A 576,716-nucleotide genomic window follows, 5' to 3' on the forward strand; every position below is an offset into this window, starting at 1 on the left:
CAGTTATGGGGGTTTTAAGAGTGATCATAAACCTCACTCTTATCGCCTTGGAAGAAAACCAGAAAGAAATACAATGAAGATTAAAACAGTGCCTGCATGTGAACCTGGATTCAAAGATAAGGCTTGGGCCAAGAGGCAAAAAACAAGAAGTCTTTCTCACATTTCTCTCATCATGTAGACCTAAGGAACTGCACACATATGAAGGCCATGAGGAAACCGTCTGTGCAGGGCAGACTGTTACCCAGCCAGTGGCAGGCAGGAGTGTGGACTGCCTCGCACAAATAGAACCCAAGAACAGGAAACAGGGGGAGACCATGTATGGGAGACATGTGAGCATGTTGGCCCCACCTGATAGAGAAGCATGAATGTGGGAGAGGGTGTTAGACTTCTCCAGCTCTCCAGTGAAAGAAATCATGCCTTTTTCCATAAGGGGATGAAGCCAAGAGGAAGAGAGAAAGATCAGAAGTGTTTCTGCAATACTATTCCCAATTGGTGAATATAGTAGGAATGGCCTCCCCTGTACCCAAACAGAAGCAGCAGAAATAAGCATCCCATGCCAATAGGTCTTGAAGGATGAAGAGAGATTCAACAGGTAGATGAAAGGAATCATTCCATATAAAGGGAAAGGCAAGGCAAAATAGGATGGTTTCACTGTACGAAGTGCCCTGGGAAAAAGGTGAGAATAGAGTCTCTTGACATTTATCAAGAATTTCTAACTAAAGGTGGTTGATACCCCTAAATAAATGTATTTCTATTCCTCCAAGTCTAGATCTAAAAACAGCATAGAAGGGCTCTACTCCACGAGTTTGTAGTTTTCCTATTTGGGGATCACTAAGCCTTTTGAATCTGTGGGTTAATGTCTTTCAGTTATAATCTCCTTAAATATTGCTTCTATCCATTCCCCCTTCCTGCTGTCTCTGAGACTCTAGTTATCCCATGTCTCGTACACTGTTATTGTTTACTTTTCCATTTTTTCTCTACATTTGTTTTGAATATTTTTTAATAACCTGCCTTCTAGTTACTTAGTAAACTACATGCACAATCTGTCATTGAACAAATTTACTGAATGCTTATTTTTAGATATTATACTTTAGAAGGTCCATTTGGGGACTCCCTGAGCCTTTTAGATATTATACTTTTCTAGAAGGTCCATTTGGGGAGTCTCTGAGCCTACTCTGACTCGAGACACTACCCAAGGAAAAAAAAATGAATTGGAAAAAAGAGAATATCCATTCGATTCTTATTTTTACAGAGTTCATTCCAAATATCTGGTAAAATTATCTATTCTGTCATCTATTTTGTGCATCTTTTTTCTATTTTCTTGAATATATTAATCATAGTTATTTAGAAGCTCTTATCTGTTAACTGCAATATCTCTCCCATCTGTGAGTCTATTTCTATTGTCTAGTTTTTTTAACTTAGTTATCTATGACATGATCTGGTTCTTTACATGTTTAGAAATTTCTTATTTTATGCCAGCCATTTGGCTTAAAGACCTAAAGGCTCCAGATGGTGCTACCTTCCTCCTTTTCTCTGTTAGGCACATCTGATGAGAGACAAAACTGAACTGGGGCTTTGATACAATTTAGTAAGAGTTTTGGTAAGACTCAGCCTACCTCATTTACCCCTGTTCCTAGGATGTGATCTTCCTGGGTTATGAATTGAGAACCTGGCAAGTGCTTGTGTCCTTAGCCCTAAAAGACTACAAAAGATTCTGTTCTGCCTTTCAGGGGTTTTATTTTATTATTTATTTATTTAGAGACAGAGTTTTGCTCTTGATGCCCAGGCTGGAGTGCAATGGCAGGATCTCGGTGCACCACAACCTCTGCCTCCTGGGTTCAAGTGATTCTCTTGCTTCAGCCTCCTGAGTAGCTGGGAGTACAGGCATGCACCACCACGCCCAGCTAATTTTGTATTTTTAGTAGAGACGGGATTTCTCCATGTTGGTCAGGCTGGTCTTGAACTCCCGACCTCAGGTGATCTGCCTGCCTTGCCCTCAGCCTCCCAAAGGGCTGGGATTACAGGCGTGAGCCACCGCACCCACCTCAGGGGTTTTAAAGCTTAGGTTTTTAGCCTCCCACAGATTCAAATTTTGGCACATTTCTTGAGAGGGAGCATGACTATCTGTTTGAGGCCTGTCTAGTCTTCAATGGTATCACCCTAGTCTCTCCTAAATATTATAATCTCTCTGTCTTCCAGCAACCGGCTTAGCGGCAAGCCTGGATTCTTACACTGTAGCAGCTCCCAGAATTAGCTCCCAGGTAAAAGGGCTGGTAGAATCTGTGTCAACATACCAAGCATCCTATAGTTTTCATCTGTTGCCTTTTTGTTTTCAGTTCAACTCCACCTGGTCATTTTCATTTCTTAAACACCTCCAGATCATAGGATATTTCACTCTACATTTTAAAATGTGCAGGGCGGGTACAGTGGCTCAAGGCCAGGTACAGTGGCTCATGCCTGTAATCCCAGCACTTTGGGAGGCCGAGGAGGGTGGATCACTTGAGGTCAGGAGTTCAAGACCAGCCTGGCCAACATGGTGAAACCCCGTCTCTACTAAAAAATACAAAAAGTTAGCCAGGCATGATGGCGGATGCCTGTAATCCCAGCTACTCAGGAGGCTAAGGTAGGAGAATCACTTGAACGCAGGAGATGGAGGCTGCAGTGAGCCGAGATTGTGCCACTGCCCTCTAGCCTGGGCAACAGAGCAAGACTCTGTCTCAAAAAAAAAACCAAACCAAAATAAAATAAAATAATAAAACTTGCTATGTGACTCTTTATGGCCAGGCACCATGGTTCATGCCTGTAATCCCAGCCCTTTGGGAGGCCAGGGTGGGCAGATCACCTGAGGTCAAGAGTTCGAGACCAGCCTGGCCATCATGGTGATACCCCATCTCTACTGAAATACAAAAATTAGACGGGCATGGTGGCATGCTCCTGTAATCCCAGCTATTCAGGAGGCTGAGGCAGGAGAATCACTTGAGCCCAGGAGGCGGAGGTTGCAGTGAGCTGAGATCACGCCACTGTACTCCAGCCTGGGAGACAGAGCGAGACTTTGTCTCAAGAAAAAAAATATGCTACCTGACTCTTTAATCCCCCAGACAGCCTCAGAATTCAGAAAATGTTTCATGGGGGAACCTAGACATGTATTTGAGGCTCTGAAAATCCCTGCTTTGGGTAGCCCAACCCAACAGGACCACTGAGACTTTTGCTGATTTTACTGTATACCCCATACCCACAGAAGCAGGTGGCCTCTGCTGGAGTCAAGCTCTGATCCTTAGCCCAGCCCAGAATCAGAGAATCCCTTAGGGGGAAATAACTGGTAGGCAGTGTCTACTCATCTCCGGACAGTTCTTCCCTTTCTGAAAATTTAGTCCATTTATCCTTGTATTATAACTTCTGTAACTCTCTGGTGCCATTAAAAATATGACCTTTGTAATGCATCCGCTTTTTAAACTTTTTCTCAATGGAAGAGTTGGCCTTCCATGACCTATCCAAAAGCATCTGGATTCACAGGTTTGGCTATGCCCATGGCTAAACCACTGCCCACCCCCAAAATATATACACACGCTGTATTCCCTCACTTTGCTATATTTTCCCTCGCTGGATTCTTCACTTATATAAATATTGATGGCACGCCCTGATCATCCAGTTTTTGCCACTCCCCTCACCCAGTTCTCTACTAAGAATCTGTGCTCCAGTGGGGATGGGCATTCAAGAGCTGGATCCCCCTGTGTCTGGTGGGACAGGGTTCACTGCCTGTGCTGCAGAACTGGAAGGCCTCTGTCACCCTGAACATGCCAAGTGTACCCGCCTGCCTGAAGGGGGTGGGGTTCATGGCTTTAGAACTGGAATAGGAAAAGTTTTTTGTTTTTAGCCAGACTATTTAGGAAAAGATTTAAGTAAAGAGTTGGCCAGGCATGGTGGCTCACACCTGCAATCCCAACACTTTGGGAGGCCAAAGAAAGAGGATCACTTGAGCCCAGGAGTTGGAGACCAGCCTGGGCAACATAAGGAGACAATATCCCTACAAAAAGAAATTTTGTTTTAGCTAGCCAGGCATGGTGGTGCACACCTGTGATCCCAGCTAGGGAGGCTTGAGGCTGGGAGGTTGAAGCTGAAGCAAGGCATGATCACACCACCGTTATCTAGCCTGGATGACGGAGCGAGACCCTGTCTCAAAAAAACAAACAACAAAAAAGATTTAAGCAAAGACTCATGGTTCAAATTTTGGCCCTTGTGTCTCAAATGAATGAGAAGGTTTGAGTGAAATATATATATATATATATTTTTTTTTTTGAGATAGGGTCTCACTTTGTCACCAAGGCTGGAGTGCAGTAGCATGATCTCAGCTCACTACAACCTCCGCCTCCCAAGCTCAAGCAGTCGTACCACCTTAGCCTCCCATGTAGCTGGGATGACAGGTGTGCACTACCACACCCGGCTAATTTTTTGTGTTTTTGGTAGAGACAAGGTTTCACCACGTTGCTCAGGCTGATCTCGAACTCCTGAGCTCAGGTGATCCACCCACCTCGGCCTCCCGAAGTGCTGGGATTACAGGTGTGAGCCGCTGCCCCTGGCCTGAAATATTTTTTTAATGGGAGATTTCAATTCATCTCTCCCCCCCAAAAAAATCTAGATTTCTGTTGTTTCTTTACCAAGTGGTCCAGTAAGCAGGCTCTGTTTCACATGGCAGCATTCAGCTGCAGATGCCACTCTAGGTGGGACATGCCCTCTCCAGAGGGGCCTGGGGCAAGGCAGGTGAGGGACCCAGGTGCTAAATGCCTGTGGTCTTGCTCTCAAAGCCATGCAAGCACATCGTGGGCTTTTGCACCTCCAGGAGCGAACGCCTCCTACAAGTTCACGCAGCGGCCTCCCTCCAGGCCCAGCTCTGCTCTCCAGTGTCTCGCCTGTTTAACTCCCATGTGCCTGCAGCCTGCCTGGCCCCTGTGGGCACAGACAAAGCTGAATGAGCGACTCAGGCTCCTGCAAGCCAGAAGTCAACGGTGGCCCCTGGCACACGCCTGCTCCTCTTGTCACAACAGCAGATACAGTAACTCAGAAAAGCTCATTCTGCAAACTTCCTGCTTTCCTTCACTGCTGCTTAAATGTAGTGTTTATATTATAGTAATTAAAAACAACTTCATTATCCAGTGGGAGAGCAATTCTGTGCCCCATTACAGCATTCTGAAACTTCCCTATATGGCTCAAACATGCCTCAAACAAGAAACCAGTTGCTAGGAGACCAGCAGGCAAACTTCAAGAGACGGGTGGTTTCTGCCTTTTCTCTCTGAACTTCTCTATCCAATCCCAGCCCAGGCCAGCCTATCGGTACATATAGAAAAAAGAAAAATAGAAAACACACACACCGCCCCCCATTCCATAACTTCAAAGGAGACTTTGCATGTGTTATTAGGGAAATCACAAAAGTGGTTTTGAACACAGAATAAAATATGATGACAACTTTTAAACTTGTACCCGTTAACTCTGCTGTCTGGCTTCTTTACGACACCAACATGATGTGCTGGTAGAGAAACTTGTATGATGTTGTAAGGGCTTTTTTCCTTTTTCATTTCATGTTCCTTCTTCTGGAAATATGAGGGTGGTAGGTTGGACCACAGAAAGAAACCTAAAAAAAAAATTAAAGAACCAGTAATTATTCTATACTAAAATTTGCAATGTAAAGCATCGACTTGGTTGGTCAGATAGACTGGATCTTTTAAAAGATATGGAAATTTAATTAAATATATAAAACATTAAAATATTCACAAAGAAAATATGCAACACCAGTAAGAGATTATAAAATGTCATGTGCCACAGGCATGTCTAATCTGTTCTTTTAGTGGCAGGCAGTAAACAGGACATTGAGAAATTTAGATTCGGTCTCTAAGTTGACAGAAGTCCCTTAGCATGGCACCGTTGTAAACAGGAACCCTGCCAGCATCCCCGGCTAAGGATCCTGTGATCTTTTCAGCATTTCCTGAAGTTTTCTGTCTGGAATAGGCTGACCCTGCTATTATCCTGGGACCTCTTCTTTATGCCTGAAATAGCCAGAAAGACTGAAGGCTCAGTCCAGCTTGTGAAGACCAAAATGCTTACTCTTTAGCCTGCTATATAAACACCTCTGCTTTAAATCAACACCCAAAGTTGAGATGTTTTTTAGTTCTTCACTGAAAACAAAAATATTTTTTACAATATTTGTAAAACCAATTAAATACATTCACTATTTTTTTTTTTTTTTTTTTTTTTTTTTTTTTTTTTGAGACAGAGTCTCGCTCTGTCGCCCGGGCTGGAGTGCAGTGGCGCAATCTCGGCTCACTGCAAGCTCCGCCTCCCGGGTTCACGCCATTCTCCTGCCTCAGCCTCCGAGTAGCTGGGACTACAGGCGCCCGCCACCGCGCCCGGCTAATTTTTTTGTATTTTTTAGTAGAGACGGGGTTTCACCGTGGTCTCGATCTCCTGACCTCGTGATCCGCCCGCCTCGGCCTCCCAAAGTGCTGGGATTACAAGCGTGAGCCACCGCGCCCGGCCCACATTCACTATTTTCAATGCCCTTGTTTTCTTCTGGTAGTTCAGTGATGTATATGTAATAATGTTAGTGATTCAATGTGTCTTTTGTCTCTAGAATGATCTAGTTGATTTGGATATATTATATGCATGATTTCTTTTCTCACTTTATTACTCATAACTAACAATCTTGTTCTGAATTCTCCATTCTGGAAAGGGACTATTTCTTTAATTTTCAGCCTGTTTCAGCTATTGTAGCATCAAATTTCAAAATTATTTCTAGTAAGTTTTAAGATTATTCCTTGTTTTCTGTAAATATTCTGTAAATAATCTGTGGTTATCATCAAAAACATCACTTACTTAGCTAAACATTGAACACATAATATTATTTCAGGCCTTCACACCTATTTCCTTGTCTTTGTTGAAACCTTTGACCTTGGCTGTTTATCAAGTCTTCCTTTGTCAGTTTAGTAATGGCATGAGTGCTTTTTTGATATGCAAGCCTGCTCACTTTTATTAGTGTTTCCACTTGTTAAAAATGTATGCAGTCAGCCAGGCGCAGTGGCTCATGCCTGTAATCCCAGCACTTTGGGAGGCCAAGGTGTGCGGATCACAAGGTAAGGAGCTCAAGATCATTCTGGCTAACATGGTGAAACCCAGTCTCTACTAAAAATACAAAAAAAAAAAAAAAATAGCTGGGCGTGGTTGCAGGCACCTGTAATCCCAGCTACGTGGGAGGCTAAGGCAGGAGAATTGCTTGAACCCGGGAAGTGGAGGTTGCAGTGAGCTGAGATCGTGCCACTGCACTCCAGCCTGGGTGAAAAAGCGAGACTCCACCTCAAAAAAAAAAAAAAAGGATGCAGTCCATTTCTCTGAAGATTTTCTCTTTCCATTTTTCTTTTCAGAGCTCCACTACCATATTTTCTATTTTTATTATTTTGACTTATTCACATACTATCCAGGACCTAAAAAAATTCAATGCAACTGTATTCTGAATGCATACCATTTTAAAATGTACTAATCAAAAACATGAATTGCCATAAATGTAAAAATTAAAATATTAAAATTATGTTTTCAAAAAATTTTTTTCTCTCGAGTAGTCACACATTTTATTTTATTTATTTGTTTTTAGATGGAGTCTTGCTTTCTCACCCAGGCTGGAGTGCAGTGGCGTGATCTTGGCTCACTGCAACCTCCACCTCCCGGATTAAAGCGATTCTCCCAACTCAGTCTTCAAAGGAGCTGAGATTACAGGCATGTGCCACCACACCCAGCTAATTTTTGTATTTTTAGTAGAGATGAGGTTTCACCATGTTGGCCAGGCTGGTCTCGAACTCCTGATCTCAAATGATCCACCCACCTTGGCCTCCCAAAGTGCTGGGATTATAGGCGTGAGTCATTGTGCCCAGCCACAAATTTTAAATTAAAAGACAGACCTGGCAAGGTGGCTCATATCTGTACTCCCAGCACATTGGGAGGCCGAGGTGGGAGGATCACTTGAGTCCAGGAGTTCAAGACCAGCCTAGACAACATGGTGAGACCCTGCCTCTATTATTTAAAATAAAAAAAATTTCAAAAGATTTTTTAATGAAAATAAAAGACAAAATTTAAGTAACATAAAGTAAATCAAGCTTTTTTAAAAGCTGAAATTTTTATTTAATATTTTGAATTTAGATTAAATCTTAAACATTTTTATAAAAATAGCACTAAATTCTAGTGGTCATTTTCTATAGAGTTAACAATATAAAGAATCGACATTTCACTTCAAACATGTTACCTCTAGCCTTTACATACACATATTTAAGAGGAATACATATTGTTTAATATCACAAAGCGCCCTTCGGCCACCATGCGTACCTGTTGTGCATATCAAAGAACTGAAACCATGAATTAGAACACAAAGAGAAGCAAGAGAAAGGACGCAGCACTGTTGAGAAGCAACACTTTGTTGTGCTTTGATGCTAGAAGAAAGTATTTGACAAGTGAATTAATCTGTCTTCCCTCCGCCCTAGGCACTTCTAATGCTTAAATCCTTTCCACGCTTCTGAGCAGAAGAGCCTGTAAACTTTCAAGCGGCTCTGTCACAGCCACCTTTTGTTTGGAAGACTCAGGGTGAAAGATAAGAAAGGCAATTTCAGGCCAGGCTTTGTGGCCCATGCCTGTAATCCCAGCACTTTGGGAGGCCAAGACAGTCGGATCTCTTAAGACCAGGAGTCAAGACCAGCTTGGCCAACATGATGAAACCCCATTTCCACTAAAAATACAAAAATTAGCCAGGTGTGGTAGCACGTGCCTGTAGTCCTAGCTACTTGTGGGGCTGAGGCAGGAGGATCAATTGAGCCTAGGAAGTCGAGGCTGCAGTGAATCGTGATTGTGCCACTGCACTCCAGCCTGGGTGACAGAGTGAGACCCTTTCTCTCAAAAAAGGAAAAAAAAATAAAAAAGGCAATTTCTCTGAGGCCTGAACAGTGTTCCTGAGGAAAGTATCTGTTTAGGGTTACAGGTGACCCTGTGCCAGCTCTAGGGGCCACATCTGAGTGACAGAAGCGCTAGGCGTTCTTTCACACATTGTGCACCCTGGGGATATGCGGGCCCCATAAGAGGGACACGGTGCCCCTCTTGTCCAGGTTCAAGGGTGGCAGTGTGAGGGCCCATTTCTCTGGGATGAGGCTGCCTAGGGCTGGGCTCGGGAGGCAGGAAGACTAGAATGGAATGTGAGAACTTCCCACGCTCAGAAAGGGTACCGGTGTCTCCAGGTTCTGAGCAGTCCCAGCCATGTGGCAGGGCCTCAAGGGAATATCCGCTTGAACTCAGCAGGGGAGGCAGGCCCAGCCTGTGAAGTGACCTCCGCGCCCTGGCTCAACAGGAGGGCATTGAGGACCAGGGGGGTGAGGACGAGGGGTCCGTAAACCAGCCAGTGGCAACCAGAAATCAGAGGCCTCTCCTGCCCGCACCCCAAGACTTTGATAGGACCCCGAAAGGGAAGGAGCGAGCCTCTGTCATGGAAAGAATTGTATTCCAGCCTCGCCAGACTAGATTTGACTTGAAGCAGGAAGAAAGAAATGTGACATTTCTCACCTCATTTTGTTCAATAAAATCAGAATCCACCAAGGAAGTAACTTTGGTTGAGTCGTGGCACGTTTCTCCAGCTCTTCTCTCCTCCACCCCTGGAAGCGAGGGGAGCCCATGGTCTGGGGAAGGGCAGACGTCGGGGCCTTCCCTACCGGACAGCACTGCCGCTTCTGCAACCTGCCTTCCTGCTTCTGGGGTCTGTCCTTGCCGGAGGCCCCAGCAGCCTGGCCTCGCATCAGGTCGCCTGAGGGCCTCTCAGGTGTTGGTGGAGGGAGGTCATCTGGGTGGGAGAAGTTTTGCCATCAGCCTGAGGAGAGGACAGTGGGAATTCTGGGCAGAAAACAATGCGAACCATCAACAGAATTTTTTTTTTTTTTTTTTTTTTTTTTTTTTTTTGAGACGGAGTCTCACTTTGTCGTCCAGGCTAGAGTGCGGTGGTGCAATCTCAGCTCACTGCAACCTCCGCCTTCTGGGTTCAAACAATTCTCCTGCCTCAACCTCCCAGGTAGCTAGGATTACAGGCGCCCACCACCACGCCAGGCTAATTTTTGTATTTTAGTAGAGAGAGAGTTTCGCCATGTTGGCCAGGCTGGTCTTGAACTCCTGACCTCAAGTGATTCACCCGCCTTGGCCTCCAAAGTGCTGGGATTACAAGCGTGAGACACCGCCCCCAGCAACAGAAGTTATTTTCTCCGCCTGGCCTTCCAGGTTCAAGCAAAGCCAGTGTCATTTGCCCAGGCCTCTCAGGATCCCTTTTGCTTCCAGAGACTCCCTCATTACTCCCCACCCCGGGTACCCAGAAAAGTCCTTGAAAGAAATTGTTCTCCTCCTCCCCACGGGTGGGGGGCACCACTTGGCCAATGAATGGTTACTCCCAACCTTACCCATGAGCTCAGACACTGACAAGGCTGCAAGTCCTGCTCAAATCGAAATAGGAGCTATCAAATCCCGGGAGAGCCCCTGGCTCTGAGCCCAGTCTTCTTGCCTTCACGATTTCTCTTGGCACAGAATCAGCCGGGAAACGCGCTCTTTCACTTGAACGCAAGTGAGGACTCGGACAGCAGAGGGAGCCAGCAGCCCGCGGTTGGCGCTGAGGCCCGGCTTCTGAAATCCCATCTGTTCCCAGAGCTTGTTGGCGCCCCCCGTGCAAGTTGGGGCACACAGAAAATACAAGTTTTCTTAAATGAATGCCTCCCAAGGGATCAGAAACAGGGCCCGCTGGGGTTTTCTCACAAATTCGTAACCTGCGTGGCTCTCCCGTGCCAATTAAATAATCAGGAGGAAATACCGCGTTTGTCTATTAAAGCCTGGTGTTGCTTCTCAGAGACTCACGGTGTAATATCAGAGGGAATTTACCTTCCATTGGGATTCTTTTGCCATAAACAATTCCTCCTCTTCGCGGGAACTTGCATGTCGCCTCTTCCCCTCGGCCCTCAGAACGGTTACTCTGTGGGCACGCAGGAAAAGGTATGGGGGTCTCTGTGCTGATCGCCCCAAGTGCCTCGTCTATAGGCAGACATTTGGATAAGCTAATCAGTTCCTTAACCAACTATCTGATATCTGATTTTTAAAAAGCCTTTCATAAAGTACTTTGTGCTACAGTAATATTTCCAAAGAGGAGCTGAACCCATTTATTGCAATGAACTAACACCTCGGATGCAATGCTGCTTTTCACCCAGCAACCCACGGCCAGGCCAGGCTAGGCTTTCTTATTCCTGTTCTTCCGCTGAGGAGTCAGAATTATTTGCACCTCCTGCTCGTGTTCTCCACAGATTTCGTGGGGGCAGGTGCTGTGGGTTTCTGGAGATGAGCACTAACAGCTGTGCCACTCGAGACTTCGAGGAACGCCCAGTCTCCCTCCTGCGTTCTCCACTGCGGTATCTGGTTAGTTTTCAAGGCCTGGTGCAGCCTGCACACGTATCTTCTCTGTGGCACCGCAGAGGTCTCAGCCGCAGAACTTTCAAGTGGACGCCAGGAGTCTCCACAGAAGAACGTTGATCACTCAGTGACGAGGGGCGGAGAGATCCACACTGCTGAAGTTTATCAGAGGAGCCGAAGTCTGCCTTTATCTCACTCAGATACTACAGGATGCCTGGGGCTGAAGGATCAGGGAGGGGCAGCGGGGCCAAGAGGGAACCTGGAAGGAGAAGTGAGAGTAGGGGCTTTGGATTAAGCCTGGATTCATAACAGGTGGAATGACACTTCCCAAGGAGGCCTGTTTTGTTTTGTTTTCAAGAGATGGGGTCTCTCTGTGTTGCCCAGGCTAGCACAGTGCTGCAATCATAGCTCACTGCAGCTTTGACCTCCTGGGCTTAAGGGATCCTCCCCCTTCGGCCTCCCAAGTAGCTGGGACTGTGGGACTATCGGTGTGAGCCACTACACCTTGCTAGTTGTTGTTTTTCCCCCCAACCCCCCACCTCACCCCATCCCATAGAGACTGGGGTCTCACTTTGTTGTCCAGGCTGGTCTTGAACTCCTGGCTTCAAGTAATCCACCCTCCTCAGCCTCCCAAAGTGTTGGGATTACAGGCATGAACCACCACACCTGGCCAAGGAGGCTTGTTTAAAATGATGCATCGAGGCCAGGTCATGCCCATAATCCCAACATTTTGGAAGGCCGAGGTGGGTGGATTGCTTGAGCTCAAGAGTTGGAGACCAGCCTGGGCAACATGGCAAAACCCCATCTCTATATTAGCTGGGTGTGGTGGTTAGCACCTCCCAGCTACTTGGGAGGCTGAGGTGGGAGGATCGCTTCAGCCCAGGAAGTCAAGGCTGCAGTGAGCCAAGATTGGCGCCACTGCACTCCAGCTTGGGTGACAGTGAGACCCTGTCTCAAAATAAATAAATAAAATGATGCATCCTGGATGGTGGTGGCAGCAGAGCCTGACCTCAGCCAGTCAGTGTTGTTATCGGGGTCCTCTCAGAGGTGTATGACTCACATTTACGTCCAACAGCACACTTTGTACTAAATGACAGCATCAGCATTGTTCAAACTACTCAACAGACTGAAACAATCGGTCAAATCTGTAAGATGAGATTTAACTGAGGTATGTGTCTTCTTCCCTTCCCGTTTTGAATGGAGAAGAAATGACCCCAAAACACCACAGGTGAAAACACCTTAGGTGTTGGGATCGCCTCTGAGCTCATGTGGGATAGGACGCCAAAAAAAATGGGGTAATCACAGGCTGCAGGCATCCTAAGGATATTGGATCCAGAGTTGGAGGGCCAGTACCAGTGCCGGAATGCCGTGCTCATTTCTGCCTGTCTTTGAAAGGAGCCCAGGAGAGTGGGAGACTGAGGCCAAGGCAGGGAGCAGCAGTGAGAAGCCCAAGATGCTTGGTCCAGGAGAAGAGGCTGGGAGAGGGAGAGGATAAGGCAGCCACCTCCAAACAGGAAAGGCAGCCTCAGGAAAGGAGAAGGGAACCAGACCCTGTAGGCTGGTAGCCACGCTGGCCCAGGGCATTGGAATCCGACAGACCTGTGTTCAAATCCAGCCAAGTGGGTGGGCAATCTCCTTAGCCCTTCTGAGCTGCAGCTTCCTCAACCAAGGGATAATGGGACAATTGAGCTCCCAGAGCCACTCAAGGACAGGATGACAGCCGAGAAGTGCTCAGGAAAGTGCCAGAAACATGGGAAGTGCTTCAGAAAGTGTACCTTTTGTTACTATCCGGTGGAATTTAGATGGAGGCAGATTTTGGTTTAGTGTAACAGACCTTTGCAACACTTGGAGCCACCTTACTACAGAGTGCAATATGGGCAGGATACGAATATTCAGGTGGTCACAATACTGAAAACTCAATGCTTTTGTGTGCTTTGCTGCCTACCTGGAATGATTGCAAATATTTCCTATTGCCTCAAAGGAGAGTTGACAATTATGCTCTCCCTGCCTTTGAGGAAAGGACTACACTTGGCCCCTATCTGATTACCCCATGCAGACCCCTTCCCACCACCACACTGCAGAACAACCAATCAGAGGGGAGGAGTGGGAGGCCCACAGCTGGACCAGAGGAGGCTGTCCCTAACCTGGGGCAGTGGTTCATGTCGCCCCCCATTAAAAGAGGCTCAGCCTTCTGACAGCACAGAAGCTGTGGAAGCAGAGACTGGCTGGATAGGGCTGGGAAGTAGAGAAGATTCAAGTATGAGAGGAGGGGGATGTCATTTCCGCCTCTGAACAGCATCTTTCTTAGAGCGTCACAGTGATGCGGGAGACGTTCACTGCGGCTCATGGATTGTGGTTGTGTCTTTTCCCTCCAGCTGAGGGCTTTTCTTGATTCCACTTCCTGCTGCACCCAACAGCCAGTTCTCTGACAAGTTGAGGATTTGGGCTCAGCTGGCAGGGCATGTAGCTGAGCACAGGAGGGAGACGTTGAGGGGTTGAAGCTGACAGGTCTCCCAAGGATGAACTCACACTCAGTCTCAAGGTGCAGAAAGCAGGGCAGCCAGTCTGCCTCCCAGTACCTTTAGGTGACCAGGCAGAGGGTGTCATGGCCTTGCAAACGTGAATCCTGGCACATCACTTCCCTGGCAACAGAAGTAAGATGGCTGTCACTGCTGCTACAGAGGAGGAAGCTCAAGAACGTAGCTGACTCCCAGACTCGTGCTGCACTGGCTGGGGCTTCCTCACACTGCCTCACACTAGCTGCCTCCTGACAGCCTTTTGTGCTCTTGTCCTTCTGCTAGACCTTACATGGTCTTCTGGAGGTGGTAAGGGCTGCCCCAAATATATAGCAAACCTTGCATTCTTAGGAATGAAGTGCCAGCATAGAGAGATGCTCTTTCTTGGTCCTTAGCTTGACTGAGCGAGGTAAGCCTGGAGATCACACAGCATCAGACCCTCTTGGAACCTGCAACAATTGTCAGCCTTTGCCATGGGGTTTCTGGGCTGAGATTCTTGGTCTTAGTGGAAAGAGGGGCTGGGGTGAAGGTTGATGTCCTCTTCCTCTGCCAGTCTCTTCTGATAGCAAACCATGGTACTTAGATAAAGCCAGCGAGAAAACCAGGACAGTGAGAGGAGTGGGGAACAGGAGGGCCTCACTGTCTAGCACAGATGCTTCAAAGGCCTGCCCTGTCCCCAAGATTACCTGAGGAATGGGGTAATTTCTCTCAGGTGAGATTAGTATTCGACTGGGTTTTTTATAACTCTAGATGGAAATTCTGGTATTCTGATCCTGATAGAGGAGTGAGGAGTCTGAAAGGAGAATGGGGTCGATTGTAGTGGAGACAGAGGAGAGAGGCTGGCTGTGGCAGATGAGAGGTGGTATGAACTCTTTGACAAGCCCCTTCCTGAGGGAGGGGGCCTATTTCCCCTTTCTTTGACACTGGGCTTGACAAAGTATGAGGAAGCAACACTCTGACATTTCTGGACCGAGCTTTTAAGAAGGCTGGCAACTTCTGACTGGGCATGATGGCTCACGTCTGTAATCCCAGCAGTTTGGGAGGCCGAGGTGGGTGGATCATTTGAGGTCAGGAGTTCCAGACCAGCCTGGCCAACATGGTGAAACCTCATCTCTACTAAAAGTACAAAAATTAGCCAGGTCATAGTGGCATGTGCCTGTAATCTCTGCTACTCGGGAGGCTGAGGCAGGAGAACTGCTTGAGCCTGGGAGGCAGAGGTTGTGGTGAGCTGAGATCACACCACTGCAAGACTGGCAACTTCTACTTTGGGCCCTTGGAGCCCTGAGCACCATGTTGAAAGTCCAACAACCCTGCCAGAGAGTGCACATGCGAGCTTTGAGACTATATGGAGAGGGAAAGGGGCCCAGCTGAGCCCAGCCTTCTCTTCCACTGTCCCCACTGAGGTGTCAAGATTGTGAGTGAAGCCACCTTGGGCTCTCCCAGCCACCTCAGCTGCCAGCTGAATACCTCTGAGTGACCCCAGTGAATGCCATATGGAGCAGAATAATCACCCAGCTGAGCCCTGCCCAAATTCCCAACTTGTGAAACAGTAGATAAGAACATGCTGGTTGTTATAAGCAACTAATTATGAAGTAGTTTAAGTGGTTATAGATAACCAGAACATTGGCTAAAGGAAGAGGTCATGACCAGGAGCACTGACTCCCAGGTGCCCCTCTGTGGACCCTTGGCAGGCAGTCAGGAGGCATTTGGGCTTTTGCTGGGTTTTACACTTGGGAGCTGGGCTTGTTTTGTTCCTCTTAATCTGTTGCTTTACCAAGCAGACTGAAAGCACCTTGGGCACAGTTTTTTGACAGATGGGCTTCAAGGTATAAACTGGAAATCTCTTCTTTGTCTTTAAATTGCTGAAAACAGGGACCAATTTTGAAATCCATGCCTCCTACCTGCTCAAGGATAATGATACAGAACCAGCAGCAGAGGGTATTACAGCAACATCAGTAATGAGATCTGATTAGACCTGAGTGTAAAATTAACATTGTTGCAGTTTGTCCTAAGGAGGGAAGAGTGTTATATACAATATTTAGAAGTTGGTTTTGAAACAAAGATTTTAATTGGCTTCCACTAAGCAAATGCTTCTTAGTTTAAAAAACGGCAAACCCAGGTGTAGTGTGGGATGAGGCTAAGAACTATCAGCCACTGAGTAAATGACTGCTCTGAAGGTCCCTCTGTCCTTCTCTCATGAAAGCACCGTTCTGGCCAGACATTCCTCACCTATTGAGGAGTGGCAAAGCATCCACAAATCTGAAGCCCGACAACACCCTCACCTACCATACCTTAACATGCTGCTTCCTGGCTCAGAAGAGCTGGCCAAGGGCTTTGGAAAGCTTAGGACAGAGATCCCTGAAGAGTAGTTTTTTTTTTTGAGACAGAGTCTCACTCTGTCGCCCAGGCTGGAGTGCAGTGGCGCGATCTCAGCTCACTGCAAGCTCCGCCTCCCGGGTTCACACCATTCTCCTGCCTCAGCCTCCCGAGTAGCTGGGACTACAGGCGCCCGCCACCACGCCTGGCTAATTTTTTGTATTTTTAGGAGAGACGGGGTTTCACCGTGTTAGCCAGGATGGTCTCAATCTTCTGACCTTGTGATCCACCTGCCTCGGCCTCCCAAAATGCTGGGATTACAGGCGTGAGCCACCGCGCCCAGTCCGCAAAGTGATTCTTAAAGCTGGTTTTTACTTCAAGCTCAGGACACCACCCAATCACCATTGATCAACTACTTTGGAGACAAAATCTGTTCCCTATAACTTGCATTCACTGGTCCCTATTTTGCCAAGATCAGGCCAGTTTGTCTTTTTTTTTTTTTTTCTGGGATGGAGTCTCACTCTGTCACCTAGGCTGGAGTGCAGCGGCACCATCTCAGCTCACTGCAACCTCTGCCTCCCGTGTTCAAGCAATTCTCTGCCTCAGCCTCCTAAGTAGCTCGGATTACAGGCGCCTACCACCATGCCCAGCTAATTTTTTTGGTATTTTTTAGTAGAGGTGGGGTTTCACCATCTTGGCCAGGCTGGTCTTGAACTCCTGACCTTGTAATCTGCCCGCCTCGATCTCCAAAAGTGCTGGAATTACAGGCGTGAGCCACCGTGCTTGGCCGCCAGCTTGTCTTTCACACCATGGTTTTTCAAATCCTTAGTGAGCAGTGAGTCCACACCCCTGCTCTCCGAGATGCACCAGGTCTTGTCTTTCTTTAAGTAGAACTGCTTGTTGGCAGTGCCTGTCAATGAAGTCCTCACTCCCACTCCAGCTAGCATTGTTTATATTAAGCTAGGCAGCATTTATGGCGCATGTTTTAATAGGCATAGCCTCATTAATTTGAAATGTACCTACATTGGGATGAGTTTATCTTTGTACCAAAAAAAAAAGAGTTTGCTAAGCATATTTATTGTCTTAAGATTACAGAGCAATGTTTAAGTTTCTTATGAGAAGTAACTGTTTCAAATACCCTTAAGCTCGTTAAAAAAATTACTAGGCCACTTACAAATCCATCCTACCTTTTCATGGAGACAAGTGACTAAAGGACGACCTCCCGGCAACTTTATTAGTAATTTATTGTTTGCTCTTTGAATTGGCACAAAATTCCCTTCTTAAATGTATTTCACTCCCAGGAACACAGGGTAGGTGAGGGTGGGTGGGCCTATGATGTGGATGTGGTTTGGGGAAGGAAATGGCTTCCTTGGGTTTGGTGATGGGATTCAGAGGACACCAACTCAAATGCCTTCTTACTAGGCAAGTTACCTAGATGTGTGCAGTGAGCTGGGAGCACTTAAGGCAATATGGAGTGGGAGCATCAGTGGCAAAATAGAGAAACCATCCCCTCCCAAGCAGTTTATACTTTTGCAAAAGAGTTGGATTTTATTGGCAGATAGCCATTTTGTGATGCTTTTTTTTTAAATGCTGAATTACAGTCTTGCACAGGAGATATGACTGGGTGAGCTTATTAGAGATTCAGGGGTGCACTAACAAGATCTAATGTATAGGGAGTTTGGGCCACTTAAAAGGACTCGGCACTTTGGGTAAGAAAAATGAATCATAGATGCATCAACAGAACATATGATGAGATCTTTGAAGGAATACATTTACATAAAGATAGGGAGCAAGGTACCCAGAGCTTAGGGTATTTAGTCTAGGAGATCATTCAGGTTGAAAATGGGTCATGAGAGATACAAATAGAAGGATAAAATCAGCTGCATGTGTTTAAAGGTGGGGCTGTGCCTGGCAGAGGAGCTGATTAAGAGGCATAATGAGATGTGCTAATTTAGAGTAAGTAATGGAAGGAACTTTGGGAGATGCCTGTTCACAGGACTGAAGGCAAGTGGGACTGAAAGGGTATAATGAGCGGTGTAATGAGAGAAGGGAAGGTGGAACGCTCTCTTGGGTCTCAGGTGTGATGACTCAGACACACAGAGGCAAGACAGAAGGAGATGTCTGATTTGAAAGGGTGGAGGACCAGAAGGGCATAATCTGACAAGGTGCAAGGGAGCACAATGCTGGCAGGCCCAAGAGAGGAGGGGGATCCGCAGAGAGGAGCAATAGAGGGGGCCAGGTACTAGGAATGAAAACCCCAAGGTGGTAATTATCTTCTCAGAAAAGACAGCCGTGCCTTGGAGTGTTTGAGCCACAGTTTTGTAAAGGATGCAGAGGACCCGCAACTCCTTCCTTCTGTCTTTTCTTTGGACAATAGCAGAGAAAACAGGCGATTGTGCAACATGGGCCCTGAAGTGAAGATTTCTGAACCATGTGGGACAGGGATGAGGGCAATTGTGAAACGTGCTTTTCTTGTAACTTTGAGGTTTCATACGATCTTGGAGACTGGGTGAGTAGGCTGGGCTGGTTGTGGAAGTCAATGACTTGAATTTAACATTCTCAGCCTGGAACCAAGTGTCCCCATCTCTGTCCCCGGCCAACCCCACCTCACCCCACATCCCCTGTGGGTACAACACTGCGGGCCTGGCTCCGGGGCTCTGCACCTGCCACCCCAGGCCCTGCTTTCCTCAGCAGCTCTGCCATCCCAAGTTGTCATCTGCTCTGAGAGCGCCAAGGTCACCCCCTTGCTAACCTGGTGTCTAGTCTCATATAATTAATGGTGGTAAAGGAATTCTAGCTCCATCTAGGTAACACAAGAATTTAAAATAGTCAAGTTTCATGCACAGGGGGCTCTGAATCACCATTTTAGTAAAAAAGGAAAATAAAATTCTTTCATCTAACTGAATTTTCGAGTTACAATTTAAGCCTGTTTCCCTCTGCAAGGTAGTCTGTGGACGGCTAACTTGTCAACACAATACTCAGTTATCTGGACACGGTAAGTGCCTCATACCTTAGTTTCTATTTCTTTTAATGCTGGCGCCTATGGCTATTCTCCTGTTAATCCTATTCTTCTAAAGCATAACCTGGGAAATTGTAGAAAATTTAAATATTTTCTACTTAATACCTGCACAATCACTGATCCTGGGGGTGCAGCCACGTGACCTGTGTTTTGACAAACTCTGCAGGTGATTCAGATGCAAGCTCAAGTTTGAGTCGCTGTTCTGAAGTTTATAGCAAAGGGTTAAAAGCACCAACCAATATTAAGCAAAGTGGACGAGCTCATTCTGACTCTTCCGTCCCTTAAGCAATTCTGCTTGAGGAAAGACATGACCTGGTGCTTCTCGGGGAGTAAGGGAGTAGGGGTATAGACTCACTGCTAAGGATTTGAAAAACTCTACTATGAATACATCAGGACTCTGTTCTGGAAAAACAACATAAAAGCATGAACGTATCAGAGATGTAGGACAAAGGAAGCCACTCGATGTTTAATGAGTGTGTACAATTTGCCAGTCACTGCCTTTACATGTCTGGTTCTGTTTAATTCTTAAAACATGAGGCTTTAACTACTTTACCAGATTAGGAAACCATGCTCGGAGATTAGCTAATTTTCCTAAGAACGCAGATGGTAGTAATGGATGGGATTTAAGCCCCAGTCGAAGTCAAATATCTTTTTCTCAAAAGATGATGCCTATGGAAGGGTCATTAGTGACAAAATTCATACATAGAAAAAGTATCCAACATTACTGTGGCATCTTCATTCTTTTAAAATCCACAGGACACAGGTCATATTTAACATTACCCAAGTCTTTTTTTTTGAGACAGGGTCTCTGTTGCCTATGCTGGAGTGCAGTAGGGCAATCCCAGCTCGCTGCAGCCTCGACCTCCTGGGCTCAATCTATCCTTCCACCTCAGGTAGCTGGGACTACAGGCATGTGCCACCATGCTCAGCTAATTTTATCTTTTGCAGAGATGAGGTCTCACTATGTTGCCCAGGCTAGTCTTGAACTCTTGGCTCAGGTAATCCTCCTGACTTGGCCTCCCAAAATGTTAGGATTACAGGTGTGAGCCCTCACACCCAGCCAGTCTTCACTGGGTGTTCCTGACCCATGTGTGCCATCTTGCAGTTTAATATCCACTTTGTTTTTTCTGGGGAAAAAGCACCTCACACTTACTCAAACATTGCACTGTGAGACCGAAAAAATCCGGGTTCAGATCATCATTTTACATTTAACTAGAGGCAAACAGTATAAGTTTGCTGGGCCTGTTTTCTTTGCCCTTGGACTATTGTTCTTATCCCCACCTAAGGAGTTAGTAACCCAACCCAGCTTATCACCGGCACCCGATCTGGAGCGCAAGCAACTGGCCTTCCCAGTCAGCTCATGGATGAAGATCTTCCACCAATGCAGGCCCAACAGCACCTTCTCCCAGGAGCTCCCAACCCATGTGCCAAGCCCTACAGAAATAACATATAAGCCCTCCGAACCATGTAGGAATCATGGTCTAAACAGACCTTTTTAGCTAGTTAATCAGAATATTTTGTGGCATCCATTCTTATGCTAGTCCAAGAACTCTGGAATCTGTAGAACTGTTGAACCAAATAAAAGGAAGAAACTCTACTGTCAGTACTCAATTAGCTGCGCCGCTGGAGAAGAACAGTGACGTGGTGGATTAAAACAAAATTGGTTCGGTTTGACTTTGGAATGCACTGATTTTTTTTTCAGTAGATTAACTTTTCTAATTATATTTTGCACAGCCTAATATTAACAGGCATTTGTATTCCCTGGGCACACAGCATCTGACATTGAGAGCTGGGAGATGCAGCCCAAAAATGTGCTGGTCTCAGAGAATAACAATGTTATGAAAAATCCATGCATGGATAATGAAGAGGAAGCTAATTATGAAGTGCCCTGCAAATATTAAATCATAAGCAGAGAAGGCAAAATAGTAATTCTCTATCGACATGTGGACAGAGTAAAAAAGTTTATTAACATTCTGAGAAGGACAGAAATTTTCAAGAATCATCATTAGTGTTAACAAAGCTTGATGAAAAAATTCGGATGCAGGAAGGGTCAATGAGTTATTGGGTGGTCTTTCAAATAAGCAAACCTCAAGCAATAATACCAAAGCGTTTTAAAAGAGCGTTTAAAATGAATTTTATTCTTTGAATTTTACAAGTAGTCTTTAGAGGCTTCAAACAAGAACTCTGTTGCAAAACTCTAATAAATAGCTTGCCCCAAGTCCCCAAACAAAATGTAAAACAAAATGAGAACTAAACTCAGAAGGATAAGCAAGACTTCAGAATGCTTGGATGTTAGCAATATTTCTCATTTACAAAGAGATATCAGGCAATGTACAATCTCCTTCATACAAGTCAAAGACAGAAAGAGACAGACAATTGAAATCTTTACAAAGCACTCCGAAATCTTCCTATTTCCATGATAGAAATGTCACCAGAAAAAAAAAATCCCATGGAGAAATCACAAGAATGAAACTGTAGCATAAAAATCTGGTAGTGAATGTAGCGGGGAGAAGAGAGGAAAATCCATCCTGTTTCTTTCAGGGATGGAGAGAGGAAGGAATTGAGATTACTTGGGGGAGGGAACTTCCAATCAGATGCTGCTAGAGTGCTGAATGTTCCCTTAGACCAGAGTTGCCACTGAAAGGGCAGAGGGGTCGGTTTAGTGACAGTTATGAGGGCAACAAACAAAGGGGTCTCCTCAGGTCAGTCAACACTGGCCAGCCCCATGTCTCTGTGCTCTACAGCAGCCTTGGAAGAGTGACCCAGGGGCCCGAAGCAGCCTGCATCACAAGACAGGAAAAATAGCACATCAATAATTTCTGCAGCGGAATCCTTTGGATGGCCACGAAAGGATGCAGAAAATGCCGTGCTGAAATTTCACACTGGGACATGCAGATTTCAAAAGCCCATTCTACTATCACAGTCATTGTTCCTAACAAGCAAGGATTAAAATTCACAATTAAACATTCACTGTTAGCTTCTCCTAGTTACAAATACTGGTGAAGTCTTGCTCTGGAGAGAAAGATTAATTTAGAGATATGGTCATTTTGAGCAAGCTAAAAAAACCAATTGTGCCACATTTTTATCTTTAAAAATCTTTAAAACGACGTATACTTTTGACCAAAATGTATTCAAAATGCAGACAGGTAAGGTTTTACTTTGGGGGAATTCTGAAATCAATTAATGTTTGGAGCCAGGAAGCTGTAAGAGAGATTGATTCCAATTTAGTGGGGGCTCAATCAAGCCAAACAAAAAAGAGTCCTGCAGCACAAGTGGGACCATCTTCCTGGGGAAAGGGAGAAGCAGGAAATGACCTCACAATGCAGGACTGAGAAGGGGTGTGGCCTGCAGGCACTGTCAGAGCTGCTCTGGTTTACTGACTGTCTGTTAAATATTTAACTCTGGTCCTGCTGATCTCTGGAGGACAGGTACAAACAGCACTAGCTCATGCACGAGTCATTCAAGGGAGGTAGGCATTTTCTCAAAGCAACTCCCTCTCCAGGCATTTTATGGAAGAAGGTAAGGAAATATCCCTCTCTACTCCCCAAACAAGTTATAAAAACATCCTTTTTCTAGGAATAATGACATCTGTTAGAATAACAAGGGAAAGCTTGGGTTACCTGAAGTTGATAAGAAAGCTGATGGGAATAGAGGCGGATGGGCCGGGGGCGCCCTGGTCCAAGGCCCAGTTTCTTCTTAAATACATAACAGATAAAGATATTGTGCAAAAAAATAAAGACATTCACATTTTAGCAGTTAAACTTTTATTTTACTGTTTAAAATTTTTATTTCCTTTTTTTTTCTTTTCTACAAAAGGCAGGTGATGATTGTTGATCTGCAACTATTGTGTTGTGCACTCCCCGAAAGGGGGCAGAGTAGGAAGCCGGGGAAGGTGCTCTGAGGATGCTTTCTACGGAGGGAATAAGGGCTGCAGGACACTTGCTGGAGGGAGTGTCTGGGCCCTTCTCCTGTCCTCCTCAGCCTTCCCTAGCTCATGTCTATAGTGTTGAAGACCCATTCCGTGAACTTCTTCAGCTTGTCCGAGGCGTTCTGGGACTCCTCCTGTAGCCTCAGGTTGTCCTCTCGCAGGTGCTGCACCTCCGCCTGAAGGTGGGCTTTGTCTTCTTTTTCCTGGGAGGCAGAGTGAAGTAGAAAAGCTAAGAGGTGTTGGCCCCACCTTGCCCAGCTCTTCTGAGTAGTAGCTATGGACCTGTTTTGATCTTTTGTCCATTTCTATTCTTCGTTCCTCCAAACACCTGTCTAAACGGACTGGTATCAGGTGCTAAGACACTCTAAGCTCAGGGAGCAGGGCTTCTAGAGAGATTCAACACTGCAGGATTAGCTGTAAGTAATCCTGGAATCTAAGTACATTAATGTGTATTTTAACGTCCTTGTTAGTCAGGATTGTCTTAAATTTTGGACAATTGTGTTGGTGGCTGATGTCTTGATATAGTCAAGGCCACCCAAAAAACAAAATATTCAGTTCTTTTGGTGCAAAAGCCCCAATAACACCGACTACATGGGGGTCTGGGCTACTGACACATTACACAAGGAGTGGGGAGGCTGGAAGAGGACCCAGATGGGGCTGGCTGAGGTTGAAAGCCTTTTACAAATTATTGAACAGTTTTTCTGTACACCGGACGCCGAACGCCTCCTCGCGCTGTGTGTTCCGGTGGCAACTGACATCCCTGCAGCCCCAAACACGTGCAGGCACCGGGAAGACACCCACATCTTATTTCACCACGCTACTTAAAAAGGGCTCTCATGGTTCAAGGGCAGTTTGTACAGACTGGACAATTTGCTTTGAGAGTACATGTTTACCTTCTTCAAATCTTCCCGAAGCATCTTCAGCATACCTTCCAGCTGGTCCACTTTAGAAGCCAGAGTGGGAGAGGAGTCTTTACTGCTGGGAACAAGAAACAAAAGACCATGTTGGCAGGGGCCTCCATGGCTGGGATTTTTTTTTTTTTAAAACCATTTATAAAATGGTTTTCAATGTCAAATTACTCAGTATGGCGACCCAATGGGTATTTTTACTTTAAAAAGGAAAATGGTAATCTTAAAAAAAGGTAATAAAAGCTTGAATTGCAGCCAATCAATAGCTTCCTTTGTTAAAGATGCTGCATCCTCATGACTAAAGAATGAAGCACAATAGTGAAAATGGTCTCTTTGGCAGCACAAATACTTTCTGGCAGATATAACTGTCAAACAGCAAAATGATTCCCAGGGAGGCTCTGGGATCTCTCTAGTGGGCTTTGACAGAGGAGTTACTCCCCTGTGCGTGGGAAGGAAGCTGGGGAGCTGATGTGATAGGCAGGTCGTCTCTGGTCCCCAAGTGTGTGGTCTTAGCTACTCATGCAATTGCAGCTAAGGTATCATGCCTACATCTTCAACCACTGGTCTAAGTATCTTGTTAGCCTAGGCTTAATGTCTTAAATTCTGTCCCAGTCTGATCAAAAAACCATTTTCTTCTCATTTTCTCGTGTTTTGTTTATGGCATGCTAATCATGCCATGCTAGTGGAGTACCAAAAGAAATGTGAGCTGGGGTGCGGCAGGCCAGCCAGCGAGCCAGACAGACGGCACGGCTGGGCACGCTCACCCTGAGGGTCCTATGGCTGAGGAACTAACCACTTTTCTTGCCACAGTCTCCTCTACCTGAGTTCAAGCTGCTAAATTTTCCTGATTCCTAGCCAATCAGGGGCACACCACAGAGAACCCGAAGTCTTCCGTTGGGAAAACATGCAGAGCTTCTTCCCAGCACCAACAGGAAAGAGCTAAGTGACTGAATTTTCTAGGTCATGGAGTAAAAGGTATTCTTTACTTTAAAAATAAAGGTTCAAGTTAGAATTCCTGACCTCAAATGAATTGTGTTGATGTCTTCTGCTAATCCTAAGTCTACAGGAGGCCCCAGAAGGCAAAACCCACCGTGGTGTAGAGTGTGGCAAGGCTGTGAGCTGATGGAGTGACCATGACCTCCAAACTCTAAGGCAGGAAAGCCAATGAAAAGCTGACAATGAATGGGTTTGAAAAAGAACATGGTCAGCTGCAGTCCATAACTGCATAGTATGGTACGACACGCTGGTCCGATTTTGGGTGGGCTGAAGGCCACAGATGTGGTAGAAAAGGGGCGGTGCTGGACAGACACAACGAGGCTGGGGCCGGGCAGCAGTGGTGTCCTTCGCAAAGCCACTACAGCTCATCGGGACTGCAACACTCAGGAGCTTTCTGTCTATTCACCTCCATTTCCATTTGTTCAGTCCACGCTGACCCAAGAAAAGAGCCTGTCATCACCCTCATCTGCTGATTTTTTTAATAATCCTTTCTCAGGAAAACAGTCTTGGCTCACTCAGACTTCTCTTTGTGGAGGCTCCTTCCTAACAAGGCACATTTGGGGCTCGCTTCTGGGATATGTATTTTTAAAGTTCTCAGCAGTCAGCCTGATTGCTGCTCTCCTCACCCCAGCAGTGCCAGAGGTAAGTGCAGCCTCTCTCCTACACTCATAACAAATGATCCCCTATTCTTGTGCCTTCTCATTGAGAGCGAGAAGTCCTCAATGGCAAGCCCCAGTTTATCTGTGCCATTTACTTCAATTGCCTTTCCTGTTACTGTCCGTTTCTGACCAAGTTTTACAGATACTTGGAGTTTTAATCACCCTTGGAAAGTTTTTTCCTTTTTCTTTTTTTTTGAGACGGAGTCTTGCTCTGTCGCCCAGGCTGGAGTACAGTGGTGGTGCGATCTCGGCTCACTGCAACCTCCGCCTCCTGGGTTCAAGTGATTCTTACGCACTGGCTTCCCAAGTAGCTAGGACTACAGGTGTGCACCACCATGCCCAGATAATTTTTTGTATTTTAGTAGAGACAGGGTTTCAGCATGTTGCACAGGCTGGTTTCAAACTCCTGAGCTCAGGCAATCTGCCCGCGTTGGCCTCCCAAAGTGCTGAAATCACAGGGATGAGCCACCGCTCCCAGCCTCAAAGGGTTTTAAGGGAAGAGATTTCAAATAAATGAAATTATTCTGCAACAAGAAGTGCTTACTAAATGTTCCACACCTGACTGATGGGATGCTTTAACATACAGAAATTAGTACACATAAATCTAGCAACCTCACCATTTTGAACCTAAGGGGAAAACAGAAAAGTCGGTCTCTGCATAAACAGAAGTTGTAAAGTCCCTGCTCCTGACTCAGAAGCCCTTAGGACCTCAGTTATTGCCTACTTTTCACCTTCATACCATCTTAACCATCCTGGTGATTTAGCTTTCCAACACATAGACGTGCAGCAGCACACTGGGAGCTACTAGGACTCAGCAAGCGCGTATATAAGCATGACCATCAGCGACACTGCGGAAGAGACTGAAAACCCAGACTGCAGGACTACACGGCACAGAGCACGGGGATACTTAGAGCGAATGGTCTCTCCTACCTGCCCCAACTGGCCCTGAGGGCATAAATGTATTATGACATTAAATAATAATGAATATTCATCATTATGGCCATATAAGTCATCAAGAATAGTTTAATTATGTCTACAGTATTCAGTTACAAAGCGTTCTGACTAAAATGTAAAGTGTCTAGCCCTGCAGTGATGAGCTTCACTCAGCTGCTCCATGTGGCTTCCATCTCTTCTCCCCATAGATGCAGTCACTGGCAGGTGTGACACAAGGTGCAGAGTGCTGCCCTCACATCGGGACCAACCTGCTGTAAGGCTTCATCTGGGCCAGAGCCTGGTCCTCCAGCTGATCACTGTTGGATGCAGCACTCAAGGGGCGATGGTTTTCATCACTAGCAGCAAAAAACGAGGCTCTCTGGACTGGAAAGGAGAGAAGAAACCATTTAGTATTTTGGAACCACATCCCTGGGGCCCTATCTATCAAAGTCAACAAGTGGTCTAGTTGGCAGTCATGTCTAGTATTTCCAGTGCAGGATGCACTGGAAATCTTATTTCCCAACACTCACAGGGAAAAATATGACTGTTTTAGATATAAGAGGATTGTAGCCATGTAATTTCCCTTTAAAAAACATTTGTGAGTCAATTTCTAGTCCCCCCTCTTCCCTGCTCATCACTGTAGCATTCTATGAAATGTTTCTGTGGAAACAGTCCTTGTGCCAAATTTCCAGACCAAGGCTTTCCACTCAGCAATGAAATAAATGCATTCGAGAGCTAGCATTATGCTTAAAACTTCTTGAAGTATGTTTTCCACAAGATTCCTGGACACTCTGGTTGGCTTTAACATAAATCCATGCCATCTGTGTTCCAAAACATACCAAGTTAAAATTTAAGCCAAGAAAACTAAATCAAATTTAAAATAATCTCCCATTAGAAACCAAAACTTCTACCATTTGTATATGAAGGAGATTAACCAACAAATTGAAAAATCAAGTTAGAACTGAGAATTTCCATCTGCTAAATAAACAGCATGAAGGTAAAAGGATTCGCTGCTGACCATTCCATGGTTGCCCGACTTACCGATTCTGTGGCCTAGTAAATTTCTCCCCAAAATTAAAACTTGACTAAACAGAAATTTTCAATTCTCCTAATTAAGGGCAACAACAACAAAAACAGAAAAAAAAAATCACCTGCTATAATTTTGTAAAGAATAAAAATTTTAGACAGATCTTTAAACTTAGAAAAAAGTCAGTCTTCATTCAAAAAACAAAAAACAAAACAAAAAAACCCAGCTGACAATCTTATATCAACACATACATACTGCACTACGTTTTGTGTTTTCATTACAGCAGGCAAGATCAGCACCAGTCTGAGGACCTGCATTTAAGAACCGCCAGCCTAAAGCGAGCACACAGCCAGCAGGCTAGCAAGGAGACAATGCAGACAGACAACGTGCTACCGAGCACGGAGACGAGGGAGAACGGCAAAGGAGGCGCCCCACATTTGTCAGGATAGGCGCGTGGCCAAGCAGGGCAGGCACTGTGACATTTAGCAACAACGTCTTTGCGACGTGATGAAAGATCCTCTCTGGATACGTGTTCTTTTTAGTCAAGGGACAGCTGGGATTCCTCTACCCACTGCCCTTCCCATATACGGAGGAGGTGAGGCATTCATGTTATGAATCCTGTGGAAGAAACAGGTGGCATCTGATTACATAAAACATGTGCCTAAGTGTCCAGCTTAGGGTCTGGTCCCTACTGAATGCTCAGTAACTGGTAGCTCATCTGGTGAGGCACATATGTTGTGAGTGTGTCCAGAGAAGTAGAGTGGATGGAGACTGCTCACTCCGCCGGCACCCCGCAGGGTAGCCCTGCAGGATCGTGGGCTGTCCTGTGTGGATTCAGTGGACTTACCCTCGTAGGCTTTGGCAGCATCTACCAGGTTGGACCAATCCAAGTCTGCAGCAGTGTCAGGCAGGGGCATCAGGCCGGGGTCGGGCATAGGCTGCCTGCGGGTCTCCTGGATGTCAGTGAGGGAGCTGTCCGAGGCCGAGAACTCTCCTGCAGGAAGGGAGGAGGAATGAGATGCTTCTTGTGCCTGTGGGAGAGTCACTCAAAACCTACCTCTTTCCTGTTACAACAGATTGTAAGCCATTTGCGACTGTTATCAATGTCCAGGTTAGCAGGCTGTTAGTGGCTATTCTAAAGCTGACTTGAAATAGGAATGGGCTTCCCCTCTAGTCTGTCTTCATTTTTTCACAACCTCCCATCATCTCCCTTCCGGCAGTGACTCATGGCAAAGTTAGTTTTGCATGGAGGCACTAAGTCTGCTTTTGTGAGAGCTGTCTGTCCCCAGCAGGGCCTGGGCAGCACTAGCATCTGCTTTCCTGCACAGAGTCAAGAGATTTGGGCCAGGAAGAAGAGGCCTACTTCAACAGGGAGCTGGATTTTGGAGCCAGACCAGGAATGTTTCTTCCTATTAGAGGGGACAATAGGGCTTTTTTTTTAAATTTTTTGAGACATAGTCTCACTCTATAGCCCAGGCTGGAGTGCAGTGGCACAATCTAGGCTCATTGTAACCTCTGCCTCCCAGGTTCAAGCAATTCTCCTGCTTCAGCCTCCCAAGTAGCTAGGACTAAAGGTATGTGCCACCATGCTCAGCTAATTTTTGTATTTTTAGTAGAGACAGGGTTTCACTATGTTGGCCAGGCTGGTCTGGAACTCCTGACCTCGTAATCCGCCTGCCTCAGCCTCCCAAAGTGCTAGGATTACAGGCGTGAGCCATCACGCCCAGTTTAATAGGGTTTATTTTTATCTGGCCCGGGAGTGGTAAGGGACAGAAGGCCCATGCCTGCCCTGTCTGCTGTTCAAGGGCAGCCCACTGGGTTCCATGGTCAAAGGTGTCCAAGGGTGTGTGAGGGGCAAATCAAGGGATGTGAGTGTGCTGGGTTACTCAGACAGAGCTAAGACAGGAAGGTGATTTTAGGGGTGGAACTGGCATTATTCTTCCCAAGGATGCAGTCATCACACGAGCTATTCTTTGGATCAATTTTGGGTTGCAGCAGTCTAACATCCCAAGCTCTTCCTAAGGGGACATTTTGTTGAATACAAATATTAAACCATTGTAACAACAAACTGACATATTAACAACTAAGCTCTGCTTAGCCTGGGGCAGGGAGGACCAGGCAGAGTGAGCTACCCTGAACACTGAAGGCAGCTCCTATTGCTCAGGTTCATGCAGGCAGATAACAGGAAGGGCGGGCTGCTGGGTTCCAGGGAAAATGTCACTCATGACATAGAAATGCCCTCAGTAGGCAGAAGCTGGGTGGAAGTGAGGGCAGAGCACACCACTCCACGAGAAGAAGCACCCTTGGAAGGTGACTGCGACACTCAGATCCATGCAAACACACAGCTAAAGCTAAATGCTCAGCTAGAATAATTAAGTGACTCCAGAAAGACCTGTTTACCAGGAGTTAAAGAGTTTCATGTATTATGATAGCCCAGTAAGCCAGTGTATTAAGTGCTTTGTTTTCCCTTTCAAATTACAAAAAGAACTTCTCTGAAGTACAGCTGCTGGTTATTACTGTGCTTAAAATTAGCAAAATTATGAGTAAATGGAAGTTAACAAATACTGCAAGATATTAAATGTTCAATTCTACTTAAACGTGCTCCCACCAAGGGTAAGGAGGAGGAACAGATAATTCTGTGTGTAACTCACAACCTTCTGCTCTTTTATCTCTGGGGCCCAAATTTCCATGTGGGGGATAAAAGAAGTCACTCTTCTTCATCCCCCAAACACATTTCAGTGGAAGTCACCAAGCAAGGCAGGGCTGAGGGATCAGCCCAATGAGGACTGCCTGGTAAGGAGGTGAAATCACTGCAGCTGCTATCTTATTCAGGAAAACAAGAAAAAGTGATGGGAAGGGGCTCAGAGAGGGCTGCCTGTCCCTGCCCTTCCATTGTGGACTCACATGGGGCCTTTAGTCCTAAGACTCCTCGTCTGGATAATGAACATGTGTGGGAGGCAGATTTCTGGGCTGCTCTTTCAGAATGTAGGCTTCTACTACTCAGGGCCTACTCTGATATGACACATGCAGAGAAGACTTCACAAAGGGGTTACCTTTACACTGCAAAGGCAAAATTAAAAGTACGGAGAAATAAGAGAGCAATCAAAATAAGGCAGGAATAATGGAATTCAGGGAAGAATGACCCTGATGTAGGGAGAGAAGGAGAGAAAATGGTTAGGGGCAGGAGGTCACTACCAGAAGGCTTGTTCTGGAGTCTGATGATAAAAAGTGGTCCTTTCATGTACCAACCTTGGTTCATCGGAGGTGACTTCCTGGCACAAAGAGAACCCAGATTTAAGCTGCAGGTGGATGGGGGAGGGAGCAGGGGAAGCTGGCATGATCCTTGTGTGATGCCTGCCAGGGGCCAGCAGGGTGGGTGGGACTGTGCTGCTGAGCAGTGAGTAGGACGGAGACATGGAGGAACATTCATGAGCGTGGGCTGAGAGCTCAAAAATAAGGGAGCAAAAGCAAGAGATGTAAAGAAATTACTGTTCCAGAGAAGCAGCAGAAGGAAAAGAAACATGGGTATGAATGGACACCAGAGATATAAAACCTGCAGCAGAGTTCACAAAAGGAAAAAGGACAGAAGGGAGGAAGGGTGACAGCAGTGCATCCGGTTAATGATCAAGAACACTGGTTCCGTGACAGGCATCTGCTGTGCTGGGCCACAGCTATGAGGGGAGGTGTAGAGCCCTGGAATGGGGTAGGACAGAGATAGGAAAAAGGGAAAAACCAAATTTAAATCCTCAGTGCCAGAACATGGCCCTTAATAAAACTGGGATCTAGTTGGGTCACAAAGCAAACAAGGCATATGTGGACCAGGTGCAAGAACATGGAGGTACCCATTATCCACAAGCCTTTTCCTTATATAATGCTTGCCTGCTCACTGCATGAATAAATCAATGAGTCAACAAATGAGTGGTTGATACCACAGGCAATTTCCTTACAGCCTGGGAAAGAATGACAGCAATGGCAAGTCTGGGTTCTTACGGTGGCTACAGGAAGCAGTGGATACAACTCTCTAAGAAATAACTAATCTAGTGCTAGCCAAATTTGCTCAATCATAACAGCAGCTGGCATGGTTGCTAAGAATACCAATTCCCAGACTACTCTTTTGGAGATTCAAATTCAGGAGGTCTTGGGTCCAGTGTGGGAATCTGTTATTTCTAGCAAGCATCCCAGGTGACTATGGTGGTCTGGGATTACAGGAGAGAGAGGGCAAATGAGGAAGGGGTGGGTGAGCTGAGACCATCTGAGCATGGATACAGGACCCCTCTCTGAGCACATGAGTGGCAGCCACATCTGGGGACACTGACCATCATCAACAGGGCTGTCTAGGCTGCAGCTGAAAGACCACTTACCATGCAGCGATTTCATTCCTAAGGTGTAAGAAGGCCTCCTCAACGGGAGCGACTTGGGGAGAGAAGGGTACGTGCTACTGAAGAGGACGTCGTTGGGCAGGGCTTGGTCCAGAAGTGATGCCCTGGAGGTGAAAAAGTGCTCCCTCTGGCTACTGTAAATGCTCTCGTCCGACAGTGTTCTGTGCAAGGCCCGCCGTGAGGTGGGGGTGCTGGGGAAAGGAGACTGAGGAGAGGAGAGTGCGTGGAACTGAAAAACAGGATCGAGACAAAAGAAAGTCAATTTTCTGGTTCCGATCCCTGAGACCAAGGTTGGGGGAGGGTAGGATAACCAAGTTATTGCTCCAGACACACCCCCAGCAAGGAAGCTTCAGGGCCCATTGTCTATTTCTACATCCTCAAGGAGCTAACCCAAGAGTTCCTGGTCATTATTCCTCAGCTGGGCATGCTGCCTGCAGTCTATCAGTGCTCCCTATGTGATTCAGGTATGTGATTAAGTGGATCTATCAAGATCGTGTGTGGTTAAAAACAAGACTTTAGGATCAGACAAATGTGAGCTTTATTTGAATCCTGTATCTCTGACCAAATCATGCAATCTCTCTGAGCCTAATTCCTCGTTTGTACAACCGGAGCACAAAACCTCTCAGGATTACCACAGGGATTAAACAAAACGCTGGACTGAGCACAATGGCAGGTGTCAGTGGCATGAATGGTGTTATGGCCCCTGGGGGAAGAGAGAGCCACAGTGCCAGAAGGGTATCCTGACAAGCTTGTCAGATGATAACATGCTTGCTGGGCAACAAGGGTATTTGATCATCAAAATATTTTAAGTCACATAGCAGGTAGCTCTTGATTAACTACTAACTTACACGAACAGAACCTATCGAGGTAGATAAATTTCATGAGTTTTGGAGAAAATTCATTTTTTGAAGATGCATTTCTATTCTTGAAATAAGAATAGGGTAGGCTGGGCGCGGTGGCTCATGCCTGTAATCCCAGCACTTTGGGAGGCCGAGGTGGGTAGATCACTTGAGGTCAGGAGTTTGAGACCAGCCTGGCCAACATGGTGAAACTCCGTCTCTACTAAAAATGCAAAAATTACCCAGCCGTGGTGGTGCATGCCTGTAATCCCAGCTACTCAGGAGGCTGAGACAGGAGAAACGCTTGAACCTGAGAGGCAGAGGTTGCCGTGAGCCATGACTGCGCCACTGCACTCCAGCCTGGGCAACAGAGTGAGACTCTGTCTCAAAAAATAAATAAGGAATAGGGAAGTCAGTTTTATAAATGACAAATAAGTATATATTTAAATACACATGACAAATAGTTCCAGATGTATCTCTTATTGACATCTTTTGCCTTTGTGACCAAATTTCATTTTGAGATTTTTTCTGCAAATAGCAAGCTTCTGAGTATCCCTTCACTGAGAACAGCAGATACCTTAAAAATAGCAACCTGAAAGGCAACAGAGCATTTGACCCATGAACAATAAAGTTATCCTTATTCAGTTCCTCTTAGGCCAGTGTCTGCCTCGATAGGGAAAATGATGTGGAGAACAGGTGAAGATGTGAGAAGGGTGTCACTGCTGGTTGAAAGCCACCCTGGGACTTCCCATGACACTTTGAAGGGGCAGAGAGAGAATGATTTAGCAAATGCTCCATTTAGTGGGCTGATTACAGACCCAGAAATACACAGTGGATACACAGGATCTAGAATGCTTCCGCTCAACAAGCCAGGGGTGAATCAGGTCCAGGCTACCCTCAATGTGGTATGCACAGCTGCTGCATAAATACCAAAAGATTATGAATCAAACACATTGTGAATACACCCAAGGTGTGACCAACTAGGTAAAAATTATGTTCACTTCAAAAATTCATGATGAATTAAATCCAAGGTACATATGTACTTGTCTAGAAACTAAATTGCTGTGATAAATGCTTTGAGAGAGAGAACTTGGAATGAAAATGACAACTTCCCTTCTCTTTTTGTGGAGAAGAGTGAGCATTAGAGCCATTATATGGCTTGCTAACTGTAATTTTCTTAAAAAATAAAACCAGATTAAAAATAAAACCAAATAAAACATCTCCACCTGCAAGGTTCTAGGACTATCATCACATAAGGCTCCTGCCTGCCAGGTCAGATCTCAGATTTCTGTACGGAAAAACTGCTGCTAAATAGCTTTCAGCATCCCTGGTTTTAGTAAAGGGATTTCCTTTTCCAGTATCCCCACCCTGATGGTTTTACAGGTGTGAAATCCTCCGCCAATTCTAGTTTCAGCCTCTTTGGGAAATGTTAATATGCTTCAAGGCCATGAAGAGCTACCTTGAAGAGCTTAAGCAGTGTGCCCTATGAAAAGTTAAAACACCCTGCAATGAATGGAGGCAGGGCAGGAAGCAGAGGCAGCAACCTACCCCAAAGGCGTTCTGCTCATAAAAAGGTAGGAGATCCCAGCCTTGTCCAAGAATGTTGAGATGGCCCCTCACCCCATCCTCTTCAACTCCAGTCTTAAAGGTGTGCAGAACTATTTGCTTCCCAAGAGCTGCCCCTGCCTGCCTTGCAGGTTGTACCTGGGATTGCCCAGGAGTGCTGCCTGATGTTGCCAGCCCTTGGGAAAGAATCACTGTGGAGTGGGATGGCACTGGAAGTGGGATCAAACCTGGAAGGGATTTCAGAGGACATTCGAGAAGGGGGCTGGTTCTAACTTGTGCTCCAAGTAGGCCCTAAGGGTTCCTTATAGCACCACTGCTACGGAGAGGTTCGAGTGGGACCCAGGAGTCCAGACCATCCCATCCCTCCCATAAGAGAAACTCTACTGTCTGAATTCTATATAATGGGGTTCCATGTGTGATTTAAAAAAAAAAAAAAAAAAAGGCGTCCTGAGCTTTAAGACTGGTTGGGCACCACTGATCTCCTCTGGTCCTCTATCTCACAGTTGAGCAACGGGGCCTGGAGAGGTGGCGTTTTGCTTCATGCCAGTCTCCTGTTCTCTCATTCTTTTCAGTGCCCCTGGCTATTAGTGACATGTGTCACCTGCACTCACAAGAAGCTCTTCCTAAATACTGGAGCCACACGAAGCCTCCTCCTTTGGTATATACCTGACAGCATTGGCGCTACTGTCTGTTCGCTTGTCAGACTGTATGCCACTCTTGGGGAAAATAACGTTATCCTATCTCTGCTTGCCAGTGAGGTTTCTTAGAGTGCTGCAGCTCTGCCATTATTCTTGAGGTCCTTGCTCTGCTGACAAATGAGCCTGGGAGTGACCCTGCCACTCAATATTAACAAAAACTCATAGGTAGCACTGGCTATCCAGGAAAATCAATGTGGCACATGAAGTGGCTTTGGAGTGTCACAGCCCAAAGCTGGCCATGACACCTAGTATACTGAAGTCTGAGGCAGTGGCTCCGAGCCTTGAGCCAGGAGTGGCCTGGAAGACCTCTCAAGGGCATGCCAGCCTTACTGACACAGCAGAGACTCCGTCATTCAGATGATGACTCTCAGAAGACAAAGGGAGCTACTAAGCTGAACTCATCTGAAACTAAACCTGCTCAAATAAGATGAAACTGGAGAGAGAAAATCTGAGCCTATTCCCAGTTCCTGCTTACAGCCCTTCTCACTGTGATGGTTTAGCCAGCAGAAGCACTTTCTTCACAGAGTCTCACAGTAATACAGTCACAACATAAAGAAAGCACACTCCTGTTTCAAATAGGAATGCTAAAGTAATTCCTTTTGGAAATAAAAGCCAAGACCCGGAATAAGGACAAAATCAGACATTTGCCTTCAGTTATTTCTACTGCATAAGTAAATCAAAAGAATGAAGGCTCTGAGCTTGCCCCTTGCCAAAAATGTTAAACTAGGAGTTGGAAGAAAAACTCCATTCAGGGCAGGTTTTATTTCCCTTTAACCTCAAAGGAAAAATCTGAAATAATCTTTATTTTGAAACTGGTACTTGAACATTTTAATATACCTCTTTGGGTTTTGATGGATAAAGAAAGAAGTTTCAAGCAGTGTCTTTTGCAAGGTTGCTAAGGAAACCATTTGTGCCCTGAATGATGAGTCAGAACTGTTAAGTGCTGGCTTATGAGACGGAAATTAGAGAAATCAAGAATGGCTACATCTGTACAATGATTTATTAACATAAATCACGTTAACAAATCATTTATTTCTCGACAAAACTCTAAAGTGGTCCTTGGGGGTACATTCAGTTCCTACGAATGTTGATTTTTTAGGTTTAGGGGGTTTATCTGGCCTATGTGGGGAGATGCATGCACATGCCCACACACGCTAGCATGGTGCTGGGGAAGCCTGAGGGCGACAGCCCCACACAGCTGCTCCACCCGCCATGCCTCTTGCACTCTGATCACAGTCTGAAGCTGGTGTGTGCTTTAGGACATATTCTAGCTTCCATTTCAATCAATTCAATTCTCAAAGTTATTCTTAAAGCTTTCTAGTCTCTTCAAATAGAGTACAAACCATCCACCTAAGAACTTAGAGAACAGAAGACTTCAAAGTTTGCAGCCATGACCTTTCTGGGGGTGCACTCCCTTCTCCTAGGAGACCCAGAAGACCTCAGACAGAAATACCTATACTCAGAGTGACATAACTTCAGGCCCAGCTCAATAAACACCCATTCCAATCCCTGGGGGCGTGAGATTCCACACTTTATAGAACAAGAAAGCAGAGAGCCTTAAGTGAGCTTCCAAAGGAGTACACAAACCTTTCCATGTGGTCACATAAAAGTCTGGACAACACAAAAACGTACATGCTGGACAGGTATTCAGGACTTGGTGCAGAGAGACTGGGTTTTAGAGAAGACATTTACAGTCTGGAATTCTGAGCATAAAACAGAAGGCTTTATGAAGTCAAGAGAGTTTGGAAAGTTCTGAAGGTATGTGGGTGGACTTAGATTGCTGGATTGAAGCAGCAGCTGTACATTTACTTTTGTGGGTGTGGCAATGAGAGTGACTGTCTATCAGGCAGTTTCTCTGAGTGAAGAGAATACCATATATGGCCAGTAGGTTTGCTAGACAAGGTCAGGAGCAAATGGGGCCATTTCTGAGAAGAGGATGGCCCTCTGGACCGAAGACAGTAAAATCCTTATGGAAAACATTCTAGCTTTCCATAGGAGTCACAAGTGTCTCTGCATAGTTTCCAAGAAGTCATATCGCCTAAGTGATGTTCAGGGAATCATGCACTCTGAGCAGGATACAGTAGAAGAATAAACAGCTGTAGGGGTAGGACCAGGTTAACAGAAACCATGACTAATGAGATGTGGCTGCAGGGACAGAGCACTGTCAAACACTGTGCACCAGTTATCAGGGAAATGGGATGATAGCAGGAAGTGAGATTCAGTGAAGAGCAGCCAGTAACCCACACTTTCTGGAAAGTGTGACTATGGTTAACAGCCCCATCACGTCTGGCTTGCTTCTAATTGCCATCTACCGTGAGCTCTGTCTTGTACCTTAAAACTCTTCTGTGATTCAGGAGTTGGGCTTTCAAGATCAATTAGTTTCTTTAGATCTTCTTCAATGGTGGACTTGGAGGTTGGCTTAGGAGATGCCCGGAGGTCTCTGGTTGAGGCACGCAGCCTGGTGTGGGCTATTTCATTGCCATCGCTCTGATGACGCCTGGAAAAAATGGGAAGAGATGACAGATACCAACTCAACAAGGTTGGCTCAAGGGCACGATGGGCTCTAAAGGATGTAAGTCAATATAAGTCAATAGAGAAATAATATGTGGAGAAACAGATAATTACTTCTGTTTATATGAGAATCTACTCATATAAACGCTTACTGAAGAAACAAAACCAATTTGAAACACAAAATAAAATCTGATAAGTCACTCTTTTAAATAAAATAATTAAATAATTATTAAATAATTTTGGCTTAGTTTTACTAAGCCAAAATTAGAAACAGATCTACTAAAAGACCACAGGGTATAAATCCAAAATGCAACCTTTGCACAAACGAAAACAAAATAATTGAATGAATCATTTAATTTTTTGCTGTACTACCTTGTCAAAAAGTCCTTTATTTTCAGGGGTACTCACTCACTTTGTAATATTCCCTCTGGTGCCTACTGGCCTAGTTAAGAATTACACGGGAAGGCTGTGATTAATATAATCGAAGGGACTAGTATGGTCTTAGCACCAGAGGGGCAATTATTCTGAAGTGTATCCTTCAAACACACTTTTCAAGATCTAAGATTCTCAAATCCTAACATTTTGCAATACATCTTATTTAAGGAATGAGGCAGAGAAATAATTTAAGAAAATATTACTTAGGAAAAAAAAATAATAATCCCACCAACAGACCAACTCCTGCCAACCCCCTAGCCTGGCCTCTTTTGTTGTAAGAGATCACGCCAAGGTTTTCTATTCTCTGTCCTATTAAAAGCAAGCCACCAGCAAGGGAAGCAAAGTAACTCTTACTTTCTCGTGTCCATAAATCCCACGGAGTTTATGGTTCCTTCGGGTTTTTTCCATCCAATCAGGTACTTGCTAGTAGCGCCCTGGCGAGGGTAAAAACTCCTAGGACCAGAGGAGGAGGAGGAGGAGGAGGAGAAGGATGGTGCGAGCTGTGAGGGGGCGGCTGGATGAAGCTCTTCTTTAGGTGAACTTCGGGCACTGGTGAAAACCACTGGGCTGGCAGAGTGTCGGGAGCTCATGGTACTGAGGAGAAGCAGGGCAAAGACATGTGTACCTCAGGATCATTATGTCAGCTATAAAAGTGTTGTCCGGGGTACGGGTGATGGCTGGGTTGAACAACAGTGAATTTTTCATGAACTATTAACGGCGATGCCTGACTGGCCTTCCTGGCTTTCTCACTATAATTTAAATGGCTGCTCTCAAAGTGACAGATGACCGTTAGGGCTTAGTCTGCACTTTAAAAAGTAAAAATACTTAAGACTGTCAGGGACACTTTCAACTTTTTTCACTTTTTTCACATTGGCACCACTGATGTTTGTCACGGAAGTTTGGCAGTGGCAAGAGACAGAAGAAAGAGAAGTAAAAGGTCTACCGTCTCCACGCCTCTGTCTTGCTTTCCTCACAACTAGGGATTGTGGTGATGCTCTCTAGGACCAAGCTGAGGAGGGGAGAGGAGACTCAATCAGGGCTATGGCTCTTCAGACTCACATCCAAGGCCAAGGGGCACAGTGAGCGCCCCCTCCCCATGGCAGCTAGCATTCCTATTGGCTCTGGAAGCTGCTCGTCAATGTATTTCAAACATCGGTTAAAGATTACAAAACTAGGGCAACATCAGTTAAAGATTACAAAACTAGGGCTGGGCGGGGTGGCTTACGCCTGTAATCCCAGCACGTTGGGAGGCTGAGGCTGGTGGATCATCTGAGGTCATGAGTTCGAGACCAGCCTGACCAACATGGTGAAATCCTGTCTCTACTAAAAATACAAAAATTAGCTGGGCATGGTGGTGTTCGCTTGTAATCCCAACTACTTGGGAGGCTGAGGCAGGAGAATCGCTTGAACCCAGGAGGCAGAAGTTGCAGTGAGCCAAGATTGCGCCACTGCACTCCAGCCTGGGTGACAGAGCAAGACTCTGTCTCAAAAATAAAAAAGATTATAAAACTAAAGTCTGCATGACTGAAGAGTCCAAAACTCAGGGGTTTCAAGAATTCCAGAAGAGAAAAAGGCAAGATTTTCAAAATAAGGGATGAGAGTTTTAGTTGACTGAAACTTATGTTAAAGGTGGAAGGCCTTTAACTGTAGGATTTTCATACTTCCTGCCCAGTGGTCTCACAGGACCACACTATTTGAGCCTTTCTGAGTTCTCCAGCATGGGGTGAGACCAAAGATGGCTGACTCTTGCTACAACAGACTTTCAGTTATTTTTACTTGAGGTTTAATTAACAGTATGTGGTCCCAAAGCCTTCCTCGATGGCACTTTCATTTGTCGAAAACGAATGGTCCTGACCTAAATAAAGTATGGACTCTTGTTAATAATACTGTATCAATATTGACTTGGGGAGGAAGATAACTGAATAGAACCCTCTAACAACTGTCCCTCCACAGGAACACCAAATTGAACAACTATCCACATAAAAAAGCACCTTCATAAGAATCCAAAATCAGGTGAGTGATCACAGTACCTGCTTGTCACATCATATCAAGGGAAAAGAGCCGCTGAAGAGGGTGGGAAAGATGGTCCTGCATTGCCTATGCTCCCTCCCCCACCCCTGGCACCGCAGCTTGGAGAGAGAATCTGTGCACGTCAGGGAGGGAGAGGGTGTGGGACTTTGCATTGGAACTCACTGCTGGCCTGTCACAGCAGAGCACAACACTGAACAGAATTCTGCTGGCACCCACGGACAGAGCATTTAGACCAGCTCTGGGCCAGAGGGGAATTCTCAGCCAGAGTGGGAGGAAGCTGAGTCCCAGATGGTTCTGCCACCAGCTGACCAAGGTGGCCTGGGGCCCTGAATACATATGAGTGGCAGTCAGGCCACAGGGACTGCAGTCCTTGAACGAGCCCCAGAGCTGCACTGGTCTAGGAAGAAGTGGACTTGGGGTGCACATGACCCCACGTGACACCAGCCATGGTGGCCAAGGGAGTGCCTACACCACCAGTCCCAGTCCTCCAACTCCAGGCAGGGAAGCCTGGGGAGAGGCTCCTTCCACTTGGGGAAAGGAAAGGAAAGAGTACAGAGGGCTTTGTCTTACATCCTGAGTAGCAGCTCAGCCACAGGAAAATAAAGCAGGCGAAATCCTGAAGCCCTCGATTCCAGAACTTTGCTCCTGAATGGCGTTCCAGACCCACCCAGGGCCAGAACAGAGTCCGCTGCCCTGAAGCGAAAGGCCCAGACCCAGCAGGATTCACCACCTGCTGACTAACCAGCCCCTGGGCCTTGAGTAATCATCGGTGGTAGCCAGGCAGCAAGACCCAGTACTGTGCTATCTTCAGGTCTGACCCTGTGCAGTGCCAGCTGTGGTGGCCATGGGAGTGCTTGAATCACCTTCCCCAACTCTAGGCAACCCACCAGAGAGAGAGACTCCTTCTGAGAGGGAAGAGAGAGAGAGAGAGACACTGCCTAGCAACCCAGGGAATTCTCCCTTATCTTATCCAAGCCCATCAAGGCAGTGCTTCTTGGAGTTGGTGAGTCAAAGCGTTCCTGGACTTAGGGCGCCCCCTAGTGTTGATACATCTACAGTGACCACAAGCTAAGATCACAACAGTCCCATTTGAATACATGGAAAGCCTTCTCCAGAAGGACCGGTACAAACAAGCCCAGGCTGCCAAGATTGGAATAAATACTTAACTCTTCAATGCTCAGACACTGATGAATGTACACAGGCATCAAGAACATCCAGGAAGACATAACCTCACCAAATGAACCAACTAAAGCATCAGTGACCAATCCCAGAGTGACACAGAATTCAGACAGAGAATTCAAAATACCTGTCCTCGAGCAAGTTCAATAAACTTCAAGATATCACAGAGAAGGAATTCTGAATTCTGTCAAAAATTTAACAAAGAGATCAAAGAGATTGAAATAGTAATTTAAAAACCAAGCAGAATTTCTGGAGTTGAAAAATTCAATTGACAAACTGAAAAATATATCAGTTTCTCAAAAGCGGAATTGATCAAGCAGAAGGAAGAACTAGTGAGCTCAAAGACAGGCTACATGAAAATATAGTCACAGAAGAAAAAAGAATAAAAAATGAAACATGCCTACAAGAGCTAGAAAATAGCCTCAAAAGGGTAAATTTGTTTTTCTTTTTTTTTTTTTAGACAGAGTCTCCACCCAGGTTGGAGTGCAGTGGCACTATCTTGGCTCACTGCAACCTCCGCTCCCAGGTTTTCTGCTTCAGCCTCCTAAGTAGCTGTGATTACAGGCACCTGCCACCATGCCTGGCTAATTTTTGTATTTTTAGTAGAGACAGAGTTTCACCATGTTGGCCAGGATGGTCTTAAACTCCTGACCTCAAGTGATCTGCCAGCCTTGGCCTCCCAAAGTGCTAGGATTGACTACAGGCGTGAGCCACCGTGCCCGTCCTGTCAAAAGGGTAAATCCAAGAATTACTGACCCTAAAGAGGACGTAGAGAGAGAAGGAGATAGGGGCACAAAGTTCATTCAAAAGAATAATGAACATTTCCAAACCTGGAGAAAGATATAAATATCCAGGTACAAGAAGGTCACAGAACTCCAAAAAGATCCCACCCAAATAAGACTACTTCAAGGCATATATTAATCAAACTCTCAAAGGTCAAGGATAAAGAAAGGATATCTGAAAGTAGCAAGAAAAAAGAAGCAAATAAAAGGGAGCTCCAATACATCTGGCAGCAAACTTCTTGGTGGAAACCCTACAGGTCCACAGAGTGTGGGATAACATATTTAAAGTGCTGAAGGAATATTGATTCTCAAGCTATAATAAATGTACTACACTAATGTAAGATGATGCCAACAGGGGAAACTTGGTGAGGGGTTTATGGGAACTCTATCTTTGCAACTTTTCTGTAAATCTGAAGCTATTTTGATATTAAAAAGTCCCACAATAAGCCAGGTGCAGTGTCTCAGGTCTGTAATCCCAGCACTTTGGGGGCCGGGGCGGGCAGATCACCTGAGGTCAGGAATTTGAGACCAGCCTGGCCAACATGATGAAACCCTGTCTCTACTAAAAACACAAAAATAGCTGGGTGTGGTGGCACACACCTGTAGTCCCAGCTACTTGGGAGGCTAAGCCCAGAGAATTCTTTGAACCCGGGAGGCGGAAGTTGCAGTGAGCCTAGATCAATAAACACTGGTGCTCAACATCATCAGTTACTAGGAAAATGCAAATTAAAACCACAATGAAGGATCACTACACATCTACCAGAATGGCTACATTAAAAAGACTTATAATATCAAGTGCCAGAAAGGATGTGAAGCACTAGAGCTCTCACACACTGCTGGTGGGAGTGCTACTTGTTACGACCACTTTGGAAAACTAGTTCAGAGACTCTACTAACTTGAACATATGTATATTCTTGACATGGATATCGCATTCCAAGAAACTCAAAAGAAACATATATGTATGTGTACAAAAGGACATGTACAAGATTTCTTAATATCAGCTGGGTGCAGTGGCTCACACCTGTAATGCCAGCATTTTGGGAGGCTGAGGCGGGCAGATTACTTGAGCTCAGGAGTTTGAGACCAGCCTGGGCAATATGGCGAAACCCTGTTTCCATAAAAAATAAAAAAATTAGCCAGGTGTGGTGGCGTGTGCTTGTAAACCCAGCTACTTGGGGGCCTGAGGTGGGAGGACTGCTTGAGCTCAGGAGGTTGAGGCTGCAGTGAGCCAAGTTCACACCACTATACTCCAGCCTGGGTGACAAAATGAGACTCTATCTCAAAAAAATAAAAAGAAGAGGGGGAAAAAAAAAAAGCCAAGATTCTGAATATTCAAAATTGGAAACAATCCAAATGTTTATCAACAGTACAGTGGATAAATGAGCTGCTATATTCTCACACTGTAACTATAACATAGCAATGGAGATAAGCTAATGTTACCTGCAACACATGGATAAATCTTAGCAACATAATGTTGACTTAAAGACACAGGACACAAATTAATGCAGATAGTATGATTCCATTTATATAAAGTCCCAAAACAGACAAAATAAGGCTATGATTTTCTTAATTTTTGTTTTTGTTTTTGAGACAGGGTCTTGCTCCGTTGCTCAGACTAGAGTGTAGTGGTGCAATCACAGCTCACTATAGCCTCAGCCTCCTGGGCTTAAGCAATCCTTCCACCTTAGCCCAAGTAGCCAGGACTACAAGTGCACACTGCCACACCTGGCTTTCACGTGTATTCTTAAAAGGATAAATGGTTAAACAAGATCAACCCCGATTCCTGGTTTTATCTATGAACACAATGGGCTGACACTAGCTCCCAGGTGTGAAATGCCAGTGCACTTCTTTTCACTAGTGGTTATAATTGAGACAGCCCCACTTAATTGATTAGATTTAGGCACAAAGGTAGGAGAGAAACAAATGAACAATTCACTGGTATGGCTTTCTTCTTTAATGCACACAACTCACAGCATGAAGTTGCGCACTTTAGTACACACAGCCTCTAATTCAGTGGGCCTGTGAGCGTCACCTGGGAGCTCTCCCAAGGCATACTTTCTTGTGTCCCAATCCTAGATATTTAATTTAGTAAAGGAGGAATGATGCCCGGAAGATTAGGTAAAATGTCCGCCAAGTGTTCACACCAGCTGAGGCCTACTGCTTACTCACATCCAGTTGAATTATACATATTGTTATGACGGTCAAAATCCAGTTCCATATTGTCTAGGTGAAGAAGGTGAAGTCGTGGCAGCAGTGTTTCTCAAGCCACAGAAAGTGGCCACCTGTAGGTACTGATGTAACTGGGGAATCCTGGGCTTGTGTTAGATCTTCCAGAGCCCCAGAAATCTGTATTTTAACACATTTCCAAAGTATTCTGATGTTTTTTTGGGTTGAAGAAATACTGCATTAGCCCCTCGACTCCTCCCAGTCTAAAATGAGTCTGTCTCTGGGCACAGCTGTGGGTGGCTCCTTGCAGCTGACCAACCCACTGGCCTGAGACTGCGTCAAGGGATGTGCACCCATACACTTCACCTAAGAATCTCTGAAGTAGATTAAATTACAACACAACTACCATGAAGCTATCAGCTTCATACTTTTTAAGGGGAGCTGTGTGGCTGGGCTCTTTCATTATCCTGGAAATTTCATATTAATTTAATAGGCTGCAATTTCATTTTACTCACAGAGAGTTAAATCTCGTCATAGGAATTACGTAAGAAGGGAACGAACCAATAATATCTAACAAAAGGAAAAGAGCATTAGATATAACAGGAAATAATAACTGCAATATCTGTTACTTTTATCAATGTATAAGAAGTGAGTTTAACTGAGTATGGCCAAATTGGAATCACTAGAAATTTACTCAAGGTGTCTCTAAATTCTACATGAAGAAACTAGTAACTTTAATTTTTCTATGAGCTATAGGGCATTTCTCCTTTCCTAAAAAGGAACAACCTTAGATTCTGTCTAGCCATGTCAGGATGTTAATTTTGAAAAGGAAGAGAGGATACACAAGTACATGATACCCCATATAAAAGAGGCCGGGTGCAGTGGCTCACACTTGTAATCCCAGCACTTTGGGAGGCCGAGGTGGGTGGATCACCAGGTCAGGAAATCGAGACCATCCTGGCCAACAAGGTGAAACCCCGTCTCTACTAAAATAAAAGAAATTAGCCGGGCATGATGGCATGCACCTGTAGTCCCAGCTACTCGGGAGGCTGAGGCAAGGGAATCACTTGAACCTGGGAGGCAGAGGTTGCAGTGAGCCAAGATCGTGCTACTGCACTCCAGCCTGGCAACAGAGCGAGACTGTTTCAAAAAGAAGAAAAGAAAAGAAGAGAGGCAATGAGGTCACCGAGGATCTGGGACAGCCTGCATCTGTCCAAACTGCTCATCTTGACCTGATGCTCAAATGAAACCATGGACCACATGTACAGCAACTTGGTGATTTTACATTCCCAGCTATGGCGAGGCTTTATAGGAGGGGATGCCAGATGACCCATCTGCAAAAAAGATGCTACTCTCAGCGGGTGCTGCTTTACAAGGAGGACCTACATCTATTTGCTGACTTTGCCAAGCAATGAGCCACACAGGATTGGGAAGCCTGAATGTCATCAATCAAGGCCCAGAGTGCTGAACCTATGAGGCCTGGGGAGACTGCTGTGAATTCCTGCATCGTCACTGAGATCATCACATCCTGTGAAAAACACCTGCCAGCCACTGTCTATGCTGTAGAAAGCTGCTGATGGGAAAACTTGGAGTCATCTACTATTTAAGCATGGCAAGGGGGTTTTAGAGAAGCTTGGCCTGCTGAAGATGATATTTTCAGGAAGCAGAGAGCAGCAATTAGTCACCTGTCAAATGGCTGTGGCAAAATCTGGGCAATGGCTGAATGCTGGTCTAATACCAAGGGGAGGAGAGCTGACCGGGTTTCCTGTGATTGCTTGTACAAATAACAAGCCTTTGGGTGACAGATAATATGGAGGATAATGATTAAGGAGGGCTCCTCCCACTGTGTTCAGCACTAGCCAATTCTGTACTCTATCCAACAGAGTACAGTACGGAACACAATTTAGAAGACACTAATTCCAAAGGACTGGGGGGAAAACAAGCAAGTGAAGTAGGGATGATTAAGTTGACAAAGAAGATATCCAAGTGACTGCAGTAAAGAAAAATTGTCCATCTATAAAAGGCAGATATTAAACAGTATAATAAGGGCATATTAATACATACAGCATAGGGAAATCAGTGGCTAGCTATATGCAGCAGCAGAAGCCTCAGGGATCACCGTGGACCACCAGGTGAAAAGCCTGTAATGCTAAGCTATTTAATAAGGAGCTAACAAGGTGTCTATGAACATTATCATTTTATTGGGCATAGCTGAGAAGAGTGTCATGTCCAGGTTTTGCATCTAAAAAGGATAAAGAAAACAAAGCCGGAAGCTTGAGAAGAGAAAATACGATTATAGGATGAAACACACAAAGTGTAGTTATAAGAGCTGTGGGAGATACTTGCTTGTTAAAAGAAAAGTCACTAGAAAATTGTTAAGGCAGGTGATGAAGAGCTTACAAAAGGAAATGACAAAAAACCTTTGGTCTTAAAATGACATTTACAGTTTGCAATACATTTGATAATCTTTTTTATTTCCAACAAACATATACAAACAGCCATTTAGTATGTGGAACAGGACTTTGGTTTGGTGGTACTAGGCTATGCTAATGTGTATGACATGGCACATTACCAGCTGCAGGCTTAGTTTCTGACCTGCTACTTAGTTAGCCACTTAGTTTCTGACCTGCTGTCTATTGTGTAGAATCTGAACAAGCTGACTGCTGAAATGCAGTTTGCTGGCCAGTGAACTGAAAGATGCAATAGTAAGCCATCTTCATTTGTCACCATGTGCTTGTATCTGTTTAATTTGTATACCTTAAAATCCTATGGTGTATTCCATGGCCAATATGCCATCTCCTAGATTACAGATGAGGGACAAGCCAGGTGAAATGGTACAACTGGCCACAGGCCACATAGCTGATCAATGGTAGAACTGAGACTTGAACCAGGGTCTCAGGCTCCAAATCTATTTTCCCTATGTTCCTCTCTCAACTTGCCTGGGGATAGAGAGCTATACCAAATCTCCCTTCTTTCTTTTTTTTGCAAATGACCACGTTATAGTCAATACTCTATATCCAATAACTAGGTTAAGGCAAGCAGGGCCAACACATGTTCTCAGAATCTTAGACGTCAAAAATCTTCATGTTTAGAAAACACTCAGCTCATAAAAAAAATTTATTCTTTCTTAATTGTGTATTTGAGCTGTAGCTAGAGGAATGGAATTAAATATTGAAAAGGGAGAGGACTTATTATATACTGAAATTATTTAGAAAAGTTGTGTGGGCCAGGCTCAGTGGCTCATGCTGGTAATTCCTGCACTTTGGGAGGCTAAGGTGAGAGGACTGCTTGAGCACAGGAGTATGAGACCAGCCTGGGCAACATGATGAGACCCTGTCTCTACAAAAATATTAAAAACTAGCTTAGCATGGTGGTGCATGCCTGTAGTCCCACATACCAGGAGGCTGAGGTGGGAGGATCACTGGAGCCCAGAAGGTTGAGGCTATAGTGAGCTGCGGGGCCACCACTGAACTCTAGCCTGAGTGACAGAATGAGAGACCCTGTCTTAAAAAAAAAAAAAAGAGAGAAAAGCTGTGAAATCTCTTGAGATTATTTTCTTTCCTTCCCCCCCACCCCACCCAATAAAGCAATTATACGAATTCTCATCCTGGTAGAATGCTTTACATATGACAAAGAATGGACTCTCTGCCCTTTCTGAATTCCTTTTGGCCTTATGATTTAATGACACTTGAAGAATTTGGGCTTGCTACATCAACTGAATGAACGGATTAGTTGCTTCATAGAACAAAGCAAAAAAATGTTTTGTTGGTGAGATCTGCATCAAGAATTTGTGGCTTGACAGAGGGCTCATTTTCTCAAGGTTCACTTGAAATTTCTTCCTCAGTGGTTCTATTTTTCAGTCTTTGAGGTTACTAAAAGTAACTGGTTCTGGATAAAATAACCACCCACCCCCAAAAGTTGGAAGAGGTGTGGCAAGATCGCTTAGGCCAGATCACCTGGAGTTCTGCCATGTAACAGCAAGATATAACAAAATTGTGAATGTTCATTGTGTGAGGTGACACAAAGCAAAAATTGCCAATTAAAATGATCCATACCCACAATCTAGGCTAAGGCAAATAGAGTCAACCACATCTCTTAAGAGAAGTTCTGGTTTTGTTATTTTAGAGGTTGAACTTTCAAGTTCTGAGTTAGTCCATAATATTTAGAAAAATAACATTCTCATCTTAAGGAAAAAATATAAAAGAGAGGCAATTAATTGTTAGTAACTAAAAAAAATTTCCAGGCAGAAAAGATTTAGAGAAGGAAATGTTACAGGTAAAGACAACTGAGTAACTTCTAAACAAAGATGGAAGGCATATTTCTCACATACATAGGATGCCAATGAGGGTGCAGAGAACAAAATTTAAACACCAGCACATACACAGAGGCACACAGACAGCCCAGTGTGCCAGAGTAGCCTGAGGCAGTCCTAATGTTCAATGTAAACCACACATAAGAAGCCTTTCTTTTCCTCAGCTCTCAAGAAACATACAGCTTTTGTGGCATGAACAGTTAACTTATTAGATCAACCAGAAAAAGCATATTCATGAAATTGAACTGTGTTGACAACTGTGGGCAGGCATTTTTCTTGGTCTTTAACCAGTTCTTCCAGTGATAATGTCAGACACTGACCAACATATATCTAGATCCTGACTGATATTTGCCTATAAGCTGTTCTAAAGTTCTTCCTTGTCATACTTCGTAGAGTTTAAAAACTTTTATGTAGACATGACAGTTTACTAAGACTTCATGCTACACAAAGACTATGTACGCTCTCATACCTATACCTATAAGCACTGCAGCTCTGTGCAAATACTGATGCATCCGTACAATAACCTTCAAAATAGTGGTTTTCTAAGAGCCAGGAGTTGAGGATTTATGTAACTTTTGAACTGGTTTGAGTCATCAGGCAAAAAACATAAAGAAAAGTCATTCTTTCTTTTTTTTGAGACAGTGGCTCGCTATGTTGCCCAGATTGACCTCTAACTCCTGGGCACAAATGATCCTCCTGCCTCAGCCTCCCGAGCAGCTGGGACTATAGGCCCATGTCACTGTGCCCAGCTAGTTATTCCTATTTGCTCATTGGCATGTACTGAGTATCGATCTATTATGTTCATGTTGGCATGGCCTATGCAAATATACTTAGGATGAACATATTGGGTGAAAAATCCTCTTGTACTGACTGGATGGCAGTAAAAAGGTATATGTGGATCACATAAGTGGGTACTAATTGGCTACAGGTGTCTGAGGGGGCCTTAGGGAAGCAAGAGGAAGGAGACCTGGAGAATGGCTGGCTAACAACCGTGGACACCAAAACAAGTCAGGTCAATCAGTTACAGAAGAGATGTCTATGTGCAAGCATGATGTAGGGTTTTTAGCTTTCTCATGTGTGGTCTTAAATTAAGCTCCAACATCAGAAACAGCATTGGTCAGCAGGTCTAGAGCATTTTGGACTAACTGAGGAGGTCCTTGATTGCCAAATACACTGGCACTGCCTACTGCCAAGGCCAGAACCCTAAGAAGAAAATGAATGCTGCTGGTAAGAATGTCCTTAAATTACTACTATCTTCACCTCTCCTAGGCTTACCACTAATCATTTTTTTTTTCAGTGGTTCATTTTAAGATCTGAAAGTGAAACAGCCATTACCAAAAAATAAAATAAAACAAATTTTCTCCCTAAATTGCCAAGCTTCATAAATATACACATATATTCTAGGGAACAATAATTTAGAGCAATTAATGGACGTTTTTAGTTATAGAAAGTTATCAGTATGTGTGGCTTCTTTTAATGACATTCAAATATAGCAACTCTATGTAATTACCAACCTGTATTAATGTAGCTCTCATGAGGAGCTACAAAAGATCTGCATGATCATCAAGAGGGAGACTAGAGGACAGAGGAGGTAGGAATGGAGCCCAGCCAGAAAGATGCCGTGAAACTTAATCACTATAATTTAGACTTTGTTACTGAGTCCCAGGTACAAGCTCTTTTAAGCACTGTCAAGATATCTCTACATTAATTGCTGTTCCTGTCTTCTGAGGACACAAACACTCTAATTTGCTGTGATTTTAGTTTTTCTATAGCAATGTGCATTTGGTGGCTAAGTCCCCTTTCCTCCAGAAAAGGCAGGCTGCTAAAACTCTGATTATCCAACTCACTCTGCCAAGATCAACATACCAAAGTCTCAAAACATCCCTACTTACCAGAGTCTAGAAATGAATGTGACTCAAATGAGTGGGTGAGAAGCTCTGCCACCCTCCCTGAATGGCCACATTCTTCCCTTCTCTAGTAAGTTTGACTTTCAATAGGAGAGTTATTTCTAAAGGATGATTTCAATGATTCTGCATTCTTCCAGTTAGAAGCAGAAAATTTAGATAATCCTTTGAGGCCTTCAGGCAGCTCCAGTCAGCACATTCAGATAATGCAAACCCAGGTGCTTTTTTCAGGGAGCTTTGTTGATCCCCTGGGATTTGTCAGATAATGGCACAGCCGCACATTCTGTGCTTTGGTTTCAGGGGCCCAGCTCTTTCCAATCTCACTCCATGGTGATGCCATTTGAGACAAGATCTCTATAACCAACTTTCTTCGGCCATCACATTGGACCAGAGAAATATTTTCAGATGGAAGACATTCTTAAAAAAAGGCATCCTCCTTTCAAAATGACAAATTGAAAACCAAAGAAATAGGAGTCAAACTAAACTTAAAAACCAGAGAGAAACTATTCAGATCTGCAAAATGTTCTAAGTCAATGCACAGTCTACTGAGATGGGGATGTGCCAAGAACAGCCAGCGAGTGTCATCATTCTGTTTTGTGTGATTCTGTCTATATGGTTGCGGCATCTGATGCCCACTTCCTGTTCTACTTTGGCAAACACGTCTCTTACACCATTTGAATCAAACAATCTACTTTCTAAATTGTGGAACGGAATACATAGTACTCAAGAATACTGAGACTACTTTCCCAATTTCATTTTGCTTGGAAGCCATGGAGTTTCCAGACCTATCACCATCATTTTGAGATCTGCAATGTGGTAGCAGTAAACAGAAACAAAACTCGTGAAAGGCTTCATACCATGGGGCCTGACATTTTAAATGAAAGGAAGCTCAATGATAAGTAACAATAGAGACTCCATGAGAAAACAGAATACTTAGCTGGTCAAGTGAAAGCAATCCAAATTAAGTAGAGGATGTCCTCTCTCCTTAAGGTTATCTGGGGTTTACTGACAGATTATGTGCCTTTCCATTTGAAAAATAAAAACTAAATTAAGCCTCTCTATTATTTTTCTATCTTTTTTTTTTTGAGACAGAGCCTCACTCTGTTGCCCAGGCTAGAGTGCAGTTGCGTGATCTTGGCTCACCGCAACCTCTGCCTCCTGGGTTGAAGCAATTCTCCCACCTCAGCCTCCCAAGTAGCTGGGATTACAGGTGCCCGCCATGATGCCCAGCTAATTTCTGTACTTTTAGTAGAGACGGGTTTTCACCATGTTGGCCAAGCTGGTCTCAAACCCCTGACCTCAAGTGATCTGCCCACCTCGGCCTCCCAAAGCGCTGGGATTACAGGCGTGAGCCACCACACCCAGCCTCTACTATTTTTCTTGAGGTCATAATCACAGGAGACCCAGAAGATAACAAGGTTAGATCCTCTCACACATTGATCAATGACTGACAACAATCGAAGATAAAAGGAGAAACCACACAGAGATCAACAGGCCTAAAAAGACAGTGATGGGATGCTTCTTCCCTATACGGATCTTGTCACATTTGGGATTTTAGGCTCCAATCAAGAGGAAACGACAAATAGTATTTATTTTATCTAGAGGTGTGATCTCCAAGGATACAGGGGAATGTGTACTTTCCTATTCTGAAAGGTGTGTCTAATTTTAGCTACACGTTTCTGTTGGACATCCCCCACTCTCAACCCATCGCTGCCAGGAGCCAATTACTGAAAAAAAGTTACCATGTACATATCAGGTAAGTGAGGTTCTCGGCTTGAGAGGCACATAAAGGACGTGCTTGGCATCGCAAACGATGCTCTGTTACTCAGAAAACACCCCTTTCTTTTAAAAATATGGTCAATATTTAAAAATATAGTCTTCAAAAGCTTGTCCCAGTATATATTCCCTATCACTCACCGAAAGCCAACATTACAAAATTACAAATTTCCTCTCAAATTGTGGTAGCCAGGAACATTATTTTAAAAATCAAACCCAACTTTAAAAAGAATAAATCTGCAAAATTTTCTCACAGTTTAAAATAATGCACTAAAATTGTAGGATTAAAGTATTTTGAAGGCAAATAAAAGGCATTAAACATATAAAAATAATTGTCACTGCAGAAAAACCTCCTTTCCTTGTACACTATTGAGCAAAGTAAAGTGGGCTGAGGCCAGGGAACTGGGCTTAGGTCTGGGCTGGGAATCAGAGAGACAGCGGGGAAGGGTGGTTACCTTGTGTGGGAAGCAGCATCGTTTATACTGAAGGTGCTGTTCTCCCTTGTCAGAGGGCTCGAGCTGGCTTGGCTCTTGCTGTGTATGTCTAAGCTCAGGGAAGACTCTGTTTTCCGGTCCAGGCCGTGGCTCTCTGTCTCCAAAGTCCGATCTGCCATAGAGATTACTTCACTGGAGCTGTGCCATAGGGGTGCCACTTTCTCCTTGCCTGGCCCTGAGCGAGGTGATGATGTGGCAGCCCCCAGCGAGGCGGTGCTGCCGTGGCTGGGGCCATAAGAGGTGGTGTCAATGCCACTGTCAGCGGAGGTGCCTTGCAGATAGTTATAGCTGTTGAGTTCGGATTCTGTGCGGTCCCCATCGTACCACTTCTCATCACTATGGGCACTCGACGCATTGCTGGAGAGAGTATTGCTACTGGAGTGGCTCGAGTAGTGGCTATCAGACTGCAAGAGAAGCAAGATTTATTTGAGTGCAAAGTTTGCTTCCTGAACAAGAGAATAACAGAAATGACACTGTGATTAATTTCTAGTTACAGGGCTCTGAAGGCCTAAAAGTTCCAATAATGACTAGTCACACTAAGACAGCGTACCTATGTCACTATGGTCCATTCAGAAGTATCCATGGTAAAGAGTACTAGAAATGTGTTTTTTTTTTAAATCTATTTTTCATTATTTGATTTATGCTAAAGTATCAATACTATTGAGATTATTTTAGTGAGGAAGAAATTTAAATTGTCATTAAAAGTTTTAATATTCAAAAGAGAAACGAAATGACATTTCCAAAGGGATTATAATTAGAAAGCACATTAATTCTAAAAGCCCTATTTGTTCAGAGTAAATAGAAGGCTGAATATAAAACTTATGCCTAGAGAGAGCTCCTTCTCCAATTAGCATCTGTTTAGGAGACAGTCTTCTAAGACATGCTTTGAGGTGAAATTTATACAGTGGTACCAAAGTAATTCAACGGGGAAAAACTTAGGTTTATCATGAAATGATGGTGAGACAACGGAATATTCACATGCAAAAAAGAATAAAGTTGGAACTGCGGCAGTGGCTCACACCTATAGTCCCAGCACTTTGGGAGGCCAGGGCAGGTGGATTGCTTCAGCTCAGGAGTTCAAGACCAGTCTGGGTAACACAGCAAAACCCCATTTCTACAAAAAATACAAAAATTAGCCAGGTGTGGTGGTGTGTGCCTATAGTCCCAGTTATACAGGAGGCTGAGGTGGGAGGATCGCTTGAGCCCAGGAGGTTGAGGCTACAGTGAGCCGAGATTGTGCCACTGCACTGCATTCCAGCCTTGGTGACAGAGTGATACCTTGTGTCAAAAAAAAAAAAAGAAAGAATAAAGTTGGATCCTTACCATATAGAAAAATAAACTCACAAATGATCAAAGATCTAAATGTAAAAGCTAAAACTATAAAGCTCTTACAAGAAAACATACGTGTAAGTCTTCAGGACCTCCAGTTATAAAATGGTTTCTTAGCTATGACAACAAAAGCATATGAAACAAAATAAAAAAATAAACTGGACTTCATAAAAATTTAAAACTTTTGTGCTTCAAATAACCCAATTAAACAATGGGCAAATGATTTGAATAGACGTTTCTCCAAAAAAAAAAAAAAAAAAACCACCAAAAAACAAATGTCCAACATGCACATCAAAAGACATTCAATACCATTAGTTATTAGGGAAATACAAATCAAAACCACAAGATGCCACTTTGGCTATAATAAAAAAGGCAGATGATAATGAATGTTGGCAATGTTGGGTATATAAAATGGGGTGGTAACTATGGAAAAACAGCTGCAATTCTACGTTGGTATATATCGAAGAGAAATAAAAATGCATGTTTCATTGTACATAGATGTTTACAGCCAATTTATTCATAATAGTCAAAAAGTAAAACAAACAAAAAATCCAAGTGTCCATCAACTAATACATGGATTAAAAAATAGGGTATATCCATAAAATGGAATATTATTCAGCTATGAAAGGGAATGAATGATTCATGCTACAACATGGATGAATCTTGGGAACATAATCAGCAAAAGAAGCCAGGCTCAAAAGACCACATATTGTATAATTTCATTTATATGAAATGTCCAGAGTAGGCAAATCCAGAGAGAGAAACTGGTGACCATCTAGGTCTCCCAGGGGATGACAAGTAGTCGGTGGTGGTGATTAAAATGCCCAGGAATCAGGCGGTGCTGGCTGCATAACTCTGTGAATACGCTGCTAAAACCCACTCAATTGTATATTTTAAATGGGTAAATACTGTGGTATGTGAATTATATCTCAATTTAAAAAGCATATAGAACTCTTTCCACGCGTTGGCTTAGATGCTTAGAAAGAACATTTTATAAAGTTTCCCAAAGAAATACGAATTTAAAAGATATCTGAATAACATAATATTTTAAATTAGAGTGAGGCGGGAAGTCCAGATGAACGCTGGAGATTAAGAGAAAAGAGGAGAGAAGGAACTGTGTGTGTGTGTGTGTGTGTGTGTTTGTGTGTGTGTGTGTGTCTTTTGATGGAGAAGGAGCAGGCTCTTCATTGGCTAAGGGGAGGGGCAGGAGTAGGACATGCCAGTTTCTTTTTTTTTTTTTTTGACAGAGTCTTGATCTGTCACCCAGGCTGAAGTGCAGTGGCATGATCTCAGCTCACTGCAACCTCTGCCTCCCGGGTTCAAGCGGTTCTCCTGTCTCAGCCTCCAGAGTAGCTGGGACTACAGGTGTGTGCCACTGCACCTGGCTAATTTCTTGTATTTTTAGTAGAGATGGCTTCATCATATTGGCCAGGCTCGTCTCGAACTCCTGACCTCAAGCAATCCACCTGCCTCGGCATTCCAAAATGCTAAGATTACAGGTGTGAGCCACCGTATCCAGCCACCAGTTTCATCTCAAAGTGAAACATCTCTTCCCCTTGAAAAAAGAATCAATCCCAGTTACTTTACTGGTGTTACTCTAGTTTTTCTCAATAACAACTTACTAAGTGCTGTAATAAAGCTATTTATTCTTTTTTTTTTTTAACTATACTTTAGGTTTTAGGGTACATGTGCACAATGTGCAGGTTTGCTACATATGTATCCATGTGCCATGTTGTTTTGCTGTACCCATTAACTCATCATTTAGCATTAGGTATATCTCCTAATGCTGTCCCTCCCCTCTCTCCCACCCCACAACAGTCCCCGGAGTGTGATGTTCCCCTTCCTGTGTCCATGTGTTCTCATTGTTCAATTCCCACCTATGAGTGAGAACATGCGGTGTTTGGTTTTTTGTCCTTGCGATAGTTTACTGAGAATGATGTTTTCCAGTTTCATCCATGTCCCTACAAAGGACAGAACTTCTTTAGCTCCAGACCTGTGCTGTGAAATCTGGTGACCCTTAGTCATGTGTGGCTATTGAGTACTTTTAACATGGCTGGTTTGAATTGAGATGTATCAAGAGTGTAAAGTATATAATCCATTTCTACAGAAACATAATGGGAACCATATATGTAATTTTAAATTTTCTAGTAAGAAGTAGAAAAGAAACATGTGAAATTAATTTTAATAATATATTTTATCTAGCCCAACGTGCCCAAAATATTATTTTACCATGTAATCAGTATAAAAATTATTAATGAGGGAGGGGAAATTTATAGATCAATTGGGATAATCTATCATTTACAAGTAGATTTGTGACAATATCACATTGTCATAACTTGCCTCAGTAAATATTTTCCTCATAGAAAGGTTTTCCTCAGTAAATCTTTCTCTTCAGAGAGAAGCGCAGGGCACGCTAACTCTCCCTTGTTTTTTTTTAGCTTCAATATTCATTTTTCTATAGCAAAACTCACATGCATCTCTCATTTAAAGTTCTCTGGGCATCTTCCATAGTGAACTAGTAAGCATGAACTACAATATGATCCTCATTCTATAGAATGACGTGAATATAAACATACACATTCCAGTGAACAGACACACCAAGGAAATCAACTGCATGGGGAGGGTGTCCCGTCCCAATAGTGGTATCAGGAAAGAAGAGTGGAGAAAAAAGTAAGAGGGAGGTTGGAGAATGATAACCTCATATTCCCAATTTTACTGTAAGTGAGAAGGAATTGTGTATTACTATAGTGAAAGGATGAAATGTGTATGGCTATGAAAGATAAGAGAAGTGGTAGAGGAGGCATAGGGGAAGCTGTCTGTCTCCTACACCTCCTCTACTGCAGCAGAATCAAAGATATGGTTGGAGCATCAGTCCTGCTGGAGTCCTCTCATGGCTGGAGCAGGACTGACGCTCCAACCACATCTCATGCTTGCAATTGTGTAAGCAAATAAAATCAACTTCTAACACATTTCCACTCCTAACATTTCAGGATTGTTAGTGACTGAATCAGATGACCAGACCTGTGGGGATGGCAGAAGCACAGCAATGAGGAGTTACAATTTATCTCAAAGCAATCTAAAGGCCATGGCAGCAGAAACTGCAAGGCCATGGCAGCAAACGACCACCCTTTGCCAGAATGATTTCCTCTTTGGTCATGCAGAGGAAAGAGCAGAGCATTTTCATAGTGCAAGGAAGGTACACTGCTAGGAATCTTAATACTTTTTTAAGTTTATAGTTAACTTACATGCCCTTGTTTGTTTGGAGACAAATGAACCACTGGATCCTGCCGCATTAATCTCCCACTGGGGCTCTCTCGGAAAGCTGGCAGTACCTTTGATACTGCTGGGAGATGGCATGTTGGCTCTGGAATACAGCATAGGACATTATGGTGCAGGCACTAAGCAGAAACAAGTACATGGTGACAAATGAAGATGGCTTGCCATTGCATCTTTCAGTTCACTGACCAGCAAACTCTGCATTTCAGCAGTAAGCTTGTTAAGAGTCTATATGATAGACAGCAGGTCAGAAACTTAAGTGGCTGATGGATAAAGCTTGCAGCTGGTGACAACTTGTCACATCATACACATTAGCATAGCCAAGTACCACCAAACCAAAGGCCATGAACAATGCAGCGAAGTTCAGAATCAACTTTTGGTTTGGGGGATAAATTTAGATTATATGAATTAAATTTATGAAATTCATTCATTGCCAAGTGTGGCTAACCTAGCTTGGTCTACATTACCTAAACAGGCATGGATGCAATCACGTGTTACTTACCATGACACTTTGGAAATATTTTACCTGTATATTCATGCTGCTCGAGGACAAAAGAATTGAAATCCTGAGGTCCTCTATAACTGTAAGCTGAGCACAACAGAAAAGACACACAGCAACTAGTTTACTTAAAACAATTGCTTCCTTTTGGACTCCAAGCTGGCGTTCAAGATGGGGTTCCAAAAGTGAGAGATAAAGAATTTATCCTCCATAACACCACTAGAGCGAATAGCAAGAATCCTGGGCCTCTGAAACACCCTTCCTAACATGTAGAGGACAGGGCAAAATACTCCTTGACTCTGACTCTCAACCATTTCCAAAAGCAGAGGCAGAAAAGCGAACAGCCATAAAGATAAGTGAGCCAAGTCAGTAGGCTAAACTCCTGTTACCGCTGTCAGGAGGGTACCTGCTGATAACACACTGATGCCTAACCAATAAGGACCTCGTAAACATTCTCAATCAGTGCAAGTCATTAGAGAATGTTGTTCTTATAAACTGAGTACAGAATGGTCAGCTCATTATATTATACTCAATATTGGGTACTGAGTAATAAAAATGCAACAATTATTTTTCTTGACTTCTCCCTGGAATGGCTTATACCAGCTAAGCCTTCTGATTCCTTCTGATGTGCCAGTTAGGAAAGGCTGGGTTATTTTTCTGGAATGCTGGGATATCAAAAATTATTTTAAAAATTATTTTAATATTTTATTTGAAGGGTTAGATTTTCAATGGTGAAAGGCCACCACTTGGACCTCTTGTACTGTGGTGAAAAGGCTTCTTTGGCAGGCTTCAGGGGTATCTTATTTTAAAAAAACGTATACCTTACAAAAAGATGAACAAATAGGTTTTAAAAATTCATCTACATTCATTTTTAAGTCTTATCTATTAAGAGTGGGATGCCACTAAAGTAAAGTGGATGCAGAGAAAAAAAGACTAGAGGGAGGTTTGTGTGAGAGAATGAACAGGGGTCTAGGAAGAACCTTGTAATTACCCTTTCCATTCCTTCTCACTCCGTGTGACTTCCCGAGAGTGGGAGGCATGACACTGCATGCCTCACAAAGGGCTTGCTGGCAGCCTTGTTCAAAGCCTGCACTAGGAGCCAAAAAAAGCCGCTAAAGTCATGCTGAAGAAGGGATCCTTTTCACATGTGTCGTTACCATCTCAACAGTACCAAAACATATGGGATTTAAAACATTCTGTCAAGAGTAGAAAAGCAGATCAGAATATGCTCAGGTTTTCTGTGTGGGGGTGGGTAGGATAAGAGTGGAGAATGACAGATGGCTTCAATAACAAGGCACATCTCACTGAAGCTACTGGAACAAAGCATATCTTCAGAACCTAGGAACTCCCATTTTTCTTCCTCAACCCCTGTCTTAGTGGAACACATCTCCACTCCTTTCTATGTCCATGGTTAGTACATTTACTCGGGCACAGTCATTAAAACAGGACAAAACAATGAATTTGCAGAGAAGATTAACAGATGGGTCTTGTCTTATAAGATTATCTTTTTCAGCCCTGAAATGTACACCTTTTTATCCTACACTGATGCAACTAGAGATTAAATAAAGGAGGAAAAAACTCAACAGTCTAACAATCTAGATTCAAGTTAATGATGCACCAACTGTGTTGGTACCAAATCCCTGAGGCTCCTGTGTTGGTACCAAATCCCTGAGGCTCCTGTGTTGAAAATCTTGTTTCATGGCAAAATGTTATTGTATCAACTAGTGTTATGGTGTCATTGTGAAACAACACATATATAGAAAGAAAGGGCTATGCAGTAGAAATCCGGGCACGAGCTCACTAATGCAAATCTCTTCCACCCAGCTGTTTCATACTGCTAAGACATTTCCTTAGCTGACAGCTTAATAGCAGAGTGAGAAGAATTTTTTTTAAAAGCACATCAGGGAGGAAAGAGATTCTAAGCAAGCTACAAATGTGACTAAACAATAATCGTATCTCTTTTCCACTTTGTTCATAGTTTTGTTTTTTAACTTGACATTAAGTACACCAAGCAATCTCTCAAGGCACTTATTCTAGGCAAAAACAAATAAACAAGGGGGAGGAAGGTACTTAGTCTGGTAGTCTGGTGTTTTAATCTAGGTGCTCAAAATAATTCCTATCGGCTTTCCACTTTTGAATTTGGGGTCACTTAGAATTCCTTTTCTCTTAGGTCTTATTTATTGCTTTCACTTATACATAATCTAACAGAGACTTAATTCTAATTCATATTTATTAACTAGGGCTATCTTTTATAACAATGTTTTGATAACATCATCAAGAGGTGACCTAAGTCACCTTGTAAAAGCAACTTGCTTCTTGTAGAAATTGATTACTTACCCATCTGGTCAGCAATGCTATCCTCACTTCTTTGCCAGCTAGGTGTGGATTTTCCGCTGCCACCGATATCTGACTGGGTGTTCTGCCTGTCAATGGAGGCTGGGGATCTACGGCTCACTCCAAACCTGTGGTGATTTCCGCAAAGGCAAAGACAATATCAGGGACCTTACCCATGAGGGGAAGGCAGTCCTGGGTGTAATGAACTAAATTTTAATGACAGGCACTACTGGTTTTTGCTTACGTGTCTGTACTTGTATACACACCCTGGTTCGTGTTTACGTGGGTGTGGAAATGTGTATGTTGTGGTCAGTATACACCACTCTGCTCAAAAAGGTATGCGTGCTATGTAAACAAACTTGTAACAGTGAGGGTGGAAGCCATTAGGACTGAGCTAACCTAAGGTATATAGTGTAAGAAACCAAAATTTTCTAAGCCCTCGTACAGCCAAGTTCAGACTTACTCACAGCCAAAAGAAAAAGTTCACAATCTAAATATTAATAGTCCATATATATATTCCAAATGGTATATTGTGGAGGTTTGTTTTTCTTAACTTGGTAGTTTACTAAATCATTAAGTCAGTGGTTCTTGGACCAAATATTTTCTGAGTACTTGCTTTGTGGTCTGAAATACAAAGATTACTATCATTCAGATCATGTAGAAACCATGTTCAAACTGTAAAAATTTTAAACTGCCTTTGCGAAGGGCAATTTGGAAGCAGGTAAACTGGCAAAAAATAAAGGCAAATGTTTATTTCTGGAAAGAACGTTTAGCTATTTAGTGAGCCAGTTTTATTTTTCCCTTTGTAAAATAATAATACATGCTTAATTAAAGCATATGCCTTGACTACGAATATCAACAAAGTAAATACTGACTGAGCCCATGAAAAAGTGCCAGAGTGTAGAATTTAAACATTCATATGGAAATTTACTAATTTATATGTGGTTACTAATGAACGTATGCATAATCTATACAATAGAAGACCAAATAGGGGCTAGGAGCAGTGGCTCACGCCTATAATCCCAGCATTTTGGGAGGCAGATACAGGAGGATCACTTGAGGACGAGTCAAGACCTGCCTGGGCAACAGTGTGAGACCCCGGGCTCTACAAAAAGTAAAAAAATTAGCCGGGTGTGGTGGCCACAACAGTCCCAGCTACTCAGGAGGCTGGGGTGGGAGGATGGCTTGAGATGGGCATGGATGAACTGATGCTCGTGGGGTGTCTTCTTGCTATAGGCTGATACATGTATGGGTAAAACCAGCAAGTGGTGCACCAGAAAGGCAGGAGATAAACAATAGGAAGACCTGGGGCCAAGTTCCAACCCCCACCCAGTATGACTGAACAAAGTCACTGAATTTTTGCCTCAATTTATGTGTAAAACGGCAATTCCATTATAAGAAGCCAAGGAGAAAAATCTACATAAAGCATCTACAAAGTAGAAGGGGCTAGAAAAACATTTATCTTAGTAAAACTTTTTATTTTTTTTTTTTTTGAGACGGAGTCTTGCTCTGTCCCCCAGGCTGGAGTGCAGTGGCACAATCTTGGCTCACTGCAAGCTCTGCCTCCCAGGTTCACACCATTCTCCTGCCTCAGACTCCTGAGTAGCTGGGACTACAGGCGCCCGCCACCACGCCCAGCTAATTTTTTGTATTTTTAGTAGAGACGGGGTTTCGCCGTGTTAGCCAAGATGATCTCGATCTCCTGATCTCGTGATCCGTCCGCCTTGGCCTCCCAAAGTGCTGGGATTACAGGCGTGAGCCACTGCACCCAGCCAATAAAACTCTTATTATATCATCCCCCCAGTTACTGTTTCACAAATGCTTTTCATTTACATACCCCATCACAAGGCTCACTAAGCAAAGCTATCTCACATACTGATGTAGCACTTATCAAAAATAAAAACCTTGATTTATGAAAACTTCTAATTGGTTAAAGTGGTCATTTAAAAAAAGGACTCACAATTACACTTTTTGCCATCTCCTCCCTAAGGGTCCTTGTTTCATTCATAAGAGTAAATATACCTATTTATGATCCTATTCTAAATTTGTATTAAGCCTTTTTTAAAAGGCATGGAAATGCCAGTTAGAAATGGAGTCTAATCATGCTTTTACTTTTTTATTTTTTAAGAGACAGGCCTATGTTGTCCGGCTGGACTCATATTCCCGGCCTCCAGGGATCTTCTCCTGCCTTAGCCTATCAAGTATCTGGGACCACAGTGCCCAGCTTGCTTTTATTTTTTGGTAGCAGTGTAAACTTTTAAACCTCTGAACTTAAAGATGGACATTTTTCTGACCCTCTGGTTTTAAATAAACAATAAGGTAAAACTATCTTTAAACTCTGCTTTGGAAAACATTTTCATCTGATGAACTTTTAATTTCATTTCTCATGTATGCCCCCCATCCCCAATTTATTGTATGCCAGAGTATAAGGGATACCCAGTCCTGAGGAGCTAAGATAAAACTTGTTCTAAATTTTACTTGGTGCTGTTTTTGAAGAGCTTAATTGTTCTTTGTTCAGAGAAGCATTTAGTAGTTTAAAAGTCACAGTTAGATTTGAAGGAGTTTTAAGTAAACATTTGGCTGACATATGAAACACATTCAGTGACCAAGGACTCTGCCTCATGAGGCCATCCAGTTCTTTCCAGGGCAGGCTGACAGCTTTGAAATATCTTCCTCAAAATGGGCTGGACCCTTCTTCTCTATAACTTTCATTTACTGGCCTCACTTGTCCTCACAGACAAATTTGATCCCTAATCTAAGAGTCCTGGAAGAAAGCTACTGTGGTCTCTTTACCTCCATAATTCTCATCCTCAGCTTGCACATCCTCAGTTCTTTCTCCCACATGGTCTCCAAACTCCTCATTTACTGGGGCCCTCTCTTTGGACCTGCCCTGCCTGGTCAGAATTCCTCAAAGTGTGTGATCCAAAAATAAATCTCCAAGGAGGGTAGAACAGGCCCTATGTCTTTTAAACAGCTTTGCTTTTTAACTGCCTCTCATTCCCATCCTAAACTTGTACAGGTGTTTTTTCTGCTTTGGAGTAAATAAGAAGTGACAAAATCTGAACTGTGAAACTAAGCAATATATATAATGGACAAACAAATGCAATTTGATTTCTTTGCCATTTAGTTCTTTGTAGAGGCTAGAGGATGATAAACTTCCTAAGAAGTAGTTTAAACCAGCCATTAAGCCATGTTTCTATCTGGATTATTAACTACGTTTTCTCTTTCATTTGTCTACAAATTGATCAAGCCTGGCTGAATGGAAGTCATTTTACATGTCTGAGTATAGATGAAAGAAATGATGCCAACAGGGACCATGTAGAATGGGACAAACGCATACCTACCCTTCGGGCATGGACTTCTGCCTATAAGTGCCCCCCACAGAACCAGTATCACTGGATGAAGACAAGTTGCTAGGAGAGTTCCGACACTGGGATCTTGCTAAAGCCATGGATGAGACCGTTACATAGATGTCCGAACCAGGAGACAGCCTGCATGTGCAACGCAAAAACATGAAGTCAACAATTCAAAGGGAAAATCCCAAGGCAATGCATGATGGATAATATCATATAAATGTGACAAAAACAGTGACCTCATGGAGATAGTGAAAATGAAGCCAGCTGGAAGCCTACAAAAGAAAATTCCCCATAAAATGACTCCCTAGGGGAACAGCTGGAAAACTGCCTTGGAGGGGGTGGGGGTGGGTGTCAAAAAATAACGGGGAAAAAAAGATCTAGAAAACATGTATGCTTCCAAAAGCTGCCAGAATTCAATTGGCTAAATTACTTATGCAGTTTCCTAGTATGGCAGAGCAGAAGATAATTGAACCCAATTGACATTAACATAGCAATTAATTCCAATTTCTTACACTAGTCCTCCCAGAGTATATGACCATAGTAACACTGGTACATTTTTTGTATGCTTCTTTGTTTTCCAATCTTATTATTCACAGTCTGGAATGAATATTCAGATTTTGCTATTTAGTATTTATAATTTTGGTTGGTAGTAGTATCACTACATAAAAACCTCCATGAAAAAAATGTCTAAAACTGCAGTTGTTGAATTTAACTAGAATTACTGAATGTATATAACATCGCAGTAGAAGTGTGCTCCACATGGGCACCTCATGTATCTGTTTTTAAAGTTATGGGTCCTTCACACTGCCAACTGCCTGTCAAGGCAGAAACCATAGCTTTGTGGTCAGGACAGACATATTTTTTCCCCTCTACCTCCTCTACTCTAGTAGGCAACATGGGATATGAGTAAGTGATGCTGTGCTTAGGTCACAGTTGTGACTAGGTTTAAGCTAACCCTTAGTAACTATGGTATTTTATTTCAGAAGCAAATGCTGGCACAAATCACTTGACTCTTGCAGCAGGGGAGGTCATTTCCATTTTATAACTTAGGAAGTGAAATCTAAGTCATTGTTCAAGTTCACAACAAGTCAGGTTTCTAGACTCTAAGCTCACTGCACTCCATGCTAAACTACTGCTGTCCCCTAAAGAAGGCCTGTTTTTTTTGTTTTGTTTTTTTTTAATAAGACAGTTTACAATGGGTTTGCATGCTCAAACAACTTTGCACATAAAGCTATCCTAAGACAAGTCAAAGTTTTGATGCCTTGAGACAGAAGCTGCTTCACTGGCAGAGGCCCTGTCCCACAGTGAACCTATTTATCTTCTGAGTAGGGCAGGATGGGGCTTCAGGTATAGGAAGCTGAGAAGCTTTGCTAATAGAAAAAGAATAAGGATAGATACTAAAAAGTACAACTCCCAAATTAATCCATGCCCAAGAGGCAGATCTGACTTGAGAGCCCAGATTTGTCTCCAGCTGTCTCCTAAACATCTCGACTGGACACCTTTCACCAGCAATCCAAATCAGACCTTTTCAAGACTAACACGTTTTATCCCACTCTCCAATACCCCAAACTGTCCTTCCTATATTTGTTATCTCAAGATAAACATCATTTTTTTTTTGTACCACATAATGGCTTTATTCACAGGACAACATGAGACTGCAAGTCACGTGACTAGTCAAGCTAAACATGGTGAAGCCATTTTTTTCCTTCCTCTTTCTTTACTTTCCACAGTCAATTGGGTTAATTAAGTTCAACCACTATTTACTGAGCACAAACTGTGTGTCAGGCACCTGGTGCTGGTCCTGAAAACACAAAGACAAAGAAGATACCTAGTTTCCAACCTGCTGAGGGGCTTCTGAGTTCTCTCACCTGCAGCCTGGGTCAGTACAAGTGTCCTGATAGGTCTTCTCAACTTCCAGGCTCTCTCCACCCCATTCCTCCAGCAGCCCCAACCTACCCTCTTCCACCAAGTCATCTGACTGCTAAAAGCCTATTCAAAGCTTCCCTTTGCCTACAGGATAGAGGACCAAATCCCTGGGACCCTCTTTAAGGCCTTGAACCATCTGACCAAACCCCATCCTCATCTCCATCCCCATTAATGGCTCCACGCACGCCACATTCTAGAGACTGTCAAGGTGTCCTAGTTCTCAGACTCCGTCCATTCACACTATTATTCATCTTTTTCTCTCTGCCTGGAATGCCTTCTTCCTTTGCTACTCACATAAAAAGGCCTGATGCCAACATCGTAGCTTTGAATTCATAGATTAGAATCTCCTCAAATCCCATGACAATCTGTTCTTTGCACCATTACACCATGTCGTATAGAATAGTTATTTTATGTGTGTCTCCTTTAATGTGAATTAAGATTCTGTCTTTAAGGGGCCAGGACTGAGCCTTATTTATCTTTACATCTCTGAGTGCTTAACATGTGTTTTGAATGAAGGAGATTCCCTATCAGTGGTGTAGAAAATGAAGAAGGGAAGGCGCATTCAGGACAAGTACCATAGTTATGTCAGATGCCCCAAGTCAGGAGTTCTCAACTATGGTGGGGCTAGATCACTTGAACAACAGTTGGTCACTAATAATGAAGTGCCAAAATTTGTGAATAATTTAATAAAAGCAATTGTAACAGACTGAAAGTTAATATGCCTTCTAAAATGCAAGAAAAAGGGATGGAGTTACAGGTGATAGAATTATATCTAAGCCCAGACACCGATGTATCATCAATCTTACATATGATGGTGAGATAACTTAGGACAATGCCTGTTCTAACTAGTGTGAAATGGGGCACACAGGGAGACTTGGGATGTCAGTGTTCCGGAAATGTGGTGAGAAGAAAGAGGCCGGGTTTCTAAAGTCTTCCTGTTATCATCGTCGATCTCGCTGTTGCTATACAGACTGTGAGAAATATGGGCCAACCACCCACTGGCACTGTAATTAGGTTGCCAGATCTCAAAGTAGGGTATGCGTGGGGCAGGTATGGCGGGGCCACATACTAGTGGGATACTAGCTCATCTCTACTTCAGGTAATGTGTTTTGATAAGAGAAGATCAAGACATTTATCTGGGTACCATAACATGGGTTTCTCTTTACTCTTTTCCACTGAGACATATTGCAAATTTCTCATTATTATTCTAAAGTAATTAATTGTAAGGTGATCTGAAAGGGGTATGAATGGGAGGAGTTGGTTATGAAAATGAAAACCAAGTAAGGCTTAAGGAATGACATGAATCCAAATGTAACAAAATACCACATTCCTTTCAACCTGAAGTGTTTGGCTCTTATACACACCTAATAGAGAGAAACTTCAAATAGAGTTTCACTTCATAGCTGCTTTGACTTTCTTACTGCAAAGGGGAGGAGGTGTTATAGAAAACTAGAAAAAAAGGAGACAGCAGTGGAATGTTAACCCAGTGAAGATTAATGCAACGTGTAGGGGTCTGATTTTTTGACTTAGGGGTAAACAAGTAATGCCAGCGAAGTATATTTACGGTGAACGTTAAAATGTTTACGCTTCTATGAGGAAGTTACAACATAATTCCAAAGGAAAAGTCAAGATGTAACCTTTACATTTGTATTTAGAGGCTGCTTTTCTTACCCTGCTCTCCAAACGTATATTAAGCTAAGAAATCGCAGGCTAGTTCTCAACCTCAGCTTTTTTATTTGGCAAATGTATCAGAAAATTCTATTTGGTTACTGGAGTTATCCCAAAGCGAAAAAATAGCATTTCCAGAAGGCTGGCATTCATTCCCATCCCTCTTTTGCATTTATATAACTCAATAGTGGCTTTGTTTTCTGACTGTTCACACACATAGAACACACATAGAGCAACTGATGGAATGCCACCCAAATGTTTTTATGACTCTAGATGTATGTATGGTAGGCAAAGAAAAATTCAGAATTAGCCCTTATTCTGATGACTATTTTTTCCAAATACTCTGAATTTGATACTATCACACAAATATTATTTGAGAACAGACCTAGTGGGAGAGTGGAAGGCACCGCTGTCTGTCTGGGTACTGGCAGTCCACTTCTGCAGAGATAGCCTGAGGCTGATCGTTATTGGAAGATGGGCTGATTGCTATCCTGCCACTTTGAAGAGGTGCTTCAAGAACTGGGAGCAGTACCTCTCACACTGGCTCACATAAGAAAACCAGCACACTGACCTCTTGGATCTCTGTCCACCCCACCCCACCTCACAAGTGTACTCTGTTTTAAGAGTTGCTGAGTCCAGTGAAGTTACAGCAAGATCACAAGAATCTTTTCTTCTCTTTTGAGATAAATCCAGATCTTTCTGCTTAGTCTTAAAAAGCCCCAAACGTCTGATGTTAATGCCTCAGTAGATTTAGAGGACGAAGATTAATACCTCTTTCAATTGCTGTGAGATATTTCCATTCTGTTGAATACAGCCAATATTCTTTTTAAAGAATGCTCTGGTCACTGTGAAAATTAGGATAATACAGGTTCAGCATCCCTTACCCAAAAGGTAAGGGATTACTCTATAATTTACAGAATTACAGAGAGGAATTCTGTAAATCTTTTAGCATTAATTTCAGAAGATTTTCTTCCCTATACTTTTATAAATTTAGTCAAGAAATAACTAAACATTTTTAAAATAACTGATACCAAACATCCTCTGGGGCTTCCTTCTGCTGAAATAAAACACCAGCGTTTTTTTTTTTTATTGTATTAAGAATGCGCAATTGAAAAAGTCATGATCATCACCATCCAGAGAAATTACTTCCACAGTCTTTTGACTACACTTGACACTACACTTAACACCAGCTTTTTATTTATATGCAATGCATTTCACTGCAGTGAAAACAAAGAGTTGAAGGGGTTGGATATTTAGGAAGAGATGGTCCAAGATACGTCCTTCATTCTTCCAGAAGCAGTCTCACACCAGGCTAAAAAAGAGAGCTGACACACACACATACACACACACACATGGATTTCTAACACAACCACCCTGTCCTCCACCACACCTATTCCATGAATCAACTCACAGGACGACATATATAGTGCCAACATTAATAGATTCTTATTAAACTGATCACTCCAGATTATGACTGATTACAACTTATCAACTTATGGGTATGGAATTCTAAGTGAGAAGTTGATGGTAAAATATTTTCCTAACTGATTAGGTAAGATTAATTAAATCTCTATTCTATTTCTTACTTTTTATTCCAAGGTGAGATATGTACAAGGACATAAAGCCCTCAGTAACCCAAGTGCAAACAGTGAGCTGGTGGTATAAACAATTGAGAGCATTTCAAATAGCAGCAGTGATGGACAAATTAAATGCTTGAGTCCATAATTAAGCACAGCATTTTACCACAACTTAACAATTAAAATGCTATCCAACCAGGGAACAGGACCAAGTTAAAGTCTTCTGTCTTCAGCCATGTATATCAACTAGGATTCTTCCAGAATTATGTGAAAAAAAAAAAAAAGAAAAATCTCTACAATGATTCAAGGTGATGTAATTTGGGTGCTATATCCAGCGTAGTTTGAACAAGCTGTGTTCAACTTCAAGCAACTCGTGCCTGTCTTTTCATAGCTTCCTGTTGTATACTTTGTGAACAGAGTTACTGCTGGCTTTCTAACCACATAATTCATACCAGCTGTTCAGACTAGATCATGGGAATCCTGTTTTTTTTTTTTTTTTTGAGACGGAGTCTTGCTCTGTCTCCTAGGCTGGAGTGCCATGGTGTGATCTCGGCTCACTGCAACCTCCTCCTCCCAGGTTCAAGTGATTCTTCTGCCTCACCCTCCCGAGTAGCTGGGATTACAGGCGCCCGCCACCACACCCAGCTAATTTTTGTGTTTTCAGTAGACAGAGTTTTGCCATGTTGGCCAAGCTGGTCTCCTGACCTCAGGTGATCCACTCGCCTCAACCTCCCAAAGGGCGGGGATTACCAGTGTGAGTCACAGCACTTGGCCCCAAAATCCAAAACTTTTTGAGCGCCAATATAACGTTCAAAGGAAATGCTCACTGGAGCATTCTGGATTTCAAATTTGGGATGCTCAACCAATAAGATTAACACAAATATGCCCAAAATTAAAAAAAAAAAATTGAAATTGGAAACATTTCTGGTCCAAGCATTTTGGGTAATGGATGCTGAACCTGTATTATCCTAATTAATCCTCACAGACTCTAAGAGGTGCGGCCGTGATCTACTTGAGTCATGGGGATGTTAAAGTGCAGAAGGACAGGACCTTGCCCACTGCCACACACTCCCAGTAGCATAGCCAGGATGCAAATCATGGCCCCTGGACAGCACAGCCTACCCTCCTGGTGCTTCTAGGAATTTCCAGGCAGGTCACACTAATACACAGGTGGCCCTGCAGAGAGGAAGCCGTTATGGAAACATTTCCCTAGTGTGAGTGCAGAATAGCTACTTTTGAGGCCCAAGGAATGATGAGTAAGTAACTGAAGAGCCGGAGCTGGACACAGTACTGGAGCATTCTCCTCCCATTCCTGGGTCACTCTGGAGTTTGTAAACGATGGGGAACTGGGAGGTGTGCCAAGCTGAAGCCATTGTGCCCATTTCCTGAATGCCTGAATAGGAACCACTGTTGCAGTATCATCTAAAAATATGAACTTGCAAATCACATCAACTCTAATCCTGACATGGATGCCAGTACGCTGTTTCCTGCAAGGAGTGGAAAACAGGAGCCTTCAGAGTCCGGTGACTTTAAGCCAAATGCGGCCCTCTGCTTTTCTCTCTTGTCTTGGCTGACAAATACAACACCAGAATTTAGTTCCAACTAAAACCTTTTGAAGGAGTCAACCAAGATCTTGCATTTCACTTCGAGTCAATTTTAGAAAAGCTCTACCAGCAATATACTTTTAAAATGAAGTATTCTAAACTTAGTCCACAAAAACCAAATAATTCTACTTAAATCTATGTTTAATGCTATAGCTTTATCAGACTATCAAGTGCTTCACCTTTACCTATCATCTAATTTTTATAAAAGGAAATTGGTTTATCTTCTCCAAGATAGATTAAATTCTGTCCCCAGTTACTTAAATAAGCCCTCTTGATATTAAAGGGTCATTGCCACAAATGGAAAGTAGAGGAAACTCTTAGTGTGGAAAGCTGGACTACCATGTGAAGTGTGGACACACTAAGTTGAGGAAACTCTTTTTAAAAAAAGCATTGGGAGCCTATTAAATGCCAGAGTCTGTGGCTGGTATTTGGAATACAAAGATGAATAAGACAGGCTAAGTTTTAAAAAATGGACAAATAACATTAAAGCGAAGTTTCATAAATTTTGTGATGAAGAAGCCATGTGGTGGTAAGAACATTCCTAGTGGGGCAATTAAGGTAGAAATGGGAGGAGAGTGTTTTCGGGAAATTAAAGGCGACTTCTCAGAGGAGGAGGCATGGCAAGACTTCAGCAGTCCAAAGAAGGAGTGGAAGGTGCACCAAGCAGAGGAGCTCCTAAAAAGGCATCAAGGGGAACATAGTGCTTGCAGAGGAGACAGCCACTCACATGCCTAGGGATGGGGGTGGTGACGATGACAGGGGAAAAGGGAAAGGCAAGTCTACATAGACAAACTTTTTGGGAGGGACAGGGTCTCACTCTGTTAAACAGGCTGAAGTGCAATGGCATGATCACGGCTCACTGCAGCCTCAAATGCCCAGGCTCAGGTGATCCTCCCACCTCAGCCTCCCAAGTAGCTGAGACTACAGGCATGTGCCACCACACTTGGCTAATTTTTTTTTATTTTTTGTAGATACGGGGTCTCACTATGTTGCCCAGGCTGGTCTTGAACTCCTAGACTCAAGCCATGCACCAGCCTTGGCCTCCCAAAGTGGTGGGATTATAGGCATAAACCACAGCACCCAGGCAACACAGGCAAACTTGCTGGTGAATTGGACTTGATCCTGAAGGCTGTGTGGAACCATGGAAGGGCTATAATGAAAGGCACAGCCTGAGGAGTATTTCCATTTTTATTAGGTCATCCTTCCAGTGGGAGGCTGGTAATCATACCTAGAGGCTGTTGGCAGCAGTTTAGGTAAGCAAAAGAAACTTAGTGCAAAATGAGAACTTCTCAGGCAATGGCAGGAACGTGTGTGGAGATGGGATGATAGTGCCGAGGGGAAGTTGATAACGAATCCTACTTCTGCTCTGGATACTCGGGTAGATGGCAAAGCCATCCACCAAGGTGGGTAACACATGAGACGGAAGAGGCAGAAGGAGGGGCAGGTGTGAAGGTCAAGTCAGCTTGAACTTGTGAATGTGAGACACTTTCATGCCTTTCAAGTGCAGATGTTCAGTAGGTAGTCAGGCATATGAATATGAAAAGTGAAAAAGAGACCAAGGCAAAACAGATCAGCTAAGGAACTGCCCACATACAGATGATGGTTGAGGTTGCTCAAGTGGATGAACCATCTAGAAGAATTGCACAGTGTGGGATTCAAATAAAAATGAGGAAGAAGTGGGGAACACAAATTTCAGGGTGATGAGATAGGTGCAAAGAGCTGAAGATACAAAAAAAATCAGGAATACATTTTGGAAGACAAGGAAATGGAATTTGAAGGAGGAGGGAGTAGTGAATGGTATCAAATAAGCTAAGGACCTAACACCATCCAGAAGCTTTAGAAATGTAGAAGTCAGCTGGGTGCAGTGGCTCTCACCTGTGATTCCAGCACTTTGGGAGGCTGAGGACGGAGGATCACTTGAGGCTAGGAGTTTACAACTAGTCTGGGCAACACAGTGAGACATTGTCTCTATAAAAAAAAATCACTTAAAAACATAAGCTGGGTGTGGTGTGGCGTGCACCTGCAGTACTAGTTATTTAGGAGGTTGAGGTGGGAGGATGGCTTGAGCCCAGGAGTTTGAGTTTACAATGAGCTAAGATCAATGCCACTGCATTCCAGCCTGAGTGACAGAGTGAGACCTTGTCTCAAAAAAAAAAAAAATAATTAAAGAAATGAAAAGAAATATGGAAGTCAATGGGCAATGGGGACCTAGCTGGAGCATTCCCAGTGAAGCTCAAAAGTCCCATGATTTCAGGATCCTCATGGCAAGGCACGAAGCTGTGATGGAGGGGGCCAGTATTTGGAAGGCACAAGTCCTGAAGCTTCTAACCACAGCTAATATTCTAAACAAAAGAAGAGTAAACATTAAATGGTGCTTGTTTTGTTTGAAAGCAGAAAATGACACAGTGGAAGATTAGCTTAGATCCTGTATGATATAACAAATTTAGAAAGTATTTCCTTAAAAATCAAGACTGAATGGTCACGTGACTATTATGCTCTCTGAGAGTAGAACTCTTTTGTTTCCACGACATTCACACCCTATATGGTGCTGGTATCTGTGAGGAAGGAGGGAGGGAGGCTGCAGATGCAGCTGCCATAACTGCGTGAACAAAAAAGGCCCCCTATCCAGCTTCTTAAGAGTTAAGTGCAGGGGTCTCAAAGGGAGTGACAATGACATCCAGGTAAAACTCACAAGTACCAAGTGTTCAGTGAGCTCTAACATCAAATATTTACAAAAAGGCTGGTAATACTAGCCTAAAAAAAGGAGAAAAGAAAATCATTTTACATGTTAAGATGTCTGTTGTTTATCCAAAGCCCCTCAAATAGCTCAACTTTTATAAGCATATTAACACAGATCAGGGTTTTATTGCTGATCCCGCATTTTGTTTAAACACAGTAATGTATCAAGTTCAGTGTGCCACAGCCAGCAATTTTTATTTCAATCCTACCCTTAAGCTCTAGGTAAATTTGAGGCCAAAATAGTGACTGTATCATATTACGTATTTCTGTTGAACGAATGTTAATTCTGTTAATAAATACTACTCTCACAAATACTGTAAAATTCTGTAATCAGAAAGCCACCTGGAGAGCATAAAACTCATATATTCAAACCAAATAGAAATTAGACTTTATTCTATTTAGATGCCAAATGGATTATCAATTCTTACTGTGTCAGTTTCTCTTAACTACGTATAGAGAACATCTTCCAACTAAAGAATTTTTATTAAAACTCAAAACACCAACATACGTCAGCATGTCATAAAAATCCTGACCTTGATATTAAAAGAAAAATATTATGCAGATTTTTTTTTTTGTTCCTAATGACCTTTAAGTCTGGGATACTATATACAAATTAAGGAAAAAACAAGCAGTAAATTAGTGTTTTCAAACAAAATGGACTGTGTTGGATCCATCCATGGTTACTTAAGTGGGCAGATTTGGGGTGCAGTGGAGGAGCAGACTTGCGATGGCTGCTAACTTGAGCTTAAGAATAGCTGGTTTCTCTATGGTTAAACACAATTTCCCTAACCTAGGGGAGAAAAAATGAATGGAATGAACAACTGTAAAGCATTCTTTAGTCACAATATTATGCCACACCATTACTCGTAGGGCAAGATTCAAGGTCTGGCAGACCCTGTCATTTATTTTCATGATTTATGATTCCTCTGAAAGGTCCAAATTACACTTGGTGAGTACATGGTACAAATTGTAAATGGCACTCAGGATGGCGCTGGTATGCAGGGGAGAGTCAGATGGACGAGGGGTGCCCCGGTACTCCTCACTTCTGTATCTCAATAAGGTATTTTGTTCTCAGTAGGACTATAAAGGGGATGCTTGAAGTTTTCAGTTATGTTTTACTAAATTTCGTAAGGAAATTATATTCTAAGGTGAACTTTATGCATCTGGGGACTCAAGAAGGACTGAGGAAGTATTTCTGATAAAAGTCATGAATCTGCTCTATCCTCAAATATTCCTGGAGTCACAGCAGCAAAACAAAGTTTCTCAAACATGAGTAGCCCGTATCCTAAATTCTTTGGACCAGAAATGTTTTGGATTTTGGATGTTTTTGGATTTTGAAATATTTGCATTACACTTTCAATTGAGCATTCCTAATCCGAATGTCTGAAATCCTCCAATGGGCATTTCCTTCGAACATCATGTCAGTGCTCAAAAAGTTTTAGATTTTGTAGTATTATGGATTTCAGACTTTTGGATTAGGATATTCAATCTATAATACCTTCTCTTTACGCCTCAAAATTAAAACTTAAAAGTTTTTTTTACTAAAAATTAGGAACGATGGGGTAAGAAACTGAACTTTAAATTTTCATAAAAGAAAAATATCCATCCAATTAATTACCATATATTTCAAAATGAAGATGAGCTAAATCATCCTAATATCCTGGAAACCGTAGGATTGAGATCTCACAAGTCATCTAAGCCCCGCATCCTAAGATCTGAAATCCTAGTCTAGTGTACTGAATATATACCAGAGACTAAGGGGGCAGTGAGTAGAGGTTAAATTTTCCTGAAAACCTTGTCAGCCCCACCTATGGTCCTTTCACCTCTGCAGCTTAGAGAGTCACAAGCTACTCTAACGGTCTTCTAGAAGGAGCACTTACTGAGATGCATTTTCCTCTGGGTGGAGTAAAGAAGAAAGGCAGACACAAGTACACACAGAAATTACCTCTAGAACTCAAGGATCTACATCTGGAAAAAATGGAGTTCTGCATTCTCTAGCACTGAAAGCTGCTCCCATCGAAATATGATACTCAGCTACAAAAAATATTTTCCCTTTTGAAGGTCAGTATGACTGGCAAGGAGCTTTAGTTTCTGTTGCAGAAATTAAATTCAACATGGAATCAAAATACATTCTCAAATGGAATATTGTATAAAGGAAATGACACAAAGCCAATTTCACTTGTGAAAGCCTGCTGATTGTTCTGGAGAGAAAGAAAACAGCATTGAGGTGGGGGAAAAGGTCCTTCTCTATACAATGATTTCCTGGGTTCATCTTTCAAAATGTGGGCCAAATCATGAATTCCATTTAGCACACACCTCAGAGGCAGCCAAGTCTGGAATGTGTCAAACAAAGAATTTACTCAGAGGTCTCCTGGATGTTTTCCCCCACAAAATAAGGAAAGAGAGAGGAGTCCAGATGGTTAATGGGGCCACTATGGGAGAGGAAACTTTTATTGAGATAAACAGCAAGGCTCAGCAAGGCTCTGTAAATAGATCTCCAGGATGAAATGAGAAGTTGTAGAAAGGTGACTATTTTCTTGGTTTGTCTGTTTTAATTAAATTGTTTGTTTTTATTAAACTATTTCTACATAGTATCCTAGTAACCTAAAATAGTTAAGTGACAATGTTTTATGCAACAGTTCAAAAGTCAGACTAAGATAAAGACTTCATAGTGTGGTTTCTAAAGCTTCCTGCTCTCTGCTCCCAAACTGGAGCGGTGATGATTTACATGTATCTGGGAACCGTCTTCCTCCGCATCCTGCTCCTGCCAGACCTGGTTCTTGCTGCTCAGAGGAGTCAGCCTCACGTTTTGGCTTCCATGTGGACGCTCCCTTCTCCCCAACACAGTTCCCAGAATACAGACTTCTCCCCAGGTCTAAGGGTTTTCACAACAACATTGTGAGATGTGATTAAGGCAATCCTGAAGAGATGGGGAAAGGACAGTGGATGGACAGAAAGAAGTTGACTTCTAGGCCAGGCGTGGTGGCTCATGCTGTAATCCCAGCTACTTGGGAGGCTGAGACAGGAGACTCGCTTGAACCTAGGAGGCAGAGGTTGCAGTGAGCCGAGATCATACCACTGCACTCCAGCCTGGGTGACAGAATGAGACTCTGTCTCAAAAAAAAAAAAAAAAGAAGTTGTAGACCACTTAAAAAAAAAAAAAAAAAGTTGATGACTTCAAGCAGACCACTAGCAGATTATTCAATTAAACTGCTTTAGTGTACATGATTTGAGGTAACCAAATTTATAGTGCAATTACTTAAAATCTGTATAGCCAACTTCTATCCCCATTTTGAAAGCATTTAGTCTAGTTTAATTTTAGGCCTGGACTCTAGTTCAAAGTGCTGCAGTTTACTCTTAACTCCAGACAAAAGTGCTAGGGCAACCTTGTAAAGGCAGAGTTAACCCACTACCTTTTGGGAGGGAACCCTCTATGGCTTTCAATTTAACAACAACCTTTGGTTTCTTACTTTCTAGGACCCCTCAGTCCCTCTCCCTCTGGCTTATTTTACTCAGGACTAAGTGTTTTAACTTACCTCCATGAATCATCTTCTCTTCACTATTCTTTCCTATTTTCAGAGTAGTGAAAAATATGTTTGTGTTATACTAGTTTTCCTTCCTCATAATCCTTTATTAATAAAGTGACACAAACATAGTTATTCAACCAAAAACCTGCCTTCTGTTGCTCTTATATCATAATTTTGTCCCAAAATGATGAAGACTGTCAAGGATGATATATGGTCACTGTCACCTCAAAGAGTCTGCTAAATTCTAATCCACAAGGCCACTAAGCATGTAGTAACGATGTGTTGATAATCACTTGGAAATTAAAGAGCAAAGCACAAATACCAGTGTGCAGAGCTGAAGGCTTTGCTAGAATCAATCTCTGTTCATCCTTATGGCTTTGCAACACTACCATGCTTTGAAAGCCACTATGGTATGCACCTCAGTTTAATTCTTTGTTACTAGTAAAATATGAGAAGGCCTAAAACTAGTGCTTATGTGTGTTACTTACATTTGGGGCAGAGAGAGAGAGAGCAAACCTTTGAAGGCACACTTACCGCCTCTCTAGTGGGCGCCCGTCACTGGAGATGCTTCGAGGGATGTTGGCGGCTCTTTCTGGAGGAGGCATCTTCCCATCTCCTTTTCCAGCATTCAGCCGCGAGGTCATGGGACTCTGCACCTGGGACGGGACTTGAGGTGAATGAGGCCCCTTGCTGGCGTTCCTCTGCCATTTGTTATTATTTCGGAAGGGAAACTTGAATTCGTATGAAACACCTTCATTCATTTTGTACTCCATCACTGGCATGCGGTAGGTTTCAGAGCAACTCCTATTAGGGGCAAGGCACAGGGAGAAACACAATGGATACTGCTTTTTCTTGGTGGAACCACACTGATTCTCATTAACACTTAAAAATGGATCCACAATTTCACCCTGTGTTTCAAACCACCTTTCAATCTTTGGGCCCTATATTTATTTTCTTTTCAAAAACCAGAACCCAAGGAAGTATTACAATGGTATTTTCCTTTACTCAATCCCAACTTGTTGAGTGTGAGATATGGAGTCTTTAAAAAACAATGGGACCCGTGGTCACCCTGGGGGTGACCAGACTACTGAGACCTGAGGAGGAAAGGCCACCAGGACAGCATGACAGGGGCACACCTGAGAGCATGAAGTCTCAATGGAAGAAAGCGGCTTCACACACCCACCACTGCACACTGCGACTGGGTTTTGAAAGGGTGTATGAGCAGCTTCACAACCCGCCACTGCACATCGTGACTGGGTTCCAAAAGGGTGAACAAGCAGCTTCACACACCTGCCACTGTACACCACGACTGGGGCTCCAAAAGGGTGTACAAGCAGCTTCACACACCCGCCACTGCATACAGTGACTGAGCTCTGAAAGGGTGTATAAGCAGCTTCACACACTTGCCACTGCACATCATGACTGGGCTCTGAAACGGTGTACGAGCAGCTTCACACCCTCACCACTGCACACCGCGACCGGGCTCTGAAAGGGTGAATGCGCAGCTTCACACTCCCGCCACTGCACATTGCAACTGGGTTCTGAAAGGGTGTACGAGCAGCTTACAGACCATTTCACTTTGGACCAGCGACATCACAAGTGCTGTGTAGCCACATGCCTCCTGTCCTGGACAGTGCAGGCCCCAAGGGCGTCCAGCCAAAGGCCTGGTCTTGACATGGATGAGGCTGAAGGCACGGGGAGGGAAGGTGAGACATGGAGACGGGGGGCAAAGTGGAAGAGCTTACATAGTTGGCTGGCAGGAGAATAAGGACAATGGAAGGTGCCACTCTTTCATGACCTTGTCTACATATCTCAGTGTTGACTCCTGACATTTCAAATGTGTATTCCATAACGCATCCTCTCCCCCACCTTCAGTAGAGTTTTTGTTGTTGGAAAGTGCCACTTTTGGAGCATGTGCTCAGAAGGAACAATGGTGTCTGCTGCCATCCTTACTTGACTCAGTCACAGCCCACATCTCCAAGGAGTACTTTCTTCTTGGGGTTTCCTTACCAGTCCCCCAAATGCACCAAAAGCCAAGGGTGACCTTAATCTGACCCTCTGCCCAAGGCTCCACTCTATCCCCTTCATGCTTTAATGGCAATGGCTTTCAAACTTTATGGATGACAACCTAAGACATACATTTCACACTGGGACACAGCACCACCACATATACACACAGATGTGCATCTTTCCTCTCATGTCTTCCATTTTGCTGTATTCTGAATGAATACACTTCATCCAAAAATACACTGGGCGCAACGTCCTAAATTGATTTGATGATCTACTTGAGGGTTATGGTCTGCAGTCTGTAGAACACTGTTTTATGGCACATTTGACATTACTTTTCGTAGTTAATGACTGCTATGTCTTGAAAACCTTTTCTCTAATAGAACATTTTCTCTAATATTAATGAATACTACTTTAGGCTCTGATATAATTTCAACCTTTGATTCTGATATTTATGACAAAAATATGCCATTGCAACCCTTTTTTGGTTGTTCATAGAGGTAATACACTGTGGTATAGTTTAGAGTCTTTCATTTGTGACTACAGTCTTTCATTTCTGACTAAGTAAGGCATATTACAAAGATCTAATGTTCTGGATCTGTAAATACAATGCAAAAAAATGTTACACTTTACCAAAGGAATATTGACTAAAATTTATAGTAATCCGTAGAAAAATTTCACTTCTGCTCAAAATCTGTACTAGCTTTGCTTCTCCTCAGCAATGCTCGTTTTAACTTGTAAACTCAAAGAACATCATCATCTATGCCCCTTTCTGTCAGCTGCTAGGAACCAGCACATGTACAGAACTTTATTATTACATATTTTGGGCACCAACTTTCCAAAAATTTTCACCTAAGCCATGTTTTGCTTTCACTACTACCTCTTCCACCTCCAATTCCATAGCTAGGCTTCTATTCTGATACTGTACAACTACTTTCTCTTTCTTTTTGAGAGAAGGTCTTGCTGTGTCACCTAGGCTGGAGTGCTGTGACGTGATCAAGGTTCACCACAGCCTCAACCTCCTGGCCTCAAGTGATTCTCCCATCTCAGCCTCCTGAGTAGCTGGGACTACAGGTGTGCACTGCCACGCTCAGCTAATTTTTGTATTTTTTGTAGAGACAGGGTTTCGCCATGTTGCCCAGGTTGGTCTCAAACTCCTGAGCTCAAGTGATGCACCTGCCTTGGTCTCCCAAAGTACTGGGATTCCAGGCATGAGCCACTGTGCCCAGCTCACAGGCACTTTCATAGGCTATTTTAAGTCCATTTTGCATCAGGCAGATAATAAAATAAATAATGATAATGGTAACAGACACAATAACAGTAATAATGTAATATCAAACAGACAAGTTACTTTATCTTTGGGCTTCTTCAAACACTCTTTGAAATAGTCTTTTAAACTGCTTAACATTTAGTATGAAAACTGGCTAGAAGGCCTCTCTGGCCAAAGACGCTGTCTTCCCCACAGTCTACATTTTATTTCCACCACTCATAACATATAACTAGAAACTTTCTTCATATCCCACATTGGCCAAATATAGTATGATGAAGTCTGAGCAGAGAGAAGATTCATTCATAAACAATGAATAAGCACAGAAGGTTCTGCAGAGCTAAATTTCAGCTACTCGCCATTTCTGATTGCCTTTTGTGGCCAGGGTAAAGTCACTGGCTTCCTGGTCTCTTACTTATCTCTGCAAAACAGAAGAACGTTATGTAGAATCAAGAAGTATAGCTCTCGCTTCTCTTGCTCTTTTCTCTGTCTCTCTCTTCTCTCTCCTCTCTCCTCTCTGTCTCTCTCTGTTATCTTTGTCTCTGTCTCTTTTCTCTGTCTCCCTGTCTCTCTCTCTTCTCTCTGTGTCTCTGTCTCTCTTCTCTCTGTCTGTCTCTGTTATCTTTGTCTCTGTCTCTCTTCTCTGTCTCCCTGTCTCTCTCTTCTGTCTCTGTCACTCTCCTTTCTCTGTCTCTCTCTGTTATCTTTGTCTCTGTCTCCCTCTCCGTTCTGTCTCCCTGTCTTTCTCTCTTCTCTCTGTGTCTCTGTCTCTGTCTCTCCCACCCACCCTCTCTTTCTCTCTCTTCCTTTGCCGTGGGAGAATACGGCAAGAAGTCAGCCGTCTGCAAGTCAGGAAGATATTCCTCACCAGGAAGCAAATCAATGGACACCCTGATTGTGGGCATTTCCGCTTTGTAAACCTGGAGAAAATAAATTTCTGTTGTTTAAGTCAAAAAAAAAAAAAAAGAAGTATACAACAGACTGAAGAATGCAGATAAAAACTGGCTTTTAATGCTATGCATAAACTTTCATAAAAGGATTTTTATTATATCATTCTAAGTAAAATTCTGTGTTGACGAATGGTAACTCTAATAATACTTATAACTTACAATGGGCCAGGCACGAATGTAGCCACATTACAGCATCCCTATGAAGTGGATGCTATCATTATCCCCACTTTGTAGAGGAGGAAATAGAGGCCTAGAGAGATTAACTTGCCCAAGTTTACACAGCCAGCAGGTGGCAAAGCCAGGATTTGAACCCACAGAATTGATACATACTATGTAGGTAAGACTACGTAGGTTAGTCTTATTTTAGTCATTAACAAAACCATTCCAATTCTCCAAGGAAAATTCAACAACTTTTATAAAACCCAATTAAAGGGCTACGGCCAGCAGGAATTACAATGTCAATGCTAAAAGTGGTAAGAGGTGACCTGCTGAAACCCTAAATTAATGGAAAAGCTACTCCATCTCCTTATTCTGTTTGTCAGTCTTTGTGTTCTTTCTTTTAATCTTTTATTTCTCATAACTCTCTCCTTTTTCCTTAAGACCCTGTGGAATATAGAGAAATGGTTGACTAGGAAATTGAACAGAACATCACAACACTGGACTCACAAGTCAGAAAAGTTTTATGTTTGAGGATGGCTTGGTCCCTATAAGCCATGTGACTCTGGCTTGGAAAAAACACATAAACTATTTGAATCAAAACTCCTCATCTGAAAAATGAGAGATGTGAACCATGTGATTTCTAATTGCCCTCTTCACTCTAAAGCAGTATGCTTTAGCACTTCAAAATACTGGATTTTTAAAATTAAGAAAAAATGCTGTGACCTGTTCTTATTTAAGAGGTAATTTGGTCTTATGTAACCTGTTTGTTTTTAGCTTGTCATTTTGAATGGCCCTTAATTGCTTTCTTTAAGAACTATAGGCTAGTGGCCCTCAACAGAATAAAGTGTTGACCACTCTATGCAATACCATCCAGAACATCACAATTTAGCCTGTTCATCCAGGTACTTTTCATCTTGTCACGGGAATGATGTTGAAGACCCAGAGGTCACAGACACTAATCTATTGATGCTGACTATGTACTGCAGAGGGGTGACAGCAGGGGTGTGAGAATCAGGCAAGTCGTGCATAAGGGGTCTGCTCACTACAGGGAGGTTTTCCAGTGAAGTCTACCAGGACTATGTCCATCGGGCTGTCATGCTAACTGGTTCCACTCACTCTTTGGGCAGTAACTGAACTTCTCCCAGCCTCATTCTCATCACTGTTTTAACAAAAATGAAGCTGCTGATATGGAAGTGCTGGGAAGGGAACAGCATGGTCCCTTTAAATGATATCAAGCAGAGAAGGGAAGAGCTGGGTAAAGGAGGGCGTGGTCCCTGGCTAGGGCTCCACCCCCACGAATCTAGCTGAGGACAGGCACTCCTGCCTTTGTGCCCAGATGTTGCATTTCCGAAGACCACCTTGGCCCACGATGCCCCCATCCTGTGGCTATAAAGATCCGAGGCCCTCTAGATTTTCTAGTTTATTTGCGTAGAGGTGTTTATAGTATTCTTTGATGGTAGTTTGTGTTTCTGTGGGATCAGTGGTGATATCCCCTTTATCATTTTTTTATTGTGTCTATTTGATTCTTCTCTTTTCTTCTTTATTAGTCTTGCTAATGGACTATCAAGTTTGTCGATCTTTTCAAAAACCAGCTCCTGGATTCATTGATTTTTTTGAAGGGTTTTTTTGTGTCTCTATCTCCTTCAGTTCTTCTCTGATCTTAGTTATTTCTTGCCTTCTGCTAGCTTTTGAATGTGTTTGCTCTTGCTTCTCTAGTTCTTTTCATTGTGATGTTAGGGTGTCAATTTTAGATCTTTCCTGCTTTCTCTTGTGGGTATTTATTTAGTGCTCTAAGTTTCCCTCTACACACTGCTTTAAATGTGTCCCAGAGATTCTGGTATGTTGTGTCTTTGTTCTCATTGGTTTCAAAGAACATTTCTATTCCTGCCTTCATTTCGTTATGTACCCAGCAGACATTCAGGAGCAGGATGTTCAGTTTCCATGTAGTTGAGCGGTTTTGAGTGAGTTTCTTAATCCTGAGTTCTAGTTTGATTGCACTGTGGTCTGAGAGACAGTTTGTTACAATTTCTGTTCTTTTACATTTGCTGAGGAGTGCTTTACTTCCAACTATGTGGTCAATTCTGGAATAAGTGTGACGTGGTGCTGAGAAGAATGTATATTCTGTTGATTTTGGGTGGAGAGTTCTGTAGATGTCTATTAGGTCCACTTGGTGCAGAGCTGAGTTCAATTCCTGGATATCCTTGTTAATTTTCTGTCTCGTTGATCTGTCTAATGTTGACAGTGGGGTGATAAAGTCTCCCATTATTATTGTGTGGCAGTCTAAGTCTCTTTGTAGGTCTCTAAGGACTTGCTTTATGAATCTGGGTGCTCCTGTATTGGGTGCATATATATTTAAGATAGTTAGCTCTTCTTGTTAAATTGATCCCTTTACCATTATGTAATGGCCTTCTTTGTCTCTTTTGATCTTTGTTGGTTTAAAGTCTGTTTTATCAGAGACTAGGATTGCAACCCCTGCCTTTTTTTGTTTTCCATTTGCTTGGTAGATCTTCCTCCATCCTTTTATTCTGAGCCTATGTGTGTCTCTGCACATGAGATGGGTCTCCTGAATACAGCACACTGATGGGTCTTGACTCTTCATCCAATTTGCCAGTCTGTGTCTTCTAATTGGAGCATTTAGCCCATTTACATTTAAGGTTAATATTGTTATGTGTGAATTTGATCCTGTCATTATGATGTTAGCTGGTTATTTTGTTCGTTAGTTGATACAGTTTCTTCCTAGCATCAATGGTCTTTACAATTTGGCATGTTTTTGCAGTGGCTGGTACCAGTTATTCCTTTCGATGTTTAGTGCTTCCTTCAGGAGCTCTTGTAGGGCAGGCCTGGTGGTGACAAAATCTCTCAGCATTTGCTTGTCTGTAAAGGATTTTATTTCTCCTTCACTTATGAAGCTTAGTTTGGCTAGATATGAACTTCTGGGTTGAAAATTCTTTTCTTTAAGAACGTTGAATATTGGCCCCCACTTTCTTCTGGCTTGTAGAGTTTCTGCCGAGAGATCCGCTGTTAGTCTGATGGGCTTCCCTTTGTGGGTAACCTGACCTTTCTATCTGGCTGCCCTTAACATTTTTTCCTTCATTTCAACTTTGGTGAATCTGACAGTTATGTGTCTTGGAGTTGCTCTTCTCAAGGAGTATCTTTGTGGTGTTCTCTGTATTTCCTGAATTTGAATGTTGGCCTGCCTTGCTAGGTTGGGGAAGTTCTCCTGGATAATATCCTGAAGAGTGTTTTCCAACTTGGTTCCACTCTCCCCGTCACTTTCAGGTACACCAATCAGATAAAGATTTGGTCTTTTCACATAGTCCCATATTTCTTGGAGGCTTTGTTCATTTCTTTTTACTTTTTTTCTCTAAACTTCTCTTCTCCCAAGACTAAACCAGGAAGAAGTTGAATTCCTGAATAGACCAATAACAGGCTCTGAAATTGAGGCAACAATTAATAGCCTACCAACAAAAAAAGTCCAGGACCAGACAGATTCACAGCCGAATTCTACCAGAGCTACAAGGAGGAGCTGGTACCATTCCTTCTGAAACTGTTCCAATCAATAGAAGGAGAGGGAATCCTCCCTAACTCATTTTATGAGGCCAGCATCATCCTGATACTAAAGCCTGGCAGAGACACAAGAAAAAAGGCGAATTTTAGGCCAATATCCCTGATGAACATCAATACAAAAATCCTCAATAAAATACTGGCAAACCGAATCCAGCAGCACATCAAAAAGCTTATCCACCTTGATCAAGTGGGCTTCATCCCTGGGATGCAAAGCTGGTTCAACATACGCAAATCAATAAACATAATCCAGCATATAAACAGAACCAAAGACAAAAACCACATGATTATCTCAATAGATGCAGAAAAGACCTCTGACAAAATTCAACAGCCCTTCATGCTAAAAACTCTCAATAAATTATGTATCAATGGGACGTATCTCAAAATAATAAGAGCTATCTATGACAAACCCACAGCCAATATCATATGGAATGGGCAAAAACTGGAAGCATTCCCTCTGAAAACTGGCACAAGACAGGGATGCCCTCTCTCACCACTCCTATTCAACATAGTGTTCGAAGTTCTGGCCAGGGCAATCAGGCAGGAGAAGGAAATAAAGGGTATTCAATTAGGAAAAGAGGAAGTCAAATTGTCCCTGTTTGCAAATGACATGATTGTATATTTAGAAAACCCCATTGTCTCAGCCCAAAATCTCCTTAAGCTGATAAGCAACTTCAGCAAAGTCTCAGGATACAAAATCAATGTGCAAAAATCACAAGCATTCTTACACACCAATAAAAGACGGACAGAGAGCCAAATCATGAGTGAACTCCCATTCACAATTGCTTCAAAGAGAATAAAATATCTAGGAATCCAACTTACAAAGGATGTGAAGAACCTCTTCAAGGAGAACTACAAACCACTGCTCAATGAAATAAAAGAGGATACAAACAAATGGAAGAACATTCCATGTTCATGGATAGGAAGAATCAATATCGTGAAAATGGCCATACTGCCCAAGGTAATTTATAGATTCAATGCCATCCCCATCAAGCTACCAATGACTTTCTTCACAGAATTGGAAAAAACTACTTTAAAGTTCATATGGAACCAAAAAAGAGCCCACATTGCCAAGACAATCCTAAGCAAAAAGAACAAACCTGGAGGCATCACGCTACTTGACCTCAAACTATACTATAAGGCTACAGTAACCAAAACAGCATGGTACTGGTACCAAGACAGAGATACAGACCAATGGAACAGAACAGAGCCCTTGGAAATAATACCACATATCTACAACCATCTGATCTTTGACAAACCTGACAAAAACCAGAAATGGGGAAAGGATTCCCTATTTAATAAATGGTGCTGGGAAAACTGGCTAGCCATATGTAGAAAGCTGAAACTGGACCCCTTCCTTATACCTTATACAAAAATTAATTCAAGATGGATTAAATACTTAAATATTAGACCTAAAACCATAAAAAGCCTAGAAGAAAACCTAGGCAATACCATTCAGGACATAGGTATGGGCAAGGATTTTATGTCTAAAACACCAAAAGCAATGGCAACAAAAGCCAAAATTGACAAATGGGATCTAATTAAACTAAAGAGCTTCTGCACAGCAAAAGAAACTACCATCAGAGTCAGCAGGCAACCTACAGAATGGGAGAAAATTTCTGCAATCTACTCATCTGACAAAGGGCTAATATCCAGAATCTACAAAGAATTCAAACAAATTTACAAGAAAAAAACTAACAACCCCATCAAAAAGTGGACGAAGGATATGAGCAGACACTTCTCAAAAGAAGACAGTTATGCAGCCAGCAGACACATGAAAAAATGCTCATCATCACTGGCCATCAGAGAAATGCAAATCAAAACCACAGTGAGATACCATCTGACACCAGTTAGAATGGCAATCATTAAAAAGTCAGGAAACAACAGGTGCTGGAGAAGATGTGGAGAAATAGGAACGCTTTTACACTGTTGTTGGGAGTGTAAACTAGTTCAACTATTGTGGAAGACAGTGTGGCAATTCCTCAAGGATCTAGAACTAGAAATACCATTTGACCCAGCCATCTCATTACTGGGTATATACCCAAAGGATTATAAATCATGCTGCTATAAAGACACATGCACACGTATGTTTACTGTGGCACTATTCACAATAGCAAAGACTTGGAACCAACCCAAATGTCCATCAATGATAGACTGGATTAAGAAAATGTGGCACATGTACACCATGGAATACTATGTAGCCATAAAAAAGGATGAGTTAATATCCTTTGTAGGGACATAGAAGATGCTGGAAACCATCATTCTCAGCAAACTATCGCAAGGACAAAAAAACCAAACACTACATGTTCTCACTCATAGGTGGGAATTGAACAATGAGAACACTTGGACACGGGAAGGAGAACAGCACACACCGGGGCCTGTCATGGGGTGGGGGGAGGGGGGAGGGATAGCATTAGGAGATACACCTAATGTAAATGATGAGTTAATGGGTGCAGCGCACCAACATGGCACATGTACACATATGTAAGAAACCTGCACATTGTGCACATGTACCCTAGAATTTAAAGTATATATACTAAAAAAAAAAAAAAAAAAAAAAGGAAAATGCCTGGCACGTAGTAGGGGCTCAGAAAGTTTGCCATACTGTCCCCCTATCCTTTCTTCTCTTAAAAAAATTGTAGTTTGGAAACGATTCATAAAGCGTTCTGCATATTTTCCAAGAACAGGGAAGAGAGCCTTGTTTTACATGTTATTTTATTTATTTATTTATTCTTATTTTTTTGAGATGGAGTCTCCTTCTGTCGCCCAGGCTGGAGTGCAATGGCACGATCTCAGCTCATTGCAACCTCTGCCTCCTGGGTCAAGTGATTCTCCTACCTCAGCCCCCACAAGTAGCTGAGATTACAGGCATGTGCCACCACGCCCAGCTAATTTTTTTTGTATTTTTAGTAGAGAAGGCTGGTGAATCATTTGAGGTCAGGAGTTTGAGACCAGCCTGACCAACATGGTGAGGCTGGTCTCAAACTCCTGACAAATGATTCACCAGCCTCGGCCTCCCCAACTGTTGGGATTACAGGCTTTTACATGTTATTTAAGTACTACTTTTTTGTTGTAGAACTATTATATATATTTTAAAAGCTGCATTTTCAAAATGAATGACTCTCCCATGTGAACACACAAACCCATTTGTGTTTGTATTAGATCCTGGGGGTGTTTGTATTACATACAGTCATCACCTCCCCCACTCCCTTGCCTGTGTCCCTCTCCGGGTCCTGGTGACCCTAAGAACCACCAGGCTGAGAGGCAGAGGAGCTGCTTGCCTCAAGGAGGCCTGTCCTGCCTTTCGCTGCAGCTGCAGTGACTGGTGGTAAAGTCCCAGCTGACAAAGAAGAGAATGACTATTCAAAGAACAGAGTAATTAGTTGCTACAAAAACAGCAGTGGGAGTGTGAAGTGTGGAGGAGAAGAAAAAAATGACACAAGATCATTATTCTATTTTGTTGAAAATTGTAACAAGGTGTTAATGCTTCAGCTGTTCCCTCTGAAGTTATCTCTAAAGGAAGGAGAAAGGAGCAGGCTTTCAGCCTCCAAAGGCATCAAGGCATTTCCCACCTGCCCTGCCCAGGTCTGACTTTTCAGATGGAAACTGTATGGCTTTTCAGATGGAAACTGTAGTGAAAGGGGCCCTGTGTCTCCCTCCCGGCTGGTGGGGCTGTGCAGTGCACTAATCCTTCCCTCAGCCTCCCCTCCTAGCACCCAAATGACATGTCACTGGCAGCTCTACTGGCTCCTCCGGGAAGGCCTGGGAGCGTCACAGCGGTGTGACAGCTCATTCACTCCCTGGTGTGCTGGATCTGGTAATCATCCCATCTACCCCAATGCTGCCTGCAGTGACATCACATTGGTAGCTTGGAACCAGCCACAGTGGGAGTACCTGCACCACAGAAATCAGCAAATACCACAAATTAAGTCTTCTTCCCCCCAGCAGAAAGCCAACTCACCAGCACATCACTGCTGATTCTGGTGTATAAGGAAAGGATCTGTGCTCTAAGCACACAACGTGGCAGTTCAGAGCCTGGACTCTGATGTTAGACCTAAATTTGTCAGATGAGCTTAGCGAGTTACTAACCTTTGAGTCTCGGTTTCTTTTAAAACAGGAATGCTACTAACACTATCACAAGAGAGGGTTGTTATAAGAATTAAATGCATTAATCCATAAAAAAGTGCTTTTTTTAGGGCCTGGCATATTAAAGTAAAAAACTCAGTACATTAGTTATTTTCACTGACACACCACAATATATCTAGTCTAGTATACCTCCTATCATGGCTCCATCTATCCAGGTCCAGGCCTCTTATCCATCTTTCTAGTAATAGCTATTTACAATTTCCATGTCTGTACTGTTGTCTCATCCCACCTACAGTCACACAAACCCATTTCCCTCTCCTTTCCCGCACATAAACCTGGGAGCCTAGATACAAGGGAAATACTTCTGAGAGAGCAAGATGGCATCATAAGGTCAAGGGCTCCATATTTCAGTAGACAGTCCTTAGACTAACATCTGTAACTCTTCACTGTAGGTAATTAAGGTTGACAATTTACAAAGCTTGGCTATCTTCTCCCATTTATAAGTGTCTGTTCAGAAGCAATAAAGTAGACAATCTGAAGGAGAGACAGCAGAGATAGAGACAAGACAAGAGTGCGGCAAGACTGGAGACTGTCAGAAGCAAGAACCCCACTGCCTTTCTGAGCCACCTCACATAATTTTTTAAATCACAGTTCAGCACGTTAACATTTAATGATGATATGCTTGGGGAAACCAGAAAAGGCTAATAAGGTTCATTAGACCTGGTTAACTAAGGCAGGGTATGTGGGTAGGGCAGTTTCTGAATATTTACTCCTCTCCAAAACAGGTGAAATTAAAAGTTCATATTTTGATTTCCAGGGAAATGCAGTCATCCAAAAGGCAGTTCTTCAAACTATCAGACAAAGGAATTTTTCTATATTTTGACATATATACATAATCTCTAGGCCATCTAGGAGGTAAGCAGTATTAGGAAATACTATCCTGAGCAAAGTATATAAAAACACACACATGCACACACACACATATATATTTGCTGCTCTTTACTTTGTAAAAGACACAAATAGCCCATCATAACCATTAACTTTCTACCATCTGATATTCACAAATCCATGAGAGCTCAGGTGTAGGACTGGTCATCTTAGTGGCAAAATAGGACACAGAACACTGTCTTGGCTTTAGAAAGCCTAAGAATCAATTGCCAAAGCTTAAGAGAAATTCTTAGAAAATAATGGCATAAAATAAAAAGAGAGATCTTAAAAACCAGCAAAAATAGCATGTGCATGTCCAAAGGAGAAAATAAACAGTTGATTAAATTTCTTCCACCAAGAAACCTCCCCAGAGACAGAGAAATTAAATTTTCAACAGTGCTGCTGGCTTGGCAGGAGCTGTGGGGGGTTGGGTGGGGCAGGGAGCTCTTAGGTTTTCCCTTCTGGAAGAGACTAGGAACCAAAATGCCAAAGCACCATGAGCAGGGGCAGCTCACCTGAAGCCAAACCCTAGCACATGCAGATACAGTTAGGAAAAGCGGCTGCCAGACTGAGACAGCAAAGGCCCAAACAATTGCTGAGTTTTGGGCAGCAATTGGGAGACAGAAGAGAATAAGAGCATCATGGAACACAAAAGAAAAGCAAACTGACAATTTCAGATGTTGAGTGTCTTTTAATGTTAAGTGTTGAATGTTTCTCAGCTCCTAGTGGAACATTCTTAAGATGGATATTACCAAACTTCTCTATCTGTCACGGCAACTTTATAAATCCAGTGATGTAAATCCTGGGAATGGTCCCATTTAGTCACTCTTTCCAGCTGCTGTCACCACATACTGAAAGGGAGCTTCGTCCTGAGTCAGACTCCACGGATGAAATATTCAGCATCACATGTAATCTACTGTCCTTCACAACACTCTACTCCACTACCTGCTAAGAGATGTTCTACATGATACACAAACCCTGCACTCGAGTCTCAGGCCCACAGCTGCCTCCTCAGACCTACCTCCGTGGGGTGCAGTCATCATGGGGGGGAATGATGACAACCTTCACCGTGACAGATGTTCTCAGGAGGTCAATCATCTGCTCATGGCTCAGAGTGGCTACCGCCACCTTGCAGATCTCCACCAGGCGACTGCCCTGCCTCAGCCCTGCCTGCCAGGCATAACCGTAGGGCTCCACATCTGCCACGATGCCCTCATAGTTGACATGGAAGCCAAGCTGTCCTAGCCCATTTCTTCGCAGAGTCATCTCCACTGATTCACAGCCTTTTGAAACAAACTAGACAAGGAAATAAAAGATACTGTGGTTTAAAGTAATAGGGTATTAAGTGGTGGACATGGAACTGGAAAATCATTGCAAGCAGGGTTAGTTCTGAATACCTTATTGCCAGCTGAAGAGCAGTCTGGTTATTTCTTCTTCACTAGTCTCCTATTCATTAGGCCAAAAGGAATATACTTGTTGCATCCAAAAAGCTCAACGGCTTCCCTGAAGTTACAAGGAAACCTCTACCAGAGACCTACAGGGAGCTGGCAGTAAATAGAAACCATATACTGCTACTCATTTAGCCTTTGTAAAATTCAAGGCAGCAGATACTCAAGCAATTCTTTTCAGCACCACCACCAGATGACTGGGCTGCAGTACCAGGGAACAGGTCACATGCAAATGGGTTTTGAACACGCGCACACACACACACACACACAGAGTAAATGTGTCTTCCCCAACTTGTTCTACTTTTCCAAAACATCCATGGAAAACACAAGCATGAGATAAACTGTCTGCTTCACACATCAAGGGAGTTTTCAGAGGAGCTAATAACAGAGTGCAAGGTTCAGTAACTTGGCTCTAGTCTGTACTGAAAGCTTTATGAAAGAGAAACTGCAGGTAAGGAAGAGGAAGGAGAGACTCACCTGCAACCTTTTGACAATCTCTTTGATCTCCTCATTGTTAATAAAACTCCCCACTGAAACACATTCTCCTCGTTCATAGAAGATTTTGAGGCTGGTGTCAGTTGAAGTCCACCCTATCACATCTCTACAGGAACAATTGAAGACCACGCTCTTTGTTTCCTGTTCAATGAGCACAATGAACTCATTGGAGATCCCTAAAAGGCAGTCTAGTTCCATGGCCTTGTTGTAGTCTTCAGCCCGGACTGCCCATACAATGGCCCCCATGCTGCTGAGCTCGGCTCCTGGATATGGCTTAGACTTTTCCTTCTTCTTGGAAGCCAAAGAGATGAATGGAAACTTGCCAGAAGGGTCAATAGGGGTGTTGGTGACATTCTTTTCTGCCAGATCTTTCAGGTATTCCTGGCGGGTCCGAGTTGCCATGGCCCGGAACTTCTCCGATTTATGAGCAGCATTTTCTGCATTAATCACTTTCGCCAAAAGGAAGTCCCTGAACACATTTGACTTAGGGAAAGTGACCCCTTTAGGAATGGGAGGCCCAAAGGAAGGCACATCTCTGGACCTGGTAACAGCCACACTGAGAGACAAAGATCAAAGAGAGCCACATCAGTATTTCTCAGTCTCACAACATCAGAATAAAATATACTTTCTCAAAGACAAAGACGTACCTCAGATGCAAAATAGCTGCTTATTTTTCCATGAGAAAAACACACATTTCTGCTTAATACGAGCATATTTTTTCATTCAATCACATTTAGAATTTACACAACATAAATTTTTTTCTAGGCCAAAAAAAACCCTCCCAAAATCCCCAAAGCTAACACTATTAACTTTTTTTAACAGACAGGACACTGACCAAAACTCCATGAAAAAAAATAGGTTTACTGTAATATTCTGTATAAGACATTTTAAATACCTACTAACTGTTTTCAAGGGAGATTACCGTAACCACATCATCTTTCAGAACAAGCACACATTGTGAGAACACAAATGTGTTCTCCATTTTAGATATGATGCCTACAAGCAGACAGCTTACATTGAAAATATCAAAAGATGCATGCCATAAAAGAAATGAATTAAATTTCAATAAAACTTAACTAGTATTTGTTGGCCTAAGTGTGAGGCATTATGCAACCAGATTAAAAGCATAATTTTAAAATGAAAATTGGAATCTGAGTAATAGTATGAGAATCTTTATGTAATAGCAACAACGCTTTAAAATCATATTTTTAAACTGAGCTATTCCTTGGTCCTTTTGGTATTTTATTCTGATAATCTATTTCTAAGAAAAATGTTTTCCTTATCCCATTCCTTTAAGCAAGATTGATATAAGAAAGCCTGTTCCAGTCACTTCTTCTGAATATATATTCCTAAAATTGGGCCTAAGAAAAGGATCATATGAACATCTGTAATAACCTATTATTTTTAACCTCAAAAGGAAAAAAAGTAAGTTTCTCCTAAAACAAAAAAGGAAGTTGTTGATATAGAAATAGAGGGGTTGAGTGTTTTACATCATGTCCCAAGATTTTAGTAAAGTTTGACATGACTGGAAATGATTCTAACACATCGAAGATCCCTCTTTCCAAATTAAAAGTGAGCAAATTATGCAATTATACTTAGTATTAGGGAAACAATAAAAAAAATAGGTTTCTTCTGAACTCCTGAAATAGAAATGGCATCATCAGAGAGTATGCATCTTTCAAATAAAATTGAAGAGCTCTGTTTCACTTTTTCTTTAAGAAGGGTTTGCTTTAAGATATTCAGCTCTGTTTTTCAAGAAGTAGTTATTTCTTGTGAAAATAAGAAAAATAAAAATCAGCAACCTCAGGAGGCAAATTATATTTCTGGTGGAATGGAAAAGCTACACGCTCAGAAGATGCCATGGGATGGCCTATCTGTTGGTTTCACAAGTGTATTTTTAAAAGACTACCTAGTTCACTTCATGACAAAGAACAGTGGCAACCAACACTCCATTTTCTAACTGGAGGAGAGAATTCAGAGACTTCCATATGGTTTAATTATACCAATATGTATTAGGAGGGCAATTTTTCTTGTCTATTGTGAACTGCCTGACTTGAACGCTGACAGCTGTATAATTTTAATTTGATCGTATTATTTTTCTCTTAAAGTCAAGCAAAAGATGCTGAAATCCAGGTTTGCTAGATTTTTCTATGTGGAATCCTGTAAGAATCCAGAAATATTTAATATCTTTCACTTTAAAATTGGCAATTTCTCATCTGCTAATTTCGCTCAAATTGTTATTCTTTCTCAGAAAATATCTGTGATTTTATTTTAAATAAGGAGAGCAAAATGCTGAGCAGGGGGTGTGATTTTAAGCACCCTCCATCTACTTGCCCCTTAAACTAACTGGCTTTCTGCAGATCCACTTATTAATTGATAGAACTTTAGACAAACATACACTGAAAACCTACCAATAATTAGAAACAGCTATAATGAACTGTGAGGAAAAGAACTGAATCCTTAACGCATAATTTTCAATGATTCACTGTGGTAGGGAGGTAAATGATACAGGCACTGAAATCAGCTTTGCATAGTCAGAAATAGAATCCTTACAGAAGATGAGGAAGATGATACCCTGGAATGCTCTTTTCAAATAAATGATTTTGTTTTGGATAAATCAAACTGGCAAGGTTTCTACAAGGTTAAAAGCTCATTAATTTAGATGCCACAAATTCTGAACTCTTGATAATAAGGCCTGGTTTAAGCTAAACAGAATATTTTGTCTCTGTAAGAAAAAAGCCTTTCTAGAATCTCAGTTTGCTGCATGTAGTTACTTAAGATATATTAATTATAAATGGTTCTTGGTATTTTTAAAAGCAGATTCCAAAGGGCCTCTGCTTGGCTGTACATATATTAGCCTAGTTGGTAATTCTGTGTCTTCTTCGAAATAATACATGCTTTAAAATCATAGCCATGCTTTATTTACCCAGCATTGTTGAGGACTGGAATGTTCTACTCAAGAGGGTTATCTAGATGACAGACAGACAGAGCTAGAGGCTAAAACAGTGATGGAAAGTTATCACAGGAAGGGAACTTAAGAGAACTCAATGTTCCTCAAATTCTTTCAATAAAATCTTGGGTTTCATTTGAAAATTCACCTCGATTTTGCATTCTACTGAAAAATATTTGTGTTCATTTTCATATAAAAATATCTTCTCACTCCAAAATCTTTGGGTACACTGAGCGACCAGGAAGGTGTCTTGTTTGTATTCTGGGGTTTATCTTCCTAAACCTCCGGTTGTGCAGCTGGTACAAATTCTTCACTTCTCCAGGAAACAGATACAGAGAAGTAAAAGGATTTGCCCAGATTTGTTAGAGAGAGCCAGGATTGGAATGTAAGCTTCTGGACAGCCAAGAGAGTGCTCCACGACAAGCCCACACTTACTCTGAGGAAGTGCTTTCAAACCTTCTACTCCTGAGGTGCCTGCTAAAAGGGACCATCCACATGGGTTACATGGCCTAAGAGATGATGAGGCTGTTTCTAGTTGATATGGGCCATGTAACACTGGTTGGCATCAAAGAGCTTGAATGAAATAATAAGTGTTGATACCCAAAGCCAACTTCAAGCTGACACATGAAAATGTTCCAAAGACTTTTTTTTTTTTGAGACGGAGTCTCACTCTGTTACCCAGGCTAGAGTGCAGTGGCGCGCGATCTCAGCTCACTGCAACCTCTGCCTCCCGGGTTCAAGCAATTCTCCTGCCTCAGCCTCCCCAGTAGCTGGGACTACAGGCGCCCGTCACCTCGCCTGGCTAATTTTTTGTATTTTTAGTAGAGACAGGGTTTCACTGTGTTAGCCAGGATGGTCTCGATCTCCTGACTTCATGATCCGCCTGCCTCAGCCTCCCAAAGTGCTGGGATTACAGGCGTGAGCCACCACGCCCGGCCTGTTTCAAAGACTTCTGAACAGAAGTTTAGTGGATAAAAATTGAGAAATATAAGACATGTGAACTTTGGAAGCACAATGGAAAAACAGCAATAATCAACAACCCCCAGCCCAAAATTTAAAAGGAAGGTGACACAGAAAACATCAAATGGAAGAGGGAAGTTTCCTCTTCTTGGAGCCTGGATCAGATTACTGGCCAGGGCAGCTTCCAAGAAAGCAGATCTGGGCAAAGGACACGAAAGATCAAACATGTGCCAATCATTCTCTCGATTTCTAACAGTATTGATCCACCAGTCACTGAGTACCTACTATGTGCTAGGCACTTTGCCCTTGCTGAGGATCAAGGCTGAAGATGTCCCGGGCTCAGCCATCCAGAAACTCCAAGTCTGGTGGGAGCCACAGCCAGTGATTTGAGTCTCCTACTTGTGAAGTACAGGGTGCTACTGGTAGCACTTAGGAAAGGCACTTTAGTCCTGGGAGGTCCAGGGAGCCTTCTCAGAAAAAAGAAAAGCAGGAATTCATCAGATGGAGGGAAAGGGGAGTGTGTGAGAGGAGCAGCATGTGCAGAGCAGAGGGGCAGAGCACGCTGTTCTGGGGAGTGGTGAGTAGCTCCAAAGGAGTGAGGTAGGCATGGGGTGCAGACTGGTAGATAAGACTGAGAGACAGGAGGCCAAACCTGAAGCCCCCATGCAGTAAGCTATGCTTGCAAGTCTGAACTTTTCTCTAAATGCTTTTAAGCACAATGAATGACATAATCAGATTCTTGTCTTAGAAAGGTCAGCTGCAGCGGACAATAGGGATGCTGATTAATTGAGGCTTGAAATAGACCTTCCTAAAGAAATTTCTATCACTTGACCTACTTGGATTTTTCTTCTTCTCAGCTGAAGCTTGCAAATTCTTTTTCTTTTTCTTTTTTTTTTTTTTACGGAGAGGAAAGGGGATGAACACAGACATTTAATGGACATGCATCACACTTCCTCCCTGCCTATGCCAGACATTTTACTTAATAGGATTTTAAGTGGATGTCAAGCAACTTCCCACTGCACTGTTTAACAATTTGGTCTAATTCCAAGTGCTTTTTGTACTATATCATATGGATTCCTTTCAACAGTTATTACATTTTAATTACCGGGTATGGAAACCTCTCTGAGAGGAGTAACATGTATTTCTACCTTCCTAAACATACCTACTGACCACAGTTTAACATTTGTTTTGAAGAATCAGGGTCCTTGTTGTGACTACTTATTACTATTCTAGTTTTAAAATGAATAACAACTCTTTTATTTTATCAAATAGTGTGTCAGTGTTCCAATTTACAATTGTTTAGGATGTCCTAGGATTTTCTTTATAGTCTTTTTGTTTAAATTGGGATCCAAATAGGATCCACACTTTGCAATTAATTTAGCTTTAAAAAATGTTTTATTCTATAGATTCCCCTCCACTTCCTCACTATTTCTTGCAACTTACTTGTTGAAGAAATGGGGCTTTTTGTCTACAGAGTTATTCAGGGTCTGAATTTTGTCAACTACAAACATGTTCCTCTGTCTTTTGTATTTCCTATAAATTGGCTTTTCTGGAAGCTTGATCAGATTCAGATTTAATTTTTTTTAGGGGTGGCAAAAATAATTCATAGGTGAGGTTGTATTCTTCCATTATGAGGCATATATTTGTCTCTTTTTATGGTATTTGCATCCTTTGATGATCAATGCATAAATCCATTAATTCAGTAGTTGTTGAAAAATGGTATTATTTTATATTGTGTTTCCACACTGAAGTCCTCAGGAGTGACTGAAGCACACAATAGTTCCCCCTTATCTATGGTTTCACTTTCTGTGGTTTTGGTTAGCTGTGGTATAGTACAATGAGGTATTTTGAGAGAGAGACCACACTCATATAACTATTATTATATTGTTATAACTGTTGCGTTTTATTAATTACTGTTAATATATTACTGCCTAATTTATAAATTAAACATTATCATATAGGAACAAACATAGTATATATAGGGGTAGGCACTATCCATGGTTTCGGGCATCCTCTGGGGGTCTTGGAATATATCCCCGACAGATAAGGAGGAACTACTGTATTTGGTTCTTTGCTCCAAAATCAAATGGCCCCAGATTGCTATGCTTATTGAATTCATATCTTTGATGTGAATAGTTTTTCAGCATCTCCTCTATCAATAAACAAATATTTGTTTCCAGTACATGCTCGCTATTAACAGCTCCTTCTTTTTTTATTTTGTTGCTTCTAATCTTCTCTATCAACTGGGATCAGATAATTAAGGTCACTGCAACGATACAAATAAAACAATAGAGACTGGAGGGCTCTCTTATCAGTTATGGGATAAGCTTTAGTATGCAGACTTAGTGACTGATTTCTGAGTTCTTGGCTATATGATGACTCACATTAACTGGCCTCTGGAATTAGTCTGAATTAGTCAGTTATTCCTATATAAGCTTTCTAGTCCCCAGGGAGGTATAATACCACATTATTTTGAGCTCTCATCTCTAGATCCACTATAGGGATTTTTCTCTCTTTGTTCTCCTGTTACATCGCAGGGTCCAGAGTAGTGTCTAGCACACACATGCTGAGGGCTGGATAAAGAACTAATGAAAAATAAATGGATAATGACAGTCTCCAAATTGACCTTTCTGTGTACAAATTACCTAACATGGTAACACTGGATAATTTTTCCTAGAATTCTACTTATGTAATGTTGAATTAATGGCCTAGCATTCTGGAGGCCTCTACTGCCTGGTCATCTTTTCTGCATTAGTAGCCTTTTTATTGTACTTTCCATCCTCCTTCCCACTTCTAGGCTTCTGTCCTTTGCAATGACCACTCCTAGAATGGTTTCTCTTTTTCCCATTGAATTCCATCCAGTTATGCTTTAACACACACATCAAATCCCATCTTCTCATAAATATCCATATAACTTCAGCCTGTAATGACCCCACACCTCTCTGCACTATTATTGCAGGACACTCTTTCAAGGAAACTTCTCCCCTTTCCACAGTTCAGACACCAGGTAGATGTAAGTAAATAAGTATGTGTGTTCATGGTGGAGAAAGTTGGGACCAAGAGGTTTTAAATGCTAAAAAGCACTTGGGGTACAAAAAACAGTTAGAAAAGAATTAATATGACCTAGTTATTTGCTAGCACAACAGGGTGTCTATAGCTAAAAATAATTTAATTGCACATTTAAAAATAACTAAAAGAGTATAACTGGATTGTTTGTAACACAAAGGATAAATGCTTGGGGTAATGGATACCCCATTTACCCTGGTGTGATTATATGCATTGCATGCCTATATAAAAATATCTCATGTAACCCAAAAATATATACACCTACTATGTACCCATAAAAATAAAAAAATTAAAAAAAATTTAAAAAAGCATTTGAGTTACTCTAGCTATATCACTTAGGGATAAAATTAAATTAGATTTAAATAAAATGAGTATAAATCAACCCATGTCTAAGTTTTTCCACCAAACCACTCCTAATAAAACAGGCCTATAAATTCATATCCCTAGTAGTTCGGGGAGTGGCTGGGGTTTGAGAAAAACTCACAGGTGTAAAAATTCTTTGAAGACCCATGTTTTATCTGAAAATTGATATTTTCCATTCTACCTCATAATACATTTATTTTCATGAGAAAATAAGCTCATCCTTACCCTGCCTCCCCCCAACGTTAAAGGCTTGAAGAAAGGTGTCCTGTTTATTCTGTGTCTTCAAACACTTCCTGACATCACCACATACCTGAGGAGGTGTGCCTGCCTCTTTTCAGGAGGATGGCAAAAAATTATTGATCTTTAAAGTTTACAATAGGCAAAGGTCACTACTCTACAATCTCTTGTGATTTCTTTCAGTGATTTTACAAACTGATATGTTTTCTTGGATTTATAAACAGTCCAAAATTCACAGCTTAAAAGCTGTGTGTTGGGCCTTCAAACAAGCCTGGTAACTAGGAAATTCCAGACCTGCCCACGTGTCTTGAGCAGTGGTGTTCAGTATCCCCCTCCCTGCAAAGACTCCTAGCGTTAAATGATGGGGTTCGAACGGTGGGCTCTCCAGGCAACAGATTAAAAATAAGAGAGAGAAAGCAAAAATCCTAATTTTCAGGGGAGGGATGATAAAAATAAAAAAACAAAGCACTGAAGAAGGCGAACACACCTCCCTTAGCAGTCTCTTTAGACTTGTGCAGTTCATTACAGTGGCCACAGCCAGCTGTGGCTATTGAGCACTTGAAATGTGTCTAGTGTGACCGAGGAATATCAAATTATATTAAATTTTAATTAACATATGATTTAAAAACGGATACTTAATTCTGTTATTTTAAAGATTTTAAAAAGTCCATTTGGAAGAATCTGGGTATATTAAATCTACCTTTTCATTGTAAATTTTATGAAATCTAAACATACATCAAGTATCACCAATGAAAATTTAGCATCCTAATTGAGATACGCGGTAAGTGTAAAATGTACTTCAGGTTACAAAGACTTAGTCCAAAAAACCATGTAAGATGTCACAATAATTGTTAAATGCTGAAATCACGTTAATTCATGTTGAAATAATATTTAGATATACTGAGTAAATAAAATGTAAAAATGGGTCAACAACAGTATCAACATTAATTTCATCTATATGTTGGCACTTTTTAAAAACATCTGGCTATTAGAAAGTGTAAAATTAATATGTAGCTTGCATTATAGTCCCATTAGATGGTACTGATTTAGACAAAGGCTTGAAAAGAAGAAACTCTCTTTAAAAGAAACTGCATAGCTTTCTGCTCCCCAAACTTTGGAGTGCCCATTCAAAATGGGCTTAACTTTCTACCTGTCAAGTGGTATGAAATCCTTTGCATGAATCTAGTACATAGCATGTTTTAACTGCTCAGAGTATTTTCTAAATGCAAATAGTTATCCATTCCAATTATAGTCAATTGTTCTGTGCTTTCATTCTACAACTAACCAGAGCAGCTCTCAGACACTACTTCCTTGATAAGAGGTTTCAGATCTAGGTCTTCATTGTTGGGAGTTCTGCCCCAACCCTAGGAAACTACAGACCTCCCTGGTCTTGGGTGTTCACCTAGGCTCAGCACCTGAGAAGTTCTGGAACAGCCTCTGTGTTGGGAGCTTGGAGTGAAAAACCCAGCTTTCCCAGCATGTGAGAGAGGCGGCATAGCAGCATGGTTAAGAGACTGGGCTCTAGAATGAAACTGACTGCATTCCTGTCTAATTCTGCTCAACACTAGCCAGCTAACCTGAGGCAAGTAACCTGGCTTAAATTTCATCATCTGAAAACGGAGATAAAAGCAGTACCTACCTCATAGGTTTTAAAGATTAAATGGGATATACATGTAAGATGTCTAGAATAGTTTGGGGCTTACAACAAGAGCTCAACCAATGCAGTTATTAGGATATGTGCAAGGATGGTGACAGCCAGCAGGAGACCAACATAACCTCTACTTGTTTTTTTTTTTCCCTAAGCTACACTTACTCTACTCCTAGAATTAATCTGCCTTACCCCTAGAAATATACAATTGCAGATCTCACAAACTGTCAACCTGCACAGGTCACTTTCTGTGCAGGTAACATTTTTTAGGGATGGAAAGATATGCCAAATGTCCATATTTTGAAAGGAACTGATGCACATTAAAAACATCTTACAAATGCCAGAACATTACCCTTACACATTCTGGCACTACACCCACATCAAGCTAGCATCACAGGTCCCTATCCCCTTCAACTCCTAACTCTCTAGTATTCTTACAAAGAAAGGTCTCTGCAGATAGAGGCCTGAATTCTGATACTCATGTGACTACATCAACAAGTGATACTGAAACAATTTCAATAATGCTAAATAAAGTATAGAAGCGCTTCTAAGCTTGTAGTCAGAGCGCTAATGTAAATCAAGTAAGTCAGAGGCAAGGATTTAGGCTTCTTTAATAACAATGCTTTTCAAAAAATTAACTTCTCTTCTCTATTTATTATAATCGTTCTTTTCTGCTCTTGCCATGTCAAAAGAAAAATATAATTAGCAATATGAGTAATTAGTTGGTTGGTGACCAGATGGTATGGATGAAGGACATCACCTAAGGAGGAGGTGCAAATGGAAACGGCAGGTGTCTAACCAACATGCTTGGGTAATGTCAATGCCACCAGATTACATCATCATGTGAATTCAGCCATCCGCATGCATAGTTTAAAGACAAAAAGAAATAGTAATAGACTTCCCATTGCCACTTTAGAATGCAGAGCTGAATGGGGCCTCTGTGTGATAACCAGCCAACATCCACAGAGCCCCTGCTGTGACACCCATACACACCTATAACAGACACTGTCTGAGCACGGATTGTGCACCCTGACGATGACGAAAACGTGCTGGAAGTGGGATCGGATGTTTTTTGGGCTGAACGGCTGTGCTCCAGGCTCTTGGAAAACAATTGTTACAATATCATTTCCAATGTGCCGCTTCCTCAGGAGCTACAAGAAAAAATAAGCAACCAACATAAATAACAATAATTTGCTTCCCCCGCCGCCCCAATTCCCTTATATAGTTGTATTTAAAACATTCATTCCTAATCAGTACACATTAAGGTAGGCAATCTACACAGGTACTGTCAATGTTTTCACCTGCCTTATTCCCTCTAAGGAAGAACATAGAAACAAATATTCTGAAATTTGCATAAAAGATACAGCCATTCAAATAGATCTACCCAATATCTGGCATATTATGCCAGGTCCCAACGTCTCCAAACCTTCAGTTTCTATAACAACAGTTTTGTTCCATTTTCACATAAGAAAAACATGTGCCATAGGGAAGATTTTTAAAGATGAGAATGGCTGAGATAATTACAATGTAATTTGTGTTCTGGTTTAATTGGCTTCATTGAAAGAAAATGTGGCTAAGGTGTTTTCTGATATATGTTTTGTGTCACAAGCTGGGCATGTAGAAAAGAATAATATTCCAGAATGTTGCAACAATTAAAAGCAGATAAATTTCAGGTTTAAACAGCTTCTTTAATTGCAATGAGAGCTGCTTAGGGACACCCTCTGTTTCACATTCAGTGGATTTTGGATGGGTGGCTTTCAAACTCAGGCACCCGAAATCATCCTAGGTCAGTGCCTTTCAGCAGTAATTCAATAGTGTAAACAAAAATAGAACAAAATTTGTGTTTCTCAAACTTACTGTACGGAGGCTCTTAAAAAAGAAAAACAACTAAGTGTGACATTTATATAAACTATCCGTTAGACATAAGCTTGTACTTATAAAACTTGTATTTAAAAAAATATTCTCGGCCAGGCGTGGTGGCTCACGCCTGTAATCCCAGCACTTTGAGAGGCCGACGCGGGCGGTTCACGAGGTCAGGAGATCGAGACCATCCTGGCTAACACGGTGAAACCCCGTCTCTATTAAAAATACAAAACATTAGCTGGGCGAGGTGGCAAGCACCTGTAGTCCCATCTACTCGGGAGGCTGAGGCAGGAGAATGGCGTGAACCCCGGGGGGCGGAGCCTGCAGTGAGCCGAGATCGCGCCACTGCACTCCAGCCTGGGTGAAAGAGCGAGACTCCTTCTCAAAAAAAAAAAAAAAAAAAAAAAAAAAATTCTTTAGTGACATTAAGGCATACAAATTGCATACCAGTAAAATCAGTGATCTAGTATTGGCTGCCAGCTGGGAGAAATAATAGCCTTTTAGATTAGGGTTGCAAATTGGGAGTTAGAATGTTCAGGATTAATATACTTTTAACCTTAGGAATTTGAAAGCATCCCAAATTGTCTTCTAATGAAGCAGTTTATTTCTGAGTTCATTTCTTTTTTTTTTTTTTTTTTAATTATACTTTAGGTTTTAGGGTACATGTGCACAATGTGCAGGTTTGTTACATATATATCCATGTGCCATGTTGTTTTGCTGCACCCATTAACTCGTCATTTAGCATTAGGTATATCTCCTAATGCTGTCCCTCCCCCCTACCCCCACCCCACAACAGTCCCCAGAGTGTGACGTTCCCCTTCCTGTGTCCATGAGTTCTCATTGTTCAATTCCCACCTATGAGTGAGAACATGCGGTGTTTGGTTTTTTGTCCTTGTGATAGTTTACTGAGAATGATGTTTTCCAGTTTCATCCATGTCCCTACAAAGGGCATGAACTCATCATTTTTTATGGCTGCATAGTATTCCATAGTGTATGTGCCACATTTTCTTAATCCAGTCTATTGTTGTTGGACATTTGGGTTGGTTCCAACTCTTTGCTATTGTGAATAGTGCTGCAATAAACATATGTGTGCATATGTCTTTATAGCAGCATGATTTATAGTCCTTTGGGTATATACCCAGTAATGGGATGGCTGGGTCAAATGGTATTTCTAGCTCTAGATCCCTGAGGAATCGCCACACTGACTTCCACAATGGTTGAACTAGTTTACAGTCCCACCAACTGAGTTCATTTCTAAATATGATATACAAACAGACGTTATGAAAATAAAGGCTGGTGTGTATTGATGGCCCTACAGAACATACCAATAATTAAAGATTATTAATCTACTCAAGATCTTGGACATACCAAAAACAAATACTATTTATCTACATGTTATGCCATTCCTGCATAAATGATGTCATTTTCTGTAATATTATTCTTTCTTCAAAATATGGCTTGACATATAAAAATAAATGTCTTAATAAAGGACTCAAATAGAAACAAATCCATTTTTCCATCTTATACTACATATAATGAAAAATAATATTTTATTTAAAATACTTGCAAAAGAATTTTTAAAGATACATTTTTCTTGCCTTTTTTTCCCCAAGTATAAAGTAATCTATATAGAGGAAAATAAATTTTTTTGGCTAGAGAGTGAAAATTTCTTGATATGTTGCAGTACCAATTTCTTTCTCATTCTGATTTAGGACCATAACATTTTTGACTTGATTGGACTCCAAAATTAAATAATTTAGGGAGCTGCCATTTAAATGCCCACTTTCTCTGCCTACCACTTCAACTCATTTAGTTACAAATAATTAATCCCATCTTGTTACTAAATTTTTTACCCTTACAAATCTCATCTTTCTCTTCTAAGTGATCAGGCAGAATAAGCCTTTATGCTCTCTTTAAGGATCATTTTGTTAATGTTGTTAAATTTTTTATCTACTGACTGGTCAGAATAAGTTTATTATGCCTTTCTTAGCATGGTGTTTTTCTTTCAAAGAGAGCTAAAATCTGGAATTTGCATAAAACAAATTATCAACAAAGTACAGATCAGGGAGTTTATCTTAAAACAGGTTTACTTCAGATTTATAGCTGATTCATTGCTTTGCTCCCTATTTTTTATTACACTGGCAATCATGAAAGGCAAAACTTTGTTACCTAGATTTGTGATTTAATCAAACCTAAAGTGATAAAGTGTTAGATTAGATCAGTGTTTGGTTAACTTCTGTGAAAGAGGATGTGATTCATTCTGCAGCTGGCCTGTGCTCTGTTAGCACAACAATTGACAAAAACAAAAATCCACATCCATTTGAAGGTTAGAAGTAAAACTGGACTGCTCAAGTTTGCAATAGCTTTTAAAAGAAGAGTGTGTTAGCTCTCTGGTTCTTTTAAATTTCAATTTGCTATTATTTATTTTAAAATATTTTTAAAAATCAACTACCACATATTCCCTAAAACAATAGTGCCAGTTTCCAGTTTGCTCTGTAACAATCTGTCACTGCTTAGTTTCCACATTTTACTACCTCAGTTACACTTTAGTAATTAGGCATTGAGCTTTTAGATCATTTTAAGAGAAGCTCTGTGTATGATGTGCACATACGCAATTGTTATTTATGTTCTTTGCTATCTCCCAATGAACATGGTAAGGAAGAATATCATTCTGTTGACATTTGACTTTTTTCCAAGTTAGTATTTTATATCTCCTTTGAAATCTATAATGAAACCTCAGAACTTTCCTACTCTGTGCACTGACCTCTTGAGATGAAACTTCACCCACTCATGGATGTTCTTTGCAACCCTGCAGAGTCTTGTAATCACCAATGATTTCAACTTGTTCCTCAGATTTCATGAAAACCTCAATCCCCGTGGGTGAAAAGCAAATGATTAATTCACAAAGGCATCCAGCTGGCTGTTAACCTAAAATTTGTGTCTCTTCATTTGTTTTCAGCTCATCTGCTATTCCTTACTTCCACAAAGCACAAAGTTTCCCGCTGCGGTGACAGGTGCAACACTAAATTCTGGTTTAAGATTTTACAAACTTGCCACTTAGGCTTCTAGAGGAAATGAACAAGGGTGAAAACACAGATAACAGGACGATCTCTTACCTGTTGCTTGTTGTTGGGTGTGTATGGCAGCATGGTGGAAACATGGAACATAATTTCATAATCTTTGTATGTTGTGTACAGAGAATGGGTTCCAGTGGAGTCAGCTACAGTTAAAAAAAATATAATGATGAGATGACTATAACAGGAAAAAATAATTTATTTAAGAGAAATATCTCAAAAAAGAAAAGAAAAGAAAATGATTTAGGATGAAAAGATTCTAGACGAGACAGGTGTTCTTCCTATTTTTTTTGTATTTGATCCTCTTTGGCAGTCTAGTGAAGCCTATGGATCAGAACCCTTCTCAGAATAATATTTGTAAAAGTATAAAATAAAAAACATAAGATTTCGAAAGAAATTATATCGAAGCGCACAGTATCAAATAATTTTAAATATGAATGCACAAGATTTATATAACAAGATTTAGCAGTTGGTCTAATATCTGCCATAATGCTGAAGACATGATGAGCACAAACACTCTTGAGATGTCTGCAACAACAAATAATATAACACGAAAATATCTGTGCTTTCTATTGGCAATGAAATCACAGGTAAATGAATTACTGTGGTTTACTGCCTATGGCCATAATTAACAGAAATGCTAAATTTCAACTTGGGGTCAGTGAAAATAAAGACAAAAATTATTGCCCATCCAAGTTCACAGACCCCCGAATTCTGTCCACACATCAACTTAAGAAACATTTTTCTAATACTTCCAATTCAAGCAAGAGACTTGCTTTGTTCTTAAAAAAAAAAAAAAAAAAGACAATAATTTAACAAGACCATTAACACTGAAGAACAAAGGTGACACGGCAATGTCTAACAATTTTTTTAAGACTTAAGCATGTTGTGTTCTCACTTTCCTTAAGAAAAAGAAACCTCTGCTGCCTTTATCTTAACAAAGTTTCAGAATCAGTGTTCCCACAAATACCTGGAAGCTGCAGAAAAAAGTTATTAACTTCCCAACTGAAAGGGAATACCTGTTTAGACTCAAAGGATCTGGACTTAGGGGTTGCAAAAGGAACAGAAGTGCATTCACTGTAGGTAAACTCAACTCTCTATCAACCCATTTTTTTTTTTTTTGAGACAGTCTCGCTCTGTCGCCCAGGCTGGAGTGCAATGGTGTGATCTCAGCTCACTGCAACCTCCGCCTCTTGGGTTCAAGCGATTCTCCTGCCTCAGCCTCCTGAGTAGCTCAGACTATAGGTGCATGCCACCATGCCTGGCTAATTTTTGTATTTTCAGTAGAGACAGAATTTCACCATGTTGGCCAGGATGGTCTCGATCTCCTGACCTTGTGATCCACCCACCTTGGCCTCCCAAAGTGCTGGGATTACAGGTGTGAGCCAACACTCCTGGCCTCGACCCTATTTTTTGAGGACCAAGACACTTGATGGCATTTTAGAGAACGACGCTCTCAGACAAAGTTTCTGACATATACCAAAAGGCAACAGTAGTCTCAAAACTTAGTATGCACAGCATCAGCTGCAGAGCTAAATTAAGAGGCAGGTTCCCAGGGCCCACCCCCCAAAATACTCCTCAGTGGGTATACGGCCTCACAGGTGAATCTATTCTTCACAGACACTCCCAGGTAGCTCTAATGCAGTAACTCCACTGCTGTTAGGTACTGCTCTAAGAATAGACTACAACTGTGGCTTGCAGACAGCTTTCTAAAGATATTCTAGAGCTCTGAGTTTCAAGCTTGAGCTTGTTGGAGAATCTTAATTTTGAAGCTGACATAAAATGCGAAGGCTTAAAAATAGTCAAAAACAGAACAAAGCAAAGACTACTTTTCAAAAATTGGAAAACTATGTAACAACATATAAATATCCAAGAAAAATATCTTCTAAGTATTAATGACCATCACAACAAAAAAACTGTGTATTACTACAACAAAGGATTCAACTGAACTATTTAAGACAGGTCTTGGACGTGAAGAACTTATGTATTGTCAAGAACCCTTTCTATAAATATGTATAGAATGGATTAGTACATTTTAAAACTTTAAAGTGAATGTGTCACCACTGACGTGTACTTATACATGCGTTTCAAGTCAATTTTAAGCAAAATTAATGAACCAGAAAAAAAAAAGACTGTCATTGGTATTCATTTATTACATTGTGCTTTATATGCCTGTCTAGTTCTAAAAGGATTACTGCCAGAGAGGAAAACTGCTGGGGAAGAAAACACTGAAGATCATTTGTTTTTCTACTTCTAGCCCCTTCTCTCTGTCCTCTGCATGTCTCATTTCACACAATGTATGCTATCTGACCAGCCTTCTTCTGAGGTCTTTTAGATTCATAGAGTTTTGCTGATAATTTTCAACAGTTTGGGAATAGTTTCAGAAGTTTCAGAGATGAAACTAGGGCTAAAATAATGAAACTTTTCTTTCCAAGAAGAAAAGAATTCCAAAATCCTGAAATTACTATGCACATCATAGAGGTACTAAACTTTACCAGAAAGAATGCAAAAAGAATGTTTGCTATAAAGAAATAATTAACAGAGTAAACAGACAACCTACAGAATGGGAGAAAGTATTTGCAAACCATACACCCAACAAAAGACTAATATCCAGAATCTCTAAGAAACTTAAGCAAATCAACAAGAAAAAAACAAATAGCCCCATTAAAAAGTGGGTAAAGAACACAAATAGACACTTCTCAAAAGAAGACATACATGCAGCCAACAAACATGAAAAAATGCTTAACATCACTAATCACTGGAGAAATGTACATTAAAACCACAATGAGATACCATCTGATATCAGACAGAATGGCTATCATTCAAAAGTCAAAAAATAACAGATGTTGGCAAGGATTTTGAGAAAAGAAAATATATATACACTGTTCGTGGGAATGTAAATTTATACAGCCACTATGGAAAACAGTATGGAGATTTCTCAAAGAACTAACAATAGAACTACCATTCGACCCAACAGTCTCCCTACTGGGTATCTACTCAAAAGAAAAGAAATAATTTTATCAAATGGCACCTGCACTAATTTGTTTACTGCAGCATTGTTCACAATAGCAAAGGCATGGAATCAACCTAAGAGTCTATCAATGGTAGACTGGACAAAGGAAACATGGTACATACACATCATGGAATGGTACGCAGCCATAAAAAAGAACATCATCATCTCCCTGGCAACAACACAGATGCAGCTAGAGGCCATTATCCTAAGTGAATTAACGCAGAAACAGAAAGTCAAATACCGCATGTTTTCACTTACAAGCAGGAGCTAAACAATGGGTACACATGAACATAAAGATGAAAACAACAGACATTGGGGAGTCCAAAAGTGGGGAGGAAGGTTGAGAGGAAGGGTTGGAAAACCCTACTCTACCTCAAAATCTCCACCTACTGGGTAGTATGCTCACTATTTGGGTAATAGACTCACTAGAAGCCCAAACCCCAGCATTATGCAATATACCCCTGTAACAAACCTGGACATGTCCTCCTGAATCCGTAATTTTTTAAAAGAAGACTGTTTACTATATTACTAAGGAATAAAGCATCCAATGTTCTTATTATAATATTTTTAGTGACCTTGAAACTATGAAAGTTTTAAGAGAATGACTATCAGGAAAATGAAAAAAAAAATGCTTTTTTATCTGGCTGAAGAGCGTATTGAACAACTCTAAAGGGACAATGTGCTTGTAGAAGAAGGATGAAAGAATGATGCTACTTCATATTTGTATAGAGCTTTAAAACTTAATAAGTAAATCCAGGCATTATATAGGTCACCTTGACAATCACATGATCTGCCTCCTTGATAATCACATGATCTGCCTCCAAATCTTTCTTTATGAAAAGTCTTATATCTCTTCTAAGATCTTGAACCTCAACTGCATTTATAACACTGCTGAAAAATGGAGGAGAAAACAAACAGTCACTAACATTGCAGCAAATTAACGAAGGCAGGGCTTTGAAGGAAAGCTTTTACAGAGGGCTTCTAAGTCTCCTGTGTACTGACTTGACAAACAAGCCTCAGTCAGGAAATAATTTCCTCAAATAATCCACGTCCGCAGCTAAAAATGAGGATGGTCTCCAGCTTTCAAATAACAAACTGCTTGGTGGGAAGTTTATTGTATTTATTGTAGTGTGAGAGAATGGTAATTATCTAGGTTATATCATCCAAATAAGAAAACAAAAAAGAAGGAAAAATCCCCTACTAAAAATTTCTTCATTGCAGAATTGTTCCAGCCTGTGACATATTTATTTGTAGCTTGCTTGTTTGCTACAAATCCTTATTTCTGAAATGTGGAGATGGTCTTTGCACAGATAACTGGGAAAAAGAAGAAAAGGTTCAATAGTTCATTACTTCCCTGAGCCTCGTCCTCCTTCACAAAAATACTAAGAAATGAATATGATGACAATGCATGAAGTAGAGCTATCTCATGAGCTGGTTTGAGTACTTTTAGCTCAAGGGCTTAAGAGGGAGGAAGACATAGGCTAAAGGCCGGTCTTGGGGCTTTGCTGTGCTTCATTCTACATTTATGCTTTCTCTGAACACTTCATTAACCACACTACTGGGATCTATTCTACTTTCCTAATGCTTGCTAGCTATCTAACCATGGGCATGTTATTTAATCTAAAGAAGCCAATTCTGTAAAGTGGGGATAATTGGTATCTAGCAGGTTTGTCGGAATTAAATGAGATGGCATACATATCAAAAGTATCTGGGACTTCTGCTTCCAGCCATAACAAAGTGCTTGATACAGCACTCACCATGCCATTGTGAATAACTAGAAAAAATGATATAATAGCTGAAACAACTGTTTGCAGACGTTGGACAACAGGCAGCCTTGGATAGTGATCCTTGAGAAAAAAGAATACAGAAGATGAGCCTTATGACCTCTGGGCTTTCTACCTTGAGGTACTTGTGGGACAGTGACACAGAGCAGGGTACTGAAGGGGGAAGCCAAGACAGACTCGAGTTCAGGAAGTCTGAGGTGGCTGATATTTGCTAGGCAGAATACCAAAGAGAAAGAAATATCAGATGAAAGGTTCAGAAATCTGAATAGGGGTCCCTTTGAGTCTTGAGTTGGATAGTAAGCTGCATATGCATATGCATAAATTCCAAAAGCCAAGCAAAGACAAAATATTAGGGAAAGAACAACTACCAACGAATTATAAGCCAAACAATTCCACAGTTCACACTGGGTTGGGAGACATTAGAGTTCTGAACAGCCACAGTAGACACTTCATTGAATATTCAAGTCCTGAGGTGCAAGAAAAGTCATGCCTTAGTAGTAGGGCTAAGTTAGCCAGAGTAAAAGCTACTCTAGGTATGCTTTAACAAAGCTTAAAAATAAGACTCATAAAAATCAAGCTGTTCTGCAACTTCACTGCCTGCCAAAACAAAACTCAATACTTAAAGAAGATAACAAAATTAAGACACTGAACAATGAAACGTTTACAATATCCAATATCTTATCAATAACAACCAGACATGTGAGGAAGTAAAATATATACAGAGGAACCCCATTAAAAAAAGAAACTGAAAATGAGAGAAATGATGAAATTAGCAGATGAACATTTTGAAACAACTATTATAAATGTGTTTAGGGATCTGAAGGACAGCGTGAACCTAATAAAGTGAGAATAGAAGACATTTAAAAAGATTATCAAATGCAACTTTTGGCCCTGAAATACAATATCTTAAATGGAAATTTCACTGGATGGGATTAACAATCAATTAAGACACCATGGAAGAAAAGAAAAACACAAGGAGCTTTAAGATATATTAATAGAAATTATCCAAACTGAAGCACAGAAGGAAAAAAAAGGTTGGGGAAAAAAAAAAAGAACCAGGGCCTCATTAACCTGTGGTACACCAGTGAGTGACATAACATACGTGTAACTGGAGTCTCAGAGAGACGGGAGGTTAAGACAGAAAAAATAAAGAAATAACAGCAAATAGTATTTTAATTTGATAAAAACTACAAACCCATAGATTCAAGTGACATCTACAGTGGGAATGATCCCTGAACATTTGTTCTGAAAAGCACTTTTTTAGAAAAAGAATTATATTCAAAGTTTCTTGACACAAAATAAAGTTAGATTAAGTATGATGAGATTATATCACAACACATAGAACGAAGTCTTATCTCTAGTAGTGTCAAGCCCAGTGGGAGGCAGCTGAGGTGTACAGAGGCTGGCTGTTGCCTATTTTGGTGGTCTGTGATTATTTAATGCAGGTTTAAATGGCATAGTGAATAGACTCTAGTTTTTGCCCCTATTAATAAGCTTGGAGTAAAACAGATGATTTTGCATACTGTCTTCTTTGGGGCTTCAGAGTAGGAATACTTTCCTACTTTTCGTTCATTTTAGGAAATGTGACATTTTAAAAGGACAGAAAAGGACACTTTTCTTTGAATCCTTCTCAGGAAATATGCCCTGAAAGGTCAGACATGCCTCATAAAGTTGAACTACTTAAAGGAGAGTAGCTCAGTGAAAAAGAATCTTTCCCTGTTGAATGTATTATATAATTCCAAAACTACATTAAGAGGCTGTTTGGTAATCCAGGCTCATCCCCCTCTAGCCTTTGCAGTTGTTGGGATAATCGGGCAAACTGTGCACAAAGTGCTTATTTTGTGTATTCCACTGCCTTACTACATGTCATGTTGCTTAACGATATCCTAGCTATACATTTCTCACATCACCCTTCATCATAGATAACACACAATCTTATCAACTCCCAATCTGACAATTCATTTATAGTATCACTGAGCTTATTACACATTCTCTTCCCAGATCCTTTCAATAACTGTTTGTGGTAGTGATAATTTATACAGCACAACAAATGGGGGCAACATGAATGAACTGTACAGGGTGAATATCAGAATACCTGGATAAAAAGAGTTTAAGGACATACTGCAATTTAACATCTTTATGCAGTTGCAAGCAGAGTATAGAATGTTAAAATAATATTTAAGCAGCTAGGCTATTTATGGGTTTTAATAGTCTCTCTTGCATGTCGTTTCCAAGTTGGCAACAGCAAAACCATGGCAACAGGAAATTCTTCCCTGCAGTGGAGTTTATGAATGCTTTTCTGTTTTCATGACTCAACTCCTTATTTAATTTCCTGTACAGAAAATCAGAGAGATTACTATAGACTGCAATACAGATGTGCTAATCCAAAGACCCTCTCAAAGAAAAACAGGTCACAGGTGTCTATGGATGAATTTAAAGGTAAAACTTAAAACTGCTTTCACACAGACACATAGCAAAAGTCAACACACTCTTTGATTAGTCCCAGCTAACCAAAATAGGCATTTGAGAATGTTAACTATTTTACTGACAACTTGGGGACTGGGCATGGACAACCTTTTAGGTTCATGCACCATAGTTAAACAGATTGTTTCATTATCATGCTTTTAATCAACACATTTTATGAGCTAAACTAATACCAAAGCTAAAAAGCCTATTTTCTCAGAGATTAAGTAGACTGTGAATAATAATAATAGAAACAAAAACCCTAGATATAAAAAGAATACAAAAAAACAAAAACAAAGGCTGACTACATAGATAAACATGAAGAATATGAAATGAATTAATGGAAGTCAAAAATTCCAGGCTTACACTCAGATGGTTCTAAGTTTCTGGAGTTTTTAACCACCCTAACATTTGGCTAAATGTAATGAAATTTACACAATGCTTATCCAGGAGCAATTCTGCATGATCTGTGTCACTGCCCCACTCCATCCACAGACCTCTGACAACTCTATTTTTTTTAGAGTCTAATTCTAGCTACTTTGGTTATGATCTTCAACTGTTCTGGTGCTACATCCTCCCTCTCTGGCTTTCTCTCCCCCATCACCAGCAGTTTTCTGCAATAAATGGCAATGTTGTTTTACGGATAATTTAGCAGATGCACAACAGCACAACAGGAGGAAAATAAGCCTAGTAGGAGGGTGTAAGTATTTCTTACTTTTGGTATCAAGCTGTGCTCGATACTTCTCAAATCCTTTGAGCCGAACTCGCTCTCCCAATAGTTGAAGGAATTCTTCAAAGGCTGGGCCAGCTGACTCATTGTTGTACATCTCTTCTTCAGTGCTCTGTCCAGCTTTGCAGTACATGATGCCTACTTTCTGCTGGTAGTTCAGCTGTGAAGGCAGGTAATACAATGCATATAAATATAGGCAGATCCACTTTGTCCCACTCAAATGCTAAAAGGTCCTATAGGGCACATGCCCAGAAAATAGCTAACATCTTTCTTCTCTTGAAATCCTTCTGTGTTTTCCGTTTTTGATCCAAAAATAAAGTCGTACAAGTATCTATAAACTTCATGAATTGAGAAAAGGCCAGAAAAATACATGAAAATTTCCTGTATGTAAAGATCATGCATCATTAAACAGATCTGTTGGTACTATAGGAAATTTCTGTTAATCAATTACAAAGTACAAAATGAGGTTATTAAAAAATCCTGGTAACTAAAGGCAATTCTTTTTTTATGGTGTCCCCCTCTTTTAAAAGGGAGGTCTTTACAAATTTAAAAGCAGAGGTCTACTTTATAAAACATATTTTAAAATAAACTGTTTTGCACTAAAAGGTCCACTAATATTTTTGCAGTATTTTTTGTAAAATTAGAAAAGACTTATCTCCCAATACCCTTTTCCCAATATATTAAATTATAAACCTTGCTTATATCTTTGTTACAGCACTACTATCATCAATACTGTACTTAGAGCAACTTCTCTTTCAGATAGTTCTCCAAAGGATGAGTGTCTGCAGAGAAACTTTAAAAGAGGCCTCATAATGGCAAATCAGCTCATGGCAAGTATTTCTTCCTCAAACGCAGTTAAAATGAAGGATTAAGAGATTTACATATAAAATTAATCAAAACATTTATTAATCATTGAAAAGTCCAGTCATTTTGCAAACAAATTTTAAGGTGTTACTGATCATTTAACAAGCAATGAGTTTTCAACATAAAAATGTATACTTTGGGCTGGGCACAGTGGCTAATGCCTGTAATTCCAGCACTTTGGGAGGCTGAGGGGGGCAGATCACTTGAACCTAGGAGTTCAAGACAAGCCTGGGCAACATGGCAAAACCCTGTCTCTACAAAATATACAAAAACTAGCCAGGTGTGGTGGTGCACACGTGTAGTCCCAGCTACTCGGGAGGCTGAGGTGGGAGGATCATTTGAGGCCGGGAGATTGATGCTGCAGTGAGTCGTGACTGTACCACATACTCCAACCTGGGCAACAGAGCAAAACTGTCTCAAAAAAAAAAAAAAAAAAATTGGACTTTGAATTCTCCAGTGACATCGGGACAATTCTTATCACTTAATCCTATTTCCAGAGTGTCATTACAACCACCACATCAGTAAGGTTTTATCTAATAAAAGGGGGAAGGGAAAAGGTGAAATTTTAAGAGCTAACATTTATTGAATATCTACCATATGCCAAGCACCATGTGCAGGGTTTAACATACATTAAATTCTTACTCTCACAATAGCCCACAAGGCAAATATTACCCCTGTTTGACAGATGAGCAAAGAGATCAGAGAATGCAAGAGAGAGGAACTAGTACAGTAGGGAGAGACATAAGATCACAGTCAGTTCTGTGACTCAGCTCCATTAACTATCACCAGGACTCAACCAGGTTTGTCTTTTGACAACTGCTGCAACATATGTCTACAACTTCTTATTTGCAATTCTGAAGTTGAAAGGTAGAAACCAAATTTAGGCAAACACATTTGGCAGCAAAACTTGATATGGGGCTGACATTAGTACTTTTAATTTATTCATCTTTGTGTGAATATCCATATTTCCCCTGCATAATTGATTGTGAGGTACTGCCCCAGATCTCACTGGGAATATTACTATATGGGTCATACATTTTATTATCCCTCTAAAATCTGAAAATTCTTCAATTCTGAAACACAGCCAGTCCTGCCACTTTATATTAAGGGAACCTGAACTACCATTGTCAGCTTTCTAAATCAAATGGCTCAAATCGTGATAATGGAAAATGTCATAGGGGAAAAAACTAACAAACAAACAGAAAAACACCTTTGCTTGCTTTGTCTCCCTCCCCTGCACCCTGTTTAGCTGACAAGAAAGCTCAACAGCCTTTGCATTGTGCATAGACAGGAGAGTTCCTGGATATATATGTATTTTTTTGAGAGATGGAGTTTCACTTCGCTCTTGTTGACCAGGCGGGAATGCAATGGCGCAATCTTGGCTCACTGCAACCTCCGCCTCTCGAGTTCAAGCGATTCTCCCTCTTCAGCCTACCAAGTAGCTGCGATTACAGGCATGCGCCACCAGGCCTGGCTAATTTTTGTATTTTTAGTAGAGATGGGGGTTCACCATGTTGCTCAGGCTGGTCTTGAACTCCTGACCTCGGGTGATCCACTTGCCTCGGCCTCCCAAAGTGCTGGGATTACAGGCATGAGCCACTGTGCCTGGCCTGGAATATTTTTAAAATAGCATACAATCTGACCTACTGCTACCTTGATTATGAACAGGCACACATTTGGGACTTAGTTCATTTTTGTATAGCACACATAAGAAAAAAAAAATCAGGGTAAAACTTGCTGCACACTAATGACATTTAACCCCTTTCTTAGTTGGCCTGCTTCTAATGGTTGAATGTGGCTAATGCTTAGAGGGGAATGCTCCCACAGGTAAAGGTTTCATCTTGGCTTTAGAATTGAGCTAAGTACCCTATTAGGTTTCAACAAATAAAAAGGGAGAGATAGTCTCGATGTCTATTACAAAAGAAGTCCTTAATACAGCCAGATTCCAGGGCTGAACATTACCTGACTCTCTCCCTCCAGGGAGAACAAAAAGATCAAGCAATCTGTAGACAGGAAGGGGCTTTAAGTTACATGCTGTCTGGCTATGCCTTCCACAACAGCCTTCGCTTGCAACAGTGTAAAACAAAAGTCACCCTGACTAATGGAAAGCATTACAGTGACACTGAATTTGTGGGTGCCTATTTAAAACTTCTTAGATAGAGACCTAAGATTTCATTGTGCAACACTCAAAAGGATTCATTTATTTAGATTTATTAAAAAAAAAAAAGTTTCCTGCAGAAAGAAGATAAGAAAACTTCCCCCAAAGTAGTGGACAAGCAGAATTCAAGGACAGGACAATGTATCTCTTTTGACTGAATTCTATACCCTATTGAGCTCCACCTGCTGACAGAACAAACTGGTTTTGCCAGTTGTGAAAGGAATGATCCTTTAAGAGGATTAGGAAATTCCTTACAATGCCAAATTTCCTCTGGTTTGAAACTGTGCCAAATATCACTTGCTGTCTCCTCAAAGGTGATAATATGACTGTATCTTGATTTCTACTCCAGTTAGATCAAAGGTAGATAGCATTCTCTGAACTCAGGCTCCTAGAATCCCTAGCAGCCATGCTCCCGGATAGAACGAGATGTTGACAAGCAGAAGTTAAGTAAATGTAATCAGGAACATTCTAAGAGAAGGAGCTAATGTACATGGGGTTGTAAAGCCATGATGTGGGGATTTTGGATTGTTTTGAAGTTATATAAAACAGTATTTATTGTCTGAGAAAACACACAAACATGCTTATGTGGGCTTGTGGATCTACATATACAATACTTTAAGGTAATGATCAAAATAGAGTTATGATGACACTAGAAGCCCTCCTGGGAACAGGGTAGGTTTATCCACAGTTTAGCATTTTGCTTTGGATAACCTCTGGGTCATTTAGCAATGGTGCCATAATTCATGCCTGTAGATCAGCTGTTCATATGAAGCACTGAGGGAAGTGTTGGGCACTCAATAAATGTTTGAACATACAAAAGTGATGGTGGTCAGTCCAATGGGACAAAGGCTGTATTTGAGATGAAGGTCTTGAATCTCAACAAAGTAAAGGGGTCTTTCAACACTTACTAAAAGTGATGTGAGCTTCCACAGCTGGGAAACAACAGTACATAAATTTGCTCTTCCTCTCATAAAATAGGCACTTTAACACAGAGTTAAGAAACAGACACTGCAGGCTCACGCCTGTAATCCCAGCACTTTAGGAGGCTGAGGCGGGTGGATCATGAGGTCAGGAGATCGAGACCATCCTGGCTAACACGGTGAAACCCCGTCTCTACTAAAAATACAAAAAATTAGCCGGGCGTGGTGGCGGGTGCCTGTAGTCCCAGCTACTCGGGAGGCTGAGGCAGGAGAATGGTGTGAACCCAGGAGGCTGAGCTTGCAGTGAGCCGAGATCACGCCACTGCACTCCAGACTGGGAGACAGAGCGAGACCCCATCTCAAAAAAAAAAAAGAAAGAAACAGGCAGTGCAATCTGACTTAAACAGCCATAACTTCCTGGAAAGATGGACGATAAAGTCACAGCCCTGTACCAGAAGAAAGAGATGTGAATAACCAAGTTCTCAGAGTCTTCTTCAGAAGTTTTGCATTTTACCTCATCTTCCCTGGTATCATGGCCAGAAAGCGGACACTGGGGTAGCACAAACCATGAGAACAACTCAATTCTTACATTCTTATGAAACCTCTACTATTACCTAACTAAATTTAGAAATTTAAAATAGTCACTATGAGGTATTTCATTGTGCAACAGTTCTTGAAGTGTGGACTGTCAACTCTTGAGCATCTCTGAGAACCTTCTTCGTGCGGAGTGATGGATCATGACGCCAAAACTATCTTCAAAACACTATTAAGAGTCAATCTGGTATTTTCCACGGACATATGCACTCATGGTGAGTCAAACTGCTGGCACTTTTGCATGAATCAGGTAGTGGCTCCAGACTATACCAGCACTCCTTGCACTCTTTTTCTCCGCTATACACTCACCCCTTCCCCAAATAAAAACCCAGTTAAGAATGTCCTTGATGAAGCAGTAAAATATTAAGTTGTATTAAATCTAGACACTTGAGTATATGCTTTTTAATATTCCATGTGATGAAATGGAGCGTATATATAAAGCATCTGTTGCCTACTGAAGTGATTTATGATAACTTTCTCAAGGAAAAGCACTTGTTCAACTGAGTTGCAAGATGAACTTGGTCTTTTTCATAGAAGACTGGCAGGCAGAGTAATTTCTCCTCAAACCCACCTACTTCCTAATCCCTAGATCCTGTGAATATGTAATGTTAATGGTAAAGGGGAGCTCAGATTACAGATGGACTTAAGATTGCCAATTAACAGATGGGGAGAGTAGCCTGGATTATCCAGATGGGCCCAATGACTGAAAGGTCCTTAAAAGTGGAAGAAGAAGACAAAATGACCATCAGAAAAAGACAACAGAGACAAAAGAGAAAAGAAAATGGAGGCGAGGTCAAAGGGATGCAACACTGCTGGCTTTGGAGATGGAGGAAGGGCCATGAGCCAAGGCGCCCGGGCAGCCACTAGAAGTTGAAAAGGCCAAACACAGATTCACTCTTAGAGCCCCCGGAAAGGACACAGTTTGATTTTAGCCCAGTGACACCAATATTTAATTTCTAACTTACAGAACTGTAAAATAACAAATCTATGTTGTTTTAAGGCACTGAGTAGGAGTAATTTGTTATAGCAGCAATAAAAACCTAACTAAAATCACTATTTTCATACGAAAGAACAAACGAGACAAACTATAGTTATTATTCAGGCTTGTATATTTGGGAGATATTGTCTTGAGAATGTTACTTCAGGAAAAACAACCGACAATATTTCCTGACATAATAGAATTTAAGCTCTAAAGCAAAATTTAAATTTTTGGAAACTTATACCTATCACCATGAGCCTAAGGGCTTCCCAACACTTAACTCTTTTTCTAATAAGATCAATGGAATATTTTCATTATTGTAAACTAAGCAAACACAAAATCTCCATAAGAGAACCAATTTTTCCAAATGACTGCTGTATGAAATTACAAAATCATGCATGAGTAAAAGATTCATTCAAGGCCAGGCATGGTGGTTCATGCCTGTAATCCTAGCACTTTGGGAGGCCAAGGTGGGAGGATCACTTGAGGCCTGGAGTTCAAGACCAGCCAGACCAACACAGTGAGACCCTGTCTCTGTAAAATTAAAAAATTAGGTGGGTATGGTGGCATGTGCTTATAGTCCCAGGATTTGGAAGCTAAGGTGGGAGGATGACTTAAGCCCAAGAGGGCAAGACTATAGTGAGCCATGATTACATGATTGTGCCACTGCACTCCAGCCTGGGCAATAGAGTGCAACCCTGTCTCAAAAAAAAGAAAAAAAAAAAAAAAAAAAAGGAAAAGAAAAAGAAAAAGGAAAAGGAAAAGAAAGATTCATTCAAAGTGCATGAAAGTCAATGAATTTTTAATTTAACAGAATGATTTCAGATTAACTCATGATTTCAGATTCCACATAGCTATTAACCTTTAAGAAACTACCATTTGTTGGCCGGGCATGGTGGCTCACGCCTGTAATCCCAGCACTTTGGGAGGCCGAGGTGTGCAAATCACAAGGTCAGGAGTTTGAGATCAGCCTGACTAACATGGTGAAACCCCGTCTCTAATAAAAATACAAAATTAACTGGGCGTGGTGGTGGGTGCCTATAATCCCAGCTACTCAGGAGGCTGAGGCATGAGAATCGCTTGAACCCGGGAGGCAGAGGTTGCAGTGAGCCAAGATCGCGCCACTGCACTCCAGCCTGGGCGACAGAGCGAGACTCCATTTCAAAAGAAAAACACACACACACACAAAAACTACCATTTGTTGAGTTTTGGTGTTATATCAAAGGGAAATATCCACAACTATCTGAAAAGGCCATATGAAAGTCCTTCTTTTTCCAAGTACATAAAGTCTGTGAGGACAGATTTTCTTCATCTACTCCAACCAAAACAACATATTGCAACAGACTGACAGCAGATGCACATATGTGAGTCCAAGTGCCTTCTATTAAGCCAGACATTAAAGAGATCTGCAAAAATGATACTTTCTTCACACTAGTTTTTCATTTTAAAAACTTTTTTCACAAACATGTTACTTATATTAACATGTAACGTAATCATTTTATTTAAAAAAACATTTTAAAATTTGTTTTGATTGTAATGTGGTAAACATACAAAAAAACGTCTTATGAACAAAAGCTCTTTGTGATCTTTAACTTTTAAAAGGGTGAAGGGACTCTGAGATGTAAACATCTGAGAACTGTATTGCTATGCTTTCTTTTGGATTTCTCTAATGACTAAAAAAGTCATCTAACTTTTCCTATGTTGTTTGACAACCTTTCTTCTGAAAATCAAGATTTTTCCCTTTGGCTGCTGTTAGGATTTTCTCTTTATCATGGGTTTGAAACAATTTGATTATGATATGTGTTAGTGTCATTTTCTGCATGCTTCTTATTCTTAGGGCTCATTGAGTTTCTTGGGTCTGCTTGCATCATATGTGGAAAATCTGGAACTATCTCCTCAACTACTTTTTCAGGTAGTTACTAACTCCTCTGGGGTCTCCAATTATATGAATATTAGGTCAGGTGAAGTTGTCTCACAGCACATTGATGTTGGGTTTTCTTTTCTTTTTTTTTTTTGCAATTATTTCTATTGCTATGTCATCAAGTTCACTAATCCTTTCTTTGACAATGTCTAATCTGCTGTTAATTCTATCCAGTGTACTTCTCAACTCAGATATTGTAGCTTTCATATCTATAAATATAAAACTTTTCTTTTTCCAGACTTCTACTTAATGTTCAATCTTTCCTCCCGCTTCCTAAACATTAAAAGATATCAGAGCCATTTTTGTGGTTTTAATTGTTTAATTATTTTATCCCCTCCCCAACTATAGGTCATATGCTTCTGCTTGTAGTTTTTAATTAAATGATTGACTGTTTGTCAGACATTATGAATATTACCTTGTTGGGTGCTGGATATTGTTGTATTCCTATAAAGTATTCCTGACTTTGTTCTGGATTCATAGTTAAATTACTTGGCAAGAGTTTGAACCTTTTAGTTCTTGCTTTTAAACTCTTGGTTGTATAACAGCAGTGTTTAGTCTAAGGATAATTCTGCCCCACTATTGAGGCAAAAGTACTCTGAAGCTCTACTCAATGCCAAGTCAATTATGAAGTTTTCTAGTCTGGTTTGTAGGAGTTGAAACTATTCGCACCAGAGGTAGACTGTTTACGGCTCTCTCCTCCCTGATACTCTGTGCTCTGCGAATTCTAGCCTCCCTGGACTCACATCTCAATCTCAATCAGGGAGGCTTCTGGCCTTCAACTGGGTACCCCCTGCCTGTACTGTAGCCTGGAAACTCTTTTCGGGCAGAAAGCTGGTGCAATCTTAGGGTTCACCTCATTTGTTTCCCATCTCCCAGGCAATCAATGTCCTTCAATGCCTGATGTCCAACATTATAAAAACCATTGTTTCATTGTTTTGTCTAGTTTTTAAGTTGTTTCAGGTGGAAGGTTAAATGCAGTCCCTCTTAATCTTAGCAAGAAGCAGAAATTTGCCTTCAGTTTTTAAATCAACTTTATTGATGTATGATTTCTGAAGAGTAAATGCAAATTATATTAAATATAATTTAATAACTTCTGACAAACCCCCAACACAATCAAAATACAGAACATTGCCATTACCCCAATAGCTCCTGGTTCCTCTTTGCAGTCCATCACTGCATCATCTAACAGCTTCAGGCAACCACTGTCCTAATTTTGTGTTTTTTTACTATAAATTAGTTTTGCCTACATTTTAAAGAAATTTTTTGGTGTAAAATTCATTGTGAGGGTTACTCTTTCAGCACTTTAGAAATGTCTTCTGCCTTCTACTTTTTTTGTTTGTTTGTTTTTGAGACGGAGTCTCGCTCTATTGCCCAGGCTGGAGTGCAGTGGCTCCATCTCGGCTCACTGCAAGCTCCGCCTCCCGGGTTCATGCCATTCTCCTGCCTCAGCCTCCAGAGTAGCTGGTATTACAGGGACCCGCCACCACACCTGGCTAATTTTTTTGTGTTTTTGGTAGAGACGGGGTTTCACTGTATTAGCCAGGATGGTCTCGATCTCCTGACCTCATGATCTGCCTGCCTCGGCCTCCCCAAGTGCTGGGATTACAGGCATAAGCCACCGCGCCTGGCCTCTACTTTTTCTTTAGGCTTTATAGCCCAGCAAATGTTTAACAGTCTTGTTGTTCTTTAAAGGTATTTTTCCATCTGGCTATTTTTAAATATTTTTCTCTTTTTCTTTTATTTTCAGCAATTTTTACTATGAGCCTACATTTCATTTTTTTTTTTAATTATCTTGTTTAGGGTGGACAGAACTCCTTGTTTTTATCTTAATGCTTGTCTTTCATCAGTTCTGGAAATCTCTACCAGCATTTCCTCAAATATTGCTTTTATTCCCAAATAATGCATAAATATTTCCTCTTCTTCTGGAAATTCAATCATATATATTTTTTGCTGTTACCCACATGCCTTTCAGACATTTTTCTGTATTTTTCTATGTTTTCTTGTCTCCATTCTTTAGTTAAAATTTTTCTGGTAATCTGTCTTCATCAATTCTCTCTCTTCTACTGTGTCTAATATGTTCTTAAACATACCTACTTTTAAATGAGTCTAACTTTAGGGGTTTTTTAGTGTTAGAGTTTCAATATAGGCTGGGTGTGGTGGCTCATGCCTGTAATCCCAGCACTTTGGAAGGCCAAGGCAGGTGGATCACTTGAGGTCAGGAGTTCGAGACCAGCATGGCCAACACAGTGAAACCCCGTTTCTACTAAAAATACAAAAGTTAGCCGGGCGTAGGGGCACACACTTGTAATCCCAGCTCTTTGAGAGGCTGAGGCACGAGAATCACTTAAACTCAGGAGGCGGAGGCTGCAGTGAGCCAAGATTGCACCACTGCACTCCAGCCTGGGCAATAGTGTGAGACTCCGTCTCAAAGACAAAGAAAAAAATGAATTTCAATATAATTGTTTTACAGATTTGAGTTCTCTAGTAAGCCTTGAATTCAATTTGTAACCTCCAAAGCTCTGTAAAAGCTCTGACTTGATCGGATCACTGAAAGCTGTGATCTGTCTCCTAACTTTTTATCTGCTGCTTTATGCTAGATGGAAAAGCCCCAAGATTCTTAACCTATCGGCAAATGTCTAAGGTAAAAAGCACTGTAAGATATTGTTAATCTTGATAGACTACAATTTCTCAAATTTTTTTTTCTTTCTAGATCAACCTCTTGGTGTCACATCTAAGAATTCTTAACCAAGCTGAAGGTCCCAAAGATTTTCTCCTATGTTTTTTTCAAAAAAATTTAATACTTGTAGATTTCAATCTATGATCCATTTGAATTAATTTTTGATGCTTAAAAGTCAAGGTTTAGGCTGGGGGCCTGGTGGCTCACACCTGTAATCCCAGAACTTTGGGAGGCTGAGGCGGACAGATCACTTGAGATCAGGAGTTTGAGACCAGCTTGGCCAACATGGTGAAACCACGTCTCTACTAAAAATACAAAAATTAGCCAGGTGTGGTGATATGCACCTGTAATTCCAGCTACTCGGGAGACTGAGGCACGAGAATTGCTTGAATCTGGGAGGCGGAGGTTGCAGTGAGCCAAGATCATGCCACTGCACTCCAGCCTGGGCAACAGAGCAAGACTCAGTCTCAAAAAAACAAAAAAACAAAAAAACCCAAAAAGTCAAGGTTCATTATTTTGTTTATGGATGTCCAGTTGTCCCAATACTGTTGGAAAAGCCTATCCTTCCTCCACTGAATTACTTTTACACCTATGCCAAAAATGAGCTAGATATATTTGTGTGGTGCTATTTCTGGTTTCTCTATTCTGTTCCACCGATCCACGTGTCTATCCTTCCAGCAATGCCACACAGTCTTGACTACTGGAGCTATATAACATGTCTTGAAATCAGATAGAATAATTTCTCCCACATTAATTCCTCTTTCTCAGATTGTTTTAGGTATTCTGGTTCCTTTGTTTTTTCATGTAAACTTTAGAATAATCTTGTCTATAACTACAAAAAAACCTTGCCGGAATTTTGATAAAAATTAAGAAGTTAAATTTTGTATCAATTTGGAGAACACTGACATGATTAATATATGTTAACTCTCTCAATTTGTGAATATAGTATGCCTCTCTTAGGTCTTTGGTTTCTTAGAGACAGGACTTAATCTGTCACCCAGGCTAGAGTGTAGTAGGATAATCATAGCTCATGGCAGCCTTGAAATCCTGGGCTCAAGCGATCCTCCTGCCTCAGCCTCCTCCTGAGTAGCTTGAGCTACAAATGCACACCACCACGCCTGGTTAAATTTTTAAAATTTTTTTGTAGAAACAGGATCTCACTATGTTGCCCAGGCTGGCCTTGAACTATTGGATTCAAGCAATCCTCCTTCCTTGGCCTCTCAAAACGCTAGGATTACAGAAGTGAGCCATCATGCCCAACATTAGGGTTTTGATTCGTTCATCAGGGTTTTGTAGTTTTCAAAATACAAGTCCTATTCATGTTTTGTTAGATGCATGCCCAAGCTTTTGTTTATGTTTTTAGATGACATCTCACTGTGTTGCCTGGGCTTGTCTTGAACTCGTAGGTTCAAGTGATCTTTCTGCTTCCTGATTATCTGGGATTATAGGCACAGGCTATCATGTTTGGCAACAAGTTTTGTTTGTTTGTTTAGGGATTGCAAATGGTGTATTTTAATTTCAGTGTCCACATGTTCACTGAAAGAAATCTAACTGATTTTTGTAAGTTGATGTTGAATCATACAAGCTTGCTAAACACATTTTGCAGTTCCAGGTTGTTTATCTATAGATTCCTTAGGGTTTTGCAAACAGACCAGCATGTCATCTGAAATAGGGAGTTTTATTTTTCCACTGCTGCATCTACATGCCTTTTCTTTTTCTTGCCTTACTGCACTGACTAGAACTTCTTGTACTATGTTGAATAGCCGTGTTAACAGCACATATCCTTCTCTTTCTCCAGTCTCTTACCATAAAGAATAACGTAAGCTATAGAAGTTTTGTAGATGTTCTTCATCAAGGTGAGAAAGTTCCTCTGTATTCCTAATTTTTATCATAAATCAGTTCAAATTTTATCAAATGCTTTTCATGCACCAATTGATATTATCACGTGATTTTTCTTCTTTAGTCTGTTAGTACGATGGGCTACATTAATTGATTTTTCAATACTGAATCAGCCTTGCATCTCTAGAATAAATCCAACTACGTTATGGTCTACAAAATTTTTTTCTACTTTATTATATTTGCTAATATTTTTTTCAAGGAATTTTACATGTACATTAATGAGGGATGTGGTCAGTAGTTTTCTTTTTTCCTACCTTTGTCTGGCTTTGGTATCATAAAGTTAAATTTAAAATGTTCCTTATCTTGTATTTTCTGGAAGCAATTGTGCAGAACTGGTGATAATTCTTTAAATGTTAGGTAGACTTCCCAGGAAAACCATCTGGCCCAGTAGATTTCATTTTTGGAGTTTTAAAATTATGAATTCAATTTTTTTCAATAATCATAGGGCTATTCAAATATTCTATTTCAGTTAGCTGAGTTGTGACTGTTTTCTGAGGAGTTCTCTCATTTCATCTTGTCAAAATTATATGTATTCAGCTGTATACAGTATTTCTTTAATACATTGTTGCTATTGGGTGGGTTGGTGGTAATATCTCATTTCATTCCTGATAGAGTAGTACCCCCGTATTCATGAGGGATATGTTCCAAGACCTTCAGTGGATGCCTGAAACCATGGATAGTACCGAACCCTATATAACTATATACCATTTTTTTCCCTCTACCTAAAAATCTATGATAAAGTTCTTATTTTTTTTTTTTTTTTTTTTTTTAAGAGTCTCACTCTGTCAACCAGGCTGGAGTACAGTGGCTTGACCATGGCTCACTGAAGCTTCCAACTTCTGGACTTAATAGATCCTCTTGTTTCAGCCTCTTGAGTAGGTGGAACCACAGACAAAAGCCACCAAGCCTGGATAATGTTTTTTTAAATTTTTTGTAGAGACAGTGTCTCACTATGTTGCCCAGGCTAATCTTGACCTTCTGGCCTCAAATGTCCTCCCACCTCAGCCTCCTGAGTTGCTGAGATTATAGGTGTGAGTCACTGAGCCCAACTTGATAAAGTTTAATTTATAAATCAGACATAGTAAGAAATTAACAACTAGTTATAAAATAGAACGATTATGACAATAAAATGTAAGTTAAGTGAATTACAATGTACTCTCTCTCTCAAAATATCTTATTGTATTGTATTCTCCTATTTTTAGACCACAGTTGACTGCAGAAAGCTAAACCATGAACACTGAGGGACTACCGTGTTGACAAGATTTGTATTGTCTGTTTTTCTTCGTCAGTATTGTTAGAGGATTTTCTTTTTTTTTTTTTTATTATACTTTAGGGTTTTAGGGTACATGTGCACAATGTGCAGGTTTGTTACATATGTATCCATGTGCCATGTTGATTTCCTGCACCCATTAACTCGTCATTTAGCATTAGGTGTATCTCCTAATGCTGTCCCACCCCCCTCCCCCCACCCCACAACAGTCCCCGGAGTGTGATGTTCTCCTTCCTGTGTCCATGAGTTCTCATTGTTCAATTCCCACCTATGAGTGAGAACATGCGGTGTTTGGTTTTTTGTCCTTGCGATAGTTTACTGAGAATGATGTTTTCCAGTTTCATCCATGTCCCTACAAAGGACACGAACTCATCATTTTTTATGGCTGCATAGCATTCCATGGTGTATATGTGCCACATTTTCTTAATCCAGTCTATCGTTGTTGGACATTTGGGTTGGTTCCAACTCTTTGCTATTGTGAATAGTGCCGCAATAAACATACGTGTGCATGTGTCTTTATAGCAGCATGATTTATAGTCCTTTGGGTATATACCCAGTAATGGGATGGCTGGGTCAAATGGTATTTCTAGTTCGAGATCCCTGAGGAATCACCACACTGACTTCCACAATGGTCGAACTAGTTTACAGTCCCACCAACAGTGTAAAAGTGTTCCTGTTTCTCCACATCCTCTCCAGCACCTGTTGTTTCCTGATTTTTTAATGATGGCCATTCTAACTGATGTGAGATGGTATCTCACTGTGGTTTTGATTTGCATTTCTCTGATGGCCAGTGATGATGAGCATTTCTTCATGTGTTTTTTGGCTGCATAAATGTCTTCTTTTGAGAAGTGTCTGTTCATATCCTCTGCCCACTTTTTGATGGGGTTGGTTGTTTTTTTCTTGTAAATTTGTTTGAGTTCATTGTAGATTCTGGATATTAGCCCTTTGTCAGATGAGTAGGTTGCAAAAATTTTCTCCCATTGTGTAGGTTGCCTATTCACTCTGATGATAGTTTCTTCTGCTGTGCAGAAGCTCTTTAGTTTAATGAGATCCCATTTGTCGATTTTGGCTTTTGTTGCCATTGCTTTTGGTGTTTTAGACATGAAGTCCTTGCCCACGCCTATGTCCTGAATGGTATTGCCTAGGTTTTCTTGTAGGATTTTAATGGTTTTAGGTCTAACATATAAGTCTTTAATCCATCTTGAATTAATTTTTGTATAAGGTGTAAGGAAGGGATCCAGTTTCAGCTTTCTACATATGGCTAGACAGTTTTCCCAGCACCATTTATTAAATAGGGAATCCTTTCCCCATTTCTTGTTTTTGTCAGGTTTGTCAAAGATCAGATAGTTGTAGCTATGCAGCATCATTTCTGAGGGCTCTGTTCTGTTCCATTGATCTATGTCTCTGTTGTGGTACCAGTACCATGCTGTTTTGGTTACTGTAGCCTTGTAGTATAGTTTAAAGTCAGGTAGCGTGATGCCTCCAGCTTTGTTCTTTTGGCTTAGGATTGACTTGGCAATGCAGGCTCTTTTTTGGTTCCATATGAACTTTAAAGTAGTTTTTTCCAATTCTGTGAAGAAAGTCATTGGTAGCTTGATGGGGATGGCATTGAATCTATAAATTACCTTGGGCAGTATGGCCATTTTCACGATATTGATTCTTCCAACCCATGAGCATGGAATGTTCTTCCATTTGTTTGTATCCTCTTTGATTTCATTGAGCAGTGGTTTGTAGTTCTCCTTGAAGAGGTCCTTCACATCCCTTGTAAGTTGGATTCCTAGGTGTTTTATTCTCTTTGAAGCAATTGTGAATGGGAGTTCACTCATGATTTGGCTCTCTGTTTGTCTGTTATTGGTGTACAAGAATGCTTGTGATTTTTGTACATTAATTTTGTATCCTGAGACTTTGCTGAAGTTGCTAATCAGCTTAAGGAGATTTTGGGCTGAGACAATGGGGTTTTCTAGATATACAATCATGTCATCTGCAAACAGGGACAATTTCACTTCCTGTTAGAGGATTTTCAATGTTATCATCTTTTCAAAGATCTAGCTTGTGTGTGTGTGTGTGTGTGTGTGTGTGTGTGTGTTACATTTTTTCATTTCCCTTGAAGTGTATTCTTTGACCCACTGGTTACTTAGAAATCTGTTTTTTAGTTTTCAAGTGCTTACAGATTTTTCCATTATGTTCCTGTTATTTCTATTTTGATTCCACTTTGATTAGAAAACATACTTTTTGTTATTTCACTTCTTTTAAATTTGAGGATGTTTATTTCATGGGACAGGATGTCTATCTTGGCATACATTCCATGTGCAACTGAAAAGAACATGTATTCTGCTGTTGTGAGTAAAGTGCTTTATGTCAGTTAGATCCTATTGGTTGATGTTGTGAAGTTCTATGTCTTTGCTGATTTTCTGTCTAGTTTTCCTTTCCATTGTTGAAGGAGATATGTTAAAATCACCAACTGTAATTGTGTATTTACCTATTTCTCCTTTTAGTTTCATCAGTTTTTTCCCTTCACATTTACAGCTCTGTTTGATGCACATATATTTAGGATTGCTGTCTTCTTGGTGGATTGACCTCTTCATCATTATGTAATGATCCTCTCTGTCTCTGTTAATTTTCTTTGCTCTGAAGTTTACTTTATCTGACATTATTAAGCCACTATAGCTTTCCTTTGATTCACGTTTGCATGGTCTTTTTCCATTCTTTCCTTTTGACTACTTATATTTAAAGTAACACTACAGTTTATATAATTGGATAATGCTTTTTAAAATCCACTCTGCCAATCTCTGTCCTTTAATTGGTATATTTAGATCTTTTGCTTTTAATGAACTAATTTCTGCATTAGAGTTGAAGTCTGTCATTTTATCTTATCTTTCATTTATTTTATCTCGTCTTTCTGAGAATTACTTGAGTGCTCTTTAGAATTCCTTTCTGATTTATCTATAGGGCTTTTGAATGTATCTCTTAGAACTTAAGTGTTGTCAGTGATTACTCCATGTATTACTATATCTATCTTTACCTATGTAGTTGATATCTACATGCACCAACATTTTACCAATTGAAGCGAAGTGTAGAAACTACCTCTCTTTAGTCTCTTTACTCTCCCCCATTTATAAAACTTATATTTAAAAATTCTTGTACATATGTTTGAAAAGCACATTTGACATTGTTACAGCATTTGCTTCATATGGCAAAATAATTTAGGAAACTCATTAAGTATTTACCCATATTTTTACTCTTTCCTTCTCTCTGAAGTTCCAAGATCCCTTTTTTTCTGTTTGTTTGTTTGTTTTGAGATGGAGTTTCACTTTTGTTGCCCAGGCTGGAGTGCAATGGCGTGATCTCAGCTTACTGCAATGTCCACCTCCTGGGTTCAAGTGATTATCTTGCCTCAGACTCCCGAGTACCTGGGATTATAGGCACCCACTGCCACATCTGGCTAATTTTTTGTATTTTTAGTAGAGACAGGGTTTCACCATGTTAGCCAGGCTGGTCTCGATCTCCTGACGTCAGGTGACCCACCTGCCTCGGCCTCTCAAAGTGCTGGGATTATAGGCGTGAGCCACCGTGCCCTCCCAAGATCCCTTCTTTTATCACTTCCTTTCTGTTTAGATAACTTAGCTACTTTTTTTTTTTTTTTTTTTTTTTTTTGAGACGGAGTCTCGTTCTGTTGCCCAGGCTGGAGTGCAGTGGTGCAATCTCTGCTCACTGCAAGCTCCACCTCCCAAGTACCCGCCATTCTCCTGCCTCAGCCTCCTGAGTAGCTGGGACTACAGGTGCCTGCCACCACGCCTGGCTAATTTTTTGTATTTTTAGTAGAGACAGGGTTTCACCATGTTAGCCAGGATGGTCTCGATCTCCTGACCTCGTGATCCACCCTCCTCAGCCTCCCAAAGTGCTTGGATTACAGACGTGAGCCACTGCACCCAGCCAACTTAGCTACTTTTTAAGGGTAGGTTTCCTGGTAACAAGTTCTCTTGATTTTCCTTTATCTGAGAATATCTCAATTTCATTCCGGAAGGATATTCTCCCTGAACACAGAATTCTGGGTTGACAGTTCTTTTCTTCCATCTCCTGAAAAATTATCATGCCACTTCCTTCTGGCCTCCATGATTTCTGATGAAAAAACTGTGATTCAAATTGTTCTTCCCTTATAGGTGGGTTTTTTTTTTTTTTTTTTTTGAGATGGAGTTTTGTTCTTGTCACCCAGGCTGGAGTGCAGTGGCGAAATCTTGGCTCACTGCAACCTCCGTCTCCTGGGTTCAAGCAATTCTCCTGCCTCAGCCTCCCGAGTAGCTGGGATTACAGGTGCCCGCCACCATGCCCAGTTGATTTTTTGTATTTTTAGTAGACAGAGGGTTTCGCCATGTTGGGCAGTCTGGTCTCAAACTCCCGACCTCAGGTGATCCACCTGCCTCTGCCTCCCAAAGTGCTGGGATTATAGGCATGAGCCACCGTGCCCAGCCGTTCTTCCCTTATAGGTAACATGTCATTTATCTTTTGCTTCTTTCAAGATTTTTTTTTTTTGTATTTAGTGTTCAAAAATTTTACTATGATGTGTCTTGCTGTGGACTTCTTTGGATTTATACTGTTTGGGATTTGCTCAGTTTCTGTCATGTGTGGGTTTTTACCTTTGACCAAATTTGGGAAATTTCTTACCAAATATTTCTTTGAATACTTTTTCAAGGCCTGTAATCTTTCTCCTCTTCCTCCAAGACACAATTGTTAAATATTTTATTATAGCCCCACAAACCGTGAAGCTCTGTTCATTTGTTTCCCCCAGTCTACTCTTTGTTGCCAGATTTGGTGATTTCTATTTGTTTTCTCTTCAAGTTCACTGACTTTTTCCTCTGTCCCTTCCATTTTGTCTCTGGGGACAGGGGCTTCTAGGGTGTCTAGCCCATTGAAGTACCTTACATTTCAGAATTTATAATTTTTGGTAGACTGCTAATGGCCCATATCCAGGGTCCACTAGCATCCTAAAAACCTATCTACTGAGTTTTACATTTTGGTTGTTCTATTTTTCAGTTCTAACATTTCCATTTGCTCCTTAATACATTCAATTTTTTGCTAAGACTTTCTATTTTTTCATTTTAAAAAATCATGCTTGTGGCCGGGTGCGGTGGCTCACGTCTGTAATCCCAGCACTTTAGGAGGCCTAGGCAGGAGGATCACGAGGTCAAGAGATCGAGACTATCCTAGCCAATATGGTGAAACCCCGTCTCTACTAAAAATACAAAAATTAGCTGGGCGTCTCTACTAAAAGTACAAAAATACTAAAAATACAAACATTACTCCGGAGGCTGAGGTAAGAGAATCGCTTGAACCCGGGAGACGGAGGTTGCAGTGAGCCAAAATCTAGCCACTGCACTGCAGCCTGGCGACAGAGTGAGGCCCCATGTCCAAATAAAATAAAATAAAATAAAAATCATGCTTGTAATTACTCATTGAAACATTTTCATGATGGCTGTCAGAAAATCATTGTTAGATAATTCTAACAACCGTGTCATCTTAGTGTTGGCATGTGTTGATCGAATTTTCCCTCAAGTTGAGATTTTCCCAGTTGTTGGTATAAGCAGTGATTTTAAATTCAATTTTGGACATTTTGGATATTAACTTACGAGACTCTGGATCTTATTTAAATCCTCTATTTAGCAGGCCTTCTTTATTACCATTCTGGTATGGAGGAAAGGACACTGCTAGGCGGGGTTGAACGTCAAGTTCCCTCCATGACACCTAAGGGAAAGCAACATCTCTGTATTGCTAGGCAGTGGCGACAATTCCAGCTCCCTGCTGAGTCTCTCCTGATACTGCCCTGGTTGGTATCAGGCATGCATGATTACTACTCCCCATGTGGCTTTCACTGACACTTTGGTAAGAAGACCCCATTATTGCTGGGTGTGCAAAAATGTCCTGACTCTCCACCAGGCCTCTTCTGATGCCACACAGTGGGGAGCTGGAGGGGCGCTTCATTACCACTCCACAGTGATGAAAGTTCCATTTCCTCACTTAGCCTTCTCTAATAATGCCTCAGCAAGGATTAGGGAGGAGGGAAGGCTGTGAGTTTTTTGTTGTTGTTGTTAGCTTGTTTTTGTAGCGTGCAGTTGGAGTAGAGAGGTTCCTGTTTCAAAGTTTTCTAAGTTTGTTTTTTTTGGTCCTTTTGCTAAAAAGAACAGATGTTTGGGGGACATTCTGGCTGTGCCCATGGGCATTTCCAGTTTGCTGACTTCTTCAGCCCAAGACTGGGATATATGAGCAAAGAGAAAACCCAGGGACCTCACAGCTATGCCATTCCAGAGATCTCAAGGTCCCTAACCAGCCTGCTGCTTCTCTCCACCTTTCAGATTCATTTTATGTTTGTTTTATATATGTGTCCAAGGTTGTTGGCTGTACCTAGCAGGAAGAATGCAGAGAAATACATCTACTCCATCTTTCAGAATCCAGAGTCCAAACTTAGTTTTACAAATATTTTGTTCAATTTTCCTGGTTATTCTCAATAGATGGGCTGGTCTGCAATAAGCAACTTTGCCATTACTGAAAGTAAAGACCTTGGTCATTAAAACAAACAAAAACTAATTGTTGTAATTCACATTATTTGCTTCGATTTGTTCTTCATATACATAACTCTCTTAACTACTTCCTGAAGATAAATTTCTATACTGTCCTCCAAAAAGAATGACAAAGAAACTGGAAAAATTACTTGTTGAGAGCAAAAAATGCCAGTTAGAAAATGTATATCCTCATTGGGAATTACTAACAAAAATCCAACTGCTTTAAAAAAATGACATATGGATACTAAATAGTAAAGTTGTAAAAAGAAAAAATCTGACAGATGCTTTCAAAATTATTTATATATAAGTACACAGACATATTCTAACCTATTTTTATCTTTGGCATAATGTAAAGGAAATAATCCACACACACAATAATTTTATCTAATAATGTTATTGTGCAAAATTTCTCACAAAGATAAAAAGTTTCACATTGGGTATTAAGTTGATAATAAATGTACCTGACTTTTTTGACATTGAGATGAATTTCAATTCTACAGAAAAAAGTCTTCATTGCAGTACTGTTTGTAAGAGAAAAGGACTTAAATCTACACATAAATGCCCATCAATAGAGAAACTGATGAAATAAACTATGGCACAGCAGTACAACGAAATACTACGCAGTAGTAAAAATACTGGGAAACCTTTCTATGTACTGACGAAAAAATCTCAAAAATATATTCCTAAATGAAAAAAGCAATTGTCTACAGTCTGTTATACTTTGGGTGAGAAAGGGGTGAAATGCACAGAATACTATGCAGCCATAAAAAAGGATGAGTTCATGTCCTTTTCAGGGACATGGATGAAGCTGGAAACCATAATTCTCAGAAAACTATCACAAGGACAGAAAACCAAACACTGCATGTTCTCACTCACAGATGGGAACTGAACAATGAGAACACATGGACACATGGCGGGGAACATCACACATGGGCCTGCCAGGGGCTGGGGGGCTGGGTGAGGGATAGCATTGGGAGAAATGCCTAGTGTAAATGATAACTTGATAGGTGCAGCAAACCAACATGGCACATGTATACCTATGTAACAAACCTTCACGTTGTGCACATGTACCGTAGAACTTAAAGTGTATATATATATAGATGTATATATACGTATATATATGAAAGGGGTGAAATAAAGCTGCATATGAGTATTTGGTGGTATCTGCATAATGAAACAGAAATACAGAAACTAATAAGGTGATTAACTACGAGGCAGGGGAGAAAAGGGTCATGGGAACAGGTAGAAATGGAACCCCTGAATGTAAACATAGCCATACTGCTTTGATTTTGGGACCATTTGAAACTATTGCCTACTTCAGATAAATCCTATAGGAAAGAAATTAGTTTAACTGTTTATTTTAAAGCTGAATTTAAAACATAATCCACAATTCAAAATCCAGAAGACTGAAATGTTTGCCACCAGTTCCTGCATCTTTCTGAATCGTGATCCAAGTCCTCACATGTGATCTGAGTCTTGCTGTGTTCTCTCACTGCAAACTGCAGTCCTACCATAGCCACATGTCTTCCAAATGCTAATGCTATCAGTCCCATTAATCACAAAATCTTCTCACTGGAAGGGACTCTATCCTGTCATCCAATCCAGCCTCAGCCAGGCAAAAGAACAGCGATAGGCCAGCACAGGGTGATCACCACTTGTGAACACACAAGACAAAGCTACAGATGCCACTGATTTCTTCCCCTGACTAGATGACCATGGTGGATGTCTCCTTCCTGAAAATGTACACACGGATCCACCAGTTGTCTGGAATCAATTTGGTAGCCATCTAAACTCTAAACATGCATTAGCTAATATCATAATCTAAGTGACGATGAAAATTCTAGGGATGGTAATTGTTCTGCCAAAGCTTCATTTAGAGAAAATCAGTTTTGGAAAACATATTTCCCGTATGGGTCATTTTTCAAAACTAGCTGCCTGAATCAAACAGAAAATGCCTAGTCAAACTCATTTATCCTCAGAATAAAATAATGCAGCAAGGCAATGAATAGGCAAAGTCAGCAGAGAATTTCATTCACGTCCTTAATCAAAGGGTCAGTGCTATTCATTACCACATAAACATCGCTCATTTCCTTACATCCATTCTTGAGATATTTATTGCAGAGTTAAATTAAATATGATCACTTTCTCCCTTACTCTAACTTCAATAACCTGAAGGATAACTTCTTAAAATTTGAGAACTCAATAAATACCTTCACTTCACTGCATTTTTAATAATCTAGAAAAACAGCGAAGATTCATTTAGGCAAAGTCACTATCGTGTACATGAAACCTGACATTTCCTAATGAAAACAGAACTACCAATTTTCTCTACTGCAAACTAGCAACTGTACTTTAAATATTTATAAACCAGACCCATTCCAATTTTATTTGGGTTTAACATATTACACTGAATACCGGGCACTGAAGTCTGCAGCAATATAATTCCAGTTTCTTCTTCCATTCACGGGGAGGGAAAAGAGGACAGGGTGGCTGATGCACTGGTTAAGAATGCAGGCTCTAGAGTCTGAGTGCCTGGATTCAAGACCAGCCTGCACAGACTCTAACTGTGACTGGTCTTTGTGTCTCAGTGCTCTTAGCTATAAAACAGGAACAATAACAGTATCAAAGCATTCTGAGGATTAATTAAAATAATTCATGGAAACTGTTTCACACAGTGCCTGGCCTAGTCACTGTCAATAAAAATTATCTACTTTTGGCCAGGAGCAGTGGCTCACGCCTGTAATCCCAGCACTGTGGGAGGCCGAGGCGGGCGGATCACAAGGTCAGGAGATCAAGATTATCCTGGCTAACACGGTGGAACCCCCGTCTCTACTAAAAATACAAAAAATTAGCTGGGCGTGGTGGCGGGCACCTGTAGTCCCAGCTACTTGGGAGACTGAGGCAGGAGAAGGCGTGAACCTGGGAGGTGGAGCTTGCAGTGAGCCGAGATCGCGCCACTGCACTCCAGCCTGGGCGACAGAGTGAGACTCTGTCTCAAAAAAAAAATCATCTACTTTTATTACTCCCTTACATGTGCCTCACACTCCTGCTAAGTGGGATTCCTTGCTGCCTCATGAATGCACTGTGTGCTTCTGTCCTTCCGAGTCTCGTTCTTATTGTTCTGAGTATGGACCACCCAACTGCTTATTCCCTGGCCTGATGAAATCTTCTTCCCCTCCAAGGCCCACCTCATTCTGATCCAGTTAACCATTATGACTTGTCCCCACTGGCTTGTACCTCCATGCTCTTTGTTTGCAATTCTCTTATTAGATTTATTATATTAACCCTGACATCCATTACAGTAATTTATGACCCTGTCTCCTTCATGGATAAGGACTATGTCTTACTAGCCTATTTTGTTCTCTACAGTATTTAACAACCTGCAGAATCATACTTAAAAAGCATTTACTGGATTTGAAACAGTCCTGCTTACTTATGAAGGTGAGCATAATATATCAACTACAACAGAAGCTCTCTCATAGGATATATATAAAGATTAAATGAGATAATGCATGTAAAGGGCTACTAACAAGTTATTATCTTATTATCAACAGCTCCTATTTCTTCAGCGTTTTATCACATGCTCAGCACTGTACTAAGTGCTTTACATGTGGGAACGCCTTAAACCAGGGCTTGACATAATCATCTTTCATTCCCCTTGCACAGAGTAGATGAAATATAGGTATTTTTAAATGACTATTGAAGAAAAATGGCTCTGATATGGCAAATTTAAAAGTATCTGAATTTTCTACATTATTTAAAAGCTGACTTGATTAAATAATAAAATTCCTAATACTTCACAGTATAGTTTTTAAAATTATTTATTTTTTTAAAGACGGGGATCTCATTATGTTGCCCAGGCTGGTCTCGAACTCCTGGGCTCAAGCAATCCTCCTGCCTCAGCTTCCCAAAGTGCTGGGATTACAGGTGTGAATCACATCACCCAGCCTACAGCATAGTTTTAAGCATCAGAATATTCCAATATTCTACACTGAATTCCTAGTTAGAAATTAAAAAAATAAAGATAACAGATTTTAAAAAAAGAAATTAAAAAGAAAGTAATTCGAGATATGTAAATGGGATCTCGGAAATCTTAAAATTGAAGAGCAGTATTATGCAAATTTATATCCAGTGCTCAGGACTATTAAGGGATGACACGTAAAAAAAAAAAAAAAAAAAAAAAAACAGCTCTGGGAACTTCTGTATGCCTTAATCCCCTCGACTGTAAAATAGGCCAATAGCTGGAATCTATGGCACAGGGTTGCTGTGAGGATTAAGTCAGATTATGCCAGTAAAGTGATTAGAACATAGTAAAATGAAACATGTATTTATTTCATTTGTTTTTATCATGAGATGCCCCCAACTGTACTGTAAGTGAAGATCAAGGTGCCTGAGAGTAAGAACACAAATTTTCTAAAGCATCAAATGTTGTAAATTCTTATCAGTGTGAAAATATTAGGAGGTTAGTTTTGTCTTCTCATTGCCATTTCAACAACTGACATGGGCATCAGTAAGTAGTGAAAGGCAGGCGTGGTGGCTCACATCTGTAATTCCAGCACTTTGGGAGGCCGAGGAGGGTGGATCACCTGAGGTCAAGGAGTTCGAGACTACCCTGGCCAACATGGTGAAACCCCATCTCTACTAAAAATGCAAAAATTAGCCGGAGTGGTGGTGCACACCAATAATCCCAGCTGAGGTGGGAGAACTGCTTGAGCCCAGGAGGCAGAGGCTGCAGTGAGCCAAGATTGCACCACTGCACTCCAGCCTGGGTAACAGAGACTCCGTCTCAAAAAAAAAAAAAAGGAGTGAAAGTCCCAGAAAGGCATCAGGATGGAGAATGTAAAAGCTTGGATAAGCTACAAAGAATTAGTTCATTTTCTAAAATAAGTTTCTTCAGGAATTGAAATGCATACTTCAGCTCCCACATATATATCATTGTCAAGTTAAATAAAAAAACAAATTATTAGATTTTTGTGCAGTGCTTTCTTTTATATTTAATAGATAAAATTTTAATTTGTTTTTCTGTTCATTTTAGCTTTTGATAGTGGTAAAATGAGGAATTAAAGCACCAAAGATTTGAAAGGCAAAATGCCACAACATAGGAAACAAATTGTGTCTTCTTTTACAAAGCATGGTTATGTAAGACAGTTAATAAAAACATAAAATATATTAAAAGAATCATTTAAACCCAATGTAAAAAGAGATTTAAAGCTCCTTCTGATGAGTCCAGTTTCCCTGTATCACACTATGAATCTCTTTAAATATAAAGACACACAAAGCTGGAAATTTTAAAATATGACGACACAGATGGAAACTAAAAATGCTTTGCAATGATTCATATGCATAATCCACTGCACTTATAAGCATTTCCTTTTTAAAGTCTGTATTTGTAAAGGCACCAAAATAATCAGTTTCTCAAAATAATTCCAAGGCATTAATGAGATTTCCTACCAAAAAAATTACTCCCAAGACTAAAAGCCTAAGTATGCATGTCGTCTGCTACAATCCAGGCTTTGAATGCTGTATGTATAGAGATAAAAAAAGACAGAGGCTAACCCCCAGTGCCCTTTAGTCCAGACATGGAGCTGTTCATACAGAATAGCATGCTTTGAACCTCTAGATTCCACTGTCTAGTAAAAAACTACTGTCTAATAGTAATACTCCTGTTGAACGGGATGACATATTTAAGGCACTTACTTTCAAAGTAAAATTGAAGAGACTGACTGATTGCCAAATTTTAATTTTGCCTAGTAAGGATATTAAAGAAAACAACTATCATATAATTAATAATTTATGAAGGAAGGGACATTTTAATGCTTCCAAGAATAGGAAGGTCCTAATTTCAAAATAATGGCCAGTTTTGTGAATTAAATAAACTTTGAGTTCAACTCTTTATAGTGTTCTTATCTTTCCCATGTGGATAGGACTATAAAATATTTATCACAGATCAGCACCGTCTGTGATCCAGCACTTGGCATCACTAACAGAGGACATAAAATGTGTCAGAAATCCCCATAATATCTACAACTAGAGTATCCATTTTTTATTTAATATAGTTAAAACAAAAGAAAATGGCAATAAATATCTCCTTTACATAAAATAATCTGTTTTAATAGAAATTTCAAATGTTAAGTATATGACTATATTATCAATGTCTAAATGTTTTTATTCTCCTTGATAAACACAGTAGTAGAAATGACCAAATCAATAAAGTTGGGCCTAAACATCATTTTTCTACTCCTTTGTTAGAATAAATGTTCCGAATATTTACTGGAAAACAGCCTCCAAAATAGTTAAGTTTATACGTCAGCAGTCTTTTGAAGAATTCAAAGGGCAACAAATTTTCACATTATGAACATGGATACTCACAGCATTCTTTAGATATATGTGTCAAATAGATATTAGCTGTGCATTATGAAAAGTGAAATGGATAGAAAAAGGCAAAGATTAGAAAAGAGACACCCGGCCAGGCGCAGTGGCGCATGCCTGTAATCCCAGCTACCCGAGAGGCTGAGGCAACAGAATCACTTGAACCTGGGAGGCAGAGGTTGCAGTGAGCTGAGATTGCACCACTGCACTCCGCCTGGGTGACAGTGAAACTCTGTCTCCAGAAAAAAAAAAAAAAAAAGAAAAAAAGAAAAGAGAATAGAGAAAAGAGACATCTAACCACTGCTTCATTATATGTTCTCAGTGGCTGAATTAGAATAATAAGTATACCTTAAAACTGATTTTTTGGACTTCTATTCATTTTAATAAAATTTGAATTTTTGATTAAGGAAATCCTATCTAAATTTGTTCACAAAATGACATTCAATAGCTGCACCCTTCTGTGAAAAATGAACATAATGGGGAAAAAAAGAAATAAATAAACTACCTGAACCAATTTTATTTTTGGAGTAATTTTTAAATGTAATGTTAAAACTACTACCACCCACTACTAGGATGCAATATGGCTAAAATGCTAAAAGAAAGAATTAAAGTAAGAGTATATAAATATATTATCTATAAAATTAGCCCATATGCTCAAATTACTCTAAGCAGAATGTGAAATTTTACATTTTTATATTTAAAAATCTTGGCTAGAATATATCTTTGGTGGTACTAATAGACTTTGAAACTCTAAGCTTTTAAGAACAGCGCGGTGAAGTGGCACAGACTTTGAGGCAGACTATGTTTGCACCCTGGTTCCAAAACTTACTGTGTGAAATTGGATTTATTACTTAATCTCTCTGTGCCTCAGAGTCCTTATCTCTAAAATGTGAATAATAATAGCATCTTTCTCACAGGGTAAGGAGATTAAATGAGATAACATATTTAAGGCACTTAGAAAAGGGGCTTGCAAATATGCTCATTATTATTAATTATTGTTATTACAGTATTGTTATTAACACATTATTATGATTACTGCTATTATTTATTCTCGGACACTCAAAAAACTTACCGTACATATGGAAGATTATCAAAAGAATTTAACGTAGTTTAAAGTGCCTTATTTATAAATTCTGACATACAGAATTTCATCAGATGAGAAATGTTCAGAGTTCAGAGTTAAGAAAAAACAAAATGAGTAATTGCAAAGAGAGTGTCTTTCACAATAAAAAGTATCAGTTATCTCCATCAAAACAAGAAACATTAAGGTCTGTATTCTGGAAGCCTAGCAGTAAACCTGAGCAAGAATGCTCTCCTCAGAAAGGCAAACTCACCCCTTGTTCATCCAGTTTCATGAGCTGCTCTGTCACCTTGGGCGTGTTGAAGGCCAACCGCAGGCACTGGACATTGAGCTCAGGAACCACATGCTCCAGCACTTCTTTGAGAGGCAGGCCTCTGGCCGTCGAGTGCTTGGCTGTCGACGGAATGGCGTCCTCCAGGACTGAACCTCTCAGTGTCATGAGCTGCAAGCAAGAGAGACAGGTGCTGTGGTGAGGCTTCTGGGATGTGAGATGCCTGAACACATGTACATGCACTGCAGGCCTGGACTGTGGTGCTCCTCACAGAGCTAGGGAATGATTTTTGATGGGTAAAGCCAGTGAGGGAAAACGAATGAGAAAAGTGATGTAGGATACTGTAATATGAAAAATGAAACCAATGCTTTCAAGACCAGGGTGGGTCCAAAGGAGCACAAAATCAAGACTTCTGAGGATATTTACTTAAAGACCAAAAATAACATTTCCTTAAAGAGGTCAGTAAAGATCAAGGTCTCTATATGGCTATACAATTCACTATGCATACTAATTAGGAAATTAAGAAGGCAGAATCCCAGAGCAATGTCTGAAGAATAAATACTTAGAATTTGGATGTTGTACTTCTTTGAATTATAAAAAGGGGGAGATAAAGTTTTAAACTTCATAATGCATGGCTGACAAGCATAAACTATTCATATTACCAAATGCTGCTGCCACCGGACAATCATCACCATCAGTACAGCAGCACAGGCAACAGCAGCTGAAATTACTTTAGATTTTCTCTTCTTTCTTAAAATACTTTCCCTTCTTAAAATACCCTCCATTAATACCTTAAGCAAAGACATTTTCCTACGTAATGATGTTGTGTCAGAGAAAAGTTAACCAGACATGAAGCCTAAAGTAGTCTTAATTTCCAAAAATGTCTACAAGGCAAAGTTTTATTAACCTAATTTAACTACTGCATGGGGAAAGAAGAGAAAACCCATCAAACTGAATACATTTCCATTTAGCAACAGGAGCTACAAAAGCTAGGAGTGCAAGTTGAGGATTGTCAAATATGAGGGTGAGAGGTCAGAAAAACACACTGCAATCTCAGAAGGACAAGTATACCCAACAAAGCATAACAAGGTCCAGGACCTCAGACAGTCCAAAGGCAGAGAATGGACCACAGTGGCTCAGGGCATAAAGAAATGCCCCACTAAACGGGGGGGGTTTAGGAAATGGCCATGAAATAGAGGAACAATTTCTACAAAAAGAAAATGTCAAGAGAGAACGTGAGCAAAGGTATGGAGATTGGGAAAAAAGGGAGTAAGTGGGAAGGAGTGATTATTGTAGATAGACACAAGGAGAGTACAGGGAGAAATAGATGAGGCTGCTGCAAGCTGGGGGTGCACAGAAGACCCTGAAGCTGAGTGGTACATGCCTCATTGGGCTCCTACAGGTCAGCACAGGACGTGTTCGTAGGGGGACGATGTATACTCAGAAATTAAGCTGCAAATAAGATGAACTGTGAGAGGAAGCAACTGGAGGCAGAGAATGTAGTTAGAATGAGTATCTTTTTTCTTTCATTATAAACCAAGTTCTTTTCAAATAACAAGTAAAAATCATTTTCCTATTAATGTCTAATTTGACACAAATAGTTTTTACTTTGTTTTTAAATAATGGAAAATGGCTAACTCAGTTATTTGACTCTTTTCTTCATGAGAGAATACATAGCTTGAAATAGGGAGCCACAAAGGCTAGGGGTGTTCTCAATTTAGAAGCCAAGACCAAATTCGAGTCATTGCATCCTGAGCCACAGACAGCAGCTAACTCATGAAAGCCAAAACAGATGAGAAAAAGCAATGGCTCATTTTTTTACATCCGAATCACTAGTATTACTGATATTTTTCTTAATGACTTCCAGAAATAAGAATGGAGTCCTCGTGTTCCTATGCTTAAAAACACTCACATGCCATAAAATTTTGCTCATAAACAAACTGCCATGCCTACAAAGGTATATATCTTCTTTTATGTTTTGCAATGTTTATTTATACTAAAATGAAAGAGATTTGTTTGTATTTCCGTTATCTTGCTGCCACTTACTGAAGCCACTAGAGTGTCACTGTCATGTTTTCTTTTTTCTTGTCATATTTATCTGCATGAGAAATTAGTAACATGAGAAGTCCCTGATACAAATTAAGTCTTATTTCATCTGTAATAGGTAAATGGGCTTCAGTGAAAAAAGTGAAGGAACTATCTCTCAAAGTGCAGGAGCTACAGGCAGGAACCAATATCTGGAAACATTTCTATCAGAAGTCTTAATACAATATTACTATTAAATCAAATTTATAGATTTATTATTAGAAAGAAAAAAATTATACAAAACCTAGTGGCAATTAATTACATAAACATTACAGGGAGGAAGGAAGAAAAGAAGAGAGGAAAAGGAGGAAAGACATGGAGAAAGGGATGAAAGAAGACAGGGAAGGAGGGAAGTGAGAAACAGGGAGGCAAGGCACCATTTGAGGCATCGGGCACGTTGTACTTAACAACTTGGACAGAAGCCCCCACCCTCCTGGGGCCTGCACTCTAGTGGGAGAGATTAAAAGCAAACAAAATGACTAAGTATAACAGAGAAGACAGTGTTAAGTATTAATGAAAAATAAAGCATTGAATTGGATATGAAATGGGAGGGGAGTAGAAATTTTAGATTCAGCGGTCAAGGAAGGCCTCTGTGGTTTCTGAGTAAAGGCCAGATGGAGATGAGGCAGCCTGATGGAGAACACAGCAGTGGGGAGGAATGACGGGCATCTGAGCCCTGAGGCAGAAGTGTCCTGAGGTGGCCCAGGTAGGAAGGAGGCCAGTGTGGTGGGAAAAGACTGAGCCAGGAGGAGTTATCAGGGATGAGGCGCAGAGAGATAACCGGGAAACAGATGAGCATGGTCTCCTAGGATAGCAAAGACAGTGGCTGTTTCTCAGAGGGAGATGAGGAAGCTTTCAAGGATTTTGAACTGAGGAATGACAAGATCTGAATGACATTTCAAAGGAACCCTGTTGGGTCAAAAGGAGGCAGGGCTTCAGCATAGAAGCAGGGAGACCAGTTCTCAGAGCAAGACCAGGACCAGGACTGGGGAGTGAGGGTGGGAGAAGTAGTTGAGCTCTGGGCATATTGTGAAGACAAAATGAACAAGTGTTGCTGACAGACCAGATCTCGGGGCAGGAGGGAGAAGATGGGAATAAAGTGTGGCTTTAATGGTTTCTGGCCTGAGAAAATGCAGTAATAGAGTTGTCATAAAGTGAATATTAATTTGAACGTAAAAAACAAGTGGTAATGGTTTTTTTGAACACTTGACTTGAACTTTTCAGTCAAAGGCTAAGGAAACAGACCCAAGGGACACAACTTATTCAAATGGGTTAGCTGGAGAAGAACAGAATCTTATGACCACAGAACGCAAGTAGAACATTTCAGGTCAAGGGAGTAAAGCAGAAAGAACAGAGGTGGGAAAGGTAAGAGTTGATGTGGTTCACAGACCAGAGCAGAATTCAGGACAGATACTCAGGTAGGAGACAGGGGCTGGGATCAGATGTGGAGAGCCTGCAAGACATGCTGAGAAGGGAAGCTCGTGGAAACCAGTGACAGGATCTGACTGAGAAAGAAAGAATCATAGGGAACTTTAACCTCTGGCGTGAAGGATGGGATGAACAAGTGATAAGGAAATGAATTTAGGTGGATAAAAAAGCAACACAGAAAAGGAAGAATATGATGGGTATTTAAATCAGAGTGGCCTTGGGAAGGGGAAAAGAGAATGGGAAAGACAAAAATACTTGGAAGTAAGAAAACAAGAGTATCACTAAAAACTGGTAGGAACGGCCAGGTGTGATGGCTCATGCCTGTAATCCCAGCACTTTGGGAGGCTGAGGCGGGTGGTTCACCTGAGGTCGGGAGTTCGAGACCAGCCAGACCAACATGGAGAAACCTCGTCTCTACTAAAACTACAAAATTAGCTGGGCGTGGTGGCACATGCCTGTAATCCCAGGTACTCGGGAGGCTGAGGCAGGAGAATCGCTTGAACCCGGGAGGCAGAGGTTGCAGTGAGCCGAGATCACGCCATTGCACTCCACCCTGGGTAACGAGCGAAACTCTGTCTCAAAAACAAACAAACAAACAAACAAAACTGGTAGGATCTGGGAAGCTAGAGAGGAGCAACTACCTGCATACAACTCCAAAACACAGAACATGATGTTCTTCGTGCCTTTGTGCTCAACAAAAGAATTTACACCACTTAATGATTAGTTTTGCCATGGAGAAAAAGCACATGAGAGTATGTTAGCTCATTTCTCTCTGGCCAGTGTAAACAACACATTAGATATTTAAGTCTTGTCTTTAAAAGTCCTATATTTAATTTCCCAGGAGTTCAGGCTTAGGAACAATTACTAAGTGATGCCAACCCCAGAAACTTGCTTTGCATTCAATGGGGGAAATGAAGCCAAATGCCCTATTTAAACTAGTTTCAAAACCATTATTTTCTAGATGACTCAAGGGTATTAAGTATTAATGCATAACAAAAATCCTAAAGTTAATTAGCAACTGAGGCAATAAATTGATAAGTGGCCCAATTATAAAAGTTTACAAAGAAAAAGGAGAACCTCATAGTCCCAAACTTGTTCATAGGTGTTTTAAAAAAAAAATGCTGTGTGGGTTCTTTTCATTTTTAGCCCAAACTTCATTTTAAAATAAAAATACATTGTGTATATTTAGATTCCTAAAGAGCTCTAACAGCCTGTTTCACTTACAATTAGATAGCCCCTGGTTCAAAGAATGTACCTTCTAGGTCTCAGACAATGGGTCCCAAAGATAGTGGAAGAAGTCAAGAATCTCTTTCCCTCCTTCTTCTTGGGCGAAGACATGAGCTCAGCAAGAGCTTGGAAGAGTGAATTAAGTCTTCGGTGGCCTTCTCTTATACCTAATACCCTGGCTCCTCGAGTTGGCTTGGTGCTTTCCAGTAGCCCTAAGCAGGATACACAATATCCCACTGGGGATCTGAGGGCTCCAATTTCCTTGGGCCACACTTAATGGACATATCTTTCTCTGAATCAAAACTCCTCATTCATAGATTGCATCTATTCAGAGTCGAATGAAAAGAAGGGATCCAGATCTAACCATCTTGTTCACCTCGATCTCCCCCAGAATAAATGAAAGGGGACTTTGCTTATTCCAAAGACAGCTGTAACCATGTGCTATTAAATTTAATTGCTTTGCTACTGCTACTATTTGCTTTTTTCCCCATTCCAGTTAAACCTCAAACCTCTCTCATTTGCGACTTACCTCACTAGTTCTAAAAATTATTCGGTAGTTGTACGGAGATCCATTTTCTTTCATTTCATCTGGTTTTTCCCTTCGAATGCTCACAGCCACCGGACCAAGATTCTCATCAGCCCCAAAATAGTTCCAGTGTTCTTAGGTAAAATAAGACAAAACAAAGTTAGAAAATCTACCTAACACTTTGAAAATGTTACATTCTGCTCAGTATTTAAGGTTGTCACTCAGAAATTTTATCAATAAAATGTAAACATTTAACAAATATTAATATTCTTCAGTTAGTTATAAAAACAAAGACTTGGCTATACAGGTTTAGTTCCAGAGAAGATACACAGAACGCGGGTGGCCTGTTGAGTTTTTTACTACTTTACAGATTACTACTCTACTATTTCTCAAAATAAATTTGTATTTTCTCCCTATCTCCCACCATTTAAATAGGCTACATTTGTGCATGCTTCCTTGCCTAAGAGAAGGCTTGTGCCAGAGCTTTTTAGTTTTTGTTTTTCAAAAACATTCTAAACATATTGAGAACAGAGTTTGAAGAAAGCGGGATTCTACCAGATTAAAAAAGATGTCCGTGGATTGGAGAGAGAGATGTGTGCTATGAGTCACTGGGCAGCACTCTGCTCCCAGGTAGCCTGTGTATGGTGGAGTAGGAGCTCAGAGGAAAGAGCTTCACAGTGCCCCAGGGAGGCACGACCCAGGGCTCTGGGCCATAGCACAGTATCCCACAGTGCAGGGCTAATGTAACTTGTGTGTCCAGGTGACTGATGAGCCTAGGGCCTCTCTTCAATGTTCTGGCCTTTTGCATAAGGCCCTAAACCTTAGCACAAGCCTCCAAAGGACTGGCGCTGAATTTACCTTTCTCTTGACAAAAAGAAAGATAGGGATCAAAATTAAGTTAATTTATAGAAAATGTTGAAAAGTGATATTTACTGTGCATATACATCTTTTAAAAATTTAAACTGTTGATACATACATGAGATGTTCACAGATGAGGAAGTCCACAAAGCATGAAAATATATGAAAAACTAGAACAGATAATTTGTTTTTCAAACCTCCAAAATGCTTACTTTACATTATTGTATTTCATTTATGCATTATTGTATTTCATTTATATTTGACACGGCTAAATGACTGGATTGTGACATAGTATCTCATTATCACACAAAATGCATACACATTTGAAAATACATGTTATTTCCATACAAAATATAAGTATTTGAAAATCCATGAGAATAATAAGAAAAAATAGCATAAATATCGAATCATGTAGTTTCAAATTTAAGTAGTGCATATGAAAATATTTTGCAGGTACTAAAGCACAATAACAAAAGCTACAATCATAAATGTTGAGAGCTCTCTAAGATTATCATAAGCCATGGAAATTCAAAAGAAGAAAAACACAATGGGAATACAAGCAACAAACATCTCATATATAAGAAATAACCCACTATATGTCACAAAATTCATGTACAGACACTTATGTATATCCTCAAAGCACAGCACATGAGAATCACACTCAGATTATTTACTCTTACTTTGCACACAATTCTAATAAGCTTGGTTGTCTGGTCTTCAAGCTCACAGCTTTATTTCAGAGGTGTGATAATTCCAGGTGTTGACAAAGTCCAGGGTGTAGGGCTGATACAGACTTGCATGCAGACAGCAATGTGATAGAACAACTGACAACAAGGAAGAAAACAGAAAGGGAGGAGACAGAAATAGTATAAAAAAGCGGACAAGAACTTAAAGAGAAACAAGACAGCAGTCTGGGACCATTTACTGAAGGAGCAAAGCTTAATATGCTTTGATAACCTCAGAGGATATTGTACCGGTGCAGCACAGATCAACAGTGGATGCATCAGAGTGTGAGTCACATTCATTACCTGGTCCTTGTACTTCATGGACTCTAATAAAAACCAACTTCTAGGAACTCCTCAAGTACACCCCACATATCTCACAATGGGCAGGTGGCACGGCAGTTCTCTGCTGCTGGAGAAATTCCCAGATACAGGGCCACTATAAATTCATCATCAATAACCTCAATTTATCCTCATCCTCAAGCTTTCCCTGGTCAGCTCCTCTCTCCATTTCTCCAGGGCAGATGTGGCAAACATGCTCTATTCTCCGGTAACCACCCCTCATCTACCTTCTCCTCAATCTTGGCAAATGACAATGTGTCTACATCACAAAGGAAATAAAGAAGCCACTTCAGATGCAAACTTAATCACCATCCACACAAATTCACCAGCATCCAGACTCCAGCTTCTTTTTCTGTATTATACAAAGCCCCACCCCCACCCCCACCCCCCATTTGCCCATTCCTCCTTCCTAGGGACTCAGGTGCCTTGATGACCCTCTTTTTTTATCTTCAACTTCTCCCTCTAGACTTGCTAATTCCCATCATCGTTTAATTACCTTAAAACTCGCATTTATTCTCAACTCCTTACCACCTGTCAGAACTAAAGAGTTATCTCCTCTTTCCTTTCTTCCATTGGAAACTTCTTGAAATAGCTGTCCAATTCCTCACTTCAGAATTATCATCTGACTTCCACTGCATGGGTCACCAATGACTTTCTCAAAGTTAAAACAAACGGTACTTTTGGTCCTTACCTGGCTCAAACTCTCCATAACATCTAGCATAGATGATCACTTCATTTTTTCTAGAAACACACTTACTTCCTTGTTCCTATGACATCACTTACCCTCTTCTGATTTTCCTTCTACCGCTCTGGCTGTTCTAGCTCAGTTTTCCTCCCTCTTCCCATCTGAATAGTTCACCTACTTTCAGAACTTCAACTGCCAACTCAATGTTGACGACTCTCAGAGGTCTACATGTCCTCTCCAGACATCTCTAAGCCTGAGATCTTTTTTGTTTTTGTTGTTGTTTATGTGTTTGTTTTGAGACAGAGTCTCACTCTGTCACCTACACTGGAGTACAGTGGTGTGATCTTGGCTCACTGCAACCTCCGCCTCCTGTGTTCAAGCGATTCTCTTGCCTCAGCCTCTGGAGTAGCTGGGATTACAGGTGTGCACCACCATTCCCGGCTATTTTTTTATATTTTTTGTAGAGACAGGTTTTCACCATGTTGGTCAGGCTGGTCTCAAACTCCTGACCTCAAGTGATCTGCCCGCCTTGGCCTCCCAAAATGCTGGGATTACAGGCCTGAGCCACTGTGCCGGGCCAAAGCCTGAGATCTTTACATTTACCTAATGGAACCGTTTGTCCCATGCGCATCTGCAAAAGTGAAACTATCGCCTTCCCACAGAAACCTATATAGCTCCCTGACCAGTCCCTATTTCAGCAACTGCTACCACATTTGCTCGTGACAGGCCCACTGCCATGCTCTGTGAATTCCAGCTTCTGGACATCTCTCAAATCCATCTTTTCCTCATCCCACTGCCACTGATTTATCCTATCATCACTTGCCTGAGTGTTTGTAGTAGTCTTCTAACTGGTTTATTTTTATCCAACTTATTCACACTGCCAGATGATCCTTCTAAAATGCAAATCTGATCAACTACTACGAAACTTAAAACACTTAGGTTCTTGTACCTTTTCATGGTTTCCCAAACGTTCTCATAACCTGTCACTGTCAATCACTCCAGCCTCAGCTCAGACCTTTCACCCTCTTAAATTTGGAGAACCAATGATACTAAATTTCTCTTTCAGGTGCTCAAACTCACAGTCTTTTATCATCTGAAAAAATCTGCTGAGAACATTCTTTCCATAACCCCTCTTTATTTGGCTAAGTCCTCTAATTTTTAGGTCTCATCCAAGGTATGACATAGATATCTTTGAAAAGAGGGACTGAATACTGGAAGAAAATTAAAGTGTTTACTTTGGATACTGATACTAATAACTATTTTAAAGTGTTATGAATTCATAACAACATAAATTATTAAAACCAAATATTTAATATATCTCAAGAACAAAAATAGAAACATTACAAAAATGTAAATAAAATATAAATTTATAAACTAAAAATATTAAACAATCATTTTAGTATTACTGGTAGATAAAATACAAATTGTGTTAATAAGGTTACTTTGTTAATAATAAAAACTGTAAAATTAATGATAATTCAAACTTTTTGTGTGTCATCATCAAAACCTGACTACATTTTTTGGTAACTTTTCCTAGCTGCTAATGAAGCATATTTCTGAATTTGGGGAATGGTGATGGGATAATTATAAACTAAATTCCAACACTTTCTTCATACTCTAGCTTCAAACAAACCCATCTCTGGTTAGATAACGCTAGGAAGATATTTTTGAACTTGTGTCAAGTTTTTTCATTAAAAAGAGCTCTCGCTATTATTTCCCAAATAGCTTTTCCAGACAGTCTTCATCAGTATCAGTTCTATTGGTATGGATGGAGACTCCGGTCCAATTTTCCATGCTAAATTCACCACTATCATCACCAGACTCTACTTTTTCAAAAAGTCTTTGAACTTGAAAAAAAATTACTTTTACAATAAAAGCTGTTTTTGTCCACTGTCTTTTTTTTTCTCTTAAGGATTACAGAAGTACAGAAAAAACTCTTTCCATATGAACGTAAGTTTATTCTATTCAAAATCCTAATGTGCAATTTAAATTTAACCCTCTGGTACAGAAGCGTTTCATTCAGCAAATCACCATGCATCACAATTTTCAGGTTTTTTTTTTTTTTTTTTTTTTTTTTTTTGGAGACAGAGTCTTGCTCTGTGGCCCAGACTGGAGTGCTGTGGCGTGATCTTGGCCCACTGCAACCTCCGCCTCCTGGGTTAAAGAAGTTCAATTGTTCAAGCAATTCTCCTGCCTCAGCCTCCCGAGTAGCTGGGACTACAGGCGCATGCCACCACGCCTAGCTAATTTTTGTATTTTTTTTAGTAGAGGTTTCACCACATTGGCCAGGCTGGTCTCAAACTCCTGACCTCAGGTGATCTTCCCACCTCAGCTTCCCAAAGTGCTAGGATAACAGGCATGAGCCACCACACATGGTTACAATTTTGAGTTCTAACTGGACTGCAGTCTCTTCCTTCCTTCAGGCCCCTAGTCCCTGGGCAGTGTGTCTACACTTGCTCTGTGATGTAGCATTTTAAATTTGTTTTCCTATCAGCCATCGACTTCATTGTTCGCTAGTGAAGATATCCGTAATTACAAAGTGTTCTTCTAGCCAGGTCCGCAATTGTCTTTCTCTTTCTTCTGAAGTGAAAAGTTTAGCAGGGACGGGGGGTAAGGACAGGGGAGTTACAGACAAAGTGCGTTAAAGAAAGGCAAGGAAGACTTCGATGAGGAAATTCAGGATGAGGAAAGTCAGGGGAAGGGAAGAGGAATTGGAAACTCAAGTAGAGTGGATAAAACTTCTGATGGATGAACTGAAATACAGGTATCAACCCACCAGAAATTAGAATATTTTAGAGCCAGCATACTGGGATGCCAAAAACCAATACAGCAATCACCATATTAGAATGATATAATGCAGCAAAGCAAACCATTTTGCCAAGTACTCTAATAATCACATCAACCAAAAAAAAAAAAGGGTACTTCCTTCTTTTTTATACATGTGGCAACTTTGATTTAAAGAAGATAAGTCACTTAGCCACAAGTAGTATATAGCAGTACCAGATTTAAACATATTAACTGCTGATTTCAAAGCTCATTTACTTAGCCATTACACACAATATTATGTTCTCATAAGTTTCTAAAATTTTATTATGAATAAAAAAATCATTAAATAAAACTTGGTTCCTAAAGGAATAAACTATTTATCTAGTCAGATGAGACATAATGCTTTATTTCTTGATGTGCTGTTTAGCTAAGGTTTTGTTGAAAGGGGGAGAGATTAACATTATATCCATATACGGTTGACTTCCTTCCACCTACTCCATTCCTCACATTTAAATGTTTAGTCTGAAGTTTTCTTATTAGTTCTGGTTCTTGAGTTTTAACTAGGATGGTACGAAGAGTAACAATAAATAATTATGTCACCATTAAAATATTCCAGGTAAATAGTTTTATTTTTAGTTGATACTTTCACAATAATGATTATAATAAAAATTTCACATTCTTAGTGAGGGGAAACAGCGAATAGTTCAAAGCTCAAAGTAATCAGATCAGGTACAGTCCAATCACCTGATTATAAGGTATATATAAGCATGTGTGTACAAGGCAAAGAAAGTTAAGCTTGGTGTTTTACTTGTGAAGGGGAAAGGAAACTACAATTACAAGAGTTACAGGGCTTTAACTATCAATTTTTTGTCACTTGCACTGGTTATCATGGTATCTGCAGGCTATGTATTAATATTTCAGTTGCATACTTCCCTGAGGACATCTATAGCATAATCTGAACTGAATGTAATTACGAACAGTAAAAATATAGTTTTACAAGTAATCTGTAAAGTTATAATTTATTGCTTAAAACATCTGTTTACAATAGCTAAATTGTTTAATAGAAAAAACAGACATCATAAACATGAATCAAAGAAACACAAAGCAAATAAAACTTAACTACTATCTCATGCCTAACCCAATATCAAAAACAATGTTTCTGAAATAAAAAACCAGCCCTTGGTAGATATGTAACATATTCATACATTACTGGTGGCACTGTGGATATGTTAAAGTCACAAAAATGTTCACATCCAAATCTTAGAATTACCCTAATTGATCATGCAGAAAGAAAAATAAAATCTTTTCCATTTTTCCCAAGAAAAAAACACCATAAGTCAATGTATAATGGGGATGCTAAATATACAAGTAATAAGCAGACAGACTTGGGCTTCATCTATCAGCAGGTCAAAGAATGGAAGTGACAACTTCAATAGCTTAAATTAAAATTATTTCACCATTTTTAACATTTAAACTATTTTTTTTAAATAGTCTACTTGGTTGGTTACATGTGTGCCACTATCAGTACGTTAACAACATAAAATTTGACCCTCAATGTTTTCATCAGTTTAATATTTTCATTAGACACACACATGCACACATATGTTTATTGCAGCACTATTTACAATAGCAAAGACTTGGAACCAACCTAAATGCCCATCATGATAGACTGGATAAAGAAAATGTGGCACATATAAACCATGGAATACTATGCGGTCATAAAAAAGAGTGAGTCATGTCCGTTGCAGGGACATGGATGAAGCTGGAAGCCATCATTCTCAGCAAACTAAAACAGTAACAGAAAACCAAACATCGCATGTTCTCACTCATAAGTGGGAGTTGAACAATGAGAACATGGACACAGGGAGGAGAACATCACATACGGGGGCCTGTCAGGGGGTGGGGGTCAAGGGGAGGATTAGGACAAATACCTAATGCACATGGGGCTTAAAACCTAGATGACAGGTTGATAGGTGCAGCAAACCACCATGGCACATGTATACCTATGTAACAAACCTGCACGTTCTGCACATGTATCCCAGAACATAACATAAAATTAAATTAAATTAAATTAAAATAACTAGGGAAACCACCCACTGTTCAAATTTTTCAGGTTTTGTTTTTGTCCAACTTCTTACATCTTAATCTGACTAATGACTAAGAAAGAGAGGACAGAGCTAAAGGATTGAATAATTCAATGTTAAAAAGAAAGAAATTTATTATCTTGTTAAAAGGAAACACAAGTCTGCCAAAGTGGACATAGTAAGAGGCCAACTGTTTAAAGAATGGCTCTCCTTCTGGGAAGTGCACCACTCAGATTCTCAGTTTCTGGTCCTCAAAGGGCTCATCCTAATTTTAAGGGTGGAGGTTCCATGAGAACTAAACAGCCTAGGACTTCGCACCATAATCAAAAGCAGGTCAGAGTAATGGATGGGGACATTTAAACAGGACTGGCCACATGCCAGAATTCTGTCCCAAAGCATGGCACTAAGCTTATAATTACTGTTGCCTAAGAGTAATTGCTCACATTTACAAAGTGCATAGTACTCTGACGTTCCATCTCTTCTTCTCATAGGTAACACTTAAAAAGTGGGGTGATGTATTTGCCAAGATTACATGGAATTTGGGGGTTTAAAACAGTATCTAAAGTAGCACCTAATAGGCCTCTAACTTTTCGGTAAAAGGCAAACTTTAGTATGAAGTTATGTTGATATTAATAAATTGCATCTAAATGATTAAAGAAAAACATACAAAGAAAACCCTATTTAAAACAAAAGGACATACATTCCAACTTTTCTGTACATAAAAAAATTATTTTTAAATAAAGGGAGGATAAAGATTAGCAGAATCATGAGAGATTTTTTACTGGTTGCTATCAGTCTATGACAAATGGCCAACAGTTATATTTTTAAAAATTGAAACTCACTAGTGATCAAATAAAATGTCTTTTGTTGGTCTTTAATAAATGTTCAAAAATATAAACTGTAAATATTCAAAGTAGTTAAGAGAATGTTAAACTACAAGTCTTAAACATACCAGTGGATCTTTCTGGTCTAAGCTTTCTTAAGAGCAATTTGGCAATAAAAATCAAGGCTCCTGTAAAGCTCGCATTTCATTTACAGGGCACCACCTTATGGAAATAATTAGATATGTGGAAAAAACTCATATAACAAGGCTGTGGCTAGGAATAGAAATTAGGGGGTCTATAAACTTGACTGAAAAAAAAGTGCATCTTTATTTTCACTAACTTCTAACTGAAATTTAGTGTTTTCATCAATTATAAATGCAGACAACAAACAATATTAGTTGTACATGTGACTTTGACACCAATAGAAATCACAGTTTAATATTACATTAAAGTTGTTGCAGACATATCAGAATATTAACTACATTCACTCCTACTTTGAAATGATGGTAATTAACAGAGCTGCTGCCAGGTCTTTTTTTCATGAAATAAGAAAGAAGCACATCCATTACTATGTCTCAAAATTTTAACACATGCTTGGTTTGCTTTGTATTTTCACTCCATGCACTTTAAAACATTATTCTGGCAGGTCCGGGCGGGGTGGGGGGGGGGCAGGGGAAGTGGCTTACTAATCAAGATCAAGGTAGGAGGACTGCTTGAGCCTAGGAGTTCAAGACCAGTCTGAGCAACATAGTGAGACACCATCACTACAAAAAATTGGCCAAGCGTGGTGGCTCACGCCTGTAATCCCAACACTTTGGGAGGCCGAGGTGGATGGATTGCTTGAGGTCAGGAGTTGGAGACCATCCTGGCCAACATGGTGAAACCCCCTCTCTACTAAAAATTCAGAAACTAGCTGGGCATGGTGGCGTGCACCTGTAATCCCAGCTACTTGAGAGGCTGAGGCAGGAGAATCACTGGAACCCAGGAGGCGGAGGTGGCAGTGAGCTGAGATTGCCCCACTGCACTCCAGCCTGGGCAACACAGCAAGACTCTATCTCAATAAATAAATAAAATATTAGCTGGGCACAGTGGTGCACACCTGTAGTCCCAGTTACTTGGGAGGATGAGGTGTGACGAGCACTTGAACCCAGGAGATCAAGGTGGCAGTGAGCTGTGATTATGCCACTACACTCCAGCCTGGGTGACAGAGCAAGACCCAGTCTCAAATAAATAAATAAATAAAAATTTCTTCCAAGGAGAGTTCACAGGCTTCACTAAACTGTTATCGAGATCAATGGGGCAACAACAACAAAAAGTTAAGACCAGCTAATGTAAGTATTATTTATTATAATAAGAATTGGAAAAAACAGCTGAAAAACTTTAAATAAGAGAAAGACAAAAATATAAAACTGTGCTTAAGACTCCTTATTTATTTTAAAAAGGAGTATGCATGTATTAAGACTGATAGGGCAGAAATAAAATCAATAGCATTCCCAAAAATTAATTTTCTATAGTTTCTATTTTTTCTATAATGATATACATATATAACTTTTGTAATTGGAAGTTTTTTGTTTGTTTTTTGTTTTGTTTTGTTTTTTGAGACAGAATCTCGCTTTGTCACCCAGGCTGCAGTGTAGTGGCACGATGGCTCACTGCAACCTCCACCTCCCAGGTTCAAGCGATTCTTCTGCTTCAGCCTCCTAAGTAGCTGGGATTACAGGCATGCGCCACCACGCCCGGCTAACCTCTGTATTTCTAGTACAGACGGGGTTCCACCACGTTGGTCAGGCTGGTCTCAAACTCCTGACCTCGTGATCTGCCTGCCTCGGCCTCCCAAAGTGCTGGGACTACAGACATGAGCCACCATGCCTGGCCGGAAGATTTTTTTTTTTTAAGTATAAAAAATGCATTTGGTTTGCAAATGGTCAATGACTATAAAGAATATGTTTAAAAGTTGCATATTAATGCAACTTTTTATTTTTAATGTTAATACCAATTCAAATATTAGCTTAGGAAAAAAAATTAACATCTAAATGAAGAAATTACAATGAAACACTTGTATCTAAATGAATTTCCTTATGTTTAAAACCCCCTTTATACCTCCTTACCAGGGATATTGCAGCAAGGTGTCTTCCTATGGAAAAGGCTTTTGAAGGATTTAGGGGCAAGTCTCTAACAGGTAGCCAGAAATTCAGTTAAGGCAGAAGTCACTACTGCTAACAAGGACAGGGACCATGCAGTGTCTCAAACACTCAGCAAAATCTACCTATTTGTTGACTAAATGTTCACATGAGTCCTAGAGATGGCTTCTGCTCATGCTTCTCTCAGACTTAACTTGAATGCAAATAGGAAGATGTCTCCCCTCATTGCCTTGATGCTCAGATTAATGGGCTCACCATACAGAGGAGGAAGCTCCATTAGAAGACTGGAAAAGGAATTGATGCAATAAAGCAAAATTTTTTTGAGTACCTAATTTCAGGGCTCAGAATGAGGGTCTCACTGTCTGAAGATACAATGAGGTATACATTTGGGAAATAGGTGGCAAGCTTGATTATGTGTGTCATCAACTTGTACTGAAACAACAGATCTAAAAGGCCCTTTGTTTAGAGAATGCTAAACAAAGAGCACAGAAACTCACTGGACTATGGAAATCAGCAAGCAAGGTAGTTGCTTTGATCTTTTTATGTGGATGGTGTTGGGGCACAGATAACAATACCCCAAAGTATGGCACTTTTGCATGCTGGGCAATTTTTATTAAAGAAATTGAAAAGCCTTAGAAGCTGCCTCAGAACCAAGGACCTTCTAAATCTTCTCTAGTTTCTCCCCTGAAAGCAAAGGGAGGGACTCTCTGGAATTTCCTTATCTGACTGAGGAAACTTCTTACCAAAAGTGAAACTGTCTTAAAACTCCCTCCCTAGGAATCACATCAGATAACCAGGAAAGATTAACCACTTGAAATCACAGGCCAATTTTCTTTTCTTTTTTTTTTTTTTTAAGTTTTTTTCTTTTTTATTATTATACTTTAGGTTTTAGGGTACATGTGCACAATGTGCAGGTTTGTTACATATGTATCCATGTGCCATGTTGATTTCCTGCACCCATTAACTCGTCATTTAGCATTAGGTATATCTCCTAATGCTGTCCCTCCCTCCTCCCCCCACCCCACAACAGTCCCCGGAGTGTGATGTTCCCCTTCCTGTGTCCATGAGTTCTCATTGTTTAATTCCCACCTATGAGTGAGAACATGCGGTGTTTGGTTTTTTGTCCTTGCGATAGTTTACTGAGAATGATGTTTTCCAGTTTCATCCATGTCCCTACAAAGGACATGAATTCATCATTTTTTATGGCTGCATAGCATTCCATGGTGTATATGTGCCACATTTTCTTAATCCAGTCTATCGTTGTTGGACATTGGGGTTGGTTCCAACTCTTTGCTATTGTGAATAGTGCCGCAATAAACATACGTGTGCATGTGTCTTTATAGCAGCATGATTTATAGTCCTTTCGGTATATACCCAGTAATGGGATGGCTGGGTCAAATGGTATTTCTAGTTCTAGATCCCTGAGGAATCACCACACTGACTTCCACAATGGTTGAAGTAGTTTACAGTCCCACCAACAGTGTAAAAGTGTTCCTATTTCTCCACATCCTCTCCAGCATCTGTTGTTTCCTGACTTTTTAATGATGGCCATTCTAACTGGTGTGAGATGGTATCTCACTGTGGTTTTGATTTGCATTTCTCTGATGGCCAGTGATTATGAGCATTTCTTCATGTGTTTTTTGGCTGCATAAATGTCTTCTTTTGAGAAGTGTCTGTTCATATCCTCTGCCCACTTTTTGATGGGGTTGTTTGTGTTTTTCTTGTCAATTTGTTTGAGTTCATTGTAGATTCTGGATATTAGCCCTTTGTCAGATGAGTAGGTTGCAAAAATTTTCTCCCATTCTGTGGGTTGCCTGTTCACTCTGATGGTAGTTTCTTTTGCTGTGCAGAAGCTCTTTAGTTTAATGAGATCCCATTTGTCAATTTTGGCTTTTGTTGCCATTGCTTTTGGTGTTTTAGACATGAAGTCCTTGCCCACGCCTATGTCCTGAATGGTATTGCCTAGGTTTTCTTGTAGGATTTTAATGGTTTTAGGTCTAACATTTAAGTCTTTAATCCATCTTGAATTAATTTTTGTATAAGGTGTAAGGAAGGGATCCAGTTTCAGCTTTCTACATATGGCTAGCCAGTTTTCCCAGCACCATTTATTAAATAGGGAATCCTTTCCCCATTTCTTGTTTTTGTCAGGTTTGTCAAAGATCAGATAGTTGTAGCTATGCAGCATCATTTCTGAGGGCTCTGTTCTGTTCCATTGATCTATGTCTCTGCTGTGGTACCAGTACCATGCTGTTTTGGTTACTGTAGCCTTGTAGTATAGTTTGTTCAGGTAGCGTGATGCCTCCAGCTTTGTTCTTTTGGCTTAGGATTGACTTGGTGATGCGGGCTCTTTTTTGGTTCCATATGAACTTTAAAGTAGTTTTTTCCAATTCTGTGAAGAAAGTCATTGGTAGCTTGATGGGGATGGCATTGAATCTATAAATTACCTTGGGCAGTATGGCCATTTTCATGATATTGATTCTTCCTATCCATGAGCATGGAATGTTCTTCCATTTGTTTGTATCCTCTTTTATTTCACTGAGCAGTGGTTTGTAGTTCTCCTTGAAGAGGTCCTTCACATCCTTTGTAAGTTGGATTCCTAGGTATTTTATTCTCTTTGAAGCAATTGTGAATGGAAGTTCACTCATGATTTGGCTCTCTGTTTGTCTGTGATTGGTGTACAAGAATGCTTGTGATTTTTGTACATTGATTTTGTATCCTGAGACTTTGCTGAAGTTGCTAATCAGCTTAAGGAGATTTTGGGCTGAGACAATGGGGTTTTCTAGATATACAATCATGTCATCTGCAAACAGGGACAATTTGACTTCCTCTTTTCCTAATTGAATACGCTTTATTTCCTTCTCCTCCCTGATTGCTCTGGCCAGAACTTCCAGCACTATGTTGAATAGGAGCGGTGAGAGAGGGCATCCCTGTCTTGTGCCAGTTTTCAGAGGGAATGCTTCCAGTTTTTGCCCATTCAGTATGATATTGGCTGTGGGTGTGTCATAGATAGCTCTTATTATTTTGAGATACGTCCCATCAATACCTAATTTATTGAGAGTTTTTAGCATGAAGGGTTGTTGAATTTTGTCAAAGGCCTTTTCTGCATCTATTGAGATAATCATGTGGTTTTTGTCTTTGGTTCTGTTTATATGCTGGATTACATTTATTGATTTGCGTATGTTGAACCAGCCTTGCATCCCAGGGATGAAGCCCACTTGATTATGGTGGATAAGCTTTTTGATGTGCTGCTGGATTTGGTTTGCCAGTATTTTATTGAGGATTTTTGCATCAATGTTCATCAAGGATATTGGTCTGAAATTCTCTTTTTTGGTTATGTCTCTGCCAGGCTTTGGTATCAGGACGATGCTGGCTTCATAAAATGTGTTAGGGAGGATTCCCTCTTTTTCTATCGATTGGAATAGTTTCAAAAGGAATGGTACCAGTTCCTCCTTGTAGCTCTGGTAGAATTCGGCTGTGAATCCATCAGGTCCTGGACTCTTTTTGGTTGGTAAGCTATTGATTATTGCCACAATTTCAGAACCTGTTATTGGTCTATTCAGAGATTCAACTTCTTCCTGGTTTAGTCTTGGGAGGGTGTATTTGTCGAGGAATTTATCCATTTCTTCTAGATTTTTAGTTTATTTGCATAGAGGTGTTTGTAGTATTCTCTGATGGTAGATTGTATTTCTGTGGGATCGGTGGTGATATCCCCTTTTTCATTTTTTATTGCATCTATTTGATTCTTCTCTCTTTTCTTCTTTATTAATCTTGCTAGTGGTCTATCAATTTTGTTGATCTTTTCAAAAAACCAGCTCCTGGATTCATTAATTTTTTGAAGGGTTTTTTGGGTCTCTATTTCCTTCAGTTCTGCTCTGATTTTAGTTATTTCTTGCCTTCTGCTAGCTTTTGAATGTGTTTGCTCTTGCTTTTCTAGTTCTTTTAATTGTGATGTTAGGGTGTCAATTTTGGATCTTTCCTGCTTTCTCTTGTGGGCATTTAGTGCTATAAATTTCCCTCTACACACTGCTTTGAACGTGTCCCAGAGATTCTGGTATGTTGCGTCTTTGTTCTCGTTGGTTTCAAAGAACATCTTTATTTCTGCCTTCATTTCATTATGTACCCAGTAGTCATTCAGGAGCAGGTTGTTCAGTTTCCATGTAGTTGAGCGGTTTTGAGTGAGTTTCTTAATCCTGAGTTCTAGTTTGATTGCACTGTGGTCTGAGAGACAGTTTGTTATAATTTCTGTTCTTTTACATTTGCTGAGGAGAGCTTTACTTCCAACTATGTGGTCAATTTTGGAATAGGTGTGGTGTGGTGCTGAAAAAAATGTATATTCTGTTGATTTGGGGTGGAGAGTTCTGTAGATGTCTATTAGGTCCACTTTGTGCAGAGCTGAGTTCAATTCCTGGATATCCTTGTTAACTGTCTGTCTCATTGATCTGTCTAATGTTGACAGTGGGGTGTTAAAATCTCCCATTATTATTGTGTGGGAGTATAAGTCCCTTTGTAGGTCACTCAGGACTTGCTTTATGAATCTGGGTGCTCCTGTGTTGGGTGCATATATATTTAGGATAGTTAGCTCTTCTTGTTGAATTGATCCCTTTACCATTATGTAATGGCCTTCTTTGTCTCTTTTGATCTTTGTTGGTTTAAAGTCTATTTTATCAGAGACTAGGATTGCAACCCCTGCCTTTTTTTGTTTTCCATTTGCTTGATAGATCTTCCTCCATCCCTCTATTTTGAGTCTATGTGTGTCTCTGCACATGAGATGGGTTTCCTGAATACAGCACACTGATGGGTCCTGACTCCTTATCCAGTTTGCCAGTCTGTGTCTTTTAATTGGAGCATTTAGTCCATTTACATTTAAAGTTAATATTGTTATGTGTGAATCTGATCCTGTCATTATGATGTTAGTTGGTTATTTTGCTCGTTAGTTGATGCAGTTTCTTCCTAGCCTCCATGGTCTTTACAGTTTGGCATGTTTTTGCAGTGGCTGGTACCGGTTGTTCCTTTCCATGTTTAGTGCTTCCTTCAGGAGCTCTTTTAGGGCAGGCCTGGTGGTGACAAAATCACTCAGCGTTTGCTTGTCTGTAAAGTATTTTATTTCTCCTTCACTTATGAAGCTTAGTTTGGCTGGATATGAAATTCTGGGTTGAAAATTCTTTTCTTTAAGAATGTTGAATATCGGCCCCCACTCTCTTCTGGCTTGTAGAGTTTCTGCCGAGAGATCAGCTGTTAGTCTGATGGGCTTCCCTTTGTGGGTAACCTGACCTTTCTCTCTGGCTGCCCTTAACATTTTTTCCTTCATTTCAACTTTGGTGAATCTGACAATTATGTGCCTTGGAGTTGCTCTTCTCGAGGAGTATCTTTGTGGCGTTCTCTGTATTTCCTGAATCTGAATGTTGGCCTGCCTTGCTAGATTGGGGAAATTCTCCTGGATAATATCTTGCAGAGTGTTTTCCAACTTGGTTCCATTCTCTCCGTCATTTTCAGGTACACCTATCAGACGTAGGTTTGGTCTTTTCACATAGTCCCAAATTTCTTGGAGGCTTTGTTCATTTCTTTTTATTCTTTTTTCTCTAAACTTCCCTTCTTGCTTCATTTCATTCATTTCATCTTCCATCACTGATACCCTTTCTTCCAGTTGATCGCATCTGCTACTGAGGCTTCTGCAATCTTCGCGTAGTTCTCGAAACTTGGCTTTCAGCTCCATCAGCTCCTTGAAGCCCTTCTCTCCATTGGTTATTCTAGTTATCCATTCTTCTAATTTTTTTTCAAAGTTTTTAACTTCTTTGCTATTGTTTTGAATTTCCTCCCGTAGCTCAGAGTAGTCTGATCGTCTGAAGCCTTCTTCTCTCAACTCGTCAAAGTCATCCTCCATCCAGCTTTGTTCCGTTGCTGGTGAGGAACTGCGTTCCTTTGGAGGAGGAGAGGTGCTCTGCTTTTTAGAGTTTCCAGTTTTTCTGCTCTGTTTTTTCCCCATCTTTGTGGTTTTATCTACTTTTGGTCTTTGATGATGGTGATGTACAGATGGGTTTTTGGTGTGGATGTCCTTTCAGTTGGTCAGTTTTCCTTCTACCAGACAGGACCCTCAGCTGCAGGTCTGTTGGAGTTTACTAGAGGTCCACTCCAGACCCTGTTTGGCTGGGTGTCAGCAGCGGTGGCTACAGAACAGCGGATTTTCGTGAGACCACAAATTCAGCTGTCTGATAGTTCCTCTGGAAGTTTTGTCTCAGAGGAGTACCCAGCCGAATGAGGTGTCAGTCTGTCCCTACTGGGGGGTGCCTCCCAGTTAGGCTGCTCAGGGGTGAGGGACCCACTTTAGGAGGCAGTCTGTCCGTTCTCAGATCTCCAGCTGCGTGCTGGGAGAACCACTACTCTCTTCAAAGCTGTCAGTCAGACAGGGACATTTAAGTCTCTGGAGGTTCCTGCTGACTTTTTGTTTGTCTGTGCCCTGCCCCCAGAGGTGGAGCCTACAGAGGCAGGCAAGCCTCCTTGAGCTGTGGTGGGCTCCACCCAGTTCGAGCTTCCTGGCTGCTTTGTTTACCTAAGCAAGCCTGGGCAATGGCAGGCGCCCCTCCCCCAGCCTCGCTGCCACCTTGCAGCTTGATCTCAGACTGCTGTGCTAGCAATCAGCGAGACTCCGTGGGCATAGGACTCACCGAGCCAGGTGAGGGACACAATCTCCTAGTGTGCTGTTTTCCAGGCCCGTTGGAAAAGCGCAGTATTAGGGTGGGACTGACCCGATATTCCAGGTGCCGTCTGTTACCCCTTTCTTTGACTAGGAAAGGGAACTCCCTGAGCCCTTGCGCTTCCCGCGTGAGGCAATGCCTCGCCCTGCTTTGGCTCGCGCACAGTGTGCTTCACGGACTGTCCTGCACCCACTGTTTGGCACTCCCTAGTGAGATGAAACCAGTACCTCAAACAGAAATGCAGAAATCACCCGTCTTCTGTGTCGCTCAGGCTGGGAGCTGCAGACCGGAGCTGTTCCTATTCAGCCATCTTGGCTAGCAAATCCACAGGCCAATTTTCTGTAGTGATGGCATCTCACTATATTGCACAGGCTGGTCTTGAACTCCTGGGCTCAAGCAGTCCTCCCACCTTGCCTCCAAAAGCATTGGTATTAGTAAGCCACTGCCCCCTGGCCAGAATTGTGTTTTAAAGTGCATGGAATAAAAATACAAAGCAAAACACCAAGCATATTGAAACACAGTTGCAAAAATGTTAAAAGAGAAAACACTAATAGTCACCACACCATGCAGGCTTTTCATCTATTATGCTGAGGGCAGTCCCTCGAAATTACCTGCGCGAGTTTACCTGTAAATTAAAACCACCATTGTTCATAGTGAAGTTCTGCCCCTCACCTTCCTGTCATCTCCCCCTGGAACTCAGAGGAGCTTTGTTCCAGGACATTATCTATTCTTTGGGCTCATTCATTCCCCCTGAAAATCATTTACTACCGTCACAATTGCCTACATCCCCCAACTCCCTCTACGCTATGAAGGGGGTGCTATTTAAGCTTCAATCATCTAGCCAATCTTTTGGTGTCACATCTTCTATGGTTCCTGTGTTTATGCATGTATATGACTGTATATGAAGGTTTTTATTTGTTTTTAATTTTTTTTTCTGCCTGAAAAAAATAAAAAGTTTTAACTTTTTATCTGGACTCCTTTTAGACTTAGAGAAAAGTTACAAAAATAGTTCAGGTTATTTCCATATTGCTCACCCAGACTCCCCCAGTGCTAACATCTTATATAACGACATACAGTACAATAATCATTGTCAAAACCAGGAAATTGAACCTGCTTGGTTGGGACTGGTTGGGAGCGTGGAAAGACTCCCCAGTGCAGGGTAAGTGAGAGATCCCCCATGAGCCACATTTCCATTGTGGACTCACTCTTGTGATCCTAGCTATGGAAGAGCCCCATGACCCGTGCAGGCCTTGAAACAAATATAAGGAGACGCCTGGAAACCGTGCCAGGGCACTGCTCAGGACGAAGCCCACAACTGGTCCGACATACCCTCCTGAGTCCTATGCAGCTACAGCATGCATAATGACACCATTTTGACAGCCTAGTCCCAAAGAGATTGCACCCTGCCCTAGGGATCAACAGCACTTGCATCTCCACATTCCTGGAACCCCACCGACATCCCCTATATACAGCCACTGCCACAGCAAACTGCTACCACCAGGGCTGAAGCATGGGCCACCTGGCAGCAACCCCCCTTCCTTCAGCAGAGGAAGATCACCCATTTTCACATACCCAGACAGACTTCACGGCCTGCACCTGCCTTTGTTGTGGGCTGCCATCATTGGGGCTGAAGCACAAGGGAAGGGCATGTTTTCCACCCGTCTGCATGCGGCTGCTGCTACTGAAAGCAATCCCGCCATCCCCAGGAGCACAGCCACAGAGCAGCCACTGCCATCTCCACCTGAGCAATCTTCCAGGGATCTGGGGATAACTCAGCCCTTGCCTACCATAGCCAGTGTTTCATGTGCCATCAAGGAGGCGGAGGTCAAGCTTTCTCGGCCCACCGTAGCCACGGCCAACACCAGTGCACACCACTTAGAACTCAGAGGGTCATCCCACCACTGTTACTGCTATCACCCCATCATGCCTGCTTCCCAGGGCCCAGGACTACAACAATTGTACAGCCCACTGCCATCATTACTGGTATCCAAGCAAGCTACCTGTAGCCCCAGAATTAACCCGCCAGGACCTGCTAGCACAAATGCTGGTGTTTGCTGCCCTGAGGCCCAGACACACACAGACTCAGTCCAACACTGCTACCACTGGACTCGATGACTGGCCCACCTCCTAGGCACCAGCAAAAGTTCAGCAGAGCCTCCATTAACAACTGTACCCTAAGTCGTTGAGGAAATCACGGACACCACTTATGCTGTTTACAGACAAAGACATTACACAGAGACTATACTACTACATGCACCCAGAATCAAAGTCAAAATGCCCTACCCAGGCGGCACTACAGATACATTTTCAGAAAAAGTCCATCCCCATGAAAGTAAACTCAAAACACTGGAAGAAGCAACTGTTACATCAGATGTGTACATAGCAATGTAAGGACATAGAAACCATGAAAAAACTAAGAAATATGACATCTTAAAAGGAATACAATTAAGTCTCCAGCAACAGATCCCAATCAAAAAGAAATATACAAAATCCTAGAAAAAGAATTCAAAATGTTGATTAATGAAGCTCAGTGAAATACAACCAAATACTGAAAAACAACATAAATATATCAGAATATGAATGAAAAATTTACCAAAGAGATAGAAATTATAAAAAGAAACAAACAGAAATATTGGAAGTGAGGAATTCATTGAATGAAATACAAAATACATTTGAAAGCATCAACAATAGACAGACTCCTGGCTCATGTCTGTAGATTAAGCAGAAAAAAAAGAATCTCAGTACTTTTAGACAGATCTTTTGAAATAACATAATCAGTCAAATATTGCAAAAAAAGAATAAAAAAATGCACAGCCTATGTGACATGAGACATTATAAAGCAACCAAATATTCAAATTTTCAGAGTCCCAGAAGGTGAAAAGAAAATCAAAGAGTTAGAAAATATATTTAATGAAATAATAAGATAAAAACATTCCAAGTGTAGCAAGAGATTTAGATATCCAAATACAGGAAGCTTACAGATCCCCAAACAGAAACAATAAAAAAGGGTCTTCTCCACGGCACATTTTGGTCAAACCATCAAAAGCCAAAGACAAAAATAGCAAGAGAAAAGTGTGTAGTCACTTATAAAGGGACCCCCATCAGACTAACAGTGGATTTCTAAGGAGAAAACTTATAAGCCAGTAGAGAATGGGAGGATATATTAGAAGTGCTGGGAAAAAAAAAAGAAAAAAAAAACAAAAACCTGTCAGCCAAGGCTACTATACTCAGCAGTTATCCTTCATAAATGAAGGAAAAAGAGTCTTTCCAAGACAAGCAAAAGCTGAGATAATTCATCTTTTTTTAGCATTAAATTCAGTGCTAAAAAAAAATGCTTAAGTGAGTCCTAGCCCTGGAAGTGAAAGAATGATAACTACCATCATGAAAACACACAAAAATGTTACCACTCCAGAAAGCCACCAAACTTGGCCAGGTGCAGCGGCTCCCACCTGTAATCCCAGCACTCTGGGAGGCTGAGGCAGAAAGATTGCTTGAATCTAGTAGTTTGAGACCAGCTTGGGCAACATAGTGAGACTTCATCCCTAGAAACAAATTTTTTAAAAAATTAGCTAAGGCCAGGTGCAGTTGCCCAAACCTATATTGTTCTAGCACTGTGGGAGGCCGGAGCAGATGGCTTGAGCTCAGGAGTTCAAGACCAGCCAGGGCAACATGGCGAAACCTCATCTCTATAAAAAACAGAAAAGTGAGCCAGGCGTGGTGGCGTGTACCAGCAGTCCCAGCTACTCAGGGGGCTGAGGCAGGAGGATCGAGCCTGGGAGGCAGAGGTTGCAGTTAGCTGAGATCAGGCCTCTATACTCTAGTCTGGTTGAAAGAGCAAAACTTGGTCTGGTTGAGAGAGCAAAACTTAGTCTGAAACAAAACAAACAAACAAACAAAAAATTTATATATATATATGTATCTTGCTCTTGCTCCGCTGCCCAGGCTAGAGTGCAGTGGCGCAATCTCGGCTCACTGCAACCTCCACCTCTCAGGTTCAAGCAATTCTCCTGCCTCAGCCTCCTGAGTAGCTGGGATTACAGGCGCATGCCTGGCTAATTTTTTTGTATTTTTAGTAGAAATGGGGTCTCACCATCTTGGCCAGGCTGGTCTCGAACTCCTGATCTCGTGATCCACCCGCCTCGGCCTCCCAAAGTGCTGGGATTACAGGCGTAGGCCACTACGCCCGGCCATATTTCTTTTTAATTAGTAAGGCATGGTGGCACATGCCTGTAGTCCTAGATATTCATGAGGCTGAGGTGGGGAGGATCACCTAAAGCCTGCAGTAGGCCATGATCACACCACTGTACTCGGGCCTAAATAACAGAGTAAGCACCTGTCTCAAAAAAAAAAAAAAAGAAAACCACCAAATCACAGTGGTAAACAATATGAGAAAGAAACCAATATACAAAATAACTAGAAATCAATTAATAAGGTGACAGAAATATGTCCCCACCTATAACTAATAACCTTGAATGTAAACAGATTAAATTTTCCACAGAAAAGATATAGATGGGCTGAATGGCAAAAAATATATATGACCCAACTATATAATGTCCACAAGAAACTCATCTTACCTCTGAAGAAACATTCAAACTACAGTAATAGGATGAAAAAGGTATTCCATGGAAATGGAAACCAAAAGTGAACAGAACAGGTACACTTAGATAAAACAGACTTTAAGTCAAACAAAGTCAGAGACAATGAAGGCCATTATATAAGATATAGCCCTTCCTTCCTTCCTCCCTCCCTCTCTCTCTCTCTCTTTCTTTCTCTTTCTTTTCCCTCTGTGGCCACACTGCAATCTACACGGCTCGCTGCTGCGCCGCACCGCAGACTGCCCGCGACTGCCGCCGCGCGCCACCACCGCTGCCTGCTTTTCCTCCTTTGGCTGCAGACGCGGTTTCGCCATCTTGGCCACGCTGCTCTCCAGCTCCTGACCCCCAGTGCTCTGCCCGCCTCCGCCTCCCGAGGTGCTGGGACTGCAGACGGATGCTCACTCGGTGCCCGGTGTTGCCCGGGCCGGAGTGCGGTGGCGTGGTCTTGGCTCGCGGCAGCCTCCACCTCCCAGCCGCCTGCCTTGGCCTACCAGGGTGCTGGGATTGCAGCCCCTGCCCGGCCGCCGCCCCGTCTGGGAGGTGGGGAGCGTCTCTGCTCGGCCGCCCCTCTGCCCGGCCTCCCCATCTGGGAAGTGAGGAGCGCCTCTGCCCAGCCACCCATCGTCTGGGAGGTGAGGAACGCCTCTGCCCGGCCACCCATCGTCTGGGAAGTGGGGAGCACCTCTGCCCGGCCACCCATCGTCTGGGAAGTGAGGAGCGCCTCTGCCTGGCCACCCCGTCTGGGAAGAAGTGAGGAGCGCCTCTGCCCGGCCGCCCCGTCTGGGAAGTGAGGAGCGCCTCTGCCCGACCGCCCCGTCCGGGAAGAGGTGAGGAGCACCTCTGCCCGGCCACCCATCTTCTGGGAGGTGAGGAGCGCCTATGCCCGGCCACCCATTGTCTGGGAAGTGACGAGCGCCTCTGCCCGGCCACTCATCGTCTGGGAAGTGGGGAGCGCCTCTGCCCGGCCGCCCCGTCGGGGAAGAAGTGAGGAGCGCCTCTGCCCGGCCGCCCCGTCCGGGAAGAAGCGAAGAGCGCCTCTGCCCGGCCGCCCCGTCCGGGAAGAAGCGAGGAGCGCCTCTGCCCGGCCACCCCGTCCGGGAAGAAGTGAGGAGCGCCTCTGCCCGGCCGCCCCGTCTGGGAAGTGAGGAGAGCCTCTGCCCGGCCGCCCTGTCTGGGAAGTGAGGAGCACCTCTGCCCGGCCGCCCCGTCTGGGAAGAAGTGAGGAGCGCCTCTGCCCGGCCACCCTGTCTGGGAAGAAGTGAGGAGTGCCTCTGCCCAGCTGCCTCATCTGGGAAGTGAGGAGCACCTCTGCCCGGCCACCCCGTCTGGGAAGTGAGGAGCGCCTCTGCCCGGCCACCCATCGTCTGGGAAGTGAGGAGCGCCTCTGCCCGGCCGCCCCGTCTGGGAAGTGAGGAGTGCCTCTGCCCGGCCGCCCCGTCTGGGAAGTGAGGAGCGCCTCTGCCCGGCCACCCATGTCTGGGAAGTGAGGAGCGCCTCTGCCCGGCCGCCCCGTCTGGGAAGTGAGGAGCGCCTCTGCCCGGCCGCCCCGTCCGGAAAGAAGTGAGGAGTGCCTCTGCCTGGCCGCCCCGTCCGGGAAGAAGCGAGGAGCGCCTCTGCCCGGCCACCCCGTCCGGGAAGAAGTGAGGAGCGCCTCTGCCCGGCCGCCCCGTCTGGGAAGTGAGGAGAGCCTCTGCCCGGCCGCCCCGTCTGGGAAGTGAGGAGCACCTCTGCCCGGCCACCCCGTCTGGGAAGAAGTGAGGAGCGCCTCTGCCCGGCCGCCCTGTCTGGGAAGAAGTGAGGAGCGCCTCTGCCCGGCTGCCTCATCTGGGAAGTGAGGAGCACCTCTGCCCGGCCACCCCGTCTGGGAAGTGAGGAGCGCCTCTGCCCGGCCACCCATGTCTGGGAAGTGAGGAGCGCCTCTGCCCGGCCGCCCCGTCTGGGAAGTGAGGAGCGCCTCTGCCCGGCCGCCCCGTCCGGGAAGAAGTGAGGAGCGCCTCTGCCCGGCCGCCCCGTCCGGGAAGAAGTGAGGAGCGCCTCTGCCCGGCCGCCCCGTCCGGGAAGAAGTGAGGAGCGCCTCTGCCCGGCCGCCCCGTCCGGGAAGAAGTGAGGAGCGCCTCTGCCCGGCCGCCCCGTCCGGGAAGAAGTGAGGAGCGCCTCTGCCCGGCCGCCCCGTCCGGGAAGAAGTGAGGAGCGCCTCTGCCCGGCCGCCTCGTCTGGGAAGTGAGGAGCGCCTCTGCCCGGCCACCCCGTCTGGGAAGTGAGGAGCGCCTCTGCCCGGCCACCCATCGTCTGGGAAGTGAGGAGCGCCTCTGCCCGGCCACCCATCGTCTGGGAAGTGAGGAGCGCCTCTGCCCGGCCGCCCCGTCTGGGAAGTGAGGAGCGCCTCTGCCCGGCCGCCCCATCTGGGAAGTGAGGAGCGCCTCTGCCCGGCCGCCCCGTCTGGGAAGTGAGAAGCGCCTCTGCCCGGCCGCCCCGTCTGGGAAGAAGTGAGGAGCGCCTCTGCCCGGCCGCCCCGTCTGGGAAGAAATGAGGAGCGCCTCTGCCCGGCCGCCCCGTCTGGGAAGAAGTGAGGAGCACCTCTGCCTGGCCGCCCCATCTGGGAAGAAGTGGGGAGCGTCTCTGCCTGGCCGCCCCATCTGGGAAGTGAGGAGCGCCTCTGCCCGGCCGCCCCGTCTGGGATGTGGGGAGCGCCTCTGCCCGACCACCCTGTCTGGGAGGTCTACCACGGAGGCCAGAAGCAATGTGGGGGCTGGACGTGGTGGCTCACGCCTGTGGTCCTGGCACTCTGGCGGGCTGAGGCGGGTTGATCACTTCAGGCTGGGAGTTCGAGACTAGTCTGGCCAACATGGCGAAACATATGAAAAACACAACAGACAAACCAACCAACCAACTCAGTGACAACAAAACAGGTCTACCCTGGAGTCATACTCTAATTTTTTCTATTTTCCTCCCTTTCTGATCCTTTATCCCACTTTCTTTTTCTTCCTCTTCCTTCTCCTTCTTCTTTGTCAAATGGAGGATTGAGCTGTTATCACTGATCCATATAAAGTCCCTCTCTCATTTATTTTTGTTCCCACCCCCCATTTCTATTCCCTGACTTCCCATGTGCAACCTTCCTAATTTGTTTGATACGCATCTTTTTGTTTGTATGTATTTTTAGAAAATGTTTATTGTTTTGTGTGCAAAAAATTAATAAAAGAAATATGTTGCAGTCAAAAAAAAAAAAAGTCATGTTGGGGAGAATATTCAGAAAAGGGGGACTACCAGCGAACTATTAAGAGTTCGTTCCATGGGAATTCTGTTCTCAATGATGTAGTTTCCAAAGAGATAATGCGACCTTGGCCTAACACTTTCATTTGACAGAATAAACAGAAGACTTAAAATTTAAAAAATAAATAAATAAACTAAGATATAGCAATGCAGCAAAAAGATATAACAATTCTAAACATATCTGCACTCACCACCAGAGCACTCAGATATATAAACAAAACATTATTAGATTTAAAGAGAAAGACTCCAATACTATTATAGTTAGAGCAGTGGTCTCCAACCTTTTAGGCACCAAGAACAGGTTTCGTGGAAGACAATTTTTCCATGGATGGTGGGGTCAGGGGACAGGCATTAGATTCTTATAAGGAGGGCACAACCTAGATCCCTCACATGCGCAGTTCACAATAGGGTTCATTTGCGCTCCTATGAGAATTTAATGCCGACACTGTTCTGACTAGATGCAGAGCTTAGGTGATAATGCTGGCTCACCTGCTGCTCACCTCCTGCTGTGCAGCCTGGTTCCTAACAGGCCACAGACCAGTGGTTGGGGACTCCTGAGTTAGAGACTTCAACATCCTACTCTCATCCTTAGACAGATCATCCAGACAGAAAATTAATAAAGAAACACTGAATTTAAGCTACACATTAGACCAAATGGATGTAACAGAACTTTACAGAATATTTCATTCAGTAGCTGCAGCATACACATTCTTTTCATCAGCACATAGAACATTCTCCAAGATAGACTGTATGTTAGGACCCAAGTAAGTCTCAACAAAACTTTAAAACTTGAAATAATATCAAGTATCTCCTGAGACCACAATGAAATAAAACTAGAAACCAATAATAAGAGAAACTCTATAAACTGTAAAAATAAATAGAAATTAAACAACATGTTCCTGAATGACCACTGGGTCAAAGAAGAAACTAAAAAGAAAATGAAGAAATTTCTTGAAGCAAATGAAAACCAAAATACAATGTACAAAACCGATGGGACATGGCAAAAACAGTGTTAAGTGATAATTTTATAACAATAAGCAACTACTTCAAAAATAGAGAAAAATTTCAAATAAGCAATCTAATGGTGTACCTCAAGAAACTAGAAAAGTAAGAACAAATGAAACCCCAAATTAGTAGAAGGAAAGAAATAACAGATCACAGAAGAATTAAACAAAATAGAGACTAAAAACACAATAGAAAAAAATCTACAAAATAAACAGTTGTGTTTTTTTTGAAAAGACAAATACAATCAATAAACCACTTGGTAGGATAACCAAGAAAAAAAAAGGGAGAAGACAAAAATAAATTCAGAAATGAAAAAAGAGACATTATAACTGACAACTACAGAAATACAAAAGATCAGAGGCACTAACAAACTAAAAAACTTACAGGAAATGGATGAGTTCCTGGACACATACAACCTATCAAGATCAAATCCAGAAGACAAAGAAAATCTGAACGGAATAATAACAAGTTATAAGATCATGCAGTAATAAAAAGTCTCCCAATAAAGAGTCCAGAACCCAATGGCTTTGCTCTCGAATTCTATCAAACTTCCAAAGAATACAAATTATCCTAAAAGTATTCCAAAAAACTGAAGAAGACGGAATTCTCCCTAACTCATTCTATGAAGTCAACATTACTCTGATACCAAAACCAGACAAGGACACAACAAAAAAAGAAAACTGCAGGTCAGCTTCCCACATGAAAATACATGCAAAAATGTTCAACAAAATACAAACAAACTGAATCCAACAACACACCAAAGAAATAATACACCATAACCAAGTGGGATTTATCTCAGAGATGTAAAGATGGTTCAAAATAGGCAACTCAATAAGTATGACATATCACATCAACTGAATGGAGGACAAAAACCATATGATCATCCCAATACACATAAAATTGTTTGGTAAAATTTTGCATCCCTTCATGATAAAAACTCTCAACAAACTAGGCATAGAAGAAACAGACCTTAACATCATAAAGGGCATATATGACCAACCCACAGCTAACATCACAATGAATGAGGAAAAGCTGAAATCCTTTCCTCTAAGAATTGGAACAAGACAAGGATATCTACTTTCACCACTCCAATACAGTATTGGAAGTTCAAGCTAGAGCAATCAGGTAAAAGAAAGAAAAGGCATCTAAAGCAGAAGAGATGAAGTCAAACTGTCCCTCTATGCTGATAATATAATCTTATATCTAGAAAAAACTTAAGTCTGCACCAAGAAAAAATCTTAGATCTGGATCATTAAATTCAATAAAGTTGCATTATACAAAATCATCATCAACACAAAATTCAGTAGTGTTCCTCTACACCAATAACGAATTAGTTGAGAAAGAAATCAAGAAGGCAATCCCATCTACAACAGAAACAAAAACAAAAACAAAAAAAAAGAAAAGAAAAATACCTAGGAATAAATTAAACCAAAGTTGTAAAAGATCTCTATAAGGAAAACTACAAAACACTGTTGAACGAAATTGAAGAATACACAAACAAACATGTCCCATGCCCATGGATTGGAAGAATTTCATCATTAAAATGACAACATTTTACAGATTCAGTACAAATCCTCATTCAAAATACCAATGTCATTCTTTGCAGAAATAGAAAAAACATCCTAAAATTCATATGGAACCAAAAAAGAGGCAGAACAGACAAAACAATCCAGAGCAAAAAGAACGAAGCTGGAAACATCATATTACCTGACTTTAAAACATATTACAATGCTATAGTAATCAAAACAGCATGGCATTGGTCTAAAAACAGACACAAAGACCAATGGAACAGAATCCAGAATACAGAAAAATTCATACATTTACAGCCAACTAATTTTTGACAAGGGTGTCAAGAACACACAATGGGGAAAGGACACCCTCTTCAATAAATGGTGCTGGGAAAATTCTACACTCCTGTCTCTCACTATATACAAAACCAACTCAAGATGGATTAAAGACAAAATAAACACATGACCTGAAACTATAAAGCTACTAGAAGAAGGCAAAGGAGAAATGCTCCAGGACACTGGTTTAGGCAAAGACTTTATGGCTAAGACCTGAAAAGCACAGGCAATGAAAACAAGAATAGACATATGGGACTATACTAAAGTAAAAAGCTTTTGTATAGCAAAAGAAACAATCAAAAGAGTGAAGAAATCACAAGTTTAATGGGGTAAAATATTTCCAAATTCTTCATCTGACAAGGGACTAATATCCAGAATATGCAAGGAACTCAACAGTAAAACAAAAACAAAAAACAATCCTATTAAAACAAGTATGAATAAACACTTCTGAAAAGAATACACACAAATGGCCAATAGGTATATAAGAAAATGCTCAACATCACTAATTATCAGAGGAATGCAAAGCAAAACCACAATGAGATAATCATCCCAGTTAGAATAGGCATTATTAAAAAGACAAAAAGACAACAGATGTTGGTGAAGATGCAGAGAAAAGGGAACTCATATACTGTTGATGGGTTAATACAGCCACTATGGAAAACAGTATGAAAAAAACTAAAAACAGAATTACCACAGTCCAGCAATCATTACTGAGTATTTATCCAAAGGAAAATAAATCAACATATCAAAAGGATACATACACTCAAACGTTTCTTGCAAAACTATTTGCAATAGCAAAGATATGGAATCAACCTACATGTCCATCAATGAATGAATGATGAAAATGTGGTATGTATACACAACAGAACATTATTTGGTGATTAAAAAAAAAAAAGAATGAAATCGCCGAGCGTGGTGGCTCATGCCTGTAATCTCAGCACTTTGGGAGGCCGAGGCGGGTGGATCACTTGAGGTCGGGAGTTTCAGACCAGCCTGATCAACATGGAGAAACCCCATCTCTACTAAAAATACAAAATTAGCCAGGCATGGTGGCGCATGCCTGTAATAACAGCTACTCGGGAGGCTGAGGTGGGAGAATCACTTGAACCTGGGAGGCAGAGGTTGCAGTGAGCCGAAATCGTGCCATTGCACTCCAGCCTGGAAGACAAGTGCAAAACTCCATCTCAAAAAAAAAAAAAGAATGAAATCATGCCATTTGCAGCAACATGGATGGATGGAACTGGAGATCATTATGTTAAGTGAAATAAGCCAGGCACATAAAGACAAATATTGCATGTTTTCAGGCATATGTGGGAGCTAAAAAACTTGATCTCATGGAGGTAGACAGTGTAACAACAGATATCAGAGACCAGGAAGGGTGTGTAGGTGGAAGTGGGGAAGGATGAAGACAGGGTGGTTAATGAGTACAAACATAGTTAGATAATAAAAGTTCTAATGCTCAATAGCACATTAGAGTGACTATAGTTATTAGCAATGATCTACTGGTATATTTCAAAATAGCTAGAAAAGAGGCCTTGAAATGCCCCCAACACACAGAAATGATACTCAAGGTGATGGATATCCTCCCTCGCAAATAAAACTGGGAAATTAACATTAGTGCAATATCATTAACTAAAGTTCTTACTCAAATTTCACCAGGGTTTCCACTATGTGGAATCCCCCCAATCCCATTCAGAATCCCATGCTGCATTTTATTGTTACGTCCTTTTAATCCCCTATAGATTCTAAGAGTTCCTTAGTCTACTTGTCTTCCATGACCTTGACAGCTTTGAAGGGTATTTATCTCTCAATTTGGGTTTGTCTAGTAGTTTCAAGTGATTGGGCTGGGGTTGTGCCTCTTGGACAAGAGGACTACAGAAATGATGTGTCCTTCTCAGTGCATCCTGAGGTTCATATCAACCTTGATTCACTTAGGTAAGGCTGTGTCTGCCAGGTTTCTCCACTGTAGAGTTACTATCTTTCCGCCTGTAGTTTACAAATGTCTTAAGGGAGATACCTGGAGATCATGCAAATCCTGCTTCTCCTCCCATTTCTCCTTAAACAGTCATTCACTGATTTTAGCTTCCATCAGTTGTGTCCAGTAAAGTTTACAATAGTAAAAATCAGCCTCTGTGATGGCGTTTTGTGCCTGTGGGGATCAACTGGTGGTCTTGGTAAACTTTCACAAAACCACCATGACCACACACAGACCTGTCTGTAATCTAATTTCCTGAAAAGAGAGGAAGAGGAACTGCAACATATTATTCAGTGTCTGGAGTATAACACAAGGCCATATACACAGACGGCTTCCTCTACCTTTTTCTTCCTGATGCTATGAATACAAGACACATTGACTCCTCAACTCAATTTTTAGACCTTGCTCAGCAACAAACATTCATTCATTTGTAAAACCTGACCTGTTTCGTGGCCCTTGCCTTCAAAGCATGCTTAGGCTAGCTGTGAATTAATGCAGCATAGAAATCATCATGCAGAACAAGAGGTGCTAGGGCGGGTCAGGTCAGTGGTGGGAGAGCATCTAAACCTTGCAGGAGAGGGGTTCAGAGGGTTGCATAACCCTGGAGGACAGGCAGGAGCCTGTCAGGTAGGAAAGAGAGGAAAGGAAGAGTAACCTATTCCAGTGCATACCCTGGGGCAGGGGAAGGAAACTCAGCTCCATGCAGGAGTGGAACATGATAAAGCCCTTCGAATTTTGACACAAGTGTGGGTTTCTATCCTGCAGCCTGATCATTGCTCCCTTACTCTACAGGGACACCTTCCTATAGAAAGGTTACACTACTTCTCCTATGTAAGAAGAGATCAGCTGGGGAGCTGCAGGGGAACCCAAGCCATTTACATTAAGCCACCTCAGCTTTATTCATAAATGTGATAAAGATCACCGTACAACTAACAGCATGAGGAAGAAAAAACAAGAAAAGTAAGAAAAGTAAAATATACAAACAGGAAGATACAGGTTATTCAAGAAAAAGAACTTAGAAAAAAATTTTAATTAATACCAATAGAGAAATGAGAGCAGAGGTTATATAACAAAAAACGATTATGAAAGATACTAAAAGGTGGGCGCAGTGGCTCACGTCTATAATCTCAGCACTTTGGGAGGCTGAGGTGGGAGGATTGCTTGAGCCCAGGAGTTTGAGTCCAGCCTGGGTGACATGGTGACACCACATCTCTACAAAAAAAAAAAAAAAAAAAAAAAAATCTAAAAAAATTAGCCAGGCGTGTTGATGCACGCTTGTGATCCCAGCTGTTGAGGAGGCTGAGGTGGGAGGATCCCTTGAGCCCAGGACTTTGAGGCTGCAGTGAGCCATAATCACGCCACTGCACTCCAGCCTGTGACAGTGGAAGACCCTGTCTAAAAACAGAAAAAAAACGAGTTATTGGGGGATTAAAAATATGACTGCTAAAAATAAAATTCACCGAAAGGACTAATAGAACATACAGAGCTACATAGCAACTGCTTGTCATAAGATGAAATTGATGAGTAAAGAACAAAAAATAAAAAGAAATTGAAATTACAAAAGAAAAAAAAAGGGAAGATAAGTCCAGGGGTTCACCACCCATCAAAACAGAGTTCCAACAGAGGAAGCAAAGAGATTATAGAAGAATTCTTTAAAAACCTCCGTTTAATAGCTTCCTATTCATCTTAACTGTACTAATTGGAGGCTACAAATACCATGAAGGCAGAGGTGTATCTCTATTTGTTCTCCTCCAGACACTGTATCTGGCACAAAATAGATGCTAAATATTATTTGAATGACCGAACAAATGGATGAGTGAATAAATGTGCAGTTATTTTAATTTTTAAAACTACTTTAAAAAACATGAAGGTACTCTTGACAATAGTAAATTGGATAATGCATTTTTGTATGTTGGTGCAACACTCTGATTTCCCTTCTAGAAAGAACCTGCAACCAGTTTGGTCACAAGAAATCGGATTAGTTAAAAGTCTCTGGAGGCAGTGCCTTAAAATCTACTACAATTTTTGAGCTGGGCCACACTCTTCCTGGGCAGCCCCTAGTCAACAGCTGAGCATGCTGGGGTAACAGGACCTGGCTATTACTCCCGAACAAGGAGTAATGCTCTAGTAATGCTTCTCTAATGCTCATTTTTGACCCTTTGCATTGGCTGACACTTTGTCAGATCTGCATCATGGTCTGAGGCTCTCCCTGCCTAATCTTCGTCTCTTTCCTTTGAAGGACTGAAGGCTTTCTCTGCGAAATTATCTTTCACGACCTAAGTTACTCTCATCCAAGCCCCTAACCACTTGCAGTCCTGTATAGTCTCAGCATCTGCCTCTCAGATGACCCACATGTTTGTTACATGATTAAATAAAGGACTATCTGGCAAAGACAAGAGGTTAGATTTTGAGTAGGGTAGACTATAAAAGGACTAAGAAACCTAGAATTTGGGTAAGAAGCATGAGGCCCTGAAGTTATATAAAGAACTGGGAATGGGACATAAGGAACAGAAGTTACATACAATTTGAAGGTAGACTAGAGATTGTAGGTTGAACACAATGAAGATAAAGCAGGCATCAAAGAAGCTTTAATTTACAGAAGGAGAGCAATGATGAGGAGGGGAGAAAAATGGTGAACTCCAAATCTCTCTGCACATAGGTTACAGATGCCAATGAGATAGCCATCTGGGTAGAGGCAGATTAACAGCTGGTGAGAAATGCAGCTGGAACTAAGGAGAAAGCCCGGGGACAGAGGCGTTTTATTTGGATATAAATGTAGGCTAATCATCTTTTTCCAAAAAGAATTGAGGTCATTAATGATACAGGATATATATAAATCATGCTAATGAAACAGAATAAGAAAATAAAAGATGAAAGTGGAAGCAGATGTGTTAATAATCAAAGTTGTATAGTTGAGCATCAAATTTGGTACTGGGAGTTGAAGTAAAACAAGAGATACAGTGAAACAAAACACACACACAAAACACCTATCATCAGAAAGGCAGGCATTTGGTAGCTACCGGTTTCAACTTCTGGCATCAAATTCTAAAATAAATTTTTCACATGAACTTTCTAAAGGGGCTGATGAATGACACAATGAAAATGTCTTCATCACCAGCTTTACTGCAAAACAAACTCTGTTTTTATATAACTGGCTCTTAAAAAGATGACCTTTAATAAAGTCAAGTGTTGAACTAGTGTGGTCTTTGATGGCCTATCTTGATTTTAAAATAAAACACATGTAGGAGCAGTTGAAGCCCACGCCCTTTTAAGCAGCTTCCAAAAACCTCTGGCTTGAGAGGCTCAGGCACTGTGAAAGCCTTCCAGATCAGGGTGCAGTTGAGCCACACTTGCGGCTGAGCCACACTGGGACTTCGAGATCACAGTGAAGAAAAGAGAGGACCTCTGCTTTCCAAGGAGCGAACGCACAAAACCACAATACCTACTAGCTTTCTTGCTTCTGGAAGCCCTGAGCAGATAAAAGGACAGCAGCAAAACACACTCCTAGATTAGCTTCTCAGGAAGGCATTTAGTGCCTCAAATCCCCCTGTGAGGGAATACATAGCTACCTTCAAATGAATTACATAGATTATATATAAATAGAGTGTTTAAAAATGAAACTACATTGAAAAATACTTCAATAAAAAAAATGAAAGGCAAGGGCATTAAAACAATTAATTATTATATATGTATAAAAACTTTCACCATTCAATTCATTTTGGCAGAAAATAACTGCTAAATTCAACAGCATAGAACACAACATGGTTCAGCAGAACAGACTTATTGACCTTGGAGTTTACCATTTATCTGAAATCTGAAACTGTCCACATCAAAAAACCAGATGTAGAATAATTATACTTAAAGAACACTGAATTGTAAGGCATTCTATGGTACTTTCCTCAAGCCTAGTATTTACATAGCAGAAGGATTTTTTAAAAAGCAAAAAAAACTGAATAAACAAAATAAGCACATATTTTTAGAAATATACTCAGCTAATCATATTCCCTGATGTTCTATATGCACTAAAAAAATCCACTAAAATTTATAACAGCTATTTAATGATGCTTATTTGACAGACTGGAACTTGAAGAACAGCTCTTGATAGCAAAATTGAGAGTTTATGAGAGTGCTAAAGCTGTAACTTTAGCACAAATCAAGGTAAGTGTGGTATTCTAAAGAAACTACGTTAAAGATGGCTGATTACAAGAGGGTGAGAGGTAAAGACAGAAAACAGCAACTGAAATGTGCTTTGTCTCCTCAATCACTGTTCAACCTGATTTGTATGTGTTTTGGAATGGAGGAGGAGGAGGAGGAAGGTGAACAGTAAGAACAATCAAATCCGGTGGCTTACAGTTATCCAAAGAATATTTAGGTGCATAAGCATTAGTCTCCCTTCTTTTAAGGAATGGGAAAATATTCTTAGGTGCGCTTCAGACAGATATTGTGTTTCTCCTGGGCAGTGTGCAGTAGAGGGAGGCCCTTCCCTATCACAGCGTCTTCAGTGACTTGACTTTGAGAGTAACACTCCACCTACCATGAAGATAAGCCTATCGACACTATTGATCAGTGGAGCAACAAATGCCACTGCCAAGAGCCCATGGGCTCCTCTGTCTTCATTAATGCATTCCTCTGTATAGGATTCAAGGAGAACATACTTCACAGACAATTATACACTCGGTGCAAAATTGAAGTCCTGTGGGGCCACAGAAACCAAGATGAGTAATGGCTTGGAAAGGGTCTCCTCCTCAACAAGCTATGCAGGATATAGGCAACATTGTAATTATTCTATAACTTAGTATTTTCCACTTATAAATTTCCTTAGCACTCTGATCATGGTGACTATATAAATGAAAACACAAGGCCAGGCGCGGTGGCTCACGCTTGTAATACCAGCACTTTGGGAGACCGAGGCAGGCAGATCACTTAAGGCCAGGAGTTTGAGACCAGTGCTGCCAACATGGTGAAACCCCATCTCTACTAAAAATACAAAAATTAGCTGGGCACAATGCTGCATACCTGTGATCCCAGCTACCTAGGAGGCTGAGGCACGAGAATCGCTTGAATCCAGGAGGCAAAGATTGCAGTGAGCCGAGATTGTGCCACTGCACTCCAGCCTAGGTGACAGAGCAAGACTCTGTCTCAAAAAATAAATAAATAAATAAATAAATAAATAAATAAACAAAACATATACATACTCAAAGGAAGATAAGTAATTCAGGTTAATCTGAATGCAGCCCTACTGCCTAGTCTGTGCCTCCCTACGGAGGATGTGGCTGTATCACTTGGACTTCTATCACCAGGACAGATCCACCTTGGGGTCCAATGGGCATTAAGTGAGGAACTCAATAAAGTACAAAGAAGTAACACGATGAATGTTAGCTATATTATTTCTGTCATTTAATCCTAGGTCTCAATATAAACATAGACTCACTAGCAAAATGGCATAGAGAAGTGGGCATGAGAAAGGACTGGAAAGAAAAGCATCGATGGCATGTTGCTTATTTTACTAAATACAAACAATGGGATTCCTCTATTGATCCAGCATTTTTCCAGCAATGGACCTGGCTTCTATGTTGGAGTAAAATATCCTCTGAAGTCTAAATTTGTAAAATAATGTTTATAAAAACAACATAACAATAAAAAGTGATTATAGCTTCATCAGCCAAATATGATTAATTTTTACATATAATATCAGCTGTATAGCATACTTTGGTAAAGTACTCCCCCTCGACCCCCTCCCCGCCTGAGACTTAGCCACAGTGAAGTCAGGAATGCATTAGGCAGCCAAATGGAAACTACCCAGTGATAAGAGGCTGAGTCAAAGCCAGGTCAGCAGTGCCACACCTTGGTGCTAGAGGATAAATTACATCTGACACTGAGGTACTCCTTCAACAAGAAGACTTGCTTTAAGGTTCTGATTAGGAAAAATGAGTTAGTCTGCTAATTTCAGTGAATCAAAGTTGTCTATTATAAGACAGAGTTGTTTAGATATGTTTTATACTATATAAAAGTATAAATAACAATTTTTAAAACGTACAGTTTATACAGAGCTTAATTTCTGCTCCAAATTTTGTTATCCAGAGCCACTATTTGTGGCATATTATCATACTGTAACAAATTGCCTGTCTGACTTGAAAATTCTAAGTTGTGTGGCCCAAGAAAAGCTCTTACAGTAGGCGCTCTGTGTAACTGACTTCCACTGAACAAGTTCCTGGATTAACCACTGCTCATCATTTCCCTGCAAACCATGCTGACAAATACCCAGTGGCATTAGCAGTCTAGTGGGTGATCCCTAGTGCCATACATACTTTCTGTTCCCGCCAGCTGGACCTCATGCTGACAAAGAGTGGGCTGTTTATACCAACTGACTTGCTATTTTAATTATGAAATTTAATTATGAAAGCTGATGAAATATGAGTACAAAAGACAAATGTTGTTCCTGTTAAAAACTAAGGCTTTATACAAACTTAATAAAGGCAACTCATTAAAAAGAAAGCTGTTGGATTAAATGTGGGCAGGACAGCTATGAAAAAATGAGAAAAAAATTATGAAATCTAAGATTTTGTACTCAGATTATGTTGTTAGTCTCTATGTTTTTATTTTTATGGTTTAGCCTATTAACACAATGAAGAATTTAAAAGAGTAGAATCATTGTCAAAGAAAAGCCCTTGGCCTCACAGGAGTTTGGCAAACATATTCTTGTATGTGTTAATGATAATAAAACAGTTTGAATGTATACTTTTTAACAATTCCCTGCTTGAGCTGATATTTTCAATTCACTGGTTCCAATAATGCTGGGTAAGAGGGTATTTTCCTTGCTTCAAATTAGTAACTACTGGATTAGTGGCTATTAGATTTATGAGGTTATTATGAACAAACAGGATTAATCTGGAATCTAGGCATTTACATTTTTATTCCAGACTTTTGAAAGATAAAATACTTTAAGAATCTCCATCTCTTTAACCTAGCAGAGATCAGAGAACAGTGATTAAGAACATGACTCTGTTCAGACAGCCTGGCTCCAACATTTACCAGCTCCATGAGAGCCTATCACTTAAGCCCCAGTTTTCTCAACTGGAAAAGAAGGTTAACAATAGTACCTACCTTCCTGGGCATCAAGAAATTGAAATGAGAAAATGTGGCATAGCAAATGCCTAGTACAGTGCCTGGTACAGAATAAGTACCCAAAATGTTCATTATTATAATAATGTTATTATACTGCCTAATAGGAAAAAAGTACCCATTATTACATAAATTAGATTATAACTAATATGTTTCAGTGTCAGTTTTGGGTGGAGGCCATTTTGCCTCCACCTATCGACAGCTCAGACACACCTGCAGAAAATTTGCACAGGTACAGTAAAGCAGGGGTTCTCAGCTAGGAGTTAGTTTACCTCCTAAGAGACATTTGGCAATGCCTGAAGACATTGTAGGCTGTCACAACTAGAGGGAGGAGGAAAACCTACTGGCATTAATAGTGTGGAAGCCAGGGATGCTGCTAAGCATCCTACATCCTACAATACACAGGACAGCCCCCCACTCCACTCCACCCCACCCCAACGAAGAATCATCTCACCCCCAAATGCCAAGTTGGCAAGAATGAGAAACCTTGTACCTTAAAGGACAGTGTAACAGAGACGTAATTTCTAAAATATAAACTTCAGAAAATTATTCTGAGAAGATAAATGTTTAAAAGTGACATCAGGGTATGCAATACAATATTGATTCCAAGACCCATGCTATAGATATGTAGGAATGAGACATGGATATTTAGTCACGAGGCAAGATTGTTTCCGTCAACAAGCCTTCTGGAATGGGATCTATCATGTAATAATATTAAGATATGCTTTACTCTAAAGCAATTGTTATAAAGCTATGAGTACTATATTTGAAACTAAACTTCACTCAGAAGAATAATTTTAAATACCATTCAAAACCCCAAAACACTGGAAATCAAAACACTGCGGGAGTAGTTTGCAGAGAGGGAGCCTCTCGCCACAGGCCTCTTCACTTGGCTACAGAGATGACTGATCAAGCTAATGGAACACAGAGGTATGTCCTTCGTGGATGAGCATCCTGTTTCCTCATTTGCCTACCTGGATGACTTAAACTCATTCCTTAATTAACGCTGCTCAAAAAGCTTGTAAGAGTTCACTTATACTACTTACTTTTCAGTAAATCACAATGGTCTTTCCTAAAAGTATGAGATAAAACTGTGTATAAAGTATAATCTCAAATATATATGTGTATATATATATATGTGTGTGTGTGTGTACATATATATATATATACATATATATATATATATATTTTTTTTTTTTACTCTCCCACTCAAAGAAAAGATCAGAAAGGAAGTGGCCCTTATGCCAAAGGTACTTCTCTCTTCAGTGCCTTTTCTACTCAAAGAACTAGATTTGATTTTTTTCTACTCAAAGACACTGAGACTTATTGGCTCTGTGACTTTTGTCAAATAATGTAATTTGTTTTCACAATACTTCCTGTAAATGGACAGGAATATATTATAATTCCCACCTACTGATGACAACATTGAAGCAGCAAAGAAATGGTTCCTGTACTTAACTGTGAAAGTGTTAAAAAAAGAAAGTAGCATTAAAACTGTTTTGCAATCCTTAAAAAATAGCTATATTTCAAATATTTTCAACTTGGTACATTTATCCCTAAAGGTGACACAGCAAATCTACTATACAACAAAGACTACAATTTCAACCGCTAAGTCAAAGGGGCTTTTTATTTATAAAAGTACTATTTAACATACAAGAAATTTATATATCTGAAAGGAGAAAGTAACTCAAAAAATGTAAAAATAAATCATTGAGCAAATGGTTATTTAGCTATTTTACCATCAAGAAAGATAAAGAAGACATGCAAATCTTATGTCACATTACTAATAAATATCTTAATATACAGTACTTTTCTTCAGAAAGTACGGCAAAAGAAAATGTAAGAAATAAAGGATCTCTACTTACCCTTCTGGTAGAAAAATTTTCTGTAATAGTATGCACCCAGATCTACGTGTTCCACGATGTATCTTTTCACTCTATCTAGGTGCAACACCAAGTTCTCCTTGGGCACTTCAAGTACTGCCACTCCTGCATTTGTGCAATGGGAACTAAGGGTAGACTCAAAGGAGGCACTTTCACATCCACTAAAGGAGCCAGAATTTGATTTCGAAAGGCTGATTTTCCTCTCCCCTTCTCCACCTATCTCATTCCGAAAATACGGACAGCTCATTACAAGCTCATTGCTTTTATCATCTCCCTGGTCCATGCTGAGGCTTCCTTTGGAATTCAGGTCCTCTGTGCTGCCCATTGGGGAGCTAAAACTGGCTGAATGAGACAGAGGTCCAGAGACCAAGGATGCCACGGCAGCTGCGGAAGCGCCAGTGGTGGTGTTCCTCCTCTTAATAACATTGTGCCTGTTCATAATTGCCTCATTCAAATCAAATAATATACTCTGGACATCATAGTGGGCAAAGCACTTTGGACATGTCCAGGGCCTGACAGAGTCTTCTGATCGGTTATCTTCAAGATCTGATGACTTCCCAAGTTCTTCACCTTTGGCATTACGCAATTTACGAAAAATAGATGAGTCTCCAGTTTCAGATTTTGAACGTCGCTTGAGTGGTTTTTCCCTTTCCTTAAAAAGCCTGAGGTTCTCTCTCTGTGAGATAGGCCCGTCTATAACATCCAAAGAGAAACCAGAACCCTTGCCACCACCACTAATGAGAAAGTCACTGAGCTTGGTTGGAGTTGGACCTCGATCAGATTTGTCATCTTTGTAGCCCTTTAACAAATCAAAAAAGCTGTCTCCGGACGTTCCCTGTTTATCAATTGAAGATGTGCTACCATATTCCCTGTGCAGTGATGGTCCAGTCTTGTATGTAGGTGAGATACATTCATCAAAGCTATCCACATCAAGTTCACTTATGGTGATATCACTGTTGCTTCGCTGGCGTATTCTGCGAAGAGCTTTTCTAGGGGAGCTGGGGTAGGCTTCAGGCATGAGAAATCTGGAGTCCATGTTCTCCGAAGGTCTTGTCTTGTTTTTCAGCGTGTTCTGTATGCTTTTCAGCATGGCTGAGTCATTGGAATTGAGGCTAACAGAACTTCCCTGACTCACAGGACTGCTTTTGGAGGACAGGCTATCAAGGCAACTTGAGGTTTCTATTTCCTGGCTTGAACGGCTAGATTCTTTTATGTTTTCCTTTCTTGGGGGCCAATCTGCAATCCTTGCCCTTACCCCCATCTTTGGGACTCCGGGGGTTGAGGTTATATGGTGAGAACCTTCACTTCGGGGGGGTCCTACAGGAGCCATAACTGATGATCCTAAGCTGCCATTTTGGGACCGGAAGCGCCGCATGTAGAAATCATCAGTGTGGACTTTGGGGGTGCCGTCTGTGCCAACAACAGAGGCCCTGTCAGTGGCAAGAGGCCTTTCTGTCTGTGACCGTTTTAAGCTGGTCATGATGTAAAAGCAAGTAGACTTAAATCCCTGCAGCAAGGACCATCATATCTGTGTTTTAAATGTGCACTTCCCTTTTGGAGAATGGCTTCCAGAAAATACAACAGTTGCATGAGATCTTAATCTTTTTCATTTAAAAGGTTAAATGATGCTTTATTTGTAAAGCACTGAAAATTTGGAACTTCTAAACGTTATAATCCACAACAGTTTCTTTGCTTCACTTTAACAGAGGGTTTTCTTTCAGAAAAAACTGAATGGAACTTGTATTATTGATATTCTGTGGTTGCCATAATCCCATGCTTTCTCTAAAAGAGAAAAGGATAATTTGAATTAGCAGATAAATACATCTAAAAACAAACATGCACTTGTCAAAACCAGACACATGAAAATAAAAGACTCAATAATGGATTAGGATTCACAGTTCCACAATCCATATTTTCAGTAAAGCAGGTTTGGAAGAAAGGAAGAAAGTAAAAACCATTTGATAAAATCCATAATTTATATTCTAAAAAAAAAAAAAGGCTATTAAGACTTCATCTTAATTGAACTGTCTCATAAAATGGGCGGCAGGGGAAGGGGTACATCTTGTTCTGGATATCATGGCTCCTACCCAAAGTACAGACTTTTGCTCCAATGACCTCTAAAAATGTAGAACATCATGAGCTACTGTGATGACCAGAAGTTTGAGATGTAACCAAGTGAATAAGATAATTAGAGCAACACAGTTTTTTGACAAAAGTAAAAACTGAAAAATGACTTTACTGAATATGCTGCAACAATCACTTTTTAACTCCTCTATTCCAAAATCAATACATGTTTTTTGTTTCCTTACAAAGGCTTAACATAGTTGGCAAAAACAAATACAGCAGGAAAAAATAAATAAAAAGGGTTTTCCCGGAGCCATTATATCCATTAGCACTCTTTTGTATTTTCCTCTACTTTATTACTTACCGAGACGAGGATATTGCAGAATGAATCCAGCATTCACCACCACCTCTTCCCAAGCTCTCCTTAGTTTCTTGTACTCTTAAAAGCTAGAAGTATCTCTCTAATGAACAAAATGCCTGCATTTCCTTATGCAGTACAACCTACTCCACCCCATCAGTGCTAATTTATGAAGATGGCAGAAACAAAACACAGCTCTGGGTGGCCCTCTCCATATCCCCAACAGATTACAGAGAACTGCTAGCATCCTTCCAGGTGACGGGCATGGAAACGAACTTCCTCATGGGCATGTCAGGCAGGAGGCAGGAGACACAGATTCTGAGTACAAAATTCTGCATGGTTGCGTACATTCTGAAAAGAAAGGCAGAGGCTCCTTTTCCAAGACTCCACAAATTACACAAGAGGTGGCCTTTAAATTCTTGCCAAATACATGTTTGGAAAGATGCTGCTGAACCAGCACTGAGCTGACAGGGCGGCATTGTCTACAAATCACAGCTCTGACACCCGAGGATGACCCGCACTTGCTGCACTCTCCACTCAATGGTAACAAGCACTTACTTCCACGATAATTAAGCATCTCCCTAGTCGGCTTCCTGCCTCCAAGGCAGGCGCTTTCATTTCTCTTGCAGCACACAGCATCATTTTAGAAGACTCGCTGCTATTTAAAGGCTGGAACATGTAGGGGTGTTTCAAAAAAAAAAAAAAATGCATGCTGCCTGCAGAATGCAGGGCCAGGCGAGCTCTGGCTGGGCTCGTGCTGGCTGGGTCTGGGGAGCCATTCAGATAAATGTCAATTGTTTTCACTAGTACTCTTCTTCACCATCTTTTGTAAAAGGGATAATAGTTTTTCACTGCTACCTAATTAAACCTGGCTTTTGAGCTTTCTAGATACCTCTACTGTCAGACTGCTATTATTCCCTTTACATTCCAGAACTTTACATGTTCCTCTTTCAATGATAACCCTTCAAGTGACAAAACATGCTAACTGTTGCTTCCAAGGATATCAAACGACAGCATGTATGGCCACGGCAAAGGTTCAAGAAGTGATTCTCATAAAATGGAAGGAAAATCGATCAACTGAACCAAAATGCAAACACCTGTTCAACGTCTCCCAAAAAGGTGATTATTTCAATGAATACTCTACATAGCATAATACTTCTAAATAGATTCTTATAAAAATTAGATGCTTTCAACATTTCTCACAACCTCACAGAAATCCAAATAAATCATCTTTCATTCCCCAAACATTCATTCTCTAAAAGGACAACACACCAATCCCACCATGATAAAAACTCTTGCCACATTTCATGTGCCTTAGAAAATACTTTACTGCAGAGCTGTCTTTCCTAGGATATGTGAAGTTATTTCCATTAGAGGAGGAAACTAAAAGCTGGCAGTAAAATACAAGAAATAAACCGGACTTGGAAATGCTCAGTCTCCACCATCAGTATTTCTCTTCCAAACCATCTCATATACTTCCAATATTTTTAATGAGTTTATAAAATCTTATTTTTAAATACAAAAATGTCTTACCAATTCAAAAGAAATTTCAAGACTCCCATTACATTATATAACAACGACTCAATGTTTTCTTTTCATTTCAAAATATAAATAAGCACATGGGAGAGAGAGAAGCCAGGTTTTAATGGCTTGTAAAAACTGATGAGGTTGGAGATGGGCAATTATGTTAAATAACAGATTTTTTTTCAGTCATAAGGACCTTCCTTTCTATGTATTTTTTTTCTCCCTCTCATTTTCCATCTCCCTCCCTCCCTTCCTCCCTCCCTTCCTCCCTCCCTACCTTTTCTCATTCTTATTTATAGCATCAAATCCCTTTGGGGTACAATATAAACTTTGGGCACTGACTAGCATATATGGAAATATACATGCTTTGCACTTATTAAACTACCAGTCAAAAATAATGCTGTCCATCAATGTGTATCATATGATGACAGATCAATAATACCTTCACATCTATTCCTTAGGGTTGACTGAAACAGCAAACTTATGTTGACAATGATTAGCAACTCTCTTAAATATCAGCAAACCTGCCTAAGTACCAATATGGTAAAAAGCAATAGAATTAAACAGAAGAGCAATACGAATTCACAGAATGTCACCTCCATCTGTTGAAAGAGCAGGCTATATAAAAATTTTCCTTATTACATGTTTAATTTTACAGCTCTAGATACTATCTAAGTCTATGGTAGATCCATGTAGCTAGAATACTAATTCCATCTAGAGTGCCCATAGTTTAGTTCAATGAGTTCAATTCAACTAGTTGAAAGTCTTTTCATCACTCAAGATCTCTCACAACCTAACCCACCATTCTTCCAGAAGAAATGCCTCCTCCTCTCTTCTAAATCACCCCCTATGTTTCTGTAGTGTCTTTCGAGCATGGACCATACATCCACCATGTATGAGCTTTCAAGGAAAGCTCCAGGTGTAGTGGGGAGACACAGACAAGTAAGAAGATGACGGGGGATGCATGGGTCATGCCTCCTTCCTATACACTTTCCATTTTGATTGTAAGCTCTTTAATAACAGGAACTATCTCCTGCTGGGACTAGTTGTACCACAGTAGGTCAGCCATTTAGAATATCAAGTCCCTGAGAATGCTGAAAGCAGAACCTCTTATGGGATCTCCTGATTGCTAAAAATCCCTTGTCATTCTGGCTCTGTGAAGCATCTGCACTCCTGAACCCATCCTCCATCCTGAACCTCTCTTTTCTGGACCTCTGTGATAACCACGTGCTTCTTCATTTTCTCTTGCCTCTTTCTGCCCACTACTCAGTCTTTAGTTGGGGTCCATTGAAAAGCTAGTGATCGCAGGGTGGTGTGTACGGTTTATCTCTCTTGCCATTTTTCATATTTCTGGAAAGGGGTATAAAGGATATTTCTATCAAGATGCATGTGAGCACTGAGTGTATTAGGATGAGACAGAAGCTTGGGTCCACTGGAGTAATAATATCACTGTGGAAAGCAGAGTGTTGATTGGGCTGGATCACATTTGTCTGTGCAGCTGAACAAAGGCAGAATAATTAAGTTACTGGCTGAAAATCTGCATGGCAACCAGTACTCTGTCTGGTGATACTGTAGATGCCTGCAGCTTTAAATATCATCTCTATGCTGTTACCTCCAAATCTCTGGTCATGATCTTCTCCACTAAACTCCAGATAAAATAGAGGTAGGTGCTCATTTGATATCTTATTTATCTATTTTACAGTGAAATAACCAACAAGCAGATAATGAAAAAAATTTTTTTTTCAAGAAATAATTAAGCAGTAGGGAAGGGAGCAGAGTAATTCAAGGAATAGAATGAAAGAAACAACATCATGCCAAGGGCATAAAGAGCAGTTTAAAGGTTACAAGAAGAAGATGTGGGAAGGGGGTGGGGTTGGGGGAACACTACAGTTCCTGTTGTGAAAGAATTACAGTGCAATATGGTAGGGTCACCAGAAAGATGTAGCATTCCTCATAAAATACTTCCACATTCCAAAATAAGATCTTCTCAGATTCTTTAACTGGTATAGCCTAAAATACAATGCCAGCTCTCAATGTTTCAGGGCAGTAGAAGGAACTGTGCTGATGAATAACTATTCAAATGCCCCAATAATCCAGAGATATACACTACAGAAGTATTTATGAAAATTTCCAGGCCCAGCACAGTGGCTTGTGCCTGTAATCCCAGCACTTTAGAAGGCCAAGGCAGGAGGATGGCTTGAGCCCAAGAATTTGAGACCAGCCCAGGTAACATGGTAATACCCAGGCTCTTAAACAAACAAACAAACAAAAAATAGAAATAGTTTTTGAACTTGTGTACTCAGACTTAGAATGTCTGTAAATATTCTTACTTCAGAATGTAATAGAACACTATTTAAAAACAGAAATATAACTTCACAGTACTTGAATATTAGATGAGCTAAGATAATCAAATAAGGCAAACTATTTTCTTTATATCCCTTCTTGGCTTTCCTGAATTCCACTCACATTACATAAAAGTCGCATCTCAGACAGAAGGGAAGGTTCAGTCTTTCAAGTTAGCCTGAAACTCATCTTAACGCAACGTCATGGATAATTTAAGATCTATGAATCAGCGTAAAACTTTTTAGAATGGAATTTCTACCCCCTTTCCTTTCTGTATTCTCCCTTCAACAAAAAGCAGGAAGAGTTGGGAAAAACAGTTGATAAATCTAGTTCCTGCTCTCCTAATGTTCACTCTCTGAAAGAGACAACACTGATGGAAACAAAGTCGAGTCAAAAAAACTTTTGGTAAAATTAACAAAGTGAATACAAAAGTTATAGATACAAAACATGTGATATGATAAAGCTGTACTTGAATTTAGAGACAAGAAAGCAACTTAAAATGTGCCTGTTTGGACAGAGGAAGGCTCAAAAGTGAAAATCACATTTCCCTCCCACTTACCCGCCTCGCTAAAAATGTTCAGTGAAGAAGGTTACGCTTCTAAGGTTTGTTAAGCTTGAATATAGTTTGTATAGCTGAAGGTGAAGGAAAGAATACAAAAGTTTGGCAGAAAGCTTGAGGGCAGAAGAATGATAGAATAAAGAATGCTGGAACAAGTTACATGGTGGAATATTAATTATTATTATTATTATTATTATTTGAGACAGGGTCTTGCTCTGTCACCCAGGCTGGTGTTCAGTTGTATGATCATGGCTCACTGCAGCCTTGAACTCCCAGGCTCAAGTGATCCTCCCACCTAGGCCTCTTGAGTAGCTAGGACTACAAGCATGCCTCACCATGCTTGGTTAATTTTTAAAATTTTTTGTAGAAATAGGGTATTGCTATGTTGCCCAGGCTGATTTTTAACTCCTGGGTTCAAGGGATCCTACCAAAGTGCTGAGATTACAGGAGTAAGCCAGGGCACTCAACTCATGGTGGAATAATTGGGAAGCAGTAAATTGATTCAACAGGTGGCAAAATAAAGGAGAACAAAAGTACATGTCAATGTTTATCTCTTGCATTTAAATATGACTAATCTCATGCAATAAGCACATAATAAAATACCAAAGACCTAAGCTGGAACAGCTTAAAGTAGGGAGGGCAAAAGGAGTAAAAGGTAGTAAGTAGAAAGGTAAAAGTGAAACACAAATATTAGAGGAAAATAGTGTTTGAGGTGTGATAAGTTATAATAACACTTTAAAGGAAAACAAGCCAAAAGCTCACTAACTCACTGGGGGCACTGAGAGTTTCCATGCCTGCCATCAGGACAGCAAGAGACCAGTTGAGACCGAAGAAGTAAATGAGTGTTTTTATCATAATAATTGTATGATAAAATACAACTATCATACATTTAAAATACATTAAAAAAACTTATTCACCCAATACTGTAAATTGAACAACTGATTATCAAATCAAATCTGGTATTAAATAACTTATTACCAAATATATCTGGGGAAAGAGGAATGTGAGAAATAGATGCCCTGGGACAACCAGTAAATATCCAGCACATGGGGTAAGTGCTTGTCCATTTTCCCAAACTATGCTCAAATTCAAGTAACCCACAAAAAAGCATTCTATAATTAAATAAGGCAGTAATACACTGTATATCACCTTGCTTAGGACATCTCGATATATGTTGGTCTATTAAAGCCTCCAAGAAATCTGCAGCCACAGTGGCTCACGCCTGTAATCCCAACACTTTGGGAGGCTAAGGTGGGAGGGTTTCTTAAGCCCAGGAGTTCGAGACCAGCCTGGGTAACATAGTGAGTTCCCATTATTTTTATTAAAAAGCAGAAAACACCACCACCACCACCACTAATTTTATTAAACTAAGAAATTTCTTAACTGATTTGACCATGGACTCACTTAAAAAAAAAAAAAAATCAAACATTTTATATCATGCATCCTATTGAACATAACTGGGGACAAACAGGCCCATATTTCAGAAGAATACAGGATAAAAAAGAAACTGAAAATACATTACGAATTTTGATATGTTATAGATAGAGAGGCAGGCAGGCAGGCAGACAGATTAAAAGGGCAAAGTAAGTTCATCAAAGGATTGACAATGTTTGTCTTTTGATTATGAGTAATTTCTGTTTTTTTATTTGTCTATATTTTTTATTTTCTGAAATGAACATGCGTCACCTTCATAATCAGAAACAAAACTTATGAGAAAAAAGCCATCTTTCTGTTGCTAAAAATATAAAATATGATCTGGGAATGCAGTATGATGACCACACGTTTAAATACTAATTCTAAGTACTATACTTTGTTAAACCTCCAACCATTCAAATCACCAAAAAAGTAAAAATCCAACAGATGTCAGGTCCTTCCTGTAAGACGTTCTTGTGCTAAATCCCCTAATTAAAATGAAATCAAAGAAGGCTGTATAGAGAGTACGAAAGATTATAAGATTAGCAGTATTTGTAGGATTTGAATAATTATTTCACATAGATGATTAACACAATTGCTTGTATTTCCTCATTTACAGATGCTTTCCTTATATTTAATATTGACATAAAAGTTCCCTTGTGCCCAGCAGCCTTCACCTCGTCCCCTCCCAAGACTATAGTGACCTAGGAAAATTAGATGAGGGTACCTACACAGAGCACAGGTTGCCATCATTAGTTCCCCTTTCCTGGGAAGCATCTACTTTCCTATGTATATTCTGTCCTTTACACAGTCCTCCTTCTGCAGGATTGAGGCTAAATCTGAAGAATGTCTCTATGGGGACTCACACCAATACCCTGGAGAGCTTTACTAAAGTGCTACGTGGTATCAATGGCTCAAGGAATCGCATACTGGGGAAGAAGAACCTGGTAGTACTGATTTTCTTCTTTGAGGGCAGAAGAGAAAGCAATGAAGTCAGATTTACATTAGATAAGCCATGAAAATTGCCTTTGATCCACATATAATGAACTCTGTAAAAAACACAGCAGAGAATCTGCATCTCTAAGACAAATTTTCAGGCTGCTAACATTGGCGATTTGAGACAGTCACTGTCAGTGACACAGGGGGCCATCTCTACCCTCAAGTCTCTATTATCTAACTGGAAAAAGAAGACAAGTATGTAGGAAACGGGAGGGGGCTCAGTAGGAAGGAACACCACAAATGGCCTTATTAAGGATAGCGCAGTTTTCTTATTTGAATATTTATGTTCCAAAAAGAATTTAAGAAACTGCACTTGAAAAAACACGTTTAAATTTAGCTTAGGAAAAAAGTAGAAAGGAGCATAAGAACAATGGGTGAACATAATATCCAAACTATTATTAATCATGATTGATATCAACAGTAAGCACATTTCCCTTAGCAGATTTTGAAATACCACCCAAGAACCTAGAACGTAAAAGAAAAAAATTAAAATAACTCCACATTGCCTTAGCATGTCCTTAAATACAGACTGCAGATGGTTCCTGTGTCTGTCTGACTGTACCGTTATCTCTGAGCATAACCTCTCTCCCCCAAGGGATCTAAGACAGCAGGACTCTGTCACCCATTTCATTTTCTCACACATGCTCATTCCTTTCCTTCAGTCCTCACCAGCACCCCAGGAGTACAGCTGACCCTTGAACACAGGTTTGAACAGGGACGGCCACTTATCTGTAAATTTTTTTTCAATAAATACACTAAAAAATATTTTGGAGAATTGTGACAATTTGTAAAAACTACATAGTCTAGAAATATAGAAAAAAATCAATAGAAAGTTAGGACTGTCATGAATGCAGAAAATACATGTAAGATATTAGTCTATTTTATCATTTACTACCACAGAAAATACATAAATCTACTTAAGGAGCTAAAATATATCACAACTTACGCACAGAAAGATCATAAACGGTGTGGTCTGCAGCTGAGAGAAATGTAAACAAATGTAAAGATGTAATATTCAATCATAACTGCATACAATTAATTGTAATACATACTGTACTCCTAAAATAATTTCACAGCCATATCTTGCTGCTATTGTGGTGAGCTCAAGTATTACAATTCTCTGATTAAAAACTAATCCTCTCCAGGTGAGCAGTTCCTCTCTCTGACAAACTTCATGCTAAAAGTGCTCCCAAGAAGTAAAGTCAGGATTTTATAAGGAAGAGTTGGATTGTTTGATCTGTACCATGGACTGAAGTCTGCAGCTGCAGTTGCCTGCCACGTCAGACAGATGAAGTAAATTTACAGTACTGACAAATACAGTAAAGTACTGCAAATGTAACTTCCTGATGATTTTCTTAATAACATTTTCTCTTCATTAGTCTACATACTGTAAGAACACACTACATAATACATGTAACATACAAACTATGGGTTCATTCACTGTTCATGTTATCAGTAAGGCTCCTGGTCAACAGTAGGCTATTAGTCAAGTTCTGGGGGAATCAAAAGTTATACTCAAATATTCAACTGCATGCAGGGTGGGAGTTTTGGTGCTACAATCGCTGCATTATTCAAGGGTTAACTGTATCTCCATTTTATGAACGAAGAAAGAGCATAGAGAAGTAAAGGAGTGGTCAGGCCAGGTGCATTGGCTCAAAACTGTAATCCCAGCACTTTGGGAGGCTGAGGAGGGAGGATCGCTTGAGCTCAGGAGTTTGAGACCAGCATGGACAACAAAGCAAGACCTTGTCTCTACTAAAAAATAAAAAATAAAAAAAAGTCCAGGAGCAGTGGCTCATGCCTGTAATCTCAGCACTTTGGGAGGCCAAGGTGGGCAGATCATGAGGTCAGGAGTTCAAGATCAGCCTGGACCACATGGTGAAACCCCGTCTCTACTAAACCTACAAAAATTAGCCAGGCATGATAGCATGTGCCTGTAATCCGAGCTACTTGGGAGGCTGAGGTAGGAGAACTGGCTGAATCCGGGAGGCGGAGGCTGCAGTGAGGCAAGATTGCACCACTGCACTTCCAGCCTGGGTGCCAGAGCAAGACTCCGTCTCAGAAAAATAAAAAATAAAAAATAATTAGCCAGGCGTGGTGGTGTGTGCCTGTGGTCCCAGCTATTCAGGAGGCTGAGGTGGGAGGGCTGCTTGAGCTCAGGGGGTTGAGGCTGGAATTAGCTGCCATCGGACCACTGCACTCCAGCCTGGGTGACAGAGCAAGACCGTTTCAAAAAAAAAAAAAAAAAAAGACATGCCCAACAAGTCATAAAGTTAAGCAAATTGTGTATAACACAAAGTGCAACTAGGCGCAATAGCTCACACCTGTAATCCCAGCACTTTGAGAGGCCAAGGCGGGCGGATCACCTGAGATCAGGAGTTCAAGACCAGCCTGGCCAATATGGTGAAACCCCCCCTCTACCAAAAGAATACAAAAATTAGCTGGGTGTGGTGTTATGTGCCTGTAATCCCAGCTACTTGGGAGGTTGAGGCAGGAGAATCATTTAAACACGGGAGGCAGAGGTTGCAGTGAGCCGAGATCGCACCGCTGTTCTCCAGCCTGGGCGACAGAGTGAGATTTGTCTCCAAAAAAAAAAAGTGCTCACTATATAGCGGGCTCTCTCTCAATACTGGGCTAGTGGTTACAAAATTTATGGCAGAAAAACTACTTTGAAAATATATTATAAAAGAAAAAAAAGGCTCCCTTATAGCCTGTGTACCACTTCTGCAGTCCAACCCAGGCATGAATTTCTACATCCTGTGGAAATGGATACAGTGAGAGAAAAAGTATTTATTGATAATTAACTTTAACTTTTTAAAAATGCTATGGTAGTCATGTCACTTTGAGAACCTTCAGTGGCTCCTCAACTGCCATGCCATTATTTTCTTTTTCTTCTTTTTTGCTCTGTCACCCAGGCTGGAGTGCAATGGCACGATCTCAGCTCACTGCAACCTCCGCCTCCGGGGTTCAAGCGATTCTCCTGCCTCAGCCACCCGAGTGGCTGGGACTACAGGCGCTCACCACCATACCTGGTTAATTTTTATATTTTTAGTAGAGACAGGGTTTCACCATGTTGGCCAGGCGATCTACCTGCCTTAGCCTCCCAAAGTCTGGGATTACAGGCATGAGCCACTGCACCTGGCCCATGCCATTATTTTCTGCTTTAGGCCTGGATTTTAGGCTTGGAATTCAAGAATAACTGGCACCTGCCCACAAACTGCTTCCTTCTTATATTAACAGAAGGAAACAGGCTTGCCCTAGACAAACCACTTTGCCCTCTTCATAAAGCTCTACCAAGTGACTCAGCCTGCATGAAGAATTCAATATTGACAATTTAAAACTGTAAATTATAAAGAATACCTTGTCTGAGCCCATCATTTTCCACCTGTAGTAACCAGAAACTGTAAGTCCACCTAGGATTAAATAGCAAGGGGCAAGTCCAGGTTTACATCCAGATTTCCTCATTCCCCAACTCTTACCCTGAGTGTTGCACCATGCTGTCCTTTCACAGCATGCTTGTTCAATAATCTGTTTCCATCCATTGTAACCAGTTATGTATGCATCAGGCACTGCTCATTATCTCACTAACTCGCTAAAGCAATCTTTAAAGAGCTATTATCTACTGCAGTTTGTACATGAAGACCCAGCGGCTTAGACGAGACTGGGTCACTGCTCAAGAGTCTGATCCCAAAGCCATGTTCCTTGTACCAGGGCACCCTCCTTTCTAAAAATGCTTCCCTTTCTGCTACTTACTGAAATTTCAAGATTCAGTCTACCTGTGGTTCAGCCTTCTCTCCCCAGTGAGACTTTCAGGCTCTTGAGGAAAAGATCTGTCCAATCCTTATCCTGAAAGCACCTAAGCTTAGTACCCTTGAAATGTAATCACTAGAAATACAAGTTACGTGCTTTCAGCTAAAACAGAATGGAAATTAACTGATAAATTATCAGAACTTCTATTGTAATCTAAAATGTAATCATGGTTATTTTCACACGTATCTGTATTGAAGGAGAAATGCCAAAAACAAGTCCACATTAGCAAAATTTAATACAAGTTTCAGCTTCATCTTTCTCTCTTAAAGAGCCTTCACAACAGTAATGAATGAAAAATAGTGGGTTTGACCTTCTCCCCCCAATCCACTCATCAAAGGAGCATGAAAAACAAGCATAAAAAAAAGCAAATCTCTTAAAAGATTAACAAGAAGTGACACAGAACTGGATAAGACACTGTCACAATGAAGTAACTAAAAGATAAACTAATCCACAAGAGAATCAACTATTTAAAATCCTAGCAAATAAACACATTCTCACAGGACAATGGAAGGCAGTGTGGTTAATACAGCATTAAAGGGAGAGACAATTGAAACCAGAAATTTAAAACAATTACAATCAAATTAATGATGGTCAAAATAATTTTTATCTTTCACCCTCAAATAATTTTTCTTCCCACACAAGTCTCTCCTTTGCCCTTTTCCGAAGTCATTTTTGAACCCGGTTATATGCTTACTGAAAATTTTAATAACTGAAATAGTACAGAAAAAGTGAAAAGTATACATCTTCTTCAACATGTCCCAATCCCAAGCCCAATGATAGTCACTCCTCATAGTACACATATTCTTCCAGGCACTGTGTGTGGGCTGGGGGCACAGTCAGTAAGACACTGAACGATAAGGGCAGAGGAGAGAAAGGATCCAGCGCAAGGGACAGTAAGCTCCGCAGCAACTTAAGTATTTACAGAGCCAGAAAAAGAAAGGCAAAGGGGTGGATGATTAAGAGCCAAAGAATCCGCTTATGCTCAGAAGCAGCAAAGGACCTCCTCCCATTCAAAGCTGACGTAAAAACGCTGGATGAAATGCTTCATATTGGAAACATTTTGAATCCTTTATTTATATCATGGTTCCGAAAATAGAAGCCCTATACAAATAATTCTGGCAATTTGTCAACAGAAATGAAAGCAGGAGCAAACAAAGTATCTTTCTTTAATGCATACCACATCCTTCCAGTTTTTTTAAAAAAACTAAGGACACATGTTTTTAAACACACAAATATACATACATTTTATGCCTAACTTTCAAATAAAATTATTTTTAATCTAATCCCCTAAACTTAAAAATCTCTGATTTCTAAGTGAGATTTTCCTCACAAATGTATTAACTTGATCATTTAAACTCTTATTAACTAGAAAAAAATCAAAATGCAAACCAATAAAGTGTTCAAAGATAAAACCTTGTGGCAGGAAGTCTTTTTTTTTTTTTGCCAAACTTTTCATTTTTGTGACGAAGTAAAATAAATCCTCTAACTACAATAGTAAGTTTGATCTTAAAACATAGTCTTGTGTGTCTGCAATAATGCTTATTTTAAAAACTGATCACTTTGCCTATTCAAGACTGTTTATAAGGTGCATATGAGCACAAGAGTCTTAGCCTCTTTCACTTAAATCCTCAAGGAGATAGCCTCTCTGTTTTTGCAATGTCAGAATTTCCTAAGTGCAAGATAAATCTCCCTAATTAACAGCCCAATCTCTCCACACTCTTCCCACCATGCTCCCTGAACCCTGAGCTCCAGTCAAAGGGAAAGGAAACCAGTTAAAATTTCTTGAATGCACCGGGTTCTCACGAGACTTCAGGTGAAGCCAAGTGGTAACTTCTGTTGGAACACAACTCCATACAATTCTCTTCCTTCCTCCTCCTGTTTTCTTATCCACTCTTTACTCCTCTAACTCTTACTCCTCCTTCAAGATTGCATTGGGGTATGTTCTCTTTCAGGAAGTTGTCCACCCCTTCCACTCCCACCCCTACCCCCCCTTATTCTTTTTACAGCATCCCTTGGGATTACTACAGGAAATTTATGGTGGTTAAAAATCAAGATTTTTGTTGTAGAAATCAAAATTTCTACTTTAAATAAATCATGATTTCACTATGTGTTATTACCTTCTAACACCAGATCTGCTGCCAAGAAAAAGTGAGGAACTGTCTTTTTGAAACTTTCTGGCATCACTGCAGTTAAAACAAGTTTTAAAGAAAGAATATGTTGAACTAAGAAAAATTCTTTGACAGAACACAAGCACAAGAAAAGGCCCATCTACCGTTCTGAGTATAATAAGCATCAAAGGCATACAAATCAAAACAACACTATCCCCATTAGGAAAAAGTATTGGAATGCCAGTAACCACTGTTAACAGTGACAAAGTTAAAACAGACATGTCGCTAGAGATAATGGACATTGTTTCCTTTTAGGGGGAGAAAAAAACCATTGGCAGGTAAGCCAGAAAATATTCATGTTGTTGAGCTCTGCTATCTCTCTTTCGACATTTGGAAATGCATAGTCGTCGAAAGCAGGAGGGATTTTCCTCTGCCTAGCTCTCAGGCATCTTTCCTCTTTCAGCAGGTCCCAGGAGCTCTGCTGGTTTGCCCTCCCTTGTGTAGCTGTAGACATCCACTCTTTCTCTTGAGGTCCCAAACTTTCTCCACATCCTTGGTTCCCAAAAGACAATCAAATAGGACACACTGTGAATGCTCAGCTTTCTGATGTGCCACCCACTGAAATGTAAGTGCTTCAGACCAGGAACTGCATCTTATTTGATTTTAGGATACTTAGTCCTTAGTAGAGGCTTAATCATAAATGTCAACCACATTTGAATAGGAAAATAGGTGGTACAACAAACACTGAGAAGTGATTTTACAATCTATAATAATTGCCCAAAGATACTTACTGCAATGCTATTTTATTTTTTTTATTTTTTTATTTTTATTTTATTTTATTTTTTTTTTTTTGAGACAGAGTCTCGCTCTGTCGCCCAGGCTGGAGTGCAGTGGCGCAATCTCGGCTCACTGCAAGCTCCGCCTCCCAGGTTCACGCCATTCTCCTGCCTCAACCTCTCCGAGTAGCTGGGACTACAGGCGCCCGCCACCACGCCCGGCTAATTTTTTGTATTTTTAGTAGAGACGGGGTTTCACCGGGGTCTCGATCTCCTGACCTCGTGATCCGCCCGCCTCAGCCTCCCAAAGTGCTGGGATTACAAGCGTGAGCCACCGCGCCCGGCCGCTATTTTATTTTTAATTCGGTTGTTTTTATCAAAGTAATACACATAGTAGTTAAAGGCAAATAGTACCACAGGCATATAAAGTGGGGGAAACCTATACTGCTTGACTCCATCTTCTTCAGTCCCAGGAACAGCCACAGCCACTTTCAATACATAGCACTGTTTCCTTCACTATTTCCTTATTCCTAAATAACCGGCTCATATTGCTACTTTTTAATTTGTCAATCTTATATAGTAAATGTTGAAGTCCTGTTGTGGAAGATGAGAAATTAGCATGCTTCCATTAAGTGTCTCTCCCATTTCCTTACCCCATTCTATGTACCTATTTATGTATTTATGTTCACATGTGTGTATATTAGTTATATCACATAGCTATATATATTAGGGTTTATGTTACTATGGCTATATTTGCTCAGTTGCTTACTTTACTTTTCCTGAACTTAGTAACTGTTTCATTTATTTTCATTTGCTTTATTTCTATATACCTACACTTAATTTTTCCTACATACAACATGAGAAGCAAAAAAATCTTGTTATTGTTTCCACACAGTCAAAAACAACAGGTTTCTATCAGTTCCATTTCTCTTCCCTGAAGACCTCTCTCCTAGCGCTCTTCTCATGCCCCAATCTAGCTGCTGATCTCTACGTCTCCTGAAGAGGTATTCCCGGGAACATCCCACCAACCACCAACCTGACAGTTCCTTCCTTTCTCTCCTGGATGGATCCCAGGTCTCCCAGATTTCATTTCTTCTTTTCTTAGTTCACTCCCTCACCCGGATGGACCATTACCTTCTTCATTTACTAACTGCCTAAGAAGGGGTGCGTGGGTGGTAAAAGCTTTGAGTCTTAGCATGCCTAGCTTTAAACTGACTGACTGTTGGCTGGGCATACAACGACAGGTAGTAAAACATTTGCCATTAGAATTTTCAAGGTTGCTATGGTCCGAATATTTGTACCCTCCAAAACTCATGTTGAAACTTAATCCCCAGTGTGGCAGTATTGAGAGGAGGGGCCTTTAAGAGGTGACGAATTATGAGAGCTGTCCTCGTGAATGCTTAATCCAGACACAGATTAATGGGTTAATGGATTAATGGGCTATCATGGGAGTAGAACTAGTAGCTTTATAAGAAGAGGAAGAGAGACCTGAGCTAGCACGTTAGGAGGCTCAGCCCCTCAGCATGTGATGCCCTCCATCGCCTTCTCAGGATGCTGCAGAGTCCCCACCAGCAGCAGCTGGACCTTGGACACGTCAGCCTCCATCTGTGTGAAATAAATTCCTTTTAAAAATAAACTATCCAGGCCAGGCGCGGTGGCTCACGCCTGTAATCCCAGCACTTTGGGAGGGTGAAGCGAGCAGATCATGAGGTCAGGAGATCGAGACCATCCTGGCTAACACGGTGAAACCCCATCTCTACTAAAAATACAAAAAAAAAAAACCACGAGCCAGGCATGGTGACGGGCGCCTGTAGTCCCAGCTACTCCGGAGGCTGAGGCAGAAGAATGGTGTGAACCCGGGAGGCGGAGCTTGTAGTGAGCCAAGATTGTGCCACTGCACTCCAGCCTGGGTGACAGAGCAAGACTCCATCTCAAAAAATTAAATAATAAATAAATAAATAAAACTATCCAGTTTCAGGTATTCTGTTGTAAGCAACAGAAAATGGACTAAGAAAAAGGTATTATTTCATTAACTTCTAGCTTTTACTGTTGGAACTGAGCAGCCCAAAATATTCTGATTCCGGTTTTTTTTTTATGTTATATGCTCTTTTCTGGATTTTTTTTAGGATCATCTGTTTAATACTGGAGTAGTCTTTGTGTTGTTCTTTTTATGGTCCTTGTACTGGATACTCAGTGGACCTTCTCAACTTTCAGTTGAGTAAAATTTTATTTTATTACTCTTCGATTAATTCCTTTTCCTTCCCATTCTTCGTTCTTTCATTCTGTAAATGTTCTATTCATTGGACACTGGGCCTCCTGAACACTTTCTTATTTTTTTCTCCTACACCCTCCATTTCTTTATCTTTCTCTCTTAGGTATTTGAGAGACTTTTTAAAACATCATTTTCCAACCAGACTATTTAATCTTTCACATTGATTCTTGGGCTCAATTTTGAAGAAATTTTGTGTTCTCTGTTTCTTCCATTTAAAAAAATCATTCTGGCCAGGTGCGGTGGCCCATGCCTATAATCCCAGCACTTTGGAAGGCCAAGACAGCTGGGTCACCTGAGGTCAGGAGTTCGAGACCAGCCTGGCCAACACGGTGAAACCCCCGCCTCTACTAAAATACAAAAATTGGCTGGGTGTGGTGGTGCGCACCTGTAATCTCGGGATTACAGGCGCGGGCACCCGTGCACTTGGGATTACAGGTGGCTGAGACAGGGAGAATTGCTTGAACCCAGGAGGCAGAGTTTACAGTGAGCCGAGATGGTGCCACTGCACTCTAGCCTGGGTGATAGAGCAAGACTCCATCTCAAAAAATAAAAAATCATTCTATTCTTCTTTCATGAATGCAGTATTTTCTCTCATCCTTCTAATAAACTTTTTATGTTTCCATTTCATCTTTAGTATCTTATATTCCCCAAATTTACTTTTCTTCTGTTTTCTTTTCATCACTGTCTTTCACATGCTAAGTTTTGCTAATATGTCTGCTATGACTGGCTATCCTTTTTTATTTAAAATTGAGGCATTAAAATAGACTGGGCCAAGCACAGTGGCTCGCACCTGTACTCCCAGCTCTTTGAGAGGCCGAGGTGGCTGAATCTCTTGAGCTCAGGAGTTCAAGACCAGCCTAGGCAACATGGCAGAACTCTATCACTACAAAACTTTAGCCAAGTGTAGTGGCGTGCACCTGTGGTCCCAGCTACCTGACAGGCTGAGGTGTGAGGACTGCTTTAGGCTGGGAGGTGGAGGTTGCAGTGAACCGAGATCATGCCACTATACTCCAACTTGTGTGACAGAGTGAGACCTCATCTCCAAAATAAATAAATAAATAAAGATAAATGGATTTTAAAAAAGAAAAAAATAGTAGACTGAAGCTCTGTGTGGGGCAGGGCTTGTTGACTACTAAGTAGACTTCATGAAAGGGACTAAGTAGAGATCTAGTTGGTTTACCTGGGGAAACTGGATAAGAGGGGAAAATACTATGACTTCCTAACATCTGCTTATCCTCTAAACTTTGTATCTACATCCAGGGAATCACCTCTCCTTTCCTTATACAAAATCTGCCTTCCATAGTAGAAGCTAAAAATGCCACAATGTTACTTAACGCAGCAGTTCTTACAGACAGGGTGCAGACACACAATCAGCCCCTCAGCCAATGAGACATGCATGTCCTAGACTCTGAATCATCAGTAGTGTCTAAAGAAAGCAGGAAAGAGGCGAATCCATTTACATGGAAGGTGGTGGCAGAAACAGTGCCAATGGTGCACACTGGCACCCTCAGGCAAGTACTGACAGTGGCAATGTCAAGCCAGACATCTGGTGTTCATGGGCAACACCACACCAGCCTACTTGTGGGAACGAGTGTCGTCTTGGCTACCTGGCCTCCCTTGTTTTTCCTATTTTTCAAACCCAGTTCTACAGCCTTTCCAGTGATTCTACAAGCCACTAAATATTATTACCATAAATTCCATTCCTTCTTAAATCAGACAGAGGGTTTCCCCTTCTATACTGGGGGACCCACAAATGCCATATTTGTAGTTCATTTCTAGGATACATTTCAGTGTCTCTGAAGAAGAATGGTTCCATTTCCCATCTGACTGCCAGCATCCTGGGAACAAATCTCAGCAAAAAAGGTTTCAAATAATTCCTATTTCCAGAGCCTCTATAATTACACTATGGTTAGGGAAAGGACCCCAAGTATCTACTTGAAACTAATTCCACCCCTTAGTGCAATCCTCCCAGCTACTTGGGACCCTCCAGTCCTGGGGTTGCAGAGAGTCAACATTTTTTGGAATCCCTCAGTAAAGCCATTCAAGCCACTCTTTTCACGTCACTAAATTAGTTAAATTAAAATTCATGCCCCTCTCTCTGGTGACAAAAATGGTGTTGATCATTCAAATCTGCTCCTATGTCTTTCCCCCTTACCTGTCTTCGTATTTTTTTTTTATATTCCTTGAGTAACACTGGCATAGGGCTTGAGGAGGGAAAGTAAATAACTGCACGTGTTCAATCCAACATATTTAACTGGAAACTGCTACACGATAAAACTGAAAATTATTGATTATAAAATATTTGACACATGCAAAAATATACCAGCCACCCAGATTTAATAACTATTAATCTGTCAAGTTTGCTGCACATCAAAAAGGAAAGAAACATTATGAATATAGCTAAAATATCAACTTCCCATCTCATGCTTCTCCTGGCCTCTCCAGAGGAACTTTCTTCCTAAAGACAGTATGCATTCTTCCCACACACATTTTGTTAAACTTTTACAAAATGGAAATGGACCCATAATAGTACTGTGTGTTTATGAAATTTATATAGATGGTATCATTTAGAATATGTCCTTTTGCAACTTTCTTTTTTCACACAAAATTATTATCAGGATTTGGCTGCTCTGTCTGTGGAGTAGCCATTCCTCTTTCATTCCTTTACTTGCTTAAAAAACTTGCTCTCACTTTACGGATTCACCTTGAATTCTTTCTTGCACAAGATCCAAGAACCCTCTCTTGGGGTCTGGATTGGGACCCCTTTCCAGTAACATCTTCCTAGTGAACCAAGGAGGAACTATGCTAAGGACACCTCTGACCCAAAGGAAACAGTGCAACACCAACTGGTCAACTGTGGATATCAGCTTTTGTCAGAACTCAGGATTGTGAATGGCCCTCACCATACTGATGCTTTCTGACTGAGCTCCTCTCTTCCCTGCATACAAGACACTCTAACAGTTTGGCAAGAACACCATTACCCCTATTCGGCCTGAAGATGTTACAAAAGATGGATTTTTGTTCCTCTACAACCCTTAGGATTAAGGGCTCCCTTGTAAAAGGGAGGAGAGAAATATGTCAGAGGTGTTCAAACCAGAGCGACTCCATCTTGCATAGAGGCTGGGTAAAATGAGACTGACACCTATGGGCTGCATTCCCAGAAGGTTAGGCATTCTAAGTCACAAGATGAGATGGGAGGTCAGCACAAGATACAAGTCTTTAAGACCTTGCTGATAAAACAGGTTGTGATAAAGAAGCCAGCCAAAACCCACCAAAACCAAGTTGGCAATCAAAGTGACCTCTGGTTGTCTTCACTGCTCATTATATGCTAATTACAATATATTAGCATGCTAAAAGACATTCCCACCAGCACTATGGCAGTTTACAAATGCCATGGCAACAACTGGAAGTTGTCTTATATGGTCTAAAAAGGGGAGGAACCCTCAGTTCTGGAAATTGTCCACCTCATTCCCAGAAAACTCATGAATAATCTGCCCCTTGTTTAGTATATAATCAAGAAATAACTATAAGTATGCTCCACTGAGCAGCCCATGCTGCTGCTCTGCCTACGGAGTAGCCATTCTTTTATTCCTTTACTTTCTACATAAACTTTCCCTCACTTAAAAAAAAAATTATTATCAAGATTTCTCCATGTTGCTACAAAAAGTTATAGCTCCTTTATAAAAGGCTTCTGTTTTTCCATTTTTTGCATACACCAGAATTTGTTGACTGATGTCTAGATTTCCAATTTTTTGCTATTAAAAACAATGGTAGGAGGAATCTTCCTTTCACATCTTCTTTAGAAACATGCAAAAGTCTCTCTAGAGAGCTCTAGATGGGAACTGCTGAAAGTTTAAGTTGGAGCATCTTTCAGCATCCTTAGAGAAAGTCAAACTTCACTCCAAAGTTGTAACAATTTTACAACTCACAGTAATGTGGGGGGGGGGGGGCCCTGCTAGCTGCCACAGCTTTGCTTTTAAATTATGACTAATATAAGGATATAAAGTGTTATCTTGTTGCTTTCATTAGGCTTTCCCTGATAATTAGAGAATTTTAATTTGTTTACTGATCTTACCTACTTATGTTCTGTCCATTTTTCTAATACGCCTTTTTCTTCATTGTTACTGATAAGGTAGAATTCCTTTATACACTATGGATATTAACCCTTCATTAGACATATATGTCTGACTTTATTCTCAGAGTCTGTACCTTGTGTTGACTTTTGTTTAAAGTATATTTTTTATACATCTGTATTTGAAAATTTTAACATGGTAAGATTTATAATTGGGTGTTTTGCTCTACAGGCCTCCCAATCACCAATATCATACAGATGTCTTCCCATATTTTCTTCTAAAAGTTTAGAAATGTTCCTTTAAAATAGGATTAAATGGCTTTAATTCATCTAGAATTTACAGTAATATATTTTTATCATACTGTCCCACCACTACTTGTTAAATAGTCATCAATACTTTTGAATTACTGACTTGTATACAATGTCAAAAACAAGTTCCCAGGCATGTGGAGGTCTCTTTTTGTGGTCTCTCTTCTGTTTCGATGGTGCATTTCTCCCTCCATGTGCCAATGCCACACCAATTCAAATGCCACACCAATTCGAATGCCACAGCATTATAATACATCCTGCTAACCCCATTAATTCTACTTCCTCGGCTAATTTTAGAATCACTCTGTCAAGTTTCATGCCAAACACTCTTGGTTTTGCTGCTTTGTTTTTGAACTGCACAAATTTATAAATTAGTTTAAGGAACTTTAAATTATTTTTAATATTGAGACTTCCCACTCAGTAACATATACAGCTCCTATTTATTTAGATCTGCTTTAATAACTTTTAATTCATAAGGCCATTGCATATGTTCTGCTAGGTTATTATAAAGTAAATTATAATATTTTATTTTGTGACTAAGGTCGTTCATGTAATCATATTTTCTAATATACCATTACTGGTGTACTACAAAACTATTGAGTTTTTTGTTTATTTACTTCATATCCAGTAATTTTACTGAAGTCTTATTAGAGTTAATATTTTGATGATTCTCTTTAATTTCCCTAGTTAGACACTCATATCATTTTCAAAATGACAATGTTTTTCTTTTGTTGTCTTATTGAGTTGGCTAGTAGTTAACATGGCCTAAATTTAAGATATAATGTTAAATTTAAAAATAAATATATTACATTCTGCTCTGTGAACATATATTTATATATGCAAAAGCACAAGGACTTCAGAGGAATATGGAAAAATAAAAAGTTAATTTTTTGGAAGGATTTTTCTTTTTATAAATATTTGCTATAAAGGAGTTTTCCAAAAACTGTAATTACTTTGGAAGTAATATACAGGAAATTACATACACCCCATAATTTTTATTAAAAGTAATGAGAGATCAGTAAGAAAGTTATAAAAACATGGCCAGAATATTTAAAGGAGGAGTAAATCTTACCATATGTGTATATTTATTTATGCAATGATGCAGGATTTGACAACCCAAATGACTATTGCATATAATCCACCACCTTCAGTAAAGCACATGGCAAGGAGTTTGATACAGATTATATTATTATATTTCTTACTGCATGACTTTAGTATGGAAAAGAGATTATACTTTCAAAATTATTATTGAAATGCAATTAATTTTTGCTTGATTACAAAATTCATGAAAGGTGGAACCTTCGGTAAAATCTCTAGGCAGGCCTACCAACCCCCTTCCCAAAACCAAATTCAGGATCTCTGCAATTAAGAGCACATAAGGAAAATAACTTCAAAAAAGTCTCCTGTAAGACAAGGTCTCCAAAGCCTAGCAAATTACTAAGAAGAAAACCAACAAAAACAACATTTGACCCAACTGAAAAGGTTGTGTTATATAAGACAGACAAAAACTGATCAACAGAATGAAGGGAAAATTGTTGGAGAGATCATGTGAATGGAAGACATTAGGATAAACATTAAAAACAAGACACTAGGATAAAAATGAGAATTTCCAAATACAAACTCCAAAAGAAGAAAATATTAACAAATAGAAAAGAGCCAATGTTCTTCAGAAGAGGATACACTTTTCTTTTCCACATTCTCACCAACAACTTAAAATTTTGGTCAGTCTGATCATGTGAAACCAAGTACTCTTTATAGGAACAGAAACAGAAGGCATGGTTCAGAGGATGAAGGGAAAAGACCAAAAACATACCTTTAAGTAAGGAATTAAAGTACGGAAAAGTAACGATAAGAACCTGCGAAAGTAACTAGTACTTACTTTACTATTAAGTGGACAGCTACACTAAGCGGAGAAAGAGCTAAAGAAGAGGAAAGAAAATGCCAAGGATGGCCGGGCGTGGTGGCTCACTCCTCCAATCCCAGCACTTTGGGAGACCAAGGCGGGCGGATCACAAGGTCAGGAGTTCGAGACCAGCCTGGCTAACATGGTGAAATCCTGTCTCTACTAAAAATACCAAAAAAAATTAGCCAGGCGTGGTGGCACATGCCTGTAATCCCAGCTACTCGGGAGGCTGAGGCAGGAGAATTGCCTCAACCCCTGGGAGACAGAGGTTGCAGTGAGCCAAGATTGCGCCACTGCACTCCAGCCTGGGCGACAGGGTGAGACTCTGTCTCAGGGAAAAAAAAAAAAAAGAAAATGCCAAGGATAAGAAGTGAGGACATCAAGGAAGAGGAAGAAGACTGCACATTTTTCTAAATGGAGTACCTGCTGAAACAAAGGCAGACCTCCATGTATGTTAAAAAAAAAAAAGAAGAAGAAAAAAGTCACAGAAATAAATTCATTTATGTACCTTATACCCAAGAAAAGTATAGACAGTATAACTTTAAGTTATAAAAGGAAATAGTATTAAGAAGGAAAATGAGGCTGGATATTGCAGCTAAGGCTTGTAATCTAAGCACACTGGGAGGCTGAGGCAAGAGGATCGACTGAGCCCAGGAGTTCAAGACCAATCTAGAAAACACAGCAAGACTCCATCTCAAAAAAACAAATTTAAAAATTGGCCAGGCATGCTGATGCATGCCTGTAGTCCCTACTACTTGGGAACTTGAGGTAAGAGGATCCCTTGAGACAGAAGGTGGAGGCTGCAGTGAGCTGTGTTCGTGCCACTGCACTACAGCCTGAGTAACAGAGTGAGACTCCAGTTTTTAAAAAATAAAAAAGGAAAATGAGAAAAAAACATAACTAATATCTATTGAGCACTTTCTGTATGCCACTTTCTGTATGACTGTGGAAAGCACATTGCAGTATAAGAAGAAAATGCCTGGAAATATACACATAGTGCAGTAAGAATACACAGGACGACTGCCTAAGATTGCTGGAAAGTTACGAAAACTTTCACAAAGAAAACAGTGGAGCTGAAACTCTAAGGTAAAATAGGACAAACCTAGGAGACAGAAGTTCAGTAAAGAAGACAGTGTGTGCTATAGCAGAAAGGAATGAATCGAAATCCACTGCATTGTGAGGTAGTACAGAATAATAATAGGATTGAGAACAGAAGCAATGAGATAAATAGGTCATGAGAAGTGGCTTAGTTCAGATGTTACACTCAAAATCATTTGAAGATATAAAAGGAAATGTCATGTCCAATAAATCAAAAGGCACTGACTGTAATTCTTAAGGAGTCATAGTTTTAAAAAACACCTTAGTAATGTAAGTGCAAAAACAAAAGCAAATTACTTTAACTTATTAAAAGAACCTCGTTTGTATTAAGAAAGAAAATACAAAATCCAAGATGTACAAACCAAAAGAAGACAGAAAAAATTTTAAAGAAGATATTTAACAAAATCGTGTTAAAAAAAACCACAAAACCGAGGAGGTACTATTATTGTCAAGTTTAAAAGGAAAACATCAAGCTAGATGCTATGATAAAAGAAGTATTTGTACTAAAACATGACATTTTATGTCAAGTAGTAATAAATAAAATCAAGACAAAAACTGAGATATAAAAAGAGAAATCAATTGTAACGAATCACAATAATTAGACAAATATTTATTGTATGTCTACTCTACGCCAGGTATTATTCTTAGTACCTAGACTACAGCGCTGGTCAAACTGACAAAAGTCCCTGCCTGCCTTCCATGGAGTTACAGTCTAGGGAAACAGGCAGACAACAAATAAATAACAACATTTTTTGACATGCTACAAAGTGCTATGAACAATAACAAAGCAAGAAAGGGGACCACGCCTGTAATCCCAGCACTTTGGGAAGTTGAAGCGGGCGGATCACTTGAGGTCAGGAGCTCAAGGCCAGCCTCACCAACATGGCAAAACCCCACCTCTACTAAAAACACAAAAAATTAGCCGGGTGTGGTGGCAGGCGCCTGTAATCCCAGTTACTTGGGAAGCTGAGGCAGGAGAATTGCTTGAACCCAGGAGGCGGAAGTTGCAGTGAGCTGAGATTTTAATTTCCTGATTAAATTAAGAAGTCACACATTATGTGTTCCATATACATAGAAAAAAATACAAATAGCAAAACATGAAATAAAAACTAGCAGGTTATCCAACGAATTCTGGGTTAAATGGGATTCTAATCTTAACACACAAGATACTGAAAAAGCTATTCTATTAATTGAGCATTTATTACGCGCTGAACACTTTAATAACAACTTTGGATACGTTATTGATGTACACAAATGAAGTTTTAGGCAATATTAGTAAATCTGTTAATAATCCTTGTAACTAAAACATGAAAAAAGTATAAAAATCATTTAACAGACACAAAGTAAGCATTTAATAATAAAATTCTACATGAAGTTTGTTATGAGTTCTATTTTTGATAAACATACTTAAACAACAAAAAATGATTATTATTATAAAGACTGGGTAATTTACTATGTCCTAAAATGAAATGATACAAATATTAGGGAAAAATAAACAAAAGTATCATTTTTTTCTGATGTCATAGATATGATACCTGTTATACTGACCATAGTATCCCCAAGAGTCTAATGCACTACCAGGCACATAGATTGAGACAATATAGTATATATATTATGAATAAAATATATAATTACTTACACAAAAAGTTTACACAAATTGTTCAGAAAAAATATTAATAGATCTTTGTGAGGGGACATCTATGGCTAACAAATATTCTACACCAAGAATGTATCATTTTACAATGTGAAAAAATATACTATGTTACTTAAGAAAGTAACAGACTAATCAAGAACAGGAAAATGCCATTTACAAGAGGAAAAAAAATAAGTGGGAAATATTTAGCCTGGGCTGGGCACAGTGGCTGATGCCAGTAATCCCAGCACTTTGGGAGGCTGAGGCAGGCAGATCATCTGAGGTCAAGAATTCGAGACCAGCCTAGCCAACATGGTGAAACTCTGTCTCTACTAAAAATACAAAATTAGCCAGGCGTGGTGGCACATGCCTGTAATCCCAGCTACTTGGGAGGCTGAGGCAGGAGAATGGCTTGAACCCAGGAGGAGGAGGTTGCAGTGAGCCGAGACCATGCCATTGCACTCCAGCCTGAGCAACAAGAGTGAATGAAACTCCATCTCAAAGAGAAAGAAAATATTTAGCCTTACTACCATAAAAGAAATTCAAAGTAATTCTTCACTTGTTAATTAACAAAAAAATTTTTAATTGCCAATAATTAATGCTGGGGAAATTGACAGAAAAACTTTTATTTTTATATCTTGCTGGTGGACACTGCGAATTAATGCTACTGGATTGTACGACGCTATTGGATTGTGATCAGCTAAATGCTTCAAAAGACATTAAAATACGAAGAATCTAAAGAAAGTAATATACAACATTAAAAATAACCTATATAAAGATGCAATTATAGCATTGCTAATGGCAGCACAAAATGGACCTAAATGTATAACTGGGAAATGATTAAGTACATTGTGACACTAAAGCAATTTTTAAAATAGTATACTACATGGGAAAAATTTTATGATATGTTAAGCCTAAAAAGTGGAATACAAATGTATATATATAATGATCATTGCCCATGTTTTTTGAAAATGAATCTTCAAGCCATTTTAATTACAAATAAAAGAAAATTAATCTTCTAGAAAGCTACTAAAAAGAACTCATTTTAGAAAGCATAAATTCATTAAATAGCTTTCAAATTTCAATTTTAGAGTGTTATGACTCAATTCCCATTTCATCATATACTTAATATTAAGGAAGTCTCTAAAACACAGTATTTGCTATCCTAATATCTAAATCATCCCCTACAATGATGGGATATGTATGACTACAGAAGAATATCTGAAGAACCTGAAAAAAAAATCCCTAATTTATTCCAGAAGACCAAGAATCAAGAAGTCAAAATGCACAGGGCTTCCAAGTTTATCTAATATACACTGTCCTCACTCCAGCAGGTACGAAGACACAGTCCATTAACTAACCCATACTGTTCTCCCAATTCTTTACTAACAACAGATTCTCAAGTTGTTCAGGTGGGTGTGGGACACCTTGGTGTGTCCTAGAAGACACATCAGGAATTTTCTAAATTTTCTAATGGACTCTTTTGCCCTGTGGCCACGGACCGGTTTAGGGGTAACTAGTCAGGAATAGATTAGTCCTAAATCAGGACTAATGAAAAGTAAACAGAGGTCTGCAGCACTCTTTAGCTTTCCTGACAAAAAGGAACCTAGCCTTTACCTGCTACCTTCTTACTCCCCCTTCTTCCTCCTGGAGTACATGGTACCTAGAAGAGCAACAGGCATCTTATCACTCATAAGACTAGCATGAGGAAAGATACCAACAGAATCAAGGAAAAAGCTCCAGGGTCCCTTGTGGCATCACCGAACATGTGTAACAGCCCTGGACTGTTGATTTCTGGGGCTACTTTGTATGTGGGAGAATTAATTTCCTTTTGCTTACACTACTAGAGAGGTTTTCTAATGCTTGCAGATGACTGCATTCCTGACACAAGTAAATCTGAATAGGTAAATATGAATTTTATTCACAAATACTTACAATTTAATTTTTAACAAAAGTAGACAATATTTTGATCAAAGATAAAGTTTAAACAGAAGTTTGCAAGTAGAATGAAGAAACGAATGAACACATTAATGGTAGGCAGATTACAGTAGGGTCTTTAAGATGCATCTTTAAATTCAGTTACAATAATCAGAGTCCACTAAAAAATATACAAATATCTTACACCTGGAGCACAAATTTAGTGTGTTAATGAAAAAGTCTCACTCCCCCAGCCTATTTTTCAATGATTATTCAAGGACAAGTTTTCCATATCAAGTCCAGTTCAGTAACATGAAATGAAACTTTATACGAAAAAAAAAGTTTATATAATTCTACTTTGAATGGGAATAAACTTACTTTTTCAATAGTTTAGAAAACATGCTTTTGGAAATTTTAAGAATTACATTTTAATTTGGTAGAAAAAAATGCAGAAAAGTTTTTATTCTGTTCACAACCACAGATCAGGTTAAAAGCATACTCATGATAAATCAGGAACTAAGTCAAAATCTTTTGGCTTTAAAAACAATTGTTCTTTTTATTACTCTATACTTATTTAGCAGGTAAAGAAAATGTTACAGTATTTCACATAACATCTCTATGAGACCCTTACCGCCACAAATGATAAAATCATGAATGCTTGACAATATTTTACAACAATCCTGGCATAAAATTTTTCTGGGAAAAGTCCAATGCCACTGGGCAGGGGAAAATCTATAAAAAGTACATACTATTAAGAAAAGTTAGAAAAACTTCCTTTTGATGCCTTTCTCTACAAAAAGTAAAGCTGAAGCTGGGCACAGTGGCTCAAGACTATAATCTCAGCACTTCGGGAGGCCGAGGCGGGCAGATCACCTGAGCTCAGGAGTTCGAGACCAGCCTGGCCAACATGGCGAAACCATGTCTCTACTAAAAATACAAAAATTAGCTGGGTCTGGTGGCGCATGCCTGTAATCCCAGGTACTCGGGAGGCTGAGGTAGCAGAATCGCTTGAACCAGGGAGGCGGAGGTTGCAATGAGCTGAGATTGCACCACTACACTCCAGCCTGGGAGATAGAGAGTGACTCCATCTCAAAAAAAAAAAAAAAAAGTAAAGCTGAAATTACGATTGAGTAGAAAATGAAAACGTTGACATCTGCTGCTAGTTTGTATGCATTCAAAATGCTTCGGCAAGGCCAGGTGCTCTGGCTCACACCAGTAATCCCAACATTTTGGGAGGTCAATGCAAGAGGATCACTTGAGGCCAGGAGCTTGAGACCAGCCTTGGCAACACAGTGAGACCGTGTCTCTACCAAAAATAAGAAACTTAGCCAAGTGTAGCGGCATGCACCCGTAGTCTCAACTATTTAGGAGGCTCAGGTAGGAGACTCGCTTGAACCTGGAGGTTTGAGTATATAGTGAGCCATGACTGTGCCACTGTACTCCAGTCTAGGTGACAGAGCAAGTCCTGTCTCTAAAAAAACAAAAACAAAACGCTTCAGGAAATTAAAAAGAGAGTCCCAGATTATCTAGATTCACAAACTAAACCTACATCAGCAAACTACCTAAGTGCACATATGCCCGTTCAACAGCAACCACGGCTTTCACCAGCCTTCCACGCCATTTCTGAATACAGTTCTGGTTACAGCCAAGTGAAAGCAGAGAGAGTGGTTAGCTAAGGCTCTTTAGTAACCTTCTCCAAGAAGAGAAATCTACCTTGAAACATGATGGAGCTCTCCACTGTCTGTAGTTTCCTACTGTCTCCTAAAAACCTATCACTCTTGATGTATCCGGAAAATTAACGGTGAAGGTAAAACCAGGTTCATCTTTAGAAAAACAATGCTCTCTATATAGTCATGAGATCACCAAATGTCTCATACAATGGCTGGTAAATTCTACGTACTCAAGCAGAAGTATTTCTCTTTCCTATACTTTTAAGTCCGTGCCCTGATATTCACTCAACAAATATCCATTATTCCATAAATATTTGAGGCATCATTCTACGTGCTGAAAATACTGCCCTAAAAATGTTTGTATTTACTTCAAGAGACAGACAATAAACAAACATATGATGTAAGAGTATCATTACGTACTTAGGCTTTAAATTCAATTAAATAATTTTTTACCTATGTCACCTGGAATGCCAACAAGAATATTACTTCTAAAAGTGAGTTTTTGGTCTAAAAATCATGAGGCAACTGATTTACGCATCACAAACCAACACTTAATAATTACCTACGATGTAAGTTAGCAATATTCATTTTCCAGCAAATTGGAAGCATTTTTATTTCAATGGATTTATATATTTCTAAAAAACTGAACTTGTACAAATTAGAAAAATAGCAGTTATCACCATAAACTATGCAAAATATAGTACTTTACATTTTGTTGGCAGTCAACTTGAGCCTAATGCTACAATCCATAACTATCACAGGAAAGTGAGGTAGGTTTTTTTATATCAGTTACATCTGAAAAGAGTCATAATTTCTGGGCCTCTTAAAGTATGAACTCACACAGGAGTCAATCATGACTAGTTTAATTTTATTTTACTTTGTTCATTTTCATATTTGTATTCAATAAGGTACTTTCACAACGATCCAAATGTAACAGAACCACAGACTAACATAGAATTAAACAGGCACTCACGTATCAAGTACCACATCAAAGCCAGAAGTTAACAATTAGTGCAAGTGGCCCCTTTGTGCAGAGAACTACAAAAATACAGCCTGTAGTAACCATGATCAGTAGCAAAGTGCTCCTAATTCTCAAATAGTGGATTTCTTTTCTTATGAAATTAATGGGTGGTAAGGACTTAGTTTGAAATTAATAAAATATCAGGGAAAAAATGTGATATCGAATAGGGAAACATTTTCCATGAGCAAAACTAATGAAAGAAACCACAAAAGAAAACACTGACAGATTTGGGTACATGAAACTTTTAAACATCTGCACATTAAAAGGCAAACCAAATACTAGTTTAAAAAATACAATAAATACAACACAGATTGAATACACTGAATACATGCAAAGAGTTGTGAAGGAAGATAAAATACTAAGACTCCAAAAGAAAAATGGGAAAAGAAGTATTAATGGGTGTGGTGTTATGATAGCTATATTGGTTTTTGTCCACAGTTCCTAGCTCCTAACTCCCACAGTCCTTGTTATAATGCTGGGGTGCTTTAGGCCTCAGGAAACAGAATCTCTCTCTCTCTGACCTCCTGTCCTTTCACCTGCCCCAGGCAGGACTCTAATCTGATTGTGGATCAAAAGACCCTCATTCCAGAGAGTCCTGCTCCATATCCTATGGGAAGGAAAGCTACACAGAAAGGCCAAGAAAAGTCTGAATAGACAGGCCTTACTGGGTTTAGATAATGTGCTTTTTTGTCCAATCACATTTCTATACGGTTGTCAACCAGGCCATGTAATAAAGCCTCCTTGTATAAAAACCCAAAAGGACCAGGTTTGAAGAGCTTCTGGAGAGGTGAACACGTAGAAGTTCTTGGAAGGTGGCACGCTCAAGGAGGGCACGGAAGCTCCGCGCTCCTTCCCTGATACCTTGCCCTACACAATGCTTCATCTGAATCCTTTGTAATATCCTTTTAAATAAATGAGTAAACATGTTTCCCTGAGTTCTGTAAGCTGCTCCAGCAAATTAATTAAACCCAAAGACGGGGTTGTGGGAACACCAACTTAAAGTCAGTCAGTCAGAAGTCTGGAGGCTTAGACTTACCAATGATGTCCAAAGATGTAAGGGGTAGTCTTGGGGACTGAGCCCCCAACCTATGGAATCTGACACTGTCTTAGGGTGAATAGTGTTGGAACTGAATTGAGGACACCCAGCCAGTGTACGCTGCTTGGCATGTGGAGGAAAAAACCCACAGCTTTTGTCACAGAGGTTGTCTTCTGTGTTGATGACTGTCATGGTGGTATGAAAGCAGAGGAAAGACAGGGTTTGAGAGAGTTTTTCTGAAACAGTAGGCAATTCACAAAAGACAAAATTGGTTAAACATGTGAAAAATGTTTCTGTTCAATAAATACAATACAGGCACACCTCATTTTATCGCACTTCACTTTATTGTACTTTGCAGGTATTTTGTTACAAATTGAAGGTGTGAGGCAACCCTGCATTGAGCGAGTCTGTCAGTGCCATTTTTCCAACAGCATGTGCTCACTTCCTGTCTCTGTGTCACATTTTGGTAATTCCCACAATATGTCAAACTTTGTCATATTATTACATCTGTTTTGGTGATTTGTAATCTGTGATCTTTGATGTTACTACTAATCTTTTGGGGAATGCCACAAACTGCACTCACAGAAGACGGCAAACAATCAACAAATGTCAAACAATCAACAAATGTCATTTGAGTTCTGACTGCTCCACCCACCAGCCATTCCCCATCTGCCTCCCTCTCTTCAGGCTCTCTAGTCTCTGAGACCACAACACTGAAATTAGAATGGCCTCTAAGTTCAAGTGAAACTTCAAAGTGAAAGGAAGAGTCACAGGTGTCTCATTTTAAATCAAAAGCTAGAAATGACTAAGCTTAGTGAGGAAGACATGTTGAAAGTTAAGCCCGAAAGCTAGGATTGTACCAGTTAGCCAAGTTGTGAATGCAAAGGAAAAGCTGTTGAAGAAAATTAAAAGTACTACTGCAGTGAACACATAAATGGTAAGAAAGCAAAACAGCCTTACTGCTGAGATGGAAAGTTTTAGTGTTCTGGAGAAAAAGAAGATCAAATCAGCCACAACATTCCCTTAAACCGAAGCCTAATCCAGAGCAAAGCCCTAACTCTCTTCAATTCTATGAAGGCTGAGAGAGGTGAAGAAACTCAGAAGAAGAGTTAGAAGCCAGCAGACACTGGTTCATCAGGTTTCAGGAAGGAAGCTGTCTCCATAACATGAAAGTGCAAGCTCACCAGCAAGTTATCCAGAAGATCTAGCTAAAATGATTGATAAGGTGACTACACTAAACAATAGATTTTCAGTACAGATGAAACAGCCTTCTCTTAGAAGAAAATGTCATCCAGGACTTTCATAGCTACAGAGGAGAAGTCAATGCCTGGCTTAAGTCAATGCCTGGCTTCAAAGGTTCAAAGAACAGTCTGACTCTCTTATTAGGGGCTCATGCAGCTGGAGACTTAAAGTTGAAGCCAATACTTATTTACAATCTGAAAATCACAGGGCCCTTAAGTATGCTTTAAGAAAAATAAGAGGTATTAATTTTTATAAAATGTGCTCATTAGCTACTGGAAGAGTGAAATTGTTGTTGTTGTTTTTTAAATTAGGAATATGTACCGAGAGCCTTTAAAATGCTTACATACTTTTTTTCCAAGTTATTTTATTCCTGAGTATTTTTTAAGAAAACAATTCAAAAGACAAAATTCTGTGCAAAAAAAGTGTTCATCACAGCATTATTTAGGATAGCAAGGAGCTATAAACAACCTAAATGCTCCCAAACTATGCTTATAGCAATAAATATCATAAAAAGCGTGGTAGCCTGAGTGTAGCAGATCAGGGGAACAAGAATGAAATTCCCAAAACCTCACCAAAAAATTTTATAAAGAATCAAATCACAGGATGTTGTAATTCGTGAACTGTTACCTTTTTCTTATCAATATAGAAGTTAACAACAACAACAACAAGCTCTCTTTATACGGAAGGTCACCTGTGGGAAGTGTTACTCAAGAATGCTGAGAACATCTTCGGTTTCACAGTGAGGCAGAACTGATAGGGAGCTAAAGACTGAAAGCAACAGAAAAAGAACATCTTTTCTCACCAGCCTACATCAGAAAAGCAGACACATTTTTTTAACTTTCTTCTTTAAAAATCTTTATATTTTTTAAGTCTGTGGTGTTTAAGTTGCACGATTTTCTTTAAGGTCATCTGCTTTTAAATTCAATATCATGGCTTCATGTGTGCAAAGAAAGCAGTAATACTGTTAAAAAGAAATAAGGCATCTAAACTTTCTTAAATTAACATTTGAAGGTTTGAGCACAGTGAAGCCAAGGTTCAATATCAAGACATTAATTTGTTCAGGAAAAAAAAAAAAATACTGTATCTTAAACAGAAAAAAATCTCTAAACTACCTTTGCTGAACAGAAATAACGTTATCAGCGCCATGTTCCTACAAACTAACAGAAGATGCTACAGGTCGTAAATATTAGGAAAGAAAACTTTTTTCTCTAATTTTATATTCATCCTCGCTACATTTGAAAGGACTGAACGGGGCCGGGCGCGGTGGCTCACGCTTGTAATCCCAGCATTTTGGGAGGCCGAGGCGGGCGGATCATGAGGTCAGGAGATCGAGACCACGGTGAAACCCCGTCTCTACTAAAAATACAAAAAATTAGCCAGGCATGGTGGCGGGCGCCTGTAGTCCCAGCTACTCGGAGAGGCTGAGGCAGGAGAATGGCGTGAACCCGGGAGGCGGAGCTTGCAGTGAGCCGAGATTGCGCCACTGCACTCCAGCCTGGGTGACAGAGCAAGACTCCGTCTCAAAAAAAAAAAACAAAAAAAAACAAAGGACTGAACGGAATATTCCATTCAGATAGGCCAAAGCTCAAAGTCTGTACCTGGATGAGGATATGAATTTCAAACACAAACCACAACCTGAGAAATAGTCTGTCTCTAGTTACTTTATATAAAACACTATGCTAACATCTCAATTTAAGAAAGCTGACAAGAATTGCATTTATTCAATGAATCAATCAGTTCTACACTAAAAACTAGGTTACATACATTCTGATATTTGTTTTCTATATGAAAAAAAAAGAATTGTATATGATGTAGAGTAGCCCTACCTAAACAATACAATGGGATCTTTGAAGCACACAGATCCATAAAATGGGTGCAGGCCAAGGAAAAAGTCTCCTTCCCTACACGTTCCTGGTATATTTTACCTTATCTCAGAATATCAATTCATAGGTCTGTTCAAATTATACTGTTAGCATTTCCTAAGAAAAAATAAGCTCTGAAAAACATGCCTTTCCTATCTTGACATCCAATTAAAACATTCAAACTAATACCCTATTTGGTTGACTGAGGCAAGGAGGAAGAGAAGAGAGGAAAAAAGAACACAGAAGCAAAATGTTTTTTCCTCTTCTGTCATTACTGTTTTTAACTTAACATGTCTCAAAGTGTTTAGCTCCATGGTGATGGGAGCAGGCGAAAAATATAGAAACACTGAAAGAACAAATTCCCCCAGAATATTTTAGGGTTCCTAACACAAAGCGTACTGTGGAATTATAGAAACATACAAGTTGAAAATAGATTCTTATAACTTAGTAATGGTGGAAGACGAACAATCTTTCCCTATAATTGTTTTTAAAAATCTGTTACATTCACCCCACCAAAAAAGCTGAGCCAGATTTCTATTTGATTTTTTAAAAATTATTATCTCCCAGTGTAAAGGAAATAGAAGAAAAAGTATTCATTGTTTAGAAGAATGGATTTCAACGGGGGAGACTCTGCCCTCCAGAGTGACACTGAGCAGCATTTGGAGATACCGGCAATCTGAACTGAGGAGGCACTATTGGCATCTCGTGGGTAGGGGCCGGGGATGCAGCTGAACATGTAATTCCACAGCCCTTCACAACAAAATTATCTGACCCCAAATGCCAGAGTCCTAAGGTTGAGACCCTGGTTTAGAAATACTTTTGACACTGAAATGTGCAGATTTATAATCACTCAAGTTACAAAACACAGTCCCTTAGGTCAAAGTAAGTAAGGAAGGCTCCAAGGCACTCTGTAGTCCCCACAGACTGATGTATGGAATGACTGAACTTTCATACTAAGGATACAAACTCAAAAGCTGCTGGAGAAAAGTTCAACCATTCAATAAATTACAAGCTTAAAAGAAACAGGGTATGGGAAAATACATTTGTAAATACACCTAAAATTTTAGCTAACATAAAATCAGTATAACCTATTAAATGAAGATAATATCAATGATATTCTGTACCTTTTGTGGTAGTAATAATAGCTACGGTACAACTAATTTCCACTTACTGGTTCTTGCTTGCTAAAACTTTCAAGATCTCAAAGTTTTAATTAAATGGCTTAGGATACATTTATTCTTTACTACAATTAATAATATTTTCTGGCCCTTGTTCTGTGAACTGTCCTAAAGCCTGGGGAAAGGATGGCGGGTACAGCAATCAAAGCCATCACTCTTGAGGGGCTTACAGTCTAGTAGGGGAGAGTGAGAACAAGCAAATCAATAAACAAGATAAAGGTCAGATGGCTGGAAGTGCCATCCAGAAAATTAAAACACAGTAATATGATCAAGAGTGGCTGGCTGGCTGGCTAATTTCAACTGATTTGGTCAAGGAAGGCCTCTTTGTGAAGAAGCCATTTAAGATAAGATGACTAAATGCCATGAAGGAATCAGTAACACAAAGCATGAATGTTCCAGGCAGAGGGAAGAGCAAGTGGAAAGACTGGGACATGAGCAAACAGCGTGTCCAACGTAAAGAGTGCCAGTGTGGCTGGAGGGGAAAGGGAAATGACCCAGAAAAGAAAAGACAGATGGTGTGGGGCTGTGAGGAAGCTTGCAGGGCCTGCAAGCTGGTATGGGGTTGGACTTTAAGAGCAACATGAAAGGTTGCAGGTTCCACATCACTGTCTCATGACATAACCCAGCTCAAGATCAAACCAGCTTGCATTAAGGTGTGATCAGCAGAGATGCAGAGAAGCAGAGTTGGACACTTTTGGTAGTAGAGCCAACTAGGCATACTGATGGATTAGATGTGGTTAAGAAATATGTTACTGATGGGTTTAGAAAGAGATGAATCAGGGATAACTGCTGAATGCTTAGCTTGAGCAACTGGACAGATGATTCTCCCAAGGAATTCCAAGTGAGACAGAAACAGGTTTAAGGACTATAAATAGGGAGACTAGCCATCCTGGTTTGCCTGGGAAGAAGGGGTTTCCTAGAATGTGAGACTTCAGTGTCAAAACCAAGAAAGTCCCAGGAAACAAGGATGAGCTCATTACCGTAGACACACATCAAGGTTGTTTTGTTTTGTTTTTCAGCTCACTACAGCTTCGAATTCCTGGGATCAAACGATCCTCCCACATCAGCCTCAACTGATTTGGTCAAGGAAGGCCTCTTTGCAAAGAAGTCATTTAAGATGATATGACTAAATGACTAAATATCATAAAGGAATCAGCTACACAAGGCATGAATGTTCCAGACAGAGGGAAGAGCAAGTGCAAAGACCCTAGGATATGAACAAACAGCGTGTCCAAGGTAAAAAGTGCCAGTGTGGCTGGAGAGGAAAGGGAAATGACCCGCGCACTAGGGGGAACTAGCTGTAGCTGGGACTACAGGTACATGCCACCATGCCCAGCTAATCTTTATTTTTTGTAGAGATAGAATCTCGCTTTGTTGCTCAGGCTGGTCTCAAACTCCTGGGCTCAAGCAATCCTTCTGCTTCAGCCTCCCTAAGTGCTGGGATTGATCACAGTTCTTCGCTGACCATGTTAAATTAGTGATGCCTATTGGACATAAAGGTGGAAATATCAGAAAAGCAATTGGAAATACAAGTCTGAAGAGCTGGATAAGCAGAGTTAGGAACAAGAGAGGCATACAGAGGATATTTCAAGTCATGCAACTAGATAACATCACTTTGAGAGAGAAGAGAAACCAGCCCAGAACGGAGCTGTCTTTCTCTTTTTCACGGATAATATACTGAAAGACATCTGCCTCAGTCTGGTTCTCCATCAACACACTCACTGCCCTTCAGACTTGAGACTCCATGTTTTGACTCTCACTTTCCAGATCTTACCAGAAAATCAGAAACACAAGTAAAATGCACATTTCAGATGTTTTCAGTGAGCTAACAAACTGCTTTGCTTATAACTTCAGCTCTAGACTACTCCGCCCTATACCTTTTCTGAGGTCCTCTCCTAAGAGTCACAGAGAAACCCAGCTGCATGGAACAAGTTTATCGTCCATCATTTCCCTTTGGTTTTTTAAACTTAAAAAAAAAATTTCTTTTTTTGAGACAGTGTCTCACTCTGTCACTCAGGCTGGAGTGCAGTGGCGTGATCACAACTCACTGCAACAAACTCCTGGGGTCAAGTGATCCTTCCACCTCAACCTCCCAAGTACCTGGGACTACAAGTGCACACACCACCACACCTGGCAAATTTTTTTGAAATTTTTTTGTAGACACAGGGTCTCACTGTGGTTTCTAAGTCTTGGCTTCAAGTGATTCTCCTGTCTCAGCCTCCCAAAGTGTTGGGATCACAGGTGTGAGCCACCGCACCCAGCTCCCTTCGCCTTGTCCAAAGCTTCTTTGCAAAGAAATCCCACTATTGCTATAGCCAAATGATTGGCCTCATTCTTCCTATTCCCAAGCAGTACTACTTCCCCCCTTTTCTAATTATCTTCAGCAAGCATGACCGTCAACTTCCACAATAAAAAAAACCAAACTCTCACTATTGAGGAAGAAATACAGAAGAAATGGAGTCAACAAAAACTCTCTGAGGGCAATTTGCAGTTGAGAGGGTCCCACTGTTCAGCACATTAAGAGTCTAACAACCTTTACTTCAACTTAACTGGGTACACTGGAATTTATAAAAAGGAACAATTACCAGAGTGACCCAACAGATGGCCCATTAAACTCTGGGATTCGTACAATGTGTCTGGTGACCTATTTCAAGGAACTGGTTAGAAACCTCCCAATTGGCCAACTTGTGATTAAAAATATGAAATGTTTGCAGTTGACCTTCAAATCGAACTCTCTGGCCAATCTAGGCAGAAATAATAAGAGAATAAATAAAACATCAGAAATAATCAAAAGAGATCCTGGGACTTGGAACTGCTGTCAGCAGAATTACTTGGTTCACATATGGGACAGCTCCTTCTCTGTGAGGGCAAGCATCATAGCTAGGGAGAACAAGAAATCTCAGCATTTAAAAAAGAAAAAAAAAAGGTAGTCTCTTCCCTAGATGATGAGGTGAATGAAAAGGTAGAATTCCAGAGACAGGCAATTAATGGGAATAAATTACACCTAGTAATCCCGATCTACTCATAAATGGACCTGTCACTGTGGGCCCCCTGGAAGGCCAAGGGAGCCACCAAGGTCACCCTTGAAAAACGCATTCCAAATCTTTCTCCAGCACTTAAAACCACTTAAATGCTGAATTATTTTAAACTCTTATTAAGTTTAATAAAAGTGAAGCATTTTTATCATATGTAAGGAAAATAGAAAAAGCAGACTTGGGTTTAAAATTATAAACAATAGTAACCTCTGAATTGATAAGGCTTAATTGCTCATGGTCAAATAAACTTTAAGCTATATCTCACCATATAAGCACGCCTTTTCATTTCACTTTTTTTTTTTTTTTTTTTTTTGGAGACAGTCTTCAGGCTGGAGTACAGTGGAGCAATCCCAGCTCACTGCAACCTCTGCCTCTCAGGTTCATGCAATTCTTGTGCCTCAGCTTCCCAAGCAGTTGGGACTACTGGCGTGTGCCACCTATGCTCAGCTGGTTGTTATATTTTTACTATAGACGGGGTTTCACCATGTTGCCCAAGCTAGTCTGGAACTCCTGGCCTCAAGCGATCTGCCCGCCTCGGCCTCCCCAAGTGCTGAGATTACAGGTGTGAGTCACCACGTCCGGCCTCATTTCATTTTTATACTAAATACCACATTTACTTTCTTAAGAATATTAGAAATGTAAACATCCTAATGTAAATTACACTTAAAACACTTATTTTTCTGTTGATTCAAAGTTGATAACTACATTTTTAAGGCACATGTAACATATTCATGTACATTGATTTTATCTGATTTCTAAATATGATCACCACACTCCTGCCAAATAGGATATAAATAAAAAAAATCCACTGGTGATAAAAGACAATTTATCTTTCAAAGTTATTTCAAATTTTATAAATGATAAAAATTTAGTAAATAAAACGCTGACAGCAGACTTCATTACATAGTTGAGTTTAAAGACTTCTGACCTTACACTTAAGCAAAATTAAGCTATATGCCCCCATATTTAATGGATACTAAGTAGCACACATTTGCCTGAAAGAAATACATAATTCAGTTTGAAAAAAATTTAAATGCCTTTGTTTCACCTTCATTCCAATGAAATCACTAAACAATGCCTCACATAACCATTACGTTTGCAATAAGGCATTGTTCATAGTTTTATAATTTAATTATCTGAAAATAATCACTAGTTGGTACCTGCTCAAAAATAAAATATATTCTGTGATGCCATTATGGCTTTACAAGAATAAGCAGAGTTACTGAATAAGAGAGGCAAGTGATTCTTGTGCCTCAGCCTCCCAAGTAGTTGGGACTACTGTCGTGTGCCACCTGCACTCAGCTGGTTGTTGTATTTTTACTAGAGACGGGGTTTCACCATGGCAAACAAAAATGGAGCAACAGACATTGGTTTAGGTGAAGAAATGGAATGAAAAACCCAAGACAGGAATCTTGAAGTGCAGCTCACCAGCATTTGTTATTTAAGAAAAGGGTCTGCTCTGGGTAGAGTAGCAAGTTAGAGAGTCATCCTACTGTCCAGCAGCGTGGAAGGAAAGAAGCCCCCCAAAGGAACAGTTGAAAAAAATAATTATTATTTGAACAAATAATTATTCTAGAAAATTAATACAATCCAAAACTATTTTCAGGTCAGGCACAGTGGCTCATGCCTGTAATCCCAGCACTCTGGGAGGCCAACGTGGACGGATCACCTGAGGTAAGGAGTTCACGACCAGCCTGGCCAACACAGTGAAACCCTGTGTCTACTAAAAATACAAAAATCAGCCGGGTGTAGTGGTGCACACTTGTAATCCCAGCTACTTGGGAGGCTGAGGCAGGGGAATCGTTTGAACCTGGGAGGTGGAGGTTGCAGTATGCCGAGATCGTGCCACTGCACTCTAGCCTCGACAGAGCGATACTCCATCTCAAAAAAAAAAAAAAAAGTTATTTTCATATTAAGTTACGAATCTTACAAATCTATCCAATAATGAAATATAAGACACATATGAACAAAAAATGAAAGTTATTCAATTAGTTCATTCATTCAAAAACATTTGAGTTTCTAACACATATAACATTCCATAGAATTTCTAAAAATCAGGACAAACAAGTTACTACCATCAAGAGCTAAAGAGCTATTAGGGGAGCTCTTTACACAGCAGTTACATAGGGTACAAGGCAATAAGCACCACAATATAGTTCTGACAACTATGCTTCTGGCTGGATTTGGAAATTGTGGCATGAAAACAATTGAGAAGAGGTGTAATCACATGTGGAGGAAAAAAAGAAAACCAATCCTCAATCTTGGGTGACTGCACAAAAGGGGCAAAAATAAGTGGTACAATCAACTCTTTCAGTAGGCCTTTTCACTGACCCTCACCAGATCAAGTGAGATGTCCATTCCTTCCAAAGAGGTCCAAGGAAGCATCCATTACTTTCCATGCTTTACAGTGAGCTCTTTTAGGACAGAGACCATGTCTCATCAACTTGTATAGCTTCAGATATCAACACAGTTAGTCATATTGTACCTGCTCAATAAATATTTGATAAATAAGAATTCATTAAAAAAGGAATTCATTAAAAGCAAATGAATGCAGGCCAGGCATGGTAGATAACTTGATGTCAGGAGTTCGAGACACGCCTGGGCAGCATGATGAAACCCCATCTCTACTAAAAATGCAAAAATTAGCCAGGCGCGACGGCGTGCACCTGTAATCCCAGCTACTTAGGAGGCTGAGGCAGGAGAATCTCTTGAACCTGGAAGGCAGAGGTTGCAGTGAGCTGAGATTGTGCCACTGCACCTGCACTCCAGCCTGCGAGACAGTGCGAGACTCCATCTCAAAAACAAAAAAAAGAAAGAAAAAGAAAAAAGAATACAGAGAGAAGAGAGTAAAAGAGAAGAAGCTATGTTCACAAAAGCAGAAGAGCCAAGGGGAAAAAGCAACAGGTAACTGCTTGGAAAAAGAGAAAAATGGGAGTACTGTAGTAACATCACAAGCACAGGAAAGCTTAATATGTAGACTGAACATTGCGAACTTAAAAAATAGGAGCTCACAAAATTATAGGGCTTTAAGAGCAGAAGCCACAGTGTAAAAAACCTAAGTATGAGACTTTTTCTCTCTCTCTTTTTTTTTTCCCTGAGACAGGGTCTCACTCTGTTTCCCAGGTTGGAATGCAGTGGCACAATCGCAGCTCACTGCAGCCTCGAACTCCTGGGCTCACCTTTTGTGACAGCCTGCAACTACAGCCATGTGCTACCAATCCTGGCTAATTTTTTATTTTTTGTAGAGATGGGTTCTCACTGTGTTGCCCAGGCTGGTCTTAAATTTCTGGACTCAGGCAATTCTCCCACCTCAGCCTCCCAAAGTGCTAGGATTACAGGCATGCACCACCATACCCAGCCAAATATGAGACTTAACAGTGAAACAATGAATACTTTTTTCTTAAGATCAGGAATAATGCAAGACGTCCATTTTCACTACTCCTACTTAGCACTCCACGGCAAGTTCTAGCTAGTTTGATGGGCCAGAAAAAAGAGTTTTAAAATGTATAAAGATGGAAAAGGAACAAATAAAACTGTCATTATTAACAGAATCAATCATGATCACATATGACAATTACCTACACACACACACACACACACACACACACACACACACACACAATTAGAACTAGCAACTGAATTTAGGAGGTTTACAGGATATCAGGTCAATACACAAACAGCAATTGTTATGTCTGTGTACTAGCAAGTGAACAAGAAAATGGAATTTGAAATACACTACTTAGAGGATCACAAAAAATCCAGTATATCTAATGAAAATCTGTATCTAATGAAAGATGTACAAAACATCTATACTGAAAACTACACAACACTGCTGAGAAGTTAAGTGAAGAGGTTCATGAATGGAATACTCAGTATTATTAAAATGTCTATTCTCCACAGACTGAAAAACAGACTCAATGAAATCCCAGTCAAAATCTAATTGGCTTTTATTTTTTTTAATGACAAATGATTCTAAAATTTACAGGGATATTCAAAGGCTCTATAATATACAAAGCAATTAAAAGGCAAGAATGAGGCTGGGTGCAGTGTCTCACGCCTATAATCCTAGCATTTTGGGGAGCCAAGGCAGGAGGACTGCTTGAGTTCAGAAGTTTGAGACCAGCCTGGGTAACACAGTGAGACTGCACCTCTACAAAAATGAAAATTAACTGGGCATGGTGGTGTGTATTTGTAGTCCTAGACACTTGGGAGGCTGAGGCAGATAGATCACTTGATCCCAGGGATTCATCATAGCTGCAGTGAGCTATGATCATGCCACTGCACATCTCTAAAAATAAAAATTAAAAAAAAAAATAAAGTTAGAGAACGTAATTACCTGATTTGAAGACTTTATAAAGCTACAGTATTCAAGACAGTGTATAATTGACTTAAGAACAAAGAGACCAGTGGAACAGATGAGACTCACACGTATATAGTCAACTGATTTTCAACCAAGAACTAACTCAGCTCAATGGGAAAAGAACAGTATTATCAACAAATGGTACTAGATAGAAACAGGAAAACAGTGCAAGTAAACCTTAACAGTTATTTCATTTCACACTCAAAAAAAAAATTAGAGATGGTTTATCAACCTAAAAGTAAAAGACAAAACCCTAAAGCTTCTCAGAGTAAACATAGGAAAATATCTTCCCAATACTGGCTAAGCAGATTTCTTAGGTAACACACGGTACAGCATTAACCATGAAAAAAACTCAAGAAATTGGACTTACTAAACTTTTTATTCATCAAGAGACATTGTTAAGGAAATGAATAGGCAAGCTACAGACAAGGAAAAGTATTCATAATATACATATCTGACAAAGAAATCATATCTAGAATACATATATAATCTTACAAATCAGCAATTAAAAGACAAGGAAGATCATTTAGAAAAACAGTCAAGAGTTGCAAAACAAACTCTGCAAAAAAAAAAAAAAAGTTACTGACCACATGAATGGCCAATCAGCACATAAAAAGATGTTCAAAATCAGTCATCAGGAAATAGCAAATTAAAATCATAATGAGATACTATTAAACACCCAGCAGAAGGGCTAAAAGTTAGTTTAAAAACTGATAATACCAAATACTGGTAAGAAATGTGGAGCAACTGGAACCCTCATGAATTGCTGGTGCAACTATAACATGGCACAACCATTTCAGAAAAACAGTTGGGCAGTTTCTTACATAGTAAAATATACAGCTATCCTATGACCCAACTATTCTATTCCTAGGTATCACCCAAGAGAAATGAAATTCCATGTCAACAAAATGACTTGTACAAGAATGTTGATAGCAATCATTCCTAACAGCCAATAATCAGAAACCTAAATCTTAAAGGACAACTAAGATCTTTGCATTTTATTGGATATATATAATATCCAAATTTAAAAAGAACTTTTAAGAATTAAGAATAAAGATAAAAAAGAGTGAGGGGTAATTCTCCCACTCCTTCACTTTTTGTGACATACTGGAAGCAAGAAGAGAGAGAATGGAAAAGATCTGAGAGTGGGTGGGGCAGTGGGTGCTGGAGAGGACAGGAAAGAGCCAGAGAAGATTTACAGACAAAGAAAAAGCATGAAGAGATGAGGAAGGAGGAGTAAGTGGAATGACACTATTAGAGAATTCACATCCCAGAGAAGAGAGGGACTGGCAAAGACAGAACAGAGGTTAGCTACAAAAAAAAGTAGGACTTCATAAAAGTTGAGAAACATATAAAGTTAAGAATGGAACACAGAAGAAATGAAGGGGCAGGGCACAGTGGATCGTGCCTGTAATCCCAGCACTTTGGGCCAAGGCAGGAAGGAGGATTGCTTGATCCTAGGAATTCCACACCAGCCTGGGCAACATAGCAAGACTGTATCTCAAAAAAAAAAAAAAAAAGGAGGAGGAAAGAGGAGAAGGAGGAAGGAGGAAGGAGGGAGGAGGAGGAGGAAAAGAAAAAAGCCAGGCATGGTGGTGCACGCCTAACTACTTGGGAGGCTGAGTGGGGAGGACGGCTTGAGCTGGAGCCCAGGAGTTCAAGGCTGCCAGTGAACTACAACTGTGCACTGTACTCCAGGCTGGGTGACAGAGTAAGACCCCATTTCTAAAAAAATAAAAATATAGAAATAAGGAGCTGTGGGACTGGGAAGTAAGTTCATTCTCTAGCAGGTTGGATCCATGGTCGTGCCATTGATTTCTTCCTGTCCCTTAACCCCAAAGTCAGTAAGTTATTACTGATCCTTAGGTGTTTTACAACTCCTTTGTGCCATCCAATGGGAAATATATGGAATGGGGAGCCTTGAGCTATTACTGTGCAATGGCTACAATACTTATCTAAAAATAATGAGAGAATAACTGGCACTAGAATCTCTGTTTTGAATGATGTATGCATTGTGTCAACATACCTTAATGTTTCTGTTGCTGTTGTCAGAGACAGAGTTTCACTCTGTCACCCAGGCTGGAATGCAGTAGCATAATTATAGCTCACTGCAGCCTTGATCTTCTAGACTCAAGTAATCCTCCTGCTTCAGCCTCCCAAGCAGCTAGGACTACAGGTGTGTGCCAACATGCCCGGCTAATTTTTATTTTTTAATTCTTATTTATGTAGCGATAGGGTCTCACTATGTTACCCAGGGTGGTCTCAAACTCCTGGGCTCAAGCAATCCTCTCACCTTGGCCTCCCAGAGTGCTGGGATTATAGGCATGAGCTGCTGCTTCCGGCTGAGATTAACTTTTATAGAAAGAAACATGCACTGGCCCATCTGTTTCCTGCTCTTTGAATGACTTGTTTTGCTACTTTTAACAAGTAACTATGCATTTGGGTCTTTATTTACTCATCCTTAAAGTGGAATTGTTATAGATATAATAAACATTAGAAACCCTATATTGGTCAATTATTCTAAAAATGAAACATGCCCTCTTGGTTAATGTACTCATCTATAGGCAGAACTTAAAATTTAATAAATGATCCAATAAAGGAACTAACTCACCTCACATGGAGTAGCAAATTATTCTCACCAGAAGGAGAGAGAAAAAATTATCTTCCATATAACATAAATAAGTTCTTCTTTTTTTTTTTTTTCTTTTTTTTAAAGATGGAGTCTTGCTCTGTCATCCAGGCTGGAGAATCTTGGCTGACTGCAACCTCCACCTCCGGAGTTCAAGCAATTCTGCTTCAGCCTCCCGAGTAGCTGAGACTACAGGTGTGCGCCACCACGCCTGGCTAATTTTTCTTTTCTTTTTAGTAGAGTTGAGGTTTCACCATGTTGGCCAGGCTGGTCTCAAACTCAGGCAATCCTCCCGCTTGAACCTCCCAAATTGCTGGGATTACAGGCCCGAGCCACCCTGCCCAGCCAGCATGAGTAAGTTCTGATTAATGCGTTACAGCTTGTTTTCACTGTATATTTGAATACTTTTTGAAAACACTACATGATTTTGCCCTAATTTCAAACAATGTCATGTCTAAATAACCATCTCTCTTGGAGGAGGAAAATTCTGTTCTAACAAGAGTCAGAATGTTTTCAGCAGAGTGAAAGTATTTCCCTTGTCACTGTATTCTTTTTCTCATTCAGCAAAGACATCACTTCCAAGACAAATGACACAACTTTTTTTTGTTTGTCCGAGCTATAACACAGCACTTTTTATTTAGTTATAAAATTTTTTAAATTTTATTTTTCGTAGAGATGCGGTCTTGCTATATTGTCCAGGCTGCTCTTGAGCTCCTGGCCTCAAACAATCCTCCCACCTCAGCCTCCCAAGGTGCTGGGGTTACAGACATGAGCCACCACCAGGTCTAGCTGTACTTTAAAAAATCCAAAATTCCTAAAAACAAATTCTGTGAATCAGTTCTATCAGCCTTTCATGGTATTTTGATTTCAGTATGTACTGGAAATGAAGGAATGGACATGAACTCAGAAATGTCCCTCTAATCAGGCAGTCTTACAACAGAGGCAGGATCGGCTCAACTCTTCCCCTCAGAGGAACTAGCTGCTGACAGCAAGCGATTAGTGTTCTGAAACAATTCCAAGGGGCTTGTCAATGTAAACTATCGGCTGCTATAAGAAATGTCAAATCTCCATGGTAAGGTATTTTTAGAGCTCCCCACCAGAGTCAACACAGGTTTACTATAAAATGCGAGAGAGCATTTCTGATGAGGAGTTGCTGCCAATGCCGAAGCATTTCTCAGCCTGCTTCCAAATGTGGATGGCATCGTCCCACTGGATGAGGCGCCTGCTCAGATAATGTCTTGCACAGAGGCAGCTTCTCTTCACCCTTAGGGTGTTTCTGACAATACAGACAATAGTTCTGCTTTCTAGCTACAGTAATCGATTTAATTACCTGGCTATTTTGGGAGATCAAGGAAGGAAATGCCCCCCTCCCCAACTCTTCCTGCAAATTATATTTCCTGTAGTCCAGGTCACACATCTCTCCATGAGAAGAGCTTTTCAGATCAACATATACAAATTGAAAAGCCTGAGGGCAATGAGTTAAATCACAAAACAAAAAGCATTATTCTATATAAAAGCTCGACAAAGGCTACAAAATCCATCTGTCAGAGAAATAGTCCTCTCTGAATAAGAAGTTAGATTCACACTCTCTGGTCAGTTATTTTTCATGTGGCCGAGAACTTCATGGTCACTGCCAAAAGAAATTTACTGCCATATATAAAGGGCAGTGATTCTTCAACCTGTAAATATTATGAAATACCAGCAACTCATTTTAATGCAATATATGTCATATTTGTTCAATGTGCAAATAGTTTTCCATTGGAAAAGTTCCAAGCTGGCCTAATCGAGAAATAGCTGTTCTCTGGAAACAGTATTTTCAAAAGCAGCCATTTCACCAATGGAGACCATGTAGTGAATAGCGAATATTTACACTAGGCCACACAAGCAAAGAATAATATAGTAAAGACAATATTCTCCTCCATTTCTGACACTTCTACAGCTTATGAGAGAGTGTTTTTGTATTCATTATCTCATTTTGGAAAATGGGCCAAGGAGCAGGAAGAACTGTAGAGAGCATCCTTGAATGGGGTGTGCACTGACTGTCCTCCAAACAGACCACATGGCTTTATAAAGGTCACAGGAAAAACAATGCAGCTCTCTGCTCTTGGAGTTTTTTCTTGGAGGAAAAAACTAAGGAAACCCAAATGAGTGCATCTTCCCTTGTGCTGAAAAACAGTTGAGAAATACTAAGAAGCTACTTTGTATACCACTATGTTCTCCCAGATTTGAAAGCAACCCTGCATGACTGCAGTTAATGATGTGCACATTTAATAAACACCATCAAAGCAAACAAACAAAAAAGAGTCTGAAGAGCAGACTGTAACTACTTAAAAGAAATCAGATTTTCTTTGTTTCTTCCTCTCCTTGTTCCTTTCTTCGGTCATTTATCAAGCACTGCAACAGAAATGGGACTACTTTGCCGTCTTGTATCCAGCAAACACCAGAAAACAGACACAAACTCCAAAAAGCACTATGACCCTGCCTCTATTACAACCTTAGGAAGACAGTGAACTTGACAATGAAGCTTAGAGACCTGACTTGGCAATAAGGACAGAGAGATCTGAAATAGCAAACTAAAGAAGGCAGAAGAGACACACTCAGGAGTCCAGATCCCAATCTGCCAGACTACACACATTTAACCGCCTTCCTTGCAAAAGATGATGTCCCTGTGTACCAGGTGGAAGGATTATTCCTAAAGCAATTATTCCAAGCTGTAGCTCCATACCACCTCTAGAGGACTCCAAGAATCTCAAAGAATTTGGTAAAATTTCAGAACAAAATTTTATTTCGGCTAATTTATGGAAGACTGAAGAAAAAACAAGTAAGAATAGTTAGAAATCACCTAGCTGCGACCAATTCTTACCTTAAAACCTGAAGGGAAAATAACTTCTCACTCCTTTTGAGAAAAAGGGAGATCTTAGTGTATAACAGTAGGGAAGAAGATTCAATTATTAAAAATAAAAACTGTTCAAATTATTTCATAGCCTCTTCACAGAACTGATGAAGGAGGAATTCATCTGGTAGGAAATTAGAAAGGAGAGAGTGAGCCTTCTTTTCTCCCTGCAGTTAACAAATCAGCAAGTCTGTCAAACTCTTAACTGACTATACATTATAAAAACAAACACTGACAAGCTAGCTATTGCTCAAAGGCCATCCTCAGACCCTGATGAGAAAATGGCAGTTACCTGGTCCAATTCAGGGTCACATAGAAACAGCTAAAGGAACAGTGGTAGATTTTACTTTTTAAGACTACAAATTCCTCACCTGAACTTTTTCTCTCTCATTTTCTTCCCAAATCTGGACCACAACTTCATTCTTTACCTGAACTTGATTTTTACTACCATCCTCCACTTAGAAGAAAGTAAAACTTCTCTCTCAAGGGAAAAAAAGAGAGAGAGAGAGAAAAGGAAATGAAGATGCAGAGGAAAAAAGATAGCCCACTCACCCACTCTGAAGGAATGAGAAGGAGGAATGGGAGGCCAACTGAAAATACTTTATCTAAATCCTCTGAAAAGAGATTACACTGGAATTGCTTATCTAAAACAAAAACCTATCAGTCTGTCTTTGTGTAGAAGTAGTAAACTTAGCCAGGATTGGTGGCTCATACCTGTGATCTCAGCACTTTGGGAAGCTGAGGCGGTTGGATCACCTCAGGTCAGGAGTCCGAGACCAGCCTGGCCAATATGGTGAAACCCTATCCCTATTAAAAAAAAATACCAAAAATTAGCCGGGCCTGGTGGCACATGCCTGTAATCCCAGCTACTCGAGAGGCAGAGGTGGGAGAACCGTTTGAACCCAAGAAGTGGAGGTTGCAGTGAGCCAAGATTGCGCCACTGCACTCCGGGCAACAGAGCTAGACTCTGTCTCAAAAAAATAAGTAAATAAATAAAAGAAATAGTAAACTTAATAGAATCAGTAGCCCAAGGATAAAGAGATCATGTTGTAACTTGGTAAGAATCCGAGAAGTAAATAAACAGGGATGTCACTACCATTAGGGCTGAGAATAGGTAACTGAAATAAATCTAATGAGAGCTGTGCAAGAAAACCAACCCATGCACAACCCTAACATTGTGCATAAAAAGACAAGAGTTCAGAACTAATGCATGTGACCACACAAAATCTAAATATCCCATAAAAGAAAAACAGGCAAGAAAGAAACAACTGCTACTTATTAATATTTTTTAACAAGTTAAAATTTGCATATCGCTTCCTTCAGGTATTTAAATGCTAAAATCTCAATGTGATGCTTAAAATTAAAAACACACTATAATACCAGAGAATCAAAATTTGAGCATTTTCCAACAATACAACATTATAATTTAAAACTTGGCAATATTTGCCTAATTTAAATCAGTCTCTCAATGGAAGGGACTGCAACTGCAGAAGTGAAATCCAGCAAGCTACTGTTGTATAACCAAAAGATCTTCCAAGACAGTGCTATGTTCTTGCTGCTGACATTAACAGCTGCTGAAACACATTCTTTTAAAAATCATTTTCTTCCAGGGGTGGAGTTTCCAAAAGAATTCCAGGCTAAAATCTAAATAGACACTGTTCCAAAACTGAATGATACCACAAAATGCAGACTTCCTTTAAAACAACTTTTACACTCTTTACTTGGAAGAGAGGGCAGAGGACAAAGCTCTCATCATTTGCTCTGTTTATACCACAATGGCTTCAAGACAACAAACTGTGGGGATCATCACTGACCAACTGGTTGAAGTACATTATTGCTCATACAGAAAGCTTCTGTTAAGCGTAGACACTTAAAAGAAGCCCATTGGAAGTTAAGAGCGTTGTGGCATACTAACCTATCCTGAGCATCAGAGAAGGAAACCAACAAACAAGCACTGGGAAGCCATCAAAACAGCACAAAGGACAACTACTTTCATATGCAGGGAGACAACTGTTGCTTACATAAACCTTTGTAGTGTAATGATTTGAAAGCCAGACTCTTTTTTTTTTTTTGAAAGTTATTGTAAATTGAAGGATGAGAGAATGTTAGTAGAATAATCAGAGATCTTAGCACAGAATTCCTTAGATTTTACAATGTAGCATTGTTAAGTTATGTGAAGCTGCCATAGGATGGCGAGGCAACAGATAGAAGAAGCGGGACATCAGATAGGATGTAGCAGATTACAGACACACCATTTTTAAAAATCTAGGAGGAACCAGGTGCGGTGGCCCATGCCTGTAATCCCAGCATTTTGTAAGGCCCAGATAGGCAGGTCACTTGAGGCCAGGAGTTTGAAAACAGCCTGGTCAACATGGTGAAACCCCTTGTCTACTAAAAAAAAAAAATAGCTGGGTGTGGTGGTGCATGCCTGTCATCCCAGCTACTCAGGAGGCTGAGGCAGGAGAACTGCTTGAACCTGGGAGGCGGAGGTTGCAGTGAGCTGAGACTGTGCCACTGCACACCAGCCTGGGTGACACAACGAGACTCTGTCTCAAAAGAAAAGAAAAAGGGAAAAAAAAAACAAAAAAAAAAACCTAGGAGGGATTCTGACATTCAGTTATCCCTTGATAATAACCACATGCAGCTTCTGGTGACTTGACTTTCCTATCTTTCCATCAGAGGAGCAGAAGGCATTCCTTTTAAAAGTATGTTATTATTCTACTCTTTCTATATAGCAGCTCATTTTATATTATCTCTTCACTTAAGAATCAAGAGGAAAATTCTGCTTACATAGAGAAACATGCCCTGCATGAGAAAAACACTTCCTAAAAAATCAATGGAAACAAAAGTTAACCAGAATAGGGCAGTTACTCCTTCAAGAGGTGTTTTATCTTAGATAAAATGAACACAGCTAATAAATACTTCCAGTTTAGAAGACACTAAGTCTAACACACATCATACATAGGTATTTAAGAGTTTCTAGCTGCCATCATCTCCAGCCAGTCCCTTATTAATCGTTGGCATAGGGTCCCCCTGCCCCTTCTCAGTGGTGTGCTCTGTGTTCTGTGATAACCTATTATTAGCCTATGTTAGTAATGGCCACTTCTGGATGGTAAAATTATAGATGGTTTTCATTTTTGTCTTTATGTTTATCTGCATTTTCTACTTTTTTACTAGTATGATTTTTGTAACAGTTATTTTTAACATTTGTTGAGAATAGCGTATTAAATGAGATTTTCCTTGATGCTCTGAACGAATACAACTGAATGTTATTCCAAGTGATCATCAAAATACAACTAAAGGATCAAATTATAGTAACAATGAATGCTGGATCTTGGCCTAAATCTTTACGATCAACAGACTCTATACATATGCAGAACAGATGAATGTACATTGGCTTCTCCATCTTTTAATTGAGGCCACTGCATAGTAATACAATGGGGATACCATCAAATTTAGGGAAGGAGCCAATATTCAGATAGAAATAGAGACAGATGGTCTCTCTGCACACACTGTTTCACAAAGCTTTCCATTTTACAAAGGGGGCACCTAACTTCATAGGCCAGACTAATTTTATTCAATTGGTTTGAGAAGGAATTTTTTTTAAAAAAATGAGGTTGGGAAGCTTTCATCAGGGATTACCATTCATTCACAAAACTGGGAAAGTATCTGTTACCAGATGGAATAAGATATAATCATGCATAAAACTCTTTTAGATATTTTCCTACCCATTAAGAACTCTAGAAGTCTTGATTGAGGTCTTACAGCACTGCACCCACAAACAAAAGATATTTGCTGCCATGAATAAATAATTTACCCGAGTTAATCTAGAAGCCATAAAGTATTGTTAAATTCCCACTAAGGTCAACCCTTCATGCCCCTCCATTTACATATTGGCTAATGACCCAATTATTTATACAAATGCAAACCAAGGGTAATGAGGCTGGGTGATTTGTTTTTGGTACTGAAGCATGGTCTCTTGGCTTACAATTGCCAAAAGAGATTCAGTGAAAGGTTAACTGGGTACTAAGAAAGTTCTGTGACAAACAGGATCACAATTCTTAGTGAACTAGCACTCTTTTCTTATTTTTATTTTTTGTAGAGATGGGGTCTCACTATATTGCCCAGGCTGGTCTCAAACTCCTGGCCTCCAAGCAATCCTCCCACCTTGGCCTCCCAACGTACTGGGATTACAGCCATGAGTCACAGCACTCAGCCAAACTGGCACTCTTTGTAAATAACAGCCTAAATGAAGGTTTTTGTAATTTATATTAGGGAAAAAATATTCACCTACCCACCTAATGAGGAATTTTATCAAGGGTACTGACTGATGAAATATTTTACCAATCAGTTTTTTAGAAACTCACTCTAAAGTCTTTCAATTTAACTCAGCAAATGTTCTAACAATTTTATAATTTGAATATGTGATTTTCAACAATTCCAAAATGAAAGTAGCAAGGTCTGACAAATAACAATGCCGTATACTAACAAAGACAACCTCAATCACAAGCATGTGCAGGTACAACCGCAGACACAAAATGGCAGTTATGCCTTCACAACACAAAATTACATAGTGAGCTGTGGCTTTCTTCTACTTACTGCCAAAGACGCATTCCTCTGAGATGCCTGCTCACATATATTCCAACATGAAAATAAGGGTTTATTCACATATTAAAAAGCCAACTCACATTACAAGTTGAAAATTTGGCCTTTTTGCTGCTGAATGAATAAATTTGCTTGTCTTTTTTCTCTTTAGAGCAGACACAGTGCTGGGAGAGAAGGGCTGGTAAAGACTCCTAATAAATTATCAGAAAAAAATGAAGAAGGGTAATCTATCTAGGAAAAGTCTTCATTTTATGTCTATTCTTAAGTGACTTACAAATGCCTTCAACTTCAGAATATAATTATTTTAAAGTCTTGTTATAAGGTAAATTGAGAAAAAGTAAGAAAACTTTTGATTTTTTAAAAATAAATTGAAACACTGTCAACTTACTACTTAGCGAACACACCAAAAAAATGACTTTCACCCATTTCATTGCCAGGTACCTAACAGGTCTCAGTAAGTCTACCAACCCAACATTTTAAGAAAGTGAAGAGAGGAGTATCAAATTTCCATTCTAAATACTGAGATACTGATTTGTGAGACTAGTTAGGAGGATGCAAAACAGATACAATATACATTTCCAGGATTTCCCCTGCCTCCACCACCCTGTAGAGGTTAAGCAGAGGCTGCAGACAGCAAGACAGGTCTAAAAGGTCTGAGTGGAGAAATAAACGGAAGCTGGAAGACAGGCCACACTTCCTACTTTCTCACAAAGGAAAATAGTATGGGAAGCATGGAGAAATCTCCTAAAACTGATCCATGAGATTAGAACTGCTTACAAATGTAAAATATTCCACTGCTTTTCATTCTATCCAGGGAAAAAAATTTACTTTTATCAATGTATAATACCCTCTATAATACTTTTAAAGAACAAGTCTCCTTTTCTAATTCTCTCAATCACAGAAGAGTAGAAAACATTTAGTAGCATTCTGGATAATTTGTGCCAATTTAGATGATTCATGTAATATTGCTTTCCCAGACTAAATGGTCTATGGCCAGTGCTTTCAAGTCAACAAGGGTGAGGAGACAAGACCTAAATTACAGATCTGAGTCAGTGTCTAGAAGCTCCCTCAGCCCAGAGGGCCGTTCCCCACAAAGGCAGCATTTCATCTGGTGGTACAAAAACAAGCCAAGTTTTTGTACCACTTTCCATATTTACACAAGTCCTTTTGTATGCCTTTAATATATATACAAGTCCTTTCATATATAAAAAGAAGAAGACTCCATTCCACAAGAAACAAACAAAAAAGAGTAATATCAGTTCACCGAATTGATTTTTCAAAGAAAATTTTCAATAGGCTTTTCCCCTTAAAACCCAACTATAACACGCACATTTTTTAAAAAAGAAAATGCACACAAAACGTATTACACAACAACAAATGCATTCACAAAGTGTAAGATCTTCAAACAATTTCAACAAAAGATGTTAATGTTTTCCTTCCTGTAACATGGACATAATATGTATAAATTAAAGGGGAAAAAATCTTTTGAGTTCACTTTTTTTCAAATGTTAAACATTTAAGTAAAAATGGCACTCAAAAAGAAAAAACAGAAATTATATTGTTGTAAATTTTTCTCTGATACTTTATCAGTAATTAGGTTCCCAAGTTGAAAGGATTAATGATTTTTGAATGGAACTGCCTATTCAGTTTCATGGAGGCAACATTCCAAACAAGAGCAAAGGGTAATATGACTCCCCCAATAGTAAGGGAATTAGCTTTTTGAATGCAAAATTTAAATGACTTAAGATTCATTTCAGGCCAGGCATGGTGGCTCACATTTGTAATTCTAGCACTCTTGGAGACTGAGGCGGACAAAAAATATAAAATATTACCCAAACTTGGTGGTTCATCACGCCTGTATTCCCAGCTAATTGGGAGGCTGAGGTGGGAGGATCACTTAAGCCTGGGAGGTTGAGGCTGCAATGAGCTGAGATTGCACCACTGTACTCCCGCCTGGGCAACAGAGTGAGACCCTGTCTCAAAAAACAAAACAACAAAAACAAAAGCAAAAGCAAACAAAAAAAAGATACATTTCACACAAGAACAAGATACAAAATGATCCCTAAGACTCAATATTGGGTCACAAGGGACATAAGGGCACAACAAAGATTTCCAAGGACGCTCCCAGATGACTGATATACAGTACTATTTCGAGGTGCAACCTGACAGGTGCGCAACCCTCTTCTATACTACTGCTACCAGTACAAAGTAACATAGTGACAAACTGACAAATTTAGAAGAAAAAAAAAAAAAAGAAGTAAATTTTGTAGGCATAATGGCGAATTCTCACAATGCAGAAAAATGATGCCAGAAGCATCATTTGGACTACAGAATGAATAGAGCTATTTAAATGAAACAGCAACCAACACACTCTGAAAAGCTCATTAATGACACAATTGATCTGTAAGTATCCTGCACATTCCACACCTGCACAGGAGTGTAGAAGTAGATACAGAGAGTGAACTCAGCGGTAGGCCAATTACCAGAGAAAAGTGCTTCGTATTAGTAGATAAGACAGAAAGCTATCAACATGTTGGTTCAAACTCATCGACCATTCAAAATGTAAAACATTCTATCACAGATCACTAGGATACCTAATAATAGATCTTTTCACAAGTACCTAACAACAGATTTATAGCCTCTTTCAGTGATCCTCAATTTATTCTAAACTCCCTTATGATTCTGAGTAATAAATGCACATAGCATCTACATTTACTCAAAGTTAAAAAGCATCCAAAAATCATACAATACATTATGTGGGAAGAGCACAAACAAATGCATGGGAATAATAAAGACCAAAACCAGGATAGTGGCTTCTTGGGGATAAAGAAAGGGAACTGCTGTTAGGGAGAAATATCCTGGTTATTTAATGTTCAATGGAATTAGTAAACATTCAATTTCTCTATAGAGTGTTGAGGAGAGGCAACATGGATTTTGTTTGTCTGCTAATCAAAAAGGAGCTGGAGTAAGGACATTTGTGTTATGCCTTATATGCTTTTTGTATTTGAAATATTCCTACTAATTTTTCAAGAACAAAAACAAATAAGGAATTAGAAGGGTATAGACTGTTCTAAGAAAACACAAAGAACAAGTCTGCACTGCCAAATATGCACCTACCTATACAAAGGGAGGATTTTGCCAGTATCCAAGACCCTTTTTAGCATTCACAGCACAAGTTGGTTGATTAGGACGCAAAACCTTCTGGGGGTGTGGGGGTGGGGTAGAATCTGAAAGTGATATATTTTATTCTCATGTCTTTGAATACTAAATCACTACCTGCTAACTGTTAAGAGTGAAGAGTATGCCAGTCAACACCAACACACTCTGCCAGTTTAATTTAATGGTATTATTTTGCCTTGCTTTGCAATTACTCCCACATTTCCCCAGGGAGAAACTAATGGATTACTAAAAATAAAATGGAGATTAAGTGAATCACTTAGGCTGTTTTGGCTCCTAACTCAAACTGGCTTAAATAAAAAGGAAATGTACTGGCTCAAATGCTTGGACGTCAAGAGAAAGGGCAAGCTTCAGGGCTGGTTTCCTTGTGATTCTGGACTCCGTCCTCCACCCTGTGTGGCTTCTCACTCAGTCCGGAAGCCAGAACGCTGCAGCTACACCAGACCTCACACCAGCACACAACAACATCCAGAAGAAAGAGGCAGCTCTGTCCTAACCATGAGAGGCCTTCTGCCAGAAGCTCCAGGCAAACCCACACTGGAGCCACGCTGGGTAGAAAAGGATTACAGGACCATCTCTGAAACCATCCCCCTGGCCAGGTAACACTCAGCACTCACGGATGCAGCCAGAGTTCATGAGTCAATCATGGACAAGGCAGAAATGAGATTGCTCCTAATCAGGGCGAGCTGCAGTCAGTTCTTCAACCCCATAACATGAGGAATAGATGGGATGCATGATATGGATCCAACCCTAATGTTCAGTCAGTACTATTTACAGGGAATAGCCTGAGCAATACTGTATCAGAATACGAAATAAATCACTATTACACTGTATTTGTATATAAAGTTACAGATTCAAAAAGCAGATAACAAATGACTTCATCTCTTTGAGAAAAGTAGATTTTTAAAAATTTTGTTTCTATGTTTTCATTTCTCTAATCAGAAATTTAAACACAGAAAATCAACACTTTGTAAAGCAGGTAGGTCATAGGAAGTACGGCATAGTACTTACTATATTCTTGTGCCATGGCTACTGAAATTTAGACAGCAACATCCACACCAATAAGGTATAACCTGAAATAAAATTAGAAAAAAAACCTGGTTAAGTACACAATAAATTTCACTAAAATACAATAGCTGTATAACTTTCACAGGTCTTATCTTTGTTCTAGAAGAGGCAAACCAGCCTTTCTAAGGTAAACAGTTGCTTTTAAATTAGACATTGGAGAAAAATGTCTCTAGTATTATAATATTTCTTTTTTTTTTTTTTAAAGACAGAGTTTCACTCTTGTTGCCTAGGCTGGAAGGCAATGGTGCGATCTCGGCTCACTGCAACCTCCGCCTCCCAGGTTCAAGCGATTCTCCTGCCTCAACCTCCCTAGTAGCTGAGATTACAGGCATGTGCCACCACGCCCGGCTAATTTTGTATTTTTAGTAGAGACGAGGTTTCTCCATGTTGGTCAGGCTGGTCTCGAACTCCCGACCTCAGGTGATCCGCCTGCCTCAGCCTCCCAAAGTGCTGGGATTACAGGCATGAGCCACCGCACCCGACCTGTCTGTAGTATTATAATATTTCTAAATATTTTTAAGGTCACGTGCATCTTTGTAGAGCTGACCGTAACAAACCAAAACAAACAAAATACCTTTTTGTCAAGTACTGTTGCCCTGGACTGCTATTTATAAAGCTGAAACAAAAAGGGGAAAAAATAGAATTATTATTTTTCTCTTTTTGAGATGGAGTATCATTCTGTCACCCAGGCTAGAGTGCAGTGGCACAATCTTGGCTCACTACAACCTCTGCCTCCCAGGTTCAAGCAATTCTCCTGCCCAGCCTACCGAGTAGCTGGAACCAGAGGCGCACACCATCATGCCCAGCTAATTTTTGTATTTTCAGTAGAGATGAGGTTTCACCATATTGCCCAGACAGGTCTCGAATCCCTGACCTCAGGTAATCTACCTGCCTTGACCTCCCAAAGTGCTAGGATTACAGACGTGAGACACTGCGCCCAGCTGAAAAATAGAATTATTAAACAGACCTCAAAAATCATGTAGTCTACTCACTACAAGACACAACTAACCTGTTCAACCCAACGCAATTTAAAGCTAGATAAATCAGCTTCAATTTCCAAATTCCTTAACTTGAAGATCTGAGGAGACAGTTCTCAGGAGAAAAAAATGCAAAAATACGATTCCAATATCTGACACTGCATCATCTGATTTAGTAAAATCTATGAATATTCAGCACACTATGGAGTGCTGAACAAACACACCCATAGAATTTGAGATTCTTAAGACCCTGGGATTGCTTTTAATATTCAAAAGGGAAAGATAATAGCCGGTACAATGGCTCACGCCTGTAATCCCAACTACTCTGGGGGCCGAGGCACGAAAATCGCTTGAACCTGGGAGGCGGAGGTTGCAGTGAGCTGAGATTGTGCTGCTGCACTCCTCCAGCCTGGACGATAGAGCGAGACTCTGTCTCAAAAAAAAAAAAAAAAAAAAAGGAAAAATAAGAACTCTGTCCTTATCCAAACCTCAGGCCACATAACTATACAACAAACCACACTTTCAATTAAGAGGGACTGAAAAACATAAAAGTCTAACTAAGCTTTAAGACAATGAAGTTTCCAGGTAGTATGATGACAAGGCTGAGGATCACTGTCCACGTATCCACAAATACAGTGTCTAACTTCACTTGCCTTAGTGTGTGTGAGATTCAGCCATGTTGCTGTATTCATTATAGTTAACAAGTTTTTAAAAATTTTTTTTAAAGCATTAAAAGGAGAAAAGTGGAAGCCTCAAAACAGAAGGAAATATTTGCAATACATATATCTACCAAAGGACTGATTCAGAACATATAAAGAAGTCCTTACAAATTAATAAGAGGGCTGTGCACAGTAGCTCATGTCTGTAATCCCAGCGTTTTGGGAGGCTGAGGCAGGAGGATCGCTTGAGCCCAGGAGTTTGAGAACAGCCTGGGCAACATAGCAAGACCCTGTCACTACAAAAAAATTAAAAAATAAAAAAAATTCAACATCTTCCTTGGTTTAAAAAATAAAAATAAATAAAAATAAAAAATTAGCTAGGCATAGTGGTGTGTGCCTATAGTCCCAGCTGTTTGGGAGGCTGAAGCAGGTGGATCGCTTGACCCCAGGAGTCCGAGGGTGCAGTGAGCTCTAATTGCAACACCACATCCCAACCAGAGCGAGACTCTGTCTCTGGGGGGAGAAGAAAAAGACAAGCCACCCAAACAGAATATAAAAATGGCTAAAAAGCATACAAAAAGGTGTTCAACTTCATGCATCACCATGGAAATACAAACTAAAACTACAATGAAATAAAATTACATAATGATGAAAATGGCTGAAATTTTAAAATCTGACAACACCAAGCCTTAGGATGTGCAGCAATTCAACTCTCACACAATGCTGATGGGAATATAAACTGTAAAGCTGTTTGGCAGTATCCAATAAAGCAGAATATAAACATACCCTGCAACCCAGCAATTCCACTCCTAGGTAAATGCCTCCTGGGAATGTGCATACATAGATCCCATACAATAATTTTCCAATAACTGTTAGTTGTAACAGCCGAAACCCAGTAACAAATTGTGGAATATTCATATAATGGAATACTACAGAGCAGGAATCAGGATTTTTTCTTTTCCTGTAAAGGGCCAAATAGTAAATATTTCAGGCTTTGCAGGCCATAAAGTCTCTGTCCCTGTCACATCTGCTCAAACCTGCCTTTGGAGTACAAAAGCAGCCACAGACAATATGGGCTTGGCTGTGTTCCAATAAAACTTTATTTACAAAAACAGCCAGTCCACCAGCCTTAGTTTTGCCTGCTACACAGCAATGAATATAAATGAACCATAACTAATACAAGAACACTGATAAATCTCACAAACATACTGTTGAGACAAAGAAGCCAGACACATGAAAGAATATACTGTATGATTCTGCTTTATAAAGTTCAGTAATAGGTAAAACTATGTAAGTCAGAATAATAGTTTCCACTGAGTGTAGGATGTAGAGGAAAATACAGACTGGGAGAAGGAAAAGGGGGGAAATTTGGTGGGCTAATAATATTAGATTCCCTGATTTGAGTGGTAGTTTCATGACTATGTTCAATTTGGGAAAATTCATTAAGGTATAAATTTCTGATGTACTTGTCTTCATTCTGAAGAAAAAAAGTAAAACATTTCAGTAATTATTATAAATAAACAATATGGGACACATTACTAAGTGGATGCTTTCTCATAGCGTGCTATACCCAGATTCAAATACTGATGCAATGCAAGCCTTGTGCCCTCACAAAGCAAGTTCCTGAAGCTTTCCCTTCACATCTACAGTGTGATGTCTGCATCGCAACTAAACTCCTCTTCCAAGTTTCATGTAAGACTTGAGAACGAGCTATGATTAGATAGCATACACAGGAGTGGCAGGAGGTAAATGCAATACAGAGCGAGGAAGGAAAGTAACAGATGGGTGAAGAGACTGGTAGAAATAAGTTCCTGCATTTTAACATAATCTGCTAAGTAAGCAATACAGAATTTAACAAGTAACACAAACAGCTTAGAAACACAATTTGGAAGGTCACTGAACTTGCCTTTTGGACATTAAAAATAACGACAATTTAAAAGCTTACTAAGGCTCTTAAAAGACTGATGAAGGGATTTATTTCTGGTACAACAATTTCTTCCAATCTAACAGATTAAATAGGAAGTTTCAACTTTTCAACTGAAGTAGCAAACATGGCAATGATACAGTCTTGACTTTCTAAGCCGACATGTTTTCACATTATAAGGATTTACGTTCTATTGTATGGGCTTATGTCATTAGTGAAATGAAAAGAGAAGAAATAAAGAAAAGAAGGTGAAAATAATTGAAATCTAGTCACTACAGGCCGGGCGCAGTGGCTCACGCCTATAATCCCAACACTTTGGGAGGCCGGGGCGGGCGGATCACGAGGTCAGGAGATGGAGACCATCCTGGCTAACACAGCATGAGTGTTCACTAACACAGTGAAACCCTGTCTCTACTAAAAACACAAAAAAATCGGCCGGGTGTGGTGGCGGGCACCTGTAGTCCCAGCTACTCAGGGGGCTGAGGCAGGAGAATTGCTTGAACCCAGGAGGTGGAGCTTTCAGTGAGCCGGGATCGCATCACTGCACTCCAGCCTGGGCAAGAGCGAGACTCCGTCTCAAAAAAAATAAAAAGTCAGTTGGGCTACATGGCAAAACCCCATCTCTACAAAAAATACAAAAATTAGCCAGGCGTGGTGGTGTGAGCCTATAGTCCTGAGGAGGCTGAGGTAAGAGGATCACTTGAGCCCGGGAGGTTGAGGCTGCAGTGAGCCATGATCATGCCACTTCACTCCAGCCTGGGTGACAGAGCAAGATTATTAAATGTAGGGCGAGTAAAAGGCAAGTGAAAAGAAAATAAGGAAAGGAAGTCTTCCCACAGAGGTAAGAATGGAAATAAGTTTTGAATGATTACAGATAGGCAAGGTTAGGAGAATAGAAGTATCACTCTAGGCAGAGGGAGAGAACGTATGCATGGAGACATGAATGAGTCGGTCATATCTGAGGTATAATGAGAAATCTGAGACAACCAGAATGTGATGTAGAATGACAAGCTTAAACTGAGATGTAGCCAGGTGCAGCTGATCATGCTTATAATCCCAGCACTTTGGGAGGCCAAGGCAGGAGGCTACTTGAGCCTAGGAGTTTGAGACCAGCCTTGGCAACATAGTTAAGACTTCATCTCTATATAAAAATAAACAAATAAATAAAACTGAGATGATGAAAGGACTTGTCAATCACACTAAAGTTTGAATTTTATCTTACAAGCATTATGGAACCATGGGAGTGGGAACCGGGGAATGAGAATGGAATACAAGGAATAGAGGAGGAAGTGGCATGTCTCAAAATATATTTTTTTGCATAGTTTTGACATTTAGAACCATGGTAATGTTTCACAAAATAAAAAAAGCAAACAATTAACATCAACCAGTATATAAGGGGAACCTAAAGTGAAACATAAACAGTAACAACTAAACTGCATTAGGAATACGTAACATAACCACAAGACCACCCTGAAGGGAATGCAGAAGAACTAACCACTGTGGAAGCCAGTATCTTGACTACAATAGACACTGAGGCTGGAGACAAAACAAACACAGAAAGGAGAAAGGCTAGAATGAATTCCATGGTGTTGATTTGAATCAGCGGTATCACTATGAAATCATGATTTTTAACATGTATTTCAATAGACAGGAACAGATAAATGTAGATATGTGTATATATACATATATGCATTTCCTAACTCTGTCCTCTGAGAGAGTCTAAGGGTAACTACATCTTAATAGCACAATTAGCACCCAGACGGTGGTTTCTAAACACCAGCCTTCAATAAAAAGAACCAGGACTACTTGGAGAGATGTCTGGCTGCAAAACTGAGACAGGGAAAATATCAGGTGAGCCCGAAATATCTTCTGGTGCCAAAAAGTAAGGAAGTACTCAAAAAAGCTGGGGAAAGTGGAACCAAACTGAAGAGGCCACATCTGGAACAATTTAAAGGATTATAACCCATAGGATAAAACAAACATCCACAAGTCCATAGTGATAAAAAACAAATAACTGAATGTGTAAGTACATGGAAGAGAAGGCCAAGCTCTTTCTTATAGGAAAATTTTGACACATGCAAAAAGGATAATGGAAGTAGAAAAACCACCATTTGACAAACACCACAGATTAAAGAAAACAAGGAAACATAACTAACTGCAATGTTTGATCCTGGATTGGACCACGGTCCAAACAAAAGACATTATTAGAACAGCTGACAAAAAACAAATGCAGTGTACAGATTAGTTAGCAGTATTCTATCAAGGTTAATTACCTGATTTAGATAATTTTACTACAGTTATGTAAGATATTAACATTTGGGAAAGGGTAGATGAAAGTTGTTTGACATATCTAAGTTTTTTCTAAAAATTCTGAGATTATGTCAAAATAAAAAGCGAAAAAAAGAAAAATATGGATAGACAAGGGATTCTGAGTCATAACCTTCATCTAAAATCTAGTTTCAGGTCTTTTTCTCTCTATGCCAAATATTAAAGCTAACAAAGTGTGATATCTAAAAAAAAAAAAATATATGCATATATGTATAAATGAGAAGTTTGAAAATATGAGCAAATAAGGGACTGTAAATAACCAAACAGAATGGAAAGAGAACCAAACCATCGAGAAATTTAAAATGTGATAACTGAACTTTAAAAAAATTCATTAGGTGGATAAATCACAGAATGGACACAGATGAACACGGAATCAGTGAAATGAAAGACTGACCTTGAAAAATTACCCAGAATGTTTCTCAAATAAAAAAATACAAACCTTAAAAGAGAGATTAAGGCCAGGTGCAGTGGCTCACACCTGTAATTGCAGCACTTTGGGAGGCCAAGGCGGGTAGATCACCTAGCCTGGCCAACATGGTGAAATCTCATCTCAACTAAAAATACAAAAATTAGCTGGGCGTGGTGGTGGAGCCTGTAATCCCAACTACTCGGGAGGCTGAGGCAGGAGAATCACTTGAACCTGAGAGGTAGAGGTTGCAGTGAGCCGAGATCGTGCCACTGCACTCCAGCCTGGGCAACAAAGGGAGACTCCATCTCAAAAAAAATAAAAATAAAAAGAGAGACATTAAGAAGCTTAGATGACACAGTGAATAGAACTAAAATCTGCCTAAAAGGAGTGCAACTTGACCATTCCAAATCGGAAAATCTGAAATCCGAAATGGTCCAAAACTTCAGACTTTTTGAGTGCTGACATGATGCTCAAAGGAAATGCTCACTGGAGTTCAGGTTTTCAGATTTTCAGATAGGGATGCTCAACTAGAAAGTATACTACAAATATTCCAAAATCTGAAAAAACCTGAAATCCAAAACACTTCTGGTCCCAAGCATTTCAGATCAGGGATACTCACACTATACTAGAAGAAGATAATGGAGAGACTCTCTGGTATAAATGACACCAATCCCTGAATCCAGAAAGGCCAGCAAACAAGAAGCAATTGAAAAATCAATACCAAGAGACATAAAAGTAAAAATACTGACCACTAAATAAAAAGCAATCTTAAAAGCAGCAGAGAAAAGAAAATCACCTACAAATGTACACCAATTAAGGTGACGGCTTATTTCTCAAAAGCAACAATGGAAGCCACAAAAGAGAGAGAACTATTATTTTCAATAAACTAAGAGAGAGAACTATCAACCCAGAATTATATAGCTAGAGATAATTCCTTCTAGAACAATAAACATTTTCAGGGCAAACAAAACCAAGATTTTACCATCAATAGACACACACTAAATCATATGACTTTTGCACAGGAGGAAAATGATCCCAGATGACAGACTTAAAAAGCAGATGAATGGTGATACCACACAAAAGATGACAATCAAATAAAGGGTTAACAGTCAGATGAAAAACGACTGACCCCATTAGTCATGATAAATAAATCACAATGTGGTACCACTACCTACCCATTGGAATGGCTGAAATTAAAACCATGTCATTAAGAATGTGGAGCAAATGGGACTCTGTTACGCCTTTGGTAGCAGTGTTAACTGATACGGCTCCTTTGGAAAACCGGGAGCATCTATTAAAGTTGAACATAGGAATATGCCATAACTCAACAATTTCACACCTAGGTAGACAGCCAGCATAAATGGACATATATTTGTAGCAAAAGACACTAATGAGGTTCAGCACATGCTACTTCAAAATACGGCATCTTAGCATTTGAGAAAACCACAGAAGCAACCTTCTCCTGTCCTTCTACTATGAAGTAGGCCATAAAAGAATTCTCTAGCCTTCCTCTGAAGTAGGTTGTAAGACCTTCATTCCACAGGTACCCTCCCTATACCTGCAGGAAAGGAATGCCCTTATCTCTGAAGACACAGGGACATGGAGCAGCTGAACAAATAGGCCTGGTTTATTACCACTGCCTCATACTCCCTTTGCCCAATCATACTTCTGCACAACTGTCCACTCATCATCAAATTTAGCATAAAAATAGAGAGATGTCCCTGCTTCTTTGGGTCTTAAATTCCTGAAGACTCCTGTGTCACGTAAAACTTGTATTAATAAATTTGTATGCTTCTCTCTTGTTAATCTGTCTTTTGTGACAGGATGTCAGCCATGTACCTAGCCACTGGAAGGAAAAAGAAATCTTTCTCCCCTACAACATAAACAAGGATGTTCATAGCTGTGCAATTCCTAATAGTCCAAAACTGAAAACAACTGCAGTGTATATCCACAGCAGAAAGAAAAGATAGGCTGGGCACAGTGGCTCACACCTGTAATCCCAGCACTTTGGGAGGCTGAGGCAGGCAGACTGCATGAGTCCAGGAGTTCGAGACCAGTCCGGGCAACATGGCGAAACCCCATCCGTACAAAAAAATTAAAAATTAACAAAACATGGTGGTGCATTCCTGTAGTCTCAGCTACTCGGGGGGCTGAGGTGGGAGGATCACCTGAGCCTGGGAGATGGAGGTTGCAGTGAGCTGAGATCACATCACTGCACTCCAGCCTGGGTGACAGAGCAAGGCCCTGTCTCAAAAATAAATAATAATAAGGAAAGAAAAATAATTGAGGAGCTCCATATAACAGAATACTGTAACAATAAAAGTAATGAAACATTGCTACCTGTAACATAAATTATCATGAATGTAATGCTGAAAGAAGAAAGCCATATACAAAAGTATACACTACCTAATTCCATTTACAGAAAGTTCAACACCAGGCAAAACGAATCACTGCTATAATTCACAGGAGTCCCATCAGGGGCTTCTAGAGTGACACTTCATTTTCTTGATCGCAGGACTGGTTTCATAGATGAGTCCGATTTTTGAAATTCACTGACCTATCCACTTATGATCTGTGCTCTGTGTGTATATCATACTTCAAGATAACATTTATTTAAAAATAAATAATAAGCAAAAACACTAGCAAGAATATCACAGAAAGAATACTGTGTTCTCATGGCATCCTATCAGTGACAAACAATTTTGATTTGTATTCTTACCAATGATGTTCACTTTGATGAACTGATTAAGGTGGTATCTGCCAGGCTTCCACCACTGTAATTTATTCTTTCCCGCTTTGTAATTAGTAAGCATTTCATATGGAGGTAATCTGAAACTACATAAATACCTGGTACCTCATCAAGCTTTCAGTTAACGCATTTTATTACTCAAAAAAAATTTGTTTTTTAATTTTTTTGAGACAGGGTCTTGCTCTGTCACCCAGGCTTGAGTGCAGTGGTGCAATCACAGTTCACTGCAGCCTCGATCTCCTGGGCTCAAGCAATCCTCCTGTCCTCAGCCACTAAGACTATAGGTGTGTGCTGCCACTACACCCAGCTAGTCATTTATTCATTCTTACATTTATGTTATTCATCAATTTATTCAGTGGGTTATAATCCATTACTATTATTTTTTACTATAATTAATCACTATTGTAATCAATCAATCATTTTTTTCTGTAAGAGACTAGGTCTTACTCTGTCACCCAGGCTGGGAGTGCAGTGGTGTGATCATAACTCACTCAAACTCCTGGGCTCAAGCAATAATCCTGCCTCAGTCTCCTGAGTAGCTAGGATTACAGGTATGTGACACCATGTCTGGCTATTTTTTTTTTTTAATTTATTTATTTAGAGGTAGAGTTTTGCTGTGTTGCCCAGGCTGGTCTCAAACTCCCAGCCTCAAACAATTTTCCAGCCTAAGCCTCCCAAGTAGCTGGGATTATAAGCGTGAGCTGCTGTATCTGGCAATCATTTCCTCATTTTCTGAAACTACATGTTTTGGTCTCATTTCTCCAAGGAGTACTGGCTCCTTTTATTAGAGAATTGTATTTAGAAATCAAGATTAGGGTGCCAGATATGTTCATTGTTATTGGGGGATACTTTCAGGCACTGTCAATGGGCAGTGCTAGGGAATATAAATTCATGTGTGTTATACATCTACACATATATCTACATCCATAGGATTTTATTAGGAGGGTTTTTGTTTTTGTTTGAGGCAGGGTCTCACTCTGTTGCCCAGACTGAAGTGCAGTGGGGCAATCACAGCTCACTACTGCAGCATCAACCTCCTGGGCTCAAATGATCCTCCCACTACAGCCTCCCAAGTAGCTGGGACTACAGGCACGTGCCACCACAACCAAGTAATATTTCTAGTTTTTTGTAGGGATGGGGTGATATGGTTTGACTGCGTCCCCACTGAAATCTCAACTTGAATTGTACCTCCCAGAATTCCACGTGTTGTGGGAGGGACCCCAGGGAAGGTAATTGAATCATGGGGGCTGGTCTTTCTCATGCTATTGTCATGATAGTGAGGAAGTCTCAAGAGATCCAATGGGTTTATCAGGGGTTTCCACTTTTGTTTCTTCATTTTCTCTTGCCACTGCCACAGAAGAAGTATCTTTTGCCTCCCGTCATGATTCTGAGGCCTCCCCAGCCATGTAGAACTGTAAGTCCAATTAAACCTCTTTTTCTTCCCAGTCTTAGGTATGTCTTTATCAGCAGCATGAAAACAGACTAATATACAGTGTTTTACCATGTTGCCCAGGCTGGTGCTGAACTCCTGAGCTCAAGTGATCTGCCAGCCTCAGCCTCCCAAAGTGCTGGGATTACAGGCGTGAACCACTACATCCAGCAGGACATTTTAAAAACTCGACAAATTCCAATCAATGGTGCCAATACTAGTAATAAAAAGTAAAGAAAAAGAAAAAAACTTGACAAGCTGACTATACGTGAAGTTCACGTGAAAAATCAAAAGCCCAAGAAAAATCAAGATACTACATATGAAGACAACAGTAATGAGGGGATCTGCCATACCAACTATTAATTATAACACAGTAAGACTTCCAGGTTAATGGAGAAAGGTTAAATTATTTAATAATGGTACTTGCAAATGTGTTTATGCATGTGGAGGGAAATTAAACTAGATTCCTGTTCTATTCTCTATATAAAAATAAATCACAACTTAACTAAAGACTTGCATTTAAAAAATAAAATACAAAGAAAAAATTTTTTTTATTTTTTTATTTTTATTTTTTGAGACGGTCTCCCTCTGTTGCCCAGGCTGAAGGGCACTGGTATGATCTTGGCTCACTGCAACCTCTGCCTCCCAAGCTCAAGCAATCCTCCCACCTCAGCCTCCCAAGTAACTGAAACTACAGGTGTGAGCCATCAAACCTGGCTAATTTTTGTATTTTTTGTAAAGATGAGGTTTTGCCATGTTGCCCAGGCTGGTCTCTAACTCCTGGGCTCAAGCGATTCACCCGCCTCAGCCTCCCAAGGTGCAGGGATGACAGGTGTGAGCCACTGTGTCCATCCAGCCACTGCAGTTGGCCTCATTCTATATTAAAATAAAAAACTTCTGTTCATTAAAGGGTACTATGAAGAAAATAAAAAGATAAGCCACAAATTAAAAATCATATCATCAACAAAATATAAGTATCCAGAGTACATAACTCTTATAAATGTATAAGATAAACAATCCAAGAGAAAAATATATAAAAGTTACAAAATACAAAAAGTCCTTCAATACAAAAAAACGATGTTCGGTTTCCTTCCTTAGTAATTAGGAAAATATAAATGAAAAGCACCTTTCACACTGCTAGCTTGACTAAATTTAAAAAGTCAAACAATGTCAAGAATGTGGCAAAGCTGTGGGGCAACAGAAACATTCAGATGCTCTGGTGGGAATGTACATTGGTACAATCACTTTGAAAGACAGTCAAGATGTTAGGTAGACAGATGGTATGGCATATCCTACCATCCAGCAATTTCACTCTTAAATTTACGTTCACTGAGAGACATATCACCCAGAGACACATACAATTGTTTATAACCACAGAAAACTGCAAACAACTCAAATTCCAACAGTAAAATAAGAAAACAGAATGTGGTTTTGTTTGCAGGAAAATCAGTGAACCATGATGTTAAATGCATCAAGTGAAAAAACTCAAGGGGAAAATGTCCCTCAGTATCTATGCTGAAAGAAATTTGTAATAAACAAAAAAAAAAAATTTTAATTACATTACAAGCTTACTGAAGGCTGGGTCAGTATCACTTAATAGTCATCAAAAGCTTCCCAAAAGTTTTGCACTAGGTATTCTAGATGTTTCCAAGACATATACAATTATGTCCACCAAGACATAATAACGTGATCCCCCAGTTTTGAAAATGATAGTGAGTCCATGGCACACACTAGATTAAACAAAACAAAACAAAACCATAGATGCCATTTTTATTTATAGAAGGTACTTACATTCCCAAACTTCAATTAAAACTCTTGAGAAAGCACCATTCACACTGTGGTTTTTTAAAAGAAAAAAAAAACTGTTTTTTTGTTTTGTTTGTTTTTTTGAGACAAAGTCTCATTCTGTTGCCCCAGCTGGAGTGCAACGATGAGACCTCGGCTCACTGCAACCTCCGCCCCCGCCCCGGGTTCAAGCAATTCTCCTGCCTCAGCCTCCCAAGTAGCTGGGATTACAGGTGCCCGCCACCACACCGGGCTAACTTTTGTATTTTTAGTAGAGATGGGGTTTTGCCATGTTGGCCAGGCTGGTCTCAAACTCCTCACCTCAAGCAATCCGCCTGCCTCAGCCTCCCAAAGGGCTGGGATTACAGGCATGAGCCACCACACCTGGCCAAAAAAAAAAAAAAAAAGGTATTTTTAAAAAAAGTAAGTCTCACACTTATAATCCCAACAATTTGGGAGGCTGAGGCAGGAGGACTGCTTGAGCCCAGCCTGGGCAATACAGGGAGACCTCATCTCTACAAAAAAATTTAAAAATTAGCCAAGCATGGTGACACATGCCAGTAGCCCCAGCTACTCAGGAGGCTGAGGTGGATTACTTGAGCCCAGAAGGTCAAGGCTGCAGTGAGCTACGATGGTGTCACTGCACTCCAGCCTGAGTAACAAAGCAAGACCCTGTCTCCAAAAAAAAAAAAAAAAAAAAGGTTAATAAAAAAATCCTGCTATTTTATTAGTCAGCTACAGGGACAGGTGAGATTGTTTCTCTTAGGCTCAGGTCAAGTAGAGTATCAATTCGTTTAAATATATATGTATTTAAGAACAGTATAATTTCAACCAAAATAATTAAACTCTTCAAATCAATATAACTGGATTTTAAAACAAAACCAAAAACAAGCTCACATGAGCAGAATGCTTAGAGTTCTATCCATGACGCCTCCGATTTCAATCAGCACTGGTGTCACCATTGCCAAGCTGACCTGATCCAACGTAGAGTGAGGTGCACTTAGAGGCCTAGTAACCACCCTTAAAGCAAAGGGTTCTCTATACCACTTAAAGTTAACACATTTTAACAGTCTGAAAACATCATAAACAGTTAAATTTGGCATCAAAGATAACTATCTACTTTTCTTGGGTTTAAATGCTATATAATAAGCCAGGCACGGTGGCTCACGCCTGTAATTCCAGAACTTTGGGAGACTGAGGCAGGCAGATCACTTGAGGTCAGGAGCTCAAGACCAGCCTGGCCAACATGGCAAAACCCCATCTCTACTAAACAACAACAAAAAAATTAGCTGGGCCTGGTGGCATGTGCGTGTAGTACCAGCTACTTGGGAGGCTGAGACAGGAGAATGGCTTGAATCCAGGAGGTGGAAGTTGCCAAGATCATGCCACTGCAGTAGAGCCTGGGGGACAGAGTAAGACACCGTCTCAAAAAAAAAGAAATGTTACATAATGATGTTCAGAATTTAGAATATTATGGACCATATTATATGGGTGACATTATGTACAAAATCTTTAAAACAGATGGTAAGTTACATAGAGACATCAAGTGACAGTTCTAGCTGATTCAGCTCTAATTCATTGTTTGCTTTCTAACAGCACTATTTCAAAATGAGCAATTCCATAGCCCATAGAAGAGATTCTCATTTTAAGTAGAGGTGACACCTTTACTTATGTAAGACGCAATTATACAGGTTAACAGAAAAAATGAATTGCTACAGAATACACTAGAGATATGTTTCAGCAAACCATTAGTTTTCATTCTCAAGGGTATGTACCAAGTGTATCAGCTTAGCAGTCACTGAACTTATTAAGCCGTAATTTTGCTACACGAATTCTCCATTCTCTCCTTCAGAGCACTCTGAATAAATCAGAAAGCAATGTTTGCTTTCCTCTCTACAGTAACAACTGTGTACTTGGCCTGAATTCTAAATAATCAGGTTCTTTATGAAATTTTTGGAACTTAGCCAATATACAGATCTTTTCACTAAACATAAGCATGAAGGAAACAGGCTCAAATCATAACTTTCATATTTAACTACTCAAAATGGGGGAGAACAGCCTCCTCAGACAAGTAGGATAAACATGCACAGAACTCTCCATCACCATACATGCTCTCCTGCCACTAAAAACAGAAATGTTTTTGAGAACTTGAAGCACAAACATTCATTTGGATGTTTGATGACATCAGCATCTATAGTCTAAAATCTATTGATATAATCCTTAGCACACAGTGTCTTTTACACTGGTTGAGAGCACACTAGGTGTGATGGTTAGTTTTATATGTTAACGTGGAGAGTCTATAGCACTCAGTTATTTAATAGAACACTAATCTAGGTGTTGCTGAGAAGGTATTCTTTAGAGGGGGCTAACATCTACCATCAATTGCTTTACGTGAAGATTACCTTCCACAGTGTGGGTGGGCCTCATCAGAGTGTCAGAGAGAGCAGCTAGTCAGACACAAATAGGGCAGGACTGGGCCCCCACACTCCCAGGAAAGTTAGGCAATCATCAAGTGGTGGACAGGCAGTTGTCACACTGCCTCACTAAAATAATAACAAGTCGCAGGCAGCACCAGGGAAAGGCAGTCTCCCTATAGATAGGAAACACCTGAAACTGGTGATCAGCAGCTTCCTAATAAGTTCTCAAGGGGTGGGTGAATAACCTCAAGCATGTGCGTTAAGACACAAAATGGCAGAGTATGACCTTCTAGGGACATTCTCCTGGTAAGGGAAGAACGCCTCAGGCAAGCGTATGTACAACTCCAGTAAACACACTGCACATGCTCCCCTCCAAGCACTAACAGACCACCGTGCATACAGACAACCCACCCCAAGGGAAGAATCGGGGGAGAAGGGACGCCAGACCCTGGAAGTATGCTAACATATAACACCCCAAGTCAAAAGGTCAAACCCCGCACTTGTCCTTCAAGTCGCCCTCAGTATCTTTGCAGATACTGCATCGCTTCCAAGTGTACTTTCTTTCCTTTTGTTCCTGCTCTAAAGCTTTTTAATAAACTTTCACTCCTGCTCTAAAACTTGCCTCGGTCTCTTCTTCTGCCTTATGCCCCTCAGTCAAGTTCTTTCTTCTGAGGAGGCAAGAATTGAGGTTGCTGCAGACCCGTACGGATTCGCCGCCGGTAATGAAAGGCCTTTAGAGCAACAGCGGAGGACTCCTAAGGAAGAAGTTCTGCGTCATGACCACAGCATCAACATCTGCGAGTTTCTAGCCTGACCTACAGATTTCTAACTTGCCATCCCTAACTGGCTTACTCGCCAATTTCTTTCTTGAAATCAGTCAGGCCAGTGTCAGTAGCTTACTCCTGTAACCCCTGTCCTTTGGGAAGCCTAGGTGGATCACTAGAGCTCCGGTGTTTGAGACCAGCTTAGGCAACATAGCAAGAACCCGTTTCTATAGAAAAATTTAAAAATTAGCTAGCCACAGTGGCACGTGCCTTTAGTCCCAGCTACCTGGAAGGATGAGGTAGGAGAATGAATCCCTGAAGCCCAGGAATTTGAGGTTACAGTGAGCTATGACTGCACCACTGCACACAAGCCTGAGAAACAGAGCAAGACCCTGCCTCTAAAACAAAACAAAACAAAAATCGGTCAGTATCTATTTCAATGTCTGTCTCTCTCTCTCTCTTTACACATATAAATATATTTGTATTTATAAACACACACACTCTGGAGAACCTTGATTGATACACTAGGTAAAAAGAAACACTATGTTTCTTCTACACACACCAACAAATTCCAACATCAAATCATCAAATAGGGAATGGGGAGTTCCACAACAACCAAGTGTCCAATTCTTGGCAGACACCAAGACACCAACCAGATGTCTTACAGTTCAATTCTATGGTGATACTGTCTACCTGGAGTTAGCTATTGATGAAGAACGCCAAACTCTGTAAAATACTTGAAAAGATTTATTCTGAACCAAACATGAGTGACCATGGCCTGAGGCCTGAGGCACAGTCTCAAAAGGTCCTGAGAATACATGCCCAAGGTGGTTGGGTTTCAGCTTAGTTTTAGGGAGACATGAGACATCAATCAATACATGTGAGGTATACACTGGTTCGATCTGGAAAGGTGGGACAACTTGAGGGGGTTGGGGGAAGTGGGTCTCAGGTGGATTCAAAGTCTGATTGGCAAGTGGTTGAAGGAGTTATTATCTAAAGACCTGGAATAAACAGAGAGGAGTGTCTGAGTTAAGATAAGGAGCTATGGAAACAAAGGTTCTTACCACATAGATGAAGTCTCATAGATGGCTGCCCAGAGAGACAACTGATGATCAGACCTTTAAAAGGGGCCAGACTCTCAGCTAATGTCTTCAGGATAGGGAGGGCCTGGAAGGGGAAAGATCTAGTTAACAGAGATTCTTTATAGATGCACATTCCCACCCACCCCCAACCCCCCCGACCCCGGCTTCCTCACACACACAAAAGATGGCATTGCAGGGCATGTCAAAATATGGCAAAGAACTTTCTTTTTTTTTTGAGACAGAGTCTCACTCTGTCACCAGGCTGGAGTGCAGTGGCGCGATCTCAGCCCACTGCAACCTCCGCCTCCCGGGTTCAAGCGATTCTCCTGCCTCAACCTCTGGAGTAGCTGGGACTACAGGCACGTGCCACCACGCCCAGCTAATTTTTGTATTTTTAGTAGAGACGGGGTTTCACCACGTTAGCCAGGATGGTCTCGATCTCCTGACCTTGTGAAAGAACATATTTTAACGTAAAATATTTCCATTTCCTCCTTTATCTGTCATGTGATGTTATGCCAGAGTCAGGCTGGTTAAGTAAAACTCAGTTGATGAGATTTTATGATTTACAGAGTGACTCCCCAGGCCCCTGTAGGAATTTGGGCAAGAGATAAAAAGGTCAGAGTTTAGTCTTCATAGCTTAGATCCCACAAGGCTGTTCCTACTTCAGATGCTAACCACCAAGTCCAGGCCTCAGGTATTTCTTACCTACAGAAAATAAACTGTGTGGGAGGTGGGAAGGGAGTTTCCCATGACCCCCTCCTTGAGTTTGAGAATTTCCTAGAAGGACTCACAAAACTCCAGAAAACAGGTACTTCCGTTCGCCAGTTTGTTACAAAGATACAAGTGAGGAACAGCCAAATGGAAGATGCATATCGTGGGGTAAGGGAGGAGGCAAGCCCTCTCGGGGCACAGCACCTACACGTGTTCACCAACCCAGAAGCTCTCTGAGGCTGTCCTTTTGGAGAGTTTTCTGGAAAACTCTCTAAACCTCCGGCCCATCTTTCCTCCATGGAACTAATGGGATGGGAAGGAAAGTTCCAAACCTCTACTCACATGATTGATTACCCAGGAAACCAGTCCCCATTCTAAAGCGGTTCAGGGGTTTTCAACCATTGGTCATCGTATTAATATATAAAAAGACACTCATCACTCCTGAGAGGTCAAGGGTCTTCGAAGCTCTTGTGTCAGGAACCAAGGACTAAGACCAAATACTGTAACAAAAGATGCTCCTGCCAGGAGCAATGGCTTATGCCTGCAATCTCAACACTTTGGGATGCAAAAGTGGGCAGTTTGTTTGAGCCCAGGAGTTTGAGATCAGCCTGGGCAACAAAGTGAGACCCCAACTCTGCAAAAAAAAATAAAAAATTTAGCCAGGCGTCTCAGCTACTAGGGAGGCTGAGGCAGGAGCATTGCTTGAGTCAAGAAGGTAGAGGCAGCAGTGAGCTGTGTTCACACCACTCTACTACAGCCCGGGCAACAGTGAGACCCTGTTTCAAAAGGAAAGGTGGGGGAGGGGGGCTGAAAATGCTCCTATCATACCCTATCAGTCAAGAAGTTTTAGAAGTTTTAGATCTGTGCCAGGAACCCGGGTCAGAGACTAAACATATACTTTTTATGTCACACTAGGCAACATGGGAAACACTGAGTTTTAAAGGTTTTTAAATTTAAAAGTCATACAAGGAAAAAGGCACTTTAATTCAATTCACCTGGGGAACAAAGGCATCCCTTGTTTACTGAAAGATCATACATAATGACTGAAATAATCCCCAACTAACTAAAAGAAAAGTAGATCAATGTTAAGTGTACTACACTCTCTGTATGAAAAACATTTCAGGGGAAGACAGGGGAACATTAGTTCTGATGTGGGATCTGGGCAAAGGGGAGGAGGGCTGGAAGAAAATCAGGCAAAGTGAAATGGAATGCCACACCTGAGCTGAGCTGTCAAGGCCGGTACTTATTCACCCAACCATTTTAAGCTAATACTGTTTCAAGACTATGTCCCAGATGTTTTACTTTGACTGTCTCATCGATTGGTTCATACCAACATTAACTGCCACACACTATTATTATCCATAATTCTCAGGAGGGATGGAGGAGCTAAATACACAATTCACAAAGGTGACACAGCTATGAAGTGGTACTGGGCCCTGATTTGAGTTACTGAGCTGTATGCACCCCTGGCAATAATTCCCAGGCGAAACAATAGGGCAAAAACATTCTATGCCAGATAATCTTAGGAGCAATGTCACAGGCATATTAAAAGTAAATGGTATATTATGTTTGAGATTTGTACATAAAGAAAGGGGATTAGGCCAGGCACGGTGGCTCACACCTGTAATCCCAGCATTTTGGGAGGCCAACCTAGATGGATCACCTGAGGTCATGAGTTCAAGACCAGCGCAGCCAACATAATGAAACCCCCGTCTCTACTAAAAATACAAAAACTTAGCTGGGCGTGGTGGTGGGCACCTGTAATTCCAGCTACTTGGGAGGCTGAGGCAGGAGAATTGCTTGAACCTGGGAGGCAGAGGTTGCCGTGAGCCAAGATTGTGCCACTGCACTCCAACCTGGGCAACAAGAGTGAAACTCCATCTCAAAAAAAAGGTGGGGGGGATTAAGGGGAACTAGCATGAGCAGAAACAAAAAAGCAACCTGTATAAAGAGAAAAGATTTTTGGTTCAAAGTTGCCAAGAACTGTTAAATAAAATTTATGGGAGGCCACTGTTTTGAACTGAGCTTCTGCATTAGGCACCAGCAGTCCAGATCAAAGTGGAGGCACTTGTGTCAAGTTGAAACTTTAATACAGATAAATCCCAAACAGGCCAGTGTTTCCAAAAAAACCCAGGAGATTCACAGAAACCAATCCAAAAGAGCCCAGTCAACCTGAACTGGCATGTTACGGAAGTTCCTGTCTCTCCTGCTTTAATCCTTACAAGAAAAGTAATCTGAAATAACCTGAAGTTAACAAAATCTGCTCTTTTATATTGTACTGTTTGCTTGAGCTTTCTTTTTTTTTTTTTTTTTTTTTTTTTTTGAGATGGAGTTTTGCTCTTGTTACCCAGGCTGGAGTGCAATGGCGCGATCTCGGCTCACTGCAACCTCCACCTCCCGGGTTCAAGCAATTCTCCTGCCTCAGCCTCCCTAGTAGCTGGGATTACAGGCGCCTGCCACCATGCCAAGCTAATTTTTTGTATTATTAGTAGAAACAGGGTTTCACTATGTTGGCCAGGCTGGTCTAGAACTCCTGACCTCAGGCAATCCACTGGCCTCAGCCTCCCAAAGTGCTGGGATTATAGGTGTGAGCCACCGTGCCCAGCTTGTTTCCTTGATCTTGCTCAAGCTACCTTACAAAAAAACAATTGTTCTGCCATGCACAATGGAGCTCCAAATTTGTAGACGTATGCTTCCCAGTTCATGAATAACTAATAAAAACCAATTAGATGTTCAAATTTGTTGAAAGATTTTGTTTTTAAATACAACCTACAAGTTTACCTTTTTTCCATCCTATCTCAACTTAATAAGAAAATAAAAACACAAATTCGTGAAGTACAGGAAATCCCAATACAGATGATATCAGTAGACCAGACCAGTGAGAACTTCTGAGAAACAGAAAGCATATGGAAACAGTGTGAGGACAAACCCCATAGGGCCAAGAGAACTGCAACTTCTTACAAGTAAGAGGATGGACCTTCAAATAAATTTTCCTAGCACAATCCAGGAATAACTAACCATGTCAGCCAATTCTGGGAGAAGCAGCAGGCCTTGGATGGTGAGCCAGGGAATTAAAACCCGCACATCTTATGGGAAAATCTACCCTACCCAACAAGGTACACTCACCATGGCTTCTGTAATAAGAGTCTACATGCACTACCAGGTGAATAAGAGTCTTTACAGCAAAGCTGAATTCAACTTTTTAGTTCTACCACTTACTACAAATAAATCTATGACAATCGCTACTCATCCCATGAAAATCAGCAACACGGAAAGGAGTACTGAACTCAAGAATACCTAAAAAAAAATTCATACAAAAAACAAAGACTATGTTTTTTTAAAGTATAATAAATTCCCTGAAGAAATTCAAGGAAACATGATATGCATAAAAAGAAAAAAAAAGGCCGGGCATGGTGGCTCACGCTTGTAATCCCAGCACTTTGGGAGGCCGAAGCGGGTGGATCACGAGGTCAGGAGATCGAGACCATGATGAAACCCCGTCTCTACTAAAAATACAAAAAATTAGCCAGGCGTGGTGGCGGGCACCTGTAGTCCCAGCTACTCGGAGAGGCTCAGGCAGGAGAATGGCGTGAACCCGGGAGGCGGCGCTTGCAGTGAGCCGAGATTGCGCCACTGCACTCCAGCCTGGGCGACAGAGCGAGACTCCCTCTCAAAAAAAAAAAAAAAAAGAAAAACTCTTTGGTTAAAACATAATTGTTCGGAAATAAAAGTATGCAGGGTGAATCAGCATCAGCTCCTGGAAGTCTGTGGCTGGCTTCTCTACCCTGGATGCCATCCCCAGTGGACATACCATGTTCTACTATCTTCTCTCTTTCTAAAATCACTTCTTTGGCTTCTCTTCGGCTTATAAACATGTACAAACTTCCTTTAAATTAGAAAAAGTCTTTCCCATGACCCAGATTCCTTTTCCAAATAAAGAAGTAATGAGGTGAGGAGGTGTTAAGAAGCTGAATGGATGGTCTATTATAAGAACAAAGAAACAAGAGAAAAATGGGGAGGGATAGTTAGTAACATAGCAAACTTAAAGTGCCACCTTTACTGGAGGAGATTACAAATTAAGAGCCTGTATATAGAACTTTGTCCATAAGCATATTTTCCTTGGCCCATGGAGTGTTTTACAGAAATTCAATTCCATTTTTTAAAATCATGTATTTAAAATGAAAATACAGATCAACAGCTTCTCTTGAAAAACTGGTAGATCTGATAGCTTTGAGGCCACATTCCCAAACAGCAATGGTGGCTGGAGCCAAATGGCCAGCATGAAAAGCGCATTCTCCTCCTCTCCATAGTCCCCAAGACTGTCTTCCTCACCTTGAGCTTATACCGGTTACCATCTGTCGTCCCACTTGCTCTCTTTTTTTCTTACAGTAGGAAAATATTTTCTCTTATCCCAAGGCCTGCTTTTACTCATTACCATTGTTTGCCAGGCCCCTGCAGGCACTTAAGTTTGTGAGTCTGCTGCAGAATGATGGAGTCAAGAGAGGAGTTGAAAACACAGACCTCTGGCTGGTAAGAGAAGGCTGACAGGGCTAGAGTTATAGCTTTAGGGGAGCTTGATATATGTTAAAATGAAAGAAGACTGAGCTCACAAAAAAGAATATATTAAAAGGAAATGGCAATAATGAAGGAACTTTAGGAAATAACCATAATTCAAGTCAGTATGAGAAACTGAAAGGTAAGTAAGTAACAGTAAGGGAAGGAAGTACAAGGAGTGAGATGGTCAAGACAGATTTCAAAATGAGTTAAATTGATGGTGCACAGATTACAGCAAAAATTCATTCAGTTGTGACACTCCAGCCGTAGAAAGAGATCATGGTCCACTGTAAAGTAATCTACTTAACAACCAAATTCAAGTCTAAACTACCCATGAAACTCAACTACACATCAATTGATTAAGGTTAACACAGAAAGATGAGTGTCTTAACTACCGTCAATGTAAATGTTGTATCAAGGTCTTGGAAGACATTTTTCATTGACCAGAATTATCATATGACAAATTTTATCTTATGTTAAAAACACTTTCAAATGAAACAAACAGGCAGGAAAAAAAAATTAGGCACAAATCAACAACAAAATTTCCCTCCAACTGCTGCACTGTATGAGAGTACATTGTGCTGTCATATTAACAAAAATGGTCAGTGAATAAAGTGAAAAAGTTACCAAGTTTTCCTCTAAATTTTTGTCACGAGGAGAGCAAAAAGGCCCATTTAACCTAGAAGGTAGGAATTTAAGGCATTACACTGCAAAAGCCATCAGACTGTGAATAAGCATAATATCTGTGCACATTTGGCTTAAAAAGAACATAATTTAGAAATTCTACAATATAAAATAGGTATCTCTGCTATGGCTTTTGTATTAGACTACAAAACAGGCCAGCCAAGGTAGCTCACGCCTGTAATCCCAGCACTTTGGGAGGCGGAGGTGGGTGGAGCACTTAAGCCCAGGAGTTCCAGACCACCCTGGGCAACAAGACGAGACCCTGTGTCAAAGAAGAAAAAAAGGAAAAAAAATAGATTACAAGATAGATAAATGTGAGATAATAATATGGAGAGAATTCATAGAGAAATATAAATTCAATATTAAACATGTAAAAATACCCTTATTAACAATCAAAAAAATAAACATTAAAGCAAAAATGAAGTACCATCATTGTACAACTACTAAATTAGCAAAATAATATTTTGTACATTTGGCCCAGCACGGTGGCTCACACCTGTAATCCCAGCACTTTGGGAGGTCGAGGCGGGTGGATCGCCTGAGGTCAAGAGTTCAAGACCTGCCTGGCCAACATGGTGAAACCCCGTCTCTACTAAAAATACAAAAATTAGCCAGGTGTGGTGGCACACCCCTGTAATCCCAGCTACTTGGGAGGCTGAGGCACGAGAATCACTTGAACTTGTGAGGCAGAGGTCGCAGTGAGCCGCGATCACGCCACTGCACTCCAGCCTAGGCAAAAAGAGCAAAACTCTGTCTCCAAAAATATATATATATGTATTTGCTTGGACAAGTAATTAATGGCACTCCTAGAAAAGGATCTTATGTAAATAATACAACAGAAGCAAAAGCTTATAGGAACAAATATACATTCTACTACAATGTTTTTGAAGCAAAACACAAATAATCTGGAAACAAGTCAATTATCCAACAATAGACATATATAGAAAATTACAGTGCAACAAAACTATAACCTATAATTTTTTGTTCTTTCATGTGACAATAATGGGACAACATGTGCAAACCTGGAAAAATAACTGATACCATGTTAAGGTGGAAAATAGAATACAGGATGAGTATCTCTTATCCAAAATGCTTGGGACCAGAAGCATTTCAGAATTTACGTTTTTGTGGGGATTTTTTTTGGGGGGAGGGGGGAATATTTGCATATCCATAATGAGATATCTTAAGGATGAGACCCAAGTTTAAACATGAAAATTCATTTATGTTTCATATACACCTTATACACATAGCCTGAAGGTAATTTCATACAATATTTTCAATAATTTTGTGCACAAAACAAAATTTGTGTACACTGAAACATCAATGAAGTGCAAACTGTCACATCAGGTCAGGTGTAGAAATTTCCACATGTGGCGTCATGTTGGTGCTCAAAAAGTTTTAAATTTTAAAGCACTTCAAATTTCCCATTTTGGGATTAGAGATACTCAACTTCTAATACACCTACCAAGATTAAAAGTACAGTAGGTAAAGAATGAAAAGCTAGGCCAAGACAAAGATGGAAAAACTCAAAGTTCAAATAAGTATTATATTGGAGTGATACATTTATGGAGCATTTTATTTTTCAATATTATTTTAATAAAGTAGATGAAACAAAATCTAGGCAACATGGGATAACAAGATTGGCACAGAGACAAAAAACTATAGCAACAGTGCTAAAAAAAAAAAAGAGGAAAGAGAGAGCTGTGAGATCCCAATGTTAGACAGCCGTAATGATAAGTTTTGACAAATGAAATAAAAAGAAGTCACCAGCTTTAGAAACTTAGAAAGCTACTAAGGACCTAAGAGAGAGGCATTTCAGCAAAATGGTGGAGACACAGATCTTACACAGAGAACTGCTTATTAAATAAATGAGGTGGGGAAGTATCTGTGAGTGACCCAGGCAATGCGGGGAAATAATTGTTGATCACCTGGGCAAGGAATGAAAGAATAGTGATAGTCTGGAAAAGAATCAAGGTTGAGAAAAGTTTTTTAAACTACAAAATATTAAGGAAAGTGAATGGTCAGTAAAGAGAAACAACGAAAATGCAAAGGATAATGAAAACTACGAAATGGCTCTTGGAGGCCACATAACACAAGAACTCAGGTTATATGAAGCACAACATGGCTTTTCATTGCTCCCAAAAAGCACTCACATTTGTCTACAAAAGTGATCCTTCATTAAAAATTTTCATATCTTCTTAAAATCAGACATACTGATTAGAACATGTCTCCAACAGCATTTTAGCAAAAAGCAAGCCAGAGTTCAAATGAATGATTCTCTACTGACTTCTAAAAAAGGCAGAAGTCCCAAGTGAAACCCCAAATAAAATAATTTTGTTAGAACAGGGAATGTTTGGAATGGATCTAAAATTCACATTTTTCTTCACTTCAACATCACTGAAATCAGTACACATCTTATATTTCCTGGCATCTTAGCAATGTACCATAGTTTAGAAGGCTGCATTTTTTTCTTTTTTAAAAATTTTCCCAGATTCAACTCAATTCCTCACAGAGCATTTTTTTCCTTAATAATACATAAGACAATGGGGTGCCTTACAATAGAAGGTAACTTTTATTTTTAAAAATATGGTATCTTTTGGTCCTTACAAACTGCCCTCACGTGTTACTATATAACTACAACAGAAAAGGAGGTAGAGAATAGAGAGAGGAAAGCTGGCATATGCAGCTTTAAACTACTCTGTTTTATAAAAATAGGAAACTGTGAACATATCACCAGATTTCTGATCCTATAACTAAATGATCCCCATGGTCCTGATTCAGTAACGTTTATTCATGCTCATAAATGCAGAACATAAATCTTACATATACACATTTCACATCACTCCATGTGAGTCACGGTCATGTTACAGCACAGGAAAAATGACATTTAAGGAAAAAGGATAATGAAAACAGCATACTTTCATTTAAACACAAAAACTTTAAAATATTTTTTCTATTGAACAAAGATCAGAGGCAGGAATATTTTTATTAAAAATATTAAACTTTTAAGACTGGGTGCAATGACTCATACCTGTAATCCCAGCACTTTGGGAGGCCAAGGCAGATAGATCACTTGAGGCCAGGAGTTTGAGACCAGCCTAGACAACATGGCAAAACCCTGTCTCTACAAAAAATACAGAAAAGTAGCCAGGCCTGGTGGCACACACCTGTAATCCCAGCTACTTGGGAGGCGAGGCACAAGAATCGCTTGAACCCAGGAGGCAGAGGTTGCAGTGAGCCAATATTGTACCACTGCTCTCTAGCCTGGGTGACAAGAGCCAGACCCTGTCTCAAAAAAAATAAAAATATTAAACTTTTAAGAGAAATACTAGATAAGTAACTATCACTCAGGGCAATTTAATACATATTAACACATTTGCAACTTTTCTGTAAATATAAAATTATTTCAACATAGTTTACAAAAGTAAATAAATATATGCATACATATTAACAATTTTAGTGACAATTTTTTTGGTGTTTAAATCTCAACAAATGGGTTGTCTAGAAACATTAAAGAAAAATATGTGAAACATTTACAGCGTCAAGCATCTTTGGAAATTACCATAATCACAATTAGCCACTCTGAACTGGATGCACTACAAATTTTTAAATGTTTTACAAATAAGGAAACTGAACTTGCCAACCAATAAATGTATTCTACTTCTGCCTATACTGTTGGAAATATAAAAGATAATCAAGTCAATGAAATCAGCATCTTAAAATGTTTCTGCAGCATAATCAGCTTATTGAGGACAGCAATTTACTCAGAGAACATTTAAAAGTGACTGAATATACACATGGGTTCAGCATCAAAACAAAAACAGGTAACATGCAGAAAATTCCATCATGACCTTCTAGTTGTATAACTTTGTAATTTACTTTCACGTGCATTGTTCTTAGGATAAAATGAGCTATACTATTAGATATAAGAACTCCAGATCTTCCCATTTTTAAATAACATTATCTACACCATTTGAAGCTAAACTCAGACACACAAAGTTCATCATGCTAACGTATATCAAGCACATTTTTTCAATAGAGGTCAGGGCATGATGACTACAAAATTTCATGTTACATCATGCAAGAATTGCAACTAACTGTCCTACAGCGAGGGGGGACACGCATAAGAATTCAAAACTTATGGAATTTTATTACTAAGTCTTCTACAAAATATGAAGATAATATTTTCTGATTATTTAATATAAGCAATGCACTATGCTAGGAGAAATTTAAAAAGCAGCTCCTGTCCTTAAGAAAATCATAGTTTATAACAGGGAAAGAAACATAAACAACTTCATTAACATGTGGCAGAACATGGTGTTAGAGGAGTCTTATGAGAACACAAGGATGATAAAACTCAGAAGTATATTAAACCATAACTACATTTGCACTAATGTAGGTGAAAAATAGTATCTCTGGATTAAATGGGTCACTAGGAATAAGAGTATTTTATTTTAGTTATCTGTAACATGTTTTAAATGTTGACAAGTTTTCATATTTAATATACTCTACCCCTAATAGCCAAAAATTTTTGTTTCTGGGCCTTTAAAATACTCAAGATTCTAGGCTGGGCGTGGTGGCTCATGCCTGTAATCCCAGCACTTTGGCAGGTTGAGCCGGGTGGAGCACTTGAGGCCAGGAGTTTGAAACTAGCCTGGCCAACATAGTGAGACCCTGTCTCTACTAAAAATAATAATAAAAAAAAAATTGCCAGGCGTAGTGGCATGTGCCTGTAGTCTCAGCTACTTGGGAGGCTGAGGCATGAGAATCACTTAAACCCTGGAGGCAGAGGTTGCACTCCAGCCTGGCAACACAGTGAGACTCTGTCTCAAATATATATATATATATATATATGTATATTTTTTTTCAAGTATCTCAAAGGCTCTCATAATAGTAAAACCAAAATAGCCAAATAAAAGCATCAGTCCATGAAGGTAAAATGGTTTTTAAGAACAATCATGGCTAATACTGAAGAATTCTAATTACCTGTTAGCATACCAGGCTACAATATGACACACAGAAGAAAAAAAAAAAAAAGCTTTGTTCAATGAAGATTTTTTTTTTTTTTTTTTGGAAACATGGTCTTAGTATGTCGCCCAGGGTAGAGTGTACTGGCAGCTCACTGCAGCCTCTACCTCCCGGGTTCAAGTGGCCCTCCCACCTCAGCCTCCCAAACAGTTGGGACTATAGGCACATGCCAACATGCTCAGCTAATTTTTGTATTATTTATTTATTTATTTTGTAGAGGCAGGGTTTCGCCATGGTTTGAGACCCAGGCTGGTCTCAAACTCCTGGAAATCAAGCAATCCTCCCACCTTGGCCCGCCAATGTGCTGGGATTACAGGCATGAGGCCACTGTGCCCAGCCTTCAATTAATTTTTTAATTAAGCTTTTATAAAAACTGAAATATACAAATTCTACACGTACATCTTTTAGAACTTTCAGAAACTGAACCTACCACTGTAACTACTACTCAATCAGGAAAAAGAACATTATCAACACCTCAGAAGCCACCCTCATAAGTCCTCCGTAACCTCCAATGCTAACAACCACTATGACTTCCAGCACCACAGATTAGTTCTGCCTGTTTTTGTGTGGTCACTTTACAACATGGGAAAAGCAATTTATTTAAATGAGGTCACAGAATATGTACACTTTCTTATGTCTTCTTTTGTTTCACATTGTGAACTTTATCTTTATTGCTATGGAAAGCAAAATACCACAGAGGATTTCTCCATTTATCTTTTTTCTTCATATATATTTATTGTTATTTATTTATTTATTTTTGAGACAGAGTCTCGCTCTGTCACCCAGGCTGGAGTGCAGTGGCTTGAACATGGCTCACTGCAGCCTCGACACCTGGGCTCAAGCGATCCTCCCACCTCAGCCCCCCAAGTAGCTGGGACCACAGGTGCACACCACTGCACCCAGCTAATTTTTAAAATTTTTTATAGAGATGACGTCTAACTATGTTCCCCAGGCTGGTTCAAACTCCGAGCTGAAGCAATCCTCTCGCCTTGGCCTCCCAAAGTACTGGGATTACAGGCCTGAGCCGCTGCACTCGGTGCCTTTTAATGTTTTTGTTGTTTTGTTCTGTTTTGTTTTTGGAGGCGGAGTTGCGCTCTTGTTGCCCAGGATGGAGTGCAATGGCAGGATCTCGGGTCACCGCAACCTCCGCCTCCCGGGTTTAAGCAATTCTGCTACCTCAGCCTCCTGAGTAGCTGAGATTATAGGCATGCGCCACCATGCCCGGCTAATTTTGTATTTTTAGTAGAGATGGGGCTTCTCCATGTTGGTCAGGCTGGTGTCAAACTCCCGATCTCAGGTGACCCGCCCGCCTTGGCCTCCCAAAGTGCTGGGCTTACGGGAGTGAGCCACTGCACCCTGCCCCCTTCTAACTTTTGATGAACCTTTTGTTCTATTCTCGTTTGATGCAAGCACAAATAATGCTGCTATAAACACTTTTGGCATATTCTTTGGGGCACAGATGTGTGTGTTTCCATTGGATCTGTACACCTGGTAGTAGAACTGCTGGGTCAAAAGTTCTAGCAATTTTACTCCCACTAGCAGGGTGTATAAGTTGCAATTTTTACTTCCACGAGCAGAGTTGTCTGATTGCTATACACTTGGGGTTATCTTTTTTATTTGTTCTACTGGTAAGAATATAATAATACAACTGTGGCTTTAATTTGTGCTTCCACCATATGATTTTGAGGGCCTTTTAAGAGGCTTCTTTTATTGTCTAAATGAGCATCTTCGTTTGTGAATTGCTTCTTCAAGTCTTAGATCTTTGGCTGGGGGAAGGCAAGAGGGAGGAAGTGTCAGGCTTTTATTGATTTTTAGCTCTTTATGTATTGTGGTTATGAGTGCTCTGTTGGATGTATGTGCTGCAAATATTTCCTCCCACTCTGTAGCTTGCCTTTTTGCTCTTAATTTTTATTTTGTTGAAGAGAAATTCTTAATTTTAATGTTCAACTTATCAATGTCTTCCTTTATCTAGTTAATCTCAATGACACTGAAACACTACCTCCAAATGTCAAAAAAAAGGAATGTTTAGACTAATTCAACTAATATTAGCATGTTTATAATAGATATTTTAAAGAAGTTTATGAAAAGATTTTAATTTCTAACAAATTTGGTATAATTGTTCAATAAAAAAGAACCTTAGGGCTTATTTTAGTGAAAAATGGTTAGTAACTGAATCTCTGGTTTCTGGTGGGACACATATCAATGACCTCCTTCTCAATTAAACAATTTTAAATTTCTATTCTCATTCAAACAATTTTGCACAGTGGCTCTTAAAGACAGGTTTTGCTTTAATATCATGAAGAAACTGAGACTCTAAGTAAATGTGATACAAAACAAACCAAAAAAGGCCCCCAAAACAAATTACACCCCTGAATATCTCATAACTAAAATTAGGGCAATGATTATTTAGCACATCAATCACCTTTTTTTCCTTTTGCTAATTTCTATTGCTATCCTATTTCACATCCTGAAATGAGAACTAAAAATAACGAGGAAAATAAAGCTGTTAGATTGATAATTTAAGATATGATATTTGCATAACAAATTACCATATTATGATACAATTATATATTCCTTAAACAAGAATTTGCTTGACAGGATGAGGCATGCAAAGCAGCAAAGTACTTTAAAAACTTGACAAAAAATCTGGTCAACAATATGCAAGCAGATGTTGTGCTTATATAAATTACATACATAGGAAGAGTTTCCTTTTCTCTCTCTGTATAGATATATACATATTTTTGAAACAGGGTCTCACTGTCTCATCTAGGCTGGAATGCAGTGACATGATCATAGCCCACTACAGCCTCAACCTCCCCAGGCTCAGGTGATCCTCCCACCTCAGCCTACCAGGTAGCTACAGGCACGTGCCACCTTCTTTTCTATTTTTATAATCTTTGATTAAACCAACAACCTACTAATCAAGTTTTATTTATAATAAAAGCATCGAAATGACTTGATGAATGTGGGAAAGAAACGACCCTGCAAACCATGATTTAAATGTTTCTTTCATGCAATAACAACTTGAGGAATACACTTTTTCTTGTCACTTGTTAGGTTAGTGTTAATGATAAATCATATAAACCCTATCATTTGAAGAATCTGAAGTATCCCAATTTTCCCAAAATGCTTTTCAGGAAAAGTATGCAATACTACATCATCAAAAATTAATAAATTAATATAAGCCTTGTAAAGAACATTTGATAACCTATGGTTAAACGGCACAAACAAAAAGCCTACTTCATCCTGTCCTGACTAGTCACAAACAGCAATACCTCACTTATCAAGAAAGCTCCATCTGAAAAATTCTACTCACCACATCATGGACTAGAAAAAGCAGCAAAAAGAGCTGGTAGGCAAATTACATAAAGAAAAAACAAAAACTACCCAAACTCAAGATTGTTCAACAGCATCCATATAATTCTGAAAATAGTAGAATATGTATTGCACGGAATACTGTTTATTCAGCTGGTAGACAATGGTCACTGCACACACAGATTCACACTCACAGACTCCTCAGATGAATTTCAGGGCCCCCAGTTTGGAGGAGCACTAAAACAGATGTTACAGAGTTTATGTACTTTCCTTAGAGAAGAGCTCTTGGGGAATTTACTGAGAAGCACTTCACTATTTTTATTCAAACATGATTCTTACAGCCTTATTCATGATCATTTCATAAAAGCAGTAAACCAAAAACCAAATGGAAGTGGAAGTGCTGCCAGAATCAGGCATGCTAACAGCAGAAAAGGAATGCCTCAAAGAGACATAAGCAGCTTTACACCACTCAATAGTTGTTGCTAGCTTCCCTGTAATTTCAAACCCATATGAAAATTACAGTTCATACTTTGTTATCAAGAAAAGATTGTATTTTTAAGTGTACCTAAAATAAGATTTCTCAGAAAAGGTTAACAAAGAAAATTTAAAGCTTAAAGAGGACACTCCACCAAAGAGGTATAAAGATGGCAAATACATGAAAGATGTCTGAAACCACCATTAGCCATTAGGGAGATGCAAATTAAAGTCATAAGAAGATCCCACTCACACCTATTAAAATGGCCAAAATTTAAAATACTGGCAATACCATGTGGTGGCAAGAATGGGAAATGAGAACTCTCCAACATTGCTGGTGGGAACGAAAAATGATACAGTCACTCTTGAAAGTGGTTTGGCAGTTTCTCATTAAGCACTTACCCTATGACTCAGAAATCACACACCTGGGCATCTATCCTAAAGAAATGAAAGCTTACATTAACAGAAAAACCTGGACACAAATGTTTATAGCAGCTCTATTCACAATCACTCAAAACTGGCAACAACTCAAGTGTCCTTCAACAGGTGATTGTACAAGCAAATTGGTATATCCACACAGTGGAATATCCTGAAATAAAAAGGAACTACTGATACATGCAATAGCTTGGATGAATCTCAAAGGCAAGCTTAGTGAAAGCAGCTAGTCTTGGAAGATTATATACTGTATGGCTCCACTTATATAACATCCCAATTTATTAAGTTAAGTGACATTCTTTAAAAGAAAAAACTACAGGAATGGACGGCAGATCAGTGCTTGCCAGGGATTATAGGAAGGCAAAGAGGTGACTATAAAGGGGTAGCATGAGGGAGTTTTAGGGGGTTACGAAACTCTTCTGAATCTTTATTATAATGAAAGTCACAAAAATCCATACATGTGTTTAAATTCCTGGAATTGTATACGGGTATGATCATTTAGAACAGTATGGGCCAGGTGCAGTGGCTCACACCTGTAATCCCCAGCACTCTGGGAGGCCAAGGGAGAAGGATCCCTTAAGTCCAGGAGTTCAAGACCAGTCTGGGCAATATATCAAGACCCCATCTTAATAAAAATAAATAAAACTGTAGGATCTTTTGTGTGTGTGTGCCTGTGTGTGTGTGTGTGTGTGTTTTGAGATGGAGTTTTGCTCGTCGCCCAGGCTGGAGTGCAGTGGCGTGATCTCAGCTCACTGCAACCTCTGCCTCCTGGGTTCAAGTGATTATCCTGCCTCAGCCTCCTGAGTAGCTGGGATTACAGGCATGCGCCACTATGCCCAGCTAACTTCTGTATTTTTAGTAGAGGTGGGGTTTCACCATGTTGGCCAGGATGGTCTCAATCTCCTGACCTCATGATCCGCCTGCCTCGGCCTCCCAAAATGCTGGGATTACAGGCATGAGCCACCGCACCCAGCCTAGGATCATTTTGAAAGGATTCTCTTTTTACTTTAAGATAAAAACATTACTGGAGAAAAAGAGGGGCAATTTATAATGATAAAAGGGTCATCAGTGAAATATAATAATTAAAAACCTACATGCAACCTAACAACAGAGCACCAAAACAAATGAAACAAAAATGAACAGAACTGAAAGGAGAGAGACAATTCATCAATAATTGAAGACTTCAAAACCCCACTCTAAATAATTGATAGAATAACCAGACAAAATATCAGCAAGGGTATAAACACTAGACAGTATAATTAACCATACTGACTTAACTGACATCTATAGAAAACTTCATCCAACAACAGCAGAATACACATTCTTTTTAAGGTCCAGGTTAGACCATTTGCAATGTCACAAAACAAGTCTCAAATTTAGAAGGATTGAAATAATACATGTTTGCTGATCACAAAGAATTAAAATCAACAATCAAAAGAAATTTGAGAAATCTCCAAACACTTGAAAATCAGACAATAACATCCAAACAACCCATGGGTCAAAGAAAAAAAAATCACAAGCAAAATTAAGAAATATATTTATTATCATCATTATTATAATTTTTATTTTTAGACATGGAGCCTTGCTATGTTGCCCAGACTGGCCTTGAACTCCTCGGCTCAAGTGATCCTCCTGCTTCAGCTCCTTGAGTATAGCTGGGACCGTAGGCATATGCCACCACACCCAGCTCAAAATTAAAAAATATCTTAAACTGAATAAAAACAAAAATACAACATGTCAAAATTTATGGGATGCAGCTAAAGCTGTGGCTAAAGACAATTTTATAGCTTTTTTTTTTTTTTTTGAGACAGGGTCTTGCAGGCTAGAGTGCAGTAGCAAGATCACGGCTAACTACAGCAGTCTCAAGCAATCCTCCCAACTCAGCCTCCCAAGTAGCTGGGACCACAGGCACATGCCATTAAACCCAACTGATTCTTTTTTCTTTCTTTCTTTTTTTTTTTGTAGAGACGGAGTCTCACTATGTTACCCAGGCTGGTCTCGAACTCCTGGCCTCAAATGATCCTCCCACCTTGGCCTCTCAAAGTGCTGGGATTATAGGTGTGAAACACTGCTCACAGCTCAGAATTTTATAGCTTTAAACTTAAACCTATTTTAGAAAATAAGAAAGATCTCAATTGTCTTCACTTTAAGAAACTAAACAGTGAAGTAACCCCAAGCAAGCCGAAAGAAAGAAGTTAAAGTTTAGAGCAAAACCAAATGAAACTGAAAATAGAAAAATAGTAAGAGAAAAGTCAGTAAAACCAAAAGCTGGTTCTTTGAAAAAGTAAATAAAATAGACAAAGCTTTATTTAGATTGACCAAGAAAAAAAGAAAATTATCCCCCCCCAAAATTACCAAAACCAGGAATAAATGAGGGAGTATCACTATTGACCCTACAGTATAAAATATAAATATATTTTAAATATATAAAAAGAAAATATAAAAACAGTATGCCATCAAATTAGACAAATTAGATAAAATGGACAAATTCCTAGAGAGGCATAAATAACCAACACCGACTCAAGAAGAAACAGTAAATCTCAATATACCTAAAACAAGAAATTGAATTACTAATTAAAAATCTTCCCACAAAGAAAATACCAGGACTAGATGGCTTCACCATGGAATTCTATCAGATACATAAAGAAACAATGCCAATTCTTCACAAATTCTTCTAGGAAACAGAAGGAGACAACACTTCCCAACTCATTCTATATTACCACAATACTAAAGCCAGACAAGAGCATTACAAAATAAGAAAACAATGAACCAATATTCCTCAGGAATTTACAAACAAAAATTCTCAATTAAAAAATCCTCTGTCTGGGTGCAGTGGCTCCCACCTGTAATCCTAGCACTTTTAAAGAGGCCAAGGTGGGAGGATCAATTGAGCTGGAGAGTTCCAGACCAGCCTGAGCCAGGCGCAGTGGCTCATGCCTGTAATCCCAGCAATTTGGAAGGCCAAGGCAGGCAGATCACGAGGTCAGGAGTTTGAGACCAGCCTGACTAAACATGGTGAAACCCCGTCTCTATTAAAAATACAAAAAGTAGCCAGGCAAGGTGGTGCATGCCTGTAGTCCCAGCTACTCGGGAGGCTGAGGCAGGAGAAACCAGCCTGGGCAACATAGTAGGATCCCATCTCTACAAAAAATTTTAAAAATTAGCTGGATGAGGTGGCGTGTGCCTATAGTCCCAGCTACTATTGAGGCTGAAGTGGGAGGATCGCTTGATCCTAGAAGGATGAGGCTACAATAAGCCAAGATCATACCACTGCACTCCAGCCTGGGTGACACAGTAAGACCCTGTCTCAAAAAAAAAAAAGAAAAGAAAATCTCAATTAGATACTATGACCAAATGGGATTCATCCTAGCAAGTATGGTTTCACATCCAAAAATCAATTATTATAACCTCCAAAAGTCAATTAATTTAATACAACATATTAATAAAGGACAAAAAGCCACACGATTCTATCAATATATACAGACAAAGCACTTTAAAAATTTAATTCAACACCACTAATGATTTAAAAAGAAAAAAAAAAAAAAAAAGCCTTAGTAAACCAGGAACATAAGGGAACTTCCTCAGCCTGAACGAACATCATACTAACAGTAAAAGACTGAAAGCTTTCCCTCTAACATCAGGAACAAAAGAAGGACGTCCACTGTCACCATTTCTATTCAACAATCCAATGAAGATTCTAACTGTTACAAGAAGGCAAAACAAAATAAAACAGAACAAAAATTAAACGCATCTGAATAGGACAAGAAGCTGTAAAACTGATAACCTTTCAAAGCCTCAATTGTAGAGATTTTTCAGTACTCACACATGCACTACCCAATCAGAGAACTCATGTTTAAAAGCAAAAGCCCCTGTGCTATTGTATGGTAAAGACTGAACCATGGAGTCCCTTCAGGCTGGCCTGCCCACATTATCAGTGATCAGGAGTATAAAGTTCCTTCATAATATTAAAAAACAAACAAAATGCTGAATCTATCCTTTAAGGAGTAATAAAAACAAGTATGTGCTGAATTAAAATTTATTCATAAATATCTGACGTTTTCCAAATATAAACACGTTAATTTTCTTAATCCATTTGAATAAAATCATATAGACTTTATAGTATCAGCTTCACTGCTAATAGAACATGCATAACCTTTGTTCCACTGACTGCTTTTAGGTAAGAAACAATAATCCAAGTTTCCAGCTTGTGCTATATATTCTCATGAGGGATACTTTGGTGATGATACTTTGTCAAAATACTTTTTTTGTTGTTCAACATTATGTCCTTGGAGAAACATAATGAAAGTCTCCTCAGTCACTCTGGTCAATGAATTTAATTGTTTCTCTAGTCCCTAGAAGTCACATACATAAAAATAATTGAATTTGTATTGTTCACAAACATAGCAGTAAAACAAGACCTCCCATCGGCCCGAGTACTTCTTCAATAACTACTTTCGCCAGGTGCAATAGCTCACACCTGTAATCCCAGCACTTTGGGTGAGTGGGGAAAATTGCTTGAGCCCAGGATTCAAGACCAGCCTGGGTAACATGGTGAAACGCCATTACTACAAAAAATAAAATAATCGGGGGTGTGGAGGGTTTGCGCACCTGTAGTCTTAGCTATTCAGGAGGCTGAGGCAGGAAAATTGCTTGGGCCCAGGAGTTCAAGGCTGCAGGAAGCTACAGAGCTACAGTCATGCCACTGCACTCCAGCCTGGGTGACAGAGCAAGACCCTGTCTCTAAAAAAATAAATACCTATGTTTCGGGGGAGGGATAAAGGGGCAGGCACCACAGATATATTCTTTTGATATAAATTGAGTTGGAAATTGGAGAACAGTTACAGAAATAAAAGAGATCCCAGATTCTGCCTTCCAGGACAACACAAAAGGAGGTAAATGTATGAAAATGCCATTTATTGGCTGGGCACAGTGGCTCATGCCTGTAATCCCAGCACTTTGGGAGGCCACGGTGGGAGAATTGCTTGAGCCCAGGAGTTTGAGACCAGCCTGGGCAATAGAGTGGACCCCACCATCCCTACATTAAAAAAAAAAAAAAAATCTAGCCAGGCACGGTGGCACATGCCCATGGTCCCAGCTACTTGAGAAGCTGAGATGGATCGCTTGAGCCTAGGAGATTGAGGCTGGAGTGAACCATAATTGTGCCCTGGGCAAGAGAGTGAGCTCCTGTCTGAAAAATAAGAGCGGCTTTCACTCACGAATATTCTGACCACTAAAGAGCTAATGCACGGGCCTGGTCCTATCACACAGTCTTCAAATCTGAAGCAGACAGCAGAGGTTGTTTATATCCAGAGTTTATATTAACATGATCTATATCCAAGAAAACTGCTATCTGCCTCAACAGATGTCCACACTATTAAACAGCTCTGTCAAACTCTTTCAGAGTCAAAGATTTTTCTTAAAGAAAAGGAACACACTAAAATTGTCACCTGTAAACTCCACTTCTGGCTCTTTTTTAACAGGGCATCAAGTTGACCCTTTATGCTGTTGGAAAAAAATATGGTTATATTGAAGATTAAAACTTCTAAACTAATAAAACCAACACCACAGTTCTAAATTCTCTCCTGCCTCATCTCCCCTTGAAACTTCAAGCAATCCACACTTGCTCCTTGCTGCCAAATCCTTGCTGTAACTGTGCCATCAGGCTGCTAGCATGAAAAACTGAGTTACTATGCCACCCTCTTTGCACTCAGCCCTGGTAGTAGCCAATATTTCCCAACATAGCCAAAGAAAGACCTTGTTGTCAAGGACAGGCGTCTCGGCCAGTGCTGGCTACCGTGGTGCCTCGCCATTACACAAGTTGAAATGCAGTCAGATCATTAGGTGACAGAGGGGAGATGGTGCTGACAGACTTCGATTATCAGAAACAGGAGAGTATTTTTCCCACACACACACACAACCTGAACTATAATAAATGAGGATTATCAGGTAAATTCTCATAATTCTCTTCATTTACAATGTACTGAAAATGTAGCCTACAAATGCCAACTCTTCATGAGGGGGAAGGGTGTGTGTCTCTGTGTGTGTGTGTGTGTGTGTGTGTGTGTGTGTGTGTGTGTGTGTGTGTGTGTTTGAAATAAAACATTGGGCCTGAAACGATGGCTCACGCCTGTAATCTCAGCACTTTGGGAAGCCAAGGCAGGCTGAGCATTTGAGACCAGCAGTTCAGGAGCAGCCTGGGCAACATGGCAAAACCCCATCTCTACAAAAAATACGAAAATTACCCGGGTGTGGTGGCATATGCCTATTGTCCCAGCTACTTGGGGGGTTGAGGTGGGAGGACTGCTTGAGCCCAGCAGGTCAAGGCTGCAGTGAGCCGTGATCACACCACTGCACTCCAGTCTTGACGACAGAGTGAGACTGTCTCAAAACAACAACAACAACAAACAGGTTGCTCCCTAATACTACCGCTTATATTGCTTCTAGAGCACTTATTACAGTTCATATGTTCATATTTGTTTCATTTCTCTTCCACTAAGCCATTAAGTTCCAGGAAAGTAAGTCCAATGTCAGTTTGGAGAAATACAGTGTTCCCAGAACCTAGGCCTGACACATAGAAGGGGCTCTAGGGGAAAAAGGAATGAATGATGATCACCCAAAGGAACAACTGTAATTTAAACTTCAGAGAACTGCAGCCAAAGATAGCTCAGAGTTTCCAAGAGCCACATTCAGTTTGCTTGAGTATCCTGCTGTAATGAAGGAAAAACAAAACTGAAATTAAAGAGACTGTTGAAAATCAACTGGTAGTTGACATTTCCTTTCTAATGAGTTAGAAATATATTAATAGGTGAATATAATTTTTTTGTTTTTAAATATCGACATCCTGTCTGTTTGAAGGGAGGACTCTGAGGATTAAAAAGGGTAACTACTTAAGCACTCAGTGATATATAGAGCATTATAAAATATTAGGATATGATAAATATCATTGCTACTAAGTTAAATAAGCAAACTTCCCAGTATCAGGAACAGGCATCTTCATTCCTATTAAACCACTACCTTTGAAAATGTTCTCTATGATGTATGTACAATATTAGGTAGCTAAAACTTAAGGTCATCTTTATAAAGAAATTCTACTTTTTATAGATTCAGCATTTATGTTATTATGAAAAAATAACTATTGTAAGCAATTATTTTGCTTTTGTTCAAATGTGTATACAACAAAGAAAAAATGATAAATGCTTCAAAATGTTTCCACAAGTGTTTCAAATAATGTTGCTGTATGACACTTTGTGGGAGCTAGTTAACGGCACAACAATCTTGGAGATGTTCACACATCACCTGTGTGGGCAATGCAAAAATATTCACAGAGGTCCTCTGTTGGAAACACATCAATTATTATAATAACATGGACAATACATCCTCTTATAAATAAAATACAAGTTAAAAAACCCACATTTTCTCTTTTTTAAAAATACTTATTTTGATGTAAAACAAAATTACACAGTCACAAAATAATATATAATTTTGTGTTGCTGAAAAGTACCAAAAAGACATAATGTTAAGCACTGACACCATTAAAAGGTATCATCAGCCTCAAGGAAACTATTATACAAAAGTGTTGGTTAAGATGATAATCATTAAGACTACAAGAAAAGTGGTGCCCAGAAATAAATATAGGTTTTCCTACATCAAAATAAATGCTTAAGTAACACTGTTAAATCATGAAGAAAAAAAATATTGTCCTTCAAGGCTATTTTTTAATGAAATCAAAATAATTTATTACCACTTTGTTTCAATTTTAGTTGAAATTTTAGGCAATAATTTAACTATATCTATACAAGTTCAATATATGTTCACTTCTCTGATAATTAAAAAGTTAGCAACAATCTTCTCTACTCCAATCCTACCCTATTAACGCATCTGTTTAACACATTCTATGTAAACCTTAGACTTGTGTGTGATAAATGAGGCTTGAAAGAATCCCTTCATATTTTGATAACTGATTATTCACTTACATAAATGAATAATGTTAAGTTGCAACATGTGATAAACTGACTTCCAGCCCAGTGAGAGCTGCCACTAGTCTTACCTTTCTCATTTGCAGGTTTAACAACATTTACAAGCCTGTCCAACCCACAGCCCGCCAGCCACATGCAGCCCAGGACAGCTTTGAATGCGGCACAACACAAATTCATAAACTTTCTTAAAACGTTATGAGATTTTTTGGCAATTTTTCTTTTTTTTTTTAAAGCTAATCAGCTATCATTAGTGTTAGTGTGCTTTATGTGTGGCCTGAGACAATTCTTATTCTTCCAGTATGGTCCAGGGAAGCCAAAAGATTGGACATCCCTGACTTACGCAGTCTCCAGAGGAAAAATTCCTGACTCACCTAAATCACACTGAAGAATATATCAATACAATGGTCTTATTACCTTAAAATTAACCTGTTAAATTTTCTTTCCATGTTCTCTAACCTTTCCTAGTCAAACTGGAAAATATCCAATAAAATTAGTGTAGAGAAGCCAGAATCAATTTTACAATGAATAATCTCTCATCTTCTCACGAATTTCCTGGAAGTAATGAGTGTGGACTGAAGCAGCAGATGTATAGCACACAGACTGGGTCCCAAGTTACAAGCACACTGACTTCATCTAGCTTCAAAGGCATACTGCCTTTCAGAGTCTAAAACAGAGCGATGTGCATGATAAGAGATAGCCTATCAGATCCCTAGGCCTCAAATATACCAAAGGTCAGTTTTCTAAAGGCAATGTCTATTTTTAAACGAATGTAAGTTGGGTTCTAAATTTGACCTTCATTTAAATGATCAACTGGGGAGGAATGTCTGGCTGGATTCCTAAGCAGTTTAAGTTGCTTGTGTAACGGTCCAAACAAAGTTCATTTTATACACAACACACAAAGATTCTCTTAGCAGCAGGCGTCTTCCACAGAGGCAAGGGCAGCAGCTGTGAACAAGGAGCCATCCTGCAGCTGAGGAGCCTGGAATTCACTTCTTCACATAACTGATAAAAGCAGGCCATTCTCCACTAAGATGGTTTGAGAACACCAATTTCTGAGTGCTCAGTATAAAAGAATGAGCATATTTTATGAAAAACAGAGCATATTTTCAGTGGCGTGCAGACTACATGAATACCATCCAGAAGAAGATGCCAACAAAAACCTACAGTATTTTCAAGCTTCCTCACAGTACTCTTCTCTTCACAAAGTACAAGTTCATAGCCTACACTGACCAAAAGAGTCTCAATGACAATGAAGAAGGAGCTTTCTTTTGAATTTTGTGTTCAGAAACAGGAAAATAAAGGAAAACCATGGATTTCCTATTATAACATCTCTTAGAGATAATCATGGCACCAACTGATAATTTTGGAAATTTTCATCATTCTCAATTTTGAAGAAGCCTCAAAGCATTGGGAACTTTTACAGCTTTCTAAAAATTGTTTTTCACGGGTACTACAACAGTGGCATAAGGTTGGCACTAGCATACTATACTACTTGGGAAATTATGTCCTATCAATTTTAATATCCACATTTGAAAAATCACTTCCAGGACAGAGTGAAATGCTAAAACAAATACACCTCTGAAAACACATCTATAAACACAGAACTACATAAATTTTACATATATATGTATTTTTTAAGCCAAAATAACAGTAATTCAGTAAACTCCATTTAATAAACTATTAATAATCAGTAATGAAAGTGAAAATAGATGTGCCCATTTGTACATGTCACTAACAAGGTCTGCCTTCTCTCATTAGCCAGCAGTTCTGGCCCCCTCCATCACGCCTAAAGATAAACCAACACAGTGAGTCAGAGGGCACAGCAAAGCCAGATGTCTCCTTTTCTAGATATCTGAACAATCAGACTTTAAGATTCAAAAAGTATCGACCATGAGAAGTAAAAGCATAGCATCTGCATCAAAAGCCTTGATTTCATCATGGCACCTACATACTGAGGATGGGGTGTATGTGTATGTATCTGCCTGTCTCCCCCAGTTCCCTGGAAAATCCTAAAGGTAAAGACTACTCTTGTTCTCTCTTGCAGCTCTAGAACCCAGCACATAGCAGATATTCAAGTGTTAAATGAACAACTTGAGCAAATGAATACAGATCTCCTACACTGAGTCTTCCAATGACAGATAATTACAGTTCTCAATTATGTCCTGGTATCCACATGAGGTCCAGCTCATTCAATATAACAAAGCATGGTGGAAAACTGCTGTTCCTCACCTCATTCTTTACCTCTGGGATCCACAGATCTCACTTCCTCATGTCCCCAAGGGCTAAGTAGAGTGAAAGTGGACACTGGAGAGCTCTAGGTAAGTGAAAGTGGACACTGGAGAGCTCTAGGTAGTCTTCCTTTCTCCTCTTCCTGCTCACCCATGCACACTCATTCATTACATATTTAATGGGTACCTACCATGCCCTCCACACCATACTTGGATGCCAGGAATAGCTCTAACACACCAAAGCAACTGCCCTCCAAGAATTTATCACTGAGAAAAGCAGAGAAGTTACTGCAATGCAATGTGAAAAAATGATGGATATACAGAATGCATGCTTCCTATGAGAAGTCAGGCACTGTTTGGAGTATTTACAGAACTATCTCATTTTCTCCACATCACCACTGCTTGACTTCCTCTCTGTGATGCGGTAGGCAGAGACCAGGGAACATTCAGTAGGAACACCTAAGCCACTAAACCAGCCAGGAGCACCTGAGCCACTAAACCAGTCAGAAGGTGATGGGGAGGGGAGGGAAAATAGCATGTACATGAAAAGAAGGCTGAGCAGAAGACGTGAAACCTGAAGGATCAACAGAAGTTTCCAGGTTGAAGGGGAGTAAGTAGAACTTTTCATGCAGAGAACTTACCAGGCAGAAAAATCCAGAGGGAAGAAAGACCACCGTGCCATCAGAAGATGATGGCAGAATTTGGTACTGGATCAGTGTAGCTACCCAAAGCAGTTCTTAACATGCTAGGGAGACAGCTTTCAAGAGTTCTATCTAAAGAAGGGCCTCTGTGAGAAAGAAAGACTGGATAATTTTACATAAATACTTCTAAAACATGCACCTTTAGGAGAGGCATAAAAAAATTTATTAATTTGTAGCATATAATATCAATCCTGTTCTATTTTTAAACCCTGAATAGTATTTATAGATTTAAAAGATTACTTATTGGAGAGTAATACCGGTGCATTAAGAATTTTATAGGCTGGGCATGGTGGCTCACGCCTGTAATCCCAGTACTTTGGGAGGCCGAGGTAGGCGGATCACGAGGTCAGGAGATCAAGACCATCCTGGCGAACACGGTGAAACCCCGTCTCTACTAAAAATACAAAAAATTAGCCAGGCGAGGTGACAGGCGCCTGTAGTCCAGAGGCTGAGGCAGGAGAATGGCGTGAACCCGGGAGGCGGAGCTTGCAGTGAGCCGAGATTGCGCCACTGCACTCCAGCCTGGACAACAGAGCGGACTCCGTCTCAAAAAAAAAAAAAAAAAAAAAAAAGAATTTTACAAAAGCATAGAAATGATCTGGGAAATAATTTGTCCAAAGTTAAAATATTTCTTTAAAATACTCTTAAATAACACCCTTCACTCTAAATTTTGGCAAGATGGTTAGGCTGATTCATGACTTAAAAAATAAAAGTTGTATTTGATGGCAGAAAGTCAACTTTTTCAAACTCAATTTCCACTCCCCTCCCCTTCTTTAGCAATAGAAGTATGATTTTATTTACGCTGGCAAAGTGCCCATTTAAACACCACACTTGAGCGTCCCTTGAAGATAGCAGCGGCCAAGGAGTTTCAAGTAGAAGTCAATGGGTAGAGATTCCAGAAAGTCTCATTTGCCTGTTTTCCTTTCCCCTCCCCTTGCAGACAACTAGGCTGGAGCTCCTGTGGATTTGGGGACAAAGACCTTACACCAAAAAGGCTGAAAGCCAGGAGCCTGTGTCCCTTCCTGATGACCTGATAGAACCACCACCCCAAGTGGTTTCCCAACAGAAAATAGAACCCTGTATAGTCAGATACCTGTTCCTACTAGTCAAACAGAAATTTCATTGCAGATGCTGGAGAATATTTAAAGTACACATGGTAAGATTTGGCAAAAACCGGTTGCAAATACATTTAGGGTATTAAAATTATTTCATGATTCACTATCTTTTTCTAAATCGCACATCCGTATGATTATGAAACATCTTTTTAAATCAAAATAAATGTTTTCCAATGTTTTCTTTGGGCAGGAAAGACACCCAGTTCTTGAAACATCTGATCTACTCTGGGTGCTGAATTAGGGAGAGTGAGTAGGGCCAACAGAAAGATCTCTGGAGAGAGGGTGTATAGGCAATGTGGGGGGCAAATGGAAGTTAAACATCAACAACAACAAATGCAAGCAATTTACAAAAGCTTCCTTGTGTTTTACAAGCCAGGTGAATTGTTAGATAAGAATCAATTTGGGGGTCTATGCCCTAAACCAGCAGTCCCCAATCTTTTTGGCACCAGAGACTGGTTTCGTGGAAGACAATTTTTCCACACACTGGGGGCAGTAGGGAATGGTTTCAGGATGATTCAAGTACATTACATTTATCATACACTTTATTTTTATTATTATTACAATACATAATAAAATAATTATACAACTCACCATAATGTAGAGTCAGTGGGAGCCCTAAGCAGGTTTTCCTGCAACTAGATGGTCCCATCTGGGGGTGATGGGAGACAGTGACAGATCATCGGGCATTAGATTCTCATAAGGAGCACGCAACCTAGATACCTCACATGCACAGTTCACGACAGGGTTTGCACTCCTATAAGAATCTAATGCCACCACTGATCTGACAAGAGGCAGAGCTCAGGTGGTAATGGGCAATGGGGAGCAGTTGTAAATACAGATGAAGCTTCACTCGCCTGCTCACTGCTCACCTCCGGCTACGCAGCCCAGTTTCTAACAGGCCATGGTCCAGGGGTTGGAAACCCCTTCTCTAAATGAATATCTGGCTGCTCCTGCCCATCATCACAGGATTTCATGGACTTAACTGTAACAGCATTCTTCTGCTATTGATATCCTGTCATTTTATTTTTAAAAGGTAGAGCTGTTTTATGGCAACTCACCTGATAAGTGAGACACACTTTGTTTTTGTGGAAACGTTATTGTACCTCTTTCTCTATTCCCACCCTCCAAAATAGCTAAAGGATCATGGGCAATGAATTACACTCATCTAAACATAGTAATTCCACAGGGCTGGGATGGAGTAAGGGGAGGGGAACTCCTGTCTTTGTGCAGAATCAGAAGTCTACTGACTGCAGAAGAGTCAGGATCATGTTCTCTACTCTAACTTAACTCTAAGTATAGGTTTTGTTTAAAGCTAGGAACAAAATCCAAATGGAGGCATTAAGCAAAGTGATGCCATTTCCATTTTTAGCTCTGTTCACTTTTTTAAAAAAAAGAGTATTCCTCTTTATTTCAAATATTGCTTGCCAAACTAACAATAAGCCTAATGTCAAGTCTCTGCTACCTGACAACTGCTGAATTCCCACTGTATGGTAAGTTGTTACATAAACATCAGTTTTCTGGGATAGCAAAATGAGTATCATGTCCAGATTCAAACCTAGATTTCAATCCTGATTCTAATAATCACCAACTGCAGGTAAAACCTTGCAGATTAATTTCCCTCTCTCTGGCCCCAGTTCCTAAAAATCATAAAATGAAAATAATGCTTGACCCTTCTGATACACTATGAAATCACTCCCCTTCTAACATTGTTGGAAAAATTAGTGTTAATATATATAAAGAACCTAGCAAAATGTTTGACACATAATGGGCATTTTATAATTATTAATATGATGCTAATTACTAAAAGGGTTTTAAATATTTAAGTAGCTAGATTACTTATTTGAGTATCAAAGATAAAAGATGAGAAAGTTTAAAAAGGAAAAAAAAAGATGAGAAAGTTAAAAAAAAAAAGCTGTCCAACTAAAAGCATCAAACAAAATAACAAATAAAATGAGAGGCAGAGTGACTTCTAAGCAACAGTGTCCTCTCAGCTGCTAGGTGAAAAACTTGTAGTGATGGGAACTCCTGACCTCAAAGGGCAACTCCACCATTCATTCAAGGCTGCATTAAGACATATTGAGGATAGTGTCTACTATATGTGTCCGTTTCTGCAGCAGGCTAGAGGAACACAAATAATGAGGACACATCCCCCTGCTTTTGAGGAATCCACAGCTTCCTCATATGAACAGACAAACATCATACAGACATGAGCAACCAAAGAGGCGAACACAGGGCGCTATGGAGTGCACAGGTGGGGCATGCAGCCCAATCTAGCGATGTCAGAGGGAAGGTGACAGAGAGCATAGTGCATCAGAAGGGCCTACTTCCAAGCAGGAAGTGATAGATGATACGGTTGAGCAAGGTTCCCATTACAAGGCTTGAAGGCCACATGAAGACTCCTGAACTTTCTCCAGGGAGCTGTGAGGAGCCTTGGAAATGTTTTAAGCAGGAGAGTGACATGGTTAGACATGCTTTTTGTACAGAAACTCTGGTGGCAATGCAGAAAATGAAATGGGTGCAGGGGTGGCATGGGATGGTAAATCAGTAGTCTAGGTAAGCAAGAATAAGGCTACAGAAACATAACACATTTTAAACTTGCCCAAACTGTTAAAATTACAATAAAGCTGAGCCTCTCTTGATTTCTGCAGAGGTTTTATACAAATGTAGTTTCCCAACAATTATCAATGGCTCCAGAAGAACAGAATCAAGTGGTCTGGTTTTGAAGTCTCACAATGCATGATACAATGTTGTAAGCAACACTGTACATGAAAGATGAATTAGGAGACATTTTCACAAAAAGCAATATGTGCACAAAAAGCAATGTGCCACTTCACCCTAAAATACCACAGAGCACGTTCCCCACTACCAGTTTCATGCTCAAATGCCTCTAATTATAATCATCTGTTATTAACAGAAAGAAAAACTGTACCCCAAATATCTATAATTTTTCTGCACGGTGTGGGTAACTACCATCTAAAACAAATATTTAGATTTAGGTAAAGAATAAAATTCTAATAGCCCTCAAATTCTGACCACCTTTAAGACTTTCCCCCCGAAAGACTTGAATGTCTTTGGCCTGCAAGTATGAAGTCACTTATCAAAAAGAGAGTAAAACAAATCTCTGGATATCATAAAGGATCATATCTGTGCTTAGCTGTCAGCTGAAGTTGTTCGTAAAAAAGAAGAATACCACACAAGTTGTCTGGCTGACTATGAGTTGACTGCTGCCTGTGCATTCACACACACACAAAAATGTGTATAAACATGAACATCTAGGCACAAATATCCATCTGGACAGGATGTTAACACCATTCCTCAATTCCTTACGGGTCCTATTCTCTTCCAGAAGTATAAAGTCTACCAACTGGCTAAAAGCACTTCAATTTGGGTGAGAGGGAGAGAAGATGGAGAGGAGTCAATTCTTTGAAGCCAGACAAGGCATCATCTCCGTAAGATCATTCAGAAAGCTTAAGAGGTTAGTTAAATACCTCAGAGCCCTAATTCATCCCATGAAAAAAGTACTAAATTCTTCTCTCCTTGAACCTAATCCTGTCTAAGTCTTTCTTCGGATTTTGTCCCCTGGCACAGGTTTAATGAGGTGCATTTCCACACACTTTTACTGAGAGAGATGTACTCAGGGAAAGAATGGCAACAAAAAGTGGCTACTTACACCACACTGACTTGGGAAAAATTGGCAGAAGAAATGTTCTGGTGGCATAATGAATCCTCGAACTGAGACTGTTCCCATTCTTTCCTTGGTTGAGACTGGGTAATCGCTAAACCCAGCACTTGATTTTGAAGCTTCTACACCTCTGGTCAAAATACCCTTCACTGTTTCATTTGGTCTTCCCAATCCCTTCCCTCTCAGTCTTTCACCCCATTTAACTAGGGGATCTTATGGCTAAAAGCTGAAGAGCAAAGGCTCTATAGCCAGACCCTGTAGATTCGAATCCTTAGCACTTACCTACTCTCTGTGCCTGTTTCCTCTCCTGCCCATCAGGACCAGCTTCCCAGCGTTCTCCTGAGGATGATACGGCATAACCTATGTGAGCTGCTCAGCACAGGGCCTGGCACAGAGCTGCATAAAGGGTCCCAATGGTCTCATTAGTCTTAAGTAACAAAAGCATGGCAAACACTTAGGAGGGCAGCGTTCAAGCCCTGTGACACTTGCCATTTTGTGGCAAATAAATACTAAAAGCATAAAAATACCAATCAGTTACCATTTTGATATATCTATAAAGGGATGTCATAGGATTATCCAACTATCTTCCATCTTTATATTTTATTATCATTTTCTATAATTAAAATGCCACGTGAGTTATTCTTAATTACCTTAAACTTCACCTTCTTAATTGTCTACTCCTATATCCTGCTGTGACTCCATTAACATGGCCTCCTGGGGTGGATTTCAAGAGATTTATGATCACCTACAGTTAATTTCCCCCTCACTAATTTTTGGCGGTTTTCTTTTCTTTTTTTTTTTTTCTTTTTTTTTTTCTGAGACAGGGTCTCGCTCTTTCGCCCAGCCCGGAGTGCAGTGGCACAATCTCGGCTCACGGCAAGCTCCGCCTCCCGGGTTCACGCCATTCTCCTGCCTCAGCCCCCGGAGTAGCTGGGACTACAGGCGCCCGCCACAGCGCCCGGCTAATTTTTTTTTGTATTTTTAGTAGAGATGGGGTTTCACCGTGTTAACCAGGATGGTCTCGATCTCCTGATCTCGTGATCCGCCCGCCTCGGCCTCCCAAAGTGCTGGGATTACAGGCGTGAGCCACCGTGCCCGACCAGTGGTTTTCTACTGATAAATAATGACTTAAAATAAATCAGCTAATTTTTAGACCATGTAGTTGTTTTCAGTAGGAATCCACTGAACTATATTTGTTTTTCACCAGCTGTCTGGATAATTATATTTAGTCCATGTTTTTAAAAAGTCAGTAGAGAATGAATATGTTAGTCATTAGCCTCTCCTTTTTTTTGGACTTCTTTATGGTTTTGTTGTTGTTGTTGTTGTTGTATGTTTTTTTTTTTTTTTACAGAAGGCTACAGTGCAACTGGTGTGCAATGGAGCCATCTCAGCTCATTGCAACCTCTGCTTCCCAGGCCGAAGCCATCCTCCCGCCGAAGCCATCCTCCCTCCTCAGCCTCTCAAGTAGCTGGGATCACAGGCATGCACTACCATGTCCGGCTGATTTCTGCATTTTTTGTAGAGATAGGGTTTTGACATGTTGCCCAGGCTGGTCTCTGACTCGTGAGCTCAAGCTATACACCCACCTCAGGTTCTCAAAGTGCTAGGGTTACAGGCGTGAGCCACCACGCCCAGCCTGGACTTCCCTATATTCTCTAATTCACCTTAACTTATGCAAGGGGTTCAGAATGAAAACATATCAACTCATATCTCAAAGGCAACTCAATAATTGGATACAAAAAACTTAAAATTAGACATTTTTTAATGTAACAAAAGATGAGAACCACAAGGTAAACAGGATAGTGAATGACTACAGGTGTTCTGGGTGCATTTCTGCACCTAAAATCATATAGCACTAAATGTAAATTTACATATGGTATTAAAATGCTCACTTTAAATTGTTAATTTTTTTAGTAGAGAGAAAAAGCAAGAAAAGAGTCCACTGTGATCCTAGCATAGAATTTCCACAAAACTGAAAGGTTTCTACTTTGTTCTTGTATTTTACACAATATATATTAATTCAGCCAAGATAAAATGACCTTTGTTTTTTTGTTTGTTTGTTTTTTGTTTTTGAAACGGAGTCTTGCTCTGTCACCCAGGCTGGAATGCAGTGGTGCAATCTTGGCTCACTGCAACCTCCGCCTCCTGAGTTCAAGTGATTCTCCTGCCTCAGCATCCTGAGCAGCTGGGATTACAGGCACCCGCCACCAAGCCCAGCTAATTTTTCTATTTTTAGTAGAGATGGGGTCTCACCATGTTGGCCAGGCTGGTTTCGAACTCCTGACCTCAGGTGATCCGCCCAACTAGGCCTCCCAAAATGCTGGGATTACAGGCGTGAGCCACCATGCACAGCCGACCTTTTTTTTTTAAGTCCAAGAGAAACAGAATGTTAAGATGTGTGCAATTTGTGAAAAACACTAGTCTGGCTGGGCACGGTGGCTCACGCCTGTAATCCCAACACTTTGGGAGGCCTGGCCAACATGGCAAAAACCCGTCTCTACTAAAAATACAAAAAAAATTAGCTGGGCATGGTGGCAAACGCCTGTAATCCCAGCTACTTGGGAGGCTGAGGCAGGAGAATTGCTTGAACCTGGGAGGTGGACGTTGCAGTGAGCCAAGATCACACAACTGCACTCTAGCCTGGGCAACAGAGCAAGACTCCATCTCAAAAAACAAAAAACAAAAAACAAAAAAAACCCCACTAGTCTAAACTTTGTATTTAAAAACAAAGGAGGACTGCATGCAATGGCTCATGCCTGTAATCCCAGCATTTTGGGAGGCTGAGGCTGGAGGATCCCTTGAGCCCAGGAGTTCAAGATCATCCCGGACAATATAGCGAGGGCTTGTCTCCACTAAAAATAAAAACTAAAAAAAAAAAAATTAGTCCAGCATGGTAGCATATGCCTGTAGTCCCAGCTACCAGGGAGGCTGAGACAAGAGGATACCTTTAATCTGGGAGGTCGAGGCTGCAGTAAGCCATGATCACACCACGGCACTCCAGCCTGGGTGACAGAGGGAGACCCTGTCTTAAAACAAAGCAAAGCAAAACAAAACAAAACAGGGGTTTAGACAGGTGTGTTTGTTCACGTCTGTAATCTCCTAACTTTGGGAGGCCCAGACAGGAGGAATGCATGAGCTCAAGAGTTCAAGACCAGCCAGGGCAATATAGTGAGACCTTGTCTCTATTTAAAATAAAAATAAAAAAAATTGGCCCCGCATCGTGGCACATGCCTGTAGTCCCAACTACTCAGGAGGCTGACGCAAGAGGATCACTTGAACCCAGAAGGTCGAGGCTCCAGTTAGTTATAATTGTGCCACTACACTCCAGCCTGGGTGACAGAGCAAGACCCTGTCTCTAGAAATGAATGAATGAACGAATACATACATACATAGAAAAAGAGGGGTACTGGTCCTGGGTAGGATGAAGGAAAGACACTCCAACTCATTTCTCTACTGAATGCAGTTATAATACCTGGAAAGATTATAAGCAGCTATTTGAGGGGTCTGAAAAGTAAACGACAGCAGGGTGATTAGGGAAGACGAATGAATCTCAAGGTACTACCAAACTGGCAATGAGCTTCCCATTTTTTTCCTAAGAAATCACCAGCTTGGACTCAAGGCAGCTGGACATGGCATACCAGGATGCGGACAGAGGGAACAAACTGAGTTTTAGCTAGAGGAGCAGAAAAGGGAATTTCTAAACCTGGAGAGAATGGGGGAAACACTCCATTTTTCTTTCTTTCTTTTTTTTTTTTTTTAATTCTCTTGCTTCCCAATCCAAGGCAATTCCAAGGAGGTGGCGGACAGCGGGGACAACAGTCACATAAACTCTGAGGGAAAGGAACCTTCCTCTCTGATCAGAGGAGCTGTAGGAGCAAACATCTGCTGCATTTTTCCTCTGTCTTCCTGCCTCTTGGCCCAAAATGCAAGCAGTCACAGGAAGTACACTGTCCTATTCTAATGTCTCATCTTGTGCCTGTTAAAGTAAAAAGGAGAACCCCAGGGAAGGAGGAAGTCATGGAGAAATGGACTCACACAAATATAACCAATTGATTCTTGGTAAAGGTGCAATGGCAATTCAATGGAGAAAGATTGTCTTTTCAACAAAGGTGCTGGAATAATTAGACATCCATATCCAAAAAAGGAAACCCGACCTAAAACAGATCTTACACAAATATTAATTCAAAATAAATCATATATATCCAAATGTAAAACTATAAAACTTTTAAGAGAAAACATAAAACCTTTATAACCTTTAAAGAGTTCTTGGAAATCACCCCCACTGTACTTTAAAAAAAAGATAAACTGTAGTTCTTCAAAATTAAAAATTCTTGTTCAGAGAAAGACACTATTAAGCAAATGAAAAAATAAGGTATAGACTTGGAAAAATATTTGCAAATCACATATGCAATAAATAAATTGTATCCAGAATATATAAAAACAAAATAAAACTGAAAACTCAACCAAGAAATAACCCAATTTAAAAAGTGGTTATTTAAAAACTTGAACAGATGCTTCATCAAAAACGATACACAAATGGCAAGTAAGCATATGAAAAAATGTTCAACGTCATTAGGCACTAGAGAAATGCAGATTTCTCATTAATATCACAATGAGATACCACTACACATCCACCCAAATGGGTAAAATAAAAAATACTCATAATACCTTGATAACAGGAAGTACTGTCAAGGATGCCATGCATCTGAAACTTTTATACATTGCTGGTGTAAATGCAAAATGACACAAACACTCTGGAAAATAATTTCAAAGTTCCTCAGAAAGTGAAACATACTCCTACCACGTAATCCAGCAATCCCACTCCTGGGAATTTACCCAAGGGAAAGGAAAGCCTATGTTCACACAAACACTAAAACACAAATGTTCACAGTAGCTTTTTATTTTTTTTAATGCCTCCAAAGTAGAAAAAACCAAATGTCCTTCAATGGGACACCGGATAAATAAATTGCAGTACCTTCATACAAATGGATTCTACTCAGCTATTAAAAGGAACCAAGTATCTATACTATCCACAATAAATTGTATGAACCTCCAAGGCATTATATTCAGGGAAAGAACTCAGCTTCAAAAGATGATCTAGGTCCTAGCACTTTGGGAGGCTGAGGTGGGTGGATCATTTGAGCCCAGGAATTTGAGACCAGCCTGGGCAACACAGGGAGACCCCATCTGGTAAAATAATTAATTAATTAATTAATTAATTAGAGATGGTCTACTCTATACTTCCACATAAATGACACCATCCCAGAGAGAACACTATCAGAGACCAGTCTGGGCGACACAGTGAGACCCGTCTTTTTTTTTTTTTTTTTCCTAAAGAGAGAAAACTATGGAGATGGGGAACAGATCAGTGTTAGACAGGAGGTAGAGGTGGCGAGACAGTATAACATAAAAGAACTTTTTTGTTCTTGTTTTAAAGAGTCTTGCTGTGTCACCCAAGCTGGAGTGCAGTAGCACCATCTCAGCTCACTGCAACCTCCACCTCCCAGGTTCAAGCAACTCTCCTGCCTCAGCCTCCCGAGTGGCTGAGATTACAGGCACGCACCACCACACCTGGACAATTTTTGTATTTTTAGAGATGGCGTTTCACCATGTTGGCCAGGCTGGTCTCAAACTCCTGACCTCAAACGATCCACGTGCCTCGGCCTCCCAAAGTGCTAGGATTATAGACGTGAGCCAATATACCCGGCCCACAAAGAAACTTTTTGAGCGGGGTGGAAGAGTTATGGGGTAGTCACACAAATCTATACGTGTTAAAATTCATAGAACTGGGCTGGGCACAGTGGTTCACGCCTGTAATCCAAGCACTTTGGGAGGCCAAGGTGGGCAGATCATTTGAGGTCATGAATTCAAGACCAGCCTGACCAACATGGTGAAACCCTGTACTCCACTACAAATACAAAAATTAGCCAGGTGTAGTGGTAAATGCCTGTAATCCCAGCTACCTGGGAGGCTGAGGCAGGAGAATTGCTTGAGCCTGGGAGACAGAGGTTGCAATAAGCAGAGATTGCACCACTGCACTCCAGCCTGGGTGACAGAACGAGACTCCGTCTCAAAAATAAAAACTCATAGAACTGTACATCCAAGAAAAAAGGCAATTTTACTCCATCTTAATTTCTTTTAAAACCAACAAATTGGGCTGGGTGCAGTGGTTCACGCCTGTAATCCCGGCACTTTGGGAGTCTGAGGCGGGCAGATCACGAGGTCAGGAGATTGATACCATCCTGGCTAACACGGTGAAAACCCGTCTCTATTTAAAAAGTACAAAAAATTAGCCAGGCATGGTGGCAGGCACCTGTAGTCCTAGCTACTCGGGAGGCTGGGGCAGGGGAATGGTGTGAACCCACGAGGCAGAGCTTGCAGTAAGCTGAGATCACACCACTGCACTCTAGCCTGGGCGACAGATCTAGACTCCATCTCAAAAAATAAATAAATAAATAAACAAACAAATAAATAAAACCAACAAATTGACAGATTTGTTATTCGGAGGCACAAAAAGTTTAAAAAAAAAACATAAAAATACCTCAAATTTACAAAAACATATTCTATGACTAACTTACATAAATATGGTACTGAAAACTGCCACAGAAATTAGTTTTAAAGATAATGGAACTATGTGGTATTAAGTGTTATTTAAACCAGTGTACTTATAAAATATTTTTAGAGATACCACAAAACCATTTATTTCCAAAGTTAACTGTTCAGCCACAAAAATATGACTGTTTAACAGCAAGAACACTAATGTTCAACAGAGCCCAACAGTTCCTGCTATTTGGCTTCTGGTTTTTGAGATGTTGATGTTACAAAGCAGGTGAAACATCCGGGAAACAGATGCATGAACTCAGAGTCATCCAAAATTTGTCCACTACAATCCAGGCCCATCTCTATCCCCACCGGGTTATACATACTTCCTCCATTTCCTCAACAGGAAGCACCCAATACACATACAGTTTGTTTTAAAACTTGAAGAGTATATACACAAAAGGAAAAGGTCACGGAAACCAGTTTCATCAGGAGCATCTGCACTGTGTCATCAAGACCACCACAACTGCGGTGCCTCTACAACGTGCCCGAATTTGACCTACCTCACTGTAAACCTCCTGCTAGAAATGATGCTTTCCTCAATGGAGTAAGTGAAAGGGAGGAACAGCTCTCAATTACACTGTTGAACAAAAATGATCCAGCCTAGGTTCAAAATGCTATGATAAAATAATTTCCTAACTCTGCACTCTCTCTGTCCAAATACTATTAGTCTTCCACTGGAGGCATTTTTGCCTTTTTCAAAGAAACACAATAATAACCACTAAAAGGGCAATTCGGATGTTGCCCTCATTCCACTTTCACTGACTACGCCTTCCCTTTTTCAGCTGTGTCCTATGTACATAGCTCTGGCCATTCAATTCATAAAACAACCACAAATGTGTTACTTTGGAAGACATTTTGAAAGCAGAATTTTTGTTTTAATGGAGAAGCTATGGATAATTTTTTTCTTTCTAATTTTCTCTATTTTTCAAATGTTCCCAATACTGAAACATCAAGATAGGTGAAGAATTCCCTTTCCTCTACTCCTGACATAATTTGCCAAAAATTATGACAGTGACTTGTATTGGTTTTCCAATACAAGGAAAAATCCTACTGTTTGAAGTTATTACCTAATCCCCCACCATCATCACCACAAAAAGGAGACGAGGGAAAGATACACTAAATTTTCCAACAACATTGTTCTCACCGATTAATAAAAAAAAATTCAGTTACAAACATAAAGAAAGTCTGGTTATTTCTAAATGGGAGAGACTGCTTCTTGATGTGTTTAGCTTGCTGGAGAACAGTATGCAGGAACAGATGAGCATTTAACAAACCTGCTTTGATTACAATATTTCAAGCCTGAAGTATATGCTACTTTATAGCATTCTTTAAAGACTGGTACTTCTTGGTGTTCTGTCAGACATGTACTTAAAAATAATCACCTGGTTGCACATGACCAAACCTCGGCTCACATGCACAAGGAACACTGTTTTTTATTACATGTCAACAATGAACAGGGATGTCAAGTGATACCTTCACAGCAGTGCTTTCCCTTCTGTTGCCTAAGATGCTATTATTTCTATTAGTCTGAGTGGCCAGCAAAGACATTCTACATTCAAAAGAAAATTGACAGTCAGAATTTCACACATGCACACACACCTACACACACAAAATGTTCTTAAGAAAACTCATTCATTTTACATGATTTAGAGCCTGAAGTGTAAGGGGTTTTTTTCAGGCTGGAATATATTAGCAATGCCTACTGACAAAAATGCAAGTTAGAAAATCAGAATTAAGAATCAACTATAAATAGCCAAATGAAGAGAGGAAAAACTGGAAGCTATTATGTGAAGCCCAAAGATACCAATCAGGGGAAGGATTCTGATGGGTCCTACGTACTGATAGGAGGGACTGATCAGCAGTGTAGTGCACAGCAGAGATGTCCTCACCTAAACAATGACAGGGCTGAACTGAGACTACTCCACAAATCACTTACAACTAAATAATTCCCATTCTATAATTTTGGCACAAGATTGAGACCTGTTCATATTGTGATCTCCTTATAGGCTTTGTCTTATCACCCTGGCATGGTGCCTGGACCTAAGAGATACTCAGACAGCTGCAGAATAGAATGAATTAGAAAAGAAAGTCAATTACATGCAAAGGACGGTATCTCCCAGTGGGCATTATCCACTGGTCCACTGAAGCACTTCGCACACCCCCAGTTGGCCAACAGCAGAATCACCGTCAGTTTGGAAGATTTTTGTAAGTGCCTGACAATTCTATGTAAAATAACTAAATTTTCTTAGACAAAATTCACTTTCCAGCTAATTTCATAGTTGATCATAGCTTGTACTGGGAGAAGTCTCAGCTCTGCCAACTATTTACGGCTCATTTGTATTTGCATTATCTACATTACCTTAAACCCATAATTCTCTGTAGGAATCTTTATAAGCCAAGTGTCAATTTTGTAGCTGTTGCTTCAATTAAAACTGGTTAACATAATCTGTAAGTCTGATGAGTAAATGTAGCATGTCACAACAGGCTGAAAGCAAACAAGGGAATGCAGGACCCTTTGCACTATAGAAGTTCCACATAATCTCAGGATAGCTGCATTCAAAATAGGACACTTATCATCTGACAGATGACATGAGCAAGGTTCCCAGTTTCAATCACATACTAAATATTAGTACATTTTAGCTTATTTCTTAGAACAGCTTAATGACAGCTCTAATATTTTCTTCCTGTCCTTCAGCAAATGCACTTATTTGGAAAACATAGTTCTAGACTCCTTCTGAGAACATTTCTGTTCTCAAGTTATTTTTCTCCCATCACTTTGACCACATCACCCAAATCCTTCCTCAGCATTTTTAAAGTACCATTATGTAAAAGAGAAAGCCCAGAATGATCTTCCTGTTTCAAAGACAGACTTGTATCTCATCCAGTTTAACCTTTTATTTTCTATCCATGAGTAGTTCCACATATAGGATTTTTAAGGCAGATCCCCACTACTTCTCCTTTTCGCACCTAACTTTATGGAAGAAAAAACCAAAGAGCAGTGCTAGAAATGAAAAGACCAATAAATTTGGATCAGAAAATCTGGGCTCAAATTCTGCCAGTACTAGCTGTGTAAAAAGGGGTGGGGGAACAAACCTTTCTGAGACTATTTCTAAACTCAGGAAAATTCCACTTTGTTCCACTATCTTGGTTATTATAAAGAGTAATAACTATTATAAATGATGAATAATGATTATGAAGATTAAAAGTAATTTTATTTCTAGACTTGTAGTTATATATTAATTATATATTATAATTATTGTACTGATAAAAGCAATTTTATTTTTATATGTACATTTAATTAAATAAAGGTAATTTTGTTTATATCTTATTACACTTATATATGAAAGCTGAAAGTAATGCGTACTGTTTTCATTCATGGTCTCTCTTAGTCATTCTATGAAGCACCAATACTCAACAGCAACCAAATTTAAAAAGCCTCTCTTTAAAGTTTCATGTCATCCATTATTGTAATACAATTGTCATGTAATTAGAGAAATAACACCCATTTAAAGCGGAAAATTAAGCCAGGTGCTGTGGCTAACGCCTATAGTCTCAGCTACTCAGAAAGCTAAGGTAGGACGATCATTTGAGCCCAGGAGTGTGAGGCTTCGGTGAGCTATGATCACACTACTGCACTCCAGCCTGGGTAACCAAGTAAGACGCTGCTTTTTTTTTTTTTTTTTTTTTAAGTTTTCATAGAATAAAGTCCCAGAAGTGACATTAGCAAGACAACCATTTTTAGGGCTCTTGGCACATACTAGATGATTTTTTTTTTATAAAGTTCATATAGTAAAAACTCACTTAACCAAGATAATAGGATGATACTTGGTTTGGAAACTAAGAAACACTATATATCTCAGACATATTTAAACTGAACATGTTATACATTCATTAACTGACTTTGTAATGTAAGGACAAGGCCTTTTCTAAGAATAATCAGTCTCCTGAATGACTGTTAGTCTAGTCATTCTTATACAAACCACCCAAAAAAGCATCATGACAACTTTCAATTTCCCTTTTTGTTAGAGTACAACACAAACCCAAAGCTCTCAAGAAGCAATCTGAGAATGCTTAGAGTAGTTTAATTATTCCCCCCAATTTTTTATAGTCATCATGACCACATGTAACATATTATAATAGCAGCTTCGAGTTTGTGGTTTTTGGTATTTTTTTTTTTTTTTTTTTGAGGCTTGCCTTTGGAAGCTTTCCAAAGTATTTAACATATTTTTGTAGAAAAATAATACTGATTTAATCAGATAACATAACATTTTAATTACGCAATTACAATAACAAGTCCTACTGACCAAAACAGGGTTTGCTACAAACAAAACTGACTCTTGATCAATATTCAAGTCAACCAGCTGACACAGAAGGATGTGAGAGTCTAGACGGAGGCTGCCTGACCCAAAGCAGTTAGGGTGGTGGGCATCCATGCACTTCGCAGGAGGAGGTGGTCCCTAAAGAGTGCTCTCATCTCTCAGCACCTGGCACTTAGTATTATTTTAAAAGATATTTATTAACCCTTAACGTGTATGAAGGTGCGATATAAACACAAGAGGCCCTGAACTGCTTCTACTTTCCTCCTCTACCCAACCTCCAAATGTTGGGCCCCAGGGCTTGGAGTCAGGTAGGCCTGGTCTCTAGCACTCCTTCTTTTCTATCTAAATTCAATAATTAGCTGACCTCACCCAGTCCCAAAGATTTAAATGCCATCCAGAGACTGAAGACTTTGAAATGTAAAACTCTAGATAACATCTGTCCCAAGCATGTCAAACTTAAAAGAATGTGGATCATCCAACTCCCAACCTGTTCTGTCCAACAAACCAATAACCACTACTACTAACCACACAGCCACTCAGGCCAAATGAGTAAGTTGTCCTTGGCTTTCCCATTTGTAACTCCATATCCAATCTAACAGTAATTCCTGTCACCTTTCTCTGTTTGAGTGTTTCCCTGTCTTCTCTCCTTAAAATGTAAGCACCTAGAGCGAAAGGACCCTGTCTTGTTCAAGGATGTGCCTCCAGCCCCCAAAGTAGTCCCTGACACACAGCAAGTCCTTAATTCACACTATTTTTTTTCCCCCGAGACGGAGTCTTGCTTTGTTGCCCAGGCTGGAGTGCAGTGGTACAATCTCGGCTCACTGCAACCTCTGCCTCTTGGGTTCAAGCAATTCCCCTGCCTCAGCCTCCTGAGAAGCTGGGATTACAGGCACATGCCACCACGCCCGACTAATTTTTGTATGCTTAGTAGAGACAGAGTTTCACCATGTTGGCCAGGCTGGTCTCGAACTCTTGACCTCGTGATCTGCCTGCCTCAGCCTCCCAAAGTCCTGGGATTACAGGCATGAGCCAATGTACCCAGCCCAATTCACACTATTAAGTGGAAAATACTCCTTAAAAAAACCTCTGAGGCCGGGTGCGGAGGCTCCCGCCTGTAATCCCAGCACTTTGGGAGACCCAGGCGGGTGGATCACCAAGTCAGGAGACAAAGACCATCCTGGCTAACACAGTGAAAACCCGTCTCTATTTAAAAAAATACAAAAAATTGGCTGGGCGTGGTGGCGGGCGTCTGTAGTCCCAGCTACTCGGGAGGCTTAGGTAGGAGAATGGCGTGAACCCAGGAGGTGGAGCTTGCAGCAAGCTGTGATCACACCACTGCACTCCAGCCTGGGCAACAGAGCAAGATTCCGTCTCAAAAAAAAAAAAAAAAAACAACTCTGAGTCCTCTGGGAAGTTTTCCATATATAATTAGAAGAGTAGGAGAAAATCTTCCAACCCCTATTAAACTACATAATATTCACAGCTTGGGAACAGACTACTGCCCTAACGGTCTCATTTTATAAATATGGGCCCTAAGGTACAGAAAGTTTACATCATTTACCCCAGATCATGAGAACCCAGAGCTCTTAATGCAAACATCCAATTACCTACAAGCAGCTCCGCCAGGTGATCACCCACTAAGTCCCCACTCCCTTTGCTATACACAACTCCTGCAAGTAGCTGGAAAACTGAATTGAATTAACATTAGATATGTATATTTTTTCATTGGGGGCATGTAAAAAATCATTCTGCGGGTGGCTTCTTGCAATGCCCCCAGTTACACAGTCACTTAAAAAGTTTGGGCGCCGCTGAAGTGCCAGATAGCAACTCACAGCAGATAGGAATTAAAAGTGAGGTTGTCCACATTCAAAATCCCAAAGTCACTAGAGCAAGCTATTGCTGCTAACTTTGCTTCTTTCTTTTACAAACGTGTCTGTATCAGGATCTACTATAAATTTCTAGTACAGAGAGAGAAAGTAGCTGGGTGGCTGTAATTTGGTAACTGTCATCCAGTTTCACATTTACATTCGAAAGTTCTTCATAACATAAGGCCCTACCCAAAAGCTCCCCACTTGGTGTGACGAAATGTTACCTTACAGATTTAATCATTTCTCTGTCTCAATTTGAATACCCAAGTATTTACAAAGCTCCTAGAATTTCTTCATCAAGCTCCCTTGACACAAGTAAAGGGTCTGCCAAGCACCACCAGCCCCAACCCAAACTAATGCTGCTGCCCCAGGCTCAGGACTGGCCAGGCTGCAGAAATCAGAGTCAGGTCTCACTTCAGTTCCCATCCCACTCACATGACCACACCAACCTCCTGGTTATGAGGGAGCATGACTTATGAATTATTCAACGCTTGATCGAAGTTCTGCCTCATGTTTGTTTTTATTGGAAACAACTAATAAGCACTTGAAAAGCAACAAAATAGTTTTCCCATAAACGTCACTTTACTCCTCATAAACATTGCCCTATGAGGTATACAGCAACATCACCTTCCTCATTTTTCACATGAGAATATGGATGAAAGGGGGACCAAGGCCACACTGTAGTAAAGTCCAGACCTGCACCAAAGTCCTCCAGAACAAAACCCTTGCTCTTTTGCCCACACTAACAGCATGCACATTAGGTATCTTTGCTGCGATTAGCAGAGAGAGCATCATTTGGTTCACTCACTCATTCATTCCAGCTCTATACTGCTTTGATTTTTTTTTTTATTTTTTGCACTTGGGGATGGGTTAAGAAACGCAAAGCTTTTGACCTCTAGGAGGGTCATAATGTGGGGGAAGGGGATGACAGGACAAACACATAACAGGTAAAACAAAAATAATAATGCCCTCTCACATCTGTACTGCACTTCACAGTATGTAGAGTTTTCATGTGGATTTAGCAACCACTCACCCCATCCCCGAATAATAACTAAGCACTAAAGTGATGCTGGGGATGCTGGGGCTTGGTTTAGGTGGCTGGGGAAGGTATCTTGGAGGTGAGACTCCAGTGGACTCTGCGGATGGGTAAGGTCTCACAGAGGTTGAAGTTAATAAGAAGAGAGCATTCCAGACCATTCCAAAATCAGCACATCACACAAATGGCTTGCAAATGGAAAAAGATTTGGAAAGTAAGGGAACTGGGCTGGAGTACTTGCTTTCTAGTGCGGTATAATAAGAGCTACAGATGAAAACAAGGGAGATTGTTAACCAGGGCTTAGAACTCATCCAATGAATGACTAGGCCTACAAGAGAACAAAGAACATAACAAGCTCGTTTTCATCATGTGTTTCTCCCAGATACAAAGCTGACACTTTTCATGATGGGTTTTTATAGCTCCTGTCCTCCAAGATGAAAATTCGCCATTTATACTTCTTCATTCTGTTTTTACTGCAAAAGATTAAGATCTTTTTACTTACACATTGCTAAAATTCTTTGAATTGTATGTGACATGGTTTGGATATGTGCCCCTGTCCCAATCTCATGTTGAAATGTAAGCCCCAGTGTTAAGAGGTGGGGCCTGGTGGGAGGTGTTTGGATCATGGGGGCTTAAAAACCCATGAGTGGCTTAAAACCATCCCCTTGGAGTGAATGGGCTCTCATAACATCTGCTTTTTTTCCAAGTGTGTGGCACCCACCCCTGCCAATCTCTCTCTTGCTCTCATTCTCACCATGTGAGAAACCACCACCCCGTCTTTGCCTTCCACCATGATTGCAAGCTTCCTGAGGCCTCCCCAGAAGCTGGGCAGATGCCAGCACCATGCTTGTACAGCGTGCAGAACTGTAAGCCAATTAAACCTCTTTTCTTTATAAATTAACCAGTCTCAGGTATTCCTTTATAGCAACCCAAGAATGAACTAACAGTATCTATCTCCATTTGGGTACTTATTTAAATATGGCTCTAGCTTTCAAAGTAGAGACAATGCCTTTTATTTCTTCTGTCTGCCTTAGAGGGTCTAGAACAATACTCAAGAAAGTTACTCTACGAAAGTCATTGACAGATCAGGAAATAAAAGACCCAATTTTTAAAAACTGCAACTGATTATAGGAGAAGCCCCTGTAACCAACAGACAGACAGACAGACACACACACACCCCTCTAACTGCTTTTCCCCTTTACGGTCTTACTCATCTGTCCTTACTATGTGCCAGGCATTGTTTTAAGCATTTTATGTATACTTTCCCAAGGTCACAAAGCTGGTAAATGATAGAAGCCAAGACTTGTTTTTTCTTTTTTTTTTTTTTTTTTTAAGAGATGGGGGTCTAGTTATGTTTGCCAGGTTGGTCCTGAACTGCTGGCCTCAAGCAATCCTCCCACCTCGTCCTCCCAGAGGGCTAGGATAACAGGCATAAGCCACCATGCCCAGTCAAGATTTGAATCCAGACAGTCTGGTGCCAGAGGTATGTGCTAAACCTCTAGGCATGATATGGTCTCTCAAAATGACATACTCAAAAACGTAAGGGACAACTTTTGCTTCTTCGGTTTTTAAGCTGTGGCACCAATCACATACTTTTTTGAAAGCTGGACACAATGCAAACCACAATTATGTTTTTAAATTACAAAAAAATACTCCAAGATTTTAATAGGCTTCTACATAATGCTTAGATTTGGACTGTGCATGTTGTTTTTATTAGAAAGTGCATCTGCTCTTGGCATTAAACACAACAAAATTAGCTATTTTATGATTACACAATAAGAATGTTAAGTGTCATCCCATCAAACAAATAGTGAGTGACGAATGCTTCTTCTTGGAGAAATTTCTTTTTAAACATATTAATGTATAAATAGATAGGCAAATATTACTTGATACAAATAACCTGATATCCACCAAGACAAGAGAGTTCTTTACCTGTAAATAGTCAACACTCACTTGAATGACAAAGAATCCAACGGTGCATTTGTAAATATCCACACACATACAATGTTGGCTCACAGAATCCCCCAGCGACAGTAATTAATGCTGACATAAATCTGGACACTGAAATGGCAATGGAATTGCTTTCACATGACAATTGAAAGTGTTGTTCCAAGCAGGCAGGAAAATTTCTCTCTAGAAATGTTGAAAACTGTGTCTGAGTTATGAGATAAAATAGTTTGCATTATATCCCTAAAATCATTTAAATACTACATCTATTAATGACTAATTTATAGATCAAAAGCACTCACATAACATGCCCAAATTCAATTAAATGGAGAGAACTACTATGAAAGAGAAAATTGTTATCAAAATAAACTGAAAGAACAAATAATGCCATTACATTGGTTCTGTGCACAATAAAAAATAGTTTATTAAAAGATATCTGGTTAATGTGCTTGAGACCATGAATATCCATTTTAGTCAGAAATAGTGGCAAACCCTAAACACAACAAATACTACTTAAGAAAATGCATTTAGTTCATAATGCATACAAATCTCCACTTTAGGTACCATTTTGGGGTTAAAAAATATAACACTGCTACGAGGACACAATTAGAACACAGTGAATTTTATTACTTTTTTTTTTTTTTTCAGTATGGCTCTATTAATGCCTGTTGTTTATCTACGCAAATACAGAGCAGCCTGGGAAGTGTCCTAGTTTCTTTGAGAGTTATCAACTGAAGCTAATGTCTCCTTAGAGAACTCCACTTTGAAAGGGTACTATGAACCTGGCCAGTTTTCGTTGCTGTTTACACAGACACAAGCACAATTTGCAGTGTGGGCAACACCACCTCTCAGATACAATCCGCCTGTCTTCAAGTGAGTCTCCCAGTAGTCCTCACTGTGTTCGTTTGCTCTGCCAAAAATAAACAACAGCCTTTCCTCTAGTAAACAGCAGGTAGGAATGGGTTTAATCATAAATTCTAGTGGATGGCAGTCCAGTAACAAAGCAGAGCTCTCTTTGGTGGTAGCATTAGCTTCTTTCTGCCCTGCTCAAAACACCCCTAAAGTACACTGACTTGGATATGATCTCATTCAATATATGAAGCCCTGTGATGGTTAATACTGAGTGTCAACTTGATTGGATTGAAGGATGTGAAGTATTGATCCTGGGTGTGTCTGTGAGGGTGTTGCCAAAAAAGATTAACATTTGAGTCAGTGGGCTGGGGAAGGCAGGCCCACCTTTAATCTGGTGGGCACAATCTAATCAGCTGTCAGTGAATATAAGCAGGCAGACGAATGTGAAAAGGCAAGACTGGCCTAGCCTCCCAGCCTACATCTTTCTCCCATGCTGGATGCCTCCTGCCCTTGAACTTCGGATTCCAACTTCTTCAGTTTTGGGACTCGGACTGGCTCTCCTTGCTCCTCAAGCTTGCAGATAGCCTATTGTGGAACCTTGTGATCATGTAAGTCAATACTTAATAAACTCCCCTTAGTTCTGTCCTTCTAGAGAACCCTAATACAGATTTTGGTATCAAGAGTGGTTCTAGAGAAACAGAATGTTAAGGATGGAGTTCTTTCATTGGTTTCGGGGTTTCTGGAGTTGGCTGCTTAATATGAAAATGCTAAGGACTCTACTTCTAATAGTACAGATAACACTGAGAGTCCTTGGCACGAACTGTTTAGAGTTATGCAAAATAAATGCATTTGACACTACTGATTCACCATTGTGAGCAGCAAGGAGTTTGGTGACTACATAATACCGTATGTGGAGAACCAAGGAACACAATGAAGCTGGTTGGTTGCTCCTAAGTTCAGTGGACAAAGTGATGAAGGAAAATGATGAACTCAGGGATTCTGTCTCCTGGCTTCAGAAGCAGATACTGAGCCTCAAATCTGCTACGATTGCCCTGAGTGAGAGTCTTATCGGCTGTAGAGAAACAGCTGAAATTGTGGAAAACAGACACAAGCTCTTATCATGTAAATGGCTGACCTGCAACAAAAGTTGCATACACAGCCTCATCAGGTGTCTACCATTAAAGTGAGGGCATTGATTGGAAAAGAATGGGACCCTGCAACTTGGAATGGGGACACTAAGTTTATGAACTCTGAGGAACCTTTTTTGCCAGAAGCAACAGCTTCCCCATCTCCAGTAGTGGCAACATCCCCACCTGGGCCCATGCTGCCATCAGCCTTTCCACCTTTGTCTGAGGAGATAAACCCTGAGCTGCCTGAGGCAACAGTGATGGCCTCCCCTAAGGCAGTTGCCAGGAAAAATAATGTTGATTCTCCTCAGGAGCCACCCCCAACACCCCTGTTTGCTTCTACACCTATCACTAAAGTCCTGGCGGGCCCCTAGAGGTGAGGTTGAGAGTGTGACCCATGACGGGGTGCACTACACTTGAAAAGAACTGTTTTGAGTTTTCTAATTTATATCAACAGAAATCCGGAGAACAGGCATGGGAATGGATATTGAGAGTAAGGAATAATAGTGGAAGGAACACATAGAGTTGGATCAGGCTGAATTTAATGAATTGGGCCCACTAAGTAGGGACTCTGGTTTTTTGTTTGTTTGTTTTGTTTTTGTTTTTGTTTTGAGATAGAGTCTCCGTCACCCAGGCTGGAGTGCAGTGGCGTGATTTCGGCTCACCGCAACCTCCGCCTCCTGGGTTCAAGAGATTCTCCTGCCTCAGCCTTCTAAGTAGCTGGGATTCCAGAAGTGTGCCACCAGGCCGGGCTAATTTCTGTAGTTTTAGAAGAGACAGGGTCTCACCATGTTGGTCAGGCTGGTCTCAAAGTCCTGACCTTGTGATCTGCCCACCTCAGCGACCCAAAGTGCTGGGATTACACGCCTGAGCTGCCATGCCTGGCCAGGACTCTGCTTTTAATGTTGCAGCTTGGGGAGTTAAGAAAGGTTCTAAGAGTTTATTTGCTTGGTTACCTAAAATATGGATTAAAAGATGGCCCACTGTGAGCAACCTGGAAATGCCTGATCTCCCTTGGTTTGATGTAGAGGAAGGGATCCAAAAGCTTAGGGAGATTGGGGTGGTGGAGTGGATTAGTCCCTTTAGACCTACTCATCCCAGCTGGGAAGGTCCAGAAGCTATACCCTTGACCAATGCCTTGCGAAACAGATTGCTGAGGGCAGCACCTGCATCTGTGAAAAGCGCTGTAATTGCTCTTCTCTGTATGTCAGATCTCATAGCGGGAAGCACAGTCACTCAACTACTAAATTTAACTACAATGGGAATAACTGGATTGCGAAGTGGCAGGGCCCAAGTAAGTGGCAGCACTCAACCATCAAAGGCAAGTGGGCATAGCTACCACAATGGGCAGCAGAGGCAAAGTGGCAATCAGAATAATCTGACTCCTTTAGAGCTCTGGCATTTGCTAATTAATCATGGTGTTCCTAGAAGTGAAATTGATAGGAAGCCTACTGCATTTCTACTTAATTTATATCAGTAGAAAACTTCTAGGTCAAATGGACAAAAGACTAAGTTGAATTCTAAAAACAGAGAATCATGGCTCCTCAATCAATTTCCAGACTTGAGCCAGTTTACAGACCCAGAACCCCTTGAATGAAGGGGAGGCCGGGTCCCCTTGAGGAAGGGCCCCACTACATTACCAACAATTTATGCAGTGAATCTTTCTCCCATCCTTCCCCAAGGGGACCTCTGGCCTTTTACCAGGGTAACTGTGCACTGGGGAAAGGGAAATGATCAGACATTTCAGGGACTACAGGATACTGGCTCTGAGCCGATGCTGATTCCAGGAGACCTAAAATGTCACTGTAGTCCTCCAGTTAAAGTAGGGGCTTATGGAGGTCAGGTAATTAATGGAGTTTTAGCTCAGGTGCGACTTACAGTGGATCCAGTGGGTCCCCGGACTCATCCTGTGGTCATTTCCCCAGTGCCAGAATGAGTAATTGGCATAGGCATACTTAGGAGCTGGTAGAACCCCCAGATTGGCTCCCTGACTGGTAGGGTGAGGGCTATTATGGAGGGAAAGCCCAAATGGAAGCCATTAGAGCTGCCTCTACCTATAAAAATAGTAAATCAAAAACAATACCACATGCCTAAAGAGACTGCAGAAATTAATGCCACCATCAAGGACTTGAAAGACACAGGATGGTGATCCCATTTGGCCTGTGCAGAAGACATAGATCTTGGAGAATGACAGTGGATTACTGTAAGCTTAACCAACTGGTGACTCCAATTGCAGCTGCGGTACCAGATGTGGTTTCACTGCTTGAGCAAATTAACATTATCTCCTAGTACTTGGTATGCAGCCATGGACTTGGCAAATGCCTTTTTCTCCATTCCTGTCCATAAGGCCCATCTGAAGCAATCTGCCTTCAGCTGGCAAGGCCAGCAATATATATTTACTGTCCTGCCTCAGAGGTATATCAACTCTTCAGCTTTGTATCATAATTTATTCGGAGAGACCTTCATCACTTTTCATTTCCACAAGATATCACACTGGTCCATTACATTGACGACATTATGCTGAATGGATCTAGTGAGCAAGACACTGGACTTATTGGGGAGATATTTGCATGCCAGAGGATGGGAAATAAATCCAACTAAAATTTAGGGAACTTCCACTTCAGTAAAATTTCTAGGGGTCCAGTGGTATGGGGCCTGTTGAGATATTCATTCTAAGGTGAAGGAAAAGTTGCTGCATTTGGCTCCTCCTACAACCAAGAAAGTGGCACAACACCTAGTGGACCTATTTGGATTTCAGAGGCAACACATTCCTCATGTGGGTGTGTTACTCTGGCCCATTTATCAAGTGACCCGAAAGGCTGCCAGTTTTGAGTGGGGTCCAGAACAGGAGAAGGCTCTGCAACAGGTCCAGGCTGCTGTGCAAGCTGCTCTGCCACTTGGGCCATATGACCCAGCAGATCCAATAGTGCTTGAGGTGGATGCTGTTTGGAGCCTTTAGCAGGCCCCCATAGGTGAATCACAGAGGAGGTCTCTAGGATTTTGGAGCAAGCCCCTGCCATCTTCTGCAGGTAACTACTCTCCTTTTGAGAGACAGCTCTTGGTCTGTTACTGGGCTTTGTTGGAAACTGAACATTTGACTATGGGTCATCAAGTCACCATGCAACCTGAACTGCCTATCATGAACTGGGTACTTTCTAACCAATCTAGCTATAAAGTGGGTCATGCACAGCAGCATTCTATTATCAAACGGAAGTGGTATATACATGATTGCGCTTGAGCACATCCTGAAGGCACAAGTAAGTTACATGAGGAAGTGGCTCAAATGCCCATGGTTTTCTCTCCTGCCACCCTGCCTTCTCTCCCCTAGCCTGCACCCATGGCCTCATGGGGAGTTCCCTATCATCAGTTGACAGAGAATGAGAAGGCTAGGGCCTGTTCACAGATGGTTCTGCATGATATACAGGCACCACCCAAAAGTGGACAGCTGCAGCACTACAGCCCTTTCCTAGGACATCTCCAAAGGACAGAGGTGAAAGGAAATCTTCCCAGTGGGCAGAACTTCGAGCAGTGCACCTACATGGAAGGAGAAATGTCCACCCTATGTGCAATTATATACTGATTCATGGGCTGTAGCCAATAGTTTGGCTGGATGGTCAGGGACTTGGATGAAGGATGATTGGAAAATTGGTGACAAAGAAATCTGGGGAAGATGTGGATGGACCCCTCTGAGTGGTCAAAAACTGTGAAGTTATTTGTATCCCATGTGAGTGCTCACCAACAGGTGACCTCAGCAGAGGAGGATTTTAATAAGTGAATAGAATGACCCATTCTGTGGATACTACTCAGCCTCTTTCGCCAGCCACCCCTGTCATCGCCCAATGGGCCCATGAACAAAAGGACCATGGTGGCAGAGATGGAGGTTATATATGAGTTCAGCAACATGGACTTCCACTCACCAAGGATGTCCTGGCTACGGCCACTTCTGAGTGCCCAATTTGCCAGCAGCAGAGACCAACACTGAGTTCTTGATATGGCACCATTCCTCAGGGTGATCAGCCAGCTACCTAGTGGCAAGTTGATTATACTGGACCTCTTCCATCATGGAAAGGGCAGAGGTTCGTCCTCACTGGAATAGACACTTACTCTGGGTATGGGTTTGCCTATCCTGCATGCAATGCTTCTGCCAAGACTACCATCTGTGGACTCATGGAATGCCTTATCCACCAACATGGTATTCCACACACCATTGCCTCTGACGAAGGCACTAATTTTACAGCTAACGAAGTGCAGCAGTGGGATCATGCTCATGGAATTCACTGGTCTTACCATGTTCCCAATCATCCTGAAGTAGCTGGATTGATAGAACGGTGGAATGGCCTTTTGAAGTCACAATTACAATGCCAACTAGCTGACAATACTTTGTAGAGGTGGGGCAAAGTTCTCCAGAAGGCCATGTATGCTCTGAATCAGTGTCCAATAATATATGGTACTGTTTCTCCCACAGTCAGGATTCACAGGTCCAGGAATCAAGGGGTGGAAGTGGAAGTGGTACCACTCACCGTCACCCCTAGTGATCCACTAGCAAAAGCTTTGCTTCCTGTTCCCACAACATTATGTTCTGCTGGCATAGGGGTCTTAGTGCCAGAGGGAGGAACGCTGCCACCAGGAGACACAACGATGATTCCACTAAACTGGAAGTTGAGATAGCCACCTGGACACTTTGGGCTCCTCCTACCTTTAAGTCAAGACTAAGAAGGGAGTTACAGTGTTGGCTGGGGTGACTGACTCAGACTATCAAGATGAAATCAGTCTACTACTCCACAACAAAGGTAAAGAAGAGTATGCAAGGAATACAGGAGATCCATTAGGGTGTCTCTCAGTATTACTATGCCCTGTGATTAAGATCAATGGGAAACCACAACGCCCAATCCAGGCAGAACTACAAATGGTCCAGACTCCTCAGGAATGAAGATTTGGGTCACTCCACCAGGAAAGAAAACCACGACCCACTGACGTGCTTGCTGAACGCAAAGGGAATACAGAATGGGTAGTAGAAGAAGGTAGTCATCAATACCAGCTACGATCACGTGATCAGCTATAGAAACAAGGACTGTAATTGTCATGAGTATTTCCTCCTTTTTTTGTTAAAAACATGTTTGTGCATGTATACACTTCTACTAAGAAAATATCTTTATTTCCTTTTCCTTTATCAGCATTTATGTATTATTAACTTTACATAATGGTATTTGGGTTGGGGATTGGTACATTTCCAGCTGTACGAAAGACAGTTGTATTATGTTTGGCGTAATTATGACCTTATTATTGTCTTTATTTGAAGAGTATGTATGATCTCAGGAGATGTGTATGAGTTCAAGGTGACAAGGGGCGGACTTGTGATGGTTAATACTGAGTGTCAACTCAAATAGATCGAAGGGTGTGAAGTGTTGATGCTGTGTATATCTGTAAGGGTGCTGCCAAAAAAGATTAACATTTGAGTCAATGGGTTGGGAAAGGCAGACCCACCCTTAATCTGGTGGGCACAATCTAATTGACTGTCAGTGAATATAAGAAGGCAGAAAAACACGAAAAGGCGAGACTGGCCTAGCCTCCCAGCCTACATCTCTTTCCCATGCTGGACACTTCCTGCCCTTGAACATCAGACTCCAAGTTCTTCAGTTTTGAGACTCGGACTGGCTCTCCTTGCTCCTTCAAGCTTGCAGACAGCCTACTGTGGGACCTTGTGATCGTGTAAGTTAATACTTAATAAACTCCTCTCTCTCTCTCTGGATTCATGGATGGATAGATAGATAGACATCCTAAATATCACATATCTCCTATTAGTTCTGTCCCTCTGGAGAACCCTAATACAAGCCCCATCCTTTTCCCCTGAAGTACTGCAAAACTGACTGGATTACCATTATACTGTCGTGTTACCAATTTCAACTCACATACTTATAAGGACTTAAAAGAAGCCACCATTCAGAAAATTTACTAGCAATCTTTAGTATGTTCCCCCATATATCACCCGCAAGTGTGTGACTATAAACCTCTCTTACTCTCCCCTTTAAAATGTGAATCTTGTGAGAAATATAATGCTTACAGCTAGCACATACCAAGCACCTTCCTAAAATGTGTACCAACAAAAAACACCTATTGCTGAGAATTCTTTTTTTTTTTTTTTTCAGACAGCTTCCCTCTGTTGCCCAGGCTGGAATGCAGTGACATGATCTTGGCTCACTGCAAACTCTGCCTCCCAGGTTCAAGTGATTCTCCTGCCTCAGCCTCCAAGTAACTGGGGTTACAGGAGCACATCACCACGCCCAGCTAATTTTTGTATTTTTAGTACAGACAAGGTTTCACCATGTTGGCCAGGTTGGTCTTCAACTCCTGAGCTCAGGTAATCCCCAAACCCTGGCCTCCCAAAGTGATAGGATTACAGGAGTGAGCCACCGAGCTTGGCAGAGAATTCTCCTTAGCCTCAGACACCGGTAGCGAAATGGTTACTACAATATCAAGGGAGAAATGTCAAATACTAAGAATAAGGGGTGACTCTGGCAGAAGTAAAAGCTGATAGCATATGTGAAGCCCCATAATATATCTAGTAAAAATAATGAATTAGGCCAGGTTAAATAGTTGAATCAATTCATTTTACTGCCACTTCTTATTATATAATATCTCTACCTGATAAAATATATGCACACCAAAGTTGCAGTCTTCTTCTACACTTAATACCACTGGTTTCATAATGGGGATGAATCCTGTTAACTAAAAGAACATTCATTTGCTCATAACAACATTTTTGTTACTCTGATGGAAGCAACTCTCAAAAAAGGTTTTGACAAAAATGTTACATATGAATATGACCTAACGTATAATCTTCACCCCAATCACTGCTCAAAAGGTTCTAAAATTCTAAATCAAATATACTATTACATACAACGTCTAGAGTGCCAAAATCTCAGAGTGCCAAAATCCTCATTTATAAAATTGAAGCAATATGTCTCTTAAGGAGCTGTCAATAATAAAGTAAGCAAAAAAATTAATTCAAGTTGGATCAGACACTTGAACTTAAGGCCAAAACCATGAAGCTTGCAAAAGAAAACACAGAAAAATGTTTTCAGGACTAAGGGGTAGGTAACACTTCCTAAGACACAAAAAGCAATAACCAGAAAAGAAAAAAAAAATCAATTAGATCTCATCATATTTAAAACTTTGTATCTTCAAATGATATTGTTTAAAAAAAGACTCAATAGGCAAGCCAGAAACTGGGGGAAAAAGGTTACAAAATCTAAATCTAAAAAAGGAACTGGAATCTAGGACATATAAGGAACTCCTACAACTTAATGTTCATTGCAGGCCGGGCATGGTGGCTCACACCCGTAATCCCAGCACTTTGGGAGGCTGAGGCAGGCAGATCACCTGAGGTCAGGAGTTCGAGACCAGCCTGAGCAACATGGTGAAACCCCATCTCTACTAAAAATACAAAAAATTAGTTGGGTGTGGTGGCATGCACCTGTCATCCTAGCTACTTAGGAGGCTGAGGCAGAAGAATTGCTTGAACCTGGGAGGCGGAGGTTGCAGTGAGCTGAGATCACACCACTGCACTCTAGCTGTGCATGACAAAAGCGAAATTCCGTCTAAAAAAAAAAAAATGTTGGCCGGGCATGGTAACTCACGCCTGTAATCCCAGCACTTTGGAAGGCCGAGGCAGGCGGATCACAAGGTCAGGAGTTTGAGACCAGCCTGGCCAATATAGTGAAACCCCATCTCTACTGAAAATACAAAAATTAGCTAGGCATGGTGACGTGTGCCTGTAGCCCCAGCTACTCAGGAAGCTGAGGCAGAAGAACCGTTTGAACCGGGAGGGAGAGGTTGCAGTGAGCCGATATCATGCCACTGCACTCCAGCCCAGGCAAAAGAGCGAGACTCCATCTCAAAAAAAAAGAAAGGGGGGGGGGTGTTTTTTTGTTTGTTTGTTTTTGTTTTTTTTTTTGCAGCTTGTTTACCATAGCCTGTTTGGAGAGAATAGGTCAACAGAAAAGCAGATGCTGACAATTTCTCTTTTATAAAGAATGGAAGAATGGAGGGTTGGTAGCTAGACGAGGAGAGAAGACTATTTGAAGGCAAAGGCAGGAAATAAAAGTCAGATGGATGCTAGGGCAGTTTGAAGTATTAAAAAATATATTCTACACAGTGTCAGTAAGTCTCCATTTAAAAGATATTTACTGTAATCCCAGCACTTTGGGAGGCCAAGGCAGTAGGCATGCTTGAGGCCAGGTGTTTCAGACCAGCCTGAGCAATGTAGCAAGACCTTGTCTTCAATTTTAAAAATAAATAAATAAGAGAAATTTGGATTTCAGATGGCAATATTGATGTCCTATTAAGTTGGTTTCAAAAAACCTCTGCACAAACTTAATGCTGGAAGCAATAATTCTTATTTAGATTTATTCAATTCTCCAGATCAAGAAACAGAAAAGGTTGTTTGGAAGAAAAATATATTTTATTTTAAAAACTGGATTCGTCCACCAGGAAAAACAAGTGAGTAAAGACTGAAAAATTAAAAACTTAAAAATGTAAAAGCTTTTTAGAACTGGATTAATATATAACACATTTTAGACATTGTTTTGTCTGAAAATAAACTTTAACTCTTCTGTAATAATAGGCCAACACTACAAGGATGCAAACAAAGTAATATAAGATAGCATAGAGTTGCCAATAATTATTAATGTTTTTCGGCTGTAATTCCTGGACTATTTTATATAATTGTACATTTGGTTCTGCCTAGACATGCTATTCAGTTGGATTCATAAAATATACCACACTACCACACAAGCACTGGCAGACCAATGTATAATAAACAGTTATCCACTGTAATATTTTAGTACATAAAATTGATAGGGCTGTATTTTTAATACAAGATGTTGAATACTTATATCAATAAGAATTTCTTACATTTATTGCAAGCTTTTCAACATAAATCTAAGCATATGATGAATGACGGATCAGTTAATGTGTGTCTGTTCTCTGTCATCTGATTTGCTCGTCTCTTTGCTTTTTTACCGTGGCTGCTTTTGTGCTATCCATGTACTATGCTCTTGCAGTTATATCACACAACAACTTGAGATGCTGTTTTACACATATTAGTAAAAGAAATATCTCAACGCCAGGATTCTGTCTCAGAGGATTGTTAAAAACTGTTTAGACCAAATTGCCAATTAGCAAATGATATTGCATGTGAAATAAAATAATTTACGTTTTTCCCTTTAGCTGTAAAAACAAAATCGCACACAATTTCTAAATACCATCAACGCAATAGTAAATGAAAGAGTTTTGACCAAACTAGTTAAGATGTCAAACCAACAAACAGTAACCATCAAAAGTATATTAAGCAAGTAATATAAGTAAGAATGCATCCTACTACCGTAATATGTGAAGGGAAAGGCATCGTAAATACTTGGAAAAAAACAAGAAAGAACAATTTAACATAATGACTCAGGCATTGAAGGCAAACAGATGTAGGTTCAAATCTCAGCTCAGGCCCTTGCGAACTATGTGACCTTGTAGAAACAAATTTACCCTTATTAGTAACATGAGAAGATCCACTGACATCTCACAGGATGATTTTAAAGATTAAATACTACATGCCAAAGTCTTTAGCAAAGTCCCACATATAAATTAAATTAAATAATAATGGTAAACATTATTCTTATTGCTAACTTAAACTTCTTTCAATAAGAATTCGGAATTACCAAAAGGCCATAACCTAAGATAATCAAATTTAATCATAAAAATCACACCAATTAAATCACACCAATTTCTAGTTTAGGAATTTTGTCTTGTGATCATATGGAACTCCAAAGAATTCTAAATTATAAACAAGCAATACAGACAGCGGGAATAAGCCATTCTTCCTCCTTTCTACTAGTCCAAATAATTTAAGAAAAGGGATGAAAAAAAGCAACAAAAACAATCATTTGGAATCAACCACTTCGCCAATCACTCACTTGATCAAACAATGGCATACATTCATTCACAGCTAAAGATAAAACTAAACAATTTGCAAGTAAAGTTACAAAACTGCAAGCTCATTTCCTCTAACCTGTAAACCAACTTGTTACAGTTAACGCTATAATGATTTTCTGAGACAGACTGCAACTATCCAAACAAGTATCTGTACATGATAAATATATGAACTTAGTAAAAAGGCATGGCATTCTATCTCATTCAAATCTTCATTTGTACATTCACTCATGAAGGATCTAGCAGGTTCTGGCTCTGTGCCAGCCCCTGTCAAATATTAATAAGGCAACAAGGGTAATCCCTGCAGGAATACAGTATCCGTGAGAAGTGTAAAGAAGGTGTGACATCAGACGTCCCGTCTCACTCAGCACATGATTCTGAACCTCCACAGTAAAAGGGCAGATAAAGGGAGTAACTGGGGTGACACCGGGTAGACAGAGCCAGAGCTTATAGGGCCCATCTCATGTGTGCTTTGTCTGATCTTCATCTTGAAAGCTACGGTTTTACAACATACAGCTTTTTGTTGTTTCTCCTTTTATTTATGGTACTCATTTGTTTAATCAGCATATTTGTTCAGTTGTAAGAAATAAACTCTATACTGCCTTTGTACCCAATCAGACACCAATTTCTAAGTGTCCATTTTCTAACTGTTTATTCCATTCTTCAAAGATAGTTCCAAGACCACCTTCTCCAGAAAGCAGAAGCTTTCAGTTAAAAAAATAATCTCTTTGCTGCTATGGTATTACATTTAATGATATATGTACCTTTAATTAGATGCTTTAATTTAAATGTTTACTTAATATAAGAAAGTATAAATCAAGAACAACTCTCCATACAATTCCCTAATAGTCCTTTATCTGAGATTCAATAACTGCCAATCCACTTTTATATATTACTGGCGCCCAGGATAGCTAAAGAGTTGACAGAGAGTTGTTCAATTTAAACCAAAGGTTCTAAATACTAGTCTTTCCGCAAGTATAATCATAAGATCAGAGTTAGGACATTTCCATCTACCCTTTCTAATTATGTGACCTCCTTTAACCTTTTTCAGCCTCAATTGCCTTGTACATAAGATGGGTATAACATGCCTATATCACAGTACTGTTAAGAATACAGTAAGAAAACATGGATGACAATGCCTGGCACCAGACCTGGGAACACACGGTTTGCCCAGTCTCCATGTTATTTTAAGACGGCCAAGTGATGATCTATGAAGTCTCTTTCTAGGATTTCTTTTTTCTTTTTTTTTTTTGGAAACAGTCTCGCCCTGTCACCCAGGCTGGAGGGGAGTGCAGTGGCACGATCTCAGCTCACTGCAACTTTTGCCTCCCAGGTTCAAGCAATTCTCCTGCCTCAGCCTCCCAAGTAGATGGCATTACAGGCGTGAGCCACCATGCCCAGCTAATTTTAGTATTTTTAGTACAGATGGGGTTTCACCATGTTAGCTAAGCTGGTCTTGAACTCCCGACCTCAGGTGATCCACTTGCCTTGGCCTCCCAAAGTGTTGGGATTACAGGCGAGAGCCACTGCACCCGGCCTCCTCCATCTAAGATTTCTAATGCAATACTTCAAGGATCTCTTACTTTCATTTCATGATCAAAGAAAATTTAGTATTAAAAACTAAGAACTGCACTCCAGTATTATGATTCTCCTACAAATATTTCATACAGCTATTAGACTCAGACTAAGTCTCAAATGCACTTTCTGCTTGCATTAAATTTACTTGTAATTTTCTATCCTAGAGTGAGATTATTTTCAAAGTTACTGTGCAGCCTGGGCAGCATAGTGAGAACCTGTCTCTACTAAAAATTTAAAAAATTAGCCAGGCATGGTGGCACACACCTGCAGTCCTAGCTATTTAGGAAGCTGAGGTGGGAGGATTGCTTGAGCCCGGGAGGTCAAGGCTGCAGTGAGCTGAGATCGTGCCACTGCACTACAGCCTGGCCGGCAGAGCAAGGTCCTTTCTCCAAAAACAAAACAAAAGAAACCCCAAAAAAGCTAAAACCAAAGTTACTATGAATAAAGAAGGGATGAGTCATTCTTGGCATATTGTTCTGAAGACAATTACTGCACTAAAGCCAGAAAGCATTTCCTTTTAGATTTCTTAAGTTGAATTCTTTGATAAACATTTTAATTAGTTACATTGTGAAACAGATAGATAACTTTAAATATTTCACAATTTCAAACATTCACTAAATATGGAACAGAAAGTCATATTAAATTGGATCATCAAGTATGTATCTATTAGTGATTACCATAAAATATGACACAGAAGGGTCTAGAGATTTGAAAAACTTGGTGTACAGTATATCCTGAATGCCAGAGGAAAATAATAGTTTCTGTGAATATTGAAATAAAGTCAAACTAGCAGAGATCAGTTTAAAAACCTAAGATTTAAATAACATAAGATCTCCCCAGAGGGGAAGTTCTTGAGGTCAAAGCACTAGTCCTCTCTAGTCATCAGGGAGATGCAATCTGTACAACAAATACCACTTCATACCCACCAGAATGGCTAAAATCAAGACTAAAAATACAATGTGCCAATGAAGATGTGGAGCCACTGGAACTCTCACACGCTGTGTGTGATAGTGAATCAGTAAAGCACTTTAGTAGAAGGCTTTGCTTTGCAGTGTCTACTAAATCTGAACAAATATTAATACATGTCCTATAGCTTGGTAATCCCACTCCTAGGTATAGCTACCTAACAGAAATGTGCACATATGCCCAGAAAAGCAAAAACAAGTATAAAAATACTTATAACAGTATTAACTGTAAAATGGTCAAAATCTGCAAAACAAAAACAGATGTTCAGTAGTTAATAAAGTGTAGTATATTCACATTATAGAATACTACACTAAAAAATAATCCTTCCTATGTACGAAAATGTGTATACATTTCTCAAACATTACATTGAGTACAACCAAAGAGTACATATTATATTATTTCATTTTTATAAAGTTCAAAAGCAGGCAAAACAAATCTATGGTGACATAAGTCAGAACAGTGGTTATCTTTGGTAGTATAGGGGGAGGTTGGTAGTGAAATGGGAGAGAACATGGGGGAGGGTTCCCGTAACGTTGGTGGTATCCTGATTTTTAATTTTGATGCTGGTTATACATGTGCGTTAAGTTTGTGAAAACTTATCAAAGGTGAAAATGTAGGATCTGTCTGCTTTTCTATATGCATGTTAAGCTTTTTAACTTATAAGCAACTAAGTCAAGGTATTTATATATTTTATATAAGTAAAAATATACATATTTGGAAGACCAGAGTGGTGTTTTGTTCACGAAATTGTTTTTGATGTATACAATTCCATGCATTTTTGTCTTATACAATGACCATTTTCCCTCCTCTCAAATATTTTAATTAACAAGTAAAAATTGTATGTGTTTATCATATACATGTTGTTTTGAATTGTGTACACACCAGGGAATGGCTAAATTGAGCTAATTAACATATGTATTACCTGACATACTTTTAATTTTTTTGTGGTGAGAATATTCAAAACCTACTCTCTTAGCAAGAATATAGTACATAGTTGTTAACTTTAGTCATCGTGTTGTACAAGAGATTTTTTTTTTTTGAGACAAGAGATTTTGTGTGTGTGTGTGTGTGTGTGTGTGTGTGCTGTTACCCAGGTTGGAGTGCAATGGTACAATCACAGCTCACTGCAGCCTCTACCTCCTGGGCTCAAGTGATCCTCCCACTTCAGTCCCCTGAGTAGCTGGGACTACAGGCATGCACCAATATGCCTGGGTAATTTTTAAAATTTTTTTGTAGAGACAAGGTCTCACTATATAGCCCAGGCTGGTTTTGAACTCCAGGGCTCAAGCAATCCTCCTGCCTCAGCCTCCCAAAGTGCTGGAATTACAGGCAGGTGCCTGGCCTGCAATATATTTCTTATCTACTAACTTATTAACTTATCTATTAATTTATTCTTCCTATCTAACTGAAAAATTTGTACCTTTTATCAAATATCCCCCTCCCTAAAACCCTCACTATCCCCCCTTCTCCCTGGTAGCTACATTCTACAATCTACTTCTGAGTTCAACTTTTTTATTTTACATATGTAGGGGAAATCACGTAGTCTTTCTGTATCTGCTTATCTCACTAACACAAAGTCCTCCAGGTTCATCCATGTTATTGTAAATGAAAGCATTTCCTTCTTTTTTACGGCTATACAGTATCCCATTGTGTATATACACCATATTTTCTTTACCCACAGATCTGTTATTAGACACTTAGATTGATTCCATATCTTGGCTATCATGAATAATGCCACAATAAACATGGGAATTCTGATACTTCTTCACTGATTGCAATTCCTTTGGATATATACCCAGTAGCTGAACTGCTGGATCACATGGTAGTTCTATTTTTAATAATTTAAGGAACCTCCATATTGTTTTGCATAATGGCTATTCCAACTTACATTCCCACCAACAGTATGCAAGGGTTCCCTTTTCCCACATCCTCTCAAAACACTTGCTATATTTTTGTCTTTTTTAATAACAGCCATTCTAACAGGTGTGAGGTTCATTTCAGCTTTAATTTACATCTCTCTGACAATTTCTCAAATATTTTAGAATAAAACTTTTTATGGCTCTAAAGTTGAATGCAGTACTAGATAGAGCCATAAATTAAGTCTGTAATCTAGAAAAGTTTTCATCAACAATAGTCAAGATATCTTTGTTATTCATTAACTAGCTGAACACTTAATGATACAGAAAATTTGGCTACCCAGAATGACTCATTTCTGTGAAGTTTTGTTTAATGAACAGGTTTATCACAAAGATTTTAAATCCTTTTATATAAATGAGTACAGTCTTAGAGAACACACTATCAAGCTATAAACCAACACCTTAGGAAGTAAATTAAATCTACTGTATCAGTACAAGGGTGATGAGAAAATCAGTTAAGGCCTCCAAATAGAAATATGACAGAATATAAATCTAAATATAAAGTTATATATATTTATTTCTGGTATATCTGTATACTAACACATAAACACACTATCAAGAATGTAAATAATCGTAATAGAAAAATTATATAAAGATATTTAGCAAAAATATTAGATATATCTCTGGGTTTAGGATTTGGGATAATTTTTATTTTTTAAGTTTTATTTTACTGTTTGCATTGTTAAAATGAACATATATCATTTTTAAGGTTTAAAAAATAGCTAAAAGATCTGAGAAAAAGACAGTTCCTGTTCAAAAAACGAGTCAATGTGTGTTTTCTTCCTGATTCACAGAACAAATTAGTGGGAGAATTTTCTCAATTTTAAGACCTTTCTCCCAATGTTAGCCTTCTGGCATCTGCCAAAATATACCTACAAGCAAATACCAACAAAGCTCATATAGCAGAACAAATAGAACAGTAGCAGAAAACTGGCACTAAAAGAATTCATAATAACATTAATAAATCATGCTTAACTGAGACAGTCCCCCCACCTCACCTCCAACCCTGAGCCAGCAGTTGTGATTTTACGTTACATACATATAACTGTGTTCATTTTCTGCTAGTAAAATCATTCTTCACTCCTAAGATAGAATTAAGTATACCAATATTTACTGATTTTCTATTAAAATCACGTAACTTCCAGGTGCTCCATTATCTGAACAAAAATAAGGACCTAGAGGCATCCCTGTCACCAGAGGTGTAGCCTTGTGACTAATGTTAGCTGTATCTTAAAGACAAGAAAAGGGAAAAGGTGAATTCAGCTCCCTAGGAGCTCAGTAGTAAATTACTCACCAGGTAGAATTCTGCCCATTGTCTCAATTACTCTTCCCCAGAGAACTTCATTTGTTCAGAGAAAAAAACAAAAGCCCAATCTGGTTTATTCTCCCAGCTAATCAAGCCACCCACACAAAGCTGAACTAAAACCATAACTAGAGTTTAAATTTCCTGATTCCTTCCTTGAATGGTAGTCTTACTAATTAGGTAATTTACAACAGGGCCTTGGCAAACCAAAGAGGAACCCTGAAAAAGCAGCTGCCTTTTGTTGTTCCTCTGGCTTTAATCACCATGAAGGTCACCCAGTCCTGCCATCAACCAGCTCTCCTACTTTGGAGAAGCAGGCTGACTCAAAGAGCAAACACCTGTCTCTCATAGTAATGACTTTATTCTCCAGGCCTAACTTTATAAATGAGAAAACTAAGAGAGTAAACAGCTCTATTAACACCGTTGTCATTTTTTTAAACAATTCTATGTTTTAAAGAGATGGGGTCTTGCTATGTTGCCCAGGCTGGAGTGTAGTGGCTATTCACAGGCACAATTCCACTACTGATAAGCACAGGAGCTTCCGACCTGGGCCAGTTGACCCCTCCTTCAGCAATCTAGTGGTCCCCCACTCCCAGGAAATGCTGAACTTAGTAGGGACACTCAATTGGCATAGAGCACTACAGCTTATAATACCTGGGTTTAAGCAATCCTCCTGCCTCAGCCTCCTGAGTTGCTAGGACTACAAGCATATACCACTACACCCGGCTTACAATTGGACCTGAAATGCAGGCTGTTATGAAGAGTCTCTTGGCTACAGTTCAAGGGAAACATAACACATTAATGCAAAACATCTTCAGCTTTCCCCAATTCCACTTATTTCAGCCCATTTCAGAAATGTCCTCTTTATTCCAACTTGAAAATTCATGTTATACTTGTTATAAATGTCAAAGGGTTTTCAGAATATAGAATTCCAGTGGCTAGAGTTAGATACCTGGAAACACAACTAGCCCCATAAACCCTGGGCAAGTTGCTTAACCTCTCTGGGCCTCAGTTTCTTCAGCTCTAAAAAGAGGATAATACCTACTCCATAGGATTGAGGTGAGGGTCAATACATGAGAGCACTTAGAAAACTCTGCAGCACATGGCAACTGATTGATCAATAAAGGTCGGTTATTACTATAATCATTGGTGTGGATGATGTTATTACTACCAGAAAGACAACCAAGAAAGCGATGGAAGTGTAGAAAAAAAAAAGTGAAAAATAAAGGAAAGAGAACTAAGAGAAAGAAGAATGGCAGCTGCCATGTAACAGCCAAGGGGCATTAGACAAGTTCCTTCAGTTTCCTCATCTACAAAACGGAGATGACATCCACTTGCTCCATCACCCTCCTCACAGGACTCTTCTGGAGGCCACAAGAAAATACCTCTAGCCACAGAACACAAAGCTAAATGTCTTGCATTGTCACTGACCAGAGGGGCTCAACAAACCTTGGAAAACCACGAACTTTCACAATGAGCCATTAGTCAAATAACTATGCACATTAAATGAATATTCTGGATACCACTCTAACAAAAAAATCAATAGTAGGCCAGGTGTGGTGGCTCACACCTGTAATCCTAGCACTTTGGGAGGCAGAGGCAGGCGGATTGCCAGAGCTCAGGAGTTCGAGACCAGCCTGAGCAACATGGTAAAATCCCGTCTCTACTAAAAAAATACAAAAAAATTAGCCAGGTGTGGTGGCACACACCTGTAGTCCCAGCTACTTAGGAGCCTGAGGCACGAAAATCACTTAAGCACAGAAGACAGAGGCTGCAGTCAGCAGAGATCATGCCACTGCACTCCAGCCTGGGCAATAGAGTGAGACCCTGTCTCAAAAAAAAAAAAAAAAATCAACAGTACATACTTTTAAAAAATCAGATTAAGTAAACCATAGTAAAGTATCCACTACCTAGTGACACCAAATAGCATCCCCATAATTTTGCACTGGCAGAATAATCAGAATTCTTAGGAAGCATCTGCCATCAATTTTAAAAGGCAACCCTAAAGTGAGCTGAGAAACCCAAGTACACCATAGCACCATGGGCTTGTTAGGGGTCCCACAGCAAATCCAGCTGAGTAGATCTAAACTGCCTCTATTTAGGCTATGAACATTTGAATACAGTGATTTTCAAGCTTTGTTCTTTATTATATCCTACAAATTTTCCTTTCACTACAATACTAACATAAAAGCTAACAGAGGATAAGCGTGGTGGCTCATGCCTGTAATGCCAACACTTTGGGAGGCTAAGGCAGGAGGATCACTTGCCCAGGAGTTCAAGACCAGCCTGGGCAACACAGTGAGACCCTATCTCTACAAAAAAAAAAAAAAAAAATGTAATTAGCTGAGCATGGTGGTGCATGCCTATAGTCCCAGCTACTCAGGGGGCCGAGATGGGAGAATCACTTGAGCCTGGGAGGTCAAGGTTGCAGTGAGCCATGATCATGCCACTGCAGTCCAGCCTGGGAAACAAAGCAAGGGCCTGTCTCAAAAAAAAAAAAAAAAAAAACACAGAGCCCATCTCTCTTTGCAGGATCTACTTAACTCAATTGGCAATGTATTTTCAAATACGGTTTGTCAAGGAGAGATAAGAAAAGGCAAGAGTTTCACCCCTTATTGTTTCAGAAGGAGAATTTGGGACTGCAACAGAAAAAGTCATTCAGACACTCAGACCTAATAATTCTTATTCTAGATAATTATCCTAAGAAAATAATCAAGCATTTATATAAAAATGCACACACACAAAAAAACACTGAAGATTGATTTGTAACAAGTGATTACACAAATATATAACAAGATTAGAAATAGTAAATTCTTTCTTTCTTTATATTTTTAGAGACAGTTTCTCGCTCTGTCGCCCAAGCTGAAGTGCAGTGGCACGATCATAGCTTAGCTGCAGCCTGGAACTCCTGGGCTCAAGCAATCCTCCTGCCTCTCAGCCTCACAAAGAGCTGGGATTACAGGTGTGAGCCACCATATCCAGCCTCTAAAAATTATTTAAATAAGATAAAAAATTCAAAAGATATGCTAAACATAAAAAGCAGAATACAAAACATATATACAATAGAATTCCAATTTTGTTTTAGAAAATATATATGCATAGAAAAAGAGTAAAACAAATATAAGAAAAAAATATTAGAAACCCAAATCAGCATGGTTTCTTTTTTGATCACTTTCTATTTTCTGAATTAGCTAAAATCAGCTTCTTCTACTTACTTAGTTGGCAAAAAAACAATTCCTTTAAAATAAACAAAAAGTGTGAGCCAGGCATGGTGTCTCACGCCTGTAATCCCAATACTTTGTGAGGCCAAAGTGGGGGGATCACTTTAGCCCAGAAGTCCAAGATCAGCCTGGGCAACACAGTGAGATTCCATCTTCTACAAAAATAACAAAATCAGTTGGGCATGGTGGCAAATGCCTGTAGTCCCAGCTACTCAGGAGGCTGAGACGAAGAGCACTCCAGCCCAAGGAGGTCATGGCTGCAGTGAGCTATGACTGGGCCACTGCACTCCAACCTGAGCGACAGAGCAAGGCTCTGTCTCCATAAAAAGTAAAATAAATAAATAATAAACATAACAATTTGGTTTCAATTAACAATTCTGTTAAGTTACCTAATATCTAAATTACTTACTTTAGTACAACTACAATAACTGAAAGAGATGTATTTTGCAAAAGTAGTAATTTGAGTAAGAAATATTTGTCATCCAAATGTTACAATCAACAAATGTTAAAAATATTGACACTGAGTGTTTTACATTTAGGAGAGATAATTGTGTAAGTAATATTAATATCAAATGCATGACTCCATATAGTACATATGCACTTAAGTGAACCACCAGTACAACCGATTTGAGACAGATTATCCAGTCTCTCTTCCCATGCAAATCTAAAAACTAAAATTAGTACAGACAAATTCTGCCAGGCTAAAATCAGACTTTGTTTCTAGATACAAGAATTAAAAAAAAAAAAAACTTAGACTTTATTTCAAAATAAAATTCCCAAGAAAGAAACAGTGATCAGTGTAGCTAAACAAGATTAAATTTCAGCTCCAGCTGATAACTTCTCTCATCTTAAGACAAAAAAAGTGAATTCTGATTCTAACCCTACACTCTCACCAAGGCCTCAGACAACTGAGAATTCTCTGCATATCAGGAAATATACAGGAGGTCACAATTTTGAAAGAACAAAGTTTTCCTTCTTTCCATGACATCAGAAGATTTTCAGTTTAATAAATGGATTTTTTCTTACACCAGGATAAGTAAAAACTGTCAATGAAGCAATTAGATTGCATGTTGTCTTCCACTAACTATAATTATTTCATATGAACATGTTTTCTTTCTCCAAATAAAATGCTTCTAAAGTTCATATCACAAATATTTTATACTTAAATGTGGCATCTGTTAGCTTTTGCTCAGCCTGGAACCACCTGGTCCTGGGGTGGAGGTATCTTCCCATGTTTAGGAACTGTCTCTTCTAGGCACAGAACAAGCACTAGCTAGTAGCTCCCTATACAGGCTTTAGTGGCAAAAAGCACTTCATCAGCTTCTTTATAATATTCCAAAGCTCAGAGTATCCTTTGTGACTCCTTCACATAATACAAAAACTCCAACTCAACAGCATGCGGGTACAAAGTCTAAAGAGTCCAACTATGTTCTCTCAGTGCCAACGAGAGGGAGCAGCAGACATCTACCTGGGCCTGGCTCAAAAACACCTCATGACAACATTCTCCAGGGACCAACGGGAAAGAGGTCAGTCTTGCTTTTCACAGTCACACTGAGAACACTTACTGTCTTTACAAAAAAGTAAATCACAACCAGGCTCCCAGGATGAGCAAAAGAAATGCCGCCTGGGAACTGTAGATAGGAAATGGTCTCAGACATTGAAAAATTCAGTGGATATTCATTCCCTATTCTGAGAACCATGAATTAGGAGAGTCTGGGAACTTTTTACCTTCTTCTGAAGTTGCTCTGATTTCAAAACGCTATCCTATAACCCCCCAAAAAAGTACTGAATGGAATACTTTTATTTTTTGAGAGTGAATGCTAATTTGATTGAGAATTTTATAGTGTTCTCATTGAAGTAAATGAAATCATTCTTTGTGTTCACAGAGAGGTGGGAAGGGCTGTAGCTCCATGCTATTTGTAAAGGCTCTGAACACCTAAGAGGCAACCATTGGTATTACTTTCGAGAACGTGAATTGGCTAATGTACTTGCTAGGTATATGCAGAAACTAGACTTCAGGGTAACTGAACATAAGACATGGGACATCCTAACACCACTCACATCTAACCTTCACAAATGTTTTGTTCTGCTTTGCTTTAGTGGCTGTGATAGGATTGCCTGGACAGAAACTAATAAATGAAGAAAAATAAGATTGTCTGGACTTCGCATGTTATTTATCTCCTATGTGTGACTCTAGGCTCTTCTCCCTCCTACCTAGGCAGGTGCCAAGGAATGTACTCCACAGACCTGTGGAGAGGGGGATTCCTATGCAAGTTATTTGCAGCAAGAGGATGACAGTGGGTCCCCAGTGGGGGACAGTGTGGCACCTCTGTTACAGAAGTTGTCCCTAGTGATTTCCTTTATTTCTCAGAAAAGTGTTGTTGCAACTATGGTTGCAGATATATGTGTATGCCATCTAACACTGTGAGTCTGGGTTTTAAAAGTCTAAATTCTACAGAGTAGAAATTATTCTGCTTAACCTGCTTAGCATAACACAAGCTCATTACAGTCAAGAAAAATAATTCCATCAAGACAGAGACTATTAAAGAAGGGCTCCTGGAAGCACACTTGTTGGTTTTCCAAAGGTCTTATTGCATGTCATCTCAAGTACATTAAATACTGGCAACATCTCTGCTTCAACTTGATAAGTGGCTTCCATTTGAAAACCAATTTCATTTTAGATTTATTCAAAAGCCCACAAAAAGGATTACAAAGAACTATAAATACAAACAAGTACAAAAAGATAAAATTCTTTATCAATGATTAAATGTTAGCAGTTTCCAGAATTCGTGTATTGATTAGCCCCAAAAATTACTTTTATAAAAAATATGATCAGCAACAGACAAGTACCTAGAATACCACTAAAGTCTTGTGTATGATGCAACAATTACCTCCTTCACACTAGATACTGGACTACAAAATTATAAAATGGAATTCTGAAAGGCTAAATATTTTCAGACAGAGTAACACTGAAATTTCTTACAGAATAAAAACCAAATCTCAGGACATTTTGAACACAAGCACTGTAAGCACAAAGTTTACCTCCCTACCTACTACTGTAAACTGGTTCCAACATGAATTATGTCCAGAGGTTTCTAAGTGATATTCCAATAACCATCTCAATGTGCAACATGCCATACATTGTCCTTAAGAAAATATAAGAAGTCACAGAAACATAGGCTCTTTTATGATTATCAAATATTTTTGTTTGTTTGTTTGTTTTAAGAGACACAGTCTTGTTTTGTTACCCAGGCTGGAGTAGAATGGCATAATTATAGCTCACTGCAGCCTTGACCTCCTGGGCTCAAGTGATCTTCCCATCTCAGCCTCCTAAGTGGCTAGGACCACAAGCACATGCCATCACGCCTGGCTAATTTTTATTTTATTATTTTTTATAGAGACGAGGTCTCACTATGTTGCCCAGGCTGGTCTCAAAGTCCTAAGCTTACGCAATCCTCCCCCCTTGGCCTTCCAAAGCGCAGGGATTACAGGCATGAGCCACCACACTTAGCCAATCATCAAATCTTTAAACAATCACTTTTTTCTCATATTTTCCTATTTTGCCCTATCAGAAAAAAAAAACTTAATATTTATAGACAAAAGAAAAAAAGTACAACACAAAAAAAATTATAGAAATTTCTCCATTTATTTCAACGTTCTCTTCATTAGATGTTAACAAAATAACATTTTTCATGTTAATTACTATAATTAAAAAAAATAAATTCCAAGTTGCCAGGGGAAAAATCTCATTACTCTTCCATGCTTTGGCAAACCTTCTTATGCTTCCATCTATACTCTGGGCTTTGAATCAAGTAAATGAAATCTTGGCTGGAAAGGAGATACGTTATTAAATAATTTAGGATATTGACCCTTTCTAATGGAAAAGGAAGAGAATGTCAATACTATATGTTCTGAATTTTTTAATTAGCCCACGAGATTTTACATTTTAAGTTACTTCTTTTTTTTTTTTTTTTTTTTTGAGACAGAGCCTTGCTCTGTCACCCAGGCTGGAGTATAGTGACGCAATCTCAGCTCACTGTAACCTCAGCCTCCCAGGTTCAAGCCATTCTCCTGCCTTAGCCTCCTAAGTAGCTGGGACTACAGGTATGCACCACCATGCCTACCTAATTTTTTGTATTTTTAGAAAAGACGAGGTTTCACCTTGTTGGCCAGGCTAGTCTCGAACTCCTGACCTCAGGTTATCCACCTGCCTTGGCCTCCCAAAGTGCCAGGATTACAGGCAGGAGCCACCACACCTGGCCGTACATTTTAAGTTACTCCTGATCTACACGGTTATTTTATTATCTAAAACAGATTTTAAAGTGTTACTAACATTTTAAAGCAACATACCAAAAAGATGTTTTAATCTTTATCACTAACTAAAACCTACGGAACTAGGAGAAAGGAATGTTAATCAAAAACTTAGCCAGTCTTTCCAACCACTATAGTGGTTACTGTATAGGAACAATTACCCGAGATTTATCCAATGTTCATTCAACAAGCATTTATTTAGTACTTACATGTCCCAAGCACTATACTCTGCCATGGAGAGGCAATAATGAGCATGACAGACGTGGTACTTGAACGCAGGAATCTTAGAGACCATGTCCCTCCATGCCACCACTTTAAGCTCAAAAGAAGCATAAAAGTATAATCCTTTCCAAATAGCAGTATGATGGCTATGTTTTTAGAAATAATCTAGATGGCTAAAGGTTCAACCCAAGATCCTTTGGGAACTTCTGGGCAACAATACAAGGACAGAGGCCACTAGGAAGCTGGCTCTTTTCTGGGGCTAAGGGAGCCAGCCTAGGGAAGACCACACCGGGTCCCATCTAAATGTTTTGGCCAGCCTATGCTCCATGGGAAAATCTCCCTCTGCAAGACTTTGGATCAGAAACAGATCCATAAATAACCTCCATGGGTGGCAGACTTAGAGGCTGTGTATGCAAAATAAGTTGCAAAAATTCCATTATTCAAACAGACAACACCATGTTTCCAGTCATCTCAAAGCAATGAACTCACCAAGGTAACAAGATGCTGAAAATTTATACAATCAGAATTATAATCCATTAAACAAACAACTAGATTTAATGATCTTTCCCAAATAGTAAATCTGAGATTTGTTTTTTTACACTGAATCTTAACTTTCCTTAGTGATATCTTTTAAAGAACTTAGAAACAATTTCAGTTTTATGCAAAGATATAGCTAAAGACAAAATTCAAGTTCAGTATGAAAAAAGAGCTATCACACACCTTCACCTACCACAAAACCATCAATGGTTTCTCAATACCTACATAAAAAGGGTAAAAATTCTTAGATTAGGCACTCCAAGTCCTAGACAAGTCAATTCCAACCTAAATTTTCAAATCCATTTCTTTGTATACCACTCCACATATACACCACTCCAGGGAGACTGAACTATTCTTTTTTATCTGAATATACTCTTCACTTCAGATTTTTCTTTTTCTTTACTTTTCCTTTTTTTTTTTTTTTTTTTTTTTTGAGATGGGTTCTCACTGTCACCCAGGCTGAAGTGCAGTGGTGTGATCTCAGCTCACTGCAGCCTCGACCTCCCAGGCTCAAGCTATCCTGCCCGCTCAGCCTCCTGAGTAGCAGGGACTACAGGCATCCACCCACGCACAGTCAGTTTTTGTATTTTTTATAGTCAGGGTTTCACCACGTTGCCCAGGCTGGTCACAAACTCCTGGACTCAAGCAGTTGGCCTGCCTCGGCTGCCCAAAATGCTGAGATTACAAGCATGAGCCACTGTACCTGGACATATTTTATTTTTTTCATCATCTTACTTATGCTACAAGTTTAGAAGCTTTAGGCAGTGGCTCATGCCTGTAATCCTAGCACTTTGGGAGGTGGAGGCAGGTGGAGCCTGAGCTCAGGCGTTCAAGATCAGCCTGGGCAACATGGTGAAACCCCATGTCTACTAAAATAGAAAAAATTTAGCCAGGAATGGTGATGCACGCCTGTAGTCCCAGCTACTCAGGAAACTGAGGTATGAAAATCGCTTGAACCTGAGAGGCAGAGGTTGCAGTGAGCTGAGATGGCGCCACTCCAGCCTAGACAACACAGTAAGACTCTGTCTCAAAAAAACAAACAAAAAATAAGTTCAGAAGCTTTAGGAGGGCAAGGCCTGTACATGACTGACCTTCCAATCCTTTCCCTGTCTCTCTTCCCGTATAACAGGAATTAAATGAGTTAATAGGGAGTGGCTTCTAAAAATAAATCAACCAAATCATGAGATTATTCAGCACCTCATGATTCTTCTGCCAAGTGATTCATCACCTCTAAGACCCAAAGTTAAAGTTTGAATAGATGTAGACACTTCTCTCACATCTGGGCAAGGAATTCAACAAAAATCTTTTAAATCAAAAGAAAACGTTTTACCTAAATAAGGTTTTCATTAGTGGTAAAATACTCAGAAACAATAGAAAACAGTGAACTGAAACCAAAAATGTAGGGGAAAAAAGACTATGCTACCAAATTTTATAATGTCCATGACACTTTAATATTCTTTTCTCCTCCAGCCAAATACTTTTCTTAGAAAGATAAATTAATGTTTTCCATTCCATACTCATGAGTAGTTATGAAAATAAAGTAGCATATACTATGGTAGAGGGTTTTAAGTTATTAGATTAATCAAATTAAAGTTGACTCATAAAATATATTTTGACCTTGATGCTTTCCAATGTGGGTATCACCCCATTAAAACATCTGTTTTCTATCTCCAACATTTCAGAATCATTAAATTTATGACAAACACAGAATGCTCCACCTACCTTTTCCTTGCAAGAGGTGGTGGCAGTGAAGAAGAGGGAGAGGAGTGGTAGTGAAGAAGAGAGAGTTAAATACTGACTTTCCCCCCTCCTGTCTGCAGCACATTTCTTAACAGTATAAAAACAGGCTTGGGTTTAATTTTGAGTTCAATGAAGCCTGAGAAGCCAGCTGCTGAAACAGAAATTCATCTGAGAAACTAGCCATCCTTTGTGTTGCCCTCCTCTCCATGAGGTCTTCCTGGGTTAGAGTGATGACAGCTCAACTCCTCCTTAGGGTACCACAGGTGAGCACTTGGAAAGGCTCTCTTCAGCTAAAACCACATTAGTTAAATCAAAAAACAGTAAGCAGGAAGGCAGAGGGCAAAAAAAAAAAACCTGCTCTCCTAGTATTTTTGTATCAATTCCAAGTACTTTCCTTCTCTCACTGCCAGCAGCACCCATCAATTCCCATAGTAACCAGCCCACGGCTTTCCAACCAGCCCAAGAGGGAGGCAAGTAAGCTGCAGGCAGAAGCACATGAGAGCATGACCCAAAACCCAGGCACCAATCTAATAGTTACTTGGTGGCTTAAACATTCCAATTCTACCTCCTTACTTAATTCCCAGATTCCCAGATGGCCCTCTCCTCTTCCCCTTCAACCTGATGCGGAGACAGGGAAGAGGATTTTTTCGAGAATTGTGCACAGATAATTTTTATGTTTTCTGGTGCAATTTTTGTTCATGTCTGTTTGGTACCAAAGCAACCGTGGTCCCTTTACCACATGTGCATAAATGTATACTGTTGAATCCTCTGGAATGAAAGCAAAGATTGCAAAGATATTGGGAGCGATATTTTGAGATCTGGGAATAAGGATGAAAAAGGAATGAAGAACAAAAGGTGCTGCTGATGTGGGTGGAGATGATCTTAGCTTTGAGAACAGGATTCATTATGTGGGCTGGTCAGGTGTGGGAACAAGAGCAGGAAGGCCACAGGGGATTGAGAGTACTTCTGTCCCCAACACACTCATCAAGGACATGCAATCGGGGGCCAAGGCTCATTATGGTGATTTTCAACAGGGAAAGAGGGAATTATCGGAACTGGGGTGAAATGTGGGTGATGATTAAAGAAGTTTGAGAGAAAAAAAGCATACTAGCTGACTCTAACATCTAAAGAATTACTATGGTGATGAGAGTTTTGTTTTGCTTTGTTTTGTTTTTTAAGTAAAAAGAAAGGTAGAGAATCAAATTAAAAGTGCACAGCATGGGCTATGAACCACTTCTGAAAGGTTTCACATCTTCTTTAACAGAATTTAATGGCTAAAATGTAAGGAAATAATGAGGGTGACAGAAGGTACTGAAAAAAACAGTATGTGAGTCACCGCCCACGTTTTCTTTAGGATAGATGCTGAGTAAACAACTAAAGGGTTACAATGCATGCATGTGTACATTTTAAACTTCAATAGATACTTCTAAATTACTTCCTATTGAGGATCCCACAGCGGTATGGACAAGCTCTCTAAACTTTTACCTACTGTATGCATGACGCCTTGCTAATTACAGAATATATAATAATAAAGGCCCTAAAATATGATTCAGCATCACTAAAAGTAAAGGGAAAAAAGAAATGTTTGTTGTGATAGAGGTAGTATGATGAGTAACTGCTCTCTGTAGTATCAGTAATGAAATACTTGTAAAATAAGCCAGGCGCAGTGTCTTACACTTGGAATCCCAGCACTTTGGGAGGTCCAGGCGGGCAGATCACTTGAGGCTAGGCGTTCGAGACCAGCCTGGCCAATATGGTGAAACTACTAAAAATACAAAAATTTGCTAGGTACAGTGAAACACACCTGTAATCCCAGCTACTTAAGTGGCTGAGGCACCCCGAAATACCTCGAACCAGAGAGGCAGAGGTTGCAACAAGCCGAGATCATGCTACTGGACTCCAGCCTGGGTGACAGAACGAGACTCTGTCTCAAAGAAAAATAAATTTGTAAAATATATACGTAGTTTCTAAGAGACAGGGTCTCACTATTGCCCAAGCTGGTTTTGAACTCCTGGGCTCAAGCAATCCTCCTGCCTCGGCCTCCAAAAGTGCTAAGATTACAGGCATGAGCCACCCCTACCACTCCCAGCAAATTTTGTAAAATCAACTTTTTTTAAAAAGCAAATGAGAAATATTTGAGCTATACAAAACGAATTCTTAGAGGATCAATGCTTTAAAATTTTTAAATTAATAAGTAAATTTAACACAATCCCAATAAGATTATCAGGATATTCTTTTAGAAATTCAAAAGCTGGCCGGGCACAGCAGCTCATGCCTGTAATCCCAGCACTTTGGGAGGCCGAGTCAGGCAGATGGCGAGATCAAGAGATTGAGACCATCCTGGCTAAGATGGCGAAACCCCGTCTCTACTAAAAATACAAAAAATTAGCCAGGCATGGTGGCATGTACCTGTAGTCCCAGCTACTCCAGAGAATGAGGCAGGAGAATCGCTTGAACCAGGGAGGTGAAGGTTGCAGTGAGCCGAGATCATGCCACTGCACTCCAGCCTGGGTGACAGAAAGAGACTCTGTCTCAAAAAAAAAAAAAAAATTCAGAAGCTATGTCTGTAGTTTATATGGAAAATAAATAAACAAGAACAATGAAGGCAATTATAAAAAAGAAGAGTAATAAGGAGGACCAGCTTTAATATAATTTGCCAGATAGTATAAAATGTTATATAATAATTTAAAAGGTCTAAAACTGGTTCATGAACAGGCCATCAAATCAATGGATACAACAAACATTCTAAAAAAGACTTCAGGAATTTGATAAGATAAAATGTGACATCAGTGTAGAAAAGATAAATTGTTCAATAAATGGTGCTGGCACAACTATACAGCCACACAGAAAAGAGCATGGGATACCAACTCACATTAAAATAAATCCCAAATTGATTTAAAGTCTTAAACATAAAAAAAAACCCACAAAGCAAGAGATTTTTTCGTAATCCTGAAGAGCCTAAGACCTAAGACATAAAATCCCAAAACCATGAAGTAGAATAGTAATAAACCTGATGATCCAAAAATAAATTCATATACAGCAAAAATTACCATAAATGACAAAATACAAACCCACTGCAAAAAACTAGCAGCCCCTATCACAAAGTGCTAATTTCCTTTTTATATAAAAAGATTATTTCCATAGATAAATTGGCAGAGTCAATTCACAGAAAGGGAAACTGTTCTTAAGCACATGATAGTATGTTCAACCTCACTTATAACAAGAGAAATGCACAGAAAAATAGTGATAAAATTCCATTTTTTCACCTATGAAATTTGTAAAGATTGAATTGTTAAATCACACACTACCCGCAAGGGAGAGGTAAAACATATTACATTGCTGAAGCCAACAGACACATGAAAAAAATGCTCATCATCACTGGCCATCAGAGAAATGCAAATCAAAACCACAGAGATACCATCTCACGCCAGTTAGAATGGCGATCATCAAAAAGTCAGGAAACAACAGGTGCTGGAGAGGATGTGGAGAAACAGGAACACTTTTACACTGTTGGTGGGACTGTAAACTAGTTCAACCGTTGTGGAAGACAGTGTGGCGATTCCTCAAGGATCTAGAACTAGAAATACCATTTAACCCAGCCATCCCATTACTGGGTATATACCCAAAGGATTATAAATCATGCTGCTATAAAGACACATGAACACGTATGTTTATTGCGGCACTATTCACAATAGCAAAGACTTGGAACCAACCCAAATGTCTATCAATGATAGACTGGATTAAGAAAATGTGGCACATATACACCATGGAAATACTATGCAGCCATAAAAAAGGATGAGTTCATGTCCTTTGTAGGGACATGGATGAAGCTGGAAATCATCAGTCTCAGCAAACTATCACAAGGACAAAAACCAAACACCGCATGTTCTCACTCATAGGTGGGAATTGAACAATGAGAACACATGGACACAGGAAGGGGAACATCACACACTGGGGCCTGTAGTGGGGTGGGGGGAGGGAGGAGGGATAGCATTAGGAGATATACCTAATGTAAATGACGAATTAATGGGTGCAGCACACCAACATGGCACATGTATACATATGTAACAAACCTGCATGTTGTGCACATGTACCCTAGAACTTAAAGTACAATTAAAAAAAAAAGAAAACCACATACATTGCTGAAAGGAGTGTAAATGTATACAATGTTTAAGGAGGGCAGTTTAGCAATAAAGATACGAATATATTCTTCCACCCAGAAATGCCTCCATATAAACTGCATACCTGCAAGCTCAAGGATAGCCACTGTAGCACTGTTAATAATATCAAAAGATTGGAAACAACTTAAAGTCCATTATTAAGAGACTAGGTAAAAACTGGAATAAAACAGAATGAAAGCATAGTACAGTATGCTACCATTTGTGTAAAAATAAATTTCTACGAAGCATACACATTGCTGGGCACAGTGGCTCATACCTGTAATCCCAGGACTTTGGGAGGCCAAGATGGGAGGATCACTTGAACCCAGGAGTTTAAGACCAGCCTGGACAAGATAGGGAGACTCTGACTTTACAAAAAAATAATAAGTTAGCTGGGCATGGTGGTGCACACCTGTTGTCCCAGCTACTGAGGAGGCTGAGGTGGGAGGATCGCTTGAGCCCAGGAGTTCAAGGCCACAGTGAGCTATGATTGTCCCACTGCACTCCAGCCTGGGCAACAAGGCAAGACCCTGTCTCAAACAAAACCAAACAAACAAAAGAGCATACATATAAATGAAATGTGGCATTTCTGGATTAGATCCTGGAAAAGAAAAAGGGCAGGAACAGAAAAACAGGTGAAATCTGAATAAAATTTATATAGTTTGGTTTCACTGTATTACCTTGGAATATTATTCCATGGGCTTGTAACAGCCATATGAAAACATAAAATTTAGCTTTTTAAAAATCTAATTACTTTGTGATTAAACATACTTCATCTGTGATACTCATATCCTTCTACATATTGCTAATAAGAAACATCAAGAGTATATGTATTGCTTCAACACTTTTAAAATATATCCATTACTGCACCTAAACATACAGGACATCTGTCTCATCTACTAGATTTCAGGTCCTTAACTGTAGAGGCTGTCAAACTCATGTCTGTACTCAAAGAATCTGAAAAATATTTACCACACAGAAAGAGTTCAACAAATGAAAGCCAAAATTAATAGGTTCTGGTCCAGTGATCCAATTTTTAATTAGTGAGAAATCTTGTATTCCAAATGTCTCAACAATTCTAAGGGTTTCCTTTGATCCTTAGTCACAATCACATGGAAGAGAAAAGCAAAGGACAAAGAGAAGTGAAGTAGTTCTCACTAAGGATTTAAGTGGGAAAATAGAGAGGCATTTTAAATATACTACCTTCCAACTTTCTAGACATTTTGCTCTGTGCTAGGGGCTGCAGAGAATATAAAGATAGATAAGATATAAACCTTACAATAAAGGTTGGGCATAATTCATTTAAAGCCAATATTTGAAAAGGTGAAACTATGAAACTGCCTTGGATTTTCAAGAATGTTTTCCATGGAAGGTATTAAAATCCTTTTCAATGAAAAGTGCCTTATTTTGCAATGTAAGAATGTGATAAAACTCCGATTTTGACAAAGTTTTGGTCTTCGTTGATCTTTTCTCAGGAAAAAAAAACTAATGGACAGCATGCTTAAGAATGTCCAGACGAGCGCTAGGTGCAGGGGCTCACGCCTGTAATCCCAGCACTTTGGGAGGCTGAGGTGGGAGGATCCCTTGAGCTCAAGAGTTTGAGACCAGCCGAGGCAACACGGTGAAGCCCCGTCACTACAAAAAGTACAAAAATTAGTCGGGTGTGGTGGCACACACCCCTAGTCCCAGCTACTCAGGAAGCTGAGGTGGGAAGATTGCTTGAGCCCAAAAGGTTGAGGCCACGGTGAACTGTGACTGCACTAGTGCATTCCAGTCCAGAAAAGAGAACGAGGCATTATCTCAAATAATAATAATATCCAGACAAGAGTCTACCTTCAAACTCCATTGATAGTCTAATCTTCCAAATATCCAAAATCCAAAAGATAATTCAGGAAATAGAGACTCTGAGTTCCCTGAATGGGTAAAAAGAACACTGCTAAGTTTCTCCCAAAGCATTAAGAGTGCTCTCTAACTCCAGAAACTCAGAGTTCTAAGCCTTAGCTCTAACACTATACAGCAGAATAACCTTGTCAAACCATCTGATCTCTGTAAATATCCATTCTCACCTATAAACAGATAACAAATAAGGTTCTTTCCAGGTATAAAACTCTATTATACCCCTTTCCATTCACACCTTAAGCATAAGATCTTATAATCCTTTCATACAAACACACACCAACACATGCATTTGTGCATGTTCAGTGGAAGAGCTACCTGTAATATTTACTTCCTATTTCCATAGCAGCCCAGCCACAAAAACAAAACAGTATTTGATTACAAATCGGGGGCATATAAAAGCAGTTCGCAAATGAATGGGAAAAGGATTTATTCAGTACTATGAAATTAAATAAAAATGTGCATGTTGTACAATCAAACATTCATTTGATTGTTCATTCTGTTGGGGTGCAGAAAACAATACCCCAAAATGAAGGTCTCAGAAGCAAACGCTTTTCTCTGACCTTCTCCTGCCCTCCTGTCTCTCAGTCCCACTCTCTGCTGAGGCTGGCCATAGAAACTGGAATCCCTCTTTCCCAAGGCAGGTCATAGAAACCAGAAACCCCTTTCCTCAGAGCTAGTCATAAAACATAAATACATTACTATAACTTTCCCTCCACCTTTCTGTGTAAATACTGGCCATAAAGAAATTATCTGACTACCTTGTGTGATTGCAGGTTGTAAGGCCCCCATTCTAGAGACGGTTGTGCCTCAGACCCCGAGGGAAGGAATGCTCAGAGAGGCCGACAAGAATCTAGATAGGCAGGCCAGGCACAGTGGCTCACGCTTGTAATCTCAACAATCTGGGAGGCCAAGGCAGGAGGATTGCTTGAGCCCAGGTGTTCAAGACCAACCTGGCAACATAGTAAGGCCTCATCTCTACAAAAAATGAAAAATTAGTCAGGTGAGGTGGCACAGGTCTATAGTCCCAGCTACTCAGGAGGCTGAAGTAGGTGGATTGCTTGAGCCCAAGAGTTTGAGGCTGCAGTGAGCTGTGATCATGCCAGTGTACTCTAGCCTGGGCTACAGAGACAAGACCCTGTCTCAAAAATCAAAAAAAAAAAAGAAAAAAGAAAAAAAGCAAGAAGCACCACCTAGATGGGCCCTGATGAATTTCCCCACTCAACTGATTATCATTTAATCACCTCCTTTTTGTCAAATCCTATTTCTACATGGCTGTCTATACTCTGTTGAACCTAAGCATAAAAATAGACAATTTCCCTGTATCTTTGGGTTTTCATTTTGAAAGCTGCTGTGTACACACATTAAATAAATTTGCATGCCTTTTCTCCAATTAATCTGCCTTTTCTGAGTTGATTTTCTATCAAACCTTCAGAGAGGCCAAGAGGAGCCCACCCTTGGCCCTTATAGTTCATTCATGTTAAGGATTATGAAGTCCAACTTGGCTTTCATGTGATTTTTATTTATTTATTTATTTACTTATTTATTTATTTATTTATTAGACACTGTCTTGCCTCTGTTGCCCAGGCTGGAGTACAGTGGTGCAATCACAGCTCACTACAGCCTTGACCTCCCAGACTCAAGCAATCCTCCTACCTCAGCCTCCCAAGTAGCTGGAAGTACAGGCATGCTCCACCATACCTAGCTAATTTTTGTATTTTTTTGTAGAGACTAGGTCTCACTATGTTGCCCAGGCTGGTCTCGAACTCCTGGACTCACGCAATTCTCCTGCCTCAGCCTCCCAAGTGCTGATATTACAGCTGAGAGCCACCACACCCAGCCTCATGTAATCTTTTATGTACTAGTTAGTCCACATATAACTATTTCTGTGAGTTATCTTTGGGAGTGTATACTGCTGCTTGACATTTTTACTTTATTTGCCTCTTTTCATAGGGTGGAAGAAAGCACACTAGGGGAAAGTTGCAAGAATATTCACCCATATGAAAAGACGTGAATTAGCAGTGGGTGGTTTTCTTCTAACTTATTTAACATAATCCTTAGCTCTGGACTACTAGCTTGAAAGGTGATTGTATGAAAAGCAGAACAAGGGGCCGGGCGCAGTGGCTCACGCTTGTAATCCCAGCACTATGGGAGGCCGAGGCGGGCGGATCACGAGGTCAGGAGATCGAGACTATGATGAAACCCCGTCTCTACTAAAAATACAAAAAATTAGCCGGGCGTGGTGGCAGGCACCTGTAGTCCCAGCTACTCAGAGAGGCTGAGGCAGGAGAATGGCGTGAACCCGGGAGGTGGAGCTTGCAGTGAGCCGAGATTGCGCCACTGCACTCCAGCCTGGGCGACAGAGCGAGACTCCGTCTCAAAAAAAAAAAAAAAAGAAAAAGAAAAGCAGAACAAGGATCTGTGAGTAGGAGTTAATATGCTAAAAGCATATCATGCATTTAATTATCTCATCAACTGAAACTGTCCCTTTCAAAATACACAAATAACACTGGGCTGCTAACAAATTTGTTCTCAAGAAGTTTTTTTTTCCCTAAATAACAAAAAATATTATATAAGTGTATATGTATATCTATATAGGACCTTTATAATAATATCAATAATAGGTCCTTCACATTTCCACAGTGAAGGATAAAACTGGGTTGATCAGGATTTGAAATAATACCCATCTTTAAGGATGAACTAGAAAAGCCTCCCTGAGGAAATGAATTTGAATGTGTTTCAAAGGGAGGGAAAGGTGACTTGACAGGTGGTGAAAAAGAAATTGCAAGCAAGGAAAATGCCCTGTGCAAAAGCTGCCCCTGTGGTTTCTCAGGAAGCAGAGTCGCAAAGTGATCCCACAACTGAGAAAGATATTAGTTAAGCACAAACGAAAGGGAGAGAAGCTACACATTATGTGACACTCCACCTCAGTTTTCTCATCTGTTATAGGAGAAGGCTGGATTAAGTGATCTCTCTGGTCCCGTGCAGCTTGTTTCCTATGAGGCACTGCACTGTCAACCTGATGCTCCCAAACACCCTGCTGGGGTCCTGGCTTATTAGCCCCATTTGTTAGATGAATAGAGTGAGGCTCAGAATACTGATAAGATCTCCAGCTAGAGGATTTTAGAGATAAAATGGAATAGACATAACTATTGTGGAGAAAGAAGTGGCATATGAAGACTGAAAAGATCAAAAGGAAGAAAGAAATATTCCCCATCATACCAGACAACCATGCAAATTAAAAAAAAAAAAAAAAAGAGAAAGAATAAATACCATTCCTTCCTTTGAAACCAACAGTCCTTTAAGGGAAACTAGAGGAGGTGGTGTGCCTATTTCTGCCCAGCAGTAGCTCTCATTTAATTATGTATTCCCTCTGCCTGTGGTGTCCATAATGAGGTAGGTGTGATGCTGAATATACAACACATCCCTCAGCCATTAGAACACAGATTAGCAGTTAACTGAAGAAGTCTTCCAAACTTCAGAAGCACTTAAGACAACCCTCACATCTAGCTTTACCCCCAATGCGCAGATTCTAAAACAAGGTGTTACTTTTACACAAAAGCTCAACGGTAATTATAGTAATTTACCTGCAATTATTCAACAGCAGAATTCTTTATTTCTAAATAAATTCACATCTGATAGCAAAATACAGTGCAATGAATAAAATTAGCCTTAAACCTCAAAGCCAAATATTATAAGCTAATGAGATCTACCTACTTGTAAATAACACGTCAGGTCTTCAAACACAGCTCCTACCCTGTACCATTTCTCCACATATAAACATATAGGATTAAAGAACCTATCCTCTGCTGATGGAAGCCACTTAGATAAAACAATTCGAGAGTGTCTATTACAATATCCCATGACCTGACAACTGCATAGAGAAACATGCCCATATACACAGAGCCAAGGACAAGGATGTTGCCTGCAGTCTTGTTTATAATCAGGAACTATCAGAAACAACCTAGAAGTTCAGCAATGGGAAACATGAAGAAAAAGAAAAAAAAACAAATCAATCCCCATGACTAGGCAGCAGTTAAAAAGGATGAACTGGGATTATATGAACCAACATGAATAGCTATCCAAAGCATGTTGTTGAATGAAAAAAAAAATTACAGATACTAAATACAATGGCAATTATGTGAAGTTTCTAAAATACAAAAATACAATGCTTTTATATTATAAATAAAAATAAAAGTACCAAATCAACAAACTGTTTACCAGTGGAGAGCAAGCCAGAGAACCAGGATGAGGGAAGTGGGGAGGAAACAGGCACTCAAACCTTATAAAGGGACTCATTTATTACTTCTATTAAAAAATTAATTTTGAAAAAATGTCTCACAAAAACATAATGTTATCAAGTGACTTGGGATTAAATAATATGGTGAAATAAAAATAACATCTCAGCAACTATTACTAAATTAAAATGAAATTGAGGAGCAGGTTCTGGGATGATCACAGAGTAGAAAGTATCAGGAATCTGTCTTCCCGCCCAGACAATAGATGCACTGGCAGAATCTATCCGAAATAATTATTTTGGAGCTGTGGAATCTATGGAAAACTTGCAACTTCTAGGGGAAGGCTTGAACAGTTCACTGAGGTTATTTTCATTTAATTTTGGCTCTTACCGTAGTTGCAGCTACCCATCATCTACCCCAAGTCCTGGGGCAGGTAGCTGGGCACATATTTCCTAGAGCAGTCTGCACACAGCTGGCAAGAGTCAGGATGGGCAAAAAGGACCCTGCCCTCTAAATATCACGGATCTATGCTCTAACGGCTGACTGCTGCTTCTGATCACAAAAGTGCAAAGAGGCCACTGTTGTTAAACCTCCCCTCCTGCAGTAAGACCCTCCTTTTTGGCCAAAGGGACCTCAGGGCATTTAACAGGCCAGAGCTCTTCTCCCCAACCCCCGTTCAATTTTCTCTTTACCCCTTTTAAGGGCCAGACATTAAAGACTAGGCCATTCAAAAGCAACCACATATATGGCGAAAATTAGAACGTGACCATGCATGGCCAGGGAAAGGTGCAGACTCAGAAAATACCTGAAAAGACCTTAAATTTACATGTCAGATTGATCCTCAGCACAGAGACAGCCTACAATAAAAATAAAAATAAAAATAAAACCAGTAAAAAAGAAAAACAGCAAATCATAAGGAAGGGGGAGAATCTGATTTCCAGAGTTGGCACATTATGAGATTAAAATGTCCAGTTTTCAGCCAGGCGTGGTTGCTCATGCCTATAATCCCACCATTTTGGGAGGCCAAGGTGGGGGGAATCACCTGAGGTCAGGAGTTCAAGACCAGCCTGGCCAACATGGCAAAACCCCATCACTACTAAAAATACAAAAATTAGCAGGCACAGTGGCACACACCTATAGTCCCAGCTACTTGGGAGGCTGAGGCAGGACAATCGCTTGAATCTGGGAGGCGGAGACTGCAGTAAGTCAAGATCGCACCACTGCACTCCATCTCAAAAAAAATAAAAATAAAAAAATTAAGTGTCCAGTTTTCAACAACAACAAAATCACAAGAAACACAAATAGGAAAATACTGCCCATTCAAAGGAAAAAATAAATTAAAAACTGACCCTGAAAAATACTTGTTGGCAGACCTACCAGACAAAAACAACCATGTTAAAGATAAAGAACTAAGGGAAGATGTGGAGAAAGCTAAAAAAAAATCATAAGCAAAATAAAAATATTCATAAAGAGATCCAAAATCTAGAAAAAAATTTTTGAAGTTGAAATGCACAACAATAGAAACAAAAAATCCACTGAGGGAATTGAAGGCAGATTTGAGGATGCAGAAGAAAGAATCAGTGAACCTGTAGATAGGACAATGAAAATGATCAAGTCTGAGAAACAGGAAGAAGACTGTAGAAAAGTGAGCTGAGCCAGGGGACCTATGGGACACCATCAAGCTAGGCAACACATGCACTGTGAGAGTTCCAAAAGGAGACAAGAGAACTCAGAGACCCCCATTGACACACATTATAATATCTTTCTAAAGACAAAGAATCTTGAAAGCAGCAGGAGAAAAGTAACTCATCACATACAAAGGATCCTCCTAAGATTATTAGCAGGTTTCTCATCAGAAACTGTGAAGGCCAAAAGGCATTAGGAAGATATATTCAAAGTGCAAAAAACAAACAAACAAACCTATCAACCAGAATGTTATTCTGTCAAAACTGTCCTTCAAAAGTGAGTGCGAAATGAAGACATTCTCAGACAAAAAAAAAAAAGCTGAGAAAGTTTACTACCATTAGACCCGTCTTGCAAGAAATGATAAAAGAAGTCCCTACAGGGTAAAAATAAAAGGACACTAAAGAGTAACTTTCAGCCATATAAAGAAATAAAGATTTCAATAAAAGTAAATGCATGAGCAATTATAAAAGTGTCACTGTAAAAACAGTCTGTAACTGCATTTTTTGTTTGCTATGTGATTTAAGAGACTAAACTTTCTTTCAAAATTTAGTCTAAAAGGTAGTACTATTAGTTGTAACTCCACATTTTGTTTTCTACATGGTTTAAGAAACGAATGCACTAATCTCTTATTAGTTCATTATTACTTCATGTTTTTGAGCACACAATGTATAAAGATGTAATTCTGTGACATCGACAGTGAAAAAGGTGGTGCCTGAACTATTAGAGGAACAGAGTTTATGTAGTTAAGCTGGTATAAATTCAGGCCGAGTGCAGTGGCTCACACCTGTAATCCCAGCACTTTGGGAGGCCAGGGCAGGCAGATCATTTGAGGTAAAGAGTTTGAGACCAGCTTGGCCAACATGGTGAAACCGCGCCTGTACTAAAAGTACAAAAAAAATTAGCTGGGCATGGTGGTGCGCACCTGTAATCCCAGCTACTCAGGAGGCTGAGGGAGTAGAATCGCTTGAACCTGGGAGGCAGAGGTTGCAGTAAGCCAAGATCATACCACTTGCACTCCAGCCTAGGCAACAGAGTGAGACTCTGTCTTTGGAAAAAAAAAAAAAAAATTCAAATTAGGGTACTATGACTTTAGAATGTTAAATGTAATTCCTATGGTAACCACAAAGAAAATACCTACAGAATACATACAAGAAAAAAGAAATTTTAAAGGTTTCAATAAAAAAAAAAAATCAAACACAAAAGTCGACAGTTAATGCTAGAAATAAGGAACCAAAAAGCTACAAGACATGTAGAAAACAAATAGCAACATGACAAAAGTGCCTCCTTATCAGTCATTACTTTAAATGTAAATGGATTAAACTCTCTAATCAAAAGACAGAGAATGGTAGAACAGATAAAAACAACCTCTCATAGACAAAGGACGTGTGTTTAAAAATTAAAAAATTAAAAAACATGATCCAACTATATGCTATCTACAAGAGGCTCACTTTAGATCCAAAGACACAAACAGATTCTAAGTGCAGCAATAAAACGATTATTTTGTGCAAATAGTCACCAAAAGAAAGCAAGGATGGTTATACTAATACCTAACAAAATAGATTTTAGGTCAAAAACATTTACATTAGACAATGTACATTTACATTATATATTAACAAAAAATACAATATAGCAAGAAGATGTAACCATTATAAAAATTTATTCACCTATCAAAATATCTAAAATAAATCTGATAAACCAAAGAGAGAAATAGACCATTCTACAATAATAATTGGAGACGTCAATACCCCATTCTCAATAATGGATGGAACAACTGGACTGGATATAAGGAAACAGAGGATTCAAACAACACAAGAAACCAACTAAACTAACAGGTATATACAGAACACTCTACCTAACAACAGTATACACATTCTTCTTAAATGCATATGGGATATTTTCCAGGACAAGCCATATACTAAGCCACAAATTAAGTCTCAACAGATATTCAAAGATGCCGCATAAAATGTCTTCTGCAATCACAACAGGATGAAGTTAGAAATTAATAAGAAGTAAAACTATTTCCACAAAACACAAAATTGTAGGATACTGAACAACATATTCTTAACCAATAGATCAAATGAAAAATCACAGAGGAAATTAGAAAATACATAGACATGAACGAAAATGAAAACACAAATGCTAAAACTTATGGGACACAGCAAAGGCAGTGCTGAGAGGAAAATTCACAGCTATAAATGTTTACATTAAAAGACAAAATCTCAAGTCAAAAACCTAACTTTACAACTTAAGGAACTAGGAAGTCAAAAACCTAACTTTACAACTTAAGGAACTAGGAAAAAAACAAACTAAACCCAAAGCTCACTGAAAGAAGGAGTAGAGATAAACTAAACAAAAGAAAAACAACAGAGAAAATTAAGGAAACAAAAGTTGGTTCTTTGGAAATACCAACAAAATTGACAAATATTTACTGAGATGTACTCGCGCACACAAAAAGGGAAGATTCAAATTACTAAAATCAAAAATGAAAGTGGGGACATTACTACTGATTCTACAGAAATAAAAAGGATTATAAGAGTGCACTATGAAGAACTGTATGCCAAAAAACTGGATAACCTAGATAAAATGGATTCCTAGAAATACAAAATGTACCAACATTAAATCATGAAGAAACAGAAAACCTAAGACATATAACTAGTACAGAGATTAAATCAGTAATAAAAAAAAATCTCTCCAAAAAGAAAAGTTCTGAACCGATGGCTTCACTGGTAAATTTTACCAAACAAATAAAGAACTAACAGCAATCCCTCTCAAATTTCCACAAAATTGAAGAGGAGGGAGCACTTCTTAACTCATTCTCTGATGCCAGTATTACCCTAAGACTAAAACCAGATGAAGATACTACAAAAAAACTGGAGACCATTATCTCTAATGAATACCGATGCAAAAATCCTCAACAAAATATTGGCAAACTGAATTCAGCAGCACAGTAAAAGGATTATACACCATGACCAAGTGGCATCTATTCCTGGAATATAAGGATGGCTCAACATACAAAGATCATACACCACATTAACAGAATGAAGAGAAGAAATACCCCACATGACCAACTGAATTGATGCAGAAAAAGCATCTGTCAAAATTCAACACCCTCTCATGATAAAAACATTCAATAAACTAGGAATAGAAAGAAACTACCTCAATAAAATAAAAGCAATATATGAAAAATCAGTTGCAAACATCATGTCTATAATGAAAGACTAAAATAAAAGTTTTTCCTCTAACATCAAGAACAAGGCAAGAATGCATGCTTTCATCACTTCTATTCAACTTAGCACAGGAAGTTCCACCAAAGCATTTAGACAAGAAAGAGAAATAAAAGGCATTCTAACTGGAAAAGAAATAAAATTACTTCTGTCCACAGGTGATATAATCTTACATGTGGAAAACCCAAAAGATTCCACAAAAAACTATTAGAACTAATAAATGAATTCAGCAACATAGCAGGAGACAAAGTCTACATACAAAAATCAGTTGCATTTCTATATACTTACCAATGGACAATCTGAAAAGGACATTACAAAAATGCATCAAAAGAATAAAATACCTAGGAATTAAACAAGGAAGTGAAAGACTTGTACAATGAAAACTACAAAACACTGCTGAAAGAAGTTAAAAGAGAAAGAAATAGAAACACTTTCCATGTTCAAGGACTGAAAGGCTTGATATTGTTAAGATAGCAATATTATCCAAAACAACATACAGATATAATACAATCCCTATCAAAATCCCAATGATATGTTTGCATAAATAAGAAAAACAATTCTAAAATTTACATGAAATATTAGGGGACCCAAATAGCCACAATGATCCTGAAAAAGAACAAAGCAGGAGGACTCATACTTTTTGATTTCAAAACTTACTAAAACACTATGGTAATCAAAACAACATGGTACTGGCATAAAGACAGACCAATGGAATAGAATACAGAGCCCAGAATAAGCTTTTGCATATATGGTGAAATGATTTTTTGACAAGAGTGCCAAGAATTCAATGGGGAAAGGACAGTCCTTTCAACAAATGGTGCTGGGAAAACTGCGTATGCAAAAGAATACAGTTAGGTGAACATTACTTACAAAAATTAACTCAAATGAATGAAAAACTTAAATGTAAGACCTAAAACTATAAAGCTCTCAGAGGAAAACATAAGGTAGAAGCTACACAGCACTGGCTTTGGCAATGTTTTCTTACATATGACATTAAAGGCATATATAACAAAATTTAAAAATAGACAAATTGGACTTCATGAAAATTTTAAAATTTTGTGCATCAAAAGACACTATCAACAGACTAAAAAAGGCAACACACAGAATGGGAGAAAATATTTGCAAATCATATTCATATATCTGACAAGGGATTAACATCACAACTATATAAAGAACTATAACTCAACAACAAAACAAACAACTTGATTCAAAAATGGGCAAAGATCTTGAATAAACACTTCTCCAAAGAAGATATTAAAATGACCAATAAGCACATAAAAAATGTTTGACATCACTAAGCATTAGGGAAATACAAATCAAAATTACAAGGTGCCACCTCATACCCATCACAATGTCAACTATCAAAAAAACAGAAAATACGTTTTAGCAAGGATGTGAAGAAACTGGAATCTTTGTGCACTGTTGGCAGGAATGTAAAATGGTACAGCCACTGTGAAGAAAAGATTATGGCAGTTCCTCAAAATTTTTTAATAGAATTACCAGATGATCCAATGATTCTACTTCTGGGTATTTACCAAAAAAATTCAAAGCAGAGTCTCAAAGAGATATTTGTACACTCATTTTCACAGCAACATTCTTCACAATAGCTAAAAGGCGGAAGCCACCCAAGTGTCCATCGATGGATGAATGGATAAGCCAAATGTGGTGTACACGTACAATGGAATATTATTCCACTTTATAAAGAAGGAAATTCTTACACATGCTATAACACAGATGAATCTTCAGACATTATGGTAAGTGAAATAAGCCAGTCACCAAAAAGACAAATAATGTATGATGATTTCACTTATATGAAGTGTTTCGAGTAGCCTAAATCATAGAGACAGAAAGCAGAATGATGGACATCATTCTGGGCAGTGGTAGGAATGGGGAGTTACTGTTTAATGAGTATAGAATTTCATTTTTACTGAAATGAAAAGAATTATGAAAATGGATGCTGGTGACGGCTGGACAACATTAATGTATTTAATATCAATGAACTGTACAGTAAAAATGGCTAAGATGTTATATGTATTGTTTCACTTTTTAAAAAAGGAAAAAGCAACAACAAATAAAAGTTAAAATAACTACAAAAAGTCTAATCAAATGGAAGAAGACAAACTACCATAGGAACAATTATAACATCATAAATGAAGCTGACTCTGTCTACTTAAATGGCTACATGAAGCTTCAGCTGGTATAATTATTATTGGTATGAGCCAACACACATAATCTCTTTCCCAGGCTAAATCTTTGGCAATAACTGGAAGAGGTCCTCATATACAACAGTTAAAAATGTTAGCATCACTAAATAAAAATGTCATACTCCATTTTAACGACTAAGAATCTTTTCCCACTGTGCTGGGATTACAGTGGCCTAGTTTATATGAAATGTAAGCTTAACATTTTAATAAAGTTCAGCAACAATAATAATAAGAGTCCCCTTCTTGTGGTAAATCTCCAGAAAATCAGGGCCTGGGTGAGCACCATTTACCTCCCTCTACTTTCAGCCCTGTCAAGGAACCATCAGGCAGGCTGTCTTTTACACAACCATCTTCTACATTCCTCAGGAAAAACAAAATGGACTTTCAATCCAGGGAATTGCATCCCCAATATTATATCCAACCATAACAGCTACTGGAGTAAAAAAGAAAGGAAGAAAGGGAGGGAGGGAGGGAGTCAAGGAGGAAAGAAATAACCGATTTGTTGTTATGATACATATCACTAATGTAAGCTTTACCTATTTTATTATTTTATGTTACAATTTTTTTAAGAGATAAGGTCTCACTCTGTCACCCAGGATGGAGTATAGTAGTGTGATTATAGCTCACTTCAGCCTTCAACTCCTGGGCTCAAGCCATCCTCCCACCTTAGGCTCCCAAGAAGCTGGGACTACAAGCAAACACCACCATGCCTGCCTACTTTTTTTTTTTCTCGTTTTTTGTAGAGATGCGGGTCTCACTACGTTGCCCAGGCTGGTCTCAAACCCCTGGCCTCAAGCAATACTCCTGCCTCAGCCTCCCAAAGCAGTGGGGTTACAGGCATGAGCCACCATGCCTGGCCAGATTTACTTTAAATATAATCAACTACATCTTTCTCATTTTAGTTACTATTATGCCATAAGATTTAACAGAAAATAAAAACTAATTGAAGAAGAGTAAACAATAGAAAAATGTCCTTATTCAATCGTTAAGTATAAAAAGTAGCTCATAAAACAGTATGTGCAATATGATATCAATTTTGCTTTTAAAACGTATCTTTGATCACATAGAAGAACAAAAATGAAAGAAAACTATTAAAGTGACTCAGGACAAATGACCCCATTTCTTCCACAACAAATTACATGAAAAAAAGGGAGAGAAGGGACAATGCTACAGATTAAGAAAGACTTAAAAGAGACACGTGCGATGTGTGAAGGCTGCTTGGATCCTGATTCCCACGAACCAACCGTAAACCGACAATTTTGAAACAAGGGAGAAAACATGGACTAGGGCTTATATGACTAGCTAGTATACATAGTAAGTTTGTTAACGGTGATGACATTGCTGCTATTTTTTTAAGTGCTTCTCTGTTAACAAAAAATGACTGAAGTATTTATAAGTTAAATAGTATAATATCTGAAACTCCAACAAAAAAAAAAAAACACAAAAGCAGGAGAAAGACAGACAGAATGGCAAAATGTCCCTGTCCATGACTGTGGAAGCTAGATGATGAGTACATGCGGGCTCACTGTACTTTTCTCTCTACTTCTGTGTATGTTTGGAAAATTCCACAGATAATAAGTAAAAGTGATAGCAGGGATAGTTACTTCTAGGTGGTGAAGACTGAGTGATCTGGTGGGAATTAGGGGATTTTTACTTTGATCTGTGTGCCATTAAGAACATCCAAGATTTTACACAACAAAGATGAGTTGCTTTGGTTACCTAAAAAATCAAATGTTACTCCTTTAGTAGACAGATAGATGGGTAGATAGGCAGACAAAGTTAGATGGCCTTTCAATGCCCTGTTCAAATAATGCCACCTTCATGGATTCAATCCTCCCTCTATAAATGCCTCAATGCATTTACCTATATTTCTACTAAAGGCCTTATTATGTTTGGTCATTTATTATGACCATTTTCAATTATGTCTAACTCTCCTCTAGAAAAATAACTTGATTACGAGGGGGCATTTCTTTTTCATATTTCTATCCTGGCTAATACTAAGCAAAATGTTCTCTCTACATAATAGATATAAAATAATTATTTGCTTAATTAACTTTCCCACTAATAAATCCAGGGAAGAAACAATGTCAACAGACGCAGAATATCTTACCTTAAAACTACAAAAGCTTTAAGGTTTTTGTTTTGTTTTGTTTTTTTGAGACAGGGTCTCGCTTTGTCACCCAGGCTGGAGTGCAGTGGTGTGATCATGGCCCATTGCACCCTCAACTTCCCAAGCTCAAGCAATCCTCCCACCTCAGCCTTCCAAGTAGCTGGGACTACAGGTGCATGCCACCATGTCCAGCTAATTTTTTCTTTTTTAAGAGATGGGGTCTCACTATGTTGCCCAGGTTAGTTTTGAACTCTTTGCCTCAAGAAATCCTCCTGAGCCTTCCAAATTACAGGATTACAGGTGTGGGCCATCACCCCTGGCCCAAAAGCTTTCATTTCAGGCCAGAACAGCCCTGAAAGTCCCTACACAAAGACAGATATTCATCAAATGTTACCTAGTCAATTTCTCAAAACATTTACTTTTCAGTTGACTGGAAAAAAACATTGGTAGGTAGCAGACAAGGGTCAGTTACTGAATTAAGTTATAGACTTAAAAAAAAAAAAAAACCCTGAAAGAAAACAAAGTCCGTTAGCTCTTCAGCAACCATTCACTATTTAGCCTACTGAACGCTCATCCAGAGTGCCAATCAGACTGTTTTAATTAAGGAAACTATCACAGGCAGAACTCAAGGCTAGTCATGTGCTGAGACAGCAACGGTTCAGGAAACACCCCTGCTCTGAGAGGCTGATATCACGCGGAAGGGCTGCCCACCCATACCACTGTGTTTCCCTTATCATCTACTCACTGAAGACCTTGGCCCATTTTGTGCAGATGTGAGTAGTAATGGCCTTCAAGCCAAGGACATTCAACTCTATATTCTCTTGCTTATTAAAAATCTTTTCCAAAAAGATACAATAAAGCCCTCCCCACAGGAGCACCAAAAGCTCCAGAATGTGGCATGCTGAACTTCCCCACATGTAAGACTTTACTCACCATATGGCCTTAATTTTCCATCACGGTTTTGGGGAAAGGCACTAAATACCAGTAAAGACATTTACAGCTTCCTTGTATATATAAAATATGCTTAGGGACTGACAAACATTAAAATAAAGTCCAGGTTTTAAAATAAAATCCCCATCACTGTTTCCTAAGCCCTTCGAGAAACATTAGCAATTCATGATCAACTGGCAAATGCAAGCTTCTCCTCCAGTTCTGCCCTGTGACCTGCTGTCTCAGAAGTCAGGTCTTCAAAAATGCTCATGCCACCCAACTTTTTAAGGCAAATAGGGGCAGTAGGGGGTGGAGCTGAGCTCTGCACAATTCCTACCCTGACCTCCAACTACATCCACACAGTTCATTTTCTTTCTTCTTTATTTTCTGATTCCTTCCTTTAGACTTTTGTTCAAATCCACTATTAGCAAATTTTAAATATTTAAAGAAATATTAAAGTCAAGAAAGTGGGCAACATGGTACCATTATAAAATTACAATATACTACTATAGACAATCATATCCATGCAGATCTGGGCCCCAAAAAAAATTAGGTATTAAGAAATAAGGCACACTCCTCCAAAAACAACTTAATTCAAACACCTCTTATCATTTGTTCCACTAGAATGAGTTTAAAAGAGGTAACTATTTGGCATGGGCAGTTGCTCTCTTATGTTCTGGAGAACATAAAAATAAGAGCTGAGTGAGAATAAGTTGTTCCTACTGAAAAGAAAAAGGGTACAACAGCATTAGTACGAAAGGGTTAAATTACCGTTCTATTGGCTGATAAAAATGTTTTTTAGGTCAAAGGATTTCATATCATTTTCTTCTTTAAGAACAAAGGAATGGGCTTTGGATAATAAAAACGCGTAACAAAATAATTCTGAAGTGACCTCAGGCCATGCCAAACTCAGTTCAAACTAGTCACAGCCAAGATGAAAGGAAGATTCTATAATCATCCCCTAGCTACTATACATTTTTAATATTTTATACTATATTATAGTTAGCATTTAGAAAATAAAACTGCCTAGCACTGTTGACCCTTCAACAATATGGGTTTGAACTGTGCATGTCCACTTGAAAGTGGATTTTTTCAATAACAGTTACACCAAGTGTGCCTGCCTCTCCTGCCTCCCCTTCTTCCTCCTCCACCTCTGTCACTAGAGACAGCAAGACCAATCTCTTCTTTCCCTCCTCATCAGCTTACCCAATGCAAAGACAATGAGGATGAAGACCTTTATGATCCACTTTCATTAATGAATAGCAAATATATTTTCTCGTCTTTAGGATTTTCTTAATAACATTTTATTCTCTCTAACTTACGTAATTGTAAGAACACAGTATATAATACATATAACATACAAAATGCATGTTATTCAACTGTTTATGTTATTGGTAAGGCTTCTGGTCAACTGTAGGCTATTAGTAGTTAAGTTCTGGAGGAGTCAAAAGTTACATGCAGGCCAGGCACGGTGGCTCATGCCTTTATTCCAAGCACTTCTGGAGGCCAAGGGAGAAGGATCACTTGAGGTCAGGAGTTCCAGACCAGCCTTGGCAACACAGTGAGACCATGTCTCTATTTAATTTTAAAAACTGTATTTTAAAAATTTGTTTAAAGGAAAAGAAAAAAGTATGCTTATTCAATTCAGTGTTTATATTCTAGAATAATGCTGCTCAAACAATAATTTAAGAAAGAATGATAGATTTAATAAGGTACACATAAAACTACATACATACAAGGTTGTGTGTGTGTGCGTGCGTGTGTGTGTATGTGTGTGTAGATTTTCTTTCTTTTAGAGTACAGAAATTGTTTTAGATATCCCTTAAGTAGAGAAATAGCACTTAGGAAGGAAGTATACACTTAGAAGGCCAAGAGTCATGTCACCAAAGGTTGGGAGAACTGTTGAGTCATGGCCTCCTCCTGTGTTGCCTGAGGAGACCTGAGTAAGAATCTCCCACCTGACCTATTAGAGATACTATACCAGCATTACCAGATATCACTGCTATTAAAAGAAGATATTTCAGTGCCCAGAGGTTCAAGTTATCAAATGAAGCAACCCAATTCAAAAAACAAGGTGTATTAAAACCCACAAAAAACACAAAACCATTTTTAAGAAATCCTAAGAAGTAACTGAAACCCAAAATGCTCTGTCTTGAGTCATGAGATCCATCAGTTTTTGATATTGTCTGGACTTGCATCTAGAGCTACATTGTAAAATCTTTTTAGGCACGTGTTAGATTTCTGCGAAAACTTCGTTTAAATGTAAACTTCATACCACACTGTCAGTTTTTGTGTTAATAAAACTATAGATTTATTATATTTTTTAAAAAAAGAACAAAATACAAGGTGTAGCTATACAACACAGAAGCTAAACAAGTGCCTGGCCTCACGGTAGTATATAGAACTTAAATATAGCCTGCTCAAAACTGTCATATTCAAGTTTATCAACCAAGAGTTATTATTAAAATACCATTAATACATCCAGCCATGGTGGCTCACACCTGTAATCTCAGCACTTTGGGAAGCCGAGGCAGGCCGATCACCTGAGGTCAGGAGTTCAAGACCAGCCTGGCCAACATGGTGAAACCTCATCTCTACTAAAAATACAAAAATTAGCTGGGTGTGGTGGCACATGCCTGTAATCCCAGATACTTGGGAGGCTGAGGCGGGAGAATCGCTTGAACCTGGGAGGTAGAGGTTGCAGTGAGCCGAGATCACGCCATTGCACTCCAGTCTGGGAGACAGAGTGAGACCCCATCTCAAAAAAAAAAAAACAACCATTAAGACAACTGCACTGAAGGTGCACATTTCAATAACATATAGCTATTCTGGAGGGGAAAAAAAAGTATATCTAGAAAAACAGCTTCCAAGATTAAGGTAAAAATCACAGGGCACTCAATAATATGTACTGATTTTTCTTCCCTCTCGAAGTACCAGAGCAGAGCTACATTCACAGAGCATTCCTGCAGGCTGCTTGCTTCACCATTAAGCAAGTCTTGACAGTTCCAAAGATGTTATGTTTTCAAAGACAGTTTTTCAGTTGTGTTGCTATTAAAAGACTGGATTTTTCAAATGGCTAAAAATTACAGATATCTAAAAATCTTAGATTCCACCTCTATTAAAGAAGAATGATGCTGGGAATGGTCAAATAAATGTAACCCACAAAAGTGCCCTAATGTACTTTAAAACCATTTTCAGAGATAACGATTCCCAAATTTCCCTTACTGAAATTCAAGGAAGGTCACAAATCGCAAGCCACTTTAAAAGCAGTGCTCCAATTACCCATCCCCTAAGCTCTGCATAAAGGTTTATGGAGGGGAGATGCTCAGATAACTTGACCATCCGTTATAGGATGCAGTCACTCCAGAAGAGCTGACTCCTTAGGAAATTTTCTTCTGACAAAGCAACAAATAAGAAAAACTCCAAGGTCTTTGTTTCAGCATCTGGCTGCGGTCAAGGTTAAGTATAATGAAACCTACACAACACCAGAATTTAACATATGACAGTATTTTTGACCTGTACAAAATGCGTCTCCCTTAATCTGCATTCAGCTGTTGTTTTTCTCAATAAAAGAATATCCTTTTGTAATTGTTTAAAATGTTTAAGAGATGAGTAAGCCAGTACAGTCACTCTAAGAGCAACAGTAATACATATACCAGTATACATCAAAGGGTAGATCATCTGATCATTTCTCAATTATTCAGGAAAAGCTTGGCACCCCAAACTATATACCGATGCATTAGAGTTAACAAGATTCTTAGAACATGGGTTGCAGTATAAGTCCTCACCAAATTTCAAGAAATATAGAGAAGATTTTTAATGCATTCACTATGGAGGGAAAACATAAATATGTAACAGAAAACCTTCTTAAGTAGCCAGAAAATTATCCAAACTATTACATCTGCAAAGATGACAACACTGAATTCAGAAATCAATGACTAAAACTGCACAAGCATTTCCCATATTTTCCTTTTCCACTTCAAAAAGGGAAAAGCCAGTAGGCAGAAAATATCGGACATTTGATAAATCAAAATTCTGCTATAAATAGCAGGGTTTTGTGTTTTTGTTTTTTTCCCTGAGATGGAGTCTCACCCTGTCCCCCAGGCTGCAGTGCAATGGCATAATCTCGGCTCACTACAACCTCCACCTCCTGGGTTCTAGCGATTCTCCTGCTTCAGCCTCCCAAGTAAGCTGGGATTACAGGTGTGTGCCACCACACCCAGCTAATTTTTGGATTTTTAGTAGAGACAGGGTTTCACCATGTTGGTCAGACTGTTCTCGAACTCCTGACCTCAGGTGATCCACCCACCTCAGCCTCCCAAAGTGCTGGGATTACAGGCGTGAGCCACTGCGCCTGGCCAAATAGCAGGTCTTCTAAGAATGACTGTGTGACATTCCCTCCCCGCAATGTGACTTTGGAACTAATCCATCAACTCACCTTATTCCATTTCAAAGTTAGTAGTATATCTTGCTTTTGAGTGCAACTTCAGGTAATCTCTCAAAACCTAGATTAAAATAATAATGAACTTTATGAGTAGTTATTTCCAAATTTTGAAAAACACACAACTATAACTCATAGTAAGTAAAAGGGGGAAAAAATCACCACTACTAATCAAATCACAATTGTGAAATGTTATACTTTGTCTCTAAAACCTTCTTTAATTGGTAATCTCTTTATGTGCAGGTCAATACACATTTATTGGGCTTTTTTTTTTTTTTTTTTTTAGACAGTGTTTTGCTCTTGTCGCCCAGGCTGGAGTACAGTGGCAAGATCTCAGCTCACTGAAATCTCCGCCTCCTGGGTTCAAGCAATTCTCCTGCCTCAGCCTCCTGAGTAGCTGGGATTACAGATGTGCATCACCACACTGGCTAATTTCTGTATTTTTAGTAGAGACAGTGTTTCACCATGTTAGCCAAGCTAATCTTGAACTCCTCACCTCAGGTGATCCACCCGCCTCAGCCTCCCAAAATGCTGAGATTACAGGTGTGAGCCACTGCACTATGCCCCGCCTCAACACATATTTAAATTTGAGCCAACCAACAGCCATTCCCACTTAAACAACAAATTCTTGCTTGGCTATTCATTCAGTCTGTCCACAGACTGCTAATCAAAGATCTCACCCTAGAAGCTGTATGTATAAAAGAAAAAACACCACCACCACCAAAGTGATTTTGATGAGTTGGTCCATCACATGCCTATGGGAATCACTATCCCAAAATACTAGTTCTCTACAGGGAGCAATTTTGTACCCCCAGGGGACATCTTGCAACATCTGGTAACATTTTTGGTCATCACAAGTGAGGGGGCAACTATTGGCATCTAATATACAGAAACCAGGGAAGCTACTGAACATCTTACAATGCACAGGACAGTCCCCTCCAACAAAAAATTATCCTGCCTAAAACGAAAATACTGGTGAGGTTTAGAAACCCTGTTCCGAAGAAACCAAACACGGCATATTTGGAAATTCCACAATTCTCACACTGCTCATTTCAGATCACCTACTAAGCTCCCACCATGGTCGTATTTCCTATGAATGCTAAGCTTATTGATTAAAAGAATACCCACATACATGCCCAATAGTAATCATCTACAGCACATGTACCAATTTCTAAAATGTATTAAATAAGTCAGACACGTTCATAAGAGCTTCCAATAAATAAACACTATTTCAAACTATGTAACTGCCAAACTCTGTTAACAGTCACATAAAATGGAAGCTAAGAAGAATAAAAATCATCAGAACTTAGTTTCACTCACAGATATTCCCAATTCCTACTGAAGATAAAAGCGTAAGTTCCTCTTCCCAGCCTATCACCCTGGACATTAGGACTCCCACCTTTTATTCAGCTAAATAAAGCACTTCAAACAAGACTTACCGAGGGCCTATCATACCCTCACACTATGATCTCATGTAATTCGGTAGAACAGAGCTTGGTAAGATCCCGCAACAGGCCTTTCCTACACTACCATAACCAAATCGTACAAATATCAGAAGAAAACTGTGGGTAAAATAAACCTTTAAAGAAGGAATGTCCAATCTTTTGGCTTCCCTGGGCCACAGTGGAAGCAGAATTGTCTTAAGCTACACATAAAATACACTAACGATAGCTGATGAGCTTTAAAAAAAATTGCAATAAAATCTCATAATGTTTTAAGAAAGTTTACAAGTTTGTGTTGGGCTGCATTCAAAGCCATCCTGTGCCACATGTGGCTCATGGGCTGCAGAATGGACAAGCTTGCTCTAAAGGATATTCTGAGTGTCAGATATCTAAGATAACAAAACTTGCTGTTTTTACACAACTGGCCTGCAGCTTGCACCCATAGAATAGGTGAAGAAATCTATAACACTCAAAATATATACTTCGTTTTGTTAATCTTTAACTAATGAGCTATAACTAATTATATAAATAAGACATGCCTGGCAGCTGATCTGCGGTAGTAATCCACTTAGGAACATGAATAAACATGCAAATTTTAAACTCAAGCAAAAGGACAGGATTTATGAACACACTTAGATTCCATCAGAATTACTCCATTCTAATAGAACAAGATTTCCATATGTGGCAAATGAGCTTTTTCTAATTAAAGTCTGACTTTGTCTTCTGAATCTTCAGTGTACACAGGAGCTACCCAAATCAGGCTCAACCACAGTAACTCAAAGCAGCAAGCGAGCCAGGGGCTGTCGGTAGTGGGGCAGAGACCGGTAATCATACCCCAAAGCACCAGAAGCACCAGAAGGTTTGGTAGTCCAGGTATAACCTGTGCCAGAGGCACGACTCCAATCAGGAGCTCCCATTCACTGCAACCTCTGGCCCAGCCAACTCCTTGGGAAGCTTTGCTGAATGCTGTGCTTATCCAAACCTGAAATGGAGTAGTAGAGGCTAACATATGTTCTAGATTCAAGGTGCCTGTGAAATCAGTGTAGAGACTTCCACACCTCCACTCAGAGAGAAGACAACTGGGGAACGCAGCCCCAGTTACGAGCTAGAAAAATAATGACAGGTGCAAGGACAACTTTTCAATATCCATCAAATTGAAAGAGAACAAAGCAATGCTACAAAGAAAGGAAAACCCAGAAATTACTAGGAAGGTTCAGAAGTTGTAGTGCACGATATGAAATTTAACCTCTACCCCCTTTTTCTAGATTTAAGTTAGTCTTTAAATAAAAACTCATAATTAAGTTTCAAAACATAAACATTTTTTTCCCTCTCTTAGCAGTAAAATATATTCAGTTCCAAAAAAGAAAGGTTGCTCAATTTCCTGTCAAAAGCAATCAGGAGAAGGCCACCTACACTGTAACAAGCAGCAAGAAAAAAAAACAAAATGCTGAAGAAAAGTCTGATGCATGGGCGTATACAAAGTGCAATGTAACTACCACCCTGAGTTTTCAAAAGTTCTTTTCCCTGATCATTCTGAGAAATATGAAAATTAGTATAACTGCTAAAAAGAAGTTTGACCTCCAGCCTATTTAAGGAAAACAAGCCCTATGATGAATCTAAGTCGCCTCAAAGAAAGACAGGTATAGAGGGAGGGGCGAAGGAATTCTGTATATTTAACCTATGGTTTTCTGTACCAAAGGAAAAGGGGAGATTCTACCAAAGAGACAATTTGCATGTAATGTTCTCACAGAAAGAACACTATTCCAACAATGAACCTTCTCCCTATAGCTACCCTTACCCCCCACCCTGACTCACACAATTTTGTGGACTAGAACCATCTTCATCCAAGGCTGAGCATTATTAATCTGAAAATATGAAATCGGAAATACTCCAAAATCTGAAACATTTTTAGTGCCAATGTGACTTTTAGTGCTCAAAGGAAATGCTCATTGGAGCACTTCAGATTTCAGGTTTTCCGATTAGGGATGCTGAACTGGTAAGTATACTATGAAAATTCCAAAATCCAAAAAAAATAAAAAATCCTAAACACTTCTGGTCCCAAGCATTTTGGATAAGGAAAACTCAACCCATATGTTTAACCCTAAACGTTTAGGGGCTAACCATTCACAAGTATGTATGTGAGCTGACTAGATTATGAATTAGCTAGAGCATCACATCCACCACTCTACCAAATGCCCCTCACCCTGCTTATACTTTCTGAAAATTTGAAATTCTAAAACAGGCAATCAACAGCCCAGCACTTTGAAAAGTAAACTAAAAGCCTACTGAAATACGCTTAGTACTAAGGTAGACATAGTGTGAAGAAATAAGAAAGAAAGAAATTGCTTTAATGGTTCACCAGCGGATTGAGAAGAATAGCATACACAAAGTAAGTTAAAATTAAATACAATATTGTCATTGAATACAATGAGGTACCATATTTTTGTAAACTACACTTTCCATTCAAAGCCGCAGTTTGGCACAAAGGCAAAACAGATGAAGGAAATAATGAGCCAAGAATGTATTAATGTGATGATTATAAATATTAAAAAACAGCATACCAAAAGATAAATCAAGATGTATAATAACAGGAAGGCCACCATGGTCGGGTAGTTTCAAGACAAGGCAGCCCAAAAAGCAAGCCCCGTAAACCTTATAAATGACTTTGATAAGCTAACAATTCTGTTACTAAGTCAATTATGAAAAGTTTTGTTTTGTTTTAGTTTATAACTTCAGACTAACCTACAAAAATGTTGCAAGAACACTACAGATAACTTTTTTTTCCCTGAACTATTTGAGACTAAGTAACCAATGTGATGGCCTATCACTCCCAGAGTTTAGTGAGTAATTTCTATAAACAAGGGCATTCTCCTACAAAACTACAATAATGATGACCATCAAAAACCAGAAATTAACACTGATGTTACATAGTCATTTACTTTACAGACCAGATTTTACTTTCTCCGATTAGTCCAATCCTTTTACTAAAAGGTCCTTTCTCCAAAAGGACCCAAACCTTTTACTAAAGGTGAAACCTAGTTTTCACCTTTCCCTTCCCCGTAAGAGTAGTAAATCTGGCTCCCATTAACGTCAATGTTTATTTATTGGATTTATCCCTCACACCATATGTCATATAATGCGTTCCCTACCTGTGATCCTGCATCAGAAAGAGCCAGTCTCTCTAACCAAAGGACCCATAAGGGGGTGGCCTGGCAAAACAAAAAGTTTTAAACAAAAACCGCTCTACTCTAGCCACACCACGGAAAAAAAATCTTCAACCCCACACCCACATCCCATCATCAAAGGCCAAGTGGAGAGCCAAGAGTTCTACACTCACCTGGTTCTGATGAGGCACCTTTATAGACTACATGTAAGAAGATACCATTTTTACAGAGCCCAAATGGGCAAAACTAAGAAAATATTACTTACAGATACACTCACTTTAAAAAGCAAGAGAATGTTGAACCTGCAGTTCAGGACAGTGTTATTTCCAGAGGGAAAGAGGAGGAGGGGATCACAGGGGAACACACAGTAGCTTCAAAGTGAAACCTGCAAATGCTAAGCACGAGTTCCTCAACATACAAGATCTGAGCCTCACCAAACCATGAGGAGGTCTTTAGGAGGGTCCCGATTTTACATCAGAGATTTGAGGCCTAAAAAGGTTAAGCCCATTGCCTGTGGTCACACAACTAATAAGCAAATGCTCAGATGCAAGCCCATGCCTGTCTGACTCCAGCCTCTTCCTGCTCACTCCCTTCCTCAACACAGAGAAAAGACAGGCAGGAGAAATGCAGCTGTGATTCTGAACCAACTGGTAGCTTCTAAGGAAAAGATTCTTACTGTACTTCTAAACCATTTCCCAGAGGGTTTTAGAGTAAGGGCAAGTGCAGTTCCAAAACCAGGGGAGAAAAAACATCTTCCTGAAAGCAAGGAAAGGGGGAAAGGGGTGGAGGCACAAACCTGGGCTCTGCTTGGCACTGCAAGAGCAATGTGAACAATCCTCAAGCGGGAGTCCCCATCACATTCCACAGGCTACCAAGTCAGTCCCAATTCAGTTACTAAGTAAAGGCACTGGGAAAATCTTATTACTAGTTGTTTTTGTTCTCTTTTATTCTGAAATTGGGGGACAGGAGAGAGAAGACCAGCAAACCATTCGTAAAATTCTAAACATAGCCTAAATATGGTAAAACTATAAACTGCTTAGCCCACAGCATGAAACATGAAATTAGTGACAAAATTTGAGTCTCTTTGAAGAATTCATATAAAGGAATATGAAGGCAGAACAATGCTTCTCTGTAGCAAAGACCAGACACTTGGGAAGCTTAAATACCACTCTACTATCTGAGGATGTTTTAAAACTGATTTCTAAAAACTAAAAAGATAGAACTACATAAAAAGATAACAGAAGCAAAGAAAAATGTTATCGTCTTCTCAAAACATCAGAAATAACTGCATTCTAACTGCATTTCTGGTAGAGGTATCTCCAGAACCCATCAAAGTCATTAATAACAACTCATACCACCTAGAAAAATCTCATGATCAGCACAGATGATTTTGTGACCTTAGTTCATCCTTTCTAAGACTATATTTAAAAGGGAATCAAGTCTTTCCATTGTTGATTTTCCATCATTGGTGGACTATAATTGAATCCAAGATAATTTTAAGCCTAGCCTCACGTACAAAAAACAAAACAAAACAAAAAATCCTGCTAAGCTCCATCTCCCCCTGCTGTCAACCTTTTCTTTCTAAAGAGAAAGTCTAGAAACAAGGCCGTACACCAAAGAAAATGCTATAGAATAAAAGAAATAAAAGGACATACAAAGTGGCATAAAAATAATTCACCAGCCTGGGCAACATGGTGAAACCTTGTCTCTACAAAAAACATAAATTAGGCAGGTGTGGCGGCACATGCCTGTAGTCCCAGCTACTTGGGAGGCTGAGGTGGGAGGATCATTGGGGCCCAGGTATTCCAGGCTTCAGTCAGCCCTGATCATGCCAGTACACTCCAAACTGGGGAGCAAAGTGAGACCCTGGTAGGGGAGGGGAGGGGAGGGGAGGGGAGGCGAGGGAAGGGAAGGGAGAGAAGGAAGGAAGGAAGGAAGGAAGGAAGGAAGGAAGGAAGGAAGGAAGGAAGGAAGGAGGGAGGGAGGGAGGGAGGGAGGGAGGGAGGGAGGGAGGGAGGGAGGGAAGGGAGGGAGGAGAAAGAGAAAGAGAGAAAGAAAAGAGAAAGAGAGAAAGAGAGAGAAAGAGAAAAAAAGAAAAAGAAAAAGAAAGAAAGAGAAAGAAAGAAAGAAAGAAAGAAAGAAAGAAAGAAAGAAAGAAAGAGAGAAAAATTCAAAACTCATAGAAACTTCGTGTTGCAGCCTAAAACTGTCTACAGTATATCAAAGCCAAGGCATGTAAATTCATCCTCTAAATACAATAAGCAGGTGAGAAGCAAAATCAGAAATAAATCTCACTAGATAAAAATGGAAAGCATTTAACAGACAATCGTTCAAGGTGAGGAGTATTTGTTACTAAAAGCTTTTTAGTTACTTTCTTCTACCACCCGAACTTGAGCGATTCTCCTGCCTCAGCCTCCCGAGAAGTTGGGATTACAGGCACGCGCCACCACACCCAGCTAATTTTTTTTATTTTTAGTACAGGCAGGGTTTCTCCATTTTGGCCAGGCTGGTCTTGAACTCCTGACCTTGGGTGATCTGCCTGCCTTGGCCTCCCAAAGTGCTGGGATTACAGGCGTGAGCCACCATGCCCAGCTACTTTAGTTATTTTCTTTATGAAAAGTGATCAGGTGCCAATGAAATCAGCATCTGGCATTATAAAGATAAGAAGTTATCCCAAAGAATATCTCAATGAAGAATGCTAAATAAATTCATCCCCAGGCACTTGTTTCGTTCATCTTACTGCATTAAGCTTAAGTGGTCACAACACAACTAACAATTATCCTTGAAAATTAAAGAATAGCCCAGCTTTAAAACAAACTTAAAATCTAGAAAAGAAAAGAAAAAATATATTACTTCAACTTCAAAAAAGGGAAAATCCTGAAACATACTGAAGAATTTCTTTGTAAACTCCTAGATAATGAATTTTGGGTAAAAATCAATATGGCTTATTAAAAAATAAATCCCCCCAAGGTAATCTAATTTACTGTTATTGAGGCAACCCTCTTACCAAGGGACCACAAGAATTGTATTTCTTAACTTAAATATTGATTTGACAACCCATGAAGACACAAGAAAGGTGTTCTTCCCAGAAAAGCACATCCCAATGGTTCTTTGACCCCAAGTCATAAAAATTCTTATTCTTCCTGTCCCTGAAATTCTAAACATAAAATTTCTACAAAGACAGAGACAAGCAAATGAAATGGCTGAAAAAAGGCCAAAGAAGTGATGACAAGATGCCAGTGGCACCCATATAATCATTATATCCTTGCAATATATACAGCATATTAGAAATTTTTATAGGTTAGATATCTTCATTTTTGAGGCTTCTCCATCTCAGCAGAAGTTCATCTTCCCAGTTGGCCAAGCCAAAAACCTACAATTCATTTACATTCTTCTTTCACACCCCCACATCCATTGTCAAGACCTATAAATTTTATCTCCCAAAGACCATCTTAACTCCTTTACTTCTCTCCATCTCCACTGTCTTCACATTGGTTGAAGCCACTATTATCTCTCGACTAGACAGCTACCCCCGATTCCTCATTATCTTCTTTCTACCCATGATCATTTTCCACAGAGTAGTCAGACTGACTTGTTAAAAGGTTAGTAAACTACATCTTATTATTCGCCTGCTTAAAAGCCTCTAACATCTTCCCATGGCCTCAGATGTCAAGAAATGTGAAGAATGTAAAAATTCTGCCCTACACGTGAGCTAACAAGTTAGCCTGCCACACAGTTATATGGATGCCTGCAGAAGACATGAGACTCCAGGGTCAGAGACAAAGGACGTCATTACAGCAGTAGCAGTGGCCAAAGTATCAGTATTTTTTGGTGCTAGTCCCTTAAGCCTCAATTTCCACCAGGCGACACACAGAGAACAAGATGACATCGGCACAACAGCAGGTTGTGTCACAGTAGAGTAACTCTGAGCTTAGTGAACTGAAATCTTTTGTAATGGGCAGTCAGCTTGCCTGGCCTTTACCCCAGAAGGGACATTCTCTTTCTCTTCCAAGGACATTCACTATACAAATCATCCTTGAAAAGATCATCCAGAAGAAAGATAGTCAATGTAGAAACACAAGAGACAAGTGGAGAACTGTCCCCCAACATTAGAGTAGGAGCCAAGTTTCCTGCTATGGTCTATAAGGACTTACATGATTAGTTCTTTCTCTTCAATTTCATCTGGAACCTCTGTCTCCCCAGCATACTCACTTTAGCTCCACTGGCCATCTTTGATGCCTTCCAATGAGCCAAGTTCTTTCGTGCCTCAGGTCCTCGGCCTGCACTGGTCCTTTTGTCAAAAATGCTCTTTGCCTAGATTAGGTGTCACTTCCTCTGAAGGACCTTTCCTGGTCAATCTATCTACTTAAGCAGCTACCCTCACTTGTTATTACCTTTTTACAACTTTGCTGACTCATTCATTTGTGCAATAAGCATTTACTAAGCACCTACTATGTACCAATCGTTGTTACCATAGGCACAATAATTACTTTTGGTACTTGTTTATTTATTTACTGAGTCTTCCTCAAGGTGGAAACCTTGTCTTTTTATTCATCCTTAAATGCCTACAGTTTAAAATTGTGCATTCATTAAAAACTCTGTTGAATAAATGAACAATTATTACAATACCAAGAACCAAAACATTTGCAGATCGGTATGGGAAAGCAGCATGACGCTGCACAAGAAGTATGGAATTGGAGCTAGACGTCCTAAATTCAAACCCCAGAATCATCATTTAATGGTGCCCAAGGAATTCTACTAAGTTCTTTGTAAAATGAAGTCCTTTCCTACCTAACTCACAAAATTATTGTTAGGATCAAATAATAGAATTTAAATGGAAGCCCTTGCAATGCTAAATGTAATTCAAGACCTGTAACAAGTTAATAGTTAATACATGCCTACTGTGAGGCTGGTCCTAGTATGGAAACTTACAATAAAAATTTATAACTTAAGTGAAATCAGAAAATACTTTGTTCTTTAATAAACTTGAAGGGGAAAAATGGTTCTTTCCCCAGAATCCTGGGCTCTGTAGCCCAGGCTGGAGTGCAGTGCAGTGGTACAATCTCTTCTCATCGCAACCTCCACCTCCTGGGTTCAAGCAATTCTCTTACCTCAGCCTCCTGAGTAGCTGGAATTACAGGCGCCTGCCATCAAGTCCAGCTAATTTTTGTATTTTTAGTAGAGACAGGGTTTCACCATGTTGGCCAGGTTGGTCTCGAGCTCCTGACCTCAGATGATCCACCCACCTCAGCCTCCCAAAGTGCTGGGACTACAGGTAGGAGCCACCGCGCCTGGCCCAGACATGCTTTTAAAATTTTCAGATAAAAGTTGAGTTGCCTTTACCTCATCTTGATCCTAAAATACTAAAAGAATGCTTTTTGGTTACCAAAGTTATTTTTAAGCAAGCCAATCCAACGCAAATTTAGAAAAAGTTGACTATAGTTACACCCCTGAGTGCCAACCTTCAAAACAGAATTTTTAGCTTTCTGGCAAAAGTCATGAATCTATAAATTTTAAGTATTAATTACTGACTTTAACTGAAACCAAAACAGTCTCTTCACTGTGAGGTGGGTGGGTGGGTGGGTGGGTGTGTGTGTGTGTGTGTGTAGTCAAGGGAAAGTAAGCTTCACCCTATAACAGACATAAAAGAGTAGTTTCAGAAGCAAGGCACCAGGTGGCCTACAGGAGGAAATACAGTGATCATACTGAAGTGTGAGCAGAGGACTGGGACTGGCAACTAGACTACAAACCAGACCATCAACTCAGACAAGCTGCACAGCTGGCTTGAATTCACCCATCCACAAGCTCATTTTCTATAACCTCACAATAAAATTACTCAGAATTTAATTTTGAAGGGTACTGCTTCTATGATCTAACACTGAAGTATAAACTGATAAAAAGGACAGCCATTTTAAAAAACTAGAATGTGAAAACAGTATGTTTAAGATTTTTTTTTTTTTTTCTGAGACAGAGTCTCAGCCTATCACTCAGGCTGCAGTGCAGTGGTGCAATCTCGGCTTACTGCAACCTCTGCTGCCTGGGTTCAAGCAATTCTCCTGCCTCAGCCTCCTGAGCAGCTGGGATTACAGGCACCTGCCACCACGCCCAGCTAATTTTTTTGTATTTTTAGTAGAGACGGGGTTTCACCATCTTAGCCAGGTTGGTTTTAAACTCCTGACCTCGTGATCCACCCGCCTTGGCCTCCCAAAGTGCTGGGATTACAGGCGTGAGCCACCGCGCCCGGCTAAGATTCTTTTTATATAACATTTTTCAAACTCATTATACATATATGTAAATAACTAATAGGTACACTGTGCTAGCAAAAACAAGGAATATGAATTGGTACTTCTAAAACTTAAACTCAAAAAGAAAATATTGAAGCAGAGAAGTACATGAAAAGTCTGTTTCGCGCTGCTATGAAAGATACCCAGTTTAAGAAGAATGGAGACAGATGATCTACAATGTACATATGAGTGACATTAACAGGGGCACATATTTCAATATATATAATTATATTCAGAAGCTCTTCATTATTCATGTGAAGGTCTCTCAAAAACATCCCTCTTTACATGTTATTTTAAAGATGGCTACCTATTCCAAATGTGGAGGGAGAGGGGGAGAGCGGCAGTTATAAAACTGTTCACACAGTCTTCAATAACCACAAATACTACTATAATAGTAAAAATAAAATCTAGGACATCTAGAAGCTTCCTCCTTGATATTAATTTAAATAGCAAAATATCTAATTGTCTTCCAATTAAGTAATTTCCCTTATAAATAATAATGATAGTATCTCCAATATGCCAGGCACATATTCTTTACCTCATATACCCAATAAAACAATCCTAGGACATCGGCATTATCTCTGTTTTAGGAAGGAGTATAATAATCAGTGAAGTTTTAAATCTTACCCAAGACCGGGCACAGTGGCTCATGCCTGTAATCCCAGCACTTTGAGAGGCCAAGGCCGGCAGATCACATGAGGACAAGAGTTCAAGACCAGCCTGGCCAATATGGTGAAACTCTGTCTCTACTAAAAATACAAAAATTGGCCAGGTGTGATGGCTCACGCCTGTAATCCCACCTACTCAGGAGGCTGAGGCAAGAGAATCACTTGAACCCGGGAGGCAGGGGTTACAGTGAGCTGAGGTCGTGCCACTGCACTCCAGCCTGGGAGACAGAGAGAAACCTTGTCTCAAAAAAAAAAAAAAAAAAAAACTTACCCAAGATAAATTAAGAAGTGGTGGCACTGTTATTTAAACTCAAGACAATCCTATTCCAAATCCTTGCCTTTTTTATACAATGCCATTAATATATTGCCTCTCAATAATAAGTTAATTTTCAGTGTGTTCCGAGCACTATATGAATGAATGAGACTCATTATTTCATCTAATTCCTATAATACTCTTGCAAGGTAATTATTAGCCATTTTTTTTTTGATTTCAGAAAAGACTTCTAACAGTTAAGTAACTTGGCCAACGTCATACAGCTAAGTTAATAACGGGACAAGCAGGGATCCCACCCTAAGTCGCTTGATACAAAGCCTAAGTTTCTACCATTATATTATGCAGCCTCTACCTTATAGTATTCACAATAATTGTAATTTAGGAGTAATTTATAAATTATTAGTTTACTGTTGACGATGCTACATAAAAATGCATGTTGTTAACAACAAACTGTTAAAATGTGTATTTTATATTTTTCCAGAAAAAAACTGGAACAATACACAAGTAAAAAATCTTTTTTTGTTTGTTTTTTTTTTTGAGACGGAGTCTCGCTCTGTCACCCAGGCTGGAGTGCAGTGGCGCAATCTCGGCTCACTGCAAGCTCCACCTCCCGGGTTCACGCCATTCTCCTGCCTCAGCCTCCCCAGTAGCTGGGACTACGGGCGCCCGCCACCACGCCCGGCTAATTTTTTGTAGTTTTAGTAGAGACAGGGTTTCTCCGTCTTAGCCAGGATGGTTTCGATCTCCTGACCTCATGATCCGCCCGTCTCAGCCTCCCAAAGTGCTGGGATTACAGGCATGAGCCACCGCGCCTGGCCAAAAATCTTATATTTATGAGAGATCAGATTACCGGTAAATTTTTTTATTTCTATTTTTCTGGTTTTTCCTTAATTATGATATATAACTTACCAAAAATTAATTTTTTTCTTAGCATTCATTTAACATTTTATATTTTTAGTTATGCCTATCTGCCTTAATTAAATGTAACTTTTGCTAAAAATATTGGGTTAAATGGGAACACTAACTGAGGAAAGCAATATAAAGAAAAATGTTTTAGAGCACACACAAAAAAGCTACATTTCAGGACAGGTATGTTTCTTTCTGTTTTCTGGAACCTATCAAAACTAAATTCTGATTGTAAAACATGATAAAGTTTAATATAACTACAGAGTTGAACAAACAGACGAACAACAAAGAAAAATATGTCATACAATTAAATTAGACAGCTTTTAAGTGACACTAAAAAAAAAAAAAAAAGCAGCCTTTTTATTTTATATTTATCCAAAAAAGAATAAAGAAAGTAAAACAGAGGTATTCAGAATCCCATAACTTGGAGGCAATGTTCAAGGAAAATTACTAAAACCAGCCAAGTCAGTGTAACTTGAGAAGAACACCCTTGGAAACTACAGCACAAAATCTTCTTGGAAAAACATCAGTTTTAGTGACTCTTCGGGCATTTGAGCAGATTAACAGTAATCTGAACAAACTACTTAGTGGCTCTGAAATGCTGCTTAAGCTAAACAACAAATCAGACCATGAATACCCACAAGCAATCAAATTTACTTTTCAAAATACATACTCTTCTCATTTTGCTCAATGACCCCGTATCATGCTCACTAAACCTCTTTGGAAGCACTGCTCCTTCGTTGTGGAGGCTGCTGCAGCAAGCACAACCTGAAAATGGGAGGTGCATAAATTTCATTTCCCTAAAGGAAACCACCACTCTACTACTCACTGCGTAATCTGACAAGAATTTAGCATTTGTCTTAGAAGCCATCAAGTGATATGCACTCCAATAGAAGCACAGGATCAGGAGAGTAGAAAAGGGGAGCTTCAATTTTTTCCAAAATGTTTTAAGACCTGAAGCAAATATGACAAACCATTAAGATCTGATGAAGCTGGAAGGCATTATATTATTCCTTATCCTTTCCAGTTTGTTTGAAATATTTTAAAATTAAAAACAGTAATGTTTAGTATGTATATATTAACATATACACATATTAACATATATAACATACATATTAACATATATATGTATATATGTATAGATTATACAGGTTAATGCAACACTCATTCATCCTAGTATATCTGAATCAATTAAAACACATACATACAATCTCAACATCCCTCCAGCCTTATCTGTGCCGCTTGACCACCCAAGGCAGCCACTGCTGACATGAATACCAAACATTCCCTAAGATTCAATTTGCTCCTTTGCAAAGCATGAATTCATAAAAAGTGCCATACGATAGGATAAAAAAATAAAAAATGCTTTATGTAATGATACCAAAATAGTCTTAAGTCCCCTGAGATGATTTATGTGGATGCCTTCAAACCATTTTTAAAATGAAAATAAGTAGGTTTACTTCTTGAAATGGCACAATTCCAGAACAGATAGTCCTAATCCCCCAGAGAAAAGCACAGGTTCTCAAGGCACCTTACAAAGTATGCCACCTACTTTTCACACCAGAAAAGTCACTTTTGGTATTAAGATGACAAGAAGATATATTAATGGCAAGCTCGGATCTTTAAAATGTGAGTTCTTGGGCTGGGTCTGGTAGCTCTGCTGATGCCTGTAATCCCAGCACTTTGGGAGGTGAAGGCAGGCAGGCAGACTGAGCCCAGGAGTTTGAGACCAGCCTGGGCAACATGGTGAAATCCCAACTCTAAAAAAAAATACAAAAAATACACTTTGTGAGGCCGAGGCAGGTGGATCACTTGGGGTCAGGAGTTAGAGATTAGGCTAGCCAACATGGTGAAACCCTGTCTCTACTAAAAATACAAAAATCAGCCAGGTGTCATGGTACACACCTGTAATCCCAGCTACTTGGGAGGCTGAGGCAGGAGAATCGCTTGAACCCGGGAGGTGGAGGTTGCAGTGAGTCGAGACTGCGCCACTGCACTCCAGCGTGGGTGACAGAGCAAGCATCTCAAAAAAATAAAAATAAATAAGAAGAAGAAGAAGAAGAAGAAAAGATGTGGTGGTTTATACCTGCACCTGTAATCCCAGCACTTTGGGAGCAGAGAAGAGAGGACGGTTTGAGGCCAGGGATTCAAGAACAGCCTAGGCAACATAGCAAGGCCCTATCTCTACAAAATAAAATTCTAAAACCTAGCCAGGTATGGTGGTGTGCACCTGTGGTCCAAGCTACTCAGAAGGCTAAGATGTCAGGATTGCTTAAGCCCAGGGGTTCAAGGTTACAGAGCTACGATAGTACCATTGCACTCCAGCCTAGGCAACAGAGCAAGACCCTGTTTCAAAAACAACGACAACAACAAAAGTACGTTCTTAACTCTCTTCTCACTGAAAAAAAACCAGAGCCCACATTTGTATGCTGCTTTTGACAACATAGGCAAAAGGCACTACGTGGAAACTGCTCTCACTTATAGGAAACAGATGGGGTGAATAATACAAACATCATCAACTGCCTCCCTCTTCCCTTCACTAGAATTTAAGAAACATTTGGTTAGTGACAAAACAAAAACTTGAAAAGCAGAAGTTCACAGCTGAAACAGGACTTGAATATGCATCAAGGAACATGTTATGAGCATCACAGTGGTCAGTCCTAAATGACATGATTTCAGCTGTATGTTTCCTTATTCTCAAAAGTAAGTGCTAAACTTACTTGCCACTCCTCAATGAAAGTTGAGATCTATCTCCACCCTCACCAGCCAAACAGGTTAGATTTTAATTAAAGTGCAATTATGACTTTATTTAAGAATATGTATTTACTTTAATTCAAACACTTATGAAACATCTATTGGGTATAAGGTTCTGGGCAAAAAGCTGTGGAGCTCCTAAGATCATGATGATCTTGAATTTCCTTTTGAAAAGTTCATAACCTAATTCACAGAGAAGGATATGTAAAAGCAGCAAGGACACAAAGTGTAAATAGGTACCACTTCAAGGACAGCAAAAGACCACAAAGCTCTACTTTGTCCTTACTATCCATCTGGTGTCTGTCACCTAGCTTTGGCCTCACCCTTCAGAAAGCCAGAGAACTCAGGTGCCTACTTCTACATCATTTCTGGCATCCATGAACTTGGGTGCTATCAATCATTATGAGATTACAAAGATGATCATCAAATCTCAGCATCCCAAGAGTGTCAGTCGGTGTGTCACTCAGAGTCATTGCTCATGTGTAAACTATCCACTTTTAGATACAGGGAATACATTAATCTGAATGAAACTTGGAGGACTTGTCATTCTATCAGGTAGTTTAAGTGAGTACGGTATTTATTAATGCAAAAGAAAATGCTACAATTCATTTTCACTCAGACCCAAAGTATCTACATTCACTAGGTGAACTGCTGTTGACAAAAAATATTGCCATGATTGTAGTGAAAACATAATTTTATGCATAAAAATAGTTCAGAACGTTCAAGTAATACCTGGAGGAACATAATAACCTTTGAAAATTAGTCTAAAGAAATGCAATTAAATTTTGGTTATTTATGCTAACATGGTGAAACCCCGTCTCTACAAAAATACAAAAAATTAGCCGGGTGTGGTGGCAGGCGCCTGTAGTCCCAGCCACTCGGGAGGCTGAGGCAGGAAAATGGCGTGAACCCGGGAGCAGAGGTTGCAGTGAGCAGAGACAGCGCCACTGCAGTCCCGCCTGAGCAACAGAGCGAGACTCCGTCGCAAGAAAAAAAAAAAAATTTTTTTTGTTATTTAATTCCAGTTAGGCCATCAACCTTTCAAGAAAAAAAAGAAACTCTATGTGGGAATTTGTCACATCTTATAAAGGTCAATTAAAAGTAGAACACAAACTTTGCCACCTAAGATGCTAAAAATGCCTCACTTACATAAGATGTACAAACAAGATGAAATAGTGGCCTTTATGATTAAAAGGCTGCCTGAACAAAAGAAAGTCTGAATACTTGGCAAATAATACCAACAAAGCACTACTCCACTAACAACCAAACTGTGAAGAAAATAGTTCAATTGCTGGAAGCAACTAGAAGGGCAAGGAGAGAGACTGAGGCATTGGCACTGGAAGGCTGGAAGGATTCCACGAAGTTTTTAAATGACCTGCTCAGGAGCTTAACTTAGCCTGCAGGCAGTGAGCAGCTATCAAAAGGTTTATTAGAAATTGTCACAGTCAAAACCATATGTGCCTGTATGTGTGCGCGCGCACACACACACACACACACACAAACATTATTCCCCACCCACCCCCCAAAAAAATTTCAATAGTATTGTGAAAGACAGCCTGAAAGAGGAAAAATACTGAATAAATACTAGTAATAAGATACTATATATATATATAAATATAAATAAAGAAATACTAGTAATAAGATTGCTGCAATTTTTGAGGTGAGATATGACTGGGATCTGAACTGGGGTAGTGGGAATGAAGAAAGAAATGAATGTAAGAGACTTAAGAGATAAAACTGACAACACACGGAAAACAATTATATGTCGTGATGGAGGAAAAATGGGACCAAAGTCAACTAAAATCCTTGGCTTGAAGGACTGGAGAAGATGGCTATACTGTTGTTCAAATGTGTCCGGAATTGGTGGGTTCTTGGTCTCACCGACTTCAAGAATGAAGCCACAGACCCTCGCGGTGAGTGTTACAGCTCTTAAGGTTGCGGGTCTGGAGTCTGTTCCTTCTGATGTTCAGATATGTTCGGACTTTCTTCCTTCTGGTGAGTTCGTGGTCTCGCTGGCTCAGGAGTGAAGCTGCAGACCTTCGCGGTGAGTGTTACAGCTCTTAACGCGGCGCGTCTGGAGTTGTTCCTTCCTCCTGGTGGGTTCGTGGTCTCACTGGCTTCAGGAGTAAAGCTGCAGACCTTCGCGATGAGTGTTACAGCTCATAAAGGCAGTGTGGACCCAAAAAGTGAGCAGCAGCAAGATTTATTGCAAGAGAAAAAGAACAAAGCTTCCACTGTGTGGAAGGGCACCCGAGCGGGTTGCCACTGCTGGCTCGGGCAGCCTGCTTTTATTCTCTTATGCGGCCCCACCCACATCCTGCTGATTGGTAGAGCCGAGTGGTCTGTTTTGGCAGGGCGCTGATTGGTGCGTTTACAGTCCCTGAGCTAGACACAAAGGTTCTCCCTGTCCCCACCAGATTAGCTAGATACAGAGTGTCGATTGGTGCATTCACAAACCCTGAGCTAGACACAGGATGCTGATTGGTGTGTTTACAAACCTTGAGCTAGATACAGAGTGCCCATTGGTGTATTTACAATCCCTGAGCTAGACATAAAGATTCTCCAAGGCTCCACCAGAGTAGCTAGATACAGAGTGTGGATTGGTGCATTCACAAACCCTGAGCTAGACACAGGGTGCTGACTGGTGTGTTTACAAACCTTGAGCTAGATACAGAGTGCCAATTGCTGTATTTACAATCCCTGAGCTAGACATAAAGGTTCTCCAAGGCCCCACCAGAGTAGCTAGATACACAGTGTCGATTGGTGCATTCACAAACCCTGAGCTAGACACAGGGTGCTGATCAGTGTGTTTACAAACCTTGAGCTGGATAGAGAGTGCCGACTGGCATATTTACAATCCCTGAGCTAGACATAAAGGTTCTCCAAGGCCCCACCAGAGTAGCTAGATACAGAGTGTGGATTGGTGCATTCACAAACCCTGAGCTAGACACAGGGTGCTGATTGGCGTTTACAAACCTTGAGCTAGATACAGAGTGCCGATTGGTGTATTTACAATCCCTGAGCTAGACGTAAAGGTTCTCCACGTCCCCACCAGACTCAGGAGCCCAGCTGGCTTCACCCAGTGGATCCTGCACCAGGGCTGCAGGTGGAGCTGCCTGCCAGTCCCACACCGTGTGCCCGTACTCCTCAGCACTTGGGTGGTCGATGGGACTGGGCGCTGTGGAGCAGGGGGCAGCGTTCATTGGTGAGGCTTGGGCCGCACAGGAGCCCACGGAAGGGGTGGGAGGCTCAGGCATGGTGGGCTGCAGGTCCTGAGCCCTGCCCCGTGGGAAGGCAGCTAAGGCCTGGCGAGAAATCGAGCGCAGCGCCGGTGGGCTGGCACTGCTGGGGGACCCAGTACACCCTCCACAGCCGCTGGCCCAGGTGCTAAGCCCCTCATTGCCCGGGGCCGGCAGGGCCGGCTGGCTGCTCCGAGTGCGGGGCCCACCAAGCCCACGCCCACCCGGAACTCCAGCTGGCCCGCAAGTGCCGCGCCCAGCCCCGGTTCCCGCTCGCGCCTCTCCCTCCACACCTCCCTGCAAGCTGAGGGAGCCGGCTCCGGCCTTGGCCAGCCCAGAAAGGGGCTCCCACAGTGCAGTGGTGGGCTGAAGGGCTCCTCAAGTGCCGCCAAAGTGGGAGCCCAGGCAGAGGAGGCGCCGAGAGCGAGCAAGGGCTGTGAGGACTGCCAGCATGCTGTCACCTCTCACAAAGAAAGAAATTGCACCATCATAAAATAAATACACTATTCTCAAAAACAGTATTTCTATCAAGATTACATTTGACTGACCTTTGAAGTTATTAATAGCTATCTTCAACAGTCAGAATCATCCATTAGCCACACAGAGGCCAGTCCTAGAAAGAGACTCAGCTCCAAATGGGCATTTTGAAATTTGTCCATTTAGTTTACCTTAAAAAAGTCAGTAAATAATTTAAATTTATCAAAAAATATAAGATATTCTACAGAAGAAACATTCCACAAATGGAAGTATCTCAAGATTCTCCATAATGAATAGCATTTGCTCAATGAATTTTATAATAGAATCTAATTTTAATGCTCTTGTTAATGAGTTTTAGCATTAACTCATTACATGGCATTTTTAAATATAGTAAACCTTTTTAAATGACACATGTAGCATAATATAACATGATAAACTACTAACAATGCTACTCAAAACAACATAAAATTATAGATACACAATGTAATTAGGGTTAATGCCTAAAAGCAAAAAAACATTTTTTTAGCAAAAAATTATATCAGTTTTACCATATCACCTTCTTAATATTCAACCTCAGATACTGACCACTTGGACCAAACTGCTTTGCAGGACATGCTCGTTTCTAAAGATTCACAGACTGATCTTGAACTGAGAAAAAACACACAAACCCAAGTCAACAAGTCAAAGTACAAGGGTAAATGAACAAACAGGGGACAATGGTTGGCCAGGAGCATAAAAATTAGGTAAAAATAAGTGAGGCAAAAGAAACTAACACATTGAGGGTCTACTAAAAGTCTGGCACTGGGCTGAGAAACCCAAGTGAACTGATTTCAGAACCCAGACACTCCCCTCCTCCCCAAACTCACTATATAATAAGTCTTTAGATAATTGGGTATAAACTTTAAGAGGGCAGAGAAGGCTTGGTAACCAGCATATTTACGGGATCTAGAACAGCACCTGGCACAGAATAAGTCCTCAATAAATATTTACCAGATGCATGCATAAATGGGTAAGTGGCTAGAAGGCTGAAGGATATATTTTTTTTAAATGATCTGGACCATGCATACAGAAGGAGATCCTGACACCTTAAGCAAGAGAGGACAAGAAATGGTCTCCAAGCTACTATGTTCCCTTCTCTAAGGAGCACAGGACATCACAGTGGAGTGTAAAAGGCATGAGCTCCATCATCAGACCTGGATGGGAAGCCAAGTTTCAGACTTACTCTTACTTTGTCCCTGGGCAAGTTACTACTCGGTGGCTGAAATATGTAGACTAATTCCTTAATCTTGAAGTTGTAAAAAGCCTTAACTAAAATAACATATATAGAGTTTCTAGCAAGTACCTGGTGCATAGTTTTCATACTTAATAAATATAAATCCCTCCATATACTGGGCCAAGGGAAACAACACTGATGCTGACACAGTCCTGGTCTTCAAGCCCACAAGAGGAGTCTCAGTGAAAGGAATCCTAGTGTGGTCTACAGCAGGACCAGCTCTTGAGTTTTCAAGAGACAGGGTCTTGCTCTGCCACCCAGGCTGGAGCAAAGCAGCGCAATCATAGCTCACTGCAGCCTCAAACTCCTGGACTCAAGTGATCCTTGCACCTCAGCCTCCCCAGTAGCTGGGACTACAGGCAAGCCCTACTGCGCTCGGCTAATTGTTTTTTATTTTTTGTAGAGACAGGGTCTTGCTATGTTGCCCTGGCTGGTCTGACACTTCTGGCCTCAAATGATCCTCCTGCCTCAGCCTCCCAAAATGCTAGGATTTACAGACATGGCCACCACACCCAGCCTCATTTTTAACCATCAATCCCAAAGCCTCACTCATCATATTATGTTAGCAGCATAAACAGTCATAGTATGAGCCTATGTACAACTCAAAAAGGAAACTCGACTCTGCCAGTCCAGTGAAACACAAAACAAAACAATACATCCTCTGTGGCTGACAATTTCACACTTGCCAAAATTATGCATATTTTTCTTTGTTATTATGTCAAAGCTTCTTTCTTGAAAGTATTTGAAGTGTATTTTGTAGATCTGATGAAATTATGAATCATTACAAACTCTTTTTAAGAAAAATTTCCTAAGGGTCCTCTCCAAACTAAGAGACCAAAATAACTGCATATTTGGCTATAATTATGCCTTTATACATTTTCTCTTTCTTATTTCAATAGCATCATATTATATAATGCAGCCCCATTATTAAACATGAAAATAACACCCAAATTTTTTATCCTTAATTGAAATGATGAAAATAATTTTTTAACAAGCTCTAATATAGCTTCTTCTTTTGAGTTAGTATTAAAACAAATCATACAAATTATTTTAACTATCCTTCTCCTTACTGCTTATCCACCAGGTGAAGTCAGTAGCAGGTCACCTTAAGCTTATCTTAACTTTAGATGGTACCCTGGGTACATTATTCAACTACAAACTTCAGGGGTATCTACAATGTTTTTTGCAATAGGAATCCACATCACTTAATTCAAACACGATTCCAGATCACCAAACTCAAATACACAGTTAAACAGTTTGTTTTTGGATGAGGTCATTTTATTCACTGCTGATTTTAAATGAACATTATTACAAAGGATGTATATAGCAGGAGAGGCTGGAGAATAGGTGAAAAGGTCTGAACAAAGGAAGACGGTCACACCAGAGACATTTCTCAAGCAAGATAGTTCTCTCTTATGAACAAGATCTGAGTATCATTCATCAAGTCTAGAGAATAATACATAAATGCAACAGGAGATGAATGACATAATATTCTGGTAACTTCAAACCATTTTACAAACCATTTTCTAGCTACAAAATAATAGTAACAAGGGCTTCCAGTTAATGAAAGGACATTTGGAAATTAATGCTGTATAATTAATTGGTGAATGGAGAAATTTAAACTATTTAGGGTAATAGGAGAGGCACACCCTATTTTGATTAGAATCAGCCAGAAGCTATGAGAGAAAGGATGAGTGCCCAGTAGAACAACTCTCTGAAGAGATCTAGGCTGATATGTTGGCAGGGGATAAAGAAGAAAATGTGGGTAGCAAGTCAACACCTTCCTCCGCCCTTGCTGGCTTTGATAGTGCATACATCCCAAGAAGCTTTCTGAAGACAACAATGCTGCCCTAGCAATCTAGCCAGCTAGGAACAGGATTTGCTTATTCTACCATCAAATACTTGTCTGCCTGAAAATTTACCTCTCATTGCTTGTTAACAAGTGACTTTCTAGTAGACATCAATATTCAAAAAATTCTGTTTAAGCATATCAGATTTTCCAGGATCTGATCAGCCCTGGATAACCAGACCACTGGTGTTACTGAACTACGAAGCTATTATTTTTTATTTTTTTAGAGATGGGGTCTTGCTGTATCACCCAGGCTTGAATGCAGTAGCATGATCATGGCTCACTGCAGTCTTGACCTCACAGACTCAAGTGATCCTCCCATCTCAGCCTCCCAAGTAGCTGGGACTTCAGGTACATGCCACCAATACCGGCTAAAGTTTTTTTTGGTGGGGTGTGGGGAAGATAGAGACTGGGTTTTGCTATGTTGCCCAAGCTGGTCTTGAACTTCTGGCCTCATCTGATCCTCCTGCCTCAGCCTCCCAAAGTGCTAGGATTACAGACATGAGCCTCCACGCCCAGCCACAAAGCTATTACTAAAGCAAGTCCTGCTAGCATGAGTGTGGTCCAGTAAGATTTTACAAATCGGCTTTGGCAAACTATGAGCTCCACACCATATCAGAACACAATCTGTTCTTTAATTGTCCATAGTGTACATCCAATTTAATTTGGAAAATTTCTTACCACAGATTTCCTGCACTTTCAAATGCATATTAATATCATCTTTCTTTACACAATTACTTATTTTAAATTTTCCTTAGCCTAAGTTTACCCTTTTTTAGACCTAAGATGTGTTTCTTATTGAAAATATTATAGTAACTTGACAATTTTTAAGGAGTACTATTAAAAGAAGGTAATCCAAAATACAACGTGGTCTTGTAGAAACTAGGAATGCCCCTCCATATATTGATGTCCTCTCTATTGGAATATTTAATGAGAGTCAAGAAAAGTACACTCTTACACACTTCAAAGGTTGAAATCAACCAATCAGTAAGTTCAACTATGTATTTATTATATCTCATGATGTTAAATTCCAAAGCCACAGCCACAATAAAGTATCAATATGGTAAGGCAAGTGAGAATTATATTCATTCATTGAAAAATTACTGAATGCCCAGAATGTGCCATTTATTGAGAGCTTTCAGGCACTGAAAAGTTAAACAGAATACATTGTCCCTGTATTCAAGGATTTTATGGTCTAGGGGGGTAAGCTAAATAAAACGTTTCAGCCAGGCGCGGTGGCTCACGCCTGTACTTTGGGAGGCCGAGGCGGGCAGATCACGAGGTCAGGAGATCGAGATCATCCTGGCTAACACACTGAAACCCCGTCTCTACTAAAAAAAATACAAAAAATTAGCGAGGCATGGTGGCAGGCGCCTGTAGTCCCAGCTACTAGGGAGGCTGAGGCAGGAGAATGGTGTGAAGCTGGGAGGCGGGGCTTGCAGTGAGCCGAGATTGCACCACTGCACTCCAGCCTGGGCGACAGAGCGAGACTCTGTCTCAAAAAAAAAAAAAAAAGTTTCAATAGTACTGTAACAGAGGTATGTGTTATGAAGTAACTAACTCGAGCAAAGCAGAAAAACTCTACAGATGTTAACTTTTAAGCTGGTCCTGAAAGGAAAATAAGAATGTATTCAGCAAATCAGAGGAATGTTTAAGGAGAAGAAACAGCAAGGGCACTGAAAGGCAAGAAATCACATTATGCAAGGACTTCACTACCACTAGAACAAACAAGGCTCGGTGACAGGCGAGTGAGAAGAAAGTGATCAACAGGGAAGGCAGAAGCCACATCCAGAGGGCCTCTGCCATATTAAGGCACTCAGCTTCCACCCTACAGATTATAGGGAACTCCTGAAGCATCTGCCTGCACTGGAGCCTGTCTGTCCTCAGGAGATAATGGGTATTGGGAGTTGTAGCTTTCCTGCGCTCTCCAAGCCTCTCTGGCTTCCTCTTGCTTGGACAGTTGAGACTTGAGGGCAGGGAGAATGGGTGGATACTCTTCCTCCAAATCTAAATGGACATAGGCTGAAAATCATCCTCAGGGTCCTCTTACACCCACCTGATGCTGAATGGCTTCACATAATCTTTAACAGCATGGAATCTTAGAATGGAAAGGGAACCAGTACAGCAGTCTACTCACCTCTGCAAGAATCTGCTCAATACACCTTGACCTACTGCTACACACTGGACAACCACAATGTCCTCCCTGTGCCTTCTTTCCTAAGAATCACTTGCTACAGTCCTCCTAACCTGGCATCACTTGAATTCCTTTCTGAAACTGTCTCCCTCTCTCCTTAAAATGTACTGTCCTTAGAGAGTCACTCTTTAGAATGTACTCTAGTTGTTCAGAAGAAGACAAAAAGAACCCCCATGTTCTCTAACCATGGTAGAGTACCATAGGCACATTAAGTTCTCGGAGCAGAACATGCTATTTCTTGGCTAGCACTGACCTTTACAGAAGTACAGGACCTGGATCATTTTAAATCTGTTGTCAAATAAAACACCTGATCCTTGTTCATATGAACTGTTCTCAGAAGCAGCATTTACTTGTCCTTCAAATCACATATCACAGTTATAATTTAACATTTATATGTGTGATTATTTAAGTAATGTCTACATTCCCAGCCTATAGACTAAGAATACTGAATGCGGCCGGGCACGGTGTCTCACGCCTGTAATCCCAGCACTTTGGGAGGCCGAGGTGGGTGGATCACGAGGTCAAGAGATCGAGACCATCCTGGCTAACACGGTGAAACCCCATCTCTACTAAAAATACAAAAAATTAGCCGGGCGTGGTGGCGGGCGCCTGTAGTCCCAGCTACTCGGGAGGTTGAGGCAGGAGAATGGCATGAACCTGGGAGGCAGAGCTTGCAGTGAGCCAAGATCAGGCCACTGCACTCCAGCCTGGGCAACAGAGCAAGACTCTGTCTCAAAAAAAAAAAAAAAAAAAAAGATACTGAATACAGGCACAAAACTAATTTTTGTTGGCTTTTTTTTTTTTTCAATTTCCTTTCCACTGTCATTGTCCTGTGAAGTCTTAGTATAGTGTCTATTCCAAAGGAAAGGTTCAATAAATGTCAGATGAAGAATTAGATACATATATTTAAAAATTACATGAAGCAAGATATATTGTCACCGCAGCAACAAAATCAACATTCTATTGAAGGCCAGTGGAGATTTTTTTCATTTCCTCTGTGGAGAAAAGGTGTCATGGAGGAAGGGACACGCAAGCAGATTCCTGAATGGTGGGGTTTTTGTTTTTGCTTTTGTTTTTTTGAGATGGGATCTCATTCTGTCACCCAGGCTGGAGGGTAGTGGTGCAATCTTAGCTCACTGCAACCTCCACCTCCTGGGCTCCAGTGATCCTCCCATTCCTGCCTCCCGAGTAGCTGGAACCACAGGCACATGCCACCATGCACGGCTAATTTTTTTTTTTCTTCTTTTTTTGGTAGAGACAGGGCTTCACCATGTTGTCCAGGCTCTGGTCTCAAACTCCTGAGCTCAAGTGATCCACCTCCCTTGGCCTCCCAAAGTGCTGGGATTATGAATGGTGTTTTAAATAACATTGAAACTAAAGAAAAATATTTGGGCACCAAAACAACCAATAAAAACCGTGTTTTTGAAGAATAGCTATGTACATGGGAAAATGCTCATAATATTAAGTTCATAAACAGGATACAAGAGTATGGCTGCCTCTCCCTCCAAAAATCCTGAAAGGAAATAGTTTAAATATTAACAGCAGTTGCTGCTGGGTTATGGGATTACTGGTGATTTTTATTTTCTTCTTCATGCTTTATTGTACTTTCCAATTTTTCTATAATAAATATTTTTATAATCAGAGGGGGAAATATTTGGATTGTTTAACTCATTTAGGATGAAACAGCTGTATCATTTTAAGTCAGGTTTTATCAAACAGGTTTCTGGACCATTTTTTCACTCTCATACTTTATTTGAATGGTATAAGCATAAGGAATGCTGGATAAGAAGTTTCAGTCCCAAAGAAAATTACAAATTATCATCCTACCCCAATCTTCATAAATTGCATTTACTTTCTAATCTCCTTTTTAGAAAGATGGAAATCTTGATAACATGTGACAAAGGACTTATATTTACGGGTAGTACTAGAAAATCAGAAACTAGTACCAGCAAATGCACTTGTCCGCTGAATATTAACTGTTCCCTTTCCCACTCTCCTCCGAGCCCTTCAGATGATGAAACACAGCACCACACTGACAGTCAGCATGTCAGACCGAGGAAAGGGTGGGCTCCTGACGACGAGTCTCTATTAAATGTGAGGAACACAAAGACCCATTACCTACATTACCACACACTTTAGTCCAATTGATTAAAAGGTTGAGAAGTATGCCACAAAACACTGCCTATTACCAAAGAAATGAAGAAAAATATACTCAATATTCCTAAACATGAAACATCTCACTTGTCCCCTGCAATCTATAGGAAATCCGAAATGGGAGATTAAAGTGCCCTTCTATGTCTAAGACTACACAAAATATAAAAAACAGTGGTGGAAAAAACTACCACTTTAAGGAGATGTCAGATTTCCTACAAATGGTACTATCTTAAAAATAGAAATCCAAATAGAAGTAAAAGATTTTCCGAGCAATGATCATCAATCATGTATCTTCCTTAACTAGTCAAAGGTGGCAAAAGGGAAACATAGAAACTATGAAGGAATGCAGTTTCCAGTTAGTTAAATCTATTACCCACTGAGCCATCTAGACAGATGCCTTGTACAACTCATTTTTCTTTCCTCTTAAAAGCCCTAAGCTTTGACCCACTGTCCCCTCTTCTCTCCAGTTACAACTACCTACCCATCTCCTAGGGGTCTGTTTCCCTCAGGACTTCCTGCAGAGGAACCAGCCCTATCTCACCCTTTATCAAGTCTTCCTATCTTTGAAACAATCAGACAAACAAATCTTTGGCGATTCATCAGAAATCAATTCTAATAAACAGGTCAGGCACGGTGACTCATGCCTGTAATCCCAGCACTTTGAGATGTCAAGCTAGAAGGAATGCTTGAACCTAGGAGTTCGAGACTAGCCTGGGCAATATAGCAAGACCCTATCTCTACCAAACAACAATAAAAACTAAAAACCTATTTATATAGGTAAGGTGGTAAGAAATACATATGACACACTATGACTACAGAATCAAGAAACCTCAGAAAGCTCTTAAATGAAGAATTTGAATCCTGGCTAAAATGTACGTAGCACTAGGGAGGGTTTTGATTTAAAAACAAATAAATCTGGCTAGCTTTAAGATCCTAAAGCTCCACAGATGATTCTGATGTTCAGCCAGGGCTGAGAACCACTTTCAGAGACTTTCAGACTGTCACTCATGTAATTGTGTATTTAAGCTTCTACCATCTTCTGGAGGAAATATCTTTAGCCTCTCATTCTCTCTATCCATGCAGATCCTAAGTTATCCTATTAAAAAAGAAGAGCACGTGTGACGTGTGGGCCAACAAAGTGCCTCTAGAGTCTGGAATTTGACACGGAAAGGGTAAGCTTCAATTATGTTAAAATCTCAGTTAGGTGCATTCATAGCATTTCCCCAGGCTATGAAAAGAAAAGCTACAGTATGCGTAGAAGCTATGCACTCTTAAATCCTTAATGTACACACAGTAGATAATAATATTCATGTGATTTTGTAGATAATTCCTTGTGAATGATCTCCCAAATACATAAGACAAATTAGACTTCTTTGTTTGTAGCTTGGGTCAATTAAAGTCTAGGCGGTAGGTTCTGCTTTGACAAAAACCTGAGTCTGTATCTTTTATTGAGTAATTTTTGCACTACTTTTTCAAACTTGTGGTACATTATCCTAAAACGAACAATAATGAACAAAGTATTTTGCAGTATCTACTGACTTAGGGAAAATTAAAAATCATATTTTAGGCCTTCTCAATAAATGCCATTTTCTGCACACTAGAGTCGTTTCTCACAAATTCAAATATTTGAACACCTTGTATGAAGTATGTGCTGTGCACTGATATCTCAGTTAACAACACACCTTGCTCTGCAGAGTGATCTGTCTTGGCTTTTATCCAAAAGGAAGATGAAATGCAATGTCTTCGTATCATACTGATACTCTAGAAATTAACTTGGATTCATCTTTAGCATAACAAATTGAATCATACCAAAAGCATCTGCCTTAGGTTTTTATTTAAATGTTAAGCACAGTAAAACCAACCATTTTAATGGCTCACGAAACAAGAAAGACACAAAATCCAATAACTTAAGCAACAAAGGGTTATGATGCTGGTTAAGTAGTTTCCTCTATATAAAAGACAATTCTCCACGTGTAGAACAGAAATCGTAACACATTCCTGCTAGAGAACAACTTCTGCAGAGGTGAAATGGTTATCTAGAAGAATAGTTTGAAACATACGTATGCATACCTTTTCAAAAAGTATTTTTATTTAACAAATTTTTATGTGCCTTCTGTTATTCAGACAGCCTGTGTTAACACCTACAGAAGCCACACACACACCTTTCTTGGCTACAGTAATCATGTCTTTGATTACTGAATTAAAGACAAACTTTAAGATGTGACCTTTAGCTAACTATTTTTTTCTTTTGTTCCTTAGACAGGGTGGCATGATCATAGCTCACTGCAGCCTTGAACTCCTGTGCTCAAGGGATCCTCCCACCTCAGCCTTCTGAGGATATGGGACTACAGGCGCATACCAGCACACCTGGCCTAGTCAACTATTTTTAAATAGTTCTGTATTAACAATATTTACTCAGTCTTTCTTTTAATATCTATCCATAACCAAGGGCCAGCTACTGTTCATAGGGAAGATTTTTAACACAAACCAATGAGAAAATTCACAGTAATAAGAAAGTACTCAAGTTTGGATCCTGGTTAAACCTTACACAGCCTCAGGAGATCAACTTGGTCTGTCTAAATCAATGGTACTGGAGGTATGTATTAATGAGATAATACATATGAAAATGATTTTAAACTAAAAATAAAAGGATCATTCAGTTATCTTCTAGTCAGGAGCTGCCAGGACACACCGAAACAAGTAAAACTGTTCATCTGTTTATTCATCTTTGAAATGTTACCATTTTCTTCTTCCCTTCCCTTTCTTTCTCCCTTTGTTTCTTCCTTTCTTCATTTTACAGATACTTACTGTGCATCTACCATATACCAGATACAGTCGCTGTGATGGTTAATATTCAGTGTCAACTTGACTGGATTGAAGGATGCAAAGTATTGTTCCTGAGTGTGTCTGTGAAGGTGTTGCCAAAGGAGATTAACATCTGAATTAGTGGACTGGGAAAGGCAGACCCACCCTCAATCTGGGTGGGCACCATCTAATCAGCTGCCAGCACAGCCAGAATAAAAGCAAGCAGAAGAATGTGAAGAAACTAGACTGGCTGAGTCTCCCAGCCTACATCTTTCTTCTGTGCTGGATGTCTCCTGCTCTCAAACATTGGAATCCAAGTTCTTCAGCTTTGGGACTTGGACTGGCTTCCTTGCTCCTCAGCTTAGATGGTCTATTGTGGGACCTACAAACTCCCCTTTATATATACATCTATCCTATTAGTTCTGTCCCTCTAGAGAAGCCTGACTAATACAGTCACCACACTGTCCAATATGATAGGCAGTAGTCACACGTGGCCATTAAGAATTTGAAATGGTACCAGTACAAATTGAGATATACCATAAGCTTAAGATATACACTAGATTCTGAAAACAAAAGAATGTGCAGGCCGGGTGTGATGGCACACGCTTGTAATCCCAGCACCTTGGGAGGCTGAGGCAGGGAGATCACGAGGTCAGAAGATCGAGAGCATCCTGGCCAACATGGTGAAATCCCATCTCTACTAAAAATACAAAAATTAGCTGGGCATGGTGGCACATGCCTATAATCCTAGCTACTCGGGAGGCTGGGGCAGCACAATCACTTGAACCAGGGAGTCAGAGGTTGCAGTGAGCCAAGATTGCGCCACTGCACTCCAGCCTGGGCAACAGAGGAAGACTTGTTTCAAAAAAAAAAAGAATGTACAAAAGAAAGTAAAGTGTCTCTAATTTTTTATATGTATTATATGTTGAGATATTTCACATAAATCAGATGAAATAAAATATATTATTAAAATTAAATTCACTTTTCTTTTCACTTTGTCTTAATGCAACTAGAAATATTTAAATATAATAAAGGCACAGCGTACATCTATTGGATAGAGCTATTCTACACCCTGAGGTTTTATTAGTCCTACCCTCGAGGAGATCCTACCCTCGAGGAGCTTTTGTTTCAACACCTATAGCACTAAATTCTTCAGTAATCAGCAGCAAAAACTAAAAACCAGCAACTGTTGTAGAGAAGACTCTGGGATGGAGGCCATACCCACACCTACCTACTTTCCTTTAGTCCTCACTCCACCAAAGGCAGGGCCTATGGTCCCCAGAATAATCAGAGTCAGTAAAATTGTGAGTTATGACCTTGACCATATTGAGGAAGACTGTCTCTACCCTGTTGGGCACTTCTGAGAACACGACCAATTTTAATCAGAACTTCTGAGGGAGAAAGCTTTTAATCTGGGGCATCGGTAGTTTCAAGGCACCCTTTTTCAGTACTCTGGGTTGTGCCTTAAAAATATTTTAAAAGGTTTCCAACTGTTGAAAGATGTGTCTTAACAATGACACCCTCTCCTGGATTCTAACATCCTCCTTTATTACAAGAGTCCTTTATCACTGTCCTCTCCACAAGTCCGATTAACCCTGACTCTCCTCAATACCTTTCATTCCCCACATCACAGCCAGAGTGCTTCCAGATAAAGAGCAAAAAGCTGAATTAAACAACACAAGTCCATTACAGCAATGCTGAAAGTCCCTACTGATCTGAAGGAGACAGTCAAAGGAAACGCGGGTCAGGCTGACTACAGAAGACATGCCAGTTAAATGTGAGATTACTGGCGGTTTTAAGATTTTAGAGAATATCTGAAGAACGAGTTTAATTTAGACCAAATGGGCCCATATTTCAATAGCAGTTTACCACCAAAAAAGGCATGTTGAGTATTTGAATTTCATATTCCATGTGTTAGAAACTTACCTTAAATTCAAACCACAACATGGCAAATGTTTTGCTGGCCCATACATCTTTCTGGCTGACTACAAACAAATCAAGGCTTCTGAGAGATTCTCTATGCCATAAAAGGCTCTATCTGGTGTAGCAGAAAAGCCCAGAAGCTCCAGTTTCAAGGCGGGCGGTGTCGTTTCATGTTGAACCCATTCCTGTGCACCCACTCATGCTGTTCTCTCGGCTGGGTGTGCCCCTGTCCCTTCTGCCAACTCAAATGTTAGGCCTTCAAGGCCAAGCCCCAAACCCAGGCCCCACACAAACCCAGAATAATCTCCCTCCTTCATTCTCACAGGAACCAATGTATTGAACATAAATCACTTTATCTCTTCCCTAGGGATTTTAAACACCTGCAACTCAGAAAGAAAGCAAAGAAAAAAGTCAGCATGACATCTGAAAATTCATCACCTTCCCTTCCATTCTGTTGGATTTATCTGACCTTTATTCAGCAATAATGCTGTGCCTAACACCAGGGGACATGAAAAGGATGTACAGGCAGAATTCAAGTAATTCGCAGTCTGGCTGAGAAAAAAAAAAAAAAGCACATAATGACCCTGCCACCTAACAAACCCTATATGAAAAGAACCAGCAAAGTGCCACCTGAGCCCACGGAAGGGCCCGTCCTCCTGGGTGATTGAAAAAGCCCCACAGAATAGGTAATAAACAAGCAAAGAAGTTAAGAATAAGTAGAAATTCATAACGAAAAGTGGGTGATATGGTTTGGATATTCATGCCTTCCAAATCTCCTGTTGAAATGTGTTCCCCAGTGTGGAAGGTGGGGCCTGGTGGGAGGTACTAGATCATGGAGGCGGATCCCTCATGATGGATTAGCACCATCCCCTTGGTGATAAGTGAGTTCTGGCTCAGTTAGTTCACCTAAGATCTGGTTGTTTAAAAGTGTGTGGCACCTCCCCCTCTGTCGTCCCCCACCACCCCTTCTCCTCCCTTTCCCTTTCATCATGATTGTAAGCTTCCAGAGGCCCTCTCCAGAAGCTGAGCAAATGACTGTGCCATGCTAGTACAGCCTGCAGAACCATGAGCTAATTAAGCCCCTTTTCTTTATAAATTACCCAGTCTTGGATATTCATAGCAATGCAAAAATGAACTAACACAGTGAAAAAGGCATTTCAAAGGCAGTAACGCATGGTATATTAAGAGAAATGAGAGGATGTGCTTAAAACCTTCACACAGAACCATTTTAAAAATATCTTCCAATATATTAAATTATTCATCTGGGCATTTGAGACTCTATATAAATGGAACCCCATCCAGCTTTGCTACATTTCCCAAAGTATAACATAGCAAGTAAGAGTGAACTCTCCAGGAGCAGTCCAGGGTCAGAGTTTCAAGTTTCTTAACCTCAATTTCTTCATCTGTAAAATGGGATGACAATAATACCTACCTCATAGGGTTACTATATTATTGTTATGAGGAAATGATAATATAAGAACACTTAAAACAGCACAAGTTAAACATTCAATAAACACCAGCATTATTATCATTTATTTTCCTCACTAGACGATGTAGCAATCTGAAGTTGTTATCCTCAATACATGCCTCTATCTGAAAAACTCTTCATAGGTTCAAATCCCACCTAGTAAGACACTGCTTAAATACTACCTCCCACATGAAGCCTTCACTCCCTCTATTCATTGGGGAAATCAGTGTTTCTCCATCCTTTAAACTCCCAGAATATTCTGCTGGGCCTCTCTGGGGTACCCATCACTGTATTATGATTATGATCACTTCTGATTTCCTCGACAAGGCTACAACTCTTTAAGAGCAGAAACTATATCTTACTGATCTTGGTCTTCCCCAGAGAACTGATCTTTCACATATGGGCACTCAATATTTGCTGTTGAACAAATAAAAATACTCTCTCCTTTAATTAAGAACAGACTGGCGCTTTTAAAAGTGCTATAGTATCTATCAAGCGATTCATCCTAATTACAAAAAAAACCCTTACCGAGGGAGAAACCCTAGAGCAATTCTACACAGCTCAGTCATTAGTGACTCCTACAGAAGTCAAGAACAAGATGTTGTTCTTAAAGTGACCCACAACTGCCAAAATGGAGTCACCTTCGGACTGCTACTGGCTAAACGAATCTCTCTCCTTCCTTCTTAATTCTCCGAACAAGTTCTAATGTAAATTTGTTTAGGCTTTTGTTATCTTTCTGTTATGTATTTACAAAAGGTGGGACAAAGTATCCATATCATATTCATTGCTTATCCAGATTCTAAAGCCTATTTCATCCGGTTATGTTTTCTCTACCCAAGTAAAGAAAAGCTAGCCTAGAACCACCCCAAACACTTGGCTTATGCAATAATAATGTCAGCACCAAACTACACAGAATTCTTAGCTTTAGCGCCTTTCTCCCTAGTGAAAGCAGAGGGGAAGAGCACCTAACCCAGAAATTACCACTGTCCTCTGACACTATTCTAACTAGACAGCATAATTATTGCTAAGTATTACTTGATTAAAATTCTAAACTTTAATTAGCAGAAAAAAATGTTAACTTGGATTGGTTTCCTCTTACAAGTAGAAACATTCTCACATTTAAGCACACTCAAGGAATTCAGACATTCTTCATTTACTATGCAGTACTGATGACTTTTAAAAAGAACCTCAAAAATTTAAACAAAAAAAGAGAAAATAGGATAAAGCAGAACTCAAACAGTACTACCCCTTCTCTAAAATATGTAAATGCAGTTATTTTCACAATATTACAATGGGTATCATGGATTCAAAAAGGAATTAGGCATAGAAAGATAGTAAGGTTATCATACCAGAAATATATTCACAGAGAAGAGGGCACCAAGAATTAACAACCTGACCAGCACAGTCTATCAGAAATATAGAAAATCACCATATGCAGTTGCCCACAAAGTACCAAAGTAAGTCTGTTGAATTCAATAATAATGTTACTTTATGATAAAGATTATTTTGAATATTTCTAGGACTAAAAGATCATAAGGAAAGGGAGTTCACTGGAATAGCTTCTAAAACAAGAATCCACCCGATTTTTCAAGTGCTAAAGCTGTTTATACTTTATGTCAACAAATACAAACATTCAGTTATATAACTCTGTTTTCTATTTTTTAAACTATTTTTAATATACCCATCACCATTTTCACAAAATTAGCAAAATCATTATAAATTTACCTTTTCCTCTATAATCTAGCTTCTTTCAAATATACGAATATGAAGGGCGGGGTGAGGGGGGATTCCAAACTCATTAAATAAGTCATATTGGGGCCAGGAGTGCTGGCTCATGCCTGTAATCCCAGCACTTTGGGAGGACGAGGCGGGCAGATCACGAGGTCGGGAGATCGACACCATCCTGGCTAACACAGTGAAACCCCGTCTCTACCGAAAATACAAAAAATTAGCCAGGCACCGTGGTGGGCGCCTGTAATCCCAGCTACTGGGAAGGCTTAGGCAAGAGAATTCGCTGGAACCTGGGAGGCGGAGGTTGCAGTCAGCCAAGATCACGCCACTGGACTCCAGCCCAGGCGACAGTGCCAGACTCCGTCTCAAAATAAAATAAAATAAAATAAGTCATATCAATGAATGTCTTACATTTTGTCCAAATGCCAGTTGCACTATGGGGGTAATAGTCAATTATTAATATTCCTTTCTTCCTTCATTTCTTCCCATTAAGGGTGGGAAACTTCTACTTTTCCTCACTTGTGAAATATGCTTTAAGAGGCTTAGATGGGCAACATATTGCTGCTAATATTGCATATTGTTGCTAAGCTGCTAGTACTTGGATCTTTCGTCTTCAAGTGCCATGGATTTTATACTCAAACATGACAATAACTACATAAGTATTATGATGATTAAGAGATCAGACAGGGCTGGATCTAAAAGGCCTGAAAAATAGATATTGTATCCCTACTCTACTTGGGATCATTTCCCTGCTTCCCAAGGCTAAGAGCTATGGCTCTCTATCAAGGTCTACCAACCCTGACATTGCATAGATTTTAGATTTCTTCTACCCTGCTATCCAAAAAACTTAACAGTCCTGTATCCTATTCTCTTGAAGTATTGTTCTCCAGATAAAACAAAATTTTTGTCCAGAGGCCAAAGGCAGATAACATCCCAGGATATAACTTCTTCAGTAACAACACAGGCAATTAACAGGAACCTTTGGAATGCATCACAAAATACCAGACTGAACATGGAGCAATTTAGAGGCCTGTAAGTTCTTGAGCATTTAAGTACCGCATTTGGGCAGCTGTCTACCTTCATGCAGGACTGTATCTGGGATATGAAGAAGTTATGAGACGAGCATCATTTTACAAAGTATTGGACAAGTTTTACACCACAAAGGATATTCAACTAAAAGTTATCTACAAGAAGCATTCAATTATCTAAGGACATAAACACAAATAATTTAATTCCTAACTATCCAAAAGTATGTTAATTATTCCATACACAATTTTACACACATTAGGTGTGTTTTTAAACCCCTTTCTGTCTATTACCTTACAAGTAAGATACCCTTAACAACTCTGTGAAGTTTACATTTCTGGGTGAAGAAACTAGCAGTATATTTACATGACTTAGATTAAAATGGCAACTCTGTGACTTTCAAATCCTAGGTCAAAGAAACCTGTATTCTATATAATAGGCCTTCTTTTCAAAAAGAAGGCACTTGAAAGAATATGGCAATAATAAATTATCAAAATACAAAAAATAGCTAATCATTTACAAAAACATTTTATGTGATAGTGAGCCCCATAACAAAAAAAGACAGTATTAAAATTGTAAAATGGAAAATGTATAATACCGCTCAATGTCTACCAAACCAAGCACAAAGAAAGTAAACACCACTAATACTTTCTAACGTAAATGAAATCTATAGCAAGAAATACATTAGTTTTCAAATCACTGAAATAGACACCATATGCATGCGCGCACACACACACTCTTTTTTCCTTACATGGCAAAAGATAACACTGAATTAGTGTTTTATATTTTAAAGATCAGGTTAACAACAATGTATGTCAATTAAAAGCCTTACTGTGCCAGGTGCAGTGGCTCACGCCTATAATCCCAACACTTTGGAAGGCTGAGGTAGGAGGCTCACTTGAGGCCAATACTGGGCAACATAGCGAGACCACATTTCTTTAAAAAAAAAAAAAAAATTTAATTAGCCAGACATGGTGGCCTGCACCTGTAGTCATAGCTACTTGGGAGGGTGAGGTTGGAAGATTGCTCAGGCCCAGGAGTTTGAAGCTGCAGTGAGCAATGATCAGGCCACTGTATTCCAGCCTGGGCAACAGAGTGAGACCCAGTCTCTTAAAGAAAAAAAAAAGAAAAGAAAGAAAGAAAGTCTTAATGTAATGTAAGTAAGTGGATGACACTTACCTCCATTCCCTCCGGAAATGACAACAAAGAACATGACAGAAAAATATGAAAAAAAAAAGGCAACAGCATATGAGATGTCAACAAAATTCGGACAGATGGAAAAGCAACAGATAACTGGAAATTGATTTAGCAAACTGGAGAAAGCTGAAAACGAAGTGTGAGGAAGTCACCAGGAGGAGGCAACCTATTCATGATACAGAACTTCAGAACGGCTAAGAAACTGAGGTACTAAGGGGTGAGGCTGAAAACGAGAAGAACTAGATCAATAAGGGGACTCCCATTGAAATGGCAGGGCCCAAACAGATCATCCAGAGGCAAAGGAATGCCAGCCTCACCACACACAGAGCTTCTAATCAACTTTTAAATAAAGAGTATTACCATGAAAAGTATAAGTATGAAAAGCAACATTTCATAATTATAAAGGAGACAATTCATGAAGACATACAATTATGAATGTGTACACATCTCAAAATAAATGAAGCAACAACAGACATGATCAATAAAAAAGGACAATGACAAAATCATTATAGATTTTCAATGTATCACTCAGTAAGTGATAGAAAAATTAGACCAAAAAAAAAAATCAGGAATGACCTAGAAGATCTGAAAAAACACTATCAACCTAATTAATATTCACAGAAAATGTGACAATTGAAAAAGACACATTCCTTTCAAATGCACATGGTACATTTATCAAGACAGATCATATCATATGGTGGGCTCTCAATAAAAGGATTGAAATTCCACAAATATTCTCTGACCACAGCAGAATTAAATTAGAAATCAATAACAACAGGATATCTAAGAAAACCCCCAATGTATGGAACAACACACCTCCAGAGCTCATAGGTCAAAAATGAAACCAAAAAGGAAATCAGAAAACATCCGAACCAAATGGCCACAAATAGAAAATGTGAAAATTTGGAGGATGCAGCCAAAACAAGTGCTTAGAGAGAATCTTATTTTAAATGCTTAATAAAAGAAAATAAGAAAGATCTACCACAGTTACCTAAGGTTCCACCTTAAGAAACAAGAAAAAGAGCAAACTAAACCCAAAATAGAAAGAAGAAAACAGAAAACAGAAGTCACTGAAATGAAAAAAAGACAACAGAAAAAATTAACACAGCCAAAAGCTGAGTCTTTAAAAGTACTATATCGACAAAACCGACAAACTTTTAGTTAGAGTGATCAACAAACAAAGGGACAAAACACAAATCATCAGTATCAGAAATGGAAATACAAAACCAAAAAACCAGAGATCCTACAGACATTTAAGAAGATTATAAGAGAACACAATGTTTAACTATGCCAACAAACTCAACAACTTACATGAAATGGACAAATTTCTTGGAAAATTGAACCTATCAAAAATGACACAAGAAAGAAAAAGTCTGAGTAGCCATATATTTTTTAAAGACATCAAATCTGTTATTTAAAATATTTCAAAAATGGAAATTCTAAGTCCATATGATTTCACCGGCAAATTCTATGAAACATTCAAGAAAAAGATTAAACCAATTCTACATACACTTTTTCAGAAAACAGAAAAGGGATCAAAGCCCAACTCATTTTATAAGGCTAGCATAATGCTGACACTAGACAAAAAATAAAAACCACAGACCATTAATTGAGGCACAAAAATCTTTAACAAAATTTTAGCAAATTAAATCCAATACTATATAAAAAGGTATACTACGAGCCACCATAGTTTATCACAATAATGCATTTTTGGTTTAACACTTAAAAATCAATCCGTGTAACACATCATATTAACAGATTAAAGAAGAAAATGCTCAGGATCAGTCCAACAGACACAGAAAAGATATTTGACAAAATCCAATAGACATCCATGATAAAAATTCTCCACACACTAGAAGAGTAAAGAACTTTATCAAATAACTGAGGACAAATACAAAAAGCTAAAACCAATATAATACTTAAAGGCAAAAGACTGAATTATTTTCTCCTGAGAAGAGTAAGGCAAGAATGCTTGATATCACCACTTTCTAGTCAACACTATACTGGAATAAAGCAAGAAAAAGAGGCGTAAAGCATAAAGATCAGAAATAAAGAAGTAAAACCTCTTATCTGTGGAACATGATCATTTGTGTAGAAAATTCCAGAATCTAAAAAACAACTACATTATTAGAAGAAATGAATTTAACAAGATTACAGGATACAAAGCTGATATTAAAAAAAATCAAGTATATTCTTATATATTAGCAGCAGACAATTAGGAAATAAAAGTTTGCTTTAAATCCCACCCATGGGGAGATGGATATTGGTATATATTAATACTTATATATCTCTTTCCCACCAAAATGGGAAAATAAAGAAAGATGACCACACAGAATCTAGGAAATAGAAGGTCCACCAAAGGAAAAAGCCCAAGAGAATCCCCAAGACAGTGGTAAAAAGAAGTTCCAAAATGGCAGCTCCCCAGAGGCTAGAAAGCAAGCAGCTCAGAACCAACAGGACACAGAACCCCGAAAGAGACAGTGCCAAGAGAAAACCAGAACTGAAGAATTCTCTAATCTGTTTTACCCTTTGAGTTGTTATAGTTCTGTAAGAATATTTAGAACAAAATTATTGTTTGATAAATAGAAAGCTCACCAAATAAAATGGTCTTTCTCTATTGGAGAAAAGGTTGGAGAAAGAAATTATGATCACTGAAAACTCTGTGGCCACTGTCATCAACATTCAAATGATAATACTATAAATACTGAATGATGGCTTGACCAAAACTTAGGTAAAATTATCATTGAGAGGATGAGAAAAGGGAAGCAGGAGGAGCCAAATCCTTATCTTGTATAGGAAGAAGTCAAAATATAATGTTTGCAATTGAAAACTACAGGCTATAGGAGTGAAAATATATTACTTAGATATATGGCAGTGAATGCCACTAGAAACAGCAAAAAAAAAAAAAAAACCTTTCAAAACGGTTGCCTCAGAGAGAGAAGCAGGAAGCATACAGCATAGGAATTTTTCTTTCCAAGCTTTGTATTACTATTTACTTACAATTTAAACCAGGCATGGCCACTGTACTAAAAGTAAAAATTAAAAAGAATATACTTTAGATTTCTGTGAAAACTTTGTTTAAATGTAAACTTCATACCACAGTCAGTTTCTGTCTTAATAAAACTATAGATTTATAAAAAATAATAATAAATACAATAAATAAAAATCTATAGTGTGCAACCTTGAAGGCTCTATCAAGAAAATACTTTTAACTGAATAAGGTTTCTCCAAATGAGTTTACCGACAAAATTAGTTGGAATAAAACATGTAAGAGTATATAAATTATTACAAAAAATTAAAACTCTTACTTATAAATTGAAGAATGAATCATTCAGTAAAAGCATTTAGTAAAAGACTACAAAAACAGTCCTATATCAAATATCTCCAGTTTCCTGATAAATACTGCAAATGGCAGTTAAGTAAAAAAATTTCGTCAAAAATACTGACATCATTCTAAAGAATATACAATATACCCATGGGATCTTCTAAACATGATCACAGGCATTCTATTTCAGTTCTTTAGCTGTCTGCAATAACACGAAGTACTTTCAAATACTACACAAGAGCTCCAAAGACCAGTTCCTTGCGTTCATAGCAGAGCTGCCCTGAATGGACACTACCAGTCATTTCAAACAGAATGACTCTCAACTCCACTCCAGCCAGTGTGCAGAGGGTGAATTAAGTCTAAGGATTTTTTTTTTAACTTTTTGTAGGGACATTTCATTATGTTGCTCAGGCTGGTCTTGAACTCCTGGCCTCAAGCAATCCTCCTGCCTCAGCCTCCCAAAGTGCTAGGATTACAGGCATGAGCCACTGAGCCCAACCAGGGTTTCGTTTTAAATAGCTTTCAAATCACAAAGATATCAGGAATGAAGAAGAGAGGGGAAAAAATATAAAATTTTGAAAAGTATATACATTTTTAAACACTGGTAACTTTTTTTTTTTTTTTTTTTTGGAGACAGAGTCTCACTCTGTCATCCAAGGTGGAGTCCAGTGACGTGATCTCAGCTCACTGCAACCTCTGCCTCCCGGGTTCAAGTGATTTTCCTGCCTCAGCCTCCTGGGTTCAAGCAATTCTCCCGCCTCAGCCTCCCGGGTAGCTGGGATTATAGGCGCCAGCCACCACACCCAGCTAATTTGCTTTTATTTTTAGTAGAAACGGGATTTCACCATGTTGGCCAGGCTAGTGTCAAACTCCTGACTTCAAGTGATCCGCCCACCTCAGCCTCCCAAAGTCCTAGGATTACAGTCGTGAGCTACCGCACCCATCCAACACTGGTTAACTTTTTTTTTTTTTTTTTTTTTTTGAGACGGAGTCTTGCTCTGTCGCACAGGCTGGAGTGCAGTGGCACGATCTCGGCTTGCAACCTCCACCTCCCGGGTTCAAGTGATTCTCCTGCCTCAGCCTCCCAAGTAGCTGGGACTACAGGCACGTACCACCACGCCTGGCTAATTTTTTGTATTTTTAGTAGACACAGGGTTTCACCGTGTTAGCCAGGATGGTCTCAATCTCCTGACCTCGTGATCCGCCTGCCTCGGCCTCCCAATGTGCTGGGATCACAGGCATAAGCCACTGCACCCGGCCCAACACTGGTAACATTTCAACCCATTCCTTTAGATGTTTGGCAGGAGATTATCCGGAAACTCTAAAATACTATTCACAGTTCCATCCAATCAGAAACATTTCAATTCAATGAAAAAATGTTAATATCCCTAAGAAAACACTCAAGGGAACTCTAAAGATGTAGGCTCCATCCTCTGGAGCAATTTCTCACTGAAGATTTATGTGACCCAGGTACTTATTCCTGTGTTTGTAAAGCATAATCTGTGATTATGCAACTGAATATTACAGACACCCCAGGCCATTCTGTGTTTAAAAATAAGTGTTTATGGCTATATCCTGCCAAACAACCATAATACCACTTAACCTGGGTTCAACTACTGCTTGAATGGACTTGTTAGGATTACACTGAAATACAAACACAAAATGAATACTAGGCCAAGGAATGTGATGTCAATACACTGAAAGAGGAAGAAAAATTCCTTACATAATGCTCCTTAGTCACTAGGACAGAATGTACATGAATATTTAAATTCTACGTACTGAAAATTTAAATGTAGAACACAGACAGAAATAGCGAATTGTAAATTTTGGAAAAAGAAGTAAATTCCTCTAAGAGGAATGTCATCTCAAAAAACAGCTCCTTGTAGATGGCAATGAAGTATAATGTTGTTTCTGAATCTATTCAAGTAAATTAATCTGGATATGGGAGAAAAAGAAGAAACTGAGAATTTTGTTTAAATGTATTGTTTAGAGCAGAATGCCCAAGGTTTTATTTGAATCTATGCATACTGACAGCAACTAGAAGTCATTACCACCCAATTGCTTCCTGGAAGCAGAGTAATTCTGAGTGCACAAGTCTACACAGGAAGGTGAGCCAGCATACTCATTCTCTTCTGTCAGGCAATCACGCAGTATATACTGACCAAAAACATGTCCTTTAAAAAACTAAAACCACAAACGAGACAGTATCATAATATCTGAACTGCAGTTTCTCATATTTTCTAACCTCTTAATAAAATAAAGGGTTCAGCCAGTAAGTCTCAGAGTTCATCAACAGATTTGTTTCAACCATTCAGCAATCATGTTAAACTTAAGATGCATTAAGGAGATCAAGTAAGGGTTAAGGGGCTGACACCATCACCTGGCCTCTAGACTATGCCACTTAGAACTGTTTTATTTTACCATTCAAGTGAAATGTGACACAAGAGTATACAAAGAATACATGTGAAACCATACCTTAGCTTAAACTCCAATTATATTGAACATTATTGAGAAATAACCATCCATAGCTCCTTAAAACACTCAATTATGCCTATAATAAAATAATAATAGATATTTTAATATGCTTTGAAGACTCTGGCCAGGCACGGTGTTGCAGGTCTGTAATCTCAGCAATAATAGATATTTTAATATGCTTTGAAGACTCTGGCCAGGCACGGTGTTGCAGGTCTGTAATCTCAGCACTTTGGGAGGCAGAGGTAGGTGGATCACTTGGGCTCAGGAGCTGAAGACCACCCTGGACAACAGGGTGAAACCCTGCCCCAACCAAAACAAAACAAAACAAAAATTAGCCAGGTGTGGTGATACATGCCTGTAGTCCTAGCTACTCAGGAGGCTGAGGTGGGAGGATCACCTGAGCCCGGGAGGTCGAGGATGCAGTGAGCTGAGATCACACCACTGCACTCTAGCCTGGGTGACAAAGCAAGACTATGTCTCTAAAAAAATAAAAATAAAAATAAACTTTGAGGCTGCCTTCTGTTACTTTCATCAGTAGAGACAGACCATTTTAATCTTTCATCTTTCATGAATAAACAATCCATTACAGAAATATTCTCCTTATCATTACTCAAGGTAAGGCAAGCATTACTACAATTCCACCTCAAAATTCATTTTGATTACCACTGCCCAATGTTCTAACAAGTATTTCTTATTCACACTAATAATACTCAGGATAATGGCTGATTAAACATAAAGTGAACTACTTAGTCTAATAGTATGTCACCAATGAGAAAACAGCATTATTTATCAAGGTCATCCTGTTATTTAATAAATAGAATTAAAGATCAACTTCCCCCATTTAGTGGCCTTTTTCACTCCAAAATACCATTCTTATTATTAAATTCATTAAGTATTTGCCTTTATCTTATAGTATTAATGTACATCGCTTTTATTATAAGTACTTTCTATAGAATAGATACTGCAGAGCCTGGACTATTTCTGCTTATGTTAAATTATTACTATATAAAAACAAGATATACAAATATAAATAACACAGAAACTAAACTGTAATGTCACAGACACAAGGTACCATTCCGGATTTGGCAAAATCCTGGGAGACTGTTGAGCATCACAGTTGGAAGCAAGACCTTTGAATCCTAGATTCATAACTGACCTTGGGCAAGCAAGTTGGCCTCTCTGATTCTCCATTTCTAAACGCTTCAACTTCACCTGAATAACACCCGCATGAAGAAATGAGATAATGTATGCTCTTAGTACATATATGTATAATAAGCTCTTAGTAGCCACCATAAATAAGTACTGCCCCTTACTGTTATGTTGGTGTTATTATTGAAGGGCAATTATACGGCAGTCACACTAAAGGAGTTACACTTAAGCAATGCACACACCTGTCTTTAAAAGTCTATCCCAATAGTGAAACGAGAGTACCACAAAAATAAAACAAACAAAATGTACAAAAAACATAAAAGCTGTCCCAGAAAAGGTCTAGTATATTTTCTAACAACAACGAAAAAGTCTAAGTTCTATTCTGACTTGAGTAAAAAAGGTTTAAGATTTCACACAGAAGACATTTACTACTTAACCCCCAATACCCTGGAAATAAATCTTTTAATAAGAATTAACTAGTATTAATTAAAAAAAAAAAAAAAAAAGCAAGGCCGGCACACTGGCTCATGCCTGTAGTCCCAGCACTTTGAGATGCTGACGCGGGGGGATCACCTGAGGTGAGGAGTTCGAGACCAGCCTGGCCAACATGGTGAAACCCCATCTCTACTAAAAACACAAAAATTAGCCAGACATGGTGGTGGACGCCTGTAATCCCAGCTACTCAGGAGGCTGAGGCAGGAGAATCGCTTGAACCCCAGGGGCAGAGGTTGCAGTGAGCCAAGACGGCACCATTGCACTCCAGTCTGAGAGACAAGAGCGAAACTGTCTCAAAAAAAAAAAAAAAAAAAAAAAAAGCAATGAATGTTCATTAGCTTTTTTATAAAAGTGAAAAATTAGAAACAGGCTGAACGTCCATCCAATGGGAATATATGAAAAAATGTATACAGCTATTAAAAGATGAGAGAAGTTTATATATCCTTACATGGAATGATCGAAGACATGCTGTTAAGTTTAAAATAAAAAGGCACAAACACACAAAGTATTACTATTTATGTTAAGACAACCAAAAAAATGTATGTCACATACATACATATTTATGCACTTAAATGCATACCAAAGGATTCAAAGTATGCAACTAACAGTGACCTCTGGGCATTATTCTGCATAATTCTGTGTTATTTGATGATTTCAGTGAGACCATATTTATATATTTCTTGTGTAACTTATAGATCCCAAGGAAAGTAAGCCAATAAATGCACTAGGTTAAAACTGAGTAAAAATAAGTTTTAAAAAGCACTTTATACTTTACAAAAATCCTTTAACATATTACTTAACTTGATCCCCACAATAAGCTTTAGAAATTACAGTAGTGTCCTTACTTTTAAAGAGAGAACAGATTCAAGTAGTTATTAATCCACAGTTAATAAATGCAGACCCACATGCCTGTAATCCCAGCACTTTGGGAGGCTGAGGCGGGTGGATCACGAGGTCAGGAGATCGATACCATCTTGGCTAACACGGTGAAACCCATCTCTACTAAAAATACAAAAACAAAATTAGCCGGGCATGGTGGCGGGCGCCTGTAGTCCCAGCTACTCGGGAGGCTGACGCAGAAGAATGGTGTGAACCCGGGAGACGGAGCTTGCAGTGAGAGATCATGCCACTGCACTCCAGCCTGGGCGTCAGAGCGAGACTCCATCTCAAAAAAAAATAAAATAAAACAAAATAATAAATGCAGAGCCAAAACAGAAACATGGTCCTGACTCTAAATTCAGTGTTTATGCTACAGCACCTCTAAAAACTGAAAACACTGGCATCTATACCAAGGCATTCTCTCTCTCTGCAGTGCTTCTGGTTCCTGTGAAAGTTCAAAGTGCAGAGGAAAAGGCAGTAGAATAGGAGTCAAAAGACCTGGATTCTAGTCTTGACTACACCACCACTAAGACTTCATGATAAGTCAAACTCCACAACAGTAATTATCTGTAGCTGCACAACAGATTCAACAGTGACGATTTTAAAAAATACTAACTACCCAGGACTGACCTCTAGAGATTAAGACTTAATTGGTCTGGGCTATCAGGACTTCTATTAAAAGCTCCCCAGGTTATTCGAGAACCACAGCTTTAAGACTTAGTAGCCTTGGCCAGGCACAGTGGCTCATGCCTGTAATCCTAGCACTTTGGAAGGCAGAGGCAGGAGGATGGCTTGAGCCCAAGGGTTCAAGACCAGCCTGGGCGAGATGGCAAAACCCCATCTCTAGAAAAAAAAAAAAAAATTAACCAGGCATGTTGGCAGACAACTGTAGTCCCAGCTACTCAGGAGGCTGAGGTACGAGGATGGCTTGAGCCAGGGAGGTAGAGGGTGCAGTGAGCCGAGATCTCAACACTGCACGACAGCCTGGGCGACAGAGCCAGACCCTGCCAAAAAAAAAGAAAAATACTTAATAGCCTTGCCCGATAAAAATAAAAGATGTTAAAAACCATGTGTGCTACATACTTCACATAGTTGAAATGAAGGAAGAATGCAATAATATATAAACAACAAAATGCGTTAGAAATGCAAAGGAATTATTATTAATTCAAACATGTACTAAACTTGTATGCTCCACTGGGATAGAGAGAAGCTGAGAAACTACCATGTCATCAAACAACTACTGAGCAGTGAGAAAAAGCACACAGATGACACAAAGGCAGTCATGACTAATAACCTCAGGGTCTCAAAGTGCCTATGGGCAACAGTGGAAAGAGGGCTTCAAAAAGCCATGCAGAGGAGACTCCTGAGCTAGATTTTGGCATTATCGACAGTGGGGCACAGCACACGTAGGCAAGTAATTCAAGATGTTCTAGGCCCGGCAGGGTGGCTCATGCCTGTAATGGGATGAGCTGGGGCACTTTGGGAGGCTGAGGCAGGAGTCTTGCTTGAGCCCAGGAGTTCGAGACTAGCCTGTGCAACATGGTGAGACACTGTTTCTACAAAAAAATAAATTAGCCAGGCATGTGATGTGGTCCCAGCTACTCAGGAGGCTGAGATGAGAGGATGGCTTGAGCCCAAAAGGTCAAGGCTGCAGTGAGCCGTGATCACGCTACTACACTCCAGCCTGGGCAACAAGAAAAAAAAAATTGGCCTGGCATGGTGGCTCATGCCTGTAATCCCAGCACTTTGGGAAGCTAAGGCAGGTGGATCACTTGAAGGGAGGAATTCGAGACAAGCCTGGCCAACATTGGTGAAACCCATCCTCTACTAAAAATACAAAAACTAGCTGGGTGTGGTGGCATGCGCCTATAGTCCTGGCTACTGGGGAGGCTGAGGCATGAGAATCGCTTGAGCCCAGGAGGCAGAGGTTGCAGTGAGCCAAGATCACACTACTGCAATCCAGCCTGGGCTACAGAGTGAGACTCTGTCTCAAAAAAAAAAAAAAAATGATGTTCTGCTGGAATATGCAGATGATGTGCTGTAGGCCAGAGGTTCTCAGCAAGAGGTCTCAGGGCTCTGAGGAGTCTGCAAGGTCATAATTATTTTAATAATAAAACCAAGACACATAATCACCAAAAATTAGAAACAACCCAAATATCCTTTAACTGGTAAGTGCACAAACTGTGATATATTCATATACTGGGACAGGATTCAGCAATAAAAATAAAAATAAAAACAAATCAGTGACACACACAACACAACTGAATCTCAAATGTCTTATGTTAAATGAAAGTAGCCAGATTCAAATGGCTACATACTGTAGGATTCCATTTATATGACAGTCATTAAATGGCCAGACTAAGGGTGGGACGAGAAAATAGGTCAGAGGGTGCAGGGGTTGGGGAGGGGAACATTTGGGAAAGATGGAAATGTTTCATATCTGCACTGTATTTACAACCATACGTGTTTACATTAAAAAGGTGGATTTCCCTGAATATGAATTAAACCTTGATAAATCTAACTTTCAAAAATAACGTCATTTGCCTTTTTCACTCCCGTAAGAGTACAGTGTTTGCCAGAAGCCACATGACTGTGATGATGCCATCATTCTGCAACTAAGGAATGTGTGCTTGTATATTCTTAGGTTTTACATTTTCTCCATTTTAATACTTCTAATACAGTAAATAGTCGTGAATGTAACAGACATAAACAAAAACTCTCCTGAGTCCTCAATAATTTTTTAACAGCGTAAAAGGTTTCTGAGACCTAAAGAGTTTCGGAACCACTGCTGTAGATAAGGAGGAGGCCCTGAAGTGTTCTAGCAAGGGAAACAGGAAAGAAGAACTGACAGAGAGAAACTAGTAAAGAAGTAATCACAGGATCTGATTAAGGCTGATCCCGGGACTAGAAAGAAAATAGGTCCACACATCATCTGTACCTTGTTATAAATTCCAAGCCTGTTTCTGGGCTGACACTTTGCTGGTGCATTCAAGTTTTGCAAACTAATTTCTGTTAACTGGTAATACGGTTAGGAAATTAAATCTGCTATAGGAGTCATCCTACAACACATTATTAATCAGTGATTTGTGGATTATTTACTCAGTTGCCAATGTCCCTCTTCAAAAGATGACAATCATTTAAAATTGACCTTTACACATTTTGAGCTTGAAAATTAAGCATCCTAAAGAGGCTCAAAAACTAACTTATAAGTGATTCAGTACCTCATGATCAATTAGGCAAATTAGGTAGCTGTTTAAAAAGCCAATGTGTTACTTCTCTAAAATATGTTTTCACTTGTATCCAGAAACACTACGACAATCTCAACTCAGCACAATTTTTTCTATGCAATGTGGTTTTCTGGATGGGAGGGGAGGGTGATTACGTTGTTTCTGTCTTTGTTTGGCATAGTTCCCTTTCCTCCTGGGGAAAACTCATTTCTAAATACAAGCTCTGTAAATGCCAAATTATTTCAAGTACAGATCTTTTTCTACAATCTTCTCATACCCAGAACTATTATAGTACTTTGGTATGCCACAGAGAGGTAGAGAAATTATTCTTAAAACCATCCATGTCTTTAAGCTTTAAGCAAACAGAAAACAGACTGACTGATGACAGCTTGATCAATCAATCACGGGATGAAGGTGATAAGTATTAGAAGAAAGGATAACCCTTTCCCAAAAAAGGTAAATACAGTTTTATAAGCCATTTTAAATGAGTGAGACTGTGCGTGCGTGTGTGTGTGTGTGCGTGCGTGCGTAACTGCCATTATATATTGCTTCTCTAATTGTTTTAAGTAATCAACCCCACTAACACCTCAGCTAATACCAAACAGATGGAAATCTGTCTGGATAATTCAAGTTGCCACCTTTCAAAAAATTCACCTATACTTCTATTTACAGAAGCCTGAGAAACTCCAGACTCCTGCAAAACTATCTGTGAATTATTAAGATAAAGTGAAATTACATCTTTACCTGAAAATATAGTCCTTTGATTCTACTTTTCATAAAAATCTTGGAAATTAGACTACAGTCAACACTACAGGATATTTTAACTGGAAATTTCACCTGAAGATTGAAAGGGGGAAATAATTAATCTGAAATACATGCAAAGATTGAAAAGGGGGAAATAATTAATTTGAGATACATGTACAATGCAGATAAAAATATCAATTTGATCAAAATGAAATTTCCGTAAATTTGTTAAAGCCAAATGGTTTCTGCAGGAAACCTGTTTTCTGTGACTCAAATCCAAAATGGAAAACGTGGGTGGTTCTTCCTGTCTCACCATTAGAGTCAGCCAATTGGCTGGTGAAGCTTTCACACAACTTCAGCTCAAACCCCAGCCTTCCATCTGCTTTAACACTGCCATACCTTAGTGGAATGAAAGAGGAATAAAGGCTTTCTCTAGCCTCAAAGGAAGTCTTTCACAGGGAACCTTTGGTTTATTCTATCTACACCATACTTGATCAAACTGCCCATTTTTTAAAACTTCAAATCCAAAAGATGTGAAAAATAGTAAGAGCTAAATCACAAAATAATTCAAGGACATTAAAGCTATCTCTGACCGTGGAGCTGATTTCTAAAAAAAACAGCAAACTCATCTCTCAAGTACAAAACTCCAGTGGCAACACACATGCTGGCTCCAGCCCATTACCTTGACCACAGCGGCATCTCTTCCCCAGCTACACGGCACTCACCATTTGCCATGACGGGCCGCCAACAGAGACCACATTTGAACTTCTAAACATGTGACTCTGCCAGAATGGAGTATGAATCCAAAATTTCTGTAGGGTATGTCTGCATATCAACCTAAAGCTACTAAATTAGCTAGTGTGACACATTTAACTGAAAATATCACACGCAACAGTATGCCTTCAGTGAGAAAAGACCACTAGTACATGATACTAGCATGGTAAAACAATTGTGCATACACTGCTGCCCAACTGAATCCTAAATCCTTAAAGCACTGGAAAACCTGCTAGTGCAAGACAATAAAAATTCAGGCAGCTGCTTCCAATGGTGACGTAAGGACCCCACATGGCAAACTGCTCAGGGGTAGCTACTGTCCAGTTCCTAAAGATTCCAGGCCCACTTAAAAATCCTCAGGTCTCAAGGGGCTTTGTTCTCAAAAACTGCTAAAAGGCTCATACAGTTCACCCTGCGTAGTAGAAAAAGGCCCTTGACAGGCCACCACTGACTGCACAGCAAGTTCTTACGTAATGAGTTATCTGGTAGTCACATAGGAAAACATGTTGACCAGGTTCTCAGAGAGTCATCTCAAGGGAACTGTTGTTACATGGAGCCATTGAAATGTGAAATACACACACACTATTTGTAAATGTGAATTTTAGAAAGTATCTGTATGGAAGCACTAAACATATCATGAACAAATACAGACCATAAACCTGTAGAACCAAAAAAGACCCAATACCCTACTACCACTGTAATACTCTTAATTTTACCGATAAAATTAAGTGAAAACCTCCTGACTGCCAGCCCAGTGTTCCTAATAGTACACCTGCTTTCTTATCAACTGTGAAAACTACATTTTGGAGTATACCAAAATTGAGTTACAACTCAGTTGCATGATAAATATCTCATTTAACCATGTGTTGCAAAAGCATAATTTACATAAAAGATCAAGAAGTAAAAACCTTTATCATATCCCTAGTCAAGGGGGAAGGGTACAGTGAGGTTTGCTGTCTTTCTCCATACCAGTATAACTTTATCCTCAGGAAAAAATATATATATATAAACTATATATACAAATCATCTCCCTTTTCAAAAACTGCTGCCAAAGCCAGTACATCTAGCAAAAAGACACAAAATGTGATGTCTTACTACCCTTACAAAGAATGGCATAAATAACAATCCTTTCTTAAGGTTTAAAATATTTTCCAAGTTATTTTGACTGTGCTATCATTAATTTCCTCTAATGCAATTTTAGAACAGATCAAGTAGATACATTTCTTCATTTCAGCTTCTTTAAAACTTTGATTTGCTGGGCCGGGCGCGGTGGCTCACGCTTGTAATCCCAGCACTTCGGGAGGCCGAGGCGGGTGGATCACGAGGTCAGGAAATCGAGACCACGGTGACACCCCGTCTCTACTAAAAATACAAAAAATTAGCCAGGCATGGTGGCGGGCGCCTGTTGTCCCAGCTACTCGGAGAGGCTGAGGCAGGAGAATGGCGTGAACCCGGGAGGCAGAGCTTGCAGCAAGCCGAGATCGCGCCACTGCACTCCAGCCTGGGTGAGAGAGCGAGACTCCGTCTCAAAAAAAAAAAAAAAACAAACTTTGATTTGCTGACACTACTTCTAAGACAATAATCAACAATGATCTCTCATTCTGTTCATTTTCTCAACTTCCAAAAGGCAATTCCTCAAGTAAGCACATTTTTGCAAGACTAAAATAATGCATATACTTACACACATAAAAAGAGAAAGACATAAATACTTTCTATAGGATGAAATAACTGCGTGACTTTTGAAATTTTTAAGATAAAATGCAGACCTCAAAACAAGTTCGTAATTGCTCCCTGGGTTATCTCCAAAGAGAGTCTTGTACATTCGTCTCCTATTGATACTTCAGTGAAAATCTGTCACAAAAATTCGTCCCAACTCTGCTGTTAACTAGCTGTGTGATAGATACTGGGCAGGTCATGTAAGCTTTGGACTTAGGCTCATATAAAAAGTTGACATATCTGATTTCTATAGTATTTTCTAGGTTTCTTAATATCTTCCTAAGACATTATCATCTTTATTGTCATTGAATTCTAAAGGTCAAATATATCTTTAGATAATAAAAATAAACCATTTATAAACTACCTTACGCCCTAGAACTCAATAGAAGACTACCTTCAGCTTATCTGAAACCTTTAGAACATTATAAGCTTTATCTTCATTAAATGTTATCGCTTTGTCTCATGTTTTAGCATTTTGTAAAAAGTTTAGATTAGTAGAAATGTACTCTCACATCTAGATGACCCCGAAGCACCGTTCAACTCTCAAAAGATGGGAGATCTTGATGCCTTCACTTCCTTCCTCATCCATCCTCCATCACCACAGTACCCTCATACCCTGAAACTCAACTTTTTGGGCCACAATGTTGACAACAAAAACCTTTTAAACCACTTATGTTAAAAACCAGCTACATGTCCAAGTCTGTATCTGAGAATCTCTGTATGTATTTTTATCACTTAGTACTCTAGATTTTAATATATAAAGAACCAGTTCCATTGATAATATCTGCATAATCTCATGACTCTTCATCTGAATCCGAGTTCCCTGTTTATTGCCAAACAAGCAAGGAGGTTCCAGAAAACTGTATACAACACAACTCATGCACTTGGTTTCTTTATATACCAACTGATGATTTTGCCATCCTCAATTAAGTCAATTAAAAAAACAACCAGTAGGACTGAGAATCTGTCATTTTACCAGTAGGAATCACAAAAAGTAGCTGCTTTTGCCAAGTTCATTCATTCAACACATTTATTATCTACTATGTGGCAGGCACTTTTTATTTTTCATCCTGGGGATATATAAACAGACAAAAGTCCCTGCTTTCATATGCTCTACTGAAGAAGATGACACACCATAAATAGAAACCATAATAGACAAATTATATGGAGGAGATGTACATATAAGGTGTATTAGTCTGTTCTTATGCTGCTAGTAACGACATACCCGAGACTGGGTAATTTATAAAGAAAAAGAGGTTTAGTGGATTCACAGTTCCACACGGCTGGGGAGGCCACACAATCATGGCGGAAGGTGAAGGAAGAGCAAAGTGACATCTTACATGGCGGCAGGCAAGAGAGCGTGTGCAGGGGAATTGCCCTTTATAAAACCATCAGATCTCGTGAGACTTATTCACTATCATGAGAACAGCACAGGAAAAACCTGTACCCATGATTCTGTTACCTCCCACTGGGTCCATCCCACAATACGTGGGGAATATGGGAACCTCAATTCAAGATGAGATTTGGGTGGGTACACAACCAAACCACACCATAAGGTCAGAGGGGATACATGCTTGATATGGTTTAGATCTGTGTCCCCACCCAAATCTCAAGTTCAATTTTAATTCCCAGTGTTAGAGGTGGGGCCTGGTGGAAGGTGACTGGATTTTAGGGGTAGATCCTTCATGAATGATTTAGCACCATCCCTTTGGTGCTGTTCTCAAGTTCTCACGAGATCTGGTTATCTAAAAGTGTATAGCACCTTCCCACTCTCTCTCTTCCTCTTGCTCCAGCCATGCAAGACGTGCCTGCTTCCCTCTGCCATGACTAAAAGTTTCCTGAGGCCTCCCCAGAAGCTGTCATGCTTCCTGTACAGCCTGTGGAACCGTGAATCAATTAAATCTCTTTCTTTATAAATTACCCAGTCTCAGGTATTTATTTATACTAGTGCAAGAATTGACTAATACAGTGCTATTGTAAAGAAAAAGGACAGGCTGTTAAGAAAAAGGGATTCAGGAATGAAAGGAGGGCAGGTGGGCTGCAGTCTTAAACAGGATGGGGTCAGGGTAAGACTCACTACAAAGGCAGTGTCTGAGCAAAGACATGAAGGAGATGATGAAGTGAGCCAGACTGAAGTTTCCTAGTAATTCTTAACTTGTACCGACTATACACATAATGGCAAATGCTTTAGCAAAAGAGTTAAAAGAGTTATGTATGAGCAAATTTATAAACAACCCAGAAGACTAAAATAGAAGAGAGCTGTGTGTAAACCCCCTTCGTTTTTGCAGCTTATTTTACCAAGTGAAACTTACAACTTCAATTAGGTATGCTTGGTGTGTTTTTACCCCAAGTGTTGTTTTGAACAAAATTCTTACTTCTGTGATTCATTTTCCTCAAAATTCAAAAATAAATGTCCCACTATTCATTTGAAACATGAAAGAGCACCAGTGTTGGCCAGGCACAGTCGCTCATGCCTGTAATCCCAGCACTTTGGGAGGTCCAGGCAGGTAGATCACTTTGAGTTCAGTAGTTCAAGACCAGCCTGGGCAATATGGCAAAACCCGTCTCTACAAAAATACAAAAAATAGAGGCCAGGCACAGTGGCTTATGGCCCAGTACTCTGGGAGGCCAAGGTGGACCACTCACTTGAGGTCAGGAGTTCGAGACCAACCTGGCCAATGTAACAAAACCTCATCTCTACTAATAATACAAAAAAAATTAGTTGGGCATGGTGGTGTGCACCTGTAATCCCAGCTACTTGGGAGGCTGAGGCATGAGAATTGCTTGAGCCCAGGAGGCGGAGGTTGCAGTAAGCCAAGACGGCACCACTGCACTGCAGCCTGGGTGACAGAGTACAACTGTGTCTCAACAACAACAACAACAACAAATTAGCCAGGCATTGATGGCTCATGCCTACAGTACCAACTCCTTGGCAGGCTGAGGCTAGGGAATCGCTTGAGCCCAGGAAGCAGAGATTGCAATGAGTGGAGATCATGCCACTGCACTCCAGCCTGGGTGACAGAGTGAGACCCTGTCTCAAAAAAAACAAAAGAGCACCAGTGTTATCAACCAACAACTCCACTAAGACATCCTGACTACTACGTCAGGGTTCAAATCCCAGTATGGGGAATCCAAGAGCTTTTCCCAGTGTGGAGAAACCTGTGCTTTCCTAGAGAGTTTAGTGGGAAATGAATAGGCTATGAAATCAGGTGGCCTTACCACCAACCAGCTATATAGTCTTGAGCAAATCACTTCAGCCCCTGGGCTTTGGTTTCCTTAACTATAAAAATCAGGGTGTTGGACCATGTGATTTCGAAGTCCCTTTTAGGGCTAACTCTCTTTCACACACACAAAAAAAAACTTCGGATAAATAGCCATCTATTAAAAATTACAATATTAGCCAAGCACAGTGACACACAGTCCCAGCTACTCGGGAGGCAGAGGGGGAGGATCACCTAAGCTTGAGCATAGGAGTTTGAGACTGCTGTGAGCTATGATCACGCCACTGCACTTCCCCCTAGGAGACCAGAGTAAGACCCCGTCTCTAAAACATAAAATTTTTTTTAAATTATAATAATGTCATGATTTGTAATTCTGCTAACCCACCATCAGATTCATATTAATTTCATTCTTCAATATTCTTCAAATAACTAATGAATTTATACTGACTGATTCATAAAGTCTCAACTCTCTCTCTGATCAGAAAAACAAATTCACAAGAATGGGTCTTGACTTGCAGTGGTATTCACCAAGGATTAAAAAAAGCAAAACCCCGGAATTTTTCTGTCTTTGGCTTTCCTATCAACATACCCCTGCTAGCTTAAATAGAATTTTAAAGTAACGCAACCATAAAATATTCTTTATATATCCCCTCAATGAAATAGTATTTGTTGTTGCTGTATTTTGTAGGGACATGGTCTCACTCTATTTCCCAGGCTGGAGTACAGTGGCACAATCATAGTTCAGTGCAGCCTTGAACTGGGCTCAAGCGATCCTCCTGCCTCAGCCTCCCTGGTAGCTAGGACAACAGGTGTGCTATTATTTTTGTTTTGTTTGGTTTTTGTTTTTTTTTTTGTAGAGACAAGGTCTTGCTATGTTGCCCAGGCTGGTCTTGAGCTCCTGGCCTTAAGTAATCCTCCTGCCACGGCCTCCCAAAGTGCTGGGATCACAGGCATGAGCCACCGTGCCTGGCCCAAAAAGTACGTTTTTAAATAGTAGGTTTCCTTAAAAGTTTCACTTAAAAGCTTATATTATTGATTACTATTATACTGCTTATAATCATAATTAATATTATATTATTTTAAATTGGTACTGTAATAAGTATCTGTTATTCATGGAGCCCCAAATCATCTTTGTCATGTTTTCACTACTTCCTTACTGTGTAAACCTCACCTTCCCAATATAGAATTTAAAAAAAGAAAGCAAATAAGCAAATTGGGGCTATACAAGCAGACATGTTAGTTAGGTTCCACCAACCAGACATACCACATGGGGCTCCTTCAGAACGGAGTTACGTAGGGAAAGTGGAAGAAGGGGGATGAGTCTTGCTTGGCTTCCTGGTTTGCAGCACCCTGACTTTATCAGGAGCAGCAGCTCCTCAGCAGGCTTGTTCCACAGTGCAGAACTGGCAACCATTCCCAGAAACTCAGAGTACAGTCTCTTTTGTCAGCCTGCCCAATCTGCTAAACTAGCTATCACCCTTAATAAATCACTTGCTGCTTATACCACTAGAATAACTCTTAGTATCTGTAACAAAAAACCCCAACCAACACGCATAGCAAATATTCATTTCATTATTTCCACATACAAGAGCCAAGATTGAAAAGAAAACACACAGAACATTCCACCACATAAGCCAAGAATTCTTTGTTTCAAGCCAGGGCTTATATTCACAATCAACACTTCGAACCTTCCCTTATATGTACTTTCTCATAAAATTCATCACCTCTGCCATACAAAGAGAAAAAAATGGTTTTTGCCTAACTAATTTTCTATCAATAAAGAGTCTGATGACAGTAACTTGGCAAGATATTTGAGAAGAGGATACAATAAATATCATTTTCTATACCAGCTCAAGTTTGTGGAGAATCCTGCAGTGTTAGGTAGCACTTTCAGAACATTCCCCAACTGCAGGCAAGGTGATCTAATGCTGTATTTGAATGCCAAAATGATCAGTACTTCGTGCCAAGGCATAACTTAATTCACAAAGCAGCAGTGAACTTTTCACTGATTTTCTCCATCCCTCAGGGTAAGATAATCACGTTAAAACCACAGACACATCAGGCAACTAAAATAGGACACTATTATCTAATACTAAAAGCAGACTGGAAGCACTGAGAAGTGATTATGCATCTTAAAATTCTCTTCTTGCTGTAAAGATTAAGTCCTATACAATTACTTGGCAAAGATGGAAAAAGTAATCAGCCGTTAATAATACTGGTCCTTAAAGTGGCAACAGAATCTTACAAAGGACATTTGATATCTTTGACTAATACTGTCAAACTACACAAGGTACTTTTCAGGTAATAATCAAAGGCAAAACTTTATAAAGATCGCTTACACACTTCTGAAGGCCCTTAATGACACTGATAATGATTCAGTGCATCTCAATGCTCTGCCAAAGCACAAGTATGCATCATCTCGGCACAGTGATTCAAGACAAGTCTCACTAATGTTAGTGCCCCCCAGGCCCTGGGTCTCCAGGCACTCAGCAAGCTCTCCCTTTGTCATCGCAGTACCTCTCCTTGCCTCCTGCTCCCTGAATGGCTTTTATCAAACAATTTATAGTGCACTTAGCTTTAGCACTGATGGCGGGGAGAATGGGAATAGGCAAAAGTTAAAACATAAACTATATTCTTCCCTAAGAACAAAGCAAATCAATTTGCTTAGGAAAACTTAAGAGCTTGGCTACTTCAAAAACATTTTAAAATTTCATAGAGAATGTCTGCAAAGTAGTTACTACGATGACTCTCAAGCTTTACTACGACTACACATGTACCATATGTGTCCTCTGGTTGCACCTGGCACACACACTCTTTTTTTTTTTTTTTTAAGAAATGAAGTATCGGGCCAGGCGCGGTGGCTCACGTCTGTAATCGCAGCACTTTGGGAGGCCAAGGCGGGCGGGTTGCTTGAAGTTAGGAATTCGAGACAAGCCTGGCCAACATGGTGAAACCCCAACTATACAAAAATACAAAAATTGGCCAGGTGTGGTGACAGGTGCCTGTAATCCCAGCAACTCATGAGGCTGAGGCAGGAAAATCACTTGAACCTGGGAGGCAGAGATTCCAGTGAGCCAAGATGGCCACTGCACTCCAGCGTGGGCAACAGAGCGTGACTCCATCTCAAAAAAAAAAAAAAAAAAAAAAGAAAGAAATGAAGTATCTCTAGGCCAGAAATGACGCATGGCCTACTTTAATTTTTTGTTTATCATGTTTAGACTCTAATCTCAATCTTATTGCAAGATTAAGGATATGATGCTCATTTGTTAATATTAACATCAAAGGATACATGCATAATACCACAAATCAGTGATTCCCAAAGCTGGTTTGCAAAACAATACCTGCATCTGTAGGTCCTCAGAGAAATGGGGGAAAAAAATTGTCTGAGTATTTCATAAGGCTAAAGTTATCCAATTTAAATGGTTGATCTTTATTTATAAATTGTGTCTTTCCTATTCTTTTGGTATTCGAATGGCCTTTCTTTATAAAATGTTGAAAAAAATTAAGATTACATCTGTAAAATACAAGCAGACAGCTGGCACTACTCCACATCTTCTGCACCTTCTCCCCATCTCCAACTTTCCAATTCCCCTCTTTCCAGCTGCTCAGGCAAAAAAATAAAAATAAATACTAAAATAAGACCTAGTGCCATTCTTCTCTCTTTCTTCCACATCCCAGTTCCAGACCATGAGCGTATCCTTCAGCTTCACACTGAAAACCTACCAACAGTCAACTACCCCATTTATTGCCACCACCAGGTCTAGTCACCATAATCACTCCCTCAGACCACTGCCACTGCCTCTTAACTGGCTCCCTGCTTCAGCCCCACTCCCAAAAGGCTATTCTCAACACAACAGCCTAGCGACTCTGTTAAAACCTAGGTAGGACCATGTCAATGCTCTGCTTAAAACCCTTCAGGAGTCCCATCTCAGTGACAGGAAATTCTCCAGCAAGCCCCACCTGCTGTCTCAATGCCTCTCTCAGCTCATCGCCGCTCCTCCATTACTAGCCATGCCCTTCTAGGCACCTGGCCTTGTGTTCTTCACACCTGCTGCCTCTTTGGTCTAAAATGTCTCCCCCAGGTCAGACACCTGTATGATTAGTGACCTTACTTCTTCAAGTGGTTACCTGAAATTCATCGTTATCTTTGTGACCTTGAGATAAACTAAAATTTCTTAAAACAGGACACCATTAAGAGAGTTGAAAAGGCAAGCCAGCAAGTGGAAGAACAGATGTGCAATACACATATACAATGGAGAACTCATCCAGAATATATTTTTTAAATTCCTATAAATCAATAATGAACATGGTATTTAGTCATTTTATTTATTGACATATAATTTGCATATGGTGAAATTCACTCTTTTTAGTGTACAGTTTTTCTGTGGGTTTCCACAAATGTATATGGTCATTTAACCACAACACAATGAAAATACAGAACATTTCTATCACACCAAAAAGTGGTTCAAAATGGCCAATAAATATGAAAAGGTGCTTAAATGCATTAGTCTTCCACAATGGAACATCTCTACACAACTTTTGGAACAGCTAAAGTTAAATGGCAGGAGATGCCAAATCTTGACATGTCTGTGGAGCTCTCACATGCCATTAATAGGTATACAAATCAATATAATCACTTTAGATAACTGTTTATCAGTATCTACCAACGTGAATATACACATATCCTATAACCTGGCAATTCCACTTCTAATTATATCCCCTGTAGATGGCATCACTAAAAAGAAATATACAAGCATGTTTGCTGCAGGACTACTCATTAGCTAGAGATAGAAGACAGTAAACTGTGGTATCATGATACAATTTAATACCCTACAGCAACAAAAATGAATAAACTACAAATACTTGTAAAAGCATAGGTGGATCTCACCAAATCAATGTTGAGTAAAAGAAGCCAGAAACAAAAGAATATATTATGCATTATGACATTAATATAAAGCTTACAAACCAGCAACAGTAACCTATGGTGTGAGTCCTCAGGAGGCAAGGCTTCAACTGGGAGGGGGGGTAACCAGACCTCCTAAGGGGCAGTTAAAATTCTGTTTCTTAATTTGAGTGCTGATTACACAAGTGTATTCACTTTGCAGAAATTCAACCCTCCCAGCTACTCAGGAGGCTGAAGGTGGGAGGATCACCTGAGCCCAGGGAGGCTGCAGTGAGCCATGATCACAACACTGCACTCCAACCTGGGTAACAGAGTGAGACTGTCTCAAAAAGAAAAAGACAGAAAATACATCCCATGGTACATTTGTGCTTTCTGCACTTTTCCGTATTTGTTACACTACAACATAAAGTTTGTTTTTTAAAAAAAAATCACCTTTTCAATGAGGCCTTCTCTGGCCACTCTAATATTTCCACCAGTCCCATTATTTATCATACTCCTTTCCTACTTATTTTTCCTCTGGCATACTTGTTAATACCTAGCACACTATCTTACATACTAGATATATTTTACAAACTTATGTTGTTTACTGTCTGGCTCCATCCACTAACCTGTGAGTTCCATGAACACAGATATTTTGTCCAGTTGGCTGAGTACAGAGTCCCCAGTAGCTAGAATAACACCTGGAAGATAGTAGGCACTCGATATAGATTTAATTAATCTATTAATTATACAGCATTGCCCAATTTGTTTAATTATGTTTGTGGATTCAAGCCATAAATTCTTACAGTTGTCTTGTTATATTTAAAAAATAAGTTGGTTGTTGTTCTGTCTGAATAATGCTTCTCAACGTGGTTTTGAGACTTCTCATCTTCCAAGTTCCAGATCAGGTTCTGATCAGTTTATGGTATAATAAACCATATTAGGAAACCATATAGGAAATGCTTACACTCTGAATTCTAAAGCTAAGGCTGCATTAACCTTTCTCTCAGTCATATCCACCCTACTGACTCATACTGAGTTTAGAAGCAAATAGAAGTAACAAAGGGATTTAATTCCATTTTTTTTCCTTCACATAAACATAAATCATGAAATATTCCCAACCTATCATGGTACCTTTAGTGTTGAGTCCTAAATGTAGAAATTTTCAACTATCTCCATCTATTCCAAGTTTTGGCTAGCCATTTCAACAGCTTTCTTTTAAAGCTGTGGTTCTCAACTTTTTTCCATCGCTGCACCCCTAAAGAGACTTTTTAGGCATTTTTTTCTTAATCATCCTCTCCCGTGAAATTTTAGTATCACAGATATACTATTTATCTGTTTATGTAATTATACTGTACTTGCAACCTAAAGAGTAGCATTTCTGCCCCCATAACCCCTACAACCAATTTCACCTCTTTGAAATTTTAAAAGGCATATTTTAAACTTGGAAAGTAGTTTGTCAACTACTACCTTACCTTTCTAATTTTACTTCACATGTAAATTTGTTAACAATAAAACTATTTCAAAGATCAAAGTTGTAACCCACAGAAATCAAATACAGAGTGCAACAGCACAGGACAAATGCTTCTCTCCCAGCTTGTGTAGATCCATCAAATCTACTATTCAACAAGCTACAGATCCACCTAATACCTGTATCACATTTTCCCATCTTGTTCATAAGGACAGCCTTTTGTTAAACTAAATATTCTGTTGAAATCAAAAGACAGCATTCCCTTAACTAATAACCTATTTAAACTTTTCAGAATCTATTTTTAAAAGAAAACAAGATTAGCACAGAATGACTTATTTTAGTCTCTCCTAAGTCCCTCTGGGGGACTTAGGACGGCTACAATCCTTGACTTCACTCTTCTAAGAGTTTCCTATGTCCCTGGACCCAGATCAGTACATTTTCTACATTATGAGCAAACTTTTTCAATGCAAATCTGATCATTCTGCTCCCTGAATATTTAAATCTTTCCAGGGCTCCCCTAGGCCTATAAAAGCCCCAAGTCCTTAGCATAACAGGCAAAACCTCACTAGGTTTTGCCAGTCAGTGGCAATCAGTGGCCAATCGGGTAAGGCCAATCAGTGGCAATACCTCCCACTTTTTTTTGTTTTGTCTTGAGAAAGAGACTTGCTCTGTCGCCCAGGCTGGAGTGCAGTGGTGCGATCTCGGCTCACTGCAACCTCCGCCTCCCAGGTTCAAGCAATTCTCCCGCCTCAGCCACCTGAGTAGCTGGGATTACAGGCACATACCACCATGCCCAGCTAATTCTGTGTGTGTGTGTGTGTGTGTGTGTGTGTGTGTGTGTGTGTGTGTTTAGTAGAGATGGGGTTTCACCATATTAACCAGGCGCTATAATCCCAGCACTTTAGGAGGCCGAGGCAGGCAGATCACGAGGTCTGTGATCACGAAAAGGAGTTCGAGACCACCCACTTCTAAAAAGTTTTTTCATAATCACTTTACTCCATCTAGCAGAAATGCTCTTATAACCAAGCCTCAGCACCTGCCTGCCCTCCCCACCCTACTCTATTTTCCCTTAGTCTCTTCGGATTTTAGAAGCAGTATCACCTCTTCAAAAGATGTCCTATTCTCCACATCCTCCCCAGTGACACAAGAGCACTCCTTAACCAGCTTCCTAGGCACTCTGCCTATATTTGGGGATTACTTACTAATGTGTCTGCTTCCCCCACTCTTGGGCCATTAAAAAATATGTGCAAGGAAATGCACTAAGGATACTGGCTACAAGCTGACCTCCTAAATTTAGAACTTGACATTCACCGTTGTTCCCCCAGCAGCAGGAGTACCAGGAACCCACAGGAATTAGAAGCCCAGTGAATGTCTTTTTGTAATATTGAAACCATCCTGGCTCCTGGTAACCACTACCTTTTCTCTCGTGCTATCAAACCACCTGTTTGAACCTATACTAAACTTCTGTCAGAAAGTCACATGAAACTTTTTCTATTTTCCTTTCTTTAGGAAAAAAAAATCTATTTTCCTTTCTTTAAAGAAAAAAAATGAAAACACTGACGTAAACCTTCAGATTTCAGGAGTGTCAGGGCTCAGAATACATTACCCCAAAGGATTCTGAACTGAAGGAAACTCGAGGAGCCCCAGAAACAAGGTCACTTCCCCTGCCTTCTATGTGAAACATGGTCATAAAGGAATTCTCTGACCCATCTTACCTGAAAATAGATCATAAGACCCTTATTCCAGAAGGGTTCTGCCCCATACCCAGTGGAAAAGTAATGCTCAACACAAAGAGGCTGAGAAGAATCTGGACAGGCCTTGTTGGGTTCCCCTCTCAGTTTATTACCATTAGATCATTCCCTTTTTGTGCAATCACATTACTACATGGCCATGATTCTCCATCAAATCTAAGCATAGAAACAGTTTTCCCTGGGTCTTTGAGTCTTCATTTCTGAAAGCTCCCATGTCATATATAACTTTGTTAAACAAATCTGTGATGCTTTCTTTCTTGCTAACCTGTCTTTTGCTAATAGAAGTGTTGACCACAACCCCTTTGATGGGTGAGGAAAAGGTTATCATCTTTTTGCCCCTGTAAGAGCTTCTCTCACCTTATCAGTTCTCAAAACTTCCCAACTGCAGTTCCTCAAATTAATGGTAGAGTTTTCAGTATCCTGGGGAAGAATCCGTTTCAGCCTGGAGATTCTTATTTATTTTAAGTGAGTAAGAACTTGCTTGCTTTACTCTCATCTTTCATATTCTACCCTTCTCTGTCTGAAAAATACTTTCCTACCATAAAAGATACTAAGAAAAAGGAGTGAATTACTCTAAAATCCCTTTTGTTAAAATTAAACAGTGGGTTTAGTCTCTTTTTAGTTCTCATTTTGTTTTAAAGCTTAAAAACTAATTTGCATACACTTAAATAAAGCAGAACACAAATACACTTTATGACACAGCAAGTCCACTCTTACACATACATCTAATGGGAAGGCATGCCCCATGTGCACCTCAACATGCATGCAAGAAAGGGCCTAATGACCAGAAGTTGAAAATTGAAACTCAAATGTCCATCAAGAGAAGACAGTATAAAGAGTTGGATATTGATAAAATGGAAAACTATTGACTAAAGAAAATGAACTACAGGAAATACATGGATAAATTTTACATGTTAGGCAAGATAAACCAGGCACAAAAGAAAACATGCTGTAAAATCCCATTTCTACAAATTTCAAAAAATATATAAAAACTAATCTATGGTGACAGAAGTCAAAAGAGCTGTTATCTTTGGGGTGCAGGAGGGCTAATGATTGCAAAGGTGCAGAAGATGGCTTTTGGGGGGGGGCTGGTAATAGTCTCTGTTGACTCTGCATGGTGGTTACATGTGTGTATGCATTTTCTGACCATTTATCAAGCTGTACCTTTATAGTTTGAGTACCTGATGTGGATTATACTTCCAAAAATTTTTTGAAATCACTGTGGTAATTTCAAATTTTTTTCCTACAAGCCACGGGTCACCCTAGGTATACTCTGTCTAAAATATTTGTAGCAGTTCAGCCTATTCTTTTGTTTTCATGCTTACCATGTGCCCTTTTCTCTTTTGTATTCCACTTAAAGTCTGGCCTCCTGAATAGAAAGACAACCCACAGAGTGAAACATTTTGGAAATCTAATAAAAGATCTGTATCTAAAATACATAAAGAATATTTACAACTCAACAAAAAAAGACAAAAACCTTAACTTTAAAATGGGCAAAAAAATGTAAACAGACATTTCTCCAAAGATCTACAAATGGCCAGCAAACACATAAAAAGATGCTCACCATCATTAGTCATTAAGGAAATAAAAGTCATTCACACCTATTATGACAGGAAAAATAAAAAGAAAAGCCATACAGTAACAAGTGTTGGCAAAGATTTGGAGAAATTGGGACCTTTATACACTGCTCGTGGAAATGGAAAATGGTACAGCCACTTTGGAAAACAGTCCGGCAGTTCCTCAAAAGGCCGGATAGTTTAGAGTTACTAAGCAGAGAGTTACTATATAAGTCAACAATTCAACTCCTAGGTATATATCCAAGAAAAAATGGAAACATATGTGCACATTAAAACTCACACCTGAAAAGCAGCATTATTCTTAATAGCCCAAAAGTAGAAAAACCCAAGTGTCCATCAACTGACAAATAGAAAAAAACAAAATGTTATTAGAATATTACTTGACAATACAAAGAAATAAAGTATGATACATGCTAGAACATGTACAAACCTTGAAAACATTATTAGAAGCCAGTCACAAAATACTACATTTTGGCTGGGCATGATGGCTCATGCCTGTAACCCCAGCACTTTGGGAGGCCAAGGCAGGTGGATCACTTGAGGTCAGGAGTTCAAGACCAGCCTGGCCAACATGGTGATACCCCATCTGTACTAAAAATACAAAAAAAAAAGAAAAATTACCCAGGCGTGGTGGCGTGTGCCTGTAATCCCAGCTACTCGGGAGGCTGAGGCAGGAGAATCACCTGAACCTGGGAGGCAGAGGTTGCAGTGAGCTGAGATCACACCACTGCACTCCAGCCTCAGCAACAGAGCAAGACTGTCTCAAAAAAAAAAAAAAAAGACTACATATTGCTTAAATTTACATGAAACATTCAGAATAGACAAATCAATAGAGACAGAAAGTAGATTAGTGGTTGCTTAGGGCTAGGGAGATAGAAAGATAGGCAGGAGGGTGATAACTAACGTGCATGAAATTTATTTTTGAGGTAATGAAAATGTTCTAAAATTGTGGTGATGGTTACGCACAGCTGTGAATACATTAAAAGCCACTAAATTGTACACTTTAAATGGGCTAACTGTATAATGTGTGGATTATATCTCAATAACCTTTTTTAAAATCTGGCTTCTTTTCCAATGACCCTGAATGCTTTGTTGACTTCTTTAGAAGGCATCCCCACTTTTGCTTACCATCATGACTTGCAATCATACAATCACAATTTCTGTTTCGTGGCACTCGCCACACATCTCGATGAAACCATACTCTTTTCTACAGTTCTGCTGGCCTTGGAGGTAATACCATCTTTGCTCTGAACGTCATGAGATACCTTTCTAAAAATCTAGGCCATAAGACCCTCTTGCACAATTTCATCAGGACAAAAACCCAAAATAAAATAGCCAGTTTCACCCAAAGTTCTCAGCATGAATTAACTAGTCAAATTTCTACCTCTACCTTCTAAAAATGAAATTATCAGTAAGTCTAAGACTTATCAGATATCTCCAGTTACAGGGTTGAGATTTTCACACATATAGTTTAAACACACCATTTATAAACTACCTTGTCTCTGTGTCAGGTTAAAAATTATACAAATTTGGCTGGGTGCAGTGGCTCACACCTATAATCCCAGCACTTTGGGAGGCCGAGGCAGGCAGATCATGAGGTCAAGAGATCAAGTGCATCCTGGCCAACATGGTGAAACCCCATCTCTACTAAGAATACAAAAATTAGCTGGGCATGGTGGCAAGCGCCTGTAGTCCCAGCTACTTGGGAGGCTGAGGAAGGAGAATTGCTTGAACCCGGGAAGCGGAGGCTGCAGTGAGCCAAGATCGCGCCACTGCACTCCAGCCTGGCAACAGAGAGAGACCCATGTCAAAAAAAAAATAATCAATTATACAAATTTATTCAGGGATGCATATAAGAGTAAGCTCTGGGTACCAGGCGCGGTGGCTCACGCCTGTAATCCCAACACTTCAGGAGGCCGAGGCAGGCGGATCATGAAGTCAGGAGATGGGAGACCATCCTGGCTAACACGGTGAAACCCCGTCTCTACTAAAAATACAAAAAAATTAGCCGGGAGCGATGGCGGGCACCTGTAGTCCCAGCTACTCAGGAGGCTGAGGCAAGAGAATGGCGTGAACTCAGGAGGCAGAGCTTGCAGTGAGCCGAGATCATGCCACTGCACTCAGCCTGGGCAACAGAGTCAGACTCCATTTCAAAAAAAAAAAAAGAGTAAGCTCTGGGAAAAATCAAGTTGCAAAGACATAGTCCTGGCCTTCAAGGTCTAATGAAGCAAATACAGAAAAATAATTTTAATATACTCTGGCAAAGCTCCCCTAGCTTCCCTCTAACTTGGCACTTAAAACTGAGCTGTAACTTTCTGTTACTTGTCTATCAACTCTGTAGGCTTAATCCTACAGAGGCGAGGACATCCTTTGAATCCCAAAGGACTGGACAGTGCACTGCATATAGGAAAGTGTCAACAACTGTCTGATGACTGAGTAAGTGCATGAAAGAGCATGAGTATGCACGGAGAACCAAATATCTTCCACATAGCACCCGTCTCCCACACAGTGCCCTCTTAACCTCTGCTCAGTTACAATCCCAGTCACACATGGCCACAGTACAGTCCTTACTAAGACGGGTAGGTAGCAAACTATGCCAGGAAAATACCCAAATGGACTCCTCCTGCTCTCCTTCTCCCCCACTCCCACCCGAGCTCTTAGCTTTCCTACCCCTAGCCTTCCCCACTAACACCCAGGAGAAAATGTTCAGGATGACCTTTCAAAGAAAACTGCCGACAAGATGGAATTTTCCTGTGCAGTGCAGATGACATTTATTTTACAAATCCAAGAATCCACCATGATAATTCAAATGAAATATGTCTTTCCATTAAGGTCCTTCAAAATCCAAGAGAAAGACACTAGAAAAAAATGAAAAGTTGGCATGCCAGGCACAGTGGCTCAAGCCATCTCCTAGCAGTTTGGGAGACTGAAGCTGGCGAATCACTTGAGCTCAGCAGTTGGAGACCAGCCTGTGTAACGTGGCAAAACCCCATCTCTACCAAAAAATACAAAACATTAGCTGGGCATGGTGGTGCACACCTATGGTCCCAGCTACTCAGGAAGCTGAAGTGGGAGGATCACTTGAGCCCAGGAGGCAGCTGTTGCAGTGAGCCAAGATTATGCCACAGCATTCCAGGCTGGGCAACAGAGTGAGACCCCATCTCTCGATAGATAGATTAGATAGATTAGATAGATAGATAGATAGATGATAGATAGATAGATAGATAGATAGATAGATAGATAGATAGAGATAGAGATAGATAGATAGATAGACAGACAGACAAATTTTTAAAAACCTGAAAAGTTGGGAGGGCTTGTAAGAAGCCCTGGGTCCAACGTCTATTGGACATCTACTATATGTCAGGCACTGGGCCTGCTGCCTTACAAGTGACATCCTAAAAGCTCTCACTCATTGATCCTAAATCTAAACTGTGGGAAGGGTGTTATATACATTGTCTCATTTCATCTTTATAATAACCTTGAGTTAAGCATCATCATCTTTTCCTTTTAAAAATTAAGAAAAAGGTTGAGGAATTGTCTGAGATCACTGTGGTAGGGCGGAACCCAGGTCTCTGGTTCCAAAGCCTGCATGTGCCCCTACCACTTAATATGAAACATTATGACTGTAAACAAGCAATTAAATCCATTTCCTAAATCTAAACTACAAAAATGAGGGAAATGCTTCCTTCAAATGTTTGCTATGAACATTAAATGAAACACTGACTTCAAAAAAAGTGCTAGTATCTAAGAGACCCTTTAAAAAAAAATGTTTTTTTCCTTCCTTCTCCTATTATAAATTCTCCCAACCTTAAACCATGCACACACAGTGGACACTGCAATCTAAAAATCATCTCGCATATTCTATCCTAGAGGGAAGACTCCATTTACTCATCTAGCATAGATTAGTATCTGAGAAAAGCATCTGGAATGCCAATTACCACCTCATCAAGTTTTAGAACACAACACACTTGTAACTTGGAAATTATTCACAAAGAAATCTAAGGTAAACACTGTTCTTGGTTTTGTTCCCTGATACTTTCTTCCTGAGAACTCCCAGACATCCCTTCCCCAAGATGCTGCTTCCACATCATGGTCCCCCCCAACAGCAGAAACATTTCTGGGGCCTTTTTTCCTTTCTCTCATCAAATTTCACCTTAAAGCCTTTTACTGGACAGAGCTCTGTTCTGCTTGTTTTTAGAAGCCATTTTTGAAAGACAGGAAGCCTGAAAGTAGTAACAGTGGTTATACTTGGGTGGCAGAATGATGGATGATATTTTTCTTCTTCATACTTTCCTGTATTTTCCAAATATTCCACAAAGTCTTATGTACTGCTTCCATAATACAAAGAGGAAAAAATCAAAGATGGTACATTTAAATTATTTCCTTCATCTCCTGATAAGATATTTTTCTCTATTCTTCCTGAATTCCCAACTAGCTGGAAGCATCCTGAGAACAGAACTGCAGTGTTACCTACGAAATACATAGCTCATCCACAGCCAGCGCCTGACACGAAACAGCTCAAAAAGTATTTGCTGAGTGGATGATGAATATTAGGTAATATTTAGAAATGGACTTTGTGGATTGATGGTGGGTGGACCAAGGTTTGAGGGTGGCATGCCCTCGATATTGTTGGATTATTGTGGTTATAGGACATTATTTAAAAGGTAGCTTTCAAACACTCTTAAGCAATTCAACATGAAAAGTCTGTAATGTGAAGACAAGGTGAACCAATCAAGGTGATTTATTGCTGCAATGGTAAACCAAGAACAGGATGATAAATAGGCTAAGGTCCTTGCGCATCTTGCTATAAATGAGTGCACCAGGAGTGGAATTCATTAAGTAACTTTGGAGCTCTCTGCCATTTAGAAGGCACATCGTGGCCTTCTTTGGCCACCAAAGTTTAACAATCCTTTTTAAAATTAATCTTTGTTCTTAGGAAATTAAATAAAACTGAATACTAAGGCAAACAAGAGATTAAGATAAAACCACCCAACCTAATTATACCACCAAAAATCCTTATCTAATAAACCAAAGCAAAAATCTTGAGGATTTATAAACATGAAAGAGAAATCTCAAATATTTGGTTTGGAAAAATGAGCTGTACATAAGGTTTAAAGAGGGTATACTGAATTCAAAAAACATACACAGTCCAAAACTCAATAGAAAAGTTCAGGTATAAAAAAATGTACTCCTTTCCCATCATAATCTAAGTTAACTACAAGAACTTTACCAGCAATTTCATTTCTGTCTGATCAACTGAACATGTTTCCTAGATGAATACTTGGAAAAGCCAAGACTGAACTTATACTTGTATTTTCTGTATTTTCAATTAACTTCACTTCCATCAACATCTCTTTAAAAATCTGTATATTTCTAGGGGACTCTTACACACTGTTGGTGGGAATGTATATTAGTTCAGCCACTGTGGAAAGCAGTCTGCAGATTTCTCAAAGAGCTTAAAACAGAGCTACCATTCAACCCAGCAATCCCATTACTAGGTATATACCCAAAGGAAAACAGGCCAGGTACGGTGGCTCACATCTCTAATCCCAGCACTTTGGGGGACAAAAAGTGTCCCCCCAAAATGCAGGTGGATCATTTGAGTCCAGGAGTTTGAGACCAGCCTGGGCAACAAGGCAAAACCCCATCTCTACAAAAAATATAAAAATTAGCCAGGGATGGTGGGGCACAACAACAGTTCTAGCTACTCGGAAGGCTGAAGTGGGAGAATCACTTTAACCCAGGAGGCAGAGGTTGCAGTAAGCAGAGATGGTACCACTGCACTCCAGCCTGGGCAACAGTGAGACCCTGTCTCCAAAAAAAAAAGAAGAGAAGAAAAGAGAAGAGCACGTCATTCTACTGAAAAGACACATACACTCATATGTTCCTCACAACACTATTCACAACAGCAAAGACATGGAATCAACTGAGGTGTTCATCAACGGTGGGTTGGATAAAGAAAATATGGTACATATACACCATAGAACACTATGCAGCCACAAAAAAGAGTAAAATCATGTCCTGTGCAGCAACATGGATAAAGCTGGAAGCCATTATTCTAAGCAAATTAACGCAGGAAAAGAAAAGCAAATACCACATGTTCTCACTTATAATTGGGAGCTAAACATTGGGTACCCACGGACATAAGAATGGCAATAATAGACACTGGAACTACTAGAGAGAGGAGGGAGAAAGGGAGGGATGAGTTGAAAAACTGTTGGGTACTATGCTCAGTACCTGCGTAACGGGATTATTAGAAGCCCAAACCTCAGCATCACACAACATACCCACGTAACAAACCTGCACCTGTACCCCTGAATCTAAAACAAAAGTTGGGGAGAAAAAAAAATCTGTATTATTTCTAATATGCCTCCAGGCTCTTAAAAGACATGTATTTCAAAACAAAGCAGATGCTGACTTGATGACAGCCCAATAATTTTAGGGCAATAGGCAGAAGTCAATGACAACATAACAACTGCACAACACAATCCATGCTGCAAGACGAGAAAGAAAGCATTTCACCCCAAAAATTAAATGTCTCAAGCTTCCTGTCTTGCTCAAGTTGGAAAAAAACAGAAAAAACTCTGTGGTTATGAGAAACTTAGTGAAGATTTGCATTTATTTCACCAAACTATATATATTCACATTTCACCTAGCTATTCATATTAAAAGTATCTGCAATCCTGGGCCTTGGACTTCTCTTGGCAGGTGTCAGCCCACTGTGGAAGTTGCACCCCACATGTCAGTAAGTTCTGTTGGCCAGAAAGGACATTCAGCGACAAGCACTACTTTGAATCCAGGCAAGGGAGGAAATTAAATACACTATCCATGACTTTTCTCTAAGTGTCTGAAATACTAGTACATCTTCACCTCCTAAAAGTTCACCCATATACCACTTAATTTTTCTTTTCTTTTTTTTTTTTTTGAGACAGAGTCTCGCTCTGTCATCCAGGCTGGAGTGCAGTGGTGCAACCACAGCTCACTGCAACCTCCACCTCCCGGGTTCAAGCGATTCTCCTGCCTCAGCCTCCCAAATAGCTGGGACTACAGGCATGCGCCACCATTCCCAGCTAATTTTTTGTATTTTTTTAGTAGAGATGGGGTTTCGCCATGTTGGCCAGGATGGTAACTCCTGACCTCAGGTAACATCAAATTTTTCTCAGTAAAGCCTACAATAGGATGAAATGAGGGAAAGAAAAAGAAACGGTATTAACTCTTATGCAAACCATGCCTCAGTCTCCTCAGGTAAACAGGAGAGCATCAGAAAGTTAGGTGAGCATGGGAAAACTAGTGGAGCATCAGAAAGCTAGGAGAGCATCGGAAAGCTAGGGAAGCAACTGAAAGGTAGGCAAGTTACTTAGCCTTTCTCGGTTTCCTTACATCTGTTAAATGTTGATAATACCTATTTCTCAAGAATTTCATGAGGATAAAATGAGATGGCATAACTAAAGAACCTAACACAGAATGAATTCATTAGGGTTGTTCAGCAAAATGTATTTACGATCATTATTAACTGGACACTAGGGCTGACACCATAACAGGCCAAAGTCCTACAACAGATAAGGAAAAGAAACCACCAAATGGGTCACACACCAACTCTGTGAAATCCAGATCATTGTTAAAGACACGAAAAAAAAAACAGTCCCTGACTTTCCATTTGGGCACAACATGAATGAATAATAAACCATATACCATGCTTAAAACTATAGTAGCAAGATCAGCCTTTCATTGGAGAAACAGATGAAGATCTTTTATCATCAGTACAGCATAGTGTTTAAAACGAATTATAAGTTTAACACGGTGGTGGTCATAGCTACCTATTATAAGCAGACAGGCGTTCTGGCATTCCCAACAAAATACGCTTTATGCACACAGCCAAAATATGACTGCAATTACTCTAGTCCCAACAGATGACTGCATTAGATAACGCCTCAACTCAGTAGCTGCTACAATCTATGTTAAGAGAAGCAGAAATTCTGTAACAGGAACTCAATATCCTGGCTCCCACAGAGTCCTAATGTCTATCTTACAGGCTTGTTTATAAAGATTAGCAACAATGTGACACAAAGTGCCTGACACAGTGGTTACTCAATAAATGATAGCTGATAGTAATTACCAGGAAGCAACAAAATCTAAAGCCAGAACCTGCCATGAAACAATGAAGATAGAGTGGCTCCTTCTCAACCAAGACATTAAGTTGTATGAAAACACTTGGATAGGCCGGGCACAGTGGCTCACACTTGTAATCCCAGCACTTTTAGAGGCCAAGGCAGGCAGATTACCTGAGGTCGGGAGTTCAAGACCAGCCTGGCCAACATGGTCAAACCCTGTCTCTACTAAAAATACAAAAAATTAGCCGGGTGAAGTGGTGCGTGCCTGTAATCCCAGCTACTCGGAAGGCTGAGGCAGGAGAATCGCTTGAACCTGGGAGGCAGAGGTTGCAGTGAGCCGAGATCACGCCACCGCGCTCCAGCCTGGCTACAGAGCGAGACTTTGTCCCCCCCCAAAAAAAAAGGAAAAGAAAAGAAAACACTTGGATAAAGAACACAGTACTAGGCCCTACCACAAGGAGGGCTTGTCAGTAAACATCGGGTTAATCACCTTGCCAGTCAAGAAGGAATCCCAAAGTGCCCATTCCTCTGGGGCAAATAAAGAACCATGAAAAAAAGAGAAATGGTCTCTATCCTCAGAGAATCTATAACTACCTGAGGAGAAATCACATGGTTTCAGCTCTCTGTCTGCATTACTCCCTTGACTCTATGTTCCGTGAAGGCAAAAACCAAAAACTTTATATTGCCATACAATACAGGCACTCAATAAATATCTGGTAATCTAGCCATGCGCAGTGGCTCATGCCTGTAATCCCAGCACTTTGGGAGGCCGAGGCAGGCAGATCACTTGAGGTTGGGAGTTCAAGACCAGCCTGGCCAACATGGTGAGACCTCATCTCTACTAAAAATACAAAAATTAGCCGGGCATGGTGGTGCACACCTGTAATCCTAGCTACTCGCGAGGCTGAGGCAGGAGAATTGCTTGAACCCAGGAGGCAGAGGTTGCAGTGAGCCGAGATCACACCACTGCACTCCAGCCTGGGCAACAGAGTGAGACTCTGTCTCAAAAAATAATAATAATAAATAAAAATCTGGTAACCAAATGATCTCAGGACTAAAAGTGCCACCTAATTCAAAACTTTCCAAGCCTGGCTTCACAGACTGCTCAACCTAAACTCTCAAGGTGGAGACTGAGAATCTGTGTATTTAAAATGCTCCCGGATGACTGTGATACTCGAGACAGATAATCACTAGTGTAACTGAGCCCTTCTGAGTTTTCTCCAGGCTAAACACCCTTGATGAACTATGCATTAATCGTTAAGTGCTAGGCTCTTTAAGTACACAACACAATACAACAACATGTCAGAGAAGGGAGAAATCAGGGTGTTTTATGGTAACCATCAAGACATCAATGAAGAAGGTAGGTCTTGAAGGATGAGAAAGACAGGGATAAAACTAGTGTTCAGGGGCTGGTGCTCAGAGGGAAAAGGGAGACAAGATACTGATAAGGAGTACCATATGCAGGGAAGGGGATAAGAGTGATAAAGCAACAAGTAAGGAAATTAGTAGGTTTCACATACATTTTTTTTTTTGAGACATGGTCTCACTCTGCTGCCCAGGCTGGAGTGCCGTGGCGCTATCTCTGCTCACTGCAGCCTCCATCTCCTGGCCTCATGCGATCCTCCCATCTCAGCCTCCTGAACAGCCAGGAATACAGGCTTGCATCGCCATGCCTAGCTAATTTTTTGTATTTTTTGTAGAGACAGGATTTCACCATGTTGCCCAGGCTGGTCTCAAACTCCTAGGCTCAAGCACACCATCCATCTCAGCCTCTGATATGGTTTGGCTGTGTCCCCACCCAAATCTCATCTTGAATTGTAGCTCCCATAATTCCCACGTGGGAGGTAACTGAATCATGGAGGCTGGTCCTTTCCATGCTGTTCTTGTGATAGTGAATAAGTCTCATGAGATCTCATGGTTTTATAAAGGGGAGTTCCCCTGGACACACTCTCTTGCCTGCTGCCATGTAAGACGTAACTTTGATACTCATTTGCCTTCTGCCATGAATGTGAGGCCTCCCCAGCCATGTGGAACTGTGAGTCCATTAAGCCTCTTTCCTTTATAAATTACCCAGTCTCAAGTATGTCTTTATTAGCAGTGTGAAAAGAGACTGATACAGCCTCCCAAAGTGCTGAGATTACAAGCGTGAACCACCGCACCTGGCCTCCATACTTTTTGAATTAAATAGAACTAAAACTGAAAACGAACAAGATTTTTCGAAAATCAGAATAGGAGGGAAGAGGAGAGAGCAAAGGCCTAGCATAGGAAGGCGGAGACATAGTCTGGTAGAGGCCAAAAATGGAGAGACCAAACAAGAATGTCGTAAAAGCAAGCAGGAAAGTATGACTTTGATGTAGCAAAGTATTAGAGCCACTTGAGTTCCTCCAGGGTGGCACATGTAACTAAGTGGTCCCTTAGAAAGAATGATCAGACAAGATGGTCTGGAGAATGGGGCAGCGGGAGTCAAAGGGGTCAGAACGGAGGCTTAGATACAGCCGCTTAGATACAGGGGTCAAGGTCCACTCTAAGACAGTGACAATAAAACTAAGAGCAAAAGCTGAAAAATAAAATCAATTCAAAGGCAAAAAAATGATAAAGCTTGGTCACAGATCAGAGCAAAAGTAAAAGAAACGGAAGAATCAGAAATGACTTCTAACAGTTGCAAGAAATTCAAGGGAAAAACAGGACAATACCCTGGAAAGGTGCGGTAAAACAATTACGCAATCACATGTACTGAATGCACTGGTGGATTAGTACCAGGGTGGTTTTAGTTTATGAAAGCTTCAAAGTTCACTCCCTGTTCTACAAACACACATAGTAACTGGTCGTTTTGCTATTTTCTCTGGTCCCAGCACAGGTTGTAGTTTCTGTGTCAGCAGACAGGGAATATTTGGTTTTGAATCCTTAATCTGTAACATTACCACCAAAGTTAAAAGCGCTTGCAAAAAATAAAATGTGCTTCGACAGAGCTAGGTGAAAGAAGCCAGTCACAAAATACAATATATTGTATGATCACATTTATATGAAACACATAGAAGAGGCAAATCTATAAAGACAGAAAGTAGGTTAGTGGTAGCCTAGAGCTAGGGTCAGGGAGGAGGGGTGCGGCTGGAAAGAAATGGGGAGTGACTGCAAATGGGTTTGGAGTTTCTTTGTGGGGTAATGAAAATGTTCTAAAATTGTTTATAGAGATAGCTGCAGAACTGTATACTAAGAACTACTGACTTGTTAATTTACATAGAGAATTATAACTCAATAAAGTTGTTATTTAAAAAAACTTTAGGAGCACATAAATAATTACTGCGACCTCAGACGCTCAGCATCTCTCCAATAAAAGCAACTATTTTGCACTTAAGTTCAAATAAAAAGCCATCAGACAATTTGGAAAGCCTAGAAGATACTTTAGGAAGACTAAGACCACCATGTTCCTTCTAGGGGGAAAAATTAAGCATGAAAAAGATACAGATTTAAACATATAGATCCCCTTTAAATCAGTTCTTACAATTGACCAAAATTTTCTAATATGTGCTTAAAAAGGAAAGACAAGGTTTGAGGTTTCTCTTCAACAATTATGAACAATTATGTCAAGTAATATACTGGGTACCTATGGTTCAGTTTCTTAGAGGCTGAAACAAAATAATGTACAGTAAGCCAATTCAATGAAAAGCAAAAGACCATGTAAATGAACAATTACTGAGCGGATGAGTAAACCTATTTTATAAATCTGAAGACCTAACAAAAGCCCTCATGTAAGAGAGGTCCTTTTGCTCAAAACATATAAGAAAACTATCCAAAAGAACTTCTGCCCCCATGATATCTCCTGAAAAACATGGTTCCTACCTCCCTGAGGCCTTCATTATTAAAGCCATTACCATTCTCTTTCCACTGAACACTTAGAATGCTTACTTAGATGGTATTCCAACGGTTACCATACTTACTTAGATGGCAGTCATCAAGTTATATTCACTGCATGTGTCAGGACCTTTCTAAATCAGAGGACCTGCAATGGGCGCACACAGCTGATGCCCAGTGGAACCTTGCTGACTGATAATCAAACAAGGACAGCAGTGAAGAGTGATAGTGTTTCTGTTCAAAACTGCTTGTGGATTAGAAGAACCCAAAACCACCACATCTGTTGGCTAAAGACATTTTTTTTTCTTTTGAGACAGAGTCTCACTCGGTCACCCAGGGCAGATTGCAGTGGCATGATCTCAGCTCACTGCAAGCTCCGCCTCCTGGGTTCACTCCATTCTTCTACCTCAGCCTGCCAAGTAGCTGGAACTACAGGGGCCCGCCACCACGCCCGGCTAATTTTTTATATTTTTTGGTAGAGATGGGGTTTCTCCGTGTCAGCCAGGATGGTCTTGATCTCCTGACCTCGTGACCCGCCTGCCTCAGCCTCCCAAAGTGCTGGGATTACAGGCGTGAGCCACCACGCCCGGCCAAGGCATTCTTAAAGGAACAATCAACTGGTGGGAAAGTATAGATTATAAAAGTACTACATTTCAAATATATAACTATTTACTACTACCTCTAATGACAGACATTTAATAAATTCAAAATGCCACTGATTAAAATACAAGACTGATGCTTTCAACATGGTGGATCCTAAGCAAATTTTAATTCAATAGATTCAAATACATAATGTATTTCACCTGCCTACAAAAAAAATGTAAAGCAGTCAAAAAAAACTAGAAGTATATAAGTATTCTGAATCAAGAAACATGAAGAGTGGTCTCCCTAAATCATCTGACCTATTAGACCCTATCTGTTAATAGATTCAAGTTATGGGAAAAGCCTAAAATAAAGAATTTGAGAAAGATAAGAGCCATTTTTCTACTACAATACCCTCCCACCTAAATAAATTACTTTGGCCCAAAGCTATGTTTATTAAGAGGCAAGTCTGGTACCACACTCTCAAGTAGTGGCTCTACACAAAATGAAGCCCTCTGACACCCTGGAGATAACTGAAATACATACATACCAAGTTCTCCCAGAAGCTACCCAGGAATTGCAGGAGGGATCAAAGAGAAAGCTTTCACATCTACTGGGAAAGAAACCAGGCTTCGGAGGGCATATGCTAACTTTCCACAATACAATGTGGCCTATGAGTTAAATAGTGCAAAAGAGACCACAAAGGACACAAGATGGTAGCCAGTCTACTTTCCAGAAATAATACAAGACGCAGCTTTACAAGTTTTAACTTTTTTTTTCTCATTTGATCTCAAGAATTCTGAGAAGGGCAGACACTTTCCCCATTTCACAGATGAGAAAACTAAAGCTCATGAAGACTGACAGACCTGCCCAGCTGCCTACCTGACTGCTCCACTTGGCAAGTCAACTTGCATCTCATACCCAACAAGTACAGATCAACTCTTAATACCACACCCAAACTTGCTCCTCCAGGCATCTCCATTTCAATAAATGGCACCCCCATTATTCCAGCTGCTCAGGCTAAACACCTCGGTGTCATCCTTGAGTACACTCTCACACTCCACATCATCTCACCCACCAGTGAATCATTTTAGCCCCATCTGAGATATATCCAGAAACCACTCACTTCTCATCACCTCCACAGCTGCTATCATATCTCACCTATAAAGCATTGCTAGAAACCTCTAACATCCCCCTATTTCCACCTTTGCACTCCTCCCCATTCTATTCCCCTACACAACACAGTGTCACTCTTTAAAGATGTCAGACCAAAACCCTTTGTACAGAATCCTTCAGTGGCTTCCCATCTCACTCAAAGTTGTTCACTGATGTATCCCTAGGATGAGAACGTATCTGCCATCTAGAAAGTACATAATGATTTACTAATCAGTATGCTTGCTGATTAGCAAATGAAAGACAGCCAAAGTCACACAACTAGTATGTAGTAAAGCCAGGACTAGAACAATCTTCCACTGTTCTTTGGTAACACTGAAACCAGATTTACGAAAAGCAACAATCCACATGGGAGGAAATTCTTACATTTTACTTTGCATAACTGAATCTTTTCATGTATAGTCAATACTATGTTGAATTTCCAACAAGTTAAAATGAAAATATCACTTTATAAAGCCCTGCAATCTCACACTAGGAAATCTGAATATTACTTTTTTGGCAGCATGAGCAAATAGCTGCTTAATTATCACAGTAATGGCACTCAGATCTTCAGTGTGACTGTTCTGCATTCAGCGACATGACGTTACCATTATCCCAAGACTACTACACATCAAGATGACCACAGTCTAAAAGATTCAGAACCAAGCACCTAGAAGAGGTAACAAGCATTTCCAAATCTCCTACACACACATTATACCAATCATCTGAAACAGGAACAAGTTTCCAGGGTGTTACCAGTAACAACAGAAAGGCTAGATTCAGAATTGTCTACTACCAAAATTAAAAAAGAAAAACTCTGAGCTGAGTTTAAATGTTGATTGGTTTCAGATCAGAATGAAACTAACACTAAAATTATCCACCATTATAGAATTTTCTCACTAAAATATTTTAGAGTTAAAAACAAAAACTCTAAATTTCTTCAATTCTTTCAAAAATATTTCTACTATCTATAAAAAGGCCTAAATCTTACTAAATCATAGTAATAAATTTATAGAATTTTTACAGTAGGTCTTAAAGAAAACTGAATTCAACCCTCAATTTTCTCCCTTTTACCAAGAAGGATTACTTGATACATAACAGGTAAACAATGAAGACTTATTAAGTGAATGAAGAAATGAATGAATGAATGAAGATCCAGAAGCGTTATGTGACTCTTCAAAGCTCCAACAATCAATATCAAATCCAGGATTAGTCATAACTAGCTTTCCAGATTCTTTTGGAGTGGGTGTAGGAGTAGAAGAAACCAAGATTTAAAAACCCTATCTGGGTCCTCAGGAAAATCTTAACCAAAAGGCATTACAGCCAGTTTCCTTTGGTTCTCTTTCTTAGAAAAGCACTTGATAAAATAAATTTTGCCAAGATATATCTCCTTGGAAACCAAAATGCAGTTGACTAATGTTTATTTCTCTATATATATAAAAAATATTTAATATAGGAACATAAACAACTGCAATTGTCTTTGCACCAAAACAGGTGGCCTTTGACTAAAAGAAAAATCCAACCAGAGGAGAGGAACAGAACATTGACAAGGGCCACATAAGTCACTAGAAGAGTATCAGCTATACAAGAACAGGAACCATGTATCCTGTTTACCAGCAGCAGCCATATAATGGGATTCAATAAACACTTACAGGAAAAGTGAATAAATTACTCCTTAGAGACCCACCTATGCAAACAAAAATTCATTTGGTCACCATTCAAATACCTTGCAGATACAAATTCATTTGGTCACTAATAAACAGATCTTTATGATAGACCTACTACATACAAGCATACTACATTTTTCCTCCATGGAAATTCTACCAAATGTCCCTTCAAATAATATACTCAACCAAAATTATCCCCATCATTGTATTAAGATGATGAGAAAATGTCTTAAGTAGCCGAAATTAGTTACTATAGCAGCCACTAAATTTGCTGTTCTGGCTTCAATCTTTTGCCTTCAATTCATCCTGTACAACCCAGACAGATCAGTTTTCTTTTTTTTTGTTTTGTTTTCGTTTTTTAACACATCCAAAATATAAAACAGTGCTGTGGTTAAGTATTCTACCTTCATATGGGGCCCACTGCTATTCAACAAGCAGATATAGGAAATTTGAAACTACTGGATTGGAAAAGGAAAGACAATACAGCATCAAGGAAAAAATTACCACAAGTGACAGTTCTTATAATAATTTCTCTGTATCACTGTGATACAACTGACACAGTGTTGGGTATGAATTCCACTAAGGTACACATCTGACTGTTGTGATAATTCAAGATTCATTGCCTTTTTGAAGCTTTCCCAAGCCACTGGACTCTATATCTGTGAAAGCATTTTGCAAACCGGAAGTGCTAGACACACAGCTTTTACTATGCTCCTTGCCAATTGGTAGCCTCATACATTCTGCCATTAAAATCATCTTACCTCATTCTCTAAGTGTGTCTCGATCCTTCAAAAACAGGAAAAATTCTTTGAATTGTTTAATGTCACTTCTTTATTACTCAATATCTAGAATAGCATAACTTAAAAGTGCCATTTACACTTCCTGATTTCAGAACATATTACCAATCAAAACAGTGTGATAATGGCATAAAAACAGACAAAGAGACCAATAGAATAGAACAGACAGCCCAGAAATAAACCCACATATATAGTCAAATGATTTCTAGCAAGGGTGCAAAGAACACTCAATAAGGAAAGGACAGTCTCCTCAACAAATGGTGTTGGAAAAAATAAGATACCCACATGCAAACGAATAAAAGTTGGACCCTTATACTATACATAAAAATGAACTCAAAATGGACAAAAGACCTAAATTATAAAACTTCTGGAAGAAAACATAAAGAAAAAGCTTCATTACTTTGGACTTGGCAGTTACTTCTTAGATATGGCCAAAAAGCAAAATTAGCCAAGCGGGACTACATCAAACTAAAAAATTTGTGTGCATCAAAGGATACAATCAACAGAGCAAAAAAGCAACCTGGAGTGGAAAAAAAATGTGCAAATAATCTATCTCATAAGGAGTTACTATCTAGAATATGGAATGAAGCCTGAGGTCGCTAGGGACTGCTCACTGGGCCTTGCCCGAGATGGACAGCCAGATTCCTTATGATGACTACCCAGTGGTTTTCCTGCCTGCCTGTGAGAATCCTCCAGGATGGATTCCTCCTCATGAGACGGTACCCCACCCAGACTACAACAATGAGCTGATCCAGTTTCCACCCCAAACCATCACACTGAAGAAGCCTCCTGGAGCCCAGTTGGGATTTAACATCCGAGGAGGAAAGGCCTCCCAGCTAGGCATCTTCATCCCCAAGGTGATTCCTGACTCTGATGCACATAGAGCAGGGCTTCAGGAAGGGGACCAAGTTCTAGCTGTGAATGATGTGGATTTCCAAGATATTGAGCACAGCAAGGCTGCTGAGATCCTGAAGACAGCTTGTGAAATCAGCATGCATGTCTGCTTCTTTCCCTACAATCATCATCGCCAAAAAGAGAGGACTGTGCACTAGAGAGTTACAGCCCACAGCCCTTCATGTGGACTCTCCCACGACATGCTAACTAGATTTCAGGAGAGCCACTTCTACTTTCAGCCCCTCCTTGGAATAATGGAGTTGGGAGGATGGGGAGACAGCTAACCAACTGCATTACCCAAACTATATTGCACTTTTAGTTCCCTAGTTTTCTAGGTGAGCTTCATTCAGAGAAGGATGATGATATCTAGGCATAACCTAGCCCGTGAGGAACCTAGTTAGGAAAGACAACTGACATTTATTGAATTCCATGTACTAGTCCTTTCCACCTGTCATATTTTAATTACAGAAATCAGTAGCCAAGAGAATCTTGGGGATTTTCCATCTGACTTGCCTGGCCATCTCATCCCATGCTTGTACTACCAGAGATTTCATACACTTTGGAGACTCCCATGAGACCCTGTTTTCACCCCTTCCTCCTCCTAGCCTCTCCCCAAAAAAGTAAAACACAATGCTGAAGAAAAAAATATATATCCAGAATATATAAAGAACTCCTAGGACTCAACAACAAAAAAAATCAAATAACCCAATTTAAAAATGGGCAGAGGGCTTGAACAGACATGTATGCAGAGATAATATACAAATGGCCAACAAGAATATGAAAATACAATCAACTTCATCAATCATCAGAGAAACACATATCAAAACCATAATGAGATACTACCTTGCATCCATTAAGATGGTTCCTATTTAAATTGTTTTTTTAATTAGCTCTGGGTGTGGTGGTGTGCACCAGTAGTCCCAGCTACTCGGGAGGCAGAGGCAGGAGGATAGCTTGAGCCTAGGAGGCAGACATTGCAATGAGCTGAGATCACACCACTGCACTCCAACCTGAGTGGCAGAGGGAGACCCTGTCTCAAAAAATTTTTTAATTAATTAATTTTCTAAGAAAGCAAAAAATAAGTATTGGTAAGGATGTGGAGAAGTTAGAACCCTTACGAACTGTTGATGAGATTGTAAAATGGTACAACTATGAAAAACAGTAGGGAGGTTCCTCAAAAAATTAAAAATAAAACTATCATATGATCCAGCAATCCCGCTTCTGGGTATATATACAAAATAATTAAAAGCAGGGTCTTGAAGAGATACCTGCACACCCACGTTCCTAGCAACAATCACAACTGCCAAAAGGTAGAAGTAACCCAAACGTCTATCCACAGATAAATGGATAAACAAAATGTGGTATACCCATACGATGGAATACTATATAAAACCTTTAAAAAGACAGAAATCCTGTCACATGCTACAACACTGATGAACCTTGAGGATTTTATGCTAAGTCAAATAATCCAGTCACAGAAAGACAAATACTGCATGATTCTACTTATATGAGGTTACCTAAAGTAGCCAGATTCATAGAAACAGAAAGAATGATGGTTGCCAGAGTCTGTGGGAGGTGGAAATGGGGGCCAATGTTTAATGCTTACAGAGTTTCAGATTCGCAAGATGAAAAAGTCCTGGAAATCTGTTTCACAACAAGGTGAATATACTTAATACTACTGAACTATATACTTAAAAATTGTTGAAATGGTCAACTTTATATGTTTTCACCACAATTTTTTAAGAGAAGTGCCAACATACAATTATCAAATTGCATGTACATGCCCCATCTCCACTGCAGGAGTCTAAGCAGCCTGACCCTTTAAACTGTTGGCAGTCATTTGAGGAGTTCTTCCAAGTTATCTTTTTGAATCAATGGGCCTCTACAAAAGATCCAGAGGCTCTCCTTTTCACCCATCCAAAATGAAGTTTCTACAACCCCCAGTTGGCTGCATTCTGGTTTAAGTCCACTACTCATTCACCTTATTGTCAAGCATAGATCTAAAAATTATATAAAAGCCACTGTGTTTTCAACTGGGGAGAAGCATAACAGAATCACCTACTGAGCTTCTTCAAATCACCCATCAACCTCAGTATCTAGCATTCTCACCCAAGAGAAAAGCCTCAAGGTTCACTGTGATTCTCTACCCAAGCACTCACTGCTTCTCCAAACACACATCCCATCCAAACCACAGAAAACCACTACTTTTAACCACCACCTTGAAAATGGCCTTCAGAACAATCTCGCCCAAAGCAATTATTAGGCTGAGGTTCCTGAACTTTTAATAAGCCTTTTCTGTGAATCCTACAGCTCTATGTAATCTACCATTTATCTGCTGAAACATTATTTTGTTATGCAATTTACTATACCTTGCTTCCTGTTATAAAGGATCATCATTAAGATCCTAATTTAAAAAATAAAACAACACTGAGACTCTTTGAAGAACCACAGGCATTTCTCAAACTGGAAAACAGACATGGTTTAGGAACCACATTCAGGGTTCCTAACATGTTTCACAAGAGCACATTCTGAGCTAGGAGTCAAACCTGCCCCCCACTACACAAACATACACACAAGCATGCACACATATGCACACAGAGCATTCTCTTCATATGTCAAATACCAGCTACTAAGAAGTTAGGCTCTGGGAAAGCATGCTGGCAGAAGCTTCTGAGGTCTTCAATGGAGCAGCTAGAAGTATGGTTAGGGAAAAGGGAGGAGTTAAATCAACTACACATTTAACCCACATTTCAAGAACATGTGTTTTTGAAAAGTCTTTAAAAGTCAAGCAGTATGGTTCACAGCCACAGCCCCACGCTTCTTGCAAGAATATGGAAAAAAACTGACTCCATTTTTATTCCTAGGTATATACAGGCAAAGCAAGAAATAAAAGTGAAATTTGGTGAAAATTTTAGGACATTCTATTAATTTATATTTCTATATCTTATAAGCACCTCCTAATAAGCAGACTCTCTCTTCCTGAAGGCAGGGATACCACAGTCCAGTTAGCAGCTGCTTCTCTGAGAGCATCAACAACTGAAAAGAAATGTAAAAATAGAGGTTCAGGCCGGGCGCTCATGCCTGTAATCCCAGCACACTGGAAGGCCGAGGCGGGTGGATCACCTGAAGTCAGGAGTTCAAGACCAGCCTGGCCAATATGGTGAAACCCCATCTTTACTAAAAATACAAAAAATTAGCTGGGCGTGGTGGCACGTGCCTGTAGTTCCAGCTACTCAGGAGGCTGTTGCAGGAGAACTGCTTGAACTCAGGAGGCAGGGGTTGCAGTGAGTCGAGATCGCACCACTGCACTCCAGCCTGCATAACAAAAGCAAAAACTCTGTCTCAAAAAAAATAAAACAAAGGTTCAATCAATTCTGGGAGCTAGAGACTATTAAAGGAAAGGCAATGAGCCCAAAAAATACCAAATTAGGCCAGGCGCAATGGCTCACATCTGTAATACCAGCACTTTGGGAGGCCAAGGCAGAAGGATCCCTAGAAGTTAGGAGCTCTAGACCAGCCTGGCCAACATGGCAAAACCCTGTCTCTACTAAAAAAACAAAAATTAGCTGGGTGTGGTGGCACACGCCTGTAATCCCAGCTACTTGGGAGGCTGAGGCAGGAGAATCGCTTGAACTCAGGAGGCAGAGGTTGCAGTGAGCAGAGATCGTGCCAGTGCACACTAGCCTGGGTGACAGACTCCATAACACAAAAATTAGATTTCCTATCTAGATAAATAATTTACAACATGAAGAAAATGAATTATAGAAAGATAACATGGAGGCCAGAGTAAAAGACACTGACCATAGTCAAGTCTTGATTATAGGAACATGATCGTTTGGCACACGGCCCTTTGCTTTTCTTTCTCAACAGCTTTTTTCTGAGCAGTTCAGAACTCATTATAAAAAGAAGCAAGACGGCGGGGCGCAGTGGCTCCTGCCTGTAATCCCAGCACTTTGGGAGGCTGAGGCAGGTGGATCACCTAAGGTCAGGAGTTTGAGACCAGCCTGGCCAACATGGCGAAACCCTGTCTCTACTAAAAATATAAAAATTAGCCGGGAGTGGCGGCACGTGCCTATAATCCCAGCTACTCGGGAGGCTGAGGCAGGAGAATCGCTTGAACCCAGGAGGCAGAGGTGGTAGTGAGCCGAGGTCGTGCCACTGCACTCCAGCCTGGGTGACAGAGCGAGACTCCATCTCAAAAAAAAAAAAAAAAAAAAAAGAAGCAAGTCGCTGAACCACAAAACCATCAATGACTATACCTGTTCATAGCTTTGGTAAAAGGCTTTGCGGAAAAAGTAGAAAGAGAAGAGAAATAACCACAATTAACTTTCGTATCTGTAAAATTCATTTAACCTAGACCTGCTTTGTGGGAGGAAAGAGGAAAAAAGGAATCCAATGGCAGCAGCATTGGCTGTCAGTTCTGCTCAAGTTGCCTTTGAATGACCCCCGAGTTTGTGTGAACCAGCAATTCTCCCTCCCCGAGCTGGCATTCATAACAAGCACACATTCTCCTGCCTCTCCTGAATTGGAAAAAGGGAAATCTAACATTATGTAATTGCCTGCTTCCCACAATTTAAACTTAGGCATACTAAATCCTAATTAGAGGGAGAACTTAGTGCAACATGACAAGCAACAAATTGGAAATCTACAGGTTGAAATTTCTCATCCCAGACTCCAGAGGCAAAGAGAAATGGCTTCACCTGACTTTGTGGCACATCCACCAATGCACTACTACTTACTACGGGCCAGCTAAAGAAGCTCCTGACATCCCTCCATGTCATTTTGGTGTCATCTCTCTATCCTTTTAAGAAAACACTCTGCTCTATTTGCAAATGGGGTTATCTTACTCTCTCCAGGCCAGAATAAAAGGAGAAAACGGTTGTTGACTGGTGAACATTACCTACCATTAAAAGATCTGCCCTGATGGTTTTTTTTACCCTCATGATCACAAACCAAACCACCGGGTTGCTCTGTCCCTTATGCAAATCATCCATGTCTAAAAGACCCAGAAGCCACAAATCTTTCCCATGCTTCTAAGACTCACTCCAGAGCTCATTAACAGTCTACTGAAAAAAAAAAAAATAAGCTATCATCTAAGAATAATTAACTTAAATATAACCTTTGAAAAGCAAGGTGTCATCAAAGCATGTGGGTTTTTTGTTTTTGATTAGCTAGGCACAGAAAAAAACTAAAAGCAAAAATTCAATGAGGCCAATTTATTTCCCATACCAAAAAAGTAGAAGTGCAGCAGATAGAAGGCCGGATTATTAGTCTCAAGGGATAGTGGAACACTCTTATTTTACTGCGTCTGTCTGTAGAATAAGACCCAAACTTCTGTGTGAGCAATGGCAGAATACCACAATGCTTATCCCTCCCGGAAGAAGGAAACCCCCTCACCTCAAGGGCATTCACCCAACCAGCAGGGAAGTTTCTTCTCTGCTGGCTCAGATTACTCCACTGGAAGGTAGGGTGGCACAACATAAATCAGTCCCATTTTCAACAGGAAGCTCCTAAATGTTCCTGTTTTCTGTCCTGCTTTATCTCTCCACCTAACACCCCCAGCCCCAATCTCTGGTTACCCTTACATGTCGCTGAGAAAAAAGGTCTAAAATTTAGTTGGCCATGGTCCAGAAACAAGGATGGTACACCTAATTTCTTCTGCAAATGGAAATGAATTTAAAAAGAGACGAAAAAGATGAACCAAAATAAACTGAGTTTAGCTTTTCTAAAGAGCTAAAGAGTACATTATGCTCTGAGCTAATAAAGATTTCTTTAAAAATGAAACAAAACAAGAAAGCCTACAGGCTCTACTACGTAGAAACTTAAACTCATATTTTCTTTTTCTATAACTTTGCCATTTAACTATGAAGCTCAGTTACCAATGTTGTTTTCATAGCTTTACAACCTTACCACAGATCGTTCATTTCCTTAAGTTTTGCATCTCCTCATTTTGGATATTTAATAAATACTGAACTCTTAAGCGGGGGGAGAAAGTAGTAAAATTTTAACGTAACAGGCTCTAAGGCAGGAAAAAAAAAGAAAATAAACGAGTACAATTAAATATGGACACCTGTCTTCCAATCACTGCCTAGTCATTAACCAGTTCTCTAACCTTCAACAAATCACTTCAACTTTCTGGGCTTCAGTTTCCTCATATGTAAAATGGGAAACATGAGCCAAATGAGTCAAAATCCCTCCTAGTTCCAACAATCCATTAATCTGTCCAACAAAAAGAAAACCCTATTACAAATAAGACTTTATAGTTTACAAAGTACTTTCATACATATATTCTCATTAATTTTTGTAGCTCATCTGTGAAGCAAGTCTTGAGCCCATCTCTGCAGGAAACAACAGTAAAGTTCAGAAAGAAGTTCAATTATTTTTCAGTATCTCACGACGAAAATGGCAGGGCAGGTATTTGAAACCCAGACCTTCTGAGGACAAATACCAGGCTACATTATTTCAAAATGTTAAAATATATTAAAATTCAAAAATAATTGCTTATTACATATAACCTTTATGGGGGCATCAAGGTACCATAACTCCATGCCAGGAAATATTACTACAAATGGTCCCACTGGACTACAAGTTCCATGCAGCCAGGTACACTCTTTTGGTCATCACTGGAATCACAGAAACCAAAAGTGCACCTGCCAGATAGCGGCACTCAATAAATATTGCTTGACTCACCACTCAAAAGGTTAGGAATACAGGGATGCTTTGGGGAAAAAAAGAAATTTCTGAATTTATTTTCAGATTTGAACTTCCATGATTTGATCCAAAGGGGGGGAAAAAAGTGTGCTCTATCAGCGCTCTAGTTCTTTATTATGGGAATGAGTCTATTTGTCTTTCATAGAGAAAATCTAATATGGTCAGTGAACCAAAAGGCTCAAATCTGAGATGTCAACAAAAAATCTTCAGGATATTCATACTTCATCTGTGCACTGATACAGACCAATAACAATGGACTGATAAGAGGCACATAGTCATATTATTGCTCATGACAAACTTTCCATCAAATTCCACTCTCATACCATTTCTGCTCTCCTCATGCTCCCATTTCACAGCTCAAAGAGATTTTTAAAAAAAGAAAAAGTCATTTACCTAAAAATTCAGATTCCAACTTTAGAACATATACACATCACAACTCAACCAAGATCCCCCCAAAGTCTACAAAACTGCTAATCTCAAGCAATCCTCAATCTATGACTTCAATAAACTCACTAGAAGGTGTTTTTTAAAAGTTCCTAAACAATCAAGGTGGGGGCACTATACCAAAATTACACACATACTTCAAAGCAAAAGCAAAGCAAATGCAGAAGCCTGAAAATACTAGTGTAAGGACAGAGACAAACGAAGAGTTAAATGAATCTCAATACAAAATATCAGAGAGGTGCTTTGCAATTATTACCTGGAGTTCAAGTCAACCTTGCCATAGAATCCTCCAATGAAATCACAACTATCACTGACTGATACTTCAGATTTTAAAAGTTCACTGTACCAGAATTGCAATTTCAAACTCGAGGAGCAGAAGCAGGAACTGCAGAGAAGCTAACAACAGCAACACCTACTGACTGTCTCAAGCCACTCACCAAACTTGTTCTCTCAGTCAACTAGAAAAATCAAATGACAGTCAAGAGTCTTTTACTTAAGCATTAATAAGAAAATCAGTTGTCAGAGACATAAAGCCATTCATCCCCCAAATCTCTTATTTTGCCTCTAACCACTTATGTGGAAACAATCACTCATCATTTTAAATGCACTGTTAATTGTTAATGCTTTAGCATAATTGATTACATGGGAAAAATGCTTTAATATTAATATTGTAGTTAATAACTGAGATGTCATCTAATAGTTGGACACATCAGTGGCCATAATAAATTAGCTGAGACCTACTGTTATTACCACTGTTCCATATTATCCTCTTTTTTAAATCCTGGTAAAGGTAGCTTAATTGCAGCTTTCAAAAAACGAAGAGAAAAATGAAAGTCGTTAAATCAGGATTATATAGAAAATTAATATTGTTACTAAGCTGGCTGCAGAATTCAGTATGATCTAACCTTGCACGTTTCCAAAAGATTCAGTCAGAGAATCTTTGCCTTGGACGGATACTCCATAGGAGAAAATAGGAGAAAGTTGACACTTAACTCCCACAGAATACCAGCATAAAAACAATGGCTTTAAGAGTCTGACTCAGAGTTTCAACATGAAAGGTTTGCTTTATAGAGGAAACGCCAATCCCAGTCCATCCAGATAGACCTGGAACCTGATGAAAGTCGACACCTTTACTCTGAAATTTGCATCACATCGCTGGCTCCAGTTTAGAAACATGATCGTTTCACAGGTAGTATGCATTTCAGCGAATGCTGCCTCTAAACTACCCGTCAGGAAAAATAAAATCTATAAGGTAAACGTAGTCTAGAAGCCAACAATCCCCAAATGCTTCCCTTAGAAAACGAATGCCAACAATTTAGCTAAACATCTTCCTTGGAAGTGAGCCATTTCCCATGTCTCTCTGTTTTCCAAACCGCGATGAAATTTCAACCTGTCCAACACGATTACTGGTCCACCTAGAAATGCCGTGGAGCGATTTAAGAACCTCGGAAATTTGCTTTAAGGTCAGGAGAGAAGCTGGTAACAGATGGGGCGAAGGAGGAAAAGTTCTTTTTGCGGCACCCTCCCGCCTTCCCAGCCCTTTCGCGGTTTACTCGCTCCCTGGAAAGCAGGTTACAGCATCCCAAAATTTCATGTCCCCAAGACCCCCAAAGGGGAAATTAACCACCCTCGGGCACCGAGCTGTTCGTCTCCATTTCCCACAACTCAACCAACTCGGCCTGCCTACTCCAGCTCAGGCTGCAAAGCGCTCACCCAGGTGACTGGAGGGGAAGGGTCGCCAGGTGGCGACCAGCTCAGCGGGGTGAACGCAACCGCCCGGACCGGGACGCGGGTCTCCTGGCCTCCCGCAGAGGCGCCTGCCCCGTAGTTGTGCAGATTCGGGTCCTGGGGTGCGTGCGCGCGCGCCGGGAGCGGTGGAGCCGGACTCGCCCCCGCCCGGTTACAATACCAGCAAGCCACCAAATCGAAAATCAAACTTTAACCGACCTCCTGGGGTCCTGCTCCGGGCCCTGGACCCCAACCCCGGCCAGAAACAGGGCAGGGGGCTGTCAGCGGTCCTGCACCCCCGCTCCCCCCAGGACCCAGGCGCGGGGACCACTTACCGCTCGGCCCGGCCTCCCGGTGCCACCGCGCGTCCCGGGCGCGTCCGCCGCGCGCTCTCCCTGGGGAGAAAGAGAAACCGTGTAGACGGCCGGCGCGCGCTCACTCGCCGCCGCCTCTGCGGAGAGCGGCGAGGCCGGCCCAGGGCGGACGCCGAGCGCAGAGCGGAGGGGGGCCCGAGGGAGGCGGGGGTGGAATCAGCCCAATTCCCGAGCCTGGCTCCGAGGAAGACCCGGAATGCAGGCTGGCGGGCGGCAGGCGGGGGCCGACCTCCCGGGGGATGGGAAGGCGGAGGTGGCCCCGTCCTTGGGCATCAACTATTGTCTAGGCGCCCGGGCCCCCGCTCGCGCCGTCCCCAAGGCTCAGCGCCCCCCATCCCACCCGCCAGCAGGAGAAAGAGCTGAGGGGGCGGCCAGTACGGGAAGCAAGTGCGGGGGTTCGGGCTCCGAAGGTCCGAGGTGGGCGCGAGGTTGGGGGGGAATGAGGAGGTGCGTACCGCGTGGGGGAGGGGACAGGTAAGTGCCGACGGGGGCGGGAAGGCCCCGAGGACCGGTGGGGGAGGAAATGGGGAGGGAGCCACAGCGGCGGGAGGGGATGGAGTGGCTACGGGGGCGGCCTCTGGGGCTCAGACCTGGCCCTCCCCGGGGACCTTCCAGCCGGGGACTCGACGCCGCACTGACTTTTCGCTTACTCGCTCACGCACGCACTGAACTCGCTCACAAAGTTGCCGGCAGTGGCGGCGCCTCACTCGCCCTTCCCCTCCCCGCCCCGCCTCCCGCCCCATTCCTTCCCCTCCTTCACTCCTCCCTCTCCCCCAAGTCTCGGGTGAGATCACCTCGGAGCGGCTCAGCGCGGCGCACAAGTCTCGCGAGAGAAGCGGCGGCTGGGCCCTGCGGGCGGAGGAAGTGGAAGAAGTCGCGGGAGGGTAGGGGACCGCGGAACTTCTGGTTGCTATGACGACGGCAAAGCCCTGGATTCCTGTCTCCTGCGGAGAGCAGAGGCTGCAAACGTGGGTGCAGTTTTCAACCTGCCCGGCGCACTGGCGGTAGGGAAAGCTAGGGGTGGTTGCGGAAGGATAATTTTTAAACCGATTCAAGAGGGCATCTCTAGAACACCACAGTCATGATATCTGGCCAAATTTGGCAAATGAGACTAATGTATTAAGAGGTTCTGGGACAGGTTTCTACCTAGAAGCCAGCACATATCTGCACCCCAAATTTCTACCATATATTCAGTTTTTCGGCCTTTTCTTTCAATCTCATTCCTCCATCCCCACACCCCCCATGCTCCCTCCCTCCTCCTCTTCTCAACTCGCACACACACGCAGACTGGTCTCCTTCAGGAACTGGCTCATTCATCTCTGTATTCTCAGCGCCTCCACAGGCTTGGTCCATACTAGGTATTGGCTACTTTTTTAAAAAGTTGAACCCAACAGTCCATACCTGTCCTCAGTACTTGCCTTTGGCCCTACCCTAGAGAATACAGTCAAGTTTGGACTCTGTTAAACTACCCTCCCATTTCTGTTAACACCTTGTCTTTTTCAGTGGTAATAATCTCTGCTTTCTCCATATTTTTCTCGTAAAAACCCTATTCACCATGGGGAGGGGAACTTTTTTTTTAATCATTAGGCATCCTCAGACGCCTTTATACGTACTCCAAAATGCTATTAAGGATGAAGATGAACTCTCCTCAGGCCTGTGTCTTTTAACTGTAGAAACTTTTCTGAGGTGAGGGTTATTATATACTCACTGCCTAAATAAAATGGATATTGTGAATAGAAGTTAAACTTTAGATTTCAAAATGGATGAGTAAAAATAGATTCCAGTGTATGTGGATTGTATCTCAATTTTTAAAATTCCTATCCATGAACATGGGGAAACCATTATTTAACTCAGTCCCACAGAACTAGAAACCTAAAGCATGAACCTAAGCATATGAGGACTAGGCAGTCAAAACTTTTAAGTCACTTGCAAGTTTAAATCCTGTCAATGAAAGTTTGTGTATTAGAAACCTAAGTGATACTAGACAAAGTCAGGAAACTAGCGTTTATATTTTTCTGTGCCTCTAATAATTGAGTCTCCTTGAGAAGTTAATCTCTCTGATTCTTCATCTGTGGAGGGTACCCCACATGTTAGGTTATTACAGCTTTAAAATTCTATAGCTGGCCGGCATGGTGGCTCACATGCGTAATCCCAGCACTTTGGGAGGCCCAGGTGGGAAGACTGCTTGAAGCCAGGAGTTTGAGACTATCCTGGGCAACACAGAGAGACCCTGTCTCTACAAAAGTAAAAAATATTAGCTAGGTATATTGACATGCACCTGTAGTCCCAGCTATTCAGGAGGCTGAGGCTTGAGAATCACTTGAGCCCAGGAGTTAAAGGCTGCAGTGACCTCTGATCACACCACTGCACTCCAGCCTGGGCAACACAGTGAGATCCTATATCTAAATATATATACACATATGTGTGTGTCTGTGTATATATATATATATATATTTCATATAAGAGCTCTTAGACCTATAAAATTTTCCAATAAATAACAAATCTTCCTTTTACAGCAAATGTTAAAAAAAAGGTTTCATCTTATAGTAGGTCAGTTTCACAAAGAGTAGCTACATGTTGACAATTTTCTTTAAATGTTGACAATTTTATTTTAAAATTTCTCTTGTCCTAACTACAAAAACAACAAAAATATTGACCATGTTACAGTAATTTCAAAGGTAATCTATAGTTCATGATTTGCTTTTACACTAACTCAAAGCAGATTCCTTGTTATTTAATAAATATTCTAATTAAAACCAAAGACCCAAACTAAATACATCCATACTCCCAAAATAACTATAAGGAAAGAGGGAGGGAGGGAGGAAGGAAAGAAGGAAGGAAGGAAGGAAGGAAGGAAGGAAGGAAGACTAGATCTATGGAAAGAAGGAAGGAAGGAAGGGAGGGAGGGGGGAAGGGAGGGAAAGAGGGAGGGCCTCAGATTCATTTACTGGTATGTTTAATATCACATTTTCACAAAGAAACACAATGGAACATCACCATCAGTCCTGTGAATCTGTTTTAAGGAACCATTTTCCATAACATTGCAAAATATTATAAATCAGTTGTTGCTCATTTGTTCTAGCTTAACTTTTAACATAATTTTGCCCTTAAAGGATGGCTGCCAATCTACATCCACCAACACAGTACAATTTCAGGGCCATCTGTTTTATGACTCCCAGATAGCCATTTGAAATAATTGACCTAAATGCTAGCCAAATCTATTAACATTCTTCAGTGATTCTTATAAGGCTCAAGAGATGGGTGTTGGCCTCAAATTACAAAAATAACCTCCCTAATCTTCAGACATAGTAAAATAGTAGAAATTGTCCCAGGGATCTAAAACTGCTTTTTCAAGGCCCTGGGTACTATTTATCCCTCACTGATGGCAGAACTTTCATCCGTGTTTCTAAAGGAGATAAAAAGTGAAAGCTACCAAAGCCTAGTTTCCAACTGCACATTCTCTAGGTCAATCACTCCTGCTGTATCCTCCTGACCTTCCTAGGTTTCAAAATAGCAGATGTCAGGCAGCATAAGAGGGAAACGGGGAATGGAGAGTTTGCCAAGAACACAGACTAGATCTCAGTCTACTTCCTGTCCACTCTCTTGGCTCCTCTACCTATCTCTGCTCAACCCCTTCCCTTTGCCCTCCAACACAAAGGATATGTAACCTTTCTAGTGATAAGAACATCTGGTCATTTACTATGTTGTTCCCTCCCTATTTGCTTCTTAGTTCGTTAAAACCCAGGTGAATTCATTTCTCTCTGGTTATTGACTTCTACTCAACAAAACACCCTAATGTATGGAGTATACCAAATATAGAATGAATTTTGACACAGAGGCCCACCATACAAACAAATTTTATGTATTTTTTAATGTTATAAACGCTGACTCACATTTGCATGTTTTACATTTAAAATCTGATTTAACTGGCCTATTCAGAACTCCAGTAGCTGTATGTCTACAGGGCATTATTCTAAGTGATATTTAGAAAGATTAAATCATTACAAAGGTCCAAAGTGCCCTCAGAATTATTCAGGATTAAATGATATCCCATGTTGTTTCAATTTTAGGGTGTTACTGTTTTAGCCTTATTGGTGTAACTCTGTTTACATGAATACTGGATTCCTTAGAAAATGTCCCTTCTGTCATTTACATAGTAGTATTCATTAAAAATTTAAAACACCAACTACTTCATAACCAATTAACATTCTGTTAATCAATTAACAGCAAAACTACTATACTTCCCTGTATTCTTCCCTCCTCTTTAAAGGACTGTTTCACACCTTCTCCTCCTTAATCAAACCTCTGCCTAGTACTTCCAGCTAATGGCCTTGCTCCCTCTTTTGCTGGTAAAATAGAAACAATCAGAAGAGAACTGAACACACATACCCTCTCTACCACTCTGTCTACCAGCCTACCTGCATCTGTCTGCATATACTCCTCTGTCCTTCCTGTCACTTATGAACTCTTGGTGCTCTTAGCCAAGATTAGCCTCTCAGTCTGTGCATCAGTGCCATTGCCTCTTAACTCAGAGACATTGATTCAGCAACTGTCCCCACTCTCTCTTGAATCAGCAAATTTTCCTTCTCTACTGCTTCACTTCTAAGGGCTTACAAGCATACTGGAATATCTGCCGTGGTAAAAACTAAAATGCTTCCTAAATTTTATGTCTCCCCCTGCTTCACTTTATAACTGGAATCTTCAAAAGGCTCTTCCATGCTTGATGTCTTCAATTCCTATCCTTCCCTTCCCTTGAATCCACTCTGAGCAGCCTTTCACCCCCACTACTCCACAGCAACAGGTCTTCTCAGGGGCATCAGTGACTGCCTTATTGCTAAATCTGGTGCTCAACTTCCAAGCTCACCTGTCTGGAGCCCTCAGCAGCAGGGAAGAGGTCAACCATGCTGGTTCTTGAATGTTTTCTTCCCTTGGCTTCTGAGCCAAGAGTCTATCCTAGTTCTTATCCTACCTTTCTGATCTTTTTAGTCTTGAACCTCTCAACATAGGAGGCTCCAGGACTCAGACTTCGGACATCTCTTTATGGTCTCTTTTCACTCTGTGGTGAGCTCACCAGTCTGATAGTTTTAAATACCATCTATACATTAAATACTCCCAAATTTACACCTCCAGGCTAGTCATCTCCCCCATCTCCAGATTTGTACATCCATCTGCTACTCGACATCTACAGTTGATTACGTACTAGGTATTTCAAACTTCACATGTTTAAAACTGATGAGCTCCAAGTATTCCCCCCAAAACCAGTGCCCTCCTGAACTCCAGATATCCCTCTCAAAACCAATTCCCTTTGGGAGGCCGAGGCGGGTGGATCACAAGGTCAAGAGATCGAGACCATCCTGGCCAACATGGTGAAACCCCATCTCTACTAAAAATACAAAAATTAGCTGGGCGTAGTGGCACGTGCCTGTAGTCCCAGCTACTCAGGAGGCTGAGGCAGGAAAATCACTTGAACCTGGGAGACGGAGCTTGCAGTGAGCCGAGATTGCGCCACCGCACTCCAGCCTGGCGACAGAGCGAGACTGTGTCAAAAAAAAAAAAAAAAAAAACTTCCCTCCAGCAGTCTTCCCCAACTCCGTTAAGGGTATCTTCCCAGAGGTTCAGAAGCTTTGTTCAGAGCAAAAGTCTTGGAATCATCCTTGACTCCTCTATTTCTCTCACATACAAACCATCAACAAATTCTGATTGTCCTCTCTTCAAAATATGTGTAGAATCCAACCATTTCCACCCACTGCAGCTCCACCTCTCTGATTCAAGCCATTTCTCACCTGGATTATCACAATTGTCTCTCTACTGGTCTCCTAGTTGGTTTCCCTACTCCTGCATTTCGCCTCCAATAATTTGTTCTACACACAGGATCCAGAGTGTGGAGCATGAGTAAGTCTAATCTTGTCACTTCTCTGCTAACAAAGCTTCCAGGACCTCTCACCTCACTCGGAGAAAAAGCCCCAGTTCATATTCTGGCCAGGAACTGTATATTCTCTGACTCCCAATCCCTCCCTCTCTCCCCTCCCTCTTTCTACCCCAGCCACACTGGCATTCCTGCTATTCTTTGACTACACTTGGCGCTCTGCTGCCTCCAGGCCTTGCATTTGCTCTTCGCTCTGCTGGGAGAGCTCTTTCCCCAAATATCTGCATGATGCACTTTCTGGGTCTGTTTAGATGTCTGTACAGAGGTAACTGTGTTGGTTATCTGCCTGCTTGCTCTTGGGTGCTCTCTCTTGTCCTGCTCTACCTTGCAGTAGGGCTGACCCCCATGGGCCATGTTTTCAAGGACGCCTTGTCAGGGGCTTCCAGCTGGGTTCAGCCATCGGGATGCATAACAGGAATTTGGACAGACAGAATTGACAAGTGAAAGCCATTCCACTCCTCTCTCTGTCTGCTTCAGGCAGAGTTTTAGTAGCAAGTGCATCTCCTCCATGGCCCCAGGTTCCACTGGGTGAGAACCATCCACAGGCTCTGATATAACTTCAGCTAGAGGGTGATAGTAGCTTCCTGGTGTTAAGAATCTGTGGGTTTCCAGCTGGGCGCGGTGGCACACACCTGTAATCCCAGCACTTTGGGAGGCCAAGGCGGGCAGATCACCTAGGGTCGGGAGTCGGAGACCAGCCAGACCAACGTGGAGAAACACAGTCTCTACTAAAAATACAAAATTAGCCAGGCGTGGTGGCACATGCCTGTGATCCCAGCTACTGGGGAGGCTGAGGCAGGAGAATCGTTTGAACCCAGGAGGCAGAGGTTGCGGTGAGCCAAGATCGAGCCATTGCACTCCAGCCTGGGCAACAAAAGCAAAACTCCATCTCAAAAAAAAAAAAAAAAAAAAAAAACCTCTGGGTTCCCTCATCACCCTGGTTAATTTATCAGCTCTTCCATCCACCGTGTAGTTCCCTTGTATAAAAATTCTCTCATTTTGGCCTGGCTCGATGGCTCATACCGCTAATTCCAGCACTTTGGGAGGCTGAGGAGGGTGGATCACTTGAAGCCAGAAGTTGGAGACCAGCCTGGGCAACATGGCCAAACTCCATCTCTACTAAAAATACAAAAACATTAGCTGGAGGCTGAGGTGGGAGGATCACTTGAGCCCAGGAGGTCGAGGCTGCAGTGAGCCAAGACTGCACCACTGCATTCCAACCTGGGTGACAGAGAGAGACCCTGTCTCAAAAAAATAATAAAAATAAAAATTCCCTCTTTTTGAATGATCAAGAACAGCTTCCATTCTCCTAACTAGACCTTGATTGTTACAGTCACCCTTTACAAAATAGCAATCACCCCAATCTCATACTCCCCACACAGTTCTATTGCTCTCTGAAGTCTATCACTCCCTGACATATTATCTAATTGTTTCTTGGTTTATTGTCTGTCCTTCATCTAGAAGGTAAGATCCCTGAGGGCAGGAACTGTATGTCTGCTTTATTCACTGCTGTATTCCCAGCACCTAGAACAGTGCCTGGCACATAGTAGGCACTCAACACATGTTTTTCATATAAGCAAACAGTGCTCATGCAGACAAAATAAACCTGCTAGCAGAGTATGGTAAAGAGAACACCCCTACCCTCCAAGATGTCCACATCCTAATCCCCAAAACCTGTGAATATGTTACCTTATGTGGCAAAAGAGATTTTACAAAGATATGATTAAGTTAAAGATCTGGAGATAGGGAGTTTATCCTGGATTATCTAAGTGGGCTCAATGTAACCACAAGGTTTTCATAACAGGGAAGTAGGAAGGTCAGAGTTAGACATGGAGATGTGACCACAGGAACAGAGTCAGAGAGAGATCTGAAGATGCTACATTATTGGCTTTGACAGTGGAGGAAGAGACCATAAGCCAAGGCATGTAGACAACCTCTAGAAGCTGGAAAGGCAAGAGAAACAGATTCTCCCCTATAGATTTCATAAGGAATGCAACCCTGCCAGTATCTTGATTTTATCCAAGTGAAACTCATTTCAGACTTCTGACCTCCAGAAATGTAAGATAATAAAATGGTGGTGTTTTAAGCAACAAATTCGTGATAATTCGTTATAGCAGTAATAGGAAACCAATAGTGTTTAATCAGGTATGTAAGCTCTTTGTAGTCATAATGTGGGCCTTGTTTGCTCTTAAATCCCTATAATTTAATACAGTTCCTGACAAAAATAGGCACTCCATAACTGTGCAATGAAAGAATGAAGTTTAACAGCAAAGCAGAATCAGGGCTCCCATTCTGATGGAGTGGAAAATCCCTTACCTGGCTTTCTGGCTCAGAAAGCACCTTGATATTCGGAAGCCTTTGTGAGCCTTTTGAGCCATGAAGTTATAGGGATATAGGGTAGAGGCAATCCAGGTCTTATGCACCAATGTCAGCTAGAGAAAATGAGGACAAGTCACAAGGGCCTTGTGTGATATATTCAGGACTTGGGCTTTATTCTGTAGGCAGTAGGGAGCCATTGAAGGATTTTCAGCAAGGGTGGAAACATTCAAATTTGCATTTATGATGCATAGAATATTAGAAGCATGAGATTTAGAAATCCATGGGTTGGAGAAGAGATTAGAACTGCAATCACAAATTTGGCAAGCAGTAGCTTATAATTGCTAATATGATGCATTTAGATACTTTTTTTTTTTTTTTTTTGAGAAGGAGTTTCACTCTCGTTGCCCAGGCTGGAGTGCAGCAGCACAATCTCAGCTCACTGCAACCTCCGCCTCCTGGATTCAAGCGATTCTTCTGCCTCAGCCTCCAAAGTAGCTTGGATTATAGACGCCTGTCACCATGCCTGGCTAATTTTTTTTTTTTTTTGAATTTTTTTTGTATTTTTAGTAGAGATGGGGTTTCTCCATGTTGGCCAGGCTGGTCTCGAACTCCTGCCCTCAAGTGATCTGCCCGCCTCAGCCTCCCAAAGTGCTGGGATTACAGGCGTGAGCCACCGCACCCTGCCTAGATAACATTTTAATTAAAATGCACCCTCACAAACTTTCTTTCCTTGTCATACGCATTTTCTTTTGAAGCATTTTCCATTGAGCTACTCATGCCTTTCCTGGGTTTTCAGGCAATTTTCTTATAAACATGGATAAAATAAAATGAAATAAAAATCCCAAAAACGATGAAAAGTTCTGGCCCACCAATACTTTTGACATTTTCCTCTATACTATGGACATCAACACAAGCTATTACAGTTATAATATATATATATATATATTTTTTTTTTTTTTTTTTTTTGAGACAGAGTTTGCTCTATCACCCAGGCTGGAGTGCAGTGGCTCAATCTCAGCTCCCGGGTTCAAGCAGTTCTCCTTCTTCAGCCTCCCGAGTAACTGGGATTACAGGTGCATACCACCATGCCCAGCTAATTTTTGTATTTTTAGTAGAGACAGGTCTTACCATGTTTGCCAGGCTGGTCTCGAACTCCTGACCTCAGGTGATCCACCCACCTCGGCCTCCCAAAGTGCTGGGATTACAGGCATGAGCCACTGCAGCCACCCCAATTGCATATATATATATTTTTTTTTTTAATTGTCTCTGAACCATTTCAAGATTTTTTATTCATCCTACTATTAATATTTCCTTTTAGGAAGCTCTTTGAACCATTTAAAATAACTTCAATATTCTCTTAGGAGCTGGAAATTCCCTTCCAAACAGCCCTTTCCCCTTTATTCCTTTCATCAGATTTCACAGTAGAGAAGGTGTCAAGGAAGGAAGGTGAATTTTAAAAGTCCTCTGTCTACTCTCTTGTCTTTTTAAAATCCCTAGAAATGAAAAGAGGCTTTCTCATGACTTGGAAGCGGTGGGCTGAGGCCTCCCAAGACCATCTGGCTTGTTCCATTGCCAGCCAGAGTGGAGGCGACATTCACACGAACCCAGGAGCTGCAGGGGCGCATGAGCTGCAGCTGCCTTGTGGCATCCAAGGAGTGCGCAGTGAGATTCCACAGGAGAAATCACGCTTTGCATGTTCTTGAGTACAAGAAATGTGTAATGAGGGTTTTTGTTTGCGGGCATGCCAAGGAGAACGACTGAATATTAAAGCCATCACAGCCTTTATTTAAGGGAAAAGAGGACAATAATGAATATGCTGATAGTTCAGAGATATTTAGGACCTTCAGCAGCTCAGCACTCATCCTAAATTTTTACAAATAGCTTTCCAGAGATGAAGTTTTTAAAAGCCTTTTAAAGGAATTTTATTTGTTCTTTTCACTTGGGGAAAAGTGATGAGTATATCTACTCAAGTATGAGAAATGGCCAAGGCCACCCCATGTAATTTTTTACTTATCCTATAGCTACACAAAGAAAATACACCGAGTGTTGTAGAGGAAAATCTACTAGACCTCAAGCCCGGCTTGAATTCAATTCTGTACTCCAATTCAGACTCTATCTTTACCTAGCTGAGTCAGATAAATTATTTAATTTTCTGGACTTCTCACTTCTCTTTCTTTCTTTTTTTTTTTTGTTTTGTTTTGTTTTCTCTTAGGCTAGTCTCACTCTGTTGCCCAGGCTTGAACACAGGGGTTGAAGGTTGCAATGACCAAGATTGTTCCACTGCACTCCAGCCTGGGTGACAGAGTGAGATTCTAAGAATGAATGGAGCCCTCAGCATCACACCCATTGGCCTTCACTTGAGGACAGTTCAGCATGGTGGAGTCAGATGGAGCTGGCCTCAAGTCCCACACCCACCTCCAGCTTAGTAACAGAGTGGTTTTAGGAAAAGTTACTTAACTCCTCTAAGCCTTCGTTTCTTATTTTTCAAGTGGGCATAATAATGATTGCTTCGTAAACGTGAGATCATAGGTGTTTCCTTAGATCCTGTGGACTGGCTATCTAGAGGCTATCCACAACTCCCTTTTCCCTTGCCCTTTGAGTTTTCCCTGAACTAGCTTAACATAAAATGGAGGCTTTATTCTGAAAACTGTGAGTTCCAAAAGATACCCAGTGGTAGAAATACAGTCCCATCTAAACCCCCTCCATCACTCATGTGCTCCTCTCTCTGCATCTTCCTCTATCTACAGCATTCTTCTCTCTTTCTAAAGAATAGTTTCCTCCACTGTTCTGGTTCACATAGGGAAAATATCTCCTGGGCCCAATCTGAATTCAAACATCTCCCCGGTTTTCAAAATACCTGGGGAGAAAAGGAACTGACTGACAAAGCTTTAAATCAGATGCCCACCTCTAGACCAATCAGCTGTGACCAGAAGCCTGGAGGCACATTGCATAAAACGTCATGGAAGAATCATGACAAGACTGAGGGGGTGGCAGTTCCCGGGGAAGAGGGCGGGCAGACAATAATAAATGTCTAGGGTGGAGGAATTATATAAGAAGCATTAAGACTAGGTTTCAGCCCTTAAGATTATAATATAGTTGGGGAAAAGGCACAAACATTGTCTTCAGTTTAAATTTATTTTGATGCTGAGGGGGTTAATGAAGGGAAAAACCAAAACAATCAATAGCGATAGAAAAAATCTTGTACCTCTTGAGATCTAATCAGTGAAGCTCAACAGTGCAGTGATGGGGGTGGAGTGAGAACTTTTCCCATTTTCTCTGGAAGACATCTGCTCCTCAGGACTTTCTGCTCTTACGGAGCTCTAAGACCCACTCCTTCTGTTGTATTGAAATACAGGAAGCAAAAGCATTTATTTAAAAATAAAAAAGTGGCTAGGAGACAGGTCTTGTCAGAGAAGGAAACCATTTAAAGCGGGATCTTTCTGCCCTGGGCAGGAATTAATGGAATTAATGGAATGAAGGGGGATTTACTATACCCATGAAAGAGGTTACAAAGTAGGATAAGACAGGATTAAAGAACATAATTAGAGTTCATGAAAAAGAGATCAAGAAGTTGCGACAGCCCCAGGAAGCCAGTGGATCTTAGCCCATGGGGTGAAGAAAGTAGAGAAGGGAGGAGTGTTCCTGGAGGGAGAAAAAGCAAAGAAACTGAAGATGGGGTGAACATGGCATATTTGTGGACAGTCACATTGTGCAAGAGAGTGCAGCAGTCCTTAAACTATGAGATTTTCAATGAAAGCACCCAGGGTACCTATTAAAATATAGATTCCTCACCCCTGGTGCAGAGGTTCTGATTTCGTTGATCTGGGGTAGGTCCCAGGATTGAACCTTAATAAGCCCTCTAGGGACAGGGGTGGTTCTGCAGAGGACAGCTTGAGAAACACTGGTATCTCCATTGGCACTACCTATTAATTAGACAAAAGAAATGGCTTCTCTTTTGGGGTATGTGTTTGCTGGGTGACAACTAACTACCAGACTGTTAAGTCCCCCCAATGGCCCAAGAGAGCTGCTATCAGCCATTGCCACCAAGGCCACCAATTTGCCAGTGCCTCTTCCAGGGACTCCTTTGTACTCTCAGCCCCCAGAGATGCAACTTGATTACCAGATGATTTGGCCTTCATCTCACATCCTGTGTGTTTTTACAGGATTACACCCAGCCCAAGATGCAACAGAATTGGTCTAGATGGTGAATTCTTCTTAGACAATGTTGCTGTTTATATATCTTGCTGATTCATTTACTTGTCTTTCATTATCTAATTATAGTTAATTTTTATATAAACTTAATAATCAGCATTTGTGTAATAGTAAAAGAGTGATTTGTTTACTTTAATCTAAAAAAAGAGGTTATGTGTTTGAAGAGGAAAATGTTTCTATTCCAAACTTCTCAAGAACTGGTACTATTTACTAATTGCATATTCTTTCTTTTTCCTTCTAAGCCACTTTTTATTTTCTCTTCTGCAATCCAACCCACATAATTTCCATGAAGAAAGCGGAGTGGTGTCATTTTACAACAAGAAAACTGAGTTAAGAATAAGTCCAATCAATTGCCAGGTGTTGGGACTGAAATGGAAGTCTCTTAGTACTCCACCCAAGGATTTTCATGTTAAACAATTATCTTGTCATCATTGTATTTCTGAGTTATTCTCTTCAGCTTTTGTTCTCTTCAATTTTCAAAAAAATTGAAAATGCTAATGACATGTGTTCTGGTCCCTTGAATCAGAAATTTCAAGTACACACAGAATGAATTTTCACTGACCCTCCTCCCCTGTGTGGTCAGATTTCTCTTATTCTTCATCCCATCTGTATTTCTGGGGTTTTTTGCAACAGTATTTCTCAGGATCTACCATTTGAGTGAGAAAGGAAATGCATCTGCCCTCTGTCTTTATGTTCATTTAATCTAGTGGTTCTCACTCCATCATCACCATGAAGAAGACTCTTTTGGTCTTATCTCTAATTTCCGTCTAATCTCATTCTATTAGAAATTTTAGTTCTATCGAATGATTAACTCTTCCAATAATCAGCAGAAAGAATTATGAGGGCTCAGTCCTCCTGGGTCTAAAGTGCTAGATAGAATCCTGTTTGAAATCTGTGTGTCCTGAGGTTGGTCAGGTTCCCTGGTCTATGCTGCCCAAGAACTCACAAAATGAGAAACAGCACTTACTGGCCACCACTAGCTGTGGTAAATCAGCCCAACTGTCCTCACGTGTGTACCATCCTGCTCTAGTCGGGTGAACAGTAGCTATGAATACACGAGTTGATCTCTGGGGTGCTGAATAGTATACATGGAGCACCCCTCAGGATTTTGTTCTGGTTATTTATGGTTATAAAACAAAGTAATCTAAAACTTAAGTGGCTAAAAAACCAATAATTTTATTATATCACAGATTTTGTGGGTCAGGGAATTCTGGCAGGGCCCAGCCAGGTGATTCTTCTGTTCCAAGTGGTATTCTGCTAACAGTCTGCAGGCTCCATTCACCCCTCTGCACCTTGACAGATGTATGGAAGGCTGAACTCTGCTGGGACTGTTAACTGGCTTCTCCAGCAAAACAGTCTCGGGGTATTCAGACTTACATGGCAGGGCTTCCAGAGAAAGTGTTCTGAAAGACACAAAGCAGAAGCTTCCAGTGCCCAGAAATTGCCACAACATCACTTCCGCCATATTCTGTTGATACAATTACATCACCTGCCTATGTAGTAAAGAATATGTAGCCATCTTTAATCCATCACAAAGTTTATTCACTAAACATTTAAAAGAAGATGTAGTAAGGACCAGGCTCAGTGTAAGACTCTGGGAATACGGAGGAAAGTTAACACACTCCTATAGCATAGAGGCAAAGCCAGTATGTTGTGTAGTTCCTATTCACAACCTTTCAGTAATTCTCCAACACAACATGTCAGCAAAACCTAGAATAAATTTTAGAAAGAGAGAATTTAAATGAAAAAGAGAGAAAATTCACTGTCTAATAGTCTCCAGTTGCTCGTAATTCAAATGCCTGTTTATCTAACAACACCTGGCATGCAAATAAATTGTGATGTCGCATTGAAACTTGAAGTGTTAGAGGGCAAAATAAATGGCAAAGATAATGTCTTTGAGGAATAGCTCTTGTGCATGCAAAGAAGAAACAGTAGTCAGAGCTTAGTGATAGAGGGATAAATTCCAAATGGCTTCAGTTCTCATCTATAAGGCAAGTGATTAGGCCAGTTATCACCCCTGGCAAACTTGTCAATCACAAATCAGAGAGAGCTCACCCTTGTAGCAGAATGTTAGGATTATGAAGGAAGGGCATAGCATTCATGTGTCATCTTGGGAGAAAAGGAAAATTAATGTTTCTAGTTCAGCAGGCTTCTAGCTAGGATGTTGCTTAGCCCTGAAGCAGAGGTGTTAGGTAGAAAGCCACTTAGCTTAATAGACTGATACGTCACAATTTTTTAAGGTTTCAGATTTTCAGCAAGTGTTCCAGAGAATATGGTCATACTGTAATAGACTACTGTGTTCTTGAAGCAAAAATATCATAAAGAGATTTTGGCTATGGAGAAACTGATTTCGGTTCTTTTTAGGCATGTTTTCTTAGGGGCATGGCCATCACGATCACTGACCTACAAACTGTTCCCTGAATTTCATGTTCTCTTGGGTCTCTGGGCTTTGCTCATATTGCTCTCTCTGCCTTGAAAACCTAGATCATACTGGAAAAGGGAAAGGAAAACTTGAGAGGTGGTTGGGACCAGAGAAATGGCTGCAGGAGCCCGGTAGTTGGAAGCCACATAGTTGTTCCCATCAGTGATGCAAATGACAACTGCTGTGGTTTAGAGAAAGGAAAGGTAAGTGAGGACTCACGTGGTAGGAAAAGGCCTCATGCAGCATGCACAAGCTTCAGCTAAACAGAGATGTCAAAGAAAAGGATTCCAGGCTGGCAAAACAGCACATGTAAAAAATGGATGTGGTTCTGGCCAGTGGTTCTGGAGCACCTACTCTATGGCAGGCACTGGCTGGTAACAAGCCCAGTAAGAGAGCGGGATGCATTCGGGAGACCTCAAGGAGACTGGCCTAGCGCCACAGTCGGTGGGTGTTTGAAGAATGTTAGGAGATACGGTTAGCAACATTGGGATGGCTAAGTTAGGAAAAGTCTTGAGTCCTCTACTGAAGTCTTTGAAGCCAGTGTTCCTCATTCTAGAAATAGAAATGTCTTTGTTTATTTCAGAAAACTCCCTTTTTTGTTTCGTTTTTGTTTTTGTTTTGTTTTTTTAAAATGGAATCTCACTCTGTTGTGTAGGCTGGAGTGCAATGGCGTGATCTCAGCTCACTGCAACCTCCGCTTCCTGAGTTCAAGCAATTCTCCTACGTCAGCCTCCCAAGTAGCTGGGACTATAGGCACACACCATCAAACCTGGCTAATTTTTGTATTTTTAGTAGAGACAGGGTTTCACCATGTTGGCCAGGCTGGTCTCAAACTGCTGACCTCAGGCGATCCACCTGCGTCAGCCTCCCAAAGTGCTGGGATTACAGGCATGAGCCACCGTACCCAGCCTGTTTCAGAGAACTCTTGATAGATTTCTTTCCAAAAGCAGAATCCATATTTCACAGAAAAAGCCCAGTACCTGTATGCTACATATATCTCTGTTGTCATCGTTGCTAAACATAATTTATATATAGGATCATATGCCTAATAGTTCTTGATACCAGTCCCTGTACTCTTTTACTTTTCATTTTTATTTATTTATTTTTCTATAGACATGGTCTCAACTGCACATTGTACAAATGATCTTTAAAATATCATTAGATTTGTTTGGATGAGCAGCTATGAAATTAGGGCTACCCTATTTCACATGTTGTGTTTTCCTAAATCACATTATTAAAATATTCACTTTACTCCAGGAAGATGAGGCTAGAAGAAGGAAGAATAAATGACATGTGTAAAGCAGTCTCCTAAAAATTGAAGAAAAATATAATAATCCTGTATCCTCTCTCCATTTCTTCAAGTATCCCCACTCTACCTATCACATAAGGCCCACCTTAAATCCAGCTTCCTCCATGGTATTTTCCCTAACCTTTCCATCCGCAGTGATTATTCCCCTCCCTGATTTCCTCATGCTTATACATCATTATTTAATTATCATTACTCTTTTTGAGACAGGGTCTTGCTTTGTTGCTCAGGCTGGAGTGCAGTGGCACAATCACAGCTCACTGCAACCTTTACCTCCTGGGCTCAAGTGACCCTCCCACCTCAACCTCCTGAGTAGTTGGGACTATAGGCATGTGCCACCATGATTTTTTTCTTTTTAGATATGGGGTCTCACAATGTTGTCCAGGCTGGTCTCAAACTCCTGGGCTCAAGCAATCCTCCCATCTCAGCCTCCCAAAGTGTTGGAATTACAGGTGTGAGCCACTGAAACCTGCCTCTCATTACTTCTTAGAAACTAACATAATAAGCATTTTGCAAACAAGAAGTAGGTCCTATACATCTTTTATATTGCTCACAGTGTAGCTAATAATAGCCAACATTTACTGGATATTTAACCATGCCAAGTGCTTTACATGCACTATTTGAATTAATTCTCACAACCATCCTGTCAGTGCTATCATTAATCCCACTTTACAGATGAGAAAACTGAGACTTAAGATTATATAGGCAGTAAGTAGTGAATGCAAGATTTAAACCCAGGTATTCAGACCCCAGAGTCCATGTACTTAGCTACTTCTCAAAATAGTATAAATAGCATTTATTGATTATTATTTATTATTTAGTGTGTTCCAGGCATTGAGTTAAATGCATTACATGGATTATTTCGTTTATTTTATATATGGTAAATACTATTATTGTCCCCATTTTAAGAATAAAGAAACTGGCCAGGTATGGTGGCTCACTCCTGTAATCCCACTTTGGGAAGCTGAGGCGGGAGGATCACTTGAGGTCAGGAGTTTGAGACCAGCCTGGCCAACATGGTGAAACCCCATCTCTACTAAAAACACAAAAATTCATTTGGTGTGGTGGCACACGCCTGTAGTCCCAGCTTCTTGGGAGGCCAAGGTGGGAGAATCGCTTGAACCTGGGAAGCAAAAGTTGCAGTGAGTCGAGATCGCCCCACTGCACTCAAACCTGGGTGACAGAGCGAGACTCCGTCTCAAAAAAAAAAAAAAAAAAAAAAAAAAGATAGTGAAGAAATTGAGAGGTAGTGAGGTTTAATGGGTTTGTCAAGATCAGGTAGCTAACGGGCTAGAACACAGATTGGGACCAGCTACGACTCTGTCCCACTAAACCGCCAGTTAGTATAGTGAGGGTAAAGTATGTAATGAAGGAATTCCTAATGTAGGAATGCTTCCTCTATACCACATTCTCATTGCTAGAATTCTCTTACTTCAACCATTTCTTCCATGACAGTTTTCCAGTATCTTAACTGTCCTAGGCTTATCTCAAATAAGGTTTATCTTAAAATATGGTCTTCTGAGCTAGAGCAAACAACTCATGTGGGGTGTGATGAGACTCTACCCTAAGTTTGCTCTCTCAAATGAAATTACAAGGTCCTTAGGCCAGGATCTCTGCCACCCACATTTCCATGCCTTCAGCCCCTAGCACAGAGTGTCATGTCCATTCCCATCTTCTGCCACATGGTCTCTGAAGGTTATGGAGGTCAGGATTTCCATCTTCATAGGAAGTGGGGGTATTAGGAATGCTTTCCATTGTGAATAACAGCGTATCTATTGTGGCTTAAACAAATGGGCTTATAATTCTGACATAGCAGCAGTCAGGACATACGTGGCTGCTGACATTAATTTAGTGGTTCAATGATGGTAGAGCAGGCATCTCTGTGATTTACTTGACCTTTTCTTGCTGGTTACAAGTTTGTAGGAAAGTCATAAAGAAAGGGTGAAGGGCTGTGCCAGTCCTGTTTCTTTTAACAGAAAAACAAAAGCTTTCCCCAAAGCATCTCCCGCCAAGTTCCCCTCTGTCTCCCTGGTTACAGCTGGCACCGCCTGCTTCAAGGGAGGCTAAGAAGTCAGGGAACAGGACTGCCATGAGTATACTTTAGTCCTTTCATAACCCGTTGCCTGGAGTAGGACACACTGCTGCCCAGAACAAGGAAAAGTAAAGAAGTCCTGGATGCTGGAGGGTAGATAATGGTGTATGCCACAGTGGATCACGGAAGTAATCTGTAGCCCTTATACCCAATGTCTAATTTGCTTGAGGAGGAAATTAGTCTTTGGGCAGCAACATATACATTCCATTAAAGCCTTCCTCTGTAGCCTCAACCAGCTGGTATCCATTCCAGATTCCCAGTAGAACTGAAGTCCAGTCATGAATAGAAGCCATGAATTCACCTAGTTTCTGCGTCTTTTTCTCAATCATAACTTCCAGCAATCGGAATAGTTATCTCTGTTCTTGGACTCAGACTTGACCCCTAAGAATGAGTGCTGTTTGTTGCTCAGAAGGCCTGCATCGTGTCCCATTCTACTAGATCAGACTTCCTGGTTTTGGACTTTGGCCTGGATGGTGTTGTGGTCCTGGCTGGCTTTCATTCAAGTTCTTTTTGCAACTGGGACCTCCCAGCATGCCTTGAAGCTCAAGCCACACCATTTATGACACATAATAGATTACTAAATAAATTCTTGTTGAATTGGTTTGAATATTTAAATTCCCAGGATGTCAACTGCTGTTACTAACAGCAATGGCCATCTGTCAGAAATGCTATTAAGGAAGTAACCTCATTCAATGAAGATTTGTAGCAAGCTAATTCCAATGTATTAGGCAATATGGTCAAAGATAAATGAAGTTTCATTTTTTAAAAAGAAACTTTCAAAAGTTCCATACATCAAATAATGAACCACCGCAACAAACAGACAGTGATAAAATAGGACAAGTCTAAATATGGGTTGATCTCATGCTCTATGGCCCATTTACACTGAATATTGATGACTGAGATTTCAGATAAAGTAAGTAGAAGGAGAAATTCATAAGGCTTATAGAATAACAGGAAAGCAAATATGACAACAGCATGTATGACTCTTGATATCTATATTCAGAAAAAAAGTCTCATCAGAGTAGTGGAAATACATTTCATAACCCTGATAATTTTATTTAACCCATCATATATCTCTATTGCTTAGAGTTAAGAAGAATGTTTAACCACAATAACCACATTCCCCGAGAGTCCTGGTATACGTGTATCTCTGTAATTCTGCCAACTTTTGATTTTCTATTTTTTTCTTTAATTGGCTTATTGCATATATGTACTACTGAAAGCCTTCTCAAAGTCTTTTTTTCAAAAGATAGTTTTATTTGGTGAGAGGAACAGCCTGAGGGGGACGAAGTTCAATTTTTTGTGATCTAGTTTTTTATAAGAGGTAGCATATTCGAATAACTAGAAGCAGATAAATAGGTAGATAGCATGTGTCTTTCATACTCCACAATTGGATGTTTAACAAGGTTTGACAATGGCAATTACATCAAGATTGAGCTGTCTGGGAAGAGCCTGCACTATAGACACTGTGCCTATGTTGCTAGTTGAGGAAATTTTCATATGCTGTAGTGACTGGGTGTGCGTATGTTAGGGGTGTTATTTGGTTATAAAAGTTCAGAAATCCAGCTTGCTTTCTTATTGTCTTGAGGGGGTCTCCTAACCTATTTCGGTAGGGCCATAATTTTCCTCTAGGAGAAAGTCAAGTAGTTGAATGAATGCTTCATTGAGATCTCAGAGCACCACAGCCTCACCAGACATGCAAACTTTGATTTGTAGCAACTTTTGGCACTGTGTTGAAGAGGGTTCTGAGATTTCATCCAGACTCAATGGGAAAGATGCTGCGCTTCATGAATGGGATCTCTCAGGAATGGAGCGAGGGTGTGCAGTGGGAAGCATGGATCCATATGCCATCAGTGCTATGGATCAGTGTCACCTCTGAGAGCTTATGAAACCACAGATTGCCATATTTTAATAAGTCTGGGGTGGGACCTAAGAATTTGCATTTCTAAGCGGTTCCTAGGTGAGTCTGCTCCAGGAACCGCATTTTGAGAACCACTGCTATAGGTTACAGCAGAAATCATTTCAACCAGGACATTTTAAAAACAATTTTTAACAATTGTTTCCAATTGCTCTAATCATAGAAAAGCCTTGATACAGCACATGATGATTTTCTCATTTTAATTAACAAACATCTCCACCGAGTCACTTGGAAGAGTTAGTGCCCTATAGAAATTGATGTTCTAGATGAATTGTTTGATATTGATCATTTGAAGTTTAAGGAGATGTTAGCTAAAAACATCAATTTGGAGTTTAGTCTAACTAATATAGAATAGCACTCTCAGTGCCGATTAGATTACAAGAAAAGCTGCATTGCAAGCCCTCCCCTGGTGCATGGATCCTGTAATCAGTACAAGAGGACATCTGTCCTACTTGCTGGGCCTTTGGGATGGCATCCTGCTCATCTAACAGGCATTAACATAGTTAATAACTTAGTGCATGACCAGCAGATGGAGTTTTACAGATATTATCACATTTACTATATCACCACATTTAATGTTCATATCAATTCATTCTCCAGGTAAGAAAACAGAGGCTCAAAAAGGTTAAATAACTTCCTCAAGGTCATAGAACTTGTAGCTGGCATAACTGAGACTTAAATCCAGGCACTCCACCTCCAGGGCTCAAAATCCTAGGCCCTGCACAAGATTGTAACTGCAGGCCACATTGAATTAAACAAGCATTGGTTAAAGAGCAGAGCCTTGTTTTCATAACACTTGAATCAGACATTGGATGTTCAAAGATGATTTCTCTCCACTTTGATTCTAGAAATGCTATTTTAATACCACCTTGGTTCACCTAGAGTTCGAGACCAGCCTGGCCAACATGGGGAAACAGGGTTGTCCTTACATGGCAAGGCCACCCCAATGACCTGTATGGGATCTGCTTCCAAAAAAGCTCCACGTGTCATGCATTGTCAGTCATATCTCCTTTTATTGTTATTATTTTTTTCTTTTTGAGACAAGTCTCGCTCTTGTCCCCCAGGCTGGAGTACAATGGTGCGATCTCGGCTCACTGCAACCTCCGCCTCCCCGGTTCAAGCGATTCTCCTGCCTCAGCCTCCCGAGTAGCTGGGATTACAGGCACCTGCCACCATGCCTGGCTAATTTTTGTATTTTTAGTACAGACGGGGGTTTCACCATGTTGGCCAGGCTGGTCTCGAACTCCTGACCTCAGGTGATCCGCCCTCCTTGGCCTCCCAAAGTGCTGGGATTACAGGTGTGAGCCACCACACCCGGCCTCATATCTCCTTTTAAATATGCCAAGGGACTTGGTTATTTAAAGGAATCTACTGGCAAATGTTCTTCTTGGAAAATGAAAGATTTTGTAATTAAAATAATCACCCCATGTTATGTTTTTTACAAGTCTGATTGTATTTTAGCACCAGATTTTTCTTGGCAGGTGGGAGGTGTCTGGTTTGAGTGGGAAGAGTATTGCCCAGAGGGGGAGACCAAGAGCCAAAGCTAGAAGCCCATTTGCTATTTTATCCTTTTCCGTCTTGTTCTTCAATCTAAGGGGCAAGATGGGACTTAGACCAGGAGTGGACATGATTGCACTGACCGAGGATTTCTCTGTCTGGGTAGTTGTCACTCCTATGCCAGGAGAGCATTGCCTTGCCCACCAAGACTCCCCACAGTGGTCTCCACCGCAGCCTGCTTGGCACACCAAACCAAATCACCAGCATCTGCAAGGCCTGCATCATTCATGTTTTGGTAAAGATCAAGGAAATGAAAGGAAAGGGTAATCAGAAATTCTCACACCAGAAACCAAAGAAATCCTTTGTAATTTTTCCACGTAGTCATCCGAGGAGGAATTATCAAAAAATTCAATGACACTTTCTCACAGAGGGTTCTCATCTTGGGAATCTTAATGGGATTCTTCTCACGCATTTGAGTTTGCCTGGATTTGTCTCTGTGTACTTAACTGATTCACAGAGCCATTTTGTGTTGTGAAAACTCTGGGGTCATGAATAGGGAAGGGGTGGGAAGACAATCCCAGACTAAAGCCTGGGGTCCTGGAATAATTGCTGTGCGGCATTGGCTTCTTTATGAATCTTCACTTACTGTTGTTTAAATTATGTTTAAAAACCTGAAAAGCTCTGTCTAATAGCTGAGCCATATATAGATCAACGCTTCCCAAACTTTTCCATTGAGGTGCCTCTAATGCAGCAGAAGGGTTGAACCACACTCTGCCCCTGGCCCTCCTACTCTCCTGATGTCTGTGGGTCATGGAAGGAAATCCACAACATATCCTCCTCAAAGTCTTCTATTCTAGCTAAAAAATTCGCATAGATATTGCACCTCTGCTTTGGGCCTTCGAGTGTGAGTTACCCTAGCACAGGAAGATGGTCACAGGTTGAGCTTCCACCAGCTGAGCTGTCAGATTAACTCTGGATCAGCTAACTCCAGCTTTGAGGTCACATGTGAGGCCAAATGTCTCAGGGTCATAGGTCTATTACATTTTCTTACAGCAGTAAAAGTAACCGGACTGTTACCATCAGAATTATGAACTACAGATCCTTTCTCAAATACGAATGGATACACTGAAATCAGTGTAAGTTCTACTGGTTATGGTAAGGGTAGAGGGAGAGCATGTGTATAACTTTAGCCTGACAGAAGGATTTGTAAAAATTCAGATGTCAGGCCTGGTGCGGTGGCTCGCGCCTGTAATCCCAGCACTTTGGGAGGCTGAGGTGGGTGGGTCATTTGAGGTCAGTAGTTCGAGACCAGCCTGGCCAACATGGTGAAACCCCGCCTCTACTAAAAATACAAAAATTAGTCGGGCCTGGTGACAGGCGCCTGTAGTCCCAGCTACTCAGAAGGCTGAGGCAGGAGAATCACTTGAACCTGGGAGGCGGAGGTTGCAGTGAGCCAAGATCGCACCACTGCACTCAAACCTGAGTGACAGAGCAAGACTCCGTCTTAAAAAATAAATAAATAAATAAATAAATTCAGACATCATAAAATGAGGGTTAAAGGGGAAAGAATACGTATGTGATGGCCATATTCTGCAACCTTAAATATGTGGAAATATTTTCACAAGGCAGGGGAGTGGGTTATGGAGAGAATATGTACAAAAGCATTTTAACTCTTTTCAGGGATCATCTCGGTGGCAGTGGGATTGCTATTGTTACACTGCGTCTGTTATGTATAAGGTAGGATGAGGCAGTAGCACCCTGGGAAATGCACCACTCAGATATGCTGCCTTTGGGAGCATAGTTGAGTGATAGCCCCAGCTTCCATGCTCTGGAACCACCCCCTCCACCTACTGAGTTGGCACTAGGGCCATTCCCCCAGGGCTGCTCCCAGCCATTGAATGAGCAGAGCAGTACATTAGTGCAGATCTGCTCCTACCAGAGGCAGCACTTCTGCAGCAGGTGACTGTGGCTGCAGGAGTTCCCCTCTGCCTGGCCAAAGGTTTTTTAGAACTGAGCTGCAGTCTAGGGCTCTTTCTATCCATCCACTTCCCTTCTTTGGTCCCTTTCTCAGTGTTAGACTTGCATTGCATCTCTGCTATTCTTGTTTCCTTCCCTTTGCCCTTCCCAGACATTTCCCTACCAAAAGCTCTTGCATGGTTAATCCCATCTTGGTGTTTGCCTCTTCGAATACCCGAAGCAACATAAAAATAGATGGGCAATTACGAGATGTTCTAATTGCTAGGATTCTCAGTATGAAAAGAGTTATGCATACAATGTGGAATAAATTAAGTAAAAACCCTGAGTCCTGAATGTGACTTGGAAGGAGCAGCATGAATTCATGAGGTTGTTTGTTTGTTTGTTTGTTTTTTGAGATAGGGTCTTACTCTGTTGCCCAGGCTGGAGTGCAGTGGCACAGTCATGGCTCACTGCAGCCTCAACTTTCTGGGCTCAAGTGATCCTCCTGCCTTCAGCCTCCCAAGTAGCTAGGAATACACATGTACCACCACACCCAGCTATTTTTATTTTTTATTTTTTGTAATATGACATGTTGCCCAGGCTGTTCTCAAACTCCTGGCCTCAAGTGACCCTCCTGCCTTGGCCTCCCGAAATGTTGGGATTACAGGCGTGAGCCACGACACTCTGCTGGTATTTTATCTTTAAATATCAACCAGCCTCCAAGATGGTCCCCAGTGTTTCTCTCCTTTTCACGTTCATGTCCTTATGTAGTTTCCTCCTCCTCCCCCAACCTGTGTAAGCAACAGGACATCATGGGATTGACAGGGTGTGACTTCCAATGCTAGATCATAAAAAACATTGTGGCTTCTGCCTTGTTATTTTTGATCACTTGCTTCTGGGGACATTAGGGCATTCAAGAAGCCCTGAGGAGAGGTCCACATGGTGAGCCACTGAGGGCCTTGCCAAGAGCCAGCACCAACATGCCAGGTTTGGAGTGTACCACCTTGGAAGTGAATCTTCCAGTCCAGTCAAGCCTTCAGGTGACTTCAGAACCGTCCCTGTAAGCCACTCTTGGATTTCTGACCCACAGAAACTGTTGGAGGTAATAAATTTTATTGTTTTAAGAAGGTATGTTTTGAGGTAATTTGTTACACAGCACTAAATAACTAACACACACACACACTTATAACTTTGTTAATTGAAAAGGCCTAAAAACAATGTCCTACCCAGTCAAAATGGGCTCCATTAGAGTTTAGATTATGGTCTTGAAATATCTATTCACTCTGAAAGAAGCCAGACCTTCTTAAAGAAGTGTCTTAGGGTAGGAAATGTACCAAATGAACCTATAACGTATTATTATTCCAAATAATTCTCTCAAAAGGACCCAGGAACCAACTTGAAGTGGCATCTATTAGCCCAAGATGGCAGGATTTGAGCTTCAATAATGACAATAACTGCAGTGGATTGAAATCCTGTCAAATATATTTAAATCCATGAGTCCAAAATGCTATTTAAAAATAATTGGTCACCTTTGGAGGTTGATGGGGAACTAATTGATTATCTTGAAAACTGGTTAAAAAAATAAGAATCAAGCATTTACTGGCATTTTCTATATAAATTGTACCACTGGATTAGTAGATGAAGGGAACATCTCTTTATAAAAATATTTTAGGCCAGGCTCTGTGGCTCATGCCTCTAATGCCAGCACTTTGGGAGGCCAAGGCTAGTGGATCGCTTGAGCTTGGGAGTTCAAGACCAGCCTGGCCAACATGGTAAAACCCCATCTCTACTAAAAATAAAAAGATTAGCTGGGCGTGGTGGCAGGTGTCTATAATCCCAGCTACTGGAGGCTGAAGCAGGAGAATTGCTTGAACCCAGGAGGCAACGGTTACAGTGAGCCAAGATTGTGCCACTGCTGCACTCCAGCCTGGGCAACAAAGCAAGATTCTGTCTCAAAAAAAACAAAACAAAACAAAACAAAAAACGATTTTAGGTAATAAATGAAAAATGAAAAAGAAATGATAGAATTAGAACATCACCACTTTGTAACCCCCAATGAATTAATGGATTTAGGCATTATCAACAGTTTCTAACATCAGAGACAGACAAACATGTGCCTCCTGATTGAAAAAACAGAGCATCACCTGTAGCCTTGCCAGTGAGATCAAACTGAAGTCCAATTAACCTCTGGATCCAGCTGCCAATTTGCAGGAAATAGAGGACAGAAGCATCTGTTGAACTGCACCATGCGTATACACTCAGCAGAGGCCAAACTGGAAAATGATACAGGCCAAACAGCCTTTAACAGGTAAATTGTAAGGAAAAGAAGGGGCTGAAGGGGAAAATTTTACATTGAAAGAGACTTAAAAGGAACGAAATTTTAACAATGGGCAGGAATAAACTACAGTGTTTAAGAGTGCATACTTTAGTGATAAAATGACAAAGAAACAGAAGGAAGTGATTCCTATAAAACAGTGGTTCTCAAGCTTTAAGTTTTCATGAGAATCACCTGGAAAAAAATTTAAAACATGGATTGCTGGGCTCCACTCCAAGAGTTTTTTATTTCTTAGGTCTGTGATGGGACCAATAATTTGCTTTTCTGTCAAGATTCTAGGCACTTTGAGAACCACTGCTATAAAAGTCGGGATAGTGATTTCTTGGGATGGGAGGGTAAGGATGGAGGGAAGGGACTATAGTTGACACAGGATATGTGGAGGGGCTTCCGGGATAGCTGTCCTAGTTCTATTTCTTGACTTTGGTGTTGGTTATAAGAAGGTTGGACATATAATAATTCATTAGACTATACATTTGTTTCATGTGTCTTTTGTATCTGTTTTTTCTGTTGGTTTGTTTTAGCTGGAGTCTCGCTCTGTCACCCAGCCTGAAGTGCAATGGTGCAATCTCAGCTCACTGCAACCTCCGCTTCCCGGGCTCAAGCGATTCTCCTGCCTCAGCCTCCTGAATAGCTGGGATTACAGGCACGCGCCACCATGCCCAGCTAATTTTTGTATTTTTAGTAGAAAGGGGGTTTCACCATGTTGCCCAGGCTGGTCTTGAACTCCTAACCTCAGGTGATCCACCCACCTCGGCCTCCCAAAGTGCTGGGATTACAGGCGTGAGCCACCGTGCCTGGCCTTTTGTATCTGTTTTATTTTTTAAATAATAAGGTTAAAAATAAATATTCTGCATGATTAAACAAATATAGATTTAAATTTTTACAGTCCAATTGAGTGATTTCCTCATGTTCCAAAACCAGGAAGTAGGTGTGGGACATCTATCTCCGTATTGCATACACAGTCTGGATTCTAGTTGTAGACTCCATATGGGCTGTCATACACCCTACTACAGAAATGAGAGAAATCCCTGGGAAATGGAACAGTCTCACACATGAGAGACATCTCTGACAACTTATTCATAACTGAATACTTCTCGTTTATCTTTACCAGGAAGTGATGTTTCTGAAGCACCAATGAAAATGAAGTCCTGAAGTCTTGTGCTCAATATGTAATGTTGGAAGTTAGAAAGAAGAAAACAAAACGTGGATCCAATCTCAAGGCACTTTTGGTTTAGTGGGAAGAAGTGGATTATTTTAAAAGCTACAAATAAAGTTACATAAAAGTAGCAAAGTTGATATACTTTCTGTTGCTCTCTTACATATATTTTATTTTAAAAATTTATATGATTATCAATTTGGAAGTCATATTTATAACCTAAGTCCAAAAATATTCTTAAAATATTTATGAAAAAAGTTCTGGCAAAGTCTTTATGATAACATCTTTACAGTATCTTCTTTTTATTTCATCTTGCTTCCTTCATATTCCATCAAATATTTATTCAGTATCTTCTCTTTGCAAGATACTGTACTGAGGGTTTTACAATAGCTTGATGTTATTAAATTAAAATAAATAACCTAGCCATATTGCCATTTGGCTAAGGGGTATAATGTTAATATTAAGTAATAATTTTCCTATCTCTTGCCTCTCTCTACTTCACTGTCAGCAAGATGATCACAGCGTTCAGCTTTTCATTTTCTTTGTATTTCTTCTCTTTGAAGTTGGTATTACATGGGCAATACGATTGTTGTGAAATTGTGTAGATGCCTCCAGAATGGCAGTACCTCCGAGGAGTGACCAGGAATTGACAGTTTATATACTAAGGACCTCCTTTATGGTTTTTAACAATTTTTTTGGATCACATCTTTGGGAAATCAGATGAGAGATATAGACTTGAAACTCAAAAGATGCCCCAATGCACCCACAAAACTTCATGATATTTCTAAGCTGTTTGCCAACATGCATGCATCTCCCCTTGGGTTTAAGGACCAGTTAGAGAATATCTAGCTCCGTTGTATCATACCATGCGGAGTATCGGGAATAGAAATATGGAAACAAGTTGTACCTGTTTTCCAGGAGCTTTCACACTCAGTGAAGAACAAATTAGACAAAAATATTTTATTATGATGAGATAATTTTTTTTTTTTTTTGAGACAAGGTCTTGTTCTGTAGCCCAGGCTGGAGTGCACTTGTACAATCACACTCACTGCAGCCTTGACCTCCCCAGCTCAGGTGATCCTCCCACCTCAGCCTCCTGAGAAGTTGAGAGTATAGCTGTGAACCACCATGCCCAGCTAATTTTGTAATTTTTTTGTGGAGACAAGGGTTTGCCATTTTGCCCAGGCTGGTCTCAAACTCCTAGATTCAAGCAATCTTCCTGCCTTGGCCTCCCACAGTGTTGGGATTACAGGCGTGAGCCACCATGCCTGGGCAGATAATGTTTTAATTGAACTATGTATGGATAAAAGTCTTTTGGTAAACGACACTATTATTTTTATATGTTTATGCCTTTTTCCAAATAAAATGCCTTAGAGCTTTTTATAAATCATATTATCCAGATGGAAAAACAAGGAAAAAAGAGATCCTGAGCTTGCCAAATATGACTCAGCAAGTCAGTGACATGCCTAGAAATAGAAATGAGAAGCGAAAGAAGTTTTCAACAATCTACCTGGAAACAAGCAATCTCTGCACTTGCTCAGCAGTGCAGTTGGAAGAGAGGTAACTATGACACTGTAGGAGGAGGAAGCCAGTGAGTCAGCTCAACGTGGAAACTATGTTTGAAGAGAGCCCTCCTGTGTGGAACAGTGCAGGAAAACTCTTGACTCCCTGCTTTAATCACTTCCTCCTTTGTGGCTGGAGAGCCATTGTCAGAGGCATTTAAACCAGAGTGACTCCATCTTGAATAGGGGCTCGGTAAAATAAGACTGAGACCTGCTGGACTGCAGTCCCGGGAGGTTAGGCATTCTTAGTCACAGGATGAGATAGGAGGTCACAAGATACAGGTCACAGGCTGGACGCTGTGGCTTACACCTGTAATCCCAGCACTTTGGGAGGCTGAGTGGGGGATGCAGATCACTTGAGGTCAGGAGTTTGATACCAACCTGGCCAACATGGTGAAACACCGTCTCTACTAAAAATACAAAAATTAGCCAGGTGTGGTGGCACACACCTGTAATCCCAGCTACTCAGGAGGCTGAAGCAGAAGAATCACTTAAACTCTGGAGGTGGAGGTTGCAGTGAGCCGAGATTACACCATTGCTCTCCAGCCTGGGTGACAGAGCGAAACTCCATCTCAAAAAAAAGAAAAGGAAAAAAAAAAAGACACAGGTCACAAAGACCCTGCTGATAAAACATGTTGTGGTAAAGAAGCCGGCCAAAACCCACCAAAACTAAGATGGTAACGAAAGTGACCTCTGGTCGTCCTCACTGCTCATTATACACTAATTTATAATGCATCAGCATGCTAAAAGACACTCCCACTGGCACCATGATAGTTTACAAATGCCATGGCAACATCTGAAAATTACTCTATATAAAAAGGAGAGGAGTCCTCAGTTCCAGGAAATTTCTGCCTCTTTCCAAGAAAACACATGAATAATCCATCCTTTGTTTAGCATGTAATCAAGAAATAATTTTAAATATACTCAGTTGAACAGCCCATGCTGCTGCTCTGCCTATGGAGTAGCCATTCTTTTATTCCTTTATTTTTTTTCTTTCTTTTTTCTTTTTCTTTCTTTCTTTCTTTTTTTTTTGAGATGGAGTCTCGCTGTGTCTTCCAGGCTGAGTGCAGTGGTGTGATCTCGGCTTACTGCAACCTCCACCTCCTGGGTTCAAGCCATTCTCCTACCTCAGCCTCCTGAGTAGCTGGGATTACAGGCACTTGCCACCACACCCAGCTAATTGTTGTATTTTTAGTAGAGATGGGGTTTCACCATGTTGGCCAGGCTGGTCTGGAACTCCTGACCTCAGGTGATCCACCCGCCTCGGCCTCCCAAAGTGCTGGGATTATAGGCGTGAACTACCTCGTCTGGCCTATTTCTTTACTTTCTTAGTAAACTTGCTTTCATTTTATGGACTTGCCCTGAATTCTTTCTTGCATGAGGTCCAATAACCCTCTCTTGGGGTCTGGATGGGGACACCTTTCTGGTAACACCTGGCCAAGCTTTATGCAACTGCCTATCCTGTCACCTGCATTTTCTTTGTCCTATGACACAGACTCTGTCACTTCTGACTTTTTAGAACAGCTTCACTTCCTGCAGGTGGACCAACTGGGTGGAGGTGGAAGGTGAAACTCATAAACTCTGTCCTGCGGTCTTTGTGGGAAGTTTGTCATGCTGGCTTGAGAACCCTGCCAGTGCCCTGGTGTGTTTCTGTCTGCAGGACCTAGCGTAGGGCCTGGCTCACATGTGGATGCTTAAGAAAGGTATGTTGCAAAATTAAGGCAATACTTCACAACAGGTAAAGTCATAAAATCATGTAATCTGTGAAAGGAAAATAAATATTGGAACCCCAAAATCACTAAGCCAAAGGGAAAAGGCAAGCTGGGAACTGCTTAGGACAAACCTACCCTCCATTCTATTCCTAAAAAAGATAGCTACTAAGGTTTTTTAAAAGCTACATACCTCTCTCACAAGGAATTTCCTTGAAGAGAAAGTACAGAGAACTCAAAGTCACAGCTCTGCTCACTGAGATGAATGCATATCTGGTTGCATCCCTTGGAAAGGCTAATCAGCAACTTGAAAGAATGCAACTGTTTTTCTCTTACCTATGACCTGGAAGCCCCCTTCCTGCTTCGAGTTGTCCCGCCTTTCTGGATGGAACTGATGTGCACCTTACATATATTGCTCTCATGTCTTCTTAAAATGCAGAAAACCAAGCTATATCCCTGCCACCTTGGACACATGTAGTCAGGACTTCCTGAGGCTATATCATGGGCACGCCTCCTTAACTTTGGCAAAATAAACTTCCTAAATTGACTGAGACCTGTCTTAGATATTTGGGGTTCACAAATCATACTTGCCAGAATGTGTTAGAGTTGTGTGCTTAGTATTCTCTGCTAAATTGTGGTTTCCTAAAAGGCAAATATGACATTCATTTATTTCTGAATCCTTAATACCTAACAGATGACCTGGAGCACAGTAGATAGTTGCCCAATAAATTAATGAATGAGTGAATGTAGAATCATGGAGAGTCTGTATTATGCTAGTTCTTCTTTTTTTAAAAAAAAAATTAGAGATGGGGTCTCATTATGTTGCTCTGGCTGTTCTTGAATTCCTGGGCTCAAGTGATCCTCCAGCCTGAGCCTCCTGAGTAGCTGGGACTACAGGATCAAGTCACCGTACCTGCCTTCTAGTTGTTGATTTGGGGGTCGGGGAGAAGGAGTTGCATGGAAAAAAGATTCAAACCAAATTGTTAAGGACATTTTTGCTAGCCTAGTTCTTATTTTTTTAAAAAATTCAAGCAGCAACCAAAAGTACAAAGAATTAAGTAATACACCAAAATTGCCTGAATCCAAAAGTAACCATGATGAAAATTTGGTTAATATCATTTCAGATATCTTTTAATATATAAGTTAACAGATAATATTTTTAAGTATTAAACAGATCCATTTTAATTTCTGTCCTAATTGGTTCCTCAGTAGCCTTCCACCCTTAGGGTTGACTTACTGAGTCATGAGGCTTATTGTTCTGGTAAAGAACAGGTACTACTTGGAACAGGGAACATTGATCACAGCTAACTTCCTTGACCTCTTAATTTCAAACAAGAAAATATTCATGAAAGACAGACACGCTTAATTCAAAAAAGAATCCTTAAGCTATATTATCTTCCCCTTTATCATCAGAACTAGCTCTGGAGGGCTCTGACCAGTTTCTTCTTTAACATAGAGTGGACCTCCCTCCTGCACGGCTCATGCCACGAGGCTGGCTCCTCTAGGAAGAGCATGTCAGAAGAAGGATGTACTACAGATGAAATGGAAACCCCACACCTGCCCCTTCTGGCTGCAGGAATGGAAGGCTCAGACATGGGTTGAGGAGCTTAGACAAAAGGTTCTGGGTTTTGACCTCCCTTAGAACCAAATTTGGTTGCAGGAAAGGAGGAAAGAGAGTCTTTCTTTCTTTCTTTCTTTCTTTCTTTCTTTCTTTCTTTCTTTCTTTCTTACTTTTTTCTTTCTTTCACAGGGTCCTATCTCCCCAGCTGGGATGCAGTGGTGTGATCACAGCTCATTCAACTTCCTGGGCTCAAACGATCCTCCTGCCTCAGCCTCCTGAGTAGCTGGGACTACTAGGTGCACACCACCAAGCCCAGCTAATTTTTGTATTTTTTTTTAGAGATGGGGTTTTTCCATGTTGCCCAGGCTGGTCTTGAACTCCTGGGCTCAAGGGATTCACTTGTCTCAGCCTCTCCAAGTGCTGGGATTACAGGTGTGAGCCAGGAAAGGGAGTCTTAAAGCATCCAGATAGCTAAAGGAAGTGTAGGAACTCAGAACTCCAGGGATTCCCCCAAAACACTGCAAGGAGGTATCAGTCTCTAGCATAGCCCTGCACTCACCCACCTTCAACGTGGCACAAGACAATAGTGCAGCAGCATTAACTATCTACAGATAACTAAACAAACTATCTGCAGGTAACTGAACTATTTACAAATATGTAGATAATTTAACCTGAGATAGTGTTTCTCATCCCCCCATGGCTTTTATGTGGCCTTCAGAGGACCCAGAAGCTCTTGCATGTCTGGGGGCAGAGAATGCAGAGATGTCGATAGGGTTGGTGGACAGGCAGAAGCCTGAATGTAGAGACGGATGGCCAGGACCATAAACTCCAGTGGCAGGTATCTCAGAAGCCATCAGTTCAGGACACTGCCTAGAGCAGCCAGTTCACAGCAGAGATCAATGATGTTGGGAGGATTGAGCATGGATTTGAGGACCTTTTCTTCCTGTCCCCAATGATGCCACTATGATGTCATATAATCCACCTACCCCATAAAGGCAGACCCTACCTAGGAGAGGAGCAAGGAGAAGGAGAGGACATTCAAGGGACCGAAAACTTACCTCAGTGAACTCCTGACTTCATTCCATTAACTTTAACAAATTGCTATAAAATTTGGCCCCCTTTTTCCTTGTATTCCAGCCACCAAAACAACCATTGCCACATGGCTGAAGGAGCTTGCAAGGAATATCAGAACATTCATTTATTTATTTTTCCTTGATTCTGCATCACATAAAAATTATTTTTCTAACAGACTTTGAAAAAGACAGTGTTTTTTCTTTGTATATATTAGTATAGCAGATGTGTAGCCCAGTTATATGTATGTATAGGTACAGTATATATAGAGAAATATAAACAATTATATCAACATGTGATCATATTGTCTATATCCATCAGGGTTGCACATAACAGAAGCACTCTTGTAGTTTAAGTAGGCAGGGCAGTGGGGACAAATGCAATTATGGAAGGGTTGGGGGAGTAGGCTTCAGGCTTGGGCTTTTAGAAATGACTCCCAGAATAACCCTGCAGAACTGGTGTGTCAGGCAGTGTCTACCTCTGCCACAGTCAGGAATCTGTGGAACAGGAAGCTACTGTCCCAAATTCAGCCTCTAGGTTTATGCCATTGTGGTGGGCCAAAAACAGCCCTCCAAAAGATACCCATTTTTTGATTCCTAGAACCTGCGAATATTACCTTGTACATAAACAGGGTCTTTGCAGATGTGATTAAATTGAGGATCTTGACATAGGATTATCCTGGATTATCAGAGTGGGTCCTAAATGCAATCAAATGTATCTTATAAAAAGGAGGCAGATGGATGTTTAACACTGATAGAAAAGGAGGCTGGGTGCAGTGGCTCATGCCTGTAATCCTAGCACATTGGGATGCTGAGGCTGGTGGATCACTTGAGGCCAGGAGTTTGAGACCAGCCTGGCCAATATGGAGAAACCCTGTCTCTACTAAAAATACAAATATTAGCTGGATGTGTTGGTGGGTGCCTGTAATCTCAGCTACTCAGGAGACTGAGGCACAAGAATCGCTTGAACCCAGGAGGCAAAGGCTGCAGTGAGCCGAGATCATGCCATTGCACTCCAGCCTGAGCGACAGAGCAACACTGCCTAAAAAAAAAACCCAAACAAATAAAAACCAAAACCAAACAAACAAACAAACACTGATAGAAAAGGAGAAGGTGTTTGAAGATGGAGGGAGAGTGATGTGGCTGCAAACCAAGGGGTGCTGGTAACCACAAGAAGATGGAAGAAGCAAGGAATGGATTTTCCCCTAGAACCTCTGGAGGGAGCCTGGCCTGGCTGCCACCTTAGTTTCAGCCCAGGGATACTGATTTTGGATGTTTGGTCTCCAGAACTGTAAGAGAATAAATCAAAGCCACCAAATATATGGTCATTTGTTTCAACAGCTGTAGGTAATGAATACACCACCTCAGTGTGATCTGGGCACAAGGAAGCTACCACTTCAGTAATGGTTCCAGGAACCATGGGGTTACCTTAGCTTCAATCCAGGAGTCAAGAAGCCCCACCAGAACTATGGGCTCCAGAGCCATGGTGTAACTCTTGGAGCTCCAGCACCGATGTCTCACTTGCCATCATCTTTTCTTCACTGAACTGCTGAATTCTCGTCTCACAAAAGTGCATCTGACTGGTGACTATTGAATCTCTTTGAAAAAAAAGCTGCAAGGGAGTCTGGAAATACAGACATAGGAAGACACAGTAGACTAAGGATAGAAGAGACGTTAAATAATCCAATCAATTGCATCTACCGTAAGATACATGCTATTTCTAGTAAACTACTAAATTTACTACTACTTAAAAAAGAAGGAAGAAATTAAGGTGAAATAGAAAAGAGCCATACTTCAGATAAATATATCTTTACCACTCAAATATATTACTTCCTAAGAGTTCCTTACAATTAAGGAGAAAACTTTTTTTTTTTTTGAGCTGAAGTCTTGCTCTGTCACCCAGGCTGGAGTGCAGTGTCACAATCTCGTCTCACTGCAACCTCTGCCTCCTGAGTTAAAGCAGTTCTCCTGCCTCAGCCTCCTCGGTAGCTGGGATTACAAGTGTGCACCACCACACCTGGCTAATTTTTGTATTTTAGTAGAGATGAGGTTTCACCATATTGGCCAGGCTGGTCTGGAACTCCTGACCCCAAGTGATCCGCCTGCCTTGGTCTCCCAAAGTGTTGGGATTACAGGCATGAGCCACCATGCTTGGCTAGAAAACATTATTTTTAAAAAAGACAAAACATAATAGGTTGGAGTGTTCATAAACATGTTTCAATTTTAGATATTTGGACTTCGTAGTACACATTCATAACTTGTTCCCAACCCTTCTCCTAATACTACTCAATTTTGACCATATTAATTTTACCTTCTTAAAGTTTTAATATTTGCATTGCATTCACTTCTATAGCATAAATCCCATGTGATTTAATGATAAGTTCATATTCTTTTACCCTCGCATTTCCATTTCTTACTTCTTTATTTTGATTCATCTCCTAGTTGCCTGCATTACAAATTTATCAACAAGGCATTTTTTCAAGAATGGTGCATGGTAATGTATTCCCTGAATTCTTGCATGCTTGAGACTCTCCACCTGTAGCCTTCATACTGATAATTTTCATACTGATAATCTGGATAAAATTCTAAAGTCACAAGTCTTTCCCTCTGAACTTGGTAAGTATTTTTTCACTGTCATCTAGCATTAAGCATTGTGACAGTTTCCTTTCTCTTTCTTTTGTTTTTCCCCTACATTCCTTTCTTCCTCCCTCCCCCCAGCCCCCACTTTCAACTATAGTTTACCCACTTTTTGCCTGGCTGACTGGATTCTATTCTTGAGACTTTTCAAAATTTCTGGCAAGAAATTGTATTTTTCTCCTTGTTTGGTTGCTGCTAATGAAAACTGTATGTTGATTGGTAAGTTTTTTTTAAAATGTGTTTCTTTTGTTTTAGAGAGGGCAGGTTTTATTATTTGCATATTAATCTGGAAACCAGTTCTTCTTGTTGTCTTTATCTGAACCTCTTCAAGGACTCGTTTGGAGGATTAGTGTTAGAAGCTCCATTTGGTAGCCAGGTCCTGGGGCTCCTCTTGGTCATAAATGTTGAAGACACACAAAGCCAGAATGTCCCTACAGGCTGCTTCTCTCAGCCAGTACAGAATATGCTCCTATTGCAAGTAGCAACTTGAGAAATGGTCCTTATATATCTGAAAATATCTCTCCTGTTTTCACTGTCTTCACGTTTTGAAGCTAGGTGTTTCCAGATCCTTTCCACACTATCTCCATCTTCATCATTTCTATTTATCACCTCTTAATCGCATCCCTCTTAAAATGGGATTCCCTGCACAGAACACTGCAGCTATGGTCTCATTAAAGCAGGGCCCAGCAGGTCCTGGCCTTCCTTTGTTTTGGACCCTCTAAGTTCATTAATATGGCTCAAGGTCATGTTAATGTTTTTGACAGCCGTATTTCACCATTTACCCTTTATATTCTGTAACTAAAACTGCTAAGCCTTTTTTTTTTTTTTTTTAACACGTGTTGCTGTTAAGCTGTCTCGCTCCCATCTGGTATTTGTGTAGCTACTTTTATTCCCTTGTTGTTTGTGGTTTTGTTTTTAGACCTTCAGTTATTCTTTCCACTTAAATTCATTATTTTAAATTCTGTCTATCATTCTGGACTGTGGCTATTTTGGATAATAATGTTATTATCTGATGCACTGGCAATAGCTTCATGTCATAAGAGCATCACCAGTGTCCTCATCTAGCTAGTTGTAACAGTTTTGGAGTTCATCAGGCGTAGGTTTAAGTTCTGGTTCTTCTACTTATAGTTATGTGATGTCGAACAAGCTAATTGTTCTTTCCAAGCCTCAGTTTTCTCATTTATGAAGTGGCGATAAAAAATAATACCTGCTTTATGGAATTAAAGTAAAGTGCTTAGCACTGTGCTTAGCATATTTTAGGCACTTAATAAAAAGTAATTATTGTTAGCGTTATTGATTAAAATGCTAGAAAGGAGCTGATAGAAAAGAGCCCCTTGGCAGGCCCTTAGAAATTCCCCCAAGGTTTGCATTAACTCTATGACCAACAACCTTTGGGGATGGTCTTAACAGTTTTGCATTTATTAATGGCATCATCAAAGAACATTAATTTTGTTTGCAAGGTTATAATGAGAGATGTGACGAATATGTAGCTCAAATCCAGGTGAACTCTACTGTAGCATTCCATTAACAGCCTACAGAAAAGGAAACAAGGTTGGACTGGCCTTGCTCTCTCCTGGGGAACCCTTGCTTGCTGGTCTCTGGGGTTCACTGCTTCCCTTTATAGGAGCTAATGAGTGATTTATTCAGCAGATGTCAACCTCGCTAACCTATAGAGGTTGTATAGTAGTCCATTCTCACACTGCTAAGAGTGGGTAATTAAGTAAAGAGTTTTAATCAACTCACAGGTAACAGTGAGTAATTAAGTAAAGAGGTTTAATTGACTCACAGTTCTACTTGGCTGGGGAGACCTCAGGAAACTTACAATCATGGCAGTAGGCAAAGGGAAGCAAGGACCTTCTTCACAAGATGGCAGGGGAGAGAGAGCGTGCAAGGGAAGCTGCCACTTTTAAACCATCAGACCTCATGAGAACTCCCTCATTATCACGAGAACAGCATGGGTGAAACCACCCCCATAATCCAATCACCTCCCACCAGATTCCTCCCTCAACTTTTGGGGATTACAATTCAAGACGAGATTTAGGTAGGGATACAGAGCCAAACCATTTCAGGTGGTTTCCACAATAGAGTTCAACACGGTGCCCCATCCTGAGGAAGAGAGGGAAGTAAGATGCAGGAGGCCTTGCCACCTCTGTGATACCCAGAGCATCTTTACTTTGATTTTCTATATTTGGGTTTTCTATATTTGGGTCCCATAAGTAGATGCAGACTACATTTTGTTGATGTTGTTATTATTTTTGAGACAGGGCCTCATTTGTCACCCAGGCTGGAGTGCAGTGGTACGATTATGGTTTACTGCAGTCTCAACCTCCTGGGCTCAAGTGACCTTACCACATCAATCTTGGGAGTAGCTGGGCTACAGGCATGTGCCATCACACTCGGCTAATTTTTTAATTTTCTGTAGAGATGGGTTTTCACTGTAGTACCCAGGCTGGTCTCAAACTCCTGGGCCCAAGCAATCTTCCGGCCTTGGCCTCTCAAAGTGCTTGGACTTGCCCTATCAGGTATCTAGGTTTTAGAGTTCCTGTGGCTTTTCCAAGTTGTGAATATCACTCCCCTCTCTTAATCTCTCTCTCCCTGTCTCTCTCTCTCTCACACACACACACACATTTATACTTTTACTCTTTTCTCTTGTTGTTTTTAAACATAGCCTCCCCACCCCCAAGTATGTATGCTAATCTTTTCTAATTCTCTTTGGGCTTTTAGACTTACTTCTGTTCCTTGTCTAATATTGTTTAGTTTTTATACCTAAGTTTCTCATAATGCTGCCTGTGTAATCACATTTAATTTTTTTTGTTTTCTCCCCCATTTTTCCTCACCAGTCTCCTTCATGCATTTAGAAAATATTGACTGGACGCAGTGGCTCTTGCCTGTAATCCCAGAACTTTGGGAGGCCAAAGTGGGAGGATCACTGGAGGCCAATAATTTGAGACCAGCCTGGGCAAGATATCAAGACTCCATCTTTACAAATAATTTTAAAAATTAGGCAGACGTGGTGATATGTGCCTGTAGTCCTAGCTGCTCAGGAGGCTGAAATAGGAGAATCGCTTGAGCCTAGGAGTTCAAGGCTGCAGTGAGCCATGGTTGCACCACTGCACTCCAACCTGGGCAACAGAGACCCTGCCTCAAAAAACAGAAAAGATTTGTCAAGGTTTAGCTGTGTGCTAAACAGGGGCAGGGCCTAAGCCTTGGGGATACCTGGCTTCCATTCCCAAGGAGCTGAGGGGTATCGACAAATGAACAGGCAGTTGCAATACAGTGACTGCTTTGTCACATTCCCATTTCTGATATTTTCCCTCTCTTTTGAGCCACTTTCGTTTTATAGCCTGAGACCATGGAATAACTCTCGGGCAAGTAATCACATTTGCCAGCTGTGAAAGAATATGACTCTATACTGATCGAAACCTGGGCAATCGGTTTATATTAAAGACTGGAAAGAGAAAGGGCGCTGGCATGTATTAAGTGCCTAACGCATGCTAAACATTAGGCTGGGCCTGCTAACATACCTTATCTTACTTATTTTTCACAATTACCCAGAAGAAGGTATCATAACCTTCATTTTCCAAGTGATAAAATTCAGGTTTAGAGAACCCTAAGGTCACATAGCTATGAATCAGGATATTGGGATTCATGTTCAAGTTTGGCTTTCCAGTGCATTATGTTACAAAATTCGCCTTCTTTGAAATAGTGCCTTTGACCCTTCCATGCCTCTCCTTCACTGGGTCTGTATTTTTTAGACCCTTCTAAATGTAGCTTGGTTCAGAACTCACACCTACTCAGAGGCTTGCCAGTGTGGGGATGAATCAGGAAGAGTGGCAAGGGCTGCTGCAGGCAATGACAAAGAGGCTGGCAATGGTGTGAATGCCGACTCTTTGCCCTGCACTGACTATTCAGTCCAGGCTTGGGGACCACAGCAATGTCACCATACAATGATTTCAGGAGCCATCAACATGTCAGAGATGAGAGACTCACAGATTCTAAGTAGGGTATGTGCACTTTGCAGAGACAAGAGAAGAAGATAGCCAACTCCGTCATGTGTCATATTGCATCAATACCCATTCTCTATCTCTCCAAAGACTATGCCTGGAGTGATGGCAAAAAGCTGGCCTTACTTATTGGACAAGGTCTGGAAAATGTGAATGGAAAACAAAGGAAAGAGGAGGGAAAAAGCTAGTGGGTTTAATAGGAAAATGCTATATGTCTCATGAATAAAGCAGAAACTCTGGATGTTACGAAAAGGCAGGGGCTAATTGCAGGGCGGAGAGTAGAGCCCAGAGTCCATCAGCATGATAGGTGTGTCCCACCCAGAGGGCATGGTGAACTAGGGCCACGGGAACTGGGTATGATGTACTGTGTCCAAGGAAAATGGTATTTCTATGGAAAGAAGAAATGAGCACGCTGGCCTCTGTCACTATAGCTGGCAGGTTAAAAACCCCTACTAGGGGCCAGGCGCAGTGGCTCACGCCTATAATCCCAGCACTTTGGGAGGCAGGGCAGGTGGATCACTTGAGGTCAGGAGTTCAAGACCAGCCTGGCCAACATGGCAAAACCATGTCTCTAATAATAATACAAAAATTAGCCAGATGTGATGGCAGATGCCTGTAGTCCCAGCTACTTGGGAGGCTGAGGCAGGATAATTGCTTGAACCCAAGAGGTGGAGGTTGCAGTGAGCTGAGACCGTGCCACCACACTCCAGCCTGGGTGACAGCATGAGACTCCATCTCAAAAATAAATAAATAAATAAATAAATAAATATTTTTCTTTAAAATTTTTATTATATATGTAAATATTAATATAATTATTTAAGGACATAATTTTTAAACATGCATTTATTAGAGACCAGATTAGAAAAAATATTTTTAGTGATTACAGAAATTTGGAAACCGCTTATTTAAATCACTTCTAGTTCTATTTTCTGTTTCTAGCAGCCAAAAGCATCCTAGCTCCTAAAAGGATAATCATAGTAGATAACGCTGAATGTTCACTATGTGGCAAACACTTTTAAACCTTCACTTCATCCTCATGACAATCTTCAAAGTTGAGTACCATGATTCCCCCGTTTTACGAATGAGAGAGCTTGGACTAAGAAAGATTAAATAATTTGCCCCACATCAGAAAGCTGGTGTGTGAAGGTGCCAGGATTAGAACCCAGCTAGCTCTACGTCCTGCGCACTTAATCATCCTGTTATACAGGGGCACAGACTTCATTTTACAGTAAGGAAGCAGAGCCATGAAAAACTTAAAGAACTCCAAGCAGACTCAGCAAGTCATGGCAGAACTGAAGACAGGGTGAAGGAGAGATGGCCCATGAAATAGTTGGTCAGCTGCTATGGTGGGAAGTGGGCCCGGTTCTATCCTAACAATGAGACGGCATTCCTCATGGCATGTTAGGAATCAGCTGCCCTCCCTCCTTCCTTTCCTCTTTACCTCCTTCCTCTCTTTTCTTCTCCCTTTCTCAGGCGTGTGAACTCCATCCCTCCTGCCCCGACCCCATCACCATCACCACATGCACATACTCAAGCCTGATCTTTTTTTTTTTTTTGAGACAGAGTCTTCGTTCTGTCTTCCAGGCTGGAGTGCAGTGGCATGATCTCGGATCACTACAACCTTCGCCTCCCAGGTTCAAGCAATTCTCCTGCCTCAGCCTCCCAAGTAACTGGGACTACAGGCACCCACCACCAAGCCTGGCTAATTTTTTTTGTTTGTTTATAGAGATGGAGTTTCACCATGTTGGCCAGGCTAGTCTCAAACTCTCTGACCTGAAGAGATCCACCTGTCTCGGCTTCCCAAAGTGTTGGGGTTACAGGTGTGAGCCACCGCGCCTGGCCACGCTTGATTTATATTATTTGGAATCACATCCAAGTGCCAGGAATCCCAGAAAGCTACCCCTTCCTTGACTCCCTGCTACTATCCATTACTTAAGTAAGACAAGAAAGAACAGAGAAAAAAAAAATTTTATTGGCTTGTACTAAGCAAATATGGATATGTGAATACATTCACTTTCAAACTCCATTTGTTTACAGATGGAAATTACTTGGGTATGTTCTTTAAACTAAACGTAATTTCTTCTGAGGAAAAGATAAAAGAAACAGTGCCTCTGACCTTTGATATTAAAATACCTTTATGTTTCCTCAGCGCGTGGCAAAGCACAGGCAGATTTTACAGGTTTCTCAAAAGCTGCTGTGAACTATACTTTATAAGTGCTGGCACTACGGCCCAGGGGACTATTTTCTCCTCAAAAAGGTGAATTAATGAAAAAGTAGGATGACCAATGCTAGAAAGATATTACCAGAAAATAGTAAATGTATCACCCTGAGGCAACGTCACTAAAAATAAAAAGCAGTGTACCGGAACCATTTCAAGATTCTTCCATGAATCTTTCTAGGATTTAGTATTTGAATACATTCTTAGGAAGGAAGCAGTAGTAAGCCAAGTACTGTTCTGGGTGGCCGGGGCATAACAGCAGTTAAAACAGATGAAGACTCTTCTCTCAAGGAGCCCACCTGCTAGAGGGAGAGCAGAGGATAAACCAATGAACCAAGAAGTTTAAAGTTTGTCATGTGGTCATGGGGGCTAAGAAGAGTAATAGAGCAGGGTAAGGGGGAGAGACACTGGAGGGATGAGGGTTTTGTTTGATAAGGTGAGCAGTGAAGGGCTTTCTGAAAAGGTAACAAACATTTATATTTTTATTTCTATTGATTGATTGATTATTGATCGATTGTGTGACAGAGTCTCACTCCATCGCCCGGGCTGGAGAGGCACGATCTCCGCTCACTGCAACCTCTGCCTCCGGGGTTTAAGTGATTGTCCTGCCTCAGCCTCCCCGAGTAGCTGGGACTACAGGCACACACCACCACACCTGGCTAATTTTTGTATTTTTATTAGAGACGGGGTTTCACCATGTTGGCCAGGCTGCTCTTGAACTCCTGAGCTCAAGTGATCTGCCCTCCTTGGCCTCCCAAAGTGCTGGGATTACAGGCATGAGTCACTGTGCCCAGACTGAAAAGGTAACATCTAAACAGAGACCCAGTGGAAGTAAGGGAGTGGATCTTGTGGTTTACCCAGAAGAGGAACCAGCACCTGCAATGGTCTGAGGCAGGGCTGTGTTTGCCATATCAAAGGAAAAGCAGGGAAGCCAGTGTGGCAACAGTGGAGCAAGAGTGGGGAGAGTGGTGGAAGAGAGAATAAACTTAGAAGTTTATTCTGACAGGATCGGGCAGCCTTTCAAGGTTTGGAGCTGAGAAGAGGTAAGAACTGACTTGCCGTTTAGAAGGACTGCTCTGGCTGCTGTGTGGAGAATGCTATCCTTCACCATAAGGAGTGAGAAAGCTGACAGCCTAGTGGAGAAGGCAGGTGATGTATGGGTAATAATTGGAAAGTGAAGTGCCCAGTGTTTAGAAATCTGTAACAGGTCTGACCTAGTCTGTGGACCCAGGGGAGGCTTCCTGGGGAAAACGACATTAAATTGAGACTTAAGGGATGAGTAGTGGAGGAGACACTTAAAACCAGAGGGGAATCAGCTTAGAGCACACGACTGTCTCTAGGGAAAATTTGACCCTGGTTTTGGGCTCCTCAGTGACTGGTTGGCTGGCCCTTCAGTGAGTTAGGAATACAAGTCGTTATTCTCCAGTTTTCTTATAAAATATGGGCCCTGTTACTTGGATTGCATAGAATGCATGGGTGCCTTCCTATGTACAGCTTGTCTTCTTCAGGCCAGAGTTGACAATGGAAGCAGCTGTGGGACACTGGAAAGAATGCTGAATTTAAGTGGGCCAGGGTCCATATTGCAACTCTGTCACTTACTAGTTGGATGACATTGGTATGGTTTCTAAACCCCTCTGGATCACCATGTTCTTAGTAGATAACACTTAGGTCTAAAGGATATATGAAGTAAGGTATGTAAAAGGTCAAATACATTAGTAGCTGCTTGTATTAGTGCATTCTTGCACTGCAATTAAAAAAATACTTAAGACTGGGTAATTTATGAAGAAATTAGGTTTAATTGGCTCTTGGTTCTGCAGGCTATACAGGAATCATAGCTGCTTCTGCTTCTGGGGAGTTCTCAGGAAAGTTACAATCGTGGTGGAAGGCAAAGGAGAAGCAGCAAGTAAGACATGGCTGGAGCAGGAGAAAGAGAGGGGAGGTGCTACACACTTTTAAACAACCAGATCTCACAATAATTCTCTCACTCACTATCATGAGAACAGCACAGAGGGGATGGTGCTAAACCATTCATGAAGGATCCTCTCCCATGATTCAATCGCCTCCCACCAGACCCCACCTCTAACACTGGGATTACAATGAGATTTGTGTGGGGATGGAGATCCAAACCATATCACTGCTCAATAAATTCTAGTTCAAAATCAAAGCAAAATGGACTTCTAACCGATTGATATTTGCTTTTGTTTGAATGTGTATCTCAAAAGTTCATATATTGGAAACTTAATCAATCTGCCCTCATGGATTAATGTCGATATCATGGGAGGGGGTTTGTTATTGAGGGAGTGGCTTTGTTATAAAAGCGAGTTTTCTCCATCTCTCTTGCTCCTTCCCTCTCACCATGTGATGCCCTCCTTCATACTATGGCATAGCAAAAAGACCCTCACCAGATGCTGGCACCATGCCCTTGAACTTCTCAGCCTCCAGAGCTATGAGCTAAATACATTTCTTGTCTTTATAATTACTCAGTCTGTAGTATTCTGTTATAGAAGCAGGAAATAGACTAAAAATATTTGAGGAAGATACTTGGAAGGCAGCTTTGCATCCATTTCTCTGAGCAGTATATAGCTAGGCTCTGGAGTTACATTCACCAATTACTGGCCATGGATACACGATCTAAACTTGAAGCTCCAATTTTCTCATCTGTTAAGTGGGGCGAGTCATAGTTCCTATTTTACTGGGGAGCAGTGAGGACCAAATGAGATGATGCAGGCAAATTGAGAGAATGCCTTATGTATAGCAACTACTCTATAGAAGTGTCTTAGTCCATTTTATGCTGCTATAAGAGAATACCTGTTTATATCCATTTATAATCAAGAGGAATTTATTTCTCACAGTTCTGGAGGCCAGGAAATCCAAGATCAAGGTGCCAGCAGGTTCACTTGTCTGGTGAGGGCTGCATCGTCTGAAGGGAAGGGATGCCATGTTCTCACATGGCAGAGAACAGAAGAGCAAGCTAGCTGAATGTTGCATGAAGTCTCTTTTATGAGGGCCTTAATCCCATTCACAAGGGAGGAATTCTCATGACCTCAATCACCTCTTAAAGGCTCCACTGCTTAATCCCATCACATTGGGCACACCTTAATTTTGGAGAGGACACATTCAAGCCATAGCAGTTCCATATCATGATTATGCTCTCTCCCTGTATCTCGCTAGTTCATCAGAAAGCTATACCTCCAGATTTTGTTGGTTTAGTGGATTCCCACTTCCTCCCTTCACCTGTGGAATATACATCTGTGCTTGAAGTGTTGGTGTTGAGGCTCTGGTGAAAGGGGAAATTGAAGCTAAAGGAGGAGGGTTGGGTAGCCAATAGAAACATCCCCCACTCCACATCCCTGCAACAAAGTCCCCAGGAAAAGGCTCATGTTCTTTTCCTTGATACCTTAAGGCACTCCCAGTATAAATTCTTGGCTGCTTTTCTATTTTATTGCTTTCTGGACTTCTTGTCTAGACACCTTGCCTTCCCTTTATTTCTTATCTAATGCTAAGATTCCATGGTTAGCAGGATATTTGAGGAGGTAAACACTGGAAAGTACAATAGGCAGGATGCCAGAAGATTCATCCACCCACCCACTCATCCATCCATCCATCCATCCATCCATCCATCCATCCATCCAAAAAATATTTGCTGACCATCTAGTATGTGTCATGTACTTCTTAGTGCTGAGGATATAAAATTGAAGACCTCTGGGGTTCTCAACATTACCAGTGAGTGAGACTTATAAATAAATCCAATACCAGTTTTCTACTGCAGGTGACAGAAAACCTAGGTCAAAGTGGCCTGAACAACAAGATATTTATGTATAAAATATAAAGTAGTTCAGAGGTAGGGCAAGTATCATGTGCATTACACAAAGTTCCAGTTCTTCCTCTCTGTAATAGTCTTGGATTTGTCCTGCTCTGTGTGTACTGGCATCTAATCCAGGCTAGAGCTGCTGCAGTTCCAGCTATCACATCCAACATCACAACATGCAAAGCAAGAAATATAACCATTTTGTCCTGTACCACTTTCTTAGACGAAAGGGAGCTTTTCTCAGAAGTTCCACAGCACACATACCCTAATGTTTTATTTCCAAGAAATAGTGGTCGACATGCTCATTCCAAAATTCATCACTGGCAAGGGGAATGAGATAATTTTGATTGGCTCATACTAGTTAGGATTTGCCCCTAATGTGGGGAATGATGTCACCATTCGTGAGTTTCATGGGGAAGCAGTGGACACCTGGAAAAAAAACTGAGTTATATCAGTAAAGGAGAATGGGGTGGGGGCCCTGGATGTTTGCTGGGTGGCAAATAGTCTGCTACACAGGACTGGGAGATACTGTATGAGAGGTATTTGTACATTATGTGGTGGAAGTTCAGAGGGTGTACCGAAGGTTTTTGTTTGTTTGTTTGTTTTTTATGGGTGACGGAGGGAGGCAACAGTTGGGAGGATATCAAAAATTAAGTGATTTGGGCTGGGGATAAAGAGCATGAAGCTGAAAACCATGTTTGATGCAGATTGAGAGGGTCTTAGAAGCCTTTCTCAAATGATTTGGCTTAATCCTACAGGAAATACAGAGTCACTGTTTATATTTTTAATGTTTTTAAATCATATTTTTAGTTGAGCAACAAATAGGAAGGGGGAACAAGAACAACTATTATCGAATGTCTACTATGTGCTAGAAGCCATGTGGATGGTTGCCACAGATTCTCTCTTTAATCATCACAACAATCCTTTATGAGGCGACAATTGCCCATCTTACAATGAGCAAATGGCTCAGGAATCGTGTATCATAGCTTGGTCAAACAATAGAAGCCCTCACTGATTGGTACTGGCCCAGGACACTACTACAAGTGTGGTGTTCCCAAGACCCTGACCAATGTGGGTAAGACAAGGCACTGTAGTGGAAAGAGCATGAAGTAGTTGTTGCGATAGTACAGAAAGGAGGTAGTGAGCATCTAGACTGGAACAGCAATGGCAGGAATGGAGAAGAAACACAAAAATAGGAGCAAAAATCATGGGGATTAGTGACCAAGTGCCTGTTGTGGATGAACCAATTGAGTTTTCCAAGATACAATCTGTTCAACTATAAAGCTTGTTTTGCAAGTTTAAATTTGCTCCAGTCCTACTGATACATTAGAGAAAAATTTGAGTGAAATCTGAACTTCAGAATACTTATGCATATATTCGTCCTTCAAGAAACACTAAGTGTATGAAGAAAACTGCACCCAGTTTAAAAATACACAGAACACACACGGTGCACATACCTCAAACAAATATCTAGCAGTTACCTTTGTTCACCCTGTGTGTCAGGAGCTACATCCATCCACATCTGATGTTACAACTTGTAGCCTGATTTTTGGTAATCCTCCTTCCACTAATTCACAATAATCCACAAACTGCAGCTCTTCTGATGCCCTCTTCCACAGGCAAACTTCAGGTCTTTATACAGTGCCATGTTTGTTGTGTTATTTATGTATTTTATTATTAACTATTTAACATGTGTAAGACCATCCTACTGTTTTCATCAGGTTCTACCACTTTTAAGTGCCATTGATGATGTTTTTGAGTGTTATGCCCATTTTTCACATCTATCTTGTGCTTTTTATTGATCAAGTTTGTCCAATACACTGATTTTTAGGAATATGTGTGTTGATTGTAGTGGTTTGGATGCTTGGAAGCACAATGATCAGTTTCTGAGACAGGAAATACAGCAGTGGCAGGTTTGGTCAAGGATGGGAAGATTGTGGCTTTGGATGTGCTGAGTTTGAAGTTCCAGGAGAAGTTGGAGTGTATCTACAAGGTGATTCAAAATATTGATCCGAAGTTCAGGGGGAAAAAAAAAGCCAACAACAGCAGGAGATACATAAATAGTTTTGGAGAAAATTAGCAAATACAAGGTAATTGGAGCCATGAGAGTGAAAGAAGCTTCCTTCAGAGGGGCATAGAATGAGAAGGTGAGAGTCTTGGAGGACACCTGAGGACCCTAGCACCTAAGGAAAGGCAGGTAAAGAGGAGCCACAGAAGGAACCTGGGTCAGAGGTTGGGAAGGTAGGAGAAAATGGTGTCATGAAGTCAAGAGAGGTCAGAGTTTAAGAGGGGAAAGGTGGGTCAACAACTGCAAAGGCTCCAAAAGTTCAGATGAAATGAGTAGTGGAGTAGACTTTAGGTTAGGGCATTCATAATTTTTTTGTTTTTTTGAGGTGGAGTCTGGCTCTGTTGCCCAGGCTGGAGTGCAGTGGCATAATCTGAACTCACTGCAACCTTTGCCTCCTGGGTTCAAGCGATTCTCCTGCCTCATCCTCCTGAGTAGCTGGGACTACAGGCATGCACCACCACACCCGGCTAATTTTTGTATTTTTAGTAGAGATGGAGTCTCACCATGTTGGCCAGGCTGGTCTTGAACTCCTGACCTCAGGTGACTCACCTGCCTCAGCCTCCCAAAGTGCTGGGATTATAGATGTGAGCAGCCATCATGCCCGGCCCATAATTCATTTTTTTACAGTAGAAATGGCAGGCTTCTGGAGTCTCTTCTCCCAAGAATTTTAGATGTGAAGCGAAACAAAGGAATGGTATTTCGTAAGGGAGGGAAAACTGAAGGCAAAGTTAGAGGATGTTTTTAGAGCTAGGAGTAGGGTATGAAAAGATAGAGTGAGTTAAGTAAAGAAGGAAATGGAAAGAAGCAGAAAGAGATGGAAATTGTTAAATTGGGGCAGGGGGAAGGATGATTTCTTCTTCCTCTGAAACAGGAATGAATAAGGCAACATGCATTTAGATATAGCAGAGTTGATACCCCACAGCCTCCATCCTCCTTGGGAAACAAAGGGAAAGTGAAAATAGAATTACAGTGGCTTAACCAAAAAGGGGCTTATGTTTTCAGCATAACAAAAAGTGACAAGAGGTAGCCAGTCCAAGGCTGATGCAGGGGCCGTGTAATGTCGTCAGTGCCCTAGACTCCTATATTTCTGCCTTACTAGCATTTAATGTGTGGCTTTGTCATCATAGGGACAATATGGCTGCTGACATGCCACATATCATGTCTTCATTTCAAGAGAAAACATGGAGAAGGGCATAGAAATTGCATGCCAGTAAGATCCTTCTCTTTTTAAATCAGGAAAATATAGCTTTCCTGAAAGGCCCCACCCAATAGACTTCCATTTACATTTCATTGGCCAGAACTAGGTCTGGCTACAAAAGCATTTGGGTAAGCTATTATTTTTTACTCTTAGGAAGGAAAAAATGAAGAATAGATATTGGATAAACAACTAGCTATGCCTGCCACACTGAAAAAAGGAAGAATGAAATTGTGGACAGTATAAAGGACACAGTATGGTTTGGAGACATAGGGGGCTCTGTCATCTACTGGTTGGGTAACCAGAGGTAGTTGCTTTACCTCAGTGGGCCTAAAGTTTTCTGATCCATAAGAGGAGATAGTCAAACTACATTATTTCTAAGATTCCTTATTCTACAATCTCAGGCTTATCTAATATGCATTTTTTTAGGAGATACACCTAATGCTAAATGACGAGTTAATGGGTGCAGGAAATCAACATGGCACATGGATACATATGTAACAAACCTGCACATTGTGCACATGTACCCTAAAACCCTAAAGTATAAAAAAAAAAAATATGCATTTTTAAAATAGCAGGGAACAATGACTGACTTTCTTGGAAGTTTAAGAAACCTGCTGCTAATGATTCTTTAATAAAGCTACTTTTCCAGTTTGTATTGGCATGGTACAGGACACAGGGGAAATGTTGTCTATAGGTATGTTTGTTAAGCTTATCAGTGTACCAAATCCAAGTTTTTTAGAGTTAAATATACACATATGAACACTTCTTTGATATGGACAACTAGAAGTGGGATTGCAGGGTTGAAGCCTATATTAGTCCATTCTCATGCTGCTATGATGAACTGTCTGAGATGGGGTTATTTATAAAGGAAAGAGGTTTAATTGACTTACAGTTCAGCAAGGCTGGGGAGGCCTCAGGAAAATTATAATCATGGTGGAAGGGCATGCAAATATGTTCTTCTTCACATGATGGCAGCAAGGAGAAGTATGAGTGAAGCCAGGGAAATCCCCTTATAAAACCATCAGCTCTCATGAGAACTCACTCACTCTCATGAGAACAGCATGAGGGTAAAAATCCCCATGGTTCAATTACCTCCCACAAGGTCTCTCCCAAGATATGTGGGGATTGTGGGATCTACAATTCAAGATGAGATTTGGGTGGGCACACAGCCAAACCATATCAGTCCCCCCAAGCCCCTCCCAAGCCTCATATCCTCACATTTCAAAATACAATCATGCTCTTCCAACAGGCTCCCAAAGTATTAACTCATTCCAGTATTAACTCAAAAGTCCAAGTCCAAAGTTTCCTCTGAAACAGGGCAAGTCCCTTCCACCTATGAGCCTGTAAAATCAAAAGCAAATTAGTTACTTCCTAGATATAAGTGGGGGACAGGCATTGGGTAAATATACCCATTCCAAATGGCAAACCTTGCCCAAAACAAAGGGGCTACAGGCCTCATGCAAGTCCAAAATCCAATAGGGCTGTCATTAAACCTTAAAGTTCCAAAGTGATCTCCTTTGACTCCATGTCTCACATCCAGGTCATGCTGATGCTCAAGGTGGGCTCCACAGCCTGGGGCAACTCTGCCCCTGTGGCTTTGCAGGGTACAGCCCACCTCCCAGCTGCTTTCATGGCCGATCTTGAGTGTCTATGGCTTTTCCAGGCGTACCGTGCTAGCTGTTGGTGGATCTACCATTCTGGGGTCTGGAGGACGGTGATCTTCTCACAGCTCCACTAGGTAGTGCCCCAGTGGGGACTTTGTGTGGGGACTCCAACCCCACATTTCTCTTCTGCACCACCCTAGTAGAGGTTCTCCATGAGAGCTCTGCCCCTGCAACAGACTTCTGCCTGGACATCCAGGCATTTCCATACATCTTCTGAAATCTAGGTGGAGGTTCTGAAACATCAGTTCTTGACTTCTGTGCACCCACAGGCCAAATACCATGTGTAAGCCACCAAGGCTTGGGGCTCGTACTCTCTGAAGCAATGGCCTGAGTTGTATCTTGGCCTCTTTTAGACATGGCTGAAGCTGAAGCAACTGGGACTCAGGGCATCATGTACTGAGGCTGCATAGAGAAGGGGGACACTGGGCCTGGACCACAAAACCATTTTTCCCTCCTAGGCCTCTGGGCCTGTGATGGGAGGGGCTGCTGTGAAGGTCTCTGACATGCCCTGGAGAATTTTCCCCATTGTCTTGATGATTAACATTCAGCTCCTTGTTACTTTGCAATTTCTGCAGCCAGCTTGAATTTCTCCCCAGAAAATGGGTTTTTCTTTTCTATCATATTGTCAGGCTGCAAATTTTCCAAACTTTTATGCTCTGCTTCCTCTTGAACACTTTGCCGCTTAGAAATTTCTTCCACCAGATATCCTAAATTATCTCTCTCAAGCTTGAAGTTACACAGATCTATAGGCCAGGAGCAAAATGCCATCAGTCTCTTTGCTAAAGCATAGGAAAAATCAACTTTATTCCAGTTCCCAGTAAGTTCCTCATCTCAATCTGAGACTACCTCAGCCTGGACTTCACTTCATTGTCCATAACACTATCGGCATTTTGATCAAAGCCATTCAACAAGTCTCCAAGAAGTTCCAAAAGAAAGTTCCAAACTTTCCCACATTTTCCTGTCTTCTGAGCCCTCTAAACTGTCTCCACCTCTGTGTGTTACCCAGTTCCAAAGTTGCTTCCACATTTTTGAGTGACTTTACAGCAGCACCCCACTCAGTGTGCTACCAATTTACTGTATTAGTCCGTTCTCACACTGCCTATAAAGAAGTGCCCAAGACTGGGTAATTTATAAAGGAAAGAGGTTTAATGAGTCACAGTTTAGCATGGCTAGGGAAGCCTCAGGAAACTTACAATCATGGCAGAAGGGGAAGCAAACGTGTCCTTCACATGGCGTCAGCCAGGAGAAGTATGAGCGAAGTAGGGGAAAAAGCATCTTATAAAACTACCAGATTTTGTGAGAACTCACTCACTATCATGACAATAGCATGAAGGTAACCACCCCCATGATTCAATTACCTCCCACCAGGTCCCTCCCATGACATGTGGGGATTATGGGAACCACAATTCAAGGTGAGGTTTGGGTGTGGATACAGCCAAATCATATCAAAGCCTATGGGATTTTAAAAATTTAACATAAACTATCAACCTCCAAAGAAACTGTACCAATTTATATTCTCACTGGCAACATACCTGAGTGCCAATTTCCCTAGCATAAAATATATGTAAATATGAAGAAATAAATAGTAGTATGAGTTATTTTGCTCTTTGTCAGATACTGTCAAATGCCCTTTACAATAATTATTTTATGTAATTCTGACTACCCTGTAAAGTAGGTGGTAGTATTATGCCCATCCTAGAGATGAAGAAACTAAGTCTTGGAAGGGTTAAACAGCTTTTCCCAAGCCACATGTTTAATTATTGGCAAAACTGAAACTGGAACCTAGGTTTTTGCTTGATAGCAGATCTATCTTCTTAAACCCTGTACTCTACTGCTTTTCTATTTATTCTCACTGGGTCTTTAACCCACATGGAGAAACATGGAAAAACTTTGCTATCTTGCTTCAAGATTCTGCCCAGAAGCCCTAACGTTGCCAGCACCGGAAATGGGTTGAGGGCAGTATTGCTCAGAATAAGCTTGGAGCACTACAAAGCCACAAAACTCTATTATCCACTAATATTAACAGAACCTTCAAGAATTATAGTGAAGCCTCCTTTTTATGGTTTCCAGCAGTGTGAATAACATGGAAGCACCTTTCTTTCCTTTGTTGAGTAAGAACTAACTGTGTCTTCAGGTTGCATTTTAAAGACAATCTCAGGCTTTTCTTGTTCTTTGTCATGGACCTGAGGCAAGGTTCCCACAGGTCCTAGTCTATGCCTATTTGATGCTTCTTGGATATTTGCCCAGTCGCACAATTAGGTATTGAACTTCATTTTGTCATAACACATAACCACTGCAGGAGAAAAATAATCTCCTGAATGGAATGACCTGTGCTTATAGTATAGATTTTGCTGGAACAAGGTCAACACACTGCAGTAGCTATTAGTCATTGACTATTTCTTAGAACCCTGCTAAGACAGAAATTGCCCACACAAGAAAATCTTGAGGTTCACCTGGGCCTTTTAAAATGACTAAGAAAATTGGGTAAGGGCAGGGCTGAAGTGGTCATTACAGAGTATGAGGAAACTTGATGGGATGTGGTAAGTTGGCCCTTGAAAGAGGTACGATTTCATGTTGTGGAGAAACACAGGGGTGCTCTTATCAACTAGTGATTGAGACAGAGACTTAGATCAGTCTGAAATAAACTGATTTAACCCAGTAGAGAGTCCTCTATCTTGAAACCTAGAGACCTGGCAGCAACTGATATAATCATATAGTTTTTCTTCTTTATTCTATTAATCAAATGAATTACACTGATTTATTCTTTTATAGCTTTATTGAGGTATAACTTCTATACAACCAAATTCACTCACATCAGATGTGCAATTTAATGAGTTTTGCAACATCTATACAGTCATGCAATCACCACAATGTTTTTAGGATTTTTTTCTGAAATCTTCTATTTAATTTCTGTTATTGGTAATTTATATTTTCTTTTTTTTCTTTATCAGTCTTGCTAGGTGTTTACTACTTTTATTAATCATTTCAAAGAATTAACTTTTGATTTATATTCTCTTATTTTTCATCTGTTTTTTAGTTCACTGACTTGTGCTCTTATCTTTATTTTTCCTAATTTTTACTTATTTTGGGTTTAATTTGCTCACTTTCTTTCTAGTTTCTTATGTTAAAAATTTAGATAATTTTGGGGGGTAACAGCATTATTGAGATATAATTCATATACCATACAATTCACCCATTTAAAGTATACAATTAAACAATTTTAAGTACATTCATGGGGTTGTGCAACCAATATCAAATACTTTTTAGAACATTTTCATCACCCCAAAAAGAAACCGTATACTCTTTATCAATCACTCCACCCGTCCCTCAGCTCTGAACAACCATCAATATAATTCTTGTCTCCATAGATTTGTTTATTCTGGACATTTCCTATAAATGGAATCACATAATATGTGGTCTTTTGTGACCGACTTATTTTATTTAGCATGTTTTCAAGGTTCATCCATATTACAGTATGTGTTGGTACTTCATTCCTTTTTATTGCTGATTAATATTCCATTGTATGGACATAGCACATTTTATGTACTCATTCATCAATTGATGAATAAATGGTTGATTTTAAGTTTTTCTTCATTTCTAACATAGACACTTAAAAGTATAACATTTCCTCTGAGCACTCCTTTATCTGCATCATACAGCTCTGATATCTTGTATTTTAATGATAATTCCATTCATAATATTTTCTAGTTTCCCTTGTGAAATACATCACGGATTTAAAAAACAAACATATTGATTAATTTCCAAATATTTGGGACTTTTGTCTATATCCTGCAGATTGAATAATCTTTATCAATCTATCTTCACATTCACTCTTTCTCCAGCTGCCTCCAAGATGTTGTTAAGAGCATCTAATGAATTTTCCATTTCACTTATTGTACTTTTCAGCTATAAAATTTCCATTTACTTCTATTTAAATAGTATCTATTTCTCCTCTGTGATTCCCCCACCAGGTTTATTTGCTATGACCAAATTTTTCCTAAATTCTTGAACATATTTATAATGACTGCCTTAAAGTCTTGTCTATTTATTATAGCAACATCTAGGTCATCTCTGGTTCCTTTTTTTCCGCTGAGTATGTGTCACATTTTTCTTGTTACCTTGCACATTCTGTGATTTTTAGTTGAATGCTGGTTATAATGGATACTACAATGTAGAAACTCTGGGTTCCATTATATTCCTTTGAAGAGTGATCTTCTCAACTTGGCTGGACTCAAATTCCAAACTTTGTCTCCCTGCAGTCAGCAGCAGTTGAATTCTCTGCTCAGGTCAGCTTCCAGCTGCTACTTTTTTGTTTCGCTCTTTCTCTTTTTCTATTTCTGGACCAGTCAAGAAGTTGGGTGGATTTTTTAAAGATAGATTTTGGGCCTCGCAGTACCTGCAGTAATTCCCTTCTAGGATTTCCCCCTTAATTCTAGCCAATCTGATTCCATGACAACTCAAGACAATGGATTAGTGAGTCACACAGGTAAAAAAGTTGCAGACTTGCAAATCTCACAATATATATTTTGCCTTTAAAGGTGAACTTCTCACCACTTTGTTTTTGATAAATCTCCCGTATATTGAGATTGTTCTTTTTTTCTAAACATTTTTTCCAGGTTTTATAACTGTTTTTTATAGGAGGGTTAGTCCAACCAAGCTGTTCTGCCATTACCAGAAGTTGAAAGTCATTTTTAAACAATTTTCAGAAATACATACTACTTAACAAGACCTTATAGGGAAGATATACAAGGATCTATCTTATGGTATATTCTAAAAATACGGTTTCAGAAAGAATCAAAGTTTACCGAAAATATTATCATAATTTTGGAAATGGAAATTACAGAAAATCACCTTCATCTCCCTTAGGTACATATGTTAGCTTTTAAAAGGGAAAGAAAGCTGAGGAAGGAATAAGCAGTAGAACTATTCAAATACAAAATTGGTATTTTTCATAGAAAACTTTAACATTGAAGATGTTGTTACATTTTGCATGCAATTTAAAGTTTTAAATTTTTGACATACTCTGCCAAATGAGGGTCAATTGTTATGTTAGATGTCTGCTAGTTAATCCTGTCTCACTCAAATTATCTATCTCTGTAAATGACAAACAAACATCCCTGAGGCTGTGGCTGCAGTAGCTGCCACAGAGCTAATGAGGCTGAGGATGGTTGGGGCACAAAGCAATCCCACAGACTTGAGGTCCCAAATGCTGGGAGAAGCAGCAGCACAGCAAGGATTACCCTGTTTGATGAGCAGAGGTCATGACTGATTTTCTCCCCACAGAAAAACTCAGGTGAACTCATTGCAAGAATTTTACAGTAAAATGTCTCATGTAGACTAAAAATTTTAAAGTCACATAAGTGAAGCTAGTCTTACAACCAGGTAATTGGTTAATGGATTAACAAGATGAGCCAGTTAAAAATGTCACTATTATCATTGATTGCTTTGGGTTATGAGTGTTCTCTCAGATTCCTGTTTTAAAAATGGACCTCTTCCAACGAAGATTAAGATCTTAAGATTTTTGGACTTCTTCCAACAAAGATTAGGATCTTAAGAATGGAAATTTAAAAAAAAATCTTTGCTTCTCTAGAACTGTGGGACTGGCAGCATGGGACTATTGGGTTCAAAGTGTCATAATTTTTTGCCCTGAAATAACTGAGCTAATAATCCCAATTTAGATTTTTTTTAAAAAAAGCAAGTTCAGATGATCCAACAAACCATCAAGATTTAAAGGGAGGCCAGGTGCTCTGGTGGCACACACCTGTAATCCCAGCACTTTGGGAGGCTGTGGCAGGTGGATTGCTTGAACTCAGGAGTTTGAGACCAGCCTGGAAACATGATGAAACCCTGTCTCTACATAAAATAAAAAAATTAGCCGGATGTGGTGGGGCATGCCCATAGTGCAGGCACTTAGGAGGCTGAGGTGGGAGGATCAATTGAGCCCAGGAGGTTGAGGCTGCAGTGAGCTGAGATTGCATCACTGCACTCCAGCCTGGGTGACAGAGTGAGATCCTGTCTCAAAAAAAAAAAAAAAAAAAAAAAAAAGGGAAGAAAGGAAGGAGCCAGGAGTGGTGGCTCACTCCTGTAATCCCAGCACTTTGGGAGGCCAAGGCAGGCAAATCACGTGGTCAGGAGTTCAAGACCAGCCTGGCCAATATGGTGAAACCCCGTCTCTACTAAAAGTACAAAAATTAGCCTGGCATGGTGGTGTGTGCCTGTAGTCCCAGCTACTCGGGAGGCTGAGACAGAAGAATCGCTTGAACTTGGGAGGCCGAGGTTGCAGCAAGCCAAGATCGTGCCACTGCACTCCAGCCTGGGCAACAGAGCGAGACTCTGTCAAATTAAAAAAAAAAAAAAAAAGAGAAAGGAAGAAAAGGAAAGGGAAGGGAGGGGAAGGGAAGGGAAGGGAAGGAAGGAAGGAAAAGAAAGATTGATTTAGAGGCAGCCAAAAAGAGAAAAACAACCTGGCTCTCAAAGGTAGACTGAGACCCTGGCTGAAAGACAGAAGGGATGGGAGTAAACTATGAAAATGTTATGAGATGAAAAACAAGAATGAATTAGAGGAAGCAACATAAAAACCCAGTGTCATTCTGAAGAGCCACAGACATTTAACATTCAAAGTATCTTGCCATGTTATTTTAATTGGTCAGCATATCATTCTGGTATATTTGAAAAGCATTTTTTAAAATTTTTTAATTGTGGCAAAATATGCATAGCATAAACTTTACCATTGTAAACATTTTTAAGTGTTCAATGGCATTAAGTACACCCACATTGTTGGGCATCCACTGGCATGTTTTAAACATTGTAAACTTTTATCACAGCCCCACCATAGCATTTCCTACTGCCTACTGTCTCTAAACCTAATGGTTTTCCCTTGAGGAATGAGGACTCAGAAGACATTGCTGACTGATGGGTAAAAGTTACAGAGAGAAGGAATTTGGCTTAACATGAGAAAGAACTTTCTAAGTTTAGATCTGACCAGCAGAGGAATGGGAGGCCTGTGAGCTCCCCTTTGAAGGTGAAGAGTGTTCACACAGGGGGACTTAAGCCATCTGTTGGGTGTGTTTTAGAAGGGATTCCTGTCCTGGGTGGGAGAGGGACCTCTGGGCTTCCTTCCAACTAAGAGATGCTATAGTTGAACTGACTTAGAAATTGCTGTATGCTCAGGTTTCAGATGGGTTTACTGGAGTTCAAGTGCACTAGATTTGAGCTTTAAAACGGGCACACTTTAAACCACTCATTGACAGGTTTTACCCTTGTCTTAAAATTGTCTGTTGTTTTGTCTAAATTATGGAGAAATAATTCAAAGTCAGTTACTTGGTTTCAGGCCCAGTTCAGCCACTTATCAGCCAAGAGATATAGGGCAGGCTACCTTCACAAGGAGCTACTTTCACTTAAAAGGGCTCTGTAGGCCTTTAGGTTTGCCCCATTACAGTACATTTTCCACATTGCTACCAGAATAATCTTTCTTTTTTTCTTTTACACATTATTTTTATTTTTATTTTTTTGAGATGGAGTTTTGCTCTTGTTGCCTAGGCCGGAGTGCAATGGCGCGATCTCGGCTCACTGTAACCTCCTCCCCCTGGGTTCAAGCGATTCTCCTGCCTCAGCCTCCCGAGTAGCTGGGATTACAGGACACAGCACCATGCCTGGCTAATTTTTGTATTTTTAGTAGAGACGGGGTTTCACCATGTTTGGTCAGGCTGGTCTTGAACTCCTGATTCCGCCCCACCTTGGGCTCCCAAAGTGCTGGGATTACAGGTGTGAGCCGCAGTGCCCAGCCACACATTTTTTTTTAAATGATGTGTATATTGTTCAGGCTGGTCTTGAACATTTGGGTTCTAGTGATCCTCCCACCTCAGCCTTTGAGTAGTGGGTCTTACAAAGCACATGCCACTGTGCTCAGCTCCAGAATCATCTTTCTAAGATGCAAATCCGAGCATGTTACCTTCTCTCCCTTTAAAAAAATTTTTCAATGGTATCCCTTCATTTAAAAAATAAAGTTCAAGTTTCTAAGCATGGCATCCAAGGCCACCGTGCTCATCTCTTGAAGCTTTTCTCTTGCTGTTCCTCCCTCAAACTCCAGTCTTTAGCTGGATCGAATGACTCATTTCTCCAGTCCTCATTTGTCTGGCTAACTCCTACATATTCTTCAAGACTCAGATCAGATATGGCCTTTTAAGGAAGCCTCCATTTCCCCTTACGGCTCAGCCAGGGCTCTTTACAGCACCTCATCATCTGTGGCCATTACACAAGCATTCTAGAAAAGGAAGTTTTGGTGACCTATCAGGTCTGAGGGGGAGAAAAAGAAGTTGGATTCCTGCCTGAATCCACACAGCACTGCAACCAAAAGATCAGAGGATTAAAAAATAGTATGGACTAGGGAAGGTCTTTGTATACAAGGCATAAAACACAGAAGCCATTTTAGAAAGACTATTAAATACAATCGTGAAAATTTTTGAATTCTCCGTGTCAAAAAATATGATTAACTAAATCTAAATACAAATGATAAATGAGGAAAATTTGAAATATGTCTCACATAAAGAGTCCCTACACAACAATAAGAAAACAAACACATATATGAAAATGGGCAAAGAATATAAACTTTATGCATAAAGAGTTACATATGGCTTTTAACCAAAGGAAAAAAGTGAACATTATTGTAAAATTTATTAATGTTAAGAGAGGTGCTAATTAAAACTGCAATGGTTTTTTTTTTTTTTTTGAAAGGAGTCTCGCTTTGTTGCCCAGGCTGGAGTGCAGTGGCACAATCTTGGCTCACTGCAACCTCCACCTCCCAGTTTCAAGCAATTCTCCTGCCTCAGCCTCCTGAGTAGCTGGGACTACTGGCGCCCACCACCACACCTGGCTAATTTTTGTATTTTTAGTAGAGATGGGGTTTCACCATATTGGCCAGGCTGGTCTCAAACTCCCAACCTTGTGATCAGCCCGCCTGGGCCTCCAAAAGTGCTGGGATTACGGGCATGAGCCACTGCGCCCGGCCGTGATTTTTTTTTCATTGTTCAGATTAGCAAAGATTTAAAAATCTGAAAATGCTGTTGGTAAGAGTATGTGGAGACAAGTATGCTATCCATACACTGAGTGAAAAGATAAATTGATATGCTATTTATGGTGACATGATCAAAATTACAAGTGCACATTCTCTGGATTCAGTCATTTCATTGCTGGGACTTTATCCATAAATATGTACACGAGTAACATGACTATTTGCAAGAAAAAGGTTTATCTAGCTTATTACTTTCAATCTGAGTCTTTACATATAAGATCTGTCTCTTGTAGACGCTATAGGGGTGGGTCTTCATTTTTTATCCAGTCTGACTGTCTCTTTTAGTTGGAGTATTTAGTCTATTAAGGCTGAATGCATTTATGGATATGATCAAATATAGGTCTAACAATTGCTATTTGCTTTTCACTTGCCTAATCTGTTTTTGTCCTTTTTTTCTTCCTTTCCTGTCTTTCTGGGCTAAGGAAATACATACATTTCCAGTTTAATTCCCAATTGACTTTTTAGCTATCCTTCTTTGTATTACTTTTTATAGTGGTTGTTTTTGGGCTACAAATATGCATCTTTAACTTATCACAACCTACTTAGAGTTAATATTGTACTACTTCATGTAACATATAATTCCTCAACATTATAGTTCCATTTACCTCCCCATCCTTCATTTTATTATTCTATATATTTTATCTACTTACATGATAAACCCCACATTACAGTTATTTAACTTCTACTTTACAGAGTCATATGACTTTTAAAAAATAGGATAAGAAAAAAATTAATCCTAGTCTAGTGGCAGCCATGACAGTGTCGCTCAGACCTCCCTTCAAGAACCCTGCTGTGAGGAGAGCAGCTGATGGATACCTTCCAGTTGCTGTAGTTGCAGATCTGCTGGGGCATTCATGCCAAAGCCATACTATCCCCCAGCTAGTGATTGAGCATAGCAGAGGTACTAGAGCCAGGCCACTCTTGGCTGATGTGGGACACCTCTCATGGGTATTCTTTACTCCAGAGATTCTGATTCGCTGGACAAGATTTTCTCAGAGCTGCACTGCAGTAAGACTTCTACACAATCTTCCTTCCTTCCCTTTCACTTTTCAGATGTCAGACTTACATTGCCATCTGAGGTTCTCCCTATTACTCCTTCTACTTCCTTTTATCTTTCACAGGGTTTCCCTCAGTAAATCTCATGCATGTCTAGGTCCATCTTGGCATCTGCCTTTTGGAGGACCTGAACTGATGTAAGTCCGTTATACATATTCATATATTTACTATTTCTGGTGCTCTTCCAGCATGTGTTTTTTGTTTGTTTGTTTTTTGTAATCTGAAGAAATACCTTTCTCATAGTGCAGGTCTGTTGTTGACAACTTTTCTCATTAAAAACAAATCTGAATGTCTTCAGAATTCACTTCCATTTTTGAAGGATATTTTTGCTGGATATAAAATTCTGAGTTGGCAGTAGATTTTTTTTTTTCTTCCTTCAGCCTTTGAAATGTTTGATTGACTCTAGCCCTCATTATTTATTTACTTTTTTTCTTTTTAGAGACAGGATCTCGCTTTGTCACCCAGGCTGGAGTGCAGTGGTGTGATCATAGCTCACTGTAGCCTCAAACTCCTGAGCTCAAGAGATCCTCCTGCCTTAGGCTTCTGAGTAGCTGGAACTATAGGCACACACCACCATGTCCAGCTAATTTGTTGTTGTTGTTGTTGTTGTTGTTGTAGAGATGGGGGTCTCTCTATGTTGCCCAGGCTGGTCTGGGTTATGAGATTGGCTAATTTTTGTATTTTTGGTAGAGATGGGGTTTCACTATGTTGCCCAGGCTGGTCTCAAACTCCTGGCCTCAAGCGATCCACCAGCTTTGGCCTCCCAAAGTGCTGGGATTACAGGTGTGAGCCCTCAGGCCTGGCCAATAAATATATTTTTTAACTTGATAAGGTACATATTAGTAAATCTGGGTCTAGTGATTTTTTAAAAAAAGATATTTGTGGCCGGGCGTGGTGGCTCATGCTTGTAATCCCAGCACTTTGGGAGGCCGAGGAGGGCAGATCATGAGGTCAGGAGATCGAGACCACGGTGTAAATCCTGTCTCTACTAAAAAAAAAAAAATACAAAAAATTAGCCAGGTGTGGTGGCGGGCGCCTGTAGTCCCAGCTACTCGGAGAGGCTGAGGCAGGAGAATGGCGTGAACCCAGGAGGCAGAGCTTGCAGTGAGCCGAGATTGCGCCACTGCACTCCAGCCTGGGCGACAGAGTGAGACTCCGTCTCAAAAAAAAAAAAAAAAAAAAAAAAAAAAAAAAGGATATTTGTATATGCTTGCATATTAAAAAAAATTAACTCTGGAAGGGTAGAAAAGAGATTGGTTATGGTGTCTGTTTCTGGAAAGGGGAACTGCCTGGCTAGAAGCAAAGAGTAGGAGGGAGACTTACCTTATCCTATATTGTCTTTTGTCCTCTTATATTTGGGTAGGTTCATATTATGTATTCCCCTCCCAAATAATTCTTTTTATTTTGGAGAATTCACATTAAAAAATAAAACTCATCTGTTGCTATGATCACATATGATCATGAAGTTCCCTTGTTCTTTGGGAACTTCTCTAGATCCTTGCTTCTTTGAATGTGGTCCAGCACCTGCAGATTAAGCATTAACTGAGTGCCTCAGGTTAGGCATGCAGACTGGCCTACTGAAGGAGAATGCGCTTTTAGCAAGATGCACAGGTGATTCTGCGTACACATTAAATTTAAGAAGCATAGCTCTAGACATCATCATACTACCTACCACACTATTGCGATATTTTCATTTTTTCCCCTTCTAGGCTATGAGCTACATAGATACGTTGTCTTTTATAACTCCATCCCCTAAACTTACACAGTAATTGGTACAGATTACACATTCAATAAATGCATATAAAATGCATAAAACAGGGATTATGGCACACCTTCTAAGAGGTTGTTTGCTTTTGGAAGAGGGCTGCGCCTGAGGCTGGCTGGCTGTGTTTCATTCCTAGGTTTGCATCAACTATTACCCTCTAGCTAATGACAGAAAGCCCTCCATCATGGACCTACCAGCACCATCTGTCATCTCAACCACATAGCAAATGCTTTTTCGTCTCTTGATGGAACTGTTAACTTGTTAGGGAATATATATATTTTTTAAGTCAGAGATCAGAGAGTGGTTTATTTGGTGGTTTAGATTGGGATATTAGGAACATCCCAGAAAATCCTTAAAAATAGGGCAAAGGAGAATGAAATTAGATTAGGCCACAGCCATTATTCCTTGCCTAGAAGAGACGAGAAGGCTAGAAAGAGATCTGAAATTTTTCAGGCATAGAGTGAGAAAGTGGAAGCAAGGGGATAAGAAGGGTGGCAAGAGTAGAAGGCAAGAGTAGAAGACAAGATAACAAAAATCCATATGGGAAGAATGGGTATTTACCATCACCATCAGGCCCAAGGACAGAGAAGAGAAGGAAAGTTTGAGTCCCATCTAGTGCTTGATGCCTGCTAAGTGCCTACCAAATTGAGTGCAAATGCTTTAGCCTGCATTCAAAACTCTCTACATAATGTCTAAATCTCACCCATCAGCCACACTTTCCATTACCCCCTGTGCGTACTGCATCAGTTAATATTTGTCCTCGCTGATCTGGATCATTTCTAACAATGTCCTATTGACCTGGACTGTCATCTTGTCTGATGTCCTTCTATAAAAATCCTACCAACCCTTCAAGTCTCTTTCAAAATGCCCTACTTCTTTGAAGGCTTTTTTCTTTTTCCTTCAATGGATGCCTGGTTCTGCCCCTTTGTAGAGAAGACGCTTTTGTGACTTTTATCTTCAAGTCTAGTTATTTGTGTACTTGCTTCCTTTTATTCAACTGCAAATGTCACTTGCTTTTCTGTCTCTTTCAATTTCCTGGAGCAGAGTCCCAAAATGCAGATCAATGCCCAAGACATTTATTGGATAAGGTAGGTGAAAAGCATTTAGTTCATTGCAGTGAACTGATAGATACCTTACTGGAGTGCTTTCCTTCTAAAAAATCATCTCTCACTCTATTTTAAAACTTTGAAGACATTCTTTGTCAGGCAAATCGACTTCCTTTTCTGTCTGCTGGTCTTCATTGAACCATGTCTTGGTCTCATGAACAATTCAACCTCTGTCTCTTACTGCCAATAGCTCATCTTCAAACATGCATTTAACCTGGTGTACCAACATAGCAGACTGTTCTCACCCATTGTTTTAATCACTCACAAGTGGCCTAGGAAATTGATGACACGCTGTAATTTATAATATTCCTGAGACATGAATTTGTAAGAGCTTCCCAGTGTACAGGAGTGTCATTTGTAGATGAGTGTAACTAGCTGACATCCTAATACATCTCAACACAGCCTTGTTTGCTATTCACTCTAGAATCGGTCACACAGGAGTGAAAGCCCAAAGTCTCAGAGAATTAACGGCCTTAGATAAGTTTGTTTGGCTCCACTGTTGGCTTACATCATATTTAGAAAAATACACTGGTTACCAACATTTTTTTTTTTTTTTGAGGTGGAGTTTCGCTCTTGTTGCCCAGGCTGGAGTGGTGCAATGGTGTGATCTTGGCTCACCACAACCTCCGCCTCCCGTGTTCAAGCAATTCTGCCTCAGCCTCCCGAGTAGCTGGGACTACAGGCATGCACCACCATGCCTGGCTAATTTTGTATATTTTTTAGTAGAGATGGGGTTTCTCCATGTTGGTCAGGCTGGTCTCGAACTCCTGACCTCAGGTGACCCGCCCACCTCAGCCTCCCAAAGTGCTGGGATTACAGGCGTGAGCCACCGCGCCCGGCCAGTTATCAACATTTTTGGGATACATTTGTCTTAACTAATCCACAGTTTACCTTAGCATTCACTCTTTGTGTTGTATATAGGTTTTCACAAATGCAAAATGTCACGGACTCACCATTACAGCATCATACAGAATAGTTTCACTGCGCTAAGATTGCTGTATGCTCTGCCTGTTCAGCCCTTCCTCCCTCCCCCAGAATCCCTATCTCTATAGTTTTGCCTTTTCCTGATCTTTGTACTGTCTCTATATTTTTGTCTTTCCTTGAAAGTTATGAAGTTGGAATCATAAAATATGTAGGCTTTTTAGATTGGCTTCGTTCACTTAACAATATGCATTTAAGCTTCCTCCATGTCTTTTTGGGGCTGAATAGCTCATTTCTTTTTATTGTTGAATAATATTCCATCGTATAGCTGTAACACAGTTTATCATTCACCTCTTTAAGGACATTTTGGTTGTTTCTAGTTTTGGGCAGCTAAGAATAAAGCTGCTTCAAGACCAGCCTGGGCAACATGGCAAAACCCCATCTCTACAAAAAAATACAAAAATTAGCTGGTGTGGTGGTGCTCACCTGTAATCTCAGCTAGCTACCTGGGGGGCTGAGGTGGGAGGCTCACCTGAGCCTGGGGAGGTTGAGGCCACACTGAGCCATGATTAAGCTACTGCACTCCAGCCTGGGTGACAGACTGAAACCCTATCTGAAAAAAAAAAAAAAGAATAAAACTGCTATAACATTTGTGTTTAGGTTTTTGTGTGGACATATGTTTTAACTTCCTTTGGAAAAACACCTAAGTGTTGCTTGCTGGATCATATGGTAAGTCAATGTTTAGTTTTTTAAGGAACTGTCAAACTGTCTTTCAAAATGGCTGTGTCATTTTGCATTCCCAACATCAATAAATAGAGTTCCTGTTGTTCCACATCTTGGCCATCATTTGGTATTGTCAGTGTTTTGGATATTGGACATTCTAATAGGTGCATAGTGGTATTTCATTGTTTATTTTGCAATTTCCTTATAATATATGATGTTGAGCCTTTTTCATATGCTTAATTGCCATCTGTATATGATCTTTGATGAAGTATCTGTTCAGATCTTTTGCTGAGATTTTAAAATGAGGTTGTTCATTTTCTTATTGTCAAGTTCTAAAAGTTCTTCGTAAATTTTGGATTACAAATCCTTTATCAGATATGTATTTTACAAATATTTTCTTCCAGTCTACAGCTTGTCTTTTTCATTTTCTTAACAATATCTTTCAAAGAACATAAGTTTTTAATTTAATAAAATTAAATTTTTTTCTTTCATGGATTATGCTTTCGGTGTTGTATCTAAAAAGTCATCACCAAGCCCAAGGTCATTTGGATTTTCTTCTATATTATCATCTAAAAGTTTTATAGTTACGTGTTTTACATTTAGTTCTTTGATCTACTGTGAGTTAATATTTGTGAAAGGTGTAAGCTCTGTGTCTATGCTTGTTTTATGTTGTTTTGTTTTGCATGTACACATTCAGTTGTTCCAGCACCACTTATTAAATAGACTATCCTTGCTCCATTGAATTGCCTTTACTCTTTTGTCAAAGATCACTTGACTAAATTTTTATGGATATATTTTTAGGCTCTGTTCCATTGATCTGTTTGTCTATTTTTCTACTAGTATCACACTGTCTTGATTATTGTAGCTTTATAGTAAGCCTTAAGTTGTGTTAGCCTTCTGGCTTTGTTGTTGTTGGGTTTTTTTTGTTTTTTGTTTGTTTGTTTGCGATAGCGTTTTGCTCTGTCACCTGGGCTATCAGGCAATCTTCCCACCTCGACCTTTCAAGTAGCTAGGACTATAGGCACACACCACGACACCCAATTAATTTTTTAAAACCAGTTTTGTAGAGATGGGTTCTTGCTATGTTGCTCAGGCTGATCTTGAACTCCTGGCTTCAAATGGTCCTTCTGCCTCAACTTCCCAAAGTGTTGGGATCACAGGTGTTGGGATCACAGGCTGTGAACACTTAGCCTGTTCTTCTTTTATATTATGTTAGCTGTTCTAGGTCATTTGCTTTTTCATATAAATTTTAGAATCAATTTAAAATAACTTGCTGGAATTTTGATTGAGATTGTGTTGAATCACAACACAATATATATCAGGTTGGGAAGAACTGATATCTTATCAATAATGAGTTTTTCTATCCATGAACATCAAATATCTATCCATTTATTTAAATCTTAATTGATTTCTTTCATCAGAATTTTATAGTTTTTCTCATATAGCTCTTATACGTATTTTGCTAGTCTTACATATATTTTGTTAGTTTTATACCTAAGTATTTCATTTTTTGGTGCTAATGTAAATGGTATTGTGTTTTCAATTTCAAATTCCACTTGTTCATTGCTGGCAAATAAGAAAGCAATTGACTTCTGTATATTAACTTTACGTCTTGCAACCTTGTTATAATTATTTATTCATTTCGGGAAATTTTTTTTTTTTTTTTTTTTTGAGACGGAGTCTCGCTCTATCGCCCAGGCTGGAGTGCAGTGGCACAATCTTGGCTCACTGCAAGCTCCGCCTCCCAAGCTCATGCTATTCTCCTGCCTCAGCCTCCCGGTAGCTGGGACTACAGGCGCCCGCCCCCACGCCCAGCTAATTTTTTGTATTTTTAGTAGAGACAGGGTTTCACAGTGTTAGCCAGGATGGTCTTGATCTCCTGACCTAGTGATCCACCCTCCTCGGCCTCCCAAAGTGCTGGGATTACAGGTGTGAGCTACCAGGCGCCCGGCCTTCTTTTAGTTATTCTTAAATGAACAATTAAATTATTTTTTACTATAGTCACCCTATTATGCTAACAAATATTAGGTTTTATTTATTCTTTCTAACTATTTTTTTGTACCCATTAACCATCCCCACCCCCCACCACCCTTCCTAGCCTCTGGTAACCATCCTTCTACTCTCTATCTTCATGAGTTCAATTGTTTCCATTTTTAGCTCCCACAGATACTTGAGAACATGCCATGTTTGCCTTTCTGTGCCTGGCTTATTTCACTTACCATAATGACCTCCAGTTCTACCCATGTTGTTGCAAATGACAAGATCTCATTCTTTACTATGGCTGAATGGTACTCCATTGTGTATATGTACCATATTTTCTTTTTCTATTTGTCTATTAATGGACACAGATTGCTTTCAAATCTTGGCTATTGTGAATAGTGCTGCATTATTTCCTTTTCTTGTCCTATTGCATTAGCTAGGACTTCCAGGATAAAATAAAAATACATCATGTTAAGATCTATATTTCTGGCTTGTCTTAGGAAAAAAATTAGAGAACTGGGCATGCAGCCCGTCTTGGCAGCCTTTGGCTAGAATTGAGCAATGATTACCCTTTTTAAGTGGGGTATCTTCTTCTAGTTCACTGCAGTCTTTACCACTTCCTGGTAATAAACACTTTATCTCTTTGTGAAAAATGACATTTGAGATTAAACTTTCTCTTTAAATTGAAAAACATGGTCCAGGGATACCAGGATCTGTACAAAAATCAGAGAAAACTCTCTATGGACATGTGACTTGGAAGACAGTCAGGAGCCTCCACAGACAGCTCCCCATTATAAATTTGAAGGTTCACTAAGATCTCCAAATATCCCCTGGTATGTTTTTGACCTCCTAAACAGGCAGCCCCCATCTTATCTCACCTCAGTCACAGAAACCCATTCTATCCCCTAGATCTTAAAACTCAGCTCTTATGCTCCCTATCTTTGGACTATAAAGCCTCACTCAGCTCTCACCCTTGAGCTTGGTCCATACCTTTCCCTTGCCCTCTATTATTGCCATTTGGTAGTAGTGCCACATGCATGTCACTCTTCCTGCCTCTGCAATTGTTATTGTACAGAATACCTGGGTGTCATAGGAATCCAGTGAGGCGAACCTATGTTGTTAGTGCTCTAACTCCACTGTGATTACTCTAGAATACATTTGTACTTCAGTTCAGTTGTACTATGGAAATTTATCACCATGATTACACCATTTATTTATGGAAACATGTATTGGAATTCCAAACGAATAACTTCAGATGAAATACAACCTTTTGCTGCATTGAGGCCACCTGCAGCCCAGTAAGTGCCGGAAGACCATTTTGACAAACAGACGTCAACTGCTTCAGAGCTTTGTGCCAGGTGGGACAAATCTGGAGTTTGTGTGTAGAGCTGTATCATGTCACTGTGTGTGTGTGTGTGTGTGTGTGCACATGCAGCATGTGTGCCGACATGAGCATTCTCATGTGTACATGTGTAGAGGATAAGAGAGAGGAAGCAGCATCACATCATCACAGTTCACCCACCTAACATTCTTTGTTTTTTTGTTTTTTTATTTTTGAGGCGGAGTCATGCTCTATCACCCAGGCTAGAGTGCAATGGCTTGATCTCGGCTCACTGCAGCCTCCACCTCCTGGGTTCAAGTGATTCTCCTGCCTCAGCCTCCCAAGTAGCTGGGATTACAGACACCCACCACAATGCCCATCTAATTTTTGTATTTTTAGTAGAGATGTGGTTTCACCATGTTGGCCAGGCTGGCCTCAAACTCCTGACCTCAAGTGATCCGCCTGCCTTGGCCTCCCAAAGTGCTGGAATTACAGGCGTGAACCAGCTCACCTGGCCTACAGTTCACCCAATGTTCTGATTGGAACATTTTGCTTCTAAGAACTTTGGCCCTTACAGGTTTCATTTTCTTTATTCTTTGCATTTCCTTTTTTCTTTGCAGCTGAGTGTCATCTGTTGCAAATAGCCAACTAGCTTCAAGGATCCCCTTTTGAATTTCAGAAGAAAATTAACTGAGTCACAGGGTAATGAAGATAAGTATGGGCAAACTTCTTGAAGCTCTAAGCAGCGTTTCTCAATCTGGATGCACATAAGAATCACTAGAGGCTGGGCATGGTGGCTCACACCTGTAATCTTAGCATTTTGGGATGCAGAGGCAAGTGGATCACTTAAGGCCAGTCTGGCCAACATGGCGAGACCCCATCTCTACTAAAATGCAAAAAAAAACACTAGCCGGGTGTGGTGGCACATGCCTGTGGTCCCAGCTACTTTGGAGGCCGAGGCAGGATAATCGCTTGAACCCAGGAGGCGGAGGTTGCAGTGAGCCAAGACCACGCCACTGCACTCCAGCCTGGGTGACAGAGTGAGACTCCATCTCAAAAACAAACAAACAAACAAAAAACCTACCAATGCCTGGGACCTACTTCAGACCAATTGAATTAGATTCTCCAGAGTGGGGCCCAGGAAGTAAGTGTGTAGACATACACACACACAGGTGTTTTAATGGAATGTGCAAATTGGGTTGAGAACCGCTTCAGGTGGTTTAAATGTGCAAATTGGGTTGAGAACCACTTCTCTAAAGTTGTGATGCTCAAGCCTGTGCCTTTTCAGGTGTGATGCCAGCACCCAATAAGCTTATTTGAGCAAGGATCCTATATCCACTCCCACAGAGGAACAGTTTATAGATGCCTTTCTTTTGTGACATTACAGGCATCTGACACATTAGGAGAGAACTACGTTTCCTTTTTCAGTGTTCTTTCAAAGGAGGAGGAGGAGGGACAATTGAAACCCAGCAAGGTAATTGAAGCAAATAACTCCAGGCACAGATAACAAAAAGTTCCTCCGCATATCCATTAAATAAAAGCAATTGTTCTTTTAGAGGAAACATAATTTGTACTAAGTCTTCTCCTCTCTGAAATTACCTATACATTTCTAAATTAACTCGCAGGTGCTGAGACATTTCTGGTTGAAAGAACAGTCTGCTTCTCCTGACCCCCTCCTCCAAAATGATTTTCTTTTATTTCTTTCTTTTTTTTTTTTTTTTTGGTACAAGGTGGGAAAGCAGGAGGAGAGGAAGTAGAGGAAGTTCTTTATGTGTTCAAAGGGAACACATGAAATCTTATCAAATCACGAATCCAATTAAAATACTTTCTCTCTGGCTCATTCAACAGTTGGGTAAGAGCTAGAAAGGGAGAGAATTTATGAGTATTAGTTCCATTAGAACAGATTGGTCAGTATCTGGTGTGCCTACGATGGGTCAAGCCTCCAGAAGAGGGTAATTTGTGGAATAAACAACCAGAAACCAACACCCAATGTCTTAATCAAAACAGGGGGTCATATCCAGTTACTATCCCAAGTAAATCAGGAAAGCTGATCTGCTTTAGAAACTAAACTGACTTTCTTCTGGGTTGGGGAATTATGCTCCATCCTCAGGGCCTGGGATATCTAGTCAGGGGTGCTGATTCATTCTCTCTGAACCCACATGACTCTGGGGTAAGGAGAAATTGAGGAGGCTGAATGACATGGTTTGGATCTGCGTCCCCACCCAAATATCATGTTCAGTTGTAATCCTCAATGTTGAAGGTGGGGCCTGGTGGGAGGTGCTTGGATCATGGGGGCAGATTTCCCCTATGGTGCTGTTGTTGTGATAGTGAGTTCTTCTGAGATCTGATTGTTTAAAAGTGTGTGACACCTCCCTTTCTTCTCTTCCTCCTGCTCTGGCCATGTGAAGTGCCTGCTCCCCCTTCACCTTCCACCATGATTGCAAGTTTCCTGAGGCCTCCCCAGAAGCCAAGCAGATGCCAGCCTCATGCTTCCTGTACAGCCTGCAGAACGATGAGCCAATTAAAACTCTTTTCTTTATAAATTACCGTGTCTCAGGTATTTCTTTATAGCAGTGCAAGAATGAACTAATACAGTGAATATCTGGGGCAGTGGGGGAAACAGAAGTAAGGCATGAGTAGGAATGAGAGATATGGGAGATGGGAGAGGGGTCCACACTTAGATCCTATCTGTAACTCATTTACTCTTGCTGCACACTGACTCATCTCTGAGCTAGGAGATGCTCATATGGACTGCAGAAATTTGGCTCTTGTGTTTAGAGTGGAATGGTGTCCTGAGCTCTTGCTGGTCATTGATGAGTACAGGGAAGAGGGCATGGCTTTAGGGACTGGTCAGCTGGAATCACCATCACATCAGGAAAAATGACCAAAGAGCCACGCTCTAAGGATGCTGTCATCATAGCAGGAGACACATAGTCTTCTACGCTGTCATTACCACAGCTCCTATCAGACTTGCCCTGACAGGCCAGTTTAGTTAGAGTGGAGAGACTCACTGGGGATGAAGAGACTGGGGCCCATGAGGCACTGACACAGGCAGGACAGTGAGAGAGCCGAGGAGCAGGAGGACTGGGAGCCATGGTCCCCAATACACAGTCTAGTGTACCAACCTTGTTTCTTATCTCTACGAACTTTGACTTTTCTTTTTTGCAGAACTTGACTTCAGGATTCTAAAAATAAAAAGAAAACAATAAAAAGGCCTGGCATGGTGGCTCCCTTCTGCAATCCCAGCATTTTGGGAGGCCAAGGCAGGAGAATCACTTGAGCCCAGGAGTTTGAGACCAGCCTGGGCAACATAGTGAGACCCCATCTCTATTTAAAAAACAAAACAAATAAAAAACAACAAAAATAATATCCATGCATAGTCATACATCTAGTATATACCAGGCACACACAGCAACTCTTTTGCTTATTTTCTTTTGCACATACTAACCCTCCCCTCACCCACTCCCTGCCCTTATCTTTCTCTTCAGCTTCCTGTTGGGTTTGGCCAAGGATGGGAGACAGTAATGGAGGTCAGAGAATGACAGGACAGAAAAATAGGGGTATTTGTTTTCCACATCTCCATGTCCATAGCCCCTAGGCCAGAACCATTTTTCATGGCCTTACAGAATGCCCCATTTATTGCCATGATACCTGTATTAGTCCATTCGTGCACTGCTATAAAGAAATACCTGAGACTGGGTAACTTATAAAGAAAAGAGGTTTAATTGGCTCATGGTTCTGCAGGCTGTACAGGAAGCATGGCTGGGGAAGCCTCAGGAAACTCACAATCCTGGCAGAAGGTGAAAGGGAAGCAGGCACACCTTACAGGGCTGGAGCAGGAAGAAGAGAGTGAATGGGGAGGAGCTACACACTTTTAAACAACCAGGTCTTGTGAGAACTCACTCACTATCACAAGAACAGCAAGGGGGAAATCCGTCCATGATCTAGTCACCTCCCACCAGGCCCCTCCTCCAACACTGGAAATTACAATTCAACATGAGATTTGGGTGGGGACACAGAACCAAACCATATCAGCATCCCTCACAGCACTGCCTCCTTTGAATGAACTCACATGCCAAAGGAAGGGTGGCGGAGATGGGCCTAGAGAAAGCAAGTAGCTGCCCCGTGCCCCTCAGCTAGAAAAGGGAGTCAACAGTCAAACCAGAGTTGATCCTGAACTCCCTGCTGTTTCCACCAAAGTGGCTGCACCTCATTATGGCCATGGTGGATACGTCTTCTAATATCATGGCAAAATGTTTGCCCTGCATTGAGCCTCAACAAAGATGATTTAAAATGTTACCAGGAGAAAACAGGATGTTGTAGTGGGAAATGCATCGAACTGAATGAGGGTGGTGAGGTTTGAGGGCTGTCTCTTGCTGTCTGAGACAACAAGTGGGAATGTTACCTCAGTTAGTCCTCCCCAACAGAAGGAGGGCAGAGAGCCAAAGGGGAGGTTGTGACCACCCTGGCTCAGGGATGCTTCCCACCCACATCCAGTCACCATTAACCAGAGCAATTCCATGTGTAGTTGGGTCCTCATTCCTTCTCCTTTGCAAGGTGAATCTTGATTCTGTTCACCCCCATCTGAATGGCTATGTGCTTTGGAGGAAGAACCCCCCCAGAAGGGACCTTTATCAGTCCCTCATACCTGTTGACCTCGTTTCCCTTTCCAAGGGACTGCTTTGCATGGGAGAGTAAGGCACTTCTGGCTGAAAAGATGTAAGGGAAACTTGCAAGAGGCTCTCTGGGAAGGGATTCCTTGCTCTTAAGAAGTTACACAAGTGAAGGGATTTCTCTGTTTCCCACAGAAGCCACGAGGAGAGCCATCTTAGGAGAACACCACTCTATGGATAGGAAAGGGGATAGATGTGAGGAATCTGGGTCCTTGTTGTTGGCATTGGCCCCTTATTTAAATAACCCTGGAACTGCCCTCTCTCACCTAACTTCTGGTTTTATGAAATAGTAAATGTTCCTACAATGTGTGGATAATGTATTCAAACTCCTATGGTTCAAACTCTTTTCTGCTGGGTCTTCAGACTGTGGTTCTTATATTCACTTCTAATATCCAAGGACATTGTCTAAGGGAGAGAGTTCTGTCCTGATCATTTTTGGATCTTCTTATTTTGTTCTTTTCCAAACTACTATGTATTTCCTTTAAACGGTCACCCCAGCCAGGTATGGTCAAGTATCATATAATAAAAACTCTAAAAATTTAGGACTCACTGTCTTCTGAATTTGCTGCCTTTACTGTTTTCTATTCTCAATTCTCCCAGCTTTAAACATTTTCTCCATTACGCAGTATTCAACTTTCTCTCTTCCTCGGGTTTGACTTTGAGTCCTGCCTTTTCTATTTTGGCTTTAAATTCCTATTGGTTAAGATCCAGGGACTGAAGATTCTACTGTCTTCCCATGATTTTGGTAATGTCCCTAGGATTTTCCCTCCCATTTCCTGCCTCCGTATTATCTCCTTGATTCCCTTCTGGGTCATCTCAGGAGCTTTGCTTCTAATCCTTTTTTGTTGGGGTTTCTCTTCTGGGCTCTACTGCTAGCACATCTGCTTGCTCAGTCCAGAGGCTTTATCCAGTTGCTGGGACTCCGCAGTCTGTCTGCACTGGCTCTAAGTTCCTCCCTTAAGTGCTGAGTTGTCATCAACTCTGCTTCCCAAGAGGGTTGCTCCTCTTCCGTGTGCACTTTATGAAAAAAGCCAGCAGCAGCTGTTACCTAGGAAGAGTTTCTCCCTCTGCGGAGTTCTGCACAGTTGTCTCCGCCCCTTCTCTGACGGACAGAAATGTAAATCTTGCTCTGGATATTTTTGATGCAAAGAGACACACTCTCAAACGACACAACTCTGTTTTATGCTGCTGACCACCTTCTCATCCCCAGGCTTAGAAACCAGGCCTCCTTATGTTTGGTATTAGATATTTTAGGTATTTTGGTATTTATATGAGAACTACATTAGGAGCTGAGAGGTATGCAAAAATGTACAAAAAGTCTCCCTGCCCTTGTTTTAGTAGGAGATGCCTGCCTACCTTCCAGCTCTTAAATTCCGTGCTTCCAAATAAGACAGTAAAATATTCCACTTTATGGATTGCTAACAGATTCTTGGACTGAAGCAAAAGTCACCCTTAACACACCTGATTGGATAACAATGCAAAGTACAGTGGTATAACATGTGCTATGCATTGTCTTTTCCTTCTAAAAACTCATTTTATGAAACTCCTTAATTGAATCAGGCTTGAACTTCCTGTGGCATAAAACCAAATAGAATTACACCAATGCTAAAAATGTAAATGTATCCCAGATACCACTGACTGATGTATTCATGGGAACATTTAAGCCTGAAGACTTGCATGCACGCATTTTGATGATAAAGCAGAGCCCAACGATCAAGCATTTGAGATAGAAACATTTATGGGAAATTTTTTAAAATCCTCTGTTTTCTTAGGATTTTAAAACTAGTTTTGACTTTGAAAGCCTAGAATGTCAGATCTGGGAAGATCTCGAAGAGATCATTCATTAATTCTTCAGATGGTGAAAGGGTGCCTGGAGGAGTAGAGACCATCCAAAGGCATTCCAAGTACTAATGGAGCCGAGGCCAGGTCAGTTCAACACACCTGCATTCAGTTTCTACTTTGTGCCTGTGACTGCCCTGGACATTGAGATCCAGACGTAAAGACACAATGACTGCTCTTGAGGTCGCCCCCAAAGTGTTCAGATGTCCACGTCAGTTCTTCTTCTGCTTTCTTTCTCAATTCCAAATAGATTTATTGAGAAATAGGAAACTCTATATTTTATTTAATAATTGGTCAGGCATGGTGGCTCACACCTGTAATCCCCCGAGGTGGGCAGATCATGAGGTCAAGAGATCAAGACCATCCTGGCCAACATGGTGAAAACTCGTCTCTACTAAAAATACAAAAATTTGCTGGGTGTGGTGGTGCACGCCTGTAGTCCCAGCTACTCAGGAGGCTGAGGCAGGAGAATTGCTTGAACCCAGGAGGCGAAGGTTGCAGTGAGCCGAGATCCAAAATAATAATAATAATAATAATAATAATAATAACAACAACAAAGCATGCTTAGGGGAGCAGGAAAAAACAAAGGAATATCTTCCTATCTCCTAGTCTTGAGACCCATTCCCCCAGCAGAATCCTACACTGAATGGCAGAGGGTCAATTAGCTCTGCCCATTGCAACTTCTTTCAGTGCCCATAATTCCACTGCAGAAGCTTGATTCTTATTATTCATTCATAACACGTCAATGGATAGCCACAGCCTGGTGACATTTCGGCTCATCACCCTCTCCCTGTTCAGTGGCAGGTTAGGGGATATCCTTTGGAGAATGCATGTATGACATGCTTATTTTCCTTTTTTGGGGGTGAGAAAAGTGAGAGAAGGCAGCAACCCAAGTAGGAAAATTGCTCAGGGTGATGCTACTCTACTAGTGTGAAGATTTTGGCTCTGATGTTGGAACCTGCTGTCTCTCTTTTAGTGCTGTTGCCAGGCAGACTTGTTACTGACACAAATTTTCCTCCCTGATAAGTTGAACTCTCCCCCCTCCCAACTTCATTATGCCTGCTGCCGGAGCTCTGCTATAGAGGAAGCCATGCCAGACACTGTGATTCACGTGCCTAAAATATCAACTGGCCTGAGTATGCGAGTGAGGCGATAAATCTGGAAAACATAAATCAGATCATCAGATGCTGTATCTGTTCCTGCACACAGGCTGCAGCAGCCATGGCAAAATGCCCTCCAACTCTGGGGGCTACACCCAGGTGGAGGTTAAAGGATATGACTTACAGACCAAGGAAAGGTGGGTGAGGAGGGCCAGAGCTGATATGCAGAAGAGGCCTTAAAACCACTGACATTCAGCACAGACACCAGACATGAGACTGGATTCAGCCTCTAAGACTACAGGGAGAGGCTGGACAAGGAAGCGTAAAGAGAGGTCCCAAAATCTTCTAATGTAAAGAACCTGGGCCAATGTGTAGTCCCTGAATCTGGACATGAGAGAGAAGACAGGCTTCAGCTTCACTAGGAACTCTGTCAAGATGGAAAATAGAATTTACAGACTCTGGTAGGTGGAGAGCCTCCTTAAAGAACACTCTGGAAAAAACCAACCAACACTGCCCTTCCTTTAGTGAACAGAGAAAAGTTCTCCCATTGAGCCACTTAATCATTCCAAAGCACAGAAGAGAAGGGCCTTATCTCTATAGCTGAGGCTAGGCCATCAGATCACAGGCTTTCTTGACCTGAGCCTGGGGACAGCTGGCTTGTTCACAAATGACAGTGCCTCCAGGTCTGACATGCCAGGATTGCTAGATCCAAAGTAGTTTTAGAACCATAGGAAAGTAAGGAGGGTTCATAGCTCAAATTTCTAAACCTCAAGCCCTGTTTTGCCAGGGTTAGGTCCTGCTGCATCAATATGACTCTACCCAAAAATCACATCATACCCTATGGGGCTTTGTGCCTGGAGATGCAGGAGAATAACTGGGAGTAGACAGGAAATAGGCGTAGGATGAGGTGGAGCTGGGAGCAGCATTGGATATCCATTTAAGGAAATTAAGCAGCGATCCAGGTTCCACCCCAAAATTCCAAGAGTTACGCCCTAGGGAGCAAAGGAAGACCCATGAGTGGATTGAAAGGCTCCACCTGACATCATGGTATCAGATGAATATGGCCAGTGCACCTGTCTCCAGGCATCAGCCAGTGAGAACATCTCAATGCACCACAAGGTGAAATGCTGAGAAATTCACTGTAGCTGATCTCTTTTGCTACTGTGACCTTACAGCAAAAACAATGGAAAGATAATTTTCCCCTTTCCCTTCCAGGAAAGGCAGCCAGGGCTTTGTGTTCCCAGACCTGGGTGCCTTGACTCCAGGCAGGGAATTTCCAGCTATTTGTGAATCAGGCCCACCTGGGGAAATTAAGGAGGCTTCCAAGAAGGGAAAGGGGTAAGGTATAGAAGTTTTTGTTCTTTGTAAGAGCATGCCAGGGCCTGACCCTGAGGAGGTGGTTGGATCCTGGGAACTTGAAAAACAAGAAAGGGTAGGTTTGTGGGATTCTTCAGATAGCCTGTCCCCTAAACTTTGTGACCCAGCCAGATAAGAGATGGCTGTGAATGTTCACTGATCTTAAACATTGTGGCTTTGGGAGCAGGATTAAGTGTTCTCTTAGGGTGCCTGGGGATGTGGAGAGGAGCCTCAAAGGCCATCTTTGTGGTTGCCTGGAGCAGAAATACCCAACAGAGGTAGGGACCTTCCTTTAGTGAACAGAGAAAAGTGCTTCCATTGAGCCACTTAATCATTCCAACACATGTGTCATGTCAACACATGACAGAGACTTCAAAGAGAAGAAACAGCCACATGACAAGAATGACCCAACTGATGGACAATAAGCTGCTGAATGAGTTAACCTTGATGATCCGCCAGGTCCAAGACTTATAATTCTACATGGCCTCTGTCTCCTCTTTGCAAGCTGATCACGATGCAGAATGACTGACGCAGCACCCATGAACTTCCAGATCACAAGCATGCTCGTTCTCCTTCCTACCTGGGCTGGGGTGACAGTTGTACAGCTGTGCACCATCTGAGTGCCACCATCTAGTGATAAGTCCATGAGTGTGGATACTGGGGGAAGACATGGGTTGCGGATTGGCCAGGTCCAAGGTGCTGACAAGAAACATTACAAAAGCTTTAGATTTAACTTTAAAAGCTTCTATTCCTTTCATTGTCAGAATGTGAAGCCCACAGCTGCACATCATCAGGCACCAACATGCAGGGGGCCATATCCTTGTTTGCACAGGAAGATCCTGCCTACTCTGTATTGCTCTAGAGTCACACCACTGAGCCAGCCAAGGTCTCGACTCTGGCCCTGACACATGGCTGGCTTTGACTTTGCTTTCTGAGTTCAGCTCATTTCCTGGGTCATCTCCCCAGTAAAGACAGCACTGCCTCATCAAGGCAGGTGCTCAGCTGGTCATGCTCAAAGTCCTTCGATGCCCTATGACTGGTCAGCGATCTCAAGGGATGAGATGTGTGGGTGTCAGTTGGCTTCCTCATGTCCCAGTGCTGTCCCCTTCACCTCTCTTTATCCCACTTTCTAATATTCACCCTCTCTTCTCCATTAGTAAACTCCCAAGACTTCTTTAAGGTCGACCTTAAACACTCTTCTCTGGGATCCTTCCCAAAACCCCAGGCAGAACTCACTGCTTCTACCTCTACACTTGGTCCATGATTTTATTTCATTGTAGATTATAGTTAATTGCTTACCTATCTTCCTTTCTTTTCTTTCTTTTTTTTTTTTTTTTGAGATGGAGTTTCGCTCTTGCCACCCAGGCTGGAGTGCAATGTCTATCTTGGCTCGCTGCAACCTCCACCTCCCGGGCTCAAGTGAGTCTCCTGCCTCAGCCTCCCAACTAGGTGGGATTACAGGCGCCCGCCACCACACCTGGCTAATTTTTGTATTTTTAGGAGAGATGGGGTTTCACCATGTTGGCCAGGCTGGTCTCGAACTCCTTACCTCAGGTGATCCACCCTCCTTGGCCTCTTAAAGTGCTGGGATTAAGGCATGAGCCACCATGCCTGGCCTCTTTCTCACTTAAAAAATCCTTGGAGAAAAATAAGCCATCTTTTACTAATTCCCTGAGCCTTGTGTAAATATAAGTGTAGTAAGTATTTTTCCTTATGTCATTTACAAATTCATTTAAAAAGAAATACTGTGTAGGTGGAAAGCCCAAACTAGGGAAATATCTGGTTTCCAAGAGATCATAAGCTATCCACATCAAAAATTCTGGTAAAATTGCCTGTGGAAAGAGAAATTTTGTGTTTTAGAAAAATTGTAGTAAAATATATGTTAACATAAAATTTACCATTTTAATTATTTTTATGTGTACAATTCTGTGGCCTTAAGTACATTCACATTGTTGTTCAACCATCACCACCATCCCTCTCCAGAATGTTTTTATCTTTCCCAACTGAAACTCAGTATCCGTTAAACATAACTCTTCATTTCCTCCCTCCCACCCAGTCCCTGGCAGCCGCCATTCTACTTTCTGTCTCTATGAATTTGACTACTCTAAGTACCTCATATAAGTGGAATCGTATTTGTCCTTTTGCGACGGGCTTGTTTCACTTAGCATAATGTCTACAAGGTTCATCCATGTTGTAGCGTGTGTCAGAATTTCCTTCCTGTTTAAGGTTGAATTATATTCCTTGTATATGTATACCACATCTGACTTAGCCATTCATCTGTCAACAGACACTGGATTGCTCCCACCTTTTGGCTATTGCTACTATGAATATGAGCATAAAAATATCTGTTCAAATTTCTGCTTTCAATTATTTTGAGTACATAGCCAGAGGTAGAATTTCTGGTAATTCTCTCTTTAATTTTTTGAGGAATCACCATACCATTTCCCATGGTGGCCATACCATTTTAGAGACCCACCAACAATGCACAAAGATTCTAATTTCCCCATACCCTCACCAACACTTGTTCTTTTTTTTTTTGAAATGGAGTCTTGCTCTGTTGCTTAGGCTGGAGTGCAGTGGCCAGAGCTTGGCTCACTGCAACCTCCGCCTCCCGGTTCAAGAGATTCTCCTGCCTCAGCCTCCCAAATAGCTGGGATTACAGGTGACTGCCACCGTGCCCGGCTAATTTTTTTGTATTTTTAGTAGAGACGGGGTTTCACCATGTTGTCCAGGCTGATTTTGAACTCCTGATCTTGTGAGCTACCCACTGTGGCCTCCCAAAGTGCTGGGATTACAGGCATGAGCCACCACGCCTGGCCTCTTTTTTTTTTTAATATCCATCCTAACGGGTGTGAAGTGATATCTCATTGTGGTATTGATTTGCATTTCCCTAATGATTAGTGATGTGGAACAAAAGATAAATTTCTTTACTAAATATTTTTTAGATTATTAAAGAAATATATCATATACTGTAGAACATTTGGAAAACACAGAAACAAAAATTAAAGGAAAGTATAGGAACATACAAGAGAAAAAAAACTTTAATTACCTAGAGGTAAATACTGTTAACATTTTAGGATATCTTTTCAATCTTTTTTCCATGTAAATGAATTTTTCTGGCAAGAATTAATTTTCTTGCTTCCTTTCTTCCCTCCCTCCCTCCTTCCTTCCTTTCTTTCTTCCTTTCTTTTCTCTTTTCTTTTCTTTTTTCTTTTCTTTTCTCTCTTTTCTTTTCTATTCCTTTTTTCTTTTCTTCCCTCTGTGGCCCAGGCTGGAATCTAGTCGGCTCTCTGCAGACTCCCTGCCTCCGGCTCCCGTGATTCTCCTGCCCCGGCCTGCGGGCTGCCTGGGATTGCCGGCGCGCGCCACCACCGTTGCCTGCTCTTTCTCCTTTGGCTGGAGGCGCGGTTTCGCCATGTTGGCCAGCCTGGTCTCCAGCTCCTGACCCCGAGTGCTCTGCCCGCCTCGGCCTCCCGAGGTGCTGGGACTGCAGACGGAGTCTCGCTCACTCGGTGTTCGGTGTTGCCCGGGCTGGAGTGCGGTGGCGTGGTCTTGGCTCGCTGCAGCCTCCGCCTCCCAGCCGCCTGCCTTGGCCTACCAGGGTGCTGGGATTGCAGCCTCTGCCCCGCCGCCGCCCCGTCTGGGAGGTGGGGAGCGTCTCTGCCTGGCCGCCCATTGTCTGGGATGTGAGGAGCGCCTCTGCGCGGCCGCCCCGTCTGGGAGGTGAGGAGCTCCTCTGCCCAGCCGCCACCCCGTCTAGGAAGTGAGGAGCGTCTCTGCCTGGCCGACCATCGTCTGGGATGTGAGGAGCACCTCTGCCCGGCCGCCACCCCGTCTGGGAAGTGAGGAGCACCTCTGCCCGGCCGCCCCGTCTGGGAAGTGAGGAGCGCCTCTGCCCGGCCGCCCCATTTGGGAAGAAGTGAGGAGCACCTCTGCCCGGCCGCCCCGTCTGGGAAGTGAGGAGCGCCTCTGCCCAGCCGCTCTGTCTGGGAGGTCTACCACGGAGGACAGAAGCAATGTGGGGGCTGGACGTGGTGGCTCACCCCTGTAGTCCCAGCACTCTGGGAGGCCGAGGCGGGTTGATCACTTGAGGCTAGGAGTTCGAGACCAGCCTGGCCAACATGGCAAAACATATGAAAAATACAACTGACAAACCAACCAACCAACCCAGCGACAACAAAACAGGTCTACCCTGGAGTCATACTCTAATTTTTTCTATTTTCCTCCCTTTCTGATCCTTTATCCCACTTTCTTTTTCTTCCTCTTCCTTCTCCTTCTTTGTCAAATAGAGGATTGAGTTATTATCATTGATCCATACAAAGTCCCTCTCTCATTTATTTTCTTTAATTCCCACTCCCCATTTCTATTCCCCATCTTCCCATGTGCAACCTTCCTAATATGTTTGATACGCATGTTTTGTTTGTATGTATTTTTAGAAAATGTTTATTGTTTTGTGTGCAAGAAAAATTAATAAAATAAAAAAATGCAAAAAAAAAAAGAATTAATTTTCTTAGCAAGAAGCCCCCATCCAACTCTGCACCCAGAAGAAAACTTTTTGTTCAGTGAGTTATATGCTAAGTTCCCTGAGGGGTATGCTGGAGGAAAAAGATATGTCGTTAGTTTTTTATTTAATACTGGGTTTTTTTGTTGTTGTTTCTGGTTTTTTTTTTTTTTTTTTTTTGATTTTTTTTTTTTTTTTGGCTGAGCAGGCATGAAACAAAGAGTAAGAGTCGAATTGCTCAGGCAATGAGACTTTTAGGGCTGTTGATGCTGGAAGGAAAGCATTCAACCAGAGAAAAGTAAACAGGTGAGGTGAGGCTGCTGGCAAAGGAAGAGAGCTTTGGAGGAAAGAACAGATATCCATGGAAGACCTTGATTACATTTCTGTCATCACACCAGACCTTCAGTAAAATCTTTATTGTTTACCAGTGCATAGCAAAGTACATTTGCTTGCTAGGAACATCAGGAAGGTGCCAGAAGACGAACAAGGATGAAGAACAAAACAAAGGCTCGTCTCAGGGCTGAAGCAGAAAGAGATAGAGCTCATGTGCTTATAGATATGGGCCTTTAGAAAGCTTGGCGGGGGGCTGGGCCCGGTGGCTCACGCCTGTAATCCCAGCACTTTGGGAGGCCGAGGGGGGCAGATCACTTGAGGTCAGGAGTTTGAGACCAACCTGGCCAACATGGTGAAACCCCATCTCTGCCCAAAATACAAAAATTAGCCGGGCATGGTGGCACACACCTGTAATCCCAGCTACTCAGAAGGCTGAGACAGGAGAGTCACTTGAACCCAGGACACAGAGGTTGCAGTGAGCCGAGATACTGCACCACTGCACTCCAGCCTGGGTGACAGAGAGAGACTCTGTCTCACACACACACACACACAAAACAAAACAAAACAAAACAAAAAACGCTTGGGAGGGACCAGGCAGGGTGGCTCACGCCTGTAATCCCAGCATTTTGGGAGGCCAAGGTGAGCAGATCACCTGAGGTCGGGAGTTCAAGACCAGCCTGGCCAACATGGTGAAACCCCATCTCTGCTAAAAATACAAAAATTAGCTGGGCGTGGTGGCTCACGCCTGTAATCTCAACTAGTTGGGAGGCTGAGGCAGGAAATTGCTTGAACCTGGGAGGCGGAGGCTGCAGTGAGCCGAGATCATGCCACTGCACTCCAGCCTGGGTGGCAGAGCAAGACTCCGTATCAAGAAGAAAAAAAAAATGCTGGGAGGGTACTGTAGACACTGCTCTGTTAGCATTTCCCCCTGTGATTTAATAAGCTTCTAAAGCGTCCTGTCTGCAGTTAATTATTCAAAGTCCACTTTTTCCTCCTGGGATCTTTTACAGTTAGATGCGGCTGTGTGACTGAGTTTTAGCCAAGGTAGAGTGGATATGGTTTGTACCATTTCTGGGCCAAGGTTTTTAAGAAGCAGGGGTGTGCCCCTTCCTGCTTCTTCCCTTTCTGCCAGCTTAATGAGGGTGATAACAAGGCCTTAGGGGATGTGGGAGCCAAAAGGCGGAAGAAGCCTGGGTTTCTGAAAAACCAAGGGAATCATATGGAACAGAGCCATCTGCTGATCAGGATCGCTTGCTTCAGATTATTATGTGAATGAAAGTTAAGTTTCTATTATTACAACAGCCTAGTCCATCCTAATATACCATCAATATATGCAATTTAAATTACCTAATACTCTATTGTTAGACATTCAGACTGGATAAACTGTATTTTGAGGTGTAGTATTGTGTGTTTAGCTCAACTTCCCAGTAGTGGGGTGCATCAGATAAAATGCTTTTAGCTGTAAGTAACAGAACACCCAACTGAAACTCATCAACAATAAGGGATTTAGTAGCTAACTGGGAGTCCATTGGTACGGTGGACTACACTGATTGCTACAATGACGTGAGGACTCCATTTCTTTCCACCTCTCTTCTCTTTTATACAAATGTTGTTTGCCTTCTAGGGCTAATTTCTTGGTGATTGTAGAAGAGCTGGCTGCAGTCAGGCTTACACACTTCATTGTTCCCATGCAACAGGGAAGTATGTTTCCCACAATCAGCCAACAGCAGCTCAAAGCTTTGTGCTGATTGGCTCATCCCTGAACCAAATCCTGTGGACATGCGGGTTCTATTACCCAATTGTGGCCTTGACCAATCAGGGCTGCCTGCTGGAGCTGAAGTTGGCCTGGTCCCACACAAACTACATGACTGCCAGAAATGATGCCTATTTTTATAAAGGGACAGGGAGACTGGGTTGCCCAGATATACAGAGGAGGAAGTCACTTGACTTCAGTTTTTTCTGAAATAGAAAAAGTTCTTTTGAAGATGCTAAAAAAAAAAAAGTGAAGTAATTTCACCCTTACATGGATTAAAATATGTCTCTGGAAAAATTATTTTCTGCAAAAAAGACAAGAGGATTGAAACTGTGAATGTGATTTAAAGCCAAGGACACAGATTCCACAACCTGGGAGAAACTAAATGACTTGGAAACGAAGTCCAGCTGTTTCAGAAATTATATATATATATATATGTAATATATAATATTCTATATACGTTATTTTATATATAATAATATACTATAATATATAATTTTATATAATATATACTTTTATATATTTTATATAATATATAATATATTATATATCATATATTATATATTTTTATGTATTATATATATTTTATGTTTTATATATATATTTTTTAAGATGGAGTCTCGCTCTGTTGCCCAGGCTGGAGCGCAGTGGCATGATCTCGGCTCACTGCAGCCTCTGCCTTCCAGGCTCAAATGATTCTCCTGCCTCAGTGTCCCTAGTAGCTGGGATTACAGATGTCTACCACCATGCTCGGCTATTTTTTTTTTGTATTTTTAGTAGAGACAGGGTTTCACCATGTTGGCCAGGCTGGTTTCGAACTCCTGGCCTCAAGTGATCCACCTGCCTCGGCCTCCCAGGGTGCTAGGATTACAGGTGTGAGCCACTGTGCCTGGCCAGAAATAATAGTTTACAAGAAGCACTTTCATAATGAGATGGTACAAAGGCACAAAGTGGAATAAAAAAAGACAGTGGTATATCCTGATGTCATGTGCAGAATACTTAAGTTCAAATGTGTTTCTCAGACTGTTACCTCCGTGTTATTGAAATATCTTGCACACTTATGTGCATTAAGCCATGAGTCAAGGACACTACCTCTATGCAAAGTTCAAGCTACATATGCTGATCTTAGCTGTTTCCTGGACATTATACCATGTACTAGTAATAAAAGAGAGGTAGTTAAGTGAATGTTTTTCTTCCCATATTACATCACTCTTCACCTTTAAGACAGGAATTAGATTTTACTTGTTGGTTCAGAGAATTAGGCCAATTATTTTAATGCAACATACATAATTTCTCTCAGTGCAGATGCTCCTTGATACACTTAAAACCCCTGCCTGTGAAATCTGCACAAAGAAAAGAAATGCAAAGAGATCTGCTATAATTAAGATTAAGCTCAACGACAAAGCAGGCATTGAATTTAAAATTAATTGGTAATGTCAACCACAAAATGGTCTAATTCACCTTTTCTACTGTTCTGTGGAGACAACAAAAGAAAGGGAGCCTGCTCTGCTTGTTTTTCTGTCCTACTCCCTCCTTGGTACAATCCAAATTGTCTTTCTAACGCAATCCTCGACATCCAATTCAACTTCTCCTTCCTCCACAGAAACCTCCTGGGCTACTATAGCCCTTATCTCCAGACTTCCTGGCACTCACTGAAAGGGCAGTAAAGAATAGGCATAAAAGCTCAAACAGTGAAGTCAGTCAGACCTGCAGTCAACCCAGATCTCAATCTACTAGCTATGTGACTGAGGGCAAGTTATTAATCCACTTTAACCCTCAGTTTCCTCCTCTGAGATAATGCATGCATGCAGAATACCCAGCACAGTGCCTGGCTGGAAATGGTGAATGTCAGCTCTTACTCATATTTCTATTTTATTTTTTTGAGATGGAGTCTTGCTCTTTTGCCCAGGCTGGAGTACAGTGGCACAATCTCAGCTCACTGCAACCTCTGCCTCCTGGGTTCCATCGATTCTCCTGTCTCAGCCTCCTGAGTAGCTGGATTTACAAGCACGTGCCACCACATCAGGCTAATTTTTGTATTTTTAGTAGAGACGGGGTTTCGCCATGTTGGCCAGGCTGGTCTCGAACTCCTGACCTCAGGTGATCCACCCGCCTTGGCCTCCCAAAGTGCTGGGATTACAGGCGTGAGCCACCACGCCCAGCCTGTTATTCATATTTCTATATAGTCTCTCCCCATGCCATTTAGAGTCTCCCAACACTGTCCAATTGGACAGTGCACAACCTATCCCTCTTGTGCTGAACTAAAGGGAACTAAAAATGCATTTCGAAGTAGAGATGGTTGTGGACCAGGTTAGACCAGGAAGGCCAATGGCTGCAGGATGAGGGTTGCACCAGGTGAGTCTCTGTTCTAAGATGATAGGCTTGCAATGAGTACCCATAAATACAGAATATAACAATCACAAAACTCCAGCCAACTTAGGTGACTAAAAGAAATTACAGGGCTTCTACTGTAAGAGAAAGAACTTGAACTTGAATGTCAGCACCAGCGTCCAAAAGAGCACCGCTAGTCAGAACTTTTTGTTTAATGCCTGGTCAAGCAGACATTTGGATTTTGCTGGAATTTAGAAATGGGCCAGACTCACATGTGAAATTTTTATGTCTTAGATTCTGTCTTAGTCCATCTACTACAACAAAATACCATAGATTGGGTGGCTTATAAACAACAAAAATTTATTTCTCACAGTTCAGAGGCTAGGAAGTCCAAGATCAAGGTGCAGGCACATTTGATATCTAGGGAGCACCTGCTTTCCGCTCATAGATGGCTGTCCTCTCGCTGCATCCTTGCATGGCAGAAAGGGTGAGAAGGCTCTGAGGTCTCTTTTATGAGGGCACTAATCCCATTTACGAGGGCTTTGCCTCAGGACTTCTTCACCTGCCAGAGCCCCACCTCCTGATGCCCTCACCTTGGGGGTTAGGATTTCAACGTATAATTTGGGATGACCCAAATATTCAGACTAGCAAGTTCCAATTGGGTTGGATGGGAGAGGCAATATTTTGTTATGGGAAATTTGGGGTGTCGCTTTTCTGGCCAGAAAACTCTGTGGCCAGTGGTGCCTCTGCGTGAGTTTTGCTCGGGTCTGCTGGGCTCATTCCACCCACTCAACCTGGCAGGCTGTGCTCGGCTCATGCTACCAGCCTGGATCCCATGCCTCGAGGGAGACTGCAAGTCAGGTGTGGAGCAGTGAGGGGTGTGTGAGCAAGTGTGGGGTCCAGCCACTGTGCACAGTCAGATACACTCACTGCTGCCACGGGGCGGGCAGCTCCAGGTGCTGGCACAGGCTTTGGCTCTCTGCGAGGCTGCGGCAGGGCCAGCTGCACCACAAGCAGCTTCCACGGCTGGCACCAGGGAACACGGTGGTGCCCAGAAGCTTGGAGACTCCAGGAACCTCAGAGCCCCAAAGGGGTAGTCACAGCCGTGGCTTGGGGAACTCCCAGGTCTAGGCTCCCCAAAGAGCTGCAGCTCCTCTCTCCTCTCCTTCTCGCTTCTCTCCTCCTTGACACTCACAACATGGCGAGCAAGGGGGATGTTTCAGCCCTGTCTGTATCACAGCTCTTTTAGCCCCGCCATTTGGCAGGTCCCAGATTATCGCCCTGTGTTCAGGAGGAATGAGGTACACAGACAAGTGGAGCGTGAGCAAGACGAAGAGGAGCTTTACTGAACAATAGAACAGCTCACAGTATACCTGGAGTGTGCAGCTCCTCTCCATAGCCAGGGTGTCCCGATGAGTGTTCAACTCTCAGCAGGGAGGGTAGCTCCTCTCTGCTGGGCAAGTCGTCCCAAGGAGTGTTCAGTGTTCGGTAGAGAAGGTAGCTCCTCTCTGCAGCTGGTTGGCCCATCGTCTCTTCAACTCTCAGCAGAGAGGGTAGCTCCTCTCTGCAGGCAGGTCTCCTGATAAGTGTCCAGCTGTCAGCAGAGAGGGTAGTTCCTCTCTGCAGCTGGTCGGCCTGTCATCTCCCCATCATCCTTCTGTCCTCTGCTGGAGTCTGGCTGAATCTGAATCTGAGGCTTGTATGGGCCTTACCCGGGAGGAAGTGTGTGCTGATTGGTTCATGGGTGGCCATGGGCGGGCCCAGGGAAAAGCACCATAAGTTCCCCCTTCAGTCTGCGGGGACTGGTGGCATAGCCCCCAGGCTTCAGGCCCTCCCCAGTTTGAAGGTGGGGCTTCACTCACTGGAGACCAGCCCCCTTCTGCCCAGGAGTCTGTCTGCCTTCTACCACTATTCATGGCGCCCAAGCTGTTCATGCCAGGGGGCGCCTGCAGACCAGTGCCAGACTGTCCTCAGCCCCCCTCAGCCTCCCTCCAGTGCTTGTTGGTACCCAAAGTCCAGAGGAGGCCGAGGTGCCAGGGGGCTGGCGTGTCAGGCATGTCAGCACTGCCCCCAGTGTGTGCACACTCATCTGGGCTGTGAGAGCCCAGGGCTTGGCCTCGACTTTGCTCCGAGATCAGAGTGGGCACCAACGGCGAGAAGAAGCCAGGCAGCGCAAACAGGCATTTCTGACGGGAGTGAGATGGGGGCGGGTAGCAGGGGGCCTTCCTGGGCCCCAAAGAGTGCACAGATGCCTGGGTCTGTAGCTACGGCAGGGGTGCTGCAGGCTGCACCCGGGGAGCTTCCACCCCACCAACTCGGAAGGGGTGGGGCTCCTGCTTGTCCCCGGCTCCCACTGGGTCTGTGGAGTGTGCAGCCCCAGCTGCAAACCAACTGGAGACAGAATAAAATATTCAATACATAGCACTGGATTGATATGCCACTCGTCTGGGGACAGAGAAAAGTTAGATTGCCCCACTCCACCTCATACCTTACTTGACAATTAATTCCTTATGACCAAAGAGCTGAGCATAAAGCAAAACTAACAACTTTAAAATATATATAGCAGAATTTGGAAAAAACATCCTGAGGTGGGGAAAATCTCCTAAAGCAAAATTTAAATACAGAAACCTTAAACATTAAAATAACTGACAGTTTGTTTACAAAAAGTGGCACATTTTGCATCTAAAAAGATACCATGAATAAAATTGAAAACAAAATGGGTGTGATGCGGTGGCTCATGCCTATAATCCCAGCACTTTGGGAGGCTGCGGTGGACGGATCACCTGAGGTCAGGAGTCCAAGACCAGCCTGACCAACATGGAGAAACCCCATCTCTACTAAAAATACAAAGATTAGCCGGGCATGGTGTCAGGCTCCTGTAATCCCAGCTACTCGGGAGGCTGAGGCAGGAGAATCGTTTGAACCTGGGAGGTGGAGGTTGCAGTGAGCTGAGTTTGTGCCACTGCACTACACCCTGGGCAACAGAGTGAGACTGTCTCAAAAAACAAACAAACAAAAATCCAAAATGGCTAGGCTGAAAGTAAACCTTTTTGAGTATACCTGACAAGCAGCCTCCCCAGGTAATCTTTTCTCAGTAGAACTCCTCTTATCTTCAACACTCAGACCTCATAAAATGTACATATCTCTCCAATACAATATTTTTTGAACCAATGTTTATATAGAACATTTTATTGGTACATTCCCCAAACTCAAGATAATTTTTAAACAAAGTAGGATGTGTGGGAGGGAAAGGGGAAGAATTTTCCAGTTACTTTCCAATTATAATTGGAAGGATGTCAGAATCACATGCAGATGTTTTGAAAAGTGCCAAGTGTTAACAAAGGGATGTGAGTGGGATGTTGATGGCTACACACAAGCAAATGTCTGTTAAAAGTCACATGAACTGTTTGGTGATCAGGAAACAATGTTTTGTGAGGTGGGGTGGCTCATGCCTAATCCCAGCACTTAGGAAGGTCAGGGCAGGAGGATTGCTTGAGGCCAGAAGTTTGAGACCAGCCTGGTCAATATAGCAAGACTCTCTACCAAAAATTAGAAACTTAGCCGGGTGTGGTGGCACTCACCTGTAGTCCCAGCTACTCAGGAGGCTGAGGTGGGAGGATTGCTTGAGCTCAGGATTTACAGGCTGCAGTGAACTATGATCGTGCCACTGTACTCCAACCTGGGCGTCAGAGTAAGATCCTTTCTCTAAAAAGATTTAAAGGAAGCAATGGTGTATGAATCTTATGTACTAAATAATTTGTTAAATACATTGACATATTCCGGTGTTTTAGGAAATTGACTGGCAGTGATATAGTGATAGGAAATGGAATCCTCATTAGTATTTTCATTCAGTTTCTGGTGTTTAGGGATGGATTTCTGATGTAATGCAGACATGTTTGTATTCACAAATGGTAATATAGACAGATTAGTATTGAGAAAATACATAAAATGGTTTGTTCAAATCTAAAAGAAAAAGATGAAACAAAAAGATTTAAAATCACTAGGAAATGGGTAAAGAATGGAAACAGACAATTCACAAGAGAAAAAAAATTGTGAAATTGTGAAATTAGCCAATAAATATGAACAGTACTCAACCTCGCTGTAAGCAAAAAAATACATTAAGTATATTCACTTGATCTTAGCCAAAAGGCCGAGAAGTGATATATTAAGTATATTCAAACAATGAATTATCCTTTTAAAATCCATCAGATTTACAGAAGAGAAAAAAATTGATAATATTGAGTTGTTGAAGATTTGGGAAATCAGGCACTTTTACGCTTCTAGTGGCTGTGAACATTGATGAAGGCATTTTTCAAGGCAAATTGCTAGTATCTATTAAAAACTGCAATGCATACATACTTTAACAACTTATTTCTAGAAACCTATCATTCCGAAATACATATATTCACAAAGATATATGCATCTATATGAATACATATTGCAGCATTATTTGTAATATCAAAACATATTGAAAAGATCCAAAATGTATACCAAGAATTTAAATATATTATGGTATGAAACGCCATGCTATTGTTAGAGAGAGTCGGATAGACTTATACAGACTGAGATGAAATGTCTCCAAAGCATGTTAAGTGAACAGAGCAAGCTGCAGAAAAATACATGCAAAATTCGATATTTACGTATATGCCTGTAGAGATATGTCAACAAATACGCAGGAAAGGAGACTGAAAGGATGCACACTGAACTGTCTAGAACAGTTGCTTCTGGGAGAGAAATAGTTGTTGGAGGAGGTGCTGGACGATGGTATTCTCCGTTACCAAATATTCCAGTTTCTTGCCCTGCAGTGCCCCTCTCTGCAGAAGGCTATTTTCCCACACTGTTGACCTCAGGAATGACCATATTACTTGCTTTGGCCAATAACTGATGTTGGTCATTTTTGTGCGAAGTTTTAAAAGTCAGGGCACCCTTTGCCTTGTCTTTTTCCTTCTGCCACGAGATCGGTGATATTTCAGACAGAGGTTAGGTTCTTCCATCAGTTTTGGTTCTGGAGTCAAGATGGTAAAGAGCAGAGCTGTAGTGGACTCATGAAAAACATGCATAGCCGGGCGCCGTGGCTCAGGCCTGTAATCCCAGCACTGTGGGAGGCCAAGGTGGGTGGATCACTTGAGGTCAGGAGTTTGAGACCAGCCTGGCCAACATGCTGAAACCCTGTATCTACTAAAAGTACAAAAATTAGCTAGGTATGGTGGCACGTGCCTGTAAGCCCAGCTACTTGTGAGGCTGAAGTGGGAGGATCGCTTGAACCCAGGAGGCGGAGGTTGCAGTGAGCTGAGATTGTGCCACTGCACTCCAGCGTGAGCAACAGAACAAGACTCCATCTCAAATAAAAAATAAAAAATTAATAAAGGCTGGGTGCAGTGGCTAATGCCTGTAATTCCAGCACATTGGGAGGCAGAGGTAGGCAGGTCACCTGAGGTCAGGAGTTTGAGACCAGCCCTGCCAACATGGTGAAAGCCTGTCTCTACTAAAATACAAAAATTTGGTGGGTGTGGTGGTGCGCACTTGTAATCCCAGCTATTCGGGAGGCTGAGGCAGGAGAATTGCTTGAACCCAGGAGGCAGAGTTTGCAGTGAGCCAAGATCGCTCCACTGCACTCCAGCTTGGGCAAAAGAGCCAGACTCTGTCTCAAAATAAATAAATAAACAAATAATTTTTGAAAAGAAAAACAAAAATAGAAAAACATGTAGTGTGAACAAGAAAAAAACCTCACACCAATCCCAGCACTTTGGGAGGCTGAGGTAGGAGGATTGCTTAAGGCCAGAAGTTTAAGACCAGCCTGGGCAATACAGGACAAATAAATAAATAAATGAATAAAGTCACTGAGGTTTGGAGACATTTGTTACTGTAGTATAACATGGCCTACTGTGACTGGTACCAATAAAGGAAAACTTCCACAGGTTTTCTTCCATTTTTTTTTTATTGTATAGACATTTTGGAATACACATATACTTATGTATTTCTTTTAAACTAATTTTTAAAAATTGACATCTCAGGCTGGGTGCAGTGGCTCATGCCTGTAATCCCAGCACTTTGGGAGGCCACGGTGGGTGGATCATGAGGTCAGAAGTTCGAGACCAGCCTTACCAACATGGTGAAACCGCATCTCTACTAAAAATACAAAAATTAGCTGGGCGTGGTGGCATGTGCTGGTTATCTCAGCTACTCAGGAGGCTGAGGCAGGAGAATTGCTTGAACCCGGGAGGCGGAGATTACAGTGAGCTGAGATCATGCCACTGCACTCCAGCCTGGATGACAGAGCGAGACTCTGTCTCAAAAAAAAAAAAAAAATGACATCTCAGCAAAATTACAAATGACCACATGTCAAGGGCCTTCGGGATTGTTGACAATTAGAAACTGCAAAAGCAAAATCCTGGAATTCCAAGGGCAAATTTGAAGTGCCTGCCTGAAACATGACTACACGCCAACACACTCTGTAGTGCTGTGAGGAGGTAAGAGGTATGTTGTTAAGCCAGGGACCAAGAAATATAGTGGTTAACTAGACAGGTGAGAATTCTTCTTGTGTATATTAGAGGAAGGACATTCGGGCAGTCAGCGTTCCACCTTCTAACCACAGTGCTGAAGCGCATCCCAGTAAATGGTGGGATCATAGTGGTTGCTTTTGTAGACATTATGAGATGTTGTTCTTCAGTAGTAGGGATTAAGTTGCAATAATTGCTGAGTCACTGTTGTCTGAATGTGCTGGCTCTTCAAATGTGTCCTGAACACAAAGAATTTGAGAACCCCTGACTCAAGAAGTAGGGCAGGTAATTACACATAGACTCTTCTTTCCTGGTGGCTGCTGCCCCTCGCCTAAAACTAAATGCTCAGCACTTACTCCTTGACGGAGCACCCGTTCCATGGGGGCCAGGCCTATGCAAACCTACCCCCAAAAGTCCAAGGAAGCTGAGAGGCCGAAGAAAGATGCTGACATATGCAGTTCCTCAGAAATACACACTTAACAGGGACTTACAGACAGAAGCCATGTCTATGTCTCAGGCAGCAGTGAGGCAAGATGGTGGATCCTGCACCATTTATTCTCATGACCAGGGCTTATATGCTACTGGGAAAGGGTATATGTGATTCAGAATGGATGTGTAGAACAATTGAAGTCCTATAACATCAAGGTTGTTTTGACCTCAGGGCAGGATTTACAGTAAGTACCTACTCTCACACAAGGAGCATCAAATAAACTGGAAATCTTAGAGGACTTCCTAGAACAAGGGTTAATCAGAAGTTAAAGTGATGGATTAGCATCCAAGTTGGAGTTGCTTTGGCCTCCACAGCACCTCCTCTTTGTCAGGCACTAGAATTGCCGTTAGCAATACAGACACAATTCTTGCTCTCAAATGCATAGCCTAGTAGAGGAGACAGATCAGTAATACATACATAAAGGCACAGATAACAGTAATAGCAGTAGTAACCCTTTCTGAAAGGGGTAGTAGTTTTCAAGCATTTATAGTTCACACACACAAACCAACCCAGCAAGCCCAGTATAATTTCCCTACTTTTACAGATGAGGACATTGAGATTGGGAGAAATGAACTGGCTTCCTCAGGTTCCGACAGACCATAGGTAGAGGCTCAGCCTCAAGTTCTTCTCGTCTATACTAAGTGACCTCCTGTGCAAAAGGATGAGTAAATAATAGCATCAGAGTGAAACAAAAGGCTGTGAGGCACAGAAGAAATCAAAACTTTAATCTTGAATCAAAACTTTAACCTTCAGAGCAGGATGCAACAATCCAGCTGTTTGTTTACTTTGTTCCCAGAGCTTAAAGCAGACCCTGGTGAGTGGAGTGGCCTGGAAATCTGACTTTGGTTAGCTATGGTTAGAATTCCTTCTATTTCTGCCTGCATGCCCGCCCCTTCTAGTACTGGAAGTAAACATCTTACTTGATCGGGGGATGGCGTTAGGGAGAAGGAAAGTCCTCACAATAGGTCTGCTGTTGTGCAAAGAATTCTACAAAACGCAGATTTAGACCAAGGCAGTGGGGGCAGTGGGGGAAGGGGTGGCGCCAAGGTCCCACCCATCAAGTCCCTTCCGTGGCTGAGGCTGGGAATTGGTCACATATATTTGCCATCAGCTGAGTGATCTGTTTAACATTTTTCCTAGTTAGGCTCTCAGCACAGAGAAATATCCTAGGAGATCAAGCTCAGTCAGCTCTGTTCTCTGTTATTTAAGGGAGTTTAACCTGAACAAGGGTTTGGCAGGGCTCCCAGTCCCAAGACCATTTTCATTTTCCCACTGGCAGGGTCTCATTTTCCCAGTGGCAGGGTGAGTGAGAACAGTGAGTGAAGGTTTCACCAAAAGCAAACAAAAATCCAAGCAAGAGGCCTTGGTGGTGGTCTCCTGTTCTGGGTTCTGCTTTAGGGCTGAGGTCTCAGCCTTTGCACCACAGGATCCACAGGACCCCATGGACACTCAATAGAGCCAGTGGCTTGTTAGCCAGGGGAGAGACATTCTGGACAACGTATGGGATGGTGAGTGGCTCAGCTCTGTATTGTGAATGGAAGTCAGAGGAAAAAGAGATTTATAAGAGTCTTTTAACAAGTGTCCCAGCTGACTAAAATGGTAAAGACAGAGAGAGGCTGAGTGCGGTGGCTCATGCCTGTAATCCCAGCACTTTGGGAGGCCAAGGCAGGAGAATCACTTGAGTCTAAGGGTTCCAGACCAGCCAGGGCAACATAGTGAGACCTTGTATCTACAAAAAATAAAATTGTCAGAGGCGGTTGAACTAGGGCAACTCCATCTTGAATAGGGGCTGTGTAAAATAAGGCTGAGACCTACTGGGCTGCATTCCCAGACAGTTAGACCTTCTAAACCACAGGATGAGATAGAGGTCAGAACAAGATACAGGTCACAAAGACCTTGCTGATAAAACAGTTTGCAGTAAAGAAGCCAGCTAAAACCCACCAAAACCAAGATGGTAATGAGAGTGATCACTGATCGTCCTCACTGCTACACTCCCACCAACGCCATGACAGTGTACAAATGCCATGGTAACATCAGGAAGTTACCCTATATGGTCTAAAATGAGGATGCATGAATAATCCACCCCTTGTTTAGCATATCATCAAGAAATAACCATAAAAATGGGCAGCCAGCAGCTCTCGGGGCTTTTCTGCCTGTGGAGTAGCCACTCTTTTACTCCCTTAGTAAACTGGCTTTCACTTTCCTCTATGGATTTGCCTTGAATTCTTTCTTGTACGAGATCCAGGAACCCTCTCTTGGGGTCTAGATTGGGACCCCTTTCCAATAACAAAATTAGCTGGGCACGGTTGTGTGTGCTTGTTGTCCCAGCTACTTGTGAGGCTGAGGTGGGAGAATCGATTGACCCCAGGAGGCTGAGGCTGCAGTGAGCTGAGATTGCACTATTGCACTCCAGCCTGGGTGACAGAGTGAGATCTTGTCTCAAAAAAAACAAACAACAACAACAACAACAAAAAAAACCAAAAACAGAAAGAGAGGGAAAAAAATGGGTGAAAGAGGCAGTTACCTTGTGCCTGGGAAACATGGAATATTTCATGGAATGTGAGAAAACTGTACAAACAGTTCAATAGAGCAACAGGTGGTGAAGGTTTTTTTTTTCTTTTTTTTTTTATGAGACAGAGTCCCACTCTGTCACCCAGGCTAGAGTGCAGTGGCACAGTCTTGGCTCACTGCAACCTCCACCTCCCGGGTTCAAGTGATTCTCCTGCCTCAGCCTCCCAAGTAGCTGGGACTACAGGCACCCATCACCATGCCCGGCTAATTTTTTGTATTTTTAGTAGAGATGGGGTTTCACCATGTTGGCCAGGATGGTCTCGATCTCTTGACCTCGTGATCTACCCGCCTCGGCCTCCCAAAGTGCAGGGATTACAGGTGTGAGCCACCATACCCAGCCTGTGTGTGGTGGGTGTGATTCAATGACATGTAGTGTCAAGTTTATATGAGTGTCACATTTTCTTTGAACAGTGTTAAAAATGACTTTAAACTTTTGAATCATCAGAGATCAGAAGAGGCCACTTAACTTTTTCCATTATACTCAGCTGCTCTTCTTAGGGGACATTTTGTGCTCTTGTGAAGTGAGCAATTGAGGTGCCAAAGGCCAGTGTGGTATGCCCTGTTTCTGACCTCTTAACCTGTGAGTGTCTTGAGGAAGAAGGTGGCTTAAAAAAAAAATCTTTGTTTCCTCTGTGCCTGGAAGGGCCAGGAGGGGGTGGAGGGCAAACAATGCCAGGTGGCACTCACTCTCAGGGTTGTGCAAATGAGTTTCTCCTTAAACTTTGTCTGCTCAATGCCTCATTGGCCCCAGCCTAGTCCTGGCTCTGGGGTCAAGCACAGTGCAGAGAGGACAATAAGAGCTCCTTGGCCAGGCACAGTGGCTCACGCCTGTAATCCCAGCACTTTGGGAGGCCTTGGCAGGTGGATCGCTTGAGGTCAGCAGTTCAAGCTCAGCCTGGCCAACATGGTGAAACCCTGTCAAAAAAAAGAAAGAAGAAAGAAAGAAAATAAAGGAAGAAAGAAAGAAACAAGGAAGGAAGGAAGGAGAAAGAAAGAAAGAGAGAGAGAGGAAAGAAAGAAAGAAAGAAAGAAAGAAAGAAAGAAAGAAAGAAAGAAAGAAAAGAAGAAAGAAAGAAAGAAAGAAAGACAGAAGAAAGAAAGAAAGAAAGAAAGAAAGAAAGAAAGAAAGAAAGAAAGAAAGAAAGAAAGAAAGAAGAAAGAAAGAAGAAAAGTAAAGGAACTCCTTTGTTGAATGAATAAGGGGATAAGCAAATGAAGTGCATAGGGAAGGACACACACATTGGAAAAATCTAGATGCTGAGTGTTTTCACAGCCTTTGTCCAGCCTGTGTTATAAAAGGGTCATGTTGAGGTAGATTAACTGGGCCTCCAGTATCATCTTAGCTCAGGCTGCTGTAACAGGGTAACATCTGGTGGCTCAGACATGGCATTTCTCTCTGATGGTTCTGGAGGCTGGGAAGTCCAAGATCAAGATGCTGGCAGATTCAGCTCCTGGGGAAGGCTCTCTTCCTGCTTTACAGATGATTGCCTTCTCACTGTGTTCCTCACATGGCAGAGAGAAAGAGAAAGAAAGAGTAGGTGGTCTCTGTTCCTTTTCTTATAAGACACTAATCCCATCATGGAGGCCCACCCTCATGACCTCATCTAAACCAAATTACTTCCCAAAGGGCCCACCTCCAAACACCATCACACTGGGAGTTAGGACTTCAACAAATGAATTGGGGTGAGGCAAGGCACAAACACTCAGTCCATAATGTAGTGCATTAAAATTACACATTTTGGGTCCCTGCTTTGGCACAAAAGTTTGATCACTGTAATAGAATTCTAAAGTGGCCCCCAAGATTCCCTCACCTAGTGCGCACAACCTGTGTAATCCCATCTCTTGAGTGGGTGGGCCTGGCTTAATCAGGTGAACTCTTTAAAAGAGGGTGTAGAGGTTAGAGATCAAAGAAGTCAGAGAGATCGGAAGCATGAGAGGAATTTTTCTTGAAGGAGCCAATAGCTACATTGTAAGAGGGCTATAGGATGAGAAAATAGGAGAGGCCTCCAGGAGCTCAGAGCAGTCCCCAGTAACAGCCAGCAGGAGGTGGGCAACTCAGTCCTACAACCACAAGCAACTAAATTCTTGATGCCAACCTTATGAGACCCTATGCAGAGAACGCAGCCACACCATACCTGCACTTCTGCCTCACTTTCTTGCTGGCTGTCACTGGGGACTGCTCTGAGCTCCTAGGTGATCACAAATTTGTGTTTCATTAAGCTGCTAGGTTTATAGTAATTTGTTACATAGCGTAGAAAGCTTATATCCTTTCTACAATAGATCAGTCCACCTCTCCTGGGTCCCCTGTCTTCTTAAAAATAGCTCTCATGTGGTTGTTGATTACATTTTTCCCTTGCATTAATATATAACCTGTTCCTTTTAATCCATAACCTTCTTCTTTTTTCCCCTACTGTTTCCTTTGGGAATTTACATAGCAATTTAGAATCTACTACACACATTGCTATTTGAACACTCACAGAAAACTATTATCTTCCCCCTGCCCTCTACAAAGCATCTCCAGGGCTCATATTATTGTGAGGCCTCTATTTTCATCCTTGCAACCAATGTTCAGAGCTTACAGAGCTTATCATATTTATTACATAACAATAAGACATAAGCCAAAACAACTTGCTGCTGGGCTTTTAAACATAGCAACAGCAGAAATCTTTTCTGGGCTTGAGGAAGAGCCACTTCAAATGTCTACTACTTTCAGCAATTTTCTGGTCTATGGAATGAAAAGTCTAAAATTCACAGAAAGCCCTCTGCTCCACCATCGGACTTCATGACGCAAGGGGGCGGGTCGGGAAGAAAGTGGCGCGCTCCCTCGTTGTTGGGATTCACAGGCTGCTTCTCAAAGGAGTATTGCCTGGGTGGCGAATGCTCTTGGAGGAGAAAAGAGAAAGGCATGAAACGGGGACCCTTCAAAGTTGCCACCATGGTAATGTCACTCAGTGGCACAGGGCTTGTTCTTCCCTTTTGTTCTCTTTTTTTTTTTTTTTTTTGAGACAGAGTCTCGGAGTCTCGCTCTGTTGCCCAGGCTGGAGTGCAGTGGAGTGATCTCGGCTCACTGCAAGCTCTGCCTCCTGGGTTCACACCATTCTCCTGCCTCAGCCTCCCAAGTAGCTGAGACTACAGGTGCCTGCGACCACGCGTAGCTAATTTTTTTGTATTTTTATTAGAGACGGGTTTTCACCATGTTAGCCAGGATGGTCTCGATCTCCGGACCTCATGATCCACCTGCCTCGGCCTCCCAGAGTGGATTACAGGTGTGAGCCACTGCCCCGGGCCCCTTTTGTTCTCTTTTCTAATGGGAGGACCATTAGCAGTTGTATTCAAATGAAGAGCTCATTTAGTTGTAAGCACTAAAAACCCAATCTGGTTTAAGCACAGCAGGTTTCTTGGCTGACATAGTGGATTGAGCCAAGGCTGTGCTGTTTCCCTTGACCTCCCCGTTTGGTTTCATTCTCAGGCACCCACTCCCCACACAATGTCCTTTATTTCCCCACCCCCAACCCAAATCTCTGGCCTCACCCCATGGAAAAAGGGTGCCTCTTTCCTCCATTCCAGCCATGAACCCTGGGCTGACCATTTGAGCTTTGGTCAGATGTCCTCCCCTTAAATCAGTGCAGTGGCCGGGGAGATGGAACCCACTGTTTGGCCAGCACAGGGCATGTGTGTCTATTTCTAGAGCAGGAAGATGAGGTCACGAGGACTGAGTGTGTGGGAAGGCTGGGTCCCCAGAGGAAAACCAGGGTGCTGTTACCACTGGGTGGTGGAGTGGACGCTGGGTGAACTACGGATGGCCTCCAGCAGCGGGACATATCCCAGTACCAGATAGAGCTGGGAAGACTTGAAGCCCAGAGAGGCCATGGGGAGCAGAGGCTTCTCCCCAGCTCTATGCTTCCACTGAGCCACCCCAGCATCCTACACATTCATCTATGTGTGCGTGTACCTCTCACCCAGGTTGCCTGCCTGGAAGTCGAGTCAGCGTGGAGGTGCATAGCACAGTGTTTCTCTGCCTCGGGCCCTCTAATTTCCTCTCTTGGCCCACAAGGGGTGGGAATTTCTGTGCCCCTGTCCCTGTGTTCCTCTGAGAGTGGACTGCCTTCTCTCCCTTCACAAAAATCTGAGGGCTGTATGAAGACTTCACATGGGGGGCCTGGCCTGCTGTGGGTGGGAGTCTGCGTGCAGCAGGAAGTGGGAAGCTGGGGTAACCCTGGGTCCCAGGAATTTGGAAACTCACATTTTCCCTAGAGCTGTTGCTCATGGGGTTATTCCGTCTCTACTCGTGTCCTGTTGGATCTGCCAAACAGCAGGACCTCTCTGTATCCACTTCCTATGGGTTCTCCCCAGAGCATCTTTCAGGGGTGCCATGACCCCTGCTTTCTGGATTGAGGTGGTAGGAAGGGCTCTTTCTTATTTCTAATTGAACACTGGCCTATGCCAGACTGACCAAATACTCCCTGATCATTCAAAGTGTCTCCTCTATGCCCTTGGGCAGGTTCCATTTCTGCTTAGCCGGAGAGACTTCCCAATTCACCAACAATGAGTTAAACACTCTTTGATGGGGAAGGCAAAAGATTTTCCCTATGTAGGATACATACTTGGAAATTTGGCTCTTAGCGGTTGGGTGTGCTATATGCAAAAGTAAAGTGCCAATTAGTTTTGCTGAATTTTATTAATATTGGGGGTCCGTTATAAAACCACCCATTAGGTCTATAACAGCACAACTTAAGATATATCCTAGTGGGATTATCTATTTGATTCATGATGCTTCAATCATTAATTTTATACTTAATATAGGGAATGTGATTGAATGATTCATTTATGTAGCAGAGTTGTACTTATTAAATATTTACTCAGTGTAAGGTACTGAGCCAAGGAATACAAAGATATCTAACCGGGGGTGGAGCCAAGATGGCCGAATAGGAACAGCTCCGGTCTCCAGCTCCCAGCCCCAGCGACACAGAAGACGGGTGATTTCTGCATTTCTGCTTGAGGTACCGGTTTCATCTCACTAGGGAGTGCCTAACAGTGGGTGCAGGACAGTCGGTGAAGCGCACTGTGCGCGAGCCGAAGCAGGGCGAGGCATTGCCTCACTCGGGAAGCGCAAGGGGTCAGGGAGTTCCCTTTCCTAGTCAAAGAAAGGGGAAACAGACGGCACCTGGAATATCGGGTCAGTCCCATCCTAATACTGCGCTTTTCCAACGGGCCTGGAAAACGGCACACTAGGAGATTGTGTCCCGCACCTGGCTCGGAGGGTCCTAAGCCCACGGAGTCTCGCTGATTGCTAGCACAGCAGTCTGAGATCAAGCTGCAAGGCGGCAGCGAGGCTGGGGGAGGGGCGCCCGCCATTGCCCAGGCTTGCTTAGGTAAACAAAGCAGCCAGGAAGCTCGAACTGGGTGGAGCCCACCACAGCTCAAGGAGGCCTGCCTGCCTCTGTAGGCTCCACCTCTGGGGGCAGGACACAGACAAATAAAAACCCAGCAAGAACCTCCACAGACTTAAATGTCCCTGTCTGACTGACAGCTTTGAAGAGAGTAGTGGTTCTCCCAGCACGCAGCTGGAGATCTGAGAACAGACAGACTGCCTCCTAAAGTGGGTCCCTCACCCCTGAGCAGCCTAACAGGGAGGCACCCCCCCAGTAGGGACAGACTGACACCTCATTCAACTGGGTACTCCTCTGAGACAAAACTTTCAGAGGAACTATCAGACAGCTGAATTTGTGGTCTCACGAAAATCCGCTGTTCTGCAGCCACCGCTGCTGACACCCAGCCAAACAGGGTCTGGAGTGGACCTCTAGTAAACTCCAACAGACCTGCAGCTGAGGGTCCTGTCTGGTAGAAGGAAAACTAACAAACAGAAAGGACATCCACACCAAATATCCATCTGTACATCACCATCATCAAAGACAAAAAGTAGATAAAACCACAAAGATGGGGAAAAAACAGACCAAAAAAACTGGAAACTCTAAAAAACAGAGCACCTCTCCTCCTCCAAAGGAACGCAGTTCCTCACCAGCAACGGAACAAAGCTGGATGGAGGATGACTTTGATGAGTTGAGAGAAGAAGGCTTCAGACGATCAAACTACTCTGAGCTACAAGAGGAAATTCAAAACAATAGCAAAGAAGTTAAAAACTTTGAAAAAAAATTAGAAGAATGGATAACTAGAATAACCAATGGAGAGAAGGGCTTCAAGGAGCTGATGGAGCTGAAAGCCAAGTTTCGAGAACTACGCGAAGATTGCAGAAGCCTCAGTAGCAGATGCGATCAACTGGAAGAAAGGGTATCGCTGATGGAAGATGAAATGAATGAAATGAAGAGAGAAGGGAAGTTTAGAGAAAAAAGAATAAAAAGAAATGAACAAAGCCTCCAAGAAATTTGGGACTATGTGAAAAGACCAAACCTACGTCTGATTGGTGTACCTGAAAATGATGGGGAGAATGGAACCAAGTTGGAAAACACTCTGCAAGATATTATCCAGGAGAACTTCCCCAATCTAGCAAGGCAGGCCAGCATTCAGATTCAGGAAATACAGAGAACACCACAAAGATACTCCTCGAGAAGGGCAACTCCAAGACACATAATTGTCAGATTCACCAAAGTTGAAATGAAGGAAAAAATGTTAAGGGCAGCCAGAGAGAAAGGTCGGGTTACCCACAAAGGGAAGCCCATCAGACTAATAGCTGATCTCTCAGCAGAAACTCTACAAGCCAGAAGAGAGTGGGGGCCGATATTCAACATTCTTAAAGAAAAGAATTTTCAACCCAGAATTTCCTATCCCACCAAACTAAGCTTCATAAGTGAAGGAGAAATAAAATACTTTACAGACAAGCAAACGCTGAGTGATTTTGTCACCACCAGGCCTGCCCTAAAAGAGCTCCTGAAGGAAGCACTAAACATGGAAAGGAACAACCAGTACCAGCCACTGCAAAAACATGCCAAACTGTAAAGACCATCAAGGCTAGGAAGAAACTATAGCATCTAATGAGCAAAATAACCAACTAACATCATAATGACAGGATCAGATTCACACATAACAATATTAACGTTAAATGTAAATGGGCTAAATGCTCCAATCAAAAGACACAGACTGGCAAACTGGATAAGGAATCAGGACCCATCAGTGTGCTGTATTCAGGAAACCCATCTCACGTGCAGAGACACACATAGACTCAAAATAAAGGGATGGAGGAAGATCTATCAAGCAACTGGAAAACAAAAAAAGGCAGGGGTTGCAATCCTAGTCTCTGATAAAATAGACTTTAAACCAACAAAGATCAAAAGAGACAAAGAAGGCCATTACATAATGGTAAAGGGATCAATCCAACAAGAAGAGCTAACTATCCTAAATATATATGCACCCAACACAGGAGCACCCAGATTCATAAAGCAAGTCCTCAGTGACCTACAAAGGGACTTAAACTCCCATACAATAATAATGGGAGATTTTAACACCCCACTGTCAGCATTAGACAGATCAACGAGACAGAAAGTTAACAAGGATATCCAGGAATTGAACTCAGCTCTACATAAAGTGGACCTAATAGACATCTACAGAACTCTCCACCCCAAGTCAACAGAATATACATTTTTTTCAGCACCACACCACACCTATTCCAAAATTGACCACATAGTTGGAAGTAAAGCTCTCCTCAGCAAATGTAAAAGAACAGAAATTATAACAAACTGTCTCTCAGACCACAGTGCAATCAAACTAGAACTCAGGATTAAGAAACTCACTCAAAACCGCTCAACTACATGGAAACTGAACAACCTGCTCCTGAATGACTATTGTGTTCATAATGAAATGAAGGCAGAAATAAAGATGTTCTTTGAAACCAATGAGAACAAAGACACAACATACCAGAATCTCTGGGACACGTTCAAAGCAGTGTGTAGAGGGAAATTTATAGCACTAAATGCCCACAAGAGAAAGCAGGAAAGATCCAAAATTGACACCCTAACATCACAATTAAAAGAACTAGAAAAGCAAGAGCAAACTCAGAAGCTAGCAGAAGGCTAGAAATAACTAAAATCAGAGCAGAACTGAAGGAGATAGAGACCCAAAAAACCCTTCAAAAAATTAATGAATCCAGGAGCTGGTTTTTTGAAAAGATCAACAAAATTGATGGACCGCTAGCAAGACTAATAAAGAAGAAAAGAGAGAAGAATCAAATAGATGCAATAAAAAACGAAAAAGGGGATATCACCACCGATCCCACAGAAATACAATCTACCATCAGAGAATACTACAAACACCTCTATGCAAATAAACTAGAAAATCTAGAAGAAATGGATAAATTCCTCGACAAATACACCCTCCCAAGACTAAACCAGGAAGAAGTTGAATCTCTGAATAGACCAATAACAGGTTCTGAAATCGTGGCAATAATCAATAGCTTACCAACCAAAAAGAGTCCAGGACCTGATGGATTCACAGCTGAATTCTACCAGAGGTACAAGGAGGAATTGGTACCATTCCTTCTGAAACTATTCCAATTGATAGAAAAAGAGGGAATCCTCCCTAACACATTTTACGAAGCCAGCATCGTCCTGATACCAAAACCTGGCAGAGACATAACCAAAAAAGAGAATTTCAGACCAATATCCTTGATGAACATTGATGCAAAAATCCTCAATAAAATACTGGCAAACCGAATCAAGCAGCACATCAAAAAGCTTATCCACCATGATCAAGTGGGCTTCATCCCTGGGATGCAAGGCTGGTTCAACATATGCAAATCAATAAATGTAATCCAGCATATAAACAGAACCAAAGACAAAAACCACATGATTATCTCAATAGATGCAGAAAAGGCCTTTGACAAAATTCAACAACCCTTCATGCTAAAAACTCTCAATAAATTAGGTATTGATGGGACGTATCTCAAAATAATAAGAGCTATCTACAACAAACCCACAGCCAATATCATACTGAATGGGCAAAAACTGGAAGCATTCCCTCTGAAAACTGGCACAAGGCAGGGATGCCCTCTCTCACCTCTCCTATTCAACATAGTGCTGGAAGTTCTGGCCAGAGCAATCAGGCAGGAGAAGGAAATAAAGGGTATTCAATTAGGAAAAGAGGAAGTCAAATTGTCCCTGTTTGCAGATGATATGATTGTATATCTAGAAAACCCCATTGTCTCAGCCCAAAATCTCCTTAAGCTGATTAGCAACTTCAGCAAAGTCTCAGGATACAAAATTAATGTACAAAAATCACAAGCATTCTTGTACACCAATAACAGACAAACAGAGAGCCAAATCATGAGTGAACTCCCATTCACAATTGCTTCAAAGAGAATAAAATACCTAGGAATCCAACTTACAAGGGATGTGAAGGACCTCTTCAAGGAGAACTACAAACCACTGCTCAATGAAATAAAAGAGGATACAAACAAATGGAAGAACATTCCATGCTCATGGGTTGGAAGAATCAATATCGTGAAAATGGCCATACTGCCCAAGGTAATTTATAGATTCAATGCCATCCCCATCAAGCTACCAGTGACTTTCTTCACAGAATTGGAAAAAACTACTTTAAAGTTCATATGGAACCAAAAAAGAGCCCGCATCGCCAAGTCAATCCTAAGCCAAAAGAACAAAGCTGGAGGCATCACGCTACCTGACTTTAAACTATACTACAAGGCTACAGTAGCCAAAACAGCATGGTACTGGTACCACAACAGAGACATAGATCAATGGAACAGAACAGAGCCCTCAGAAATGATGCCGCATAGCTACAACTATCTGATCTTTGACAAACCTGACAAAAACCAGAAATGGGGAAAGGATTCCCTATTTAATAAATGGTGCTGGGAAAACTGGCTAGCCATATGTAGAAAGCTGAAACTGGATCCCTTCCTTACACCTTATACAAAAATTAATTCAAGATGGATTAAAGACTTATATGTTAGACCTAAAACCATTAAAATCCTACAAGAAAACCTAGGCAATACCATTCAGGACATAGGCGTGGGCAAGGACTTCATGTCTAAAACACCAAAAGCAATGGCAACAAAAGCCAAAATCGACAAATGGGATCTCATTAAACTAAAGAGCTTCTGCACAGCAAAAGAAGCTATCATCAGAGTGAACAGACAACCTACAGAATGGGAGAAAATTTTTGCAACCTACTCATCTGACAAAGGGCTAATATCCAGAATCTACAATGAACTCAAACAAATTGACAAGAAAAAAACAAACAACCCCATCAAAAAGTGGGCAGAGGACATGAACAGACACTTCTCAAAAGAAGACATTTATGCAGCCAAAAAACACATGAAGAAATGCTCCTCATCACTGGCCATCAGAGAAATGCAAATCAAAACCACAGTGAGATACCATCTCACACCAGTTAGAATGGCCATCATTAAAAAATCTGGAAACAACAGGTGCTGGAGAGGATGTGGAGAAATAGGAACACTTTTACACTGTTGGTGGGACTGTAAACTAGTTCAACCATTGTGGAAGTCAGTGTGGCGATTCCTCAGGGATCTCGAACTAGAAATACCATTTGACCCAGCCATCCCATTACTGGGTATATACCCAAAGGACTATAAATCATGCTGCTATAAAGACACATGCACACGTATGTTTATTGCGGCACTATTCACAATAGCAAAGAGTTGGAACCAACCCAAATGTCCAACAACGATAGACTGGATTAAGAAAATGTGGCACATATACACCATGGAATACTATGCAGCCATAAAAAATGATGAGTTCGTGTCCTTTGTAGGGACATGGATGAAACTGGAAAACATCATTCTCAGTAAACTATCGCAATGACAAAAAACCAAACACCGCATGTTCTCACTCATAGGTGGGAATTGAACAATGAGAACTCATGGACACAGGAAGGGGAACATCACACTCCAGGGACTGTTGTGGGGTGGGGGGAGGGGGGAGGGACAGCATTAGGAGATACACCTAATGCTAAATGACGAGTTAATGGGTGCAGGAAATCAACATGGCACATGGATACATATGTAACAAATCTGCACATTGTGCACATGTACCCTAAAACCCTAAAGTATAATTAAAAAAAAAAAAAAAGAAAAAAAAAAAGATATCTAACCCTCATTTCTTCTCCTCCAAAAGTTTATAATCTACTAGATGAAGCAAGTGCATAGCACAAAAATAGCTAAATGTGGTTCTGTGTCAGAATCAGTCTGTTTCTTTAGGAAGACAGCTTATTTGAAGTTTACCTAACTTCAAGCTTGAGGAGTTTTTACCGAAACTAAGGTTAGGCTCAGGTGTCTGGTATTAAAAAGGGCCACTCAGAAGCTCCAAATCCCAGGAAAGGTTATAGATACTGGGGAGGGACTATAGAGTTTCAGGGATCCTTTTGCTTCAAAATTAAGTAAGAATTTTTTGACTGCTCTGAAAGAAGCTGTGTGAAACCTAGTGGAAAAAAACGACTAAATTATTCTTGATCTTTTGGCATTTAACAGAGCAAAATATAAGTGGAAAGGAAGCAGGAATATCGTATTATTAATGGCACATTAACTATTTGAAGGATGTGTTGGTCCATAGGGTGTGCAGAGAATCCATTAAAGGGAATGTATCATGTGACGTCAGAACAGGTGGATGTCACATTGAGTCAGCAATGATGAGGGGACAGGTGTTGGACGTTGACAGGGTCTGCTACAGTCACCAGGGAGAAGCTGTCTCAAAGACTTGAGCCCCAAGTCTAAACTTTCATAGCAAGTCACCCTTGGGCCTATCACCTTGGGCCCAAAATAGCTGATGATTCTGTAGTAGCCATGGGAGTTACTGGGGTGGGAACATGTGGGGAAACTAACTGTGAGAGGTGTGTACTAACTGGGGAGTTAGTCCTAGAAAAAGGGTGTCCAGTATGCCTGACTTTAGCTGGAGAGATTTCTGTAGCTCTGCTTTAATTTTCCAGTATTTGTCATTGAGTTACTCTTGCTGCCTGTACAACTCCGACATGAAGTCCCAGTTCTAAAAAAAAAAAAAAAAAAAAAAAAAAAAGCCACGGAAGAGACAATAAAATGCCCACCTGGATTGTTGCAACAGGGTATTGTTCTTCACCCTGCGCCTCATGAGTCTTGCCCCAGTAACTCGGTCTTTCTAGGACTGGACTTCTCAGAGACGGGGGTTTGTATGAGTCTGTTCTAATGCTGCTGATAAAGACATACCCGAGACTGGGTAATTTATAAAGAAAAATAGGTTTAATGAACTCATAGTTCCACATGGCTGAGGAGACCTCACAATCAAAGGTGAAATGCACATCTTACATAGCAGCAGATAAGAGAATGAGAGCCAAGCAAAAGGGGAAACTCCTTATAAAACCATCAGATCTCATGAGACTTCTTCACCACCGTAACAACAGTACGGAGGAAACTGCCCCCAGGATTCAATCGTCTCCCACCAGGTCCCTCCCACGACACGTGGGAATTATGAGAGCTACAATTCAAAATGAGATTCGGGTGGGGACACAGCCAAACCATCTCAGGGTCCTTACCCTCAACCTGGGCCTATGACCAAGCTCCACTCTCGCTGGTAGACTAACCTGATGCTAACTGCAGAACTTCCCGCTTCCCTGGAATCCCGGCTGCTGTGCTTTTAGCTCCATGTCTGCCTCTTCCTGCTGCAGTTAGCTGAGCCGTGATGACTGCCTCACAAAGGCTGCCTACAAGGCAAGGCTCAGCGTGAAGGCTTTGCAGAGACTTGACCCACGGAGCGAAACAGTAAGAGACTGAGACAGTCAGGTTCCTGGAGGCAGCCAGCACCAAAATTGTCTGGGAGGGCAGGGTGACTCCAAAAGACCATGTGGGGGCGTTCTCACACGTTCCTGACATCTTCTCTCCATAATTTTGGCACAGGGAATTTCAGCTGGCTGGAGTGGGTGGACAAGGTGGAATAAAAAAAAATGAAGACAGCTTTAGACACCAAAATCACAAAATCTTACTGTGGATTCTATCCATTACTGGACATTTGGCTTGTTTAGGAGAATGCTTGAAACCCACACGCAAATACAGATTACACTCAGACCAACACATCACCCTCCAGCGCTTTCCAGTGCTGGATGTGACCCTTCAGAAACCTCCCTGGGGAGGGTCTTTGTCATCTCCTCCCCTCCCCAGGGCACTGTAGGGTAAAGGAGGGCTAAGAGTGAAGCTTGGCAGTAAACTGGCAGTGTGTGCCTCTTCTTACTTAGATCACCAAAACCCCCTCAAAGGATGTGAAAAGCTAGCCCAGGCTAGCCCAGGCTTGCTGAACTCCAGAGATGACTTCTAAGACCGAGGCCACAGGCTAGGCAGGAAAAGTTTCTCTGCTCTCTAGGGAGTAAAGAAGTCATCAAGACTGGGCGCAATGGCTCACACCTGTAACCCAACACATTGGGAGGCCGAGGCGGGCAGATCCCCTGAGCCCAGGAGTTTGAGATCAGCCTGGGCAACATAGTGGGACACCCATCTCTACAAAAAAATACAAAAATTAGGCCGGCGTGGTGGTGCACATCTGTAGTCCCAGCTACTCTGGAGGCTGAGGTGGGAGAATTGCTTGAGCCAGGGAGGTGGAGGCTGCAGTGAGCTGCGATTGCTCCACTGAGCCACTGCACTCCAGTCTGGGTGACAAAGCAAGACCTTGTCTCAAAAAACAAAAACAAAACAAAACAAAAAAAACAAAAAAGAAGGAGTGATCAAAACATCTGGTTTTTAAAACTTCAGGGATATGAGGAGACAATGATCTCTAAGGTACACAAGTCCTTGGTTTTTAGAAAGAATCACTAGACTTTTTTTTTTAAAGCAAACTCTCATAGTTAATAACAATATGTTGTGTGTTTGAAAATTGCTGAGAGTAGATCTTAAGTGTTCTCACTACAAAAAATAAGTGTGTGAGGTAATGCATATGTTAAATAGCTTGATTTAGCCATTCTACAATGTGTGTGTGTATATATATATATATATAAACAGCATGTTTTATACCATAAATATATACAATCTTTACTTGCCAATTTAAAAAAGAAAAAGCCAACTCTCAAAAGAGAGGAGTGGTAGAGATGGTGCTAATGCTCTGTCTAGTTCTTTGTTCTTTGTTCTTTTTATTCTGAGCATTTTGGTGGAGGCAGCGTGGCCCAGGAGGAGGATGGGGCCAGAAGGCAGGCTGTGTAGCAGGGATGCTGGCTGGGCCTTTCCTAGCTGTGTGACCTTGGGCAACTTACATAACCTCCTGAGCCATAGTCTCTTTATCTAAAAATGGGCATAATAAGAGAATAAGAATAACTGTTGTGAAAAATGAAATGAAAGAATGCATGTCAGCTGGGCACGGTGGCTCGCGCCTGTAATCCCAGCACTTTGGGAGGCCGAGGCAGGTGGATCCAGGAGGCCAGGAGTTCAAGGCCAGCCTGGCCAACATGGTGAAACCCTGTCTCTACTAAAAATACAAAAATTAGCCAGGCATGGTGCCGCGTACCTGTAATCCCAGCTACTTGGAGGCTGAGGCAGGAGAATTGCTTGAGTTCTCGAATTCAGTTCTTGAATTGAATTCTTGAATTGCGGCAGCAGTTGCAGTGAGCCAAGATCGTGCCATTGCACTCCAGCCTAGGTGACAGAGTGAGACTGTCTAAAAAAAAAAAAAAAAAAAGAATGCATGTCAACCCTTAGCTCACTACTTGACTCGTGGTAGAATCTCAGGAAGACAGATGTTTTGTGAAAGGGCGAAGGTAGAAGATGGAATAGGATGAAAGCAGGCCTCTCCGGAGGGTGTCATGAATGGGCCTCACCCCTTTTAAGCTCCGTGAGCCTCTGGCTTTGTCCTGCCCATCCTGGAATCTCCAGCACCAAGCAGGGGCCTGGTGGAGAGTAGGCGCTAAGGAAATGCTTGTTAGACTGAACAGAGCCTTGGCTGAGCCCTCATGGAGGAGAGATTCGCAGAAAGGGAAGGAAGACATGTGAGAGAGGAAAGGACAGAGAGACAGGAGTGAGGCAGCAGGAGGGGACAGAGGCCACACATTGGGACAAAGATTCCCAGTGATAAACTCTAACTGTGCCCTGTCTTTAAAGCCCCCATAAAATGAAAAGGCTTGCAATGGAATTGTTTCAAAAGTGCTTTGGAAGCCAGATGGGAAGCTTATGTAATTGTTTTTACTTGCGAGCTCAAGTGAAAATAATGAGCCCTTTTCTTGCCTGCAGGGGAAGAAGGTTTTGGTTCAGACATCCTCCACCTTTCTCTGTCCACCACGGCTGGGACAGAGCCCTCCCATGTGCTCTGCAGATGCCCTTCGGAAACGCTGCCTCTTCTATGCGGTGCTTCTGGGCAGCTGGGGAGCAGACATGGGGACAAGTGCTGGCAGGTAGGGCAGGGCGGGGAGAACTGGATGTTCCATCCTCACAATGAAACACACCCCACATCTCCTCCCAGAGGCAAAGAGACATCAAAAGAAGACCAAATTCTGAGGCTGGGAGTAGGATGGTGGGGTGGGGACTAGGGAGAGACTTTTAAGGCTTTTAATCCTTAAAGAGTAGTTATAGATATGTAGTATATGAAAGCTGTTGGCAAACGGTAAAGTGCCGTACAAATACAGTCATCATTCGATATCTGAGGGGGATTGATTCCAGGACCCCCTCACCCCAGGACACCAAAATCCAAGGATGCTTTAGTCCACAATACAAAATGGTGTAGTATTTGCATATAACCTACACACATCCTCCCATATACTTTAAATCATCTCTAGATTACTTTTAAAACCTAATAAAATGTAAGCGCTATACAAACGGTCATTACACTGTATTGATTTTTAAAATTGTATTATTTTTATTGTTGTTGTTGTTGTTTTTTAATGTTTTCAATCTGCAATTGGTTGAGTCCATGGATGCAGAACCAGCAGGTAGGGAAGGCTGACTATATAAAGCTTTGTTAGTTATTAGTGTAGGGAGAAGAAAAAATACCAAAACAAGAGGTAGGGCAGGATTCTTCTGCCTGCCTTGCTGCTCACCCCTTGATGGGCAGGCCCATTGTGAGCCTCTCTGGATCTTCATTTTTCACCTGCAAAACAAGGTTAATCTCCCTGATCCTACCCATGGTCAAAAATGACCCCCGGCTTTTTCACGCTCCCAAGCCACGTGGCCCAGGTTTTTACTTGACCTGTATTCCACTCTGTCTACTGTGTGATTTTTCTCAATACTTCAGCTAATTGTTTACACAACTCCCGACTCGGCAGATTATAAGCTCCATGAAGGCAGGGACTGATGGGGAACATAGTAATTTTTCATTTTCAGTCATTTACTTAAATATTTATTGAGGTCACTAGGCACTGTGTTAAACTCCAGAAATATAGCAGTGAGCAACTCAGACAAAATCTCGACTCTCTCACTTTGCTTTCTGGTGGGGAAGATAGATAGTAATGATATAACATCAACAAGAAAAGTAAAAGACAGCAGGGCTTCTGTGTTGCACACCTGCAGGGGGCACTATTTGCATGAATGTAATATTAATGGCTGTCTCTAATGTGCAAAGGCAGCAGCTCTGGGGATGCTATATCCCCAGGGTCTGGCCCAATGTTTGATATGCGGTAAGCATTCTGTAAATATTTATTCGAGAATAAGTGAATGAATAAATGAGTGGTCTTAGTGTGGTAAAGTCTTTTAATATCCAACTATATCCATGCTTCTCTCTTTTGGCATACACCTGCTGGCTCCTTGGAGTTAGTAAAGCCATGTGACTGATTCTGCCTAGTGAGATGTAAGCAGAAGTGTTGGAATTTACTTCTGGATGAGCGCCTGCCCACCTCCAGCTGTTTCTTCCCCTGCTGCAATGACTAGGGCAGCTGCAAAATAGTGGATTCTCCGTCACCCTGAGCCCCTGAGTGATTTTGTGGAGCAGAGCAGACCCTCATTGGATATGAAGCATTTGCAAGATGAGCCTTTGTTATGTTAAGCCCCCAAGACTGTGGGGTTGTTGCCATGGCATAGCCCAACCCATTCTGACTGATGGTCTCACTCTCCTGTAAGCTCTTTGAGGGTGGGGCCATGGGGCTCAGCATAGGAGCAATCTGTAAATGTTCAAAAAGAATTGATAGAAGAAAGAGTAATTCACATTGATTAATAAATATTATCTGTCTCTTTTCCCTCTGCTTGAATTCCTCAGCTCTTAGGAAACAGGATGGCTAGATTGTTCATTTCCAATGGGTGGGTTTCCTTTTACCCATAAAGCCCTCTCTGTGGCAGGTGAGGCAATGCTGCCCTTTTCCACACACGAAAAAGACACCAGTTTCTTTCCACGTGACTCAAACAATCTGGAGGAAGGACATAGGAAAACCCCCAGAGTTGGAGCAAGTGGGATCTTTGCCTACTCAAGCCTCTTCAGTGTGGCTTGCACGAAACAGAGAGATATTTGCAGCTGTGCTGTGAGTCCAGACAAGTACGGACAAAAATTCTCCATTCCCCACAGGGTGGCCAATACACTACTATAGATCTCTTTCCTCAGACCAGGGGTCCTCAGACCCTGGCATGCATCTGAGTCCCCTGGAGGGCTCATTCAAACAGATTGTCAGTGCCCATCCCAGAATCTGTGATGTAATTTGTTTGCAGTGGGGACTGGGAATGTGCATTTCTAATAAACTCCCTGATGAAGCTGATGCTACTAGTCCAGGGACTGTATTTTGAGAACCCATTGCCTAAGACTGATGTTCTCTCTGCCTTTCAAAGTCAAGAGTAAATGCAACACCTGTGAGACTAGCGCTATAACCTGTTATTAGTCATTAACAACATGGGATCAACTAATTTTTTTTAGATTACCCAGATAAGAAGGGGAGACAAGATGGAGGAAAGAAAAGTTTCAGGAAGGGGTGGGCCTGGGAAATAATACAGTTTTGAGGACTGCTGCCCAGAGGAGGGACGGACGATGTCTTAAAAGAAGGTCCTGGGGTTGAGAGCCAGAAGGAACCTGGGGCCAATATGGGTGCAGAGGTGGCCATGGAAGACAAGTTTGAGGGCTTATCCTTGCATAGTGAAAAGAGGGCCTGGACTTGGAGTCCAAAAGCCTGCAGGCCTCTCCTATGAGACCTTGTAGCTGCTGGCAGCAGCCAAGGTGAGCCACTTTGTTAAGTTGTTAAGCAGACTTAACAGCTCTTGTGGGGAGAGCCTGCCAGGGTTAACTCAGCCTCGAGCCTTAACCTCTTTTGCGTGAGGAGGTAGGTAAGCCCTTCCCAGGGCCCCAGGCCCAGTGCGCTGTCTGTACCGAGCCTGTGTTCCAGCATCTTCCTGCTGGCTTGTTATCGGTGGTCCCCAGCAGAACAGAGTTGTGCTGTGCCAAGGGTTAGCGTAGGTGGCCATGACTCACTCAGCCTCATGGGGAAGCAGATGCTGCCACTGTAACCAGCGCTGCCAGGGAAACAGGCTAAATAAATCCCAGATCCTTGTAGAGGGCAGAGAACAAGCTGCCTACAGCCAGTGAGCCAGCAGCTCTGGTTCTGTTCTAGTTCAGCCACTGCAACAGCCTGTGCCCAGCTCTCAGCTTCGGGGCTAACTGGGGACTGGGATTGAGAACAGAAACAACAGAGCCTTGTGCAGAGGCTGGAGCATGTGACAAGAGGTGATGTATTAGTCCGTTTTCATGCTGCTGATAAGACATCCTCGAGACTGGGTAATTTATAAAGAAAAAGAGGTTTAATGGACTCCCAGTTCCACATGGCTGGGGAGGCCTCATAATCATGGCAGAAGGCAAGGGAAGAACAAAGGCATGTCTTACATGGTGGCAGACAAAGTGAGAATGAGAACCAAGTGAAAGGGGATTCCCCTTATAAAACCATCAGATCTCGTGAGACTTATTCACTACCAAGAAAACGGTATGGGGAAAACCATGCCCATGATTCATTTATCTCCCACTGGGTCCCTCCTACAGAATGTGGGAATTATGGGAGCTAAAGATGAGATTTGGGTGGGGACACAGCCAAACGATATCAAGTGATCGGAAGGCTGTGTCTGATGATGGGTGCCCATGCACAGCTGCAGGACCCCAAGCTAAGCCTTAGGCACTAGGCTGACAAGTTCACATAGCTCCCTCTCTGAAAATCTGTGTGATATTTGTGCTTACTGTTGGGTTGGGGAGAAGAGATGAGAAACTCAACTCTTTTAAGACCGGGTCTCACTCTGTCACCTAGGCTGGAGTGCACTGGTGCGATCTTGACTCACTGCAACCTCTGCTTCCTTGCTTCAAGCTATTCTCATGCCTCAGCTTCCTAAGTAGCTGGGACTATAGGCGCGGGACACCACATTTGGCTAATTTTTGCATTTTTTGGTAGAGATGGGATTTCACCATGTTGGCCAGGCTGGTCTTGAACTCCTGATCTCAAGTGATTCACCCACCTTGGCTTCCCAAAGTGCTAGGATTACAGACTTGAGCCACCGTGCCTGGCCAAGAAACTCACTCTTGATTCTCTTCTCTCTCCTATTTGGACAGGAGCAGCTCCCTCACTAGACAATGTGAAGCTGCCCTCTATTCCAACTGGCCAGAAATCGACTCCCTGAGAAGTGTCTGTTTTGTCATAAACCAAGAAGAGGAAACTGAGGCCAGAAGGTGCAATGACCTAGCCAAAGCCCCACAGAGGCTTTTAGAGGCAGCGTCAGGCTGGGCTCCTGGTATCCTGGACACAGAGCCTCATCATTTCCCACTGGACACTGCACCCCATGGCAACAATCGTATGGACCTTAGGGAATTTGCTTTACCATGAATATCTGCTCTTACAGGCAGTGGATGGTGCCATTAGTAACATACACTGCTTTTTCCATGAGCAACAGGGAGTCTGTAGCCAACTTTCTCCAACTTCATCAACTCCTAATCCAGGCTAATGAGTCCCTGGCTCTACCAGTCAGATAGTGGAAATCCCAAGAGTTTTTAGGTTTGCCTAACATCCTATCATTGTAGGGTCAGGAACAGAGCCAGAGGTGGGCCTCTTGGGTTTTCAAACTAGCCCTCCCGAGGTAGTGAATGTCCAAACTCATCAGTCCCACCTGATGATTCTCAGGTAATTTCCCGAGAAGTCCCCACTCCCTATTCCCAGATGAGGCTCACAACATGGCCCAGTGGTATTAGCACATTTTTATGGCCCTAGGTTTCCCTGAGGTAGGAGGCAAGACTTGACTCTGGAGGCTCGGCTCAGACACTGGACCAGATTGAGGACTAGCTAAAACAGGGAGGAGGCAAAATCACCTCTCCATAAGACACATCCACCAGCATGCCATGTCAGTTTACCACTGCCATGGCTACACCGGGAAGTTACCGCCCCTTCCATGGCAATGACCTGACAACCCATAAATTACCACTCTTTTTCTAGAAATTTCTGCATAATCTTCCCCTTAATTTGCATATAATTAAAAGTGGGTATACACATGACTGTAGAACTGCCTCTGAGCTACCACTCTGGGTGCACTGCCCTGCCTAGGGTAGCCCTGCTCTCCTGCTGCTGCACACTGCTGCTTCAATCAAAGTTGCTGTCTAACAGCACTGGCTCACCCTAGAATTCTTTCCTGGATGAAACCAAGAATCCTCCTGGGTTAAGCCCCAACTTAGGGGCTCATCTGCCCTGCATTATCCCCAGGCCCCCAGCAGCCACCTCAAGCCTTCCTTGCTTCTCAAGCCCCACAGAGGGGGCTGTGAGGGGCCTTCTCTCTCTACCTTCCTCTTAGATTTCACAGGAGGAATAAGGGCCACTGGATGGGCCTCACTGTCCTTCCTGACCTTGCCCTCCTGTCTCCTGTTTAAGGAAAACCCCTTTTCCTGCATCCTGATCCCTTCCCTCCCTGCCATGTCTTTGCTCCATAAATTATCTCCCGTCTCCTAACTATTCAACATCTACCTTTGTACAAGTTCCTCCTCCTCAGCCTGTAAACATGTTTATGTCTCTCCCACATAAAAGAAAAAAAACCAGCTACATCAAATGCACGTTCCTCCCTGGTGACTCTACTTCTCTACCTGAAACGCCTCTTATCAGAGTAACCTGCACTTTTTCCCTCCCCTTTCTTACCTCTCAGTGGGTCCCAGTCTCTTTCTGTAACTTGCTGTGTAAGCTTGGGCAAGTGACTTAACCTCTCTGAGCCTCTCAGTGTATTCATCCATAAAATGAAAATAATCACACTTTCTTTGTAGAGTTGTGAAAATTTAATGAAATTCCACACACGAAACTCCCAACACAGTGCGTGGCACATGGTGGGTGTTGAGTAAGTGGAGCGGCTGCTTTAGTTATTTCGATCCAATGCTGTCTGAATTTTGCCCTGTTGCTCTCTTGAAATTGTTCCTGCAAGGTCACCAAGAGCTTTTTTTTTTTTTTTTTTTGAGACAGAGTCTCGCTCTGTCACCAGACTGGAGTGCAGTAGCGCAATCTCAGCCTGCTGCAAGCTCCGCCTCTCAGGTTCAAGTGATTCTCCTGCCTCAGCCTCCTGAGTAGCTGGGACTACAGCTGCATGCCAGCACGCCCGGCTAATTTTTTTTTTTTTTTTTTTGTATTTTTAGTAGAGATGGGGTTTCACCATGTTGGCCAGGATGGTCTCAATCTCCTGACCTCGTGATCTGCCCACCTCAGCCTCTCAAAGTGCTGGGATTACAGGTGTGAGCCACTGCGCCCGGCCAAGAGCCTTCTAATGACCTGTTACACGGTATCCCCCTCAGTGCCCATCCTGCTTGGCCTCCCTTCAGCATTGTGGACTTTACCCTCAGTCTAGAGTTTTCCTTTCCCCACCTCTTGTCTGCGCCTTCTCCATCGCTTTCCCTCACTCTTCCTCCACCCATCCCTGCAATATGTGCCCAGGTCTCTGTCCTTGTGGTTGTTATTGCACATTCCCCTGGGCTTTCTCATCCATGTCCAGGAACTACATGAGTCTTCCAGATTAATCTTCATAAAGCATGAAGAGCCCTGAGTTGTCATTCCCTTTTTCAACAGTCATCAGTGGTTCCCTGTCTCCCTCAGCAGAAACCCTCTGTCCCCAGCACTGGCCCACCATGATCTCCAGTGCTGGATCCTGGGATATGCTCGTTTGGCTCTTGAACATCTACTGCACCCCTCGTCCTTTAATCCACCTGCAGTGGATGCAGGGAGGGGCCCCCTAGATCCCTCTGCAGCAGTTATTCCCCCCGTTGCTGGGTGTGCTGCTGGCAGACCACCCTCTTTGGGAATTGTCTCAGCTATCAGCCCTCTTTGGGAATTGTCTCAGCTGAAGGGATTCACTTTGTCCAACATCACACCCTTTCCCAGAGCAGCCTGCATTCCGTGGCATCAGTGTGGGAATGTAAATTCTTGAGCCCCGTGCCCTAACTCAGGAAATCTCTGAGGAGTTGCAACTCCAAAGCTCCTCAGAGGTCAGCTGAGGCCTTGGGGGAGACTGTATTCCAGCCCAACTTCCCCTGCCCAATCCTGCCCCTTTCCCTTCTCTTCCCCTCTCCTTTGCTCCCCTTCCCCAGATGTTACCCCTGGAGCACTCAACAGACTCCCTGCACATTCATCTCCATCACAGTCCACTTCTCAAGGACACAGCCCAGGACACTACCCACATCACCCTATTTGCCTCACTTGAGGAATCCCCCTGCTGCATTCTTTCTTTCCTCGATTTCTTGGTTCACACCATCCCCTCCAATTATCCTGTCCTTTCCTCCTGCCTCTACCTGTCAAAATGCTCCTTGTTCTTCAAGGCTCGGCTCAAATGGCACCTTCCGCATAACGTTTTTATTTGATGTTCTCTGGTTTACCTCTCTCCACCTCTAAGGTAGAAGATACCACTCCCTTCTTTTTGCCTGGGATCTGAAATTGCCCCAGAACCAATTTGTGATGGTTATTTTATTTTATTTTTGAGGCAGAGTCTTGCTCTGTCACCCAGGCTGGAGTATAGTGACTTGACCTCAGCTCACTGCAACGTCCACCACCCGGCGCAAGCAATCCTCCTACCTCAGCCCCCCAAACAGCTAGGACTACAGGCATGTGCCACCACACCTGGCTAATTTTTTGTGTTTTTGGTAGAGACGAAATTTCACCATGTTACCCAGGCTGGTCAAACTCCTGAGCCCAAGATATCCACCCATCTCAGCCTCCCAAAGTGCTGGGATTACAGGTGTGAGCCACTGAACCTGGCCTGTGATGGTTAATTTTAATGTGTCAACTTGGCTGATCCATGGAGTGCCCAGATATTTGGGCAAATATTATTCTGGATGTTTCTGGATGAGAAGAACACTTAAACCAGTAGACTGAATAAGGCAGATTGCTCTCCCTAATGTGTGAGGGCCTCAGTCAATCGGCCAAAGGCCTGAATAGAACAAAAAGGGTGACCTCCCAAGTAAGAATTCTTCCTGCCTGACAACCTTGGAACCGGGACATTAGCTTTATTCCTTGCTTTTGGACTTGAACTGAAATATTGTCTCTTCCTGAGTCTCAGGCCTGCTGGCCTCCAAACTGGAACTGTATCACCTTTTCTCCTGGTTTTCAGGCCTTCAGGCTTGGACTGGAACTAAACCATGAGCTCTCCTGGGTCTCAGCTTGTCGACTCACCCAGCAGATCTTGGGACTTGCCTGCTTCTGTAACTGTGTGAGCCAGTTCCTTATAATAAATATCTTCCTCTATATATATACGTCCTATTGGTTATGTTTCTCTGGAGAACCCTAACAAATACTATGGGAATAATGGATTTGGTGTGAAAATTAAGTGTTTTCATGCCTGTAGAAGCACTCTGAACAGTCCCTATACATAGTTATCCCAGCACAATGAATGTTAGCTATTATTATTATGTGTGTCTTATTATTCTAGGCCTAGGATAATGTTTTAATAATTTTTATCTGACATATCAAGCCCAGAACGAATATTTGCTGATGGAACCCAATTATCTCCTGGCTTAAATGCTCCCACCCATGTATTACTATGATTTCAGCTCTCACTGCATCCCCAGCTGTTTCCAGGGTCTCTCTCTCTCTCTCTCTCTTTTTTAGAGATAGAATCTTGCTCTGTTATCTAGGCTGGAGTATAGTGGTGCAATCACAGCTCAATGCAGTCTTGAACTCCTGGCCTCAAGAGATCCTCCTACCTCATCCTCCAGAGTAGCTGAGACTACAGTTGTGTCCTGCCACCACTCCCAAGCTAATTTTTATGTTTCTTTTGTAAGGATACAGTCTCACTATGTTGCCTAGGCTGTTCTTGAACTGCCAGCTTCAAGTGATCCTCCTGCCTCAGCCTCCTGAAGTGCTGGGGTTACAAGTGTGAGCCACCGTGCCTGGCCATTTCCAGGGGTGTCTAAGGAGATGCCTCCCATGTGCCTGTCTGTCAGTTGCACTCATCATGATGCCTAGCATCTCAGCTCTTCCTCTTTGTCCTAGCCCCTCCTTCTCATCCTTGCTGGTGTCCACCATGGGCACATCAACATCTGTCTTATGTTCCCCACAAGTCCAGTTGTCAGGGCACCAGAGAGGAGGTGGCTTCCAAGCAGAGGGGTAGGGGAGAGTCTGCTCTGAGCCACTCACCTTCTCTTGAGCCCCAAAGAAGCTATACTTGTGCTCAAAGTTTCTTGAATAGCCTCCTTCAGCTTCAACCCTTGCCCTCCCTCCCTACCTCCCACCTCCAAATTGGACTCTAAATGAGTTCACAGGACCAACCAAAAAAAGAGATGTCTGGTCTCCTCTTCATCTCCTCTGGCCTTTTCTCTACCAAAAATCTTGTATCTTCTGAGGCTAAAGAAGAAGAACTTCCAGGAATGGAGACAGGAGAGCAGATACAGACGGGAGTGGGTAGCAGGGAGAAGAGCAGCGGATTCGACCATGCAGGGGCAGCAGCAGCTGCTGCACAAAAGTCCCCAGACACACTTAGTATATTCTTATGGGATGCAGCAGAATCCCACCAAAAGACGAGTGAGGGTGAGACAGAGTAGGGACGGGACTCAGCCAACCCCCACTAAAGTATTTTTCCACACATGCCCGCTGACCACCAGGCCTTGTTGCATCACCCCCACTGGCACTATACCCGCTGACCAGAGCTTGCAAAGTGTCTGAGGAAACTAAGATAAGCAATATTCCACCATAAATCTTACTCAAGGGAGTTAACTCAATCACTCACATGTGCATAGGCCAGGAGAATGACTGATTCTAATCCCTAGCCTCATTGTAATTCTAAAATCTCTGCCCAGGAAGGGATTTTCATCCACCACTTTCTGATCAAGTGATGCATGTGTTAGCATGATTCCTTACTGCATCTGTGCATCTTGCACTCCACCTGGCACATGGAATGATGCTCACCCATCTCGTGTATTATGCATGTCACCACCCTTAAGACACCGTAATGCACTCCCCTTGGGGAGCCAGCTGGACAACTCTTCCTCCTGCACAGTCTCCCTTATGTGCAATCTCTCTGGCCATAGGTCTTAATAAAGCCTTGTCTGGAAAACTTGCTTGATCTCATGTTAATTTCTATTGCATGGCAGCCTAAGACCCTGTGTTCGGTAACTAGGGTAGAGCCATCAGGGACTGAAAGTGGAAGCTCTGATTCTTAGTCTTGGAGCTGATGGGTCTTTGAAAGATGTGGAAGGAAATGTTTCCTTTGACCAGAGTCCACAGCTAAGAATCACCAGGTAGGCAGAACTGACTCATCTCCTAGGGGAGGTAGAGAGGAGGCTCCACTTACACAGACTTTGCAGGGTCAGATTTCATGGTTGAAGGCAGTAGTCCTCTCTGCCCAGGCACTTGCAGCTTTGTGAGTGGCCAGTCTGTCCATCATCCTCTTCCCTTTGGAGCACTGGGCATGGCCAGAGCCTCTCACGTTGTGAGACGTCATTCCCATTGGAGTCTGCCCACTGGGAAGACACAGAAGCTCTTGACTCAAGGTGCTGCTGGAGATGGCAAGGCCATTCGTGATGCCAGAGCCCAGGTTGTCAGTTTGCTTTCCCCTAGATTTCAGTACCCATCTCCTGTCCCTGGGCCTGAACAGGCTTCTGGAAAATGTACAGAAAGGCCAGCATACTTGCAGCCTCACACAGATCTCCCCAAAGCCCTCTACATACACCAAAATGTAGACTCCCACCTCACAGTCTAGAAGGCAGTCCCCTCTCAAGCAAGACTACTTGTCAGATGATCAATCTCTCTGGTTGGAGTAGTTTTCAGAACAGAAGGCTCTCTGCTTGATTAGGAAGTCTGTAGAATGGACTTTGGTTAGTAGGAATGTTGTATTAGGCCGTTCTTATATTGCTATAAAGAAATATCTGAGACTGGGGAATTTATAAAGAAAATAAACTTAATTCACTCACAGGTCTGCAGGCTGTACAAGAAGCATGGTGCTGGCATCTGCTCAGCTTCTAGTAAGGCCTCAGGAAGCTTACAATCATGGCAGAAGGCAAAGGGGGAGCAGGCATGTCACATGGCAAAAGCAGGAGCACACGTGAGTGGGGTGGGAGGTGCCACACACTTTTAAATAATCAGATCTAGTAAGAGCTCACTCACTCTGGTGAAGACAGCACCAAGCCACAGGGATTCGTCCCCATGAGCCAAACACCCCCCACCTGGCCCCACCTCCAGCAATAGTGATTACATTTTAACATGAGATTTGGGTGGAGACAAATATCCAAACTGTGTCAAATGTCTTCCTGATTTTGATCTGAAATCTGCTTCCTTGTGATAATTGAAATGAGTGACTGGGCAAAAGTCTCAATCAATCAAGTTTACTAAGCCAGATTTGGCGTGTGTCTGGGAAAAACATGAGCCGCACACACATCTATGGTTATTTTTCTGAAGAGGTTTTCAGGAGGTTTAGTATTTATACATTTCCTTCAAGGGGGTAGGCATGCAGGAAGACAGCCAGGTTGGTGGTAAAGGGAATGGTTACATTCTTGTGAGCCTTTAGTTAATGCCCAGAAAATCTACATTTTACATAAGATAAGGGGAATGCTTCCAGAGAAAAAAATGAGTAAAAGAAGAATCAATTATACAGACATCTCTGGGTAGGGGAGGAATGACTGCTCCCTTGGTTCTGCACCTGGGAATGTATGCTTGTAATTGACATTATCAGTCTGGAATGAAAAAGACTTTCATTTTAGGAGCTAGACTTAGATTGTAGACCTAAAGTTACATTTGTTTATGGGAGGCCAGCAAAAAAATAATAATAATTTACTTATGAATGATCTGTGGGAGTGGTCCTTTGTAGATGCCTGAGGCCTTACCCTTCTGTGGGGATCTGGCTAATACAAGATGCTAGTAACAGCTACTTGGAAGAGGGTTCTTCCAGCTTAACCTCTTTTTGCACAAGGAGCATGGGAGTCCTGAGATCTTTTAATTTTCCTTTAGACTTGTAACTTCTACCCACCTCGTTCTGCCCTCTGGTCCTCAGAAGAAAATATTTAATCCATTCTCTAATTGGTCCTATGGGAGGTAAGGATAGAATTGTTTAAAGTGGATGTCTGGGGAGGCTAAAGGACTTGTGAAACAAGCTACAAGTGGAATTGGGGTTAGAACCCAAGCATCTTAATTTCCCAGGTCAGTTCTCTTTCCATCATTCTGTATTTCATAATCCTTGAACATTGTTGTTGAATACTTACTGTGTGTGCCTGGAATACTGGGTGGGTGTTGAAGTCATAGGAGACCATGACCCTCTCTGCAGAGAGTTACCCGTTCAGCTCAGGGGATGTTCCTTGTGGAATAAACACACACAGACAGACACACACACACACACACACACACACAAACATACACACAAACACACTCTCTGTCTCACATATGCACACACACACACACACATACACACACACTCTCTCTCTCACATATGCACACACACACACACACACACACACACGATTCAAAGCACTTGAATCCTGGCCTCATCTTCACCCAGGAAGGTCAGCCTGGAAAACCTGGCTTCATCCTTGCTTTCAGCTGCTCCCTCCAGCACAAGCCGACAGACAGGGAGGAAGGGAAACCCAAGAAGGGAAGAGCCTGAACTCGAAAGCAAGAAGAAAGGCCGGAAGAAGAGTTTGAAAATGACAGCCGCCAACCTTGGCTTGGAAAGAAGGTCCAGAGCCCACGGAAATGTGTGGGGGAGGGAGCGGGTGGAGACCGTCATGCTCACTAAGTGCCAAAGACAGTGGGGATGTAGGGGAGCTGGGCCTGAGCTCCAGAACTGCAAACTGGAAATGCCAGGGCCACACTCAAGCAAGGCAGGCCCCAGTCATTTCGAAGGACCTGGACTTCCGGGCCAGACTTCACCACTACCAGAGATATGCTTTCATCTTTCTTAGAGGGAAGGTGTTCTGATTCCAGTGTCCTGCTGAGTCCAGCACCAACAGCAGTGCTTGGTAATCCAGCTGCATTCCCCACACCCACCCCCCTCCGCCACCCAGGATGGTAGTACTTACACAGCTGAGTCATTTAGGCACAGAGAGACCCAAGCCCTACTCTCTGGAGCTTGTGGATGCAAATGCTGACATTCTCCCAGATGCTCAGAAGTAGAACAAGTAGGGACTTAGTGGTCCAAACAGCATTTACAGCCCTGCCTACCTTCTTTCACGGGGAGGGAGCTGGGAAAGGGAGCTGTGGCCTCTCCAAAGGCTGCACTTGGCTCTACATGTCTGACTGTCAAGGAGCTGAAGGGCTCGTGTCAGAATCCAGGGCTCCCAGTGTGGATCTGGAGAAAGTCAGCTCCAAAGGGGAGGAAGCAATATTCCTAAGTAACAATTCTTAATAAGGATTCCCAAACAGATGAGACATGGAAGATAGATAGGGCTCTAGTTCTGTCTCTGTCATGAACAGCTCTATGGCCTTGGGAAGTCACTACATCTCTCTGAACTTTGGTTATGTCAGCTCTCACATGAGACATGATCTGCTCCACCTCCTTTGAAGGTGGTTGGGATCTGACATATATGAAAGTGGTTTGAAAAAGTTTAAATGGAAGGATGTTTTCTTATTCCGAATGAATGTTCTAGAAGGGTACCAGGCAAGGTCTTGTAATAAGGAATATTTTCTATTTTCTGGAGAATGTGCTTGTTTAAATATAGCTGTGTGGAAGCAGGCTCTGGAACACAGGACCTTGGCCTCCCACTGTGTCTGTCTCTTGGTGGGACGAATGAAGCTTGTGAAATACAGCTGGGGCTTTTTAGGGGGAGTCTGACCACTCCAAGGAACCTGCTGGAGTCGCAGCAGAGATTCTAGGATGCCGTGCAAATACCAGTGGAGCTCCTACACTGATGGGTGCTTAGTGTCAGGGTTTTAAAAGGCAAAGACCCTGTCCGGGAAGATCTTGGAGTGCAATGGATGAGGCAGAGGGTCTCAGAAAGCAACACATGGTAAGAGCCAAAGCAGAGGTTTATGCCAATTGCTAAGTGTGTACGGAGGAGATTAATCAACGCTGGAGAAACCAGGGAAGGCTTCAAAGAAGAGGAGCCAAGTGGCCTATACAGATGCCAATGGTGGTCACAGACTCATCTGAGCCAAAGCCAGGGCAGAGAATTCCTATTTGAGATCATGAGAAGAAGTTGGGTCTAGGAAGCTGTGAGTCAAAAGAAGCCACAGGAGGAAAGTGCTGCAGAAGCACAAGCAGATCACCAGCCAGGGGAACAGGGGCTAGAGATTGCAGTCAGCATCCCTGAGTCTAGAGCTTGGACCACGTGAGAGTGGAGCCCACCTACAAACAGATCGGGAACATCCAAAGCTTCTAGGTTGACCCGTGGATCTATGGCCTGCATTTTTTCCTCAGTTTCACTGGCTACCTGGTGTAGGGCACATGGAATGATCCGTCTGACTTAAAGGACCAGGTTCAGC

General features: G+C 40.9%; 3 protein-coding genes, 1 long non-coding RNA gene and 1 other non-coding gene across 57 annotated transcripts; 3 read left to right on the top strand and 2 right to left on the bottom strand.

Moving 5' to 3' along the window:
* Window positions 1-23,052: 23,052 nt before the first annotated feature.
* On the bottom strand, window positions 23,053-451,691 carry SIPA1L1 (signal induced proliferation associated 1 like 1). 50 transcript variants are annotated; one of them, XM_063644078.1, is made up of 28 exons: window positions 451,541-451,652; window positions 450,912-450,971; window positions 360,122-360,188; window positions 291,991-292,104; window positions 260,788-260,890; window positions 259,582-259,714; window positions 244,226-244,287; window positions 185,331-187,130; window positions 146,544-146,674; window positions 141,257-141,445; window positions 113,703-113,877; window positions 105,770-105,873; window positions 101,784-101,941; window positions 91,549-92,122; window positions 90,645-90,919; window positions 77,198-77,467; window positions 63,611-63,757; window positions 60,270-60,394; window positions 57,960-58,022; window positions 57,403-57,521; window positions 52,790-53,232; window positions 38,539-38,778; window positions 37,570-37,735; window positions 32,118-32,364; window positions 28,604-28,750; window positions 26,999-27,113; window positions 24,127-24,211; window positions 23,053-23,436 (listed from the first exon to the last, which is right to left on the bottom strand). In XM_063644078.1, the coding sequence occupies exons 8-28, from the start codon at window positions 186,826-186,828 to the stop codon at window positions 23,293-23,295; spliced, it is 5,415 nt and encodes a 1,804-aa protein (XP_063500148.1). In that variant the 5' UTR covers window positions 186,829-187,130; window positions 244,226-244,287; window positions 259,582-259,714; window positions 260,788-260,890; window positions 291,991-292,104; window positions 360,122-360,188; window positions 450,912-450,971; window positions 451,541-451,652; the 3' UTR covers window positions 23,053-23,292. The 50 variants fall into 50 exon arrangements, with proteins under 50 accessions (XP_063500148.1, XP_063500156.1, XP_063500150.1 ...); XM_063644086.1 differs by lacking the exon at window positions 259,582-259,714 and having other exon boundaries at window positions 451,601-451,674; XM_063644080.1 differs by lacking the exon at window positions 259,582-259,714 and having other exon boundaries at window positions 451,590-451,673.
* LOC129489025 (small nucleolar RNA SNORD56) lies at window positions 376,228-376,298 on the bottom strand. Its single transcript, XR_008659849.1, has one exon. It is a non-coding gene; the product is annotated as a small nucleolar RNA SNORD56 (small nucleolar RNA).
* LOC129487702 (PDZ domain-containing protein 11-like) lies at window positions 441,393-441,944 on the top strand. The gene has a single exon (XM_055288958.2). The coding sequence runs from the start codon at window positions 441,429-441,431 to the stop codon at window positions 441,849-441,851; it is 423 nt and encodes a 140-aa protein (XP_055144933.1). The 5' UTR covers window positions 441,393-441,428; the 3' UTR covers window positions 441,852-441,944.
* Window positions 451,692-451,750: 59 nt separating the features above from the next.
* On the top strand, window positions 451,751-478,213 carry LOC129487704 (uncharacterized). Of its 4 annotated transcripts, none has more exons than XR_008659422.2 (4): window positions 451,751-451,954; window positions 475,507-475,700; window positions 476,672-476,906; window positions 478,045-478,213. It is a non-coding gene; the product is annotated as an uncharacterized lncRNA (long non-coding RNA). The 4 variants fall into 4 exon arrangements; XR_008659421.2 differs by having other exon boundaries at window positions 451,751-451,918; XR_010122071.1 differs by having other exon boundaries at window positions 451,751-451,918; window positions 476,685-476,906.
* Window positions 478,214-527,271: 49,058 nt separating this feature from the next.
* LOC129488729 (uncharacterized) lies at window positions 527,272-570,445 on the top strand. The gene is given in 7 exon segments (XM_063645408.1): window positions 527,272-527,339; window positions 528,358-528,480; window positions 538,682-538,736; window positions 549,413-549,730; window positions 549,732-549,971; window positions 562,144-562,304; window positions 570,421-570,445. Coding segments are annotated over 7 exon segments (990 nt in total).
* Window positions 570,446-576,716: the final 6,271 nt, after the last annotated feature.

Source organism: Symphalangus syndactylus, chromosome 8, assembly GCF_028878055.3.
Source record: "Symphalangus syndactylus isolate Jambi chromosome 8, NHGRI_mSymSyn1-v2.1_pri, whole genome shotgun sequence".
Classification (NCBI taxonomy): Eukaryota; Metazoa; Chordata; class Mammalia; order Primates; family Hylobatidae; genus Symphalangus; species Symphalangus syndactylus.

What these genes read in the sequence shown, in the direction of transcription:
- SIPA1L1 (XM_055288937.2), bottom strand. Translation starts at nt 186,828, where the DNA reads ATGACCAGCTTAAAACGGTCACAGACAGAAAGGCCTCTTGCCACTGAC. An exon ending in GATGACTGCACCCCACGGAG is followed by an intron (nt 77,468 to 90,644) that starts GTAGGTCTGAGG and finishes TGCCCCTAATAG; the next exon opens with GAGTTGCTCTGAAACCTACC. An exon ending in GGGCGCCCACTAGAGAGGCG is followed by an intron (nt 63,758 to 77,197) that starts GTAAGTGTGCCT and finishes TTGCACATGCAG; the next exon opens with GCTGTCTCCTGGTTCGGACA.
- LOC129487702 (XM_055288958.2), top strand. Translation starts at nt 441,429, where the DNA reads ATGGACAGCCAGATTCCTTATGATGACTACCCAGTGGTTTTCCTGCCT.